At 38.1% G+C, this 501,528-nt stretch overlaps 2 protein-coding genes across 2 annotated transcripts; both read left to right on the top strand.

Annotated features, from left to right (window-relative positions):
- The first annotated feature begins 18,375 nt into the window (after positions 1-18,375).
- Positions 18,376-241,871, top strand: ZNF804B (zinc finger protein 804B). Its single transcript, XM_026681381.2, has 4 exons — positions 18,376-18,635; positions 191,668-191,811; positions 230,525-230,655; positions 232,946-241,871. The coding sequence occupies exons 1-4, from the start codon at positions 18,528-18,530 to the stop codon at positions 236,433-236,435; spliced, it is 3,873 nt and encodes a 1,290-aa protein (XP_026537166.1). The 5' UTR covers positions 18,376-18,527; the 3' UTR covers positions 236,436-241,871.
- A 126,430-nt stretch (positions 241,872-368,301) lies between these two features.
- LOC148128854 (uncharacterized) lies at positions 368,302-383,277 on the top strand. Its single transcript, XM_087945865.1, has 2 exons — positions 368,302-369,140; positions 383,193-383,277. The coding sequence occupies exons 1-2, from the start codon at positions 368,302-368,304 to the stop codon at positions 383,275-383,277; spliced, it is 924 nt and encodes a 307-aa protein (XP_087801991.1).
- The last annotated feature ends 118,251 nt before the right edge of the window (positions 383,278-501,528 follow it).

Genomic DNA, 501,528 nt, shown 5'->3' on the forward strand with positions numbered 1-501,528 from the left:
ATCTGATTGGCTCAACACAAGCATTAAGTACAGCATATCACCCAGCTACTAATGGAGCGGCTGAAAGAGCTAATGCTGCCATCAAACAGTACCTTCATTGTTATATTAATTATCAACAAAGTAATTGGGTAGATCTGATACCGTATGCTGAAATAGCATATAATAATACGGGACATAGCAGTACTGGTCATTCCCCCTTCCAAATAGTAAGTGGTATGGAATTTGTAAAATTCTGAATTAGAGACTTACAAATTAGAGACTACAACTACCTGGGCAGATAAAGTACTTAAGCAATGGGAATCAGTTTGAATCACCTTGAAAAAAGCACAAGAAGCATATAAAATCCAAGCTAATAAAAAAAGATCTGCACAAATACAATATAATGTTGGAGATTGGGTGTATCTATCAACTAAATACCTACACCTTGGTCTAGCTAGTAAAAAACTAGGCCCAAAATACATTGGACAATTTCAAGTTATACGAGTGATAAATCCTGTTACAGTTGGTCTTCGACTTCCTTCTCGGTTCAAAAGAATTCACCCTATATTTCATATCAGTCTTCTAAAACCTGCAAATATGACACGACAAGAGCCTAGATTGCATACCCCAGGATTGGTCTGTGATGACCATTACGAGATTGATGAAATACTCGATTCACGTCGTAGACGTGGAGTGTTACAATATTTAGTTCGGTGGACAGGTTACCCATTAGCAGATGCATCGTGGAACAAAAAGGGAAAGGGCAGCGTGTAGCAGAGTTTAATGTGTGGCTAAAGGAGTGGTGTAAAAGGGAAGGCTTTGGTTTTATTAGTCATGATGTTTGCAGCTGGTCCAATGAAAAACTGTACAAAAGAGATGGTTTGCATCCATCAAAGAAAGGGACTGAGTTACTTGGCATTAAAGTCACAGATATCCTGGTTAAACATTTAAACTGAACAGCAGGGACAGATAATTAATGGATTCAGAACATCTCTGTCCCCAGCAACCTATAACTAATAAGGATACCAGTGCATGCAAAATAGATGTTTGTGCAGGTAAGATTATCAACCTTGATGCCAACCAAAACCAAGCATTTAATAGTGAGTGCCATACCATGTGCACTAATCAAACAAGTAGCAAGAAAGTAGGGACAGGCAGGCACAACACAGATTATGTAGACAGTAAACACAGTGTCAGACATAAAGATCTCAAGTACCTATATACAAATGCACAAAGTCTGGGGAACAAGCAGGGTCAACTCGAACTATGAATACATGAAGGTAAATATGATATAGTTGGAATAACAGGAACTTGGTGGGATGAAACCCATGACTGGAACATACTGGTAGAAGGATAAAAACTATTCAAAAAAAAACCAGACCCCATAAAAGAGGAGGTGGAGTTGCACTGTATGTAAAGGACCACTATATTGCTACAGAAATGCATGAAACCAAAGATGAAAACCTCCTAGAATGCATACGGATCAATATAAAAGAAAAAAAGAATGACATGGCCATAGGTTTATATTATAGGCCACCCAATCAAGCAGAAAAAAATAGATGTCCTTTTTGCCAGCCAACTAACAAACATATGCAGGAAACACACAACAATAGTAATGGGAGACTTCAATTATCCTAATATCAATTGGAAAACTAATTCTGCACCAAGAGAGAAATCAAATAGTTCCTAACCAACCTAGCTGACAACTTTGTTGCCAAAAGATAGAGGGTGAAACTAGAGGGACAGCCATACTGGACTTAATTCTTACAAACAGAGAAGAAGTGATAGAGGGAGTTGAAACTGCAGGAACCTTGGGTGAGAGTGACCATGTCATACTAGAATTCAACATAACACAAACACAAGCAAAAGAACATAATGACACCAGAGTCTTGGATTTTAAAAGAGCTGATTTCAATAAACTCAGAGAGAACTTGGGAAAGATTCCATGGAGGAAAATTCTAAAGGGGAAAACAACTCAAGAATCTTGTGACATTCTAAAAAGTATGATCATAGAAGCCCAGACTAGCACAATACCACTGAGAAAGAAAAACAAGAAATCCAAGAAAAAACCAGCATGGCTACACAAAGATCTCTCTGACAAATTGAAAGAAAAAAAGGACAAGTACAAAAAATGGAAAGGAGGACATACAACTAAGGCAGAACATCAGCAGATAGCCAGAATCTGCAAAGATGAAGTCAGGATAGCAAAGGCTCAGAATGAACAAAGACTTGCAACAAAAGTCAAAGATAAAAAAAGTTCCTTCCAACATATAAATAACAAGAAAAAAAATCAAGGAAACAGTTGGTCCACTAAAGAGACAAGATGGCAAGGAAGTAACAGGCAACAGAGAGAAAGCAGAACTGCTTAACTCATTCTTTGCATCTGCCTTCATGCAAAAAGAAATTATAGCTCAACCCACCAAAAACATAACTGTAACAGACAGACCAGAAATAAAAGTTAAAATAAGCAAAAAATTAGTAAGAGAACACCTGTCTGATCTTGATGAAAACAAATCACCAGGGCCTGATGGATTACATCCCAGAGGTTTCAAGGAGCTGGCAGAGGTCATCTCAGAACCACTGCACCATATCTTTCAAAAATCCTGGAGCACCTGGGAATTACCAGAGGACTGGAAAAGAGCTGATGTGCTTCCCATCTTCAAAAAAGGGAAAAAAAAACAGACCCAGTAAACTATAGACCAATCAGCCTAATATCAATACCCGGGAAGATACTGGAAAAGATAATTAAAAAAAAAAACAGATCTGCCAACATCTAGAAAAAAGTAAAGTAATAACTAGCAGTCAGCATGTGTTTGTAAAAAACAGATCATGCCAAACCAATCTTATTTCATTCTTCAACACAGTGACTAAATTAGTAGACCAGAAAAATACTATGGAGATAATATATTTAGATTTCAGCAAGGCATTCGATAAAGTAGACCACAACCTACTTCTTAGTAAGCTAGAAAAAAGTGGACTAGATAGCATCACCACTAGATGGATTAGCAACTGGCTGGCAAACCGTACTCAACGAGTAGTCCTTAATGGGTCTAAGTCTACATGGAGGGAAGTAAGCAGTGGGGTGCCACAAGGTTCCATCTTAGGCCCAGTACTCTTCAATATCTTAATTAACGACTTAGATGAGAGAATAGAAGGGGAACTTACCAAATTTGCAGATGATACTAAGCTGGCAGGAATAGCTAATACCCAAGAAGATAGGCTTAAGATCCAGATGGATCTTGACAGACTAGAACACTGGGCCATATCTAATAAAATGAAATTCAATGTAGAGAAAAGTAAAGACCTACAGTTAGGCAAGAAAAACCAAAAGTACACATGTAGACTGGGTGAAACAGTAACTGTGAGACAGATCTTGCAGTCTTAGTGGACAACCAGCTAAATATGAGCCAGCAGTGTGCAGCAGCAGCCAAAAAAGCTAATACAATCCTAAGTTGTATTAACAGAGTGATACAGTCAAGATCAAGGGAAGTACTAATACCACTCTATAAATCCTTAGTAAGACCACACCTAGAGTACTACATCCAGTTTTGTTCACCACATTATAAAAAAGATGTTGAGACTCTAGAAAGAGTACAGAGAAGAGCAACCAGGATGATTAGGGGACTGGAGGCTAAAACATACAATGAACGGTTGCAGGAACTGGGCTTGGCTAGTCTAGTAAAGAGAAGGACCAGGGGAGACATGATAGCGGTCTTCCAATATTTGAGAGGCTGCCATAGGAAGGAAGGGGTCAAGCTATTTTCTAAAGCACCTGTAGGCCAGACAAGGAATAATGGATGGAAACTGAACAAGGAGAGATTTAACCTGGAAACAAGGAGAAACTTTCTGACAGTGAGAACAATCAACCAATGGAACAGCTTGCCCTCGGAAGTTGTGGGAGCGCCATCAGTTGAGACTTTCAAGGAGAGATTGGATTGCCATTTGTCAGAAATGGTGTAGGGTCTCCTGCTTGGGAGGGGGGGGGGTTGGACTAGATGACCTACAAGGTTCCTTCCAACTCTGATTATCTGTATCTACTCCATACGATGTATCTGTGTCTCGTTTGAGATGACAATTCCATATAAAATACTCCACAAAAGCGGGTGGGCGGGATGAGGTAAAATGTATACATGTTACTAATAGTAACCTTTCTTTTCTTTTTTTTTTAAATTTTATTGTTTTTAAAACAAACATAAACAAACAAAACATAAAAACATCAAGCCATCTTCCATATATATATACATACAGTGTGCCGGTTGGTTTACAAATTGTTTTGTGCTTCCATTTCGTAGTCTTCAATTACAATTACATTGTATATACTCTCGTATTTTCAATCAAATATTAAATACATTAATATCATTATTAATCAATCATTTGACTATACTTTTATTCATTCATGTTTTATGAAATAATCATATTTTACTTAATAATCATTTTGTAGATATAATAAGAAAAGAATACATCTTTATATAATTATTATTTTCTAAGAATCTACATATTTCATTACTATATTTTATTGTCTAACCATTGATAGAATAGATCCCAAATTTTATAAAATTGTTTATCATCTTGTTCTCTAATTTCAAATGTCAATCTACTCATTTCAGCACATTCCAATATTTTCTTAATGGTTTCCTCCTGTGATGGTGTTTTCTCCTTTTTCCAGTTTTTAGCAAATACAATCCTAGCCGCTATTAATACATTTACAATCAGGTATTTCAAGTCTTTACTATATATTTCAGGTAAAATTCCCAATAAAAATATCTCCGGTTTCAAATCTATATGCTTTTTTGTCATTTTTTCCAACCACGTGTGGATTTTAGTCCAATATTTTTTAGCATCCGCACAAGTCCACCACATATGGTAATATGAGCCAGGTGTCTGATGACATTTCCAACATTTTTCAGATTTATTCTTGAACATTCTTGCTATTTTTGTCGGGGGGAAATGCCACCTGTAAAACATCTTATACAAATTTTCTTTATATGCTGTTGACATTGTCATTTTATAATTTTGAGACCACAGTTTTTGCCATTTCTCTAGATCAATCCCATATCCAAAATTCTTCCCCCAAGCAATCATAGTTTCTTTAACTTGTTCTTCTTCTAGTTTAATTTCTAATAAATATCCATACAATTTTTTAATCACCTTTTCATCAGTACCTGGCAAAATCTTATCTAAGTCAGTCAGTTTATCATAGAAACCTTCTGTTTTGGAATCTTTATCATACCTTGAATGTATTTGCGCATATGAGAACCAATTCATCTTTATACCTTGTTCCTCTAGTTTTTGCATAGATTTAAGTTCACCCTTTTCATTCAATATTTCACCATATCTAACTGTTTGTTCCTTTTTGTATATTATAGGATAAGAAAATGCTTCAATAGTCGATAGCCAGACTGGAATTTTCAAATAACATTGTCTTTTAATCTTCTCCCAGTTTAACCACAGAGACTCCCGTATATAATGTCTACTCAACCTTTCTGTTACAGAAGGAACAATGGTAGAGGGGGCCGCCTGTTGGGCTTCAATGATCCTACCGATTTATCCCCTGGAGTGAAGCCCGACACATTATCTTGGTTGGGGAAGGAGCGTCTGATCCTGCCGTTTCCAATGCGTTGCCTTGGTCGAGGAACATTTTCCACTCCTGCAGATCCCATCCTAGCTCGCCTCATCTATCCCATATCGGCATGAACATGTGACAAGGATGGGGGTGGGAGGAGGTTTATCACTCCGACTCCTCTCATTTCCCAAAATGAAACACGAAGGCTCCTTGGGGTGGAACTGGGGAATTAAGACGTGGCTCGGGATTTGAAACACATATTGCTTGGTTAATTAGTTGCGTTTAGAATTGCTGGCAGTGCGTAGGACTAATGGGGAGGGCGGATGTTAGTTAGCTACACGGGGTGGGGCTACATGATATATTGTGCTGAGATGTGAATGATCTCAGCACTGACTATCTGGTATAACCGTTTTTGAAGGAAAATGAGCAAAAATAAATGTACCTATTCACAAAAAAACTGTGAGTAACATAGTTTATTGCTAGAATTCCTACGAAAGCAAATGGAGGCTAACACTCTATCTCTCTATCTCTATCTATCTATCTATCTATCTATCTATCTATCTATCTATCTATCTATCTATCATCTAAGAGAGGTCTCCAGAATCGGACATAATAGTCCAAATGGGCTCTGATTGAAATCCTATATAGTGGGATTAGTCCCTCTAGTGATGCATCCCAGAATTTTGTTTGCCTTCACATCTGCCTGGCTATACTGTTCATTTTGCAGTCATCTGATATATGAACACTTTAATCTTTTTCTTCTGTTGTTCTGTCTAACAATGTTTCTTCTATTGTCCTGTCTAACAAAGGAATCTTTTCCCATAAGAGCATGATCTTACATTAAGAAACATAGAATTGCAATTTCCACATTTTTGACCACTTTTACATCAATGCCAAATCATATCTGATCTTAAAAATACCCCAGCAACTTCAACTCTATTATACACTTTGGGTCAACAGCAAAACAACAAACTTACCTAGCAATCTTTCCATTATGCAACTTGATACAGTATATTGAGCCATGGTGGCACAATGGTTAGAGTGCAGTACTGCAGACTACCTCTGCTGTCTGCTGGCTCCCCACAGTTCGGCAATTCAAGTCTCACCGTTCAAGGTTGACTCAGCCTTCCATCCTTTAGAGGTTGGTTAAAGTGAGGACCTAGATTGTTGGGGGCAATAGGCTGCTTAGACAGGGCTGTAAAGCACTGTGAAGCTTACATAAGTCTAAGTGCTATTGCTATTGTAGTTACAGGATGCCTTTGATTTTAAAAACAGGTACTATTACACCACACAATATTAGCAAACTGTTTTATCGTCCTGTCACAGTTATTTTACACTTTCTCGTCCGGATTCCATTGGCCTCCTTTTTTATTATTATATCTTTTAAATATGATGAAATTTGGAATCATAGTTTCATACTGAACTCAATCCTAGTTGGGAAAAGTACTTACAGATTTCTGAGAAATAGCTATGGGAAGGAAGGAAGAAAGGAAGAAAGGAAAGAAAGAAGGAGGAAGTTGAATGGCTCAAAAGAAAGGGTTAAAAAGTAGTGATATTATACAAATCCCTTGAGTGCATTATAATAAGTTATAACAGTTATTTTAGAGCAGCAATGATGAAGATTATATTGCCTTGCATAAAATGCCACTGCAGCACAAAATGAGGGGAGGTGTTTTTTTTTTGCTGCAGCTATTGCTATAGTGTAAAGGATATCAATACTGAAACATAAAGATATAAAACTATAACTGGAAAAGATAAAATGTAGAATAAGTGACGATTATCTTTTATGTATCCTTATATTTTATTATTTATGTATTCTTTGAGAACTGGAGAGGCCCCAGACCAATCTTCCTCCCAGTTATGAAGGTTACTGACTGGTATTGAACCAGATAGTTAGTATCACATAGCTTAGGCCCTCAAAGTAAGCCCCCTGGGAAATTGTCTTCTAGTGGAAATTATATAATACGTATATTTTTAAAATTCCAAGAGTTATCTCAATTATCAGTTTGGAGAGGCAATCTTTATATATTCATTAGACAATATAGCATATGCCCATTGTATTTTTTCATGCTGAATGTGGAATACAAAATTTAGGCACCAATTTACAAATTCAATGTAGGACCAACATTCTTTCAATTAACAACAAAGCAACATGATTATTATCTCCCCTTTGATAAAACTTTTAACCAATTGTAGAACAAAAACAATTGATTTGGATCCACAGCTAGCCACAAATGGGTCAAGTAGACTTCTCTGGCAATGCATGGAAGTGAACATAGGTGCCTGTCATTTAAGGATGGTTGCTCCATTTTTATTTCTGCAAATGTAATTTTCTGGCTTGAGGGCACTCAAACAAGAAAGCACCGATCAGAAAGCTGGATCAACCGATTAGTATGCAGGATCCTCACGTCTGCACAATGAGCAGTTGGGCTTTGGGAGCCATGCATTTGCTCACCTATCAATCCCTTTACAATATAGGTATGCGGCAATGCTTACATGCAATTGTGGGAAACCTTTAATCTTAACTATACTAGATGAAACCCACACTATTATTTGTTAGATTGCAGTCCTCTGACCACTTAGCTAAGAATAAGCCCCCGGGAAACAATGAGATGTACTTCAAAATAGGCAAATATTAAATTGCTTAGAACCATGATGGCGAATCTATGGCATGTGTGTGGCTATGCAAACCCCAGCTAAACTTATTTGCACTGTGCATGCGTGTGCCTCCAAGCTGATTTTCAGCCTGTTTGAGGCTGTTTTCTGGAAATTTCCCAGAAATTCCAGAAATGCCAAAACGGGCCCATTTTTCGACCTCCCGAGGCTGCAGAGTCTTCCCTTGAGCCTCTGGTAGAGCGAAAACGGCCTGAAATGGGCTGAAATCAGCTGGGAGGGGCACACATGCGCAGCGCGGGTAAGGTGGGCAGGGGTGTTGTGCATGCATGCACAGGGGGGGTTGAGCTGCATTGCATTGTGGATGCTGGCATGCACACTTTTGGCACACCACAATAAAAAGGTTCACCATCACTGGCCTAGAAGTTAATTCCATGAGATGCTGAAATATGGATTCAAACCAATGATATTAAAATCATACCGGGGATGAGACAGGACAATAAAATTAAACTTTCAGAGTCATAAAAAAAATAACATTCAATGTGGGAATATCCCACCAAATATTCCACCAAATATTCTGGAAATATTCCACCAAAACCATACTAACAGACAGCTATAGGCCATTTAGGATCAATAAACCATGTCACACAGTTCTCCTGTAATAGAGTGAAGAGGACATGGTCATCTAAAATATGGGGTCATTTTTAACAGGAATGTCAACTTCATCTCACACACTGTCCCTCGCCAATCCAAAATGGGTGGATATATATCTGCTTGAAGACTCATGTCAAATAATAAAATACATCTCATGTGTCTCAATACTGTGCAAATCTTTCATACAGCCAATATTAAAGATGAGGATTCTGAGATCAAGAGCTTTGCTGAGCTAGTTTCTCATATATTCTTATATTAAATCAATCCCATATCTAGAATTTTAAGAGTGGCATATAAACATACAGCAAATGCATAATGAGATAGTCCTCAAATTATGACTGTTCATTTAATGACTGTTTAGTCATTTAGAATTATAACAGACACAGAATCATTGCTTTATGGCTCATAAAGCACTTCCAGCCATTGCAAAATGTTGCAGCATCACCCCTTGATTAAGTATGATTATACTTGAACACTGGGTGCTTGGAAACCTCTTTGCATAACAACTGGCTACAAAGCTCCCCAGGATCATGTAATCACCATTTGCCGTTTTCCCTGTTGGCTTCCCCAGAAAGTCAAGGGGAAAGCTGGCAAGGAAGGTTGCAAGCTAACTGTTGCCTGTCACAGAATGGAAATTCTGCCCCAATAGGTGGTTCTTTGCTCCCAAATTTCCTTCTGGATGGCTGCCTGCCAAGGGAAGGGGAAATCTCAAAAAATTGAGCTCCATTTTGCAGCCATTAGAGGGAAGGGGAAGGAAGAATGGGAACTCCTTCAAGTATGATTGCAGAAATGGAGGGAAGATCCTGAAGAACTTCTCTGAAGGAAGGAAGGGCTGCAGGAATAGAGTAGAAGTCCCTTTCCACACTTAGAGGAGAAGGGACCCTCCCTGCAGAAATGGAGATCAGATCCCCAAAGACCTGAGGTCTGTTCTGCAGCCCTTTTGTGGACTTCCCTTCTATGCACAAAGGAGAGCTGAACTTGGCAGGTAGCTCTTTGTCTCCACCTGCTTAATGACCTAGGAGATCATTTAAGGACTGCCACTTGGAGTGCCGGAATTGCAGACGTTGGACAAAATACCCATGTCAATGTCTCCCTTAATGACTGCTTCATTTATTAACCAAGATCCTAGACCCAATTTTGGTTGTAAGGAGAGGATTACTTGTTGCAATGAAATTGGAGCATGAGAATAACAGCTAGACATGATTAAAATTGTGCATGATGTATACATTGTGGACAGGAATAAAAGGGGGAAAATTAAGTTTCAAATATTAGCATCATATTATAGAATTAAAAAACACGATTCACTAGCATTTAACTTATAATTAATTGAAATTTCTAGGTACACACACACACACGTATGTATCCATGTATCTATGCATGTATGTAACACACTGAGCATTGAAAGAATGAATAGCACAACTTTTTACTTAGTTTGGCATTTAGAATTCTAGTGCTACTAGTATATCCACACATTAGCTTATTTTTTATTTTAAGGAAAAACTTGTTTTAATGAAATTTTTGTTTATGGTTGTAGTTTTATAATTATAAAGATGCAGCTGGGAGAATGGGTTGCCTCTAGTTAATTACTAAGAAGGGTGGGGGGAACCACTTTAAGCAAATTAGCTGAATATATGCAGTATTTACACTAGGGCTGCAGAGGCATTGCTTGTACATTGAAGAACGGAAGCTGAGTTTGCATATCAAGCTAAATGAGATTGATGGTGTATATACTCTGCAGAGCAGCAAAATAGCTACCTATTTTCAACTGCCTTAATGTTGGAAACATTTCATGTTTGCAAAACAGTACTAGCTATTCAGTCTGCAAATTATTTCATGTGAACAGACATCATCTTAAAATGTAGGGATGTGAGCAAATTACCGTTATAGTGCATACCAAACCCACTTGTCAAATGCAACCTACAAGACATGTCTATGCCGGAACAACGCTTATATACAAACATACATCTGAACTAAGATGTGTGTGTGTGTGTGTGTGTGTGTGCGTGGTGGGGAGCTCACTGAGCAGAGCCAGTAATTGGGATTTTTGTGCCTGGACTTTGTGGGATAACTCCAATCAGCTTCAAGTACCATGGAGTACAATGCACCTTTGTGTGATCTACCAGATATACACAATGTTTGTCCTGCTGAAAGACAATGAAAGTAACACCTTTTGGAAATACAGATCAGGGAATATGATAAGTTCTGAGACAAGGCAAATGAAGTGAGATGCCAGGGTCATAGTCTTATGTGGTTCTCTGGACTGAGTTTAATTCTGTGACTGTATAGGAGCAGGCAAGGGCTCCAATCTGTCAGCTTGGTCATCTGTTTGTTAAATGCTGCTCACTACCAAGTTCTGAAGGCAGCCTGGGAGGTGATTTAAGGATGGATCCATGCAGTGATAACTACTTTGTTTGGGGAGGTGTTGGCTCCTACAGCCTTGAAAGAAATGGCAGTATGTCCCCTCCCAAAGAATCCATATCTAGAACCCTTCACTTTGGTCAGCCAGTTTCCAACTTTCCTTTCCTTTGGAAGGTTGTGGAGAAGCTGTTGCATTGCAGTTACAGAGGCTCTTAGGGGAAAAAAACAGATTATCTTCAGACAAGGGCATAGTTTGCTGCACCTCCAGTCACCTGTGACTAAACTGGGATGAAGATGGTAGATGGAGATTGTGCTCCTTGATCTCACAGTGATATCTGATAGTGTCAGTCATGATATTCTTTTGGACTGACTGCAGGGGCTGGGAGTGGGAGGCACTGGATTTCTGTGCTTCATCCCCTTCCTCAGTGGTTAGCTCCAATAGATGTTGACGGGAGGGAGAAATTGTGCCTATGGCTCCTTACTTGTGGGATTATCCAAAGTTTGATTCCTTTCAGATCTTCCATGTTTAACAAATGTCATAAAAATAATTCAATAAAAGAGAACACAGACAAACCACAAGCAATAAATTCTATTTTAAGATCAGAGGTTTATTTCATGAGCAATTTAGAACATGAGCAGTCATCATAACACAACTTATATCAATAACTCATTGCAACGAGGTCCACTGACATGGCTGAGTCCGGCAAGGAGTAGCCATGGCCAGTGTCCCTGAACACATCCCAAGACATTTTTAAAATACTTTTCTGCATGCACTTCACAACTTACTTCTCTGTTCTTTCCTACTGACAGACAGTCTCCACATATACCTGTATCTCAAACTCTATCCATCGGCTGCTTTCTATTCCCTATTTCTCACAGTTTTCAAAACTACATACTTTGCAAAATCACATTCCACAGCTCAACAGGATTACAAATAGTTCTGGTACATTTTGAAATCATCATATCTAAAACTTTGGTTCATGTTTCTTTTATTCTGGGGTCTGCTATCATCCAAAGGCCTTGTTGAATCTGATAGATCAATAGCCTATTTTTTTTTCTTCCAACACAACTATGTGAAAGTTCTGGGCAAGGACTTCTTTTGGTTTGGGGTTCAGTATGCTAATGATATCCAGTTTACATCTCTATCCAGATTGTGCAAGTGAAGCTGTCGAGGAACTACGAAGTGTCTGGAAGCTTCTTTAAGTCTGCATGGTGGAGGGAACAGATTTTGGCACAAGATTGACGAGACTAAATGGCAGGGGCAGTTTGGTCTCTTGGGGCTGGCTGTTTCCATCATTGGTCTTGGAGCTGAACTTCTCGGTTCAAGAATTCTGCACAGCACGAGGGTCCTCCTGGACTCACAGTGATGCTAAAAAGAAGGTAGTATCTGTGGCCAGGAGGGCCTTTGCATAGGTACATCTTGCATGCCAGTTGCACCCTTCACTCGACTGAAGATCAATGTACTGGTCATCTCAGAACTGGACTACTGCAAAGCAGTCAACATGGGGATGTCCTTGAAGACCACCCACAAGCTACAGCTCATTCAAAATGCACAAGCAGTAATGGACATTTCTTATTGTGATCATGTGTCACCAGTGCTACACAAGTTGCATTGGCTGCCAGTTGACTTCTGGATGCAACTTGCCCAGTTTGACTTTGTTCCCAGGCCTGGAGTTAATGTCTTACAAGAGGGAGAGATCTGCTGTGCTTGGTTTAATGCTTGTTTTTAATCTGGGCTGTCTTCTTTCATTTATGTTTTTGTTTATATTATTACTAAATTTTGTAAGTAGTCCAGAATCCACTAAAATAGGTGTCTATATTAAATCTAAATAATAGTAATAAACTCAATAATAATCTGAAGTGTTCTGGGACTTTAGAATTCAAACAGACAAGCACCTGCCACATAACACCCCAGCCTTAGTAACTATTGAGAAGAAAAACAATAATGGATGTTGCACTAGCTGAAGACAGCAGAATAAAAGAGAAAGAACTGGAAATAATTACAAAATACCTGCAGATAGAAGTACCACAACTGTGGCAAAAGAAAGCAAAGATAGCAACAATAGTAACAGGTGTCTTGGGTGCAAACCCAAAATTGACCAATGAGCACTACTTAAATACTGTCAGCATTGACAACATCACTATAAGCCAGTGGCAAAAGAAAGCTTTACCTGAAATTGCTTACATTCTGCAACAACACGTTTAATATCATCAAACAACAGCTGCCTATCACAGATCCTCGGGAAGGACTTGATAGGTGGATAAAAATATGAAATCCAGTCTAAACATCTGGCTAACTATGTAACCAACCTTATTATAATAATGCTCCTCAGAATACCAGTCAATGAATACTTCACCTTCAACCATAACAATACAAGAGCAAACAATAGATACAAACTCAAGGTTAATCGCATCAAACTTGATTCCGTGAAATATGACTTCAGCAACAGAGTGGTCAATGTCTGGAATACTCTACCTGACTCTGTGGTTTCTTCCCCAAACCCCAAAAACTTTAACCTTAGACTGTCTACTATTGACCTCACCCCCTTCCTAAGAGGCCTGTAGGGGGCATGCATAAGCGCACCAACGTGCCTACCATTCCTGTCCTATTGTTTCTTTTATTTTTTATTTTTCTTATATGTATCCATGTATTCATAACTATGTTTTTACTTATACCTATTATCTTGTAAGCAATTGACAACAAACAAACAAACAAACAAATAAATAAATAAAATGGAAGGAAAACAAATGGCAGAAAATACAAAGAGGAACATGAGGAACACAAGTGAAAACTTGTGACCCAGAGAAGAAGGATCAAGAGGCATTTAATGTTAATGAAGCTCTTGAAGACAACTCACAGCTACCTGAATAAACCTGGCCAACTTTGACTTCACAGAGTAGGATAGGATAAAACACACTTGGACCCTTATGGATCAAAGATATGCTCTTCATTTGGGGAACAAGAGCACTCTGTATTGTGGTGATGCAATGTTTCTTATCCTTGGCAACTTTAAGATATGTGGACTTCAACTTCCAGAATTCCCTAATCAGCATCAGGGGTGGGCTGCTGGGGATTCTCAGAGGTTCGGGAGAGCCCCTAGCTAAGATTCTGTGCAGTTCAGAGAACCCCCAAATCCCACTCCTGGCTGGCTCTGCCCACCCCACCCCTCTCCTCCCAGGAGTCTCCACACGGCCCATTTTGGATGCAGGTAGGTGCAGGGTGCACATGGAGGCTCGGGGAAGGCAAAACGGGCCTTCCGGAAGTTTGGGAAGGCCAGAAATGGGCCTCTTTCCAGCTTCCAGAGAGCCTCCGGAGCCCAGGGAGGTCATTTTTGCCCTTCTGGAGGCTCAAGGAAAGCCTCTGGAGCCCAGAGAGAGCAAAAACACCCCTCCCACGCCATGGTACAGGAGGCCGACTAGGCCACGTCCACCTAGCAACTGGGCAGAGAACCCTTTGCTAAAAATTTTGAAGCCCACCCCTGGCCAGCATGTGCTAGTAATTCAATATTGAGGATGCTCAATATTGAAGATGCAGTTTATAAACTTGATACAACATAGTGGTATAGCTTTCTTAATATTTGCATTCATGATATGAATTGACTCAAACTTGATAACTATTTTTCCTAGTGATTCATGTGAGATGTGACACTGCCCCAAGGGACATTCGACAGGTCTCCAGAGGTCATAAAGGTCAGGGCAGGAAGCTGATGATTGTAGGGCTGCAAATAGTATTTCATCCTTTCTTCCTTTCTGATGACAGATGAGAGTATACCGAAAAAGAGAGAGAGAGGCAAAGGGCCAGAAACTAATATGCTGTCAAGGGCTGAGGCTAAGAACAAGAAGTCAAGGGTAAAGTGTTAGAATGAAACATGAATTTAAGAGATTGGCTGAAAGCCATAATACTGAAGCCTGTGGAAATCTTGTTGAAAGTGTATGGATAAAATTTTTAAAAAGAGAGAGTGTGAAAAGCAATACTGTTATCAGAGTTTATCATAGGCTGCCCGGATAGACAAAAGATTAGACCTTTCTGGATCAGACAACCAAATGTTCAGAAATATGTGACAGTGATAATGAGATATTTCAACTATCTGCTAGATACATAATTCTTGTCAAGAAGGCCAAAAGAATGGCTATCCTGGCCAACTGGTTTTATTCTGGATCTTTATCATCAGGGAAGAGCTGGTTGAAGAAGCCAAGGTTACTAGATCCTTGGGAGAAAGTAATCATGTTGTCTTGGTTTTTTGACATCAAGAAGAGAAGGAATTAAAAAACTACTCAGATTTATATACTGGATTTCTGAAGAGTGAGTTTTGATGAACTTGATAGACATATGCTGAATTACTGGGAGCGTGGATTTTGATAGATATACAACTTGAAATGCTGAAGAAGAAATGTGTGGGAAATTGTGCAAAATGAAATAGTGAAGCCTCAGTCACAAACTACTCCTGCAAAATAGAAAATGGGAGAATTTTAGATATCTCTCTCTCCCTCCCTCTCTCTCCCCATATAATTTTAAAATACAAAATTTCTAAAAAGTTGAACAAAGAAATATGTACACTAAATGGATAGAAGGAAGGGCACACAACAACAACAACAACAACAAAGGTTCAAGGCAAGCACTAGAAACTGTAGAGGTCTTGCCAAAAAAGCTGAATGAGTTGAGACTGATAAGAAATGCCTCAAAGAATGTCTGCTTCTCTCAAAAGGGAAAGAAAACATTAGCTGGTCAGCACTGTATTCCCAAACAGACAAAGAGAGAAAACAGTTAATTAATTTTAATGAGTTCAACTCTACAGGGCCACGTGAATTACATCTTACAGTACTAAAGGAACAAGAGACAGTGATTGCAAACTTGCTAACTGTCATCTTTGAAAACTCCAGGAGAATCGGTGAGTTCTCAGAAAACTGGAGAAAGAGCATACACTGTTGCTATCTTCACATACACCCCCAAAAAAAAAAGGGAAGGAGAAGAACACAGAAAATTATAGGCCTGTCAATCTGACATCTATGGTGAGCAGGTTCCTGAAGCAGATTATTGAATAGCGTATTTGTGAGCACTTGGGTAGGAATATAAGTTAAGAAATACAAGCTTTGTTACAAGCAAAGATTAAACTTATCTCCTTTTAGAAAGAATGACTACTGGTAACTTAATAGATAGGGAAAATGCTAAGGACATAATATAACTTGACTGCAGCATGTCATAAATAATCTATTTAATAAAATGATAAAGTAGTCAAGACCAGGATTTTTCAATTTTTTTAGTTTCATAAAATGTATTATTTTAAAAAAAAGATTCCTGAAATCCCTGTTAAGAGAGAAAATTCTAATGATAGATAACTGGTTGTGAACTGGGGTGTTTTTTGTTTTGGTTTTGCTCACATTCAGAGTAACTCATAGAATTCCATCAAGTACTTTACAGCAGTGATCCCCAACCTTTTTTACGCCGCGGCCCGGTATCCCCAACCTTTTTTATGGCGCGGCCCGGTACCGACATCAGCTGGCGCCGCCATCTTGTTTTGATGAAAAAGTGCTTCCGGTGAGCTTTCTGCGGAAAAGCTCACCGGAAGCACTTTTTCATCAAAACAAGATGGCGGCGCCTAGCAAGCCAGCGGCCCGGTAGGGACTTGTTCCACGGACCGGTACCGGTCCGCGGACCGGTGGTTGGGGACCCCTGCTTTACAGAATAAAGTTTGGAAAACACATGTCCTGAGTACAACTGTTAGAAGGATTCATCAACAGGCCTCTAGCAACTAGAGTGCCAAAGGCATCTTATCTTGTGCTCTGTGCTGTTTATCACTTGTATCAATGAGCTGAATGAAAGAGTTGAGGTGATGATTACCAAATTTGCAGACAACAAAAAATAGGAGGTAGCTCAACACTTTAGGGGAAAAAAAAGAATAGAATAGAATAGAATTCTTTATTGGCCAAGTGTGATTGGACATACAAGGAATTTGTCTTGGTGCAAATGCTCTCAGTGGTCATAAAAGAGAAGCCATTCATCAAGTGTCAAGAAAATTAAAAAGTGTTTTAAATAAAATTATGGATCTTGAATTGGGGCTAATTTATGTACTGTAAAGTGGTCATTTAGAAAATTAGGGAAAAAGAAGTTTCAGCTTCCAATTTTTGGGAAATCTGGAGTATAAATGACATAAACTGGCATCATGGTTTCCTACATTTTGTTTTTGCACAATGTAAACATGGACTCATGGATGTGTGGCGTTTCAACTGGATCATTAAAGTGAAGAGGGGCAGTCCCAAGAATTACTGAAGGGGATACGAGTATAGAGAGGGAAGTGGAGCGATTGTCTGCGGAAGGTGAAGAGAAAGGGGACAATTTCCACCTAGTTCAGCCTGGTAAAAGTCTTTTCGCACAACTTAACTTCCCAGGACTTTAGGGACAAAAAGATATCCAAGCCAATGAACAAGGTCGGGAAGAGCACAGTGACGCACTACGTACTCTCCTGCCCAAGCTTTCAAGGGAGTACGGTAGGGGTAGGGGGGGTGGGGAGTAGGGAGTGGGAAGACGGAGGCTTGTACCCTGCCTAAGCTTCCGTGCAGTGAAAAGAGAGATTTCGGCCAGTCATTCTGCACCGGTGGCTGCCTCTTCCCAAGTGCCAGCTGGGCAGGGATTGGGGAAGTACAGCTGGGAACGAATGCCTGTCTAGAGTGCGCGCGCGCATTCTTTCCCTCTCCTCGGCTCCATGCACGCCAAAGGTGAAGCCGAGGGGAGCCCCGGCTGACGCGGCTGAAAGCTGGCAGCGACGCGCGGGAGACTTTTGGAGCCGAGGGTTATTTTCCCCACTTTCCCTGCTTCTGTTGAATAAGACCGGCTAGAAAAGAGCCATGGAAAAACGCTGCTCCCAAGATCTTTCCCTTTGGATATCAGTTGTTTCTTAGAAACAGCTCTGGGGGAAAAAGGACAAATGCCGGGGTGAGAAGGAAGCGGGAGGGAGGCGGAGGCTAAGGGTTGACCCAATCCTGCCAAGTTGAGCGCCAACGTTCTTTCCTTCGAATCTTCCAGCGGATCTTCGAATCTTCCAGCATGTGGATTGGCTTCTCGGCTCCCTCCCGTGCGCTCTTGGAAGCTGCCTCCTCCTCTTCCTTTTAACTCATCCTGCCGCGGGCAGCAGCAATTCCAGGCGCTGGATGAGAGAGGGGGGAGAGGCAGGAGGTGGGTGGGAAAGCGGGGGGGAAGTAGTGACGGTGCCGTCGGGGCTTCACCAGAAGCAGCGCCTGATGACTCTGGTAGCGGCAGCCGCTGCACGAGAGAGCCTGCTCCGTTTTCTCTCCGCCCACCCCGAAGAGCCGGTGCCCCACGGGCTCAGCCACCTTGCCCGTTCTTAATTGGGTTCGGACCCGCATGGCGTGCTACCTAGTGATCAGTTCCAGGCATCTCAGCAATGGGCACTACCGTGGCATTAAAGGGATCTTCAGGGGACCGCTTCGCAAGAACAGCTCTGACACCGCGGTAAACCGCTTATGCTTACCTACTCAATCGTCGCTATTCGGGATATGTTATCCTGGCGATAAACATGCAATTGTGGGTAGATCTCTCTGGTTCAGACCAGGCTCGGAGCGAATGCATGTTGTGGGCTTACCGGGGAAAATAACTTGTTCTTTTCTGAACCTGGTGATAGATCTTGCTGCCTAGCAGCATGACTTTTTAAAGGCTACTTGTTTTGTTTGCAAAGTTTACTCCCTCCCCTCTTTTTTGAAGTTGCTGAACAGCGAAGATCGGAGGAAGGAAATGCTTTGAGTTGGTTAGCTATTGGGGGAGGGGGGGGCAGCGTAGGGAGAAAACGATGATCGGTAAAGATTCCTGGTTTTGGTTCAGTGGTTCTATATTGTACAAGCAATGTGTTATCCAGAAAAAGTTAATAGTGACTTTTGTGTATAGGAAATTGGGGGCAGAACTGTGCATTGGAAGACATTGAAACCAATAAGAGAATGTTGAGTTGGAAACCTGGTGGTCAGCTGGAGAATAGGAGTGTGGCACTGAAAGGTGAGATCCCAGAAAGATAGGATTCCCTCAAAGCCCCACATAAAAGCCAGGGCAACCAAAAATAAGAGCAACAGGTAAGAGCATGTTGGCCAGAGGAAATCACAAGAAGATTCAGTAGAACTACTAAAAAGTTAAACAGATTATTAAAGACACACAGAAAAGCAGAATAAAGATAAAGAGCCAGCTGACTCCTAACTTCATAAGAGGATTTGATTGTAATCCAGAAGCAATATTTTAAGCATCTTTTAAGATGTTTGCTGTTTCAGATCTGCATCTTTTCTTAATTAAACTGTTCTTCCCCTTCTCTTCCCCTTTTCTGGTGCTTTCTTCCACCACTTGTAAACTTTTTACTTAAAATAAATGCTCCAAACAATTTTTTAAAACGTTACCATTCAGTGATTTTGCCTCTGGAAAATCAGGACAAACTACCAGTACCATATCAAGGTGTATTTTGCCTCTGCATCTTGACACAGAAATAAGTTCTGTTAAAATCAGTGGAGGTTTTCTTCCACATAACTGAGTCAAAGATTGCCTTGATGTCTAGAATAATAGCTATAAAATGATGGTATCAGCAGCAGAGAGACAGTTCATAAATCATTAAGTCCAATGTTTAACTAGAATAATTATGCTCTCTGAAAGGAGTCCATCTAAAAATATTTGTTTGTTTCTGTGGTTAATATGGCATTCCAATCCATCAGGATTGTGCATGCACATTAATATAAAACAATAAAAAGACACGAGTGGATATTGGTTTCAAGAGGAGTGATTGCTAAATTATCATTGGCATCGCTGAACAATCATAAAAGGCTGTAATTTGTAGATGCACCCATCATAATGCACCTTTTGGAGAAGAGACATTGAAGGACTAAATAGTGGAAAACACAATTAAGAGATTCAGGGCATTGGCAAATGATGGAAAAGTTAAGGTGGAAGTCTTTTTTAATTTGGTTTAATAAAACCATTTGGTGAGAAAAAATAAGATGGAATTAATTATAATGAAAAATGCTAAAAATAAGAACAAAAAAAGATGTGGAATTACAATGTTGAGGCTATACTTATTCAGTGATTACCAGAATCACCATGAGCTAACAGTAAGCCAGTTGGGATTACAAGTAGATGGGATACTATGATATGTTACAACTGATGAAACATCAACATTATTCCATGCAGAATATATAGAAATAAATACAGGATATTATGAGAATATAGTTCAATAGTAGCATGCATTTTCAAAAAGAATAGCAATTTCATGCTTTAAAGTAAAATTGCTTAACTTCTGATTTGGCAAGCCATTGTGCAGTCAAGTATTAAGGTATTAAATATAAGCAAAATCTCCTTTTAGAATAAAAAAGTAGAAATCCTATGAACACCAGTAAGAACCAAAACCTGGAAAATATGTGAAGTCCAATAAGGCTATGAATATTTAACATCCGTTAATGGATGTGGTTTATTCTCAGTTTCACTGCATTCTGTCTTAAGAACTGTCTGTCTTTATAAAGTTACTTTACTATCTTTCTCTTCTGAAAAAATTCTTAGGTATGTGTAGCTCTGGAAACTACTACATATTCAAATTCACATGTTTCTTGAATACCCAAAAAACCCACAACTTTGTAAGTATACAAATAATTTAGAACCCCTACAAGCCAACTGCTAGATAAAAGGGTGGTTTAAAATATAGAAAACTTCACAAAATGTATATGATTTTATGAAAACATTTCAATGTGAGCATATTCAAACTGATTACAAATAATATATGCAATGTCATTCCATAATATAGTCAGAAAATAGTTCCATATGATACTTGTTAGATTTGTAGCCTAATATGATTAAAAATTCTGAAACTCAATCTTATAATTATAATTTACCTATATATATAAAACTTTGCAAAGAGGATATTTAACAAGCTCTTGTCTCAAAGATGAAAATGTGGTTATTTCTATTACATATATTTTAGATTTAGCTGATCTTTATTTCTTTCATTCTGAAGATGTATAAAACTATTAAAACTCAATTCTGAAGACTAACTTTTTTTCAAGATTTGTTCTACATTTGTGATACTGTAGGGCAGTGTTCTCTAATCTTGTGATCTCTGTCTGTGTTAGTGTGACAGTTAATAGAAGTCCTTCAGTACAGTAGTGATCAAGGCTGTTTTTCTTAAGCCACCATGTATATAAGATTTATCTTTGTCATGCCCCCCAATAGCTCGGGTTATGTGAAGTGATATTCATTGAAGCAGTTGGTTTTAAGGAGATACCACCTCAAAATATTGAATATGAATCTCTCACTCACAAATGTTGAGGTATGCTGCTTCCTCCAACTGTTTTATTTTGGCAGAACTATCTTGTATGTGTTAATTGAAGAATATAAAGGCCCAGCAGTGGCTAGTTCAAGTTAACACCAATTTGGCACCTAGAAGCAGAGTATCAGTTGGTAGAACTAAGGGTGTTCTGTGGAAACTCCTATCAAAGGATAACCCTGCCTTAAAGCCTGCTTAATGGCTATTACTTAAAAAAAGCAGCAAAATTCATGTACAATGCTTAGTTTATACATATATATTATTTAGCTTGGCACTTAATCTTTTCATAGAGACTTGATGCATGGGTGCAGAGACCGGAACCAAGACTTACTCTCTTATTGCAACTTATTTATAGATTTACACTTAAGACATTTTAATGTTTCACCATGATGATTGACATAAGGGCTTCTGTTGCTAGCATTGCTAGAATTAATAGTGTTCAATAATTTTGGTTAAAAAAAATCAAAATTCACTTTTGGCCCTCTCATTTCAAGTACCTTTGAGGAAATTTCTGCCTTTGATTTTTAAGAAGCAGAAATTAATTTTAAAAATGTCTCATGGTTGGTGATTATTTTGTAATGATGTAAAGACTTTTAAGAGGTTGGTTTGCATGCAGAAATCAAGATATTTCAAATGTCAAATTGATCTGAAAATGTGTCTCTGATTACCACATCTGTATTTTTTTTCACCACAGAAAATACAAAAGAATTGGACATACTTTTCTTTATGTGATAATCACCATGAACAGACTGTCAACCATTTCAGGATTAATATATTTTCTTTATTAATTTTTAATAAATAAAAGTATTTTTTTTGTTTTGCAAACTTTATCCTGATTTTATTTCATTTCATTTTTGAAAACCTTGGTAGAGGTTGAAAAAAGGACTCATTGGCATAATTATTTGAGAGCTTCAAGATTTAACTTTTGAGACGTAGGTAGTATTTTGAAATTTCAATTGAATGGTCTGTATATTTTTACATCAACTTAAATGTTCTATTTGAACCATTAAAGGATCCCATTTTATACTAAGTAGTTTTTAATGTATAATGCATACTTTTTAATATATATTTAAGGGGTTCTTTCACAACTGACCATGAAATGTCACTAGGCTTATGATTATGCTTTTAGATATGAGAACACTAATGAATATTTTAAATACCTTTATGAAATTTCACAGCTGAGTGAATGAAAAATATCCAACTGGATATTTATGTGTCATTTTGTTTTTCTGCCAATAGTATAATAGTCTAGGATTAATGGGATTTTCATAGTCATTTTTGGGAATAGAAAGATGTAAAAATTTTCTATAAATTTCTAGAATTTAGGGCAGTTCGGCATTTTTAATATGTATCAAACTAATATTTATTTGGTATGGGAAATTGATTATAATAAAGTAATATGGTTGAATAAAATTTTATCAGTTAAATAATTTTATTTTGGACCTTTTTATAATGTAAAAGAAAAAAAATATCTTTTACAATTTTGAAACATGATTTATGCCAAGAATAAATAAATATATATATATATATATATATAAATATAATATATGGGCAATCTTTGTCAGATTTTTAACAAATTACAAAAAGAGAACTTTGGCCAAAATAAAGGGAGTATGACTCTTCTATAGTATGGAACATGGAAAAATATGATGGAATGAATTTTTGTTTAAAAACATTAGGGAGGGGGGATATCTATGTTTATTATAAACACTTTTTGCTTAGGTTCAATAGGTACTTTCAGATTATGTCTGGGATTGCTATCTTGATTGCACATTGACCAACTGAAATATATAATACTTGAACATCTCAGTGGTATAGGCTACAGAACAGAATACTAGGCAAAATTGTTGATATTAGCTAGCATGTTATACAAACTGTATTCAGACAGAAGTGTTAACTAATGATGTTATTAACATTCTAGAGTCATTGCACAATATAACCAGAAGTTCTTCTCTTCCTCTTCCTTCCCTGGCCTCCTGTGCTTTTATTTTTTTTAAAAAAATAGGTTAGATTGTTTTATATTCAGTAAATGAAAATGCTAGGGCATCTTGAATAGTAAATTCGGGTTATTAGCACTCTCCATCCCAGAGGTGGTATTCAGCAGGTTCTGACCAGTCCTGGAGAACCGGTAGTGAAAATTTTGAGGAATTCGGAGAACAAGCAAATACTACCTTTGACTGGCCCCGGCCCATCTATTCTCTGCCTCCTGAGTCCCAGCTGATTGGCTGGGTCTTCTTTTGTTGCCCTGCACAGGAGAACAGAGTTGAAAGCAGGTTAATGGGGTGTGGAGGGAATGGGATTGTTCAGGAACCTTCTCCAGGAGTGGGGAGGGAATGGAGATTTTACAGTATCCTTCCCCTGCCACGCCCACCAATCCACACCACACCCACCAAGCCACGCCCACAGAACCGATAGTAAAAAATAAATAAATCCCACCACTGCTCCATCTCCCCCAATTGGTGGAAAGAGTTGTAAATTTTGCCCATGAACAATCAGGGGTTATTGAGGAGGTTATGGAGGAGGCCAAGCAACATTTTAAAGTTCCAATGAATCTTAAGGCTCCTCTTCAGACATTTGTCATGTCCTCTGTCTAGGATGGAATGTATTTTAAATAAGTGGTATTAAAACTATCTTGTATCAATCAAGACAGTCCCAGGACGGATGGAGAGAGAGAAACACTTCTGTGTCTTCATTTATTTGAATCAAATGGTATCTGGCAGGACTTTCTAATAGTTGGGTTCCTCTGAGTAAGGGTATACTATCAACAAGTAAAATTAGCTTGTTAACATTGTATCCAATATCCAAACTATGATTAACTGAGCTACAGTTAGGTGAAATGAACCAGTTCCATAACTCAGTATGTTTAAATAATGGTAATTAAAATTAACTTTTTTTTCCTCAGCTGGGATGACTAGAGATGGGTGGCTGCAAGAATGTTTGGCTAAATAACACAATAGTTTAGTTATTTCACAGCATCTTCAAGTACATATTTAAGACAATTGTACAGGTTTAACAAACATTCTCTTTATATTTAGTCAAACAAGTTTCATTTGAAATGCCTGGATTTTCAGTGAAACATTAAAAGGATGCGTACTTCTCTCTCTCTCATGCACACAAACATAAAATGCATAAAAAATTCTCAGCTCTATTCTATGTTTTTTGAATTGGGAATTAATTCAACCACTTTTTCTTTTGAATGCTTATTCTTACAGAATAAGAAGGATCACATCCTCAGAATCCAATCTTGGTATTTATACACAAGGCCCTTTCCTGAAACTAGCTCATGAATAGAAGAAGGGAACACTGGAGCAGACATTTAATAGGTAGCTTCTTTTGAAGGAAGGTCACTCTGTTGCATCTCTGCATCTAAAGTGATTTATTAATGCAATCATATTTGAGGCAATGTTAGGGCAGCATTACCTCCTTCGACAGAAAATGATTGGAAAAGACAGGCAGAGGTTCAGCAGGCATTCCCTTTAGTAGGTGCACTTATATTTGTCTAACTATACTCAGAACCACAGAATTACAAATTTGAAATATCCTTCAGTTCATCCATTTCCAGTGCAAAAAATCCTTTATTACAATGTCCTTCTTAGGAGATTACAAGCAAGAATCTTTTTGTATCCAAAATTCCTGTTTAATTTTAATAAATTCTTCATTCCTATAATTAACCTGTTGAGTTTATCTTTGCCATCTGACTCAGCAAAGGAAAAAAATTGTTCCATTTTTGTGATTCATTACAGTAAACAATAAAGGCAGACATTTGTACTATCTTTTAATTGTCTCCTCCAGAATCTGAATGATCCTTATTGTCCTCTTTTGAATATGTTGTAATTTATTCAGCAAAATAGTATACTCAATGAAGGACAGTATTTGTAGCTCAGGATTGAAACAAGATCCTTGGTGCTCTCTGAGCTTGGTTGTCTTCCTGCAGTTGTTTTATTACCCAAACTAGGTAACATTATCAGAATAACAAAGTTGAAAGGCACCTTGGAAGTCTTCTAATCCAACCTCCTGTTCAAGCATTTGAACAGACAAATGGCTTTCCAGTCTCTTCTTTAAAATCTCCAGTGATGGAATATCCACAAGTTCAGAAGCAAGCTGTTCCATTGGTTAATTGTCCTCACTTATCAGGAAATTTCTCTTTAGTTCTAAGTTGGTTCTGTCCTTGAAGGCTAACTGAATGCTAGTATGGAATGAGATTTGCTTTCAGTTACTCCAGTCAATCAGTTTGACTGATGAAAATTGATGTTATCTAGTTTGAGTAATGAAACGTCTGTAAAAAAAAAAAGCTCAGAGAGCATCAAGAATTACTCAGAGTAGTATAATTTCTTACTATGATATGATAATAATATTGTTATATCAAGACTGGAGCACATTGTGCAATATATACAGTAAGTAGGACTGGGACTGCTGAGACCTAGATTCAAGTCCATCCTTAACCAATGTGTAATTGTGTCAGTACTGTAATTCCCTCCTACATTAGCCACCTAAGACTCCTGGAGAAAAGCAAAATAAATGGAAGTTTGTCTCGATATTGTCTATCAGATCAAAGATGAAATTACATGAGTTAATGGCAGGTCTTTATATGATGTGATTTCTGAAGATTTGAACTGAAAACTAAACATGGAATAGTCTTCTTATAAAGATATCGCCCTACTACATTCCCCTGTATAAAAAGATTTCTAGTAGATGTCTGTATTTAAATGAACAAAAGTATAATACAAAGATGACAGATGTCTATGAAGATTCTCAGTCATCCAGTGAGAATCAGTCATAGTTATTCCAAAAGTGCTTTCTTTCAAATTGGACTTTCTTGTGAGGACTTTGTTGCAAGGACAAGAAAATCCAGTTGCCTTCTGAAAGAAAGCACTTTTAGGACTACAAACATGACAGTTTAAAATGTTGATAGAAATTAAGAGGATATGGGAAGGAGAAAAATCATGTAGAATATGTTTACAAAGGCAGTCTTCTCAAGTACACCAGACCGAAACCATGATCAGATAAGCTAATTCTACTTTATTGTAAGGCTACAATAACAGATTCTTACAAATCTGAAAATATAGTTTTCCCATCTCTCCTTTACAGCCTGAAATGCTAGGAGAGGCCTTTCTGAACTTCAGCTTCCCATTATCAGCTGAGGGTTATGCCCTTTGCTATCCGATTGTTCTTCAAGCAGCATCTCTTTGCCCTACTATTATATCTGGGGAAGAGAATTGCTCTTAAATAGCTGCACAAAAGTACTATGTACTGCTAGAATTTTAAAATGGAAAGTATGCTAGAGAGTTAGTATCATGGCAAAGAAAACTCACTTGGAAATAGCTCAAGGAATTATGTACACAAACATGACTTTATCTGATCATTGTTGTGATTTTTCAGGTCTGTCACTAAAAATTGTGAAGCTGTAGAATTTTGCTGCTATGAAACTATACAGGTAGTCCTTATCTTACAACCACAATTGAGTCCGAAATTTTGATTACTAAGCAAGACAATTGTTAAGTGAGTTTTGCCCCATTTTATGACCTTTCTTGGCACAATTGTTAAGTAATCACTGCAATTAAGTTAGTAACATGGTTGTTAAACGAATGTGGCTTCTCCGTTGGCTTTGCTTATCACAATCATATCACCCTGGGACAGTGCAACTGTCATAAGCATCTGAATTTTGATCTCATGACCATGGGGATGTGGCAGAGGTCATAGGTGTCAAAACAATCATAAGTCCCTGTTTTCAGTGGTGTTGTAACTTTGAACAATCACTAAATGAATAGTTGCAAGTCAAGGACTAACTGTTTCTGCAGTTTTCAAGAACTCATTGAATATGTTGTCATTTCTTAGGAGGCTATAGGCTTGATTGATTGCTGGGATTAAGAAACTCATATGCTTTTTGCTTGAATGATGATGAAACAAGATGGAAAAATTATAAATGACATGTTCATATTCAATGTAGCAGAGCTGTTTTGGAATCAGAGGACACACCACCTTATATTTTGATTTTAGACAGGCAAAATATCTTGGGTCAATGCTGCTGAATCACAACTGAAATAATGAGGGAGATTGCTGATTGTCTGAAGAAATGATGGAACTGAGTATTAAAAGAAGTTGGATTATAATTTGTCAAGAATAACATTTCAGAGGCTAGATTTTTGTCTCTTTAATTCTGAGCATCCAAGATTCTCCCTTGCTGAATGAAACATATTCCATATGCGGAACTATAGGTTTTATAGGTACTAAAGTTCTCTTAAAATTGCTTATGGCCATGAATTTATTATGTTGATCACTGGGTTATCTAGAACTGCCAAAGGCCTTTTTCTCTTTTATCGGCAATTACTATATTTAATAGTGCCTTGCTACAAAACTACATCAGCTAGTATCTTGCCAAGCTTAATCAGTTTCATAGGAACAAAGTTGCCTCAGGTTCTGCAATTCTTCTGATGATTCAGCAGATGGCCCTCCCTTCTCATCCCTTGATCTTGTGCTATGGGCTACTTGAGGCCTTTCAGTTCAGACATAAAATGAAGTCGATTTTAGTTATAATTCTTAAAAATTACTTCATATTTCTGGTGGTATATGGAACGCTAAACTTGTAATTCCTGGCAGGCATAATGTAGATCCTTTTATAAAGTTTCCTTAAAATAGCAGTAGGATATAGTGCTTGCCTCTTCCAGATACTTATTTTATAAATGATATATTGATTATACTTCACATCAACGATAGGATTGCTTCAATGAAGGCCACAATGTTTTTTCCCCCCCAGTAAACTATTTCATAAAGGATCCATAAAATTTCCTGAGATTCTGTCCTAGGATTTCTAATAAGATTTTCAACACAAAAATTGATATGCTATAATAGTCTTAAAGGTATCATTTATCAAGGGAGCAATAAGTTTTCTAGTGAAAGACTTTATATCTAATTTTACCAGGTTGATTAGGCCATAATCTGATAATACATGAATAAGTAAAATCAGTGGTTTAGAAAATGATTAAAATGATAAAAGAAAATACTTATCCTGTCAAGTCTACTAGATGCCATTTTCCAATAAAAGTTATAAAAATGTGCATAAGTTAGAACAAGCTGATTGATTTCAGATGTGTTTGAGTTTTAGCACGATATGGATTAGGATAGCTCATTTTCTTCACTGCCCTTTTATTTGATTTTGGCAACATCTATCAGTTATGGAGTTTATTGAGAATATTTAACCATCTGCAATACAAATCAAATTAAGTTGTAGGGGCTGTCAGTTGAGGGAATGCCATTTGCCAGTGACATGGTCTGCTTCTCTTGAATTGTTCTGTATGCAGCCATATCCATTCCAGTGAATTCAGACTTTACGTAATAGATTCAGAGCATAAGAAAACCTAGTGATTTCAGTCATCTACTCTGAATTTAAGAAATACTTGATTTATTAAAGTTATTCCACATAGTATCTTTACTAAAATAAATTATAGGAGTGCTGAGCACTATATGTTTTATCTCTTTGCTGTTTTGTTCTCAATTTACACAACACTTCCTAACCTATCATTCTGGCACAATTTTCTTCTACTATTTTTTGTTTGGTTTTTATCTTGCTTTTATGATTTTTATTTGGGAAAATTGTCACTTTCTTGTGCTGCTAAAAATTATTGTGCAAATTATTGTGGACTATAATACATATGTTTAATCTTCTGGTAGCAGCAGCTTCAGTCACGGGGACAGGAAATTGAGCTGCAAGAAAACCAAAATAAAGAGGTGTAAGCTATGCAACAATCTTTATATAAAGAAGATTTACTGATTAATGCACATTTGCTGTCATTCTTTAAGGAATCTGCAATCTCAGGTTCAGGTAACTGGCTGCCACAGTTGCAGTATAATCCCCGAAAATGCATTTTGTTTAAAGAGGTATTAAGAAATGCTATACTTTTGCCGATGCATAATTTCAATCACCTTTTCCCCTTCAGGAGAAGTCTAGTTAACAAATGTTATTAAAAGGATATGAACTTTTGGGAACCACCACTTACTTTATCAGATGCAAGGAGCAGTAGCATGGAGCAGGACTTAAACAGGGATAAGATGGGGCAAAGATAAGGTGCTTAAGTAGATACAAGATATAGGTGAAAAAAATTATAGGTACCTTATCAATTAAAACTGTAATGTGTGAAAAACACATTGGGTTTATTGTGACCTTCTGAGGTAGCCTGCAACACTTGTTTATAAAGCTAGCACCTACCCCGCTCCTAGAAGAATGAAATATTTTGAGAAATATTAAAAGGCAGAATATTATATTTCCCTAAAGGAGAATCATGCTCTTGGAAAGCAACACCCACCTTTAATAGCTCCAGCAGGACTGGGTCAGCCTATCTACAAGACAAAAGACCTTCAGCTCCAGGGTGATGAGATTAACCCTCATTCAAGATCCAAATTAGGACAAAGCCATTAAGACACAATAGGAATCGCCAAACACTCTTTCAGAACACAAGCTTCTTTATTACATCATCACCCAGCAACTTCAACCAAACTTATCTCAGACCACTTCAGCTATGACCCCTGCATAGTCCCATGGCAGTCTGACAGCAGCCAATAGAATACACTTTCTTGCACAGGAACAGGAAGCTCAAGTTCAAAGACCAAGATAAGTTATAAAAGCCACCCACTCTCAACTCCATCTGGTCAGCTGCCCAGGACCCCAAAACCATGTGGTCCTGTTAATTAATAAACCATCTTTCCAATCAGCCTCTATGTTTCCAGTGTCTTTCTCCCTACTTGGAACTGATGGATATTTCTTCCAACACTTACTTAATCATACTTTTGACTCTTCTTTATCCAGAATGGCTCCCTTGAGATCTTTAATGGAATGTCCTGAGAGGCTAAATTGCTCTGATATTATTTTGTTCTTGTTTTGTGTTTTGATATCAAACATTCATTAATTAATTCTTTTGTACCTACACTTCCCTGTTTGTGCTATCGAGAATCCAGAGAGACATTTCTGGCAGATGATAACATATAACTGTTCAACAAAACTTAAACAACTTAAACAAAATTAGAATGACCTGGGCCTGTTAAAAATTCACTGCAACTGTGTATAAATTAAAAGAAGCACGCACAAGCACATAATGAATATTTCACTTTTTATATTTTCTTACTGAACTCAGAAGTGGATACAGTGGCTCAGAGGGGGACATAGTGGCTCAGTGACTAAGATGCTGAGCTTGTTGATCAGAAAAGTCAGCAGTTTGGTGATTTGAATCCCTAGCACCACATAACTGAGTGAGCTCCTGTTACTTGTCCCAGCTTCTGCCAATCTAATAGTTCAAAAGTATGTAAAAATGCAAGTAGAAAAATAGGGACCACTTTGGTGGGAAGGTAACAGCGTTCCATGCACCTTTGGCATTTAGCCATGCCAAGCCACATGACCACGGAGATGTTTTTGGAGAGCGCTGGCTCTTTGGCTTTGTAATGGAGATGAGTACCGTCCCCTAGAGCTGGAAACAATTAGCATGTATGTGCGAGGGGAACCTTTACCTTTACCTTACTGAACTAAGACTACTGCTTCTTACTCCCTTCATATTTCTTTTTATTCCTTGCCTTTCTCTCACTGAACGTTTTAAATTCCCTATGGTTGTTAACAGCTTAAGATGTTTATGTTAGCCTGTAAACCACTCGATTTAATTATTCAATACCAAGTGTTTTGATTGCCTGTAAGCCTGTTAGCCTCAAATACTATTTAACAAATTGAATTGATTGGTTATTCTTTAATGTCCAAAATGCATTGTTTCTTTTAATAACTGATAGTGTTCGACAGTTCTGTGAATGGCCCCAGTATATTACTTGATAATAAGCTCACATTTTTATATAATTAAAAAATGGTTCCTTTTGTGTAGCTGAACCTCTACCTTTTAGTTTTATTGGGTGACATGAGGGTTTTAGTAGCTTGTGAGAATAGAGTAAGGCCCTTTTATGTTCACTATCCAAAATATATATTTATATATAATTATTACATCTCGCTTATTTTTTCTAAGTTTAACTGTTACAAAAGTTGTTGCTTCTCTTTATAAAAGAGTTACCCTATTACTTAGAGAAAAAATATTTTTGTAACTTAGAAAAATGTTACAGTGTGCTCCTTTCTGAAATACTATGTTTATGTGCAAACTGTAGTAATTCTGATTTATTGCATTATTCATGCAGTTCCTACCTTTTACTTAATGTGTTCTTATATTTAGTCACAAAATAAAATCAATAAACATTGTACTTATAGCACAGTTCAATATGGTGTACAAAAAACTAAGCCCCCAAAATATGCAGGACCAGATATTTTGTCAGAATGATGAAAACAGCACTGTTGCATTGTATCACAAGTTCTGAACTTACGTGTGTGATTTAATAATGCACACACAAAAGGGCATGTATGGTAATAGTATGATGTTATTTTGATCATTTGACCCACTGCCTTATGCATGTCTTTGCCTTAAGTTCCTAAGTTTCTCATAGATATATGTGGAAGAGAGAGCTTTAATTATGCCCCTTTAACGAAAATGAACTATATTGATTTTTTTTAAGAAAAATATTTTGTTCATATCTCCTTAGACCAGGTAATCTCCTAATTCTTTTCCTTAGTTATTTACAAAAAAAAAAAAACACTTAAAATGCACTCAGCATTTTTTCACCTTAAATGTCATCTTGCATATAAGAAAAATGACTGCTTATATACCTGATGGACACACTATCCTAATGGGTAAGCTAGGATTAATTTCTTCATTAATAGAATCTTAAAAAATGTGTTGACAAGAGTCAACTTTGCTGGTCAGAAATGAAGAAATATACCCTTTCATCTCATCAACACTGATCACATAGCTGTCTATCTCCTCTTTACTTGCAGAACTTCATTTATTTACTGATTTACTATGTTTACACCACACTTTTCCTCCTGAGTGCTCTAAATCCAATCTGTGGTTTGCTTCTTCCTCCCTTTTATGACAAAGAACAGTACTTTGAAGTAATTTAGGAAGAGGAACAATGACTCTTCTAAAATTTCCAAGTGAGCTTCAACATGAGGCAGATTTAATTCTTTGCACATAACAAATAGAATTATACTGAATATTCTTTTTCTTTTTAGAAAGAAACTTCAGTGATAGTATATTTTCTATTGAATATACAATATTTCTGGAAATCTATATTGAAAAGATGAATAGCATGCCTTACAATGAAATAAGATATTCTGAAAAAGGTCTATTAGATTCCTGATCTTTTTTTTTTACCATCATAGACTAACATGACTGTCCTCCTATGATATTATAAATAGTAAAGGAACCAGTTGTTCCAATCAAAGCTCATCTCCCATTCTATGAACATATTTATGAATATATAACTTTGATTGTTAATTGAGATGTCTAATGCTTTGCTAAAACGCTTTGTTTTAATGGTTTGTTTAAAAACTTCTAGGGAAAAAATGCCTGAAAATATGTCACAAGTTAAGGAGCTGTTATAAGGTACTTTGTTTCCCACAGGAAGGAAAAAAGAATATTGTTTCCATCTTTGATTTTATAATATGTTCTTTTTAAGATCACAAATGAGCATTCACATACTTGGTTTGTTGAAAGGGAGCTTTCTAATCACGAAACTAATAGAGGTACATTTTGAATGCAAATTGGTTTTTTGCAAAATCATTTAAAAGAGAAAGAAATTTCTGAATAGCTTTTGTTAAAAAAAAAGACATGTACATTAGTTTGTAATGGAAAAGATTGAAAATGCAGTTGTGTCTTAGATGCACATATACAAAATTTATTTTATTTATTTGATTTGTCAATTGCTTACAAGATAATAGATATAAGTATAAACATGAGTAAGAATACAGGAAATAGGTACGAATAAATGGGGACAATAAGTCAGGAATGGTAGGCACGATGGTGCACTTATGCACGCCCCTTATAAACTGTATTTTATATATGTATACATGTAAAAATGTATTCATCCATCCTAACATATATATTATTATTTTACTCAGAAGATATTTAGGTACTTAAGAAAGCTAAATGTCATGTGTCTTTCTTTTCTCATGCAAAGGCTGATGATTTGGTCCAGGAAAATCGGCCAACCCACTTTATGAGTGGAAACCATTCAGTTTGCTTAAGTCAAGTTTATTGAATTGGAGACAGAATACAAAGTTTTCCCACTGAGGGGTGAGCCAAAGCTTATATGCAGAGGTGGGATTCAAATTTTTTAACTACTGGTTCTGTGGGTGTGGCTTAGGTGGTGGGTGTGGCTTGGTAGCCATGTGACTAGGTGGACATGGCTTGGTCATGTTATTGGCTGGGTATGGCCAACTCAATATCACTCACATCGAAGCACGCATCTTCTCGCCTGGACTCTCATGACTGTAGACAGCTTACGATGCTGCAACAGTCGTAAGTGTGAAAAATGGTCATGTCACTTTTTTCAGTGCCATTGTAACTTTGAATGGTCATTCCACACAAGGAAAGTACCAGCAAAGGAGGGGGAAAAACTCCAGAGAGGTTCCTGAGACAGGAAGTCTAGTCCTACCAAGAATTTAATAAGGGTTAATGGAGAGGCAGTTTCTGTAAGCAACACCAGAATGTTTCCTTCCTGCCTTCCTTACAGGATTAGGCCAGTAATTTCTTCTAACAACTGGTTCTCTGAACTGCTTAGAATGTTAACAACTGGTTCTAGCGAATAAGTGTGAACTGGTAGAATCCCACCCCTGCTTATATGGTAATCGTTTTTACAGGAAAAAGGCAACAATATCCTTTGACATTAGAGCCCATCTGAACCCATTTGCCTAGAATTCTTCTATTTTTAATCATTGATTATTTTAGTCAGCAAACTTTGAAATACAGTCAGTATCAAATAATGATGACTGGGTTTTTAGCATTAATATATTAGGTTCTGCATTGACCTTACCTCAAACTTTACTGATGTTTCAGGCACAGATATACATTTTTTTCTCTCAGTTCACCCTCCAATAAGTCCATACAATGCTGGCTGATTTGAAATATGTCTCTCCCTTTATGCATGTCCACTAGTGACATCCATTTACAGATAATGACCTCACCTCCAATCCTTTTCCATCTCCTTTTCATGCTTGATCCCATGCATGAAACACTTCAGCATATGAATGAAGTTCAGCTAAGCCTGTTATAGTTTGGAAATTTCTCAAAGATTGTCTCCATAAGGAGATAAGGACACTATCCAGGTCACGGGTGTCAAACTTGCATCATCACGTATTGTGACTTTCCCCCCTTTGCTAAACCAGGCATGGGCATGGCCAGTGTGTGACAATGCATCTGGCCTGCGGGGTGTGAGCTTGACAGCCCTGATCTAGTTTATATTGATCAGTTTCATAGCAGCCTGGTACATAAGCAAGAAGTCCAATGTCTGTCCCTTTTCTGCTTAAGATTACAGATTAAACATCTTTCACTCCATTTTCAGCTTTATAACAATAGAAACATCAACATATTCTTTTCCGTGATCTGCTGCTAGAATTTCCAACTGGAGCAGAAACAAAACAAAATGAATTTAGTGTAATTGCATGGTTCAGCCAGAAATAAGATAATAGCAAAACTTCCAGAAATGGGTATGCAGGTAATCCTTGGCCTACAACAATTCATTTAGTGACCATTTGAAGTCACAGTGGCATTGAAAAAAGAGACTTATGACCGTTTTTCACATTTTCGATCATTGCAGCCTCCCTGTGGTCACGTGATCAAAATTCAGATGCTTGGCAACTGACTCACATTTATGACGGTTGCAGTGTCCCAGGGTCATGTGATCCCCTTTTGGATTCACATAACAGCCATGTTGCTAACTTAACAACTGCAGTGATTCACTTAACAACTGTGGCAAGAAAGGTTGTAAAATCAGGCAAAAAATCTTTTAACAACTGTCTTGCTTAGCAACAGAAATTCTGGGCTAAGTTGTGGTTGTAAACTGAAGATTACCTGTACTCATGAAAGTCAAGGTTGACTCAGAATATGCTCAGATTCCTATACACACACTCCTGTTTTAAATTCATGATATTGAACCTTAGTTGCCTTTTGAAGTTGCCTGTTATGATGCTGGAGTCTTACTTACTGTCAGCTCTGCTCAACATGAGTCTTAGCTCCATCTGCAGTAAATTGGTCTGCCCTCTACCTCAGTAACTTCAGCTCTACTCAATTATTCACAGTATTGTCTTACTGGTTAAGTTGACGAAAGAATGAAAGAATAGATGTTCAAATTACATTTGGGATGTCCAGTATATTCTATGGTGTTGTATGTAAGAAAGTGACATAAAAAGGTTAAAAAAATGAAACACTGGAAATTTAAGAAACACTGCTAAAATATTCCTAAAATATATACTTAATATGGAAAGTTAGCAGACTTCATAGACATTATTGAAGACATATCTCTTTTTGCAGGCATGAATAATACTTCTGAATATAATAGGGAAAGGAGGTTAAAGTTATTGCAGGGAATAAGTGAAATCTTTAAAGTGAAAAGTTCTTTTCTGTGATGGCTAAAAGTGGTGAAGAATATACATTAACATGGTTTTTTACAGACATCCCAAATTCCTTTTTATATAGAACAATATGCATTTAGAACTACATTATCAGTTCTTTAGTTTTGATTCAGCAGTAACTGAAGTTTATGTAAATTCAGCATCATTAAGTGACTTCTTTTGAATTAATGACAGGATTATATGGTATCTCTTTCCTAAATCATTCAATAAAAACAAGTGAAACCCATTACAGAGTCAAGTGGATATTCTGAAGCCTCAGCTTTAGGTAACAAATTCAGTCTGCTTCACCACAACAAAGGAGCTAAATACTATAATTTTCATGGTTGATAAAATATGTAAAACCTTACAGTATTTTTTTAATAAATCTCTTTCTTCAGACAGCCAGGATAATTCTAACAGTCTATTCCGTGAAGCGGAACAAAGAATCTGAAAGCATCAACTATTATAAAAGGCTAGCTTTTTTTGATAGAAAGCTCAAGTTTGCAAATTTTTGCACATTTTTAATAATTATGTAAAAAAAATAATCTCATGGTTAAATGCTTTTTCTAAAATGTTTGGAAGGGGTTGCTTTTTTCTTTCAATAATAATTATTAGCAATATTATTTCTTGATTATTATTTTAGAAGGAAATATTTTGTGGACATGGCATATATACTGTTATTACTTTTTTCCCTTTTCATTCTGAAAAAAAATGATTAAAAAAAGTGCTATCAAGTTAGATTTATAGTCTTTAAAATTGATTGGATGATTTTTTGGGGGGGGAGGCAGCAATAGAAAGTGCCCAAGAGGAGAAAGTTACACTTGGGAATTTGGCATACAAATTTCAGTACTGGTTTTGCTTCATTGCGATTCATTTCACTTCTAATAAAGATATGCCTTTTGCAACAAATGGAATCAAGGATCATTTTAATTTGGAGTCTAAACTGAGGCAGGTCTGACAGTACCTTTGGGACTGCAATGACCTGGATGATTGAGAATCTCCATAGATGTCTGACTTGAAGCTTGTTGAGGATTCTAATTACAAATGAATCCTTGACCTTTAGACTCCCTGACAATCTTGATTCAGCTCTCTAAAACTTGAACTGACTCTATATGAATCTTCTGGAGCTCCTATTTCAAAGTAGATTTTGCAGGCAAAGCTTTGCTTCATTGTCATTCCTTTAATTCGTTATTAACTCTTCAACCTTGAAGCAAAACTGATAATCTTCCAACAAACTCTCTCTCTCTCTCTCTGTCTCTCTGTCTGTCTGTCTGTCTCTCTCTCTCTCTCTCTCTCTCTCTCTCTGTGTGTGTGTGTGTGTGTGTGTGTCTGACACCTGAAGCAGACAGCCCACCTCCACTTCAACTTCTCAACTAATCTATCTCTACCCAAACTCTTGTCATTTTGGTTGCCCTGTACTCAGCTACTATGTCTGAACTGACTGTTGTTTTCTTACATTGTTAAGGGGACAATCTGGCTGAAACAGCTATGGCCTTTAATGAAGCCTTATTCCTGAAAATATTTTATAAGATTGGCTAGGTGAAAATACTCTAAATAACATCCATATCCCCTCTTAAGAACAAAGTAACAGCCAAAAAATACATTTTCCATAACAATTGAGAAAACAGTGGTGGTCCTTTTGTTTTCTTCCTAAACTTTTCTGATTATAGGTTGCTCTTTTTGAAGGTATTTGATGCTTAAGAATCATTCAGATATACTGTATTCAATCTGAATTTATTTGTGTTTTCATCCTATACTAATTTCCATTTTTTCAATCTCTTGAGGTCTCCAAATAGAGCTGAGAAATACCTTGTCTCAGTAGTAAGAAAAGGAAATTATTTTATTGCAATTTAAATATCACTTCCTAAAATTCAGCATTGTCTGGAAGCATTTAACATAGCATGATATTGTTTTCACTTCATATTATGCAATGATGATAAGTAGAAGCAGAACTAAAGCAAATTAAAGAATTCATATTTGGATATAACTATATAAATTCAGGAAGGAGAAAAGATCAGTATATTTTACAATCATTTTAGGTCATTATTGTTGAGTGCTATGTACAGAAAACCCATTCATGTTAAGTTATGAAGCACATGTACAAACTTACATAATACGTTTCTAGATCTAGCAGCAATTGTCACTATAGTTTTGCAAAATTATCAAGGACAGTGACATGCCATACTGAGTTGCAGGGGCACCAGACCATGTAAATGCTAAAATGCTAGTTATTGAGCTACATTTGGAAATGTTAAATGGAAAAAAAGCCCATAAGTCAAATGTTGAAAATGAATTTTAGTATTAACTCTTATCTCAGCATACAAATATAAATTGCTCTCCAGGGAAGAAAAAAGTTTGAATAGTAGTGCAAGTTCATTATGTGCATCCACATAAGGCTCATCGAGGCAGTTGCTACAACATGTTATCTTTTAAGTCTGTAGGAAATTATGTTAACATAAATTGTACAAGCCCCATGGCTATACTTAGTATGCCTGCACAATAAGACTGGGAGTTGTTGCTATCCTTGCAGTTTTATTGCAGGACAGTTTCAGGGTAGCAATTGGTAGATTCCCTGCTGTCCTTTCCTTCCCACCCAGCATCAGTTCCTTGTAGGAAAAGCAATAATTAACTGAGCTCTTAAACATATGAGAATGAGGTTGGAAGACTTGGAACACCATAGATCAATTATAATTTAAAAAAAAATTCAAACCTTAGTTTTTCATATTTATTTTTTTTCTAAAGCAAGCATTCATCCCTTGAGATTTGGTACATAACCTAGAGACCTATTTTTTTCCATACAAAACCCATCAAGTCAGTAGGATAAATGCCAACATTTCACCAGGGACATGTGGTGGGGATCTTTGCCTGTTGCTAAATAGAAAATGCTGAAAATTATTATTTTGGGATTGGTTTGGAGAGGGGGCATAGGATTTTTCAAAATTTACTTTAAGGGAAAGGTGCAACTGATTGTTGGTTCCCTTACTTGCAGGTGACAATGTAATTTTTCTGTTCTTAGGCCATCAAAAGAGAGGAAAAGAGAAGAAGTGGCACAAAACAGAAGTGACTGGAAACAAAAGAAATAGAGGGATTTAATTTAGAACAGAGATATTGAGAATAACTTCAACTTTTCCTACCTGATTCCCTCCAGATATGTTGATTTTGCTTCTAGTGTGTCCTCTGGATATACTGCTGTGGAATGATAAGAACTGTAGTCCAGCATATCTAGTGAGCACCTGGATGTGAAAAGTTGGGCTGCAGCCATAATCTGTGACAAATGCATTATTGTTCACAGTAAAAATGGACATTTGCTGATCATTTGGAATGGCAGACAGATCTGTTGCAATGAACCCCTAAGATTTTTTTCCAGTATGAAGCATTCTATCTTTTTAAAGCAAAAATACAGTTTGTGTCAAGTAAAAATTTCACATTTGTGCCTTTTAGCAATTTCTTTTGAGGGATTGTGAACTTTGTTTAGATATCTTAATAACATTTCATGTTTTGTTTTCCACATTGTGTCTTTTTGTGAAGTTGTTTGGGATGAGGTCAGCCATTTAATAATTTCCTACATGCCCTTCTGTTCATGTAGGAGTTAGAATATAGAACAAAGAATCATAGACCTTAAAAGTCTTCTAATCCAACCCTTTGCTCAAGGCAGGAGGCCTTATGCCATCCCAGTCAAAAGGTTGCCCAATCTATTTTTGACAAGTTCCTGTGATGGACCACTCACATCTCTGAAAGGCAAACTATTCCACTAATTGTTCTTGCTGTCAGAAAATCTCTCCTTTAGATTGGATCCTTTAACAAGCTTCCACTCATTGCTTCTTGTCCTGCCCTTGGTGCTTTGGAGAATAAATCAATCCCCTCTTCTCTGTAACAGCTCTTTGAATCTTGGAACACAACTACCATGTTCCCCCTAAACTTTCTTTTTGATTGCTAGACATATCTAGCTCCTACAACTGTTCATCATGTGATTTAGCCTCCAGATCCTTTATCATATTGGTTGCTCTTCTGTGCACTCATCTCACTATTTTTTGTATTATGCTTCTCAGAACTGTACATAGCATTCCAAGTATGTTTTAATATAAAGTGGTATTATCACTTCTCATGAAATTGATGCTATCGCTCTGTTGATGCAGCCAAGGACTGCATTGGCTTTTTGGGCTGGTGCAGCACATTTCTGACTCAAACTTAAATGCTGGTGCACTAAGACTCCAAGATACTTCAAACAGTTACTATTGTTTGGTCAAGGTACCACCTATTCTGAACCCATGCCTTTGAATTTTTCTTCCTAAATGCAGATCTTACTTTTCTCAGCACTGAGCTGCATCTTGTTGGATAGGGCCCAATGTTTAAGTCTGGCAAAATCCTTCTGAATCTTGAGCCTATCTTCCAAAGTGTTAGCAATTCCCTCCAACTTGGTGCTATCTGCAAATATGATTAATTCCCCTTCTGTCCCCTCGTCTAGGTCATTTATGAAGATATTAAATAGTACTGGGTCCAAGACTGAACTTGGATATACCCCATTGCATGTTTCCTTCCATGTAGATGTAGTTCCATTAAGGATTATGCTTAGGGTGTTGTTGTTATGCTTAGGGTGATTATGTTTGGTGTTGTTGTTATCTATTCCAAGTTTTTCTATCTCAACAAAAAGTAGAATGTGGTCTACTTCGTCAAATGCTTTACTGAAGTTCAAGTATAGTATGTCCACAGCATTTGTCCAGTCCATTAATTTAGTCATTTTATTAAAAAAAGATGTCAGGTTGTCTGGCATGATCTGTTTTTAACAAACCCATGCTGGTTTCTAGTAATCACCTTGTTCATTTCTAAGTGCTCACAAATTACCTGCTTGATTATCTTTTCCTGCATATTTCCAGGTATTGATGTCAAGCTGATTGGTCTATAATTTCTTGGATACATTTTTCTCCTTTTAGTACCACATAGCTTCTTTTCCAGACTTCTTGTAGTTTCCCCATTTTGTACTGGTTTTCCTTTTAGGATTTCCATCCTTGGAATCCTTTCTAGTCTCTCTCTCAATTTATTGAAGTCAGTTCTTTTAAAGTCTGACTTGGTTCACTTAACTGCAGGGGTGGGATTCAAATTTTTTAACAACCAGTTCTGTGGGCATGGCTTAGTTGGTGGGTGTGGCTTGGTGGTCATGTGCCTGGATGGGTGTGGCCAACTCGACGTCACTCACATCAAAGGGAGCTTCTCCTCACCTGGCCACTCATGACAGTGGGGATGCTGCAATGGTCGTAAGTGTGAAAAACGGTTATAAGTCAATTTTTTCAGTGCCATTTTAACTTTGAAGGATCACTAAATGAACTGTTGTAAATCAAGGATTACCTGTACAAAAATACAAAAAGCTTCTTTGCTTGCAAAAAGCTGCCTTAAATATCAATCAATAGATTAAAAATACCTGCAAGCCGGAGTTACAAATCAGGCAGGGTGCCAGAGCACCTTGAGGAATTAAAATAGTTAAAATGCCATGATAACTGTCAGCAGCCAACTCTTGCTCATAAAGTGAAACCCTTTAGCAGAGAAGTCATTTAAGCTCCCCAGAAAGAGCACACCCAGGAGAAGCAATCCTTAGATCCATTTGTACCACTTAAAGATACCAGCTGGTCTCACTCACCTCACAAGATATCCTAAGGAAATCATCCATATTTAAGGAAAGGTCACATACCCCCCAGAAAGGCAGTAAAAAATCAGTGCCTAGCTTGCATCCTGCCTCTTGGAAGTACATCCCAAAAGGACAGTGCCAGATACCACTAAAACAGTGAAGAAAGACCCCCCCTCCCCATAGAAAAATAAACCATGAGGCAGGAAAAAATTCAAACACAATACAAATAATTAAATCACAAAAGTATCTATTGCTTGTTAAATCAGTTACCAGAACAAATAGACACAGGAACTAGCCAGATTTCTCAAACCAGTTTCTTTTCAGGAACAGAGATTAATCTTTTTCCTTCCAAACAAAGCTGAATAGGGAAAATTATCCCATCAACAAACATAGGGTTAAATGTCACCAAGGACAGCATTAAACTTCACCAAAAACCAGTTTTAGACCAAAACTCAGAGTGGGTATGTAAACTTACGTTTGAATGTCAATCTTTCTAGCTAGCTAAGAAGCCTTGCTGAATGTCACTCATCTTGGTTCCTTGTCATTAAAAACCTTCTTTCCGCAGCTCTGTTTTGTTATTCAATTATTTCTTCAAAATGCTGATCATTGCATGGGTATTTCCAGGGGAGTATTTCCTCTCAACACCAGTGTAAAAAAACCCAGTTTTAAAACAACCCTTCCCCTTTAAGAAAGTATCAATAAAGAAAAAAAACCTCCTTTGATTTACTTAGTCTAGGCATACTGCCAAGAATGTAATAATGGTGGAAAGAAACAAAAGATTTCTTCTAACTACCGGTTCTCTGAACTGCTTAGAAAGTTAACAAGGGGTTCTATAGAACCAGTCAGAACCGGTAGAATCCTACCCCTGCTTAACTGTGGTTACATTATACTGAACTCAGGTATGACATGGTTGCTTTGCCCCAAATTCCAATAACTTCTATTCTTCAACCATTTTGTTCCTTTTTGTAAGAGTTACGTCCACTATAGAGTTTGTTTCCCAGTTGATGTCATGATAGTTAATGTCCTCCATTACTAGAGTGATGTTTTTCATGCACATCTCAGCTAACTGGTTAGCAAAGAGTTCATCTGTTTCGTCTGGTTGGTTGGTTGGCCTGTAGTATACACTTGCAACAAAGTTCTTTCTTTTTCCTCTAATATGTCCTCTAATACTTTCAAAAAAACCTTTCATCCCAGTAAGGCATATTTCTGTGGGAGTATAGTAATTCCTTACATACAGTTCACTGTGTATCCGTACACTTAATTTATTGGAGTTGAAGATAAATATTTTGTTTTAAAGATTTTCTTAAAATATTTGATCCATTTCTCATTAACTTTTGGAAAAAAATATTTTACTTTTGTATGTTTTGTATGTTTCCAAGACAGCTGGCAAGCTACATTACTTTCTAAGTAGGAAAGGATATAAAATTGCATGAAGCTGCCAATTGACTGCCATTTCTTGCTCAGCAGGATCCCCTTATTGAAGTTTCAGACAAAATTTAACTTAATTAAATTGGCAAAAGTCTTATTTTTAAGATGGCAAGGATGAAATATTGTAATGAAAAAAATATTTTAAACATTATGAGATTTTGAAAAGTAAAACTTTTTTTGATAATTTAAATTTGAAGATACAATATAAGAATTACACAAACTCCCTAAATAAAATTATGAAAATTTGAGATGTGGGGCTCTCCTATTCATTCTACCTGTTTTCCCACTATGGAAAAGCAATTCTTTCTATTCCTTTTAGTCTTCTAAGCCTCCTAATTTATGTTTTTTATGAATATATTATCTATAATTCATAATTACCTGATCTCTAGGATTATATTAGCTCTGTTTCTGCTTGGGCTATAATTCCTTAACACTGACAGTTTTACTACATCAAGACTACAGCCTCTTTTATCATAAAATGCTATAAAATGTTTCCCGTGGTGATTCAGGGTGCTGGTTATGACCTATAATCCAAACATGGTATAGGATCTGGTTATTTATGGCACTGCCTATCTCTTGGGATATCTTCCTGGCTGGTACACACTTCAGAACCTTATGGCTGGTGTCAATTATAGTGTCAATTTTCAAGAGCCAGGAAATATGCCTTTTCTTCATGGTGCCTATCCTCTGGTATGAGGTCCTCTCTAAAATTTGTGTGGTTCACTTCCTGATAGAAATCTGCAATATTTTAAAGACTTTTGACGCTTCTCCCAGGCTTTGGACTAGGGTGGAAGGAGATTTTTTGGGGTTATGTTTTGTCTGACTATCTGGGTTTATTTATTTATACCCTGCCTTTATTACAATTCAAGGCAGCAAACATATCTTATACTTCTTCCTCTTGTCTTCCTCACAACTACTCTATGAAGAAAGTTGGGTTGAGAGAGAGTGACTGGCTGAAAGTAACCCAGCTGTCTTTTATATCTAAGGCAGGCCTGGATGGCCTCCTGATTTCTAGCTTGGTGCTTGACCATTAGACCAACTTGGCTGTGTTGTTGCTGGACCACTATCTTATTATTGTTCTTTATCTTTGTATCTTATTTTTGTTCTTTGTTTTTGTTCCAGATTATTCATATTGTATTTTATTGTTACATTATGCTCCAGGCAATACCTACATTGAATAAACAAAATAAAAATAAAATTCCCTACAGATGTTATGTCTCAAGCTTTAATGCTTCTTAATCAAAACAATTCAACATTTATACTGAGATTTTGCAAAGTGTAAAAGTATTGAACTCTCCATGTTTTTTATTTCATAAATGTTTATATTTCTAAGAATTAGGGAAATATTAGTGTGACTTTCACTGAGCTCCTAATAAAACTTTCTGGTGATAGAGATCAAAACTACCTTCCTCACATCACGGAGAGAGTATAATAAGCAAGCTTTTGAAGAAAAAAAAAGATATGTGAAGAATTTAGATGGTCAATAACACGGCATTCTGCCTGATAGAGAATTCATAGACTGACTACTTCAAAGGCAGATAGTTCCTTTGAAAAGGAAAGAAATTGGATGACTGTACAACTCCCCCCCCTTTTTTTTTTAGCAAGAAAGGCCCTGATCTAATTCATCTGGCAGGACTTTTTATGGAAAGTTTAACACCTCACCTTCATGAAGTGTACTATAATCTGCCATTTAATTATAAAAGTTTAGTGAGGGGCAAGTTTTTTAAAAAAACAAATCTCACAAATAAATAATCTGAAGGGAAAATATTTTGACTGATTTAAAAAAAAATTAAATATGTGAGGGATAGCTTCTTATAGACATTTAGAAAAAAAATATATAATTAAATGCATGTGGTGGTCTGATTAGTGGAATATATAGAAAAAGTCCATGGTGTTGGAGATCTTTCTGCAGAGATTGTAATGAACACAATGTCTGGAAGGAATTTATACCTTTCAAATCAGAATCTTTAATATGGGAATCATTAAATTGGAACTGGGCCATTTAAAAAAAATAGTTATTCCTTATTAATTTGAAAATTCAGATTTAAATAAAGCACACAGTCTGTTTTAAATAAAGCACATAATCCCTGTTTTGGCTGGCAGGATGCTGTAGGTGGCCATCCAGGCCAACAATGGGGTGCAGGGGAGTGTTTGATACCCTAGGATAGATCATTTACATGTCTCTATAAATGGATGTCATCCTTTCTTTTGTTTGAAGAAAATGTAGAGAAATGAGGGGGTCCTTGGTGCTTGCTTGTTTTCTTGAAGATGTTTCATTACCAGAGGTGGTATTCAGCAGGTTATGACCAGTTCTGGAGAACCGGTAGTGGAAATTTTGAGCAGTTTGAAGAACCGGCAAATACCACCTCTGACTGGAGATTTTACAGTATTCTTCCCTTGCCATGTCCACCAAGCCAGGCCCACAGAACCAGTAGTAAAATAATTTGAATCCCACCACTGTTCATTACCTTAACTACATAACATCATCAGGGCTCATCTGATGCACTGATGATATTATCTACTTGGGTAATGAAATGTCTGCAAGAAAACAAGCAAGCTCAGAGAGTACCAAGGACCCCTCATTTCAACCCTGAGCTACAAATATTCTCCTTTAGGTAGAGAAGTAAGCCCACAAGGAATCCCCAGTTTCTATTTTACAGTGGAAGATAGGAGCTGTTAAACAGCTGCAGAAACTGCAGAAGTGGCCTTGGTAAACAAAAAGAGCAACCCCAACTCTGAAGTCCTAAAGTCAGAAAATGTATATTCAAGGATGTATGCAGGGGTGGGATTCAAACTTCCTAACAACCGGTTCTGTGGGCGTGGCTTAAGTTGTGGGTGTGGCTTGATGGTCATGTGACTGGCTGGCTGTGGCTTGCTGGCTGGGTGTGGCTTGATCACAACTGGCTGGGCATGGGTGTGGCTTGATCATAACTGGCTGGGCATGGCTTGGTGGTCATGTGACTGTAGGCATGACCAACTCAATATTACTCATGTTAAGGGGTGCCTCGTCTGCCCCCCCTCCCAGCCATTTCTTGTGATACCCAGCCTCAACTTAATGTTGTTTACCTTTTTTTTACTTTATTATCTACGTACTATAGATATACTTTCATAGACCACTGAAAGGAGGAAATGGCTCACATACTTTGCCCAAGAGTGATAGGCAACAGGCTTTTAAGAAAGAGGCGGGAGGCAGTGTATTTTCCAAAGCACCAGAAGACAGACAAGAAGCAATGGATGGAAACTGAACAAAGAGAGAAGCAAATTAAGACTAAGGAAAAACTTCCTGACAGTGAGAACAATTAACCAATGGAACTGCTTGCCACCAGTTCTGGGTGCTCCAACACTGGGGGGTTTAAAGAAAAAACTGGACGGCCATTTCTCTGAAATGGTATAGGGTTCCCCCCAAGGTCCCTTCTAAGTGTTATTTTGTTATCATGACACCTTTCCCAGGACATTTATTCAGAGTTTGGCATCTTCAGTTTTCCTGCCTGAGCAGGGGGTTGGACTAGAAGACCTCCAAAGTCCCTTTCAATTCTGTTAAACACATATGTATTTATGCTCTGGATTATAGACATTGAATGCATGTATTGTAAACCCTGAAAAATACCTGGGCAAAAGAAAGGCAGTAAAATCACTCTAGGTGTAGGGACAGTATAAAATATTAATATATGATAAATAATTGAACAATTAAAAATAATAGCACAGAGTTTTCTCTCTCCCCCCTTCCTTCTTCTTTCTTTCTTTTTCTTTCTTTCTTCATTTCTTCCTTTCTTTTTCTCCCTTCCTTTTTCTTTCTTACTCTTTCTTTCTTGCTCTCTTCCTTCCTTCCTTCCTTCCTTCCTTCCTTCCTTCCTTCCTTCCTTCCTTCCTTCCTTGCTTTCTTTTCTTTCTTTTTCTCCATCCCTTTCTTTTTGCTCTTTCTCGCTTTCTCTCTTTCCCTCCCTTCCTCTTTCTATGTTGCTCTTTCTTTCTTTTCTTCTCTCTCTCTCTCTCTCTCACACACACACACACACCTGGTCTGGGATGAACTGAATGATCTGGCAAGCTCCAGTCAGCAGCAGGCGGCAGGAAAAGGAAGAAGGCTGTGTGAGTATGTGCAGCTGCAGTGGGGCCTTGAGCACCCCCCTGCCCCAACCCTCCCAAAGCACCTCCATGTGCAGCGGCAGTGGCGATTGCAGCAGGGCATTGAGCACCTCCCACCTGGTCCTCCCAAAGGTAAAGCTCCTCCGTGTGCAGCAGCAATGGCGGCGGCTGCAGCAGGGCCTTGAGCACCCCTCCAGGCCACAGACCTCCCAAAACGCCTCCACAGGTGGCAGAGGTGGCGGATTTGGCACTGGCTATCTCACATAAGCTGCCCTGGCCTGCGAGGGAAGCAAGCAAGCATGGGAAGTGCTCCGGTTGGTGCCACAATCTCCCACTTGTTTCCCAAGCCATCCTGGCCTGCAAGGGAAGCAAGCGGGAGATTGTGGCACCCTTCCCCATGTTTGCTTGCTTCCCAAGCCAAAGTACCTCCGCATGCGGTGGCAGCAGCGGGGCCTTGAGCACCCTCCCAAAGTATTTCCACGTGAAGCAGTGGCAGTGGCCCTGGCTGCCTCCCATAAGCAGCACCACAGCCGCAGTGCCTCTGCTTGCTTCCTTTCATTTTGTCCCTGGGAGAAGTGGGCAAAGGCGGCGGAGGCACTGCAGCAACAGCCCTGCTTACAGGAGGCAGCCGGGTCCACTGCTGCCACTGCATGTAGACATACTTTGGGAGGGCCAAGGGGAGGTTCTCAAGGCCCCACAGCTGGCTGCACAACAGTTGCCACACGGTAGGGAGAGATTGGAGAGCACTGCATGGCAGCTTAGCCAGCCAGCGGAGCCCAGGGATGGGGGAGGGCAGGTAGGTAGACCCCAGTCAGTGCTGCCAATGGGATGGGGCTGCACCAGTGAGGAAGCCAGTCAGCTGAGCCTGGGGATGAGGGGAGCAGGTAGGTAGGCTGTGTGAGGCCCAGAGAGCCCTGGAAATGGTTGGGGAGCCCTGGAGATGGCTGGGGAGGCCCAGAGAGCCCTGACGATGGCTGGCAAAGGCCCTGGAAAATTGGGGAGGGGCTAGTGCAACTTGCAGGTGTACCTGTGAGCAGACATGAGCCATTTCCCAAAGGGAGGAGGACTTGCAAGCTTTTCGCTCTACCACAGTGAAAGGCAGGCAGCAATGGTCGGTCTGGTGGGCAAGCAAAAGCAGGCTGCAGTCATGTCATGCATGCGCACAATGTTGCACATGTGCGACAGGGACTGACTGGGCAGGGAGCAGAGAAGCAGACAGAGATGGGCGGGCCCAGCCAGAGGCCCGATTTACCGGTTCTTCGAACTACTGGGAACTGTAACAACCAGTTCTACCGAACCGGTGAGATCAAGTAGAATTCCACCCCTGGATATATGGCTGCTTGTGGGACTATGATTTCCTTGTAGATTGTCATCAGTTATCCCAGCATGGAGGAATGCAATACAAGCATTTCATTCTGATGACAAGTGAAACCCTGCTTACATTGTCCAATTCCCTGTCTTGCTAGGATCTTCTGTTTTTCTGCTATGACTTTGCTATGATCTGCTGCTTGCATATAATGTACAATATTTGGTTTGGTGAAGTAGACTTGTTTTCCTTCTTGGTTCTTCATCTCTGACCCAAAAATTCTCTGCTCATAAGATCTTGATTTCTTTCCCTGACTATTTTACTATTGGTAGGGTGCAGTGGCTCATGCAAGGGGAACTTTTACCTTTACCTTTATTTTACTATTAGCAAGGAAGAAGAATACAACAAACATGGGAGTTTGTGGCTGCCAGTAATTTATTCCACAATTTTCCATACAGAAACTGATGTTTAATAGCAGATCAATAGGTTTTAAAATTCAAGCCACTCACAATTATATTTGTTCTATCAGAAACTTAAATTGATATTTTTTTTTGAAATTAGTTTGTTTTTTCTTTTCTGTTGAAAATTGAGCCCTGATAAAGTAAACTATGCATTTCTATATTAAATTATGCATTCCTAAAGAGTATATTTTATATAATGGATAACTACAAACCTTCTTCATTTAATTGATGTAGAATTAAAACATGTTTATTCATTTCCCAACAAACTACTTGGATATTCATTTCTGGGTCAGTCTTATATGAAAATTTCATTGAGTATGTCACTCAGTAAAAACAATTTACTGCAAATATTTAAACTGATTTCAGGGATTTCTTAAATTTTAGGGAAGGATTATGATTTAAATTAATGCTTTGTATATCAATGCTTTAAATATAATCCTGAGTATTATCAGGGAAAGAAATCTTTGAAAACCATTACCAATAATACAGGTAATTATTAACAGTGTTGTTAATTGAATCTGGCTTCCCCATTAATTTGGCTTGACAGAAGGTTACAAAAGCTGATCACATGATCCCAGGATACTGCAACTATCATAAATATGAACCATAAGTAACACTTTTTTCTGTGCCATTGTAACTTTGAACAGTGACTAAATTACTGATAATAATGCAAGTAGTGTATTATTACAGCACTGTTTTTGCTAGCAGAGGGTCGCAGGAGGCCATTGCAGCCTCCCAAGCTCTGTTTTCACTAGTAGATCACTCAGGTCACCACAGGCGTTCCCGACACGAGTGATGTTGAGCTGGCCACGCCCACCCAGCCCCCAAGGTCAAACAAAACCCTCATGTGGTCCTCAATGAAATTGAGTTTGACATCCCTGCACTAGAGCAAACTGGCTGTCTTAATTAATTAATACCTCATAGATGTGTTTTTATGATTTCTTTGATTTTTCTATATCAAAAAGATGCCATAAGAAAAGAGAAAAGCTGCAACTCTTCAGTTTTGATTCCAGTGAAATTTTGCACCTGGAGTGATGCTGATCATAAATAGAAATATGGCTTTATAAGCAAAAAAAGCTAGCTTGAATTCATAAGATGGATGGCCTTTAAGTGCAATGGGGAATACAAAAAAAATTCACCCTCAGAAATGTAGGTTGAACTTTCTCAAGATGATGAAGGTCTTTGTCCTTATAGATGCATTTGTTTTTCCCCTAAAAATGTGGAGGGGAAATATTATAAATTAGAAACCCATTTAATAGAACAGTCATTGTTGACATCTGGTTGTTTTCTAGGGTCTAAAGAATTTGAACATTTCATGTCCCTGAATCTGAAATATTATGCCAAGTATTTGCATTGCCTTACTTGCTCAATAACTTGTCTATAAATCTGTCATTTATGTCTTTTTTAAAAGATCATAGCTTTGATTTTAGAATAATTTATAGTAAGACTTCCCCTCCTATATGTTGTGAAGGATTGCAATATTATTCTAGTCCCATTGCAGAGAAAGAATGATATCAGCATAAAATAAGAAATATGAATATAAGGATTTATTTATTGATCAGAAAATGGGGAATGGTTTGGGACGTTTCTATACATGTGCAGCTTAAATAAAAGTTGATCAGGGAATGAGTCACTAACCAGTTCTGTCTTGCCCTTTATTTGTGTGTGTGTGTGTGTGTGTGTGTGTGTGTGTGTGTGTGTGTGTGTGTTGGGGCCCATGGACATTACAATGGACCTTAAGCAAATTAAAGCCAACTAAGCAATACAGCCCAACAGTGGTGCCCCTTGAGTCTTCCACTGCTTGACTAATAAGACATTAAGACTCAATAAGTTCTGAAAATGAAAGTTGAGTGTGATAGTAAAAATATTAAGGGCCTGGTGAGTTGGGAAAGAACTCAGTGCCTCCTTCCCTTGGTGTCATAAATATGTGCTCATTTTGCATTTTGGTTAATCCTGTACAAAAATAAACCCTCTGATCTGTCATGAAGTCTTACCGCTTTCTTAAAGTCTGTCACATGAAATAAAATCAAGAGTGATTCAATTAAGATAGCTTGAAGGGCTCCATGAGATTTGGCAATGTATTTTCTACCAGATGTTGTAGCACCAGGCAGTGGTACACTGGCCAGTTCTAAAACCATCCTGTTAATCTGCAAATATGTTTTTTCAGACTTCAGCTAATCACAAAATGACCCAAATATAGTTTGCTCATTAAACTCTGCAGACTAATGGGATGGTAGTGGCAAGGGCATAGGGAAAACTCTTATTTATTAACGTGAACAATATTTGACTATGCTTAGCTTTTGGAGATTATTGGAGAAGAATAAAAAAAGTGCTGTTAAAATTGGTATGCACCAATCAATGTTATTTTTTAAAAAATAATGTAAGTATAATTATTATTATATAATAATATAATTGCATCCTACTGCTTTGCCTTCTTCAGCCTATGTTACTAATTCCTTCTGGAATTGTGATTGGAGGCCAAATTTATTTTTTATTTTAGAAATTTATAAGACTATTAGTTCTATAATGAGATATGCAGCATTATAGGATAAGACAGAATTTATATGTGGCTTTCAGACTGAAAGCAAAGCAGTGAATGGACTAATCTATGGCAAATAATGTCCATGACTATAAAAGTAGAATCCACTGTAGGCCAAAATATAAACTCCTCAAACTAGTCTCTTTGAATGGCTCCATTTAATATGAAATAATCTTAGCAAATTTAAATTTGGTTAAGCAGAGCTTTGTGTAATTTGGTTTTAAATGTTTATATTGATGAATCAGCAGGAGATATTCTTTAAATCTTTAGGACACAACACTGAAATAAGGATAAATGGCTTCATTGAAAGTCCCTGACCTGGCATTAAAACTTCCTGCTATGACAAAATCATTGTGGATATAATGTATACAAATTCGTAAATATTGTTTTCTCACTTTTATTCACACTTTGCTCTTTGAGGTAGACTCTGGATGACTTACAATATACCAGACAATATAAAACAATGTAATAGGAAGCAGTAAAATTAGAATCAAAGAAAAAGAAAGAAGAGCAATATGATGAACCTAGCAGTCACTTGAAAATATCCTATCAACATCTGACATTGAGCAGAAGGGGCCTAGCTCAAAGCCTGGAGAAACAGCTGAGTCTTTATGGTTCATTGGGACACCAATGGAGTGTGAGTTATCTGAATCTGAAAGAACACCTCATTCCAGAAATCAGGTGCTGTGACAAAAAAAATACATGCTTCTTAGACCCTGTCATTGTTTAATCAAGGAAAGTTAGATTATCGCAACTCTGCCAGTTCAGATAGGCAAGAGATAGCTGATCCTTCAAGTAACCCAACCTTAAGTCATGGAAGGCTTTATAACCAGCACCTTGAAACCAGTGGTGAGATTCAAAATTTTTTACTACCAGTTCTGTGGGTGTGGCTTGCTGGGTGTGGCAGGGGAAGGATACTACAAAATCTCCATTCTCTCCCCCCTCCCCCACTAAGCTGCTTTCCAGCTCTGTTCTCCTGTGCAGGGCAACAAAAGAAGACCCAGCCAATCAGCTAGGACTCTGGAGGCAGATAATAGATGGGGACAGGGCCAATCAGAGGTGGGATTTGCCTGTTCTTCAAACTACTCAAAATTTCTGCTACTGGTTCTTCAGAACTGATCAGAACCTGCTGAATATCACCTCTGGTTGAAACAGATCTGAAAGCAAAAATAGCAACTGGTGCAGTTTGTTGAGCAGAGGTGTTACATAGGATTCTGCGGTATGCCATAACTGCATGTATGCTGCATCCTCAACTGGAATAATTGAGGTTTCTGAGTAGTTTTCATGGACAGTTATAGATAGACTGCATTGCAATAATTGAATCAAGAGGTGACTAAGGCACGAATAACTATTGCAAGAATTTTCCCATCCAGGACAGGGCAGAATTGGTGCCCCAGTTGTCAACTCCTTGTCCAACAATAGACAAGGTCAAAGACTTGGTCAAGGTAGAATTGATTCCTCTTTGTCTAGGTCCAGACACATTCCACGTTCTGGGATAGGACCTTGACTTTCTCCAGTTTCTATACATTTGGTAACTGTGCAGGGTTTTTTCCCCCATTTTTGTAAGAGGGTGCATGTAAACATCCTTAAAGGCTCAATCTGAAAGCTACTCAGAAATTTTCATATGCACATGTGAATTGGTTGAGTGCTTCAGTGCCAATACAATTATTCTACACTGGGCAGGTAATTCTTTCCAAGTCCAAATGAAAACAGGGGAAGCATGAATCTGCATTAAGAGTTGCGTTTTGTGACATGGGTGGAGATGTGTCTGTCTGTTTAATAAATAAATGAATTACTTTTTATTATGCTGTTTCCCTGAGTTTTTATTATTCGTTATTATTTGTAGATAAGAGGTTTGGTGAAATCCTCTGTCCTATTCCTGTTATTTTTTTGTTGCTGTGTCTCAGCTGAGATAAGGATTTGCTATTGCTGTTTCAATCTGAATTCTTCATTGCTTCTCTTGTTTCTTTCATTGATACCATACACTGTATTTGGTTATCCATATATGATTTGGGTCACCAGCCCATTTTCTGTCATTAACAAAATTAATGCTTGAAAAGGTCTTTTTAGGCTGTCTGTTTGACTCCCATAAAGTTCTGCATAATTGACTCAGGTACCAATTTCAGTTTGTCAGGTTACAGTTCACAACTGTTTAGCTGCTCAGAGATCAAAATTACACTATCTGCAGAGAGGGCTATGTGTAGTCAGCAAGAAGAATGTTTTTGCAGAGAAAGTTGTGCCTGGTCAGCAAGACAAGATAAGAGTTGTAGACGGGTGGCAAAATGACATATGGCAGGATTTTTTTGCAGCAGATATAGAAAGTGGGAGTTGTAGGACTATTGATTTAGCTCTGTCTTCTCTTTAATAGTGTTGTTTTCATCTTCCTCATAGAAAAAAATCCATATTATTATGAAAAAAGGTCTGGTATAACATATTTATTACCTATTATAAGTATCTACTGGACAATCCATTCTCCATGGGATCAGAGTTTCAGAGATATTTTGTCATTAACCACAATACAGGAAAAAGCAATGGGAGCTTTAGAGGTGACTTCTGATTTTCTGCCAGCATCCCCATTGCATTTCCTTGTGGAGACCAGACAGGGAGCATCAGAAATCCCTTCCCTTTCCAGCAAGCTTATAAGTGGCTGCTGCTGGGTAGGGAGAGAGCAAGCAAAGGATTGCAAGACAGGCTGGGAAATTGTCATGGAACTTTAAAAATAAAAATTACATGACTGCAGTACCAACCAGTAGCACAGAAGCAGCTACAATTTCCAAGTATCATTCCCTCAGGAATCATGTCTTAGATTTTGGATATATTCTACAAGTTAGCTTATCTTGTTTAACAAGACGTCAGTTAACATGTTGTTAACTGACAATGAGAATTTTAAAAGCATATAGTTTGAGAAAGCACCTAACCTTTCATTTTCTGCCATTTTGAGTTATAGGTCGAGCTGCTTGATATCAAAAATTCTTTCTGCAACATTGTTTTGACTATTCTTATTTGAGCAACAAGTATTGTACCTTGACAAATTTCGGTTTGTTTTTTTTTACCAGTGTAAAAAAGATAAGAAGCTTCTCAAAACCACACTTTTAAGCAGACAGTCAAGTATTCAAGTATTATTTCTTTGAATGTAGAATCCGTTACAAAAGGTATTGCTACTTTAACATTTTTTTCCCAAGCTCTTGCAAAATTGTGAAAGAACTATATAACTATAAATATATATGGAATTACTATACTCCGGTATTTAAGATTAAATTTATAAAAATCCTTTAGTTTTTATTGGAACAAAATTCTGCATTTTGTTATTTTAACCCTCTCCAACTTTTTGGGTTATGGCTATTAGATGATGCTCAAAGACTTTTATTATTTTATTATTGCTTTCATTCTGAAAACAGTGGCACAATTATGAATTTTTTTTTTTTGTTACCCACAACCAAAATAGCAATAGCACTTAGACTTGTATACTGCTTCACAGTGCTTTATAGCCCTCTCTAAGCAGTTTACAGAGTCAGCCTATTGTCCCCAACAATCTGGCTCCTCATTTTACCCACCTCGGAAGGATGGAAGGCTGAGTTAACCCTGAGCTGGTGAGACCTGCTGGCAGCTGGTGATCAGCGGCAATAGCCTGCAGTACTGCATTCTAACCACTGCACAACTGTGGCTCTCAAAAAATATTACACATATGGCCCTTAAAAATGTTACATATGTGGCCCTTAAAAATATTACACATATTTGAAATCACTGCCCAAGTTTTAATATATTCCCTGTCCCAATACAAGGATAGTGTGATAGGAATAACACTTCTCTACAAATTTTTACTGACATAATTTTATCTTGTCCCGCTTTTAGTAAACAGAATTCTATATCCCCATGGTAATCATATTCCTGTGAAAGTATAAATTCAGAGGTTAAAAGGTTGTTTTTCTAATGTTGTTATAAATATTGTATCTGTACATTTTTTTAAAGTAGAGAAAACTAATAAGCAATTCCATGCACTATGAAGTCAAGGTCTCTCTAAAGAAACTGTGACCTCATCTTGAAGAAGGATCAAGCTAGCCCAAGAAAAATCAGAACAAAAACAATAGATTTCATTTTTATGCAACTGCTTTCAATGCAAGGAGAATTATCTATCTGATTTCCATCAACCTAACATCTTACTCAGTTTTGTTGAAATATGATTTATAAGAAGAGAGAGCTGTCTTCCTTATTGACATTACCTGTGAACACATGACTTTTATTTTCAAAGACACTGGAAATTATTAGTAATTAAGAAATGTTAAGAATGTATTTAACAAAGTAAACATTTAAACTATTTCAGTTTGTACATTATTCATATGCGTTCAGGTAGAAATTAAATACATGGATAGTTATTTTGGAGGGCAGATTAATGTATTGGTGGATCATAAGAAGCAAACCTCTATTGATATTCCAGAGAGTATTACTATTTGTGAATATTTCAATGATCAGCACATTTAATATGGTTTGAATCTGAATTATTTCATGTTCAAAATTTATTTAAGGACTATTTTATGGTTTTAATAAATGTATATCCTGTATTTTCCCCAATAGATCAATTTAGATTACATAGGGATTTCCCTTCTTTTTATCCCCATATCTGCAAAGTCAGAAGTTGGACTGGAAAAGGGGGAATGACTAACACAGTCTGCTGAAGAGTTTTCATGGTTCAGATGTGACAAATACCTTAAACAGTACTTACTCTACCCAAAGGTGCTTTTTGAAGAGGCAACTGGACATTCTTGTTTTTCTTTGAAGATGTTTTACTTCTCATCCAAAAGCTGAAGAAGCTTCTTGGATGATAAGTGAAATGTCTTCAAAGAAAAACAAGAATGTCCAGTTGCCTCTTCAAAAAGCACCTTTGAGACAACCAAGACCTGGATGACTGAGAATCTCCATAGACATTTACGGAACTCCATATTGACATTCTAAAATATCCTCCATAGGTAGATATTTATTTATGATCCTATAGGAAGTAAAGTAGGAGCAGAAAGTAGTATAAGTGCAATCTTAAAAACAGTCTAATAATTCAGCAAGCTTTGAAAAATGTGTTGTATTCGTAAGTGTTATGTAGATGCTTTTAGATACACATTTAAATTTCAGTTAAAATCTTACAGACCATAAATTAATTCCAATCCATAAAGATTTACGCCATCTTAAAATCATTGGTCACTACTGGCTTTCATCTATAAATGCAAATCTCTAAAGACCTTATTCAACAGCTAGAAGTGGTTTCTCTGCAGAATACACACAGAATACACACTTCCTTGTATATGGCATCATTTTATTTTGATCCCTCAGGGACTGTGGTGGCTCAACTGGTAAGATGCTGCGGTCATCTTAATTGCGCACTGCTGAGGTCAGCAGTTTGGTGGGTTGATTCCCTTGAGTGAATAAATCACACAGGAACAAGAAAGGAGCCTCCCCTGAAAGTTTACCATCATTCAGGCATCCCGCAGGTAAAAGTAACACCGCCTGAAAAAATTCCTTTCACAGAGGCAGCTAGCCACCTCAGTGATGCCTGGCTAACATGTACCATATTATACATACATACATACATACATACATACATACATACATACATACACAAACAAACATGATCCCTAGATAAGTGAGATGCATTCTCATTGGGTAACAAGACAATCTTGGTATTTTCTCTTCAGAGCAGGAAGGAATGCCATAATTCTAAGGAATAAAAATTAACTAATGGGGTCATTTATATGTCCAAAATTGTAGTGACAATTAATGTCTAATGTTCTCTTTACATTTAGTGTATCATTTAACACAGAAATATTTCCAAGAGAAAATTAATCTACTATATCATATGAATGGAAACTAAGCATTTGCAGCATTTCACTGCAATGTTCCTTTATATTGGAGTTAAACCCAAAAATTAGTGCATTCTCTTGATAAGTAAGAATAAGTATTCAGATACTAGATGTGAATAAAAATGGATTATCAATGAAAATAGGACTATTTCAAAGGCTCCATTATAGCAAATTTTCCCTGCTCTTCCTCTTCTTCCTCTTCTTCCTCTACCTTTCTTTGTCTTCTTGAAATTCTTTTCTACTTCACCTGACTTTCAAAAAGCTAGATTTTATGTTCTGGACTCAGGTATATTGATAAGTTTTTCTCTCTTACAAAAATGTGTCATCCTGTACAAAAGTCACATTATTCATGTATCTCTTCTTAACGCCTCACTGCATCCTCATGTTTGATGAGAGATAACCCAATGTTTTTTTTTCTGACTCAGAATAGACATATTATATATGATCTGTTTTAAAACCCTTGTTCCCGTAGATATGACAACTTTTCTATGATAGAAAACAGTAATTTGCAGTGATTTATCTACAACTATACCTTATTCTTGATTAATAAAAGAAACTAATTATGCTTTTCAAATTGCAACCTCATTTCTTAGAAGAAGTTTATTTGAAATATTATGAGCAGGGGCACAAATACCACTACCCCACATAGGATAAATAATAAATAATTGAAGCATTGTTGATGTTCAACGACTCATTTATATCCAAAATGTAGGCTTCTCTAACATGAGTCAAACTGACAATTAGAACAGCAGTAACTGATTCAGAATGCATTGTTTCATTGTTCTGTGTCTTGCATTATACATTTAACTACCCATGCAGCTATACCCGAGATTGACTGTACATATCCAATGCTTTTCAGGGTACACTTGGGGGCTAAAGAACAAACTCTTTAGATATTGATTTCAGTATCATTGCACATTGTAATGAAACACAGAGACCTTAAAACACTGTCCTTGAAACATAGCACTGCAGTGAAAATATTTGGGTTTGATTTAAACAGTTTAAATTGATAGTCTAAACCAGAGATTGGGAACTCAGCTCTTCATGACTTGTGGACTTCAATTTCCAGAATTCCTGAACAAGCATGGAAGCCCACATGTCATAAACGCCAAACTACTGTTAAAACTAAACTCTTACGGCATTTCCAGATCCCTCCATAAGTGGATTACTGCATTCCTGTCAAACTGGCAACAAATAGTAAAAATAGGGAACGCTGTATCAAAGCTATATCACCCTGCTCCAGTTAACAGCAGTGTTCCCCAAGGCAGCATTCTAGGACCCACACTCTTTATACTCTCTCTCTCTATATATAAAACAGCCATAGTTTCTCATCCCTGATATAAACTGATCCTGATGGCTAAAATTAAAGTATTGTTTTGAATGTGTCTTAAAAGGTTAAATATAACATGTAATTTACACCCATTCCATTTTGAACACTCAAAAGAATACTTTGAAAATATTATCATAGAAAGAAAAAAATAGAGTTTATGGTGGATTCGTAGTTGGCATTTCTTCATTTGCCTACAGCAACATATGCCTTGGCAATATACTTCACTTGTTTGTCATATTATTGTGACATAGCTTTTATTTTGCTCCCAGCCATATGTGATACAGCTTTAAGGTGTCCTTACCTATTCAGTATTAAACAGTGGTGGTATTCAAAAACTTTTACTACCGGTTCTGTGGGTGTAGCTTGGTGGGCGTGGCCATGTGACTGGGTGGGCGTGCCTTTTTTTGCAGCCCCCACCTATTTTTGGGAGATTCTTAGCCACAGATGAGCCTCTGGGGGGATGTTTTTGCTCCCCTCAGGCTCCTCTGGGGCTCAGGAAGAAAAGGAACAGAGCATGGGAGGGGCACGCAGCACTCCTCCAAGCTCCATTTTGGGAGCTTCCTAGCCTCAGAGAAGCCTCGGGGGGGGGGGGGCGTAGTCATTGACTTACAACAATTTGTTTGGTGATTGTTCAAATTACAACAACACTTTAAAAAGTGATTTAGAGTTCTGGAGTTATGTGATTACGATCCAGATAATCACGTATGAAAGCTGCAGTACCTTGTGGTCACATATTCACTATTTGCAACCTTCCAAGCTGGCTTTCAACAAGCCAATAGGGAAAGAAAGTCACAAGTCGCAATCAAGTGATGTCTTGCTTAACAACTATGTAAAAAAAAGTTATAAAATTTCTGGGGTCAGATAATGGTCACTTAACGAATGCACTGCTTACAGACAAATTTTCTGGTCCAAATTGACACCCTAAGTTAAGTTCTATCTCTAGTGACTAAGGCAAAACTGGGACATTCTGAGTCTTAGGCACAAAGTCTAAATAGAATGACTTTGGGCCAATCATTCCCTCTCAGCCCAAGAAAGAAACCAATAGCTAACCACTTCCAAAACATTTTTTTCCAGGAAAACTTCAGGAACAAATCCAGATGGTCACTGGGAGTCATTATTAATTGGAAGGCATAACTGTCCCCCCAAAGAAATAAAGATATAAAATATATAAAAAAGGAAGTTTAGGTAAAATTGGATATGTTTAGGCAAATTTATACTAGGGCTATTCACTCTAATTCTCTACATCTTTCTGTCTTTGCAAACCATTTTTGCCATAATTGTACAAGAATTCTGCAGTTCAGGACTATTCATTTTATCATGCTTCTACTTTTTATAAATCAACAGACATACAATAAAGCTTCCTTTTCACATCCATACATTTCTACATGATGTGATGAAGTACTAAACTCTGGTTTCTATGCCCTTTGCCAAGCACAAAGTTCCTGTTATATTTAGTTTGCTCCATAACAATGGAATGTTCACAGTCAGAAAGCTGAACGGCACTTTCCAGATTTTGGTCATTTTCAGTTCTTACCCTTTTGATCATAATTCTGTCAAACACCCACACATGATCAGCAAACAAAACCCTGTAGATTTTGCATTCATTTCTCTCTGGTTACAAAAACAGTAATGTCATTCTTCCAATTGTTACAATACCTTCTTCCAATTGTTACAATACCTGTGAATACCTTCTTTTTCAACATTCTCACACTATTTTATTTTTTTCTTGAACACCAACTTTGCTATTATGATCTCTAAGATGCTTCTTTCAGAATCTCTCATCCCACATCATTTCAGCATTCTGCTGGACCTCCTTTTTTATCCCTCTTCATCCACCCCCCAAACAACCTTTTATTTTCACTAAAGGTACTTAGCTTTTTATGACTCCTTCTAATCTTAAGTTCCTTGCTCTTCTTTGATTACAATGTTTGCAATTATCTTTCTCTACCTTTTATATCTTTTTTCATCCCTGTTTTTTGTAGCAATCTCCTATATATGTTTTTCTACATCCACAACATTTTTCAGTCCACTGAATGTCTTTTTCATACTTCTATTTATGTAACGCCACATGTTTTATTAGACCAGAAAATTCTTTTCTTCCGTTTCAGGTAAGTGTTCTATTCCTGAATTTATTCTACTTTCATTCTAGGTTCTCCCCCGCCCCCCAAACACACATTTCTTCCCCTTTTCTTCCTAAATAAAATAAAATATAATGTATAGCATCCCCTTTCAAAACAAAATAAGTTCTCAACCGCCTAAACATTTATTAGATGACTGAAATAGCTGGATAAATGGAAGATCATACTGTGTTTCCCTTTTATCAGGAATATAAGAGCTACAGGGTCTGTTTACTTTCTACAACAGCCAAGTTATAAGGATAAGTTTTCAGTCAGCCTCAATATATGTGCTCTATGGATAGAAATATAAAGGAAGAGGCAAAATTGGTATAAATAATATCAAGCTCTTTTGGTTTCTGACTTAAATAGGAGAATAATTTTGGCAGAAAGGTTAAGCAAGTGGACATATTCTTTAATTTCAACCAAGCACTTAATATTATTTCAGAATCTTCAAATAAATAAAATCCTAGTCAAAAAAGAACTAAGTTAATATGCAAAAGACTAGATCAGGGGTCTTCATATTTGAAAATTTAAAGACTTTTGGACTTCAACTCCCAGAATTCCTCCTCCAGTCATGTTAGCTCAGGAATTCTGGGAGTTGAAGTCCACAAGTCTTAAACTTATCAAGTTTGAAGACCCTTGGACTAGATAATTGGATAGCTCCCAATGGGTTTTTACTGTTGGATACAATCCTCACATAAGCATGTGTAGTAAGACATGTTAATAATGTGTTTGCAATAGATCAATGCTAAAATACTGGAGGTAAAAGATGTGCATTGTCTTTATATAGTCTATTACTTTTTCCTATCCCTGTGCATCACAGCTGAATAAAGCTTTCTCATCCTTTCCAAGGAAAACTAGTTGATTTTGTAAGAGCTACCACTGTGAGTATTTATTATTATTATTTAGTTATTTGCTTTTCATTTAATAACAATTTTCATATTGCAGAGATATAAAAGCTAACAATGACATTACAGCACCAGCTGTTTCAAAGTGACTAGTTTGTACATAGCTTTCATCTCCAGTACTTTTATATTACAATGATGAAGGATGGATTGTGTTAGAAATAGACAGAGTAATGTATGAACACTATACGTTTTTCATTTTAAAAGGTAGTAGGCAAATGGGTTATCAGTGCAACTAAACAGGTGATAAAAGTAATGTATATTTAGAAAATAGCCCAAGCAACTATCCTTTTTCACCAGTAGGTCAAACAGGGAAACCATATTAGAGTATGAATTCCAGCCTATAATGTTGCCCATTGGCCCACAATTTACCAGCACCTATGTCTAAGTTTCACTGAATTATCATATTGTCAAATAAGTTCATCTGAAATTTAGGGAATTTGCTTACAAAATTCCGATATGTTAGGCTGCTGCTGCTACTGCTACTGCTGCTTCTTCTCCTCCTCCTCCCCGCCTTCCCTTCCTCCCAAATATGCAGCCTGAGATATGTACACCGAGAGTTTATTCATTGGAGACAAATTCCTTGTGCGTCCAATCACATGGCCAATAAAGAATTCTACTCTATTCTACTCTATTTCATATTCTATTCTATTTCCTATTCTATTCTATTCTACTTTCAGATCAGTCTTGTACAAACCTGACATCACACAATAAGGAAAAACCCTGACTGATTGGCATTGCTGTTTTGCAGCCAGTATGAAGGCTCTCACTGCCCAGATTTAACATCTAAAATCCCTGACAAGAATATGGAGGAAGAGGGATAGAAAAATGAGAGAAAATATTGCTCTCCATCTATTTGTTGATCCCACAGTTGCTGTATTTAGCAATGCAGTGTTGGACAAATGTTTCCAAGGTATATGGAGTACCTTTTCAATTAACTCAGATAAGCCATATGTAAATCAAAACTGGTCATTCCAGCTCACTTCCTCAGCAAAGGGGTGAAGATTAGCTAGTATGCTTGTCCTCATAAATGTCAGCTCTTGCAAGGTTGTTGAAGGCAGTTCTGCAGTCATAAAATTGGTATAGTATCTGTATCTGGGCCATTTTTTTTTAAGTTGCTCTATTTTTTGTAAACCTTCATAAGGTAAAAAGCCCAGAAAAAAAACTCAGAAGCAGACATAGAAATGGAGTCCAATTGTGCAGAATAAGTGGAACTATTATTTACCGTAATTTTGAAAATACTAATGCAATTCATAATCAGATTACAGTCAGCTACTGTTTCAAGATGATTCTTAAAGATACCATTATAAAACCAAATGTTCTCCCATCGAGACCTACAATATCATTTTGATTCCTAAGTGAACAAGTTCATATTTATTTCTGTTAAATCATAGTAAATATTATCTCATTTATCTAACCTATCTAATGATTTAATTATTATTAATAATAACTCTACCTTCTGGGATGTTACTTATTCTACCGAATTTTGCATTATTTTACAATCTGATAAGTCTAGGACTGTCAATACGATTTCCAATTTAGATACAATAGAATAGAATACCTTTATTGTCATTGCATTCCACGAATTAAATGAAATTTGAAAGCTACTCCAGCACAGTGCCCCAAACACTACATCACAATCACACTACAGAGTTTTAAAAATTGAAATAATTATAATAATAATAATAGGACTAAATCACAAATGCACTGTTTGATTCAAGACAATTACTTCCTTGGAAAATAAACTGTTTCTCAATCTATTAGTCCACATTTTAAGCCACCTATAACCAGGGGTGGGATTCTACCAGTTCGCACCTATTCACTAGAACCAGTTATTAACATTCTAAGCAGTTCAGAGAACCAGTTGTTAGAAGAAATTACTGGCCTAAACCTGTAAGGAAAGCAGGAAGGAAACATTCTGGTGTTGCTTACAGAAACTGCCTCTCCGTTAACCCTTATTACATTCTTGGCAGGACCAGACTTCCTGTCTCTAGAACTTCTCTGGAGTTCCCCCCACTCTTTTGCTGGTACTTTGCTTGTGTGGAATGACCATTGAAAAAAGTGACTTATGACCGTTTTTCACACTTACGACTCTTGTAGCATCCCCACAGTCACAAGAGGCCAGGCGAGGAGATGCATGCCTCGATGTGAGTGATGTTGAGTTGGCTACACCCAGCCAGTAACATGACCACCAAGCCATGTCCACCCAGTCATATGACCACCAAGCCATGCCCATCCACTAAGCCATGCCCACAGAACCGGTTGTTAAAACATTTGAATCCCACCCCTGCCTATAACATCTCCCTGATGGTAACAGATTGAAATATGAATGTCCAGGATGAGAATGGACTGTGGAAATTTTTAGTGTTCTAGGGACGAGTCTGGTCTTCAATCTCTTCCAAGAAGAAAGAGAGCAATCGATGATTTTTTGTGCTGTGTTTATAACTCTCTGGAGCATCTTCTTATCCACTGCAGAGCATCCAGCATACGACACCATTACACAGTATACCAAAATGCTCTCGATGGTAGACTGGTAAAAAGTAACCAGCAACTTCTCATCCAGACCACTCTTTTTCAGCAGCCTCAGAAAGTTCAGGCGCTGTTGGACCTTCTTTGCAGTGGCTATAGTGTGGACCGACCAAGTAAGGTTGTCGGAAATATGAGTTCCTAGAAATTTTAAACTATGAACTCTTTCCACACAGTCTCCATTGATATATAGTGGGAGAGGCTCTGCTTTGTGTCTTTTTGATGTGGAACTATTTCTAACTAAATCAATTATTATTGTGTATTTTATCAGATGCTGTGCTGGCATCAAAATGTGTTATACTTTACTGTGTTTTTCAATCTATTCTCACAATCTATTAAGGAAGCTACCCAGCCAAAAAACGAGAAAAAGTTAACAAAGACTTGTTCATGACAGCTCCATGCTGATTTTGATAATTCTTGCATTGTTTTCAAGAGGTTTATGTTGCATTCTTTATGATCTGTTCTACAAGTATCTTTTCTGAAAGTTTCCTCCTAATACTTCATTCATTTCTTTCCCATTTCCAAGATCTGGCGTACATTGTTCCATAATACATATCTTCTACCAAGTTTCTCTCAACATTACACTTCTGTTCTCCCTTTTCATCTTCTTTTCACATATCCTTTCATTTTGAAGGAGGAAAAACACAAAAAGGAATTGAATAGATTCTTTGTGTTACCTTTGCAGAGCAGTTGATATATTTTATCTTTTCCTCAAATTTTGAATATATCTTGAATACAGCCCCCACTGTTGTTTTTTAGCATCTTTTGCCAACCTCAGCTTATTATGAGCTTTACTTATCTTGACAACATTTTGACAGTTCTGAGCTACTTATATGTTTTAATCTTCCTACTTAAACCAAAAAGACAAGGATGGATTATATTTAGTTTCTGTTAGTTTTGCTTTTTATGTAAGTTTAAAAATAAAGCTAAACAATATTATATGTTTTAATCTTCCTACTTAAACCAAAAAGACAAGGATGGATTATATTTAGTTTCTGTTAGTTTTGCTTTTTATGTAAGTTTAAAAATAAAGCTAAACAATATTACAATATTACAATTACATGTAAGAATTTCTGTTTAAAGAAAAATGCCAAATCTTGAAGCATTGAAAATTATCTATCTTGCTATTATTATCTAAATCCAATCAACTTGTTCTTTGTTTAGAACAATTGCTTAGGATCCTGCTTGTCATTGATTGAAAGTCAATAAATTGATCTACATATCTAAATATTTATTTTTTCCTTTCTTCAAATAATGAGAAGAAAACAACATTTATGTTCTTCTTTCTGATTAATAGTTTAGCAATGCATTTCCTAAATCTATATGGACAATTTGGTTTTTTGTTTTTAAAATTACTACCCCCCCCCCCACCAATAAGGGATAGAAACAGGGGTGGGATTCAAATTTCTTAACAACCAGTTCTGTGGGCCTGGCCTAATTTGTGGGTGTTGCTTGGTGGTATTGTGACTGATAGGGTGTGGCTAGGTGGTCATGTGACTGGCAAACCAAATATAAGTGGTCCTCGCTTAATGGCCAGTTGCTTAGCAAGTGTTCTAATTTATGACTGACCTCCCCAGAGCTACTTTTTTTGGTGTTGTGACAGCCATATATACACACACACACTTATGATCAGTTACAACATCCCACACAGTGTGATTGAGGTTTTCTATGTTTTTTGCCAGTTTCCAACAATTCTTTCCAACAATTATTTCTGGTTTCCAGTTAAAAATGCCAATTGGGGAAAATAGACTTGTTCAACCAGTGTTTGCTTAATGACCACAAGGTTCACTTAACGATCATGATGTTTGCCTAACCCAGGGGTCTGCAACCTTAAATACTCAGAGCCAGTTTCCTATTTTCTTTTAAACAGGTATCTGTCTCTGTCTTTCTTCTTTGCAGTTTTTTTCACACACATTTGTGTATATTATTCCAATACTCTTTCTTCCTTTCTGCTATGTATTCAAAATGGGCAATGATATTTTTTTGTGTGTGTGTGTATGTGTGTGTGTGTAGCATGTGTATATGCATGTTATTTATGTGTATGGATATGTATATATATTTCACTTACAGTAAAAAAAATGACAATAAAAGTTATCTTATCCTATCTTCCTTCTTTTCTTCCCAACCCCATTCCTCTCCAAACCCTATTTTGTGTTGGCTTCCCAGCCAAGTACTTACCAGGTCTGATCCTGTTTAGCTTTCTAAAATCAGCCTAGTGAAATAAATACCAAACTAAACTGCCCAATAATTTACCTACCATCACTATGTTGCACCTGATTTCAATGTAAACAGCCAAACTGCAGTATTACTACATTTTGCTAGGCATCTGCTGCATATTATTCTCTCTTCCTTGATAATCTAGTCCAGAGGTCCCCAAACTTGGCAAATTTAAGACTTGTGGACTTCAATTCACAGAATTCCTCAGCCAGCTTTAGGGAGTCCTGATCTAGTCTTAGCTGGGCAAAACAGTCTAGAGTCACTGGCAAGAGCAGCTCAGCGTGGAGAAAAGTTGTGCGTCTCCCCATATTCCTTTCTCTGCAAGCAGCCTCGTCCCCTTCTCCTCATTTGTGAAATGTGCTAAGTTTAAAGGTGCTGCAAGAGGCTGCTCACGGAGAGAGGAATATGGGGAAATGCACTTTTCTCCGTACCAAGAGGGCTGCTCTTTCCCCACTCTTGGCATGGAAAAAAGTCCACCTGTAGGGGGTGGAGGATGTAGCAGCAGCAAGGTGGTAATGGTGATTCTGGTGGTGTCGGGGCTTCCAGGACTAGTCCCTTCCACCATCCATGCGGCCACACATGTGGTGCATCAGGGCTTCCAGACTCTGCTCCCCGCAGCCGTCATCAGCTATCCCAGACTCGATCAAGGGGCACCTTGCTGACACGAGCCTCTCCACATGTTCTTTCCTGATGCTGTTGCTGGGAGAGCAAAAGTTTCCCAGCACAGCGGAAAGCTTCCAAGACCCCCTTCATTGGAAACTGCTCCCAGGAAAGCAGAGAGAAGCAGTATTCAACCTGGCTTGTTTCTCTGCTTGCCTGGGAGCTGTTTCTAATGGGAGGGGACTTGGAAGCTTTCCGCTGTGTTGGGAAGCTCTCTTGCTCTCCCAGCAAGAGCAGCAGGTAAGAAAAACAGCCGCTGACCTGGTCAGAGCCTATACGAGCCTCTCCACGTGTTCTCCAGCGGGAGGCATGTGGTGGGGGAAAGGCGACTGGTGGCGGCACCAAAAGTCAAATGAGGGAAAGGCGACCAGAGGTAGTGGGAAAAGGCAAGTGGGGAGAAGGCGACTGGCAGCGGCAACAAAGGCAAGTGGAGGGGAAAGGCAACTGGCGGTGGCAGCAAAAGGCAGGTGGGGGAAGGCGACTAGGGCGGCAGCAAAAGGCAAGTGGGGGGAAAGGCGACTAGTGGCAGCAGCAAAAGGCAAGTAGGGGGAAGGCAACTGGGGTTTGCAGAGCCTCACTCATCCAGGGAGATCAGTAAAGGCAGGGCCACAGTGGAAGGCAGGCAGCACAGGCTGGCCTGGTGGGTGCACAAGTGCAGGCTGCAGACAGCAGTGTTGCGCATGCATGCAATGTTGCGCATGCATGATGAGACTGATGGGCAGGCAGCGGAGAAGCAGGTGGAGAGGGCGGGGCCAGCCAGAGGCCCAATTTACCAGTTCTCCGAACTACGGAAAATCATAACAACTGGTTCTACCATTCCGGTCCAAATCAGTAGAATCCCACCGCTGGATAAAAAATACTTTGATTCAGGGTTGTTGGAACGGGAAAATCATTCTTTCTAGATGTTTATGATATTCCAAATAAAGCAGGCCAGTATGTATGGATGCTCACCTTACCTTGTCAACAATTTCTTAAGGATGTTGCACTTTTCCTGGTTGTCCCATGCTATAGCTATATGGTCCCGGGAAAATACATTTGTAAGCTAAGGCGATGTCCATGGATAAACATAAAATAGGATTTGGATATAAAAATGAAGTAATTTGTATTTCCATTTTGGGAAAGACTGATAATAGTGTTATATATGTCACTAATAAGTGAGTTCAACTGGAAATTGCAAATTCATTTCTTCTGATTAAGTAGGCCCTCAGCAACCGCCTTTATTTCTCTAATGTCAACTGCATTGAATGAAAGGTATATCAAACAGCAAAGCCCAGGAGTGGGATTCTACCGGTTTGGACAGGTTCTATAGAACTGGTTACGATTCTGCGCAGTTCAGAGAACCGGCAAATCATGTCCTTGTCTGGCCCCACCCTTCCCCTCCCCACCCAGTCAGTCCTTAATGTATTTCTTCCCACCCCTCTCAGTGATCAGCTGTTCTGATGATCAGCTGTGCTGGGATCCCCCTGACTGTCTTACTGCTTCTCTCAGGAGACTTCCCTGAGGCCCAAGAGGCAAAAAGGGGCATGGGGGGGGGGGTGCTGCAAAAAAAGAAGCCACACCCACCCAGTCACATAGCCACACCCACAGAATCGGTTGTTAAAAAATTTGAATCTCACCCCTGGCAAGGCCTTTTTCGTAAAGTGATGTTTTCTTATGAAGAATAGATAATTAAGGATCTGTCATAGAAATGTTTTCACCCTGGCACAAAATTCTTTTGGGGAAGGCATGGTAATTAAATTGGAATGAACTTGGTCTTGTACCTCAAACAACAGCTGTTAAAACGAGGAGAAGCTTTTGCAGTAAAATACAACATGCAGTACATGTAGAGAGAAAAAAATGAGAAGGAGTTTATTTCCCACTTAGATGGCAATGAAGACAGTGCAATGTAAGATTTATTTTACAGTTCAAGCTATTCTTTCTGATTGTGGAGACAAATGTACTCTACAGTGATACGTTTTTAGTTTTGTTTGCAAGAATTTATCTTCTAAATGGATCAGCTGTAGAATTTGTCTTTACTAGTATATCTCAGTTTTGATATTTTTCTATTTTTTAAAATTGTGCTACATTTTATTGTAGTAATTTGAAGAATTTTGAAAGAATGGGAGTCTATATCTGTTATTCATTATATTCTTTGGTTCTGTAATTTAGTTATCTTTCTAATTGGAATTCTGTTATTTCCAGGACACATAGTACATTATTTATTAATGTAGTCTATACTGTTTCTTTTTCTTTAAACCAATGTCCCTGGGAAAAAAAACATTTTGTTATAAATCAGAAAATAACAAAAATTGTTAGCAAATGACAAGTATATGGAGCAAGAGCCTTGGTGGAGCAGTGATTAGAGTGCACTACTGCAAATTACTTCTGCTTCCTGCTGGCTGCCTGCAATTGGGCAGTTCGTATCTCATCAGGCTCAAGGTTGACTCAGCCTTCAATTCTTCCCAGGTGGTTAAAATGAGGACCCAGATCGTTGGGGGCAATATGCTGACTCTGTAAACCAGTTAGAGAGGGCTGTAAAGTACTATAAAGTGATATATAAGTAAGTACTATTGCTATTGCCATATACATTGTAGGATAGGTTTTCATGAATTAAGTCTCAGATAATAAGAGGAATAAAAAAAATATGTAACCAACAGAACCAGATGATTAACAAATGCATAGATCATGGCAGTTCTTAAACTTGTGCAAGATATACATAAATAATAAGAAATTAATAATAATATTTTGTGTCAAATTTTATCATGGAAATATAGTTGTACTGAAAAATTGTCCCATTTTGATTGACTACTAAGCCATTTGAACAAAATAATGACACTTTTCTACTTTTGCAATTTTTCACTTTTTTTTTTTTACTGATTTTGTTGATAAAGACTGCTGACATTAATTTATCACTGTGGGAGTTGCGGTGAAACTTTTTGTAATAGCCGGAGGTGCTTTATAAGGCATAAAGCACCTACTCCAAGACAATTGTGATTTTGCACGTTAAATGAATGGTTGTAGGGCAAGGATGACCTGTATAAAGACATAGAGATTTTAAAAGTCACCATTGATAACAACTACATTAATCATCTTTAGCAATTACTAATTTCCCCCCAATGTATTTTCCATATATTATATTATTTTTCCTCATAGAAACGTGTGGCTGGAAGAAGATAGAAGACACAGTATTGGTACAGATTTCTTTTCTCACCAGAATTTTTGGAAATTTTATTAAGTACCTTATACTAATATCTATCTGAAATCACACAAAAGTTGTCTCTACAAAAATTGTAATATTATTTATTAGACATACTTATTTATCTTTTGGGAACAGCAACATTTATTTTTATGGCTTGTGAATGGTTGTTTTATTGAAGACTATTTTTTAATAATAATAATAATGCACTGTTATGAACTCCAATGGAAAGAACATATATAAATAAAATAAAAATACAATATTTTAAAAAGTAGAATAGTAATTAAGATGCCCTTACTCTCTCAATTTGAAAAAAACAGCTTTCACAGCAAAACACAAGGAAAAATTATTTGACTCTCAGAAAATAAAAGTGTTTTGGTGATTCATTAAATATTAAAACAGCAATTGATGTTACAAATTTGAAATTGCTATTAGGTCAGATGCTACCTCCTATTTTTCATGATTAAAATACAATGAAGCACATTTTTCTCTGTTATACCACTGGAAACCAATAGAAGCCAATGATTTTATGCTCAAGTAAATATATTAATTCTAATTAAAGACTAGCATTATTGGTTTAAACATCTAAGTTCTTGTTTGGTTCTTCTGTGTCTATTTATCAGTTAATGATTTTGAGGATGTATTTTCTTGCTTTGACAATATGAAAACAATAGCTGAAATGGGGATAAAGAAGCAAAAATAGTAATTTTTCTTACCTTTTCTCTATTTTACATTAGCAGATAAGTATTTTTTTTCTCCATAAAAGACACCTTTTATATTTAAATTCTGCATTGGCTGACTGAAGTAAAAACAGAACAAAGCCAATACTGAAAACATCTATTATTCAGTGGTATATATTGGCAGCAAGGCAAGTTGGGGAAGGTTGATGATTTTTCATATATAAGTAAAACAATCTCATTAGATCTTTCTTGAAGCTAAAGGAGAATCTTATATTTGGATCAGAAGAAACCTGTGATGAGCAATTTAAAGAAAAACAGATAAAAAAGGCTAAAATTAAGAATCAGCAACTAGCAGAAACAAAGAATGTGTTTATCTATTTTTTTGTCCTTTTTCAATTCAAAGCCTTATCACTCTGTTGCTAGATGTTTTCCATTCTTACATGAGTTCAGAATACAATGTAAAAAAAGATCTATTTCACCTTTTTTGCAGTTTATGTAAATCACTAAAAATCTGGTGCATAGAAATGGAATTAATAACGGCCCTAAAATCCTGAATAGAGTTCTCAGAGATCAATTAAGAACTGCTATCAAATTTTAATTTTAAATGTGACAGAGAGGGCATATTTATTTTCACATTGTAAATATTTCATTTTAATTATACTTAAATGTAACTCAAGCACATACTACATCATCATATCATCATATTATATGATGAACTGTGGGAATAACTTTAGGAGATAGGACGAAGAATAGCAGCCAGGGTAACAATCAGGCAAGAAAGGATAGAGGTGGGAAAGCATCTCAGAAAGGACATTCCTAGTTTTCTAGAAGTAAATGAACAGCAAAGTGCTTTCAGTCTTGCAAGATACTATCATTGTAATCTTATAATAAAGGTAGTGTTAGTCTCATAGTTTAAGTTTCCTGTATGGTCTGCCTCAAAAGACTGATAAAATTCTTTTTCAGGATAACAAAATTATGCAAAGTACAAAATGATAAATAAATAATAAGTATAATAAATTAAGAGCATGAGATAAGAGAAAAAAAGGGAAGAAAATCAAGTTTACAGTGCTCCCATTCACAATATCTTCAGATCTCTTTCTATCCTTGCAAGCTTTCCTTGCTTTTGGCTCTTTACACTTATGTCAGATTATTTCATTTAATTTCTTGTCCAGTTATTAGCAGAATCAACGGAATATTTACTGAATTAACCTTCTAAAGGTTTCTCTACCATTGCCGTTTATTTTTAACCTGCACAGTTACAGGCTAAAAAAAAATTCCAGGAAATATTGGAAATACTGGAAACATTTATCCCTCAGAATTGGCTTAGTATGTTATCATGCTTATTTTCTACATCTCATAAGTAATGGATTCTGTAGCTTCTTTCAGATCAATCTAAAATACTTTCAGCCTCTTTTGTAATGGGAAAACTTAGCTTAGTCATTAAAAACATGAGGGACGATTGTTTAAAATCATTGGTCCTTTTTCAAGACTGGCAATAAAGCTTAGTATTTTTAAAAAGTTCTGGAATTGAATAGCACTGTCCTTTTCTGTAAATAAATGGTATTAAATATAATATTTAATATAAAGATACATTTAAATAGAGCAGGTTCTGACCAGTTCTGGAAAACTAGTAGCAGAAATTTTAAGTAGTTCAGAAACTGGCAAATCCCACCTCTGACTGGAGATTTTACAGCATCCTTCCCCTGTCATGCCCACCAAGCCACGCCCACAGAACTGGTAGTAAAAAAAATTGAAACCCACCACTGATTTAAATATATTAAATATAAATATATATTTTATTTCTATTAAATGTATACATTGATATTATTACTGAAAGTATACTAATCTTTTTTATTTCCAACAAAGCTACTACTACTGATCAAATTGGAATGGATTTGTTCCAAGGTGGAACTATTATTTACAAGAATATGTGTGAAATCACCAGCAGTAGTGCAAAGGACAAAAAAAATCAACAGACTTGGATAAATGATGAATACAGACAGTAATTTTTTTTTAAAAAAAAGAAGTCTATTTCAAGCTATAACAATGTGTCTTAAAGAAAACCTCATGTTATTATTGTACTATAATAAAAAAAAGGTAATGATTTATATAGACAAAGCTGGAATTTGCTTTCTCTGCGGGGAACAGAGACAATGTGAATTAAATGTACAAATGTGGATAGGTGTAGTTAAGTGAGCTGAGAAAATGAGAAACATCTGGTAATATGAATATATAAGTGAGTTACCTAAAACATCCTCAAACTGCATTCAAGAGAACTCACAAGGTTAAGATTCACTCTGAGTAGATAAAAACCAACCTCTGTGTACACATGCAAGGAATCTAATTCTTTGTCTGTGTATGCCCCAAGGTTTCTAATTCCTGCCATTTTGTTGTAAAAGTCTGCTTACAGCCTGTTTTTTCATACTGTTCTTTTGACGGAAACTGCACTTACAAATAGTTTTTTCTTCTCCCAGGTTTCTTGTTCCCTTCATTGCTTGCTCTAGAGTCTTCTAATCTATGGGTCAAAATATGTCAAAATTGACCTTGTTAGGAAATGCTGCACAGGTACAACTAAGAGTAGTATCCTATTCTATAACAATCTGCCTAAAAAGGATTGACCAAAACCTTTTGGTCATAGTGTGTGATCAATGTCACTATAAGCCATCTGCTGATAAGCCCTGACATAGATACAATTGTGGAAGGCAAGAAGAGTAAGTGGTAAAGAAGTATTAAATACATCTGAATTGAATACTAGAATAAATATTTAATACAAGTACATTGAGGTGGTTTGGTCATATAGAAAGAACAAACAAGGATCAAATTACAAAATAAAAAAATGAAAGAAGAGTGAATGGGTTAAGAAAAAGGAAAAGGTTGAGAATTTTTTTAGTGTTAAATTGAAAAAAATTCTCATAGCAGAATGGTATGAAGTTTAAAAACTAAGGTGTAATGTATGAAGTGATGTATGGCAGGATGGAAACAAGGACTTTTGTAAGAAAAGAAAACTATAGAGCATTATTACAAGTGTAATAATGGCTGCAGGAAGTTTTATATAGATTAAAGATTCAGATAATCTTAAAATCTTGAATTCTGAATATTGAGATTTTGAAATTAATTTTTAAAAAATGAATGCATTTGATGGGAAAGAAAAACTATTTTTGATATTGAAGATAAAATAAGACAAGTAGCTTATAACAGTGTCCAGAGATATTTTTGAAGAGCTGCATTGGGATTTTGGATCAATAATGTCAGCTGTGTTGTTTCTTCTGGGGAATAGTTTGTGCCCAGAAGAAAATGTTACAGAAAAAGATATGCAACAAAGTCTATCTAGGATCAACAATTTTAATGAGAATTTGTCATAAAAAATGGACGAGGCTTCAGAAATAAAGAAGAAAATAAAACTGACAATTCCAGAGAACAATTGGAACAATTTCTTTTTGCTGTTTCCTTAAGAAACTTGAAACAAGAAATCATCTGAATGAATTAAAGGGTAAAAGGGAGTAAAAAATTATTTTATCAGCATAAAAATAGAATAAATTGTTGTTTTGGGTGATTCTTTTTGAACCTGTTGACATCTGGACTGGAACATATTGTATATTGGATTTGCAGTTACGGTTAACATGATTTTAAGGCTATTTTCCCTAATATTCCAGCCAGAACTGGAAGAGAGACCAAACTGCGCTGTAAGGAAACCAAATAAAGAATAGAAAAGAGACACGGCAGGCAAAGAATAGAAAAGATAAATGGCCAATACATTAAAAAAGAACCTGTAAAGCAAGCAGATAATGACATGACCTAGCAATGGCTAAGAGCAGGAATGTTGAAGAAAGAGACAGAAGGGCTAATTCTGGCTGCACAAGACCAAACAAAATGCATACAAAGCCAGAATCGAAAAGACAGCAATAGACATTAAATGCCACCTCTGCAAAGAAGCTGCAGAAACAGTGGACATATAATTAGATGCTGCAAGAAGATCTCACAGATTGACTACAAACTATCGCAAAGCAAAGTAGCAAAATGGAACACTGGAAAATCGGTAAGATAACAATTTGCTTGCAAGAAAGAACCAGTGTGATCATAAAATAGAGAAAGTAGTAGAAAATAAAGAAGTTAAATTGCTTTGAGACATTAGACTTCAAACAGACAGGCACATGCCACATAATACCCCAAACCTAACAATTGTCAACTAAAGAGACAAAAAAGCCTGGAAAATGAAAGTGGCAGTATCTGGAGACAACAGAAAAGAAAATGTTCTGGATAAATTCACACAATATAAAGACCTGAAAATAGCAATATAATGAGTTTGGCCCCCAAAAAGCCCAAAGGTATAGCAATAGACGCCTTGGTCACAATCCGAAATATCTGGAACACTGCTTGAACACTATTTTCATTGACAAACATTACTATTACTCAGTTGCAAAAGGCAATTTTTCTTAGAACACCTTATATCCTGCAATTATACCTTTAATATTATTAAACAACATTTGCTTATTCCAGATTTTTAGGAAAGATAAGATAGGTAAGTGGACAAAAATGCCAAATTGTACCTATTCACTGTGTGACCAACCATATTGCTGCCCTCAAGGCCGTACAAAAAAACAACAGAATTGGAGTAATCCTCAATTTTGAGGAAAGAATGTTCCAGAAGGTAGGAGCTATGGCAGAGAAGGCATGACTACTATTGCTAACCCTATGAGACATTCTTTGGCTGACAGGACATATAGCATATCCAACCTGCAAGCATACTATGCTGGTATCTTCCAACATCCTAGGCTCTTGGGAAGAACTGTGGATAAAGGCCAACACCAGCTAAAGAGATGTGATTTCAAATTTATTTATTTTATTTATTTTGTCAAGCAATTATAACAGGTATAAGTATAAACATAGTTATGAATACATGAAATGGATACATATCAGAAAAATAAAACAAAAATAAAAATAAAAGAAACAATAGGACAGGGATGGTAGACACATTGGTGCACTTATGCACGCACCCTACAGACCTCTTAGGAAAGGGGTGTGGTCAATAGTAGACAGTCTAAGGTTAAAGTTTTTGGGGTTTGGGGAAGAAACCACAGAGTCAGGTAGAGTATTCCAGACATTGACCACTCTGTTGCTAAAGTCAAGTTTGATGCGGTTTACCTTGAGTTTGTATCTGTTGTGTGCTCTTGTATTGTTATGGTTGAAGCTGAAGTATTCATTGACAAGTAGGACACTGCAATGTATGATTTTATATACTATACTTAGATCGGACCGAAGGCGGAGTAGCTCTAGGTTTTCTAGGTCTAGAATTTCAAGTCTGGTGGCATAAAGTATTCTGCAACGAGTAGAGGATGGAGAACTCTTTTTGTTGTTGTTCTGTATTTAATAAATTGTTCTGTAAATAATAATTCTAAGTGCTGGCAGAGAAGTGTGGGGTACCCTGTGTTGGAGTTAAGCTTATTATAGTATATAGTATATTATGTTTAAAATTTATTCCTATTCTTCTGTGTTACAATTGTCAATTGTACAGACAAAAAAAGTCTGGAAAGTGCTGCTTTGAATAATCTTCAGTATGTAATAGAAAGAAATATCTCCAATGTAATGAATAATGCAATAAATCCAAATGCTTGGCTGAAGTAATAACTATTCAGAAATTACTACATTGCAACTTGATTGTGTAGTCAATGTCACCCCAATTCCTCTAGGATTTAAGTTATAAAAATATTGTATAACTCTGTAGGGGGAAGGAGATAAATGGTATTTCATTTTTGTATTTACCATATTTCAAAGTATTATTTCATCTAGGTGGGCTGCTATTGGTTTTAAAATATTTGGAGAGTTTTAATGTTGTTTTAATATGTTGATGACCAAAATGCAGCCTCCCTTTTTTCATTAATACTATTTGCCACAATTTATTTGCATGGATAGTTATTTCATTCAATTATACAGAGAATTGTCATGCTCATTGTGTCTCTGAGATTCTCAAAGCACTTAAATTTCTCTCTCTCTCTCTTCCTGATTATCGAATGCAGTGTTGGCTTTCCTTTCATTAAAATAAAAAGCGATGAATTATTCCTTCTGTATGAAAACACATAACGCTGGTATTATTTCATATGCTTATGACAAGTACTAGTCTAAAGAAACAGATAAAAAGAATAAACACACTGACTCAGTAGAAACTGATAAAGTGTAGATATTGCCCAAAGCTATCACAGCATATAACAGCCATAACCTGTACATGAATTTTATCTCTTCCTGGGTATTTTCCTTTGCTTGCCTTTAAACTAGGTCAGTAAGATATTCTGTGCTTCTGGAACAATTTGCACACCATTGATAAGAAGAATCTTTCCCAATTTTCATGATAGTCTACAGCTCAGCTTTTGTTTGTAATGAGCTGTGGAGTATTGAAAATTCTGTGCTTTGGGGCTGATGGTGACAAAACGACTGCCATTGTATCAAGTTAAAGAGAGAGAGTCTATTCTACTAGAAGGCTTCCTTCCCAAATTGTGTGTTTACTTCATGCCTAAATGCATGCCTTTTTCTCTCGGGAGTTAGGGAACAGATTCTATTTTAATAAATATTGAAAAGTACATAAATGTATGAGTACACTATGGAGAGGCTTTTACATAAAACACATGAAAAAAAATCCAAACAATTCCCTCTCCAACTATTAAAAATGCAAATTTAAATTCAGCTATTTAAATTTTGATGTCCTGAAATAAATCTGTTGACAGATTGGGAATTTTCATTCAGGTGATAAATTGATTATGGTTGTTCTAGCTTTTATTATGAATAAAACTCATTTGTTGGGTATAAATTTGCTGGTCTTTTGAATTGAACTAATGTGTGACACCAATCTATAAATAGATTTAAATAGAACCTTAAAAAATAGAACCTTAAAAAAGGAACATCACAGAAAAAACAGTAAGGAACACCAAGAAGAAGAATTGCTTTGTAAATATTGTTTTTAAGAGGACAGTATGAATTTTAGGAAGTTGAACTTATTTATATTACTGATTCTAGAACAAAATCAGAACTTTTTGAATTTCCTCCACAAGAAATGATTTTATTTTTACAACAAGAGGCTAATGTTCTTGGGATCTGCAGCTGTCTAAACAGAGTTAGTTGTCCGAACCAGAGGTGTTATTCAGCAGATTATTACCAGTTCTGGAGAACCGGTAGTAGAAATATTGAGTAGTTCTGAGAACTGATAACAGAAATTTTGAGTAGTTTGGAATACCACCTCTGACTGGCCTCACCCCCATCTATTTTCTGCCTCCTGAGTCCCAGCTGATCAGCTGTGTCTTTTGTTGCCCTGCATAGGAGAATAGAGCTGGAAAGCAGGTTAGTGGGGTGGGGTGGGAATGGGATTTTGCAGTATCCTTCTCTTGGAGTGGGGTGGGAATAGAGATTTTACAGTATTCTTCCACTGCCATTCCCACCAAGCCACACCCACCAAGCCACATCATGCCCACCAAGCCACGCCCACAGAACCGGTAGTAAAAATTTTGAATCCCACCACTGGGAATCCTACCCATACTTTATTTCCCATGAAGTTTATAAGAAATGGATGCCTCTCTCTTTTTTCTGATTTTAAATTTGTTTTTCTGATTTTAAATTTGTTTTTTCCAATTATACATTATTTGAAATTTTGCTTCAAGTCTATTTGATGCATGACAAATTCATATTTTTATGCACAAATTTCCCTACATTGTGCTTTTTCTACTCATTTACATACTTTTAAATTCTAGGTTCCATAAATTTTGCATTTTTTTACATGCCTTTTGGAATTATGCAAAACTCAAAAAACTAATTATATTCTAATTCATGTATTGCCTGTTAATTGGCACTCCAACAGATAGATCTGTTCACTGTTCACTTAGCAGCATCCTTCAGAAAGATAGTTCCCAAGAAAATGGTTGTATTTAAATTATTTAAGTGGTTTTCTCCAGTCGTTCAAAGGTTGTGAATCAAGCACCTGTTTTATTCAATAATTGCAATCTTGCTTAAATGATAGATATTGGCAGTGATCCTTCTTTCTTCCACACTTTTACTGCTATTATTTTTTTCATCCAGTTTTCTACTTTTAGTAACATTAATTTACCAGTAAATTAGGTTAAATAAAAAAGTAAATTAAATAAAAAAAATGTCATTCAGCAATAAAATTTGAATACTTCTAATAGAGCCTGAAGGAAAGAAGTAACCCAAAGCAAAAGGCCAGGTAATCTTGAGCTCTTATTTAACTCTTATTAAAAGGGATATTCCTTCACACTTTCTGAAGAGCACTTCTTTGATAGGTAAGAACAATCTCTTAACTAGTTCTATTTCAAGAACATGTAGTTTTTAGGAATGTAATATGGATAGAATCTGTGGAAAATCAACATCTTTTGCTTATCTCTACCTAATTTCTTGAAATATTTGACTTCTGACTATTGACAATGTCCTCATCCCATGTGCTTCATTAAACCTGAAAAAACAACGTGGAGACTTTTCACTAGCATGTACAAATAATAAGTTCTGGAAATTTACATGTGCTTCAAGAATCAAATTTCTACTTATAACAGTGTTTCATATACTTTTCTATCTTTTTTTTCAAATGAGAATATTTTAATTTTATATTTTAAAATTTAAAAAAAAATTAAAATTTATGTTGTATGCGTAGAGCACAAGCCTAACAAGAAAAGAATTATCCAATAATATTTTAAATCTTCTACACTTAATTTTTATATTCAGAAAATACTATGGTCAAAAGAAGTTAGGGTACAGACCACTGGGTAAGGCAATTCTACCCCATTTTTTGTAACTTATAATTTTATCTTTGAAAATACATTTTGTATTCTTTATGGAACTAAGAAGTCTTTTACACAATTTGAAATAATTGATTCAAAAGAAAAATCTCATTCCATGTAGATTTAGAATCTTTTTCTTAAAAAGATGAAGAAAATAAAAAATGCCCACCTCTTGTTTAGTTTACTTTATTGTCATTGCACCTCATACAACGAAATCGAACACCATCTTCAGTGCACATCATGACCATGAAAATAAACACAAACACACATCCTTCACACTCCACACATTGAACTGAAAACCCCCAACACCGCATCAACACTGCACTATACAGTAGAATTCAAAAGAGCTGCTGCCTTGGGATAAAAGCTGTTTTTCAGCCTTTTTGTGCTTGTTTTATTATTCTGTACCATCTGCTAGATGATAATAATTCAAAAAAGGGTATCCAGCATGAGATGTATCTTTGAGAATATTTTGAACTTTCTTAAGGCAGCAGGAGCTATAAAGCTCTTCCAAAGGGGGAGAGGGCAACCAATGATCTTCTGGGCAATGACGTTAACCCCCTGGAGTGCTTTCCTATCTGCCACTGTGCAATTGGCAAACCATACAGAGGTGCTGTAAGTTAAGACACTTTCTATGGTGCAGCGGTAGAAGGTCACCAGCAGTTTTTCATTTAGTTGTTGTTTCTGAGAAGTCTCAGGTAGTATAATCTCTGCTGGGCCCTTTTGACCAGTACTGTAATGTGAGCACCCCAGGTCAGGTCCTCTTTTATGGTAATACCAAGAAATTTAAAACTGGCCACTTGCTTCACTTGCTCTCCATTGATAAGCAAGGGCTGGATGTCCGATCTGTTCCTTCTACAGTGCACTATAAGCTCCTTGGTCTTATTGGTGTTGAGGACCTAAGTATTGTCTCCACATCATGAAAGCAACCAGTCCACCTCATCTCAATAGGCAGACAAACCCCCCCCCCCCCAGAGTCCCACCATTGTTGTATCATCTGCAAATTTAGCAATAGTATTACTAGTATGAGTGGGAATGCAGTCATGCAGATAAAAAGTATAGAGTAAGGGACTCAACACGCAACCCTGTGGTTAAGAATAAGGCCTGAAGAGGTATGATTACCTAATCTGACCCTCTGTGAGTGGCCAGACAGTAAATTCATAATCCGAAGGCAGATTGAATAAAAAAGTCCAAGGTCCAGAAGTTTAGACACTAGTCTACGTGGAAGAATTGTGTTAAATGCAGAACTAACATCTACAAAAAGTATCCTCACATAGCCCCTTTTTTCATCGTGCAGGAATGTATGCATCCTTGTCTGGATATGTATTTCATTCTCAACAAATAATATCAGAGTGACAGTTCCACATTGCTGAGAGCTTCCATTTAAAGAATGTTATGGGTTTAGGTACCATTGATCTATAGCATTAACAAATGATTTATTTAATATGCATTATTTTGAGATCTTTGGTTATTCTGAGAATTTCAGAAACTAGGTTAAAATAGGATTGACCATCTTGATGTAACAATTCAATGTATACTGAAATATAAGTATTTATTTTGGCTTCTAAATTCTTTCAGATTTTAGTTGTATATACTTTGGTCATTATGAGGCCCTATTCTCTTAATAGGGGAAAATCAGTCATTTTAATTAAATTCCAAAAGCCCTTATAACACTCAACAAGAGTTTTACATTGCACATGATTGAAGGAAGGGGAAAAAAGCCTATGGCTTTATTGAGACATTATTTTTATTGTTCAAATACCTAGAAAATTCAGTAGGTAGAACTCTAAAATATTTTTATCTAAGCCTCAAGTAGTCATATAGAGAATATTCCTAGAAATGCATGTACTTGAATGATCCTGGTTCATGTGTTCAGCATAATTGTGAAATACAGATTCTGATTTTCTTACTGAAATTTAAATTTAGTTCTTACATAGATATGCTGATAATTTGAAAATAAATTAAAAGCTCTTGTTTAAGTGTATCCTACATCAAGTTGTTCCAGCAACCCTGAACTGTGTCTTCCACAAAAACAATATTACAGTATAATTTGTTTTGCTTCCATTACTTCTTATCCTACAACTCACTCTCTTTCTGTAAATCTATTCTATCTAGCATAGATTGCCCCATGGATAGTATCCACAGCACAACTACTTAAAACTTAGCATCTTTTGTTGGTTAGACATGCCTAGACACAACTTGATCGAAAGAAATCCCTAAGTTTGTCTTCATGTTCCAGGCAAGCTGGAGATCCTTCATTTTACAAACAGGATTATAGGTTCAATAGCATTCTTGTTGTGAGTTACACAACAACTCTTTTTTAACCTCGTCATTTGTGTATTTTCTTGCAATATACTCATCTGTTTGCCATCTCACTTAATTGCTACTGCAAGCAACAAAAACTGCATTTCCAAGATATCAGTAAATTGAAAGCCTTCGGACTGACTTTGCTATAAACCTTTCTGTAATGCTTGGATTAAGTGATCTAAATTGGTGGCATCAGATCAATTGCCCTGCTTACATATACTAAATTCTGTGTAAACAGAGCATAGCAGGCTTGGGAAAATTGAGCTGGGTATATTCTTTCTATAGTAAGCTTATTCATTTTTATAAGCAGGTGTGCATTACATGCTCTATCACACTTTAAGATTTAATACCAGGTAATTATAAAATATGAGATTAAAATAAGAAAAGTATTCAGTTTTGAAATGTTATGTACTCTGGATGGTGGGTACCTAACAATCCAGGAGATGAAAGCAAAACTTGCTCATATTTGGCAATTTACCATCTGGTTGTATATCTGTGATCTAAACTATAATGGCAGCTTCATCATAATGATGGAAGTCTATGGAGTTTGGGGACAATAAAGGAATAATGTCAAATATGGAAGTGCAAGAATTATTTGCATAAAAATATTTAGCCATGGATTAAATCCTATTGAATAAACTCTTTATATAAAAGCTTGGATTTGTTTTCCCAGAAATTATTTAGCCAATGATAATGGTAGTGATTTTTTCCCCAAAGGAATGTTAATGACAGAAACAATAGTATAAATACAAACAATAGAGTTGATTTTAATAAACTCAGAGAGAACTTGGGAAAGATTCCATGGATGAAAATCCTAAAGGGGAAAACAACTCAAGAATCTTGTGAAACTCTGAAAAGTATGATCATAGAAGCCCAGACCAACACAATACCACTGAGAAAGAAAAACAAGAAATCCAAGATGAAACTAGCATGGCTGCACAAAGATTTCTCTGGCAAATTGAAAGAAAAAAAGGACAAGTACAAAAAATGGAAAGGACATACAACTAAAGCAGAATATCAGCAGATAGCCAGAATCTGCAAAGATGAAGTCAGGATAGCAAAGGTTCAGAACGAACAAAGACTTGCAACAAAAGACAAAGATAATTTAAAAAGTTTCTTCCAACATATAAAAAACAAGAAAAAAATCAAGGAAACAGTCGGTCCACTAAAGAGAGAAGACAGTAAGGAAGTAACAGGCAACAGAGAGAAAGCAAAGCTGCTTAACTCATTCTTTGCATTGGTCTTCATGCAAAAAGAAACTATAGCTCAACCCACCAAAAACCCAACTGTAAAAGACAGACCAGAAATAAAAGTTAAAATAAGCAAAAAAAATAGTAAGAGAACACCTGTCTGATCTTGATGAAAACAAATCACCAGGGCCTGATGGATTACATCCCAGAGTTTTAAAGGGGCTGGCAGAGGTCATCTCAGAACCACTGCAACATATCTTTCAAAAATCCTGGCGTACCAGGGAACTACCAGAGAACTGGAAAAGAGCTGATGTGTTTCCCATCTTCAAAAAAGGAAAAAAAAAAACAGATCCAGGAAACTATAGACCAATCAGCCTAACATCAATACCCGGGAAGATACTGGAAAAGATAATTAAAAAAAACAGATCTGCCAACATCTAGAAAAAAGTAAAGTAATAACTAGCAGTCAGCATGTGTTTGTTAAAAACAGATCATGCCAAACCTATCTTATTTCATTCTTCAACACAGTGACTAAATTAGTAGACCAGCAAAATACTGTGGACATAATATATTTAGATTTCAGCAAGGCATTCGATAAAGTTGACCACAACCTATTTCTTAGTAAGCTAGAAAAAAGTGGAATAGATAGTGCCACACTAGATGGACTCACAAATGGCTGACAAACCGTACTCAACGAATAGTCCTTATTATGAGTCTAAGTTTACATGGAGTGAAGTAAGCAGTGGGGTGCCACAAGGTTCTGTCTTAGGCCCAGTACTCTTCAATATCTTCATTCACAACATAGATGAGGGAATAGAAGGGGGACTTAGCAAATTTGCAGATGGTATTAAGGTGGCAGGAATAGCCAACACCCAAGAAGATAGGCTCAAGATCCAGATGGATCTTGACAGACTAGAACACTGGGCCATATCTAACAAAATGAAATTTAATGTAGAGAAAAGTAAAGTTGTACACTTAGGCAAGAAAAATGAAAAGTACACATATAGACTGGGTAAAACCAAGCTCAATAGCAGTAGCTGTGAGAGGGATCTTGGAGTCTTAGTGGACAACCAGCTAAATATGAGCCAGCAGTGTACAGCAGCAGCCAAAAAAGCTAATGCAATCCTAAATTGTATTAACAGAGGGATACAATCAAGATCAAGGGAGGTACTAATACGACTCTATAAAGCCTTAGTAAGATCACACCTAGAGTACTGCATCCAGTTTTGTTCACCACATTATAAAAAAGATGTTGAGACTCTAGAAAAAGTACAGAGAAGAGCAACCAGGATGATTAGGGGATTGGAGACTAAAACATATGAAGAACGGTTACAGGAACTGGGCATGCCTAGTCTAGTGAAGAGAATGGGAGACATGATAGCAGTCTTCCAATATTTGAGGGGCTGCCAAAGAGAGGAAGGGGTCAAGCTATTTTTCTAAAGCACCTGTAGGCCAGACAAGGAATAAGGTATGGAAACTGAACAAGGAGAGATTTAACCTGGAAATAAGGAGAAACTTTCTGACAGTGAGAACAATCAACCAATGGAACACCTTGCCCTCGGAAGTTTTTGGAGCGCCACCACTTGAGACTTTCAAGAAGAGATTGGACTGCCATCTATCAGAAATGGTGTAGGGTCTCCCGTTTGGGCAGGGGGTTGGACTAGATGACCTACAAGGTCCCTTCCAACTCTGATTATCTGTTATCTGTTATCAGTCTAAAGAGTACATTATCCTTGTGTTTTGCAAAGACAAAATGTATTGGGAAGCAAAATGTATTATTGGACAGCAAAACGTATTTTAGCACATAATTGTGGAAGATTGTAAATACTAAAACTGTGAAACAGCAAATGACATATAATTGAGCAGCCACCAGTCAAGTTGATGAAGATGTTGGACTGGCACCACAGAGACTCAGTGATAATTCATCCACAGCTGTGCAAGTTCAATGGCTAATTGCTTTTTTCAGCCTTCTCTACTTCACCGAGTTTTTATTGTAGAGAAAAAAGAGGAGTGCATACTTTGAATGATGCCTTGAGCTCCTGCATTAAAGGTAGGATATAAATCTAAGAAGTAAATAAATATTTAGGGACCTGGTATTGGCAGTATTATTTTTCAGAATGCAGAAGGATATGTCTATAATACACAGATTATTTATTTGCAAGGAATGGTAAATAAGGAAATATTACATACTTTTACAAATGCTTATAATAGTCAAACACTATAATATTTCAGCTAGTTTTCTCAAACACTGTTGTGATGAACTTGAATTTTTTTGCCACCTTTGTAATATCATGGGTAAAAGAAAATACAGTAATCTTTAAAATTATGAAAAAGAAATGGAATTGATCTGTTTGCTTCCCAACCTTGCCATAAAAATGATAAGGTTAATGTTTAGAAGCAATTAAATAGGATGATATATTGTATCCTAGCAACTAGATTCTGAAGGACCATCTCTCATGGAAAGAAATTGATGACCATATTAATAATCAATATGAAATAAGTTTTCACCCAAACGAACACATAAAAATGTTATAGAGTGCCTTTTTGGTGATTTGAGAAACTTTGTATTTTGTTAATTCAATTTTAAATAAAACAATAAATAAATAATTATATGTGTTGAATACTATATGTCTGGACACCATAAGGTTAAAGATGATTTCTGTATTTCAGTAACCTAGTCCAATCTTAATTGGTTTGAATGATTCATATAATCTGGACTATATAATGGAAAAGGAAGAATTTCAATGATCTTCAATGGAAGTAAAATAAGTGGATTTGTTTGCTTGTTCAGTGTTTGATTAAAGTATTACAGCCAAATGGTGAGAGTAAGAACAATTGACTTGTATTTTGTTTTGTAAAACTAACATTATATTTAATAAGGATAGAAGAAAGGACCAAGGAAATAATAAATTATGTAGTATGTAATTCAGTATTCAATAAATGGTTAGTCCAGTTTCTCTAATCTTGCAAAACCCATGAGACTTGGTTGCTTTTTGGCACCAGCAGTTTTTACTGATTTTGTAAACTTCCTGATTTTTGCAGATTCTTTCAAGACAAAAATCCAACACTGTATCTTTAATTCCTATCATACCATCTTTGTGTTTTTAAGATCAATATATGTTTATTACTTTATTTCTGGGTACAGTATATGTTGCAATGTAGGCCTGCATCACATAATTAAAGTAGAATAATGAGCAAGAGATAGTAAATTATCTACTCTGATTTCCTGTCTATCCTAATAAAAGAACACCAGCCTTTTAAAAAAGATTGGTTGGTGGAGGAACTGAAGGGCAACCAATTTAAAGCTTATAAAAGGAAATATTGAATTAAACTTTAATAATGAATTGACAGCTTGTGGGTAAAACTGTAGTAGAAATTTGGGAGTGCTTATGTGTTAAATAATGGGGTCAAGGACATAAAGCAGTGATCAAGGACATAAAGCATTGAGAATGTCAAACAATACTGTCTGGAATGGAGAAGTCTTTTGTTGGTAATAACTAAACATTTGAAGCAAGTTGACTGCATTTAAAAAAGAGAAAATTTGTTTTCTTTTCTTGAAATATTTGGCAATTAGTTGAATCGCTCAATTGACTAGTGCCTCCGAAAATGACTCAAATGACTCAATTGACAGTGCCTCCGAAAAACTTTTGATTTTGGTTGCTTTTATCCAATGCTTACAGTTTTTCCATAGAAGAACATCTGCTTCTATATAGAAAAACAGTATAGCTTTTATATTGTTAACAGATATATTTTAAATTACTCTATTTTCTATTACCAAGAAAAATAAAATAGTACAATTAATTATAATTAATTAATAAGTAGCTTCTGTCTAGGACACTTATAAGAAAAGGTTTGATTCACTCCATTTTAAGCTACTAAAATAAAAGGGAACAGTGAGACTAATAGTCACCCATAATTACTCATGAATTATAATTCATCTAGGTGCTTTTACCTGTCTGGATAAATGATAATGTTAGGTATGTTTTTACAGCTATAGCTTTAATTAATTCTAATTATAATCTCTATGAACAGTGCCTAAAAAACAGAAAACGAATAATTTTAACCAGGACCTACAGATCTCTGACAAGTAACAATTATTTTCATTTTTAGCTTTTAGCTTTTTTCTAAAGACTAGAAATTGTCAAAACCAAGAAGAGCAACTCTTACCATTTTCCTAGTTACATTCAATGATTTTCTGCAACAAAACTTTCCACTTCCAGAATTTAGTTTGATAATTGTGTTTAACTTTATTTAATTCCCCTTTTTTCACTCTCAATTTTCCCAGTATGCCTCTGCATGCTTTTCTGTTTATAATCACAATGAGGTAAATATTTATGGTTTTCAATTTGCAAATGATGATAATGGAGAAGGAGGGAGAGAAAATCAGGCCTTCAATAACATACAGTATGCAGGGATTTTTTTTAATTAGAAAGAAAGCCTACTACAGAAGCACCATTAAAATTCTGAAAATTAAATCCAATCAGCAATAGCCTATATATCTTTTCATTATCTGAAAATAATTTGAAAACTAAGTTGAAGACAGTAATCTTAGGCTGCTACTGTTATTGAACTATATTTGAAGTTCATCAAAAATGGTCATTTCATAGCAAACGTAGTTTTACAACCAACCCTATCTTGAAATGCTAGATATTTAATCTCAGTTGAAATGGTATTCTGTCAGGGGGTTTATATATATATATTCCAAATGAAAAAAATTGTTAATTTAATGGGTTGCTTTTAATAGTCCAGGCCATACTAGAAATATCTAGCAATATTATATTGTGTTATTTTGTGTTGATTTATTTTATTTATACTTCATATTTCATATTTCTTAACCATACATCTATGTTAAATGTAAGAGAATTTGAAATAAAATGAATTATGTAAAGCTACAAAACTTTGATTTTGTAAATAAACAGGAAAGTGTCTGGCATATAAATTATGAAAAGAAAAATAAAGAAAATGATACTATTACAAGAGAAAAATCTGTATTAATGGACAATTTAACCACATATGGATAATTAAGCATTTAATTATTATTATTCTAATTTGTATAATACGTCTAATTTACTTAACAGACAATTACAGAACAATGTGAAAAATGTATTAGCATTGGAATATTTGGAGCAACATAATCTTTCTCTGTATAAAAGCAAAATACCACTCACGCATCATCACAAAATCTCCAGAACCGTAAAGCCTACAAACTTGAAATTTGGCATGTATGTTCCTCTTGGCTTCTAGGTACTCACTAAGAAAGGATTTTTCAAAATGACCATCAGAGCATTAGTATTTCCTATATTATTATTAACACGCTCTGATGCTAAGGAGTTCTACTCCCCCTCCCCATCTGAACAGAAATCTGTTCCAAATGCAAAACACAACAGAGGAGAGGAGTTTCAGTTTCACTTTTAGTTTCACAGTGCCAAGCAGCTTTAGGACAGAACAGTTGAGTTAAGCCACACCCAGGCTGTTCCTTCTTGTTCACACAGCAAATACTGCTTCAGTTTCCAAACAGCCCTCAACTCTCTCACACACTGACAGAACACCAGCCAGATGAATTCTGATGGATGCTGGTAGGCAGATTCCTCCCCGCTTTATTTTCCTCCCCAAAAACTAAGCCTGACCACATAGTTGCATAGAGAAGCACGGGTATCAAACTACTGAAAAATAAATCTCATTTATTTTCTTAGATGAAAAGAAGGTCTTTGACAATTTAGACTTGGATTGGACTTAGATAAGCAATGTAATATTCTCCAAATGTTATGAACTATTGGTCTACTGTCTTTTGCTTTGGATCATGGTGGATAAAGATTATATGAACTGGAAACTGAAGTCCAAAACATAGGAGTAGCAAATTGCCTATTATTCCCTGAAAAAAAAACATTCCCACATAGATACTGAACAAACCTTATCTTAGATGGGACTGAGAGTGATCAAAATGTTGAGTATATTATGTTTGGCTCACTTTACTATTAAAGTATCGTAATGATTTAATGAATTATCAGTTAAAAAGTAGTTATTTGGTTTAGGTTTTAAAGAAACAGAAGGAAGGAAAAGTTTAATCTTTGAATGTCATAGCTAAAATAAGAATTCTAACACAAGCTAATGTAATGCATATGTTGGCTTGTTACTCATATTTTATTATTATTTACTACAATTCATGAAATTAGGGTGATTCATTTATTCACCCTAATTTATATGTTGTGCTTCTCAGCAAGAGATGTTTAAATGGTAAAAGCTAAATTATATGTGCACATTATAAACAAATGTCTTTTAGTCTATATTCAGTTTGTTGTAAAAATGTCAAAGTACTTAAAACATTATAATTTTGAATACCATGGAAATCTACAGCATAAGTATTCTCTTTGATCAAGGAGCTTGCATAAATTCTAGCTGGAACCTATAATAAGATGAACTATTTTTGCCTCTTAACAAAGATTATTTGAAAAGGAATCAAGGTTTCTATTAATGGGGGTGCTGTACCATGAACTCAATATTTAATTGTGTTTGTGACAGCAATTTATAAATCATTAAATGATTCATCGATTTACAAATATAACAAGTTTCTCAAGAGATGACTATTTACTATAAATTGCAATTTATAAAAGTCACATTATTAAGGCTTGTTGCACACAAAAACCACTGGGACAAAATAATTATTTTACAGTGTTGCATCAAACCATAGGGTTTTTTAAATGGTATTCTTCATTTCCAGCAATTGCTAGCAGATGTCTTTGGGAAAACAATTAGGCATCCTGAGCTATTATCGTTTCTCACTCCAATGAATTCCTACTTGAAAGGTTCTGTTCCTCATAGCAAAGTACATGTGTAACAGGCAAGAGATCTTCTGTTCAAACCCTGGAAAAGCTTCTATCTGATAGTCTGGAAAAGTACCCAGTCAGAGTCAGCACTTAGACACTGTGACTAACTTAGACTATACCAGGGGTCTGCAAACTTAAACATTCAAAGAGCCATTTGGCCAACTCGATGTCACTCACTCCCACCCAGTCACATGACCTACCAGCCACGCTTACCCAGGTTTTGTGGCTCCCTGTGTTTTCTTTTCTCTGGGAAACAGGTATCTCTGTGTGTATATGGGTGTGTGTTTTTCTCTCTCTCTCCCTCATCTCTCTCTCCTTCCCTCTCTCATCTCCCTCTTTCTCCCTCTCTTTCTCCCTCTCTCATTTCCTTCTCTGTCTCTTTCTCTCCCCCTCTCATCTTTCTCTCTCTCTCTCTCACACACACACACATTTCTCTTTCTCCCCCCTCTCTCATCTCTTTCTCCTTCTTCGCTCTCTCTCATCTCTCTCTCATTCACTGTCTCATCTCTCTTTCTCCCTGTATCTCATCTTTCTTTCTCTTTCTATCATCTATTTTTCTCTCTCATCTCTCTTTCTCCCTCTCTTTATCTCTCTGTCTCTCATCTCCCTCTCTGTCTCTGTCTCTTTCTCTCATCTCTCTCTCTCTAATCTCTCTCCCCTCCTCTCGTGTATGTTCCCTCTTGAACCATTTCCAAAAACAGGCGAGGGTTTTTTTTGTTTGTTTGTGCTGATATTATTCTTTCTTCTTCTTTGGTGCTTTTTACCATATGATTTCAATCAAGAGTCATTTCAGGTTCCCAGATAAATAAAGCTCTTTCATCTCCCTGCTATGGATCCCTGTCGGCTGAACCCACCACTGGCTGCCCTGCCCCTCACCCTCTCCTCCCAGTCACTCCTTGCCTGCCTTGAGAAGGGAAGGGCAATGGCGGAAGATGGAGACTTGCTCCATATTCCAGAGCGGGACTGAAGCACCCCTCTACTTGTCTCTTGTTCCGCCCTTGTTTGTGCTGCACGTACCAGGGAGACACATGACTTTGTCTCTGCCCTAAGACACTGGTTGGGCCGACTACAGTTGATGCTCTGCATTGTAATGGGTTCAGGAGGAGGAAGGAATGCAATCTCTCCCATTGTGAAGTGCACTAAATTTAAGTGTGCTGCACAAGGCGCTGCAAGAGCTCAAGCGAGCAGGCCATGAAAGCAGCAAGAGGAATATGGGGAGACAACCATCTTTTCTCTCCACCTCGAGACACTGGCTGGGCTGGCTGCAGCTGATGCTGCTGCTATAACTGCCTCCATGGCCTGCTCACTGCTCTTGCAGTGTCTTGCGCAGCACACTTAAACTTAGCATGCTACACAATGGGGGTGACAGTGTCCTCTCCTCCTCCTGGAGCCCATTACGACATGGAGCATTGACTGCAACCAGCCCAGCCACTATAAAAAGGGCTGCCACGGCTCAACTTCAGTTGAAGTTACTGGTTGCTAATAAAGAGCTGATTTCAACTCCGGTATCCGAGTCTGCTTTGTCTTGGCGATAGAACACCGGACCTAAAGGCCTTGGTCCTGTCATGCAAGAGGTGCTGGACTTCCTTGATCATCCAGGGTTTCTGATTGGGATAGATCCTAATACATTTATCCACAGTAATAGTATCTGTGCTATGATACAGCACAGGACAGTTGCAATGTGCTCCTCTAGGTCAGGTTTGTTTTCATGCAGGCATTTCAATACCATAATAGGTAACATCATAAGTGCTAGAAGTGCTAAGAAAAACTAGCTAAACTGAATGTTTGGATGGGTTTGTCCTCATTGCTGAAACAACAAAGCTCAGGGACCACCAAGGATTCCGTTTTGTGGACTGTTGGATTTTTCAGTATAAGATAGCTTCTTACATTGTTGTATTTTCAAAGTCAGATGGTTTTATGCTTATTGAGACCAGTGTCAAATACACTTTTAGTGAGGAAGATCTCTTGGAAGTGTATTGTCACCTCAAGTAAAATCTGGGCTAACAGGTCACCTATGCTGGCTATCATCTTTGAAAAAAATATCTTCCACTCCAAGGGGGATGATGGACATTGCAAATATAAAAAGATGCATTTCTTTACGAAATGGAAAATTGACAGACAGTTATTTATATTGGAGAAAGTAAAGACACACACTTTTAGAACAAAATCTGCTTCCCCCTGGTATTGTCAAGGCCTGGGTTACATTATGTACAAGGAAGCAGGTAAAATGATAAAATAAGACACACTATTAGATTTCAAAGGAAAAAGTTATGATAGCTGTTGTATTATATTTATACTTCATTTAAGCAATCTGAAATGTGCCTTAAGGAAAACCTCTACAATCCTAATTCACTTTTTCTGTTTCACTGAAGTATTAGGACATTTTTCTTTATACATCCAAACTTTAATAGAAATTTGAAGTATAGTTATTAGACAGCAGGCCATTCCTAACAGGAATTAAAAGATTTTCGGGATCCAGAAGAAGAGTGTTCTCTGATACTGTGCCTGCCCCTTGGAGCATCCTACATTCTAGGGTAAGAACTACCCTTATCCTCCTATCCTTCCACAGGACCCTGATAGGATCCATTCTTTTGGTTATGATATTGATATATTCTCATTGTGTTCTTTTTCATTGTTTACTTCATTGTTCTAGTATTTTATTTCTGATTGGCTTACACTCCTAATTTCTTCTTTTTTATTGTTGTAAGCCATCTAGAGTAAGCCATCTAGAGTAAGCCATGACAATATAGGCAGCAAATAAATTTAACAAATAAATGAATAAAAACTAGCTAAATGGAACGTTTTTTATCGGTGTCTTTCCCTACACCATGCAACTATTATATGATCACAGGAATACATAATCTGAACCCCAGGCTGCATATGGCCAGCAAAGCCTTGGTAGTTTCATCATCAAAACTTTTCTAAAAGTGTTGTAGAACTGGGATTATTAATGAGGCAGAAGCTACAATCATTTTTTTATTTTATTTTGGGAAAGTATTCCTAAAAATTCAAAATCAGAATCTTTTATATCTATTTGACTGTCTATAAAATAATAACAAACCTACTATTTGAGCATAGAATCCTAATTTGAGAAGATATCATATTGTTCCTGATGCTATTATTATCATAGTGATATATTCAAGAATCCATGGATTCATTTCTACTGATGCATGATAGAGGAAGGATCATCAGTCCTGGAAAAATGTCAAATGTTGCAGAAATATATAAATTTTAATAATAAATAAAATAAGTATGGTACACTAAAGAAAACTAATTATCAAGGTATCAAGCTAGAAATTGGGAACCCAGGATGTATGCTAATATGCTGTATGTTTTAGTATGCTAAAATAGTTCAGTGAAGAATAAGCATTTCAGGGATCTCTTGCAAACAAATATAAGAAAATATGTAGCCATGAATTGAAATATCCTGTAAAAGGTCATGGTTAAATCTGTAGAATCTTGCACAGAAGCAATCCACAGCATAGAGTTTTTTTCTAGATCCACCATTAATTTTCTAATGGATTTTATTAATTCAAAGTTGATTTCACTGAATTGCATTAAACTCCACAAGTTTGAATTTTATGTTAGATGATACTTGGTATCTTCATTAAAAAAAAATTTCAATGGTAAACTTAGACAAATTCTTGAAAATATATGCAACAACCTTTTTGCTGACAAATTATCTGAAATATGGGCTATGTTAAACATTGTAAGCGGCAAAATTACATTTTATTGAAGTCTATAGGTGTTTTTCTTGAATTAACTGAAGGTTTGATGTCAGTGAGGTGAGATGGGGAGGGAGATAGCTTGAAGAACTCTATATTCTCTAAAGCTAAAGCACTGACTTCTCATTTGCATAATACTTTGAAGTTTTATCCTATCAACCTAGATCTTTAAGTGCTGTGTATTTTATATGCACAGGACTTTCAGTCTGCTCACTCTGAACGTTGATGTCAGTTCCTCTGACTAAAATATCAATTCAAATTACTGCCTTCCACTTGGCAAAAGGAAACTTTTCTTTTTTTAGTTTTAACTAGGAATCATGATGCTATTAGACTTCAATACACAGGTTTGCCATAATTATTAAATACAGAAGGAATAATTTTCCTGGAAATAAAGAGTTTCAGTGGTAGTGATAGTGCCATGATAGTGGCAGTTTGTATACGAATACAACCCAAACTATTTCAAGGTAATCTTAATTATTGTAGCAAAATATTATAGCAAATATTAAAGTATTACTAGAAGAAAACATTACATATATTAATAGAATAGAATAGAATAGAATACTTTATTGGCCAAGTGTGATTGGACACACAAGGAATTTGTCTTGGTGTAAGTACTCTCAGTATACATAAAAGAAAAGATACATTCGTCAAGAGTCGAGAATCATAAGGTACGACACTTAATGATAGTCATAGGGTACAATAAGCAATCAAATCATACTAGGAAACAGTCAATATAAATTGTAAGTATACAAGTGACAGTTACAGTCATACAGTCACAAGTGGGAGGGGTGGGTGGTAAGGAGTGATGACAAGATTAACAGTAATAGTAGTGCAGACTTTGTAATAGTTGAACAGGGTTGAGGGACTTATTTGTTTAGCAGAGTGATGGCTTTTGGGAAAAAACTGTTCTTGTGTCCAGTTGTTCTGGTGTACAATGCTCTATAGTGTCATTTTGAGGGAAGAAGTTGATACAGTTTATGTCCGGGATGTGAGGGTTTTGACTCGTGCAGTATACAGGTCCTCAATTGAAGGCAGGTTGGTAGTAATTGTTTTTTCTGCAGTCCTAATTACTCTCTGAAGTCTGTGTCTGTCCTGTTGGGCTGCAGAACCAAACCAGACAGTTATAGAGATGCAGATGACAGACTCAACAATTCTTCTGTAGAACTGTATCAGCAGCTCCTTGGGCAGTTTGAGCTTTCTGAGTTGGCACAGAGAGAACATTCTTTGTTGTGCTTTTTGATGACGTTTTTGATGTTAGGTGCCCATTTTAGGTCATGTGATATAGTAGAACCTAGAAATTGAAGGTCTCTACTGTTGATACTGTGTTGTCTAATATTGTAAGAGGTGGTAGTATGGGAGGGTTTCTCCTAAAGTCTACCACCATTTCTACCATTTTGAGTGTGTTCAGTTCCAGATTGTTCCAGTTATACCACAAGGCAAGTTGTATAACCTCCTGTCTGTATGCGGATTCGTCGTTTTCTCAAATGAGACCAATCACTGTTGTTTCATCAGCAAACTTCAGTATTTAACAGGTGGATTGTTTGAGATGCAATCATTGGTATATAGGGAGAAGAGAAGTGGAGAAAGTACACAGCCTTGGGGGGCGGCTGTGCTGATTGTACAGGTATCGGATGTGATTCTTCTAGCTTCACCTGCTGCTTTCTGTCTGTTAGGAAGCTTATGATCCACTTACAAGTGTGTTCAGGTACCACTAGTTGGTTTAATTTACTTAGCAGAGTGTCTGGAATGATGGTATTGAATGCTGAACTGAAGTCTACAAAGAGGACCCTTGCATAGGTATTTGGAGATTCAAGGTGTTGTAGGATGTAATGCAGAGCCCTGTTAACAGCATCATCTGTCGATCTAGTTGCTTGGTATGCAAACTGCATGAGATCTAACAGCTGATCCATGATGGTTTTCAGGTGGGACAGCATAAGCCTTTCAAAGATTTTCATAACTACCAATGTTAGAGCAACTGGTCTATAGTCATTCAGTTCCTTGATGGAGGGCTTCTTTGCCACTGGGATGATGGTAGAACGTTTGAAGCAGGAAGGAACATAGCACATTTCTAGTGATACATTACTAAAGTTAATAGTGAAATAAAATGTTATTTTTGCTTGCCATCTTTTCAACTATATAAGTTTGGGAATAGTCTGAAATGTTACATATAAAGGTATTTAAATGTTTATGCTACAAATGCAGATTAATTACATTGGATGAAATGGGATGTATGTGTATAATTTAATGCAATATTTTATTTATTGTTTATTGAATTTATTTATTTAATTATTACATTAAAATATAATACTTCAGGACTGAGTTGGTGCTCTCCGAATTGGTTGATGTTTTGCAGATGTTTCATTACCTGACTAAATAATGTCATCAGTGCTAGTGAGTGTGGTGTGGATTCCCTGCTTTACTTGTCTTCAGGATACACCAGTCTAGAAAGCATAAACCAGAAAAACTTTTGGCACTTTAATAAAATTCAGCCAATGCTGAATATGTGGAAGTACAACCTACTGAATAGTTCACCTCTGTGGAGAGCAGAATTTTGAATTCCAGGCAAATGTTCTTGCCCATTGGAGATCCCTTGGTGATGGAGCAGATGCTAGTCTAATATCAGTGCTGAATAAAATTCAATTGACAGACCGGTTGGCATTTTTGCATGAAATATCCAGAAACCATCTTGATGGAACATGTAGTAATAGGGGTGGAATGGATCTTGGAGATCTTCAGATCCTTACTCATGCACAAGATCCTATACGAATCTGGACAAATGGCAGTCCAGTCTCCTTTTAAAAACTTCCAATGACAGAGCATTCACATCTTCCGGAAGTAAGCCATTCTACTGATTAATTGTTTTAATCGATTAAAAATTTCCTTAATTTTAGGTTGGATCTCTCTTCAATAAAATTTCATTCATCACTTCTTATCCAGTCCTCAGATGCTTTGGAGAATAAGTTGACACCCTCTTCTCTGTTATACTCCCTCAATTATTAGAAGACTATCATGTCAGCCTTAGTCCTTCTCATTGTTAGACTGAACACATTAGTTCTCTCAATCATTCATTGTGATTCTTTCCTATCTTGGGCCAACACTGACATATCATTTACAAACTTAAAGAGAATTCAGTAAAACCTCAGCTGCAAAAATCCTTTTGCCATTTGTCAGTAAGCAAAGAATAAAAAGTGAGTACAATGATCGACAAAGTGAATCTAAAAACCATAACAACTGTTCTGCTATGGCATATAATTTCTTACACCATGGGCTTTCTAATTTGGCTTTTCACCGTGCCTTAATATTCATATTCATATATCAAAAATCCCTATAAGCTGTCATGACCAGGGAATTTGTTTCACAGGAAAGTTTGTGCTTGCTGTGCTGTCTCTCAGATTGCTGCTGTTCCTAATTGCCTTGTTGATTGATTTTTTGGGGGACAACTGATTATACTAGTACATATAAAATTGGCATATGACATTTCCATATTTTAATTTTATTATGCAAGTGATTTTCTTCTGATGAATGCACAAGTCAAACCAAGGACTTTTTTTTTGAGATATAACTCAATGCAGGTGCATTAAAGCCTAAATGTACTTATTGTAAATATGTATACCGGAATAATATTAGCATTCCTTACAGATCATAGTATTTCCAACTTCAGGACATCTATCATACGCAATAGCCAGGGGTGGGATTCAACCGGTGTAACAACTGGTTTGGTGAGCACATGCTGTGTTTGCAACTCACCATCTGCTGCAAGCCCTCTGTGTAAAACAGCTGACATGTGGCAATCAGCTGTGCCGCGTGAAACAGCTGAGCTGGAAAACCTGGAAATAAAGCACAGATTAGAGTTGGGCTGGGCAAGTGGGCCCAACAGCTGATCATTGGAGTGAACCGTTTCACTCCCAGCTGATCTTTAGAGCTACCAGTTCTCCCGAACCGGGCTGAACCTTTTCTATCGGCCGATCGAAGTGGCTGGTGACTGCCGTTGGGGAGCTTCCATCGCCCGAAAGACACTGCCTAATGGCGAGGGGACACAGGCAGCCACGCCTTGCCCCGAAGCGGCTGGGAACTCTGCCTTCAAGGGAGCTTTCATCGGCTGATAGAAGCAGCCATGCGGCGAGGGGAGTGTGTGTGTGCGCTCACCCCAAGGCCTCTTCTACCGGCCAATCGAAGTGGCTGGTGACTGCCCTTGGGGAGCTTCAATCACCCAAAAGACACTGCCTAATGGCGAGGGGACATGGGCAGCCATGCCTTGCCCCGAAGTGGCTGGAGACTCTGCCTTCGGGGAGCTTTCGTTGGCTGATAGAAACGGTCTGGAGAGGTACGTGTGCATGGGCAACTCTAGGAAATTAAGTCACCCCCTAAAAGATGGCCTAGCCATTTTTTCGAGGCTCAAAAAAAAAATAAGGCCCAGCCTTATTTTGTGAGAAACATGGTATCACCAATTTAGCTTTCTGGATTTAACATAATCTTGCTCAAAATTTCTTCACCATCTTTTGCTAAGTACAAAGAAATTTCAGAGCATCCTCAATATATCCTTATAGCATCACTTCAATCTGCCTCTGTTATTAGTACATATTCTTTTTAAATAATTAGTAGGATTGCAGGAAAAAGAACATTACTATATTCCTTGAGAATTATCACAGAAGTAAAAAAAAGTTGTTTTTTTCTGATTTTGGTAACCGTAATAGTATTAAAACACTTTCCTTTACATTTTTTTTAATTTAAAAAAGATCAAGTTACTACATATCTTTGTAACTTAGGTTCCTATATTGATTTTGCCAGAAATTGAATCATAATTATAGCTTTATAATAAAATACATACATAAAATACAAACAGGTACAAAACCCAAAATTTTGGGGTCTTGCATTTTAAATATAACATCACAGAATTAAACTTATTGCTATTGAAAACAAAATGAAGCTGTCCTGCTGAAATGTTAGAAGAACTCAATGAAGTGAAAAGGTTAAGCTAGGTATCTATTACACTTTAGAGAACATTATGAGTGAACTCCAAAAACATTAGGCCAAAAGAGAGAGAAAATAACATGTTCATATTTCATTACCACAAATGCAGATGACAGTAGTTCTGTAGGACGGAAATAATTTACCTCTGACTTCTGGGAAGGTATGGGGAACTGAAGATGACTCTGTGAAAGCGGGCTTGATGGCTTCATCATCTACCAAGGAACAGTTGAGTGAACTGGTTCCTTGGAATCTCTCCTGATAAAGAGAGAACAAGAAATCACACACATGCACTCCAGATGACTAGTTCTCATGATGAGATCCCAGGACAATGGTTTTCTATGGGTTGAGTGCTGGGAAACAATAGAATTGATCACCCATTTTGCTCACAATTGTGGCGGAGTCTTTTAAAGGGCACTAAGTTCTCAAACCCTGCTTTCTCTCACTTGCAGAAATTTCCTATTAATCATTTTAAAGGTATTAGAGACATTAGGACAACAAGAATTCATTGGGAGAGTTTATCTTCAATTCTGAACAAAAGAAAACTTAATTATTAATTAAGAACTAAGTGAAACACCAAAACCTGGATAAGATTTTGATTATAGAAATTTATAAATGGACTAAGAATTCAGATAAATTTGAAGCATTGAAACTTTTACAAATAGATTTTTGCATTAATTATATATTAAAAATAGGTTGTTGTAGAAAATATATGTTTTAGACTTTGGAAGATATAGTAAAGTAATTTCATTATTTAAAGCTGGACGCTAGAGGGGAGTAAAGATTTTAAACAGAGGAAAATACATACCTATTAAATGCAAAAGATTACAATTATGAAAATACTAAAGGACACTTTTGAAGAATTGGAACAACTACAATACCAACAAGGTCCATAATTATATCTGCTTCTATGGACAGACAATGTCCAAAAGTTGTTGTTGAAGAAAATATAGATATAGAAATGGCATATAGGGTGAAGATATAATTGTCTGTTAATCTTACACAGGTAGACAGTCACTAAATTTGTTTATCCTTATTGTAAAGATTGGAAGTCACTTATTTATATGGTTCCTTTCCCTAATCTAATACTTTGTATTAGATATTATTACCTAATTAGATATTACTATTAAAACAGACATTACACTATTATCTTAGTTTATTTTTTATTATAATCAAAATTCTTAATAAAATTATATATCTAAGTGCAATAGGTTGATGGTCAACTTGCCAACTTGTGAATTTTTGCATTTCTTGCCCATATCTCATGAATTAGATGTTAAACATTATTAAACAGTCAAAAGGCTCAGTTTTTTTTTCCTGGAGCAACTTCCTCATGTTTGTCATACATTCCAAATGTTTCATAATATGTTACCCTGAGGAGGAAGAAAAGTAATAGTTATTTCTTCATTATACCAATCCCCAAGAAAGGTCAAACAGGAAAACAGTAAGCAGAAATTCATACCACTGTTGCAATCATTCTTTAATTTACAGTACTAGGCAGAACCAAGCAACTTTTATACCGGTTTTAAAAAATTGATATTTAATAAAAGTCTAAGTTCCAAGACTAACATGTAAGGTATCAATAAATACACTGCTCAAAAAAATAAAGGGAACACTTAAACAACATAATGTAACTCCAAGTCAATCACACTTCTGTGAAATCAAACTGTCCACTTAGGTAGCAACACTGATTGACAATCAATTTCACATGCTGTTGTGCAAATGGAATAAACAACAGGTGGAAAGCATAGGCAGTTAGCAAGACATCCCCAATAAAGGAGTGGTTCTGCAGGTGGTGACCACAGACCACTTCTCAGTTCCTATGCTTTCTGGCTGATGATTTGGTCACTTTTGAATGCTTGCGGTGCTTTCACTCTAGTGGTAGCATGAGACAGAGTCTACAACCCACACAAGTGGCTCAGGTAGTGCAGCTCATCCAGGATTTGCACATCAATGTGAGCAGTGGCAAGAAGGTTTGCCGTGTCAGTCAGCGTAGTGTCCAGAGCATGGAGGCACTACCAGGAAATATGCCAGTACATCAGGAGACATGGAGGAGGCCGTAGAAGGGCAACAACCCAGCATCAGGACTGCTACCTCCGCCTTTGTGCAAGGAGGGACAGGAGGAGCACTGCCAGAGCCCTGCAAAATGACCTCCAGCGGGCCACAAATGTGCATGTGACTGCTCAAATGGTGAGAAACAGACTCTATGAGGGTGGTATGAGGGCCCGACACCATGCAGGACATTCGGCATTTGCCAGAGAACACCAAGATTGGCAAATTCGCCACTGGCGCCCTGTGCTCTTTACAGATGAAAGCAGGTTCACACTGAGCACATGTGACAGATGTGACAGGGTCTGGAGATGCCATGGAGAATGTTCTGCTGCCTGCAACATCCTCCAGCATGACCAGTTTGGCAGTGGGTCAATAATGGTGTGGGGTGGCATTTCTTTAGGGGGCCACACAGCCCTCCATGTGCTTGCCAGAGGTAGCCTGGCTGCCATTAGGTACTGAGATGAGATTCTCAGACCCCTTGTGAGACCATATGCTGGTGTGGTTGGCCCTGGGTTTCTCCTAATGCATGACAATGCTAGACCTCATGTGGCTGGAGTGTGTCAGCAGTTCCTGCAAGATGAAGGCATTGATGCTATGGACTGGCCCGCCCGTTCCCCAGATCTGAATCCAATTGAGCACATCTGGGACATCATGTCTCGCTCCATCCACCAATGCCATGTTGCACCACAGACTGTCCAGGAGTTGAGGGATGCTTTAGTCCAGGTGTGGGAGGAGATCCTTCAGGAGACCATCCACCACCTCATCAGGAGCATGCCCAGACGTTGTAGGGAGGTCATACAGGTAAGTGGAGGCCACACACACTACTGAGCCTCATTTTGACTTGTTTTAAGGACATTACATCAAAGTTGGATCAGCCTGTAATGTTTTTTTCCACTTTAATTTTGAGTGTAACTCCAAATCCAGACCTCCATGGGTTGCTAAATTTGATTTCCATTGATAATTTTTGTGTGATTTTGTTGTCAGCACATTCAACTATGTAATGAACAAAGTATTTAATAAGAATATTTCATTCATTCAGACCTAGGATATCTTATTTTTGTGTTCCCTTTATTTTTTTGAGCAATGTATACTGTTTTTCATTCCAAAGCATGAAATATTTTTTTCCTCCATGCCAGGAGTATGCCAGAAATATAACATTTATAGTGCCAGGAATAGAGCAGAATAAGAAAGAAAGCAAAAAGAAAGAAAGGAAATGGGTAGTCCTAATATTTATTTCTTCTTTCACCTTTTAATTCATTGAATGGTGTTTTAGAGTGTCTTTCCATCAGACACATGTATAGAAACCTTTATGAAATCTAACTACTTTTTATCCTTGAAAAACTAGGAAGAAAAGATATTCAGTGTGCCAGGATGGAGTGGATAAAATAATATGGGACATTGCACACTGATAATTATATCAATCTTTGCAAGCAATTGGAATGGAAGATATTGAAATTGTTGTGGTCTGCCAAGGTTTGAGAGAAGAGAAAACATAGCTAATTAGAATATTTTTTCAAACTTACAGCATTAGGGCTGACAGCTTTTTATATGTAATTTTTATGGAACATTTGTGGCTAGAAATAGTCCTCAAAGACCAAAGACTTCATACAAAGGCCTGGTTAAACAGTGAGATATGCCATTTTATCTGAACATTCAGCAAAATGATATGGGAATAATGTGAAATGACAGAATGAAATTTCAGTTTACCAAAATCATCTACTTGAAAGTTATATTTATTTAAAAGATATTAAAAAGTGTTTTGTTAGACGATGGAGAAACCTAAGGGAGAACAAAAGCAACTCATTTGTACAATAAACTGTGTAGCATTAGGACGTAGTCCTCTGCTTATGCTAAAGTACAATGTATTTATTTTTAAAGTGAATGAATTATTTCTAATTTTGAATACCTTAATTGGAACCTACCAAATCTGTATCTTCTTCCTTCCTTTTTTCAATAACTTTTTTTCTTTTGAGTAGATGCAAAAATGATCAGTCTACACAGTCTACACTGATATATGACTTGACCACATTGTTGAATGAGATTTTGAACCAATTTGGTATGTGTATGTTTATGATATCAGGCTAGAAATGGGAGACTGTGAGTTCTAGTTCCACTAGTTCTAGTTAGGGACAAAGCTATTCCCCCTCAGCCTTAGGAAGGAGACGGTGTTAAATCTCTTGTGAAAAAGTTTGCCAAGGAAACCACAAGGACTAATCCAGGCAGTTGCAAAAATGAAATGAATTAAAATAGCTAATATTAGATCATAAGCCAGAATCTTATATACATCATATATACTGTACATACATAGAGACTGAGGTATTCTTTCATTCCTCCCCCTTTGAATTTATTATTTAGAGTGACCCTACCAGAACGTATATGCCTGCTACTATTTCAGGACTGCTGAATTACTAAACCCTCTACCTTTTCAAGATGGTAATTCTATGAAGAAATTTTAACAGCAATTGCAAGTGAAAAGGTCTTAAAATGAAGTTGTGTTGAAGAACATGAATAAATGGAAGCATAAACAGATAGACATTAGTATGACTTACATTATTATTCACTACTTAAATTCTGTGCTATAAGGGATCTTGTCTAAAGTCAATCCATAGTGTAAATAGTTTAAACTAGGAATCAAAAAGAAAAACCCACTATACTGTGATTAAAAAGCACATTTGATGATGAATGATGTAAGAGATGGATATGTTTTACAAGATGTTAATACTAAAAGAGTTAAGGATTAATTAGTAATACATGATTCAGAATGTGTGCATATGGAGTGTATGTGTGTGTGTGATTTTAATTCCCAGTTAACTCCCTTTTGAATGATAATAGAAACTCATGTAGCGAGAACAAATGGATGGCAGAACCAAAACATGACAATTTATCTCATTCAATAACTTGCATGTTAGAATGGTTATGCAAGCTGTTTTTTGTCTGTCATTTTTCCTTGCCTTTTGCAAATTAGGAGTCTACCCAGCCAACAGGAATCTTGTTAAGTAGCTTCCTACAATGCATTAAACAGACCAAATTTCACCATAGTGCATTAATGCCAAGAAATCTACCATTTGAGATGCATTCAACTCCTTATCCACTCATGGAAACTGGTAAGGAATCCAGTATTCGTTGTTGTTAGTAGTGAAGTCGTGTCCGACCATTGCGACCCCATGGACAATGTTCCTCCAGGCCTTCCTGTCCTCTAGCATCCCCCGGAATCCATTTAACCTCACACCAACTGCTTCAGTGGCTACATCTAGCCACCTCATTCTCTGCCATCCTTCTTCTTTTGCCCTCAATCGTTCCTAGCATTAGGCTCTTCTCTAATGAATCCTTCCTTCTCATTAGGTGACCAAAGAATAACCTAGAGTTAAATCCAGTATAACCTAGAGTTAAAAAAGAAAGTGCTAACACAGCATAAATCAATTCAATTTTTATTTATTTTCAAGATCTACCTCATTTACAACAGATACCTTGTAATAATCACAAAACAACAAAGGTTTAGAGATCTCTAAATATATTATTTAAAAATGAATCTAAACAACAGAATTTTATTAAAACTGGTACATTCATTTGTTTTTAATATGTTTCTGTAAAACTGTCACTTTTCTGGGTCTGGAGTTGGAATATTGTCCAAATGAGTCTTCCTGTCTGTTAAATTTACTTCCAAAGGTGTGTCATTTTTTTTTCTGCCAAATCAGTCTCAAGACTGATTACAAAATTATTCAACAATTAAAATGGGGGAAAAAATTCTATTTATGTACAAGTTTATTTATTTATTTATTTGTTTGTTTGTTTGTTTGTTTGTTTGTTTGTTTATTTATTTATTTATTTATTTATTTATTTATTTATTTATTTGATTTTACCTATTACTTTACAAGTACTTATTCATACTTACATTGTATATAACATACATTTAGCAAGAAAAATTGTGAGCGCCATGTTGGCATGAACTAAGTGAAGCCAGCTCTGACTTCACCCAGTTCTCACCTTGCCTCTGACCCTGTTGACCCCTTCCCCCAGGATGTGTCACCAGTCACATTCCCCAATGAAGCAATTTCGCAGGTCATAGAAGTCACTCCCTCTGGCTGTTGCAGGTTTCCAAGGAGATGGCTTTCATTTCGGGCAGCTAGGGTGTGTTTTGTTTTGACTGAGGTGTGAATTCCTCAGGACATCTACGAGGTGCAATTTCCCATCCATCAGCCTATGGTAACTCAGGAGCCAATCAGGAAAGCTTCACCAGTTGACAGTAATATTTGAACATTCCCCTGTTGTGATTTGCAGCCATTCTCCTATTCTTGTAATTTCTTATCTGAATATCATTTAAAGGAAAATATAACTGTGCAGATATTTGATTTATAAAAAATAAATAATGTTTTATGGATATCTTTATTTTTTTCAGCATATACTCAAAAAGGAATACTTTCTTAGACAATGAACAGAAATGCAACCTGTAACTTCATGTATCCACGAGATTCCTGTTTTGCAGCAAGTTGCTTGCAAAAGATTAAACACTAATGAATATAATTATCATGCCTTCCTTTCTGAAATACATTCTCTGCACAATGTCATTAGAGCAATTACTGTCAACATTTTACATCAATAACTGAGTTCCATATTTTTCATGCCTTAAGTCTATGGATTAACATTTGCGAAAATAAGCTTTTTTATGAAAACTCATTCCCATTTCAGCCCATAATTTAGTTCAGGATGAGAAGGATCTCTGATCCCATGTTTTTAAAAAAAACATATACTTCGTCTATGTAAAATTATACAGTATTATGCTGGAACTTGCTAGTATACTAAAGTTGAAATACTGTATATTTTTCCTATGGTTCAATAACTGGGATTCAATTACTCTGTACGTGTCTGAGGCAAGACACTGTTTACTTGTTATATATTTTGATTTAAAATCAGGAAAAATAGGAATTTAAGTAAAATTAAACACGGTTTGTTAACCCTACACAGTGTAGATTGGTTCCAAGATAGATAAAGACCAGGAAACTTTAGATAAACAAATTGCTGAAAGTCTAGGGGGATTTTCAGTCATCCAGGTCAGAATTATCCCAAATCCTGTTCAAAATTACTTTCCTGTTTGGACTTACCTATTTTTTTCCCTTGAAAATGTTCCACTTCTCATCCAAGAAGTGTCTTCAATTCTGAATTGAAGAAACTTCTTAGATGAGGAGCAAAATGTTTTCAAGGGAAAAAAACCAAGAAAGTCCAGTTGCATTTTGAACTGGACCTTTGGGACAAATTGCTGAAATTACATCATAGGTAAACCTTCTTTCCAGCTCATAGAAACATTATTAGAAAGAAAATTAAAGTATGTCCATGGAGAGAACAGGTTAATTACTGGAGTTCCTCTAACTCCACTTCACTCTTTCCACAAATCTTGTTAAAGATAACTCTCAAAATCATGCCTGGTTTTAAATAGTTGCCTGACATTGAACAGGGCTAGTTCCATTATTAGAAGTGGAGCAGCTGTTTCTAACAGGCAGTCCTTGACTTACACTCATACCTGGGACCTAAATTTCCATTGCTAAGCAAGGGAATAGCATCTGATTTGCTATGATTGTTAAATGATTCACTACTAAGTGAATCATGCATTCATTAAGTGAATCCAGCTTATCTGCCTTTACTTGTTGGAAGACAGCTGGAATGCTCAAAAATAGGGATCACATGATCCCAGGACATTATAATCATCATAAATACATGTAAGTTGCTAATTTTGGTGATGTGACCCCTGGGATACTGCAGTGATCGTAAGTGTGAGAAACACTTTTTTTCAATGCCACTGAAGTTTACAAGGATCACTTTATAAATGGTTGTAAATTGGATGTTAACTGTTAACAGGATCAAACAGTGAATTAGATTAAGCAACCAACCAACCATACAGAACAATGTTATTGTTCCTAAATCAGTAGCACTTTGGAATGATTCTTGCCCCGCTACAGCTTGTCTCAAAGGAATCCTTACAGCAATTCATTGTGAGGTGCTGGTATGACTTCTGGGCTTTTCTGGCTAGCTATCAGCTAAGGTGCTTGGGGCAGTACAGCTGATCTTAGAAAAATGCTGCACAAAGAGGGTTACATAGTCGAGATGAGAGGGGAAGATCTATTTCTGTCCCAAATGATGGACTTGAGACTGAATTCTAAAAGATTGAGGTCAATTGAAAAAAATCAAGTTTTGTAATATCCTGTATTAATAGGTTTCTGTTTCCGATTGCCTGCCATTTTTTGGTCATCTGCTTCCTGGACTATGTTTTACTATTTCTATGGTTTAACGTAAGGTCAAATTGTTATCTAGTGATTTTATATTTTGCTCTTTTTTCTGAAATAACATGGAAAGAAGGAAGCCAGAAGGATTATTTTAAGACCTGCTGCAATAAGCATCCTTGAATTTAGCCATGACTTTCCTTTACAGCTCTTTAAAATGAAATGGGTTTTCAAGGTAGGATTATAAAGAAAGCATTTGAAATGAATTTCATAGACTAGGAAGTCTTGAATGTGCAATATATATCTCACTTTTTTTCTACCTTCCTCCTTGATTCTCCTCCTTCCTATGATATATATTTGTCCCTGTTGAATAGAAGATATTTTTAAAGGCCACCATTGTGTATAATTAATAAGTAGGAACCATGATTGAAGCATGACATAAGATGCATCAAAGATAGCAAAAAGTAGAAAAGAAATTCTCTAATAAATTCTCTAATCTAATAAAGAGAACAAAGAGTTACTGTATCTTAAAATAACAATTCCAAGATCCTGACAAATTTCATACATCTTTTTCCCGGGAAAACAGATATTTACTTAAAGAATGACATAGAGTATTATTAGATATTTTCCCCACCTGCAATATAGATAAAAAGCAGCACATAATTCTAGATAGTTTTTCTTTAAATGTTAGGGAAACGTGCAGTGTAATTGCAGCAGGAATTTTTCAACCTCAGGAAACTTCTGTATCATCTGTGAAATAAGGTTTATATATTTCCATATACATACACGTAAGCATGCACGCATGTGTGCACACACACAGAGTAAATACATACACACTGTTGAGTTGTATTTCATTCTCAGAGGCTTCCTGGACAAGTTCCTCGGCAAAAAATTTCAGTGGTTTGCTATTGTCTCCTTTCTAGGACTGAGACAAAGTGACTAGCCTGAAGTCATTGAGCTGGCTTTGAACTTAGGGCAGGACTAAGAATTGCAGTGTCCCTTTTCTAGCCTGATGTGTTAACTCATGGGTTTCAAACTCACAGCGTCACATTGCTGTCACATCACCTTTCACAATGTTTTTTTTCCTCTCTTCACGGAGTTGAAGTGGGCATGGCCTGCACGTGATGCATCTGACCTGCAGGCCACCAGTTTGACACCCTGGGTCTAACTACTGGTTTTCACACAAGTATGTATCAAGCGGAGTATCTCTTTGTGGTGTGGTTTCCGCTTTCTTATATTTGTCCACGTAATTATCTAAATATGTGGGAAACACAGCATAGAATGAATACAGTCATATAACTAGGAATAAGGAGAGAATGCTTACACTGCAACATTTGAACAGCAGGCAGAGGCACTGTCCAACTGCTTGACTGTAGGGAGTCATTGGGGATTTTTTTTTCTACAATTTTTTTCCAGAGGTCCAAGACAGCTCTGGCTATTTTTGAACACAATTTCAATATTTTAATACCTTCTCCAAACACATTGGTTCTTTTTTCAGATAGTTATCCTGGTGAAGGACAGGCAGAGGGGCAAGGAGAGTCCTGAGCATCTACATGCAATTTCTGTTCAACATTGTATTTATTGGAAACAATTAAAAAATGTTACTGTTTCAAGCAATGGCACAACAAATCTAGCTAGAACCATCAGAAGCTTTGATGCACTCCAAATCAAGAATAGGAATATCCGTGCAACATAAATATACATGATTTAAGTAATAAAGACTTATTGCCCCATAGTAAGTCTTGTTTTTGTTCTGCAATCACTCTGCAGATGCTCTGATCTCAATCCATGAAGTTGACAAAAATGGCCACCATCTAAGCACAAACACATGCATAGATACAAACAGAAAAATAAACAGATTACTGAAACATTTTTCAAGGGCTCCATGACTAACGTTGATTCTGAGAAGATACATTTTAGTTGTTAGAAACTTAGGCCCCTATATAGAGAATATGTTTTTCACAATGACATTGATTGCTGAAAAAACAACTGACGGGGGAAGAAAAACCTAGAATTGCTAGTGTCACCATTATTATTTTTAAATAAATAAGAAAATTTTCTTCAATGAAACTTTTCAAGTATCATTATTACACTTTGTTAGTCAAGAGATTAATTATTGTTCAATTATTCTGTGTTATTCTTGACACTTCTAACTAGTTATTACTGTTTCACATTGCTTTTTTTTTAATTAAATGTGAGCTGATTTAATTTTTGTTAGAAGTTTATTTAAAATAAAGAGGCTGATATCCTAATAATTATGCAGCCTGGTTCTCTGGAGAAAATAATAATTTTAAAATATCCAAAGTCTGTATAATTAAAGTGTACAATAATGTATTTAACTTACATCACTTATACTCATTCTTTTTTACCTCCTCCAAAAAGTTTTCTATGTACTGCATTTATAGATCAAAAGGTTGTTCTACATATCCTGTGATTATAATTTCTTATAAAATCAGAGTATTATGACGTCTGTGCTTGATATTTGCTATTAAAATAAATTTTGTTGCAATATATTCAGGAAAGCATCATGGCAGAACCAATCCAAACAAAAGCACCGTGACTGTGTAGTAGCGTCTAACTAAGTAGAGTGCACAGGATTAACATCTGTCTGCAACTCTTTAAAGCTGCAGGAGCTTTCTTGTGATTGCCTGGCTGCTCTTTACAATTATAATTTGATCATAGGCATAGTTCCTTAAACATGAACATGGAAGTGCTATATTGACTTCCCCTGTGCATAGCCCTATCCTGGAATCCTTTTTGGAATAGGATTGTAAAAGACACCCACTGATGAAAAGTAACTGTGGAGCAATAGTAAATTATTCAGAACCTGAAAATAGATGCTTCTATTCCAGTTGTAAACTTCCAAATATTTTAAACTATGATTTCCCCTAGTATCCACTGCCATTGGGAATTGGAGTGCCCCTACCACTGGGTTTCTGATTCTTTTCAATAAGAAAATCGGTGGGGTTTTTTGGGCTATTATGGTCAAAGGTAGAGTTGGCCAAATCATTTAGCAGCAGGCCTGTAACTGATTTCTAAAAAACACTGGAGAAGGATCCAGAAAGATGCACGCGTGCTATTTGCTTCTCTCTCTCCTAAAAATGTTTTAGAATAATTTCCTTCATCTCCAACCAGTAAATGTGATGATGATGATGTCTGGAGAGCACTAGATTAGATATTTCATCTCTTAACTGTTGGATCAAGGTAAGTATATTACTACAACAAAACCAGAGATTAATAGGAGAAGTTTGCCAAATTTATTGGCTAGATAAAGATTCTAATCTTATTTAACCCATTTCAAAACTTTTACCCTTGTTAACTATTGAATCCATTGGAATAATTAATTTATAGAGTGTCTTCAACCTTAAAAACAATAGAAAATAATTGTGGTACAACTATGTCATTGTTCCTTTGAAGTTGTATTCCTAAGCCACTCTGCAAACTAGATTTTTAATTTGACTAGCACCTTATCTCTTCAACAATATAATCCAGGCTTGAAGGCTCCGATGTACAAAATTCTTTGATTATATAGCTTTATTTCAATGACAATTTTTCCAAAATATGATTCACTAAAACAAATTTTAATGTCTTTTTAAAATATATACACTACTTTTAAATAAATCTTGGACCTATATAAAGAACTGAGCATGAATCAAGTTCTAGATCTCTTAAATATTGTTAAATCAAATTAATGTATGATACTTTGCAGTAACCAAAATATTCTTACAAAGCTCTTTTTAAAGAAAAAGTCTAAAAGTGCAATCAGTTTTATTTTTAGAAAGCTTTATACTTTTTGCTTATTGCACATTATAATGAAATGGGAAGCTTACAGTGCTATAATTTTTACATTCGGTATGTATTTATAAAAAAGAATGTTTAGACAGCAAGGAACATTTATCATGCTTTACACTAGGAAGTGATGAGTTTGCCAGAGGAGGTTAATGCAAAGGGTAAAATAAATCAATTTCAGATTTCCACTGATGGCTTTAATAGTGAGCAAATCACTGTAAAATATTTCTCCAAGATAGCAGCTGTGGCTTGTGTGACAGAATGCCCAATATTAAGAAACAATTATTGACTTTAAAGTTCATCTTCCTTTAAAAGGCAAATCAAGGGACAATATGATGCCATAAGTTGCATGGAAATGGGTTGCTTTCTAAATTAAATCATTTGTTTTGCTTTGTGAAGTAATTTGCCTTCATGCACTTTGACTCCACTTCTATCTCAATATGATTCATGTTTTACAGATTTTATGTTTATCAATAATGTTGAGCTTCTGATGTAAGAATGTGATATTCCCCAGTATAAGAAATTGTATTGTTTATTTATTGTTTATTTATTTTATTTGGTTTGTCAATTGCTTACAAGATAATAGGTATAAATAAAAACATAGTTATGAATACATGGATACATATAAGAAAAATAAAAGAAACAATAGGACAGGGACGGTAGGTACGTTGGTGCTCTTATGCATGCCCCCTGCAGACCTCTTAGGAAAGGGGTGAGGTCAATAGTAGAAAATCTAAGGTTAAAATTTTTGGGATTTGGGGAAGAAACCACAGAGTCAGGTAGAGTATTACAGACATTGATCATTCTGTTGCTGAAGTCGAATTTCCTGCAATCAAGTTTGGTGCGATTAATCTTGAGTTTGTATCTATTGTTTGCTCTTGTATTTTTATGGTTGAAGCTGAAGTATTCATTAACAGGTAGGACATTGTAATGTATGATTTTATATACTATACTTAGATCGGACCGAAGGCGGTGTAGTTCTAGGTTTTCTAGGCCTAGAATTTCAAGTCTGGTAGCATAAGGTATTCTGCAACAAGTAGAGGAGTGGAGAACTTTTCTTGTGAAATATTTCTGGACTTTCTCAACTGTGTTAATATCAGATACGTAATGTGGGTTCCAGACTGATGAGCTGTATTCGAGTATTGGTCTAGCAAATGTTTTGTATGCTCTAGTTAGTACTGTAATATTACCAGAGAAAAAGCTACGTAAGATTAGGTTAACAACTCTTAATGCCTTTTTGGCTATGTAGTTACAGTGGGCTCTAGCACTTAGATCATTAGAGATGAGTACTCCAAGTTTGACAGAGTTTGGATCATCAACAAGGTCTTGACTATTCAGCTTGTATTTTATTTTCTGGTTTTTTTTTTTGCCAATATGTAAGACAGAGCATATATTTGTTGAGATTTGAAGTTGCCATTTGTTTGACCATTCTGATACATAGTCGAGGTCTTTTTGAAGGGTAGCAGTATTGTCTATGGTGTTGAATAGCTTTACATAGTCAGCGAAGAGAACGCAGTTGCTCTTAATATGATTACAGAGGTCATTTATGTAGAGTATGAAGAGAGTTGGTCCTAGAATACTGCCTTGGGGGACACCACTGTTGACAGGTACAGAATTTGATAGGACACTTCCAATTTTGACCATTTGTTGTCTCTTTGACAGGAATGCTTTTATCCAGTTATGTAGGTGTCCAGAGATACCATAAGATTTTAGTTTTAGGAGTAGTTTGTCATGTACCACTGAATCAAAGGCTTTACAGAAGTCTATGTAGATTGCGTCTATTGCTTTGCCCTGATCAAGTTGTGTAGTCCATATGTTGCAGATTGCAGGATAGTTTTTTTCTGAAACCAAATTGTTTATTAGAGAGTAGGTTGTTTGTCTCTAAGTGGAGGATAATGGATTGGTTAATAATTGATTCCATGACTTTACAGGTGACGCAGCATAAAGAGATTGGTCTTTAATTTTCAACTAGGCTGGGGTCTCCCTTTTTGAAGATGGGGATGACCGTGGCTTGTGACCATAGGTTAGGCAAGGAGCTGGTCCTGAAAGATTTTTCAAAGATTATGCTTAGAGGTTCAGCTATGGCAGTGGATAGCTTTTTAAAGAAGTGGGCACATATTCCATCAGGTCCTATATATAGAGATGGTTTTAAATTGCGTAGTGCTTTTTCAACATTGTCTACTGTAAAATCGATCTCTATTAGATCATTGTAGTTGTCTGTGGTTCGACTGGGAAGTACTGGGCTTGATCCATTGCTGTTTACAAATACTGAGCCAAAGAATGTGTTAAAGAGGTTGGCTTTAATAGTGTCATCGTTGCAGTCTTTACCATTAGATTCTTTCAGGGGTGGGATGGACCTGGAGTCTTTTAGTTTGTTGTTTACAAAATTGTACAAAGCACGGGTGGAATTGGTGCATAGAAGGTTTTCCTCTTGTTTAATGTGATAATTGGTGCGTTCAGTCTTTATCTGGTGGCATAAATTTTTGTATCGGCTTTTGAAGTTGGCAACGTGACCAGATTTGTTTTTCCGCCAAAGTGATTTCTTGTTGGACTGAAGCTTCCTTATTGTTATGGGTAATCTGGTTTTTTCTGTTTTTTGGAGTTGTTATTGGTACATATAGTTTGATGACTCTTTTGACTTCAAGTAAAAATATGTTGTAATGGTCTTCAACAGTATTGCATCCAGTGAATAGAAATTGCCAATCAGGGGATGAGAGATCGTTGTCTATAAGATCATAGTTGCCTGTTTTGAAGTTATAATTGGGGATCACATCATTGTGATGATTTTTGTGTGGACGTATGTTGAGACAAAAGTCAATCATGTTGTGGTCACTGTTGGAAAAGGGTTCTTTAATTTGTATTCCGTAAATTGAATTCAAACTAGTGCAGAAGATGAGATTGAGGCAGTTGTTAAGTCTAGTATTGTTGGTTACTAGGTGTTCCAGTCCCAGGTTTGTTACAGCATTGTAGAAGGTTGCATGTATGGGTTGAGTTGTACATTCGTTTAGGGTCCAGTTAATGTGAGGTAGATTGAAGTCTCCAAGAAAGATAAAAGTGTGTGGGCAGGATGTTGCCCATGTTCGTAGTGAATTTAGCTTGTTTACATGTTCGATGTCATAATCAGAGGCTCTGTAACATAGTAAGAATCGAAATGTGATATTTAAGGACAGTTCACAGACGATGGTCTGTCCATCACATTTGTGCATCACATTTGATTTAAGGAACACAACCCTGTCACTGTCAGCAGAATTTGTTGTATATTTGTTGTGATGTAAAACATCTGTTTTTGTAATCCCACTGAACATATGCATCTCTAAGCAATGATCAAAACAAGCCTTCTCTCTACTTCTCAAAGAGTTTCATGATTTAAAAACTATCTGAATATGCAGTCCTTCCTGTAAGATACCTGTCAAACACGTTGTGAAACACCTTTGTTCCCCAAATAATATTTCTGCCTGTCCCATTTATACTGCTTAGGAATAACATATGGTGAAATTTTGGAAACTGGTGCAGAAATTATAAAGGAAAACCTGTTATCTTAGTAAACAAAATAAAAGCATAAAAATGTGTTGCTCAGCAACACTCAAATAAAAATATATTGCAACATTTGTAAACTGTGACTTGTTAATTAGGATTGTTAATTTTGCTTAACAATTGTTAAGCAAAACTCCCAAACCAAATAAAAGCAGTAATGCATTCTATAATCAAACTTTTGGCAGCAATAAAATTACAAAAACTAGGGTCTATGTACCTCTGAAAAGCATATAATATTTGCAATATACACCAGTAATTTTTCTAATTGGGGTAAATTATGGGGTTGATACAAAAATATAATTTGTATTTTCTTGGTTTTGCTTTTTGAGGCAATCCTCGAATAACAATAGTTTGTTGGGTGACTGTTCAAAATTACAACAGCATTGAAAAAGGTGCCTTATGACCATTTTTACACTTATGACCATTCCAATATCCCCATGGACACGTGATCGAAATTCAGACATTAGGCAACTGACTCATATTTATGATGAGGGGTCATGATGAGGAGGTCATGTGATTACCTTTTGTGACCTTTTGGCAAGCAAAGTCCATGGGGAAGCCAGATTCACTTAACAACCTTATGTTACTAATTTGACAAGTGCAACTATTCACTTAACCACTATGGTAAGAAAAGTCATAAAATGTGGAAAAATTCACATAACAAATATTTCGCTTAGCAACAGAAAATTGGGGCTTAACTGGTCAGAAGTCAAGGACTATCGTACTCTATTTTATTATATATGATATTATTCTTTGATATTTCCTGCTAGCTAATTAATGAAGTATTATTATTATGGTTGATCACAAAGCCAGATGTTTAGAGTGGATTTTGACATTTTTATCTGCCTGTCAAGTTCTTCCAACCGGGATAGGCAGAGGTTGTGCTAAAGGTATTTTTGCAGAATGTAAGCTGTTCCAAATAAAGCTGCCTTTTGCAACTGACTGATGGTGATATTGTCAATGCCAAAGCTATTCAGTTGGTGCTCCAGAAAACAGTTACAGACAGCAAATGGAAGCTCTGCAATGAAGCTGAAGAATCAGTGTACCACCCAGTTCAGTGGTCTCCAATCTTTCTAGCTCCATGGATCAATGGTGGTGGCAGCAGCAGAGCGGACAAGATGGTTTCACAAGCACAACCTATCTCCCATGCATGCGCAAATGGAATCTTGTATATTCATCCACCACTTGCACGACCTGTTTTCCAACAAGCTGTGGACATGTACCAATGGAGTTGGGAATCCCTGACCTAGTTAACTTTGTATCCAAAATTTTTAGTGGGCAGCTGCACTACAAACTTTGAAAACTTGCATTATACATTGTTCAAAATTTAATTAGGAAATAGCGGATGTATTTATTTCATGCACAACCTGGACCTAATGAAATCATTTGTTTTATTAATAGAGGTGGGGTGCCACACAAATTTATTTATCATTTTAGCAAGACATGTTCTTCAAAGTTTGAGAATTTCCATGCAAGTCATCATTTTCTTATGTGTGATTTATTGGATTAATTATAACTGATTGGATCTACAAAAGAGACAAATCATAAACCATATTTTCTATTACAGTTACACCAGATTCAGAAACTGATAGAGAGGATAGTTCTGGCAGTTATAATAAATAGACAAGGAAGAAGGGAGGGAGTTAGATGTTTACGGATAATGAAGAAACAAAATCTTTTCCTTTGAAGCCTGTCAAAGGCTTTAATGTTGCTTGTTACTTTCCCAGGATGTTTCCCTCTTCAGGATTTGTTAGAAATACAAGATTACATGAAGTCAAATGTGTTGAAAGGAAACAATATTTTTAAAAATGAAATAAAGTAAAAAGCTTTCCATACAGCAGAACTTTTAGAAGGAGAGCATCAGTACTTAATAAGTTAGGAAATAATGGAAATACATTAAATGTAATAACAATATGCAGGAGAAGAATTTAACTTACATAAAGTTGTAATGAATATTTTCTGAATAAGCTGTGAAAGCAACATGTATCTGGTATTTGTCTATCAGAAACCAATGACACAGTGTGTTCCTCATAACCATAAAAAGAATTCCCATGCTTCATTAATTTGTCATTTTATTAGGATTTATTTCTCTTGATGCCCATTCAAAACATTGCATAACCCACCTAAAAACTGGTGAAAGGGAATTTTTATTTAAGTGATAAAATGTGATGTGTTTTCCTTCTGCTGTAAGTTTTATTTCTTAATCTTCAAATTAGGATGCTTAGGTCCTTTTAATCTACCAAATAAAGTAGTAAGTAGATGTAATCAATCAGATTTTAGTGTTTGTACTTCTTTAAAGCTAAAAGTCTTCAATACATTGTGGTATGGTGGCAGAAAAAAAAGGAGTTTTGTAAGCTGAAATAGAAAAAGCAATTTATAACAACCTCCATGTTAGAGAAACAGTTCAATAAATAAAAACTTATTAAGAGTTTTTGCTTTTGCTTGTTGAATTATCAAAGTAATTGTAGATCCAGTGTACCTGCAAAGTAATTGCATATAACAAAGGTGCTGATATGGTTAAACTTTAGAGAACTTTGCTTTTGATTCTCTACAAAAGGCTTGCCAGAGAACTATTAGAAGACACATATGGAGGCACATATGGAGGACAACATATTGTACACCAAGCAGCCAGTTTCTTGTGAAGATTTGCTTCCAAGTGAATAATAGCCATTGTAGGTTTATCTCTCCCACAACAGCATCTATATAAATTGATATGTTTAATTAAATATTTATTTTTCAGAATTATATGTATCTGATTAAATAAATTGTAGATCACAAACACTTAAATGATAATACTGGTAGTTCTGTTAGGCTTGCAGGTCCTAAAGAACCTTAATTTTAACCAATGTATACATCTTTGAGACTGATCTGTTAGAGCAAACAGGGAAATTACCCACAAAATTCATCTACCCACAGGCAGTCACTTCCTATTTTCATCTTTACTTATACAAATCCACATCACAGTCTTGGATATGAGCTTCGTTTTTAATAATTCTTTCCATGAGGTATTTATAGAGGTCACCAGAACTCTTAGACACTCAAAGTTTCTCTTTCAATAAAGAAGCAATGCAAGAATGAAGGCTTGGCTACTTTATTCTGGGGAATCTGAGGACAAAAATGCAGCAGGGACATTTTGCAAAATTAATGGAATTATTTTTTCCCCTAGAATTGGAGGCAAGATCTTAGTTTTTAAAAACCCATTGAAGCTCTTCAGGAAATTGAGCAGTGTATTTTTTTACTTCAAAAAGGTGAGTTAGCCACAATGATTCAGCTCAGGAGACTAAAGTTTGCCCCATGTCTATTATACAGTAGAAAATATTGATCAATTGTGGAGTTCAAAATTCTTTGCCCTGGCCAATGAATTCATACCTGTTAGGAACTGGTCTAGAACCAGAATCCTACTGGACATTTTTTCCTCTGCTCTACCAGTTCCAACAGATATGAGCTAATGTCTACTCAGAATAAATCCTACTGGGTTTAGTGGCTCTTAATTTCCATGAGTGTTCCTTTAAGGGAAGCTTTTTTTTCCTATGTGGAAGAAATATAATCATTTTTGGTGCACAAAACCAATTTTTAAGGGAAACCAACCAAATGAATGCAACAAACATGCATATTTTCCTTGTAAATACTAGAAAAGGAAATTTAATTAGCAGTTAAATCACAGGAAATGGAAAAGAGAGGATTGTCTTGATTCTTTTGGTAGTATGCTACTGGTTCAGACTGGTTCAGCCAAACCGATAGTAAAAAAAAGCCTACCATGATCAGCTGAGGAGGAAAAAGAATCAGCTGAAGAAAAAGAAGAGAAAAGCGCAGGATCAGCCCTCCCACCTGCTTATGTGCTTTTCTCTTCTTTATCCTCTCAGCTGATTGGTGCTGCAGGCCTCATGTGGTATGGGGAAAGTTGCGCACACATGTTAGGTCCCGGGTGCAAGCGCGCCGGATCACCAAGGTAGGATCCCACTGCTGCTTTACTCCCAGTGAAAAATATCTTCTATTTTTGAATAACAGAGGTCTCAATGGCCATAATGCAGTGAGATCCCATCAACATTTACCTTTCACCTGCCTTGGGTGCATTACTTGTCACATGTCTATAAAGAGTCTCAATCATTCAGGTCATGGTTGTCTCTTACTAGATGGGCAGAAACCACATGAAAAAAAATATTTCAAAGAATGGTACTCAATGAATATTTAGCATAATATGAAAGATATCTGTATATAACCCAAAATTTCAAACATTTGTTGATATGTGCAGATGATTTAAACAATAAAAAAACCTCTTTGTAATAGGAAATTCCATACCAAAATAATCAGAAACAGGAAATTAAACAATGCAAAAGTTTAAATAAATTTCTTCATTGCTGTCTAGTGTACCATGAAAATACATTTATTTAAATGTGTAATGATAATGATGATAATTAATAAATTAATGATAATCAATTAATGTTATTAATTATTAATTAATAGTTAATAAAATAACAAAATAGATGCAAAACTACATTAATTTAATATTAACTTCCATTTGGAAGCTTAGGAAATGATCTAATTTGCAACTGCTAAACATATATGATCCCAGCATGTCAAAGGTGGTATTTATTTATTTATTTACTTTGATTTTGATTTGTCAATCGCTTACAAGATAATAGGTATAAGTATAAACATAGTTATGAATACATGAAATGGATACATATAAGAAAAATAAAAAAACAATGGGACGGGGCGGTACGCATGTTGGTGCGCTTATGCACACCTCCTACAGACCTCTTAGGAAAGGGTGAGGTCAATAGTAGACAGTCTAAGGTTAAAGTTTTTGGGATTTGGGGAAGAAACTGCAGTCAGGTAGAGTATTCCAGACAATGACCACTCTGTTGCTGAGAGTTTGTATCTATTGTGTGCTCTTGTATTGTTATGGTTGAAGCTGAAGTATTCATTGACAGGAAGGACATTGCAATGTATGATTTTTATATACTATACTTAGACCGGACCGAAGGTGGCATAGTTCTAGGTTTTCTAGGTCTAGAATTTCAAGTCTGGTGGCATAAAGTATTCTGCAATGAGTAGAGGAGTGGAGAACTCTTCTTGTGAAATATTTCTGGACTTTCTCAACTGTGTTAATAGCAGATACGTAATGTGGGGTCTAGACTGTTGAGCTGTATTCAAGTATTGATCTAGCAAATGTTTTGTATGCTCTAGTTAGTAGTGTGATATTTATTTGTTGAGATTTGAAGTTGCCATTTGTTTGACCATTCTGATACATAGTCAAGATCTTTTTGAAGGGTACCAGTATTGTCTGTGGTATTGAACAGCTTTACATCATCAGTGAAGAGAACGCAGTTGCTCTTAATATGATCACAGAGGTCATTTATGTAGCATATGAAGAGAGTTGGTCCTAGAACACTGCCTTGGGGGACACCACTGTTGACAGGTACAGAATTTGATAGGATGCTCCCAATTTTGTGGTCTGCTTGACAGGAATGCTTCTAACAAGTTATGCAGGTGTCCAGAGATACCATAAGATTTTACTTTTAGGAGTAGTTTGTCATGTACCACTGAATCAAAGGCTTTACAGAAGTCTATGTAGATTGTGTCTATTGCTTTGCCCTGATCGAGTTGTGTAGTCCATATGTTTTTGCAGTGTAAGAGTTGCATATTGCAGGATAGTTTTTTTCTGAAACCAAATTGTTTATTAGAGAGTAGGTTGTTTGTCTCTAAGTGGAGGATAATGGATTGGTTAATAATTGATTCCATGACTTTACAGGTGATGCAGCAAAATTCAGCAGGTTCTGACCAGTTCTGTAGAACTGGTAGTGAAAATTTTGAGTAGTTCAGAGAAGCGGCAAATATCACCTCTGACTGGAGATTTTACAGTATCTTTCCCCTGCCATGCTCACCAACACACACCCGGTAGTAAAAAAAAATTGAATCCCACCACTGCAGCATGTCCTTATAATCCAAATAACACAGACATTCATGCCCTGCTGCCTTAAGAATAGAGTGTCTGGTCTAGGACAAAGTTTCTCTAAAGATCATTGCCAGACCCATCCCTGTCTTGGTCTTTCATCCTGTAGGGCCCCAAACACAATAGGAGAGGTCTCAGAGAGGGTAGCAATTGGAACCTACTTAATTTGTATTTAAGGCATTTAGAAGATTATATAAATGTTCATCAGGAGAATCCCAGTTTGTTGTTATTTAAAATAAATAAATAAATAAAATAAAATGCACTAAAATATATATTTCTACTTTACAATTAATTACCTTCCTTACATAGTGATGGGGACCATGTCTTTTAACATCAGTCTGTTATAATAACTTGCTTATCTCTAGGACACTGGACTTCTGGAGGTTCAACCTTGATGCAATGCTGCATGAACAAAATTAGGACTAAAGGTTTCCTTTTTTTTAAAGTTAAGGACCTGATCCAGATCAGACTGCTAACACAGATGATTTAGGATTGAAAAAGATAACATTCTGATAAAAACTGTATTGTATGTTGTTTCGACCTGATCTCTTTTTCAAAGAGAATGGGACAGTAAGTAGCTATTGATCTTCCTCAAAGATATGTATCCTTTGCAATAAAACTAAAAATAGGACTTTTTGCTCTTCTGACTTAACAATGTTACAGCTCAGCATCATATTATAAAATAAAAAATATTTTGCAAAATGTATTACAGTGAGTCTTACTGGCCCTATCACTTTTAGCAGCTTTATGTCTTTTTAAAATCAAAACTGTTTTATGTGCAGACTAAGAAACCTGGAAGTCTTTTATTCATGCTCAAAGAACAAAACCAAAAGTAAAGGAAATGTGGTTCAAAACCAAGATGTTGGAAGAGAAGATAGCTTTAAGGCTTATGCATAAAATACACAGATACACATTTTATATACGCACATACTGTATAGCCATGCAAGCATTAAAAACTGCCTATTTATCAAGGAAGCTTTACTCTGTGAACTGTATTTGTCCTGAACCAAAAAATGTCCTTGAAATAACAATCTGAAGAAAATGTAATATAAAAGGACAAATAGCAGTTTGGATTTGAGAAACTTAACGTGTATTCATTTCAAAAAGTAGAATAAGAACTCTGTAAACAGAATTTATATGCTGTTTTGGGGGAGAGACATTTTTCTTCTCCTTCCTCCTATATATCATGTTATCACCACACATATATTAATTCATGAATTCTGGATTAACTCTGGAATTGGCAGCCAAAGAAATCACATTGAGGGATGCAGTGCATAATGTCCTAGTACTGGAATTATACATACTCCATACCCATGTTTTCCCGAAAATAAGACCAGATCTTGTATTATTGTTCCAAAAGACACATTAGGGTTTATTTTCTTTGTTAGGTCTTATTTTTGAGAAAATGCTGCACTAAATGTGTCCATCTGACTGACTATCTTAACTGGGGCTTATTTGGGTTAGGGCTTATATTACGAGCATCCTGAAAAATCATGCTAAGGTTTATTTTTCAGGTTGGGCCTTATTTTTGGGGAAACACATTATGTGGGAAAGAAAATGAATCATTTTCATTATCTTCTGGCCCTCATGACAGTCCAAAAATGGACTTAGATAGTAAATAATAAATGCACTGAGGAAACTAAAGGAAATAAAAATTGGTGTTTTATTCATTTTATGCAATGGTTAATAGCAACTTTAGGATAGGTTTCCAGTTAGGATTAAAAAGAAGGTGGATATTTTGCTGGCAGTGGATCCATAACAAAATTGATACTGTACTGCTTGGAATCAATATTTTTTATATTTGGCTTTCCCAGAATAAAAAAATAATCCATAGTGCCCAGGAGGTATTTATTCTCTAAACTTATTGAGAAGGCTGAAAGGATGCTTTTAACATCCTTTCTCTCGTTCTCTCTCTTCTCCCTCACTCTGCCCTGAAACCCTTGCTTACTCCAGTCTGACCTTGAGCTTTTTTCTGTAGATTTTCAGTTTAAAAGCCAGTGCAGAAATATACAAAATAGGAAATCTGCTCTGAAAATAAAAATTTAGCTGAAAAGACAGCTCTCTATCTCCCACTCAGGAGTCATAACTGGCATATGGTAAAAAAAAAAAAAGTAGGTTATCCTCTTTCCTAGCTTCAGGAACTACAACTATGAATCTTATCATATGGTCAGTTCTGCAATTTCTCATTAAATGTCTGGAGTGATATATGGGGTCAAAAATGCTATAGTAAAATAAAAGCTCAGCCAAAATGAATTTTAGCTTATCTTAAGAAACTATATTCTATCACATTTCTTGAAATCTTACTCTGAGTGAACACTGATCATGGGAGACTGAACTATGAGATAGAAAAAATTCTTAAAATAAAACATCAAAACCAAATCACTGGTGAGAAAGCTTTTTATTTAGCAGAATAGCTAATTCATTCTGTAACATTTCTATTTCCTGTCATTTCATTTACACACTATTGTTAGAACTTAGAAATGCTGATAAAAGAGAAATGAATTAGCATATCTAACATTCTACTCTGATATTTACCCATAGAGTACAGATTTATGTGATTTGCAAAACACCTTTTTTTACTGGTAGACATAGAAGTTGCTGCTATTATCTTCTCACAAATCCCAGGCGCTTTCATGGCTGAGTGCACTCATGACTAATTAGAATTATGATTTTCATAGAGGCCTCCAGACCTCACTCTGTCATCAGAATGTAGAAGCAAATATACCATTTCTAAGTTATCATCCTCATGAATATTCTTATTGGAGATTTTAATGGCTTTTTAATCCCTGTGTTATTATAAGCATTATTCAAGATACCATAAATGAATTTACTTAAATAAAATATTCCACCTTCCCTCCAAAGCATAGAAAGTTATACTAAAATTACACTGGACTCTATAGTGGAGAAAATAAATATAGCAAATAAAATGAAGGCTTCAAGGTTTTCCTCTACCTTTGATGTTGTGGAGCGGTGGAATAACCTGAGGCAAACACATAGCGAACTTCAGCTTTTACTTTATTGTAACAATAAAGGGTTGCCGCGGCTGCCGCGCTAACAAGGCAGCCAGCTGGCGGACAACGGCTGATGCCATTTGACAGCTCCCTTTTATAGCCGGCTGTCAAACTGCATCAGCCAATAGGAACGGTCTGTGTTCCTGCTGGAAACACGGACCGGAGTGAAGACTTCAGCTCAGTCTTTTCCGAACGCCACATTTGAGATGTGACCAGTTTCTTTGTCTAATTCTATCTGAACCAAATATACTTTTCTGCCCCCAGACAGGGCCCCCACAGCTTCATCTAAACAAAAGAAGCCTTCTCATCAACTCATAGAACAATTGAAGGGCAGCCTTTAAAAAGTGCAGCATAATAACAAGCTGAGAAATTCTGAGATTAATCTTTACATAGCCTGATACCTCAACACTCCATCTTCCTTTAAGATGGGACTTCACTTTAATCCTTTTAAAAGGACTGCTTTGCTTTATACAATAGAAATAACCCCAGGGACATCAACAAGGACCTATTTAATGTCTCCAAAATTGGCCAGTTAATCAGATCTCTAATATTCTTGCCTTGTAGCCCTCAACTTCTGTAAACAAAATTCTTTCTTTTCTCATTGCTGAGGAGAAGGAAACTCTAATTTGAAAAGAGTCCCATCTTAGGCATGAAGGCTGCCTTTGGGCTAGTCTTGGCTGTTCATATGGGGAAAACAGGAAGAGGAGGGAGTATTAGGTATGCTACCTAATACTCAATACCTATATCAATGATTAGATAATCAATTTCTAAAAATAATTAATTTATCAATTGTTTAATTGATTTATTGTTTTAATTGATCAGTGTGATTAGACTGTTTAATGCAAACAGTGTGATTACTGATTAATATAAAAAAAACCGGACTTAATGTAATTTAATTGATTAGTAAAATTAGTATATCACATTTTGGTTCTTACTATGTTACATAGCCCCTGATTATGACATGGAACATGTAAACAAGCTAAATACACTACTAACATGGGCAGCATCCTGCCCACATGCTTTTATTTTTCTTGGTGACTTCAATCTACCTCAAATTAACTGGACCCTAAACGAATGTACAACTGAACCCATACATGCAACCTTCTACAATGCTATTAACAAACCTGGGACTGGAACACCTACTAACCAACAATACTAGACTTAACAACTGCCTCAATCTCATCTTCTGCAATAGTTTGAATTCAATTTACGGAATACAAATTAAAGAACCCTTTTCTAACAGAGACCACAACATGATTGACTTTTGTCTTAACATACGTCCACACAAAAATCATCACAATGACAAAATCCCCAATTATAACTTCAAAAAAGGCAACTATGATCTTATAATCAACTATCTCTCTTCCCTTGATTGGCAATTTCTATTCACTGGATACAATACTGTTGAAGACCATTACAACATATTCTTACTAGAAATCAAGAGAACCATCAAACAATAACAACTCCCAAAACCAGGAAAAACAGATTATCCATAACAATAAAGAAGCTTCAATCCAAAAAGAGATCACTTTGGTGAAAAAACAAATCTGGTCACGTTGCCAAGTTGCCAACTTGCCACGTTGCCAAAAGCTGTTACAAAAATTTATGCCACCAGATTAAAACTGAATGCACATTAATATCACATTAAACAAGAGGAAAACCTTCTACACACCAATTCCACCCGTGCTTTGTACAATTTTGTAAACAACAAACTAAAAGACTCCAGGTCCATCCCACCCCTGAAAGGACCTAATGGCAAAGACTGCAACCACGACACCATCAAAGCAAACCTCTTTAACACATTCTTTGACTCAGTATTTGTAAAGAGCAATGGATCAAGCCCAGTACTTCCTAGTCGAACCACAGACAACTACAATAATCTAATACATATCAATTTTACAGAAGACATTGTTGAAAAAGCACTGCACAATCTAAAACCATCCCTATCTATTGGATCGGACAGAATATGTGCCTACTTCTTAAAAAAGCTAGCCACTGCTATAGCCGAACCTCTAAGCATAATCTTTGAAAAAAATTTCAGGACCAGCTCCTTGCCAAAACTATGGTCACAAGCCACAGTCATCCCCATCTTCAAAAAGGGAGACCCAGCCTAGTTGAAAATTACAGACCAATCTCCTTATGCTGCATCACCTGTAAAGTCATGGAATCAATTATTAACCAATCCATTATTCTCCACTTAGAGACAAACAACCTACTCTCTAATAAACAATTTGGTTTCAGAAAAAAACTATCCTGTAATCTGCAATAACATATGGACTACATAACTTGATCAGGGCAAAGCAATAGACGCAATCTACATAGACTTCTGTAAAGCCTTTAATTCAGTGGTGCATGACAAACTACTCCTAAAATTAAAATTTTACCGTAACCCTGGACACCTGCATTACTGGATAGAAGCATTCCTGTCAAACAGACAACAAACGGTCAAAATTGGGAGCGTCCTATCACATTCTGTACCTGTCAACAGTGGTGTCCCCCAAGGCAGTGTTCTAGGACCAACTCTTTTCATACTCTACATAAATGACTTCTGTGATCGTAGTAAGAGCAACTGTGTTCTCTTCGCTGATGATGTAAAGCTATTCAACACTACAGACAATACTACTACCCTCCAAAAAGACCTTGACTATTATCAGAATGGTCAATCAAATGGCAACTTCAAATCTCAACAAATAAATGCTCTGTCTTACGTATTGGCAGAAAAAATCAGAAAATAAAATACAAGCTAAATAGTCAAGACCTTGTTGAGGATCCAAACTTTGTCAAGGACCTTGGAGTACTCATCTTAAATGATCTAAGTGCTAGAGCCCACTGTAACTACATAGCCAAAAAGGCATTAAGAATCCTACGTAGCTTCTTCTCTGGTAATATCACACTACTAACTAAAGCATACAAAACATTTGCTAGACCTATACTTGAATACAACTCATCAGTCTGGAACCCATATCATGTATCTGATATTAACACAATTGAAAAAGTCCAGAAATATTTTACAAGAAGAGTTCTCTGCTCCTCTACTCATTGCAGAATACCTTATGCCACCAGACTATAAAATCATACAATGCAATGTCCTACCTGCAAATGAACACTTCAGCTTCAATCATAACAATACAAGAGTACACAATAGATACAAACTCAAGGTTAACCGCACCAAACTTGACTGCAGAAAATACAACTGGTGTAACAAAGTGGTCAATGTTTGGAATACTCTCCCTGACTCTGTGGTTTCTTCCCCAAACCCCAAAAACTTTAACCTTAGACTGTCTACTATTGACCTCACCCCTTTCCTAAGAGGTCTCTAGGGGGCGTGCATAAGCGCACCAACGTGCCTACCGTCCCTGTCCTATTGTTTTTTATTTTTCTTATAAGTATCTATCTCATGTATTCAAAACTATATTTATTCTTATACCTGTATCTTGTAAGCGATTAACAAATCAAATCAAATGTAAATGTAAAAAAATGTAAATGCTTTCTGCCTTATTTATAAAAATAATAAAGGTGGGATTTTAAAAAAATCAAATCCAATTATGACAATATTTTATTATATTAAATATTACAGTAAGTGTTAAAAATAAAAAAAGGAAAAATAATGTTTAATTTTATAAAGGCAACAATAAGTGGTGTTTTTTTGCAGTGTTCTAGATTTTTTGCTGACACCAGGATTTAAAAAGTTAATGTTTTATGAATTTGCTTATCGATAAAGAACGAAATATGGGATGAAGAAATGATTAATTGTATGTGGTATAAAGAGCTATAATATTTTTATACTTGTGATAAAGTTTGGAAGTAATTCTTTCCTTCCTTCCTTCCTTCCTTCCTTCCTTCCTTCCTTCCTTCCTTCCTTCCTTCCTTCCTTCCTTCCTTCCTTCCTTTTTTTTAAAAAGTTTTTATTGGTTTTTAAAAACAAACATAAACAAACAAAACATAAAAACATCAAGCCATCCTCCATATAAATACATACAATGTGCCGGTTGGTTTACAAATTGTTCTGTGCTTCCATGTCGTAGTCTTCAATTACAATTACATTGCATATAATATCATATTTTCAATCAAAAATTAAATACCTTAGTATCATTATTAATCAATCATTTGCCTATACTTTTATTCATTCAAGTACTTGATCTTATTCGTGACCTGAATTTTAATAGTTCTTCCTTTTGTCTTAATAGCATATTCTTTGTCAAGATCTTCGTCTTATCTTTATTTATTTTCAAACCAGCCACCTTTCCATATGTCTCTATCTTTTCTATCAATTTTGGTGCTGTTTCTAGAGGGTCTTCTAAGATCAAAAACAGATCATCTGCAAATGCTTGCAGCTTAAATTCTTCCTTTTTGATTTTCATTCCTTTTATATTCTTTTCATCTCTAATATTTCTGTTTAGCACTTCCAAAGTTAACATAAACAACAAAGGTGATAGTGGGCACCCTTGTCTTGTTCCTTTTCTTATATTGATAGAGTCTGTCAGTTCTCCCTCTATCATTACCTTTGCCGTTTGCTTATAGTATATAGTTTCTATTGCTTGAATAAATTTTCTAGCAAAGCCCATCTGTTCCAGCAGTAATAACATGAATCGCCAATTCACATTATCAAATGCCTTCTGTGCATCTAGAAATATCAGAGCCATTTGTTTTTCAGGATGTGCCTCGTAGTATTCCAAGGTGTCCAAGATTACTCTCATATTATCTTTAATTTGTCTCTTTGGCAGAAATCCATTTTGATCAGGATGAATAAAATTATTTAGATATTTTTAAGTCTTTCTGCCAATATTGAAGCAAAGATTTTATAATCTGCATTTAGTAGAGAAATAGGTCTATAGTTCTTAATTTGTAATGGATCGGCCTCCTCTTTTGGAATAAGTGTAATATAGGCTTCTGACCATGATTTAGGTATCTTCTTCTTTAACATAACTTCATTCATAACTTCTAGCAGTGGAGGATTCAACGAGTCTTGTAATGTTTTGTAAAATTCTGCCGGAAGTCCATCTGGGCCTGGTGCCTTTCCATTATTTTGCTTCTTGGGTGCTTCAGTTAACTCCATCATCGTTATATTGCTTTCTAACATTGTTTCAATCTCTTTAGGTATCTGAGGTAAATTAGCATTCTGTAAGTACTTTTAACTCTTTCCTCATCAATATTCTCTTGCATATATAGTTTCCCATAGAAGTTTCGAATAATTTCCTTCTTCTCTTTACTATCATAGCAAACTTGGCCTTGGTCATCTGTTAATTGCAATATTTTCCTTGATTCTTTCTCCTTTCTCAATTTGCATGCTAACCATCTACCTGGTTTGTTTGCGTCTTCAAAGTAGTTCTGTTTAGCACCTCTAATTTTCTGTGCTAATTCTTCTTTTTCTATTAGAACCATTTTATGTTTAACTATATCCATTTTTAACTTAATGTCCTTTTTCTGTGGCATTTTCTGTAGCTCTTTTTCAAGTCTTTTATACTCATCCTCTAGGGCCTTAGAGGCTAATCTTTTCAGTATAGTCTATTATCAAGCCTCTAACATATGCCTTCATTGTATCCCATACATTCTGAATTGATGTATCTTCCTTTTTGTTTTCTCTAAAGAAAAAAGCCAATTCTTTCCCCATCCACTGTGTGAAGTCTTTTTCCTTTAAAATAGTATTATTTAACGTCCATCTAGATCTTCTTTTTTGTCCTTTCCATTTAATTGTCATTGGATTGTACTTGTACATTGGATTGTACTGCCCAAGTACTTGTTTCAATATTTATTTCTTGAATATTAGTTATTAATTCTGTTGACATCCATATCATATCTATTCTGGACCATGATGAGTGTCTATTTGAATAGAAGGTGTATTGTTTAGTTTTAGCATTTCTTTCTCTCCATGTATCTTTTAAGTTTATTTCATCTACCATTTAAAAAAAAGATTTAGGGAGAGTCTTTCTGTTTTGCTTTATTGTTTTCTGTGCTGTATAGTCCAATTTATTGTCTACAATTCCATTAAAATCTCCCATCATAACTATATTAACATAGTCCAGTTCAATTATTTTCATATGTAATTTTTTGTAGAATTCTTCTTGTTTGTCATTCGGGCATAGATTGCAATCAGGAGTGTTTTCGTATTATTGTCCATTATTTCCACCATTAGTATTCTTCCATCATCATAGGTATAAATCAATTTTGCTGGGATGGTCTCTTTAATATATAAAACCACTCCTCTTTTCTTACATTGTGTCAAGGAAGTAAATATTTTCCCTAGTTTTGGCTGTATCAACAATTGTTCATATTGTTTTTTAATATGTACTTCTTGTAGACAAATTATATCAAATTTTAATTTCTCTAATTTATGAAAGGTTTTCCTTCTTTTAACAGCTGAGTTAAGTCCACTTATATTCATTGTAATCAGTTTTTTCTCTTCCATGATTATATTTTGTAGTTAGGATTAGCAGCTCTCGTAGATCTTGGTTCACGTTGTTCTTTGGCTTCCATCTTTCCACCCACTGCACCTTCTTCTCGGAATCAGTCTTCTTGGAATTCAATTAGTGAGATTTCTTTTTCTGCCTCTTCCTCTTTCCAAAAAAATATGTATAAAATAATTCCGCTTTTTCAATTGAGTCAATTCTATGTCTCTGTTCTTGCCATGTGAACATTAAAACTTCTGGAATCAGCCATCTATAATTCACCTCTTTTTTAAGTAGCATTTTAGTCAGGAATCGGTATTCTCTTCTCATCTCTCTCACTCTTCTGGGTATTTGTTTCAAGACCACAATCTCCTTGTCTTTATATTTCAATGTTTTCTCTTTTGCCACTTGCAATATTTGTGTTTTAATGGCTTTCTTTGTAAATCTAATGTGAACTTCTCTTGGTAAGCTATTTCTCATCGCATATCTTGTGAAAACTCGATAAACCTCATCTATTCCATCCATCATCTTCTCTTTAGTTATTTCCAAAGCTTCAACCAGTATATCTATCATTATCTCAGCTAAGTTTTGTCCTTTTTCTTCCTCTATATTTTGGAATCTAAGATAGAATTCTGATCTATCCATCTCCCATCTCAACATACCACTTTTATCTTGTTCAACCACCGTTAATCTATTATCAATATCTCCAATCTTCTTGTCTCTTTGTTTATCTTCTTCTTCAATTTTTGGAATCTCTCATCATACTTCAACATCATTTGTTGGATGTTCTCCACTTTTTCATTGGTTTTCCCTGTTCTTTGTTCAATGTTCTCTGTTCTTTGTTCAATGTTCTCTATTCTCTTTTCAATATTCTCTGATCTTGCTTGAATATTTTGAATTCTTGCATAATCATCTGCAGATCACTTTTTCTTGTTCTTTTTCTTGCTTTAACATTGTCTGTATTGAACGTTGTCCTCCAGATGGTAGAGAGGAGGAAGTAGAAGTTGAAGAACCAGGAGCTGTTAGTTTTCTACTCATTTTAAGCAATTCAAAATCTTCAGGTTCTTCTAAACCTTAATCCAATTGTGAAATAACCAATTGTAGTTTGAAATAAAAATAGTAGAAAAAAGAAGCCAAATAGTAATGATAAAAAAAGAGAAGAAGAAGAAGAAGAAGAAGAAGAAGAAGAAGAAGAAGAAGAAGAAGAAGAAGAAGAAGAAGAAGAAGAAGAAGAAGAAGAAGAAGAAGAAGAAGAAGAAGAAGAAGAAGAAGAAGAAGAAGAAGAAGAAGGAAAAAAAAGGGAGGACAAAATTTCTTCAGGTTCTTGTATACCTTAATCCAATCAGTGGTTAGATGAAGAAAAAGGCTTGAAAAAAAAAGGAAAGGAAAAATTCTTCAGGTTCTTCAACACCTTAATCCAATTGAGAGGTCTCAAATAGAAAAGAGTGCATAAAAATAAACCAGAAAGGTAGATGAAAAAACAAAAATACCAGGAAAGGAGGGGGGGAAAAGGCTATTCCCTTTTTAAAAAGGAAACATTAATACTAAAGCTTTCCCTTTAAAATAAAAAGCAAGCGTAGAGATTGGACTTCCAAAGAAAAAAAACAAAAAACAAAGACAAGCTCCAACAAAGCCAAAGATCCAAATAGCTATTGCAAAAAAAAAAAAAGATGAAATAAAATAAAGCTGGTGAGGAGGGATAGCACAACTTAGAAAAAGTAAAAAGAGCACACTGCACTTTGTTTAATTATCCAAGGCTCTTATTATAACTCTCTTCTCCAAAAACTTATCACCTTTTTTCCCCCTAGGTTTCAACACCAGACTCCAGCTGTTGATAGAAACCCAGAACAGCACCTGCAATAATACTCTCCCATGCTCTTCCCTCTATCTTATCAAATAGCAATGTCCTTGAAAAAAAAGTCTCAGTTCTTTCTTTCTCAGCTTTGTCTGGTCACAGGAGAAATAGAATATTTCCAAGCCTCTAGTTGGCAGTGTTACAAAGTTTCTTTGCTTTCACTTTCCCCCTCCTTTTCCAAGCAAAATATAATAAGAATTAATAAAAAAAAAATTTTTTTAAAGAAATAACTAAAAGAGAGTCTCTAGCCTAAAATGTTACAAAATCAAAAAGAAGAAAAAAATATATGGAAAAGAAAAAACCAGTCCAGTTTCAAAATATAAGATCATGTATAGAAAATCCAGCAATGAGAAAAAAACATTACTTTGACATTCCTGTTTAAAATAGCCGCTTAATCACTTCTGTCAAAACTTTTACAGATTCTTTCTTTTCCTTAGGGTGTCCTTTCAGATCTTAGAATAAAGAAAAAGTTCTCACCAAACCGGCACACTCTCTCTTTCTGTTCTCTTTTGTTTTGGAGCTGTCCCAACTTCAGCAGCTTTAATGGCTACCTCTTTGCTGCTGGCAAGAAGAGCTTCTCCTGGATCTACCAGGGACTTTGCGGTATCCCTGGGATCGACAGGATGCGCTCTTCACTTTCACCATCTCTTCGGGACAGTTTAGATCCGATAGGACCGTCCAGGAGCAAAGATATCGGCAGCGATCTCAGACCTCCAAGATTGCATGACGCCAGCTCTGCCCTCCCCTTTCTTCCTTTCTTGTTCTTCACTTTTTATTTTTATTTTCTTCCCTTTCTTCAAGTTTAATTGGTATTAATTTTTGTATTGTAATTAATTTTTAATAAAAATTATATTAAAAAGGAAATATTTCACTGTTATTATCACAGAATACACCAGCAGCTATATCCCCTTTGTTTGCATTGATTTTGTTCTTACAGTTTTACAATGTTTTCAACTATTAGTTCTTATGATATTCTATGTTAACTGCAAATACAAAATACTTTCCAGAATCATTCTTTCTATTATTTATATTGATACTATTGTAGTTTTTAATTAGCATTTGTAACCTAAAAGTATATTTATATTAGTAGCCCAGTACTACCAACCTCGATTTGAAAATATCCTCTAGAGATAGATATCTGGTAATCTATCCTTGTCTGGAGAGAAAGACTTGGAACGTACAATGTAACCTACAATGTAACACAAATTCCAGGAAGAGAAAGAAGCTGGTAGATTTTTCTTTATTATATCCTAATCATTGTAAGTCCCTGTAATTTCAATGTGCATATATATGTATGTGCATGTGTGTGTGTAAGTATGAATCAAGCCTATTATTTTTATTTATTATTATCATTTCAAAACATTCACCATCTTTTTCCATCAAACAATTTCAAAGTAGCTTACAATGATATATGAAATATACCTACAATAAATATACCGGTATGTATTATTTAGATAGATAATACAGCAACTGTTCTATTGAATTCAATGCTTTTATATGCCTTAACAATTTTTACAATATTTTATAACATTTCTACATTACGTGATCAAAACCAGAAGTGAATATAACAGAATAACTCTTCAATTGTTTAACATGCATACAATATTGAAAGTATAATTAAAATCTTTAGAGAGGCTATAGCTTCCCTAATTATAATTTCTCTTAAACCACACTTTGCAAAAAGGAATGAGAGAGTGAGGAAGGAAAAACTATTCTATAGAATCCAAAATATATTATGCTCAGTTAACAAGTCTGTATATGTGAGAACAGGAATAAGTCTGTGTTAAATAAAAGGACTATAGTTCAACAATAAGTCATATATCTCACCTCTCCAGAGTCCACTAAACCAAATTCCCAATAGATAATAGATAAAGCTTGAAAAGATTTCCATGCAATGTCATAGCTTAGACCTTAAGTTTCTCTTTGGACATATATCATAATACACAGTCAAGGAAGATGACAGCAATAGAATAGAATATTTTTTACCAAAATTTCTTTTCATAAAGTTAAGGAGTTTGTCTTATATTTTCTCAATAGTCTTTGAGGCAGTAGATAAGGACCTTGCCATTAACCATCATATTTTAAACTTTCTTTGGTTCAGCAGACTTCATAGGAGGGAGAGAAGATAAGTTAGACTAATAAAAGCAACAATACTCAAATTCCTGTTTTCTATGTACTTTTCTATGTATATACACATTCCCAAAAGAAGAAGATCTTATAGCATCATACCATGACACTGCTTTGATCAGAATGACAAAGCCAGTGATATTCTACAAACAACTAGGCTTTGAATTCTCCCTGTGAAATGTACTTTTAAAATTCAGTAACTAATGGTTTCACATTGCATTAACTGCAATTCATTTAATGTAGCAATTTAGTTTCCTCAGTCAATCTTTTTGAAATTAATAAAATTTGCTTTTTAAAATGTCTTGATCCAAAAGCTGAAATAATGTGTGTTGACTAAAAGCAATAAAAATGAAATAAATGAAATTGGCCAAATTAGAGAATATGAACAATTAGCTTGAAAATCCAGTAATTTCATAAAATACAGAGAAACATAGACACAAACTAGCATACTCTCTATGCCTGATTTTCCTTTTGAGGATTTTATGGTTGGATGGCTTGATGCAGCCTAACATGTGAGATTGGAAGGTTCTGGGAATTTTCATCAAGGACTGACATATTAACATCTTAATAGTAGAATACTATTGCAGGAAACAGATGTCCCCTTTTCAATTTTCCCCTATTATTCCCTCTATATCTCCTGGCTCTTTGCTTGCAATTAGCAAAGTCCTTTTCATAATGTTTAGCAGGATACTATACACCAGGGGTCCTCAACCACCGGGCCGCGGACTGGTACCGGTCCGTGGAGCACTCTGTACCGGGCCGCAAAGAAATTTTTTTTTTAAAAAATGGCGGCTTTCTTCGCCTTCGGTGAATGCTGCTGGGATCGGGGATCAAGGACACAAATGAAAGAAGGGGAGGGAGGAAGCAACCGAAGCCTGTCCTGCTCTCTGGCTCAGCAGCTTCGGTTTCCTCCCACCTCGTTCCTCTCTCAGTCGCTCTCTCGCTGCTCCACCAGCCCAGGAAGAAACTGCTTCAAAGAAGCCGGGGGGGTGGCTTTTCCTGTCGCCGCAGCTCCTCTGAAGCGCCCGTTTACCCCCACCCCGCCCGCCCGCCCGCGGTTCAACCCAGTGCTCCGTTCTGCCTGTCTGGTTGTTTGGGAGCAGCTTTGGCTGAGAATAATAACTATTCGCCTCTTTTTATCAGCCGAAGCTGCTCCGAAACGAAGGCAGGCAGGCAGGCAGAACAGAGCACTGGGTTGAACCGCGCACAGGCGGGCGGGGTGGGGGTAAACGGGCGCTTCGGAGGAGCTGCAGCGACAGGAAAAGCCATCCCCCCCGGCTTCTTTGAAGCAGTTTCTTCCTGGGCTGGTGGAGCAGCGAGAGAGCGACTGAGAGAGGAACGAGGCAGACACCTGAGGGAGGTAGGGAGACACCTGAGGGATGGGGCTGAGGGAGGCAGGGCCGAGGCACTCCCTGAACTTGGTGGTTTGCTGTCAGGCGTTTTATTACCCGACTAGGTAACAACATCAGATGTTACCTAGTCAGGTAATGAAACGTCTGCAACAACTACCAAACTCGGATTCTTCCCCCGGTCCTTGAAAAAGTGTTTGTGCTTGAAACTGGTCCCTGGTACAAAAAAGGTTGGGGACCACTGCTATACACTGCATATGGTTAAGCTTATAACAATTTTTATGTTTAGCTGTTCAACTATTTAAATTAATTTCCCCCGGAATCTTCTGGTTTGAAGGGCTTTGGCGACAGACAGAAATCCGCGATCGTGCGCAGTTTCTGTCTGGGCTCGCTGCTGGAGTACCCTGAGCCGGCTGGTTTCGGGGCTAAGCCACCCCATAGAGGTGGTGAAGAGGGGGGAGACCGCCAGCAGGGTCGAGGAGAGCTGCATCTCTCCTTCTCAGCTGGCCATTACTCCCTTTCCCGAAGGCAGTTGCAGCGGTGGTCAAAAATGCCCACCACAAAGGAGAACTCAACCGGAACAGAATGTGCAGGAGGAAGATAAGAAGTGAAACTTTTGGCTGACCGGGTTAAATTGTAAAAGCAACAACCAAGATACCCTGGAATTTAAACTTACAAAAAATAACATTGCTCCCAAAGAAGAATCGGAAGCAGCGAAGGAAAGTGAAAAGGGAAAGGTTTGGCTTTTTTTCTTCTCTTTCTCCTTCCCTATACTGATAACTAAGAGACTTAAATAAGAAATTGGAAAAATCCACTTTGACATCAATAGGCAATTAAGCTAAAAATAAAACAAAATGCCAAAGGGATAATAAAGATTTCTGGACATTAAAAACTTTCTTTTTCATAAGCAGGAAGGGAGAGAAAAAGAATAAGGGCAGGATCTGGAAGAGGGAGGAGACTGCCTGGAATTAAAAAGAATCTAAAGTAAAACTTCAACAAGACTTCTAAAAGATACATTTTAACTGAAACTTTGCAACTAAATAGTAACCCCAGGAAGAGAAAGTGAAAAAAAAAAGAGCAAAAAAGAAACAGTTTGCGTGTATTTGGATTATTTGGTGATCTTTGGATTTTTGGTTATTATATTTGAATGACTAAAATCAATCGGGTGGTTGTTTAAAAATTTATACAATGGCACCACTTCTGGATGAATTGAAATGGAACTTAAAAAGTACAAAGAAGATGCACAAGAAGGGAAGGGTTCTTTTGGCTTCGTTTTTCAATTCTTAGAAATGGAGATTTGGAACTATTAGAAACAACAAGAAACGACTGCAAAACAAGAAGACTGGGACAAAGAAGAAGCCATATTTAATGAACAAGCAATTTTGTGGGGAAGAAAAAGGAAAGGGGGGAAAGAGAATGGAGAATTTAAGACTTAAAAATACAACCAAAGAAAAGAAAAATAATTCAAAAAATAAGTATAATACTGGAAAGCGACAGAAAAGGGGAATGCAGAAGAGAGAAATAGAGGTAGAGAGACAAGGGGGTAAAAAAGGAAGAGAGAAGAAGAGAGGGAAGAAGGAAAGGAAAAGAAGTTACAAAGGACCAGAGCAAGATATAGAGAAACAGGACCTATTTAGAGATAATGGGTGAAAATCTAATTGAAAAAGGGATTCTGTAAAGGTACATAAGATTGTATTGTTATATTAGTAATAGAAATAACTTTAGAAAATTGGAAACAACGTATGATTAAAATGAGGGATAAAATAGTTAGTGTAATTTAGTGAAATGTTTGTGAATAAAATAAGTGAAATAAAATAAATGAGAAAATTGAATTAGGAAGGGAATATTAATATTAATGTTAGAATTGAGGGGAGAAGCTATGCAGTAATAATAGTAATAAGATATGGAATAGAATATAAAAATGAGCATGAACCTGAATTTGTGTCTGTACGAGATTATGCTGCTTTCAAAAAAAGATGTTTTATTCATATATTTTTTCTCTTTGTGAAAACTCAAATAAAATTTACAAAAAAGAAATTAATTTCCCCCATAGCATTTGCATTATTTAAAAGTTGACATTAACATTATCTAAAGATATCTACACAATCTTATATAAATTTCATAACTGAGACAAGATCTCATTAAAATTGATGCACGGGTTAGTTCAAATCCCATTTATTTCAACTGAATCCAAATCTTAGCTATGCATTTAGATTTACTAGGCAAAATGTAGATGACCAGGCTGAGGGATCAAGTGCACCATCAATTTGAAGTCCCTTCATGCCCCCAACAGATCTAAATTCAGCCCAACTTGAATTCTGTTGAATCTTATCTACTGTCAATTTGCATTGATTTAAATTGTCCAGCTTCTTGTTTAAAAGTAGCATGAAATAAGTCCATTTGGACCTAACTCTGGCTCTTGATTTCTCCCAGTGATTATTAATGTTTTTTGCCACAGGGATGCTTGTTTTATTTTATTTTATTTTATTTTATGTAACTCTTGAGAACAGTAAGAGATAGCAAGTGATGCCATTGATTGGCAGGGCTGATTGGGGAGAGGCTTTTTCTAATTTTGAAAGGTATTTTTCAGAGAGAAAAGATGTATCAAACTAGAAGAATTTAAGACATTTTATTTCCATGTCTGGGATAAAACAGAAAACCTTTAGGGGTTTCTGAGAAAACCTTTAGGGGTTTTCTCAGTCTAACTTGGAAAAATATGACTTGGGAACTTTCACAAGCAATGAAAATCTGGCTGAACTGGGGAAAATGACAACTTATGGCAGTACCATACCTGTGTTAAAAGTACATTTCAGGCAGTTACTGAAGCCCTACTGTCAAGAATAAAAATGTCAATAGCTATAGAAGGTTTAAAACAATGAACTAAATGAGTATAAGCATAAGAATTTAAAAGGACTGATGGAACCAACCTATACAACCTTATATACTAGGATAGAAACATCGTAACTCATACCATGCATGGAAGGATAAATTTAATAGCAAAGAATGGATAGAATGGAAAGCTGAGGTTATATGTAATTCAGTTCTGACATTCAATCCTGACTGATAACAGAAATGCCATTAGCAAAATTGGAATTCAGGCAGACAGAAAAAGTACCAAGCATAGCCAATGCATAGGCTATGGTCAATTAGGACAGAGGGAGACAATTTATCCCAGTGATAGATTATAGTGATCATAATACACTACCAATAACTCTTGTAAGTAGAAAGTAGAATAAAACAATAGCATAATTTTAGGTACCAGGGAATACAAATTTATTTGGGAGTAAGTCAATTAAATTAAGTGGGGGTCTACTTCTATGCAGAATTAAGCAATGTTTATTGAGGCTGATAGTGCAAAGAGGGAGGGGGATGGCACAAGATATTGGTTTTATCCCCATCTCCTTTCTTAATTAAGAAGCTAAGAAATCTTGTGTGGAGTGTAGTACAATCCTTTAATCATGTAACTGAATAGCTTTTTGTCTTGGTGATCCTCTGATGGAGGGGAAAAATATGATCTCTCCACCACTCCTTCCAGCCATCTATATCGTCTAATTAGGTCATTGTCCCATGCAGAGAAAGTGCAGGGTTAAGAACAAGCTTATAGTAAGAACATTTCTCCAATCATAGGTTCCAAATACGACAGGATGAAAGATGCCTTTAAAGTCATATTCTGAACAAGTGCATATTTTTAATCTATCTCCTGTTATATGGCTTCCCCTCTGATTGGCTCGGGGTTACTGCCTGCATAATTTCATCTCATTGCTGCTTTTGTGGAAGGAGGACAGTACAAAGCCAGAATAGCTTGAAAGGATGGCCTTTGCTAAATATCCATTGAGAGGATGGGAAGAAGAAGAACAGGGCTAGACTGTACTTTATTATTAGGCTGGGGCAAGGTAACTCAGATTCCCCTTATGATTCTCTTTGTCAGAGCAAAAAACCAATCTGATTTGCCTTGATGGAACCCTTTGCTTTACTTCTGGCTTTTGTGGCACTTGAGAGGGCTGAAAATATATTCTCTGCCTCCAGTTTTCAGAGAAAAGTAGCAAAAAAAAAAGTCAGTTCCACATACAAATTGAGAGGTTTCTGTGCAGCTGTTACAGATCAGAAACATCTTCTCATTTTTATTAATTATGAAAGTGCTGGGGAAGTTAGGTGGCTTTACTGTTTATGGCAGGGGTAAAAAAACAACGATGGCCCATTCATGATCTGTGTGGACCAACTGCCAACTTCTTCCCATGCTGGCTCAGGAATTCTGGGAACTGAAGTTGACAGGCCATAAAAGAGCCCTAGTTGCCCATCCCTGGTTTATAGGGTTGTGATTGCAGCAGTTTCTACATGCATGTGCCCAAAAGAGGCATGGTTACTGCATCTTGTATTATCACAGCCATTTTGCCTTTTTTGACTCTCCTTGCAGATGCTGCCACTGTGATGGTTTGCAATCAGCTTAGAAGTAAAGTCTTCTTTCAAGAATTTGCAATATAGAATAGAATAACAGAGTTGGAAGGGACCTTAGAGGTCTTCTAGTCCAACCCCCTGCTTAAGCAGGAAACCCTACTCCACTTCAGACAAATGATTATTCAATCTCTTCTTTAAAATCTTCCAATGTTGGGGCATTTACAACTTCTGAAGGCAAGTTGTTCCAAGATGAAAGAAAGAAAGAAAAGAAGAAGCCATGGCCTTGAAATATAGGGCCAAAAAAGACAAATTGTAAATGCCAGGTTCGGAAAGCTAATGAATAGAAATAATCTCTGAATGCAAAACAGGGATAGAGGATTTGAAAAACAGATTTCAGAAATATATGGGCATGCAGCATTCCCCAACCTATTTTTAAACTAGAAGCAGAGGTCACATCAAGTGCAAATGGTTAAAATGAAGGCTAAATGAGAGAATGCCCTCAGACCTTTCTTTGTAAGAATCCCAAATATCTGTTCTAAAAGTGCAAAACAAAACAAATACCTTAATAGAATCTTCTGCCCAAAGGTCACTGCTGTACTGGTAGAGAAATTCAGTGATGGAAATTCAGAGGCAGTACAATTTATTTATAAAGAAAGTTTTAGATAGTTAGGGACAGACAGTGAAGTTTCTGTTACAATATATATATATTATTTATTTAGCATATGATGAGAATACAGCTCATCAGTCTGGAACCCACATTATGTATCTGATATTAACACAGTTGAGAAAGTCCAGAAATATTTCACAAGAAGAGTTCTCCACTCCTCTACTCGTTGCAGAATACCTTATGCCACCAGACTTGAAAACTAGAACTACGCCGCTTTCGATCCGATCTAAGTATAGTATATAAACTCATACATTGCAATGTCCTACCTGTCAATGAATACTTCAGCTTCAACCATAACAACACAAGAACAAACAATAGATACAAACTCAAGGTTAATCGCACCAAACTTGATTGCAGGAAATATGACTTCAGCAACAGAATGATCAATGTCTGGAATACTCTACTTGACTCTGTGGTTTCTTCCCCAAACCCCAAAAACTTTAACCTTAGACTGTCTACTATTGACCTCACCCCTTTCCTAAGAGGTCTGCATAAGCGCACCAACGTGCCTCCCCTGTCCTATTGTTTCCTTTATTTTTCTTATATGTATCCATGTATTCATAACTATGTTTTTACTTATACCTATTATCTTGTAAGCAATTGACAAACCAAGTAAAATAAAAATTTAAAAATGTGACAGAAGAGAAATAAACATATATGCACAGACCATGTAATTATAAGTAAAACTTCTATTGGGGCTTAGCAGTGGCATTGTAAATTCATGATGCATTGCTTCATGCAGATCTTCTAGGGAACCAGGGAATGCTCATCATGGGAAATCTTGCACAATATATTTAATAGTTTGCATATCAGAACAAAACCAACATAGACAGATGACAATTTCAACAAGAGAAATTGTTCTATCCCCACTGATACAGGGTAGAGGATACATTTTTCAGTACCACATATAATTCTTTTAAATTTCAATTAGACAAAGTGAGCAGGTCAAAACCAGGTGGTTTGGTAGAGGCATTACTAACGATCAGATCATAAGAAGAAGGTACTTTGGACCATTTATCTCTCCAGGCATTCTCGGGATTAAACTGGATAGATATTAAGTGAATAGCTGTTTTCCAAGTTAGCCTATGGGTTTTCAGTGTTACAATGAGTAGACATACAATAGATATGATACAATACAGAAATTGTTCCACGATGATTTTGATATTAGGAAATGGAAAGGCAGTACCAATGTTTTTTTCCCAAAATTCATGGAAATACTACTGTGACTTGTGTGGTCATTATGCAGCCAAATTTGTTTGCAAGTTCAGCAATCAATGCAGCTCACTTTAATAACAGAAGCCAAGGTTACTATTCAGAATATATGCCAAAAAGGAAAGAATGGAAAGGAGGAAACTACTGTGTTTACCCAAAAATAAGACCTAACCAGTAAATAAGCCCTAGACTGATTTGCAGCATGCTCCCAATATAAGGCATACCCCCAAAATAAACCCCAGTTAAGATCTTCATCAGTGGGGGTGGTTGGTGAGTGGAAATGACCAGCATCAGAGGCAGTGAGCATGCAGGGGACAATGGTGTCTGGTAGCAGCAGCAACCCACACAGCACAGGTGAGTTGATTACCTGTTCAAGTAGCAGGCAGAGATAGATGTGGGTGGAAGCACACAATCCAGACAGACCATGAAGGCTGTGGGAAAGCCAAGAGTTGGTGGGCCAGAGAGGATGGCCAGCTGCAGGAGGCTCATCTTCATGTGGCAGCACTGGCACCAGATGGAGGCAGAGGTGTGGGAGGAGAGGCAGGTGAACCTGATGCCCATGCGAGCTGTAAGCAAGCCAAGAGTTGATGGGATAGAGTGAGCAGATGGCTGCAGGAGGCTTCTCTTGGTTTGCCTGTGGCCCACGTGGCATGTTGGGGTTGCCTGCCTTTCCCTCCTTGCCTATATCTCCATCTGGTGCTGGTGTTGCCATGTGAAGATGAGCCTTCTTTGGCTGTCTGCCCACTCCATCTGCCCACTGACTCAGCTGTGCAGTGTATCTGAATTGCGTGCCTCTTCCCCGCACCTCTGCCTCTGTCTGCTGTTTGGACAGATAATCAACTCACCTGCACTATACAGGCTGTGCAGCCCCAGAATGCGCCAACCAAGGGGCCAGCACCCCCAGCACACCTACCACATCTTGTGTGTGCACTTAGGGTGGGGCGCTCAGCTGAAAATAAGCCTAATGCATCTTTTGAGACAAAAAAAATATATAAGCCCTGATCCTATACATGGTATGTAACTTAGATTTGCAAAGAAAACAATAAATATAAAGAGCTAAAGTAAAAGTAGTAACTGAAAAATGGAAGTGGAACAATTTCAACTAGAAAGGATGAAAAAGAAACATCCATTTGACTTTTCTTTATAGCCATAAAATACTATGATCTACCCAAATAAACACTGTAGAATGAATGGCAACAGTAGATAGGATCTGTTATGTGTTTGAGCTGTACTGGGTTTCATTAAATTGCAGAATCAAGAAAATAATCTAGAACACCCACTCCATCATTTTGGCACTAAGGACCAGTTCCATAGAGAGTGATTATTATGTGGACCAGAGGGTGTGGTTTCATGTGCTGCCTTGCATATATGCAAACTGGGCTTCATTTACTTGCTGATCCACAGCCAAGGATCTAGAACACATATCTCAGATGGAAACATACTAAAAAGTGCAAAAAGTTCAGGATAAGCATTAAAGAATCAGCTGTTCTGGATAGTGGACTGGGAAAGGAAGGGATGGAATCTACACACTGCCATTTTGATTTAGCTCCTGTATATTTTCTTCAGTTGTTCCAAATCAAGACACTCTCTGGAACACTTTACTTTTCTTATCATAACAACTTATATCTTCATCAGATAACAAGCTGCAGATATTGTTTGAACCACTACTGATTTGAGATAGTTGTATAAGATGTACACAAAATGTATAACTTGTGGAGAAAATACTCTGTTAATCCCTATAGTAGGAATAGCAAATTTTAAAAATGGAACATACTAGAACTTTCATGCAAGCTGCAATGACATGAGCTAGTTCTCCAATGATCTCTATTTATAAAAATCGACCTCTTTTTTTTTTTTTTTACATTTCCTTGGATTTATAAGGCAACCCCACACATGAATTCTTGTCTCCAGAACTACATTTAATAAAAATGTATTTTTTAAAGTAATAGATAGCTTATGAGAGCAATTTCAATTTCTGGATTTAATTCTTTTTTCACTCTATCTATGTTCACTCTTTTCTATTCGACTAAATGCCATTTAAATTTGATGCATGTTGCAAATCTCCAGTGCCCAAAGCATTTTTGCTACATAAATCTACTCGTCCCTCTTAGCTGGCTGTTTCTTTGGATTTCTCATATTCTCTTTCTACTTGCTTGTTTCATCTAAGTATAAACTGCTTCATAACTTTGCCAAGACTTTGAGGATCAATGTAATCAATTTAAAAGAAATGTACTGAAACCATTGTTAATATTACACCAAATTTTAGTAGGCCATGCAATCTTTGTTGCTATGACTAAACATTTGCAGGGCTCTAATTATCCCAGGGATAAGTCTGTTTCTTTTGAAAGTTCCATTAATAGAGAAAAAGTACGTAAGTTAATGCATCCTGTTGTGTTTCATAGGTACATACAGTGGCATTTTAATTTTTAAGTGTATAATATGACTGGAACTATTAAAATTATCTTTAATTTAGCATTGTCAATTCAAAGTTTTCTGTTCGTGCAGATATTCTAAAAGTAATACTAAGAAGCCATTTAAATGATAACTGCTGGCATTTCAAGACTATTATTTCAGCATTAGCCTTTTGATCTCTGTTATATTTATTTGTTTATTTAAAATATTTATATGGCCACCAATCTTAAGAGCAACAGTAATTAGTTATTCTTAAATGAGAACTATGAAAATTACTGAACATAACAGATGTGAAAGCAGCAGCTGTATATAGTAGGATCATAAAATACCAGAAGGAAATGCAATAAAAGAGGATTCCTTAAAGCCCTCAAGAACAATGTCAATACAAGCAAACAGTGAGAAATTGAAGAATGCCAGTACATCTCTTCAGTGACCTCTTCATGTCCAAACTAAGCATCCCAAAGCACTACCACTCAGATAAATATTTAATAATACCAAAAATGAAATCGAAAGTTCTACAAGCAATTCAATTCAACAGTATTACAATAAAAATAAAAAACAAAAATAAAAATAACATTTTACCAGTGATGTTGTAATAATCAATCACAGTGTCCAAGAAACAAAGTATTGTTTAAAAGGCGTCAATATGATGAACACAGCAATTAGGCTAAAGATCAACAAAAAGATTTCCTAATTCTTATGAAACCAGTTCTGTCCACACCATAAATCAAATTAGATTATAAGCCAAGAAAGGTTGTTATATGCTACATCTACCTCACCCAGTATCATATCCACAATTATCTAAGAAACATTGTGCTGAAGAATATCAACATGCTCCGCAGGGGGGGAATTCCACTGGTATAACAACTGGTTCCGTGATTGCGTGCTCCACATTTCAAAAAGCTCTAATACTTACCTTCTACAGGAGTCCCTGTGAATAAAACAGCTGGGGTGCAGCTAAATCACTCTGCCACGTAAATCAGCTGTGCACTAACAAAAGAAAATAAAGCACAGGAAAGAGCAGGGATGGGTGAGCGGGCCCACATGATTGTCACAGTGAACCGGTTCACTGCCGGCTGATCTTTGGAGCAAGGGGTTAGCCTGAACCAGTTCGAACTGGTAGAATCCCACCCTTGCCCGTAACCATATCAGTATTCCAACTGATGAAAAACTCCATAGCAAGAGCAAATGCCTTTAACACTATATTCATACTAGTGATGAAATATGAAATGTAAGAAACTTACAGCTGTGGAATTTGAAAATTAAAAAAAACCAGAAACAGAGAAGCTTAAAGTATAGCATGTAATGGAAAAAGAAACATCTCACTCAGAGACCAAATCCAAACCATAGAAATCCATTGCACTATTTAAGATGCTATCAAAATCAGAAAGCATAGGCATACAAGGCAAAAAATGATATACCAGTGGTCCCAAAACTTTAGGTACTTGCAAATTGAATCATCTATGAGGTGAAAATACAAAATATTGAAAAAAATGGACTCTGTTGGAACAGTCACACTGGCCCTGGTGCATTGCAACTCAAACAGCTACTGGTATCACTATAGTGAACCTATTCAAATGAATACAATGACTAAAGAGAAGTTAGTAAGATGAAGCATTTCAGGGAAGGACTGGATAATCAGTTTTTATCTGGAGAATTAAGATAAAAATTGTATTTGATTTAATTAAAATGGAATTAACTAAACACATTTATTATTTGATATGTTTTAATAATTTTTCTATTAAAAACTTGGTTAGGGAACCAGGTTAGAAAAAGTTGTGGCATGTCAGCTCAAGACTTTGGGAAATTGTTGACATGTCATAGATGATTTTGTACAAAACTCAATATTCCAGGGGATGAGATGTTCCAAGGAAGTCCTGCAATTTCTGTTTTTCTTCCAGAATATATCATTGTGCAGATGGTTTTCAGAATAAGCCTTGCTGAGATAACAATAGCAATAGCACTTAGACTTACATACTGCTTTATAGTGGTTACAGCCCTTTCTAAGCAGTTTACAGAGTCAGCCCCCAACAATTTGGGTCCACATTTTACCCACCTCAGAAGGATGGAAAGCTGAGTCATCCTTGAGCCTGATGAGATTTGAACTGCCAAATTGCAGGCAGCTGGCTGCAGCAGAAGTAGCTTTCAGTATTGCACTCTAACCACTGCGCCGCCAAGGCTCATGAAAATGAGATAAAATGCTTCACAGTGTTTTAAATGTGATTCAGCCCCAAACAACTATGATATGTTTTACATATTGCTAGATATAGGCTATATGTGCTGACCATATGATTTTTACTTCCAAAAAAAAGAAGAAAACTTCAAAATATCAACTTTGTAAGGTAATGAAACAGTGACCTGCTGCCAAATTCCCAGCTGGCACAGGCTGGGTAAGAATTATGTGGTTGGTTCTAAACCAAATCTCACAAAGTAAAAATTGTCCTAAAAGAGAAGCTTTTTATAATATTTAAAGTTTCTGGGTTTTCCTGATTTTACACCTCCATGTCTGTCCACAATGCCTTTGTATTTCTCTATATCAGTTTTAACTCTGGATAAGAATCATCTAAATAGGTTGTTAGAAAAAAAATCTATTTGGTGCCTTAATACAGTACATACCCTCAGGGTGTAAGGTCTGCCTATCATTTCTGCCGAGGTCCAATACATATATTTTCTTAGACATACTTATAAATAAATTATATAGGATTGTGAAGGCTTCCTTCCAATTTAAATATGCTGAAAATTGGTAGGTTCTTCATGACTTACCAGGTATTGTTCACTGACAAGTATTTACAAATAGTATTCCCCTGTTTAATACTATTTAATCTTCATAGAGATTACTTAGCACTACAGTAAATACAATTTTGGTTTCAATTGACAGTTGTTTGAACAGATATTTGTACAGAGAAAAGATTAAGTGCTGTATTCTGGGACTGGTTGAGAATTCTTATAATCAAATTCCACTTCTGAGCATAATTTAAACCATCTCAAGTTGTTCTATATCATTGAGATACATTTTAAATAATATAAAAGGGAATTGTTTTTCCTATAGCTGTATAAACAGCTATTATTGAAGAGTTTCTGACAAGCTTGGGAATAAAGGGCTGTAATAACCATGGTGATTTAATGACACTGCCTTCAAGAATTTAGGGGAGACAAGCAAGAAACTATCAATAAATTGCATAAGTCATGCAAACCATATTAAAATTTTGAAGGAAGGATGTACTTTCATTTATCCTGCATCCTTAAAAGACAAAAATAAGGATAAAGCAATGTTCAGTTCTTTCTGTCTTGGGCATTAAAAAAATCCGAGCAAAACAGAGCAAATGAATTTGATTGCATCAAAATTTAGGTAGCCTAAATAAACTTCTAACTTACCCTGGCAGAACGCATGGTAACCCAGATTTCTACAGGATGCTAACTTTCTTTTTGCCAGACTCAAAGGCAGAGATTCAAAGATTCATTATGTCATAGGATTATAACCTGAAAAGTAATTTCACCTTTTCTCTCAGGAATACTGCCCTTTATCTAGTCATCTTAGAGAAACACACACTCAAAAAAGTGTATATTTATGATCTTGAAACCAAAATATTTCACTTCAGCTTGATTGTTTGAATATCACTTGAAATTCACTAGTGGCTTAATTCCCATTTTCTCATCTGACCATGCTGAAAAATGACTGCTGTAAAAAAAGCAAAAAAACTCTGCTTCTTGGCTGTTCCAATATTGTTTGTAAACACAAAAGAATTATGTTTATTCCTCGTGACTCATAGCCATTATTTTATATATAAAAATAATAATTCTCAAAAACATGTCTGGAACTTTCTACACCATTGCTTACAATAAAATTTAGGAGTGTACTTTTTAAATTTATCCTGTCTTATTGACTAAAATAATATGAATAAAAACCATGAAATGACTGGTACTTTTTTTTTTTTTTTGCCTTCACCAAGGACATTCTTCATATAACATTCTCCATAATATTATAAAAGTTAGATTGAAGTGACAAATATTCCTCAGCAGTAAGCATCACTTCCATATATAAATGTATCCATAATGTTCAGGTCTTAATAAATACCATATAGAAAAATCTACCATATCCTGCCATTCTCATTTATGGAAACAAATTTGCTTTTGGACTCTCTTTCAAAGCATAGCAAATTCTCATTGTTGGAAAGTGGTTCTTCCCACATTTCAATCTTGAAAAATTAAAAGGAATCTATGTCGGTGTCTGTAGTCTTCTTGGCTTTTCAAACTTCAACCAGATCTCCAAACAGGTTTCTTCTTGCAACCTTTTTATGTTTGGAAATGAGAGAATCCCGAGAAGCTTCAGGAAAAAACCACCAATATAACAGAAAGAATATGGTAGTACCTTTTCCAGGTAACACATTTTATTAAAAATTAACAACTTTTCAGAGTGGTTTTTTTTTTTTTTGCAACTCATGACTAAATAGCTCTCCTCTGATGAAGAGGATAGCATCCTTGCTATCCTCTTTATCGTACCATCCTTGCTATCCTCTTTATGGTAGCATCCTTGCTATCATTCACAATAATATTATTTCAAAAAACATCACCCAGAAAAATTCAAGGATAGTTTGGAAATAAAGTAAAATAAGTAGCCTAAAATGAGTAGATAGAGATACTGTTTTGTCAAAGGGAAGCTGATGTCTGCTTCATAAACACAATTTATTTAACCATTTCTATGCTTTATTTCCTGATGAATCAGCAAAGGCTCTCTGATTTACCAATTTGAAACCAAGACTACCCTTTTCCTCTTTGGTTGCATTTTCTATTGCAATTCAATGTTCATCTAGGGTTAGCATCAAATGCCAAAATAACAAAATAACAAAAAATAAAGCTGATCTAAATTTTAATAGGCAGTAATACAAAGATACAACATGATTAAAATGCCAGTTACCTTAGCATCTAAATATACTGTATATCATTTGGATGCCAGGCAGACTTCCTTAGGCAAGAAGAGGTACTGTGTAGAAAGGGGAAAGGATGAAAGTGCTTAAGTTTATTCCCTCAAGTCCACCATTTTCCTGCCAAATGCAATGTGACCTATTCTTACATCTTCCAAACTGTTCTTTACATGTTCAAAAGAGGTCAGAGAGCAATCTTACAGGATAACTTAGCATTCCAGCCACAACTATTTTTCTTATAATACTACTTCAGGGCACAAATGACCTTTCCTGCCCTCAGCACAATAACACTTTCTCTAAGTTCTTTTCCAGTCCAAACTGCAAGTCTTTCATGTTTTTTAGCTCAACAATGATTACTTCTATGGGGACCTCTGTTATTCATGTTGCTGTTATAGCTAAAGGCACAGAAAGCAAATTTGCGGATAGTGCTAAAACTTGAGGCAGAGTAAATAATGAGAATCAATGCAGCCAGTTTTAACTGATTTTATTTGGGGAGAAATGTTTGGCAAAAGAACAGCATAAAGAAAATTATGCTAAATGGTAACAAATCTAAAATAATTATTATCGTTGTAAAGAATCAATCCATGTGATCTATGCTAAAATCAAGAGTCGATCTAAATACTGAATAGGAGGAAAGATTTAAGGTATCAGAATATGTGGAAAGAAAATGGATGAACCGAAATAATTGCTGTATCCAGCTAATTATGAAAACACTTGTTTATTCTGAACTTCATTTTGTTCGGATCTATGTACCTCTGACTGAATTCTGAGGAATGTTCTTGTTGCCTATCTTGCAACTAGCCCAGTATATGATACATCTATATGAACTTAGATTTGTATCCATCCATTTGATTGATCTTCCCTATGCAAATCTCAGAATTACACACAATATCTAGAACACCTCAAATAGTATCAATGAACTATAGCATAACAGATAACAGATAATCAGAGTTTGAAGGTACCTTATAGGTCATCTATTACAATCCCCCCACCCAAGCGGGAGACCCTACACCATTTCTGACAAATGGCAGTCCAATCTCTTCTTGAAAGTCTCAAGTGATGGCGCTCCCACAACTTCTGAGGGCAAGCTGTTCCATTGGTTGATTGTTCTCACTGTCAGAACGTTTCTCCTTATTTCCAGGTTAAATCTCTCCTTGTACAGTTTCCATCCATTATTCATTGGCCTACAGGCGCTTTAGAAAATAGCTTGGCCCCTTTCTCCCTGTTTCAGCCCCTCAAATATTGGAAGACTGCTATCATGTCTTCCCTGATCCTTTTCTTCACTACACTAGCCATGCCCAGTTCCTGTAACCGTTCTTCATATGTTTTAGTCTCCAATCCCCTAATCATCCTGGTTGCTCTTCTCTGTACTTTTTCTAGAGTTTCAACATCTTTTTTATAATGTGGTCAACAAAACTGGATGCAGTACTCTAGGTGTGATCTTACTAAGGCTTTATAGAGTGGTATTAGTACCTCACTTGATCTCGATTGTATTCCTCTGTTAATGCAATTTAGGATTGTATTAGCTTTTTTGGCTGTTGCTGCACACTGCTGGCTCATATTTAGCTTGGAATCCACTACGACTCCAAGATCCCTCACACAATTACTGCTGTTGAGCCTGGTTTCACCCTGTCTATATGTGTACTTTTGGTTTTTCTTGACTAAGTGTACAACTTTACTTTTCTCTACATTAAATTTCATTTTGTTAGATATGGCCCAGTGTTCTAGTCTGTCAAGATCCATCTGGATCTTGAGCCTATCTTCTTGGGTGTAAGCTATTCCTGCCAGCTTAGTATCATGTGCAAATTTGGTAAATTCCCCTTCTATTCCCTCATCTATGTTGTTAATGAAGATATTGAAGAGTACTGGGCCTAAGACGGAACCTTGTGGCACCCCACTGCTTACTTCCCTCCATGTAGACTTAGACCCATTAAGGACTATTCGTTGAATACGGTTTGTCAGCCAGTTGTGAGTCCATCTAGTGTGGCGCTATCTATTCCACTTTTTTCTAGCTTACTAAGAAGTAGGTTGTGGTCGACTTTGTTGAATGCCTTGCTGAAATCTAAATATATTATGTCCACAATTTTTCACTGGTCTACTAATTTAGTCACTATATTGAAGAATGAAGTAAGATTGTTTTGGCCTGATCTGTTTTTAAAAAACCCGTGCTGACTGCTTGTTATTACTTTACTTGTTTCTAGATGTTGGCAGATCTGCTTTTTTATTATCTTTTCCAAAGATAATCCAAAATGCAACCAAAGAGGAACAATATTACTTTCAATAGGTAATAATCATGTAATTTGTATGCAATCAGATAAATATATTTTAACTATATTTAAATCTTATAAATCCTAACCCTAACCCTAAGTTCATGTCTTTGGCTTTGCATATTGTAAAATATCTTCCATCAAGTTCCTTAGCTTGAAACCTGTTTTGAAGGTTTACTTAGCATAGTTCTTCATTGAAGTACATTAGTGCTTCAAAGGTTTGCTCCACCTAGGATTTTTTTTTCTCATGGGTTCAACATTTTATTACAACAGAACTATGTTACACTTTAGGATATGGTATTTAATTGGTTTGAGAACATGACCTATAATAGCAAGTTTCTCTAGGGATATTTCCAGAGGATGCTTCACCTTTAGGGGCATCACAAGACATTCTTGGGAGTAAGGGCCTCCCATTTTACTTTTGTATGGTCTATGGAAGTATGCTGCCCAACATGCTACGTGGTATGGGAGCAGTGGTGGGATTCAAATTTTTTACCGGTTCTGGGGGGGGGGGGCATGGTTTGGTGGGCATGGCAGGGGAAGGATATTGCAAAGTCTCCATTCCCACCCCACTCCAGGGGAAGGATACTGTAAAATCCCCATTCTGTCCCCATCCCACTAATCTGATTTCCAGCTCCGTTCTCCTCTGCAGGACAACAAAAGAAGGCCCAGGCGATCAGCTGCGACTCGGGAGGTAGAGAATAGAAGGGGGCGTGGCCAGTCAGAGGTGGTATTTGCCAGTTCTCCGAACTACTCAAAATTTCCACTACCGGTTTTCCAGAACTGTTCAGAACCTGCTGAATACCATCTCTGAATGGGAGGATCTAATGCTAAAAATATGAAGGTATAGGGAAAGGGCAGGAAAATCTAGTTTAGATTATGTTAACATGTATGTCTTTCACTAGATTTTAATATTAATTTTATTTTTATCTTAATTTTTGCTTTTAATGTTTTTTGTTTTTTATTTATGTTTTAGATTTCTTTTTTTTACTTTTTTTAAAAAAAGTTTCTTTGAATTTTAGAAGGGTGAAATGTCAATGAAATAAAATTATACATTTTTATGTAATCTCCCTCAAATAAAACAAGAGAATAGTGTAAGCTTCTCCAGTTTTCTCAAACACAGTCACAAGTTACCATTAACTGATAAGAGGTACATTTTATTATTGCATTCAGAAAAAAAAAAAAAACTCTGATTCAAACAAAATGGTTCCAGAGTCAGTCTCAGTTGAGGTGATTTTGGGAAATTAGAGAGGATGGCACTAGAAGATCCTACCTATTTTCTCTTCTTCTAAATGGCTATTTTGTGACTGAGTACTACTCTAAGAGTTGAAATATTTGCCTATCATGATTGCTACTTAGATGATTCACTAGATGTATGTTGCTAGCAACCATTTATATTTAATTGTTACAATACAAACATTAACCATGGAAGTGTCAGAATATTTTCATTTCACTAATTAAATATTCAAGAAGTTCCTGTTTTTGTGGTTATACAGTGTCTTATTCAAGTCACATTGACTTTATTTTTAGCTTCCACTGAAGAATTCTTGATTTAATTATTGCATGTGATGCAATTCATCATATATAGGTGAGTTATGAAGGCAGATGACATTGCAATACAGCACTTGGAAATGCAATGGGCTTCAAAATCTCTAATTCTTTGTTAGCTGAAATGCTGAAAGATTTATTTGTTTTGTTTTTCTCTATTTCTGCTGTTTTTATCTAAAATAAAGAATGAAAGATAAAGAATCTTTCTATAATATTCTGTAGCATATGAATTATACACACACGCGTGCACACACACACGCACACACAGTATGTTTAGCTGTCCCAGATATGCTTTTTCAAAAGGCAACTGGACTTTCCTTGTTTTTTCCTTGAAGATGTTTCACTTTTCCTCAAAGTTCTTCAGAATGTCAGTTCTTCAGAAGCTGAAGCAAAATATCTTCAAAGGAAAACAAAGAAAGTCCAGATGCCTATTGAGAAAGCACTTTTGGAACAACCATGACCTGAGAATCTCCATAGACACTTACATTTAGCTCTCTATTACAAGGACGGATGTGTGCCTATGATATTATACTAAAATATGGCTTCCTTACATCCTTACTTAGCTAAATTACAATTCCAAACTTCTATCTCTTGATCATATTGGCAGGGGCCAGTGGGAATTATAATTCAGCAATATATAGAGCAGCGGTCGCCAACTGGTGGGCCGCAGCCCACTGGTGGGCTGTGAGAAAATTTTGGTGGGCCACAGAGAAATCTCACCCCCCCCCGAGCACTCCCCCCCAAAGCAATTAATCTAGCTGTGCAGAACAAGGCTGCTCAGCCTACATGGCCCACTGGAACCCTCCCGGCCCACTCACTCCTTACCCGGCAAACTTGTCTGCTAAGTTGCTATTTTTCCTTTTTCCAACCATCATCTGTTCTGCTGTGCCGGGAGATTTAGATTAGCTAGGAAGCAGGAAATGGTTGGATTTCTTGCTTTTTAGCTAAGCACAGCCGAACCTCCCTTAGGACTGAAGGTTTGCTTGCAAGCAAATTCAGTGCAGACTCACGGCAAGCAAATTTGAGAGACTGAGCTAGCCGATGGCAGCTAAATAGATCACTGAATGATTCTGTGAACAACTCAATCTGCCTGCTTTGCCTGATTTGGGATAAAAGTTCCTTTTTTATATAAAAAAAATCAATATTTACATACATGGTTTGTTGTGAGTTAATTTTGTGAGTTTGCTTGCAAGCAAATTTTATGTGACAGACTGAGCTAGTCAATGGCAGATAGATAGATTTCTGAATGAATCTGTGATTCTGTCAGCAACTCAATCTGCCTGCCTGCTTTGCCTGATTTTGGGTAAAAGTTGCTCTTTTTTATAAAAATATATATCAATATTTGTATATAAATAAATAATAATATTTACATACAAGCCATGCTTAGCCAGTCACATGACCACCAAGCCACACCCACAAATTAGGCCATGCCCACAGAACAGTTAGTGGTCCCTGGGATCTAAAATTATGAGTTTGGTGGTCTCTGAGGTCCAAAAGGTTGGCGACCCCTGATATAGAGAACAAATATTCACTAGCCTAGGAGAAGGAGGTGCTTGAAATGAAAGGTGCAATCCCAAGCAGCACATAATGTATACGACACACTTTTTTTAAAAAATGGAACTTTTAATTATGATCTAAAAATTGGAACTTCAGTTATGATCTTTTAAATATATACATATATTCCAGACATTCTGTGTGGGTGCTTTTCTGAAAGGGCTTTTTGCCCAACCCTGCAATTCTATGCTTGCTTTCAATGAAAACAAATGTATTTCTATTCAAGTCTTTTGATAGCTAGCTAATGGGAAATCAGAGGTTTTGATTTTTCCGAAATAATATTGACAATCTGGAATGATTAGGAACAAGATCAGGGTTTTTTTTTTGAAAATTTTATTTGGGTTTTCACAAAAACAAAATACAAATAAAACATCTTTTTTGAAAATAGCATGGTCCCAGGTTATCACTTCTTCATACAGACACAAAACTCAATTTCATGCTCATTTTTATATTCTATTCCATATCTTATTACCATTTTATATTTTCTACATAGTTTTTCCCCTCTTTTAATTTTCTCAACTTTGTTTTAATTATCTCAATTCAAATCATTATATTTATACTTTTGTCTGTCCTGTTACAATTTCACATTATCTTTTCTTATTAAGCAAATTTTTCCCTGTAGTTACCAATTAGAGTATGACACCTTTATATCCTTTAATTTTATCCATTCAAGCTCTTATTTAAGCTTCAATGTATAGCTTTAAGATTATAGCATTCAATATAATACATAACTTCCAATCGAATTCTGCTTGGTACATTCTTAAAATAGACACTATATTCTTAAAAAGAAAAAAAATTATAAATATATTTGTAAATAAAACACATTCCATTCCAATTCAATTCTATCATTAATATGCATTAAAATCTTAACATCTTTAACATTTCTTTTCAATTGAATATCATACTTCCTTGGGAACACTTATAAACTTTCCATAGTTAATTCTTTTTTTCCCCATATTTCTCACTTATATTTTTATAAATCATTACTAATAATTAAAAATGTTCCCTTTTAATTCTCTCAATCATTTTAAATCATTTATTTATTAACAAACATCCCACTGCATTACAATAAATATTTTATCCATCATCATATTTTCTAAAGTTATTTCTATTTGTAATATAACAAAGCTATCTTATGTACCTTTGCAGAATCCCTTTTACAATTAAATTTTCACCCATTATCTCTAAACAAACTTATGGTTACAATCCTTATATCTTTTCTCTGTTTCTCCATTTCTTGTTTCTGTCTTTACAACTTCTTTTCCTTGCCTTCTTCCCCCTCTTCTTCTCCCTCCCCTTTTACCCCTCGTCTCTCTACTTCTAAGTCTCTCATCTGTAATCCCCTCTTCTGTTGCTTTCTAATATTATACTTATCTTTCAAATTGTTCTTCTTCTTTTTGGTTGTTTTTCTAATCTTAAACCTTTCACTCTCTTTCCCCACTTTTCTTTTTTTCCCCCACTTAAAATTATTTGATCATTAAAGATGGCTTCTTCTTTGTCCCAATCTTCTTGTTCTGCAAGCATTTCTTGTTGTTTCTCATAGTTCCAGATCTCCATTTCTAAGAATTGAAACACGAAGCCAAAAGAACTTCTCCCTTCTTGTGCGTCTTCTTTCCAAATTTTAAGTTCTGTTTTCAGTTCTTTTAAGAGTGATACCATTTTAACAACTTTTAAACAACCACCCAGTTAATTTTAGTCATCTAGATGCAAAAACCAAAAATCACCAAGTAATCCAAATAATCCAAGGCTGTTTCTACTTGCTTCTTTTTTTCCACTTTCTCTTCCTGGGGTTCTATTATTTTGTTACCAAGTTTCCATTAAAATGTATCTTTGAGGAATCTTGTTAAAGTTTCACTGTAAGTTCCTTTTAATTACAGTTCCATTCCTTAATTCCAGGCAGTCTCCTTCATTTTTCCAGATCCTGCCCTTCTATTCTTTTTTTTTCTCCTTTCCAGCTTTTAAAAACTTTTAAATGTCCAGAAATCTTTATTATCCCTTTGACTTTTATTTTCAGCTTAGATGCCTATTAATGTCAAAGTGGATTTTTTTTTCAGTTTCTTGCTTAAGTCTCTTAGCTGTCAGTATAAGGAAGGAAGAAAAAAAAAACCTAATCCTTTCCCTTCTCTCTCTCCTTCGCAGCTTCAAAATCTTCTTTGGGAACAATGTTGTTAAGTTTAAATTCCAGGGTACCTTATTTGTTGCTTTTTGCTGTTTGACCCGGTCAGCAAAACTTTCTCTTCTTATCTTCCTCCTGCACATTCTTTTCCGGTCGAGTTCTTCTTTGTGGTGGCCATTTCTGACCACCACTACAACCGCCTTCGGGAAAGGGAGTAATGGCCAGCTGGGGAGGAGAGATGCAGCTCTCTTCAACCCTGCAGGCAGTCTCCCCCCTCTTCACCACTTCTACGGGGTGGCTTAGCCCCGAAACCAGCCGGCTCGGGGTGCTCCAGCGGCGAGTACGGATCGAAGCCTCGGAGAGATGAGGTTTCGGTCTGTTGCCAAAGAAGCTCAAACCGGAAGCCAGGAACAAGATCAGTTATTTTATAAGCTAAAATTTGACTGCAAAACAGGGCAGGCTGTTGTTGCCCAATCTTGGAATATAAATTAATATATTTAAATTATCATTTATTAAGTTAAGACATCAAAGTCAAGAGTAAAAGGCAAATATACCTTTCAGAGAAGTGCATTCTATAACTTATGAGCAATGAAAAAGAAAACTTTCTTACAGCAGAGAACACTTCAGAAAGGCCAATTATATAAAAAAATATTCTCATAGGCAAAGTACAACCCAAATTGTGAAGGTGTTTTTGATCTCAGCTACCAAAAATTGGTTATCTAGCTTATATTGTTTTGAAGGGCAAAGCATAGAAAAACTGAATGTTATGTCCTCAAATCAACTTAACATAATTTTATAAGCTAGAGACTTTCACCATTCCAGATCTATTCGTTGTTTATTTTTTTCTTAGAAAAAAAATCAGATCTGCAAATTAGACAAGGGTTAAAAACATTGGTCTCCACTGAATTATTTAGTTAAACTATATATAATTTCTTTCAGTTTTTTTCTTTTTGAAGAAGTCAAGCATTACATTTCTGCTTTATCAAATAGCCTACATCTAGAGTGTGTATGCCCACAAACTAGAGTTTCCTTTTATTGTTATCTTTTCTTCTCACATCACCTTTGGATAGTCCTCCAATCCTCCAGACCTGATCTGGAAAATGCCTGATTTGTGGAGGGGGGGGGGATTATTTTAAGCATTTTCTATGATGAAGTTCTTTGTAACACAAAAAAACACAATGCTGCGTGCAAACCTTCATTGATGTAATAAAAATACTATCTTAATGTCAATTCTGATTTTTTTCTTAAAGTCAACGTATTAGTTTTTGCTTTTTGCTATAATATATTAGCAGATAGTATAACAACTTTTCCTCCATGCATCCTTCATTCATTTTGTAACAAGATATGTTAAGTGAAAAATGTAAGCCTGCTGCTGCTATTATATTGTCATTGCAGCTTCTGAGAGCTGCACTTCAAAATAAAAAAGAGTAGCTCACCATAACTTGGTTTAGAGCAGGGGTGGGCAAACTACGGCCCGCGGGCCACATCTGGCGCGTTGGTCTGTCCAATGCGGCCCGCCCCTGAAAAAAAAATCGCTGGGCGTGGCGTGATTGCCCCTGTGCCGCGTGGGCCCCCAAAGCTGCAAAACAGTGTGGAGCGATCTAGGGTAGGAAAGAAAAGAAATTTGCAAAGGCCTCGGCTGGGAGTTCGAAATCACCGAGTGCAACCTCTCCAAAGGTGAGTCCCCACGATCCCCCTTTTTTCCGGGCTTCCAGGCTTAAACTTTGCAAAGGCAAAGCTTGCAGGCTGGAGCGCCTTCCCGCCGAGGAGCGGAAGGGTTCCACCCGGGCGGCGGGCGGGCTGCTTGAGCCACCTAAAGCTAGGCCGCTGCTGGTGGAGCCTTGCCCTGCCTTGGTGCCCTGCTTCCCAGCTCGGCGGTCCTGCTCGGGTGGCACTTAAAAGCCTGCTCCCAGCACCCGAGCAACTTCCCAGCAACTTTCCACTTTATTTTAACTCGCGGGCGCTCGCGCCTGGCCCCGAGCCGTGCGGCGGAGGGGAAGCCCGGCGGGCGGGCGGGCTGCTTGAGGAGACGACCGGCGGCGCTCCGGGCTTCCCTCCGCCGTGCGGCTCGGGCAAGGTGCGAGCGCCCGCGAGTTAAAACGAAGCGGAAAGTTGCTGGGAAGTTGCTCGGTTTTCTCGGGCTTCCAGGGCTTTGCAAAGGCAAAGTTTGCAGGCTGGAGCGTCTTCCTGCTGAGGAGCGTGGAAGGGTTCTGCCCGGTGGGTGGGGCAGGCTGCTTGGAGCGGGCTGCTGTGTGGCTCGGGCGAGGCGCGAGCGCCCGCGAGTTAAAACGAAGCCGAAAGTTGCTGGGAAGTTGCTCGGATTCGGGCTTAGGCTTAAACTTTGCAAAGGCAAAGTTTGCAGGCTGGAGCGCCTTCCCGCCGAGGAGCAGGAAGGATTCCGCCCGGCAGGTGGGCGGGCTGCTTAAACTTTGCTCGGGCGGCACTTTAAAAGCCTACTCCCAGCACCCGAGCAACTTCCCAGCAACTTTCGGCTTCCTTTTAACTCGCGGGTGCTCGCGCCTGGCCCTGAGCCGCATGGCAGAGGGGAAGCCCGGGCGGGCGGGCAGGCTGCTTGGAGGAGGCGACCCGGCGGTGCTCCGGCAGCAGCAACAGGCAGTTTCGCCCAGGCTCCACTCAGGTGTCCGGCTGGGGCTGTCAGGAGTTGCTACTGCCGGCGGAGCTCCGTGCGGCTCCAGTCCCGCTGCCTTGGGAAGGAAAAGGCAAAACTAGGAGCCGCTGAGCCTGAGCGTCCGGTGCCGCTGCTCCCGTCTGGCAAAGCACCGCCATGGCTCTTCCTTTTTGCCTTTCCTTTCCCGAGGCAACGCGGACTGGAGCCGCCGCAGAGCCGCGCCGGCGGTAGCAACTCCTGACTCAGGGGCCTCCGAGGGGAGGGGAGGAGGAGAAGAGGGGGGAAGGGTGGGGGGACGATTCCCAAAAATCTTGTGCTGACCGGCCCGTCTGTCAAATTTTAAAAGTCAATGCGCCCCGAGCCAAAAAGTTTGCCCACCCCTGGTTTAGAGGGTACAGAATAATGGATTTGAAACCTTGGAGGTCTTCTTGTCCAGCGGTCGCCAATCTGTGAGCTGGGGACCACTGGTGGTCCATGAAAATTTTTTGGTGGTCTGCAGAGAAATGTCCCCCCAAAGCACCCCCAAAGTAATTAATCCAGGCTGCATGGGACCACAAGGCTGTGCCGCCACATGGCCCACCCATCCTCTGGTCCCCACTCATTGGCCGAGACCACCGAGAGAAGCAGCCAGAGTCACTCTCATCTCTTGAGAGCCTGGGCAAAGTTTCCCGCGCTGCTCGTGCTTCAGAACTTTGACTCCCAGGGACAGGAGTTCGGCCAAGCTACCTGCAAAATTGTCTCTCTCTCAAGGAGCACTCGCATAGAGAGAAGCAGCTGGAGTCACTCTCATCTCTGAAGAGCCCAACTGAAATTTCCTGTGCTGCTTCTGCAAGCCCTTCTCAAGACAGACACAGAGAGAGATGATGCTTTTGCGAGTGGCCCGGGAAACTTTGGCCAGGCTCCTTGAGTGAAGGTGGAATGCTGATGTCGTGCAAATGCAAGTAATGCGGCACTCCAGCACCTTCCAGCCATCACCATTGTTGCTTTAGCCCGCCTGTGTCAACAGCACCATTATTTGTCCTGGCCAGTGAGTGCTGCACTGCTTTTTGCACATTGCACCACCCACAAATTTGCACATTACACATGCCACCCCCTACGGCGGAGATTTCCAACCCCACCATGGGCCGGTCCCATATTCCAGAGTTGCAGTAGTCACAAGACTGGCTCTTTGGTTGTCTTGGAGCAGCTCCTCCAGTCCATAGCAGGCCGGTACATCCGGGTAAAGGAGCAACTGCTCTGGGATGACCTGAAGGCAGCTCTGGAATATGGGACCGACTTTCCCACCATCAGCATTTGACCATCAGTCAAAATTCATATTAGTAGTCTGCTGGATTTAACATTATGAATTTGGTGGTCCGTGGGGTACAAAAGGTTGGCAATCCCTGTTCTAGTCCAACCCTCTGCTCAAGCAGGAGACTCTATAACAGTGGTGGCTAACCTTTTTGGACTCCTGTGCCAAAAATTGTGTGCATGCTTGCACACTCGCACTCGCGTGCCAGCACCCAGAAGGCAATGTGTGCCTCACACAAGCCCTATGCATGTGCCCATAATCCCCACCCACCCACACCGCCCCCTTACTTGCACTGTGCCACACAGTTGATTTAAGGCCGGTTTGAGGCCTTTTTCGGCCTCCCAAAGGCTTGACGAAAGCTTCTGCAGGCTTCTGAAAACTAGCCCTGTTTCGTCACTTCTGGTATTTTTGGGAAAAGGCCTCAAAGCTGCCGAAAATGAGCTGTGAGATGCGTGCATGCCCAGTGAGGTAAGTTTGCCTGCAGCTAGCGTGCCAGCACAAATGGCTCTGTGTGCCACTTGTGGCACACAGGAGCCATAGGTTCACCATCACGGCTCTATACCATTTCAGACCAATGGTTGTCCAATCTCTTCTTAAAAACCTCCAGTGATGAAGCATCCACAATTTCTGAAGGCAAGCCGTTCCACTGGTTAATTGTTCTCAATTGTTCTTCAGTGGTCTTGTGGGCCAGCTCTTGCACATTCTGCTATATGGGTCTTTTGCCCTTCAAAACAAGCCATTGGCCCTGAGTGACTTCTTTCTCCTCATTTAGCAGTCTAGCACAATGTCTGTTCCAATAACTATAAATCCAAATAAAAATGGAGCATTCAGCGTGCTGCTCTGTCTCTGAATGGTGAGATCATTGAGCTGTCAAATAAATGTTCCAAGCAGAATTTTTTTTTTAATGAAGAAACATTGAATCACCACTCACTGGGAATATTATTACAGTTTTGGCAGCCAGCATAATTCACCTTTGACAAATAATTTCATTTGATCATTCCTCCAATATTATTACCTATCATTCAAAAATTAACTATTTATGGTTGCCATATAGGACATAGAAAAATGTTTTATCACAATGTATGAATGCGACCTGAAGTGCCCTTGATCCAATTTGAATTATTAGATCTGGATTGCTGAATTAGTTTGAGCTAAATCATTAAATCAGTTCAGTCTGAATCTACCAAATTGGATCAATTTGATATTAGTCCATTCATGCTCATAGAAACTCATTACAAAATTCATTCAAATCAGTTTAATAGAATGCAGATAACTTTGATCTGATTTAAGCAACCCAAATCAAAAAGTTGGTTCAGAGAAATGAAGATATATTTACAAAAGAAAAAGCCTAAATCATCTACCTGAATATTTTTTCTGATTCCCAATTCCATCCAAAATATTAATATTTGATTGAAATAACATTTAAATAGTTCACAAGTATGCAAGACAAGCAGAAAATAGATCTACATTTAAACTTTGCAATAACCATAACTCAATGTATACAATTTAAATCAGAATATGGTAAGTAACTCAATTCATAAGATGTCCTTATGTTGATAAGAACATAAAAATAAAATGACCTACTTAGATAAGATGGTACATTTTAAGCTTTTAACTGGTAAACAGTACATCACACAGTTCGATGTTGTATGTTCCCTTCTTTTATAATGCAGCTGAAGAACTAAGCTGATTACATAATACAATATAATTAATACTGTCTGATTAAGAAAGAAAAAAGTCACAATCTTTTGTGATTGAATTCTTGCTAGCATTAAATCAGAACAAATAATTCATGAATTTTTCCTGCATGTATTTTACAAACGCTAAAAATTTTTTCTAATTGGATGTTGCTTACGTAAGTACTATAATAACAGGTATTAACTGTCATTTAGATTGGCTTATGATCTCCATTATACATTGTTATCTATTTGTCTTTGAATTAAGTAACATTCCCTGTTTCATATTCTGTTGCAAGACACACACTAGCTTGATTTACAAATGGTTTATTGAAGAGCAGCGCTCCAGGAAGTTACAAAAGGCAGGGAGGGAGCTGTTTGTGCAAATCCACACAATGCTCTAGAAAATTCAGAGAAGTGAACTTTGCCTAGCAGCTGGGTGGTTAGAGGTTTCAGTCCAAACAGAGCATGGATTCACAGTCCAAGAACCAAACATTGGAAGGGTTAGTCAGCTGATGTGACTGGAGTGCCAAGAATCAAGAAGTAGAGAGGGACACCAGGACTCAGGAATGAGTCCTGGCATCCCTCTCTACTTCTGTCAGAGGAGAAGAGGTGAGTTGTTTGCAAAAAAGAAAAAAGAGCTGGCCCTGTTCTTAAATAGACCCACCATGTGGCTCAGTTGCAGACAAGGGCGCCTTTCTTCTTGAGTGCCCCTTTCAGCATTCCAAAGAAATTACATGACTTTTCCTAAACCTATTCCTGCTCCTGATTTCTGTAGAATCTATCTCAATCAGTTGCAGTAGTGGTATTCTACCAGTTTGGCCCAATTCTGCCAAGCCAGTAACAGCAATGAGCAGCAGAGACCAAACCGGTTCTCTATGCCACTCTGCTGTTGGTCCCACCCAACTGCCTGGGCTCACCTATATCCTCTGCTTATACTCACCTTTATCCTCTGCTTTTGAAACGCAGCTGCTTTGTGTGGCACAACAGAGTGCCGCACGGCAGCTGCTGAAGCAACCGGAAGAGTGCAGGCTTGCAGGAGGTGAGTTGGAATGCTTCTGCACAGGGGTGGGATTCAAATTTTTTAACAACCGGTTCTGTGGGTGTAGCTTAGTTGGTGGGCATGGCTTGGTGGTCATGTGACTGGGTGGATGTGGCTTAGTGGTCATGTTATTGGCGTGGCCAACTCCAATATCACTCACATCAAGGCACACACGTCTCCTTGTTGGCATCTCATGACTGTGGGGATGCTGCAACAGTCATAAGTGTGAAAAATGGTCATAAGTCACTTTTTTCAGTGCCATTGTAACTTTGAATGGTCACTTCATTCAAAGGGGAAAAAAACTCCAGAGAAGTTCCTGAGACAGGAAGTCTAGTTCCTGCCAAGAATGTAATAAGGGTTAACGGAGAGGCAGTTTCTGTAAGCAACACCAGAATGTTTCCTTCCTGCCTTCCTTACAGGATTAGGCCAGTAATTTCTTCTAACAACTGGTTCTCCGGACTGCTTAGAGTGTTAACAACCGGTTCTAGCGAATAGGTGCAAACTGGTGGAATCCCACCCCTGCCTCTGCACCTGCGCAAACACTTCTTCACCTGCACAAAGTGCATGTTTTGCATACGCATGCACACAAAGTGTGTGCATACATGCAAATTGCACCCACCAAGCCACACCTATCAAACCGGTGGTAGGTAAAACTTTTTGAATCCCAGCACTGATCAATTGGCTTATTTTCGGCCACCTCTGGCGGAATGGCAACTTGAAGAATCAGGCCCCTCAACCTCTGAGTCTGAGCTATCAGACTAGCTCCTAACATTTCACCTCTGTTTGCTAAAATAGCAGGATAGGCATAAAATGTCAAGTTGTTAAGCAAATCTTTTACACAATATTACACTACATGACATTACACTACATGATAAAAGTGATAGATCTGATGGCTAAAAAAAGGTCATAGTTGCCTGCTTATTATAATTTTTGATAAGTATCAGTTATTGTTGGGCCTAGATTTGTATGTTTCTCATTTACCTTTTGAACTCTAGGTGGCTCGGGAGTTCACAAAGTGAACAATATTTTAAAAAAATTCTAAAAAGAAATCTAATGGAACAAAATAGTCTTTCCATATATCTCCTTATCTCAAAGCCATTTTAAATCAATGGAAGAAGATTCAGGTTTTTTAAAAAGAATGCTTGAAGGAGGGTGAACAAGAGCAGGCTGACTACAAAATGACCAGTACCTGCACTGTTGTTGCCCAGTCAATTAAAATCTTTCCTTAGCCAGCACAAAACTGTCGGCTATAAACATTGAGCAGAGGCAGCTGGGGGGAGGGATGAGGGTGTGTGGGAGAGAGGGAAAGATCTGTGTGGTCTTTTATGGAAATAAAACAGCCTAAAGCAGATAGAAAAAGTTGCTGTTTGACAGTAGTAGGACTCAATGAGTAATAGTTGGAGGAGCAGTAGGAGAGTGGAATAGAGAATAGTAAGTACTATGTTTGGGGGTTTGTGTCAGAGGCGGTATTCAGCAAGTTCTGACCAGTTCTGGAGAACCGGTAGTGGAAAATTTGAGTAGTTCAGAGAACCAGCAAATACCACGTCTCACTGGAGATTTTACAGTATCCTTCCCTTTCCACACCCACCAAGCCACGCCCATAGAACTGGTAGTAAAAAAAAATTGAATGCCACCACTGGCTTGCATATGTGTTGCCTAGGAACCTGTGTGGTTGTGTTGGCTTTCTTGGGGTTTGGAGCCAAGTAACTCAACCGTACATAAAAAGAACCCATGACAATGAACAAAATGGAAAGCATTCCATTCTCTGTGGAAATGTTACCCTAAAAGGCAAGAACAGAGCAGATAAGGCCAGTAATAGAGAAGAATGTAATATACTGTATATTTAGATGGAATTAGCACACAAATGTGCTAATTGTTCAGCAAACTCACACGAATTTTTGATCTAATGGTAGCTTAGAGTTCTACAGTGGACCACTAATTAAGTAGTAGTTGTTCATATGAACTTTAACTATTTGCATACCACATTCCCTTCTTCACACCAGATAAAATAGATTACAATGATAAAGACTATCTTTAAAATACATTCAATCCTTAGTTTGAAAAAAAATTGACATAGAGTGAGCAAAGCTAATTTTGAAAACATAAGGTGCAGCAATCTTACCTACATCAAATAGAAAGTTTATCTATCAGAACAGCCTGCTTGCTGTAACTGATTATTCCATGAAGCAGTAATACCAATGCAGTCTTTGGTTGTATAAACAAAGGCATAGAATCAAAATCACATGAAGTATTAGTACCACTTTATAAATTCTTAATAAAACCACACCTGGAGTACTGCATCCAGTTTTAGTCATCACATTATAAAAAAGTGACTTTGGAAAAAAAGTGCAAAGAAAAGCAAATAAGATGATTAAGAGCTTGGAAATAAAAACACATGAAGAACAGTTACAGGAATTGAGTTGGTCAGTCTAGAGAAAAGAAGGACTAGGGGTGACATGATAGTAGTATTCCAGTATTTGAGGAGCTGCCACAAAGTATAGGATCTCCTGCTTGATCAGGGAGCTCGATTAGAAGACCTCCCAGGTCCCTTCCATCTCTATTCTGATTAATTGATTGATCATACTGATTGTTAAGTGAGAAGAGATGGGAGTTTCAGGGCAAGGATCATGGGGAGAGGGGGATGCTATGGGAAGTTGGAGTACTGCAGGCAGTTGCTACTGAACATGGGCAGGCTAGCAGGGGCCATGTGTGGTGGGAAGTGCTTTGGAAAGGTATGTACTATAGAACATAGGCAAGACAATCCTGGGATCTTATACTCTGTAGTGAAGCTTCATGAGAGAAAATAGGCAAGACAAACTTGTGGCTTTCCCTGGCTGCTTCTCCATTGATTTTGTTTGTGGGAAGTAGGCAGGGGAAGATTACAAAGGGTAATCACATGACCCCAAGGACACTCTGAAACCTGAAACTTTGAGGACCAGAATACCATTCATCCAATGCCATCATATCTCTGAGCAGTCACCGACAAGCATTCATAACCTGAATGCTCTTATGGAACAAATCTTTAAACCTATCTAATATTCGTTGTTAGTTTCAAAAGTTTGCAACTGACTTTTGAGTGAGTTCAGCCATGATCAATTGAATAAACAAGAAAAATGAATATACTGCAGAACTTTTTCTACAAGAAGTCATTTTTCATTGTCATTGTGTCATTGAGGGCATGAACGTATGAGAGTTATCCACATTACAGAGTTGCTATAAGAAGTGTAACTCAATCACATCTAAGAATATCTTTGAATTTTACAAACACTATTCCTATGCCAAATATTGAATTGATTGGTGGCTAATTATGGAAAATTATAAAGTATAATACATTATAATCAAACTTCTGTCCATTGTAGTATGGGGAAGAGGTTGTAAGAAGAGTGGTCATTCTAATCTGTTTCAGGAATGAATTACCTAGCTGCTCAAAATGATGTGTACCATGTGCTTGCTTAGCCTCTACAATTGGCAGCTTCATTGTTCCCAAAGAACAGAGCTGTCAAAGGAAGTCACGGTTTTAGAGAGACAGATGGTCTCTATGGTAGACTGAAAACATGAACAGCTTTGAAAATTAGGATAAAAAGATCAATTTGTCTGAGTACTCATCAGGGAAGCAAGTAAAGTTAGGGGGAAATGCAAAGGTTTTGAGTTTTCCGTAACCTGTGCCACAAAAAGATTGTCTCCTAAATACTAATTATCAAACATGTATTGGAGCATTGTTTCATTATGTATTTTTAAATGTTATTAAGAGATGATTCAAGCTGATCAACTCCAGGTAGAAAAACAATGGACTTTGTTATTTGATTTAGTTTTAATGGATTACTGATAAATTCTAACTCTGCCTTACTTTGTGTGGGCTGGGTTGGATGGAATACAGATTAAAATATGTAGTTGAATTTTGCAGTTAACTTAGCTTGACCCACCCTAGCATGGTAATTCACAGAAAATAAAGAAGTATCTAAAAATAATTGATTTCCACTGGAAGTAAAGCAAAAGTACAGTAGTGTAAAACAAAACCATTGTTTGTGGATTTGTATATAAACTTTTTTCTCTACCTCTTGATCAGTAACGAATTATTAGTTTTGAGTTCTTCTACAACAAGGCTACCCAATCCTACATAGATGGATTGACCAAAGGCCAGTTGAAAGGGCCTTGGGGTAGATCTTTTTGTGTTGAATTCAAAGCCTTTCTAGCTCAGTAGCTGGTTTTCTTTCTGGTCTTGTTGAGTAGTGGATATAATCTAGTTAAGTTCTTTCTTCATTTCACCATCACTTTGTTTTATTGTTCCACCCCAGCCTCCACATTCATTTTGGTGCCATTTTTCTCTGCCAGTAGATCTGAGGTCTCTTGGCAGAATATGTTCTCATCTAGCAAAAATGACTTCACTTTGCCAAACCACATCATCCTAACTCCCTTCAAATAACTTATTATTTTTTTGTTAGGCTTGTACCTTTTGGCTGCAACTGAAAACCCACCTGTGTATGCTTCACTGAACATTCCTTTTTTTGGTATTATATTTCGTTTTTTTCTAATCTTATTTGATTATAGGGGATCATGGGAAGGCATTTTTAATTTTGGACAATAGAAAGTAGAGAAACTGCTTCCAAACTAATCTTGTAAAAAATTAAATGTAAACCTGAAAATAAGAGTCTGTTTTTTCTTTCCCAATAAGCACATAATTATAATTTTGAGTTTTAATGTGTATTGTAAACCTAAAATGAACAAATACTGAAATAATAGAGGCTTTGGTCAGCTGGTCCGCCATTTGCTTTTTATCACTCCTAAAATTAATTTGACAAGGTCATTTGATGCTAAATCATGAAATACTCCATTGTTTCATATTAAATAATTCCATTGGACTCCAACTGAAGAAAAAGGACCAGTTCATAAAAGAAACTGCAATTTCTGATATATCATAGGCAGACAAAGTTTCCATCCCCAAAATTTGTATCAATTGAAGTAAATCTGTTGGGATAAATATTTATTATATATCCATCCAACATATCAAATTGTTCCACTTGTCAAAGCTTTGGAATTGTATCCCTAGTGCCTAGTCCTAAAGGTGAATATAGTTTGTGAAAATAACCTTGGGTCTATTTTGTTTTTCTCACCATGTCAAGAAGATGAGAAAGTAGACTGGAGAAAACTGAGATATGAAGATTTGACATATGTTGGACATTAGTAATATAATTTTGAACAAACTGAAGAATAGAAATATCATCTGTAACAAGGATTTACATACATGGTTGTAAATTATAACACACTACAATACAGGCAGAAAATGTGGTATCTAGGCTGCTTGGTGAACCACTGGATTCTTCCAAATATATTATTTCCTGCTCTCATTCCCATTTTCAGGTATGAAAATGAGATATATACTAGTATTCACCCTTTAAAAAAATTACCTTGTATAAAATAAAAGTTCCTAATGCCTAAAGTTTTTAATTTGTCCAAGTCTTTAGTGTCCTTTCCTGTCCTTCACATTAATGGTTCCAAATCAGACAGAGGAAAGTCAGAGGTCATTGTTTATGTACAACTATAATCTCGTTCCAGAGGAAAGCTTATGTGAGACCATGGAATAAGCATTTATGTTTTGCTATATTTAGACTGAATGGAATGGAATGCAATGTTATCAAAGAAAATCATCTGCAGCACTCTTGATGATTGACTGAAAAAAGAAAACCTATAGATTTTGATCACTTTTTTGTGCTGCTTGTGCATGAGGTTCAATGTTTATTGAAGGAATTACTAATCCCATTCCATAGGTCAACTTTTATCCACTTAATACTTACAAAATGTCATTCACTACTTCTTCCAATGCTGTGAGAATAATTTTTTTATAACTCTTTAGAAAATGGAAACACAGAAGCCTCAATCAGGCACATAAGTAAGAGATAATAATTCACATGTTCTGAATGCCAATTATTAAAATAGCTTTTGTGGTTCTAATTATGAAGAACAGTAAGAATTCATTAAACTGGGGATTATTTAGAGAGAACTGGTATAATGGCTGTGTGCCTGTAAGATCAGGTTAAATAAAGATCTAGCCAAGTGTTTTGTGGCTTGAAAAACCATTGGATAGAAATATATAAATCATAGATTGGCATGACACAAAGTCAGCATCTTTGGGACAGGAGACAAAATCAGAGTTACCATTCATTCTGTTAATTCTATAGAAGACTAAGAAGTTCATTATCAATTGAAAAAAGATACAGAATCATTTTAATCAAATTAAAAAATGGAACAATTGACTAATATTTAAAGTGGTCTGTTATATTATTGAATGATTCAAAAGAACATGGATCTGAACCTTTCCAAAGGTGTACAATGAGTTGATTGGGAAGTGGCAGGTGCAGAGGGGAAAAAAGAGTGTGATTGTTATGGAATAAGAGACAACAGTGGCAAAAACTGAGATAGTTGACTAGAAAGACTCCCATGATTTCTCATTCAGAGCTATCCTAGTTTATACTGTTGGAAGTACATGGATATCTGGAAAGATAGCCATTCCATATCCCTTGTTTTAAATGTTATAGTCTTTGTGTTCTTCAACTTTGGCTGAGATATTACTCTTAAATATCTAAGTTGTCTGTATCAACCCAAAGGGTCAAATAGGATTATCCATTATTGTTGTTGCTGTGGTTGATCTCATAGACATTCAGATGTTTAGGCTGGATCTGTCATTTTTGTCCATTTAATTAGTTCTTATCAGTATTTATTATTCAGAGTACTATTTAATGTTAAAGGAGTATTTATTAAATTATTTTCATATCATAAATTTTTGGGGACTCAATGAACAATCTGAAGTCATGAAGTTAAAGAGGTAAATGAGGTAAAGAGTTCAGAAACTTTTGATCTGACTGCACTTCATATTAGGATTGATCATGTCTCTATATTACAAGGAGGATAATATATCATCTGAATATAATAAACATTGTTCAATTTAGCTTAGTTTATTGTCATTGCACCTCATACAATGAAATTAAATACCATCTTCAGTGTACATTATGACTATGAAAATAAACATAAACACACATCCTGTACATTCTATACATTGAACTGAAGAATAATTTTGATCCTAAATCACCTCCCCAGACAGATGTGTTGTAAAACTTTTCCCTTGCAGCTGGTTTATAGAAAGATATTTAAAATGGAGCTTCTGTAGCCACTCTTGTGTCTCTAATCTTTTGTATTTTAGCTCTATGTTCCGGGCAACAGAGAATTGTTACATATCAAGTACACACAGACTATGCTGTGTATTTTAACTTTTGTGGTGTTTACAACTGTTTTTTATTTTATGTTAAGTCTGTTTAGATATAAGCCTTATAATATATAATATATTATATATTATAAGGCCTCCTGCTGGAACAGAGGTTGGACTAAGTGACCTCCAAGGTCCCTTTCAGCCTTGGATTGCTGTGCTGTGCTGTGCTGTGCTGTGCTGTCCAGAATCACTTGTTGAGATGGATAGCCATATAAACTGAATAAATAAACAGGAGAATTCAAATGGAAGCAAAAGTGTTAAACAATTCTTTTCTGACCTGTATAGTTGCCTCAGCCATGATATGTTTTTATAGAACTAAAGGCAGGAAGAGGCCATACTGTGGTGGCTGTTTGTCTGGGACATTCGTGGTGACCCTGCACAATTTACTAGTATAAGTGGTTACTTAGCATAGCAGAATACTCTTAGTTGTATCACATGGACAGTCCTTTTCAAAGAACAGTTCGCCTTTAATTCTGAAAACATTCTATTAAGATTGTCTTTGAAATTGAAATTAATAAAGCAGTAATTCAGAGAGCGCCCTATGGATTAGCCCTGTCTTTGTTATTCAAAACTTAGGAGCAAGTTATTGGGATTTGAAGATGATAAGGTTGTAGCAATTTATAAAATTTTAAAATGGCAAAAGGCAAGTAATCATTTTTTATTCTGTTTTATGCCCATTAGTTTTGCATTGTCAGTTCTCAGAATTCTTCCTCCAGAGACAGTGCAGACATTCTGCCTTCCTCCCGCCAAAAAACCATTTGTTTCCTATTTCTCAGGCAAGTGCCTTCACCATGCAAATATACTAAAGAGGTTAGCAAAGCAACTAATAAAATGTGGAAAATTGTGTATTATACATGCATAGCCGCTATGTGTATTAGCTATTGGAATAACTTGGTGGATGCATGTTTGTATCTTTTGATATGAGTATCCAAAATTAAAATATGAATGTTGTGAGATATGTGTGTGTGTGTGTGTGTGTGTGTGTCTATGCAGGTATGTATGTATGTATGTATGTATGTATGTATGTATGTATGTATGTATGTATCAGAGACGGTATTCAGCAGGTTCTGACCAGTTCTGGCCCCGCCCCATCTATTCTCTGCCTCCCAAGTCCCAGCTGATTGGCTGGGTCTTCTTTTGTTGTCCTGCACAGGAGAATGGAAAGCAGGTTAGTGGGGTGGGGACAGAATGGGGATTTTGCAATATTCTTCTCCTGCCATACCCATCAAGACACATCCACCAAGCCACACCACACCCACCAAGCCACGCCCACAGAACCAGTAGTAAAAAAATTGGAATCCCACCACTGGTATGTATGTATGTATGTATGTATGTATAAATTGAAGGGCTGTCTAACTCCAGTGGACTTTGTGCAGGATACAAAAGCAGCAAAAAGATAAATACAACTAAAAATGAAAATCAGGCCAACAACTCAGACTTAAACAATAAACAACAAAATCATCATCAACAACAAAATAAAACAGGGGCCTTAAACAAATGATAAGCATCAACCCCAGACCTGGGACCAAATTCATGTTTTCAAAGCTTTCTGACATCTTCAAAGATAGTCATATAAAATCAGAAATATATATATATATCCTGAATTAGACAAATATATACACAACTTTATTGTTATATATCATATCATATCATATATTTTATCTTATATATTTGTTGTATTTTTTCACTTTTTTGCTATAATACTCTTTGTGTGTGTGTGTGTATGTGTGTGTGTGTGTGTGTGTCCCCTTTGGAATTGTATCACGATTCCCATTATTTTTATATTTTGATTTTTGTTCTTTTTATTAATATAAAAGTTATACAAACAAATAAAATAAGAAATAAATAAAAAACTTTATGAAATAGCAATAACATCTAGACTAATATACCACTTCACAGTGCTTTATAGACCTCTCTAAGTGGTTTACAGAGTCAGCATATCTGGATCCTCATTTTACTAACTTCAGAAGGATGAATCAACCTTGAGCTGGTGAGAATCAAACTGCTGAAATGCTGGCAGCTGGCAATTAGCAGAATTAGCATGCAGTACTGCATTCTAACCACTGCGCCACCATGGCTGCAGAACTTTATTTCTGGGCTGCATGTTGTTGCAGAAGATAGGGGCTGCCATAGAGAAGGCATGTACTAGTGTCCTGTAATATTACTACATTTAAAGAAGATGACTTGGAGATACAAACTTTGCTGAAATGTACAGGATAGTTAGGAATAATTGAAACAGAAATTCTTTCTGGATGGAATAGAATAGAATGAATTGACGGAATGAAATAGAATTTGTATTTGTTCATGTATAAATTCAGCTTGACATACATTTTGCCTTAGATCTGCTAATCATTATTAACATCATTAACATCATTATTAACATGGGACTATTTTTTGAATCAGGAAATGAAGCATGAAATTTGTCATCCATTAGGTGCTGTCCTTAATTATAATAATTTGAGCAGAATAGTTTATATAATTAAGAAAAATTCTTTTCAGTAATAACAGAATGAACAAATCTATGACAACTCCAGGCATAATAATCTATACAATTCCATAATTATCTACAAAATAATATCACCCAGACCCCCTCTTGCTGCCCAAAAGATGGGTGGTTCAGAAATATGAAATATATATATTGTCCCAATAATTTAATTATACTGTGCTAAGAACAGTAGACTGTAACAAAATTTTTGATAATGTACTTTATGTCTACATATAATACATATTTAAATCAAAACATCTAAAACAATTTCCTTAGCTTTATATTTACTGCAATATTTCATAACGCAAATTCAGTTTCTTAAAGAAAAATTTCAGAAAATTCAGCTTTCTATTCCAAAGCAATTCCTATCAATTCATGTTAGCATTCTATTTCATTTCATTCATTACGAAATAGATATTTTTGTTAGAATTTTCATTAATATATAAATAATCAATACTATAGTAAAGGTAAAGGTTCCCCTTGCACATACATGCTAGTGGTTTCCGGCTCTAGGGGGCGGTGCTCATCTCCGTTACAAGGCCAAAGAGCCAGCATCCGAAGACATCTCCATGGTCATATGACCAGCATAACTAAATGCTGAAGGTGCATGGAACCTTCCTACCAAAGTGGCCCCTATTTTTCTACTTGCATTTTTAAATGCTTTTGAACTGCTTGGTTGGCAGAAGCTGGGACAAATAATAGGTGCTCACTCTGCTATGCAGTGCTAGGGATTTGAGCTGCTGAACTGCCGACCTTTCTGATAGACAAGCTCAGCGTCTTAGCCATTGAGCCATCGCATCCCTCAATACTATATACCTTGGTCTTTATTTAATACAATCCTATTAATACAACTATAAAAACTATGCATAGTAGCCTATAATTTATAAAATGTCAAATTTGATTGAAAATTGTGTTTATAAATTTGATTCGTAAATTATATAAGCCCACTTAATGATAGCAGATCCATTCATTGATAGTGCACTCATATTTTGGAGTAATTAAATTAATTAATGTGACATAAAATTAAACCAATTTTTGTCACATTAAAACCAATGATTTATAAGTAGCATCTTATTGTAGCATTGGTCGTCATTATTTTAGTTACCACTGTAGATGGGATCAAACATGTCATCAGTTTGGAATCCTTATTCAACCACAAGAAGCTGAAGTCCAGTCTCTTGTAAATTACGTGGGCTCTTATCTAATACCAATTTGATTTGACCATTAGTAGATCAGATTCTTGTGTATGGGTAGCATGTAATAAACTTTTAGTGCTTTGAATTCAATTCCTGTTCCTGGTTACTTGCTCCTGTCAGCCACTCCAACAGCTACTTAAAGATAATCGTAAAGCTTTGGTGCATTTCTTTATTGTGGACTTTTATTTTCAGACATTTTCCATCTGTAAGACTATTCTATCAATAAAACTTAATAGTGGGTAAAATGACCTAGAGCAACTCATGTTGTGATCACAGTAACTGCTTTGACATCAGAAAGAAGACTGATCCACAATGTTTTACTTTGTTACAATCCCACTGAGAATTTAATTCATTAGTCACAATATCTAAGAGTTTAACTAAATTATTTGGCCCTGCACTGTTTTTTGTTACTTTGATTCCAGGCTGTTGTTCACATGTAGATAATGTAAGATAAGTTCAGGCACTTGTTTACAACTGTGAACTGCAGATCTTAAACAGTCCATTTTGAATAAAACAGGCCATAACAGCATCAGATACATCTGATTTGGATCATTTCACAAGAAAAAGGAAACTTTCCACACAGTTGTTATGCAGATGGTTTTGTATGTGAGAAAGGGAACTTTTTACTCAGCTTTCTCCATGTAACGTGATTTACTTGAGTGCCAGTTTGGCATTGTTTATAGAGCTATTGAAAAGGTTATGGTATTGTTTAATATTCCTAGGAACATGACACAGCATAAAATTCCAGAGTTTCATAAGATGGTATGGAATCTGAAATGTGTGCTTATGCATTTAGATAGCAAGAGTTCTAAAATGAACTCACAGATGGGGGTATAAATCTAATGTGCCTGTAGCTGCTTTTTAAACTCTCTTCATAAAATATGTGCAGTAGCTCTAGCAAATCTTGACATGCTATTTTTGAATAGAAGCCTATGTGATTTTTAATGCATGAGAATTTCTGTTTATATATTCAACAGAATACTAACTGAGAAGCAGATAAAACAGCTTTGTTTTATATTCATTATCATCATTAATGATTTTTAGATATATCATATTCAATCTACTTTTTGATAAATTCATTTCTTTGCCATAAATCAATAAGCTTCAAGTGAGCATATATTTGCATACCCTTTTCCCATCTAAAATCAACAGAAATTTGATTTTCAAAAATAAAAGAAGAATTTTGTAGCATTATTTTTTTAAAAAAATGTATCACAATTATATTAATATAATCTGATACACCACTACACTATCTTTCTCTTCTTCCTTGTCCCCTTCGTCTTCTTTATCTGATAAACAAAGACTTTTGTGCTATCTTTTAAAATGTGCACATTTACTTCTCTCTCTCTCTCTCTCTCTCTCTCTCTCTCTCTCTGTGTGTGTGTGTGTGTGTGTGTGAACTGTAGTTGATTTGAAACTGGTGGTGTTATACCTAATAGTCCAATAGTTTACCTAAATATTAACACAAAGCATTCAAAATATTGTTATAATGAGAATTACATAATATCAACTCATTTCTGTTGCTTTAAATCTAAAATAAGTCAAAAAATTTAAAAAACCATATCTCATATGATTGTATTTGTCTTAGGAATCCAAACTTATAAAGGGAATGTACTATAATAAATTTAATTCAATAAAACTGTTTAAAATGTAGTTATATTTAAACAGCCTATTCTATTGTGATAGACACTGAAAACAATTATATCTCATATTTTCTCACTCAGTAGCATTTAGCAAATAATTTTCCTGATAATGATTCTAAAACATGAAAAATCTTGGAATAGTTTAATTAATTAGCTAAAGGGTAACCATACTATTGAAAGTGTGCTTATATTTCTTGAACTTGCTCCTATCACCCTCTGTCCAATATGGATGAACATAAGCTGTTCTTTGTCTTAAGTTTCTTCTACAGCAGTGCAGATTGTGAATCACTGGTAACAGACTGAATTATATGAAAAACCCATTGCAATTTATTAAAAAGTTCATGGTATACCCTATTTGCAAAGTAATTGCTCACTGAAAAGACATTTTGTGTAATAATGAGTCCTTATAGAGAACTCACATGTCAACCCTCACTAGGACCTTGTGTTATCCTAATTCATTCACATGGAAATACATTTAGTATAATTTAAAATTGTTTCCATGCCCATTCATTTCTATGAGCCATCTATGGACTTCAGTCTGAATTATTCCCTGAGATCTAGGCACAAGCAGCACATTGGATGCAGCAAAGATGTGACGGATGAATGACATAAACATAATTTATTTATTTATTTATTTTGTCAAACAATTATTAGATAACAGGTATAAGTATAAACAGGGTTATAAATATATGAATGGATACGAACAAGAAAAAAAGAAACAATAGGACAGGGACGGTGGGCACGTTTTGGTGCACTTATGCACGCCTCCTACAGACCTCTTAGGAAAGGGGTGAGGTCAATAGTAGATAGTCTAATGTTGAAGATTTTGGGGTTTGTGGAAGAAACCACAGTGTCAGGTAGAGTATTCCAGACATTGACTACTCTGTTGCTGAAGTCGTATTTCCTGCAATCAAGTTTATCTTTAGTTTGTATCTATTTAGTGCTCTTGTATTGTTTTGGTTAAAGCTGAAGTATTCATTGATAGGTAGGACATTTCAATATATAATTTTATATACTATACTTAGATCAAACCGAAGGCGGCGTAGTTCAAGGTTGTCTAGGTCTAAAATTTCAAGTCTGGTGGCATAAGATATTTTGCTACGAGTAGAGGAGTGGAGGATTCTTCTCGTAAAATATTTCTGGACTTTCTCAATTGTATTAATATCAGATATGTAATGCGGATTCCAGACTGATGAGCTGTATTCAAGTATTGGTCTAGCAAATGTTTTATATGCTCTGGTTAGTAGAGTGATATTACCGGAGAAAAAGCTACGCAGGATTAGGCGATTAATTAGACCAGAATAATTGCAGCCAACAATGGGAAAGAAACCCAAGCACAATATTTGGATATCATAATTATGCTATATTCAAACTCCATCATTGATGCTGGATCACAACTTTGATAATCCAAGTGCTGAAAATCTTGGATGAACTCTTCGGGGACTTTGCCCCTAATCAGGCCACTGAATTGGATGAGGGAGGGAGGGAGGGAGGGAGGGAGGGAGGAAGGAAGGAAGGAAGGAAGGAAGGAAGGAAGGAAGGAAGGAAAGTTGTTTAATCTTGTTTGACCAGGGCATTTCTCCAGCATTTCTCCAAGGTATTTCTCCACAATGATGTATGAAACCAGTTGGATTGACGGATAAATGGCATATCTATAAGTATTTAATGCTACTCTGAAAGCAGATCCAGTCTTCCATATTCTCATGATTTCAGTAGTGTTGCTTTATTTCCAGCTCAACTGTAAGGTAATTGAATGTATTGAGAATTTACAGTTGCACGGAAGGGAAGAGATTGTTGAAATTATGTGACTTTCTATCCAATTGGAAATATAACTTCAACCCCACTTCCACTTTTTTCCATGTTCCTGAGAATTCCGTTCCACTAAGAGATATGTTAGCATGAGATTTTGTAGCTGTCCCTCAATAGTGAGGGCAGAAGAACTGACATTAACAACTGCTAGGTCTGTTTTCACCTGGAATGAGTTGGACTGCTATATGTTTGGTTATGGATTGTCCTCTCTTCCTCCCATACTCTTCTGTGGTGGAATGGATGGAAACCAATTAAGGGAAGACTCAATCTAGACCTAAGGAGAAATGTCCTAACTGTGGGAATAATTAATCAGTGGAACAATTTGTCTCCAGAAGTTTTGGGTGCTCCAATACTGGAGGTTTTTAAGAAAAGATTGGACAACCATCTGCCTGAAATGGTATAGTCTTCTGCTTGAGCCAGGGTGGGACTATAAGACCTCTAAGGGCCCTTCCAACTCTGTTATTCTGTTATTTTCTTTCTGAAATCCTCTATTCTCTATTTTTCTCATTACTATATCTTCTCTCACCAACTTCTTTGATTTCCTGGAGAATAAGTTACCTAAAAAGGAACAGAAGTCTAAGTTATTCACAGAGGGATTTTTTTTTATTTTTAGAAATGGTCAATTAAAAAAGGACTACTAAAAAGCAGGACAAGTAGCTTTAGGATCGTAAGTGTTCTAGTATTCTGCAGTAATTTCAGATTGTATTGAAGATTCCCCCAAGGCTATCTAGGATAAGAAAATATGTGTAAACGTATTTCCACTTCTAGTTGAAAATATAAAGTTGAGTTATTATTCAGACCTATAAGTACTTTCACAGTACAGCCATAGTTAAGTTATTTCTGGACAAGAGAATGACCAATAGGAGTTATTGCTTTAATTATGTTAAAGAATTAAAACTATCTAGTCCAAAATGAATTAGTTCAGTGAAATGAAGAAATCCTCAGTGGAGGGATATAACAGTTCAGTAATAAATAATTCAACGTCAATGAATTTTCACTTGGGATCTTAGCTATTTATCTTTAAATTCTATTAGTCTTTTTTAAAATATGAACTGTCTTAATTTTAATATTTTTTTAAAATTCTAATCAATCTTAACTCATGTAATAGCTTAATACAAAGGAAACTGATACTTGGAAATTGTCACTGACAATAATGAAAATGAAAGGATATTTTTAATCAAAGATTCATTGATAAAAGTAGCAAGAAAAAGAAATTAGAAGATATTGGAATTATTAATCATGAGATAGCACAAAATTAAACCATAAACCTTTCTGCTGCTATGGTTAGGGACTGCTAAGTGTTAGGTGCAGTATTAAATGCATAGGTTTGGCATTTATAATAATCTAATCATATTACTTATATTACCTATGGTTTGGCATTTATAATAATCTAACCATATTACTTATAATATTAATATCAGTTGAGAAAAATGAGTATGCTTCAATTTCCAACTACTGTATATCCTTATACTAGCTGGTTACCCATGCTTGTGATGATCCTTTGTGATTGGGCTGTGCAGGAGAAATCTGATTCATAATCCATTGGCTCAGTGGTGGTCAGTGTTTGAAACACATAAGATAATATCACGAGTCCGGAAGCAGTTCCATAGGTAGAAGACATAGACATTTTGGTGAGATACTGATGTTTAGTACTGTAAGGAGCCCCAGACCGCTCCTAAGTGAAGGAGTGGAATGTCTGCCAATTTGAACTGAGGTAACAGAATGTGAAGCAACTGGCAGTGATTGGGCAATGCAGGAGAAATCTGGTTCACAATCAGTTGGCTCAGTGGTGGTCGGTGATTGAAACATATGAGGTAATATTGCTCCTGCCATCTTGAATTTGGAAGCAGTGTCTGACCCATTGCAACCCCATGGATAATGCTCCTCCTTCCTATCCTCTACCATCCCCCAGAGTCCATTTAAGCTCATGCCAACGACTTTAGTGACTCAATCCAGTCACCTCTGCTGTCCCTTCTTCTTTTGCCCTCAATTGTTCCCAGCATTAGGCTCTTCTCCAGTGAGTATTTCCTTCTCATTAGGTAGCCAAAGTATTTGAGTTTCATCTTCAGGATCTGGCCTTCTAAAGAGCAGTCAGGGTTGATTCAAAATGCCACCCACGATGGCTGCCTCAGTGAAATGCTCTCTAATGGTTTCTTTTATATATATATATATATATATATATATATATATATATATATATATATATATATATATATATATATATATATATATATATATATATATATATATATATATATATATATATATATATATATATATATATATATATAATTAGTTTCTATTATTATCTGCAATTCACTATGAATTTCATACTCACAAGACCATCTGCTAAGAATTAGGAAATGTTTTCTTATAAGGAGAAGCTTTCTGATTCCTACCCCGCCCCCTCCGCTTTTGCAAATGGAGGAGATTCAACTAATTCCCCAGTGCTATGGATTAAAGGAAAGAAGAAGAAGCACTGAAAAAGGAGACCAGGTAAAAGAACGGGAATTTTAAATAGACTAAGGAATGGGGGGGGGGAAATCCTCTCCCTTCATTCTTTCTGACTAATTTATGCTCACTTGCTAACAAGATGGATGAAATACATCTTTTAATTAGATGGAATTCTGATTTCTACAATTCAGTAGTTGTCTGTTTTACTGGAACCTGGATTAATTCACAAATTCATGATGACAACACCATATACATCACAGGATTTCAGATATTTAGATCAGACAGAATTGAAGAGACATCAGGTAAAACAAAGGGTGGAGCATTATGTTTATACATCAACAACAGCTGGTCTCAGGATATAACTATAATATATAAATTCTGTGATGAAAATTTAGAATCTTTACATATCAACTGCAAGCCATTTTATTTTCCACATGAGTTCTCCTCATTTCTCCTAATAGCTGTGTATGTTCTTCCACAAGCTTGTGTAAACAAGGCATTATGAACTCTATCTGACCAAATTATGGCGGCTGAAGCTAAACACCCAGATTCCCTTCCCATCATTTTAGGAGATTTCAATCAAGCAAATTTAAGGAAAGAGTTCCCAAAATATTTCCAGCATGTCAATTGTCCCACCAGAGGCAAAAGTACTTTAGACCACTGCTACACAACAGTAAAAGATGCTTATAGGTCTTTACCACAAGCAGCTGTGAGACACTCTGATCACTGCATGATTCACCTTGTACCTGCCTACAGACAAAGTCTTAAAACCTGAAACCAAAAATTAAATCAGGGAGGACTTGGTCTGATGAGGCACAGCTGAAGCCTTGATTGCACTGATTAGAATGTTTTTGAAGATGCCTCTGCAGACCTAGATAAGCTCACAGATACTGTAACATCATATGTCAGCTTCTGCGAAGACTTATGTGTACTAACAAGGAACCTGCAAATATATAGTAACAATAAACCTTGGTTCATAGCTAAACTTAAGCAGCTACGTTGTTCCAAAGAGGGAACCTACAGAAAAGGTGACAGAATGCTATACAACCAGGCCAGAAACATATTAACAAGAGAGATCAGAGCAGCAAAAAGAAGCTACTCTGAAAAGTTAAGGAATCAGATCTCAACAAATGATCCAGCAAACATGTGGAAAATTCTTAAAAACATCACTGGCTACAGCAGACCTCCTTCCCAGGCAGAAGGAAATCAACAACTAGCAGATGACCTGAATGTGTTTTACTGCAGGTTTGAAAGGAAACTACAGCCACCTATCTCCACAATCCCCATCTCAAACACACCAACAACAGCCAAGCCTCCTACAAATGGCCCCAACCTATTGGGTTCACAATCTCTGGTGATCACAAAAAAAGAAGTGCAAGATCTATTTCACAGACAAAAGCCAGGAAAAGCACCAAGGCCAGATAAGATAACTCCTTCTTCAGAGGTGGTATTCAGCAGGTTCTGACCAGTTCTGGAGAACTGGTAGTAGAAATTTTGAATAGTTCAGAGAACCTGCAAATACCACCTCTGACTGGAGATTGTACAGTATCCTTCTCCTGCCACGCACACCAAGCCACACCCACAGAACCAGTAGTAATTTTTTTTTGAATCCCACCACTGTCCTTCTTGCTTAAAAGTCTGTGCTGACCAATTGGCCCCCATCTTCACCTGAATCTTCAATAAATCACTAGAGATGTGCTATGTTCCTTCTTGCTTCAAATGCTCTACTATCATCCTAGTGCCAAAGAAGTCCTCCATCAAGGAACTGAATGACTATAGACCAGTTGCTCTAACATTGGTAGTTATGAAAATCTTTCAAAGGCTAGTGCTGTCTCACCTGAAAACCATCATGGATCAGCTGTTAGATCCCATGCAGTTTGCATAACGAGCAAATAAATCAACACATGATGCTGTTAATATGGCTCTGCATTATATCCTACAACACCTTGAATCTCCAAATACCTACGCAAGGGTCCTCTTTGTAGACTTCAGTTCAGCATTCAATACCATCATTCCAGACACTCTTCTAAGTAAATTAAACCAACTAGTGGTACCTAAACACACTTGTAAGTGGATCATAAGCTTCCTAATAGACAGAAAGCAGCAGGTGAAGCTAAAGAATCACATCTGATACCTGTACAATTAGCACAGGGGACCTCCAAGGCTGTGTGCTTTCTCCACTTCTCTTCTCCCTATATACCAATGATTGCATCTCAAACAATCCATTTGTTAAAATACTGAAGTTTGCAGATGAAACAACAGTGATTGGTCTCATTTGAGACAACGACAAATCCGCATACAGACAGAAGGTTGTACAACTTGCCTCATGATGTAACCAGAACAATCTGGAACTGAACACACTCAAAACCGTAGAAATGGTGGTAGACTTTAGAAGAAACCCTCCCATACTACCACCTCTTATAATATTAAACAACACAGTATCAACAGTAGAGACCTTCAAATTTCTAGGTTTTATTATATCACATGACCTAAAATTGACACCTAACATCAAAAACGTCATCAAAAAAGCACAACAAAGAATGTACTTTCTGCGCCAACTCAGAAAGTTCAAACTGCCCAAGGAGCTGCTGATACAGTTCTACAGAGGAATTATTGAGTCTATCATCTGCACCTCTATAACTGTCTGGTTTGATTCTGCAACCCAACAGGACAGACACAGACTTGAGACGATAATTAGGACTGCAGAAAAAACAATTACTACCAACCTGCCTTCAATTGAGAACCTGTATACTGCACGAGTCAAAAAGAGGGCTGTGAAAATATTTACAGACATCCTGGACATAAATTGTTTCAACTCCTTCCCTCAAAATGCACACCAGAACAATAGACACAAGAACAGTTTTCCCTCAAAAGCCATCACTCTGCTAAAGAAATAATTCCCTCAACACTGTTCAACTATTTACAAAGTCTGCACTACTATTATTATTAATCTTCTCATCACTCCTTATCATCCATCCTGTCCCACTTGTGAGTGTATGATTGTAACTTTGTCTCTTGTATCCTTATGATTTATATTGACTGTTTCCTAGTATGATTTGATTGCTTATTGTACGCTATGGCTATCATTAAGTGTTCTATCTTATGATTCTTGACTCTTGACAAATGTATCTTTTCTTTTATATATACTGAGAGCATTTGCACCAAGAAAAATTCCTTGTGTGTCCAATCACACTTGGCCAATAAAGAATTCTAATTCTAATCTCCTCTAGGACTGACCGATTTGATTGCCTTGCAGTCCAAGGGAGTCACAGGAGTCTTCTCCAGCACCATAGTTCAAAGGCCTCAATTCTTTGGTACTCAGCCTTTCTTATGGTCCAACTTTCACATTAATACATTGCAACTGGGAAAACCATAGCCTTGACTATACACACTTTTGTTGGCAGAGTGATTATCTCTGTTTTTTAGTATGCTTAGTGTTAATTAGGCATTAACCTTGGGCCACAAATATGTCCTGCAAAAATTGGGTCATGGATGAGATAAGTCTAAAACTATCTCATTCTTTTTATATTTTGTCTCTGTGACCACAAGGGCTTAAAAATGGACTTGGTTATCCTGGTCATACATTTCTATTATATAGGGATCAGTTAGTTTCTTAGGGAAGCTGCTGTCTTAATCATTTTACATTCAAGGACTACCTGTATTTGAAGAAGAAAGAAAGGGATGTAGTATTTTAAATTAAATGATTTAAGATGAACTAGTATGCAAATTAAAGAAACTGACAATAAATTAAAAATTTCTATTATAATCAAGCTCAAGAACTCCCTCCAGGAAATTAAAATGGATAGAAAAAAGACAGAGAGAAAGTACTTAATTTGTTGTTACAAAATCAGGAATCCCCTTCTGGATTGCTATGTGTTTAGGCTGTTCTTTATTTCTAGAATTAGTAGCACTTATCATCTATGGTCATCCTTGATAGCATGTTTAATCATTTATAAATTGCTTGTTGATTTATGTTATTATTGGCATGACATTCAGGGCTAGATTCTCCCAGGATACCTTACAAATTAAGCATTTAGGATATAATAAGTACATAGCTAGTCAACCAGGTTTTCAAACTTAGGCCCAGGTTGAATTACAAAAGCTTTTGAAAAAATAAAGGTCAACCAGGGACAATTCTGGGAAATACCTTCCAAAAGTAGTAGTCTGTCAGCTGTTTTTTTAAAAGATGATTGTCTTTGAGTCAGAGGTATCCACAGAGAGGGAGTCAAAAAGTCAAACAGCCAACCATGCAGTTGAAGCCTTGTCCTGTTTTATCTACATCATAACTGATGTAGAACAGAGTGGGTCTTTGATTACATGACTATTTTCATGGAATTGACACTTTAATATTCCTGCTTTAAATTAAATGTGGATAACACAATCATTTAATCTCCAGACAGAATTGTATTGAATGATGAAAAAAAGAATGTATCTTTTCTTTTATGTACTGAGAGCATATGCACCAAAGACAAATTCCTTGTGTGTCCAATCACACTTGAGCAATAAAAAATTCTATTCTGTTCTGTTCTATTTTATTCTATTCTATTGTATTCTAATTATCTTCAAAGACTATCACAGCTTTAAAAGCTAAACCTGTTCTTTATTGTTTAATAAAATACAATATAATAGATTTAAGTTATATAAATTACACTTAAATATTAGAAACAATTCTACTTCCCTTACTGATGATATTTAAGCAAAAACTGGAAGCTATTTGTTTATTTATTTAATTTAAAATCCATTTGGCTCACCTTAAGTAAGTCTGGGCAGTATACATCAATCAGTTATGCTTTAATTTAGTGAGGCATGAAGACAATGATTTAAATAATCCCACTTAGGATAATAAAGATTTATATGAAAAAATGTTCATATTAAACTTAAGAGTTCAGTTTGTTCTCAAATATAGTAGTGCATATTACAATTTGAATCAGTGCATTTCTTTTACCGGTTCATTTTACTTGAATATATATTCCTATAAAAAAGAAATATGTAAGTGTATTTAGTTTCTTTCTTTAGTGATCAACATTTGAAAACTACTAAATGAAATATAATTCTGTATTTATTTCTTCTTTGAATATGAAATTTAGATTACAAAATTATATGCCAGATTGCACCACTCAAGAAATCTAATCCAAAACTTAACTTTATATTGGATATCTTCAGTGGAAAGTCACCATATCTAAATTTATAAAAAGCATGGCACATTTTATGTAACAGCCTGCTTATACAAATAGAAAATATAGGCAATTAGGAAATCCGATGAACCGTTCTAAGACTTAATGTGAGTGTATCTTGTGCAATTTTGGTTAGGTTGACTGATAATAGTTCTCCAAGGCATGCAAGAGTTTTTCCGTCATCACCAGAGATACCAAAAACTAGATCCAAGATCCTGTATTGCTTAGATTTGTTTTCTGGCAGTGAGCTGTAAGCTTCTAATTTAAAATTACATGTGATAATACATTAAGTTCTCTATATTAGGAAACAATTGAACAAACTCCACCTGATTGGTAGTCATCTTTCAGCTGTTGGAAATAACTTAGGAAAATGAAAAATGTTCACGTTTTTACAGTAAACTTTTAGTACAAATAAGTTTTTGGCACACAAAAAAAAAACAAGGGCACCATTAGGATATATTTCTTTGATCATATGTATCCAGTTCTTGGTCAAGTGACTTCTTTGTCCACTTGATTTGTTCACAGCCGATGAGGAATTCTTAATTTTTGAAATCAAGTGTATTTTATTTTTGTCTCAATCAGCATATTTTAATGGCTGTGCGAGTTCTTAAAAATTCCTCACAAATCTCCATACATGTTTTCTGATTGATTATGTATTACAGCCACATTTGAGATGTTACATTACATTTATTATATTTATATCAAATAATACAATGTCAGAAGTCATTAGTGAGATTATCACTATAAGGGCATAAAATAAGAATGGATATAAAAAGCTGTTCCTTCGTGGAAGAATACATGTGCTTATGACAAGACAACATCAACATTTACTGCAGTGGCATGTATCTTTAAGCTAAATATAATATCTGTTAATCTAATTGTCTTTTTTGATAACTTATGCAAAATGTCAGTTTTCATTAGCTGGAAACTCTATTAAATCTTATAATTGTCTGAAATAATATATGTAGGCCAAATAGCCAGGAATGTTTCTTGAGTAAAATACATTATAATGGACAGCATATGAAGAATATCAAATAGAATAGAATAGAATAGAATAGAATAGAATAGAATAGAATAGAATAGAATAGAATAGAATAGAATAGAATAGAATACTTTATTGGCCAAGTGTGATTGGACACACAAGGAATTTGTTTTGGTGTAAATACTCTCAGTATACATAAAGAAAAGGTACATTCATTAAGGATCAAGAATCATAACGTACAACACTTAATGATGGTCATAGGGTACAATCAACAATCAAATCATAGTAGGAAACAGTCAAGTGGGAGGGGATGGGTGATAAGGAGTGGTGAGAAGATTAACAGTAATAGTAGGGTACAAATAGATTGTATTTTAGACAGGTGGTGCCCATAGAATTTTTATATATTTGAAATTTCTCACCTCATGTCTTTCTGTGGTCTTGTATTACAGCACTGAAGACATTCCAGAATTACTCAGCAAAATACTAATATATGTTAGTATAGAAAAGATATTGCTTTGAGTTTTCTTTTAAATAACTGGATAAGCTGAAGCATATGTGGACTATGCATTCTTCATTGTCATGCTATCGAGGATCAAATGATATCATTTAAGAGAACCCAAACATGCTATTTGAATATTAGTGATTTCTAATATACTGCAAAATATTAAGGTTCCTAAATTTAAACCAGCTAGAAATGTGGAGAGCTTACAGCACTGTTGTTGAATAACTCAGCAGGGAGAACCATTTCAGACTTCTAGGAACTGTATACTATATTATGTAATGATCATGTCAGATCAATAAGTAACCTTGAAAATATGGCTTTTCCCTCCCATGACAAAACAAGCACAATTAAGCAACCAGGCAATAGAGGTGGATGTTGGTTATCTTAAAATGCACATAGGAGTTAATTGGTTGCTATTTTAAACCATCTGTATGGTTGCTTACTGAAATTGTGCATTAATTTCAGTAAAAGATAAGTTGTGGAAGGATAAGATAATATTCCAGTTTAAGTTGTTCATTACAAAATATATTCTGTTTATCCTCTTATAATTAGAATTTTGACTTCAATAGAATGGAATAAACTGTAAACACTTAAATGATCATTCATCAATATTTAAAAAAATATGAAAATATCAGTTTTATGTGGAAGATTATCAGTTGATAAAACTTTCCTCTTTGACCCATTCTTCCATGGATCTGGCATATGATGAAACAGTGCAGTATACTTCACTAATGATATTACATCCATATTTTAATTTATCCATTTTAATTCCATAGCAAATAACTGATGATATCAACATGATCAACTGAAAGCTTTTAAAAAGCAATCAGCGGGTTAAATCATGGGATTTTTTTTTCATATAAATCAGGATAACTTAAAAAGAAAAGCAAAATTAATCATTTCATTACATGAAGAGGAATTTAAATTATAGGGTTAACAGCCATCAATGAGCAATCAAATGCATTTTAATCATTTGCATTTTGACACAGAATATTAAAAGCTCAAAATACACAAACTTAAATGGCTTTCTAGAGAGTCCCATGGATATTTACTGAGAAATCAAGTCAATTGGTTTCTGTGAAATATTGTCTCTAATACATGTGATATATAGCTCCAGAGTTTTACACGGCTAGATAGGGGCTTCAGCAAAATCGTAAAATATATTAGAAGAGAAAGGATATTGTTTTGAGATTTCTTTTAATAGGTAATAGGAAGCCATATAAAAGTGGTATAAATAAGTAAACTACTGGAGGGAACAATTATATGGAAATCTCCCAAAGCTGATCCTATTCCTTTCCCAATTAGCTGTATATAATGACATCTTTTTGGTCTGTGTAACAAATACCAAAGTGGGTTACAGGAACACTGCATGAGAGATTAAATGAAAGAATTCAATAAAGTGAATTAATACGGCAGGAAAAAATGTTTGCGCTTCTGGTTTTAAATGCACATGCATTCATACAGTTGCTATGATAATTAGTAGTTTATTCAAGGTCAGCTGATAGCAGCAGACAAGGAACACAAGCCAAAACAGAGTCTCTGAAAGGAGACTGCCCAAAAGGTCGCTTTTAACAGAAACATGCCGAAGAAGAGTGAAAATCCAGTCCTGAGAACAAAGTGAAGATTGTCATCCAATACAGAGGTCAGAATTCCACAAGTAGAGTTCAAACAAACATCACACAAGAACCAGAGATCAAATGGCTGATTTCAACAACGAACACAAGTCAGGGCTGTCTCTTAAATCAGACTGCAGCCAGCTGTCTTCAATCAAGGGATTTACTCCCTTGCTTGGCAAGCAGTCTCATAGAATACCTCTGCTCTTCTCTTTGTTCTACTAGCAGGGTGCCAAGGCTGAGAAGCCTTATATCATCATCATTTGATTGTTCCAGTTTTGGTACCTGTGTTTGGTCAGTCTCAGTATGCTCTTGGCTTTGTGTCTCCTGATGCTGACATTCAACACGTTCTGCTGCAGCTTATTCACATTCAAAATCAGTTTAACAGACTTTTTTTTTCTACAGAAGTCATGCAATCACTGAAATACAAATTTAGTTTAAATAAAGCATCAGTGAATACATGAGAAGGCTAGATTCAATAATATCCCATCAATATATTGGGTATATATGTACTATTTCTGGATTGCAGGGATATCCAAATTATGTACCACTGGGTACATAGGAACATGCCACTAGGAAGAAGGAAAAGGAAGATTTTATGGATGCAAAAAATGATTATTCAAGTCGAGTCAATCACTTCTGCTTCTGAAACAGGACACTTCAGTAATTATTTGAGTTTTCAGAGTCTGAACTTATTTTACTCAATAGCCTCCTTTAAATTTTTCAGGAGAAATGAATTCAGTAGCAGAAAAATAAAATAGTATAATACTTCAAAATTTCTAAACGTGCTAGATAGATTCTATGAATCTATCAGAAACCATTGAGAGGAACAGTATATTTATGCTGAATGTGGAGAAAATTCTAAAAGCCTTTCCATGAAACTTTATTAAAATATTAAAGAGATAAATGCCTCATTCAGATATTGTTATAACCTAAAATCGGGACAGAGAAGAATGATGGACCTCTAATGATGGATCTTTAGTGCTTCTATCATATCTTCCTATTAGCAAGAAAGGTCTTAAATCCTACCATTATATTCTAATTACATTCAGATGTAAGTAATCTCATTCTGTAATCTAGGTAATCTAGTAATCATGTAGATTCAGATTTCCCTTACACAGATGTCAGGGCTGGATTGAAGAAGACTTCCTTCCATGTAAGACTAATAATAACTGAATAACTAAAGTTATGGTACAATCAATCTTCATTGATTTTTCAGTGATTTAGACACATTTTTTTTTGTTTCATACACTAAGATTATTCTTTATTCTATTCTTTATTTTCTATTCTATATAATTATTTTACAATCTACCTCAGCAGTGTAAATGTACAAAATGGCAGAGTGTGCACTACGTGGGACCTTATGGGGATATGCTTATATTGCCTGCACATTCATCACAAGTTGTATCCAACCAACCAGTCAAGAATTTGGTACTGACTTCTGGCTAATGGCAACCCCATCCACCCACATTAATATTACTTTAACGAGCTACCCCTTGAGGCAGGAATGAAGGGGAAGGGAAAGACAGTGGTTTATTAAAGATTGATGCCAAAAAATACAGCCACAAAAATGCTGTTTTTCATGAAACGTATTTTACTTATTTTGTGTGTGTGTGTGTGTGTGTGTGTGCATGTGTTCAAGTCAGGCTACCAAATAAATGGTACAATTAAATGAAATGGAAAAAATAAATGAAATAAAAGATATGGAATAAAAGGTTTAACATTGCATCTAAAAAGTGGTTTTAGAAATACAGTACCTCTGTAAAATGTGTCCTAAAGTAAGTCTGTTAACCTCTCTAAGTTGTTTCACTAATCAAAAAATTCTGCAATAATAGAATTACCATATGACATTCTGGAATTCATATTACAGACTTAAAACCACTGAAATCATGGAGAGTTACTTTAATAATTATGGTTCTAATGGAAAAATAGAATTCAAACAGAAGCAGTAAGTAGCAGTAAGATAAAAAAGCAGTAAGTAAAATTATCATGCTCTCTAAACTTATTGTAAATATTTTGAATTTGTGTGGTGCTTTTTGTCAGTCTTGATTCCTGGCAACAGCCTGACATGATGCGGCAATATTTTTGACAGGCATTCAGAAGTGCTTTGCCATTGCTTCCTAAAGTTAAAAAAGAGTGACTGACTCAAAATTACACCAGCTGCCTTGTTCCCAATGGAACAAAGAATTAGAACTTACAAGCACCTGGTTTTAAGTATCATAACTTTAACCACTATATCAAGATAGATGGGTGACATATGTTTATGGTTGATCACATAGTCAGATGATTAGACTGCCATTTTGTCCACCTACTGAGCCTTTCCCAAGGAACTGGAATAGGCGAATGTTGTGGTTTGATAATGTTGATGATATTAAAGATATAATTGTAGGATGTAAACTGTTTCAAGTAAAGCTGCCTTTTGCAATTGACCGCTGGTGATTTTGTCAATATGATGATATTCAAATAGTATTCTAGCTGTTTTGGAATAAAAAAAATCTAATTGAGTTTGAGTTAATTGATCTAGCAGTTAATCTATTTTTTTTCAGTTTGTGTCTATCATGCATGACTCAGAAAACTATTTAAAGGGATCCTCGAATCAAGCTATTGTATACAACAGGAGTTCTCAATCTTTTCTATATCCGGCACCTCTAGAATGCTTCTGATATATTCTAACACCACTTAAAAAATTAAAAATAATTGTATGCATATAATTATACATATACACTATAATTTTGAAACTTCTAAGCCTGAGTTTTCGCAACCCTGGAATATTGTCTTAGACCTTAAGGGAGTGCGAGCACCCAGGTTGGGAACCCCTGGTATACAAGCTTACTGCCTTAGTATGACTGATTTTGAGGATAGCATGGCCACAAATTTAAACTTTATATTTATATATATAAATTTAAAATTTATACTGTTGTGCTTGTTGAATTCTATACTATTCTTTTAGATTTAAAAGAGAAGTTCAATCACTTGTGATACAGCCACAAAGAGCAATGATATGCTTAGAGAAGTCTAACATAGCTATCAGCAATTCTAATATGATTAACTGATTTCAACCATATATATATGCTTGTTCCTTTTACTGCCCTTAATGTATGAACTGCTAACAGGATTGGGGCCATGTAATATCTTATTATTATGGGTCTCCTTTTTGTATTCTTGTTCTTTTGCATTGTCGGATGCAGTATATAGCTGGAACAATAATGAAGCCAGGTTAATTTATTTTTTAATATTCATGTATAGATTTATATCTAGTAAAATATGACGTATTGGATCAGTGTTTCTCAACCTTGACAGTTTTTGTGTGAACTTCAACATCTAACATTCCTCAGGAAGTATGGTTGAGAAGTATTGCTTTAGATTACCTAAGGAACATATTTCCCATATTATTATGGTAAATAATCATTCATTCATTTTGAGCTGTTCTCACACTTTACAATTTAAATGCTTTTTATTGCTGATAAAAGCTTGCAGAGAGCATTGGGTTTCCACAGAAAAAGGGTACTGCCCAGAGGTGGTATTCAGCAGGTTCTGACCAGTTCTGGAAAACCGGTAGCGGAAATTTTGAGTAGTTCAGAGAACCGGCAAATACCACGTCTCACTGGAGATTTTACAGTATCCTTCCCTTTCCACACCCACCAAGCCACGCCCATAGAACTGGTAGTAAAAAAAAATTGAATCCCACCACTGGTACTGCCTCTTTCTCAAACAAGGTGCATAGAGCCCAAATAATTAAATGATTTTGATACAACATACATTCCACAGGTTACTCTTTCCTAGAGCAAAATTAACTATAAAAATTAAGAAGAAACTTGCTGCTTGTTTGTACCATTCTTTTCACTCTGTATTGTAATAACTGCACTGTCCCTTAATATAGGAAATTGTGGGCAAAAATTGATACTAATCAAGTATTATTCATCTGCTTTGCCCTTGCAGGATTTTGCTGAAAAGGAGAAGGCAGCAACAAGGGCTTTGGAAGATGTGAAGGCTAACTTTTACTGTGAATTATGTGACAAGCAGTACCATAAACACCATGAATTTGACAACCACATCAATTCCTATGATCATGCACATAAGCAGGTAAACCTAAAAAGCCATGTCAAATATTTTGCTTTATTGCATCAATCCTGACAAACCAGAGATGTAATCCGCTTGTAGGAGGTGATTACTGTGTGTGTTCAAGTGCTGTTATATAACTTGTTAGACCAATTCATATAATCAGCTCAATACTTCAGCCTCAAGTGAAATTATTTTTTAAGATTACCAAGGCTCCCATAGCATAGTATCAATTTTTATTATAAAAGAGGGCAAGTTTAGTTACAAATTTCTATTGTTCCTAGTGCAACAACTTTGGAAATAAATTATGTAAAGAGGTTCATTTTGCCAGCAGAATAACTTTGTGAACACTGAATTGACAGGATCACAGCTGGTTTACTGGAGAAACCAACAGAAGAAAGGTCAAATTTGAAATAGGTTACATCCATGCCTTCTATGGCCACAGAGGGATTGAAAAAAAGAACCTCCAAAACTATATTGAGAATGCTTTTCCATGTTACTCCTTACAAACCAAGGGAAGATTGGAAATTATGTAATTAGAATTGGAATTCTCTCTGTACTTCTGTCAACACAAATATAGGTCCCAATCCCAATTACATAATTCTCCATAGCCTGAATAGAATGAGATAAATTGAATATTTGGGGAGGATAAACTGACAATAACAAGAAAAAACAAGAATAAGATTGAATTTGAAAGTAAATTGAATTGGGGCAAAGATTGTAAAACAAAAAAGAATTCAAGGAAAAAAATAGCACTTGGTGCATCTTTAGAAGAAGGTAATCAGGTAACAGTAGGAAAGTTACTGATTTCTCCACTTCTTTTCTCTGCTTTGGGTCTACAACCATGTGACCCAAAGCAGATATTTTACTATGTGATTAATTATGAAAAGAACTTCTTCAATTTATGAAAATCATAGACTAGATTAATACTTAATACTTGATTTAATTTCATCTACTGGCAATAGGTGATTTCAGATTGCAATGATCCAACAGCCATACATTTTCATTTTTTCCCCTACTGGCTGCCTTTTTTTATCACCAAGGAAACAAATTTAAAATAAAAATATAAAACATTTTATAAAATTATAAAACAACATAAAACAGGTTATTCTTTTTTTAAAGAAAAATATATCTTTACTTCATTGATTCATAAAAGACTTATAATGATATAAAATTCATTTTATATTCAAATTATATGAGGGTAATCCTATAATCTACCATTCCTACAAAAAAAGCATGTATTTCCAATAGCAACTTTTTTCTGTTAATCAGAATTGTTTGCTTCATATTGATCAAGTCTAGGCATTGCCATCCCTTTCCTTTGCATATACTTATAGGCTTCCCTATATAGACATGTATTCCAATATGTTTCTCAGAAATAGTGATTTGTTCAAAATAGAAATGTCATGTTGATGCATCAGTTGGTTTTTCTTGGTTGCCTTGCATCATAAAAAAATAATGGTTAAAAGCAATAAAACTCTTTAATTTTAAAAATGGCATTTAATACTGCAAGAGAAAATGACAGATTAGAAGTGAAAGAACAAATAGCCTATATTTTTAATCAGACAACATAAACCTCACATAGAATAGGAGTACATGTTTTTTCAATGCTGCTCTACAAAATAAAGTATAGCTGATCCATAGGGTGAAGGAATAAGCATGAAAAAGACATATTTAGTTGACCGGTTCTACCAACCATTTAATAATTACCAAAGTTGCAAATGTGTAAATAGAGTAACCTTTAATTTGGTATAGATGGTAACCTATTTTTCTTTATTGTAAAATTATAGTAAGGCATTAAAAGTTCCCATTAGATCCACCTATATCAGATGTAAAATGACTGCACCCCTGACATAGAGAAGGCTAAGTAACAGGGTTTATTAGCTGATTGAAATTCATTTTTAAAAACAGCTTGAACAACAGAATTAGTATAAAACTTCATGAGAAGAAAAGCAATTATGCACTTTTGCTTTTTTTAAAGTGTATTACTGTACAACGACCCCTGAAGTTGGCATAAGTAACCCGCAGTTGATATTTTCATGCCACATTATAATCAGAGGTAGCAATGTATAGTACTGCCAATTTTGTCCATAGTTTCTTTCTAGATATTGAGTTAAAGACCGACCACCTTCAAATAAAAAATAGCATAAAGGGTTTCTTCTCATCAATTATACCATACTTTTAACGTAAATTGTGCAGTTCAAGACTTTAATCAAAATCTGATTGAACATGTATTCTTGGGTTACCTTATTCCCATATAGATATCATATGATTTATTAAATTAATAAATGGTTAATTTATGGTTGAATGAGAGGCAGTTTTATATAGAGATTAAGGCACCAGGCTTAAAATAGTTCTAGCCCAATCTTAAGCACACAACCAGCTTGAAGCCTACAGCTTTCAACCCAAGAAGAGAGAGGGAAGCTATTTGTGAAAAGTACAACCCGGCAACATGGATTTGTTCTTCTGGAGTTAAGACTGAATAATTTGACATACAAATGTTGCCCATTTTTGACAATTGTGAAGCATTCCTTAAACTGATTTCAATGGAAAATATTTTAAAGGCTTTGAAGACATTGCAAAAAGGAGAAATAGTTGTTCCTCTCATACGTTGTGCTTCGATTATGTATTGTCAGATTGGTGTTGACTCTTACAAGGACATATAACTTCTTCAGGATTATCTGCTCTTGACGTAGTCACTTAAGTCTTCCAGCAGCTTATCCATAATTCCTACAATCATCTGGTTCTTCTTTTCTTCCCACTTCCATCTTTCCCAGCATCATAGAATTTTCCATAGAGATAGGTTTTAAATAATATGTCTAAATAAGGTGATTTAAGTATGGTCATTTATGCTTTAAATGAAAATTCTAAATTGAATTGTTCTAAAATCCTTTTGTAATTTCCTTGGCTATCCATGATATTTTTTACCCATTTTCATCAACAGCATTATTCAAAAGTATTAGTATGCTATCTTTCTTGCTTCTTCAAAGATCATTTTTTTGCTTCCATGAGGTATTACAGGAAATAGCAATGCATGCACTCACCCAATCTTTGTGAATGTGGACATATCACAGTATCTAAATTTATTTTCAAGGCTTTCATTGCTCAACTAACAAGAGCTAGCCTCAAGTACATTTCTCAACAGCTGGTTCCTTTACTGTTAATAATCAATTAGAAAAGACAATATCTTTTTCAATTCACAATTTTCATTGTCAGTTTTAAAGCTGTACATTTTAAAGTTGTACTTGTCATTATTTTGGTTTTATTTAAATTTAATTTTAATTGCTCTTTTTTTACAATAGGCATTGAGTTTCATTACTAGAACTAATAGAACATTTGCATTTTCAGATAATAATGTGTGATCAACAGAGTGCTGATTGTTGATGTTTTTTCTTCCCATTTTAAAATTATTGCACATCTTCTTCCAAGCCAGTCCCATATACAGTACATTAAGTATGAAAATTTAACAAATAAAGATAAAATACTGTATATAACTTTGTCTCAGTCCTTTGCTGATCTGGAGCTAGTCTGTTTAACTTCTGTCATAGGGATTGCTGCTTCCTTTCCTATGTATGAAGTTCGCATGAGGATAAAGAAATGTTCTACCACAAGTGTCTTCAATCTTGGCAAATTTAAGACTTGTGGACTTCAACTCCCAGAATTCCTGAGCTAACATGACTGGAGAAGGAATTCTGGGAGTTGTCTTAAAGTCTTAAAGCTATCAAGTTTGAAGACCCCTGTTCTACCATTTTCCTAAAGACATTAACAGGTTGACAAGATTAACATAATGAAAAGTCTTTATAATCTCTATACTACTAAAACTCTTGTGGTCATGATCTTTAACTGGGTGCATAAGACAACAGTTTTTCAACCAAGAAACCTGTAATGGTTCAATTTACAGAATGCATCCAATATCTAGACCAGGGATTTGGCCCACAAGGTGCTTAGATCTGACCCACAAGGCCACCCTGGAAACAGTGAAGGTCTGGCCCGCAGTGCCTTTGCCAGCCAAAAACAGAGTTTGGGAGGGTCTCTCATGGCCTTCCACAGGTCTGTTTTTTGCTGGGAGGGGGTTGAAGGAGGCTGTCACAGCTGAAAACGAAGCTCAGGAACCTGTTTTTGCTGGCAGATTGATCTGGCCACAGGTGCCCTGACATGAGTGATGTCAAGCTGGCCATGCCCACCCTGGCCACACCCACTCCAGCTCCCCAAGTTCAAACACAACTCTGATACACCCCTCAATGAAATCAAGTTTGACATCCTTGATCTAGACCCAGAACTCCCAAGGAAATACAATTTAGAAAGGTTGTGGCTTCTTCAGTGCTATTGCATGCTGCTGTAAAGCTTAATTTCTACTGCATCGTATAATCTTCATTTCAAATGTTCTATGACAGTTTCCTAGCCAGTCTCACAATCAGTTGTTCCCTCCCCCACCTAGAAGCAACAAATTATCTGTTAAGAAGGGAAGAAAAGTAAGGAAAGTTTTCTGATTCTACCTGCAAGATTATCACAAGGAAACTCAATGGGGAAGCCAGCAGGAAGTCAGAAGTTGCTCCTGCTTCCACTGTTTCCCTTTTTTATCCATCCTTGGTCATTCTGGTTTTTTTTTTCTGTTTGGATAAGGAAATGCTTCTGAAATAATGACCCAAAGGGGCACTGGTTATCTGGTAATCAGTAAAACATACATTGATTTCTTTTTATATTATTTGGCTGTCTCAAAGTATACTAGCAATACTGTGTCTTTTTCCTCAGACTTTTCTAAAACCAGTTTGAATCCCAGTCTAGATCCTTAATCTGCATTGGATGAGCCTAAGAATTTTTTGCTAGCATATGAAATTGTAAATATTGTATGATAGTTGCATAATCTGTGAAGTTGCCTTTATTTGATATTGGAATAAAGAGTGACCTTTTCCAGTCTTGTAGCACTTGTGTCAGTCTCCAGATTTGCAGGCATAGTTTCATTAGAAACTTTATGATTCTTCTGTTGCTTTCTATATTTCCCTAATCTTCCAACTTGGTAATAACAGTCTTCTAACATCATTTTATAGTATTAGAAATTCTTGCAAAAAGGAAATGTTTTATAAGGTATTTTGGATGTTGAGATCTCTGCTTAACATAATTTTAGTTATACTCCTTTCACCTTATTTGATCATCTTCAAATAAATTGCTATTGTTCATTGCATCCTTTTGCATGCCAATTCGAGATTGGAACTCCTTCTGAATTCAGACAACTTCTGAAATGCATTTTTTCCATGTCTGTTTCCATATTTTATAATTTTACAGATGTAGTAATATTGATTCTTGTATCTTCTATCAGCTGTCTGAAATTCTGATCAAGAAAATATTTGTGCTCAGCATTGAAATTAAGATCGTTGTTGCTCTCTGAACTTGGGGGTTTTCTTGCAGATGTTTCATTATTCAAGTTAGGTGACATCAGCAGTGCTAGCGAGGAATGAGTTTTATCTCAATTTATGTGCTAGTGGCTTGCCCTGTCAATGTTGGTGGGAGTGATCTTGGAGGTTCTTTGGTTGGGCTGTTTACTGTTAGAGTATCTGGAAGTTCCATGGCTGGAGTATTGTTTACTTCTTGATTGTTGGTCTGATGTAAATCTAAGTGTTAATCTATACTAATCTGGCCGTTGATTGCTGGTGGGAAGGTGTTTTCCTCTTTTTGTTCCCTTTTTGGTTTGTTGATTGTCTCTTTTGCACATCTAAATGTTGTTTGTGTCTAATTGTCTATTGATGCCAATTTGTCAGAGTGCCAGGCTTCCAGGAATTATCTAGCAAGTTCACAAAGATTGAAATAGCCATAATAATGGATTTTATCACTTTTTACCTACCCATATACTTTCAATTCAACAAACTTGTTTGACTATTATGGAAGCTACCTTGAAGTTTTGTAGAATAAAAGAATTATATTTCTAGTGAAATAAGAAGGTAAAATAAGAATCCTAGCGAAGAAGGTCAGAATGTTGTTAAGCTGGAAAGCATGAGGAAAAGCAGGTTTTGTCCCAGATATTTCTGCTGCTTTCTATAGAGCTATTACTAAAATTCCATGTCCCAATTTTTATTTTCACTAAAAGCCAGCCTTGCCTTGCGTATTTGTCACCACACATTCAGATTAATTATAGTTAATTATTTAATATGCACAATGTATTGAAAATGTGAAATGAGATTCCAAAAAGAAACACCTTAGTTATTTATGAAAATTAAAGTCAACAGTGATTGAAAGAACAGAGCAGCTGTATGTATAGCATGTTCACTTGTGTTTAAGGGCAACACTGAATGCTAATTATTCTACAGTTTGGGAAATGGATGTTTTATAAAGAGATCTGTGATGGTAAACATCTCTAATGGAGAGATAACAGATTTTTAAAATCTTTCACCTATCCATGAATATTGTAGTGTCAGGAAGGGCACCTGGCTCCATTCAATAGCCCTGACTGCACCCCAATGCAAGGAATCACAGGGTCATTAATAAAAATCCCTATGAATATTGTATACAAGTATATGCATTCTTCTATAATGTATAGATATAAAACCTTTTTTACAGATTAGATGATTTCAAGTGACCAGATTTTTGAATTGGAAGCATATAAAGAATGTAACTGAATTATTGGTTAAGTATCATACAAAAACAAGATTAAGGATAATGGGGAAAATAATTTAACAGATTAACTGAAACATTTATTGGCACAGATTGTTAGATGCCCATCTGCAAAATATAGAAAAAGAAATATGAATTAATTAGTATAATATCATAGCAGACAGAATTCATGCTAACCTGTTTATGACAGAGATGCTGAGAAAACAATGAAAAACCCAGTAAACTAATAAAAAATAAAGCAATTATTAGAACTGAAAGAGAATATTATTACCAGATTTTTATATTCTGAGAGGAATTCAGTTCATACATCTGGAAAATATTTTCAGAAAATATATGTTAGGAAATGTTATAGGATTATTCAGTTCTGAGAATATTTTTACAGAAAGTACAATTATCAATTAATGAAGATTTAGTTTTCTGAATCTAGAGTTATAGCAACATGATATTAAATATTACTGTAGAAGCCAACAATTGAAATTGATTTTCTGATTTGGGCAACGTTGGAATATGCATATTAGATCTTTCATTTGATGAATAGTATTTGTATCTCTAGAAACAATTGTCTAAATCAACTTTATGGGAACCCCAACTTTAAAAATTGGGAAAATTTTGAACCAAGGAGAAAAATTATATGGAAGCAGTTATATTGACTTTGGATGACAGAAGATGAGGAAGAATTGGCTGTGTTAAGAGATCAATACCATTTATCAGATGTAACCCAATGGCAATATTTATAGTTGTAATATTTGTTAAAAACATTATTTGAACCAGCATCATTTTCAGCTTCTGCAGTATCTGTGATACTATAACAACTTGTTCAATCATTTAAAACAAAAACCTACTGTTATTCTTTATAGATATTTGTTATCAATAAATCAGTGCAAATGCTAAGAAATACGTGAAATAAACAACCAGAGGTTCCTATATTTCCTATAAAATGGGAGAATCCTTTAAAATTTTCAAAATATTATCTTGAACATGAAATTTTACAACTAGAAAGTATAATTGTAAGTGGATTCTTATTATGGCCAAAAACTGCAACATTATAGTACTGGAAAGTTAAATATTCCTTATCACTCAATGGATTGAGGACTTGATTACATTTGCTATTTATGAAAAGATTGCCTATAGACATAGACCTTATAGACAAGTATAGTGAAATGTGGAACTCATTTACACAAACACAATAAGTTTAAAAGTGTGATAGTTAAATAAATTTGAAACATGTACGTAATTGAATATTTGCTTTAGATAAGTGCATGTAGAATTCTAATTGCTCACTATTAAAACAATATGTCATATTGGTTTTTTTTTACTTTTTAAAAGCACTTTATCTATAGGTTTTGTTGTCTTTAACAATGTATTCATTTCTGTCATAACTATCTTTGTGTTTTCATATATATATATATATATAAGTTTCGACGTGGTTTCACTATTCACTCAAGTCCCGATAAAAGAGACCCTTGAAATCATCAAAAATAAATACCAACCAGCTAAACACCTCATGGAACTAACAGAACACTGCTTAACCAACACATATTTCATATACAAAGGACAAAGATACAAACAAATTGAAGGAGCCCCTATGGGATCACCACTGTCACCCGTCATTGCAAACCTGTTCATGGAAGAATTCGAATCCAGAGCCCTGGCCAATGCCATCCACAAACCCAAACTATGGTTAAGATACATCGATGACACATTTGTGATTTGGCCCCATGGAAAAGAAAACCTAAACAATTTCCTAACACACCTAAACAGCACACACCCCAAAATCAAGTTCACCATGGAAACGGAAACAAACAAACAACTACCATTCCTAGATGTACTAATCTACAAAAAACAGATGGCACACTAGGACACACCGTATACCAGAAGAAAACACACACTAACCGCTACCTCAACGCCCAATCCCACCACCACCCAGCACAGATAAACTCCGTGGCTAAAACACTAATTACCAGAACCAAACGCCTGGCAGACAAGACACACATTAAGACTGAACTATGCACCCTGACTAAAGTACTGACAACCAACGGCTTCCACAAAAGCAAAATCACCAGCTTGATCCACAAAAACACACTGAAACATAATAGAGACCCAGAAGATGAACAGACCTATGGAACAGCTGTCCTGCCCTACATAAGAGGTACTACAGACAAAATTAGTAAGGTACTACACAGACATCACATCAAGACTGCCTTCAAAACAGACAGAAAAATAGCAGCCATCCTTAGCAACCCCAAAGATAAAATTGACCTGGAAAACCAAGGCATATACGAAGTCCCCTGTGCATCATGCCCAGCCACATACATTGGACAGACCAATAGAAGAATAAGTACCCGCCTGGATGAACACAAAATGCAGTCAAAAAGCTGGAACACACTTCCTCACTAGTCCAACACATGGAAGCCACAGGTCATAGCATCAACTTCAATGGCACCAAAACCCTAGCCACTATAGAAAACCCTAGCCACAGAATCATCAGAGAAGCCATAGAGATTGAAAAAAGACCAGAAAGCATGAATAGAAGAGATGATTCCACCAGGCTGTCAATCATTTGGAAGCCTGCACTCACAAACAAAAAAATCTCCACACCACAAGCCAGGCAAACACCTGGGCACAAACAGATCCCCTGATACCTCCAGCTCAAACACACCCCAACCAGGCACCCAGATGAAACCCAGCTTCCTAACTAATGATAGCCGTCCATTTACCCGAAGCCAAGCTGCACTAAAGGCCTCCAATAAAGTAACACAATGCTGCCAGCCAATCAAGATACAAAAAGAGCCAAAAACAGACAGAAGATATTAGAGACACCAATCAAGCAGAACACAGCAAACTCCGAGACCAATAAACACAGACCAAGACTCCCAACCAATCAGGATGAAGAAAAAACCATTCTGGCACAGCAATAGGCTGCCCCAAATTTAAATCTGAAACCACTGTAAAAGTCTGACTCACAGACGAACACTATACAGAAGCCTGATGATGGCAGATGAGATTCTGCTGAAACGTTGCTACAACTTTAAAAGAACAACTACAATGACGTGGGAAAATACCCGAACAAAGCCGAATGCCATACATACATACATACATACATACATACATACATACATACATACATAAAACACATCATATGATTAGATTTTGTGGCTCAACCAGAAATGGCCCAATGATCAAAATGAAGTAGTTTGTACAGTTTTATCCACTCCAGAAGCCAAAATGAAATTTGTTAAAATTTCTAATGTGGAAGAAATAATTAAGATTTTTTTAACATTAAAAAGAAATGTTTTATCCTCACAGAACTTTCATGTGTATCAACTGTCTGTAAAACTGATGTGGGGGTTTTCAAACTAAGGTGTTTTTCTAAATCTAACTTTGGTGGGAATTACGGGGAAGAAGAGATATTAATTTTCACTTTTACAAAAGTAAAAGGTGCTTCCAATATGGTGGAGCGACCCATGCAACCATCAAAATGTTCAAATTTATTTGGGACAGTGAACTCACACTGTCAACACCATTATTATTTTGAATCTCACCAGCCTCAAGGTTGACTCAGCCTTCCATCCTTCAAAGGTGGGTAAAATGAGGAGCCAAATGAGTTGGGTGCAATATGTTGATTCTGTAAACCACTTAGAAGTGGGCTGTAAAGTGATATATAAGTCTATTTGCTATTGCTATTATCTTGCCTTTACTTTGAGAATGAACTGGCATTAATTCATAACTGCATCCGCACAGCAATCATGTAAAGGAAACTGGATAGAAAAACAATTTTGCTGCAATCCTTCAAAATTTTACATCTACATGTTAGAACTGTATGTCCTGGAAGGTCTATGCCAATGCTAGAATGCTAGAATGATTGATCCTGTCTCGCTTCAAGGTACAGAAAAACCCACTTTACCTTGCCACAATCTTAAATAAGCTAGCTTAATCAAACTGATCTATGGACCTTAACTGGTTATTATACAACTGTGTGCATGAATTAATATGTTGGCAAAAGAAATGAAAGAATAAATGAGATAATATATAATCACTATATGCAATATAGGTCCTAGCCATAATTTGAAATTATAAATAATGAGACCCCCTAATGTAGCATCTCATTAATGAATTCTATGTTTTATTTTCTTTATCCCAATATCATTTTGATTTTTGAAATAGAAATTAATACTACATCCTATTCTAAAATGAATTTCTTTCTAAAATATGAATTCTGCTAAAATACTTAACTTCTGCATTAACACAATCACATTCATGAAATCAGTGCTTGGGCAAGAGGAATAAAATTATCAAATGCCACTAAACACAATCTTCTCACTTGTTATGACTTCAGGCACTCTATCCCCATTTTAAATGTCAGTTTATACAAGTCTTTGTTTTTAGCTCATAAATCTATATAGTTAGATGGGCTTTATTAAGAACCAATATACCTTATGCAAAAGACCTCTGCTGTTACTTGTTTATTGTGCAAATAAATTAGCTGAAGTCATCCCTAAAGAGACAGGTTATTCACAATAATAGGATTTTCTTGTCATCAAGCCCTCAGAAAGCTCTAGCAAGAAATGAAAGAATCTTTAGCCTGTAATGTCTTGATAAGCTCTATTGTCAAATGTTTGATTTGCTGTGAAATTATATTTACTACTTTTGAGACTGGATTTAAATTTAAATGATAAAATAGCAGTTTAGTTTTCTTGGAATTAGGGACAGGAAAACTCACAAGGTGGTTCATTTCATGATTAAAGAAAGAGCCTTCACTTTATAACAATTTGATGTATTACGTTATACGTAGAAGTACAGAATTCTATTATCTGATTCTAGTATCTCAAGCTGCAGTGCATGTCAGGACGTGATCAATGTTAACATTTTCACTATCATCCTTTCACCATTTTTCTTTATATGTGCACATTTTTCAAAAAGTAAATGTACTGTGCATCACAAAAAATTAGAAATGGAGACATTAACCCATTGCAGTCAAAGAGCTACTTGTATAAGCTATACTGTATAAGCTATACTAATGAAAAGAACCAATGTTTATACAATATGGTGGCAAAAGTGCCAGTAGGAAATATATGGGGTTTTATTTTATTTATTAAATTTTTATTTAAATAAAGTGAGCCTCGGTGGTGCAGTGATTAGAGTGCAATACTGCAGGCTACTTCTGCTGCAGCCAGCTGCCTGCAATTTGGCAGATCGAATCCCACCAGACTCAAGGTTGACTCAGCCTTCCATCCTTCTTCCATCCTGGGAATTTGGCAGCAGGTCACTGTTTCATTACCTTACAAAGTTGATATTTTTGTACTACAAGAAGTTTTCTTCTTTTTTTTGGAAGTAAAAATCATATGGTCAGCACATATAGCCTATGTCTAGCAATTATGTAAAACATATCATAGTTGTTTGGGGCTGTATCACTTTTAAAACACTGTGAAGCATTTTATCTCATTTTCATGAGCCTTGGTGGCGCAGTGGTTAGAGTGCAGTACTGCAAGCTACTTCTGCTGCAGCCAGCTGCCTGCAATTTGGCAGTTCAAATCTCACCAGGCTCAAGGATGACTCAGCTTTCCATCCTTCTGAGGTGGGTAAAATGAGGACCCAAATTGTTGGGGGCAATATGCTGACTCTGTAAACCACTTAGAGAGGGTTGTAAAGCACTATAAAGCTGTATATAAGTCTCAGTGCTATTCCTATTGCTATTTATGCAACCCATCTCCCTTGTAAGGTACTCTGAGTGTCTATAGACTACAGAACAAATGAAGCAAGTAAAGGAGAACAAAATACATTTGTTTCCACTTCCGAGGCCAAATCTCCATAACTATGGTAGACATAAATTTTATTTTGTAGAGAAAAATACCAAGAACATGTTTTCAGTTCAAAAGACTGGAATAGATGATGGATACCAAGCTATGGATGCCTCATCTTAACTCAATTAATAGAAGATACACATGAATATTGATAATGAAGAAATCTTTTCCCTAGCTACTAGTCTCTTTCATTTGAGCAGTCTAATCATGAACAAAATTAATATTGCATTCATATTGAAATAATATCTAAAAGTATAGAAGTACACATATAGAAGGAGTTAACACATCTGTATTCCCCTGGAATGAGTTAGCAACAGAAGAGGATTTCATTAAAGCCTAACTACTATACACCGCACAAGGAACTAAAGGGATCCTCTTTTCTCTATTCTGGTGAATGTAACATGTATGAAGCATCTGAGAGGGATGGTACACATACTCCCTTTAAACATAGTACAATCAGTCTGAGTTTATCACTTCAGAATGTTCTTAGGTATGCTTCAGAAACCTGTGTTTAAGCCCATCTATATTATGGGAATTTAAGGGCTTAGTTTGGGCCAGAGGTGTCAAACTCAATTTCATTGAGAGCTGCATCAGGGTTGTGTTTGACCTGGGGGGTGAGGGATACAGGGGGCATAACCAGATTGACCTCACTCATATCAAGGGTACCTATAGTGGCCTGATAGCTCTGCTAGTGAAAATGGGCTCCCAAGCTCCTTTTTCAGCAGGGAGAGCCTCCTGCAACCCTCTGTCAGCGAAAACGGAGCACACCACCCTCCCAAGCTCCATTTTGCTGGCAGAGGCACTTCAGGCTGATTCTTCGCTGTTTCCAGGGCAGCCCTGCAGGCCAGATCTAAGCACCCCATGGGCCAGATCCAGGCCTTGAGTTTGACACCCCTGGTTTGGACCAATCACGAACACCCAGTCCAACCTATCATATAAGTTTGTAGCTATTATGAACAAAAAACATTGAAGACAGAGATCTTGGTATAAAACTCTATAAAGCTTTTGAAGGAAAGAGATAACAAAAATCTAACAAATAAATAAGGATGTTTGCAAGATCATTATCCTCTGTAACTTCTAATTTCATTTCTCCCTGACCAAAATATTTCCTGCTTCCTCTCATCACCTGTAATACCAGTAATGCACATACATACATATAGGATATATGCCCAAAGTTAGGCCCTATAAGCCAATACTGCAGATAGTTTAATGGGAACCATCACACAAGAATCTTCAAACATCAGAGAAAGTGTTACTTTAAAAACTACTTTAGTTTTTACCGTAGTAAAACTATAGTACTTCTTTACTGTAGTTAGGAATGTTCAAAGGTCATGCATCAAATGTCAGGAAATATGAAAATGGTTACTGATTCAAACATTTAATGTAATTTATATAATAAATTATCTATGGAGCCTGACATTTGGTTTGTGTGCATATGGATGTTTTGTGTGGATATGTCATGAAATTTATATTTAAAACTAACCTTCTCACCTTTATGGGTATTTTGCGACTTCCTCAATTTCAGAGGCTCCTGTGCAGAGACTTTGAGGGCTCTGCACAGGAAGTTAGCTGTTTCTAGCTGTTGTGAACTAAAGAAATGTAATTAATAAAGATTCATTTGCATAGCAGTGTAATCCTGCACTTCCTATTGGCCCTTATAATGGCAAGTTATGATTGGTTAATTCCGAGCAATCTGACTGGCTGTTGGCGGGCCGAGTCCCATTGGACGAGGTTCAGACCCTATAACAACATCCATTGGTCATCCGGATAGCAGTTCACTCTATAAAAGGGCGGCCGCTATCCGGGGGTTTTGTCTCTGTTATCATGCTTTAAATAAAGAGCTGAAGTTCACAAGAAGCAGTTTCATCTCCGTTTCTACGCCCATGCCTCATACATAACACTGGCGACGAGGATGGGATGCGGAGACAATAGAGCTGGCTAAACCCTACAGAGCACCAACCGAAGCACGTGGCTGAGAGCGCACCTACATCGACAGGATGTCAGGCGGTGCTATACCACCTGCTCCTTTTGACCCAGACAAAGAAGACTGGGAGTTGTATATGGAACGTTTTCAGATATTCTTGGAAACCAACAATTTAGAGGACGTGTCCACCAGCAAGAAAAGAGCGGTGTTTTTGACGTACTGCGGGCCTGCTGTATTCCAGGTGGCTAAAGCAATCGCAAAACCGGCTGTAGTAACAGAAATGGGTTGGGACACCCTCGCACCCCTCCTTCAGGCTCATTATGCATCCACAGCATCAACACTGGCCCGAAGACACGAGTGTTACCAGAGGGAACAACAGAAAAGCCATAGCTGCCCAGTTCCGGGATTAGATGCACGACATGGGCACAGAAGGCCTATGGAGAAAGACAACGTCAGCTTTCCAAAAGCCGTCACCTATGCTACTGCAGCAGAAGAAACCAGGAAGTCGGCTGCTCGAAGGCACCGCAACCACGCACCGCCTTGTCAACTCGCCCGTGACACTTCACCAGGTTTAGAGAAGTTCCCGCAACAAAGAATCACAAACCGAAGAGTGATGAAGAAGAAGTCATCAGGATTCGGGACAATCAGAGTCCACGAATTCTAAGGACTCCGCACAAATGCAAATTCCGCTACGCACTCTGCCAAAGTTGTGGAGCCAACCATAAGAGAAGCAACTGCAAATTCCGCTACGCACTCTGCCACGCCTGTGGGAAGAGAGGCCACATCGCACGGGCCTGCAGAAGCAAGAGAGAGTCCAACCCAAGCCAAAGGGAGAACACCCTCCAACAAACCGCAAGAAACGTTCTTGTAAACCGGCATCGCTTGGGTAACCAAGAAAACAACCACTCCTACAGAAACAGAGCATCGGCTCTTCAAGCAAAACGGGAAGAGACACACCAAACGACAACCATCGGCCACGCTTCGCTACTAGACGCACAGAAAATCCGAGTGAGAGTCGCCATAGAAAACCAACCTTGCCAAATGGAAGTCGATTCGGGATCGTCCCTCTCAATGGTCTCCTGGAAGACCCTCAAACAACTCATCCCGACCATCCGCCGTCAGGACCTCAGCATCCAGAGGATCGTCCTCAGGGATTACCAGGGAATACGATTCCAGTCGCTGGCTTGACTCAAGTCCGAGTAACTTTCAAAAATCATAGTGCAGCACTCCCATTGACTGTTGTCGACGGCAACCGGGCCAGTTTGCTAGGCCTACAATGGTTCGCCCCACTAGGGATTGAGTTAGCCGGCATTCACCATGCCCAGAGCAACGACTGGGAAGAAGGCATCGTCCAGGAATTCCAGGACGTCTCTTTTCGGACAACTTAGGCAAGTACAAAGGGACCCTATATCATTTAACCTCAACCCAGAAATAGCCCCTATCCGCCTTAAGCCTCGTCGGGTACCATTCGCCCTTAAACCCAAGATCAACGAGCAACTTGATAAGTTAATAGCCCAAGGGGTGTTGGAGCCTATTGACCATGCCCGATGGGAGACCCCAATCGTAACCCCCATCAAACCGGATGGGTCAATCAGAATTTGTGGAGACTACCGCACCACCTTGAACCACGCACTCCAACAGAGCGCTTATCCGGTGCCGGTGGTTCAACATCTTCTCCACTCCCTGGGGGGCGGGAAGATCTTCGCAAAGTTAGACTTAGCGCAATCGTATCAACAACTACCCATTGATACGGAAACCGCAGAGGCACAGACTATCGTTACACACCGAGGTGCCTTTAAATGCAACAGACTCCAGTTCGGAGTGAGTGTAGCTCCTGGGATATTTCAGAGTCTAATGGAGAGACTTTTGCAAGGCATAAAAGGGGTTGTGCCGTATTTTGATGACGTTTTAATTGCGGCCCCTAATAAAGAAGAGCTCGAACGGCGTCTCAAACTAGTTCTACATAGATTCAAAGACGCCGGCCTCAAGGTGAAAAAAAATAAGTGTCAACTGTATACTGAGCGGGTGGAGTTTCTTGGGTATCTCCTCGATAAACAAGGAATCCACCCCACCGAGACCAAACTCAAAGCAATTAAAAACGCCCCAAGACCTAAAAATAAGGCTGATCTCCAGGCCTTCTTGGGACTCATCAATTTTTATAACATCTTCTTGCCTCACAAGGCAACTGTAGCTGAACCCTTACATCGACTTCTCGACAAGAAAGCTATTTGGGTTTGGGGTCACAGAGAAGAACATTTTTTTAGAAAGGTGAAAGACTTATTAACTTCCGACGCTGTGCTAATGCAGTACAACGAGACTTTGCCATTAAACATTACTTCCGACGCATCACCATTTGGGGTTGGAGCCATTTTGAGCCACGTGTTACCAAACGGGAATGAGGCTCCTATTGCTTACTTTTCCCGCACGTTATCAAAGGCTGAACGAAACTATAGCCAACTTGACAAAGAGGCTCTTGCTATTGTATCGGCCGTGAAACGATTTCACGAATATGTCTACGGGCGGCCCTTTACTCTAGTCACAGACCACAAGCCTTTACTTGGCATTTTAGCAGGTGATAAACCAACGCCGCATATATTATCACCTAGAATGACTCGCTGGTCAGAATTCCTAGCAGCCTACAACTACGTACTACAGCATCGCCCAGGGAAAGCCATTCCCCACGCTGACGCTTTGAGCCGTTCCCCACTTCCGGAAACCATCAGCGACCCAGCTCCGATCCTCAATACGCTGCAAATTGAAACCCTCAACTCGCCGCCACTAACGGCAAGGGATATCGCCGCCGACACAAAACGGGACGCTATCCTCGCAAAAGTTCTCAGTTGGGTCGAACGCGGCTGGCCAGTCGAAGAAACTCCCGCCACTTTTGCACCATTCAAAAACCGCCAAACGGAACTATTCTCCCAGAAGGGCTGCATTCTATGGGGAGATAGAGTCGTTGTGCCAGAGAGACTACAGCAACTCGTGTTGCAAACCCTCCACGAAGGACATCCGGGCATCGTCCGCATGAAGGCTCACGCCGAAGCTACGCGTGGTGGCCAGGCATCGATAAACAAATTGAAGCCTGGGTAACCACGCAGAAACTGCCAAGAGGTCAGCAACGCCCACCGAGAGCAACCCCACTGAATGGGAAACACCTCGAGGCCCGTGGTCCCGCATCCACATTGATTTCGGGACCTACGAAGGGACACACTTTTCTCCTAACCGTGGATGCTTACTCTAACTGGCTCGAAATCCACAAGATGAAAAGCACGACTACTGACTCCGTTATTAAAAAAACTAGATAAATTATTCGCAACACACGGTTTCCCGGACGTTCTAGTTTCCGACAACGGACCCCAATTTACTGCTCTCACCTTCGAACAATACTTGGCGGACCGAGGCATCCGCCATGCCTTAACTTCGCCGGCTCACCCTGCGGCAAATGGTAGAGCGGAACGGATGGTCCAATTCCTTAAAAGGACACTTCAAAAAATGGATCCGGCGAACATCGACGCTAGATTGAACAAAATACTCTTACTACAACACATTACCCCCCACAGTGTCACCAACAAGACTCCAGCCAAACTTTTAATGGGGCGGAAGCTTCGCTCCCACCTCGACCGATTACACCCATCTTATGCGCCAGAGAAACCTTGCGGATCCAGCGGAACGTATCGCCAATTCAAGGTAGGCGACTTGGTCTACGCTAAAAACCTTCCGCGAACCGTTGTGGGTCCCTGCCACCGTAGTCTACCTCACTGGCCCTAGATCTTACCGCCTTAAGACGACAGACGGCAAGATATGGAAACGCCACATAGACCAACTTCGATCTCGTTTACAACCAAATATCCACGACCCCCAGGACTTCCAACCTCAGGGGGAAGGGAATACCGAGGGGAACGAAGACCGCATAGACAACGACGTAATCGAGGACAGACGGCCACTAAACCGAGTGCTCGCGCCACCTGAAGAAAGTCCGGGATTGGGGCCATCCTCCCCGCAGAGAAACACCATAGCGGAAACAGGCCCGCCCGATCCAGGAATGGACTTAAGGGACTCTGATAGTATCGCAGAAGCAACCCCGGGCGGAACGAGCCTATGCTCCACCGAACCGAACTTTAAACAAAAACCGGTGGAACAGCGGAAATCAACTAGGCAGGTAAAACAACCTGCATACCTGCGAGATTACGTCACCACGGCCATCAAATGGAACCCAGGGGAGAGGGGTGTTGTGAACTAAAGAAATGTAATTAATAAAGATTCATTTGCATAGCAGGATCGTAATCCTGCACTTCCTATTGGCCCTTATAATGGCAAGTTATGATTGGTTAATTCCGAGCAATCTGACTGGCTGTTGGCGGGCCGAGTCCCATTGGACGAGGTTCAGACCCTATAACAACATCCATTGGTCATCCGGATAGCAGTACACTCTATAAAAGGGCGGCCGCTATCCGGGGGTTTTGTCTCTGTTATCATGCTTTAAATAAAGAGCTGAAGTTCACAAGAAGCAGTTTCGTCTCCGTTTCTACGCCCATGCCTCATACATAACACTAGCAGTGTATTCTTTTGGAGAGAAATCTCTGCTCTCATTCCTGGGATCTGTTGAAGCCACTCTCCCAGCTTAGGAATCATAGCACTGAGTGCTCCTACCACTATTGGGACCACTCTGGCCTTTACTTTTTACATCCTCTGCAGTTTCTCCTTCAGGCCCTGGTATTTCTCCAGTTTCATATACTCCTATTTCCTGAGGTTCCTGTCATTTGGCACCACTACATCTATTGCCCGTGTTTTCTGGTCTTTGTCTACTACTGTAGTGTCTAATTGGCCAATACCTGCCTGTGTGTCTAGATCTGAAAGTCTCCCAGGATTTAGCCCTCTTGTTTTCCATAATGTGGTTCCCAATGCCAGTCTATGTGGAGCTTACTGCTAGATGCTCGTTCATCTGTGTTGCTAGGCATTCATGCACTGCTGTTAATTTCTATAGCCAGTAGGTATGGATCATGTGTCAGTCAGTTGTGTCCAGCTTTTCATGTTCTTACACATACTCACCCCTTTGTTGGATATCTCCTATTGTGATGATGACTGGTTCATATTCTGGGAGATTGCTGTGGTCTGTTCTCAGCTTTTGCAGCCACTTTGCTCTAATGTTATATGTTTTCTCTTTCTGTCATATATCCTTCCAGTACTGTTCCATTTTTCCTGATATTACTGAGTTATTGCACTACAATTGGAAATGTACCTTGGATGATTCTTCCGAGAACAGCACATTTATAGAATAGAATGGAATGGGATGGGATGGAATTCTTTATTGGCCAAGTGTGATTGGACACACAAGAAATTTTTCTTGGTACAAATGCTCTCAGTGTTCATAAAAGAAAAGATACATTCATCAAGAGTCAAGAATCATCAGGTACAAGACTTAATAATAGCCATAGGGTACAATAAGCAATAAAATCATACTAGGAAACAGACAATAAAAATTGTAAAGATAGAAGCAGCAAAGTTACAGTCATACAGTCTTAAGTGGGAGGAGATGGGTGAAAGGAAGGATGGAAAAATTAATAGTAATAATAATGCAGACTTAGTAAATAGTTTGACAGTGTTGAGTATCTTTTTGGTTTTGACTTTCCTAGTGAATTTCATTAGCCTAGTAGCCAGTGATATCAACCTTTGTTAGCAATCTCAAGAACCTCAGTTGCAGGTTCTCTTGTCCCTTCCATGTATGGTTTGTTCCAGTTGCTCACTTATCATCAGATTGTGCTGATTCCTCAACATCTGATGCAGACCTGATTAATCTGGGCAACATCTGAGAGCATGTGACCATCCTAGTTCATATTTTGAGGAAGCAGATGAAGCATTAGGGGGTCTTTGCCCAAGACCAAAGACCATTGCCAAAGAACCCCTAAGACCTACCAACCAGGATTTGAACCTCAGTCTCCAACATCAAAGGCAGTCCCATATGTATATAAACCTTAAACAAGTAAATCAATTCCATATTTTTTATTTTATGCAGTCACATCATTTTTTCTAAAAATATAACAAAAAAGTTTTCTTCCTATGTCTTAGATGTGCTGTATAAACAGATCTTTAAAACATCATTCAAGCTTAATCAAGAAAAAATCTGTTAAGAGCTACCAGAAAGAACAACAAATTGAAAATTTTAATCTTTAATCCCTTCATATAATGTAGTATAAATTAGTTTCTTATCATCTTCTCTTCATCTTTTCTCTTTTGCAAGTTTAACACTTTCTTCCAGTTTTAATACCATAACTTATCACTTCCTCTCAAACTACAACAAAAATTTCTTCTTCCTAAATCTTAACTACAAACCAATCTGTAAAGATTTTTATTTATTTTATTTGTCAAGCAAATATTAGATAACAGGTATAAGTATAAACATGATTATGAATACATGAAATGGATATGAATAAAAAGGAACATTAGAACAGGGACGGTAAGCACATTGGTGAGCTTATGCTACAGGCCTCTTAGGAAAGGGGCGAGGTCAACAGTAGACAGTCTAAGGTTAAAGTTTTTGGGGTTTGGGGAAGAAACCACAGAGTCAGGTAGTGTATTCCAAACATTGAACACTCTGTCGCTGAAGTCGTATTTCCTGCAATCAAGTTTGGTGCGGTTTACCTTGAATTTGTATCTATTGTGTGCTCTTGTATTGTTGTGGCTGAAGCTGAAGTAGTCATTGATGGGTAGAATATTGCAATAGATAATTTTATGTACTACATTTAGGTCAGACCAAAGGCGGCGTAGTTCTAGGTTGTCTAAGGCTAAAATTTCAAGTCTGGTTGCATAAGGTATTCTGTTGCGAGTAGAGGAGTAGAGGATTCTTCTTGTGAAATATATCTGGACTCTCTCGACTGTATTAATATCCAATATGTAGTGCAAGTTCCAGACTGATGAGCTGTATTCGACTATTGGTCTAGCAAATATTTTGTATGCTCTAGTTAGTAGTGCAATTTTACCAGAGAAAAAGTTATGTAGTAAGTAGAAGATGAGTTCAAAAAACTCAAACTCAAACTTTTAAAAACTAAAACATTTTTAAACCTGGTTTTAAAAAAAGATGCTAAGAAAAAAGGCCCATCATTTATACGTTAACTTCGATTGAATAAGTCAAATTTATATTTAAAAAATACTTTTAAAACTTTTGATTCTTATTTCTTTTAAGCAACATCATTAAACCTGATTTCATTTCATCTTTATATTTTCTCAGGAGCTCCTTGATAAATATAACACACCTTTTTTGTAAATCCAAAATAAGAAAGTTGTCCAAGTAAATCTTCTGAATTGAAACTCATATACCCAAATACTCTTCTGATTTATCATTTTGTGCTTTTCAATTATTAAAATATTAACTGGTTTTATACGTAAATTCTGTATAACATCTTTGTCAATGACTTTATGATTTCCTGTGAATTTAAAATCCATATCGAAAACAATCTGATTCTTAATTGTATCCTCTTCTATATCTTGTTTTAAATTCATTTTTATAGTAACAGACAATCTTAAGAGAAAATCCAGGTAAAGTGCTGCCAAATATCACTGAATTCTTCCAGAATTAAAATATTCCTCTTCATTCTTATTAGTAGGTCTCTTCTTCCTTCATTATAGTCCTTAGTTTATTTTCTGATTGCCTCTAGTTTCTAGTCTCCAAACTCTCCTTACCATTTTCTCTAATCTCTAATTTTCCCAATCAAAATGTCTTACTTTCAAGTTCAAAATCTTCACATATTTTGATAGACTTTTAAGCAAACCGCAGAAACTATTGTCATATTTATTTCAAAATTTCATTTCCAGTTAATCTGTTCCTTTAATTTGTTATGGAAGTGAAATAATAATGTCCATCTTCACTAAATTAAAACTGGCTCAAAGTTACACCACAATATGAGGTTATAAACTTATAAAATTTATAGGATGCTCAACTCATATATGTTATGGATTCAGTAATGTTACCAAACTCTGGTTTTCTAATTAAATGTAGGAATGTAAATTGTTATAAATCTATTGACTCAGTGTAATGTGGGAAGGGGGGATTTTCTGGGAAACCAACTTAGAAAGCCATGGTTAGATCTCCTAAATATTAATTTACATAGCAATTAAATATAATAATATTCATTGCCCATAATGTAGGGTCTCTTGAATGTTTAATACAGGTGGAGGATACAACACCTTTAAGAGGCATATATGGTGATGAGGATTGTAACAATAGGAATAGGACTTAGACTTATATACCACTGCACAGTGCTTTACAGCCCTCTCTAAGTGGTTTATAGAGTCAGCATATTGCCTCCAACATTCTGGGTCTTCATTTTACTGACCTCAGAAGAATAGAAGGCTAAGTAAACCTTGAGCCAGGGATTCAAACTGCCAACACTGAAGGCAGCCAGCAGGCAGCAGAAATAGCCTGCAGTACTGCATTCTAACCACTGTGCCACAAAGAGGTGAACTTCTTGCAGATCTGATTGTGAATCTCTACACACTCGATTACAACTATACAACTATGGACTACATAATTTCATGCCTTATCTACACTGTAATTCAAAGAGGCACAAATCTCATTGCCCAAGCTAGACCACTCTTTCAACATTTCAAAATAAATGTTCATCAGATAAGATAAGCAATATTAGGCAGTATCTTTGTCCATAAGATGTCAAGTGTAATTGGGCCCATACATTGCTTTAAGATATGATTTGCTTTATGTGGAACAAGTCATAACTGCCCAGTTGCCGCAATTAAAAGAAGACACAAACCAAAACAACGGTTGGAATCATATACCACCTGAAGACAAAATAAATCTAAGTGGCTTCCTGGGATGAGGGAACCTAGTCATGTATCTTTCTCTGGCAGAAAGCTTTTTAATATACATACTTTTCTATGAAGTTTTCTCATTCTGCCTCATTCTTTTTTTAAATCTCCAGTTCTCTCCACTCCCCTCTTTGTTTTTATTCCCACTGTAATTCATGGTCATATTGTGAAACATTCTGGCACTCTACACTACTGTTTCCAAAAGAGGAAGGCTGTTTCCCCCCCAAAAAAGACAACTTTAATCTCTCTGATCCTCTTCAGCTACAAAATACCAGCTGTTTCAAGAGTTTCCAGAAGATTTATGGGAGCAGCCAGTTTCCCCATTCCCCAATTTAGGAAAAAATGTGATCTGGCATGCATGGTCCTATTTATGTACTACAGACACATATAATGAAAATAACTCAGTTTTTGCTGCTTGTAGCTGGCCACTTTTGGATTCTAGAAAGGATTGTATTACAGAGACTAGATTCTAAAATTGAATGTTCTCTGCATGTGGCTGGATTTATAACCAGATTTCTAAGGAACAAAGGATGGATTTCATGAGCAAAAGGTTGTACATAGAGATATAGGTTTGTCCATGTGAACTATAATAAGTATATGTGAATCCAAAAGTTCAGGTCAGTTCACTTCAATTATAACATTCAGTTGCCCAGAGTCACTTTGATTACTGAGATGGGCAACACATAAGTTTAATAAATAAATAAAAACATCAATTTTGGGTGGGGGTGTTGAATGAGAAAGAGAAGTTATTTATAGATCACATCTGCAAACTACTGGTACACAGAAACATTTATGATAAATTCAAGACATTTTAAATAAATTCAAAACATGTCAAGTTCTCCTGATATCCATGATTTGATCCTCAAGCAGCTGTAATCAGATTAACTTCTTTGCAAGAGAACGGGATGAAAAACAATGCTAAAAGCGCTTTACAGGTATGCAGAAATTGGCAGAACAGAGAACATGAAACTTTGTGAGTGTAAAAACTGCTTGGGAACCTTCAACTGAAAAATTGCAAGTAAGCATTTGGACATATTATTTTCCTGGGATTGTTGAGGTCAGGATATTAAGTTTTGACCAGAAACAGCCCTTTAAATAAATTATTTATAACATTACTAAAAAGGAATAAGTACAACAATTACCTTTTATTCTATGTTACAACGTAATTTTCTTCTTTCTATATATCTATCTTGTCTAATAATCAAAATCATAACATCATTTTATTGTTTTATGAAAAAATTCCATAAGGAATTTCCAGACAGCAATAAATATGAACATTATCTTTAAGGACAAATTGTTTCTAAAATAAAATAACAACTTGAAGGGAAGGTAATTCCCTAATTTCCTCTTGTCTTTCAATGTAATGCTATTTTAATTCACCTGTACACAAAAGGTATGAAATCATCAGCATGCTGAATCTGCAGCAATGAATATTTTAAGGAGATCTTAGTTCTGTTTTGATATTTAAACTCAGCAAACTTTCCTTTTAATCACAAATAATTCAGATTCTAGCTTACAAGGAAGGTTGCATACCCTGGGGGAAAAGATGTTCTGCTTAAACAAAAGATTAAATTCCCGTATTCAAAAAATATTTTCTACATCACATATTTTCAAGGAACAATGAAAAGATTAAAAATTCATTTGGAAGCTAATTAAATCCAGGGCAGCAAATTAAAAACAAATACACATTTTTAAAAATGTATTGCTGTCCAACTAGTATAAATGGCAGATTATAAATTATTTGGAAATCAACTGGTTTCTAAAACTCAACTTTTAAATGTTCCCCTGTTTCATATTAGCTGTAGATGCTTTCTTACACCTATATAAACCTAATAAAATATACTTTTCTCTAGAAATACAAACATGGGTCAAATGTAATATAATCTAATACATTCCGGCAATATAAACTGCAATTTATCACTAGTAATTTGTATTCCAAATGTTAAATCATTAAAAAAAATTGATAACTTTCAGGTGAGGACTGATGGCAGGCTAGATGTCCCAATCAAGAGTTCCATGAGTGAGATAGTACTGAGGTTCTAAATTGCCAGCCAAGAGTCAGTTTCTGGCTGAGGAAAATCTCTCTGGAGATAAGGAGAGATCTTTGGAACCAGAACATGAACTCTGGAAGAAGTGTTCCTTAAATTGTTTTTCATGAGGAGAATACAGAAATTCAGGTTCTTGTGGTTGATTAGGAGTTGAATGGCTTGGCAATCACACACTTAACTGCTGTGCAGCTTTAATGGACATTAGACCAATACACACTTCACTTTCTTAAATGCTTTATTATTTAAACTCTTTACAACCTAAAGAATACCTTTAAATACTAGAGGATATTAAAGACTGCCAATGAATGCTTTCTTTTCGAGATGGGGGGTGGGGAAATCTATAATATTAATTCAATTTAAAAACAAACAGCTTTAATACAACTGCAACCAAAGAAAGTTTTAAAACAGATAAAGGGAACAGTGATTTTTTTTAAAACAAAACAAGACTATGAAATATCTCTGAAAATAGAAAAAATAATTAGACTAATAGACTTGTCCCTCCTATTGATGGTTTATTATCAAAAATAGTAGATAATCGGTGCCCTCTTCAAAACAAAAAGATAAGAATAATGTCAGCTAAATGAGAAACTGTAAAATAAGCCTACCTCTTACTTTTACCATCATAATTGTCAGACTTCCATGTTCTCACTATAGAAACATCAAGATGAACTGATAAATCTGGAGAAGACACAAACAATTTAAAGATAAGGGAATTTTACCATAAAAGTATTGAATAGTTTGGCAAAAAGATTACTGCAATAGTTAAAAAGGAAATGGAAGAAGGATTTGCAGGGATTAAAAAAAAAGATGTGAAAGAAATTAAGAAGATTGAATAATCCGTAGGGCAGGTAGCTGTAGTGTCAATTTTCAGACAACCTTATTTGAATGACTGGGAATCTTCATCAACATATTGCAGTACATTTTGGGAAGGAAACCTGAGATGGTGCAGGAGGAGTTGGTACATTCCAAAGACTCTCTGCCTAACTTGCTCTCTGATAAAGCTACTTGGATGAGCAACAAAACATCTCAAACTAACAAGAAAATGAGTGCAGTTGCCATGTCTCAACTTTCAGAAAACCTCTCAGGGTGTTTTCTAGTGCCCCAAATTACTTTTACTTTCTCCCCACACCTCTCAAAAAAAAAAAAAAAAAGGTACATTTCTAAGCACTCCAACAGTTCCCTGCCATTTTATCTGTAAATAATATTGACTTTAGGGGTAAGTGCTTTGCTTTCAGAACATGCCAGCTTTTAGATTATTATTTTTAAAAAAAAAATCAAAGAAGGAGAGGCAATAATCACACGAGATATCTGCATTGCTTACTACGGTGCCTACTTTAAGAAATACTTCTAGGATTTTAGAAATTAGCAGTAGGGAACCATAGCTAAATGCAAGAATATGCTGAAACCCAAATGATATACTCATTGATAGAGCAACCTGATATAAGACTACACTTCCTCCCATGCCATCTTTTATTAATTTTAACTCAGTTTTAATGTTAATGTTTACTCTTTTTTTAATATTTATTAATATTTATTCTTCTAACGTTTTATCTTGTTGTTTCTACTTGCTTCTAAGCTACTTAGAAGTCATGTGGTGGCATATAAATTTAATAAATAATAAACAAACAAACAAACAAACAAACAAATAATAGCTGCCAGATAGGAAAATGTTCCCCCACCACAGATAATTACCTGTGATTTGTAAATTTTAACATTTCTGAATCTTACATTTACTGATGACAATAAAAGACTCAATTGAAAAAAAGAGAATGGGTAAAGATGAAAATACCAACATTTTTGCCCAAAAGTAAAGTTAACTCTGAAGATTTGTCATTGTTTCTGAAAGGCTACTTTTTTGGCATCCATTCATTTTTGTGATGGCTAAACTAGACATTGGTCATTTTGTCCTTTTTTGTGTCCAACTATTTTTTCCTTTTCCTGTTGTCCATATTTTCTTTCTGTTGCTGCTGCACGTTTCACTTATCTCATATTCTGTCTGTGTTATTTTCATCTTTATTTCTATTGGAAGGAGGAGGAAAATGTGTTTATGTGTATAAGAATGATGTATGAAAAAGAGAGAATGACTGGTTGATATATGGAATTGCAAGATCAGTTAACTTTATAAATTTTATATTTGGAGGCAATTAATAAATGAATGCTTTATTCTTTATTGAGCAAGTGTGATTAGACACACAAGGAATTTGTCTTGGTGCATATGCTCTCAGTGTACATAAAAAGTAGTAGTCATTAAATTCAATAAATTGTTTGTTTAAATTTGTATTATCTATAGTGGACTCCAAGTGGCTTTAAACAGTCCAAGGTCAATAAAATCAGTTAAAAACATAAAAACAATGCAAACAGACAAAGCAACTCCCAAACACATTAAAATTATGTCTTAAGGGCTTTTTGGAACCCTAGGAGAGAGGTGATGTTCATATCTGTGAGAGCCAGTAGTAAGAATGCAGTATTGCAGGTTAATGCTATCAACTGCCAGCAGTTCAATTCTCGGTGGCTCAAGATTGATTTAGCCTTCTATCTTTCCAAGGTCAGTAAAATGAGGACCCAAATTGTTGGGGACAATATGGTGGCTCTGTAAACTACTTAGAGATGAATGTGAAGCACTGTGAACAGTATGTAAGTTGGAACTTCCAGTGGTGAGGTCATAGCGGAGCGGAGCAGGAGAGTGATCTCTGCAATCCTGTATCCAAATTTCCGTGCTTGGAAGCTCTCAGAGGCATTGTGAAGCTTGGAGAGACACACAAATTAGAAGGAGAAGCCTAGGAGCAGAGTGGAGGAAAGTAACCTCCCACTGCGACGAGGGAAAGTCCTTCGAATCCGGCGTGAAAGAAACCCGGCATCTACGGTGGGTCTGAAGCTGTGACAGCCAGCTGCAATCGGGAAGCAGGAAAGTGGATCAACGCAAAACATCAGAAGAAGAATGGCAGACTGGGACAGTTTTCGACAGGTGAGAGAAGAGAGTCCTGTGAAAGACTTTGACAGAGGGAGTCTCCGGAGAGAGTGAATACAGCGGCTAATTGGTGGGTATAGTGGAGCGAAAGGGAGAGGAGGAAATAGAACAGTTTGACAACTGAGAGAGAGCACTGCAGAAGAAAAGATCGAGACTCTGTGAATAAAAATTGAAAATTTCTACGATTTGGATTGATTACTAGCAGAGCAGAAAAGAGACATTAGAAAGAACAATTGGAACTTTAATGGAGAACTGTAGCTGAATGGAGACTGGAACTATTTTGATAGAAAGCTGTGACTGTGCAATTTGAGAGTGAAAGTGACTAAGTAGTTAAAGACGACTGAGGAAACAGGAAATGAGGAAAGTAAATTGACAGTGTTCAGAAGAAAGGGAAAGAAGAAGGAAGGAAGAAGAAGAAAGCTGAATATTACATTCAAAAGTGTATATTGAACAAAAGCCTGATGATGGCAGATGAGATTCTGCTGAAACGTTGCTACAACTTTAAAAGCACCACTACTATGACGTGGGAAAATACCCGAACAAAGCTGAATGCCATACATGTAAGTACCCGCGAAAACTTAAGAAAATATATATATATATATATGATTGCTTGCAAGAAGAATTAATTTATGTATCCTATTTCATAGATTGCTACACTCTTTATAACTGCTATACCCTATATATCCTTTATATCTTTCTATAATTTGATACCTCGGATAACAACTAATTAATTAATTGATGTATAACTAATTAATGACTATATATTGATTCATAGACTGAATTGAACTATAGGAAAGTTATAAGATATAACTTATATAAGAAAAGAAAACAATCAAACACATATTTATCTATATTTATTGAATTATATATGTTTACTATATAAGCTATTATATTTAGAATTATACTTAATTAATTTATTAAAAGGATTAAATAAGATCAGAAAATTAAGAGGTTTACAGACTATCATAGATTATAAACAATAATGATATTTAGTTTTACATTGTTGTATAAATACATACATATGTGTGTGTGTGAGAGAGTGTTTGTGTGTGTATTATGTATATTAGACCTTGTAGTGATAAACTGAAGGGGTTAGAATAAGATAAAAGGGAAGAGATGAACATAGAAAACACAGAAGGGAGTTGATACAACGGATGATAATATTGAAAGACTTTCTTAAGAAAATAGGTAGATTTGGGAAGCCTAAGATGTCCACCATGACAACCACCGCTAAGATTGGGAGGAAAACAACATCCAACCCAACATCAATAATAACATCATCAGCAGGACAACGTTCGATAGAGGGCATGCTGAATCCTGAGAAGGCGAGTCAGGTATCAAATATGCAAACAATTCAAATGGCATTAACAACAATACAAGAAACGATGGTAAGAAACCACGCAGACTTTAAAACTGAAATGGGGGAAATGAAAGGTAAAATATGGAAACTAGACAAGAAGATAAGTACAATCCAACAAACAGTAGTAAAGACGGAACATAAAATCAAAGCAGTGGAGGCAAAGGTCGAACAAACAGATAAGAAAGTAGAATCAATAGGATCAAAATTAATGGGAGAGAACAGGAAATTAGAAGAGGCAATTGCATATTTGGAGATGGAAAATGCTGATTTCTTCCTCAGATTTCAGAATGTAACAGAAGAAAGGGGGGAGGACTTGCCCAAATTAATGGCAGCTCTCATAGCAGAAGCGTTACAAAAAGAGGGCCAAGAGGTTTGAAGGGAAATTGATGAGGTATATAGAATATATACCAACTATACAAGACGTTTTAGACTTCCAAGAGAGGTTCATATACGATTCTCAAAGAAACAACTGAGAGATGAGATATACAAAGTGACAAGAGATGAACCGCTGATATTCAAGGGAACAGAAATTGTAACGTTGAAACAAATTCCAAGAAGAATAAGGGAACATAGAAAGAAATACAGATTCCTGGCCAACCAACTGAATAAGAATAACATCCTGTTCCAATGGCTCATCCCAGAGGGAATGTTAATATCATGGCAGGATAAAAAATTTAAAATAGACAGTATAGAAAAAGCAAGGAAGTTCTTTGAACTGTATGTGGTATCAGGAGAAGACCTGAACAGCAAAGTGGAAGTGGAAAGTAGTAGCCAACAAGAAGATCGGGTGGAGGAAAGAGAAACAGAACAAGAGGAAAGAGAGCAGGAAGAAGTGGAAAGAGAAGGCGTAAGAATGAGACACCAAATGAGAGTAAATAAACTTCAACAAGAAACAACTACGGAGTAAGATGGCAGAAGAAATTAAATTGATTTCCATTAACATCAACGGTTTAAATTCACAAATTAAGAGGAAAAAAACAGTAACTAAACTACAGAAACTGAACTTAGATATTATATGCCTTCAAGAAACACATATCCAGAAACATCAAAGTAAACTGTTAGAAGCACCAAAGTTAGGAGATTTATACATATCTCTAGCCCAACAAAAAAGAGGGGGATAGCAATATACATTAGGAAACATTTACAAGCAAAACAGGTATATGCAGATGAGGAGGGTAGGATTTTGATGTTAGAAGTTTATATAAATTATAAGAAAATGTTATTGATAGTGATATATACGCCGAACGAGAAACAAGAAAAACGTTATACCAAACTATACAGAAAATTAGTAGAACAGAAAATTATGAGAACATATGCCTGCTAGGTGATTTCAATGCAATAGCAAATTTAGGAAAAGATTACAAAAATGGAAATTCAGGGGGAAAAAAGGAAAAGGAAAACATTACCAATTTTATCAAATGGTGGAAGAATTAGAATTAAAAGATATATGGAGAGAAAGGAATCCAGACAAAAAAAAAGTATACTTACTATTCAGCACCACACACATCATGGTCAAGATTGGATATGTTATGGACAAATGAGGAAATGGAACATAATATAAAAGAAATAGAAATTGAATCCAACACACGGGCGGACCATAATCCCATTAAAATATTTGGAAAGAATTGAAAAAAAACAGAAGATGGATGCTAAACAAGAAGATCCTAAAAGAAAAATAATGTGTTAAGATGATGGAAAAAGAATTGGTGTTCTTTCTGAAGGAAAACAAAAAACCACAAACATCAATTCCAAACCTATGGGACACAACTAAAGCATATATCAGGGGCCTAGCAATTTCATATAATACACATAGATATAAGGAAAAAAAAGGAGAACAATCTAAACTACTAGATACTCTTAAGGAGTTAGAAAAAACACTAGAAAAAACACCATATAATAAGACAGCAAATATGGAGAGGATAATGATTAGACATAAATTGAACATGTTAGCACAAGATAAATGATTACAGGACATGAAAAAGATAAAACAGAATTATTTTGAACCCGCGAATAAGCTGGGAAGGTGGCTAGCCTATAGACTTAAGAAAGAAAAAGAAAAAACAGCAATTCAACAATTGAAAGATGCTGATGGTACCCTACAACATCAAACTGAAAAGAAAAAACATATTGTTAAAAGTTTGTTTTTTGAGGAAATATATAGTAGGGAAGGCGTACCAGAGGGAAATATCCAGCATTACTTAGAAGGAAAAGGGCTACCTGTGATCCCAGAAGAGGATAAAGAAGAGATAAACAGGGAAATAACATTAAGAGAACTGCAAGAGGCAATCCTGAAATAGAAAAGCAATAAGACACCAGGACCGGATGGTCTCCCAGGGGAACTGTATAAAACACTCCAAGAAAAATTAGAAATGCAATTACTAGAACTCTATAATGAGGTACTGACGACAGCAAAATTACCTAAGTCATGGGGGGAGACATACAAAACATTGATCCCAAAAGAAGATTCGGACCATCAATTAATTCAAAATTATAGGCCCATATCCCTTTTAAATGTTGATTATAAAATATTTATTTCCATAATGGCAGAAAGATTGAAAAAAGCCCTTAATCAGATCATTCATAGCAACCAAAACGGATTCTTACTGAATAGACAAATTAAAAATAATACCAGAATGGTATTGAATATAATAGAATGTTATGAAGCAAAGCCAGGAAAACAATTGGCAATGGTCTTCCTAGATGCGCAAAAGGCATTTGACAATGTTAATTGGCAGTTCATAATACAACAATTAAAAAGCATGCAATTTGGCAATACATTTATTAAATTGATTTCAACCATTTATACAACACAGACGGACAGTGTAATAATAAATGGTGACAGAACAGAAACATTCAAGATCAACAAGGGAGTAAGGCAGGGATACCCACTGTCACCCCTTCTTTATTCTTACCTTAGAAAACTTATTGGAAAATGTTAGCAAAAATGTAGAAATCAAAGGGGCTTTAATTAAAAAGGAGCATTATAAGGTACAGGCATTTGCCGATGATATAGTATTTTTTTTTTTTTTTTGGAAGATCCAGAGGATCCGGGAGTAAAATTAATAAAGGAAATAGAGGAATTTGGCAAGGTTGCAGGCCTTAAGATTAATAAAAACAAAACAAAATTATTGACTAAAAATTTAAAAGATAGGCAAAAAAAAAGAATTAGAAGGAAAATTGGGAATGCAAAGTGTGAAAAAGGTAAAATATTTAGGCATTTGGTTAACTGCAAGATGATCTTCAATCAAAAAAGATAACTATGACAAATTAATAATACAAATCAAAAAAGAATTGGAAATGTGGGGGAAATTACAGCTATCATTACTGGATAAAATTGCAGCAATTAAACTGTCTACCCTACCAAAAATGCTATATCTTTTTCAAACTGTACCAATAAGATTGGATAAAACCTTTTTTAGAGAATTAGATCAAATAATAAGTAAATTTGTTTGGGATGGGAAAAAAGCTAGGATAAAAATGAAATTGTTACAGGACAAAAGAGAAAGGGGTGGCTTTGGACTCCCTGACTGGGAAATGTATTATCAGGCTGCAGCTATGGTATGGATTAAAGACTGGATCAACCTGGAAAATAGAAGAGTATTGTTGATAGAGGGTCACAACTTGCAGAGAGGGTGGCATAGTTTCCTATGGGATGGGAAATGTAAACAGCATGCATATTTTCAGAGACACCTGATTAGACATTCATTAATTTGGACATGGAACAAGATTAAAAAGAATCATTATACTAAAATACCAAACTGGCTGTCAACTATGGAAGCACAAATCTACCCAAATGCAATAGATCTGGGAAAAAAGAGGAATTACAAAGACCTATTAGACACACAAGGAAGATTAAAAACGAGACAAGAATTACACCAACAAAATATAAAGATAGATTGGTGGCCATACATGCAAATTCAGGTGAGATATCAGAAGGACAAAGAACAATTTGGTTTCTGCTTGGAAAAGCATTAATTAGATAAAATTCTACAGGAAATGGAAAAGAAAATTATTTCAAGAATATATAACTTTCTACTAGATTTTAAAATGGAAGAGGAGGTGGTCAAAGAGACAGTGGTGGTATGGCAAAAAATGTTGGCCACAATATAGACCTGGAAAATTGGGAGAGAATGTGGAGATCAAATTACAAACTAATTACATACACAGCATACAAGGAAAATCAATACAAAATGTTCTACAGATAGCACCTTCCTCCCGCTAGATTGGCAAAAACGTTTAACTCAGACCCAAATTGTTGGAAATGTGGGAAAGAAAAAGGCACTTATTTTCATACCTGGTGGACATGCCAAGAAGTGAAAAAATATTGGAATACAATTAGACAATGGATAGAAGAAATCACAAATCAGAAAATTGAATTTAATCCGGAAACTTTTTTTATTAGGTATAATAACACAAAAATGTGATAAAACAGATATATTATGTTACAGCTGGAAGGATTTCATACACACAACTCTGGAAGGAAAAAAGGGTTCCACCGGAAGGCATGGTTATAAAAAAAATAATAGATTGTATAGAAATGGACAGGCTAACAATGAAAATAAAAGACAGAAAAGATTCAATTTATTATAGGGCCTGGGATGCCTGCTATGAGTGCTTTAGAAATAAAAAGAAAATAAAATGACAATTAGGAAAAGAATGAGGAAATATGAAAATATGTAAATATACCATGGAGAAGATTGAGATGTAAGGATAAAAGATATTGATTTATAGTAAGAGTAAGATGTAATGGTAAAGGAATAAGTAAATACATATACTGAAAAAATGTGAGGAGATGCAAAAGATGTCTTGATGTTGATAACAATGTATAAAGTTTTATTTTATGTTTTTAAAATTTGGAAACTGAATAAAATTTATTTTTTAAAAAAAGAAACAGTATGGAAGTCTAAGAGGTATTGACTTTGCTGTCTTTCGGGACATGTTGTTTTGGGGGAGAGATGGCTAGGGGAAAGCATATTTTCTCAGTCCTATTAGTTGGTGATAGTTAATAAATAGGATATGGAAAGCATCCATTCTGCTAGAACATTGTGATCAAGGAGAAACAATTAGAGATTAGCAGATGTCCTTCAGATATCTAGTCCCTATACCACAAAAGACTTTCACTGTAATGATTCAGGTCTTGAATTGCACCCAGAAGCCAACTGGCAACTAACATATCTCATAGAAATGGCGATATGAAAAACAACTCTAACAGAGGTGGCATTCAGCAGGTTCTGACCAGTTCTGGAGAACCGGTAGCGGAAATTTTGAGTAGTTTGGAGAATTGGCAAATACCACCTCTGACTGGAGATTTTACAGTACCCTTTCCCTGCCACACCCACCAAGCTACGCCCACAGAACCGTAGTAAAAAAAATTGAATCCCACCACTGAACTCTATGTGTGCTGTGGGATTGTGGACCAGCTACAGTTTCCAGATGGTTCTTAGAGGGAGTCCCATGGAGAGTGCAATGTAATATATGTCATGATATGATGTAAGCGTAAGTAGTTATTTGAAAAGTTTACCAATTACGGAAAGGGTGCAACTGGTGCCCAAGATGAGCCAGTGCAAATATAGATAAATAGACTGACCAAGAAATCAAGAGATAAAGATACATTGTCTTGCTCTTGTGGCATATGTCCTAGTAGATAAGGATATATACATGTAAACATTTGTTAAAAAGGGACTTCCCAGGAATAGTTTCAGTCTACGGTGGTAAAATAGGAAAGTTGAACATTGCATAACATTTTGATTTTCTGTTTGTGTGTGTATGTGTAAAAAGGTAATGGTAAAAGTTTCCCTGTCCAGTCATGCTCGATTCTAGGAGGCAGTGCTTATCTCCATTTTTAGCTGAGGGAGCCAGCATTGTTCGAAGACATTTCCATGATCATGTAATCAACATAACTATACATCAATGCACACAGAATGCTGTTACTTTCGCACCAAAGTGGTATCTATTTATTTACTTGCATTTGCATGCTTTTGAATTGCTAGGTGAGCAGGAGCTGGATGAAGGAGGTCATGCCATTGTAAAGCACTTGGGTTTCAAACCCAGCTTTCCAGTGTCTTTAACCACTGAGCCACTATTCCCCTGTGTGTGTGTGTATGTGTGTCTGTGTGTGTGTGTGTGTGTGCGTGCATGCACATGTACATACATACACATATCCATGATTGTATATTTTTACTTTCTCTTTTTTGAAGGAATCATTTTTAATTTAGTTTTGTTCCTTTTAGGTAAATATATTATTATTACTGTGGTTACTTAAAACAAACCAAAATGTATTGGTTTACCTTTCTCATACATTTAATCCTGAAAAGTAAAAGGCTTTCAAAGTTATTTTTAGAATATCAGTTACCATGGTAAAAGCAATTTCTCGCACTGTTCTCCTCACTGATTGTTTAGATGGCTAATACTGTATGCTTCAGTAATACATCCCAATTATGCTTTTTAATAACTTTATCTTATTCATTTTATGCTTGGGATTTCTGCTTAGTTAGAAAAACAAAATTTCATTTTGTATTTGCACATCAATATACTGTGTTTTCATCATGTAAACACAGCATTGTAGATTTTTTTAAAAAAAACACCTTGAAATCCTTCTATATACAAACCTAGGGTATTTATTTAAAAGGAAACTTTTGCTAGTGGAACCTACAAAATGACCCCAAATCATTCATAAAGGTACTTAACCCTTGGTATCAGCTAGCCTGCCTGTCAAAACATGTTCCTTTCCTGGTATGATTTTCTGTATATCACTGCTGTTTTGAATGTACTAATGTCCTCTAATTCTGGCAATAGGATATTGAATTAAGCAGCAGTACTTCAAAATATTCTTGCTAGTTTAATACTGTTATTATCTTAACAGATAATATCTGGCCACTGAGTGATAGGATTCAGATGGCTTTGCAGGTAAACTTATACATCTTTTGGGCAATACAATAGTTCTGTCTGCAAACATCTTGCTATTCTTATTTATAGGAGCCAAAGTACAAGCAGTAGGATTCTATAAAATAAATCATACTTTGGCACATTTGACAAGATTTATCCACCCAGTTAGGTACCCTAATAGCATGTAAAATGTAATTGCACACTTAGAGCTACATTAATTCTCAAATTTCTTCTCTTGGTTGAGTATCCTTATGAATGAGCACAAGTATTTTAATATTGTTCAATAGTGTTGGCTTGTTGCCTACAAACCAAGCACAAATACTTAGCTACACAAATTGTTGTGTATTTTGTTTGCATGTTCTATATTACAAATGGGCATATAGTGACTGTTATTATTTAGAGCTACTTTTCCGGAGTTATTTAATTGACTCTAAAGGGTGAGTAAATTTTCAACATTTCTTGAGTTGTATTCGGTCAAGCTGTTCTAAATACAGCCATGTAAAGTTTCATCAACAATTATACGGCCAATTTATTGTTGTACAAAGCAAGAAGTTTCAAGCTTTTCAGGCTGCATAACATGTTTCCTGGAAACCCTGTTCAAGAGACAAAGCCCTAGTGATAGAAAATTGGTTGTTTGGAGTGGGTTTTTTTTCGTTCTTCTTTTCCTCCTCAGTTCTCAAGGGCATTTTGTGGAATAAAGTTTGAAAAAAAACCTGGGCTATTGCATGGAAATAACCATAAGATTTCTGGTAGCATAAAATACGGAAGTGTATGTGTATGTATACAAGAAGTCCTCAATGTACGATCACAGTTGAACTCCAAATTTTTGTTGCTAAGCAGGACATTTGAGTGAATTGCATCCTATTTTATGACCTTTTTTGTCCCAGCTGTTGAATCAATCATACAGTTAAGTAAATCTGGCTTCTTCTATTGATTGTTTGGGAAGGTCACAAATGGTTATAATGGGATCATAAATGTATGCCAGTTGTTGAGTGCCAAAATTGTGATCACATGTCCATAGGAATTGTGCAAAGGTGTGAAAGCTGGCCATAAGTTACTTTCTCAACGCTGTTGTAATTTCAGATGGTCACAAAACAAATGGTTGAAAGACAAGGACTACTTGTACTACATTAGAATACATCAAAGGTGCCTCAGTAAGCCTGTAACGGAGCACGGTTTCTTCTGCATTACCTCCAGGATATGCAAACCTTCACAGGCTTTGTTTATTATTCTTTTTTTTCCTTAAAAAATAGCCAGGATACATTTCTTTTTCCAGATTTTAATCATTAATCAATTTTGATTAAAAATAATAATCTATGTATTTTTAACAAGTTTCAGTTTGTATTTTAATTCTTGTCTCAATATGGAGATGCCAGAGTTCAATATAAGTCTGCAAATGCTGTGTTCAAGTCAGTTACAAGATTCACATTCTTATGATGCTGGCTGTTTGCTTTCTGCATACTTGAGGGAAGAACCTCTACATTTGGCATTTTTTTAATTGCTTTAGTTCTCTGATGGTGATAGAAATTTCAGTTTCTCAAATTCAGAATACATAGAACCTTGTACTTGCTTTGAGTACTTTCAGAATTCTTGGTAGTCTTCTTCTCAGTGTTTCTTATTTATTTATTTTCATTTATTTATTTATTTGTCAAAAGCTTATAATACAACAGAAACAAGAATAAACATAAGTTTAAATACAAGAAATAGGAACTAATAATTGGGGACAATAGGACAGGGATGGTAGGCATGATTGTGTGCTTATGCACGCCCCTTACAGATCTCTTAGGAATGGGGTGAGGTCAATAGAGGTTAGTTTGAGGGTAAAGGAGTGGGGGTTTGAGCAGGTGACAACAGAATCAGGTAGTGAGTTCCAGACATTGACCACTCTGTTGCTTAAATCATACTTCCTGAAATCAAGTTTGGAGTGGTTTACATTTAGTTTATATCTGTTGTGTGTTCTTGTGTTGTTGGTTAAAGCTGAAATATTCATTAACTGGTAAGACGTTGTAACATATGATTTTATGTACTATGCTTAAGTCCATAAGTTCTTGACCTTGGCATCTGTAAAACATGTTGATTCCAACTCCCAGAATTCTGGAAACTTAAGGCCACATGCCTTAAAGTTGCTAAGAAACACTGCTTTATATATTGTAGTTAGAAATACAATTTTATGTCAAGATAAAACCTGTTAAATTTCTAATTTATTTATTAAATTATACTTACATAGAATCAGCTTTGCATCTTATGTATTGTGAGACTGAACTGAGTGCTTGGAACTGCATAAACATGCTAAGAAATGCACTTTTTATTCTTTTTCTCCTCACTTAGAGATTGAAAGAGCTGAAACAAAGGGAATTTGCACGAAACGTGGCTTCAAAATCCTGGAAGGATGAAAAGAAGCAGGAAAAAGCTCTCAAACGACTTCATCAGCTGGCTGAGTTGCGGAAGCAGTCAGAATGGTGCGTCTTTGGAACTAATATTACATTTTAATCTTGTCTCTTTTTTCCCTGATAGTCCCAGGAGAAATATCCATGACTTTACTTCTACTTTATACAACACAGAGAATTTTCTTCATCCTTCATGCCAACATCCTTATTTTATGAACAATAAAATTGGAAGCCCTGCAATAATTCCTTGGCATTTGAATGTTGGACTTTTTACCCTCTTTCTTATCTTTATGAAATTACTTTAATAGTGCTGTGATGAATTTTTCGGAATAAACATTTTCAATGCCATAAATAAAGAAGATGTCTGACTAAATATTCCCTCTCCCACAATAAACTGTTTTGTGCTTAGAAGAGAATATTTGTGGCTCAGAGTTGAACCAAGTTGAGCTTGTGGTTTACTTGCAGATGTTTCATTACCAAACTAGGTAACAACATCAGTTTGGTAATAAAACTTGTGCAAGAAAATTACCAAGCCCAAAGACACTTAAAGATCCCAATGTTTTATTCTTCCTGTCCCTTTTTGCAGCCCCTCCCAATAAAATATTTGATTTCTTTGTTAAAAAAATCTTTCTTGCTTTCTTATATAGGCAAGGATTATCTCCTAAGTGATGATCACATAGCTAATCAGATTTGACTATGTGATGGTCACTGTGACAAGCCCAAGTAGCCCATTGCTTAGGGATGGGTAATAATTTAATTCAATTCCTTTTAATATTTTTTTTAGAAATATCAGATATCTTCCTAAATGGGATAGAATGAAAAAAATCCTAACTATTTCAAATTATGGATAAAATTAATGAATTGATATATTCTTCCAAAGAGGCAGAGGATTTTGACTGTTTTATTCTTGCGTTATCTTGATACTTGTAATATTTGTGATCCTAGATTCACAGTACGAATCTTTACAGTCTAGGAATCTTTAATAGCTACAAGTGGCAAGCGGCAATAACATGGTCCTATCCATGCTGAACACACCTTATTTGAACCATTAATCCTGAGGATTGATGGAATCTTATTTGTTAAGATATTATCAATTTTTACACATTTGTTCAAAGAGACAGAAAGATTTTGAGATTTTAAAAAATTCTGAATATGGAAAAAAATCAAACTGAATCATTCTCACTGAAAATATAGAGGAAGAAAGGAATATGTTGGGCCACCATTTTGTCTTCTTCTTGTTATGCTGTACTCTTTATCATAATACATGACCACAGTATGAGCCATGGTGGCATGGTGGTTGGCATGCAGTATTGCAGGCTAATTCTGCTGACTGCCAGCAGTTTGATTCTCACTGGCTCAAGGTTGACTCAGCCTTCCATCCTTCTGTGGTCAGAAAAATGAAGACCCAGATTGTTGGCTGGCACTATTGCTGCTAGTGCTATTTTCACTGCCTATCAAAGTATCTCAGCTTGGTAAGAAGTACTGGATATACTGTTTCTGCAATGGGACGATAGATTATTTATTTCATTGATTGTCAAAACAATCAATCATATCTCTTAACTGCTTTCCAAAGCTGATGCTTTCCAAATGTCTTTTAGTATAATTGTCAACAGTCACAGCCAATGTATCTGGGATGAGTTCAAGAGGACAGAGTGTGTAGTTTACACATGTGAAGGATACCATATTTGGAAAACATATCTATCTTAATAAACTGTGATTATATTTTCAAGTCATGAAAAATTTAACTGAAGACTGTAAAAGGTCTTCCAAGAAATCATACATGCAAAAAAAAGATTCTACAACAAACCAATGCTGATTGTTAATTTGAACAGAGACATCATATAAAAATCTGATCCAAAATTTCTTCCATATGCAAAATTTCTACAAGTATATAGCCTCTTAGTTCACTAGTATTAGATATGTGGATGAAGCTGTTCATAATACTATAATACAAAGCAAACCTTTGTCAATAAAAGCATTGAGGATAGTAAAGTATGTAAATTTTGGTAGATTTGCACATTTCATTTCTGGCACATCTTTACTAAACTATGCATGCCTGTAGTTCAGCTCATTGGGTTACACATCCTATTTACTACATTAATTCAGGCTTCAGTGATCCTTCACGGCATGCTGTGTTCATTAACTATCTTACATGGAATGAAACCAAGGACATCATGTTTATGTTGATTGTGATCAGTTCAGCATGTTATTATTACATTCTTTCCAATGCCATATTGGGTCCTGATGGTGATGAATTCCATTTCATCATCCTAATTACCCAAGCTAATACTTTCTAACAGGGTATGCTGAAAATTAAATTCATTTTAACTTAAGTTGTTTTCATTATATTATTTATTTCTAGTGTTGCCGGATGCAGACCCATGTTTAAAAGTCCCCAGGTAGTTGTAGAACAACCACAGCAACAAGCACAAGACACTTTTCTCTTAGCCCAAGAAGACAAAGACAAGACTGCAGATGAAGCAAAAAGCTCCACCAGCCACCATTCCGAAAAACTACAGGAACCTTTGCTAAACAAGGATCAATCTTGCATGGAGAGGCACCATTTGCTTAAAAATCATATGTCTCCAGCATTCCCCTGTAGCACAAATGCTTGTAACAGGACAGGGGTGTCCTTTTCCTTCTCTAAAAAAGTCCACTTGAAGCTTGAGTCATCAGCATCTGTCTTCAGTGAGAATGTGGAAGAAGCACATGACAATGTTGGGTCACCAAAGCAAAAAGTGAATCAAGCTGCCGAGAAATGTTACACTTGCACACATATAAGTAGCAAGAGGAAAACCAATGTGCAAAAACGATTAAGCACACTTCAGGGCCAGCAAGACAGCTCTGAATTATACAATCTGGATGGAAAAAATAAACCACATAAAGAAAATAGCCAAAACACCAACAGAGAATCAGTGGAAACTCATCTTCCATTTTATAAGGAGAATCAGCATTCTCTAGATCTGGAATGTGCCAGCTTTCTTGATATAAAATCAAGACAGCTGGTCAAGACTCAGAAATCTGTACAAAGTTTCATCACATCTCAGTGCCAACATACCAATGCTTGTATACAGCAAACAGCTTACAGACACAGTAACATCTTGCTGACAGAATGTGACTCTGAATTCTCAGGTCAACAGTTATCCGAAGGAGGCCATTCATGTGCAATACACTTTAATCCCTGTATGTTCAAATGCTCTTCTGATTCTTCAAAAACTGTGGCTGCAGATAATGAAATATCAAAAAATGATGATTTGGTTCATGAAATTAAGCCTAAAACATTTCCTTTTCTTCACGTACTGAGTAAAGATGGCAGCAAAGCCTTCCATTGGCCCATAGAACTTCTTTTGTTTACAAAAACAGAACCTTCTATTTCTTATGGTTGCAATCCATTATATTTTGACTTTAGACTTCCCTTATCCAATAAAGACAATGGACAGCATGAAGTCAATCCAGACATTTCTAACGAGTATTCAAGAATTATGGATATAGATGAAAATCATGCCTTGGATCTTTCCAAGAAGAAGCAATTGTCCATTAGAAAATATAACTTTTTAAAGCCAAAGAAGAACAGTGCTCTTTATCTCAAAAAGTGTCAGCCAAAATTATATAAAGAGAAAGAAAACAAAATTAATTGTAGTGCTCCAAAGTACATTTCGGATGATTTGAATGAAAATATGCCCAATGTGCCTGTTCACCTTGCTTGTTCACAAAGTCATTGTACAATAGCAACAAGTCACCATACAGAAATGTGTATGAGATCTTTAGCACAACACTTTCATAACTGTGAAACAACAGTACAGGATGAAGTTGGTGAAAATGTTTGCATTTATCCTTTGGCGCCTAGGACAAAAAAGCAAAAATGTGGAAAATGTGATTTAATGTGTTCCCAAGAGCAAACCCATCTGGATTTGGTCACTTGTACAAGTAACATAAATGAAAGTGGAAAAGATATACTTCTTGGTTGTAAGTTAGACTGCCCTGATGAATGCTTGGAAAAGGAAAACAATGAGAATTTTGTCAATGATTTTTGGAAATTCTGCCCTTTGCAAAAACCCTGGTCTGATGGACAGTCTAATTATTCTGACATGTCCATCAATAGTGAGACTAGCGACACAAGTTGCTGCTGTAATCATAGATCAAGCAATCATAGTAGAAGTAATTTGCCTTTCTGTTGCATAAGGAAACAAAAGTCAATTGGAAAACAGAAATGTAAACACCAAAAGCATGACTGCCTTTCCTCTTCTGATGAAGCAGATGTGGACTGCTTTATCCACAAAAAAAGCCAGCGATCTGCAGATTGTATTCAGAGGCATCCAATAAAATGTCAACGATATTTGAGATATGGGCAATTGCTACAAAGAGAAAGAGCAAAGCAAAGTAGAAATAGATATCCTGTCTGCAAATACAGCAGGAGCAGATATACCAACTCCCAAGGTTCTTGCATCCATGATTCAGGAAGCAGTGAAACATCATCAAGTTCCATTCAATCTAGAGGTAGCAATTCAGGATCCTTCATGAAGGAATCAGTGCATATCTGGAACAAATACAAAAAGACTATGAGAAGCAATGAAGAAAAAAAAACCTGCTCTGCCCATTCAGAGAACCAGAATGTGAACTGTGCCTCTAAGTATAAGCATGGAATTTGCTCTGTCAACTGGTTAGAAAAGGAAGCAGCAAGACAGAAGTCACTAACTGCCAAGCTACTTTTACAAAAGGTAAAATCCAAAAGAAACCAGGGACAAATTGGAAGCACTGGCACCTTTTCAAAGGCTTGCAGGATAGATGCCCCCTGTAATGTGCCTGTCACATCTTCCATGGAAAATGAATCAATACTGCCTTCACATGGGAATACACACAGTGCTGAGATGAACTGTGTGTGGAATCATGAAACTGGGGAAGTGGAAAATCACACAAACGAATGTTTGACCCTAGATAATATTATGGGTAACACTAGCTACAGTAATTGCCTGCTCCAAGATTTAATTCAAAGAGGAACCTCCTGCCAAACCCTAAATATGGAAGCAAGCACAACAATAAAAGAGAAGATAGATCTCTTAACTGATGAAACACAACCTCTTTTGCCAAACTGTGATCCAGTGACAGGTGATTTTCCTGGTGCTTTTGTTTCTCATAGATATTCTCTTGCTCCAAATTTTACCAGCACCAAAGAAGAATACAACACAAGGGCGGACTTGCATCAAGCAGAAGAGGAGCTAAACTATTTCCCTGACAATGCTATGCATAAATCCAATGAAACAGAATATGAGACTGATCTTTATAATAAGTGCATCTCCCCTCCTTTATCGCAACATCCTATAATATTTTCCCCTGATGAAATAGATAAATACAGGTTTCTACAGCTTCAGGCCCAGCAGCACATGCAGAAACAACTTGTAGCAAAACATCTCAAGGTTCTGTCTACTACTGAACCAGCCACATTCTCTCCCGCAGTTCAGCCTGTTCCAATCCAGCAGCACACTTCTGTTGCTACCCTCCACCAAACCTTTTTGCAAAGCTTGGCTTTGTCCAATGGGGCTCATCCACTCAGCAGTAATCTAACCCATATACATCCATTCTCACCGACTCATCTTGCACCCATATCAATTTCGCCATTTGCTTCAGCCTTCCTGCCAACTCATACAGCACTATTGTCTGGTCATCCTTTCCATTTGGTATCAGCCACTCCTATTCACCCTGTCACCCAACTGGCAATCCCATCCCTGCCCCCTACTGCCTTTATTCCTACTTGGTTCACTCCACCGCTGAATGCAACTGCATCTTCCATGATGCATTTCGATCCTTTAATTCATCCATTTTTCCAGGGCCAGAAACTTCCACCTTACTCTTGAATGTGGCATGCACATTGGTTCTCTCAACTGAGGGAAAAAAGTAACTTTAAAAATATAGTTAAATAGCAAGGTCACTGTCCTACATTCCAAAAAGCAATTTAGAATGGAAAGTCCCATTTAGAAATGTAATTGTTTTCCGTATGAGAAGTCATGGTTTATGTACTCCAAATATATCAAGAATGCTGAGCAAAATCAAAGTTGGGCTGACACAGCACATAAATTTGATCATTAAACTGTTGAGAAGAGAGTTATTTGTCACAAAGCCATGTCTACTTCTTACTGCAGTCTTTTGCAATTTGGCACAGTCCAGATGTAATTTGACTGCAGCTTCCAAAATTCCCAAACTATTTGGAAGGTGCCTGATTAGGAGGTATTGTCTGACAACTCCTTTTAAGGTTTAACATGGTCATTGCACTATAGTAAGTATTTTCTTTTTTTTTTTTTAATCTATTTTTTTTTTAAAGGATGCATGCAAGAATGGTTAACCTTGAAAAGCTTTTGGAGTGCGTAAACTCTCCATTCTCCCATCATCGTGCAACTGGCAGCAGATAACTGATTTTAAGCAATGCAAATTTTCTTGTTCTTTAAAAATGCAATAAAAATGAAATAAATCCCCAACTCACCCCAGAAATACAGGCTGAAAATGTTTGTCCTCCCACTCCCTCAGGGACAAGATTGCATCCATGCTCTTGCATAATCATTGCTTGGAGAGTCAAATAATAATCATGAGAGGAGGAGGAGGAGGAGGAAGAAGAAGATGTGTGATCCGCAATCTAAAAATGGGGCCTCTTTCTCCACATGCTTGCATTTAAAAATCAATTTAAAAAGAGACCTTCAAAGAAAGCTTCACTGCTAATCATGAAATTGTACACACATCTTAAAGGAGCAGAGCTTTCCTGCTGAACATTTCTGTTTATTTTCTACGGCCGGAAAGATTACTAAGGTATTTCCAGAAATGTTCTATCACTTGTGGCCTTGTATGCTAAAAGTAAAATCTGGTTTTTTTCTTGTCCAGAAAGATTCGTAATCACTGAATCAGATCAGCACCCTGTGATTATAATTATATTACAAATGTACTTAGACAAATGTATGCCCAAATTCTTCAACTAAACTTCACTTTCCAAACTGAGTTGGGCTCATACACATACACACACACACACACACACACACCAATTCTAGTTTCCAGTTCATACTTTAAACAAAGGTTTGTGAGGCTTATATCTATTAAAAATCCACTGAACCATAATATATATATATATATAAAAATCATTACATCTGTTATTTTGGTATGTTTGCATTTCTTTTAAATTAAGGCTATACACATAAATATATATCCTCGAGATTATTAATTTAACTGAATTGATGTTAAAATTATGTGGTTCAGGATGTTGCTAAGGACAGCTATTAGAAATTACCCCAAAAGACTAAAAAGGGAGTATAGAAATATGTCATAGTTTTGTCCAATTAGAAAATATTTTTCAATACTGGTAAGATCCAAAACTAGATAATGCAGATTTTTAAACAAATTTAAGGCCGGTTTATGGCTTTAAAAGACAAAAATTAGTCCTTTATATTTTATAATTTCCTTTACTTAAAATAGCCATTAAAGTTACTATTTGTCCAGCTTATAAATGGGAAATTTAAAACATACAGTGACTGAAATTTAAAACAAATCACCTGTAACTACGTATATATGTCCCTTTTCTTGTCATGATGTAATTTAACAATTAGAAGATTGAATGTACATTCAGCTATTCAAATTGGCTTGTGTTCTGCACATGCTGAAGAATCTGGACCCCAGTACAAAATGCAATTCCATGCTGGTTTCATCATAAGTCAGTAGAAAATAATTGCTTTGTAGTGACATAAAAGTGATTAGATGAAACTAACCAATAAACTAGAATGGTTTTCCTGTTAATTAAAGCATATATATAAAATTCTGAACACAGCTATTTGTTATACAGGTTTGCAAAAAATATAAAAATCATAAATATGCCATTTGATTCATTTTTCATTTGTTTCAAAACTAGTTTTCTGGCTGATATTCTATATAATTATTCTGGTTTTTTATTCTCTGTAAAATGTTTTATATTATACAGTAGCTATGTGACTTGCACTATTGAACATCAGATGCATCTTTTTTTTTAGTTAATTCAAGTTTTCTTGGGAATGTAGTTTTATGCAATAATGTTTTTCAATAAAAGAAACATAATAAAGAGAGTTGGTAATGCATTTTTTAAAATATCGTATGAAACATTGGGGTAAAGATACTTTTATTTTAATTCATAGGACTGAAATGCATTTTATTTACCCAAAATGTAATGTTGGTTATTAATGCTATTTCTTTTTAATGACAAAAACAACAACAATAATATTTGTAGACAACAGAATAGAAAAAAACAAACTGGAGAAAATCATTAAATACAAAGACTGGAAATAGAAATAAAAAGACTGTGGCAAAAGAAATCAAAGGTAGCTCCAATAGTGAAGGAACCTGGAGCATCTAAAGCACCATTTGAACACCATCAACATTAACAAAGTCATCATCAACCATTTGCAAAAGAATAGCTTATATTCTGTGATGATACATAACACTATCAACCAATGACATCTACGTATCCTAGATCCTTGTGGAAAAAATGATAGTTGAATAAAAGTGCCAAATCAATCTAAACATCTATTTGACTGTGCACCCAATCATAACAATAACAATATGCTATTTGGAATGGGCATTATACTCTCAATTGACATTAATAATACAGCCAATAAAATCCAGTTTTAAGATCCAATTATTATAGTATTACCTCCTGCCATATTCTCTTACATAATGATAAGCAGTCTCCAAGAAAAATAATCCCCAGCTTGGTTGCTTCTCAGCTCTGTAGACTTCAATTTCTAGATTTGGAGGGGTGGGAGCAGAGTTCCTTTGAGTAAGGTCTTTTTTATGCCTGGTAACTATCCCGACAGATCCCTGCACTTTTCTTGGAAAGATTTCTGAAATGGTGTGCCATTGCTTCTTTCCTAAATGCGAGAAAAATTACTGATCCAAGTATACCCTGCCAGCTTTGTGCCTATGATGGGACTACAACTCATGATCTCCAAGTTCCTAACCTGATGTTATAACTGCTACACAAAATTGTCTCCATCAACTCCAATAATGTTCAACTACAACATACTGTCGGGCAATTAATGGAGTTGGAGGGCCCATACATGACAATATTGACTCCATGTCAACAAATTATCTCATTCAGCAGTTACATGTACAGTAGATGTTAAACACAAGCAGAAAAAATATAGAACCTTGAGGAACCCCATAAGGAGGGGTCTAAGACCAGATCTCTTTCAATTCAAATACCAACTGAAGTTGGTCCCTGGAACACACTGTCTTTCCTTAATTTCTGAACCAATCAAGAAGGACACTGGAGATATCAAGGAGAGCTAGAACGGATGGACAGTTCGGCAAAAGATAATCTACACATAAATAAATATCTTCTTGATGCTGTACGGCAGTCTAACTTGAAAAAGATCCAGATAATCTGTTTTTTTCAGGCATTTTAAAGCAACCAACTTTTCAACTTCTAAAAAAGAAGGATTGGAAATTCAGTGAAAATTGTATAACGCTAACAGAACCAGAGATGAAATCTTTGAACAAAGGACAAACAACCACCTCTTAATAAGCTGGAGTATCCCATCCTTCTACCCCACAAGGTTGCATTCATTTAACTATGTGAAAGGCCAATCATAAGTGACATTAATATTCAGATACTTGTACTTCCATCGTTGAGGACTCTGCCATTCCCTTGGGACCAACAAACTTAAACTCTTCCCTGTAATTATGCTAAATCATTCTTCAGTCAGCTTCCAAGGACTTGCACAACCAGAGTCCAACTCACAGTGGATCTAAACAACTTTCTCCACCAGATGCCTAAAATTGTATTCACAATGGCATTGCATACACACACACACACACATACACAATTGAATGGAAAAAATATTGCTCTTATGTAAAGCTCTTACCTGTCCTCTATCAGATTCATTTTTCAAGTTCTTCAGGCAAACTCCCGTTATACCTTTTGCCATTTTGTCTTCTGGAATTACTGCAGGCAAGGAAGTTCTCTGTAACTACCTATAAATGTTAATAGTATTTAGTGTCTGTTTAACTAGTACTTGGTCAATTCACACATTCTCAAAACTCTAAGAAATTTGGGAGGTATGTATGACTATTTATCAACTATTTATCTTCAGAGTTCCCTGATAAGCTTCATCTCTAATAAGGAACTTCCTAATCCTATATGATAAGCTTTGATGCTTCATTTTAATTTCTACAATAAAACTGCAAATTCAACTGTACAACTGCAATGGGGAGGCATTAACCTACCAAAATCAAAACTCTACTTTGTGGTTTAGAAAAAAATATTTAGGGTAATTTATTATCACTCTTTGGATTTAACAACAGTCTAACGACCTCATCAGCAAAGATTGGAATTGCTTTTCAAACATTCTATAGCCAAACTAATGATAGCAAAGTGACTTTATGACTTGTATATAAAGTCATCAAAACAGAATAAACATAAAATGTTGGATAGCCCTTCAGTGATGTGACCATGCACACCTAAAATTATATGGCATATGAAAATCAATACTGAATTTTGCTAAACCATTAAGCCTTCAGTTCAGTAACAAAGTGTGACCATGGGTTCTTCGAAAGCTGAGTGTGCATTTAGTGTTGAAGAGAACAATTGCAACACATTGACAGAGACCATGCAAGCTTTTATGGTTCTTTTACTATATACAATGATTTGCAGAGAGTAAGAACTTCTATTTACAAAATGTCACTTTTGCAAATCTCTTTCTCAGTACTATTCACTAATAAGCACCCTTTCTTTTGCTTCCTCCAGTTTTCTCCCTTTTCCTCCTTCTCACTCTGCCTTCCATGTCTCCCTAATAGAAGCAGAATATGTCCATGAATCTTGCCTTCTTGGATCTCATTCGTCAACCTTGTATAGATATTGTGTGATGCGCTGCCCTCTGCCCACCCTTCCAGCCATCTCTCTCCTTTCCCATCTGCCCTCTGTCTTGGGCATTCTTCTATCTGGGATTTCACTTCTTTTATGTCAATGGAAGCCTCCTATTGACTTTCTCATTCTCTTCTCCCTCTCAGGGCCAGGAAATAACAACTGCATGAATAAACTCTCCCACACATTTACTATGAGGTTTCTTTCCAGGCAAAATGTCTACCACAAACTTTTCAACAATTTACAATAATTGCTGAAAGGGGTGATGTATATTTCTCTTTCTTTTCTTTGCAGATCAGACCAACAGCATATTCCTCAACAATAAAAATAGTGGGCTCCCCTCCAGCTCTTTATTCCCCAACACCTATGCTGTATATGGGGCATGACCAAAGGGAATCCTGTTTCCATCTGCCCCATAACAATCCTGGCTAACAATCAGATCAGTTCATAAATCGTTGTGACAGCACAGCTGCACTCAAAGACCATATCTGGGCTTCTCCCCCTTCTCTCTCCTGCTGACTCACGACTGCACCATAGCAGCCAAGCCAGACAATTAGAACAATTACATATTGTATTTCAACTTTATAAATTGTATTTGCTTATTTTTATTTATGAAAAAGTTCCATATAGTTGTATATGTGTGTAAGGTAACCTGAAAGCAAAACTAAATAAAATTTTGTCTTTTGAAAATATTCAGAGAAAGAGAAATAAAAGTAAAAAGAATTCATTGTGTAATTCTGATGTGTATTGCCATTATATTTTGCTTGAAAATAATTTAAACTATATTCATAGCAATGCTTGAAGGAAAAATATGAGTATTAAAACAGTAAAAATAGTAAGCAGCCAAACTTACACTCATAACAGAAAGCAAAGATGAATGAAGGAAGATCTATAGGAAACATTAAAGGAAGCTACTCAGGAAGGAAAATTAGTCATTAAAAAAAGAAAGCCTGGTGGACAATATTGATAACCAGAAACAAGATATTAAGGAGATACTCTGAAGTGCTGAAACTCAGAGATACCCTTTTAGGATTTTGAAGATGATACCAGTACTGATCCTTCAGACGAGTAAAAAGTTGAAAGGAAAGGGCACACAATTGAATAGGATACAGGATATGATATCCCTGAAGAACAGGTGATACACAGCTTGCCTGCTTATAAAAGGTTCAAAAATAACATTTCCAATTCTCCTTCCTGCTAATCCAGGCAAAAATGCATGTAATGCAAGAGTAGCAACAACTGATTGGAATGGATTGTGAAAATCCAAAGAAGGTCAGTATCCTGGTGGTTTCTTTCTTATTCATCCTACATAATACAGGAATGGAAGATAAAGAATAATTCTGCAGGCGGCTGATTAGCTGGGCCAGAGCACACTCGACTTCAATGGCCGTGGTCTGAATTATCTGGATCGATGACATCTAGCACAATGTAGGATGCACTTATTATGAGTTAGCAAATACAGGTAATCCTCCACTTACATAGTTCATTTAGGCACCATTCAAAGTTACAACATCACTGAAAAAAATAGACTTATGACCATTTTTCACACTTATGATTGTTGCGGCATCCCCATAGTCACATAATCAAAATTCAGATGCCTGGCAACTGGTTTGTATTTATGACAGCTATAGTATCCCAGGATTATGTGGTCACATTTTACGACCTTCTGACAAGCAGAGTCAAAGGGGAAGCCAAATTCACTTAACAACTATGTTACTAACTTAAATGCAATGATTCACTTAACTACTGTGGTAAGAAAAATCATAAAATGGGGCAAACTCGCTTAACAAATGTTTCACTCAACAATGTAAATTTTGGGTTCAATTGTGGTTGTAACTCAAGGATGACCTGTATGTCATTGGCTAAAGCATTAACAAAGCTGAATTTTGTAGGGATTACAAATGAAAACTATCAGATATAGAAGGAAAGAAGTGTGTTGTTCTAGTGCAAAAAAATTCAGAAAACATTTGGCTCATAAACATTTATGGGCTTCATTATCTATGAAAAATCAACACTTCTACTGAAAAACAGAAAACAAATACATAAATGTAGAATGGGGAACATGACTTGTTTCTTACAAATACTTAAAAAGGAGCCAAACAAACTGAAAGTGATAAATAGGGTAGCAAGGCTGATTGGGGAACTATAAAACAAGTACTATGAAGAGAGTTTGAATGCATGAAAAAAGAAGATGGGATGGGAATATAGTATTGTTTCTCACCTGAAACATTCTTCAAATGAAAACCAAGACCTATTAACCATCTTTCTGGAGAGCAGGATATAAAATATTTAGTTACAGAAAGGCAGATCCCAAGTCAATGGTCTTAAAACTTCACAGAAAAAGTAATTTTAAGAATGGAATCAATTATTCAAGGAGACGGACTCTTGATAGAAAGACTAAACAAAGTTCTGTTTGATCTATATGTTCTTTCTGCCTTGATTTGCATCTCTTAAAGGTAGGGAAAATTACCTTAATAGCTAACTGCAGGCCATCCAACTCTGTATATATTTATAATAAATAAATAAATAAATAAATAAATAAATAAATAAATAAATAAATAAATACATACATACATACATACATACATACATACATACACACACACACACACACACACTCACACACACACATACATTTACACATATGTGAATATTACAATCCCTGCTGAATGTTTCATGGCTTCTTTCTACCTTTACTGTTCTGAGATACATACGCAAACACACATATGTGAGTTGTAAGATTTGATGTGGAAAATATCGAGCTTATAGGAGCAGGGACTCCCTCAGTAGGTTCTTAGTTAACCTTTTTCATTGATCTCTTCATTGGCACAACAGAATGTCACATCTGGTTACTTGTCCTATTCCTTTGAATCATGCCTATCTAATTACTCTTTAAAGAACTGGAGTTACGATATCAGTTCAGGCTACTTTTACATGTGAGTGAACTTGTTTATTCAAGCTGGATGGGGCTGCCTGAGCTAAATTCAAAACTAGGCAGCATTCTATAATATGCATCAGTTTAAATTATTAAACCATCATATATTTATTCTCATCCCACAAGGAAGGCTGATATCATGAGAACACATATTTATACAAAGCAACAATTGTCACTTCGGCCATTATGATCATCTTATTTTTACATGCAAGATAGAACCATCCAATGGTGTCAAACTGGCGAGGTGTTCAAACTGGCAGCCTGGGGGGGAATGTACCATGCGCAGGCCATGCCCACCCCAGCACCGTGAAGGGGAAAAACTTCATGATATGTCACGTGATGGCAACATAACGCAACAAGTTTGACACCCATGATCTAAGTTATACATTACCCTAAATATCAAAACAACAATACAGGGAAAGAAAATATGTCGTAAAAGGAAAAAACCTTCAAATAAATACAATGAAAAGAAAAAAAAAATCACTATTTCTATATAATTATTCAAATTTGTTATAGCTATCCATTTAAAACCATAATCATATAACTACATCATCAGAATAAGTGAAACTTCCTTCTGAGCATACTTGCATAAAAAGCAATAGAAATATATCTTTTTAAATCTAAGCACTACTTTATTAATTAACTGTATGTCTATGTTGATATATGCACAATATATTTTGTATTTTTTTCTTTTGCATTCTAATGCATTCATGTAAACCTCAAAAATACTTTAGAACTCTGAGATATTGACATAAATCCAGTTTTAGTGCATTTTTCTTTCTATAATCTAGTATAAAAGAAATCATTGTAAAATAAATGTGCACATTTCAAAGCTTTTTCCACCTTCTAAATCAATAGTCATATGGATAATCAAGCACTTTGCTCTCTTTTTTTGCATGTGGCTCATTGAGATTTAAAGACCAGATAAATATTCTCAGTAAATAATTGCATGGGGCCATTTTCCAAAGATAAAGAGTTTTAAAAATATAATTCACGTTTGAGTCAATAGAATTTGCATTATTAGATGTGCTCTGAATATAACCTAGAGCATTACAAATATTTTTATAGTTTTCACAAAAAAACAAACCTCACAGAGAAACAGCACAATATAATCTGGTTTTCTAATAAAGAGCTGCACAGTCTAGGAATAAAGACCATATAATCTCACTGGTTATTGAGACACCAATGGTTTCTTTGTTTCCCTCCCTTATTGTCCTATTGTATCCTGAGGCCAATGCCTTCTAAAAGTTCTTTTTCAGAAGTCCTACCATATGAAAGTTTCAAAAATTAGCATGACATGAACCAAACCAGGTGACCAGTCTTGGACTATTAAGCCATCTTAGTTCTACCCAATAATATCCACCACCACCACCCCATACAGCCATACAAATTGAATCGCTTTAAGAGCAGGAATAAATTTATCACTTCTGAATGCAATGAAAGGGTTTAAAAATAAAGGAAAATAAAGCAAAGCTTCAAGGTTTGCTTGAACACTCTGATTTTGAAGAACTCTAAAAAGAACTCAGAATTGCTTTGCTTGTGACATTAGTTAAATTGCTTTCCTTCAGCCTTGCTTTACTGTATTTTTGGAAGAAGAATGCCTTACAATTTAAAGAATTGGAGGTCTGATTGCAACAAAAATAATTAGGTATTATTTCGAGAGAAAGTGTGCAAGCATTTATCAAGGTATGAGCAAAATTGTTTTTCCATTAAAGTGGGTGAGTTTTAAAGTTTGGATCAGGAAACTCCAAATCAGAGGTGGTATTCAGCAGGTTCTGACCAGTTCTGGAGAACCGGTAGTGGAAACTTTGAGTAGTTCAGAGAATCGGCAAATACTACCTCTGACTGGAGATTTTATAGTATCTTTCCCTTGCCACACCTACAGAACCAGTAGTAACAATTTTTGAATCCCACCACTGCTCCAAATGATGTTTCTTCCCAATAATTTGGGTTTTTGACAAGGACAACAATGGAGTAATGGATCCTCTTTCAAAAATTCCAACTAGTCTCTCACTCTAGAACAATGTTTTTAAAACTTCTCAACTATAAGACCCATACTGGTTGGGGAATTCTGGGAGTTGAAGTATGCATGTCCCCAAATTGCTAAGATTGAAAAACATTGCTTGGGAGTCTCACAGTGCTTGGGAGTCAACTCATATTCTCTCATCTCCCAATTTAACTGCTTGGAATCACAATGACAAATAGCCATATATCTATTATTAGCAACCTGTTCCATTGGTAGCTGTTTAGATGCAATCATGTAAGAGCAATGCCTTGTGTCAGCTCTCTCTGTGAAATGATACTGTATGATTTTAACTATTTGTTTGTATTCTGGCTTTGCTATGTTTTGCAAATAACTAGAGGCATCAAATGTGTTCAGCATACCTTCCTCCTCTTATTTTTCCCACAACAACCAGGTGAGTTGGGCCACAGTCAACTCAGATGTCTTTCGTAGCTAAGACGGGACTAGAACTCATAATCTCAGGCTTTTTAACCAGGTGCCTTAACTACTAGACTAAACTGGCTTTCTTCCTTCCTTTTTAAACATTTACATTATTATTTTTATTTATATGTTATAATTATGTTGGAAATTGCTACATGGAATCTCTTTTGCTCAATTTTACTTTAAGTGGCCATCCATTTGAAAGCATTAAAGGCAATGATGCAATGGTCAGACCAGAGTTTGATTTTTCAAATGATGGGGAAGAATATCTCCTAGGTTGCTCTGTGCTGTCCCAGCCAGTCTATAGGAATTGGATAGTTACTTAGGAATTATGAGCTGTCCCCTTAAGGGAAGGCATCATGGTAAATGTAGTTAAAGGTATCCTGGGAAACGTAGTCCATGTCATGTGGCCACATCTGTAATCCCGATTGGTCACTAATTTGACCCTCGATGGGTTGGGGGAGTTTTTCCTCACTTTTGTCTGAACTCATGGCAGCTGCTTTCTATCACTATGAGATGGGTTAGGAGATAACCATCTTTTACTACAAGGCAGATATACAAAGGATTGGTCATTAAAGAAGAACTTTGTCACAAAGGTGAGTTATGAGGATACCTGATCAACCAGTAAATGTACTTTGTTATGGACGTCTTGTTGAGTTATCTATCTGCATCTGTACAGCTTCAAATCCATCTCTGTGCAGAAGGCAGAAAATGCTCTAACACAACTTATTCCATTTAGTGTTCTCATTAGTAATAACTAGTGGTATTATGATTCCTGAGATACTTGATAGTTTTTTCCCCCTTGTGACATGTTTTTTTTAAAATGTATAAAGTAATATTATTATCTCTTCTTTTGCATTGTGATTTTTATTTTTTCCCATTCCAGAGTATTTTACAATTGACATTTCTAGAGGAAATGAAAGTTCTTTGTTTGGATACTGTTTTAAGTATTTCTGTATTCACAGAAATGTTGAAGATTTGGGAATAGTTTGCAAATGTGCTTTTAATTCTTGCTGTGGAATCACAGCTATTAAAACTGGCAGCAAGGAATAGATTTTTCCTAAGCAAAGTGTGACCAGCTGGGTCAACTATACTCTAACCCTACAGGACAGGCTGTCAGACCTCATTTGTCATATTTCAGAGGCAGATACTTTGCCTCAATTTACAGCAATTGGTCAACAATTATCCAGGGCTAACGGATGGATACAGGGAAAGATTTTTAAAATATCTCTTTTTGAAAGTTTTCCTTTTCTCTCCAGGGGTAGTCAGTACCCTGACACATGAGAAAAGCTATACCCCAGGCAAGCTTATTCCAGTTTCTAAATCTTTACATTTATTAAATAATCCAACAGTCAGATTTCACTAATTAAAACTTAGCCACTTAAAGGTGGAGAAATATAGCAATATTCTCTGAGATTCTGCAGCAACTTTACATTTTGGAAATATTTGAAGAGAAAATAAATAATTTAAGGCAATAGAGAAAAGAGTATACTACAAGGAGAGAAACTGAAACTGATGCTTTTAATGACTTGATGTGTCATGTTTCCAGATGATTCCATCAGTACTTATTATGACTAAAACCAGAGGTGATATTCAGCAGGTTCTGACCAGTTCTGGAGAACCAGTAGCGGAAATTTTTAGAAGTTTGGAGAACAGGCAAATACCATCTCTGACTGGCCCCACCCCCATCTATTCTCTGCTGCCCAAGTCCCAGCTAATCAGCTGGGTCTTCTTTTGTTGCCCTGCACAGGAGAATGGAGCTGGAAAGCAGGTTAGTGGGGTGGGGAAGGAATGGAGATTTTGCAGTATATCTTTCCCCCGGAGTGGGTTGGAAATGGGGATTTTACAGTATCCTTCCCCTGCCACACCCACCAAGTCACATCACACCCACCAAACCATGCCATGCCCACAGAACTGGTAGTAAAAATTTTTGAATCCCACCACTGACTAAAACATATGAAAATCAGGAAAATGGGATATGGTCACATATGGATTAAGGGCTGCATAGTCCTAAGGATATATTTGGTTAAGGTTGTCCTAGAAATGGTGAAGAGAATCTAGATCCTTCACACCATTTTTTCCTCTTCCTGATTAAGAGCCCATCTACACGTCCTTTTAAATCTGGTTTCTTTGAAATCACTTCATTCTCATCATCTGGTATTATAAAACTGGCCTCATTCTATAAGCCATAAGAAGGGATCTTGGATTCCTCCCCCATTGGATTTATAACAAAAAAAGTGAAAATTTTGAGTTTCTTCCATTTGGCTGCATTGTAGTATGAAAGCGAAGGAAAGAGTGTATACTAGACCAAGAGCTGTAGGTGGTTTATTCATTCCAGCAAATAATAGTTTATCAGCACTTTGAAAGGGCCTTAAATAGTGACAGTGTGGGAAGACCAAAAAAAAAAAGGAAGAGAATCTGAGAAATAAAGGAATAGATATGAGAAAAACTAAGTAAACAACACTTTAATTCAGTTGTCGATAAAGCTATGTTCTAAATGTGATTTCTTTGGTGTAAATGCTATTTAGCACAGCAAGTCTTACTGAGTATGCCTTAAATATGAGAGTTTGAATGAAAGATCAATTCTTCATTTTAGCTTGGGAAGGAAGCCTTCCAACAGTTGGAGTGACAGCTGAATTGTCAAGCTTTGTCAGTATTTCCAGTTGCTAAACTTTGAAATAGACCTACAAATGTTCTCTTACCAAAAGTTCATATAAATAGCATTTGTTGCTTCAAGGTTATTCTTTTTCTGAACCATTATAAATGTTGTATAAAATGCACTTTCAATATTTATATATCAATAGGATTTAGATATTTATTACTGCAATTCTTAATGTATGACTGATCTAATGAGCATAGATTAGATTAGAATAGTTTAACTATCTTATGAATCAATCTTATATAATCAATCTTATATAAAAGCCCTGCTTTAGATCCACAATTACTTTCACCTACCAATATATACAAGATCTGATATGAGTCGTTTCTTCTTGCATAAGCAGAAAGGACAGTAACATGCAGAACTGCTTTATTTTCCCCTCAATCAGTCAAGTTCAGGAAACATAATATTTGAAGTCTTCACATGTCAGAGAGGGGGGGGAGGGAGAGGGAGGGGGAGAGGGACAGGGAGGGAGGGAGGGAGAGAAAGAAAGAGAGAGAGAGAGAGACAGAGACAGAGAACCAAAGTTCAAGCAGAATAATATGAAAAGCACCCAAATAATTGACTCTTTAAGATTTATTGTTTTAGTTGCAGCTTCTGATATCCTTCCTGGACAGGCAGCAGAGAGAAAACAGGGGCAATCAACATAGCGTATGGTGTTACTGATGCTGTATGTTGCAAATAATAATGCTTTTTCCCTATACATGTACCAAATAGTGTAGCCATAGTGGTTCCTCCTGTATTCCAGGGATGCCTTCCAAACATCTACCAAATATCTTCCCCATTCTATATACCATTAAAGGTAATTGTGTCCTTTATGTTTTTTTGACTGTTTATCATTTTCTGTTTAAAACTTTTCATTCTGCTAATGCAGTTAGTCTTCAACTTATAATCATAATGGATTCCGGAATTTCCATTGTAAGCCACAATGACCGTAAGTCAAGGCACCGACATAACCATCCTCATTTTATGACCTTTTTTTGCAGTGAGTGACAGCGTCTAGAGTTCGATCATGACAGGGTTCAAGGTTAATTGCTTTCCATCCATCTGAGGTTGATAAAATGGTGACCTAGATTGTTGGGGGCAATAGGCTGTCTCTGTAAAATGCTCAGAAAATGCTATAAAGCACTATGAAGCAGTATATAAGTTTAAGTGCTACTGCTAAGTGAATCTGTGCCTATGGGCAGGTTTTTCTGGAAATTGGACAAAGAGGCCAGTTTCTGGGGGGAAATATTGTAAATTGTGTTATGTGGCCAAGAAACATTGCAACTCGCTATTTGCCAAGCACCCTAAATGCAGTTCCCTATGATACTAGATAGCAAGGAAGCTGCACTGTTGGAATCTGGAACTGGGTCATATGAGGACCAACTTAATAATGATCAGTTGATAAGCAACTAGTCATTTTAACTCCTTTGCAAGCAAACAATATTCATCAAATTATCCCAGAAGGCACGTGATCCTATGTTACTTACCTTTCCAAATCCATGTAACTCGTGATTTCTTACAGTAGTATGTCACTGAAACTGCCTTTATAGGCAAATGCACTTATTTCAAGATAATATTCATCATAAACTCATAACATGTGTTTACAAGACCTTTGGCAGCCTTACACAGAATCAAAAAGTTTAGAATTCAAAGGAAGGCAATCAAAACATCTCCAACAGATTTGTCTATAGTCCCTTCCTGAATCCAATTAAGAGAAACCCATCAGTGGTGGTATTTTACCGGTTTGGCCCCGTTCTGCCGAGCCGGTAGTGGCGATTGTTAAGTTTGGAGAATAAGGAGACCAGACATCTGACCAGTGACTTCAACTCTTTAATAATAACAGGAATCAGAATGGAACAGAGCAATACTATGGGCAGCAGTAACCCTTTTATAGGGTTAGCTGCTGCCTTATTAACCAATGAAAATGTGCAACAGGTTTCAACTACTGACCAATAAGGACAGTCCCAAAAGTGGCCAATCAGGAACTGGTTCTGGCCCAATCCCAAGTTGTTGTATAAGGACCAATCAAGTGTGCAGGTTTTCAACCCCTAATTTGCATTTAGGTTATTCACTTTTATTGATTCACAACACCCTCCCCTTGGGTTCCGCTTGAGGGGAGCTGTGATAAAATCCTCAAGATAGGCAGGCCGTTTGGTCTGCCTGGATGATTTCGAGGCTCCACCGGTTTTGTCCAATGTCCGGTTCCGTGGAGCATTTGGATGACCATTGTTAAGTTCTATTTCGCTGCACGGCGATTCCGTGCTGCATTCACTGTGGTTGTCTCTGCTGCTGCGTGTTTCTTCGGGTTTTGTAGTTCGTTTTCCCCGTATTAAAGTTCCCTGAAAACATCAACTCCCTCCCCGCTTCACGCCCGGTGCTTCGCTGGGCTGTAGGGCTCCCGTGACCTGCTATTAGTTGTATCAAAGTCAATTCCCTCAATACTCCCTCCCCCTTGAGTTGTTGAACCGGGAAGTCATGGCCGCTGGGTGGTAATCTCGATCAGAGTTGGTCTATGTGGCGCTTTCCACACCCTCCCATCGCCTGTTAGCAGGCGGTACGATCTAGGCCCGGTGAGGTGGGTAACGGTTGCGGGTATCCATAACGGGTCGCCGAAAAGTTTTTGGCAAAGATTAAATCGCCTACCTTAAATTCCCGGCATTTGCTGCTGGAGCCGAAGGTTTTTCTGGTGCGAAAGCGGGTGGAGCCTGTCAAGGTGCGATCGAATTTTCCGCCCCATAAGAAGTTCAGCGGGTGTTTTGTTGGTCACGCTGTGGGGCGTGATGTGCTGCAATAAGAGGATTCGATTGATTTTCTCGTCAATGTTGCCAAAATCCATTTTATGCAGGGTCTTTTTCACAAATTGTACCATGCGTTCTGCACGTCCATTCGCCGCAGGGTGCGCGCGGCGAGGTCAGCGCATGGCGGATGCCCCGATCAGCCAGATATTGTTCAAAGGGTAATACAGTGAACTGCGGGCCGTTGTCCGAGACCAACACGTCCGGAAATCCGTGCGTGGCAAATAGTCTGTTTAATTTATTAATAACTGAGTCGGTTGTAGTTGTATGCATTCGATGAATCTCGAGCCAGTTAGAATAGGCGTCGACAGTAATCAGGAAAGTGTGACCTTGGTAGGCCCTGCAAAGTCAATATGAATACGGGACCACGGTCCCCTCGGTGTTTCCCATTCGGTTGGGCTTGCTTTCGTGGGGCGTTGCTGACGTCCTGGCAACGTTGGCATGTAGCGACCCAGGCCTCGATTCTTTGTCGATTCCGGCCACCAAGCATAGCTGCGTGCGAGTGATTTCATCCGCACAATGCCCGGATGTCCTCATGCAATACCGCCAGCACCGTCTGTTGCAATTTGGCAGGGATTACAACTCGATCGCCCCACAAGATACAGCCTTTTTGGGAAAACAGCTCGGTTTGGCGGGCTTTGAAGGGCGCCCATTCAGGTGCAATTTGGTCCGTCGGCCACCTCTGTTCAACCCAGCGTAGTATGTGTTGCAGAACTGGGTCACGCTTTCGCTTTCAAAAGCAATGTCTCTAGCCGTCAAGGGTGGTGCCTGTAGAGTTTCAATCTGTAGTGTTGAAAGGGTTGGGGCTGGATCCACAACAGCGTCTGGGAGCGGTGTTCTGCTCAATGCATCGGCGTGTAGAATCGATTTCCCCGGGCGGTGCTGCAAAGTGTAGTTGTAGGCCGCCAGGAATTCAGACCAACGAGTCATTCTGGGGGACAATATATACGGGGTTGGTTTATTACCCTAATGATCCCCAGTAGCGGTTTATGATCAGTGATTATTGTAAATGCACGGCCATAAACATATTCGTGAAATCTTTTAACTGCAGCAACAATAGCTAAAGCTTCTTTGTCCAGCTGACTATAATTTCGCTCAGCTTTAGCTAAGGTTCGTGAAAAAAACGCGATGGGGGCTTCTGCTCCGTTTGGTAACACGTGGCCAGAATTGCCCCAACCCCAAAGGGTGATGCGTCACACGTGATAGTGAGCGGCAGAGTCTCGTTGTACTGCATAAGTACTGAATCAGAAGTTAGCAATTTCTTTACTTGTTGGAAAGCATGTTGTTCCCGTTGTCCCCAAACCCATGTTGCTTTTTTGTCTAATAGTCTATGCAATGGTTCAGCTACTGTTGCTTTGTGGGGTAAAAACACATTATAGAAATTGATAAGTCCAAGGAACGCCTGTAGTTCTGCCTTGTTCCTAGGAGTGGGTGCCTTTTTAATTGCTCGTAATTTGTCTTCGGTGGGATGAATTCCTTGGCTGTCCAGGAGGTATCCCAAAAATTCTACTTTTTCGGTACATAAGTGGCATTTATCTTTTTTTACTCTGAGGCCTGCATTTTGGAATCTTTGTAAAACCTCTCTGAGTCGTTTTTCTAAAATGTCTTTGTTAGGTGCGGCGATGAGTACATCGTCGAAATATGGGACAACACCTTTTATCCCTTGTAATAACCTTTCCATTAAGCTCTGGAAGATTCCAGGGACGACGCTTACTCCGAATTGGAGCCGGTTGCATTTAAATGCGCCCCTATGTGTTACGATCGTTTGCGCCTCGGCTGTGGCTGGGTCTACAGGCAATTGTTGATACGCCTGGGCTATATCTAGTTTGGTGAAAACTTTCCCGCCGCCCAGAGAATGGAGTAAGTGTTGCACTACCGGTACTGGATAAGCACTTTGCTGCAGTGCGTGGTTTAATGTGGCCCGGTAGTCTCCGCAAATTCTTAGGGACCCATCAGGCTTGATAGGTGTTACTATTGGGGTTTCCCAACGGGCGTGGTTGGTGGGTTCCAGCACGCCCTGCGCTATCAGCTTATCGAGTTGTTCGTCGATTTTAGGTTTTAGGCGAACGGCACCCGACGCGGCTTAAGGCAGATGGGTGCTATTTCAGGGTTCAAGTTAAACGAGATTGGGGTCCCCTTATACTTGCCTAGTCCGTTCACAAAACGCCTTGGAATTCTTGCACGAGTGCTTCCTCCCAATCGACGCTCGGCCTTGTGGACTCCTGCTACAGTGATTCCGAGCGGCCTGAACCATTGTAGGCCTAGAAGACCAGGCCTGTCTCGATCCACGACAGTCAGTGGTAGTGCGACGGTGCGGTCCTTGAATGTGACCTGAATCTGCGGGACCCGCACACGGGAATTGCGGTTGCCCTGATAGTCTTTGAGTATAACCCTCTGAGGGTTAAGGTCTTGGCGGCGAATCGTTGGAAGGAGCTGTTGGAGCGTTTTCCACGACACCATAGAGAGGAAGATCCCGAGTCTACCTCCATCACGCAAGGTTTGTTTTCGATGGCGACCTTTACTCGGATTTTCCCGGCATCAAGGGATGTAGCGTGGCCTATGGTGATTGTTTGGTGGGTCTCTTCCCACCTGGTTTCCCTCACGCCTGGTGGAAGTGGTGGACGGCTTGTTTCTGTAGGAGTGGTTCACTTTTTCTCGGTGTGTGCCGAAGAATCCGGAAGACTGGAATTCAGCCTGTCGGGGTTTGGAGTTCTGTTTCCTTCTGCAAACCTTTGCGATGTGACCGCGTCTCCCGCAATGGCGGCAAAGTGCATCAAGGAATTTGCAGCCGGATCGTGGGTGATTCGCTCCACAGCCGGCACACGGTCGAAATGAGTGTTGTGAGGACTGCTCTCTCTCCGTTCGAAGTCGGTTGACCTCTTCCTCATCGCTGTCGGACGGGGACTCTAGGTCTTCGTAGTGAGTTGATACCGGGTGTCTCTTTGAGCGAGGCGAGGTATCAGTGGCGAGTTTACGTAGCGGTGCGTTGGTGCGGCGCATTTGGGCTGCTGACTTCTTTGTCGCCTCTGCTGCCGAGGCTTCTTTAAGGGCATCGGTAAGGCTGATGTCCCCCTTAGCCATAATTTTGCTCTGGATAGCGCCATCTTCTAGGCCCAGAACCAAATGGTCCCGGAGGGCTTCTTCCAAGTCGGCGAACCCGCAGAGGCCTCCTAGGTTCCGGAGGTCCGCGATGTAATTGGCAAGGCTTTCGCCCTTCCGTTGATCCCTCTGGTAATATTCGTGTCTTCTTACTAGGGTTGGTACGGAGGGCGCATAGTGAGCCCGTAGTAGCGGCTCGAGGACGTCCCAGTCCATTTCTTTTACCTCTGCTGGCTTGGCAAGCGACTTTGCCATTTTAAACACGGTTGGCCCACAATGCGTTAGAAAGATAGCTCTTTTTTTACCGGTTGTTGCATCTTTCAAATTGTTAGTTTCCAGAAACATCTGGAACCGATCCATGTAGGCCTCCCAGTCTTCGGTCTCTGGATTGAATGGAGCGGGTGGTACGGCACCGCTGGCCATGTTGCCATTGATGGTGCGTGTTTGACCACGTGCTCTGTAGGTTGCTCTGTAGGTTTAGTCAGCTCTTCGGTCTCCGTATCCCACCTTCGTCGCCAGTGTTAAGTTTGGAGAATAAGGAGACCAGACATCTGACCAGTGACTTCAACTCTTTAATAATAACAGGAATCAGAATGGAATAGAGCAATACTATGGGCAGCAGTAACCCTTTTATAGGGTTAGCTGCTGCCTTATTAACCAATGAAAATGTGCAACAGGTTTCAACTACTGACCAATAAGGACAGTCCCAAAAGTGGCCAATCAGGAACTGGTTCTGGCCCAATCCCAAGTTGTTGTATAAGGACCAATCAAGTGTGCAGGTTTTCAACCCCTAATTTGCATTTAGGTTATTCACTTTTATTGATTCACAACAGTGATGAGCAGCGGAGACCGAACCACTTCTTTCCGACACTCTGCTGTTGGGTCCACCCGCCCGCCCGGGCTCCCATACTAATCTTTATGTCCTGCTTTTGAAGCACAGCTGCTTTGCGCAGCACAGCAGATTGCTGCATGGCAGCTGCTGAAGTGACAGGGAGAGTGCAGGATTGCAGGAGGTGAGTTAAAAAGCCTCTGCGCCTGCACAAAGTGCACATTTGGTGTCTGTGTGCATGCGCAAATTGTGTGCACACATGCAAAGCGTGCCCACCAAGCCATGCCCACCGAACAGATGGTAAAAATTTTTGAAATGCACCATTGGAACCCATCATTTATTTGGCTAATTGATTTGACTGTTATATGTTTTTTTTCCCTATTTGAAATAGGTGGTAATATAAATTGAAATAAATAAATTCAGTTAGGATCTGCTTTCTTGTAACTCAAAGCCATTATTTCATGCTGTACTCTGGAAAGTAGAAAATAGTTTTGACCTTCTTACATATGACATTCCTTTGGGGCTCTTCTCAGAGTTAAACATTCCTCATTCCTTTCATCTTTCTTGATAGGACTAGTTTCTAGCTTAAATAGGCTGAGCTGTGCTGGCTGGGCAGGTGGCTTTAGAGAAAGTGACCATTGATATAATCCCCAACCCCAGCAGTAACAGCTACCTAATGAATGGTATATCTAGCTTCTTGACCGACAGATCAAGTGCGGTCCTACTCTTTTGATCTCTTACCACCAACAATCAGATCAAAAGTATCTCACCCTTGAGACAAATGCTGCTTAAAGAACTGTGATTTCCAAAGCACCAAATCTTCACCTAGATCTGGCATACAGGGATCTGTAGGCTTTAGCTGTTTTCATGGCTAAGGAATGATTGCATCATATGCTCTGCCTCCTTTGCACAGGCAAGCAACGTCACAGTGCAAATCTCTAAATGATAGGAATTTCCTCCTTCCCTGCAGATAACAAATACTGCTTTCATAAGACTGGCGTGTTTGACAACATTCAGATGGTAGGCATCCCTGCGCTGATGGGTGCTTTGCTCTACATATCATCTATGTTATGAACTAATAAAAACTATTTAATAAAAGCTTGTCAACCTTACGAAAAAGCAGGCTCGTAATCCTGCACTTTTGATTGGCCCATGGATAGCGAGCTGGGATTGGTCCTTACAGAGCAACCTGATTGGCTATTAGCTGAACATCTCTCATTGGGTACAATTTAAACGTTTGAACACATATCATTGGTTAACGGGTCAGCAGCCAGCTCTATAAAAGAGCTGCTGCTGCCCAGGGTTTTTGCTCTGTTCTTAATCGTTAATAAAGTGTTGAAGTTCACTAGTTCTCTGCCTCGTCTCCGTTCCTTGCGCCCATGCTCAGAATATAACACTGGCGACGAGGGTGGGATGCGGAGACAAAAGAGCTGACTGAACACTACAGAGCACCAAACAGAGCACGTGGCTGAAGGCGCACCAACAACAGCAATATGGCCAGCAGTGCTATACCACCCGCTCCATTTGACCCAGCAAACGAAGACTGGGACTCGTATATGGACAGGTTCCAGATGTTCCTGGAAACCAATAACTTAAAGGACGCTACGGCCAGCAAAAAGTGAGCAATATTCCTGACCCATTGCGGGCCTGCCATCTTTAAGATGGCAAAATCACTTGCAAAGCCAGCTGAGGTGAAGGCGATGGACTGGGACACCCTCGCGCCCCTACTACGGGCCCACTATGCACCCGCAGTGCCAACGCTTGTCCGTAGACACGAGTTTTACCAGAGGGACCAACGGAAGAGCGAAAGTCTTGCGGACTTCATCGCTGACCTCCGGAACTTGGGTGGCCTCTGTGGGTTTTCAAACCTCGAAGAAGCCTTGCGAGACCGCATAGTTCTGGGATTAGATGACCACACGGTGCAGAGCAAGATCATGGCCAAGGGGGACATCGATCTTGCCGATACCATCGCAGACGCTACTGCAACAGAAGCAACCAGGAAGTCGGCCGCTCGAATGCGCCGCACCAACGCACCGCTCCGTCAACTCGCGAATGATACCTCACCTCGCCCCGAGAGGCACTCAACAATGGCGCACCATGAGGACCTGGAATCCCCGACAGAAAGTGATGAGGAAGAGGGCAACCAACTCCAGTCTGAACGAGACCAATGAAACCAACGATTCCCGCGACAATGTGCGGGTTGTGGGGCAAACCACCCACGATCCGATTGCAAATTCCTCGACGCACTCTGCCATTCCTGTGGAAAAAGAGGCCACATCGCAAAGGTCTGTAGAAGCAAGCGAGGTTCCAGCCCAAAGCGCAGGGAGAATAACTGCAGCCAGTCTACAGGATTCCCTCCTGCGAATCGAGATCGCCTGAACCACCAATGAAACAACCACTCCTACAGAAATAAAACGTTCGCCACTTCAACGAGACGGGAAGAGACACACCAAACTATTACCACCGGCCACGCATCATCCCTAGACGCAAGAAAGATCCGAGTAAGGGTCGCCATTGAGAACCAACCTTGTATAATGGAAGTTGACTCAGGGTCGTCAATGGTATCCTGGAAGACCCTCCAACAACTAATCCCAGCCATCCATCATCAGGACCTCAGCCCCCAAAAGATCATACTCAAGGATTACCAGGGCAACAGAATCCCGGTCGTTGGTTCCAGCCAAGTCCAAGTCTCCTTCAAAAATCGTACCGCATCACTACCGCTGACCGTCATCGACCCTGACCGACCTAGCTTATTAGGCCTACAATGGTTCGCCCCGCTCGGGATCGAGGTAGCCGGCGTCCACCGGGCCGAGAGCAATGACTGGGAGGAGTCTCTTGTCCAAGAATTCCAGGACGTTTTTTCAGAAGAGCTAGGCAAGTACAAGGGGACCCCAATATCGTTTAACCTTAATCCTGAAGTATCTCCCATCCGCCTTAAGCCTCGTCGGGTACCTTTTGCACTAAAACCAAAGATCGACGAGCAGCTCGATAAATTAATAGCCCAGGGCGTTTTAGAACCAACCGACCACGCCTGTTGGGAAACCCCAATTGTAACACCCATTAAACCAGATGGATCGTTAAGAATTTGTGAGGATTATCGGGCCACCCTGAACCACGCACTTCAGCATAGTGCTTACCCGGTGCCGGTGGTTCAACATCTTCTCCACTCCCTAGGTGGTGGCAAGATATTCGCTAAATTGGATTTAGCACAAGCATACCAACAGTTGCCCATAGATGCGGAAACTGCGGAAGCACAAACTATCGTTACGCATAGAGGCACTTTTAAGTGTAATAGACTCCAATTCGGAGTGAGCGTAGCTCCGGGAATTTTTCAAAGTTTGATGGAGAGACTTTTACAAGGCATAAAAGGGGTCGTGCCATATTTTGATGATGTTTTAATCGCCGCCCCTAATAGAGATATCTTAGAAAAGCGTCTCAGAATGGTTCTACGGAAATTTAAAGACGCCGGCCTGAAGGTTAAAAAAAAAAAATGACAACTGTGTACTGAGAGAATGGAGTTCCTTGGATACCTTCTCGATAGTCAAGGAATCCATCCCACTGATAACAAGCTAAAAGCAATTAAAAACGCCCCAACACCTAAAATTAGAACAGACCTCCAAGCCTTCCTGGGGCTCATTAACTTTTACAACATCTTCTTGCCCCAGAAGGCGACCGTAGCTGAGCCCCTACACAGACTTCTCGACAAAAGAGCAACCTGGGTCTGGGGACATCGAGAGGAACGCGCCTTCCAACAAGTGAAAGATTTACTAACCTCCGACGCTGTATTGATGCAGTATAACGAGACTTTACCCTTAACTATTACATGCGACGCTTCACCGTTCGGAGTAGGAGCAATCTTAAGTCACTTAAGTATTACCAAACGGAAATGAAGCACCTATTGCATTTTTCTCACGAACATTATCAAGGGCTGAAAGGAACTATAGCCAACTCGATAAAGAGGCCCTTGCTGTTGTATCTGCTGTGAAGCGTTTTCATGAATATGTGTATGGACGAGCATTTACTATAATTACAGATCACAAACCATTGCTTGGTATTATAGCGGGAGACAAGCCAACCCCTATATATTATCGCCAAGAATGACTCGTTGGTCTGAGTTCCTAGCGGCCTACAATTATCTGTTGCAACATCGCCCGGGGAAAGCCATTCCCCACGCTGACGCTTTAAGCCGTTCCCCACTTCCGAAAGCCGTCGACGACCCAGCTCCAACCCTCACGACGCTCCAAATCGAGACGCTGCACTCGCCGCCACTAACAGCGAGAGACATCGCCATCGAGACAAAACGAGATCCTGTCCTGGCACGAGTTCTCAGCTGAGTCAAATGAGGATGGCCAGCCGACCAACTCCACGACGACTTCGCGCCATTCAAGAACCGGCAGACAGAACTTTTCTCCCAGAAAGGCTGCGTTCTCTGGGGGGATAGAGTCGTCGTCCCAGAGAGGCTACAACAGACTGTTTTAAAAGTATTGCACGATGGACATCCGGGCATCGTGTGCATGAAGGCGCTCGCATGAAGCTACGCGTGGTGGCCTGGCACCGACAAGCAGATTGTAGCCTGGGTAACCACGTGTCGGAAGTGCCAAGATGTTAGCAACGCCCCACCTAAAGCGACGCCAACCGAGTGGGAAACCCCTCGGGGTCCGTGGTCCCGCATCCACGTTGATTTTGCGGGACCCACCAAAGGACACACGTTTTTATTAACAGTTGACGCCTATTCCAACTGGCTAGAAATCCATAAGATGAAGACAACCACAACGGAGTCAGTCATTAACAAACTGAATAAATTATTCGCAATGCATGGGTTACCAGACGTTTTAGTTTCTGATAACGGACCCCAGTTCATTGCCCTGGCATTTGAACAGTACCTAGTGGACCGGGGCATCCGCCATGCGCTAACCTCGCCAGCGCACCCGGCGGCCAATGGAAGGATGGAGCGAATGGTCCAATTTGTCAAAAAAAACCTACATAAAATGGACTATGGGGACATCGACGACAAGCTGAACTGAATACTCCTGCTTCAACACATCACCCCACACAGCATCACGAATAAGACGCCTGCCGAACTGCTAATGGGGCAGAGACTTCGCTCCCACCTCGACCGTCTACATCCCTCTTATTCACCGGAAAAACCTTTCAGTTCTAGCGGGAAGTGTCGCGAATTCAAGGTAGGCGACTTGGTGTTTGCTAAAAACTTTTCTGGCGACCCATTATGGGTCCCTGCAACCATTACCCAACCCACCGGCCCCAGATCCTACCGCCTACAGACTAATGACGGGAGACCATGGAAACGTCATATAGATCAGCTTCGATCCAGATTGCCACCCATTTCCCGCGACTCCCCTAATTCGCAAACTGAGGGGGGAGTGGATATCGAGGGGGCCGAAAACGAAATAGATGATGACGTAATCAGGGGGACCCAGCAACCCAACCAAAGAAACGCGCAATCTGAAGAAGGATCAGGAAGCGGGGTGGCCTCGCCGCGGGGAAATAGCACGAGGGCGGCAAGCTCACGGGACCCGGAAGTAAGCCTAGGAGACTGGGATAACAACAATGATAGCCGCACCGAGTCCTCCCGCACAGAAACGGAACTAGCCGTACCAGAAAACCTTGAAAGCGCTCCACCGGAATCGGACTGCAGACGAAAACCGGTGGAGCAGTGCAAATCAAACAGGCAGGTAAAACGACCTGCATATCTACGCGAGTATGTTACCACACCCCTCAAACGGAACCTAGGGGGGAGGGGTGTTATGAACTAATAAAAACTATTTAATAAAAGCTTGTCAACCTTATGAAAAAGCAGGCTCGTAATCCTGCACTTTTGATTGGCCCATGGATAGCGAGCTGAGATTGGTCCTTACGGAGCAACCTGATTGGCTATTAGCTGAACATCTCTCATTGGGTACAATTTAAACATTTGAACGCATATCATTGGTTAACGGGTCAGCAGCCAGCTCTATAAAAGAGCTGCTGCTGCCCAGGGTTTTGCTCTGTTCTTAATCGTTAATAAAGAGTTGAAGTTCACTAGTTCTCTGCCTCGTCTCCGTTCCTTGCGCCCATGCTCAGAATATAACAATCTACCCAAGCTAGTAGCAGAAGGGATCTGACTATTGACTCCTCCCTCTACAAATCTGGAAGATCCTTTGAAAATACAAGCAACAGTACCATGAAAAGATAACTTTCCAATTAAATTGGCTGCAACATCCCAGAATATTCAGTTTTATTTGGGAGAGCAACTACTGAACAAGATGGTTCCAAATACAGATCTACTGTCCTCCAAAATCAGAACTATTGAAAATGTTTTCATGTTCCTGCATAAGGAAAACAAAACAGCAAATAGTTATTTATGTTATCAGTAGAAATAGTAGTGGTTTTGTTTTTACTGACTTCAAAGTTAAAGAAATTCTGCTGGGATTCTTTCCTTAGACTTCAATTTATGTGTTTGATTAAAAGTGGTGGGTGGCATCATTGGCTGACCCTATGGACAGGCACACACGCACACATATGTTTCATATGACCAACCCAAAGCCTGTTGCTTTGTTTAGTAGATTATTTGTGACAGAGATGTTTGTTTCAAAAGTAAGAGAAGCAATAACAAACAAACAAACCTTTATAGCATAAAGGTTCCCTTCTAACAAGAAGTAAAATAAAATTCAACCTGCCAGTTTTTGTTAAATAAAAGCTCTGACTCTGACAATTATAACTAGAGGTGGTAGATTTAAAGAGAAAGAAAAAGGATCAGATGAATATATATTTAAAAAATGTCCCAGCAGTAAGCAGTAATAGATGGTGGAATAATTTCCCTGGGGAGATAGGGAAAGATATATGTACTCCAAAATCCACTGCACAGTACAGAATACTTTGTTCTATAATCCCAGTCTGGGAGAAGAATAAAGAAATGAGAGTTTTGCCTTAGGCAGCCTAATCTGATATTCATATATAGGTTGAAACAGCAGAATTGATCTCCTATATTGGACAAATAGCTCTTCCCTCTTGAGTTCCAGTGATCCTTAAAATTCAAAACAAAAAGATATTCTTGGACCATATTGTCATGGTGTCATATTATGCCAATGCCAGAGTGGAAAGATTGTCTGATATATGATATTTCAAAGACTGACCTCTCAAAACTTTTTCTATATCCAAGATTAATGCTGCATCAAACTGCCCAAAGTATTTTGATTGGATGCAAATTCTGGGAATTACATAATTTCAATCTCACACACACACACTAGATTGGTGGAGGTTCTGGAAGCAGTAAAAATCAAACTGAATTAGTGCAACACAATTAACTCTGTCTAATCACATCTAATGATAGTTAATCATATTATTTTGTTTGTGGATCCCACAGCTGAAAGTTAATTAATTGATCAAAGTCCACCCTTTTGGGCAGTACAAATCCTGTCCTGTTTCTTCCAGAACAGGAATGGGAAGATTCAGTGTACCAACACCCTCATATCCATCAGTTAGGCAGCAGTGAATGTGGCTGAGGCATTGTAGCTAAGGATTGGAAGGTCTACTCTATCTTGGCAGTAACTTTTATAATTTTCTGCTGCTCTGCCCTTCTATCTCATGGCCTGAGTGGACAGAATGGTGAAGCTTGGCCGTTGCGTATAGTTGATTGGGGTTTTGTGTTTGCACAATATAAATTATTATGGGAGAGTGTTGACTCATAATTGCCCTAATATAGTTCTGGGGTAAACACACTTTCCCAGAACTGACTAAATTAATGGGTCCATTCCACAAGACATGCACTAAATTTCCAAAACATAACAGTCAGTAGGAAAACAACTCTTCTATAATAGATTACTAACTACAAACAGGAATTGTGCAACTCCACAATATGCAAAACTTTGCAACTTTCAATGTTAGATAGGCAAGAAATCATTGATTTCACATGCATAATTTACACTTGGCTGTAGTAATTCCACCAAATCTGGAGGCTTTGAAAAGTTAATGAGGACATTTGAGGCAAGCTACATAGGCATATCTGCACTTCCAAGCCAAGTTGCTGACTACATTCTCTTTCTTCCTTCTGCCAGCAAATTTGTGTCTCTAAATTAGTTAATACACAAGAGAAAAAGCTACTGATAAAACAAGTACTGATTGTAATTTTGTGTAATGCTCAGGTACAATTAAAAACAAGCTTTCTTTCCTTCTGACACTAACACCGTCGAAAGTATTCAGTACAGTAACTATAAATCTTAAGTAACAGATACAGTCCCCTGAAAAAACTATAGTCAGAAACTGCAAAGAATAACTAGCTGCTGTTTAGTTATGCAAAGAAGGGAGGGATTTGCCATTATTTATATGCTTATACAGTGCATAAGCAGAAGCGTGGAATCTGCTATGCTGAACTACGTCTCTCACTGTTGTTCAGAACGACTGGAACTTCTTGAGCTGTATTATGGGTATTGATGCTGTTAGTTAGATGTTGTTACTCCTGCAGCTTACTATAGTAGACTGCAGCTGCTTCAAAATGCAAATAGTTCTAGAAGGTACTTTTTGGATTATATATTCAAATATCCTATTTCTGAAATTGGATATATATGACTCTGGTCTTCTCCCACTTACACTGGCTTCATATCCAGCGGGAGCAAAAAATGGCCTTTTCAACACTGCTGATATTACCTAGTTTGGGTGATGAAATGTCTGCCAGAAAACAACCAAGCTCAGAGAGCACCAATGAGGTACTGAAATGAGGCCCCCTCATTTCAACTCTGAGCTACAGATAATCTCCTTTACTAGGACTACTTTCTCACATGTTTCAATGTAGAGCTTTTTCTGTGTCCACCAACTATACAGAAGTTGTTTGCCAAAGGACATCTATCCAGGTGGCTATCCTTGTTTGTAAGCAGTAACAGTATTAGGTGAAGAGCCAAAATTACAATAATCCTAAGTGCCTTTCTCCCTGATGCCTTCTCATCTTCCCAGTCTAACCTATAATCTTGACATTTTCTTCATTCACCCAAGTATTAACCAGACCCAAATCTACTTAGCTTTCATACTTAATCCAGCTCAACTATATGCTTCTTAATTTGACTTAATATCACAACCTAGTTTTCTGGAGTTATATAATTTACTGAAGTAACCAATCATACTACATCAAACTCGCATTATCACAGCATTGTCACATGACATATCATGACTTTTTCCCCCTTCACTAAACCAGGATTGGGTGTGGCCAGCATGTAATGCATCCGGGCCACAGGCCATGGGTTTGACAGTCCTGTACTATGCTACAGCACTGTCAAACCTATGGCCATACATAATAGACTTTTACAGCAAGTTATGTGGTTCAGTATGTCCTTTAATTAGAGTTTTATGTCCTATGAAAAAAATTCAAATATTCAATGGTAAGAAGCAAGGGATGACAAGGAACATCTGCCCAGAGGGTTCTATTGCTTATGGACAGTAACAGAGTTAGGTTGAAAAAAAGTACATTCCCCTTTTCTAAGTCCAACCTTTAAATAAATGAATTACAAATCAATGGCTTAACTTGAAAGTAATTCAGCTTATTTTTTATTCACATTTTTACAAAATCCTTGAGAATAGTGTAATTCATTTGTTTAACATCATTTCTAGACCACCCAGTCTTAAAGTCTCATAATTACCTTTGATTAGAGAAAGAGTAAAATGAGCAGGTGGGATGCAGCTTTTGCTCAGAGGCAAATGGGATCCTGTTTCTGTTATTGCTTTTTAGCTTAATAACACAACCAAGCAATCTTCTGCCAATAGACCAACAGTGTGGGAGAGAGGAAGACATAATTTTTGTATTTTGTTTATTTGAGGAAGGGATAAGATTCACAATATAATCAAGGAAAAGGCATTGTGAAGATCCAGAGGGATCAAGATTCAGTCTATATTTCCAGTCCATCTTTGATATACTTTCTTTTACGATCTTCTGGAAAATAGAAAGCCTTGAAGCATTGGTAACCAGAGCAGTGAATCTTATATCAAAGCCTCCAAAACATCTCTAAAACCTGATAATCTGTCACACGGTATCCGGACACACAGTGGGTCTGAAGTAATCTTCAGTGAAACTCATCTCCTGATAACCAGCCACATGGACATGATCATTTCCTTGATATCATACTATATTCGGACATATAGGCATACTACATTTGGGCTGCAAAACAAAACTACCATATGGTAGCAAACCAAATTTCCCAAATTACTAATGACATCTAATATACATCTAGATTTTTGCAGATCACTGATAGCAATGTTGGTGTCATGCCCCTGTTGGAATCTGACTTGGAGGGGGAAGCTGAACAGCTGACAGGGAGTGGGAATGTGGCTCCATTGGTTGTGGAAGAAACTGGGGAAGAGCAAAGTCTGGCTGGGCAGAGCAGGGAAGAGGTAGAACAAGGGAGAGGGAATTCAGAGGAAGACCCAGGCCCACTTCCTCTTTATCCTAGGGCACGCAGGGAGGAATGGAGAAGGGAGCAACATGAGTTGCGTGGCTTACAGGGGAGAATAGAATAGAAAACTTTATTGGCCAAGTATGATTGGACACACAAGGAATTTGTCTTGGTGTAAATACTCTCAGTATACATAAAGGAAAAGATACATTCGTTAAGAGTTGAGAATCATAAAATATGACACTTTATGATAGTCACAGGGTACAATAAGCAATCAAATCATACTAGGAAACAGTTAATATAAATCGTAAGGATACAAGCAACAAAGTTACAGTCATACAGTCACAAGTAGGAGGGGATGGGTGATAAGGAGTGATGGGAAGATTGATAGTAATAGTAGTGCAGATTTTGTAAATAGTTAGACAGTGTTGAGGGAATAATTTGTTTAGCAGAGTGATGGCGTTCGGGGAAAAAACTATTCTTGTGTCTAGTTGTTCTGGTATGCAGTGCTCTATAGCGTCATTTTGAGGGAAGGAGTTGAAACAGTTTATGTCCGGCATGTAAATATTTTCAGAGCCCTCTTTTTGGCTCATGCAGTATACAGGTCCTCGACTGAAGGCAGGTTGGTAATAATTGTTTTTCCTTCATTAGCTGCACAATGTATAAAAAGCTGCGCACATCAATCTGTTGGGAGCAAACGTGAATTTATCTTGCATCATCGTGGCTTATCTGTGTTCCTGATGTCTTCCCAACTGTGTGAATTTTGTCATGCTTTCAAGTCTGAAATTTCTTCTCCTGCCCTGTCAAGTTAATTACTTCAGCTTGGTTTGTTTGGATTTTTTAGTTACAGTTTGTATGTACCTTGTTTTGTACTGAATTTTCTACAGTTAAGGACTGTTCCTGGGGGAGTTTTTCTCCAGCCGAAGGTAACCTGGACATTGGGGGCAAAGTTGGAGATAATAAAAGGACTCTTCTTGCTTATTTGACTGTGTTGCCTTGATGCCATGCCCCAGGTCATTACAGTTGGAAGTAGCTTCTCATTGCTATCCATGATTTCTTTGAGTTTGATTGCCTACTCTGAGCTCTGGGGTTTCCTGAAAAACTGCACCCAAAACTGTAAAGTAAAATGCAGTGCAAATAAACTTGCTTTGAAATCCTCCATTGATGTTACCTGGTCATAAACTTTACTGAACTGGATGGGAATTGCTTTTGGGATCTAGGATTGACTGCTGCTCCCTGCTGAGGTCAGACTTCTGTGAAATGTGTGGACTGCTTCAATGGACATCAGAAACATCCTTTCCTCATTTCACCTTCATCCAGAAACTGATGCCAAGTTTCTCTTTTTCTGCTCTCAGTCATTTCTCCAAAGCTCTGAAATTAATTTTGACATCTTAACCTTCATCTCAGTTATGAATGGCCTTTCTAAAACATAGATATTTATAAAGATAGGAAGCAAGCAGAGGAAAGATTACCTTTTTTCTTTTTCTTTTTGCAAACCTTACAGAATCTGTAGCAAGCCATTGTTGGAAGATATTGCTTGCAGTTTGGAAATCATTATTGAAATTTAAATGTTGGTACAGAGTCAAGATGAAAAATAATATTACCTTTATAATACAGCAAAGACATCTGCAATCCCCCAAATGACAGCATTTTAAAGTTGTTTTTTTTCTCCTACCAGTATTTTGTTAATTACTTCTTTCCTGATTCTTTCTGGACAGAAACTTCTGGAGACTGGCTGTGTTACATGCATAGTTAAATAGACATGGGTCAGGGTTATTTTTTCCAGATTATTAAAGCTATATTCAAGAGCATTTAACCAAAATAAACATGTACTTGGATCAGTCACAATTATCTTTTAAAGAATGGTGAGAATCTGCAGGCATCTAACAACTCCCTTCAACTAACTAGATAGCGCAATAGCACTTCAGAGTAGTGAGATTTCCATAGAAATATGGTAGATGGCAAAAGCACTTAGACTTTCACAGTGCTTTACAGCTCTCTCTAACTGGTTTACAGAGATAGCATATTGCCCCACAATAATCTGGGCAATTACCCACCTTGAAAGGATGGAAGGCTGAGTCAACCTTGAGACATTGATAATTGAACTGCCGAATGGCTGAGAGTTGGCAGTTGGCAGAATTAGCCTGCAGTACACTGGACTGTTTTGCAACATTATGTCCATGATCAATGAGAATTGCTGCTATGTGCCAGGGTTTAGTATAAACATTAAATAGAGACAGCTGCAGATAAATATTAAAAGAACCAGGTGACTTGTTGATTTTACAGGAAAGGGGAAATAGAAGATTCCTTCTTCAGGAAAGGCCTAGGGACCTGCTACAAGATGCTGCAGTAGAAAACGAGCCACTGGATTGCTCTAGAAAGGGGTGTCAAACTCACATTGTCACAGCAGCATCACATGATGTATAGGGACTTTCCCCCCTTTGCTAAACTGAGTGCAGGTATGGCCAGCATGTGATGCATACAGCCTGCAGGCTGAGAGTTTGACAGCCCTACTCTAGAATAAGGTGGATTGCTATGTTCTTATAAAAAGCAAGTATTTTAGGAATTAGCTGAAGACTCAATAAATATTCAGTGCATTAAAACTAATGCACTGGGTCTCAGGAGCTAATAGAGAGCTCTTGTGGGATCCCATCAATGAGTAAAACACAAGGGAAATAGACAATGGAAATGCAAAATAGATGTCAGGATTCCAAGTCATATACCCATAACACACAGAACTTCGAGGCAGGTAGATTTCTCAAAGAACAGTTTTATTGGATATATCATATTGGCATAGACTGGTGAAAATTGACTCTAAAGATTCCCGTGGTTTTCACCGAATTAAAAAAAAAAGTTTTCCCCTCTTCCCAAACAGTCATATGGTCCAACATGGTGCTGTCCAGTTTCTGGGTACCACCATTCCTCCACTCTTCAGCCACCTGTTAGAATGTCCTTGGTTCAGGAGAAAGTATTTTGTTTTGCTACAAACCCCCAACTATCTGTATTCTCTCCTCCCTAACTTTCATCTCCATTGTGGCAACTCTGAAGCTTCAAAGATGGCCTCAGTCAGGCCAGCTGCAGAACTGACAGTAGGATCATAGCGTTGTGACACAAATTCCACTTGTTTTCTGCATATGTCGTGATGTCACATGCATACTCCCAAAGGCCAGAGTTTGTGTTGTAACACCACAAAGTTGTTTCCATCAGTCTGAAGAAGCTGGCAAGATCATGAAAATGCCACTAAATGCCATGACACCTAAAATTTGTCAGTTCTGGGACTGGTCGATTGATGAAAGTCACTTAGAGAATCCTGGGTTTGATGATTTCTAGCTGTGGAAAAGTGTGGTATAAACATTATTGCATGAATAAAAAAATGCAAAGTGTGCCTGGAATTTAGTTTCAAGGATGATCCTTAAAGTGTCAAAAAAGAAAAAAAATACTCAAAAGCATGCTTATGTAGCAATGCAGTTTTAGGGCAATTAGCATAACCCTGCTTTTATTTGATCTGGGTTCAAATACAGCTAGTTTATCTAAGCTAAAAGGCAATTTCAGGCTGACATGATGATCTGGAATCCTAAGATAATTAGCTAAAGCAGAACCAGTATTTCCTCAATCAACTGGATTAATAGACCTCCATTTTAATTATCTCTAACTATGTGTTGTGATGTGATGTGTTGTGAGGTTTTGGATAATATTTCTTGGTCCCCTTGAAGAGCTGTTGCCCTGCTCTCATTACTGCCATCTAAAAATTGATCTGATCTGTCAACACAACATGAGTTCCAAGAGAAGATTTTTTGGTCAATAACCTACCATTAGAACCCAAAACTAGTTCTTCTGCTCAAAAATATAAAAAATAATTGGTTCCAAAGTTGCCTGGATAAATTGACATATATTCCATTATTCAGACTACTTAAAAGTGATGTATGGCAGCTGAGTATAAGAAACAAACAACAAAATTTAAAAATCTCTGTAATATGAGATGGTTTTAAGATAAAGTTTATTGACCCTAAAATTGCATGCATCTACCACTAATTGTGCTAAAGTGCAAGAATTGATTCTTAAGAATGGTGGCTCTTGCTCATCAAAAAAACTTTCCAAATGTGGGCTGTTTTCACCTGACCAAGATAGCCAAAAATATTTTTCTCAATTGGGAAAAATATGAAAGCTTACCTGTTACCCAAATATCGACCCATTATGTCTTTCGCCTCTATGTTTGGACTTTGCTCCAACATCTGCATCATCATTCTATTCTGCCTTCTGAAGTTCCTTCTAAACTTACAGATAATTTCATTTTAGTTCCCAACTTTAGATCCATACCTCTATTAAATGGTTTAGCTTAAATAGTACCATACAAGTTCCTTAGTCCATTGGTTAATGTTGAAAAGAACTAGAAGTTCAACAGGACTAGAGATGCAAAAGTGAGGTATGATCAGACTCTTAGACTTAGAACAATTTACTTCTATGTCAGATTATTCTGTCTCTGATTATAACAGTGTCCACTCTGCAATTTGATAACTATAGCTGAAACTATATACTTCAAGACTATCCCAAAGATCATATTGTATTAGTCACACCATTTTCATTCCTCAAATTTCATTTCTTGATCATATAGATATATTTTTTTCTTTTAACAACCATATAATCCCTTACATCGAGGTCAAGTCAGGGTAACTGATTGGAGCTGAGCACTTACTGGCTGGATTCCCTTCCTGATGCATATATGGAGTTCTCAGCAGATGTGTTTTCTTTGTGCCCAGAGAGATAAATACCAGCCATTACTAGCCATTGTGAGGTGAGAGCTCCAACCTCTAGGTCACCTTGCCACTCAATCACCTCACAATCAGGGAACTGTGAATTTGATCTTAGGTAATGGCTGGTATTTCCCTTTGTGGGCACTCAATCATATAGATATAATAATTTATATAAATAAATTTCAGCTACATAATTATATAAATGTAATAATTAATAGAATTGGAAGCAACCTTGGAGGCAGGAATACCATTTCACACAAATGGTTATCCAATCTCTTCTTTAAAACATCCAGTGTTGGAGCTTTTACAGCTTCTGGCAACAACTTGTTCCACTGATTAATTGTTCTATCAGAAAATTTCTCCTTAGTTCCAGGTTACTTTTCTTCTTCATTAATTATATAAGGTGCCCAGAAAAATACTTAAACATTAATGGAATCAAGGACAGAAACATAGTAATAGGTTAAGGAACACCTCGCTATTTGATGCCTGGGTGCTATCACATATCAATTGACATGATATCATAGCAATGAAAGTAACAAATTTCAAGTGTCTTGCCTGTGACAGGGGCATGTCATCTAGCAGACAACAGTAAAGGAATTTTCCAGGAGACCTGTATTGGGAATAGAGGCAATCAAATCCCCTTAAGTTGATATATAGAGACAGTGAAACAGGAAATCAGATAGTTTAGAGGCAAAAAAAAAACCTTTTAAGAGAAATATTGTTTGCTTCTTTAGAAGTTTTCTCTAGGGCTATGAAGTTTGAATTCAGAATATAGAATACAGAATAACAGAGTTGGAAGGAACCTTGGAAGTCTTCCAGTCCAGTCCTCTGCTCAAGCAGAAGACTTATACCAATCTGTCAGTGATGGGATTCAATTTTTTTTACTACCGGTTCTGTGGGCGTGGCTTGGTGGACGTGGCAGGGGAAGGATACTGTAAAATCTCCCATCAGAGGTGGTGTTTTCCAGGTCTCTGAACTACTCAAAATTTCCGCTACCGGTTCTCCAGAACTGGTCAGAACTTGCTGAATGTCACCTCTGCAATCTGTGGAAGGAAGATTTCTTCTTTAAAAACTCCAGTATGGAGCAACCACAACTTCTGAAGGCAAGCCATTCCACTGAATTTTCTGATCTGATCTGCTCTTTATACTCAAGTCATTTATCCTTGTAAACAAGGATGTCCCAAAAATTTGAGCAAACAGGTGATAGTAGACCATTATTATGACTGGCTGTCCCAGTAACCATATTACTTTACTATTTCTTTCTTTGCACGGTATTGTAGAGATGTCAATCACTGTGTTTATATGTGCTTCATTGATTTTGAAAAAGCATTTGATAAAATAAGACACAGCAAACTATTACAAATCCTGAAACAAGTGGGACTAGATGACAAAGACATCCAAATCATAAATAATCTATATTGGCATCAGGTAGCAAATGTGAAATTAGGTCAAAAATACTCAGATGATGCAGAAATACGAAGAGAGGTGAGACAGGGCTGTATTCTGTCTCTGCTGTTGTTTAATAACAACTCTGAATCAATTTTCAAGCACTAGAAAACATTGATACTGGCCTCAAAGTAAATGGTGTTCAGATCAATAATTTAAGATATGCTGATCACACAGTTATGCTTGCCAACATGAAGACCTTCAGTTCCTCATCAACAGAGTCACAGAAATATCTAAAAAATACGCTTGAAGATTAACACCTCAAAAACCAAGATCATGATCATCAGCAAACAACCCATTAATTTACCATTGATAATTTCAGAAGGAATACCACTAGAAAAAGTTGATAGGATCATATAACTCAGTTCTAATTTACATGAAAGCTGGAACATGGCCACTGAAGTAAAAACAAAGGATAGAGAAGGCTCGAACAGCATTCTTGAAAAATGAAAAAGGTCTTCTGTAGTCATGACATAAGCCCAAGATTGAAAATCAGGCTTGTCAGCTTCTACATCTTTTCTATCCTGCTCTACAGAGTAGAGAGTTGGTCTCTGACAGAAAGCCATTTGAAATGTGGATTTACAGGCAGCTGTTATGTAAAAGTTGGGTTGACAATTTCAGAAATGAGAAGGTGATAAACCACCTGGGAAAGCCAAGGGAAATCATCAAAACCATAAAGAAGTGAAAGTTAAAATATTTTGGACATGTAATGTGACACCCCAAAAAGTATGCAAACTTCACTTAATCCTCCAAGGAAAGATTGAAAGCAAATGAAGTCCAGGCAGAAGAAGAACATCATGGCTTCAAAATCTAAAGGACTGGTTTGGACAAAACTCAACAGCAGTTTTTCGTGCAATTGTTGATAAAAATAGGATTGCCAACATGATCACCAACTTCCAATGATGCATCTGGCACAAGAAGAAGAATCAGAATCTCTTTCTTTTACAGATTTGTTTCTACAATTCGACAAATAAAAGAACTGTGATATACCTTTTTAAATTGGATCAGGTGGTATTTAGGGCAAAGATAAATAAAGTCTAGGGATAACAGAATAATAGAGTTGGAAAGGGCCTTCCAGTGTTGAAGCATCCACAATTTTTAGTGGTAAGTCATTCCACTGATTAATAGTTCTAACTGTTAGGAAATTTTTCCTTAATTCTATGTTGCTTCTCTCATTGATTAGGTTCCATCCATTGCTTCTTGTCTTGCCTTCAGTGCTTTGGAAAATAGTTTAACTCCCTCTTTTCTATAGCAGGCCCTTAAATCTTTGAATGCTGCTATCATGCCACTCAAGTTCTTCTTTTCATTAAATTAGACATACCCAATTTTGCAACCATTCTTCATGAGTTTTAGCCTCCAGTCTTTGTTGACTATGTGTTGTATACAGTTGGTCAACCAGTTCTGAATCTATCTGGTGGTGATATTGTCTAACCCAGAAGTCTCCAACCTTTCTAGCTTTGTGGACTGGCAGAGGGAGAGAGAGGATGGTTCCATGTGAATGGTAGGTGACCATGTTTGCACATACAGTTCCATTTGTGCAAGCGACAGGCACACACGCAGACCGCTTGCATACATGCGCTCACATGCGCTCTTGGACACCTGCTCACATGCACTCTTGGACACCCACTGTTTGTGCAAATGGAGTTGCATACACACATATGTGCTTGTCCACGTCTTACACAGCCCCATAGTGAGCTGCAGTCTGGGAATTGGGGATCTCTGGTCCTAATCCACAATTTTCTATCTTATCAAGTAGATTGTGGTACACAAACTTTTACTGGAGCTGAGCGAATTTAGCTCCATACATTGTCTTCAAATTCCATAGTGAGGAAAAAGTGAAATCAATACAAGGAAAGATATCTGACTGCCCTGCACAGAGGTTTCTAAGATAGACAGGAAAACCATGAAACCACAGTTTGAATGATAAGCACTAGTCTTTTCCGCAAAAAGTATATAAGAGCAAAGCAATGGAATTTTATTTTAAAAATAGTAAACCTCAATGAAATGCTCTCAATGGGCTTAATACCTAGTCAATCTTCTTTCAGTCTACCTCTTTGGTTCTTTATTCTTTCTACCCCAACAGAATTTTGAAATAAATTGATTAAAGGAGTTGGAATTCTGTTCATCCATATGATTTTTTTTTTTACCATTAACATGATTGTATGGAAACAGAACATCAAGGGACCAAATTTGATGTGAGGGGAGAATGTTGACTGTGTATGTGTACAAAAGAGAGATTGGGGTTCAAAAATGGACCAGGTCAGGTTGCCAAGAAAAATAAAATCCAGGAAAAAATATATATCCCCAAATGTATCCTTATAGGAGAGCTGGGAATATTGTCAGTAACTTCATTGTAATTCCCTCTTCTTCCAGGTGACATGGAATGGAGCTATTATTGTTAGGGGATTGGAAATAATTCCTGAGGCCACATGGTATATATTTTTTCTAAACCAGAAGTGTCAAACTCGATTTCATTGATGGGCATATCATGGTTGTGTTTGGCCTTGGGGGAAGGGGCCTTGCCACGGTAGGTGTGGCCAGCTTGACATCAATCATGTCAGGGGCACCTGTGGTGGCCCAAGCACTCTGCAAACAAAAATGGAGCTCAGGAGGGCCACGCACAGTCCTCCCAAGCTGTGTTTTCTCTGGCAGAGGGTGGCAGGAGGCCATCACAGCCAAAAACAGAGTTCGCAAGGGCCGCACACAGCCCTCCCAAGCTCTGTTTTTGCTGGCAGATGCACCATGGGCCAATCCTTTGCTGTTTCCAGGGTGGCTCCACGGGCCAGATCTAAGCACCCCTCGGGTCAGATTCAGCCTCTGGGCCTTGAGTTTGACACCTCTGGTCTAAACTGTCATTTCATAATAGCTACATATACTATTCCAGTCTTTGAACACATTCAATTCTTGAAGGACTGCTTTAGGTTATTTTCTTTTTGGTTCTCCCTAAAGATTGTTTTAAGATTCTGAGTAACATATGAAAAACCTTCCCTTTTGTTGCATCCGGACAGGCATTGACTTAACTAGGCATATATTTTATTAGATCACAGTTGGTTACAGCACCGGGAAGCAAGGAAAGCAAGTTAGTCTCTATGGAATCCTTGGTGCTCTCTGAACCTAGTTGTTTGCTTGTAGACATTTCATTACTCAACTGGGTAACATCACTAATAATGTTACCTAGCTGAGTAATGAAACATCTGCAAGCAAACAATCAAGCCCAGAGATTACCAAGGAGCCCACAATTCGTCCCTGATCTACAAATATCCTCTTCCATCCGAAGAGGTTAGTCTCCTTTCCTGTCAAATGGTAGTTCGCAATAAAAAATGGCTGTCAGCAAACAGTCTTCTTTGTCTCCTGAGATCAGCATTCTTTATTGTTTTATTAAGGTAAACTGACAGGACATGCAGACCAGGGATCTTTATTTTACACATACTAAATTGCAACTGAAGGTGCTGTCAGGCATGGGGTGGGGTAGAAGGGCTGGCAGCTAAACAATAAATGGGGCTCTGGCCAGTTCAATCAAATTTAAATCGAACAGCCCATACAAAACACTGATTTAATGTCTTTACAGTGAGTTTGTGCAAAATGATTGATTTCCTAGAAACCACTAAACTTTTCACATGTCTGGCCTATTATTTATCACCTTTATCGCAATAATTACAAATATTGCCCATTGCTCTGTTTAGGCAGCATTCACCTCTGTGCTAGGAACAGTTGGCAGATATTCTAGAAAACAAATCTAGCTGTGTGGTGAAATGAAATGCAGGTGGCCTTCTCACAGAACTGGTAAACAGTTTTACTGTCACATGCTTTATGGGCTAGTCAGATTATATGTGATACAGTCGTTTTATGGAGTTATCTTCCTGACCTTCATGTTCATCCATGAGATGGAGAAACAATATTTTGGCTGGAATGATGTAAGACAAATAATGCAATAAATTTGGAGGCCAGGTCAAGATTTCTAGTACCCAGGTTCAGTGGTGCTATGAGTTCTCATTTAGAGCCCTATTTTGTGAATGACCAGGAAGTTTCTCCCAAATGTAGACCTGATTTAGCAGGTTTTAGTATCAGTGTGCTGTGTGTCTAAAGCAGGCAGATCAGAAGATCAGTATGTCTGAAATCTAAAATGATCTAATTGCACCATTGTTGAAATTCATATTAGCTCCTGAATGAAGATCTGAATTAGTTGTCTAATCTCATTGAAGCATTGCAGAAAATACCACTTTGTGCTTTGGCTTGTCTTTCCCACACATTCTTGGGAAAGGATATTAAATAAATTCCATTACTTTGCAAATAGACAAGTGGGAGTTCTGAATTCTCAAAGAGCATGAGGCTCATTAGCAGAATCTTACATAATATCATGTATCTTGAAACTAGTAGGATAAACATTGACTCTTTTAAAACTAATAGGATGTCTGAGAAGAATGCACAAGTTCTGGAGAAAACAACACTCAGAATCAGATATAGCAGAACAGAAGCAGATCAACACTGATTTATAATACAAACTAATGCATTCAAAGAAGAATCAAAAGAACTGCAAAGGTCTACCCAAAACAAAGCCTTGCCAGAAATAGACTGTAGAGTCAAATCTGGGGGACACAGGAGTAAAAGAAGCCAGTGTATCTATTGAACTGTTTTCATTTCCACACCAGGCATCCTCTCCTCTGCCTTTTTCTCAGAAAGAACTAAAGAAAAATTGAAACAAAAATTAATCCTGCATCTAGAATAAGTTGCTTGTTCCGTAGAACTAGCTAGTACAAGTATTAAAAGATGCCAATATAAGCATCAGCTCACTGCAAGAAAAAACAACAACTAATGTATTGCATGACTGTAGTTAAAACTTAATTTCAGGGATGAAAGATCAACACAGAAGAAAAAAAAATCCCAAAAATATATATCAAGGGGATTATCAACATGGAAAATCATGCTGGAAAATGTTATCAAATTCTAAGATCACATTCAAGCAAGTTAAAAGAGACAAAAAAAAAAGAAGCTGAAGAAAAGAGACAAAAGAACACCTGATCAAGAAATAGCACTTACAAACAAAGAAGATTAAGAATGCACTGGAAATAATAAAGCAACAAATAATAGCTGTAGCCAGCTGATATGAAGCTCAAATGGCACACTAAAGGCAGAAACTCCATTTTTCTACCAATACTCAACAAATAAATGCTCTGTCCTACATATTTGCAAAAAAAAATAATCAGAAAATAAAATACAGGCTGTCAAGGATCTTGGAGTACTCATCTCAAATGACCTAAGTGCTAGAGCCCACTGTAACTACATAGCCAAAAAGGCATTAAGAGTTGTTAACCTAATCTTACGTAGCTTTTTCGCTGGTAATATTACACTACTAATTAGAGCATACAAAACATTTGCTAGACCAATACTCGAATACAGCTCATCAATCTGGAACCCACATTATGTATCTGATATTAACACAGTTGAGAAAGTCCAGAAATATTTCACAAGAAGAGTTCTCCACTCCTCTACTCGTTGCAGAATACCTTATGCCACCAGACTTGAAATTCTAGACCTAGAAAACCTAGAACTACGCTGCCTTCGGTCCGATCTAAATATTGTATATAAAATCATACATTGCAATGTCCTACCAGTCAATGAATACTTCAGCTTCAACCATAACAACACAAGAGCAAACAATAGATACAAACTCAAGGTTAATCACATCAAACTTGATTGCAGGAAATACGACTTCAGCAACAGAATGATCAATGTCTGGAATACTCTACCTGACTCTGTGTTTTTTTCCCCAAACCCCAAAAACTTTAACCTTAGACTATCTACTATTGACCTCACCCCTATCCTAAGAGGTCTGTAGAGGGCGTGCATAATTGCACCAATGTGCCTACTGTCCCTGTCCTATTGTTTCTTGTATATATATATATTATTTTTCTTATATGTATCCATGTATTCATAACTATGTTTTTACTTATACCTATTATCTTGTAAGCAATTGACAAATAAAAATAAAAAAAATAAAAAATAAATCAGCAGAGCAACTGCAGTGAAGCAATCAACACAAAATGTTGGAAGTTCTGGGACAACTATAGATATGAAGCAGACCAAAGAAATACAACAAGAATCTGGCTTGGATAAAAATAGATAAGAATAAAAAAGAAACGGATATACAATAATTTGCAATAATAGCCAAAATGATGGGGGGAAAACAAGGAAGATCAAGAATTGACTAGAAACATTAAGAATCAAGGTCAAAATGACCTGTATAATTTTTGATTGAAACATTTGACTGGTCTATACCCACTCATACCAAGCATTTTAATAACATACTGCAAGGAGGTGAAAGTGAAGCTTGGTTAACCTCTGGCAAAAGCTATGAATGATAATGAAATATTCAACAAAAGGCAAACTAAGCAAACTACAGACCTATTACCTGCTTACCAACAACAAATTTAAAATTGTTATCAAGAGTGGTTGCTGATGCAATCCAATAGCATCCAATTGAAAACAGTTCTTTGTACCTCAGCAAAAAATGAAGCTACCCAAAGATTAAAAAATCCTAATTAACAATGTGATTTTGGGACCATGCAAAAGAAGGAAGATCCACCTGAATATTTTCAAGAAAACCTTTAACTCCCTGTTCCATGACTGGATAAACAAATGTCAGGAAATAATAGGAATCAATAGAAATATTAGAAGCTTTGTGTAAAAAAAACAGTGGTACAGTGGTTGCTGGTTAATGATGGTAGGCTTGGGAGTTATTATCAAGAGAGGAATCTTTCAGGGATTCTTATATCCACCACTACTGTTTGCCACTGCAATGTTTCCTCTGTCAACAACACTGAATAAGTCAGTCCATAATTATAAAACATCAAAAACATCTTCCAGGTGTTAAGTTCGGAAGGACGGCGTTCAGAGACGAGAGACTCGGTTTCAGTAACAACAGCTCTTTATTAATAGGCTAAATCAGACTCAGCAAGCTAGCAGCCCCAGTGGCTTTTTTATAGAGCTTTCCAAGGCTAGGCGGCCAATGACGCCGCTTTGAGTCTGCCGCGCTTAGTTTTAACAAATCGCAGCAGACTCTTAGCGAGCCAATCAGAATCATCCAGGCTGACCAATCAGGTAACAGTTAAAGCAGACCAATAGGAATGCAGGGTTTCAAGCCTGCTAATATGGAACACCAGGCTATTTCACCTCCACCACGTAGACAATCTATTGCAATTCCTGGAGACAGCAGATAGGAGAAAAATCACAAAATACAAAGACTTTTGACTGTGACAAAAGAAAGCTAAGGTAGTAACAATAGCACTGAGACTTATATACCACTTCACAGTGCTTCACAGCCCTCTCTAAGCAATTTACAGAGTCAGCATATTACACCCAATAATCTGGGTCCTCCTTTTATCCATCTCAGAAGCATGGAAGGCTGAGCCAGTAAGAATCGAACTGCCAAACTCCTGGCAGCTGGCAATCAGCAGAAGTAGCCTGCAGTACTGCATTCTAACCACTGAGCAACCATGGTTCAGTACAAACAGTAGTAAGTGCTTTGGGTTTTGGGCGTGCAATCCCAAAACATCTGGAGCACTACTTGAAAACCATCAGTCAACTGCAACAGTCAGCTGTATTTGGAACAATTTACATCCTTTGACAATACTTTTAATATCATTTAAACATATTTTCCTATTCCAGAAGAACTTGATAAGTCAATAAAATAACCCAATCCAGATTAAACATCTTGCTGACCGCTCAGTCATAATAACATGTATTTTAAAAACTCCATCAAAGCAACATTTTTTTTTCATAATTATGAAATATAGGATTTTTTTCTGCTTTTAATCCTGTTACTTGGGATAAACAAATAAAGCCATTTTTACATGGCAAAGATGCTGTGATAGATGTGAAAAAAATGCTTCAACTAGTGGTTAAGAAAATCAGCTGGATAATTTTAGATCAAATTTGGATGAAAAAAAATGATTTTATTTTAGCTGATGTTTAGACCATGTCTTCATTTTTAGACATGATTCAAATATTTCTTTCAGTAACAAATATCTCTACCATTCACTTGAAATAAATATATGCATTTTATATAAATTCTACACTTTTATATCCAGATGATTCAGGCAAAATATCCTCAGAATTCTTAGTTTCAGATTAGTGATAAATGTGCTTATTTTTAGGAAATCCACAGTTCTAGTGTTAGTCACAAGGGCAGTGTAAGAAAATCTGTTGATTTATACCAAAATCTGTTCACTTTATACCATATTCTGGGTCAGACATGTAAGCTGTGTGACAATATAAGAACAATGAAGAGCATTTTGGAAAAGGCACTAATTAATATTGTTAATTTAATGAAAATTGTTCCAAATAATGGCAGTTATAAGCAACAACTCTTCCAGTTAGTCATAAGACTATGTACTTGATACTTAGTCTTATCAACAGAGCATATATTATGCACTTGGGAACATATAAACACACACACACACAAAACTTCATTGAGAGACATCTGTGACAATACTATCAATCATAATAGCAATAGTACTTAGACTTATATTCTGCTTCATTGTGCTTTACAGACCTCTCTGAGAAGTTTACAGAGTCAGCATATTTCTCTCAACAATCTGACTCCTCATTTTACTGATCTTGGAAGGATGGAAGGCTGAGTCAACCTTGAGCCTGGTGAGACTCAAACTGCCAAACCGCTGGCAGTGAGCAGAATTAGCTTGCAATACTGCATTCTAACCAGGGGTGGAATTCAGCTGGTTCAGGCTGGTTCACGCGAACTGGGTGTTAATTTTACATCCAGTTTGGCGAACCGGTTGTTCCAAAGACCAGCTGGCCCACCCCACCTCTCCCAGGGGTCGCCACACACTTGGTTCTGGCTCCCAGGTAAGTGCAGGGAGGCTTGCTAGGCCCAAAACAGGGTGCAGGAGGTGTGTGGCACCCCCCTTGCCCCGTTTTGGCTCCAAGGAGGCTCCAGAGAGACTTCCTAGGCCCAAAATGGGGCACGTGAGGGTGTGGCATGGGCCCCATGCCCCTTTTTGCTTCCAGGAGGCTGCAGGGAGGCTTACTAGTCCAAAAATGGGTGCAAGGGGGTGGAAAGAAAGAAAGAAAGAAAGAAAGAAAGAAAGAAAGAAAGAAAGAAAGAAAGAAAGAAAGAAAGAAAGAAAGAAAGAAAGAAAGAGGGAGGGAGGGAGGGAGGGAGGGAGGGAGGGAGGGAGGGAAGGATGGGAGAAAGAAAAGGAGGGAAGGGAGAAAGAAAAGAAAGGGAGGGAAGAAAGAAAGAAAGAAAGAAAGAAAGAAAGAAAGAAAGAAAGAAAGAAAGAAAGAAAGAAAGAAAGAAAGAAAGAAAGAAAGAAAGGGGGAAAGGAGAAAGAAGGAAGGGAAACTGAACGAGATATGAATGGATGGACAGACAGATGGATAGAGAGGGGAGGGAGGGAGGGAGAGATAAAGGAGAGGAAGGAAGGACCACAAACCCTGGCACTAGACACAGCTTTAGAGGATGCTTTGAAACAGCACAGCAATCCTGAGCTGGAAGGCACCTCAGAGGTCATCTAGTCCAACCTCCTGCTCCAAGAGAGTTTCTCTCTTTTGACCCACCCATGACCACATGGCCACACCCACCAAACCAAGCCCACCAACCCACATCCACAAAACCGATAGTAAAAAAATTTGAATCCCATCTCTAATTCAAACTACTGCACTGTCACAGTTCATATGTATATAAGGCATATAATAATATCCTGTAAAAACAACAATTATAATCCATGAGAGTTGGCATAAATATATGTCACACCATTTATGAAATCATCGCATACATGATGACCTTCTTTGATTTCTACTCCAGACATCTGGAGCTTCCTCCATAAATTTGAGGCTTCACGGTGATGCAGGTAAAGGCAATATATTCAGGTAAAACCTACTGTTCAAAAATTAGGCACCTTAGATTACCCTAAGTCTCTCTTGGATACATCAGCCTAACTGGTTTGAGAGGCAGTTTAATGTCTTAGGTCTTTAAAGCGTCTAATTAAAAGATTTAAGTTCTCAATCACAAAAGGTTATATTGACTTTTATATCCTTGAATGGCTCAGAGTTAAATAATGCACAAAGATTTGATCATTCTTTGTTTCCTATTAAAATAGCACTGGAGACCCAAACTTATATTTTTCAGCACCAGCCTGAAATTTTCTTCTTATCCTTATGTTTATCACTTTAAGACTTTTCCTTTTTCTATAACCTGCCTGGGTTATACTGAGATAGCACCTTTTATATGTTAAACAATTGAATTTTTCATTGATTTACTTCCTCCTCTGCTTATTTATGTAAATATTTCTTCTCTGGATATTTTATTCTAAAACATACCTAGAATCCACCAACTCTGTCATTGGCAATTGAAAAACAACATAAAGAAAATGAATGAGTTAGTTTATGGACTGCATTAGTGAGAGGAAACTAAAGATATAGAAGAACTAACTTGTTCTTGCAATGCAGTGATTCTCTAGATTTTGACCACAGTACATGATATGCCAAGTGAATGAGTAATTTCCTGAGGGATAAGAAAGACATCAAAATCTCAAGAGTTACAGACAGTAAATGTTGGCTGGGGGGCAAAGAGTTGATATTCTGTAAACCAACTCTGAGATATTTGTTCTGAAGTGTTTACATTGGAGACACAGAGTACATCAGTAAGAAAAGGGGAAAAACAGGCATCTGTGGATATAAACTGATTTCTTTCTAGCTTTTACATGATCATTATCTACCTGTGACATCTGTGAAGTCTCTGAATATGAAATAGTTAAAACCCTGTCAATTAGATTGTAATAGCCCACAAACGCACAAAGACCATCGTGGAATATTAATGATGATGTAGCACAAACAGGTGGTATTCAAAGTGCCGAAAGATGCAAATATGTCTCTTTCAAAATGACATAATTGAAAGAATGCTTTTGCTCTCTTAATTGAAAAGTGGGAGAAATAAGGGGATGGCTCTGGTTTCCTGCAAAATTGCCCTTGTAAGACTTGTAATTGCCTTGTTAATGACACAATGTTTTTATTATTTGTGCCTATTTTCATATTTTGTAGCTGGTTTGCAAAAGGCAACATTTCCCTCCAGATTACATAAAATTGGTAATCTTGAAAAATTATAAATACGTGCATTATTTCCTTTTGACAAAAGAAATATTATACAAGAGTGCAGAAAAGGAGTTTTAAAATTGTACAATAAGCCAAACAAATTAAAAGCACAACCTAAGAAAAAGAAAAGAAAATTAGATTATACCAAAACTAGTCACTGAATCTTTCCATATCTTTCTATTTGTGCAAACAAATCCTGCTTCCCATGTTCATGTGCTCCTTTATCCATAGCTTTTTGTTCATCATACTCTCTATTTTCTCTTTGGGGGAATTTAATTAATATTCCTCAAATTACAACTTTCTTACTCTTCTATTCTTCCTACCCCATTCCCTTTTCTTTCATAAATCCTTCATGCAATTCAGATTTCATTCTTTCTACATAACTACAGCATAACTACTTCTATGCATTTCTTTTCCCATGGTTATTCAGTCTAGTATCAGATCTACATACATTCAATATCAATCTCTTCTTGTTGTCATACACACTTCTTAAACGCATAAGCTCATTTTTTCACAAACCCAATTCTTACTTCCATAGAATAAAGTAAACAGGACATAGCCATTTCATCTATTTTAAAGTACCACAAATTCTTCACAATAGACCACACACTGCTACCATTCTACAGATATTTGCAAGTCTATTCAGCATTTCTTTATTCATTCCCCCCATCTTCAATCAACCTTTGGCCAAAGGACAGACATTCATTTCCATGCTTTATTTTTCCACCAGTGATTTACAACTCACATTGCTCACTCCATTTGCCCTGTCAAACACAATTACCTTGGTCTTTGATACATTGGCAATTTTATTCTCAAATCCAGACTACTTTTTGTATCATAAAATTTACTTAACTTCATTGGAGTTCATTTGGATTCTCAGCCAACACCATGGCATCACATGCAGGCATGTATATTCATGTGTCTGACTAAACCCTTGGTAAGAATTCCATTATTGTCACTGAAGGTTTACTTCCATCATATATCATTCTCCATTTTGTTGCTTCTATTTTTAATTTCATCCACTGACTGTGTTCTGTACAGTCATTAACATACTTGTAAACGCCGCGCGGTGATTGGTCAAGACGCACGGCGAGCTGATTGGCCGAGCGAGCCGTACTGATTGGCCCGCCCGCGAATCCCCGCGATTGGTGGAAACTAATCGCGGGAGATTCAAGCGGTGCCATTAACCGCGGCGCCGCGGCCAAGGAATAAAAGCCGCTGCTTTTCCTTTGGAACCGGGTCGATCTCGGGAACTAAATAAAGAGCTGAAACCAAGTCACTGGCCCCGAGTCTCTCTCCTGCGACGGACATAACACTGGCGACGAGGGTGGGATCCCGAGACTAATCCCCATCAAGCACGTGTCCTGAGGAAACGAGACCGACGAGATGGCCAGCATCGCACCGCCCGCGCCTTTCAACCCAGCTGCTGAGGATTGGGAATCGTACACAGACCGGTTCCTGATGTTCCTCGAAAGTAGCAATCTAAAGGACGCAACCGGGCAGAAGAAAAGAGCCGTTTTTCTAACACACTGTGGGCCCGCAGTGTTTAAGATGGCAAAAGCCCTCGCGAAACCCGAGGACGTGAAGACAATGGACTGGGCTGATCTCGAGCCATTGCTCCGAAACCACTATGCCCCCGCCGTGCCCACCCTCATCCGGCGGCATGACTTCTACCGGTGAGACCAGAGAGCGGGCGAGAGCATCAGCGATTTCGTGGCTGACCTACGGAATCTCGGGGGCATGTGTGGGTTTACGGACATGGACGAGGCGCTCCGAGACCGCGTCGTCCTGGGGCTCAGAGACCTGGTCCTGCAAAGCCAGCTGATGGCAAAAGGCGACATCGCGCTCGCCGACGCCCTTGCAGAAGCCACCGCAGCCGAAGCGACCCGGAAATCGGCGGCTCGAATGCGGAGACCAGACACCAGAGACCGCACCACAACCACCGAGGCAGGCGCGGCAACCGAGACATGCCCCGAAGCAAGCCACCAAGAGACCACCACCACACACCATGGTGACCTCGACTCCGCCTCCGACACCATGGACGAGGAAGAAGACATCCATCGAATTCTGACGGAACGAGACCGGCGCGATCGGCGGAGTCGTAAGTCGGGACCTCAATGCGCCGGGTGCGGAGGCGACCACCCTCGATCGGAGTGCCGAATTTTCGATGCGATCTGCCGGCACTGCGACAAAAGAGGCCACATTGCCCAAGTCTGCCGACTTAAGAAAACCTACAGCCCCCGGCGACGAGATAACAGCAACCGGAGATGAGACGGCACCCCCCCCAAACCCAGAGACCACCAAGCCGAAAATCGTTGGAGCCGAGACAGACGGGGCCAATGGAACAGCGAGAACCGGCAGAGAGAGGAAACCCACCAGACGGTCGTCATCGGCCACTCGTCCAGCGCAGACGCCCAGAAGGTATACGTGGAAGTGGGCATCGAGGGCGAGCCATGCAAGACGGAGGTGGACTCCGGATCCTACCTCTCCATGGTTGCATGGCGGGAAATTAAGCGCCTGGTGCCCAAAATCCAAAGAGGGGGACTGGAAATCCAGAAACTAATCCTCAAAGACTACCAAGGAAATCGCATCCCAGTAGTCGGAACAGGACGGTCGAGATAACCTTCAAGGGGCGCACAGCAAGGCTTCCCCTGACGATCGTGGACCGAGACCGCCCCAGCCTTTTGGGACTGCGGTGGTTTGCGCCGCTTGGGATCGAAGTGACGGGCATCAATCACATCGGGGAGGCTGATTGGGAAGAACAACTCGCTAGGGACTTCCAGGAAGTGTTCGACGGCACCCTAGGCAAGTACCGAGGGCCCCCTATTTCCTTCAGCCTAGACCCCAGTGTTCCCCCAATACGCCTAAAACCACGGCGGGTACCCTTCGCACTCCGGCCCAAGATCGATGAGCAAATAGACAAGCTCGTCAGACAAGAGGTCCTCGAACAAATTGACCACGCCTGGTGGGAGACCCCCATAGTCACCCCAGTCAAGCCCGATGGGTCAGTGAGAATCTGCGGGGACTATAAGGCCACCCTAAACTGCGCATTACAACAGAGCGCCTACCCCGTTCCAGTAGTGCAGCACCTCCTACACTCACTGGGGGGAGGCAAGGTTTTTGCAAAACTCGACCTGGCGCAAGCCTATCAACAACTGCCGGTCGAAGCAGAAACCGCTGAGGCGCAGACCATAGTAACCCACCGGGGGGCTTTCCGCTGTAAGAGACTCCAGTTTGGAGTCAGCGTGGCTCCAGGAATTTTCCAGAGCCTCATGGAGAGACTCCTGCAGGGAATCAAAGGGGTGGTGCCCTACTTCGACGATGTACTGGTGTCGGCAGCCAACCAAAAAGAACTGGAGGGTCGCCTGAGGGAGGTCCTAACGAAATTCAAAAACTAAAGGTTAAAAAAGAAAAATGCCAATTGCATACCGAGAGGGTCGAATTCCTGGGGTACCTCTTAGATCGGCACGGAATTCACCCAACCGAGAAAAAAATCAGAGCAATTAGGGAAGCCCCCAGGCCGAAGAATAAAACGGAACTACAGGCATTTCTAGGACTGCTTAATTTCTATAATGTTTTCCTGCCCCAGAAGGTGACCGCGGCGGAGCCTTTGCATAGACTTTTGGACAAGGCGGCCCCGTGGACTTGGGGGAAACGCGAGGAAGCCGCTTTCAACAAAACGAAGGACCTGCTCACCTCGGATGCCATCCTCATCCAATACAACGAGACCCTACCGCTAGCAGTCACATGCGATGCATCACCTTTCGGCGTCGGCGCCGTCCTCAGCCACACTCTCCCTGACAGAAAAGAAGCACCCATCGCCTTTTTTTCAAGGACCCTCACCAAACCGGAAAGAAACTACAGCCAGCTGGACAAAGAGGCCCTGGCTATCGTTGCCGCCGTAAAAAGGTTCCACGTGTACATCTACGGCCGGACGTTCACCATCGTCACCGACCACAAGCCGCTGCTGGGAATCCTGGCAGGGAACAGGGCCACCCCGAACATTCTATCTCTAAGAATGACAAGGTGGTCCAAATTCCTTGCCGCCTACAGCTACCGGCTCACACACCGACCCGGTAAGACAATCACCCACGCAGACGGCCTGAGCCGCATGCCGTTACCTGACCTGGACACCGACCCAGCACCCACGACGGCCACCCTTAGCATAGAGACTCTGCCCGACCTACCCATAACCGCGTCAGACATTGCCTGTGAAACTAATAAAGACAAACGTCTGGCGCGAGTGTTACATTGGGTAGAGAAGGGGTGGCCTGAAAAGGACAACGACGAAACATTCAGGACATTCCGGAACCGGCAAACAGAACTGTCATTACAAAGAGGTTGTTTACTATGGAGGGATAGGGTTGTTATTCCGGAAAAATTATAGGGAAAAGTATTGGAATTGTTACACGAGGGGCACCCAGGCATCGTGAGGACAAAAGCCTTGGCCAGAAGGTACGCTTGGTGGCCAGGGATGGATAAACGAATCGAGGCTTGGGTGGCAGCATGAAACTGATGCCAGGAAACCAGGCCAAGCCCCCCTGGCGCCCCAATCCTGGAATGGGAAATCCCCAGGGGACCATGGTCCAGGATTCACATAGATTTTGCTGGGCCCACGAACGGGCATACTTTCCTCATTACGGTAGATGCTTACTCCAACTGGTTGGAGGTAAGCAACATGAGAACTACCACCACGGAGGCCGTCACCAAGGAACTTAGCAAACTGTTTGCAACCCATGGCCTCCCAGACGTCATCGTATCCGACAATGGGCCCCAATTTACCTCGCTGGAATTCGAAAAATTCCTAGCGGAGCGGGGGATATGGCACGCGTTGACAGCGCCGGCACATCCGGCGGCGAACGGGAGGGTGGAACGAATGGTTCAATTTACAAAAAAAACAATCCAAAAGATAGAAAACGGGGAAATACAAGAGAAGATAAATAAAATGCTTTTTATACAACACATAACTCCAAACACAACAACCAACAAAAGCCCGGCAGAGCTGTTAATGGGGAGGAAATTAAGGTCCCCACTCGATAGACTGCACCCCACATACAACCCAGAAAAACCCCCACACTCCTCAAGCAAAGACCGAACATTTACACCAGGCGACGCAGTATATGCAAAGAACCTTACTGGGGACCCACTTTGGGTACCAGCAACCATAACCCAAGTGACAGGTTCCCGCTCGTACCGGCTACAGACAACCGACGGACGAGCATGGAACGACACATCGACCAATTAAGGTCAAGAACAACCACGGGAAACACAACCGACACGCAAACAGACACAGACACACACCCAGAAAAAGAAGGGAACCCCCAGCACAAACCAAGAGGGGAGGGAAGGCCCCGGGAACCAATCCCTACCAGAAAGAAACTGGGAATACTCACCGACAAGCAGCCAGCTCGAAGCCTCACCAGGGAGAAGCAGCCAGGCCAGCTCAACCAGCCCAGAAAGACCAGGCGGGAGCGGCAACAACCGCAGCTCAACCAGCCCGGGTAGACCAGGAGGGAGCTGCGACGAAAGGCCCGGCTCACCCTTCCAGACGGTTCCATCGACGAGGCAGAGAGCAACACAGAACCCGACCGAACCAGCCGGGAGCCAAGCACCAACTAACCTGCGCAGGTCAAGTAGACAAGTACGAAGCCCCGCCTACTTACGGGACTACGTCATGTAGGACCATACCAAGAGGGGAGGGGTGTTCTGTACAGTCATTAACATACTTGTAAACGCCGCGCGGTGATTGGTCAAGACGCACGCAGCGAGCTGATTGGCCGAGCGAGCCGCGACTGATTGGCCCACCGCGAATCCCCGCAATTGGTGGAAACTAATCGCGGGAGATTCAAGGTGGTGCCATTGGCCGTGGCCGCGCGGCCAAGGAATAAAAGCCGCCGCTTTTCCTTTGGAACCGGGTCGATCTCGGGAACTAAATAAAGAGCTGAAACCAAGTCACTGGCCCCGAGTCTCTCTCCTGCGACGGACATAACAGACTGGAATCCTCTTCTTTAATCTTGTCACTCTAATATCTTTTTAAATATTTGTATCAAAAATGTTTTTTTCATTCCTTTTACTCATAACTGTTTCTTTATTTATGATAAGTTTTTTTCCTCTTCATATCCATAATATAATTTATCTCAGCCTCATTTTTTGTAGTAAACATTATCTTAGATATAATCAGAACTTTTTTCATTTCACCCTTTTCATGTCACTCTGTAGCAACATTTTTTCATTCTGTTTTTTCAAGCAGTTTCCATAACCTTTCTGTTTTACATCCATTTTCCATTTCTTTTAATAGGAGATTAAGATTACTTCTAATGCCTTTTTCACACAGGATTCATACTTTTTCTTCCTGCAGTTGTTCTGTTTATTCTCCAGTTTCTTTATTTTTCCCTTTTTTCATAAATTCATCTTTTTTCAAGATCCAATCTTGACAATACCAAAAATAAACCCTATCCCACATTCAAAACCTTTCATCTGTCTAGTATCTTTCACTAATATTGGGCCATTTCCATTCTTCATTATAAACAATTACATCATTCATGCTTTTAAATTTATGCTTATTCTTTTGCCATATGTACACCTGAATAACTTGTGCTTATACCATACATTCTGTTGAAAAACAGAAATATTTTTCTAAGCTGGTAGTTGGTAGCCATTTTAATTCAGTCTTGATTTCCAAATGGCCCAATATTTTTTAATTTATCTTTCATCTGCTTTCCATGCATCCATTCATGTTATCTAACAGAATAATTGTTATTCCTGATTCACATTAATCCAGAATTCTGTTTAATTTTCCCCACATCTATCCCTGGTTCTTTCACTATTACTCTTAACTGGAGATCTGGATATCACACAATTATCATCCTGTAAAATATCTACTTTCTTACAAAGCCACAATAATTTAAATTATATAAATTCATATTCCATCACATACATTTTTGCTTTTTATTCATAATTAAATATATACTTTTATTTCCCAGCATGTAGTCATGAACTGCATTCCACAAGATCTGACCTTCATTAAAATATTTTACATCTTTCTCTTTGTACTTCCTTAGCTAACTCCATAACCCATGGCATAAACATTACACAACAGTACTTCAATATTTTCTGAAACATGACCATGGAAATTCATTTAACATCCCTAAAGTTTATTTGTCATGAAATTTTAGTATAGGAACTTGCCTTCTAGCACACATATCTAGGTACTTTATTGAGATCACAACAGATCTCCTGGATTCTTAACTAGAGTCTTTCTTAGCCATAGTAGAAGAGTACCTACTACAGTAGTAGCATTAGTTTTTTTCCCATGAGAATTAGATCCTTATGGGAAAAAAGCTCAGGAAAGAATTTCATATTTCAACTGAAAAGAAAACCAAATTCTTGCTTAACTCAGATTTATCTGGGATACTGTGAATTGTCAAAAGACAACTCAAGGAACATAAAACATCTCTGCATACCAGTTGGGAAGAAAAGACAGGATACAAATCTTATATATCAGTGGTGGCTAACCTTTTTGGGCTCCTGTGCCAAAAAATTGCTCAGCATGTGTGCTCGTGTGCTAGCACCCAGAAGGCAATGCGCGCAGGTGGCCCATGCCCCCTGCACATGCGCACACGATCCCCTCCCACTACCCCTCCCACTACCCCCTTATCTGCACTGTGCATGCACAGGCCTCCCAGCTGATTTTCAGGCCTTTTTCGGCCTCCCAGAGGCTCAAGGAAGCCTCTGCAGCCTTTGGAGGCCAAAAACTGAGCCCGTTTTGTCACTTCCGGTATTTCCAGAAATACAGGAAGTGATTAATTGGGCCTCTTTTTCAGCCCTCCAAAGGCTGCAGAGGCTTCGCTCGAGCCTCTGCGGGGCCGGAAAAGGCCCGAAAATCAGCTGGGAGCAGCAGGCATGCTCAGTGAGATAAGTTTGCCTGGGGCTCACATGCCCGCACAAATGACTCTATGATGTATGTGCCATAGGTTCGCCATCATGGTTATAAATCATTTTATGCTTCTTGTGGCATTTTTAATTATCCAAAGACTAATTGGAGCTCAGTTTTCCCACCCACTCCCATAATACCTGTATTTCTCAAAAAAAAAGAAAGCTGGGTCTTATTTTCTTTTGACCCCTGAAAAAACGGCTAGGCCTTCTTTTTAGAGGGTTATAATTATTGACTCACCTTGCGGCAGTAGCACTGACACCCCCACCCAGCAGGAGCCCGCTGCTGGCCCATTTCTTCTGCAGCTGCTTGCCATTACTCATAGGCATCACCCCGGCCTCCATTTTGCCTGCAGATGCCTTCCGGAAAGCCCTCTTCAGCTGATAATAGAACTTTGCAAATGCCTTCCGGAAAGCCCTTTGCAGCTGATAATAAAACTCTGGATCGATCCGGAGTTCTATTATTGGTTGCAGAGGCCTTCAAGAAAGCCTTGCCAGCTGCAAAAGAAGTTCCTGTTGGCCTCTTACAGCAAAAAGGAGGCCAGGGGTGACACATGCAATGGACAACATCCACCCATTAAAATAAGACCTGGTGCCCTTTTTGGTGGCAAAAAAAAAATACGATTGGCCTTGTTTTGGGTGTAACAGTATTATACCAAAGTTCCTAACCTTTTCAGCTTCGCAGACCAGTGGCGGGAGGAAGACAGGATGTTTCCGTGCACTGCTCACAAAAATGGAGTGTGCACAGACATGGTCGACAAGTGGTCGCTTGGTAGTGGGCCATGACCCAGGGGTTGGGGAACTCCTTTATTAGACTATTAATACTGCTCACCAATTCTCAGGTATTATAGCATTTATTGTAACTTCAACATTTATTGTAAAAGGAAAACTGTTACAGAGGTTCAGAAATTAAAAGGGAAAATATCACCAATTTATAAAAAAAAAATAGAATTCAAAAATAATACAAATCACCCTCTAACCTCTTATCCTTTATATTCCACTTGTAACTTGTTCTGATTTCTATTTTTTATTTAATGAGGCAGTAATTTTTCCCTCAGAACAGTTTTTTTTAAAGAATAGGATTCTTTGCCCAGACACTGTCAATTATTGTTCAGAGTTTCATTAATACTGAAGAAAAATCTGAGCAGGACCACCTGTAGGGAAAGAGTGTCGTCCCCCGCCCCCGCGCAAAAAAAAAGTCAAGATGGCAACTATGACTGGACAATAGAAGTCCCAACCCTATTTTACATTAGTTAAAGTATGTTAGGAAGAGGTAAGTTTCAATTATAAAAAGGGGGCTACCATTTTGCCCTTTTTATATATAACTCTTATAGAATCTCCTAATATTAAATGCAATAATGCTAGCCTTTTATACAAAACAAAAGGGCCTGAAAGTCATGTACATATTTTGCCCTTCCTTTCACCTTCTATGAAAACAAAAAATTAGTTTTTTCAAATGAAAACTGAGAATCTGGGCTTTACGGCACATTGGGAAAACAGGGGATGAAATGTTCTTTCCTTTGCAAATGTCCATGACTGAATTTCTAGCATTTATAGAAGACTGAACTAAATTAAAGCTGTTCAGTTTAAATTGCCAAGGATGCATATGGATCCTGAAAGTCTTAGGAATTGTCTTTGAAAAACCCTAAAAGTTGTTGAAGGTGAAAATAAATGTTTGAGTTTGGATCCCTGCTGGTCCCCGAAAGACCCAGTCCAGTTCTTGTTCCCCCAAAAGTGTGCAATTACGTAATCCTTGCAATCCATCTTATATTATTGTTCTAATGCAGAACCAAACTCTTTAAAAATGCAGATGCAGACATCCATCCATACTTACTTGGGATTCTATGTATTTCAAGTCAGAAATGAAATGAATTATTTCTATACTGGCTCTGCCATCTGTACAAGTATTTCAAAATAAAGGAAACACTATTTTTTGCCACAAATTATTTTTATTCTATCTTTCCATTGTAAAGTTGTTGTTTGAATCTATCTGATCTCTTTCAAGGTCACACATGCCTTCCTTCCTTTCTTCTTTACTACTAAAATTCCTTTCCAGGTCTTCTCATCCCATCTATTTTAACAAAGAAAGAAAGTCAATAAACCAATGTCATACATTGCTTCTATTTTCATACACACACACAAACACACATTTTGTCCATTTCATAAACTGCTTAGGAACATATGGTGTTCTGAGTTTTAAGATATTCAGCCCATCCTATTCCAAAATGCTGTGAACATTTTCGATCCAGCTGTGCCAAATGTATTATATATATTAAAAGGAAAAGCAAGAAATCACAAAAGGAAAACATGAAGCTGTTGCATGACAATTTTGAAATCTTCAGGTACATTTTTAAAATAATAGCAGCCTTCACAAAGAGTATTATTTACTACGAACAGGAGATAAAAATGGAAAGGGCCAGTGTAATTTAGGATACAATAGATAACAAAGCTGAATTCATCAAAGAACTTAGAGGAAAATTGAAGGGCATGACAATGATGACAGACTGGTAAGATGCAATCTGGTATGAGTGGAGGGGAGGCACAGCAAGGTAGTGAGAAATGAACCAGATGACCTGGAAACACACTGAAACTAAAAATGGTTCAGAAAGAGAAAACTTTGAAATTCATTCAGCCTATCTCATTTTGTCAAATTATGTTTATGAAAGTCAATTGTACATCATCATATATGACAGGCATGGAATGAAGGCCTTGTTGGAAGGGAATGTGAAAGTCAAAGCCTACTTTTTGGAGTTCACTTCTATTAGGTCATTTATAGGAAGGGGATTATACTTCTGCATGCAAATTGTGTTATAAACGGAATTAAAAGTAAACATAGTAAGACAAGGAAAATGTTTAAATCAAGATGTTTTAATATGTATCTGTTATGAACTAACAAACAACCATTTAATAAAACTTATTAACATTATGTTAAGCAGGCTTGAAATCCTGCACTTTAGATTGGCCCTTGGATAGCAAACTGGGATTGGTCCTCACGGAGCAACCTGATTGGCTATTAGTTTAACATCTTTCATTGGCCAAAAGTTAAGCATGTGGACACAGGTCATTGGTTAACAGGTCAGTAGCTAGCTCTATAAAAGGGCTACTGCTGCCCAAGGGTTTTGGCTCTCTGTTTCTGATCTTTAATAAAGAGTTGAAGTTCACTAAGTCACTGACTCGTCTCAATTACTTGCACCCATGCCCAGAATATAACAGTATCATTCTATAAATCTTAACATTCTAATATTATTACATTATGCTGGTAATGCTACCATAGCTTTTATATGCTTTTCATATTTTGTAGTTCAGAGGTTTGCTTTTAATTATTTGAATGATTGTAACCCTAGTGCTTACTTCCTTCATGTGTACCTTCTGCTGGTGATTCAAATACTAAGATTTAAATGATCTATATACATCTATCTAGCATTTGTCAGAAATATACTTTGAGAAGGACAGGGTCAACTCAATATATTTTTGCAGAATAACATAAAGGACAAAAGCTTCCCATTTCCACTTACACAACTGTGCCATCTATCTCCCTTTCTTGTTTCTTGTATACATTCAGTTGTGTCTGCTCCCTTCACATCCATCTTATTCTTTTTAATGGCAGGACTGGCCCTGAAAGATCTTCACCAAGCACTTATGGGAAGAAGCAATAAGTCCTTTACATTGTAATCAATGTTTTGGTTGGGATTGTCCTATGACAACTTAAGCCATGACTCAGTTTGTTAGGGACTTTTCAAGAAGCCATGGTTTACATAATTAACTGATTAAACAAATGATAACTTAGCATAACAGTGAGGAAATTGTTTGGGTCCTGGGGATAGGATGTTGACTACACTTTGCTTTTTTTTTTTAAACCTGTCTTTACATGTGAGCATGTTTTGGTGGAAATTTGGGAAGTTTTTAAAATGTCCTTCCAAAACGCAAAAACATGTTTTAAATAAAAGCAGAATTTGAGACGTTTTTGAAAAGAACAATGCATACTTTAAGCCACTTCACAGGGACACTCATGGAGAAGAAGGGTAAGAAAAATCAGTATGATACTCGCCATCATGCAATATTTATGGATATCAAGGCTTCAACTGCACAGCGATGACTGCCACCTTGGCTTACAATATTTGACTCCCCTTGATTATGTCCCTGCTGTTTCATGCCTGTAAGGAGAACACAACAAATTTCAGAATGTCTTTCAGGATTTCAGCATATCTTCTGCACTTACAAAAGAGCTGCCAGGCAACTATTAATATTTATTAATTTATCAGTCTATTTCTGTACTGCTTAACATACATACATATCTTAAAGCTCACAATGAGGCTCAAAAGATCATAGTTAAGCATTCCAATGCAGTAAGAAAAATGAAGCAACGTGAAAGGATGAGGAAAGAAAGCAAAAGAGAAACAACCGTCCAATAGGCATACTGGTGAAATACCAGAATCACAATATGATAATGACAGTTGATATTTGATGGGATGTTTCAGTGCCAGCACTGTTGGGACATTCAACTTGCATTAAGGAGAATTATATTCCATTCAGCTAAGATCTCATTTCAGCCTCATTCTAGCTCTATGAATTATTTATTAAATTTTATCTATCATCTATCTATATGTCTACTAGAGTGTTCTATCAGCTATCTAGGATTCTCAATAGTTTATGCTAAGCAATAAAACTAATGAAATTAGCTATTAAAGGAAGTTATTCAAAACTTTAAACATTTAAAAAGTGATTATAAGCCTGTTTCATTTTTATTTATTAAACAATCTGATAGGAAGCCTTTTACTTTTTCATTAGCTGCCTGGTGTTCAGTTGCAGGACAGAGGTTTCTGAATTAACTCATTAATATATCATCTACTAGCCTTGAGACCTGAAGAGCATTATCTGTATCTGCATTAATTTGTAGTTTGAAAAATATTTTTTTTAAAAAAATAAAAAATTAATAACTATACTTTTTAAAATTATTTTAAAAAATATTTTTATTATCTTATTTACTTCCCTCTTTTATTAGCGTCATTATTATTGTTACTGTTATTCTCTCTGTTGCTTTGCAAGTACACGTGAATGCTTTGTACTGGACAGCTTGTTTGTCTAGTCACACTTGGCCAAATAAAATATTCTATTCAATTTCAACTTTTTTCTCCTGTTTTCAGATTTAAATGATTAAATGTGTAAGTATTGTTACTGGTTATTGTTTGGATTGCTAATATTTCTCTTTGCTTCGTGGCTTTTCATAATCCACTATATCTGCAATAACAAATGATCAGAAGTACTGCATTGAAGGGCAGACGTGCTCTGCTTATGATAGAAACCTTTTTAGAGATATAAAACAACTGAGAACCAGGACTTGTATCACCAGTAACTTTGAAGGTGACCTTAACAAAATCAAGACATTTTCATGCAGTCATCCATCTACTCTTGTTAGGCTCCAAAACCTAAAAAATACATATAGAATTACTTCTAAGCAGTTTCTTTTAATATTCCTCACCCACAGACAGAAATCTTGCCAAACTAAAGCAACTACAGATAGTCCTCGACCTACAATAGTTCATTTAGTGACCATTCAAAGTTACAACGGCACTGAAAAAAAGTGACATGACCATTTTTCATGGTTATGACCTTTACTGCTTCTCCTTAGTCATGTGATCAAAATTCAGATGCTTGGCAACTGATTCATATTTATAGTTGTGTCTTCTGACAAGCAAAGTCAATGGGAAGCCAGATTCACTTAACAACCATGTTACTAAGTTACCAACAACAACAGTGATTCACTTAAGAACTGTGGCAAGAAAGGTCATAAAATGGGGCAAAATTCAATATTTCACTTAACACTATAAATTTTGGGGTCCAATGTGGCCATAGGTCAAGGACTACCTGCACTCACATCATTAAAGAATGTTTACAGATGACCTGTCTTAATCACCTTTCTCTCAACCACGCTATTTAAACTTTGTTGTCTCTTGATCCTCCCTGGGAATCCAGACTACATTCTACCACAACTCTCCTTCAGATATAAATTCCTGACTCATCATACAATATTTTGCATATTGTTTACACACTCAGAAATCTGGTTTAGACACTATTATTTCAATTCACTTATGGAAACTTTTATTTCAATTAAACCTGGAATTATACTGATTTCTTTAATAGGGATATTGTGAATATTAATGTAAATGAGACCAGAGTACCCTGCATAGAAATCCTGAAATGTATGAATGTAAGAACTGTCTCCAGGTGAAATATTTATTTATTTTTAATTCTGGGAATACTATATTCCTAGATTCCAAAACTTTAGATATTAATCTAATTCATGAAAATTGTGATTAAAGAAGTATATTAAAGAAAATTCCTACAGAGGAATTATTGAGTCTATCATCTGCACCTCTGTAACTGTCTGGTTTCGTTCTGCAACCCAATAGGACAGACACAGACTTCAGAGAATAATTAGGACTGCAGAAAACAATTACTACCAACCTGCCTTCAATCAAGGACCTGTATACTGCACGAGTCAAAAAGAGGGCTGTGAAAATATTTACACACCCCTCACATCCTGGACATAAACTGTTTCAATTCCTACCCTCAAAATGATGCTATGGAGCACTGCACACCAGAACAACTAGACACAAGAACAGTTTTTTCCTGAAAGCCATCACTCTGCTAAACAAATAATTCCCTCAATACCATTCAACTATTTATAAAGTTTGCATTACTATTACTGTTTTTTTTTAAACAAGTTTTATTAATTTCAAAAACAAACAAATCATCACCAACCATTACATATTTGAACCTTTTTCCATTGTAAATTTTACAAGTCAGATAAAACCTTATCTTATACAATACAATTCTATTTTAAACCATTTCTAAATGAGCATAAAAACATCTCTTGTCCTCTATTTCTTTCTGACTTGATTATCGTCATTCTCTTTCTGTGTTTCTAAAAGGTTTCACCAATACTTCTCAAAAACATAAACAGACACAAACAAACATATAAAAAATCTTTTAGTAAAGTAACTTGGCCCCCGGTACCTCTCTTTATATGGGCTTTAATTATATTCATGCTCATCTTAGAGATCATTACCTATTTTGTTTACCATTCTGTATCTTCTATATATACTTCTCCACACATTTCACTCTTCATAATTCTATCTTATTCAATCCATCTTAATTTAAATCATTATATTTGTATCTTTTGCCCATCCTTTATTATCCCTCTATCTCATTCCTTATAATGAAAAAAAAAAGAATTTCTCCTGAAATCTCTAATCAGAGTATGATGCCTTTCTATCCTCTCCCTAAATATTAAATTAACATTTAAAATGACGCCTAATATCCAATCTGATTCTGCTTGGTACATTCTATCTATTAATTTTAACTTTTAATAACAATAAAAACATAGTAATAAATCGGAAATGTTTAAATACATAGTATCCTCCTAAATACGTAGTTAAATAATAAATCTAAATAATAAATCTTATAGCATTCTCATTGCCTTTCCCTTCAATATTTTATTACATTTTAAAAATCAATCGTTATTAAACATTTCAACATTTTAATTTCTTATTAACTCTTAAGCCATTCTAATTTTCTATTTCTAATACAAATATTACAGTACCATCTTATGTACCTTGCAAAATCTTTTTTAAGAAAATTTATGCTTTACCCTTTATCCCTGAAAAAGATTCCTCTTTTCCCATCCAATTTTAAAACTTTGTGGCTTTTCTCCGCCTTTCCCCTTTCTTTCTTCCCCACCAGATCTTCCTACCCCCCTTCTTCTAACCTCTGTCTTGCTGGCATCCCTTCTCTGTTGTATTCCCTTTTTCTCTTGTTTGCTATCATTGTATTTATTTTACATCATATTTTTCTCTTTCTTAAATGTTTTTTTAAATCTTAAGTCCTTCATTTTCCTCGCTTTCTTTCTTCCTTCTTCCTTAGGTAAATTTTGGGATTTTCGTCTTCTTCTTGCTGTTGCTCCATCTGTCGCATTGTCTGTTCATAGTTAACCAGCGCCATTTCTAAAAATAGAAAAGCTTTTTCCGTACCATCTTTACAGGCTGCTTTTGTTTGCTCATATTCATCCCTCAGTTCCTCAAGAGAGAAAGCCATTATAAATCTTTTCTTGTCTTTTTTCCCTCTTTCTTCTTACTCCAACCAAAATATTCCAAAGGAAAAGTAAAACAATCCCAAAGTCCACAATCCTCAATCAATCCAAGCCATGCCAAAATTTCCACTTTCTCTTCTAGGGTAGTATCAGACAAAGGAAAAAAGAAAATCCAAATCTGTGTTTTAAAGCCTTATTAAATTTTTATTTCTGTCTCCAAATCCTTAAGGCATCTCCTCCAACAAAGTCCAACCAGATAGATATATTTTTTGTCCTCTCCCTTCCGACTTATCCCATAAAGCTAGTTTTACTTGAAAAAAAAAACAGGTTTCTCAATATCCGTTTGTTAATTCCGTCGGGAGGAGAGTAAACTTTCCTTTCAGCACCTCAGAATTGCCGCTTACTTTCTCTTGTGGAAAGAATCATCCAAAAAGCCATCACTTCCAGGAATTAAATTAAATATATCTCAGAGTCCTGGATCGACCAAGAAGACTTTCACTTTTAAAAACTTTCTCCTCTTCCTCCTGCGCATACTTGCCCAGCTGCCGGCTTCTTTGTGGCGGCCATTACGGACCGCCGCTACACCGTCTTGGTAAAAGGAGGTTCTGCCGGCCAGGGAGGGGGTCTGCAACACCCCCAAACCCTTTTCCGGATCCCCCCTACCTTCAGCTGCCCCTGCAGGGCAGCCTTGCTCCGCACCCTTTCGGATCGGAGCCCCAAAAGCGGCTAGCGCGGCAGGGATCGCGCAGCTTCGCGAATCCCTACCGCTCGCAAAGCCGACAAACCGGAAATCCCCCTGCATTACTATTACTGTTAATATTCTCATCACTCCTTATCATCCATCTCCTCCCACATGTGACTGTATGACTGTAACTTTGTCGCTTGTATCCTTATATGATTTATATTAACTGTTTCATAGTATGATTTGACTTATTGTACCCTATGACTATTATTAAGGGTTGTACCTTATGATTCTTGACTCTTGACGAATGTATCTTTTCTTTTATGTAAACAGAGAATATTTGCATCAAGACAAATTACTTGTGTGTCCAATCACATTTGGCCAATAAAGAATTCTATTCTATTCTATATAAAATGTAGGACTACAAGAAGTTTTCATTTCCTTAGGAATTTCTAGTTACTACATTATTTAAATTTGGCAGGAAATTTCTTTATATATCAAATGGTATTTTTATATTATAACATGTTTGCATTTCCAGAGGGAATTACTGTATGTTGAAAGAAAGCATTGCCAAATAATGCTGTGCATAGATATCACATATTCATTGACAAAGCTCTATGAATATTTCATTGTTCGTGGCAATTAGATGCATACAAGTTAACATTATCACTGTTTGTCTCTTGATATTAATTTGCTCTGCCTTTATTATGTGTATCTCAACTGTAGTAGAATAAGATGAGAAAGAAAATACTATTCTCAATTTCCATTTTTTTCTTGGCTAAAACCACCTGTTTTAGGTGTTCCTGGGGGGAATAAAAAGTCAAGACTGTAGCAAAATCATATGATCAATATCCCTTTTTTTAAAAGCATCAGTCTTTAATCACATCCTCTCTCACATATATCCACTTTTCAGAGACCAGAAATTTCTAATCTCAACAGAAACAAATAGAAAAGTGGAAGAAGACATCTGTGGTCCTTCTCCCACCCAGTTAGACAGCCAATTGGACAGAAACAGATATTATTATTATTTTCTTCCTATTCACTTTTACAAATCTTATCATAAATATTTTGGTCTCCTAAATAGGACATCAATCTATTTTTATATAAAGTTTTTAATTATTCAATATGATAAGTAAATACACATTCAATGTCTTGTCTCTCTGGCATCACTGTTCTAGGATTTTAGAGTAACAGGTTGCTCTTCTGACTGCAATTCTTTTCTACATATGACTTTCTTTTAATTGCTCTTAATCTCCTTATTGTTGGATGTAATTTAAGGAAATGATGCAAATTAAAAGAAAACTGTCCCCTACTATCAGGAAATCACACTCCCAAGTGCAACATTTTGCCATAAAGATCAATGAACAATATAGATCTAAACAACCATTAAAAATGGTAAAATAATCTGGGCACTATAATTCTAGAATAAACCAAGGCTGAGATAGGTTTTTTTAAAGTGTCCAGCACTGACACTCTGTGTAGCCATAAAGGAAAGAAACAATTATGGACTATTCCCATCCACTGAGACCTCCTATCCCAACTCATCACTTTATTCATTATTGGTGTCAAAGATACTTAGCATTTTATTAATATATGGAAGAAAGAAGAAAATTGAAGGAACATTTTGTGTCATTTTATTACTTTTTGACTAATGTGTTAAGGTCTAGTCTTATCTTGTTATATCTTGTTTTATCTTGTATTACATAATAATCTCATACATTGACATATTATATGGATTTTAAAAGTATTTGCAAAAATATTTTATAATTGTTATTAATCTCTGTGTGTGTGTTTATTCATCCATATTCATATATTTCATAATAAAATATATGAAAAAGGAAATAGAACTGAGGAACTGTCTTTTGCATAATCTGTAGTGAATTTTCAAGGATACATTTACAGAATTAAAACTCCAAATACAATAGCCAACCAACAGCATAAATTTCAACAATAGCCAGAATGAAGCATCACAATACCAAGAATGGGTTATAATCTGATTAAGTGATAGGTGATTATATTTCACTTCCATAAAGGTACTGAAAAATGTTAATGGAGCTACATGATCACCAATAGACCTTGAAAGGGTTTAAGTTTTTTTTTCTGCCAATAATGCTATCTATGACCTGATATCTGCAGAAGGTAGACTGCTAAAGCAATTGTCACAACTGTCCTCTAGTATTCCTGCCTTCTCCTTCCAGATTTCTATTCTTGAACTTTCAGATATTCATTGTAATTGCACTTGAGGAAAAAAGTGGAAAATGTGCTGGTAGAAAAAAAAACTAAACAAGACAGGCAGGAGTCCCAGTGGCTTACTAGCCAGAGAAAAAAAAAATTAGGAAGGACTCACCCTAATGGATCAAGCAATTAAAAGTAGTATAGGATGTTTTACTATTAGACTTTCAAGATTGATTTTAGCCCTCCCAGGTAAACTAGACAGAAAACATGACTAGATGAATTAATTCTATTTTATTGCAAAGCTACATTTACTGAAAATTGCAAGTTTGAAAGTGCAAGTTCTCACTGGCACTTTTAACTGTTTAAGTGTTTGATTATCCTACCTAAATTTCCTCCTCTGACCATTAAGCCACTGGGGACACCTGTCTCTTTTCTGATTGTTTTCCTAGGCAGCATCTCCTTCTCTTGTCCTGCAAGGTTATTCACACATTCCATTACAAGATTGAATTAGTTGTTTGCTGAGAAGATATCCAGGGGTGGGATTCAAAATTTTTAACAGCCGGTTCTGTGGGCATGGCTTAGGTAGTGGGCATGGCTTGGTGGTCATGTGACAGGTGGACATGGTCATGTTATTGGCTGGGCGTGGCCAACTCAATATCACTCACATCGAGGCACGCATCTCCTCGCCTGGCCTCTCATGACTGTGGGGATGCTGCAACAGTCGTAAGTGTGAAAAATGGTCATAAGTCACTTTTTTCAGTGCCATTGTAACTTTGAATGGTCACTCCACACAAGCAAAGTACCAGCAAAGGAGGGGAATAAAACTCCAGAGAAGTTCCAGAGACAGGAAGTCTAGTCCTGCCAAGAATGTAATAAGAGTTAACAGAGAGGCAGTTTCTGTAAGCAACACCAGAATGTTTCCTTCCTGCCTTCCTTACAGGATTAGGCCAGTAATTTCTTCTAACAACCCGTTCTTTGAATTGCTTAGAATGTTAACAACCGGTTCTAGTGAATAAGTGCAAACTGGTAGAATCCCACCCCTGAAGATATCTATATTTATGCCAGTCTGGATGTCTGGATGTCTCCTTTGATGACCATTGGTGTAGAATTAACTAGGAGCTCCTTTTATATCATAAAACTGCTAGGAGTGGTACATCCTGCCTCTGGATCTTTGATCAATTTAGCCTGTAACCTCTAGCCAGAATATCTCAATGGATTCCTAAAAGTTGGGAGATTATGGATTACAGGTGGTCCTAGGCTTGCGACCACAATTGAACCAGAGATTTGTGTTGCTAAGAAAGATAGTTAAGTGAGTTTTGCCCCATTTTGTATCACAGTTGTTAAGTGAATGACTTCTGTTGTTAGATTAATAGCATGATTGGTAAGTGAATCTGGCTTCCCCATTGACTTTGCTTGTCAGAAGGTTACAAATGATGACCACATAACACTGGGACATTGCAACTATCATAAATACATGCCAAGCGTCAGAATTTTGATCACATAACCATGAGGTTACAGTTGTAAGTTTGAAAAATGGTCATAAGTGTTGTGACGCATCAGCTGCCAGTAGAGCTAGCAGAGGAGGCAGATGAGGAGGAGGTTGAGGGAGAATGTGGGCCAGCTTCAGAGCCTTTGGAAGGCTTTGATAAGGAAATAGCATCAAAGACAGAGGCACAGCTGGGGCCTTCCATCCTCCCCCAGGGCCTGAACTGAGTGAGGGGGAGGAACAGATGTGGCCCATCCCAGGCCAGGGATGCTTTGCGAGTTGACAGGCTTATCATTACTTGCAAAGGCTGGGTCACAACAATAAGTCACTTTTTAAAGTGTTATTGTAACTTTGAACAGTCACTAACAAAAGGTTGTAGGTTAAAAAAAAATACTTGTAGTTTCTAACCTATCGTAGTTGGGTAAGAAGAGACTGGTGGATTCTTGGCTATAGTTTAATGTAGTCCTAGAGGTAGCATATGACCTTGAGCAATTTCAAACTGGGTTCAGCATGGAATATGTGGTTCATCCAGCCTTGATGAGCTTGATGGATGATATTTTGTGAAGATTAATAAAAGGACTGTGCCTCTGTTTCTTCTTGATCCTTCAGAAGCTACTATATCTTTTTGGATCACCTAAGAGATTTGGGATTAGATTTCAGCACAATTCTATTCTCATCCCTTAAGTAGATTTCACTTGGTGTCACTTGATGACAATTGCTCTTCAAAGTAGGAGAAACTATTTGGTTCCTTAGACATCCATTTTATTACCAATGCTTTGTAATATTTACCTGAAACTGCTTGGGAGAACATCATATGGTTTGGAATTTAAGTGTTACCAGTACGTTAATCACATCCATACTTATTTTCTGTGACATTTCAGAAACTGACATGTCTCTCTAAATTCTTTTCTGCTCTCATCCCTGGATAAGGGGTAACAATTGAAATAGAATTTAGAAAGAATAGAGGTGCTCATTGTTTGTTTATTTTATTTTTATTTATTTATTTTGTCAAGCATGCATTTGATAATATATATAAGTATAAACATGATTATTAATACATGAAATAGATAGGAAAAGGGAACATTAAGACAGTGACGGTAGGCACATTGGTGCGCTTATGCATGCCCCTTACAGACCTCTTAGGAATGGGGAGAGCTAAACAGGTGACAGTCTGAGGTTAAAGTGTTTGGGGTTAGTGGAAGAAATCAGAGTCAGGTAGAGTATTCCAGGCATTGACCATTCTGTTGCTGAAGTCGTATTTCCTGCAATTGAGTTTTGTGTGGTTTACCCTGAGTTTTTAATCTATTGTGTGCTTGTGTATTGTTGAGGTTGGAGCTGAAGTAGTCATTGATGGGTAGGACATTGTAATGGATAAGGCAGCATAGTTCTAAGTTATCTAAGCCTAAAATTTCAAGTCTGGAGGCATAGGGTATTCTGTTGTGATTGTGAGGAGACATAATTCCAAAGGAATAGTCATAAGAATAAACAAGTTCGCAGTTGGGAGTATTATGAGCCAAATGTCTCTCTGATTCATGAGACAGAAGAAATGGCCAATGTTTCTTTTTAGTTTTGGTTATTACATTGTCTGTGTTGCCTTCTGCAAGATAACAATCTAAAACTATGGTAAATGTTCTGTTAACATTCTGGATTAAGTATAATGCACATTGATGCAGTGTTTGTATGTAATTTGACACTTTCAGTTGGTACAAAATTCAGCAGCCAGGTTGGATTTGGGAAAAATATGAAAGACATTTATCCCATAAAACAACTGATTTCTAACAACAGAAACAACAGAAATATGATGGTGCTGTTCTACCATGCCCTAAACACTCGATATGTATTAAACATACATATTGAGTATTTAATATGAACCAAGTATTTTAATTCTTTTCAATTGTGTGGCTTCCTTTGCTTAGGAAATAATTAAAGTAGGGCTTTTGTTTTATGTACAAAAAGAAACATGTCCAGTGCCAGGATTTAATGAACTTTGGCTCATTATCTTTGGCTCTAATGAGCTATAAAACCTGATTCATACATGAAAAGATGGAATAGTTATCTCATACTACTATGGGAAGTGCTTTTGACTACAGAAAAAAAAAATCCTCTACTCTGCTATTTGTTTATTGAACTTGATATATTAAATGACTACTTACATTTCTCAAAGTTTTACAAAAGAACATTTAAAATATTAAAAGCAGTTAAAAAAGCAATTAAAACATAAGAAATAAATAGAAATGATAATCAACATCAACACTTGGCACATCAATTATTCTTCTGTGCAAAAATATATTTTTTCAAGACTCTGTAAGTAAGCTAATAAGAAAAATATTTTTTTTAGAGAATGCATTACAAAGAGATGGGATGTAAAAAAAAATTCCACGAAACATGTTCCATGTTTTAGCCAGATTACCTTATAGCAACTCATCCTAAAATGAATTCAGTAATAATGAGGGTCCATAGAAAGAGATATTTCCTTAAATTGAGGAGCCATGGCCCAATACCATGGCCCAATTCCAAGCCATAGAAGCAGCCAGTAAGCACATGTATGCACGCAGCTCCACTTGTGTGACCAGCAGGCCTGAACGCCCATGCAAAGCTCCATTTGTGTGACTGGCCAGCGCATGTGGAACCATCCCTTCTCTGCCCAGCTCGTCTGCAAAGCTGGAAAGGTTGGGGCCCACTGCCTTAAACAATCTGGAGGTTGACCTAGAAAGAGGTTGATTCAGGAAGTTCTCTCAAGCAGCATGGAATCTAATAAAGTAAGAGATGTTCATGTAGAAAGTATACTTTAAAACAGCCTGGAGGTTGATATAGAACAGGGGTGTCAAACTCACGCCATCACAGCTGCATCACATGATGTATAGGGACTTTTTTCCCTTTTGCTAAACCAGGCGTGGGCATGGCCAGCGCATGATGCATCAGTTTGACAGCCCTGATATAGAAGATGGTGTTTTCTCAAACAACCTGGAGGCTCCTTTAAATAAATAGGTTTTTCTCAAATAGCCTGAGTCTAAATCATGTAGGATTTTAAAGGGAACCAGTATTTTAATTTATATTTCATCCAGAAATAAGGTGACTGCCAGATATATCCACTGACAGATAGAGGCAAAAATGTCAATATGACAGGTATAAATATGCCAATCAAATTCCTCCCTTCTTTTAACTGCATTGCATCTATGTAAAAAAGGAACTCAGCTTTGATTGCATGCCATCTTGACTTTTTTGACTCCTCCATGGTTGTCCTTCCCTACATATAAAAATTTACCTCAAAGAAGATTTTGACAATAACCCTTTGCTATCAGCAACAACTGAAACCTCTCAGAATTTCTTCATGTTTTCTAATGCATTAATCAAACTTTTAAGGCATCTTAAATAATACACCTATTTTTAAAATGCTTTTAATATAAATTGGCCCTGAAGTTAAAGTTGCAAACACTGATTTGACTTGTTGAGTGAAGGAAACCACTCTTCTTTATGCAATAGTTCTCAAATCTTTTACAATCGCTCCTCATGAAGCACTGAAACCCGAATTGAATGATTGCTCCTTATACATGGAACAGTGGTGGGATTCAAACTTTTTTACTACCGGTTTTGTGGGCGTGGCTTATTTGGTGGGTGTGGCTTGGTGGTCAAGTGACTGAGTGGGTGTGGCCAAGTTAATGTCACTCACATCGAGGGATGCCTCACCTGGCCCCTTCCTTCCCAGCCATTCCTTGTCACACCCAGCCTCAACTTATCTATAGTTCTGTAAAAACATTGTTCACCTTTTTTTGACTTTATTATGTACATATTATAGATGTACTTTCATGGACCACTGAAAGGAGAAAATGGCTCACATGCTTTGCCCAAGAGTGCAATAAGCAACAGGCTTTTAAGGGGCTGCCAGAAAGAAAGAGGGGGTATGTATTTTCCAAACCACCAGGAGGCAAACAAGAAGCAATGGATGGAAACTGAACAAAGAGAGAAGCAACCTAAAACTAAGGAGAAACTTTCTGACAGTGAGAACAATTAACCAGTGGACCTGCTTGTCCCCAGAAGTTCTGGGTGATCAATCACTGGAAATTTTTAAAAGTCTGGACAGCCATTTCTCTGAAATGGTATAGGGATCCCCCAAAAGTCCTTTCTAAGTGTTATTCTGACACCTTTCCCACCTTTCTCAGAGTTTGGCATCCTCAGTTTTCCTGCCTGAGCAGGGGCTTGGACTAGAAGACCTCCAAGGTCCCTTTCAACTCTGTTAAACACACATGTATTTATGCTCTGGACTATAGACATTGAATGCATGTAAACCCTGAAAAATATGTGGTAGCCCTGGGCAAAAGAAAGGCAGTAGAATCACTCTAGGTGTAGAGACAGTGTAAAATATTAACTCATGATAAATAATGGAACAATTCAAAATAATAGCACAGAGGTATTTTTCTCTCTCTCTCTCCCTTCCTTCCTATTTCTTTCTCTCTCTCTTTCTTTGTCTCTTTCTGTCTTTCTCTCACTTCCTTTCTCTCTCTCTCACACACACACTACTCCCTCTCTCTCCCTATTTCATTTTCTTCCTCTTTCTTCCTCTTTCTATCTCTCCCTTCCTCTTTCTTTCTTTTCTTGTTTTCTTGTTTTCTCTCTCTCTCTCTCTCTCTCTCTCTCTCTCTCTCTCTCTCTCACACACACACACACACACACACACACACAGACAGACAGACACAGACACACACCCCTGTCAGCCTTCATTCCCTCTCACTCCAGGCACCTTACTCACAAGGGGAAGTGAATCCAGCATTAGAGAAGTTCTGCAGGTAAACGGACTTGCATTTGCAGCTCCTGCAAACTTCCCCATGGCTGGATTTCCCCCCCTCCCCTAGTGTTCTTTCCCTCTTGCTCCAGGCACTTTACTCACAAGGGGAAGCGATATTTCTAGTGTCCATGAAGAATCCAGACTTGGAACAGTTTTGCAGGTTAATGGACCGCTGCTTCGCCCACAGTCATGTGTTTTCAAGTGGCTGCTTGAAAATGCATGGCTACGGTGGGGGAGCAGTCCTCCTTTAAACTGGGGCAGTGAGCATCGGGTGGGTGGGGCAAGCGAGTGAGCGGTAACCAGGCAACCGGCTTGGGGGCGTGGCCAGCTAGATATTGCTACCAGTTCGGCAACCCACGCCAAATTCTTGCTACCAGTTCTCCCGAATAGGTGCAAACTGGCTGAATAGCACCTCTGCCATGGAAGGCCTTCTCCTGTTGCACATTTATAGTTGCCCTCTGTCCTCCTGAATACACTCGTATTTGTCATCATCAGCAAGATAAAACACCTGTCCTTGACCTTCAGTGGAAAAGGGAAGAATCTATTTCTCTTAGTGCAGAGCTAGTCAACAAAATTTTCAACTCATACAGATACTTTCAGAAGTAAATTGCAGACCTTCCTGCAAGGACTCTGAATATGTTAAAATGGTACTTCCTAACTCCTTTCTGGAGATACCGAGGGATTACAAATTGTAATGACTGTACCATGATGACTGTACCATTCAAACCAGATGCTATTAAACAACACTTGGTGCCTATGGCTTAATCTGTATTAATGTCTTATTTTATCCCAATGGACAAATTTAACCTGACTGAAAAGTCCCCTTTCAAGAACAGAATGTAATAAGAAATTCTTTGATGCAGTGGCAAAAATGAAATAACCTGATAAAGCTTTTATAGAAGTATATATTATGATGTTAAGCTCATTATGAGAATCCAGTTATTCTATTTTTCATTAATTTAACCTTTAAGGAAAAGAGTAATGGATAGATGAGCTATTTGACAAAAACATTTTTTAAAAAAACAGTAAAAACTGTGTCCCTATAGCAGCTAGTTGGAGGGTACATAAGCAGACCATAAATTAGCAGTCATGGTTATAGAAGTAGAAAGATTCTACCAGCAATATTTTGCTGGCAAAGCACATGGGCTCCACTGAGCAGTGAGGGCTTTCTCACTTACTGCAGCAAAATCTATGTGTGCGGTAGCTGTTTTCTGCAGTTGTTGAAATCCTTTTCAGTCATAACTCCCAAGATCATTTTGATGAGGAAAGACAAACTGTAAAATAAGGTTGCGATCATTTTTAAAAGCAAGCAAACAAACTCTCTCAAAACAGAGAAAAAATTAGCTATACTCAAGTGCGATTTCTTCATTTACCAGGAAACAATAGCACAAGAAGTGAATTGACTATATTAATTAAGAGCAACTTGGAGATGTAATAAAAGAGAATCTCAACATTTTGCAAGCAACATTAACAGATTAAAGATTGGAAGGGACCTTGTAGGTCACCTAGTCCAACCCCCCACCCACCCACCAAGCAGGAGAACCTACACCAGTTCTGACAAATAGCAGCTCAATCTCTTCTTGAAAGCCTCCAGTGATTAAGCTTCCACAACTTCTGAAGACAAGCTGTTCCATTAATTGAAATTTTCTCACTATTAGAAAATTTCTCCTTATTTCCAGGTTAAATCTCTCCTTGTTCGGTTTCCATCTATTATTCCTTGTCTGGCCTTCAGGTGCTTTGGAAAATAGCTTGACCGCTTCCCCTCTGTGGCAGCCCCTCAAATATTGGAACACTGCTATCATGTCTCCCCTGGTCCTTCTCTTCACTAGACTAGCCATGCCCAGTTCCTGTAATTGTTCTTTGTATGTTTTAGTCTCCAATCCCCTAATCAACCTGGTTGTTTATCTCTGCACTTTTTCTAGAGTCGCAACATCTTTTTTATAGTGTAGTGACCAAAACTGGATGCAGTACTCTAGGTATGGTCTTACTAAGGCTTTGTAGAGTGGTATTAGTATCTCACTTGATCTTGATTGTATCTCTCTGTTTTAATGCAGTTTAGGATTGCATTAGCTCTTTTGGCTGCCGCTGCACACTGCTGACTCATATTTAGCTAGTTGTCCTTGGAGTCTTAGCTAAGACTCCAAGATCCCTCTCACAGTTACTGCTATTAAGCCTGGTTTCACCCGGTCTATATGTGTACTGTTAAGTATGGTCGGTGGGTCCCATAGAAAGATGAAGCTCGAGTAGTGAACAACAGCTCTTTATTTAGCAACCAGATTCTGAGACAAGAATCCTAGCCGCGGCAGCTCTTTTTATAGAGCTGGCCGTGGCTAGGCAGGCAATGACAGACTTTTGAGCTTGCCGCACTTGGTTTTACCCAATCGCGGCAAGCTCCATACGAACCAATCGAGAGTGTCCAACAATGTCCAATCATGGCCCGGTTCTTCCGGACCAATAGGAATGCAGGTCTTCAAGCCTGCTAGTACAGAACACCCCTCCCCTCTTGGTTCCATCCAAGGGGTGGGGTAACGTAGTCACGTAAGTAGGCGGGTCTTCGGACCTGCCTACTTGACTTGCGCGGTTCACAATATCTCTGGTCGTCGTCCGGTTCGGATGGGCTCTGCGTTGCTCTCAAGCTCCTCGATGGAACCGCCTGGAAGGGTGAGCCGGGCCTATAGCTGCGACTCCCACCTGGTGAATCCGGGTCGGTCGAGTCGTTCGCTCTGCTGCTCCTGCCTGGATCCTCTGGGCTGGTAGAGCTTGTCCGGTTGCTGCTTCCAGGCGAAGTACCCGTCTGCCACGGTTCCCTGTTAGCTGGTAAGTATTGTTGGTTTAACATTTGATTTTTATTTAATGTGTGTGGGGGGTGTTCTGCTTGCGCAGGTACCGGTTCTTTTTCTAAACTTGAGGTTTCCCCCCCACTCTGATTTCTTGGCTAGAGTCTGTGAGGGGAAGGGTGGCCAACCTGGACCTCAGCTGGTCAATATGCCTTTTCCAACACCTAGCATCGGTGGTCTCGAGCCGGTAGGAATGAGGGCCAGTGATTTGGGTGATTTTTGCAGGAAGCCATAGCGGGTCCCCGGTAAAGTTTTTGGCGAAGACAGTGTCTCCTATGTTGAAGGCGCGGGATTTACTAGTGGAGCCCAGAGGTTTTTCTGGAGTGTAGGCAGGGTGCAGACGATCTAGGGGTGACCGGAGTCTTCTGCCCATGAGCAATTCTGCTGGGCTTTTGTTGGTAGTGGTGTTGGGCGTGAGCGGGCGATGTCAATGCGTGTCGGATGCCACGGTCTGCCAAGTATTGCTCGAAGGCCACTGTGGTAAACTGGAGGCCATTGTCAGATACTATCACATCTGGCAGACCATGCGTGGCGAAAAGCTTGTTTAATTTCCTGATGACAGCTTCCATGGTGGTTGTTTTCATTTTGCTCACCTCAAGCCAATTCGAGTAAGTATCAACAGTGATCAAAAAGGTATGCCCTTTGGTTGGCCCTGCAAAGTCAATATGGATGCGCGACCAAGGGCCTCTGGGAGTCTCCCATTCTAACGGTGGAGCTTTTGGGGGAGCTGAGCGAGTCTCTTGGCATCTGCTGCATGCGGTGACCCAGGTTTCAATTTGTTTGTCTATGCCTGGCCACCAAGCATAGCTCCTGGCCAGGGCTTTCATGCGTACAATGCCTGGGTGCCCAATCGTGCAGCATATCTAAAACTTTTTTTGGTAACGTTTCCAGTATTATCACCCGGTCTCCCCACAGGATACACCCCTTTTGTGAAAAAAGTTCAGTTTGTTGGTTTTTAAACGGTTTAAAGAGTTCGTTTTTTTTGCTTTCTGGCCAACCCCTCTCCACCCAGCTGAGAACTCGTGCCAAGCGTTTGTCCCTTCTTGTTTCGCGGGCAATGTCTTGCGCGGTCAATGGTGGCGTGGATACTGTTTCTATTTGCAAAATTGATAATGTGGGTGCTGGATCATCTTGCACATCTGGTAGGGGGGATCGGCTTAAAGCATCAGCGTGCGAGATAGTTTTGCCAGGTCAATTGGTAATTATAAGCGGCAAGAAATTCAGACCATCTTGTCATTCTAGGTGACAGGATGTGTGGAGTGGGTTTGTTACCAGCCAAAATGCCAAGTAGGGGTTTGTGGTCCATAATAATTGAAAATGTCCTACCATAAATGTATTCGTGAAATCTTTTTACTGCAGAGACGATGGTGAGGGCTTCTTTGTCTAGATGGCTCTAGTTCCTCTCCGGCTTGGACAGGGTTCTAGAAAAAATGCAACGGGAGCCTCTGTTCCATTCGGCAAGGTGTGGCTTAGGATTGCTCCAACCCCGAAAGGTGATGCGTCGCATGTAACAGTCAGCGGGAGGGTTTCGTTGTACTGAATGAGGACTTAGTCTGAAGTCAAAAGGTTTTTTATTTGTTGAAAAGCATGTTCCTCTCGCCGTCCCCATATCCAGGATGCCTTTTTATCCAGGAGTCTATGCAAGGGTTCCGCGACAGTCGCTTTCTGGGGTAGGAAAATATTATAGAAATTAATGAGTCCAAGGAATGCTTGGAGGTCCGTTTTATTTTTTGGCCTGGGGGCTTCTTTGATGGCTTTTAATTTTTTGTCAGTAGGGTGAATTCCCTGTTTGTCAAGAAGGTATCCGAGGAATTCAACCCTTTCAGTACATAATTGGCACTTCTCTTTTTTTACTTTGAGGCCGGAGTCTTTAAATTTTTGTAGGACTGCTCTCAGTCGTTTCTCCAATTGTTTTTTATTGGGGGCTGCTACTAAAATAGGGTACGAAATAGGGTACGACTCCTTTAATTCCATGCAGCAGTCTCTCCATTAGGCTTTGGAAAACCCCTGGTGCGATGCTGACTCCAAATTGGAGTCGGTTGCATTTAAATGCCCCTCGATGTGTCACGATTGTTTGAGCCTCGGCGGTTTCAGCATCGACCGGCAGTTGTTGATAGGCTTGTGCCAGGTCGAGCTTTGCAAAGATTCTGCCACCCCCCAGTGAGTGTAGGAGATGCTGGACTACTGGCACAGGGTAGGCACTCTGCTGCAGGGCATGGTTGAGAGTGGCCTTGTAGTCTCCACAAATTCTCAGGGAGCCATCTGGTTTGATGGGGGTGACAATTGGTGTTTCCCATCGGGCATGGTCGATAGTTTCTAATACACCTTGCGCTATGAGCTTATTTAGTTGCTCATCTATTTTAGGCTTGAGTGCAAATGGCACTCGGCGCGGTTTGAGGCGGATGGGAGCGATGTCAGGGCTAAGATTAAAGGAGATTGGGGACCCCTTGTACTTGCCTAAGGTGTCATCGAAGACCTCTTGGAAGTCCCGTACGAGCGTCGCTTCCCAGTCTTCATCATCTGTGTGGTTGATGCCTGCCATCTCGATCCCCAGCGGTGTGAACCATTGCAACCCGAGTAGGCTAGGGTGGTACTTATCAACGATTGTGAGTGGTAAAATGTTGGTACAGTTTTTGAAAGAGATCTTGAAGTGTCTTATGCCAACGACTGGGATGCGGTTCCCTTGATAATCTCTCAAAATCAGTTTCTGGTTGCTTAGCTCTTGGCGGCTTATGCTGGGTATTAAACGCTTTATGGTCCTCCAGGAGACCATAGAGAGGTAGGAGCCGGAATCTACTTCCATGGTGCATGTTTGGTTTTCGATACTGACTTCAATGCATATCTTCCGTGCGTCTATTGATGAAGCGTGGCCGATGATAACTGTTTGGTGTGTTTCTTCTCTTCGTGGTGCATCGTTGAACTTCTTGGTTCGGCTGTCCCAGCTCCATTGGCTGTCATTCTGGTGGTCCGGTTTTTGGTGGGGGTGCCATCTTGTCTTCTCGGGCTGTTTCCCGAGGCCAGGGGCTGAAATTTATTTTATTGCGGCAAACTTTGGCGATATGCCCTCGCTTCTCGCAAAAACAGCAAATAGCATCCAGAAACTTGCATTTGGAATGCGGATGATTTCCTCCGCAGTTGGCACATTGGTACCCCGACTTACGACCTCGCCGGTCTCGCCGCTCGCGTTCTGATTGAAGTCTGTGAATTTCTTCCTCTTCACTGTCAGAGGGGGATTCGATGTCGCCCTGGTGGGTGGAGGTTGCGAGTTTTTCTGGTGTGGTAGTCGCCTCGCTGGTTGATTGGCGATCGGTTCTGTTTGAACGCCGCATTCGCGCAGCTGATTTACGGGTAGCTTCGGCTGCGGTGGCTTCGGCTAAGGCGTTGGTGAGGGAGATGTCATCCTTGGCCATAAACCTGCTTTGGAGTGCTGGGTCTTTTAGGCTGAGGACGACCCGGTCACACATGGCCTCGTCCAAGTTAGCGAAACCGCACAAGCCCCCTAGGTCCCTCAGGTCGGCTACGAACTCACCGATGCTCTCACCCTCATGCTGGTCTCGCTGATAGAAATCATGCCTTCAGATAAGAGTTGGTACAGCCGGAGCCTAGTGGTTCCGGAGGATGGGAGCTAGGTTGTCCCAATCCATTGTCTTGAAATCTGCTGGCTTCGCTAGTGCCTTGGCCATTTTAAAAACGGCGGGCCCGCAGTGCGTTAGAAAGACCGCTTGCTTTTTGCTGCCGGTAGCGTCTTTTAAGTTGTTGGATTCCAAAAACATTTGGAAGCGATCAATGTAGGACTCCCAGTCCCCGCTGGCTGGATTGAATGGTGCGGGTGGCGCGGCGCTGCTGGCCATTTCGCTGGTCGTCTCTGCGCTGTTTGCCACGTGCTGACCAGCCTTGTTGTCTCAGAATCCCATCCTTGTCACCAGTGTTAAGTATGGTCGGTGGGTCCCATAGAAAGACGAGGCTCGAGTAGTGAACAACAGCTCTTTATTTAGCAACCAGATTCTGAGACAAGAATCCTAGCCGCGGCAGCTCTTTTTATAGAGCTGGCCATGGCTAGGCAGCCAATGACAGACTTTTGAGCTTGCCGCGCTGGGTTTTACCCAGTCGCGGCAAGCTCCATACGAACCAATCGAGAGTGTCCAACAACGTCCAATCACGGCCAGGTTCTTCCGGACCAATAGGAATGCAGGTCTTCAAGCCTGCTAGTACGGAACATGTACTTTTGGTTTTTCTTGCCTAAGTGTAAGACTTTACTTTTTTCTACATTGAATTTCATTTTGTTAAATAGAGACCAGTGTTCTTGGATCTTGAGCCTATCTTCTAGGGTGTTAGCTATTCCTGCCAGCTTAGAATCATCTGCAAATTTGGTAAGTTTCCCTTATATTCCCTCATCTAAGTAACTTATAAAGATATTGAAGAATGCTGGGCCTAAGACAGAACATTGTGGCACCCCACTGCTTACTTCCCTCCATGTAGACTTAGACCCATTAAGGACTATTCATTGAGTACAGTTTGTCAGCCAGTTACAAATCCATCTGGTGGTGATGCTATCTATTCCATTTTTTTCTAGATTACCAAGAAGTAGTATTTCTATTTTGTTGAATTCCTTGCTGAAGTCTAGCATACGGTACATTATTCTCCATCCCTGACTTCACTTTACTCAATATGCAAATACGTCTCAATAGGATTCTGAATCATTGTACATTGCTGTATCAAACATGAGTGTTAAGATTTTAGAAACATAAGTCATGTCACAATGTTGATTATCTTCTACAATGCATGTTTTTACTAGTACTTCAACCCACATGATGTTGCTACCCAGCTACATAAGATACCAATATAGTTTAACTTATTATTAATTTATTATTTGAGAAGAACACTGATTCCAGCAGCATGTCAACAAAATCTGGTATGTATAGCCACTAAGCCGATAATGAAATAGGACTATAGCATAATAACATAACATTTCTTTCCATTATCACCATCAGTCACTTTGGTAGTCATGCTGTGTCCTTAACTTGGTACAACTTCTGATCAATTGCAATTGGAATCAAGGACAATATTATTTTCACAGCCTAACTTTGCACTCTTTTCAGTGGTTTCTTCTATGCATTTAGTAAAACATTCAGAAAATCGTAGCAGTTTAAAAATATAATATGGTAATATTTGTATTCCCCTCCCCCAACATCTGTAAAATGTCTAGTTTTTCCAGTGTGAACTGATTTTTAAAATTTCTGATTTAAAAAATTTCTCATTTCAAAATTAATATCTATTCACACTGTCTGCAGATAACCATGATATTTTTTAACCTTGAGACCAATTATATTAATTTTTATTAGCCACACCAAAATTTAATGTTTTTATTTTTTTTATTTTATTTGGTTTGTCAATTGCTTACAAGATAATAGGTATAAGTAAAAACATAGTTATGAATACATGGATACATATAAGAAAAATAAAAGAAACAATAGGACAGGGACAGTAGGCATGTTGGTGCGCTTATGCATGCCCCCTACAGACCTCTTAGAAAAGGGGTGAGGTCAATAGTAGAAAGTCTAAGGTTAAAGTTTTGGGGGTTTAGGGAAGAAACCACAGAGTCAGGTAGAGTATTCCAGACAATGACCACTCTGTTGCTGAAGTCATATTTCCTGCAATCAAGTTTGGTGTGATTAACCTTGAGTTTGTATCTATTGTTTGCTCTTGTATTGTTATGGTTGAAGCTGAAGTATTCATTGACAGGTAGGACATTGCAATGTATGATTTTATATACAGTACTATACTTAGATCGGACCGAAGACGGCATAGTTCTAGGTTTTCTAGGTCTAGAATTTCGAGTCTGGAGGCATAAGGTATTCTGTAATGAGTAGAGGAGTGGAGAACTCTTCTTGTGAAATATTTCTTGATTTTCTCAACTGTGTTAATATCAGATATATAATGTGGGTTCCAGACTATGGCAGTGGATAGCTTTTTAAAGAAGTAGGCACATATTCCATCCGATCCAAGAGATAGAGATGGTTTTAGATTGCGTAGTGCTTTTTCAACATTGTCTACTGTAAAATTGATATGCATTAGATCATTGTAGTTGTCTGTGGTTCGACTAGGAAATATTGGGCACGATCCATTGCTGTTTACAAATACTGAGCCAAAGAATATGTTAAAGAGGTTGGCTTTAATAGTGTCGTTGTTGCAGTCTTTACCATTAGGTCCTTTCAGGGGTGGGATGGACCTTGAGTCATTTAGTTTGTGGTTTACAAAATTGTAGAAAGCATGGGTGGAATTGGTGCATAGAAGGTTTTCCTCGTTTAATGTGATAATTGGTGCATTCAGTCTTTATCTGGTGGCATAAATTTTTGTATCGGCTTTTGAAGTTAGCAACTTGACCAGATTTGTTTTTCCACCAAAGTGATCTCTTGTTGGATTGAACCTTCCTTATTGTTATGGGTAATCTGTTTTTTTCTGGTTTTTGGAGTTGTTATTGGTACATATAGTTTGATGACTCTTTTGACTTCAAGTAAAAATATGTTGTAATGGTCTTCAACAGTTTTACATCCAGTGAATAGAAATTGCCAATCAAGGGATGAGAGATTGTTGTCTATAAGATCATAGTTGCCTTTTTTAAAGTTATAATTGGGGATCACATTGTTGTGTTGATTTTTGTGTGGACATATGTTGAGACAAAAGTCAATCATGCTGTGGTCACTATTGGAAAAGGGTTCTTTAATTTGTATTCAGTAAATTGAATTCAAACTATTGCAGAAGATGAGATCGAGGCAGTTGTTGGTTACTAGTTGTTCCAGTCCCAGGTTTGTTACAGCATTGTAAAAGGTTGCATGTATGGGTTCAGTTTTACATTCGTTTAGGGTCCAGTTAATGTGAGGTAGATTGAAGTCACCAAGAAAGATAAAAGTGTCTGGGCAGGATGTTGCCCATGTTCATACTGAATTTAGCTTGTTTACATGTTTGATGTCATAATCAGGGGCTCTATAACATAGTAAGAATCGAAATGTAATATTTAAGGACAGTTCACAGATGATGGTCTCAGGAAGAGCAAGCTCTTGGGTAAGTTGGATGTTTTTTAGATGTAGCGACTTTTTATAGAAGATAGCAACACCACCTCCTCTACGGATTTAATGATCTGATCGGTAAACATGATAGTCTCTTACTGTGGTAATGGAGTCAGGGAGAGATGCATTGAGCCATGTTTCACAGACAAATATGATGTCGAGTTTAGCCATATTTAGTAAGAGGAGAAATCCAGGTATTTTATTCACAAGGCTTCTTGCATTGAGTAGCTTGCATTTAAGGCCAGTTGCAGTTGGAATTGAGGTAGTTAGGGGTGTGCGTGCCTAGTTTTGAGTGATGGTGGGTTGGATGAGGTAGGGTTGGATGTGGAGTTGTGGGTTGTGTGACTTACTTTTGATACACTCTGCATGGTAGTCAATGTAGAGATCCTTCTCTCCATTGTACAGATGTCTTTTGAGTTCCTTGAGGAGTTCACGGGAGCGGATTCTTTGCAGTATGGATAAGTCTGGTCTTGAGTGAAGTTTTTTGTGGTTGGGATTGGTTTTTGCAATGGCATTTATTTTATGAATGAATATGCGTTTGCTAGACTCATTTTTGCAAAGAACTCTACAAAATTTTGGGGCCACAGAGCCATCATTGTATTTGGACTCAGGGTCATCTCTGGTTATTTCAATGATATCTTCAGGAGAGATGTTTGTTGTATTTGAGTTGCTTATGATATTACGAACTTTGGTGATGTCATCTGATTCGTTGGTGTCTTCAAGACCAAATAAGATGGCATTTGGATGTTTCTGATCACGTTCAATGGTGTCTCTGATGAGTAAGGAGATATCATTTGTGCAATTATTTGATGAAATAGTAATTATTTGTGGTTTGGTGGTTATTTTTGGTTGTAGTTGTGATTGTAGTTAAAGTAGTAGTTGTGGTAGTGGTTGTTGGGTTGGGATTTGATTTTGAGCTGATATGTAGTATCAGTGCTGTATTTTTTTTCAAGAGAAATTAGGCTTTCTTGTATAATTGTTTCAAAACGTGTAGCTAAGCATTTTCCTATTGAGTGCATGAGTGATTCTATGTTATCAACTCTGTCAGGCAGGGTACTTGGTTTGTTTAGCTTAGGAAAACATGATTGACATAGACAAGGGAATGTATCTGATGCTTTTAGGAGATCAGCTATGTCTTTGTTTAAGTTTAAACAGGCAAGGTGGGCTTGATTGTCACATAGGTAGCATTTGATGTTATTTTCGCTTTCATTGATGGTTTTGAGACATCTGAAGCATGTACAGAGTCAGAGATCATTGGTAGAGATATTATTTTTTTGTTATTGTTTGGTAGTGGAGGATTTGGAGTTTCTGGCTGGCATGGTAAATGACAATAGTACACTAAACAATTACAATAGCTAATTAATGTGATAGGTAGACAGTTACTTAATGAATGGTAATTAATAAATGGTAATTGATAAGTTAGAGAACAAATCAAAAGTAAGGTTACTTATTATTAAAAATCAATCAACTTATTACTAAGAATCAATCAATCAATCAATAGACTAGATAATCAATGATACAGTATTAAATCTCTATCAGTTCAATGAATCAGTAAATTAGTGGTCATTTAACAGTTAATTATTATATTATTATATGATAAATCAATTATTATAGACAAAGCATTATCTATAAATATTAGGTCTTGAAGTACTGAAATAGTGGAGGAAGTAAAGTATTGGAGGTTTGTTTTGTAAAGTTCCTTTGTTTTTCCTTAAAGCCACGTTTATTGATTTTTGTTTTGCTTTGTTTTTGTTTTAAAGAGGAAGTGTTGCTGTTTGATAGATTTGAATGGAGAAGATTTGAATGAGCTCACCAATCATCTACTTTGGAGTTTGGAAAGGATGAGATTTGGGTGGGGGTTTAGTGGAGGTTGTCCAATCAGCTGAGTGGGAATTTAAATTCAGGCTGACTAGTCAGCTGGGTTGTTTAAATGGAGCTGGGTGATTTATATGGAGACTATCAATTCTCCGTGAGTCTCCTTTGTTCTCCCCAATTGGTGGCCGTTTAGAATTATTTTTGGTGATTTGATTTAAATGGAGACTGTAGACATCATTCCAGTTCTTCCATCATCGGAATTCACAATCAATCTCAGTTTCAAAAGGCAGTTTTCCTGAATAAAAACCTTCTTAACACTTCTTCTTCTTGTCTAGTCTCCCCCCATTTTTCCCTCCTTTAATCACTCTTTTCTCAAGCTGCCATTTAACTTCCAGAGTTAGAGGGTGTTGCGTTGTGGGAAAAGAGACTCGAGACCCAGTTGACTTTTTTCCTTTTTATTTTCTTTCTAGTAATCACACACGGAGAAACCGCGGCAGCCTTTTTTATACCCGGCTGCTTGCGGCTCTTGGCCAATGACAGCTCTTCAAATCTCCTGCCACCAGGGACCAACCTATCATAAGTAAGTATGCAAATATATAACAGAGGGTAAAAACATAAATTAATCTGCTGCTGCTTAATCTCCACACTCACTCCTTCCGCTCTGGAGTCTTCGCTTGTTAAGTTGTTTCTGACTCGGGTCCACAGTAAATCTTCGAGCCGTTTACCCGCTCCTTCCTCCCACTGAAAAATGCACCCCCGATCTCATTGTTATCATTTTGCACTTAAATTCTTTGGTTTTACATATATACAGTATATAATAACATTCTTATACTGTTGTTGGGAGGAATATCCATCTGGTTGAGTTCCAAACTAGGAGAAAGACACTGGAAACATGGAAGCTGGTTAGAAAGATGGCTTAAGCAGAACTACCAAGCACATGTATTCTGGGCAGCTGACTACATGGAGTTGAGAGTGGGGGGTATTTATACCTTCTCCTGGGCTTTGCACTTGAGCTTCCTGTTCCTGTGCAAGAACATATATTCTGTTGTAGGGGTCATAGCTGGCTCTGTAGGTTATCTGGGCTTTCAGGTTTGGTTGAAGTGTGGACTCTGATGCAATCTCCTCAGGAGATTGTGCAATGTAATTAGCTCTGCTGCTAGTCAGTTAATCCTATTATGTCCTGGAGGGTCATGTCTTAATCCCACCATCCTGGAGCTGAGGTCTTTTGTTTTGTAGATAGAATGGCCCAGTATTTCTTAATGGGAAAAATATCGGCTGGTCTATTGAGAAAAGTGGAGGCTCTCTCTTTCTGTCTCCAAGAACATGTTTTTCCATTCCTCCTTTAGGGAAATGTAATATTCTGCCTTTTTAATATTTCTCAAAATATTTCATTCTTCTAAGGGGGGGTCTTTCCTCACTGTCACACGTGTATAACATATATACAATTTACACTGCAATAAAACTAAAGCAATAAACTACCATTCAAATATACCTGAAAATTAAAAATATGAATGTTTAGATTGTTTTGTTTTTGGTACATGATTTTTTAATGACTAAATTACATTTAAAATCAAATGCAATTTCTAAAATGATGAAAGCAATAAGCAATTGGTATACAAAATGAATATCCTGTAACATTAGATTCCTATATCTCATAAGCAATACCATATAGCCAAGAAAAAACACATCAGAAAGCTGGAAGAAATCTTAAGACTGGAATAAATACAAAAAAAAAAAAACCTGAAAAAATGGAGAACTCAAATGGGAAGTGAGAGTGTAAGGTGCTTGAATGGTGATTGTGATCAAGCCTCTGCAGGAACCCATGATGATGCTGATAAAGGCAAGTTGATATCATGGCTTGGCTTCTGGTTCTAATGTGCATGTAATGTGAAGCAAATTTGAAAAAGGGATGTATTTGCATCACAGTATCTCAGCAATGTGTTGTCATTTGGTCTCTATCTCACTACCATGGCCACCCATGCAACTATATTTACGCCCATGGTTATGAGTAAAGATCCTTTATGAACCTTTTGGAATGTTAAAAGAAATCCTGCTGCCTCCCTGGAAGGTTAGTTTATAGTGGGTTTTATGTTCCTTGTTATATGGAAATTTTCATTTATGGGTTGTAATGTAACGTAATGCAATCCAATGCAATGCAATGTAATATCACATTGTTGACCCAATATGTGCTGTGCAGGCAGATGGCCAGATGCAAAAATATGCACTGTGTTGTGCATTTTTTGATCTGCAAAAAATGTATTGCTTTGTTTGTTGTTGTATTGTTTTGTTTATTGTTAAGGTATTGTAGACAGAGCCAAATGCAAAATATATGTGCTATGCAACTCTATACATTAAAAAGAAACATAAAGTCGATAGCAAACCAGTATATTTTTGAAGTTCTTAAGCTGTTCATATTTCCTATATCTTCTTTACTGGGTTGAGTTTTGTAGCTGTATAGTTGTGCAAGCATGAGCCCCAAAAACAAAACTTAAAAAAAACCCTTCTGAACTTTTGCTTTTATAGGAATCTTGCTATAGAAATTTTACTATAGAATCTTACATTTTAAAATTAATGCAGCCTCCTAGCCAATTTTTCTTACCACATCGTGTAGTAAGTAGCACTCACCACAGATTACCCTTTCCCCTTCCACTAGAATGAAAAACAAGGGAGCAGTTGTCTTGTTTTCAGTTACCACTGAGCTCTACATGTGAAATACTCAAAATACATGTGAAATACTCAAAATACATGTTAAATACTCAAAATAAAAAAGTGCTCTTGTTCTGAGCACAGTATAAAATCCTTCTTTTGTGCACATACCTGGCCTTTATATGAAAAATAGTGCTACCAATATTTTTAACTGCAACACTGTCTGTTTAGATCCCACTAAATCATCTTATTTGTTTATATTTTACAGCTCATTTAAGTGCACATTTAAGCACACCCTCACCATGTCTCATACATAATGAAATAGACAGTGTGTTTCCTATGGAGGCTCTTAGAATCCTGTTTAATCTCACATTTATTGCAAGCTTCTGCTCTCCTTCCCCTTCTGAGATTATTAGGGCTTTTCTTAACAGCATTTTTGTAAGAGTACTAAGTGTCTTTTTAATATAGTTTTTTAATCTATCACTTTAGCTCATTAACTTGAAAGAAATATTACAGATAAAACCACCTTCTGTCATCAATAGGAGTAATTATAAGATATTCTCCATCACTCCCCAGGTAGATTTTCTGAATCACCTTCTCTATACTAATTTGACTAAATTTATAACCTGCAAGCATTTATAACCAGAGAGGACTATTACCATAACATAAAGTGTAGACTGTTTTATTTTTCAAGAACCCAAGAGTAAATATAATTTAATGAAGGTGTAAGATTATCTTCCTTTATATATTGCCTTTGAGTTAATCTTGATTTCTGATGTTGGCATGCCATAGACAAATCTCTGTAGTTTTATTGGCAGATGTTTGTCATTATCTTCTTCTTGGGCTGAGAAAGAGAGATTGTCCAAAAGTCATCCAGTGTAATTCTCTGCTTACAGAAACATTAGAATTTCCATGTTCTACATCAGTGCCTTTAACCACAACACCAAATTGGTTATAGACCTTTGAATTTGATATGAATGCAGCTACTGACAGCTAGTGCAACATTTAAATGAGTTGGTTGATCTTCAAAAGCTAAGTAGAGTTATACCTACCTAATTCTTGGACAGGAAACCAACAGAAAAAAACCAAGAATATAAACTAAACTAGGAATTCACATATTAGAAACCGGTATGACAAATAAAGTTTGTTGTAAATAAAAATATATTAATACAGTATGTTTATGAAGTTGCCTGCAGGTTTAGAACCTTTAACCTACTGCCAACTATCGCAAATATCTAGGTGTTTATTATTTTAGTAGTGTCCTATCAATCTAGAATTTACACAAACACCTTTTTCATTTCACAATAATCTAGTCCTAGCTATAGGACGAAGCATTCCTATATCAATGTTTTCATTTATAATTTCTTTCCCATAGCATTTAGCCTGTTAAAGAATATTCCTTCTGGTGTTGCCAAACCAAATCTAAGAAGCAGCCACAAGAAAATTCATAAAATAACGCAGGGGTGGGCAAACTACGGCCCGCGGGCCACATCTGGCCCGTTGGTGTGTCCAATCCGGCCCGCCCCTGAAAAAAAATAGCTGGGCGTGGCGTATTGCCCTGTGCGCGTGGGCCCCAAAGCTGCAAAACAGTGCGGGAACGCTCTCGGGTAGGAAAGAAAAGAACTTTGCAAAGGCCTCGGCTGTGAGTTGAAATCACCTTCGAGTGCGACCTCTCCGAAGGTGAGTCCCCGCCGATCCCCTTTTTTTTCCGGGGCTTCAGGCTTAAACTTTGCAAAGGCAAAGTTTGCAGGCTGGAGCGTCTTCCGCCGAGGAGCGGGAAGGGTTCTGCCGGCGGGCAGGCGGGCTGCTTAAACTTTGCTCGGGCGGCACTTTAAAAGCCTGCTCCCAGCACCCAAGCAACTTCCCAGCAAGTTTTGGCTTCCTTTTAACTCGCAGGTGCTCGCGCCTGGCCCGAGCCGCGCGGCAGGGAAGCCCGGCGGGCGGGCGGGCTGCTTGGAGGAGGCGACCGGCGGTGCTCCGGCAGCAGCAACAGGCAGTTCCGCCCCGGACTCCGCTCAGGTGTCCGGCTGGGGCTGTCAGGAGTTGCTACTGCTGGCGCAGCTCGTGCGGCTCCAGTCCCGCGTTGCCTTGGGAAGGAAAAGGCAAAACCAGGAGCCGCTGAGCCTGAGCCTCCCGGTGCCGCTGCTCCGTTGCAAAGCACCGCTGCGGCTCTTCCTTTTTGCCTTTCCTTCCCGAGGCAACGCGGGACTGGAGCCACACGGAGCCGCTGGCTGGTAGCAACTCCTGACTCAGGGGCCTCCGAGGGGAGGGGAAGGAGGAGAAGAGGGGGGAAGGGTGGGGGCGATTCCCAAAAAATCTTGTGCTGACCCGGCCCGTCTGTCAAATTTTAAAAGTCAATGCGGCCCCCGAGCCAAAAAGTTTGCCCACCCCTGAAATAACTGCATTATGTCATGGAAGATAAGTGTAAGGATTGCAAGAGTAAGTAGGATAACATAACGTAAGTTAAATTTTCTAATTCAGGGCCACACCATTGTATCCTAGAGTCACAAAGTCACCAATTTTTTTTAAAAAAAATCATGCTCAAAAGATACATAAAACATTGAACCCTGGACAGATGATTTCTTTATATTTCACTATAAGCTTAGGGGAAGCCTTTTATTCCATAAAACCAAACATATATAAAGGTGAAATATGGGTATTTTCTATATTTTGTTCTATTGCTGTCTCTATACTATTACTAAATTGTTAACTATTCGATATACCCATTGCTTTGTTAAGATTTTCCATTTGCTTTATGCTATAATTAGCCGGTATCAATGTTTCTTTCTTAAGCCTGCTTTGTCTGAAGTCTTCTCTGAAATTTTGTCTTCTGTTAATGACCAGTATTTACAGCTCTTTTTTACATTGTGCTTGATCTTCCTGCAATGCTACATTTCCTCTCCTTTTGGAATGTCCATTCCTTCTGAAGGAAAAACACCTTTGCCATTAGCTACCGTGCTCCACGATACAGGGATCCTGTCTGTCTCCTCCCAACCACCTCCATCAAGGCTGCAGCTTTATTGCCCACGTTTGATGCTGGGGGAAAGTTCAGATGGGAGGGAAAAATTTTTAAAGCAGCCTGCTCTTCTAAACACACTTTGTAGTCTGCTTAACTACAGATTGTTGTAGAAGCTGGTTCGATTTACACACTACAGTAAATAATAAAGCATCTTTCTTTTATGGCAACAATCTCAAATCCAGGAAACCTGCAAACAGTGAACAAGTTACTAGATATAGTGCATACCTTATTTTTTTAAATAAAAAAAGAGTTTTAAAATTCTTTTTAGGTAATTATTTTTACTAAGTTTTATAAATAGCATAAAAGCTAATACAAACTAATGAGAGAAGGAAAAGAGGGGGAGAGAGAGAGAGAGAGAGAGAGAGAAAGAGAGAAAGAGAGAGAGAGAAAGAGAGAAAGAAAGAAAGAAAGAAAGAAAGAAAGAAAGAAAGAAAGAAAGAAAGAAAGAAAGAAAGAAAGAAAGAAAGAAAGAAAGAAAGAAAGAAAGAAAGAAAGAAAGAAAGAAAGAAAGAAAAGGCTTTCAATTTTCTTTGCACCAAATATAAGTCAAATTTCACAGTTAGGTCTTGCCATGATTTTAAAAAAAATCATTCTTTTCTAATACCAAGTTTCTTTTACTAATCAAATCTACAAATCATAAAAGTAATTTGTTCTGTTTTATACAAAAAGTAAAAAAGGTTTCCAGTCTACCATAAGCGTAGATGTTTTTTTCTCAAAATCAAATAGCCATCGTCACAAATTCCATCATCTTCACCAACTATTTCTTCATTGTGGGTAGTGCTGAATATTTTTTTATTTTTGAACAAATAATAGTCTTACTGGAATTGTTGTAAAAAGAAATTCTGTACATTCCAATGACTTAAGTTTTTAGTTTCCTGAAATAGTAAATATATTACTTGAGAAATATGGCTGGGGCAGGGGGGAGGAGAGGAATTTTCAAAAGATTTTATAAAGTCCATAACTCAACCTTTATACAAAATAACTCTCCAGGTGCCTTTTAAATCTGTACTTGCCTGTAACAAGTAGAAGGTGACATTAACTGTGGCATAATTTATATTCCACATACAGATGTTATTTTGACTTTTTATGCTTTCCTGTGGTGGTAAATTCCATTCTTGCAGACATAAGGAGTAATTGCTTTGCTCCAAACAATGCTTTTAGAAAGTTTAACTGTGTCATCTTATAACCATTAGTATACACATTCCCACAGATACCACTTTCATATGGACAGAAACATATCTGGTGCTTGCAGGATCAAAGTCAATTTGTATATTCAGGAGAGAGAAAAAGAATAATTGGTCATGCCAGTCCTGACTGCATCTATTTAATTCCTTATTTACTTCTACCATATTTACTGCCTCTGCAGTAAAAAAAAAAAAAAAAAAAAGCATTTGATTCTTTAAAAGTAGAACATTTCTAAATTATATAAACTATTGCAAAAGCTACAAACCATCTCTTCCTATATAAACTTCCTAGAGAATATTCATAGAAGAAATTGTACACATTTCTCTATTGGTTCCTGTTGTTATCTAATGTTATCTAACATTTCCCAGGCATTAAGTGTCATTGTTTATTTGGGGATAATACAATCCCAGATTATTATTGCTGCAGAGATTCTCAGCCCTGAATCTTGGGTATATTACTTGGATTTCATAACATTTTCATAGAGCTAAATTTATGGAGGATCTTTATTGATCAAACCTGTATTGAATAATGTTGGAACATTATTTTGTCTACAGATTTGATTATATAAACAGACTCTTTATTCACTCTGTATGAACTGTCTTCTGACCATTATTCTTAGCCATTCACAGTAAGGCCTAAAGTAACTAATAGAAATGCAAACTGGTTTACTGCCCATTTATTTCTTTAGCATGTGGCACAAATATATGGATATCATTGTCTAATTTTAATATTAGCAATTCTAGTTCTGAAATACATTTCTTAATTGTGATACATAGAAGAATCAACATCAAAAGGAATAAATAAATTCTAATATGCATAAATTCTCACAAGATTGCCATATTTTACTAAATGCTGATGTTCCTTCATTGAGCTCTCGTGGGATTTGAAGGTAAAAACATTGATATCTCATCAGACTTGGTAATTTAAGCTTTAATTTAAAAACATTAGATTAAATTGTTATTGAAATTCAAGTCTCACCTAGACAGACAACCTGAGAATCCATGTTGCTGACCACATGTGAACATAGTCTTTGGTTGACTTTGAGTCATTTACTTTCTGTCAACTTGATTTTTGCAGGAGTGTTTTGAGGAAGCAGTGAATAGCCTTTTGAAATTTTGATGGGAAAGTGGGATAAAAATAGAACAAATAAGCAAAATGAAGAAATACATCCTAGGAAAATAACATTAGAATGAACATTAAGAGTAACATCTCTGTTATAAAAGTGTGCAAAAACTATAATAATCACATATCAGAAATATTAGGGATTATATGATAGGACTTTTGTCAGAACCCATAGTAGGTAACTTTCAGTCAGAGTATATGTTACTGGATTCCAAACTTACTTTTTTGAAAAAAGAATTAAAGTCTTGTTCCTTTGCTTGTGATATGGGAGCAATTCATCATTTGTCTGAAATCTCATACGGTTCAGCTTTTGCCATTTCTATAGCATTGTTCTTGGACTATGAAATATTGATGTGTTCTATTGTTACCCAACATCTGAGTTAACTAAAGTGTCAGCTTAAATATGGTTTATGTACACAATTTTTCAAAAACCTTCAGTGTTCCTTTTGTCATAGTTTCATTTTTCTGCCAATCATATTGTAAAAAGAGAGGAGGTAGATGTTTCCTGAGTTCCAGAAGATATTATATCTTCAACTATGATATTTTCAGAGATTCCTTGCTTCTTCACATCTTCAATCATCATCTCATCAAAAACTACTTTTTTCCAATATCCAACTAATGTATCAAGTTGAATGATGACTATCTAAACTAGTTAGACTTCCCAAAAAAACAAACAAACAATGGTTGTAAGTGGGTTTTTTTTTTTAGTGACAAGCAGCTTTCCTAGGGTTGGTATATATTCTGTCAAGCATTGATAAAATCCAGAGATTCAGGCAGTTCAAATGAGTATAAAGTTTTATTGCAAGCTTAAGATCCCTACAAGAATCTGAACTTCTAACAGTCAAAGGAAATAAGGAGGAGTTATGAAGGAATTCAAGGAGTGCCTTAGATCTCTTGTGGGCATGCAGAGACTCATGACTGATTATGTATGTTATGAACTAATAAAAAACTATTTAATAAAGGCTTGTCCACTATGCATGAAAAGCAGGCTCGTAATCCTGCACTTTTGATTGGCCCATGGATAGCGAGCTGGGATTGGTCCATACGGAGAAACCGGATTGGCTATTAGTGTAACATCTCTCATTGGGTACAATTTAAACGTTTGAACGCTAGTCATTGGTTAACGGGTCAGCAGCTAGCTCTATAAAAGAGCTGCTGCTGCCCAGGGTTTTTGCTCTGTTCTTAATCGTTAATAAAGTGTTGAAGTTCACTAGTTCTCTGCCTTGTCTCCGTTCCTTGTGCCCATGCTCAGAACATAACACTGGCGACGAGGGTGGGATGGAGAGACAACAGAGCTGACTGAACACTACAGAGCACCAAACAGAGCACGTGGCTGAAGGCGCAACAACAACGGCAATATGGCCAGCGGTGCTATACCACCCGCTCCATTTGACCCGGCAAACGAAGACTGGGACTCGTATATGGACAGGTTCCAGATGTTCCTGGGAACCAATAACTTAAAGGACGCTATGACCAGCAAAAAACGAGCAATATTCCTGACCCATTGCGGGCCTGCCATTTTTAAGATGGCTAAATCACTTGCAAAACCGGCTGAGGTGAAAACGATGGACTGGGAAACCCTCGCGCCCCTCCTATGGGCCCACTATGCACCCACAGTGCCAACGCTTGTCCGTAGACACGAATTTTACCAGAGGGACCAACGGAAGAGCGAAAGTCTTGCGGACTTCATCGCTGACCTCCGAAACTTGGGTGGCCTCTGTGGGTTTCAAACCTCGAAGAAGCTCTGCGAGACCGCATAGTTCTGGGATTAGATGACCACACGGTGCAGAGCAAGATCATGGCAAAAGGAGACATCGATCTTGCCGATGCCATCGCAGATGCTACTGCAGCAGAAGCAACCAGGAAGTCGGCAGCTCGAATGCGCCGCACCAACGCACCGCTCTGTCAACTCGCGAATGATACCTCGCCTCACCCCGAGAGGCACTCAACAACGGCGCACCATGAGGACCTGGAATCCCCATCAGAAAGTGATGAGGAAGAGGTCAACCGACTCCGGTCCGAGCGAGACCAGCGAAACCAATGACTCCCACGACAATGTGCGGGTTGTGGGGCAAACCACCCACAATCCGATTGCAAATTCCTCGACGCACTCTGCCGTTCCTGTGGAAAAAGAGGCCACATCGCCAAGGTCTGTAGAAGCAAGCAAGGTTCCAGCCCAAAGCGTAGGGAGAATAACTGCAGCCAGTCTACAGGATTCTCTCCTGCGAATCGAGATCGCCTGAACCACCAATGGAACAACCACTCCTACAGAAATAAAACGTTCGCCACTTCCACTAGGCGGGAAGAGACACACCAAACTATTACCATCGGCCACGCATCATCCCTTGACGCAAGAAAGATCCGAGTAAGGGTCGCCATTGAGAACCAACCTTGCATAACGGAAGTCGACTCAGGGTCGTCTCTCTCAATGGTATCCTGGAAGACCCTCCAACAACTAATCCCGGCCATCCGTCGTCAGGACCTCAGTCCCCAAAAGATCATACTCAAGGATTACCAGGGCAACAGAATCCCGGTCGTCGGTTCCAGCCAAGTCCAAGTCTCCTTCAAAAATCATACTGCATCACTACCGCTGACCGTCGTCAACCGTGATCGGCCTAGTTTATTAGGCCTACAATGGTTCGCCCTGCTCGGGATCGAGGTAGCCGGCGTCCACCGAGCCGAAAGCAATGACTGGGAGGAATCTCTCGTCCAAGAATTCCGGGACGTTTTTTCAGAAGAGCTAGGCAAGTACAAGGGGACCCCAATATCGCTTAACCTTAATCCTGAAGTAGCTCCTATCCGCCTTAAGCCTCGTCGGGTGCCTTTTGCCCTAAAACCAAAGATCGACGAGCAGCTCGATAAATTAATAGCCCAGGGTGTTTTAGAACCAACCGACCACGCCCGTTGGGAAACCCCAATTGTAACACCCATTAAACCAGATGGATCGTTAAGAATTTGTGGGGATTATCGGGCCACCCTGAACCACGCACTTCAGCAGAGTGCTTACCCAGTACCGGTGGTTCAACACCTTCTCCACTCCCTGGGTGGTGGCAAGATATTCGCTAAATTGGATTTAGCACAAGTGTACCAACAGTTGCCCGTAGATGCGGAAACTGCAGAAGCACAAACTATCGTTACGCATAGAGGCACTTTTAAGTGTAAGAGACTCCAATTCGGAGTGAGCGTAGCTCCGGGAATTTTTCAAAGTTTGATGGAGAGACTGTTACAGGGCATAAAAGGGGTCGTGCCATATTTTGATGATGTTTTAATCGCCGCCCCTAATAGAGATATCTTAGAAAAGCGTCTCAGAATGGTTCTACGGAAATTTAAAGACGCCGGCCTGAAGGTTAAGAAAAATAAATGTCAACTGTGTACTGAGAGGGTGGAGTTCCTTGGATACCTTCTCGATAGTCAAGGGATCCATCCCACTGATAACAAACTAAAAGCAATTAAAAACGCCCCAACACCTAAAAATAGAACAGACCTCCAAGCCTTCCTGGGGCTCATTAACTTTTACAACATCTTCTTGCCCCAGAAGGCGACCGTAGCTGAGCCCCTACACAGACTTCTCGACAAAAAAGCAACCTGGGTCTGGGGACGTCGAGAGGAACGCGCCTTCCAACAAGTGAAAGACTTACTAACCTCTAATGCTGTATTGATGCTGTATAACGAGACTTTACCCTTAACTATTACATGCGACGCTTCACCGTTTGGAGTAGGAGCAATCCTGAGTCATGTATTACCAAACGGAAATGAAGCACCTATTGCATTTTTCTCACGAACATTATCAAAGGCTGAAAGGAACTATAGCCAACTCGATAAAGAGGCCCTTGCTGTTGTATCTGCTGTGAAGCATTTTCATGAATATGTGTATGGAAGAGCATTTACTATAATAACGGATCACAAACCATTACTTGGTATTATAGCGGGTAACAAGCCAACCCCCTATATATTATCGCCAAGAATGACTCGTTGGTCGGAGTTCCTAGCTGCCTACAATTATCTGTTGCAACATCGCCCGGGGAAAGCTATTCCCCACGCTGACGCTTTAAGCTGTTCCCCACTTCCGGAAGCCGTTGACGACCCAGCTCCAACCCTCACGACGCTCCAAATCGAAACGCTGCACTCGCCGCCACTAACAGCAAGAGACATCACCATCGAAACAAAACGAGATCCTGTCCTGGCACGAGTTCTCAGCTGGGTCGAACGTGGATGGCCAGCAGATCAACTCCACAACGACTTCGCGCCATTCAAGAACCGACAGACAGAACTTTTCTCCCAGAAGGGCTGCATTCTCTGGGGGGATCGAGTCGTCATCCCAGAGAGGCTACAACAGACTGTTTTAAAAGTATTGCACGACGGACATCCGGGCATCGTGCGCATAAAGGTGCTCGCTCAAAGCTACGCATGGTGGCCGGGCATCAACAAGCAGATCGCAGCCTGGGTAACCACGTGTCGGAAGTGCCAAGACGTTAGTAACGCCCCACCTAAAGCGACGCCAAACGAATGGCAAACCCCTCGGGGTCCGTGGTCCCACATCCACGTTGATTTTGCGGGACCCACCAAAGGACACACGTTTTTATTAACAGTCGACGCCTATTTCAACTGGCTAGAAATCCATAAGATGAAGACAACCACAACGGAGTCAGTCATTAACAAACTGAATAAATTATTCGCAATGCATGGGTTACCAGATGTTTTAGTTTCCGATAACGGGCCCCAGTTCACTGCCCTGGCATTTGAACAGTACCTAGCGGACCGGGGCATCCGCCATGCGCTAACCTCGCCGGCGCACCCTGCAGCCAACGGAAGGGCGGAGCGAATGGTCCAGTTCGTCAAAAAAACCCTACATAAAATGGACTATGGGGACATCGATGACAAACTGAACCGAATACTCCTGCTTCAACACATCACCCCACACAGCATCACGAATAAGACGCCTGCCGAACTGCTAATGGGGCGGAGACTTCGCTCCCACCTCGATCGTCTACATCCCTCTTATTCACCGGAAAAACCTGTCGGATCTAGCGGGAAGTGCCGCGAATTCAAGGTAGGCGACTTGGTGTTTGCTAAAAACTTTTCTGGTGACCCATTATGGGTCCCTGCAACCATTACCCAACCCACCGGCCTCAGATCCTACCTCCTACAGACTAATGACGGGAGAGCATGGAAACGCCATATAGATCAGCTTCGATCCAGATTACCACCCATTTCCCACGACTCCCCTAATTCGCAAACTGAGGGGGGAGGGGATATCGAGGGGGCCGAAAACAAAATAGATGACGACGTAATCAGGGGGACCCAGCAACCCAACCAAAGAAATGTGCAATCTGAAGAAGGATCAGGAAGCGGGGTGGCATCGCCGCGGGGAAATAACACAAGGGAGGCAAGCCCACGGGACCCGGAAGTAAACCTAGGGGACTGGGATAACAACAACGATAGCCGCGCCGAGTCCTCCCGCACAGAAACGGAACTAGCCGTACCAGAAAACCTGGAAAGCGCTCCACCGAATCGGACTGCAGACAGAAACCGGTGGAACAGCACAAATCAAATAGGCAGGTAAAAAGACTTGCATACCTATGCGAGTACGTTACCACACCCCTCAAACGGAACCTAGGGGGGAGGGGTGTTATGAACTAATAAAAAACTATTTAATAAAGGCTTGTCCACTATGCATGAAAAGCAGGCTCGTAATCCTGCACTTTTGATTGGCCCATGGATAGCGAGCTGGGATTGGTCCATACGGAGAAACCGGATTGGCTATTAGTGTAACATCTCTCATTGGGTACAATTTAAACGTTTGAACGCTAGTCATTGGTTAACGGGTCAGCAGCTAGCTCTATAAAAGAGCTGCTGCTGCCCAGGGTTTTTGCTCTGTTCTTAATCATTAATAAAGTGTTGAAGTTCACTAGTTCTCTGCTTCCTCAGGCTCAGTGTAGTCATCTACAATTCAAGGGAATAAAACAAAAAAGCATGTGTATGAGAATGTTCCTAGTGCTTTCTTAGATGTGCATGTTGATTTCTCAAATGATTATTACACATTTGGAAATGTGATATTACAGCACAATAACTTGTGAAAAATATTCTCTATAACCCAAGTATGCATAAGGTTTTTTTTAGCTCTTTCTGCTTTATTTTCACCCACAAACCTCAACAGTAAGGTTCACTAGGAAGAGCTCCATTGGAGTCTGCGCTATGTCTGAAAACATCTGAGGAATAAAGATGCTAAGACAATGGGTCATAGTAGTGTTTCTCATCCTCAGCAACTTTATCTTGTTGAAGTCTATACATCTTAGAGTTGCTTAAGTTGAGAAACATGACTAGGAAGTTGTCATATCTCTTAATAATTCTACAAGGCCCCATGCACTCGTTAACTCCATATTATAATTTTTCTTGAGTAAACGTATACTTTTATTTCTCAATAAAAAAATAAAAGAGTAGTTTTTAATGCCATGAGATATACTTGTCCTTATACAATTTTTTTTAAAAAATACGTGTGACTAGCTGGTTGGATTACATGAATTATGATGTCATATCTGGGAGGGGAAAAAAGGTAACTTGTACAATTTAAGGATTTTCCATTAATATCACATACCTTTACAGATTCCCAATATTCAGGATTATTTGTTTGTTTGTTTGTTTGCTTGCTTGCTTGTTTCTTTCTTTCTTTCTTTATTAGATTTATATTGCCACCTATTCACACAGCTTAATATAAAATATAAAAATGTAAAATATAAAAATGCCATATAAAATAATAAAACTAATAGAGAGAATCATGTAATAAATTAATATAATAATCTAATAAAATAACCCCCACCCCCATCCCAGTTGTCACAGGGGTTATTTTATTATATAATTTTATTAATTTATTATATGAGTCTCTCTTTATTAGTTTTATTTTTATATGGTGTTTTTATATTCTTATAAGCTGCCTTGAGTCGCCATGTGTGAATAGGCGGCAACATAAATCTAATACATAAATAAATAATCCTGAATAATGGAAATTATATGGGCGGGGCTTATTTTATTATATTATATATTTTATTATATTATTATATCATATGATCCATTATGGCAGGTTAGATGTTAGTTTGGTTTTTAAAACCTCTTTAAATAAATCTTTAAACATTTTTCCAGGGTTCAGGATGGTGAATATTCATTTTCTGTCCCCTTTTTAAAGCAAACAAATAAATAATGTTAAGCAGAAAGAGGGAGAAGAATTATAAACTAATTTCAGTGACATTGTTTTCTTTGTTACTTGAGTAGGAAGAGACTATAAACAGATCATAAGAACTAGTTACACAAGCAAGCAAATCAGATTAATACATTTCTGCAAAAGAAATAACACCTTTATTAAAAACTAAGAGCAGGGGAAGCAATAAATTTCCAAGCCTAATTCAGAATACAGAAAAAAGACTATCGCTGAAATACAATCTCTTTTTTTATTAATAGCAAGGTAGGGAAGGAAGCAAATAAATGCATGAAATTGATACATTCTTCTGAGTTACTGCATTTTTAGAACTGCAGTAAATTATCTCCTCGGTTTTACCATATTCATCTACTCATGGATGCTGTTCTGCCAGTATTTCCCACCATTGTATTTATCATAGCTGTATTGTGGGATGATCTATATTTACTTAGACACAAACACATACACACACACAAAATTTAAAAAAAGGAATCTGCTCCTTTTTCTTATATGAAAAGGAGAAGCTGAAGGAGATGCATTTTATGATCCATTTCCTACAAAATTTTGCACGATTTCTATCTCTCCATGTACAGCTGCCATAAAACTAGTCCTTCATTGAAGTAAGGGCAAAGCAAGCTTCAATCCCATAATAAAGGCAATTCAAATAATTCCCTTTACTATACTGCAATGGGCTCAAATACTGAACGTGCAAACAGGTCGTGGTTATTAACTGTTGCCTGTAATTTTTTTAAAAAAATTAAGTTAGAAAGGCCAACCAAAGCATGAAACTGAAATATTTATTTGGAGCTATAATTGATGGTTCCTCATACAAATGGAAATTGATGGGGTGAATTGAGGAAATAAGAGTCAGGAGACACAACATTATGGACCAAATCAGGGTAAATGAAAGATACTAAATATTTATTCAGTATGGAAAAGCTTTTTTCCCCCCACTTGTCAAACCAACAAGTTTTGTAGTTCAGCATCTCTCTTGGGACATACTCTTTCCCCCTTAAGCTTACTTCTTGTTATTGATTGATCACTGCAAAAGGCTCTCACACGTCTTTATTGTTTAGAAAAGAATTTTTGTTTTTAACTTTCTGGTCTTCCTGTTATATGTTTAAATTGGAAGGTTGATGTACTTCTTGATTTTTTTAAAGGAGAGAAGAATAATGGATCCATTTTTTTCTCTCTACAGATTAATATTTGCTATGTTCAGGATGAAGCAGACAAGATATTTTAATCTGACCAGATATCATTTATTGGATGGAATTTAATTGCATATGAGAATGTAAAGAAAGGAATCTTGTTTTCTGACTTTATAATCATATGCACATGTACTATATTCTTTGATACAGTTTACAGTGTTTAGGACTAGAGTTTAAAAATCTTTGAAGAAGCAAATTAGAAGGGGATACCAAGAATGACTACTTTGACTTAAAAGCTTTTCTATTGGAATTTTGTGAGTGTAACCAGACTGATGAGAGAACAAAAAAGAAAAATACATGATAGCAGAGCAGCAGTAATGGTTTAAAATATAGTGCTTCTGCTGAGAAGATACCTGATGAACTGTGGCAGAAAATTCAATTGACCAATATTGGAATTGCAGAAGAATACCCAGAGGTGGAATTCAGCCAGTTCTGACAGGTTCTGGAGAACCGGTAGCAGGAATTTTGAGTAGTTTGGAGAACCAGTAAATACTACCTCTGGTTGCCTTGCCCCCATCTATTTGCTGCCTTCCAAGTCCCAGCTGGGTCTTCTTTTGTTGCCCTGCATAGGAGAACAGAGCTGAAAAGAAGGTCACTGGGGTGGGGAGAAAATGGAGATTTTGCAGTATATCTTTCCCCTGGGTGGAGTGTAAATGGAGATTTTGCACTTCCCCTGGAGTGGAGTGGAAACAGAGATTTTGAAGTATATCCTTCCCCTGGAGTGGGGTGGAAATGGATATTTTACAGTATTCTTCCCCTGCCATGCCCACCAAGCCATGCCATGCCCACCAAGACATGCCTATAGAACCGGTAGTAAAAAAAATTGAATACCATCACTGAGAATACCTACCACACAAGAAGCCAGAAAAAAAGTACAATGAGCACCCAGGTGAAACCATCAAAATAGCTGTGCAGAGAAAAACAACCAAGGCTGTAGGCAAATGGGAAGAAGTAAGAAAATTGAATGCTGCTTTCCAAAGGACAACAAGAAAGTATAGTGAAATTTACTGGATGAGTGATGTAAACAGTTTGAAGTGAACCACATGAAAAGTCACACCAGGAATGCATTTATGCAAGTCAAAAAGATTCAAACTCCAGTTATTGCTCGTAAAAGCATCATTAAAAACAAGCAAAGGAAAGAACTGTCTGACCAACAAGGCATCAAGAACAGATGGTGAGAATATACAGTACTGCTGTCATAAATAACAAAGGAGCCCAGGCTCTAGATGATGAGGAAAGAAAAGCAGAAATAGAACCAGCCATCCTTGAGGAAGAGATTGTATGGGAAGAACCAACTGCAAAACAACAACACTCCAGATGTTGCCACTACCTCTACATAACTACTGATATCTGTACCACCCAGAGTCATTACAGACTTGTGACAGAAAATTTGGGAAACCAACATATGGCCCCAGAAATACAAACACTCAATGTTCATTCCACTACCACTACACAAAAGAATAACTCAAAGATTCCACCAATTATCACACAATTGCTCTCATCCCTCACATCAGCAAGATTCTGTTAAAATTATACAACAGCATGTAGCATCAACCATTGAAAGGGAATATCAATACCCAAGCTAGCTTCCAAAGGGGTTGTGGTATTTGGACCACGTTGCAATTCTCTGCTATATCATAGAAAAATCTTGTGAATATCAAAAGATTGTTTAAATGTGCTTCATCAATTATATGAACGCTACAAGACCTGGGGGTGCCAGCACATCTGGTTAACTTGGTGTAAACACTGTACACAAATCAGGAAGCCACTATGTGAACACAACCACCACTATCTGGACTTTTCTTTATTTCTCAGAATTAGCTTAATTCTTCTAGTTAGTATTTTCAAATTACATCAGATGTCAGTCTCAATAATTCCCCAAAGACTTCTATTTTAAGAGATTTAGTGGTCATTTGAAAACTAAAACCTTTTCAACATTCTGTAAAAACAAATTTAATATCAGTATGTACATTCACATTTAGAACTACATCAGGGTATGCATGATCTAAAATAAACCAATATATTTTGTCTCATGAGATAGAAAATATCTCTTTTTATCCAGTTCCAAATATAAAATAATACCATTAAATAATTACAATTTGCTGTTTTTTCAGAACACCCATAAATAAAATAACAATACAGAGAAATGTTTAAGAGTTTGCTCTTTTTCATGGCACTTATAATCAACCTAAGGTGACCACTTTTTGTTTCCTAATTCAATTGTTACTTTAGCCAATTTATGGTCATTGTTCAACCATGCTTCATTGCTAAAATAAAATGCAGTATAGTACAATGCACAATACAATACAATACTCTTGGCAATCATGCCGATTAATTCAAAAATATTTTCTCTTAGTAGCTCATTTGTAGGTGCTCACAGGAATAAAAAAAAAACAATCTGTCCATTTCAAAACCCACTTTTATTCAATCATTCTTTTATCTCTCCCAGGACTGTGATTATACTTTGAAAATAATTATGAGTTGTCTGTCACAAATGACATGCTAAAATGATTTGCAATTGCAATGCTTTCAATAACAAATAGTATTACTTTTTTTAAAAATCCTTATGAGCTGACCTTTCTACAAATGAATCTAACCTTATAAATGAGGAAATACGAAAGAGTAAGGGATTAAACCTTTTTGACAAATGAGACTAACGTTTTTTCTTATGCAGCTGATGATAGATGTGTTTGATATCTTCTGAGGGCTAGCTTTCAATCACCCTAACATTATTCAGCCCTGTCACTACAACTGTCAATCATCAGGGATGCCAAGACCTGAGGATCCATCCCCAATAATTATTCCCAGCAGTATGTAATTCATTTTGGTATGGCAAACTGTAATATCAGAAGTCCATGCTTTTTTCAGGCCTGATAGGTATTCCTCTGCTTTTTCTATCAAAAGAAAATTGATGAAAAATTAAAAGGTATTTTGTCTCCAACTTGTTGCTCTTAATGAATTTATTCTCAGAGGTTGATGATCCTTTAATTAGATACAATCACCTGCAGCAATTTATCATTGCTTTTAGCTCTCCAGAGTTTATTCATATTTCAGCACTGCAACCTTTACAGCAGCAGAAATTAGAACATATGTGATTCAACAATTCATGTTTCCAAAGTTAGTTATGAACATCTCACAGGTCATAATTATTAGGCTTTACTAGCTCATAGTAAAGTCAGAGATGGGCAGATTTTAAACTTTTTTTTTTTACTTTTTAACCATTCATCTGAATCAAAATGGAAAATACTTTCCTGATTTAGGCAGAATGAAGAAGGAATTTGTGATTAATACCAAAATTATATTCACAGAAGTTTTCATATAAAACCCTTTTCTTATCTTCTCTAAAGAAAAGGGGAATATCATTATTTGGCCATTCAAAATCCAATGCCAAAAAATCTACTTCACTTTTTGGGGGACCAATCAACAAGAGAAGATAAACTCATTACACCCCCAAAAAATATTAGTTTAATATAATCAAAATTTTCTAAGAAATAGTACTTTTGTGGTCAACAGAAAACACAGATTTTGCTCAACATACTGTACCGACCATAAGTAGCTTGTCTGCTGCTCATTATTTTTAACTTCAATTCTATCTCTAAGGCCAATATAAGATAGGAAATCCTTGATTTACAACAGTTTTAGTGACAGTTCAAACTTACACAGCATTGAAAAAGTGACATATTATGCGATCATTGCAACATCCTCACAAACTCACAATCAAAATTTGGAGGCTTGGCAATTTATTGCATTTATTGCAGTTTCGTGTGCTCACCTTTTGAAACTTTCTGACAAGCAAGGTCAATGGAACAGCCATATTCACTTAACAATCATTTTACTATCTTAACACCTGCAGTGATCCACTTAACAACTGTGGCAAGAAAGATCATAAATGGAGCAAAACTCACAAACAAATGTCTCACTTAGCAAAAGAAGTTTTGAGCTCAATTGTGGTCATAAGTTAAGGACTTTCCCTACAGGAGTGACTAATCTATACATTGCATATAGTTCATATTTATTCGTATAAACGAATAAATCATCGGGAAATTAGCCAATCCAAATTGGCACTCTTTGTCATGTGACACTACTGTTCATGGTAAGTGGCTTGGTTAGTAGACTTCAAACCAACTACAACTACTTAAAGCCTAGAGAACTACCTGCCATTGAACTTACTGCAAGCCTTCACCAGTTACACCTCTTCTTTAAGGAGGACAATGCCTCTAAGTGAGAGGCCAGGATGCTTAGATTGTGTATATAGAGATCAAACAAACTATGTCTTTTTAGCTAATTAGAATTTGTTATCCATTCCAACCTTACAGCTCTGTATTGTCTCAATGCTGGTCAGAAATCATCAATTCTGTTTTGGACTTTCCTTCTTAGAGATCAGAACATGCCCTTGAGCAAGCACACACATCTCTGTCTTCTAAATAAAACTATCTCTAAAGAAGTATAAAACATCACCCTGTGACTTTCTGATATAATTACCTTACATCACAGTCTTAGTAGCTCAAGCCTGCTGCTCTTGTTTTTGAATTGAAAATAGCCTTTCAAAATAAGACAACTCAAAGACAGATTTGTTATTGTGTTGTCCCTTGCATTTTGGCAGTTCTTAAGTTATAAAAACTACAGTGGGGGGAATCTTCTCTTCTATTAATACTAACTCAGACTTAAATGGATGTAAGAAGAAAGGATTATCTCAGTGAAGCTGAGTGAAGACTTGTGACGAAAAGTACATTGATGATATAGACTGTTGTATTTGGCCTGGACGGACACACCAGGCAGACACAGGAGCTGAAGAATAAAGTTTCTTTATTTGAAGCAGTAACAGATTAACGTGGCTGCCCAGCTGGGCTGGCAGCCGGCTGGCTGGAGCCGGAGCCCCAAAAGCCCCAGCTGATGCCGTTTGACAGCTCCTTATATAGTCTGCTGTCAAACGGCACCAACCAATGGGAACAGTCAGGTGGTCCCGCTCAAAATGCGGACCAGGTTGAAGACTTAGCTAGTCAGGGACACAACACCCTTTCCCCTAGCTAAGGGCATGCGCTGCCCAGCCTTTTGGGAATACAATGGTATAAACAAGGAAATTGAACTAGTAGCTGCTTTGCACACCTATCCACTAGGCTTACAAAAAAATGGCACCCCACCTGTCACAAGGCAGGAGCCTGAGAAGGGGAACCAGATAAGATGGTGAATAAACATGTCTGGTGACTGCCTGCATGGGGTAGGGTAGAGGTGCCTGAACCCTAAGGCTGGAGGCTCGTTGTGCTCTCCTGGCCCCCTTGGGACACGAACATCCAACCTCCCATCTACCTAGCTTTCGCCCCCCCGGGGAGTGTAGTGCTACTGTTAAGGGAGACAAGCCCAGGTGGGAGAGACCCTGGAGGTGGGTGCATGGAAGGACTTTAATGGTGGGTGCGCACCTCCTTGTTCAACGCCTGACACCCACCACCCCATAAATACCGGATCCCATCCCCCAGAGTCACTGGGAAGGAGGGGGTGCAGAGAGAATTTTAGTTAACAAAAGTGAGAGAATGAAGAAAAGTCTCAAACAACTCAGTGAATCATGGAAACGCACACCAGCCATGCTCAACCCGGAGGGGCTGCAGATCTGCAGAGCCAATGGCTGAACCCAGTCCACAATGGTGAAGAGCTGCACCGGCAGTGGCCCATCGCTCGGCAGCCGGTGGAGTCGAGGAGGCGCTCGGGCTGTCGGCGGTCGCGGGCGGAGGCGGCAGCAGCGGCGCCGGCCGGGACGGGAGGCGACTGCAGCGGAGGTCGCGTGGCGGCGGAAGGCCGAGAGAGGCCGGCGTGGCGGGCGGCGGAGGAGGCTGCGCGGCGGCTGAAGAGGCAGCGGCGTCCCAGACGGGGCGGCTGCCAGCGGGGCGCGGCGGCGGCGACGGAGAAGACCGAAGAGGCCGCGCGGCGGCGGCGGAGGCCGAAGAGGCCGCGCGGCAGCGGAGGAGGAGGCCGCGGCGGCTGAAGAGGCAGCTGCAGCAGAGGCCACGGCGGCGGAGCGAGGCGGCAGCGGCGAAACGGCGGCGGTGGCCGAACAGGAAACAGCTGCAGCGGAGGCCGCGCGGCGGAGCGGAAGAGGCCTTGCGCAGGCGGCGGCGGCGGGAGCGCGGGCGGCGCGGCGGAGCAAGGCGGCGCTGCGGAGCGAGGCGGCGGCTGCGGAGGGAGGCGGCGGCTGTGGAGGCCGTGACGCGCGGAGGCCGCGGGCGGCGGTAGCGTAGCGCCGCGGTGGCGGCAGAAGAACGGAGGCCGCGCGATGGCGGCGGAGCGAGGCTGCGGCTGCGGAGGCTGCGGTGGCGGCAGAAGAAGTGGAGGCGCCGCGTAGCTGGAGCAGCGGCGGCGGCAGAAGAGGCGCTCGGTGTCCTCGGCGGGAGCGGCCACAGCGGAGGCGGCGGCGGCGGAGCAAGGCGGCAGAGGCGGCAGCTCGGGGAAGCCGCGCGGCGGCAGGACGGTAATGGCGGCCGAGTCAGGGGGTTTCGCCGGCTTTCACGGGCCTTGATGGTGACGTCTGTTCCTCGGCTGGGGAGGCTTTCAGACTTCTGCGCTCTTGATAGCGCCAACGGGGTTTCGCCGGCCTTCACGAGCCTTGATGGCGACGCCTGTTCCTCGGCTGGGGAGGCTTTCCAGACTTCTGCGCTCTTGGTAGCGCCAACGGGGTTGCCTTTCGCACGGGAGGCTAGAGTGCCTTTCTCTTCAGTCAGGGAGACTTTCAGCTTCGCGCCTTCAAAAGGGCGCACGGAACAGGACCTGTCAGGCAGTGACTTTCTCCTCAGCTCAGGGAGACTTTTTTTTCCCTCAGCTGAGGAGGCTCTTTAAATTTGGCGCGCGCAGAGACTGTCTGTGGCTCCAGACATTCTGTGGCTTCAGCTCTTTCTTCAGTGACTTAGCTTCTTGCCTGGGTGTCTCTTCTGACATCCCATCCTCGTCGCCAGTGTTGTATTTGGCCTGGACGGACACACCAGGCAGACACAGGAGCTGAAGAATAACGTTTCTTTATTTGAAGCAGTAACAGATTAACGTGGCTGCCCAGCTGGGCTGGCAGCCGGCTGGCTGGAGCTGGAGCCCCAAAAGCCCCAGCTGATGCCGTTTGACAGCTCCTTATATAGTCTGCTGTCAAACGGCACCAACCATTGGGAACAGTCAGGTGGTCCCGCTCAAAATGCGGACCAGGTTGAAGACTTAGCTAGTCAGGGACACAACATAGACTTTCAGACAAACAAGCAAGATTTGTCTTTGGAAAGCAGGTGGTTTTACCTTTAAATTGCTTTAAGAGAATTATTAGTGAATTTATAGTCCAAGTACAAACTACAGAAGCATACAGCTATAAGATGATAAGAGGAAACAATCATGTATTTTTTTGTCTTTAACAAAATCTTTAAGCTATAATTTTCAGAAGCAAATCTCAAAGGAACTTCAAGTAATGTGATAAATCTAAGTTTGCTTTTACATCTAAGATTTAAACACCGAATCAACATGTTCTTTAGAAAAAAGACCCTGAGTGGCAGGAACTTAGTGAAGACAGTCTAGAAATGTTTGTGCTGCATCAAAAACCCTACAAGTAGATAAGGAGGCAAAATAGATCACATATATCTTTCTCCAATGATATAAATAGGTATATTTATAGTTCAGTCACTCTCCATCACTTCTCAAGAAAAATAAATTCTATCATATTTTGTAATAATGATACCATGATATCATGCATTATTTACCTAAAATTCTTAATTAACTTTAGTTCAACCATCGTCTGAGTATAAGTAAACAGATGCCTACATAAATATAGTATGCCCCTCCAAAGAATTTACCCAGTTCTCCAGATAAACAATAGGATTCTTTTATACTTTAATAATCCTGCTTCTAATAATGTGCTTCTAAACCACTCTTGAAAACCACTTGATCTTCATCTTTCTTGATTTTTTAATAAATAGATTCTTCTCATAAAAATTAAAAATAGGAAGTTAATATATTACAGAGTGAAGCAAAAGCTTCCAGTATTGTGTGTGTGTGTGTGTGTGTGTGTGTGTGTGTGTGTGTGTGTGTGTGTGTTAATAGGAATGGCTTTGGGCCTAACAGAAGTCTTCCAGAATGGCAGAAATCATTCATCTTCTAATAAATAGGTGTTTGGGATTGACCAGACACACCATGGCAATCAATTTGTAAGTAGATAAACATACAATGTGAATTATTTTGCATGTGCACCCATCATGTGTAGGGGTGTGTGGTGGCTTAGCGCTTAAGATACTGAGCTTCTCTGCTGGAAAGCCAGCAGCCCAGGTTTGAGATCCCAGCACCACATGACAGGGGGAGTTCCTGTCCTTGCCCCAACTCTAGAGGTGGTATTCAGCAAGTTCTGACCAGTTCTGGAGAACCAGTAGTAGAAGTTTTCAGTAGTTCGGAGAACCGGCAAATACCACCTCTGACTGGAGATTTTACAGTATCCTTCCCCTGCCATGCCCACCGAACTGGTAGTAAAAAAAAAAAAATGAATCCCACCACTGCCCAACTCATTTCAACCTAGCAGTTCAAAGGCATGAAAATATGAGTATATAAATTGGCACTACTTTGATGGGAAGATAACAGCACCTCGTTATGTAATGCTAGACACATAACTGCAGAAATGTCTTTGGATAGCACTGGCTCAATGGCCTTGAAACAGAGATGAGCACTGCCCCACATAGGCTTCAACAACTAGAAGACTAAAATTCACAGGGACCCCTTTTACCCAACATGTAACTCAAAATTCCAAATGTACCATTGAGCCTAAACACTTATCTATGCTCTTTCTGTTCTAAAATGATACACATACCGTATTTGCCGGCGTATAAGACGACTGGGCGTATAAGACGACCCCCCAACATTTCCACTCAAAATATAGAGTTTGTTATATACTCGCCGTATAAGACTACCCCCTCTTCCACACACCTTCCACTTTTGCACTTTTTTTTTTTTTTGACGCACTTTTCTGCTTTGGACAATTTTGAAATGAGCTAATCCAATTTTGAACCAAGAATATGCAAATAGCTATGGAGTTTAGAAATGAGTTTTAAAATATTTTTCATTGCTTACCATTAAGCGTAAAATATGTTGTAAATAAAATGAGAACACAGGAAACGTTCTCTTCTCAATACAGCTGATCTATCTCTCTCTCTCTCTCTCTCTCTCTCTCTCTCACACACACACACACACACCAAAAACCCGGACACTGAAAAGGCTGCCAAGGAACAGTATATTCAATGCCTTCTCTTTAATCAAGAAACAAGGAATTCCTTAGAATCTTTTTTTTTCCCCAAGTGGCCCTCTTTAAAAAAAAAAAAATGGAGGTAACACTTTCATTCAAAAAAGTCTTCCAGTATCTGGAGTCGCTCAGACATATTGAAGTGAGGCAGGAGAGTAAGTGAAATTTGAAATGATCCAGCTACCGTTTTCTTCCCCTCCCGCCCGAAGGCCATTATCTCCACGTCAAAACGAACGAGGGGAGGCAAAGAAGCCAAACACGCTAAAAGGATCTCTTTATTTTCCTACACAAGGTCACACCTACTTTTCCGCATTCAAAGGACAACCTCTCCTCACCACCACCACCACACACACACACATCCCAATACCCGCAAACGATGTTCTGGGCATTAATCACCATTGCTACATTAACCTGGTAAATTTATACCCTGCCTCCCCCAGTGTTGCTTTGACGGCAGGATTTCACACAGCGGGCGCTCGCTCGCTCTCTTCTCCGCTCTCCCACCGTTCGCACATGTTGGAAGCACCGTAAAACCTGATAACCCACCGGGGCTCCCCATCCTTAACCTACAGCCGCCCGCATGCAAAACCTGCGTGCAAAAAAAAAAAAAGAAAAGAAAAGTAGCGCCGCACGTGAGGATCTTCGAATCCTCTCCTCCCCACACCGCTAAGGAAGGAAGAGGGGGAAAGGTTGCGCAGCGCATGGCGAGTGACACACACACACACACACACACACACACACACACACACACCGCTCCCCCCAGCCTCCCTCCCCGGCTGCAACTCAAGCTCGAAGTGGGAGTCGGAGTCCTCCCGGCGTATAAGACTGACCCCCACTTGGAGGCATGTTTTTCAGGGCAAAAAGTCGTCTTATACGCCGGCAAATACGGTATGTCAAAATAGGAGGTATGTATCACCTGCTCTTTTGGGGGAGACTGTTCTGATGTCTAGAATTGTCTTCAAGCTCATACCAATCCAGCTGTTTGAGACACTGTTTTCTTGTGTTCAATTTTCTGAACCAAAGTAAATAAAGACAGCAGGCTGGCTGTGATATGAGGTGAGAAAGTGTCAGGACAGAGATGAAAGCAGGAATCAAAACTTGAAGAGCACAGTAAAATGCATTAGAGCTTGGAAAATCATTACAATTGAAGTGGAAGTCAAACAAGCAAGAAATGTTTCTTTTTTATTTTTGTCTAAGAGGCCCAATGACCATCTTGGATGGGTATAACTTAATAAAACTGCTGAAGATTTAAATTTTCTGTTAAATTTTCTGACTGTTAAAAGAATAACAACTCAAATAAAAAGTCATTTTTTGTGAAATTATTTATAAAGAATGACATGACACATACTCTTATTATGATGAAACTTCTATAGATGACTTGCTTGCTAACACATATTCTTATTATATTGAAACTTCTATAGATGACTTACGCTCACTTGCTAACAAGATGGATGAAATTCTCCTTTTAAATGGATGCAATTCTGATTTCTACAATTCCACAGTTCTCTGTTTTACTGAAACCTGGTTTAATGAAGAAATTCATGAGGACATTAGCATATAGATCACAGGATTTCAGATATTTAGATCAGATAGAATTGAAGAGACATCGGGTAAAACAAAGGGGGGATTATGTTTATATATCAACAACAGCTGGTCTCAGGATATAACTATAATATATAAATTTGTGATGAAAATTTAGAGTCTTTATATATCAACTGCAAGCCATTTTATTCTCCACATGAGTTCTCCTCACTTCTCCTAATAGCTGTGTATGTTCCTCCACAAGCTTGTGTAAACAAGGAATTATGAACTCTAGCTGATCAAATTATGGAGGCTGAAGCCAAAAACCCAGATTCCCTTCCCATCATTTTAGGAGATTTCAATCAAGGAAATTTAAGGAAAGGGCTCCCAAAATATTTCCAGCATGTCAATTGTCCCACCAGAGGCAAAAATACTTTAGACCATTGCTACACAACAGTAAAAGATGCTTATAGGTCTTTACCACGAGCAGCTGTGGGACACTCTGATCACTGCATGACTCACCTTGTACTTGCCTACAGACAAAGACTTAAAACCATGAAACCAACAATTAAATCAGTGAGGACTTGGTCTGATGGGGCAAAACTGAAGCTCCATGCTTGCCTTGATTGCACTGATTCGAATGTTTTTGAAGATACCTCTGCAGACCTAGATGAGCTCATAGATACTGTAACATCATATCTCAGTTTCTGCGAAGACTTATGTGTACCAACAAGGAACCTGCAAATATATAGTAACAATAAACCTTGGTTCACAGCTAAACTTAAGCAGCTATGTTGTTCCAAAGAGGAAGCCTGCAGAAAAGGTGAGAGTGCTATACAATCAGGCCAGAAACATATTAACAAGAGAGATCACAGCAGCAAAAAGAAGCTACTCTGAAAAATTAAGAAATCAGTTCTCAACAAATGAACCAGCAAACATGTGCAAAACTCTTAAAAACCTCACTGGCTACAGCAAACCTCCTTCCCAGGCAGAAGAAAATCAACAACTAGCAGATGGCCTGAATGTGTTTTACTGCAAGTTTGAAAGGAAATTATAGCCACCTATCTTCACAACCCCCATCTCAAACACACCAACAACAGCCAAGCTTCCTACAACTGACCCCAACCCATTGGGTTCACAACCTCCTGGTGATCACAGAAAAAGAAGTGCAAGATCTATTTCACAGACAAAAGCCAGGAAAAGCACCAGGGCCAGACAAGATTACTCCTTCTTACTTAAAAGTCTGTGCTGACCAATTAGCCCCCATTTTCACGCAAATCTTCAATAAATCACTAGAGATGTGCTATGTTCCCTCATGCTTCAAACACTCTACAATCATCCCAGTGTCAAAGCCCTCCATCAAGGAACTGAATGACTACAGATCAATTGCTCTAACATCGGTAGTTATGAAAATCATTGAAAGGCTAGTGCTGTCCCACCTGAAAACCATCACGGGTCCGCTGTTAGATCCCATGCAGTTTGCATACCAAGCAAATAGATCGACAGATGATGCTGTTAATATGGCTCTGCACTACATCCTACAACACCTTGAATCTCCAAATACCTACGCAAGGATCCTCTTTGTAGACTTCAGTTCTGCATTCAATACCATCATTTCAGACATTCTTCTAACTAAATTAAAGCAGCTAGCAGTACCTGAACACACTTGTAAGTGGATCATAAACTTCCTAACAGACAGGAAGCAGCAAGTGAAGCTAGGCAGAATCACATCTGACACCTGTACAGTTAGCACAGGGGACCTCCAAGGCTGTGTGCTTTCTCCACTTCTCTTCTCTCTATATAACAATGACTGCATCTCAAACAATCCATCTGTTAAAATACTGAAGTTTGCAGATGACACAACAGTGATTGGTCTCATTAAAGACAACAACAAATCTGCATACAGACAGAGGTTATACAACTTGCCTCATGGTGTAACCAGAGCAATCTGGAACTGAACACACTCAAACTGTAGAAATGGTGATAGACTTTAGAAGAAACCCTCCCATACTATCACCTCTTACAATACTAGACAACACATTATCCACAATAGAGACCTTCAAATTTCTAGGTTCTACTACATCACATGACCTAAAATGGACACCTAACATCAAAAACGTCATCAAAAAAGCACAACAAAGAATGTACTTTCTGCGCCAACTCAGAAAGTTCAAACTGCCCAAGGAGCTGCTGATACAGTTCTACAGAAGAATTATTATCATCTGCACCTCTGTAATTGTCTGGTTTGGTTCTGAAACCCAACAGGACAGACACAAACTTCAGAGAGTAATTAGGACTGCAGAAAAAACAATTACTACCAACCTGCCTTCAATTGAGGACCTGTATACTGCATAAGTCAAAAAGAGGGCTGTGAAAATATTTACAGACTCCTTACATCCCGGACATAAACTGTTCCAACTCCTTCCCTCTATAGAGCACTGCACACCAGAACAACTAGACACAAGAACAGTTTTTCTCCTGAACGCCATCACTCTGCTAAACAAATAATTCCCTCAAAACTGTCCAACTATTTACAAAGTCTGCACTACTATTACTATTAATCTTCTCATCACTCCTTATCACCCATCCCCTCCCACTTGTGACTGTATGACTGTAACTTTGTTGCTTGTATCCTTACTATTTATATTGACTGTTTCCTAGTATGATTTGATTGCTGATTATACCTTATGACTATTATTAATTGTTGTACCTTTTGATTCTTGACTCTTGATGAATGTATCTTTTCTTTTATGTATACTGAGAGCATTTGCACCAAGACAAATTCCTTTGGTATCCAATCACACTTGGCCAATAAAAGAATTCTAATCCTACTTCTGGTCTCATTCTAGCATGCCATGACTTTATAAGATCTGAAGCCAAACTCCTATTATCTCTATATAACTATTATATCTATGGTCAAGATACTTCTGTGGTCAAGAGAATATTTAAGAGCAAGAGACTATAATTACCAATCAAATCTGTTTACAGATATTCTAAAGTAGTACATCCCCAATTGGATGAGTTGCAGAAATGTTCAACTCCAAGAAGTCTCCACAATAACATTCTGACCAGAGACTTCTGGCAATTGAAATCTACACTCAAAGAAAGTGTCCAGATTAGGAAACACTGATCTAAAGAATGGGGCTATGTGTAACTTCATCCTTCAAGACATTTTGTGTTCTCATCCTACCCATTTAACAAAGGCTAACCAGCTCCACATTAACATTTTAAGGCAATTAAATCCTCCCTCATCTGAAAAATATTTTATATGTTCTTCCTACTGTTGCTTTATTGTTCCACTTTCAAGTCCCAGATGCTTTACTTCTACAACAAAACCCTGATATTTGCACACAATATTCAAGCCAAGCTGTTCTACTTTGAGAAAATACAACTTTGCAAGCAATGCTCACTCTCAAGGGTTTTTTTTTAGCATGTGTTCATTATATAATTTTGGATTACAGGTGGTTTGAAAATATGCATTTCATCCATGTAGTCCAGTTTATAATGCTGTGCCTCCATTTACTTTGTTCTAATGAAGCATCAGAATAGAACAATCTCTGGTAGTCACTTGAAAAAGGCAGGAGGAAGGTTGGAAACTGTGTGCGGGTGAAATAAAGGGAAATATGACTATGTGTTAAAAGACAGATGGTGTGAGTGACTGGGCAGAAAATAATCTGGTCTCTCTTTTTAAAGGCTTTAGTTATGTTATCACAAATTGTGTCTCATTTTAACAAGCTGGTTATTGCCAGCAGTAGTCTCCCATATGTCAGGCATAATTAATAAGCCATGACAAAGCAGGTTTGATATGCCAAGATGTCTCCTAAATTTAAAGACCCATTTTTTGTATTTATATCAAACAAACTAAGCAGCCTAAGACCTTCAATTTTCGAAAAGATGCCATAAAGTTCTATATTGAATGGTATTTTAAAGTTCTATATTGATGTCCAGAATGCATTCATTCCACTGACAGCATATCAGTGAATCAAATGTAAAGTTCAGAATGTTTACCTGTTCCTATTAAACCAGGTGAATATGTAGTTGTCAAGTACGGGTAGGTGTGTGTGTTATACATGATAAAAAGATATGTTATCTCTACTACCAGAGATAGGAAGACAGCATGGAAGAAGACCTGTCATTCATATTTGCATACCATTCTGTCAAGGTAATCTTCCTTACTCTCTATAAATATAATGAATCAAGGGAATTGTATGCAATACATCTAATTAGAACTTTCAGGGAAAAAACTGATATTACTGCTTGAAGCAGAACAATGATAATTTTCTCTCCTATCAAAATGCTTATTGCCAAAAAGTCTACCATAATGGACTATAAAATTAGAATGATTGCTAAATGGAAGCAAAAAGAAACTTTATCTCTTTGCTCGTGATTGTGCAAGCACATGCAGGCCAAATATCGCAGATTTATTTTTTATTTTTATTTGTCAATCGCTTACAAGATAATAGGTATAAGTATATACATAGTTATGAATACATGAAATGGGTACATATAAGAAAAATAAAAGAAACAATAGGACAGGGATGGTAGGCACATTGGTGCGCTTATGCATGGCCCCTACAGACCTCTTAGGAAAGGGGTGAGGTCAATAGCAGACAGTCTAAGGTTAAAGTTTTTGGGGTTTGGGGAAGAAACCTCACAGTCAGGTAGAGCATTCCAGACATTGACCACTCTGTTGCTGAAGTGGTATTTCCTGCAATCAAGTTTGGTGCGGTTAACCTTGAGTTGGTATCTATTGTGTGCTCTTGTGTTGTTATGGTTGAAGCTGAAGTATTCATTGACAAGTAAGTCATTGCAATGTATGATTTTATATACCATACTTAGATCAGACCGAAGATGGCGTAATTCAAGGTTTTCTAGGTCTAGAATTTCGAGTCTGGTGGCATAAGGTATTCTACAATGAGTAGAGGAGTGGAGAACTCTTCTTGTGAAATATTTCTGGACTTTCTCAACTGTGTTAATATCAGATACATAATGTGGGTTCCAGACTGATGAGCTGTATTTGAGTATTGGTCTAGCAAATGTTTTGTATGCTCTAGTTAGTAGTGTGATATTACCAGAGAAAAAGCTACATAGGATTAGGTTAACAAGTCTTAATGCCTTTTTGGCTATGTAGTTACAGTGGGCTCTAGCACTTAGATCATTAGAGATGAGTATTCCAAGGTCCTTTACAGAGCTTGGATCATCAACAAGGTCTTGATTATTCAGCTTGTATTTTATTTTCAGATTATTATTTTTTTGCCAATACGTAGGACAGATTTGAAGTTGCCATTTGTTTGATCAATCTGATACATAGTCAAGATCTTTTTGAAGGGTAGCAGTATTGTCTGTGGTGTTGAATAGTTTTACATCATCAGCGAAGAGAATGCAGTTGCTCTTAATGTGATCACAGAGGTCATTTATGTAGAGTATGAAGAGAGTTGGTCCTAGAACACTGCCTTGGGGGACAGCACTATTGACAGGTACAGAATTTTATAGGACACTCCCAATTTTGACCATTTGTTGTCTATTTGACAGGAATGCTTCTATCCAGTTATGCAGTTGTCCAGAGATACCATAAGATTTTAGTTTTAGGAATAGTTTGTTGTGTACCACTGAATCAAAGGCTTTACAGAAATCTATGTAGATTGTGTCTATTGTTTTGCCTAAGTCAAAGTGAATTCATGGTCTCTGATCATTTTCTTTTAAACAAATAAGAATATTAGTTAAATAACTATATTTTCCTGATAACTTATTAAACTCCTGAAGGTGGTCATCTTTTCTTCTGTAATAATAAACTCAACTCTACATTTATTTAATTACTTCAGTCCAATGTGCTTGTATGTAAGAAGTATAATACAGTGCAAAATAATAATATTATTATTACACTGAGAAATAAACAATTGTTAAGAATTATTTTAGCAAATCTTTTATTGTCAATTTGGGAACAATTAGCATTTTTAAAATTCATGTATTTATGTATTCTATTTATATATCACTAGATCAATACAGATGAATAGTTGTTTCAAAGCAATAAACAAAAATATCAATAACAAATAAAATGTATGTGGTAAAGATAAATTAATGTAACCAATGTAAGAATGTTAACTAGAGCAAGAAGCTCTGATTTCCAGTTAGACTATTTAGTGTATGAGAAGTTTAAAATGATTGACGTAAGGCCAAGCCAAGATTGAGGAAAACATTCTAAGACAAAGACAATTAAGAAACAGGAAGATCTGAATATCAACAGCCATATAAGATAAACACCAGGTTCTATATCAGATTGCAGCATACACCAGCCCTCAAAATGGACATGATATCCCAACTGAAACACTAAATGAATAGGGGGTTGTCAATCAAGAGCTATCTCAGACTCTGATAGAAATAACAAGAATAGAATAGAATAGAATAGAATAGAATAGAATAGAATAGAATAGAATACTTTATTGGCCAAGTGTGATTGGACTCACAAGGAATTCGTCTTGGTGCAAATGCTCTCAGTATATATAAAAGAAAAGATACCTTCATTAAGAATCATAACGTAAAACACTTAATGATAGTCATAGGGTACAATCAGCAATCAGATCATACTAGGAAACAGTCAATATAAATCGTAAGGATACAAGCAACAAAATTACAGTCCTACAATCACAAGTGGGAGGGGATGGGTGATAAGGAGTGATTAGAAGATTAACATTGCAGACTTTGTAATAGTTGGACAGTGTTGAGGGGATTATTTGTTTAGCAAAGTGATGGCTTTCAGGGGAAAGTGTTCTTGTATCTAGTTGTTCTGATGTGCAGTGCTCTATGGAGTCATTTTGAGGGAAGGATTTGAAACAGTTTATGTCCAGGATGTGAGGGGTCTGTAAATATTTTCACAGCCCTTTTTTTGACTTGTGCAGTATACAGGTCCTTGATTGAAGACAGGTGGGTAGTAATTGTTTTTTCTGCAGTCCTAAGTATCCTCTGAAGTCTGTGTCTGTCCTGTTGGGTTGCAGAACCAAACCAGACAGTTATAGAGGTACAGATGATAGACTCATATAAATAAACCTAACAAAGTGTTATAATTATCATCATCATCATCATTTACACCAGATAACAACCTATACGGGCATCTTTCCAAGAATAAAAATATATTAAAACAAGAGACGTAATAAACATTTGGGAGCTAACCATCAGTACAAGAGCATCACTTGAAGCATCCAGATAGCAAAGGTCGCTACCAAATTTTTTTCTAAAAGCCATCTTGGGTCCATATATGTGAATATGAATAGAAAATGTAAAAATATTTAAAAGTTTCCCCTATCCGGTCATAAATGACTCAGAGGGGCAGTGCTCCTCTCTGATTCTAAGCCAAGGGAACCTGGGTTGTCTAAGACAGTGGCCCCCAATCTTTTGCACCAGAACCAGTTCCATGGAGAAAGCTTTTTCCACAGACTGAAGAGGGCATGGTTTTGCATGCTGCCTGTATCCTGTGAATGGCGTTTCGCTTGTTTGTACAAATGAAGGTTCTGGCATGCTGGTCCATGGATCAGGGATTGAGGGGCCCTGGTCTAAGAGACGCATCCATCATCAGGTAGCCAGCATGAAAATATGGAATGCAGTAACCTTCCTGCCAAAACGCTGCCTTTTTATCTACTCACATTTACATGCTTTTGAACTTTTAGGTGGGCAGGAGCTGGGGTGAAGAATGGGAGCTCATCCCAGAACACAGCGTTCAGTTTTCAAACCTGGGCTATCAGCTTTCCAGGTAACAAGCCCAGAGTCTTAACCATTGAGCCATCGCACCACTCTAGAAAATATCAAGTGTCTTAAACAGGAGATATGTCTTACCACAATAAGAATAATTTGGGAATAACAATATGGCATTAGTATAATATTTGATGTGACCTAATGTACTGTTATGATCCATGATTGATCATCCTACTCATTTCTTTTTTTTTTTAAACAAGTTTTATTTTCAAGACAAACAATACATAAATACACATAAACACAAAACATAAAAGCATAAAAAATCTCTTTTCTGAAAGTTGCTTAGTCCCGGGTTAAAACTCTTGGTACAGACACAAATTCAAATTCATATTCATTTTACATACCATTTCATATCTTATTAACATTTTCAATTTTCTATATGACTTCTCTCCTTTAAATTTTCTCAATTTTATTTTATTTTATTTATCTCCTCTCAATTCGTATCATAATATTTATTATTCTTTGTCTGTTCTACTCCAGCCAACCATTTATTTTTCTTCTTTAACAATCATTTATATCTTAAACATTTTATCCATTTCAATTAAATATCATGCCTTTGTGGGAACACTTATGCTTTCCAAAGATTATTACCCCCCCCCCACATCACAATCTTGAATCATGTTTCATTACAGTACTCCCTTTTTCTTAACCAAAAATTTCACTAATTTATGTTAAATATTTTATCACATTTTAAGTTACATATTATTTCTAATTTTCTATGATTACTTCTAAATACAAGTATAAAAATGCAGTCTTATGTACCTTTCTAGAATCCCTTTAACAATAAGATTTATCCATTATCTCTAAAAAACTTTTGCTTCTTAACATCTTGCTCCCCACCATTAGGACTTCTCATCCCTTCCTTTCTCTCTTGTTTCTTCTTCTCCTTGTCCTCTTTAACCCCTTGTCTCTCCACCTCCCTTTTATTCTGCTTTCCCCCTTTCTGCTGTTTCTTAACATAATGTCCCCTTTTCACCTTATTCTTCTCTTTTTGGGCTGTTTTTCCAGATCTTAAAGACCGTTTTTCCTTTTTCTCTTGCTTTTTCCCTTCTCCAATCAAAGTCATTAGTTCATCAAAGATGGCTTCTTCTTCTTCTTTGTCCCCATCATCCTCATTCTGCTTCACATAAGTATAAACCGCCATTTCTAAGTATTGAAAAATAGTGCCAAGACCATCTTCCCCTCCTTGTTTTTTTCTTTCATATTTTTGATATATAAGTTTCAATCCATCCATAGATGATGCCTACTCATTTCTGTAACAAAATTATAGCCATGGTATCTGTTCTACTGTTTCATAAACCCAGTACATTATGTATTGCCTGGACAAAGTGTTCATTTGATGCTGATTTACTTTTTTCTCTCTGTGTCCTAAATCAACTTTGTAGCTCTAATGCCCCTTTAAAGCTCATAGTCTAATTAACCTAAAATATGGGGGAGGAACTCTTGGGTTTTATTATGGGTGCACAACATAAGTTCCTCCAGATGTTACTGAACATCTCCTTTCATCTCTCATGATTAACTATATTGTTAAGACTTGTGTTTCTATGACACCTGTAGGGCTGCACATTGTATACCCATGTTACTAAATACTTTCTGGGGCTTTGAATGAAATGATCCACTTGCTCATTTCAAATACTTCCATGTGTCCAGAACAATTGTCCCATTATTCCCTTTGAAAAAATCCATTCAACAGCAACACAGACAGCACTCAAAAATACTGAAATTATTATTTTTTAAAAATCAAAATGTTAGCAAAAAAAATTTTTTTTTAAAGAATTTCTATGCAAGGATGCAACAAGATTTTAAAAAGTGCAATAAATTGTTTTATAATAATGGTTTCTAAAGGATACTATTTCTGAGCAAAAACTCGATTTTAAAATAAATTTTAAAACAGCATAAAATTGCTGTCTTTAAAAGACCTACATTAGCTAAGCACAGAATGAGAGGAAAGAACCTATATTATTATTTCTGGGCGAATATATCTCTCTCTCCATTTGAATTAGTGACAGTTTTTTCAATATTGTGGCAAGGATTACTGATATCAGATACAATGAGGTAACAAATTTGAATGTGAAATCAGTTTTGTTGTGAAACAGCCTTTCATCATAAAGGCATTTACATCCCAATGAATGCTGCATTCAAACAATGTAATAGAGGCATCTAAATGGAATAATTTCTCATGATCATTTTTCATGTTGCTTCCTACTTTTAATCTTAATATTTGCTGATTATTAATTGTGTTTATTTGTCCTTCCCCCAGTATGCTGAGCAAAAAAAATGTCACTGGGATAGCAATTATTCTAAATTCATTGCAATTTCAGATTGACTTACATAGAATTTCATTGGTAATAAATTCAAGGTAGTAGAAAAGTGTGAAATAAACACTAACAAACAAAAATGAAGAGGGCAATTCAAATAAAACAGCAGCATAATATTCAGAAATGGACAGCTAATCAGCTAATTTTCAGATTTTCCAGTTCCTTCTAGTTTTCTATTATCATAGCTTCATAGGGACTTGATCCAGGTTTCTTTGACAATTCCTTCTAGAATTCTCGAAAATAGTTTTTTAAAAAAGGCCAGAAGGCAACCACGAGAATGCAATGCCCATAAAAAACAATTGGTGCTCAAGTTTGCCATCTGAACATTTTTGACCTTGTCTTGTGATACCTCTGCATATCCAAAAGCTATCAGATTACACTAGTTTCTTAAGGTGCTTCTAGTATTTAATTCCACTGAGAGGGAAGGTGAGATGGGTGTCAATTATACTGATTTTGTATTCAGTTCACAATTTCCATACTGAAAATGAACTGCAGTTCTCATATTTTGAAAGGGGAATTTAATCTAATCCTGTAATATCTTGGCTGTTTAAGAATTCTGGAATGTAGAAATGCTACATATGCTTTTGTGCTAATTTGGTCAGCCATTCAAAGGTATTGCATGTGTGTGTTCTTCGCTGTCTTTAGATATTTTGGTTGCAGTGCATGGACGCCACCATATCAATGCTGCAAATAAATGGTTGGCTAATACAGAAAGAAGGTAAGTATCATGACCCACTCAGATAAAACAAGGAAGAAAAGTAATTTGGGTGTTGAATAAGGATAGAAAGAAGGAGAACAAAAAGCAAGGAAATTGCAAAGCCCAAATCAGTGCCTAAAGAGAAGATGGGGGTGGGGGCTTGGGGGTTGGTAGAGGTTTAAATTAAAGTTAATTAAATATATTCAAGCTTGAGGGATATAGATAATTTTATTCCTGAAAAAAAAAATACATGTCCAAAGAAATGTGGATCAGTGTTGGGTACATTTTACACACAAGGATTGATCCTGCAAATTGCACAGCTGCAATTGAATTGCTGGGATTCCACAATCTGGTTGACTAGAAGGAGCTTCTTGAACTTCTGGTTTCCTTCCAAAGTGTAAACTATCATCCAAAGCTGTATAGTTATAAAAAATTTATTTCCAGTGAACCCTGGTAGGCACTGATGTCAGAGATTGTAAAATAGTAATCAAAAAGTTTGCCTTCATTTGTTCATGTATAGCAGTGGTTCCCAAAGTGAGCGGTACCGCCCCCTGGGGGGCGGTGGGATGACTTAGGAGGGCGCTGAGAGGCAGCAGGGAGGTGCTGGAGGTGAGCGGCAGGGCACAATTCAGGGGTGAGAAAAAATCTCCCCGCCACCACCGTATTCAAGGCAAGGCCCTGCAGGATCATCCCATTGACTTGCATGCTCTGGTGCAAGGAGCTCCGCCCCCGAATGCAGCGTTGGGAAAGGAGAACAAAGCCAGAGTTGCTTTGTTCTCCTTTTCAAATATCCCACCGCCGCCGTGTTCCACTCCATTGAGCCTCTTGCACCAGAGGCACCTGCCCAAGCAAGTCCGAATGGAGAGGTGCATGAAGTTAATGGGGTGAGTCTGAGAGAAGGAAAGAGAGAGGAAAGAGAGAGAAAGAAAAAGAGAGAAGGATGAAGAGGAAGAGAAAAGGGAAAGAAAGAAAAAGGGACAAAGAAAGAGTGGGGATGGAAGGAAGGGACAGAAAGAAAAAAAAAGGAGGGAGGGAGGAAGGAGAAAGATAATGAGATATCTATTCTAGTCCAATCACCTGCTCCAGCAGGGTTAGAAGGGAGTGTGTGCGTGTGTGTGTTCTTGTAATTTAGCAGTACATTTTGGTCTTGCCTTCTTCAGAATTGGCACTGTAATACATTGGGGAAAAGTAAATTTTTAGGGTGGAGATCTGGTCCAATTGATCCTGTTTAAAGCCTCAACAAAATGTGAGAGCTTCCTGATAGTCTTGGCCATGTTTCATCCACAAAACCTTTAATTAATAGAAGCCAAAGATGTTTCAATGTGCTGGCAAAGATGCTGGCAAAGATGTTTCAATGTGGAAAAGGGCCTCTAAACTAGGCCTCATTTCAATCTGATGCACCAGCTCTCTCTCTCTCTCTCTCTCCCCCTCCCCCCTCCATGCCCCCCCCTTTCTTTGTCCCTTTTTCTTTCTTTCCCTTTTCTCTTTCTTTTCTTCCTTCTCTCTTTCTCTCTTTTCTCCCTCTCTCTTTCCCTCACCCATTGATTTGGTGCACCGCTCTGCTCAGACTTGCTTGGGCAGATCCCTCCAGTGCAGCGGGCTCAATGGGGTGGACCTGCGGGGCCGGCACCTAGAACGTGGCAGTGCCGGCACATTTGAAAAGTAGAGCAAAGCCAGAGGTCAGTAATTTTTGCTGCAAAGAATCAAAAAAGCTTCTGGGTTGTGCACAAGAAGGGACACACATGTCAATGCAATTCAGCAACATAAAATAAAGAAATACAAATAAAACAAATCAATAAGAATCAGCAAAGCATCTCTGATTAGATTTTATTCACTACTAGAATCTAATCAGAGATGCTTTGCCAATTCTAGTCCAATGACCTGCTCCAGCAGGGTTAGAAGGGAGTATGTGTATATGTGTGTGCATGGCTGTCAAAACTCCAAAAACAAGTCAAATAGTTCTTGGGAGGCCAGTCATAAATTAGAACACTTGCTAAGCAACCGGCCATTAAGTGAGGACCACTTGTATTTGGTTTGCCAGTGACCAAACCACACTCACCCAGTCACGTGACCAGCAAGCCACACCCACCCAGTCATGTGACCAGCAAGCCACGCCTACCCAATCACGTGACCAGCAAACCACACCCTCAAATTAGGCCATGCCCACAGAAATTTGAATCCCACCCCTGGGTGGGGGGCATTGAGGATGAGTTTGTAGCACCAAGGGGGCGGTGGACTGAAAAAGTTTGGGAACCACTGATGTATAGTTATACTTTAATGCAGTGATCCCCAACCTTTTTGACGCCGCGGCCCGGTACCGGCATCAGCTGGGCACCGCGGCCCGGTACCGGCATCAACTGGGCGCCGCCATCTTTTTTTGACGAAAAAGTGCTTCCGGTGACCTCAAAATGGCTTTCTACCTGGAAAAGCTCACCGGAAGCGCTGGCGCCGCCATCTTCTTTTGATGAAAAAGTGCTTCCGGTGAGCTTTCTACCCGGAAAAGCTCACCGGAAGCACTTTTTTACCAAAAAAAGATGGCGGCGCCCAGCAACCAGCGGCCCGGTAAGACTTGTTGGGGACCCCTGCTTTAATGTATAATCATCTACATAAACTATGCAGACATATTTTTTGAAACAGGATTTTTTTTTTTGTAAATTTTATTTGAGTTTTCACAAAAAAAATATAAATAAAACATCTTTTTTGAAAGTAGCGTAATCCCTGGTTACATTTCTTCGTACAGACACAAATTCAATTTCATGCTCATTTTTATGTTCTATTCCATATTTTATTACTGTTTTACATTTTCTACATAGCTTCTCCCCTCTTTTAATTTTCTCAATTTTATTTTAATTATCTCGTCTCAATTCAAATCATTATATTTATATTTTTTGTCTGTCCTGTTTCAATTATCTATTATCTTTTCTCATTAAACAAAGTTTCTCCTGTAGTTGCTGATTGGAGTATGACACCTTTATATCTTTTAAGTTTATCCATTTAACTCTTATTTAGACTTCAATATGTACCCTAAAGTTATAACATTCAATATAATACATAACTTCCATTCGGATTCTACTTGGTACATTCTTAAAATACACACTATATTCTTAAAAAAAGAAAAAATTATAAATATATGTAATTAAAACAACACATTCCATTCCAATTCAATTCTATCATTAATGTTAATATTCATTAAAATCTTAACTTCTTTAACATTACTTTTCAATTAAATATCATACTTCTATGGGAACAGTTATAAGCTTTCCATAATTAATTTCCCCCCCTTCACTTATATTTTATAAAACATTAATTAATTAAAATGTTCCCGTCCCTTCCTAATTCAATTTTCTCATTTATTTTATTTCACTTATTTTATTAACAAACATTTCACTAAATTACACTAACTATTTTATCCCTCATTTTAATCATACATTGTTTCCAATTTTCTAAGGTTATTTCTATTACTAATATAACAATACAATCTTTTGTACCTTTACAAAATCCCTTTTTCAGTTAAATTTTCACCCTTATCTCCAAATAGGTCCTGTTTCTCTATATCTTGTTCCGGTCCTTTGTAACTTCTTTTCCTTTCCTTCTTCCCTCTCTTCTTCTCTCTCCCCTTTTTACCCCCTTGTCTCTCTACCTCTGTTTCTCTCTTCTGTATTCCCCTCTTCTGTTGCTTTCCAGTATTATACTTATTTTTTGAATTATTTTTCTTTTCTTTGGTTGTTTTATTTAAGTCTTAAATTCTCCATTCTCTTTCCCCCCCCTTCCCTTTTTCTTCCCCACATAGAATTACTTGTTCATGAAAGATGGCTTCTTCTTTGTCCCAGTCTTCTTGTTTTGCAGACATTTCTTGTTGTTTCTCATAGTTCCAAATCTCCATTTCTAAGAATTGAAAAACGAAGCCAAAAGAACCCCTCCCTTCTTGTGCATCTTCTTTATACTTTTTAAGTTCCATTTTCAATTCATCCAGAAGTAGTGCCATTGTATAAATTTTTAAACAACCACCCGATTAATTTTAATCATTCAAATGCAATAACCAAGAATCCAAAGATCAAGTAATCCAAATACACACAAGCTGTTTCTTTTTGCTCTTTTTTTTCACTTTCTCTTCCTGAGGTTCTACTGTTTAGTTACAAAGTTTCAGTTAAAATGTATCTTTTAGAAGTCTTGTTGAAGTTTTACTGTAGATTCTTTTTAATTCCAGGCAGTCTCCTCCCTCTTTCCAGATCCTGCCCTTTTATTCTTTTTCTCTCCCTTCCTGCTTATAAATTTTTTTTTTAGTGTCCAGAAATCTTTATTATCCCTTTGACATTTTGTTTTATTTTCAGCTTAATTGCCTGTTGATGTCAAAGTGGATTTTTCCGATTTCTTATTTAAGTCTCTTAGTTGTCAGTATAGGGAAAGGGAGAGAAGAAGAAAAAACCCAAACCTTTCCCTTTTCACGTTCCTTCGCTGCTTCTGACTCTTCTTTGGGAACGATGTTATTTTTTTGTAAGTTTAAATTCCAGGGTACCTTAGTTGTCGCTTTTGCAATTTAACCTGGTCAGCCAAAACTTTCACTTCTTATCTTCCTCCTGCACATTCTTTTCCAGACGAGTTCCTCTTTGAGGTGGCCATTTCTGACCACTGCCTTTGGGAAAGGGAGTAATGAGGAGGAAGGATGGGGGGGAGGAGGAAAGATGGGGCTCTCCTCAACCCTGCTGGCAGTCTCCCCCCTCTTCACCACCTCTACGGGGTGGCTTAGCCCTGAAACCAGCCGGCTCGGGGCGCTCCAGCAGCGAGCCCAGACTGAAACCGCGCACGATCGCAGATTTCTGTCTGTCGCCGAAGGAACTCAAACCAGAAGCCTTGAAACAGGATTTTTAATAGATGTTGCACCAGGGACACTCATAACATCTGATGTTGTTCTCATCTGTTTACCCTTGACCTGTCCTTGCAGATGCTTTTGGTTTGTATATTTGGTTGTCTGGATTCAAACAACCCTGAGCTTTGAGAAATAAAATACTATATGGAATTCCCATTTATTTCAATAATCTATGTTCTCTGCCCTGAAGGATCACATACAGGTTTTTTTTTCTTAATCTTTTTTTTTATCATGCTATTTTTAGAAATGAATATTCTTCCTTGCAAGCTATTATATTTTGATCACAATCAAAAGTAATTTTCACCTTAACCATATCAAATATCACACTTCTCCCAATGCTATTAAAGATTTCCCATATTCTTAGATGTGCTCAAAATAGTGCACATTCTATACAAATTTGAATATACATTTGTACAACTATTTTGTATATTATATAAATTTAATATATAAATGTGTTTATATACATACAAAACAGTTTCAAATTGCAGTCAGTAATGACACCAATTTGCTTTTTACTGACTGTGAACAAGCAAAGATAGACAAAGGTAGGCCATGCATGCTATAATACAGAATTCTCTACTAAGCAAGGGATTGGATTTACTAAAATAAATTACTTGCCTCAACTTTATGTGTATGTATTCAATAAAGTAAACACCAAATGATGCCATTTAAATATATTTGTGTGGGTTTTTTTAATTGTGGATTGATATGGAAATAAGAACCACATTTTCTGAGTGAACATATGCAAAACTGATATACCTCATGTATCCACCCACCCACCCAGTGAGTGAAAAGTACAGCTGAATAATCCTGAAAACCAAAATAGTTGACAAGATAAATAAATGTTGAAGTTTTGAAGAAATTACCAGGCTGGAAACTAGGAGACTATGAGTTCTAATCCTGCTTTAGGGATCAAAACTGACTGAATGACTTTGGTCCAGTGACTCACTCTCAGGCCAACCCATCTAAGTGAAATGATAAATGATTAGGAGGAGAAACATGTATTGGATATGTTTGCTGTGTTAATTTATTTATAAAAATAATAACGGTTGGATAAAATCTAATGAATTTATATTCAGATTTTTCATGCACAAGATTAGAAAGATCTTGTAAGAAAGATTTGAAGGAACTTCATGACTGAGAATGAAATATGATTACTGGAAAGAGAATTCTCAGGTAAATAGTATACATCCTACACAAATATAAACAAGGGGGCGTGCATAAGCGCACCAACGTGCCTACCGTCCCTGTCCTATTGTTTCTCTTATTCTTTTATTTTTCTTATATGTACCCATTTCATATATTCACAACTATGTATACACTTGTACTTATTATCTTGTAAACAATTGACAAATCAAATAAATAATAAATAAATAAATAAGGTGTATATGGGTGGCAAAGAAACCAAGATTGTTTATGCCTAAAATTAAAAAAATAAATATGTGATTATGGACGAAACATGTAACAGTGATACCCATTGTCATCGGGATACTTGGTACCATCTCCAAGAATTTTGCAAAATACATCAAGAAGTTGCAGGTTCCTGCTGTAGCGCCAGTGGAGCTTCAAAAGAAGCTCATCGAAACATTGTACATTTTAAGAAGATACTTGGTTGATACCTAGGATGCTGGCAGCAACCCATATCAACCATCAGAGCCAGTCAATGATTTTTGTGATTCATTTTTAAATCTTCAGTTGACTAAGTTTCATGTTTAATGAATAAAAGTAAATAATAATAACAACAACCTGCAGCTATTTTTCTAGAACTTTTTAGAAAGGAAGATGGCACTAAAAAAGTGCCTTGATTTTTAGGCTGTTATCTTATCCTTTGATTTTAACTAAAAGAATTTTTTAAAATAAATGAAGGAGTCTAAAAACAGTCAATTGAACTTTCCATAGGCAAATTAAGTGCCTACCGATGATTGGTATGTGGTTTGTTCCTCCATACTATGCCCTTTTGGAAAAGGGAAGTTTTAGGCAAGGTAATTTGTTTTTAGTTCTTGTTTTCTTTGTCTTCATCCAAATTATAGCATCAGATGTACCTGTTCACCATCATTTCTGAAGGTAAAGATTTCCTAAGTCTCCATTGGTCAAAGAAATAACAAACAATGTGATCAGCACTCTGTTATGGATATCATCTTTTATCAAAACTCAAGTACAGGCAATATGAGAGCGAATGAAGGAGCAGGGTTAGAAGTCTCCTGTGGCAGTAAAAATCCTGAACAAAGAGTCAAAAAAAATTACATCCTTTTTGACGGATAAACTCATGAAAATAATGAAGAGTATTGAGTTCTGGGAAGGGGTGGAGGGTTGATCTAAGTGAGATCTTCCTTCTGTTATTTTCCTGCTGTTCCCTCATGCTGAGACTAGCTATCACTTTAATTGCTGAGCAACTCAAAGCTAGCAGAGTCAGTGGGTGGTCCCTGAGCCACTTCATAGATGAGCGGAAAGTGAAAAGGCAGCTTTGGGTGGAAGCATTACAAATAACAAAGCACTGAATATAGATTTTGGCTGCAATGATCAACCAAAGCATGCTTTTTTTTTTCCTATTCAACTGGTAGAAATATAATTTGGACATCATAAAGATAACAATGCCAATTTTCTTCATGAGAATGTCAAGCTTTTGATTGAAAACCCTCAAAATAGAAATAGTAATAAATGCTTTCAATGCCTCTTATTCACACCACTCACCAACGTTGTAGTTAACTTGATAGGAGCAAAACAGTGCTAAGGCATTTGGGGCCTGTGATTTAAATCAAACCTCTCTTTCTTATCAAGTTTAATCTGCTTCTGTTTGCTAAGGCCTTCTTCAATCAAGACAGCATTATTGGCTGCAAAAAGAACATTGCACTCATGTAATTGATATCTGGCTGAGTGGTGAAAAAGGTTTTATACCAGAAGGTTTATATCATTACCTCTGAAAAACTGAACTCAGACTGTGGTATTGACAACTACAGAGTTAAAAAATAGATGCTGAGAAAAAAAGAATGAAGCTTTAGTGCTTCATTTCTGCATGATTATAGAATGTCAATACAATTCTCCCATCTAAGCAGTTCTCCTCCTCTTTATTGAATGAAGAAGAGGGCTGCTGCAAGCCTTTTTCCTTAATAGAACATTAAACCATAACAATCGTGCAAAATTCTCATTTTTTTTCTTTCTTTAAGTGAACAATGGCATTCCTAAATAGATATGTACAAAACAATTGAAAGTTTTAAACATTTTGAACTCAAATATTCAGTTTTATGTTAAAAGTTGTTTCAAACTTGAGATGCATTGTTCCTACACTTGCAGAAGTGTTTTTTGTTGAATAACCCATATTGAGATCAAAACTCCTGTTTCAAATTCAACACTCAGCTGTTTGAGTTCATAAAAATTATGAAACACTCAGAAAATTCAACCCGAATTCAAAACAATTGTTATGAAGTTGCAGTGGAGCACTTTGGACTGAAATGTTTTACATTTAAATTAGTTTGGATATTCTTATTTTAAAAATACTTTCCATAAGGGACAAACAACAAATTGTATTGTTGCATGCATTAATTAATTTGGATAATGATAAATAAACTTCAATCATTATGTTTAATTGTCTATTGCTTACACCAATTTTTCTCACAGTCTGAAAGAAAATCAACCAGTAACGCTTTTTGATCCTTTAAAAAAACACAAGTCCTGTTCCCTAGACATTGTATTTCAAGTAAATTTCTAGATACAATAGCCATTGAGAACAGAAGCAAAATGGTGAGAATAAGAATTGATAAGATTGAAATAAACAAAGAAACAAAGCAAGAAAATCCTTTGAAGAGGGGCAAAACTGAGCATTATTGTGTTCCTGCTTCTTTCTTCAAGAAGGGGAGATAATGAATGGTGGATACTGGAGAGAAAGATAGTACAGTTGCAAAAAAAATTTTTAAAGGTCATGTATAACGCTGAATTGTGAATGAATTGGGATGTGTCAAATTTTCAGATGATCTTGCTTTGAATTGCAAAGGCAATGATGCTGATTTAGTTTAGTTTAGTTTACTTTATTGTCATTGCATCTTGTACAATGAAATCAAACACCATCGTCAGTGCACATCATGACCATGATCATGAAAATAAACACAAACACACATCCTTCACCCTTCACACATTGAACCGGAAACCCCCGACACCACACCAATACTGCACTATACAGCAGAATTCAAAAGAGCTACTGCCCTGGGATAGAAGCTGTTTTTCAGCCTATTTGTCTTTGCTTTTATTATTCTGTACTGTCTGCCAGATGGTAATAGTTAAAAAAAAGGGGGGTTCCCAGGATGAGATGTGTTGTGTATTAAGAACCGGCCTGAAGTTCCCCTTCTGGTCCTCCATCCGAGTGGGAGCGCCGATCGCTCCCATTGGCTGATGCCGTTTGACAGCCGCTATAAAAGGGAGCTGTCAAACGGCATCAGCTGTCGCCGCCAGCTGGCTGTCAGATTGCCTCTGAAGCCGCGGCGACACTTTATTCACTGAATAAAGTATTGTTAGCCTAGCCCTGGCTTTGTCTCCTTCTGTAACCGCCGCTCCACAACACTGGCGACGAGGGTGGGACGCAGTAAAGACATCCAGGCGAAACAATTGAGCCGAAGTCACACAGAGAAAGAGCTGAAGCCGCTAAGTGCCGAGTGAAGTCACCGCCGCCGGCGCTCTCCAAAAGAGCGCGAACTTCAAAGCTCCGCAGCTGAGGAGCCGAACGCCGCTGACAGGCGCTACTGAAACGCTTTTCTAAAAGCGACCGCTAACTTTTTTCCACACCTAGCAGACCCACTGTTGTCGCTCAAATGGCATCTACGCCGACCTTCCCACATTTCCAGCCCGGAACAGAGACTTGGGAATCCTACATTAATAGATTTGAATGTTTTTTAAACGCTATAGACTTGTCTAGGGCTACAGACCTGAGGAAAAGGTCATATTTTTTAAGCTTCTGTGGGGTTACAGTTTTCGACACTGCCTCAGCATTAGTGTCACCACGACCCATTAAGTCTATTCCCTGGGAAGAGCTTAAAGAGATTTTAGCCAACCACTATTCCCCCAAACCCTCTCAGATAGCTAGGAGGCTAGCTTTTAGGAGAAGGGTTCAAGCTGAGGGAGAAACCGTGAGCCAATATGTGGCAGCCCTAAGATCTGCTGCCATACACTGCGGTTTCAGGGATTACCTGGAGGACATGCTATTGGACCAGATAGTGGGTGGTATTAGGGATTTAAAACTCCAGAGAAGACTGTTAGCAAAGAAAGATCTAACTTTATCCATAGCCATTGAAGAAGCTCAAGCTGCTGAATTATCTGAAATATCTGCAGCTGAGATTCAGGGAGCTACCCCAAAACACGGACAGGCCACAGTCCATTATGATGAGGTATCCCAGGAGGAAATAGAGGAATCATTAGAAGTAAATCACCTCACACACCCCAGAACTCCTTTAGCTCCACCAAGAAGAAACAACAACCAGTTCACCAAACAACAGCCCCCTTGTGCAGGCTGTGGAGGTAACCACCTTAGATCCAATTGCAGATTCAGGACTGCTATTTGCCTAAACTGCCAGAAAAAAGGGCATATAGCCAGAGTTTGTCAAGCTGAGCAGGCCCCCTTTCAAAGATCGCGAGTCTCTGCCTCATCCCAAAGGCAAGTAAAAAGCTGCTATACCTGCCATCATGCGGGCAGTTTCTCCACGAACCCTAACAAAATAAGCGTTTCTCTTCTCTTAGAAGATAAGCCCTGCCACATGGAGGTGGACACCGGGTCAACCCTCTCCATCATCGCTTGGTCCACGCTGAGGAAGATTCTACCTTCGTTCCCAAGGAGGAAGCTGACTGCCTGCCACCTGAACCTTCGGGACTACCAGGGAAAGACCATTCCGGTCCTGGGTAAGGGAAAATTCCTTATTCAATTCCAAAACTTTAGAGGTTACTTGCCACTGGTAGTTGTTGATGGTGCCCTACCTAGCTTGCTAGGACTGGATTGGTTCCCTGCCCTAGGTCTAAACATCACAGGGATTCACTCTGTCAAAAACTCTGATGTTGATGCCCTTTTAATGACTACGCTGATGTCTTCAGCAATGACCTGGGCTGTTATAGGGTAACCCCCATATCCTTCAATGTGGGTCCACAAGCCACCCCTATCCGTTTGAAACCTCGAAGGGTTCCCTTCGCCATTAGGCCCAAATTAGACGCTGAGCTAGACAAACTCATTAGTCAAGGAGTTTTGGAACAGGTAGATTTTGCCAAGTGGGAAACGCCCATAGTCACCCCTTTAAAAAGGATGGTAGCGTGAGAATTTGCGCGGACTATAAGACGTCCATCAACCGTTTCCTTCAAGTTAGCACATACCCAGTACCTGTTATTCAGCACCTGCTTCACACATTCGAGCCAGGCGTAGTTTTTGCAAAATTGGATATGTCCCAGGCATACCAACAATTCCCTGGAGACCAGCACACTGCTGATCTCCAAACCATAGTAACACACAGGGGCGCCATCAGATGTAAACGTTTACAGTTTGGGGTCAGCGTAGCCCCAGGCATTTTTCAATCACTCATGGAAAGAATCCTCCAGGGCCTACCCGGGGTGGTTCCATACTTTGATGACATTTTAGTTTCAGCCCCTACCAAGGCACAACTGCTACTCAGAGTAAGGTCTGTTCTTGACAGATTTAGACTAAATGGGCTCAAATTAAAAAAAGATAAATGCACCATAGCTACCAACCAAGTAGACTTCCTGGGTTATCGAATTGATGCCTCAGGGATTCACCCCATAGAAAGTAAAGTCAGGGCCATTCACGAGGCACCCACTCCCTCTAACAAAACTGAATTACAGGCTTTTTTAGGGCTCCTAAATTTCTATGCATCCTTCCTACCCCACAAAGCCTCTGTAGCTGAGCCCCTACATAGGCTCCTGGACAAGGAGGTCTCCTGGCACTGGGGACATAAAGAAGCCAATGCTTTCCAGGCAGTGAAGTCGCTGTTAACCTCAAACGCAGTGTTAGTTCAATTTAACAAGGACTTGCCCCTAGTACTCGCCGCTGATGCCTCACCTTTTGGGATAGGAGCAGTTTTAAGCCACAGGCTTTCAAATGGATCTGAGGCACCCATTGCCTATTTTTCAAGAACATTCTCTGCTGCTGAGAGAAATTACAGCCAGATCGATAAGGAGGCTTTGGCAGCTGTAGCTGCTGTAAAAAAGTTCCATGAGTTTCTCTATGGCCATTTTTTTGAACTGGTAACTGACCACAAACCTTTGTTAGGGCTGTTAGCTGGAGACAAACAAACCCCACAGGTACTGTCCCCGAGAATGACCAGGTGGACACTTTTTTTGGCCGCTTATTCATACACCTTGATTCATCGTCCTGGAATTAACCTGAGCCACGCAGATGCCCTCAGCAGGTGCCCCCTGCCTACACCTGTTGAGGACCCAGCTCCCATCCACTCAATCTTCGAGTGCACGGGACTGGACCTCCCACTTTCAGCCGGGGATGTTGCTGCGCACTCAAAAAAAGACCCATTGATTTCCCAGGTCCTGGACTGGGTGGGGAGGGGGTGGCCAGATATACATTTTGCCCCTGATTTAATTCCCTTTAAGATTCGCAAGCAGGAGTTGTCTGCAATACAGGGCTGTCTGTTATGGGGGACAAGGGTGGTCATTCCTGCCTCCTTGCAAGAGCCAGTTCTAAAAACACTGCACGAGGGTCATCCGGGCATGGTACGGATGAAGGCCTTGGCCCGCAGCTACGTTTGGTGGCCTGGACTAGATGCCCAAATTGCCAGTTGGGTCAACGCATGCCAGGCCTGCCAGGCGACAAGAGCAGCTCCACCCATAGCTACAACCACCAGGTGGGAAGATGCAGGGGCACCCTGGGCCAGGCTACATATTGACTTAGCTGGCCCTATGATGGGGAAAACATTCTTGGTGGTAGTGGACTCGTTTTCAAAATGGACTGAAGTAGCCGTGCTGTCTTCCACCACAACTCAAGCCATCACTAGGGTTTTGACCAGACTGTTTGCTACTCATGGACTGCCAGACACCTTGGTGTCAGATAACGGGCCTCAATTCAGCTCAAACAAATTTGCCATCTTCGCTGCCAACCTGGGCATCAGGCATGCCCTTACAGCCCCTTTTCACCCCGCCAGTAATGGGATGGCAGAGAGGGCTGTTAGGTCAGCCAAGGAAGTTTTGGCCAAACTGAGGCAGGCAGACTGGCACTCCAAGCTGTCCACTTACCTACTCACGCAACACGCCACACCATGCCCTACAACCAACAAGTCACCTGCTGAACTTTTAATGGGCAGGCGACTCCGAACCACCCTGGACAGGTTGCACCCCCACTACTCACCCAGCACACCCTGGCATCTGACAGCCATGCCAGGGGCTTTGCCCTGCAAGACCTGGTCTATGCCAGGAACTATGCAGGGCACCGTTATGGCTGCCAGGGCGGATAGTTTCTATTACAGGGCCCAGATCTTACAGAGTCCTCCTGGAAGATGGAAGAACCTGGAGAAGGCATATCGACCAGCTCAGGAGACGCTGGACTTCGCCTGCCGCCGGAAGCCTGGACAACCCGCCGCCGAGCCACCCGGTCTACTCGCCGCCTGCCGCAGCCGTCCCGCAGAACTACCCGGTCTACCAGAGGCCCGACTTCCCAGCCAGCCGACCGACGCAGGAAGACTCACCAGAGCCGCCTCCAGAGAACAGGTCCGGATCGGCCGTCGACCCTCCGCAGACGCCTGGCACCGCCGGAGAAGACAGAGACTGTGTTGCAGCCCCCAAGCCTCCAGAACCGCGGAGGACAAGCCGCGAACGAAGACCGCCATTGTGGCTACGGGACTACGCATGCGCGCGGCCAGGGGGAAGGAGTGTTGTGTATTAAGAACCTGCCTGAAGTTCCCCTTCTGGTCCGCCATCCGAGCGGGAGCGCCGATCGCTCCCATTGGCTGATGCCGTTTGACAGCCGCTATAAAAGGGAGCTGTCAAACGGCATCAGCTGTCGCCGCCAGCTGGCTGTCAGATTGCCTCTGAAGCCGCGGCGACCCTTTATTCACTGAATAAAGTATTGTTAGCCTAGCCCTGGCTTTGTCTCCTTCTGTAACCGCCGCTCCACAACAAGATGGATCTTTGAGAATGTTTTGAACTTTCTTAAGGCAGCGGGAGCTATAAAGCTCTTCCAAAGAGGGGAGAGGTCAACCAATGATCTTCTGGGCAATATCATTAACCCTCTGGAGTGCTTTCCTATCTGCCACTGTGCAATTGGCAAACCATATGGAGGTGCAGTATGTTAAAATGCTCTCTATGGTGCAGCGGTAGAAGGTCACCAGCAGTTTTTCATTCAGTTGTTGTTTTCTGAGAAGTCTCAGGTGGTATAATCTCTGTTGGGCGCTTTTGATCAGGGCTGCAATGTGGGCACCCAGGTCAGGTCCTCTTTTAGGGTAACACCCAGAAACTTAAAACTGGCCACTTGCTCCACTCGGTCTCCATTGATAAGCAAGGGCTGGATGTCTCATCTGTTCCTTCTATAATCCACTATAAGCTCCTTAGTCTTATTGGTGTTGAGGATCAAGTTATTGTCTCCACACCACAAAAGCAACTGGTCCACCTCATCTCAGTAGACAGACTCATCCCCCTGGAGATAAGTCCCTCCACTGTCCCTCCAAATTTAGCAATAGTATTACTAGCGTGAGTGGGAATGCAGTCATGCACATAAAGAGTATAGAGTAAGGGACTCAATAGACAACCCTGTGGTGTACCAGTGTTAAGAATAAGTATGATTATGAAGAGGTATGATTACCTAATCTGATCCTCTGTGAGCGTCCAGAGAGGAAATCCATAATCCAAAGGCAGATTGAATAAGCAAGTCCAAGGTCCAGAAGTTTAGACACTAGTCTATGTGGAAGAATTGTGTTAAACGCAGAACTAAAATCCACAAAAAGCATCCTCACATAGCCCCCCACCCCCACCCCACTGTTCTAGATGAGTCAGAGCAGTGTGAAGAGTGATGGCTATAGTATCCTCTGTAGATCTATTTCTTCTGTATGCAAACTGGTGTTTATCAAATGTAGGCGGAAGACCAGAAATGATGTCCCGGCAGACCAATTTCTCAAAGTACTTCATGATGATAGGAGTGAGTGCCACTGGTCTGTAATCATTGAGGTTATTGATAGGGAACTTCCTTGGCAGCAGAACAATGGTGGAAGCTTTCAAACAAGATGGAATAGTGGACTGGGATAAAGACCAATTGAAGATCCTGGTAAAGACTCCAGCCAACTGATCAGCACAGTCTTTAAGCACTCGGTCAGAGATACCGTCAGGACCAGCAGCCTTTCTAGGGTCCACAGCCCTCAGAATGCTCCTCGTCTCCTGTTCCTCCACAGTGAGGTGGGGGCTACAATTGGCTGGTAGTTGTGTTTTATCTGTCTCTTATGTCTCCACTTCAAAGCGAGCAAAGAAATGTTTCAGTTCCCCTGCCAATGAAGCATCCCCCTCAGCAGGGATGACATTGGTTGGTTGATGGTTTGTAATTTGTTGAATTGCTCACCACACCTGCCTCATGTTATTGCTATAAAAATTATCCTCAATCTTCCTCTTATAATCGGTCTTGGCCTTCTGAATACCTTTCTTCAGATTAGCTCTGGCAACACTATATCTTGCCCCATCACCAGACCTAAAGGCCTTGGTCCTGTCATGCAAGAGGCGCTGGATTTCCTTGGTCATCCAAGGTTTCTGATTGCGATAGATCCTAATATATTTATCCACAGTGACAGTATCTGTGCAGTGATTGATATAGCACAGAACAGTTGCAGTATGCATCTCTAGGTCAGGGTGGTAAAAGGTGTTCCAATTTATGTTCTCAAAACAATCCTGAAGTTGTTGGGAAGCATCTTCTGGCCAAGATTTCACTGTCTTTATTATAGGCAGAGCCCGTCTCCTAAGAGGGATGTACGCTGGTGCTAAAAGCAGTGACATATGGTCTGATTGTCCCAAATGTGATAATTGTATAACCTTATAGCCATGTTTGATGTTGTATACACTTTGTCCAATATGTTTGCTCCTCTAGTAGCACATTTAACATGCTGATAGAATTTAGGGAGCACTTTTTTTAAATCAGCTTGATTAAAGTCTCCCGCTATGATATGCACAGCATCAGGATACTTATTCTGCTGATTACTAGCAATGTTATCCAAGAATCCCAAAGCTATGGTAGTATTGGTATCAGGTGGGACATAGACTGCAGTAATCAAAACCATGCAGAATTTCCACGGAAGATATATAAATCTACATTTAAGAGTCATATACTCCAGATCCATGGAGCAGTGGCTGTCTACAGTCTTTGTATTGATAGACCAGCTTTTGTTCACATAAAGGCTTAAACCTCCCCCTTTGATCTTGCCAGAATCTCTACTCCTATCCTGCCGGTGAGCTATGTAGCCTTCCAGCTCAACAGCTGCATCTGGAATGAGTGAATAAAGCCAAATTTCTGTGATTAGCAAAACACAACAGTCCTCGATGAATTTAGGCTTTGTAATCTGTAGCCTTAATTTGTCCGTTTTGTTAGTCTTGCATTGGTAAGAAATATACTTGGAATTGAAGATTTGTGTGGAAACTTACTCAGCCTAAAGAAAATCCCAGCATGGCATCCTCTCTTCCTCTTCCTGTTCTTCTTTCTCTACCTCTTCCTCCTTCCTATAGGGATAGTGATCCATGGCTCCCCCAGGGACCTAGCTGGCTCCTTCAGTATGTTATAAGAATGTATAAAATCATCTGTAATAGCCTTTTCACATTTCAGTCCAATTTGTAACAGGGCTTGCCGACAGGATTCAATGATGCTCCTTGCCCCACAGGATTCAATCAAGGAAAGGATCCAAAACACACATAGAATCATACACACCATACACTGAAAGAAGGAGTGGTTAGCCACAGCATCCATGTGTGCAGCCATTTTGAAAACCATTTAACAAAACCATTTAACAAAACTCACAAGGTCTACTCAATCTTTTTAAACACATGCTATTAGGAAATTCTTTCTTCATTATATTTATAAAAGATTCCACTTGATTCAACAGACTCTTGATAGCTAAAACAGATAAAACAATAAAAGCATAATAACAACCAACAATAAAATGTAAAAGATGAAAGATTATATCCAATACACTGCAGCGAAGTTAAAACTTTTTCTCATCAAATGCTCTTCTTAAGAAAACTACTTTCATTGTACTTCTAAAGAAAAGCAGGGTTGGGGAATCAGTATGACTTTGAATATAATTTGTTCCACAGCCAAGGCCATTCTCTGAGTTTTAGTTGCTCGAATTTTCTGGTGGAAATATATTCAGAGCAGCTTCTGGATCATATAGCATAAGCATGATGTACCTGAAGAAGATACTTCTGAAGTTAACAAGGCTCAAACCATGTAAGATTTTATGAATAATGGTTCAAACATTGAATTGAGTCTGGATGCCAATACAACTGCCAAAAGATAGGGGCTGCTAAACTGGCTGAATCTGATCTGATAACAAATTAGACAAGCAGAAAGACATTCTTTGCATCAAACACAGTTCCTGGATCTTCTTAAAAGGCATATAAGAAATAGTTTCTGTGAATGAGAATGGAAAGAAAGAAGAAAAAAATCAAAAGAAATGTAGAACATAAAATTGTAGTTTTTACTTGCAAGCCCACAAATCATGTTGAAGGCAATGTGTGTACTTGGGTTCATTCCTAGTAACTAGAAATGAGAACAAGAGTGAAAATTAGTTCAACGACAAAATCCCTATACCTTATAGAAGGGCAGGAGGAAACTGACTTTCCACTATGGCTTCCCTTATGCTAAAAAGAGGTATCTGACTTGTCTGGGATCAGCCCAGCTTGCTATGTATGGTTTAGGAATGAGAAGCTGCAAATCATCAAGAAATCCCTTTCCTTTTAGGACTTTGATTCAGGACTCTGGAAGAAGATTGGAAAAACAGTTTCTTCCAATGGAGAAATGGCATCACATTTTCTCAAAAACAAATATAACCATATTACAGTTGTAATCACCTCAGCTCTCTTACAAACCAATTTATAGTTTAACAAAACTAAGCTCCAGAATGTTTTCCAACTGGCATAAAATTCTCAAGTGAAAGTACTTTTAATATCCAGTGAGAGAGAAAAAAATGTTGCCAGATTTTAAATGATTTTAGAAATAGATGGTAGATCGGTAGATACATATACAGACATATATCTATCTATATCTATGTATCTCTATCTCTATACAGATAGATAGATAGATAGATAGATAGATAGATAGATAGATAGATAGATAGATAGATAGATAGATAGATAGATAGGAATTTCATATGTTGTTTTGATATGTACATTGATGTTCTGTCTCACCTGTGACCACGAGGTGAGAGTCCAAGTTTTCAAAGGAATATAAATAAACAGACAGGACCAGGAACGACAGAGTTAAATTCCTTTGACTGGAGAAGTCCTTCGCAGTCTTCCAAAAGCTGCCTGCCAAGTCCAATAACAAACAAGACCATAAATCAGAAGGCAAACACGGCACAGAGAATTTGTCAAAGCTGCTATCCCGAATAAACAAATTGTCCCGAACGAGGATTCAGAGCTAACACACCGTCTTTTATTTCCTGAGGGGCATGTCAGTCTCTCAAGTCAGTCCCTGATTTGACATTTCCTTTTACGTTGCATTTCACGCTTCTGCCTGCGTCTTTGCCTTGCATCAAACCAGCATTCCTCGGCTTGATCCTCAGCCAAGGACTCCGGCACTCTCTCCTGATTATCTGCTGACACCTGAGGCGCAACCAGGGAGGAAGGTCCTGGGGAGGAAGATGATTCCGAATCTTCCAGCAAAGCAGGCTCAAACCTCAGAGCCAAATCCTCCTCTTCCTCCTGACTCACGTCTGTGTCTCCCAGCAAAGCAGGCTCAAACCTCAAGGCCAAATCCTCCTCTCCCTCATTACTCGAGCCTGTGTCTTCTAACAGAGCAGGCTCAGACCTTCGAGTCACAACACATTGATATGCCATATTTTGTTCAATTCAAAATCAAGCTGAATTCAGGGATATTGAACCTTCCACAATATTCCATGGTAGTTCTGTATCCAACTACTGAGAAAACTCAAGCCTGCTTGGCTTTAAGCAAATTAGCAGCTACATGTATCTTCAAAGATACTTCTTATTCATCAGACTAAGGATTTGTTAAACTCTACCAAGGGTCTTCCTATTGTTTCTGGAAAATTGGGGGGGCATGAAAACAACACCATTCACCTGCTATCTCTTTTTCTTTCTCATTCCGAGACATGTCATCTCTTAGTCTAACAATCATCTGTTTTAAGAAGTAGGTAGTCTTCCACTCTGCAAAAGTTACCGTCACTTTCCCCTCTCTGTTGCATTTTGTAGGATCAGCTTTCAATAATTCAGTATCTAGTTCTAGGAACAAGGGTTGAGAGGCAGATTATGCAAATCTAGACTGAACAATAGCAAAGAAATAAAAATGGAGATTAGACTACCAAGAAATAGTTTTAGTGAACTGCATCATTAGGAAGAGAAAAAAATATTTGTGTAGAATAATTAGCCAGCATAAAAATAATAAAATACTGTTAATACATTTTAATTTTAGATTTTCTTCTTGGGTAAATTAATTTTCCCCAAATCAAAACATCCATTAATGATTGTACAGTATTGCTGTAGCAACTCAAAAAAAAGTGCTTATATGAAAATAATTAGGGGGCATTATATGTCCATAAAGGGCATAGTCCACCCAAATTTATGCACATTTAAATCCCATTTATTTTAATGAGAAAGTTAAAGTACAAGCTTAGCACATTGCAATTGAAATTAATGGAACTTAAAAGTGCTTAACTTCGCTGGATTATGCCCTAGCTGTCTTTTAAAATGGTAGAGAAACTCTAATTAAGTAGAGTTCAGCCATTAGAAATAGTTCATTGGACCACAGTTTTAGAACTTCAGAATTAACATAGGGAAACTGCTTAAACTCTTGTTGATTTTTCCAACTGAAACAGATATCTGACTTTTCTGCACTACTGAAAATAGTGTGCTGCTATCCTTATGAATCTACCAAATATCTCTCATGTCTTTGTCTACCATTTGGTGGATACAATAACAATATATTTATGTAATAATTCTAAATCTAATATTATATATATTACATATCTAAATTCTAATATTTTCACATCTGAAATTCACAAATGGATGCCATACTGGTGTCCTGTCACAAAAAATAACTATTTACCAGAAGGCAAATAGCAAATATTGTCCCCTGCCACCTTTTCTAACAGTTATTTTTTTCCTTGGAAATAACGGCCACATTTCTAAATGAAGCATTGCAACTACCAATTATGTATCTTTCTAAAATTTCAACAGCTGTCCTGAGGATTCTTGGAAAAAAGTATGCTAGAAACTAATGCTTACTTGTACACAGTTTCTCATTAATTAATGATGTTAACAGAATTATGGGAAATATTTGAATTATTCTTTGATTTATATTAAAGTAATGGAGTGGGGGAGGAAATGTGTCATTAAGGAGGGAGTCCTCCTTACACTAATTGTGTGCGCATTTACTTGTATGCATGCATACACACACAATTCAAAGTGGGTTACATAAGTAATCACACAAGCCACCAAGTCTTAACATGCCTAGAACTCTTAGGTTTGATAACACATCTAGACAAGCAGTATTATATTTCATTTCAAATTTGATTCTTAAAAATGTCATATTGTAACCCATCTCTTTCATTTTAAACAATTACTTTATACCTTTTTTTTTTTACTTAGTGTTGCTACCCAAGTGAACCTCAAGGATACTGATAATGTCATTAAAACATTATTCTGGCTTAAAATGAAGCCTTCAAATGAAAGAGCCTTGTCCCATTTGAAGGATGGGCTTGGAATCAAGGAAGTCTCTGTGGGGAAAAAAAGAGAGAGCAGAGGGCAGTTTAAAGCAATGCTTCTCTCGTGCATTTTTTCAACATAATCCTGGATAGACCCACAAAGCTTGAAACAAATTTCCATGGGTTACAGCAGGTTTAGAAGAAATGAAAAACTGTAATCCAAGACCATTTCAGAAGCAGAACACTCTCACAGAGTATGGGATCCAATATAATGCAGCATGGAATCTAATATTGAATTCAGCTGTTGAGCAGCACCTGAACAATTGCACAACAGAGAGAGAGAGAGAGAGAGAGAGAGAGAGGACTTTAACAATAGCAAGCATGGCTTGTAAAATACATTACTCATAAAAAAGAGCCCAAGGAAGCTGATACTTATTGCTTGGAAAATGTAAAATTTAGAATGACACTTTGGGGAGAAAACAGCAAGAGCTGTAGAGAGAGTTTGTATGGCTCTTTTGATGTGAAAATCTTATGCATCATTTTTATAGCAGGCAGGAAACTTTCTATTGGTAAGAGCAGTTCAACAATAGAACAAATTCCCTACTGAATTTGGAGGCTCCTGTTCAGTATGTATATTCAAGAAAATGAAGACTCGTGTATTTCAAGCCTTTTTGCAAATCATTTTATAAATGAGATTCTTATACCAAACTGGGGCTCGGTCCTGATAGCCTAAGTGGTCCCATCCCAACTACAATTCCATGCACAGCTATAATTTCCTGGTAAAGTCTGGGTCTTTTAAAAGTTGAACATGAATGTTACCATTCAGTAATATATTTCATCTTAATTGGCTGTCATTAAATAGAAATCTGCGGTAATGATGAGCAACCAGACTTATTTAACTTTCCCAAATGGTTTGGATTCTGAATTCCAGCTGCCCTATCACTTCCCCTTTGTCTAGGGGAGATAAAATAAGCTGTTCATCATCACAACTACACACTCATTTTTTTATCTCTCTAGGTCACCTTTTTTTACAAGGTAAAAGAACTCATCTTTTAAATCCACCAGGGAGGCAAACTTCTAGTTGCATTCTAGGCACGCTCCATAGCAAACCTGGTTAATTAAAATATTTTCCTTTTTTTAAGTTTTAAAATATCAAGATGTGGATCAGAGGATTTTTTTTTTCCACACAGGTTGTAACCTGTTTAACATCTGTTTAAAGGAGCCTAATTAGTTTCTCTGAGGTCCAGAGTCAAATACACTTTCTTGAAAGTATCTTTCAAAGCGCTCTACTTGGTAATTTAAATGACTGACCATTCAATTTATGAGCATCTGAAGCAATAAAATTCAGCCTGAACTTAATAAGAGCACATTTTATGTGACAACGATGACAATTACAATCTATAGTTACTATGGTCGCCCTTTGGTCAAGGGAAAGATGATAGTATTAATTATACATGCCCACCATTTGTCAAACTTAACTTGGCAGGCGATGGAGTTAAAAACTGTCTCCAACTTCTACATTTCCTATTTTCTAATCTACTAGGACCAGGATAATTAGAATTGAGAAAAATGAGCTGTTTTCTGCATCTTGTCCCTTAAAGTCTTCTTCCATCTATAGAACTAAAATTCAGACCCAGCATAACAAACCCATGTTTACTGTATGTTTATAAAAATGATCACTTTTTCAACCTGCAGTATAAAGTATGTTATTCAAATACCCACTAGAATAGAATGCAGATGCACATTTTCTATATGTTACTTCTTAGCTTTTGTACATTTTTAATGAGACAACCCCCTTTTACATTTTCCTGCCCATGTTTTTTTCTGCACACACTAAGGGAGTTAAACACTATACATACCTTATTTTTCAGTCTGTAAGATGCTCTAAAACATAAGACGCATCTTTAAAAGACGCATTATCTTTAGAGGAACAAACCAAGAAAAAAAAATCTACCTCTGCCTCCCAGCATCCATCCGGTATTCATCTGGCTAGCATCCTGGCAGCAAAAAGCAACCCCCCCTGGTCAGCTTCAGCACATTATTGCAGCCCCAGTACGTGGCTCATCAGGGCTCCGCTCCATTGCACCCACCACCAGTAAACTGAACTGAGCTGCTGCCACTGCCAAGGAACACTGAAACCTTCCCTGCCGATTGCTGCCTATTGTCATTGCCACCGCTGCCTATTACCAGCCATTTGTTGCCCGCCGTTTGCCACCATAAATCACCGCAGCCCATCTGCTGCCCGCCCGTTTGGCACAGCCCATTTGCCACAGCCCGTTTGGCATCGATCGCCATGGCCCATTCGCCACAGCCTGTCCGCCACCACCCATTGGTGGCGAACAGGTGGTGGCAATTGGGCTGCAGCAAACGGGCCATGGTGATTGGTGACAAATGGGCAGGCAGCAATTGGACAGTGGTGAATGGACTGCGGCGGTCAGCAGTGAATGGGCAGTAGAAAACAGGCAGGTGGCAATCAGGCAGCAGCAAACAGACAGGGGCACCAGATAGCATCACCACTAGATGGACTCGCAACTGGCTGGAAAACTGTACTCAATGAATAGTCCTTAATGGGTCTAAGTCTACATGGAGGGAAGTAAGCAGTGGGGTGCCACAAGGTTTCGTCTTAGGCCCAGTACTCTTCAATATCTTTACTAACGACTTAGATGAGGGAATAGAAGGGGAATTTACCAAATTTACAGATGATACTAAGCTGGCAAGAATAGCTAACACCCAAGAAGATAGGCTCAAGATCCAGATAAATCTTGACAGACTGGAACCCTGGGCCATATCTAACGAAATGAAATTCAATGTAGAGAAAAGTAAAGTCCTACACTTAGGCAAGAAAAACCAAAAGTACACATATAGACTGGGTGAAACCAAGCTCAATAGCAGTAGCTGTGAGAGGGATCTTGGAGTCTTAGTGGACAACCAGCTAAATATGAGCCAGCAATGTGCAGCAGCAGCCAAAAAAGCTAATGCAATCCTAAGTTGCATTAACAGAGTGATACAATCAAGATCAAATGAGGTACTAATACCACTTTATAAAGCCTTAGTAAGATCACACCTAGAGTACTGCATCCAGTTTTGTTCACTACATTATAAAAAAGATGTTGAGACTCTAGAAAAAGTACAGAGAAGAGCAACCAGGATGATTAGGGGACTGGAGGCTAAAACATACAATGAAAGGTTGCAGGAACTGGGCTTGGCTAGTTTAGTGAAGAGAAGGACCAGGGGAGACATGATAGCGGTCTTCCAATATTTGAGGGCTGCCACAGGAAGGAAGGGGTCAAGCTATTTTCTAAAGTGCCTGTAGGACAGACAAGGAATAAGGGATGGAAACTGAACAAGAAGAGATTTAACCTGGAAATAAGGAGAAACTTTCTGACAGTGAGAACAATCAATCAATGGAACAGCTTGCCCTCGGAAGTTGTGGGAGTGCCATCACTTGAGAATTTCCAGAAGAGATTGGATTGCCATTTGTCAGAAATGGTGTAGGGTCTCCTGCTTGGGTGGGGGGGTGGAGTAGATGACCTGCAAGGTCCCTTCCAACTCTGATGATCTGTTAATCTGTTAAGGGGTGAACAGGCAGCGATAAGTGGCAGCAGCAGTGGTGATCACGCTGCCTAGAACAACTGATTGACAGTATTTTGGGAGACCAATCTAACCACCAATCAGCTGCTTAGCAGCGAAGGTTTCAGCATTCCCTGGTGGTGATGCACCAACCCCCCTCCCCCCCCCACTATATATTCGCTCTATAAGACACACAGACATTTCCACTCACTTTTGAGGGGGGAAGTGTGTCTTATAGTGCAAAAAATATGGTAACTTGCTTTCTTTGCCTAATTTTTTATCAGACCCAGTGAACAGTTGGCTATAAAGGTCAGTGTGGTGAGAGAACAGATTCCAATCATCCCATCTGAGGCCAAATCTGGCTATTAAACACAACAGACAGGTATGGGGATTTGTAACAATTCAGGCAAAAACCTTTTAAAAATTGTGAGTTGACAGCCCTGTAAGCATTGATTAAAAAGCATTAGCACCAAATTTTAAAAAACCCAATATGTGAATTTTCCAACCTCAAAATTTTAATATTGATGAAGGAAAACAAACTGTACGGTTAGGATTAGGGTCTAGCCTTAGCTTTATCAAAGCATCCACCATAGCCTACAAACTGATGAAGAATTTCATTATGTGTGGTGGAAGCACAATTAGGAAAAACTAAGACATGTGTCTTCTCCAATTCTACACCAAAAATGGGAAACTGGGAAGTCAAAACAAAGATCCTTTCTGGCATCTTTCAGAGATGTTCACTGGATGGTCAGAAAAGTCGAGATGATGCTGACAATAGAAACTTCACTCTTTTTATATAAATATAAAAAGCAACCCAGGCTCCAATTGTGCAGTTGCTCCTTCTCTTTTTTAACTCACTGGGTGCCTCTCTGTTTTTTACCAGCTGGTTCACCTTCCTATCAAGGAATCCTTTCATGGCAGTTTGCAGACCCTGTAAATTTTGTCTTCTACTTATGACTATTTTTACTATATATTCATTCTGTTTTCTCTCATTTTTGTTCTTTAATTGATTTTAATATTTTATAAAACTAGGTAATTTTAATATTTTATTTTTTTGTAAATTATGTTGGCTAGGTAAATATGTAAGTAAGAGGAAATATAAATTACTATAAATAAATATTCTTATTCCCTTTCCCTTCCTCAGGAGTGTAGTGTTCAAAATGGACTAAGACGAAGTCTTCACTCCGGTCCATGTTTCCAGCAGGAACACGGACCGCTCCTATTGGCTGATGCCGTTTGACAGCTGGCTATAAAAGGGAGCTGCCAAACAGCATCAGCTGTTGTCCGCCAGCTGGCTGTCTTGTTAGCGCGGCAGCCACGGCAACCCTTTATTGTCTCAATAAAGTAACAGCTGAAGTTCACTCCGAGTTTGCCTCAGGTTATTCCGCCGCTCTACAACACTGGCAACGAGGATGGGATCCCTATAAGAGATAACCGGGCAAAGAATCGCTGAGCGAAGTCACTACAAAAAGAGCTGAAGTCACTACCGAGCTGATTGTCATTTAAGAGCTACCGTCACTATTCGTGAGCGCGAATTTCAACTTTCCTCAAAAGATACGGCACCGCTGAATCGAGATGACTTCGAACCCTGCATTCCCGCCTTTCAGACCGACAGCGGAAACATGGGAGTCCTACAGAAACCGATTTGACTATTTTCTAGATGCCATAGACCTTGCTGACATTTCCGACCATAGGAAAAAGTCCTACTTTTTAAGTTTTTGCGGAGCCACAGTGTTTGACACTGCTACGGCATTATTGGCTCCACGTTCAGTTAAGACTGTTCCATGGGAAGAATTGCAGGAAATTCTTTCCAACCACTATTCCCCTAAGCCATTCCAAATTGCCAGGCGTCATGCTTTTAGGAGACGGATTCAGGCTGAGGGAGAAACTATTAGTGGGTACATGGCTGCCCTACGAACAGCTGCCTTGCATTGTGGGTTCAGAGACTATCTGGAAGACATGCTATTAGACCAACTATTTTGTGGAGTCAGAGATTTAAGGCTACAAAGGCGTCTATTAGCTAAAAGAGATTTAACCCTTAAAATAGCTATTGAAGAGTCTCAAGCTGCTGAACTATCTGCGCTTTCAGCAGCAGAATTCAGGGAAATCCAATTAGCCAGGGCAGCTCAGCCATCCATTATGATGAAGCCTCCTCGGAAGAAGGCTCTGAAGAGGCTAATGATGTAAATCGCCTCAGGCAGCAAAAAACCAGTCAAGGGGAAAATAGGCCAAACCCCATTCTACCTTCACGGCATCAGCCCATTAGTCTAAGCTGTGGGGGAAACCACCTCAGGGCATCCTGCAAGTTCAGGAATGCCATTTGTCTAAAATGCCAAAGGAAAGGTCATTTAGCCAGGGTCTGTCAAGCAGGAAAGACTTTTGCCCAAAAGCCTCAGACAACCCAACATTTCCAAAAACAAGTTGAAGACTGTTTTACCTGCTATCAAGCCAAGCTGACTAACAAAAGCTCTAACAAAATTAGTGTTTTTGTTTCTATAGAAGGAAAACCTTGCAGGATGGATGTTGACACAGGCTCAGCACTGTCCATTATCTCATGGAGCACCTTAAAAAAGCTACTTCCCAGAATGGCTAAGAAGAAGCTTCTTGGCTGCCAGTTAACCCTACGCGACTACCAAGGCAGAACCATCCCAGTCCTCGGAAAAGGCAAGTTTTTTGTACAATTTCAAAATTTTAAAGGTCACTTGCCTTTAGTGGTAGTGGATGGTGCACTCCCTAGCCTGTTGGGGTTAGACTGGTTCCCTGCCCTTGGCCTCCATATAAGCGGAATCCACTCTATTACAAATGCTGAAGTGGATACCTTGTTTAATGACTATGCTGATGTGTTCAGCGAGGGGCTGGGCTGTTATTCAGGAACCCCAATATCCTTCAACTTGGACCCTCAGGCAGTACCAATCCATTTAAAGCCTCAAAGGGTACCATTTGCAATCCGCCCCAAATTAGACATTGAGCTGGACAAATTAATTAAACAAGGTGTATTGGAGCCTGTAGATTTCGCAAAATGGGAAACCCCAATAGTGACACCCATGAAGAAAGACGGGAGCGTGAGAATCTGCACTGATTACAAGATGTCATTGAACAGATATTTACAAATCAGCGCCTACCCAGTCCCTGTTATCCTACACCTTCTACATTCTTTTGAGCCAGGAACCATTTTCGCTAAATTAGACATGTCACAGGCTTATCAACAGTTCCCTGACACAGCCGCTGAACTGCAAACTATTGTAACGCGCAGGGGCGCTTTCAAATGTAGGTGCCTCCAATTTGGCGTAAGTGTAGCCCCAGGGATTTTCCAATCCTTAATGGAAAGACTTCTCCAAGGATTACCAGGCGTAGTTCCATACTTTGATGACATTTTAATATCTGCCCTTGACAAGCCTCAGTTACTGCAAAGAATCAGAGCAGTCCTCGATCGTTTCAGACAGCATGGCCTTAAGTTAAAGAAAGACAAGTGCACTATTGCCACCCCACAGGTAGAATTTTTGGGATACAGAATTGACGCCTCTGGTATTCACCCAATTGAATCCAAAGTAAGGACTATTCACGAGGCACCCATGCCAACTAACAAAACTGAGCTCCAGGCCTTTTTAGGACTTCTTAATTTTTACGCTTAATTCTTGCCTCACAAAGCTTCCGTTGAAGAGCCTCTGCACAGACTCTTGGACAAGCAATCCCCCTGGCACTGGGGACCTAGGGAAACCCATGCCTTCCACGCTGTCAAATCATTACTTACATCCAATGCTGTCCTGATACAATTTAATGAACAATTGCCTTTAGTTTTAGCAGCAGACGCTTCTCCTTTTGACATAGGTGCTGTTTTAAGTCATAGACTGCCTAATGGTTCTGAGGCACCCATTGCCTTTTTCTCCAGAACTTTTTCCCCAGCCGAGCGCAATTACAGCCAAATTGACAAGGAGGCTTTGGCTGCAGTTGCTTCTGTCAAAAAATTCCATGAGTTTCTATATGGACACTATTTCGAGTTGATTACGGATCACAAGCCTCTGTTAGGCCTTCTGTCTGGCGAAAGACAAACTCCTCAGATTTTGTCTCCAAGAATGACCAGGTGGACCTTATTTCTGGCTGCCTATTCCTATACACTGGTTCATCATCCTGGCAAGAGTCTATGCCACACTGACGCTCTTAGTCGCTGCCAACTGCCTGTTCCTGTGGAAGATCCTGCACCAACTAATGCTGTTTTCCAGATCAACGGTCTCAAACTCCCCATCCCTACCCTTGATATCGCTGCCCACTCTTCCAGGGACAAGGTAATCGCCCAAGTTCTTGACTGGGTGGGAAGGGGGTGGCCAGCAATTCCTTATGCCCCCGAATTCCTGCCTTTCAAAATTCACCAGCAAGAACTATCTTCTTTGCAAGACTGTTTACTTTGGGAAACTAGGGTAGTTATCCCTTCCAAGTTGCAAGACTCGGTTTTAAAGGTCCTGCATGAAGGCCATCCCGGCATTGTCAAGATGAAGGCCCTGACTCACAGTTGTGTATGGTGGCCAGACATGGATGCTCAGATTACAAGTTGGGTGAATGCTTGTCAGCCATGCCAGGCTACCAGACCTGCTCCACCCACATCCACTCCAGGCAGGTGGGAAGATTCTGCGGCCCCTTGGTCCCGGGTGCATATTGATCTGGCTGGCCCCGTTCATGGGCGTACATTCCTGGTAATGGTGGATTCTTTTTCTAAATGGATAGATCTGACCTTGATGACCACCACAACTTCAGAAGCTGTCACTAAGGCTCTATCAAGGATATTCGCTACCCATAGCCTCCCTGACACCATTGTGTCTGATAACGGCCCCCAGTTTACTTCCTGTGAGTTTGAGGTTTTCCTAGCCAACCTAGGAATAAGGCACACACTTACAGCTCCTTTTCATCCTGCCAGTAATGGCCTGGCTGAAAGGGCAGTCAGATCAGTTAAGGAGGCCCTGGCAAGGTTTGGGCCTATAGATTAGCACTCTAGGCTCGCTAAGTACCTCCTGACCCAGCACACAACCCCCTGTGCCACCACTAATAAGTCTCCAGCTGAACTCCTCATGGGTAGACGTCTGAGGACCACCCTAGACAGACTCCATCCGCATTATGCCCCAGTCACACCCCTAGGGTCCAAAAGCCAGACAAGGGAGTTCACTGAGAATGACCATGTCTATGCCCGGACCTATGCGGGACACCCTTTGTGGATGCCTGGGCAAATTGTGGCAGTAGCTGGTCCTAAGTCTTACAGGGTCCTACTGCAAGACGGGAGCATCTGGCGCCGCCATATCGACCAGCTTAGAAGGCATTGGAGTGCATTTGCAGATGGCCCTCAAGATGTTCCTCCAAAAGAGAAACCGCCAGCGCCCAAAGAGACTCCCCTCGGATTCGACAAGAATGCGAGCCTACCTGAACAGCCATGGGTCCCTCACCTGGAAATGCCTGAAGCCGAGACGCCAGCTTCGTCGGCACCAGAAGTTGCCCAGCAAGCGGAGAAGTTCCTTCCAGCAGCAGCTTCACCAGAACTTAGACAATCTGGCCGCCTGCGCAAGCGCCCGAGTTATCTCAAGGACTACGCATGCTCCGTTCTGGGGGAAAGGAGCGTAGCGTTCGAAATGGACTAAGCCGAAGTCTTCACTCTGGTTCGTGTTTCCAGCGGGAACACGGACCGCTCCTATTGGCTGATGCCGTTTGACAGCCGGCTATAAAAGGGAGCTGTCAAACGGCATCAGCTGTTGTCCGCCAGCTGGCTGCCTTGTTAGTGCAACAGCCGCGACACCCTTTATTGTCTCAATAAAGTAACAGCTGAAGTTCGCTCCGAGTTTGCCTCAGGTTATTCCACCGCTCTACAGCAAGGAGAAAAAAAGAAACTGCTCACTGTAATTTCTGTTGTGCAGGAAAAGTTCATGTCTTCACTTCCAACATATTGCAGATATGTCACTTAAAATATATTGTTTCCAATTATATGGAACTTTTTTTGAAAAAAAATATGAAAATTGTCAAAAAAACCCAATTTCAAATAAGAAAAATAACCTTTGCACATTTTTTTTATGCTAGAGATCAAGGGAGATACTCAACATTAATTATTGCAACTGTCCCACTTTGCATTCTGAAGTAGAAAAAAAATAATGTTTTGCGCAATGAAGAGGAATATAGGAAGGAAGGAAGGAAGGAAGGAAGGAAGGAAGGAAGGAAGGAAGGAAGGAAGGAAGGAAGGAAGGAAGGAAGGAAAGCTGGAAGGAAGGGTTAAAAAGGGACAAAAAGAATGGCATGCAAAATAAAAGAAAACACAAACCTAGGAAGGATATCCTCACAGCTAAGCAGTTAATAAAACTATTTCAAACAATGTAGTGTCCCACTCTACTTTGTCATTCATGTCTTGTGCTGGCTGAAAGTTTTAGTTCGAGAAATTGAACCTACATTTCTGTGGTTAATAATAATTATAGAAATCACTAGTGAAATTTTTGTTGTGTCAAAGGTATATGTTTGTTTTAAAAACGCTCTGGATTTCCAATCTCAAACTTTTTACAGAGCATTTTTTAAAAATCTCTGTTCACTTTCCAGTTCTGTATTGTATGAAGATACACTTAACATGTGTTATTTGCAAAAGGTAGTGTTCACAATTAAAGATAGGCAATTACTACATGTGGGTGTCCTGATCCCATATATAATTTATTTTTATTGTTAGGTTATGACTGATTCATTTTATATAATCGACTTTAGATGTCTCTTCCTTGAAGCAATATCTCCAAAGACATCAGATGTAAACTTGTTTGTTACAATGGGAATGGAGAAACATTTTTGCATGGACATGCAAAAGTTACTACTTTCTTTTCTACAGAAGAAAAAAATCCATTCAGCTCAGAAAGATCTTTTCTATTCTATATTTACCCTTTTGATTTTCTCACACAGCTGTAGGACTTCTCTTTTGTCCCTATTAAAATAAATTTCCCATTGTTACCACCTTACAAGAACTCCCTGAATTTTGATAGCATCCCTTAGGTGTGTGCTACTGCCTATAACTTTGTGTTATCTGCAATTTTGATAATCAAATCAAAACAAAGAAGTGTGTTTGCTACATTTTACATTTACATACAACACCACAGACAATACAGCTACCCTTCAAAAAGACCTCGACTATGTATCAGAATGGTCAAACAAATGGCAACTTCAAATCTCAACAAATAAATGCTCTGTCTTACATATTGGCAAAAAAAAAATCAGAAAATAAAATACAGGCTGAATAGTCAAGACCTTGTTGATGATCCAAACTCTGTCAAGGATCTTGGAGTACTCATCTCTAATGATCTAAGTGCTAGAGCCCACTGTAACTACATAGCCAAAAAGGCATTAAGAGTTGTTAACCTAATCCTACGTAGCTTTTTCTCTGGTAATATTACACTACTAATTAGAGTATACAAAATATTTGCAAGACCAATACTTGAATTCAGCTCATCAGTCTGGAACCCGCATTATGTATCTGATATTAGCACAGTTGAGAAAGTCCAGAAATATTTCACAAGAAGAGTTCTCCACTCCTATACTCTTTGCAGAATACCTTATGCTACCAGACTTGAAATTCTAGACCTAGAAAACCTAGAACTACGCCGCCTTCGGTGTGATCTAAGTATAGTCAGAGGTGCTATTCAGCCAGTTCGCACCTACTCGGGAGAACCGGTAGCAAGAATTTGGCATGGGTCACCGAACCGGTAGCAACATCTAGCTGGCCACACCCCCAAGCCAGTCGCCCGGTTTCTGCTCACTCGCTTCCCCACCCACCCGATGCTCACTGCTCCAGTTTAAAGGAGGACTGCTCCCTGGCCCTATTTTCAAGCAGCCACTTGAAAACACATGAGTGTGGGTGGAGAAGTGGTCCGTTAACCTGCAAAACTGTTCCAAGGCTGTATTCTTCATGGATACTAGAAGCTTCCCCTTGTGAGTAAAGTGCATGGAGCGAGAGGGAAAGAACGCTGGGGGAGGGGGGGAAATCCAGCCATGGAGAAGTTTGCAGGAGCTGCAAATGCAAGTCCATTTACCTGCAGAACTTTTCTAATGCTGGATTCACTTCCCCTTGTGAGTAAGGTGCCTGGATTGAGAGGGAATGAAGGCTGACAGGGGGTGTGTGTGAGAGAGAGAGAGAAGAAAGAAAGAAAGAAAGAAAGAAAGAAAGAAAGAAAGAAAGAAAGAAAGAAAGAAAGAAAGAAAGAAAGAAAGAAAGAAAGAAAGAAAGAAAGAAAGAAAGAAAGAAAACAAGAAAACAAGAAAACAAGAAAGAAAGAGGAAGGGAGAGAAAGAAAGAGGAAGAAAGAGAAAGAAAGAGGAAGAAAGAGAAAGAAAGAGAAAGAAAGAAAAAGAAATAGGGAGTGTGTGTGTGTGTGTGTGGTGTGAGAGAGAGCGAAAGGAAGGGAGAGAAAGACAGAAAGAGACAAAGAAAGAAAGAAAGAAAATAGGAAGGAAGGAAGAGAGAGAGATAACATACGCCAAGAACACAGACCCAAACCCCAAACTCGAAGCCAGACCAAAACCCAGAATGCTATATCACAGCCACCCGCTCAGGATATCACATCAGAAAACTCAGGAAATTACACCACAAGAACTCAAGAAGTTGCAACACAGCAAACGACCCAGGAAATCACAGCACGAGACCAAGGGTACCACAGCAATAAAATTCACAAGGTCACCACACAACCCATTACCCAAGCCATTACAACACAGGAGGCTAATGGAAAAGAGATCAAAACACAAATGACCCAGGAGATTAAAGCACAAGATCCAGGATATCTCCACAACAAAACTCACAAAGCCATCACACAGCCCATTATACCAACATAAACTCCATCAACCAATCAAGAGGCAGCAACACAGCCAACCAGCCCAGCACACCAGCCACCCCCCCCCACCAGTATTTATAGAGAGACGGCAGCTCCCATGACACACTGCTTGCACTGGCATGAAGTCGAAAGCACCAGCCTGAGGATGGCAAGTGGGACCTCGTCGAAACGTCGCCAAGACAGTCTTAATCTTGCACAGGAAAAGACCCAAACACACCTTGACCTACATACCTGTACCCATGAAAATCTATGATGACATATATACATATACATATACATCTTGCACAGGAAAAGACCCGAACATACCTAGACCTACATACCTGTACCCGTGAAAATCTATGATAACATATATACATATACATATACATACATAGACGAACACTATACAGAAGCCTGATGATGGCAGATGAGATTCTGCCGAAACGTTGCTACAACTTTAAAAGCACAACTATAAAGTGGGAAAATACCTGAACAAAGCTGAATACCATATACATATACATATACACATACACATACACATACACATACACATACACACATACATATATACATACATACATACATACATACATACATACATAAAATTGCTGTGTCATGACTTATTATAGCATCATTCTGAGTGGGTCTGTTAGGAATGATAGTCACCTAACAGTTGGGTTGGCAATATATAAACCAGGATAGTCATTTAATACTGTTGTATCTTTAAGAGAATGTTGTAATTGTGATTGGCTGAGGTTCCCCCAATGGCCATAAGATGGAGCCAGAAACCTGGTTTGTTCTTTTTTGCATTTCCTTTGCTTTCCTTTTGCCTTTTTGCCTGATCATCATTCTGCCTGAATTGCTGTGAGTCTTGCAACTATTCGCAAACTCCATTTACTGAACTTTGTTTATGATACTGGTAAAGAAAAGGACTTCATTTTTGGATTATCCCTGGACTGATTATTTTGAATATTAACTGCTTTAACCGCATATGATTTGGACTATTTGTTGGACTTTGTTTACCCATTTACAGGAAGTAAAACTTACATTTTATTATTCAGTGTATCTGTGTGCTGGTTGGGTGTTATTCATCACCACTCTCACTATGTTTCCCTGAGTGCACTCATTCTTCTAACCGGGAATACCTTAACAGGGTCAGAGAATTAATAGCAATATGAAATATATTATAGATTCAAAGGTCAGTAGAATCAGCATATCCTTCTAATGACTCAATTTGACTTTTTACTATTCCATTTCACTAGCTCCTTCTTTTGCCCCAGTAGTTATTCATTAATAGTTTTAATAATTAAATATTCACTAATTATAAAGGATTGCATTTAATTTTTTATAAAGTAACCCAGTTGCTACATAAAATGGGTGCCAAACAGCAAATTCAATTTGTATCTATTATAATGTGTTAAGATGCTAAGTTAGGCAGGGAAAAGAAAAATTATGAAGAGGAAAAGTAAAATTCTTCCAAAATAGAAGAATTTTTATTCCATCTTCTCTTCTTTAAAATATAAGATCTTCATTCAGCCAATCTTCAATAAGATAGCCACTCATACAATGTTAAGTTACTTTATAGATAGCTTTTTAAAAAATGAATTCTGTTTGAATGTTTGAATGTTTATTGTCTTGTTCAGTATTGGAGGTTTTAGTCAGTGATCATTTTATTGAATTTTGACTGACAATTGGTTCATTGAGGAGAATGAGTCTTCACCACTATCATTATATCTAGGCAAGGTTTGAAGAAAATGCCTCTCTGAAGCATAGAGAAGAGTCAATACAGAAACAAGTGATTACTATAGACTTTATACAACAGGTTCTATGGAAACAAGTGACTACTGTAGACTTCATACAACAGGTTTTATGGCTCATATTATCATATGATCAGAAACAAGCACATCTGTACAACATTTTAGAATTGAACCACAATGTGTTGTTTGGGAAAAATCACTTTATTGTGGCCCTTTGATTTGAAAGAAGAACCATGAAAATAAAGTGAATATACACCAGAATGAAAATAAAAGCTGGAAATGTGTGGTATTAACATTTATCAAGACTAACAACATGAAATTTAAAACAGTGAGCATCTGGTTGGATATGCAAATAAACATTGGGAATTAAAAATGTGTTTCTTCTAGATCTATGGAAAATATTACATAAATGGAATTCAATATTATGACTTATAACAATTGACGGAATTGGCAGTCTTAACCCATCAGCGATATTTTTATGTTATTTGCATTGGCAAATAGTACATGCAAGATAAAATTTATACTCCAGAATCCACTAGTAAATCTTTCAAAATCTGTGACATCAATATAATAAATGAGAGTCATATTCAAATATGTCTTAACTACACCACAAACTACTATTTCAATTTCCCTTTCTCTTTTCTTCAAACTGATGACGTTTCAGGAAAAAAATTAAGCAATATATTGTGGATCCATCCAAGGCAAAATATAGGCAGAACACTCCCTCCTCCTCTTATTTTCCCCATAACAACAGTTCTGTGATGTGGGTTAGGTTGAGAAAAAGTGATTGATCCAAAGTTACCCCATCAGATTTCATGCCTAAGGTGGGACTAGAACTCATGGACTCCAGATTCTTAGGCAGCACAACCAATTACACTAAACTGGGTCTTTTTGCAATGCTTTTACCAAGATCTATTTTTACTGTTGTTGACATCAGGAGGCTCCTTTCCAGACTCTGCTTACAGCTTCTAAGGTAATCCATTTTTTAAAAAATAATTTATTCCTACCACCAATCCCCCCTGTCCTTTCTCTTCCAGGCCTTCTTGTTTAAGTTTCTCAAAACTTTATACATAACACTACATATGAATGAAACCTGGTAGGTAAGAAGTTTCAAATGTTGATGTTTCACTTAGGTAGGGAACCTGAATTCCTGTCATAAGTCTGTGAAAAATAAAGATCATTCAAAAGACTAACTCCACAATTTATACCATGTATGAAGAGCGGGATGCAAAGCCTGATGTGCCACCTTAAACACAAATAGCAATATTGGATTAGAAGCAGGGGTGGTATTCAGCAGGTTCTGACCAGTTCTGGAGAACCGGTAGCAGAAATTTTGGGCTCAGAAAACCGGTGGTAACCTTCCCCCAGGAGTGGGGTGGGAATAGAGATTTTGCAATATCCTTCCCCTGCCACACCCACCAAGCCACACCCACCAAGCCATGCCACGCCCACTAAGCTATGCCCACAGAACCAGTAGTAAAAAAAATTGAATCCCACCATTAATTAGAACTGTGGACGTGCAAAATGTTAAAATCTAAGGACAGTTTTGCTCAATCAGGCTGAACATCAGCTTACTTTAACATTTTGTTTCTGACAGTGGTCAGCTAGGAGCTTCTTTGATGCTCACAAGTCAAATACAAACCCCTCACTCTTGTCTTTGCAATTGGCATTTGGAGAAAAGCTGCCCTAGTGCCAAAAAAATGCTGAGTATTTAAAACTGATAGATGTGAGGACTCTGGACTGTAAGAATTTATCAGCATCTTTTTTAAAACTATCTTCATATCTATGGTAATGATTTTCACAGATTAATTATATGCAGAATGAGGAAATGCTTTATTCTGTTCACTTCAGATCCCCTTCCAGTTTCACTGGATAGTCTCTGGTTTCAATCCTTTGAGAATGGGGAAACAATATTCTTTACCAATTTTTACCATCCCATGCACATTTTTTTTTACAATTATGTGTACCATTCAGTTCCCCCCTTATTTTTTTCCCAAATAAAAGAGCTGTCGTCATTTAATTCCCCTCTTCTGCACTTTTCCATTTTTGGTTATTGCAACTACATGGTGCATTCCAGGTATTGATATACCAAAGTTTTGTACAAAACCATTTTCATAAAAATTAAAAAAAAAATTGGAGCCAGTCATATTTATCAATCCAACTTATTTCACAGATCTATTACTCTGTGTAAATCAAAAGAGGGAGGTTTTTGGACTAAAGACTATAAACCTAATGAATGAATAAATGAAGCACAGGTTCCCCATAACTTTTCATTTTAATTTATTCTTCCTGGCGAGGCTAAAGTGTAGACTTTCTGTGCTGAGCTAGGGAATCAAAATCAGGATGAAAGATGGCAAGGCTGTTATGTATATGTAAATAATGTAGTTGGGTTGACAATATATCAACTACATGTTTGTAGCTTTAAGGAAAAATACTGTAATGTACTATGCTGTGTTCTGGTTGGTTAATTATGCTACAAGTTGCCATAAGAGGGAGCTATAGATCATGGTTTAATTCTCTTTCTCTCTTTTACTGATGATTTCTCTTAATACTGATACTGACTGACTACGGACCAATACTGACTAACCCTGTTTATTTTGATATTCTGTTGATATCGAAGGTTATTTCTTGTATTATGGTTTGATATTTGTCTGCTGTAAAAGACATGGAACCGGTAAGAAGACTTTATAACTAGATGTAACAAGACTTTATAACTGGATATTTCTGGACTGTTAAAAATGTGTATGACATGGACTGTTTATTGGACTGTGCTATTTCTTCAAGTAAACATTAATACAACTTGTTCAACTCTGTGTGGCTGTATATTTCTTCATAACTATTCTCATAAACCGTTTTCCGTGTGCATATCCTTTTTATACAAGGGTTACTCTGCACATATCCTAACATTGGTTATGGGCCCAGTGAGATATTGAGAACCTGTGTAAATATACAGTTTCATATTCAGACAGCTAATTGTGGTTTATTGTTACAGTGGCACAAGAACAGTCAACCAGTCTATCTCTGATAACCCAGTTGGATGGAACAAACTATGTTTCCTGGTCTATGAAGTGCAGCCTACTTCTGTGTAAAGAAGGATTATAGACTGTAGTGAATAATCCACTGAATCTAACAATTTTGGATCCATTGAATGATGAAGATAAAAAGAAAATAGCTTAATTTAACCAGGACAATGAAAAGGCTCCTAATATAGTTGGACTGACACTCAGTGATCTGCAGTTAGTCCATATTCATGGTCAAGAATCTGCTGCTAGATGTTGGGACATTCTGAAGAAGATTTATGTTCGAGATAGTGTGGGTGCACACATATACCTTACATGTAAACTGTTTCGAGCTCGTCTTATAAAAGGTGGCAATATGTTAGCTCATTTGGAGTTTATGAAAATGACTTTTCAGGAGCTACAAGAAAAAGAACTGATTTTTTCTGAGTTGCAACAGGTTTACATTATTCTTTCTTCTTTGGATGAAACTTATGATGATTATGTGTCTTCACTGGAAGTTTTAAACAGAGATGAACTTATATTGACTGGCATAACTGGAAGACTGTTAGAAGAGTCAAGAAGAAGGCAAGATAGAATTCGACTCATAGAAAGACAGCCACAGGAAGAAAAACTGTCTTCAACTGCCTATATTGTTAGGAAATGTTTTTCTTGTGGGGCTAAAGGACATAAAGCCAGATACTGTAAAAAGGGTAAGAAACAGAATAATATATAGAGAGCTCATAAGAACGTTAGTTTAGCAATATCAAATATAACTACAAATGTAAATCATGATATATGGATAGTTGATAATGGAGCATTGCAGTGTATAACTAAAAGTAAAGAGAGATTTGTTAACATGAGAAAGAGTGAACAGCATATATCATTAGCTAATGGATGGAAAATGAAAGCATATGGAGAAGGTACTGCATATTGTTCATGTATAAATGAAAGTTTACCGATGTTATATGTACCTGGAATGAAGTTTAATTTGCTATCTGTGAGAGAAATGGAAAAAGCAGGATTTGTAGTAACATTTAAGGAAGATACATGTTTAATAGACAAACAAGGTAAAAGTATTACTGCAAGATTGGAAAATGGTTTGTTTATTATAAATGATGACCCATCAAGTAATGTTAACTCAGTTTATGAGAATAAGAAGCCTCATGATGAATGTATTCATCTTCTCCATACACGTATGAGACATATAAATTTCAAAATGATCAAGAAAACTGTTGAGTTGTCTACTGGTATAGATTTAAAACCTTGTATAAAGTATGTAGATTGCAATATGTGTCATAAAAAGGAAAACAAGGTAATTTCTGACAATATGGTAAATGGACTGAAAACCAGTAAACCATTAGAGGTTGTGTTTGCTGATATCATTGGACCTAGAAAACCTAGTATAGGTGGAGCCTGTTATATATTGAGTATTATGGATCATTTTTCCAGATATGGTTTCTGTTATCTAATGAAAACAAAGCAAGAAACATACCAGTATTTTGTAAACTGGCTAAAATTTACTGAAAGAACACAGAAACAGAAAATTATTAGATTAATTACAAATAATGATACTGAATTTACTAATAACAAATTTGAAACTATGTTATGAAAAGCTGGAATTGAACATGAGCGTTCTGATCCTTACAGACTAAAACATAACTAATATATTGAATGTAGAAGACAAACATTACAGGTTATGGCGAGGAATATGATGTCTGATTCTGGTATATCAGAGCAACTGTGGGATAAGGCAATAATGTGTGCTAACCATGTTTTGAATAATGTAATAAATTTAATGACTGGTGAATTACCATTTACTCATTGGCATAGAAGAAAACCAGATCTTAGTTACTTGCATACATTTGGAACCCCAGCATGGGTTCATATTCCCACGCAAGTAAGGCAAAAAGGACAATATAGAGCTAAGAAATTGTATTTTGTAGGTTATGGAGCTAATCATAGATTATTTAAATTTTGGGAGGCAGGTACTACTAATATATATTGGAGTGCAAGTGCTAAATTTCTGGAGCATGTTGGTTGGTGAAAGTTTAAACAAGAACATAATAATAAAAACATAGTATTATTGTAAAAACTCCTGGAGCATGTTGGTTGGTGAAAGTTTAAACAAGAACATAATAATAAAAACATAGTATTATTGTAAAAACTCCATTGTTCACTGATCATAAAAATGATAGGAATATTGATGAATCAGTAAAAGATGAACCATCTATAACTGCAAAAGATTCGATAGGGGAGGTAGAGGAAGAAAATAAACAAACAACATGTACTGAGTTTTCTAGAAGGTCAATTAGAGAGAGACGTAAATATAACAGAGTTCAAACAAGCATTGTATGTAGAGTTAGATAAAGAATCTTCTAATCTCTATGAAATTGTAAGTTATTAATTGTGAAAAAAAAAATGAATTAAAGACGTAATGTATTATATATTGACCAACCCAAAGGGGGGAATGTTATGTATATGTAAATAACATAGTTGGGTTGACAATATATAAACTACAAATATATATGTTTGTAGCTTTAAGGAAAAATACTGTAATGTACTATGCTGTGTTCTGGTTGGTTAATTATGCTACAAGTTGCCATAAGAGGGAGCTATAGATCATGGTTTAATTCTCTTTCTCTCTTTCACTGATGATCTCTCTTAATACTGATACTGACTGACTATGGACCGATACTGACTTGATATTGAAGGTTATTTGTTGTATTATGGTTTGATATTTGTCTGCTGTAAAAGACATGGAACCGGTAAGAAGACTTGATAACTAGATGTAAGAAGACTTTATAATTGGATATTTCTGGACTGTTAAAAACGTGTATGACATGGACTGTTTATTGGACTGTGCTATTTCTTCAAGTAAACATTAATACAACTTGTCCAACTCTGTGTGGCTGTATATTTCTTCATAACTGTTCCCATAAACAGTTTTCCGTGTGCATATCCTTTTTATACAAGGGTTACTCTGCACATATCCTAACAAAGGCCATATGCCCTCTCCTCCTAGAAGGCATCTTCAATCTGAAGTGCTGTCTGGTTTACCGTCATAGAACGATAATGAATTATAAAGAAGTAAAGGCAGGTTGATTCGAAATCACCCATCAATATTTAGCAATTTGAACAGCAATTTGAACAAGCCCAAAGATCCCGGATTACACACGGTGGCAAGACACAGACTATTATTTTATTTAAGTTATAGTTATTATTTTAAAATATGCATTAGACATACATTTTAGTGAGTGAGGCACAGAAGAATATATAATTATAGATTGGGAAAGAGGGGATTGACTTCCAGTCCCAGATCTTGTTTCAGGAAGATAACCAGAAGCAGGTAGCTTTTGAATGCTAGTTTTGCTTGTAATGACTCTTACTGATGTATGATCTAATCTTGGAGAGAGGGAAGACCTAGCTTGTATTACCAGGATAAATGAGGAAAGGGGTGTTTATCTCTCTGAAATGTATTTGTGTGTGTTTCAGGGATTATATCATCTATAAAACCCATAGAAGGGGAGATGGTGACTTTTTTTTTTTTGAGAAATTCTGCCTGATCAGAATGATCAGATCATTGTCCTGAAGATAACTGGTTGCATGGCCATATTTATGAGGATAGGTTCAAAGGACAACCTGAGAGTATTACTGTTTATAACAGGAGTGTCAAACTCGATTTCATTGAGGGACACATCGGGGTAGTGGTTGACCTCAGGGGCATGGGGGGGTAGCCAGGGTGGACGTGGCCAGGTTGAAATCACTCATGTCAGGGGGACCTGTGGTGGCCCAAGTGCTCTGCCAGCAAAAACGGGCTCCGTAGCTCCATTTTCGGCTGCAATGGACTCCTGTAACCCTCTGCCAGCAAAGGAGGGCCATTTTTGCTAGCAGAAGCACCATAGGCCAGTCTGCTGTTTCCAGAATGGCCCCATGGGCCAGATCTAGGCACCCCGTGGGCCGATCCGACCCCCGGGCCTTGAGTTTGACAGCCCTGGTTTACAATCTTCCATACTACACCATTTAATCCCCTCCTGAGCTTAAGATCTCATTGCCATCTAGAGCTGCTCAGGGTCCTCAACAACTTGATTCACTCACTTGATAGGGTGAAAGTTGAAATGGTTCATGATTTTTACAGCTATGGACTATTGTAGGTGACAATCCCATACCATGTAGGTGACCACAAGATGGATCCCAGAGAAATTGAAGATGATTTGATGATGGGGAATATTTTGACCAGACTCTTAATTTCTCTTTAATACACTGATTGCCACAAAAAAGAATAATCCATTAAGTCGGTCCAGTCCAAATGTTTAATGGATCCATTTATAGAAAATCCTTGGATTAGGCACATGTTAAAAATTATTGAAATGTTGGTGTTGTTACTTTAACTTTTTCCTAATATTTTTTTTTTATTACTCAGAACTCTGAAAGACTTCTTATGGGCTGTTTCCATTTTATTGTTACAAGAGAAGAATGGCATTAATTCTACTGAATATTCTGCTTTCAAATTTAAAAAATCTATACATAGGCCAAATAAATGGTAAATGGTTGCAAAAGAGGCAAGCATCAAACATGTGAGAAAAACTCTAATTTGCATATATATAAGTTTGTCATGTCAGTAAAGAACCTGCCAGAAGTCTTGTGTGGTTACTTTAAACTTCTTCCAAATAAATCTTATTAACCAGAGCTGTATAATACTTGTTCTCCAGCATTAACCATTCCCAATTCAGGTTGCTAAGAGAAACATCTGCCTTTTTTTCATTTTAGGAAAAGTTATTGACATGGTAGTTGTGCTGCAATTTCAGATAATTCTAGATGAAGTGGGTTATCTGTTTCTTTTTCATTTGGAAGTTAGACCCAAGATATGGGAGTAAAACAGCACTGATTGCTCTTATAGATGTTCTGTAGTATTAGTAAAATAACACCTATTAATTAAAAAATGCAGTAAAATGTAATAAACATTTTGCTGTATTTATATGTATTGAAAGGTTAACTTACACAGATTAGTATGGGGTCCCTATGCCTATGTGTTAAGATAGTCCTGTTTAGAAAATAGTTCAATATATTATGAAAAGTCCACTTTTGATTAGGTGATTCTTTTAAAATGTTTGTATTTCTTTCCTTTCTTTACGATTATACTCAACACCTTCCAACTCCAACTGTCTGCATGATCTGTTCACCTGCAAATACAAATTGAAGTATGTATATATCTAGTTATCATCTCTTGATCTAGCCATAGAAAACACCTATTACATTGCCTCCATTTAGTTCAACATTCTTTTTCTTACAATGGCCAGCCAATTACTATGGAAAGAAACCACAAATGGGACATTTCAAATTATTAGTTTTCTTTCCCTAGGCTACAATGAAAATAATATGAACCTGAAAGTAAATGAAAATAAATAGCAAAGAAACAATTGAAAACTACATTCTAAAGTATAGACCTGAAACTTTAAAATCCTCCATTCCTCCTGTGATGATCTAATACGAAACTTAGGAGCTCATCAAAAACTGAACTGAGAAACCAGATTGAATGATACTTGTATCTGCATTTGTTCCTGTAGGTGTAGTAAAATCCCCAGTTACGCATTCTGGTCTTCTCATTAATAAATAATATATGAATTTCAGTGCGATGAATCAAGAAGGAAGATATATTTTCTCTATCCTGATACATAGGAAAAATTGAATCATATTTGCATTGCAAAAAAAGTTTGGGATGAAAATTTGGAATTTGATTATTACTGATTAACAAAAGGCACTTGCTTGAATTGCATTTCTGTGATGTTTCTTAAGAGCAGGGGTATCAAACTTGCCCCCAATCAGGATGCATCATGCACTGAACCCCATTTTAGAAAAAAGTCACAATACATCACGTGACAATAATGTGACACCACGAGTTTGACACCCCTGCTTAAGAATAATATAAACTTTCTGTCATAAGTCTGACAGTCCTATCCTATAGGATGAATGATTAATCTTTGATTTGTGATCACCATGATGTAACCTTGATTTCATGTAATTTGTTTATAATTATTTGTTTGTTTGTTAAACATATTTGCCAATTATCTTGTCACAGGGTTAGTCTAGGCAGCTTACAGCAACAAAAAGAGAAAATTATAACCATAAGAGTGGCAAAGTAATGGAACAATGGCATAAAAATTAAAAAGAAAACAATGAGAATACAGCAATATGAGATTAAAGATGGATGGGTAGGGAATCAACAGCAAGATGGGGTGGAGGTTGCTAGCAATCAAAGTTGACACCTAGATTTATTTTCTAAGACTCCCGCTAACTGGGTATATGTGTCAACAAATGGAATCTGTTATTGCACGTAATAAATATTCTAAAATATTATTTGAAAAATGTGTGACACTAATGGCATTTCTCATATTAAAACTAGATTATTATTGAGATACACTATTGTAGAGATAAACAAACCAAAAAGGTTATGTTAATGTTTGTTCAAACAATTATTTTAAAACATTTAAAGAGACTAAAATTTAAAATGCTAAATAAGAAAAAAGTCTCACTTTCTCCATTAGCTTAATATTGGTATCAAAGATGAATGAAGAATGTTTTGGTTGGTTGTTTCTGTTTCTTGGTTTTAAGTGCAATCCTATTGTGTAGAAAATCCAGCTAACTTCCAGACAAGTAGTTTTAGTGCAGCTAAAATCCTGGGATTGCATCTTCTTGAATAAACTAAAACTTTTTATTTATTTAATTCATTTATTGTATTCACTCAGTATTTACTTGAATAAACTTTATTGAATTGTGCTGTGTAAGTAATAATTTATATTAGCTGCTAAAAATATTGTTATTTTCATTATTATTGTTGTTGTATCCTCAAAGGACACAAAATAAAACAATGTTATAGCATTTTGTCTCCTGATTCTTTAAGCCTGGAAATGGGATAGAAATCAGATTATTCTCATTTTGATAACAGTTCTGCTTCAATGGCTGGGTTATAAGGTTAGGTAAAAAGAAATATTCCTTTCTGAAATCAGAAGAGTGGAATAATAAGATAGAAATTATTTTTGGAGGTGTAATGAATAGAGATGAAACTAAATTGAACAATTTTTGAGGCTGATGGTAGTCAATGTTCAGAGTGCATAAAGTTATTGCGTCAACCTTAAAGAAATATTGTACATAAATGTACATATGGCAATGTAGGAAATTGCCTTATATCTAATTAAATTGTAGCCGTAGCTGTTGTGGTTCGCCGGCAGCCTGTGCAGACAGCAGCAGAATCAGGCAGTGGGGAAGAACAGGGACCAGTTCATGAGTCTCGGGAGGACTCGGACAAGGGTCCTGCATCTGATACAGAGATGGGGCCAGGACCATCTGGGAGTTATGTACTGACTCTGGAGCCTTCAGAATCTAACAGCAGCAAGGCAGAAGAACAAGGGGAGCCTGTTCCCAATGTGTGTGTGCGCAGAGCTGCCTTATACACAGACGTTTTGGGGCACCAGATTTAAAAGAACATCACACAATAACATCATCAACAAGAACAACAATACAATCACCACAATAATTATATCTTCATTCATTTCTGGGAGTTCTAGAAAGTGATAAACTTCCAAGTAGACATATATTTTGTGGTATATGTTTTGTATATTCAGTTGTGACACCTTCCTTTAAAAGTAAAGCAATAGTAATTGTGAGAATTGTGGGAAGATATCCAAAAATGTTTGGACAAAAGATTAGTAAGTATTTCCCTTCTTCATAATTAGACAATGGATCCAAAAAACAAGGAAGAGGAAAGTGGCTGAGAAGTTCAAATTCCATTTGGAAGATTGCAATTCAGAGTTGGTCCCCAACATGAATGACACATCTACACGAATGGGCTTTCCTTCATCCTTGAATGAAAGGCAAACATGTCTCACACCAACTTTTATTATGGCTCAAAAAAGAGGCCAGTAGTATTGAGGCCTGCACAGAAAGTAACTCATTTATTTCCCAGTCGGAAAATGCTTCTTATGGCTGGGAAAACTATACTTTCCATCAGGGATGACCCAGCCTGCTTCTTTTTCCCAGAGAAGAAGAAATTTTTTTTTTTTTTAAAAAAATTGACTTCTGGCATTCTGATAACAGATAACAGATAATCAGAATTGGAAGGGACCTTGTAGGTCATCTAGTCCAATGCCCCTCCCAAGCGGGAGACCCTATACCATTTCTGACAAATGGCAGTCCAATCTCTTCTTGAAAGACCAGCTGCAGACATCATGACTAATAAAACCAAAGCCTTCCCTTTTACACCACTCCTTTAGCCACACATTAAACTCTGATACACGCTGGCCTTTCTCTTTTTGTTCCTTGTATATTGGTAAATATACAAATCTGAAACGATAAGCCAAGTTCTGGAAGTCTTTCTACACAGAAAGTACATCCTTTTGGGACAGATCATTTGTACCGAGATGTATAATAGCATCAACAATATCAATGGCCCGTGGCAGACACTTGACCTCTTTCAAAACCTATGTATCCTTTCCTAAATTTACATCCCTTACAAATGAATCACCAACCAGAAGGTGGCTTTTCTTTTTGGATACCTTGCTCTTCTTATGTGACTGATGTGTAATACCCGATTCACACTTTCCCCTTTCCAAAGTAAGTTCTTCTCGGACCATGACCCACTGCTTATTTGAATCATCATTATCACAACTACCTTGACCTGTCACTTTAGTGTTCCTATTAAAGTCAGCAAGGGCACTGTATTTGTTATGCTAGAACACAGCAAAAGCATTGTGTTTATGGCCCACAGTCTCACCCTGCCAGATCCCACAGTTGTCCATACTGCCCTTTTCCTGTAGGATATTTGTGGTAAAAGGGCTGATAGGGAGGCAGTTCAATAGACTGGTATTGCTAGATTGAGCACCTAATTTCTGCTTGGAGAGCACAGATTAGAGACTCTAGATAGGTAATCTGTCCATGTAGACTAGTGATTTGTTTACAAAGAGGACAATATCCAAATTTGAAAACAGTACTGCGAAAGACAGCTGCAAAACAAGGATTACACTGAATTAAGCTGGTGATTTTGAAATAAAATAAAATTACAATCTCAAGCACACTACCCCTAAATGTATTGTTGCTTTTTTGGTTTATAGTTATATAATGTGTGCGCCATTAGGTGCGTGGGCCACTACCTTTGTCTTGGGTACTGAATCTCTGTCTCCCCGACAAACAGCCAACAGCTTCTCCCATCAGCCTCTGGGAAGTTTAAATGCAATGGAGGCAATTTCAATCTACACTTGTCGTGGGTACTAATTCTTATACCATAGAGACTGAATCTGTTAAATTTCAGTACTGGGAGGGAATCAGTGAGCTGTCCCATTGCAATTACGTCTAGATCAGAAAGAGAAGAGAACTGAATTGGAATGCTGCAGAGGAATTAAGGACTTAAATCACCTGGCCATATTCCTAAATGAATTTAAGATGAACATTAAATCTAACACTTGGACTTACATCAAAGTCCACATATTAAAATGAACTTAAGATCTCAAAAAAGCTTACCCTTGCCCTTAAGATTCACTTATTGTCAAAGGAATTATCAATTTAAGGAAGGAATTAAATGTAATTTATTACATTTAAAGAAGGAAAAAACATCAGAATACATCTAAAACTAAAACTTCATTTCTCTTTTGCTAAATATGTGGACTGTCTTTCACAAGATCCATATTTTCAAGAGGAAGCAGCTATAGCAACAAAAATTGAAATAGGCTGAGCTGTTTTTCAATTGTGAGATCCAGCTTTGGCCAGACACTGCAGAAGCTTCCAGGTAAAGATATCTGCTCTGTAAGTGGCAAGTGAGATCTTTTAGTTCAGGTCAAGGACGACATGATCGATGAAGCTTCTCTCTACATTCAGTCAATAGCCAATATGTTGGGATTTATTTGAACTCTAGAAATAATGTTTGAAACTTTTTGCTTAATTATTCCTTGCCTCTTTTCATTCCATTTTTGTCCTTAAAGAATTGTACAGAACATGAAAGTTTACCTGTGTTTTTGTGCTCTTTGGGTTAGCTTATTAAGGTTACTATCTAGATTTCATGAAAATGCAGCTTGCTCCTTCTACTTTGTTTCGGAGTTTTTTAAAATTATTTTTCATTTGTGATAGTGAATATTATGCTGTAATAAGTAAAGCCAATTATCTGCTGCTTCTAGGCAATAATTATCTGTGCTTTTACAATTTTACTGATTGTATGACTTAACTAAATTTGCATTAACCACAATAATATGGAATCCATTTCAATGAGTTTAGCTGGCAATTGTGTTACTGTATTCAGCATCATTGAAAACTATATAATTGACCTGATATTAAGCTGATATTAGTCTGATATTAAACAAAAATCTTATTAGATAATACAGATGTTCATGAATAAACAACATTAATGTGAGGTTTTAGTTGTTATAGTTAATTTTATTTTTAAAAATTGCCTTCTCCTGTAATATGCAGTTGCCAAATATATCCAGTATATTGATTATGTTAAATAAAATGTTTAAGAAAAAAAATGAAAAAATACTAAATTTTTATTCAAAATAGATTTAACAGAACAGCAGTAGACTTAAAAATGATGTTGACAAATTGTTATAGACTCCATAGTTTCTCTAGTTTAGATTTTTCTTGTTTTCCAAAATGAACAAATAGAAGAAACGGGGATAATTTAGCTATATAGTTCTCTTCCTTCTACAGAACTGAATTTTCACAATTGGGAATAAATCTTATTGTGTTCAAGGCTTAATCCCACACATGACTGCAGATTTACAATACTGAAAAGTAAAATATTAATATTGTAACGCTATGCCAACCAGTATATTGACTGTTTTAACTCATGACACATTTACGAATATGCTATAGTCTTGGAATATTTTTGTGTTTGCTAAATACTAACCTACCATGCTTAAACAAATTATAGATATGATATGTAAAGCTAATATTAACCATATTGGAAATATCTTGATAAGTGGATCAAACTACATTCTACATGTATTATAAATAAATGGAAGAAAAATCATAATAATAATTTGATTCTTTGACCATATTGTGGATGAATGTTTCATCTGAACAGCATTTTAAGAAGAAGAAAAAAAGAACTAGGGCAGCTATCAGCAAACTGAGGCAATGGTTCAAATTAACTCATATTCACAGCAAATATATACTAATTAGATCATTATGTAAATATTACTGCAAGTGGAGAGGGCATTTGTAATTTCCATCTCAGGTACAATATATCAGGACAGCACTGAAATTATGCTAATGATTTTATAAGAAACTATAGTTCCAGGTTTAGCAGATCCAAAGAAAATGGAAAGGAATTCTTCCGTAAACAACTCATTGCCTGTCTATTACTTAGCAAATCAAATAAGAAGTTTATTTAGGAAGTTCAAAAATCCCAAAGGGAAATTAAGAAAACAACAAAATGTTCAAAACCAACTTTCCCTTTCCCCAAATTTAATACTGATAGGTTCTTGAAAGAAGGAGGCAGGTTCTACATTTCTAAATTCATGTCTTGAAACTTGTTTTGCCTGTTTTTGAAAAGAGGAGAATGGAGTATTACAAAATCATGGCCCTTCTTCCTTTTGCTTCCTTAAGCATATCATCGTTTACACCCATATAATATTAATACTTTCCAGTGAACTTTCAGGTATGAATCAAGGTGTTAACTATTAGCTGTAAAGCCTTTCATGGCACAGGAAAAGGTTAGTTGAGGACTGTCTGTTTCCTATTATTTCTGGCAATAAGATTCAATATGGGGAGAAGGGGATATACTCCAGGTCCTTTCCATTTAACAATATCTACTGATTGATCCTACAAGGCATATCTTTTCTGTCACTGGTCCTGCAGCTGCATCACTACCCGCTTCAAACCCCTCCGACCCATACATGAAGTGAACTGACGCCCACCATGAAGATGCGGCACGACCATGAACACGAAGCCAAACAGCAGGATCACAGCTCGCCAGCTCAAATCCCCCAGCAACTAAGACTAACCTGAGCACAACCAAGCCCCCACTTGAACAGAACACACCCCCAGCCAATCAGAACACAGCCAACCCCCCAACCAATGAGAACACACCCCCACTAGCAGTTAAAAGGAAGAAGCAGCTGCAAGCTCACATTACTCCGAGAAGCACAAAGCCGAAGACACAAGCCTGAAGATGATGAGACTTCATCGAAACGGCGCCTAGATACTTCAATTTTACGCGGGAGAAAACCGAATAACCAAAGATCCACATACAAATACCCCGAAAACCTCAGAATATATATATATATATATATATATATATATATATATATATATATGTATGTATATATATATATATATATATATATATATATATATATATATATATATGTGTGTGTGTGTGTGTGTGTGTGTGTGTAATATATATATATATATATATATATATATATATATATATATATATATATATATATATATATATATATATATATATATACCGTATTTGCCGGCGTATAAGATGACTTTTTTGCCCTGAAAAAGATGCCTCCAATTGGGGGGGTCGTCTTATATGCCGGGTCGTCTTATACGCCGGCAAATAGTAATTGGGAAGCACTGCGGCTGCCCGCGGCTGAGGCACTTTTGCGCACCGTGGAAACGAATCCCGTGAAGCCGAAAGGAGCAGCCAGCCTTCTCCCAGCTCCCAAGGAAACGAGGCTCGCACCGCCCGGGCTCCGCTGAGGTATCCGGCTGGGGCTGTCAGGAGTTGTTGCCGCTGGCGCGGCTCCAGTCCCAGCGTTGCCTTGGGAAGGAAAGGCAAAACCAGGAGCCGCTGCTGCCATTGCAAAGCGCCGCCGCGGCTCTTCCTTTTGCCTTTCCCTTCCCGAGGCAACGCGGGACTGGAGCCGCGCTGAGCGCACCAGCGGTAACAACTCCTGACAGCCCCAGCCGGATACCTCAGCGGAGCCCGGGCGGTGCGAGCCTCGCTTCCTTGGGAGCTGGGAGAAGGCTGGCTGCTCCTTTCAGCTTCACGGGATTCGTTCCATGGTAGACAAAAGTGCCTCAAAAAAAAAAAAAAGTGCAAAAGTGGAAGGCGTGCGGAAGAGGGGGCGAGTATATAATAAACTATATTTTGAATGGAAATGTTGGGGGTCGTCTTATACGCTGGGTCGTCTTATACGCCGGCATATACGGTATATATATATGTGTATGTATGTATGTATGTATGTATATGTATATGTATATGTATATGTATATGTATATGTATATGTATATGTATATGTATACGTATATGTATATGTATATGTATATATGGCATTCAGCTTTGTTTCGGTATTTTCCACGTCATAGCAGTTGTGCTTTTAAAGTTGTAGCGACGTTTCAGCAGAATCTCATTTGCCATCATCAGGCTTCTGTATAGTGTTCATCTGTGAGTCAGGCTTTTACAATGGTTTCAGATTTGAATTTGGGGCAGCCTATTGTTGTGCCAGAATGGTTTTTTCTTCATCCTGACTGGTTGAGTCTTGGTCTGTGTTTATTGGTCTTGAATTTGCTGTGTTCTGCTTGATTGGTGTTTCTAATCAAGCAGAGACACAGCAACTCAAGACCAATAAACACAGACCAAGACTCTCAACCAATCAGGATGAAGAAAAACCATTCTGTGACAACAATAGGCTGAAATCTGAAACCACTGTAAAGCCTGACAGATGAACACTATGAAGCCTGATGATGGCATGAGATGTCTGCGTCGAAACTTTAAAAGCACAACTCTATGACGTGAAACCTGAACAAAGCTGAATGCATACAAAGTACCGAGAAACTTAGAATATATATATATATATAGAAGCACAGGCTGAAGACAGAAGCCTGAAGATGATGAATGAGACTTCATCGAAACGTTGCCTAGATACTTCCAATCTTACGCGGGAGAAAACCCGAATAACCAAAGATCCACATACAAATACCATGAGAACCTCAGAAAACATATATATATATATATATACACACACATACATATACATTAACATACATACATATACATATACATATACATATGTGTGTGAGTGTGTGTGTGTGTGTGTGTGTGTGTGTGTTTTCTTAAGTTTTCATGGGTACTTATGTCTGGTATTCAGCTTTGTTCGGGTATTTTCCCATGTCATTATAGTTGTGCTTTTAAAGTTGTAGCAACGTTTGGCAGAATCTCATCTGCCATCATCAGGCTTCTGTATTGTGTTCGTCTGTGAGTCGGGGAGGAAATAAACAGCCAGACCAAACACTCACAGACGAACACTATACAGAAGCCTGATGATGGCAGATGAGATTCTGCCGAAACGTTGCTTTTGATTACCATTAGGATTGATTGATGTGCCATCAAATCATTTTCAAGGTATTTCAGGTCTTCTAATGATGCACTCAAAGCAACTGTAATTGAGTCATCCACCTTCTCCTTCTTCTTCCTAGCTTATTCCCACAGATGCAGGGTCTGCTTTTCATATCATTGAATGTCACTTTGCACATTCAGGGCACAGGCCCGCAGCTTGCATGTCTTTGTTGAGATGGTGTCTTACCTTCTCTGTTTTGGATGCCTGCAAGATCGCCTGCCATTGACGTCTAACTGGAAGACTGTCAACAACGATGGAAGGTGTCCATATCATTTTCTCATCTTCTCTGTAATAGGTGCCACACCAAAATACTGTTGAATGGTGCCATTTGTGATATGGTCAAGAAGATACATGCCCTATATTTCATGGAACATTCACAGTTGAATTATCCATCTTGCTGCAAGTGATTCTTTCTTCTTCTTTCCTTCCATATGTCTAGGTTTAGGCTTACAGATAAAGATCTTTGCTAAGTAACAGAATCAGAATAGAATTTTTTTATAAGAGATCACTAAACATCTCATAAAGCAACCTTAATATTCTGTGTTAAAGCTGAATTAGATCATTTATATATACTGACTGGGTTCTCATATAATTTGCTTGGTTGGTTTTGGGTAATAATCCAGGATAGTGATGTCTAAATCATGGGATTTGGGTTAGTATTATGAATGAATAAGGCCATTCTGATTTATTAATCAAGTAAAACATAGTGAAATGTGTTATGCACACCCAGTAAAAATTTAAAATACCAAATCTTAAATGCATATTCTGTAAATTGGATATATGGAGAGAGTTCTGAAAAGCATTAATGAATTAATTCATCTAATTTGGGAAATTTCTGCTTAATTTTATTGCCCAAGGTAGTTTAATCATTCTATTGAAATAACTCAGCTATTTTTATGTTGTGTTTTTTAGAAACAAAAGACAGATTAATCCATCTAACATTTTTCTATCTAGCCTGACATCTAATAGTAAAAATGCAGATTGGATTGCTACTTTGGGTTTTTGAACATTTCAAGGGGTTGCTCATGTTTGCATATCCATATTATATGCATGTCTCAGCATTTCTACAGGTTAATCATAACTGGAAGGCAACAGAATGTGTTCTTGCTTTCCAGAATTAAATATACATTATTGCAAATTAGTTCTGGCACAAAGGGATGCATAATGAACATATCAGAGGAAATTAAAGTGCATCATCTGATAAGTTAAGGTTGCTCCATTAATTTGGAGGCAGAAAAAAAATTAAACATCTTTATCCCTGATATTGCATTGGAGATTTTGTGAGGTAATCTTTGTCAATGAAAAAATGTGGGTTCCTTCTCCAACATCTAAGCATTATGGCTAGTATGTTAAGTGGAAAGGTCAATGTCTATTGTTATAATTGAGTAAATAAGAGTTAAAATTTCATTTATAAAAACACCAAGTCACCATTAATTAGCAAAAGAGTTACATAAGATTAAAGACATTCATACTTAATTACTTTAAGAAAAATTCTTCTGGGCACAGATATGTTAAAATGTAATGTTAGCAATGCTTTTACTTTTTAATCATTTGCCTTGAGATATTGTTATCCAAGTGGCACCTATTTGACAATTACTGACACAGATGTTAGAAAATCACATATTTTTCAAAACTGCCATTCTTTTGAGTTGTCCACATAAGTCAAGAAACTAATGGTGAATAATGATTGCTTGTTAGAGACGTTCTTATTTGCCCAGCTACCTGGAGTACAATTGTGTTATTCATTTTTCAAGTATATGATTCTTTGAAACTTGTTTCTGCTATTGCAAAACTATGTGTCAAGTATAACATTTTAGAGAAGTCTCCCCAGAACAAAGTCTCTGCTTCTTTGCAAAGGCGACGTAAAATATTGAAAACCATATTGCATAGACAGGCAAGTCCAAAGGTAGGTGACACATTTAAGACCATAACTCTAAGAATCACAAAGTTCAAATAAAACTTTGAATTGGTTCAACTGTCCAGTCTTCTTTGTGTATCATTTATATATGTTTCTTAAAACCAAGTATTACAAAATGTGCATATTATTTTGATATTATTTGATATTGCTGCTCATTTTCAGCATTCTACATTAAAGGGAAGGATATCATCAGAAGTGGTATTAAGCAGGTGCTGACCAATTCTAGAGAACCGGTAGTGGAAATTTTGAGTAGTTCAAAGAACCGACAAATACCACCTTTGACTGGCTCCACCCCCATCTATTCTCTGCCTCTCGAGTCCCAGCTGATCAGCTGGGTCTTCTTTTGTTTCCCTGCATAAGAGAACGGAGCTGGAAAGCAAGTTCGTGGGGTGGAGAGGGAAGGGAATTTTGCAGTTACCTTCCCCCAGGAGTGGGGAGGGAATGGGGATTTTACAGTATCCCTCCCCTGCCATGCCAACCAAACCATGCCCACCAAGCCATGCTGTCGGGCTCAACAGCTTATCCGGGTTCTGGAGCCCAACATTACGGCCGGAAGCCTCGTGGAGCTTGTCAGCAGGTCCGTTATCGTGGCTTCAGTTTCAGAGCGGGACCATGATGCTGCCGACATCTCTCAGTCCCGCCACTTGTCATTGCAGCTGGAAGCCTTGCAGAGCTTGCCTGTGGGTCTGGGGTTACAACGTTGGCTTCGGAGCAGGGACATTATGATGCCGGCGTCTGGGGGGGGCGTGTTGGCTTGGTCAACTGTAGCATGGGTCTGTGGCAGCTTAATTTGTTAATTTGTATAATACTATACATTATAGTATAGTATAGTAGGGGGGAGTGACAAGGAAGCTGGATTGCTGGGTGGGTGTGGTTAATTAGGCATGAGGTAATGGAACAAGGGATTAGGATGGGAGGACCGAGGAAACTGGATAGGCATGATTAATTAGGCACAGGTGGTGGCACGGGGAATTAGGAAAGGGGAGGATACTAGGTACAGGAGCAGGGAGAGATAAAACAGTGTTTGGAGTTGCCCACTCTCAATGCTGACTTTGCACGGAAATCCGTTGTTGTAGCTACTAGCCGCGATTGGGAATACAGCAATAAACTCTACCATTCCATAACTGCAATCATGAGTAATGTGGTTTATTGATAAAAGTATCCAGTTCTCAGCAGAGGCTGATACACGCCCACAGAACCTGTAGGGAAAAAATTTGAATCCCACCACTTAATATCATCCAATCAATTTTCCTTTTAGCAGCAAACTCAGATGGGGAGGGCAGACAGGGCAGGTCAAAATATCTCCTCTGATATATAAGAGGGAATCATCTGTAAAAGTAGAGGGACCCAAGGTTTGCTGAAGTTCAAGCTATCCCTAAGGAAGCTAAAAACAGCTTGATGAGGCATATTGAGAAATGCATATGATTCTTAAGTGTCCTAGGAAAAGTATGAAAAACCTAGAAGAGAAATAGCTTCCATAAGAAAAATTAGCTTCTAATCTTACATGCTTGAATTTTTAAGGAAAAATGGTTACCATCTATGTATTAAATTGTGATTTAGTTACTTTGGATTTGACTTAACATGCAGGTATGATTTCAACATCATGATTCATAGGGCAAGGTTGATGGCTTAGTATTATACGTGAATCAGGCCATTATTGTTTGTTTAACTAATATGTACTCAGTTTCTGTATGCAGCAAACATAGTTTTTCTAAGCAGTTTCAGTCCTCTCTTGAGAAAATCTTGCTTTAGCCAAGCTTGTTTAGTTACAATAAAGTGATTTAATCACAAATTTCTTGGAAATACCAATCTGCAAATAATAAACATATCACTAATAAAGTAGTAAGGATTTGTTATTGAAACAGGCTTGAATAAGCAGTATGGTTTGGAAAATTATCCTTAACTTGATCTTTGTAGCAAATTAATCACAGCCAGATATTGTTGATATCTGCTGATATTGTTGACATTGTTCAATGTTCAATATATTGTTGATATCTGTTGATATTTTTTAATGTTCAATGATATTGAAGCTTATAGGTACAAATGTCTACAAATATAGATTTTTGTTTCATTTTTCATCCAAAGGGATTTGATATGCTGGGATACTAATCCTGTTGGAACTGATCAATTTCAATGGACCAACAATTTTATTAGAAACTCCAGAGGCAAAACAATCTGTTACGGTCCTTTTTCACGCAGTCAAAATGCATTATCTGTGAATTTAGATCAGGAATACTAAATGTATATGGGGTGTGTGTGATATGCCAGAAATTCATAAATTAAAGTTGTGCCTTATTCCAGTGCTGAAAAGAATTACATTAATCATTTGGGATTCATTTCTATAATTTAATCCAACCACAAAGATCTTGAAAAAAATGTTTGCACCAACATTTTCCTTTTTCCTTGTAAGAAAAAAAAGTAAAAGTAAGTGTGCTTTTATTCTGCAGTGGTAGCTATGAATCTGTCCCTGTGCTGAGAACTTATAAAGGCCATGACATGTTTGCATATTTAAGGCTATGTCCCAATGAGAAAATTAAGCCAAGTCCATTAAAATAGCTATTAACCTTTCAAAATGTCTTACCCAGAAAAAAGAGGGGAAAGGTGAAAGCAGCCAGAAAGAGCAATAAAAAGTCACAAGAAGCTGAGCAGCAGATAAAGAATGAGATGGTCTCCACTGTTTCGTTTGTGCTCCATGAGAAATATACTTTCAAATAATGGTTTATCTTAAGCTATCTGCCATGGTGATCCTTCCTTCCTTCTTTCTTTCCTTCCTTCCTATAATAAGACCTGTTGAGGAACTTCTCGGGTCCTGCTCTCTATAGTAGGAAGATTATTTCTATATTGTATTCTCCATCTAAGGAATGGCCTTCATAAGCTGATAAAACACTCAGCATTCTCATTGCATATATTAAAATATCAATCTAACATCTTTTTCTTCCAGTAGGTGTTCCTCTTCCTCCTCATCATCTTAAAAAGGCAAAAAGAAATGAGGAAAGTTTATTTTCTATTTTTTGACAATAATTTAAAGCAGCTACATGTTTTCCTGTTGTTACATGAACTTAAGTGAGGAAAAAAAGAGAAAAAAAACTTATTTAACGAGTTGCAGAGGAGTCCTATATGAATATTCTAAAGTACATTTTTTATTTTCCAATCTGAGTGATTAACAGTATCGTTGCTATTATTACAGTACAGTTTTACCCCATTATTTGTTTTAGGCAATTTGCAGTGAATTATGTATAAAGCTACCATGTTTCTGTACATATACATGTTAATGTCTTAGTTTGAAGTCTGAACAGGACTTTGAAGTTTGCACAGTTGATCATTTAATCAGCTGTTAAGAGAAAGAAAGAGAATAAAAGAAAGAGAAAGAAAGAAAAGGAAGGAAGGAAGGAAGGAAGGAAGGAAGGAAGGAAGCTCTGCAATCAGAATAAATATATCTTAATTTATTAGTTGAACTTCCTAGCCTTTGATGAAATCCTATAGGATTTTTTAATATTTCATGATTTGTAACTGGAAGAGAGAATAGCAGGATAAATCTTAGCTAGAGTGCTTACATACTTTACAGATATGACAGTCAAATCCTAGGTTGCACTTAGCAGTCATGTACACATCTCCGATGAGGATGTTATGCTAAAGCACTCTCTCTATTCTTCCAAACTATTCCATTAAAATTTTTATGTATGAACCGACAGCTGACATTTGCTTCTTCTATCAGAGTAGAATTAATCATGGTTATGACTTATTTTCATAATTCATCTTCATCTGTGTTAGCTAGGCCCAAATGGATTTAGCACTGAGAGTGAATATTGTTACCCTGTGTGTAATTACAGTCCTATTACAGTGACCTAATTTGTAAAAAAAAATAGGAGTCTTTGCTGGTTAAATTATCTTTACAATTGCAGGTAGAGCCTCACTTTATGGGGAAATTGTTCAGGCAGGATGATCAATAGCATGAAAATGTGTTATGGCAATATGTGACAGAAAGGAAGGGATTACAATAGGAGTAACAGATAAAATCTTCTAGCCTTTGATTTGCATTTTAATCAAAAATTCCTCTGACTTACCAAGTACTTGCTTCAGCAGAAAGAAAAGGGGCCCACATTCCATTCCAATCAATCATTTAAAATATTTAGAATTATACCAGGGCCTGCAAAGTGCATCTCTAAAAGTAAGAAATGTTGGCTGTTCAAGTATGGAAGTGATTGCCTGCGATTTCACTACATTGCTCCTTGTCATCATTCACTGCTGTCACACTTGGCATCCACATGACAAAAGACAATGAGATCTAGCAGGTGACTGCTTTTGCCTCAGAAGACCTGCCCTACTTTTGCAGGAAGATATACAACCATTCTGTTCAGTGAATCACTTTTGCATAGTTCTGCAAGAAGGCTACAATTCAATGGCTCTCTCCCCGCCCCCACACCCCCCATGTTTCTATAGCTATCTCTACCTCTTCAGTGAGTTCCATAACTCCATGCCTGGATTGTTGCAATGCACTTGATAAGGGTCTACTTTCAGGACTGTGTGGAAGCTCTAATTGGCAGCTGTCAAACACTTAAACAGGATATTGTATATGTGACACCAAACCTCAGTATCTCATGAGCTATTAAATGTATTGACTTACAATTCATTTAATGATCATTCGAAGTTACAATGACCCTGAACAAGTGACTTATGACTATTTTTTACACTTACACTTGCCAATGCACTATCCCAATGATCACATGATCAAAATTCAGATGCTTGGGGGCAACTGACTGATATTTATGATGGTTGCAGTGTCCTGGGATAATACAACCAACTTTTGTAACCTTCTGACAAACAAATCAATCGGGAAGTCAGATTCAGTTCATAAACGTATTACTAATTTAACGACTGCAGTGATTCACTTAACAATTGGGACAAGAAGGTCATAAAAATGGGGCTTAAAATTCACTTAATAACTGTCTTGCTTAGCAATCAAGATTTTGGGTTCAATTGTGGTTGTAACTCGAGAATTACTTGTACCCCAAGATTCAGATTTTAAAAGATCATGACTTAAAGTGATGACAATACAGACATGGATGCACACATTTTGTTGACTCAAATATTATATCACACTTTTCAGAGCATGCTGAGGACCACACTTCAGAAAAGCACAGTAGGTTCAATTTTAGCTGCAAGATTTAAGAAGTAAAATAGGTACCTTGAACAATACTTAAAGCAACTATTTTGGCTATGTCCCTAGTGCAAAATTGTCAGGGTAGTGATTTAAGAGCTGACCAACTGCTGCTATGATGCAATGATGTAATGATGGGAATGAGTCAGCAAGGATTTTGGCTGTTATCCCTTTAAGAGCCTGTATAATAAGAAGAGGCCCTATTAGGGTCTGTCTCTCTCTCATTCGCTGTGTGTTCTTCCCTGCTGTAATTGCTGCTTCTTTGACCTCTGCCTACAGTATGTGTATGTATAGTAGATATTCTTTTGTAGATAAAACCACTATTTATTACAATCATCTGTTTGCTGTTATTGCTCCTGGGTTGTCTCACATAGTAAATCTGTGCGCACTCTGACAAAAAAAAAACTCATTTTTTTATGTAATCCACTAAAGGAGAATCTGGGTCTTCCAATGGTTTGCTGGTGAGCCACATACATTTCCAATATAAGTCATTACTCTGATTACAGCTGTCCACCATGAAAACGTGAACAACTAGGATACCATATTACTTGAATTTTATACAATTCATAAAACTGTCTTTGTTTACCTGTGTTGTTTAAATATAATCAGAACTAGGAATTGAGAGTTGCAATTATCTGTTATGCTGAATGTTGTGTTCTTGGTTTTTATGCTAGCTATTTAAGGAGTATGATAGCCCGCATGCTTAGGACACTGGGTTGGAAGTCAGCAAGCCTGTGTTTGAGACCCAAGTGCTCATAAGGGAGGGGGTGAGCTCTGTCCTTTGCTCCAGTTCCTGCCAAGGACATGAGAGGAGCCCCCAACTGAACATCCCGGCAATGGTGATGTTTCCAGCTAATCCTTTCAACCCAGAAGCGTCCTTTGATTCTTCCGACACAAATACAATGTAATGCTAGCTTTTTGAATTGGTGTTTCTAATTGTGATTCCATTTTTATATGCTGCATGCTTCTTTTAGAACAATGATAGCATAAAAGTAAAACTCAATGGATGTATATACAGTATAAATTCTTAATTTAATAGTATTTAATAGTATTTTTGGTGCTCTACTATCAAAAAAAGAGAAATCATAATTGCCAGGGTATCCCCAAAAGGGATTAATTGGGTCAAAATGGGAAGCACAACCAGATCAAAACATTTTTCATGTGTGTTGTGTTCATTTTAAAACGGATAGGGTTTTGTTCCAATTGATGCTGCATGCATTATCCCTGACTGTGTTTACAGCAGCTTTAAGAACTACGGGAATACATAAGACAGGATATCCACGATCATTCCTAGTAGGAAAGTTTTAAACTAGAATAACATTTCAGATTGTAATTTGGATCAGTTTGATTTTGTGATTGCTGAGAAAAGTTTGTAGCTTGTTCCATTTACATCTTTAAAAAAATAGAGTTGCCACCTTGAAAGTAAACATCCTATATTTGTAAATTTAACCACTACTCCAGAAACCAAAGAAGAATATTGATGGCAGACGGAAAGACAAGTCCTTCACAATTGATCTTGTTATTGATGCTGATAGGAGCTGAAGTCCAAGTCTTCTGGAAATTACCAGATTGCTTCTCCTTCTGTAGATACTTAAAGGAAGCATGCTTTTCACTCTTCCATGTTTATTCATGTCTAATACCATAAAAGAATATAAAGTAACACATCCAAACAGTATTGCCTAGGGACTAAGATTATACAAAATATCACAGGCAGATGATATATCACAGGCAGAAAATATCACAGGCAGAGTCACAGTCCAGAGACTCAAACATCTGCTATTTACATTTTCAATGTAATGCCAGAATAGTAAATTCGTGCATCTTTTTAAAGGTATGGAATATAAGCATATTTGCACCCTTTAAGTTATAATATTTACCTACTGATACCAGATTGTTAGCCTTTGCAAATAAAATATAAGCCCAAAATAAACAGCAAGTAGGGTAAGAAATTTTAAGAGGACATTTGCAACTCAAAAATTAGGTAATCTGTCAGAGATTTATTTATTTATTTGATTTGTCAATCTCTTACAAGATAATAGGTATAAGTATAAACATGAGTAAGAATACAGGAAATAGGTAAGAATAAATGGGACAATAGGACAGGGACGGTAGGCATGATTGTACACTTATGCACGCCCCTTACAGACCTCTTAGGAATGGGGTGAGGTCAATAGTGAATAGTTTGAGGTTAAAGTAGTGGGGGTTAGAGGATGTAACAAAACAGAGCAGGCAGTGCATTCCAGGCATTGACCACTCTGTTGCTGAAGTCGTACGTTCTGCAATCAAATTTGGAGTGGTTTACATTGAGTGTATATCTGTTGTGTGCTCTTGTATTGTTGTGGTTGAAGCTGAAGTAATCATTGACTGGTAGGACATTGTAGCAGATAATTTTGTGTGCTACGCTTAAGTCTAACCATAGGCGGCGTAGTTCAAGGTTGTCCAAGCCCAAAATCTCAAGCCTGGTGATATAGGACATTCTATTGCGAGCAGAGGAGTGTAGTACTCTTCTTGTGAAATACTTCTGGACTTGCTCAATTGTATTAGTGTCCGATATACAGTGTGGATTCCAGACTCATGAGCTGTATTCAAGTATTAGCAAAAGTTTTGTATGCGCTAGTTAGCAATTCCGGAGGAGAAGCTTCGTAAGATTTACAACTCTTAATGCCTTTCTGGCAATGCTGTTACAATGAGCTCTGGTGCCTAGGTCATTTGATATGAGTACTCCAAGGTTCTTGACAGAGTGAGAATCATCAACGAGGTCATATCCGTATAGTTTGTATTTGATGTTCTGGTTTTTTTTTTACCTATGTGTAGGAAAGAGCATTTGCTGGTCGAGATTTGGAGTTGCCAATTGTTTGGCCATTCAGACACATAATCAAGGTTGACAGTAACATTGTCAGTGGTATTGAATAGTTTTATGTCATCCACGAAGAGGACACAGTTGCTTATAAGGTGATCGCAAAGGTCATTTATATAGAGTATAAAGAGTGTGGGTCCTAGAACGCTGCCTTGGGGGACACTGCTATTAAATGAAGCAGGGTTTGATATAGCGCTCCTTATTTTTACTATTTGTTGCCTGTTTGACAGGAACGCAGCAATCCACTTATAAAGGGAAATGTCGTAAGAGTTTAATTTTAACAGTGGTTTGTCATGTACCACTGACTTCGGCTTTGCAGAAGTCTATGTAAATTGTGTCTATAGCTTTACCCTAGTCAAGTAGTCAATATGTTCTTGCAGTGTAGGAATTGAATATTGCAGGACAATTTTTTCCTGGACCCAAATTGTTTTTTGGAGAGTAGGTTTTGACTCTAAGTCTTCAAAGCAGATTTTCAGGAGGTTCTGATTGACAAACTAAGAAAGACAATTCAGTTTTTCTGGTTCTTCTAGGTTGCCAGTTCAAACGGCCTCAAATGTTTATTGAGTTAATGAATTCTACTTCTAAATAAAGTGACTTTAGAGCTTTCAGTCTTTCAATTTTGTGGAATATTGATTGACTTTATTTATGGATGTGAAGAATTGTTTCAGACTTTGTCACTTTGGAATATGCTATGGCATATTCATAAAATATGAAATAGTATTTTGTAAAAGGAGGAGCAGAATAATGGAGGTCAGCTGGTGGCCATAATTCTATGACTACTTTTCTAGCAATTATATTTCCACGGCAAACTTCAATATAGAAACTGTTCTACTGAATTTCTTCTCTTGCCTCTACAGCTGAAAATTTCATTATGTATATACACTGGTTTTCAAACACCAGTTTTAACAGAAGAGTGAGTTTCCTTCAGACCCTAGGATTATTTACTTGAGATGCTACATAAAATATTCAATTTTGTTTTTATAGGCATAGTGGCCTTTGCAGTGTAGGCAGTGTAACTTATTCAGACTTTGGATGGCACAGCCAACTCACTTGGAAATGGTATCAAACTTGCACAATTTCCTTGTTTCACCATTAAAAAAAATATTTTGCACACTGCTTGGCTCACACTTTTCCTCTGTCATGCTCTTTCTCTGCTGAAGTGGCATTTCAGAACTGACAGCACCAGCTGTCCACCTGTCTTTGCTTAGCTGATTTCTGGATAACAGATGGTACAACTAGCTTGGCATGTAACTTTTGGATAAGAATAAACAGCAGTGCGTCTGCCAGGGTTTTGATGGCTTAGATTTTTTTTACACATTCTGGTTTGCTGACTAGCTAATAGAGAGGACCTGCTTTTGATTGGAAAGTATTTCCTGCTTTGTGTTTTTGCCAGAAAAACTGAAGAAGTATATTAAATTTCTCACTCCATTATAGAATGTTGAGCACTAACCGTCTTCTAAATTTCTATTATGAACATATATCTATATCTCTTTCATCATTAAGTTTATGATCCACATGGAATATTTTCTAGTATTACAGGATAACTCAACTTAACTATAGACTTTTGGCATCCAGGAATATAGCACATTAAGAGAGACTGGTAATGATTTAGTAGAAAGCATCCTATTGATTCTAGCACTCTACTTCTATAAAGTAGTGAATACTTTTCAAATTGTGAAGAATTAGTTCAGATATTTGGACAAATCAAAAGTTATAAGTTTTGTTTGAATATTCACCCATAATACATACAAGTACAGCCTGTTTACAAAAGGAGCACCAGTTTGATTAGGACCATCATTTCAGTGCAGCTGGACCACTGTGCAATAATAAAAGGGCAGAAATTGAAAAAATAATCAGTGGCAATAAAGAGTGATATGGATTCAATTAGTTAATGGTTTGTTGTTTAGCAATAAAGCTTCAACATTTGTGAAAGTAGCCACACTTGGTGAAGCTAAACAGAGACAAAAATTAGAACAATTTTACCTGTTTCCAACATTCTAGCTGTTTGGAAAAATTTGAAAACAGAGCTTTTCTGGAGGGTTTGGTGTCTGATGGATGAATTGCTCTAGAATGGCTTAATATATTATAAGGTTTTTTTTGTTTAATTTTTGTATTTATTAGTATATGCTGCTGAAAGTCTTGAATGATTGTGATGGGACACAAACTGATAAATAAAAACTTAACAAATTTTAATTATATGCTCATTGTGAACATGAAAGACTTCAGTTCCTATTAGTAACAAACATTTAGATAGTAATATTGGCATGGACAATTTTCTAATTTCAAAACTGCCCTACAAATGTGAGGAAAAAAATAAGTGAACATGTCTCAAATCATATCTGTAAAAAATGTTGCTCAGTTTTAGCAATTTTGACAGCAAGGAAAACTTTGGTTAATACTGGCTGGGAAATTCTGGGACAAGTCAACATGTTTTTAGGTTGCTGAGTTTGGGAAACATCAGTATAAATTATAATACATAGAATATCCATATTGCCTTTATTAGTTTCTGCATGTTCTCTTTGTATTTTATTTGGCTGACAATGAAATTGTTAACTAAAATATCCTCCACCCTTTCATGATTAGTCTCACACAAAAAGAAGAATAAAGAATGCAGCAGTAAATCTATATTTTATTTATTTATCCATCTTCTAAACTGCCATCTCACCTAGGCAATGCTAGGTAGCCTACAAGTAAAAACCATATGACAATAAAAAAACAGATAATTAAAAACAAAGTTAAAAATTAAAAGTTTAAAAAATTATCCATAGAGGAATGTCCATAGGCCACCAACCATCTCCAAGATTGCATATCATTCTTACACCACCACCCCACCATGTCAGTTGACACATCCAGGTCTCTGATACAATGACAATGATGATGATGATGTGTCCATTCAGTTGTGTCCAACTGTTGGTGATTCTATGAGCCAGCTCTCTACATCTTCCAACCTTGCCCTATTTCTTTGAGTTTTTCTATGCTTTGGCAGATGTCAGCTTTGATGTCCTTTTACTGCTAACTCATTCCAACATAATTTCTCCAGTGAATTCCCCCACATGACATGGGCAAAATAAGTGAGACCACAGTTTCCTTCCAGTGACATGTCTGGTGTTATGTGTTCCACTACAAAACAGACTAACAAAAGTAGTGGTCAGAGGCATGAACCTTGATAGCAGCTATAAATTAATATTGGATAGCACTTCAAGACCAGGTTGAAAATCATCCTGTGTTGCATTCCTGTAAAACAATTCAACCATTAAGTGGCAAGAAGGGAGAAAGGCTGCTGGATATTATGAGTATGGGCTTGTTTCTGCAGTGACTACACTGAGATGAGCAAAATGCAATTAACATCCCTAGAAATTTAGTTGGAAAAATCAGCATCTTTATTATTTATTAGTATATTTCAGAGCAATCCAAACAGACACAAATGGATCGCAAATATTGGAAGAAAAGCACTTAATGTTCTCTAAGCCAGGGTGTTAGAAGATAATAAATATAATTAGCTTTGTTCCTGACTAAACTTCATGATTTGGATTCATTGACACTCATTCTGATAGATTGTTAAGATGCTGTCTCTTTCCCTCTATTTCATATTCATTTGTAAAGGGGAATGGGGGATCTTCCAAACACTTTAGACAAGAGCCTATAATTATGTGGCCAGTTATCAAGAAGGGCCTATCATTTGAGATGACAGACCTAATTAATATTATCACTGTGATGATTATCAAATGAATAGAGTTTCTAAAAAGGAACTTAGCAAGTGAAATTAGTGAACAAAATTAAAGGCTGACAATCAAAATGACATAAATATAAATATAGTATATTATTGGTTGCATAATTGGCTGATGTTTAGATTGGATTTGGCATTTTTATCACCTATAGAGTCCTTTCCAAAGACCTGGGATAAGCAGATGTTGTTTCATGGTTTTAAGCAGTGGTGGGCTTCAATTTTTTTTACTACCAGTTCTGTGGGCATGGCTTTAGCTTCTGCCTCAAAACATTGACTTGAGTTCAGATGAGCCTTCTCAAAAGCATTATAGAGACAGATAATCAGTGGCATCCTGAAGCCAGCTTGTATTGGCTAGCAAGAGCTAATTATTAAATTTTCTGAAATTTTGTGAGCTGGTTGAGAGCGGAGCCGAATCATTGCACATAGCATGCCAATCAGCTGTCCTGCAGCCAGCAAAGCAAGTTTGTAAATATTTACTGCACACCACTGCATAGCCCTCTACTATCTGGGTTTTCAGCTGATGACAAGCTTCCAAGAATATTTAAAGTTTTATTCAGATCTTTGCAGTGAAGATCCCAAGATCAGAAAGGGAAGGGACATTGTGGGTGTTCTGTACAGTCAATTAACATACTCGTAAACCCCGCGCCGCGATTGGCTAAAGCGCGCGGTGACCGGATTGGTCGAGCAAGCCGCACGGATTGGCCCGTTAAGAATCTCCAGCGATTGGTGGAACCAAGCGCGGGAGATTCAAGCGGTGCCTATTGGCTGCGGCCGCGGGGCGGCAAATAAAAAGCCGCCGTTTCTCCTTCCAATTTTTTAAGCTGTAACCGGAGCACAATAAAGAGCTGAAACCAGTCACTGACTCCGAGCTTCCTTCCTGCGCTGGACACGACACTGGCGACGAGGATGGGATCCTGAGAATAACCACCGAGCACGTGTCCCAAGGAAGACAAAGACCGACTAGATGGCCAGCATGACCCCGCCAGCACCGTTCAACCCGGCTACCAAGGACTGGGAATCATACACGGACCGATTCTAATGTTCCTCGAAAGTAGCAACTTGAAGGATGCGAACGGGCAGAAGAAGAGGGCCGTCTTCCTCACACACTGCGGGGCCGCAGTGTTCAAGATGGCCAAAGCCCTCGCGAAGCCCGCGGATGTGAAGGCGATGGACTGGGCCGATCTTGAGCCGCTACTGCGGAACCACTACACCCCTGCCGTGCCCATTCTCATCTGGCGGGATGAATTCTACCGGCGGAACCAACGGCAGGGAGAGGCGTCAGCGACTTACAGCTGCCCTGCGGGACCTAGGGGGATGTGCGAGTTCCGGGACTTGGGCGATGCCCTCAAGACCGCGTGGTCCTAGGTCTCAGGGACCAGGCACTGAAGAGCCGGCTGATGGCAAAGGCGACATCGATCTCGCCGGCGCCCTACGCCCGAAGCCTCCAGCGGCCGAGGCTACCCGAAAGTCAGCAGCCAGGCTTCGGAGGGCAGAAAACGGGGACCGCACAGAAACCCCGAAGCAAGCCGACGAGAAACCACCACACACCACGGGGACCTGGACTCCGCCTCAGATACCACGGAGGAGGAGGAGGACGTCCATCGGCTCCAAGCAGGACAGGACCGGCGAGATCAGCGGGGTCGTAAGTCGGGACCCCAGTGCGCCGGATGTGGGGGCAGCCACCTTCGATCAGAATGCCGGTTTATCGACGCGATCTGCCCGGCATTGCAACAAGAAGGGCCACATTGCCCGAGTCTGCCGACTCAGAAAAACACACAGCCCCGCCGCCGAGACCCGAGCAACCGGGGGCAAGGCATTACCCAGGACCAGAGACCGCCAAGCCGAAAATTGCTGGAGCCAAGACAACCGGGCGACCGGGCGGAGAAGGCCGCCAACGAGAGAAACCCACCAGACGGTCACCATCGGCCACGCCGAAACCACCGATGCCCGGAAAGTCTACGTCGAGGTGAGCATCGAGGGCGAACCATGCCGGATGGAGGTGGACTCCGGGTCCTACCTCTCCATGGTCGCCTGGGAAGAAATCAGCGGCTGGTGCCAACCATCCAGAAGGGAGGACTGGAGAACCAGAAATTGATCATCAAGGACTACTAGGGGAACCAATCCCGTCATCGGGACCGGGCAGTTCGAGGTGACCTTCAAGGGCCACACCGCAAAGCTCCCCCTGACAATCGTGAACGGAACTGACCCAGCCTCCTAGGACTCCAATGGTTCGCACCACTGGGCATCGAGGTCACGGGCATAAATCACATCGCGGAAGCCGACTGGGAGCAGCAACTGGCGAAGGACTTCAAGAAGTATTCGAGCGGCACCCTAGGCAAGTACCATGGGCCCCCTATCTCTTTCAGCCTAGACCCCAACATCGCCCCATACACCTAAAACCGAGGCGGGTGCCTTTCGCACTACGGAAAAAAAATAGACGAGCAGCTTGACAAACTCGTCAAACAGGGGTGTTGCAACCAATCGACCACGCCCGGTGGGAGACCCCTATAGTCACCCCAGTCAAACCAGATGGGTCAGTAAGAATCTGCGGGGACTATAAGGCCACCCTCAATGCGCCCTGCAACAAGCGCCTACCCGTCCCAGTAGTGCAACACCTACTTCACTCGCTGGGGGGCAAGGTTTTCATGAAGCTCGACCTGGCGCAAGCCTACCAGCAGCTGCCGGTCGGCGAAGAAACTGCCGAGTGCAAACAATAGTCACACACCGGGAGCGTTTCGCTGTAACCGACTCCAGTTTGGAGTCAGCGTGGCCCCAGGAATTTTCCAAACCTCCCTACTGCAAGGGATAAAGGGGTGGTCCCTATTTCGACGACGTACTAGTGTCGGCAGCCAACCGGGAAGAGCTAGAGGGTCGCCTAAGGGGAGGTACTTGCCAAATTCAAGGGGCCGGGCTAAAAGTGAAGAGAGAGAAATGCCAGCTTTGTACAGAGCAAGTCGAGTTCCTGGGTACCTCCTAGACCGACATGGCATCCACCCGACCGGAAGCAAAATCAAAGCCATCAAAGAAGCCCCCATCCCCAAGAACAAAACAGAGCTGCAGGCATTTTTGGGACACTCAATTTTACAATGTGTTCTTGCCCCAAAAGCGACCGCAGGCGGAGCCATTGCATAGAGATCCTGGACAAGGCGGCCAAATGGACCTGGGGAAAGCGGAGGACACTGCATTCACGAAAACCAAAGACCTGCTCACCTCGGATGCCGTCCTCATACAATACAATGAGACTCTACCCTCGCCGTCACATGCGGCGCCTCACCGCTTTGGCGTCGGCGCCGTACTCAGCCATACACTTCCGGACGGAAAAGAAGCACCCATCGCTTTCTTTTTGAGAACACTCAGCAAACCGAAAGAAACTACAGCCAGCTAGACAAGAAGGCCCTGGCCATCGTCGCAGCAGTAAAAAAGTTCCACGAGTACCTCTACGGTCGCCGATTCACCATCATCACAGACCACAAGCCGCTGCTGGGCATCCTGGCAGGGAACAAGGCCACCCGAACATCCTATCCCCCAGGATGACAAGGTGGTCCGAGTTCCTCGCCGCCCTACGACTACCGGCTCACACACAGACCCGGTAAGACGATCACCCATGCAGGCCAGCTGAGCCGCTCACCGCTTCCCGACCTGAGACGATGACCCAGCTCCCTAGCGACCACCCTCAGCATAGAGACATTGCCCGACCTACCCATAACCGCGTCAGACATTGCCGAGAGACTAATAAAGACAAGCGTCTGGCTGCGGGTATTACATGGGTAGAGAAAGGGTGGCAGGAGAAAGACAACGATGAAGCATTCAGGACATTCGAAACCGGCAAACAGAACTGTCCTTACAGAAAGGGTGTTTGTTATGGGGGGACAGGGTGGTCATACCAGAAAAATTACAAGGGAAAGTATTAAAACTTTTGCACGAAGGGCACCGGGCATCGTACTGAGCGAAAGCCTTGGCCAGAAGTTACGCTTGGTGGCCAGGCATGGACAAGGAGATTGAGGCTTGGGTAGCCAGGTGCTCACGCTGCCAGAAACCAGACCAAAGCCCCCGCCCGCGCCAATACTAGAATGGGAGACCCCCAGGGGTCCATGGTCCAGAATACATATAGACTTCGCCGGCCCCACAAGAGGAAACACATTCCTCATCAAGGTGGATGCTTATTCCAATTGGCTGGAGGTAAGCAACATGAAAACCACCACAACAGAAGCTGTCACCAAGGTACTCAACAAACTTTTCGCAACTCACGGCCTCCCGGACGTTATCGTGTCAGACAATGGGCCCCAATTCACCTCGCTGGAATTCGAAAAATTCCTAGCGGAGCAGGGCACTCGACACGCTTGCTGACAGCGATGGCACATCCGGCCAATGGTAGGGCTGAACGGATGGTTCAATTTACAAAGAAAACCATCCAAAAAATCGAACACGGGGACATACAAGAAAAAATAAATAAAATGCTTCTAATACAACATATAACCCCAAATACAACAAAAACAAAAGCCCGGCAGAATTACTAATGGGGAGGAAACTAAGGTCCCCACTCGACAGACTGCACCCACATACATGCCGGAAAAACCCCAGACTCCTCAAGCAAGCACCGGGTTTTGCACCAGGCGATGCAGTCTATGCAAAGAACCTTACGGAGACCCACTATGGGTACCGTGACCATAACCCAACTGACAGGGCCACACTCCTACAGGCTGCAAACAACTGAGCGGACAATCATGGAAACGCCACATCGATCAGTTAAGATCAAGGGCAAGAAACACAACCGACACGCAAGCAAACACGGACGACCCCATTAACACAAACCAAGAGGGGAGGGAATATACAGGGGGTCAGAAAGAATAGAAAATAACCAGCAATACTCACCGGGTAACAGCCACTCGAAGCCTCGACAGGAAGAAACAGCCAGGCCAGTTCGACCAGCCCGGAAAGACCAGGCGGGAGCGGCGAGAGTCACAGCTCGACCGACCCGGTAGACCGGGAAGGAGCTGCAATGACAGGCCCGGCAACACCTTCCAGGCGGCTCCATCGGCGAAGCCAAGAGACACAGAGGCCTCGACCGAACCAGCCGAGCCAAACAACAACTGACCTGCGCAGGTCCAGTAGGCAAAATGAAGCCCCACCTACCTACGGGACTACGTTACGTAGGACCGAACCAGAGGAGGGGTGTTCTGTACAGTCAATTAACATACTCGTAAACCCGCGCGCGATTGGCTAAAGCGCGCGGCGACCGGATTGGTCGGCGAGCCACACGGATTGGCCCGTTAAGAATCTCCCGCGATTGGTGGAACCAAGCACGGGAGATTCGGCGTGCCATTGGCTGCGGCCGCCGCGGCTTGGAAATAAAACCGCCGTTTCTCCTTCCAATTTTTAAGCTGTAACCGGAGCACAATAAAGAGCTGAAACCAGTCACTGACTCCGAGCTTCCTTCCTGCGCCGGACACGACAGTGAAGAGTATCGATGTCATGCAAGTAGACCACAGCCCACCAGTACAGTCTCCTACACATTTCAAGTTCCGAAGTTTTAAATCAGATTCTGAAGACAACAATAGGGGGATATCATCATCAGTTAAAATATATTCTCAGATGGATAATTTTCTTTAGCCATTAGTTAACCAATTCTTCAGTTGTTAATGTAACAAAATTCTGTACATTGCAGAAATAAAGGCAGAACTGAAAAATTAAAAAAGAAATAAATACTATTTGTTCCTTAATGCTAAAAATAATTCTTCTTGAACAGTTCAATATAGAAAATCATGGCTGTCAATGAAGTAAAAGAACAGGCTTGGATTTTCTTTCTTTCTTTTTAAGGTAGCTCGTTTTCTTCAGTTATAAGCACATTTCAATTTCCATGATATAAGGAATGTACAGTAAAACTGATTTTTAAAATTGCCAGCTTTCATATGCCTAAGTAATTCATTCTGAGAACACACTTTTCCAAACAGAAAGATTACAGATCAAACCCATCCCAAGTAAAGGTCCCTGTGTTGGGGATGAACGCTTTATATTAAAACTTCCATATCACCCTTAAAACAATTACTATGCTAAATTTAAAAGCCATAACTAACTGCACAAAATTATTAGATGGTGCCATTAAGTGCAATATATTAAAATGCCAGATGCTTATATTTTTATAACCTACGTAGAGATGCTGGCCCTTTCCTTGATTAATGACACATTTTACAGACTTTACTAGAACATTCTCTTGAAGTACACACGGGAAGAAAATGTTGCAAAATGTTGCTAGCTGCATTAGTAACTCCATTTTTTAGATATGTGGGAACAACAAAGATTCCAGCTTTGTTAAATCCAGAGTAGAGCAGCATATCTTTGAAATGGGGAAACCAAGCAGAAGATTTATGAAAGCTTCCTTTCACTGTAGATCCTAGGATTCAATGCCATCTGGTCAGATCAGATTGCTATATAATCAAGGAGTCTCCTGCTAGCTGATCCATAGGGAAAACCCTTCAGAGATCTGCCATTTGCTATCTGAAATTGTAGCAGAGAATAAGTTTGATATATGGTAAGCACTGCTTGCCAGAATCAGAGGGGCATGCTTTGGCATTTATTCATCCATTATGCTGGCTCCACAGAGATGCATCTGTGGAGTTGAAAGTATTTTTAATGAAGAAAAACAGCAGCATTTCAAGATTTAATGAAAACACCCCCCTTGTTCACAACATTCAGAAGTTTAAACTTTTTTCTAAATGTTAAATGCCAACTTCTTCTGAATACGAATTGCTCAGAAGAACAGGTATTTATTTCATGGGCAAGAGATTTTTCCAGCCAACTGTAATAAGAAAAAGAAACTGAACTTGGCATATTGATCCTTCAGTTCCTACCTATGCACTTGTTATCATTCCTACTCTATTAACCTCACATGAAGCAAAGGTGTCATATGACAGCATGAAATTATCCACTCATTGATAGGAATCAATGTGTACATACATAATATAAATATGATTTTGGAAAGATTAAGTTGCAATTACCTGACCAGTGTTATACAATTGCTAGTATTGGCTGAGCAAGCACATACTTTGGAAGAGTGGGAAGTCATCAAGTTGAGAACAAGTAGAGCAAGCTTGCTGAAGGCATATCCTCTGCGGCTTTTCTCGGTTGAGAAAAGATACTAAATCTAGAGACTCTTGCATTTCCTGATTAGCCTGTTATCAAATTACCAAATCAGGAATAGTCTCAAAAATCAGCTTTCTTCTACTACTGTGATGGCGAACCTATGGCAAGCATGCCAGAAGTGGCATGCAGAGCCATCTCTGCCATCAGGTGAGCCGGATCAGGTCCATTGCACGTGCGCTCGCGCCTCCCACCAGCCAGCTGATTGTTGGGTATCTGCCACGCATGCGCAGAGGTGCAGGGCTTGCATGGGGGGGTCATTGTGCGTGCATGCTCAGGGGGCAGGGGATCATGCATGCATTGCATTATGGGTGCAGGCATGCATGTGCGTGCATGCACAGACATGTACTTTCAACACATGACAACGAAATGGTTAGCCATCACTGTTCTACTACATGTTTTGATAGGACACATTTTATGCCCAGCATTTTTTTTCTTTTTGAGTGTCAAGAAATATTTATTAGACCAGTCAGGGATTGTACAGATAGTCCCTGTCTTACAAATGACTGAACAGTCATTTAGTGACTTTTCAAAGTTACTGTACAAGTCATATTTCCTACAATCAAGTTTGGTGTGATTAACCTTGAGTTTGTATCTATTGTTTGCTCTTGTGTTATGGTTGAAGCTGAAGTATTCATTGACAGGTAGGACATTGCAATGTATGATTTTATATACTATACTTAGATCGGACTGAAGGCAGTGTAGTTCAAGATTTTCTAGGTCTAGAATTTCGAGTCTGGTGGCATAAGGTATTCTGCAACGAGTAGAGGAGTGGAGAACTCTTCTTGTGAAGTATTTCTGGACTTTCTCAACTGTGTTAATATCAGATACGTAATGTGGGTTCCAGACTGATGAGCTGTATTGGTCAAGCAAATGTTTTGTATGCTCTAGTTATTAGTGTAATATTACCAGAGAAAAAGCTACGTAGGATTAGGTTAACAACTCTTAACGCCTTTTTGGCTATGTAGTTACAGTGGGCTCTAGCACTTAGATCATTTGAGATGAGTACTCCAAGATCCTTGACAGAGTTTGGATCATCAACAAGGTCTTGACTCAGCCTGTATTTTATTTTCTGATTTATTTATTTTTTGCCAATATGTAGGACAGAGCATTTATTTGTTAAGATTTGAAGTTGGTCAGAACTTGCTGAATACCACCTGTGTTGTAAGCCCCTAGCCACTCTGAAACATTTGCTGAACAATAACATATACCGGTATATATATATAGATACAAATTCTGAAACAGCCTCAGAAACCAGTTTTCCCATAATTACCTTTGTAAGCAACATTACAGGATCCTACAAGAACACTCACAGCATCAAAGATGGATACATTTATTCATCTTCAACAACATATTTCATAATTTGTCAGCAATGCCCTGTATTTTAGGAAAGTTGGCCAACTGGTTTGCAAAAGAATGACAGGGCAAATTTTTTTTTTATCAGAAATAGCAATATACCAAAACAATTTGAGAAAAACTTTGTTCCCCTTTCTGGAGAGATACGCACACTTGACAGGTAGTTTTGGGCCTAGGTGGTGACTGATGGAAATTTAGCTATATTTAGCAGTATTTCGTTAATCCCAAAATGCTTCACCCCAAAGACTTGGAACTCCTGATACAGGAAGCAGACTGGTCTAGGAATCATTGGGGTAAAAGTTCAACAGGGACTGGATTAGAACACCTCCAAGGTCCCTGCCAATTCTATGAAGTCTTCTTAATCTGTTCTTAATGATGAATGAGGGATAATTTGTGCACTGCACACCTGGCCTTACTTCGTCACTACAAATTCACAGCCCATCTGCTCTATCCTTTGCTATCCCTACCCTGTTTGAATTCAAACAAGAGGTAACAAACTGAAGTTATATTTCCATTCCCACTATGAGAAGTGAAGTTTAATTTCTGTAAGTAATATTTTGAACAATCCACAATCAATACCATATTTCCAGTTCTGAAGAGTTCTTTTTTTATAAAAGGACTGGTCACGGGCTACTACACTATTATGATGTCCTTAAATTTATATAGTACTTGTGGCTAAACTGAGACATGTAGCAGGAAAATATAAACAGTTTGCCTTAAATAATTGAGTTAGATCATTCAGTTGTAGCAGATTATATAACACTTTTAAGTGTTATATAACACGCTTAAGCAGGGGTCTCTAACCTTGGCAACTTTAAGACTTGTGGATTTCAACTCCCAGGATTCCTCAGCCAACTTTGTGGAATTCTGGGAGTTGAAGTCCACAAGTCTTAAAGTTGCCAAGGTTGGAGATCCCTGCTCTTAAGTGTATATGCTATTTTCATGTATGCATTTGATAATTGTATGTATTAGCAGAGATAGAAAAAGAAAAGTAAACTTTATAAACTCTTGTTTTTTAAAAAAAACAACCCAGTGAGGTGAATAGATGTTTACAACAAAAGATTGCCATTATTATAGATTCCTAGATTTATATTCCAATTCTTGATTAATGTACAGTTTAGAAATGTAAAGGAGGGTATTTCCACAACTTTTGCCATGGCAATATAATATAAGACCAGAAAGCATACTGCTAAATAGAAAATAGAAGGTTAGAAACATTGAATCACTGGGAGATAAATAACATAAGAAAAAATAGGGTGAGATTTTGCGTTAGGAGGGAGAAAACAATAAAATAATTTTCTCATAATATAGACTCTGTTTTCTAACCTTCACCCTAACCTTAACTCTTTCTCCTCATATCAGTCACTGATATTTAAACAGCAGAACATGTAATTTTTGAAGACCAATAGCAGTGAGAAGGTTGTGACCTTTATAGAAGCTATTTTCATTTCAACTTCAGTCAGTCAAACTTTATTGCGGGTTCTGACCCAGAAAAATAGGGAGGGAGGGAGGAACAGCAAGTAAACCAAATTATACAGGCTACTCATGCCCACTCTATAACAGCCAGAGTTATCTTGGAATATTTATTTATTGTTTATTTGTTTGTTAAATCCACCTCAACTAAGTGGTTTACAGAAACAAAACTTGAGCAGTTTAATTGCCCAAAGAAGCTATATATACAATTCTTCTGTCTGGCCTAGAAATGGAATAAGAAGAGGTGTTAATAACTAATTCACTGCACTCTAATTGCATTAGAGAAAGATATCATTCCATGATTTGATACTCCCATTTTGTAACAACAAAGTATTTCAGTATAGTGGATTTTGCAATATTTACTTTCCAATGTTGCTGATGGTTAAAAAGCAAACAAATAGTAAGAGTTTAAAGGCAAATATAATACTAGTTTAATATGAAATATCTTATGCTTCAATTGACCTATAAGTGACATCTTGGTATATTTTGTTTATAATTGTATTGCCTGAATTTGTCCCAGATATATAAGCATCTCGCTGGAGAAGTATAATTTATTCAATTTGTCATTTTTGAGAGTTTTCAAGTATTTGATAAGATAACTTGTACCAAATCTTGGATTTAAAGAAAGCTTTCAGTCAATGTCTAGCTAGTCCTGTTTTGATTGCTACAAAATGTAGAACAGCATTAGCAATACATTATGCTACCTGAAATGTCCAGTATTTGACATTTAACTGTCCAGTATTTGACATCTGGATTTAGCCAAATTCCATAGAAAAGCATATGCCAAAACAATGGAAGAACATCTTAACTTCTATAGCAAGAATATCAATGAACATTAAAATATGCAACAAAAATAATACAGACATTGTGTCGGACTCCAGTACATTTGTATAGAGACGTATCTAAGACAGCATTTTATTGAAGATGTAATAAAGGCATGTTTCTTTAAAATACATGTTTTTACAATGTCATATACTTACTAAATTTTGAGAGAAAATAGTGAACTATATAAATATGATTGTATGACAACACCTACAATTTCCAGAGGATAATGTTCTCTTGAAATATATACCTATTACATGGCATACTGTATGACAACTGGACAACATAAATAGGGTTCTTTGTGTTCTTACTGTGGACAAAAGATTGATACTGCAATATTAGAAAGATAAATGTATGGTCCTATTTGCTCAGTTGAATTGAAGATCTTATCCCCTATGGGCAGGTAGCCTGTAGGCACAGATTTTGTATGGGCAAGTATAATGATATATGGAATTTATTTATATGAAATACAGCAGGTTAAAAAAGAATGAAAGTTCTATAACTGTAACAGAAATAAATGACTTCCGGTTTGCCAGGCTTCGGCGGTGGCAGGGATTCGCGATCCTGCGCGATCCCTGTTGCGCTAGCTGTCTTGGTGCCTCTGATCCCGACGGGTCTGGAGGATAAGGCTGCCCCGTAGAGGCAGCCGAAGACAGGGGATCCGGATAGGGGTTTGGGGTATCGTAGACCCCCAGCCGGTAAAACCCCTTTTCTCAAGGCGGTGGAGAGCGGCGGTCAGTAATGGCCGCCACAAAGAAGCCGGCAGCTAGACAAGATTGTGCAGGAGGAAGAAGGAGGAAGTTTTGAAGTGAAAGTTCTTTGGCTGAACCGGGATCTTAAGATACATCTAACATCCTGAAAACCATGATTTTTGAACGATACTTTGTTTCCAGAGGAGATTTTACAGCGGCGAATGGAAGTGCTGAAAGGAAAGTTTACTCTCCTTCCCTCACGGAGTTAACAAACGGACATTGAAAACCTGCTTTTTTATAGAAGGTAAAAATTTAAAGCTCTTTGTTACAAGTGGGAAGGAGAGGACAAACAAAATTTATATTAAGACCTTGTTGGAGGAGATGCTTTGAAGATTTTGAGACTAGAAGTTAATTGCAATAAGGCTTTAAAATACAGACTGGGTTCTTTTTTTAATTGATATTACCCCAGGAAGAGAAAGTGTAAAGGGAAGAACTTTGTGCTCTGTTTGGACTGCTTGATGACTCTGGGACTTTGGGGAACTGTTTTAAGTTTTGAAACATCTTGGTTGTTTTAAGAAGAAGAAGAAGGGGAAAAAAGAAGAAGAAAAGGTTTATAATGGCTTTATCTGTTGATGAACTAAGAAAGGAATATGGAAAAACAAAGAAAGAAGTCAAGGACGCTTTGGGAGAAGCCTTTCACTTTTTAGAAATGGCGCTTGCTATTTATCAGCAAACACAACAACTGATGGAGGAGGAGGAGGAGGAGGAAGAAGAAGAAGAAGAAGAAGAAGAAGAAGAAGAAGAAGAAGAAGAAGAAGAAGAAGAAGAAGAAGAAGAAGAAGAAGAAGAAGAAGAAGAAGAAGAAGAAGAAGAAGAAGCCATCTTTAATGAATCAAAAAGTTTGATTAAGAAAGAAAGGAGAAAGAGAGGAAGGAAAATGAAGGACTTAAGACCTAAAAAACACCCAAGAAAGAGAAAAAATAAGATGCAAAATCAATACAATGTTAGAAAGCAAAAGAAAAGAGGAATACAACAGAGAGGGGAAGCTAAAAAGGCGGAGGTTAGGAGAAGCGGGGTAAAAGGCCAGGTGGGATAAGAAAGGAAGGGAAAGAGGGAAAAAGCCGCAAAGGTATGAAACAAGATGGGAAAAAGCAATTTTTTTTTAGGGATAAAGAGTAATGTATAATTTAAAAAAAAAAGATTCTGTAAAGTACATAAGATAGTATTGTAGTATTTGTATTAGAAATAGAAAATTAGAATTTTATAAGATTTAATAAATGATTAAAATATTAAAATGCTTAATAATGATAGATTTTAAGACAATAAAATATTAAAGGGAATGTTTAAAATATTTAGTTCAATTATAGAGTTTAATTGACTATTGTGTTGATGTTATTATAAACTTATTATTGCAGCATTTGTTTTTGAAATAGATAATTGGAATGTTATAAGATTTAATATTTAATTTTGTACTTAATTATTTTATAGATTTACTATTCTCTCTTTTTCTTAAAATTTAGTAGGTAGAATGTACTAAGCAGAATCAGATTGGGAACTAGGTGTTATTTTAAATGTCAATTTAGGGGAACGATAGAAAGACATCATACTTCGATTAGTGATTTCAGGAGAAATTTTTTTATTATTATTATAGGGAATGAGATAAATGGATAATTGGAAAAGAATGGACAAAAGATACAAGTATAATGATTTAAATTAAGATGAAATAAATAAAATAGAATTAAGAAGAGTGAAAAGTGGGGAGAAGTTATATAGAAGATATAGAATGGTAAATAAGATAGGTAACGATATATAAGATGAGCATGAATTTAATTGAAGTCCGTATAAAGAGAGGTAATCTGGGGCCAAGCCACTTTCTAAAAGAAGTTTTATGTTTTTGTGTTTTGTGTGTTTATGTTTGTTTGAGAATTAATAAAACCTTGGAGGAATGTCAGATGAGAATAATTGTAAACAAGTCAGAGGAAATATGAATATGATGACTATAAAATGGATAAATATAGAAAAGAAATTGTAATTGAATAAGAGTAAAGAGAAATAATGAGAAATTTGTTAAAAGATATTTATGTGTCCATATGGAAATGGGATAAATTAGAATTATGTTGTATAAAATAATGTTTTATCTGCCTTGTAAAAATTTATAATGGAAAGAGGTTTTATGTTTTTTAATGTTTAATGATGTTTTGTTTGTCTTTAAAATTAATAAAATTTGTCTCAAAAAAAATAAAAATAAATATATATGTATTTGAATAATATCTATATTACGTTAGTATGTAGAGAATTTTAACTGTTATTTTAATAATTAGATTTTGTTTTGTTTTAATATTAGACTTTGTTTCATTTTCTTGTTTTTCTTATTATTTCGTGTGTTTTTTTCATTTTTAAAGCAGTTTAAAGCATATTTAAGAATGTCTGCATTTACATTGTAATAATTATCTTTGTGTTTTGATCCTTTTTCTTTTTCTCTTATTATTTTAAAAATAAATAAATAGATTAATAGTTAATCTGTTGTTAGTGTTTCTGGGCCAATGTTTCCACTACTTCTAAGACCTATCAGAGCCTACGATGGTAAGACAGTATTGTCCACGTACAGCACTAGAGTTTAGCCAGTTCTGGAAGAGACTCTTTCTTGCTTAATGCATCTACTATCACATTATTGTAGTAATGAAAAGTGTGGAGGCCAAAAAACACTCCTATTGGCATCAAATGTGAAAGGTGCTTGGCTACAATGCATCTCACACTCAAACTGGGGTTCTTATGAAGTGCATTTAATAGTATGATCATCTATCAATGTAGATGCTTTTAGTTTCTTCCAAAGAGTTGCCTTCTTGAAAGCTACAAACAAGGCAAAAGGAGTGATTTGGATGACTATGTATATTTTTCATCTAAATTGGAGAATATTCAGCCTTAATTTAGCACAATGCAGCCTGCCTCTTCTTCTGCTTGAAGGTTTTCTTCTGCCAGACCAGTGACCTCCAATAAAGCATAGATCTTACTAATTATTCTAAGCAAACTCAGTTGCCAATAATTGGCAGGATTCTCTTTCTCTTTCTTATTCCAAATAGGAATATTTATGGCTGTGCTCCAGGCTCTAGGATGGAAGCTGTATTATTGATGTAAGTAAAATGTGACACCTATCCTGGAGCCCATATGTTGGAAGATTTCCTATCAGTTCAGGTGGATTTAAATCCAGACCTGGGGCTGTTTGGAAGATTTAATTGTCTAATTGCTGTGTGCATTTCAACAGCTAAAATTAGACAATCGAGGCTTCCCCTAGATTAATCTTAGCATTGTGTAAATCTCACTTATATATAAAGCTTGAAAATAAGTTTGCCAAATTGTTGCTAAAAGAACTGGAGGAAGAATAGTGACTTCAAATAACATACGGTTGATTGGCAAACAGAAAATCCAAAGAGAGCTGGTATAGATTGCAAAGCATTGTCACATTACCCTCAGCTGTTTTAACCATAGATAGAAGATTTTGCACATCCTGTAAAAGTTTGATTCTTGTAATTACTGAATTTTGAACATACACAAGTTAAGGGTTGTTCAAATAACCATGGGACATATGGAAGGCTGAAAGAAAGAACATGTTGTTACTTCCCTGTCTCACCAATAATGAGAATGTGCTTGAACAGTAATAGTCACAGTTACTTCTGCCATCAGGTTTGGTGGACAGTTCTCATCTAGCTTGGTTATACTTCATCCCTTTAAAATCTTAAATCACTATAAAGTTTGTTATACTAACAGCTTAAGAACTCTTTCAACATACGACTTCAGCAACAGAGTGGTCAATGTCTGGAATACTCTACCTGACTCTGTGTTTTTTTCCCAAACCCCCAAAACTTTAACCTTAGAATGTCTATTATTGACCTCACCCCTTTCCTAAGAGGTCTGTAAGGGGGATGCATAAGCGCACCAATGTGCCTACCATCTCTGTCCTATTGTTTCTTTTATATATTTTTTATTTTTCTTATATGTATCCATGTATTCATAACTATGTTTTTACTTATACCTATTATCTTGTAAGCAATTGACAAATAAAAAATAAATCAATAAAATTTTTATTATGTTTCTTATAGACCAGGGGTGTCAACTCGTGGCATCACGTTGTCGTCATGTGACGTATCACAACTGTTTTCTCCTTTGCTAAAATGGGGTGGGGTGGGGTGGCCATCACGTGATACATCTGGCCCGCAGGCCGCATGTTTGACACCCCTGTAATATAGACAATGTTACCAACCATGCCATTCCAAACCCATTTGGTGCCAAAGCCTTTACAGTCAATCACTGACTGGGTTTTTTTGCTGCATGTCTTATAAAGCAACCACAGAACAATGTAGGTGTTTCTAGACTCTGTTCTCCTAATGGTTATTGCAGCTGATCTGACTCAAGTCACCTTCATCCCCAAGTGTATGTTGTAAGGTAGAGACATACCAAATTAGACCAATGGCTTATTCTGTCCCCTATTCCAGAGATGAGATCCATTTCCATTCATTTTTCACTTTCTTTCTGTAAATTGCCCAACTAGACCTTAATGTAAAACTTTCAATATCACAAAAGCCTAACTAAAGCTTTGAACAGCATTAATTTAGAGCAAGTAATTGATTGATGGGGTTAACAATGAATTCTGAACAATATCAACTGTTTCAAGCTACACATTTGTAATACAGAGTTATTAATGAAGCTATAACTTCAGGGATATTAATTCAATCTGCATTTTAATATTTATTGAGAAGCTCTTTGTACTTCACAGAATGCATTTCTGATATCTCATTGTTGCCATTTGAATTGCTTAAAAGACATCATTTAACAGATGCATCAGACTTCTACTTTTTACTGGTTATTATCTCCATCACATGTTGCTCTGCTCTCCTATTTTCTGCCTCAAAAGGAATTTCATGGTTCCAATGTAGAGGGATCAAACACTAAATGTTATATTTTTAAAAAATGGATGACCTCTAATTGTTATTGTTTTGATACAAGCTAAAAGCTGTTTACATTAAAAGTTAAAAATGAAGCCTGTGAGCGTGAAACTGTTCCTAGATGCAATTAAACCCTAGTTCCATCTGGAAATGTCACTGTAACATTACAAAGTTGTTGTTGTTCCTCACCTACCCTCCAATTCTATTTAACAGCATGATAAACAAATCTGGATAATTTGTATATTACTGTTTTTTGTGTGTGATATTCTTGGTTGGCTCTAACAAAATTATTGTTCTTCCATAGTTTTTAAATTATTGCTAAAGTTCTAGTTCTCTTCAAAAATGTTGGCAGTCAAAGGCAACATTGAAATATTTGCTTAATCTTTCAATACCTTAAAATAATTTCTTTTTTTAAAGCATATTTTCCCCAAATTTCCTACTACATACTGGTGACTCAACATACATTTACAGTAATGTGAAAGATTCATTTAGACTGAAATATAATAAATTGCTCAAGACCACCCACACCACTTCAACTGCTAAATAGAGGTTTAAACCTAAAATTTGTCACTGTTCAAATTTCTAATTGCTCACTTAAAACCCCAAACTGCAAAGCTGCCCACAAACATACCAACCATCTGGTATGCTTAATGAGTTGTCAGTGGAAACAAATCTGAGCATCACTGTGACATATAAAGTTGAAATCTTGGTTTAAGAATTCTGTGTGGATTCTGATGGCTGCTTCTTTTCTCTTTGTCAGCCAGAGTTTATTAAATGACTTCTGAAATCAGCAATCCAGAAGCAGAATTCTATGTTTAGAATACAAAGAAAAAATAAATAAAGGATAAGTTGATATGGCCTGGAGACTGAGATCCAAGAGAATACTTGCTTCTCAGTCAATGGGTTATTTGGTTAATGACCAGAGAAGAGTGTCCAAGCCCATGGAACTACCCTTAAATTTAGATGTAAGCACCTGGTATAGTTGGTAGCCTGGGGAGCTACACAGTTTGTGTATGTGTAGGTAGAAATTAATGATAGGCAGATTTCTGCTACTCCGCCTGAGCTCCATCTCAATTCGTCTACTAATTTCCACTGTACACAATCATTTAAATATGAGCCAGGAGCGTGCAGCAACTGCCAAAAAAATCAACAAAGTTTTAGGTTGCATAAACAGAGGGATAGAATCAAGACCACGTGAAGTGTTAATACCACTTTATAATGCCTTGGTAAGGCCACACTTGGAATACTGCATCCAGTTTTGGTTGCCACGATGTAAAAAAGATGTTGAGACTCTAGAAAGAGTGCAGAGAAGAGCAACGAAGATGATTAGGGGACTGGAGGCTAAAACATATAAAGAACAGCTGCTGGAATTGGGTATATCTAGTTTGATGAAACTAGAATTAGGGGACATGATAGCAGTATTCCAATATCTCAGGGGCTGCAACAAAGAAGACGTAGTCAAACTATTCTCCAAAGCACCCGAGAGCAGGACAAGAAGCAATGGGTGAAAACTAATCAAGGATAGAAGCAACCTAGAACTAAGGAGAAAATTCCTGAAAATTAAAACAATTAATTAGTGGAACAACTTACCTCCAGAATTTGTAAATTATCCAATACTGGAAGTTTTTAAGAAGAGATTGGATAATCATTTATCTGAAATGGTATGGAGTTTCCTGCCTAAACAGGGGGTTGGACTAGAAGACCTCCAAGATCCCTTCCAACTCTGTTATTCTACTCTATTCTATTCTAAAGAGAACCTTCTGAGATTTTTCCACATCAGAAAGATAACAGATAACAGATCATCAGAGTTGGAAGGGACCTTATAGGTAATTTAGTCCAACACCCCATCCAAGCGGGAGACCTTACACCATTTCTGACAAATGGCAGTCCAATCTCTTCTTGAAAGTCTCAACTGATGGCGCTCCCACAACCTCCGAGGGCAAGTTGTTCTATTGGTTGATTGTTCTCACTGTCAGAAAGTTTCTCCTTATTTCCAGGTTAAATCTCTCCTTGGTCAGTTTCCATCCATTATTCCTTGTCTGGCCTTTGAGTGCCTTGGAAAACTGATTGACCCCTTCCTCTCTGCGGCAGCGCCTCACCCAAAGAAAGCTCATGCCCAGGTTTTTTTTCTTACGTCTTCCCCTTTAATGAGGGATGGGACAGAAGAAGGGAGAGGTGGCAGGTAACCATATAGGTTACTGATGTTACTGTGTCACTGTGTTACTGATGTGTATAGAAATTGAAATTTTAAAGGCCTATGGTTCAGCGAGTTCTGTCCAAAACAACAGAAATAACAGAAGTATTTAAACCATGCAACCAGGCAAATAATTCTTCATCTTCCATCTAGCACTTTCCAAATGTAATGGCCAATTCTGGCTGTGAATAGGATAGTCTGCAATGAGGGAAAAGGTTGATTTATACTTTTTCTAGATATGAAGGCAGGAATACAACGTAATGTTATCCACACAGAGATGATGATAGCACATGAACCTTAAAATTAAATTGGAAATAAGAATGACTTTTTTTCTTCAGTAAACATGCTATGAGGCCCTCTAGATAATGTCCAATACTATTACATCTATATAGTCAATTCTGGATTGTTGTTCTGTAGCATTTGAATGTGTCTGAGAGATGGAGTATTAAGCTCAGCTGAATATAAAAGAAAAAAAATATTTATAATAGCAATCTATACTAAGTCCAGTTCAGATGGCCATGCAGATCTGTTACAAATCAAGTTGAGCCATCTGCTAATCATACTGTACAAAACCTGGATACTTTGTATTGTAATAATATTCCCTACATCCAGAGATAGTATGATTTTTCCAGCTTATTCCTATCAGATATGTTTGCATCCCAACCAGAATAGCTCAAGTAACAATATTAGTTAAAAATTCTGAAGCTGCAGATATGAACTCCACATACCTTTCAAAGGTCAAGATGATATACCTATTTTTTCTCATGCAGCACGCAATAATCTTGGGAGAATACTTAAATAATACAGCTATCACACTTTCAGTTTTAAACTTCTTCCCAATTATATATCATCTGTAATTGACTATCTTTGGATATGGCAAACGGTTTTCAAAGTAGACAATTTAGCACAATTAGAAAAGTGGAATTAATTCCTTTTTCTAATTTTATTTATTTATCATTGAATTTATACTTTGCCTTTCTGTATATTCAAGGTTGCTTACAATTGCCTGGTGTGCTGTGAAAGTAAACACAGCTTATTTGTATTATATGTGATGTTATTTAAATTATTAAACAAAAAACAACAGGAAAACAGAAGAGAATGTATGCAGTTAAGATTTACAACCAAGTTCAGTTAAAAATAATAATAGTACAATTACAGATTGATCAATTATTTTATTTCCTTGAGAAATCCCTTGTTTTGTTTGTTTGCTTCTTGCTGTGGAGCCTTATTAATTAAAATGGTGGCTACAGTCATATAGAATTCATATGGCCTCTTATGAATTCTATATGGGGAGAAAGAAGGCAACAATGGATAAGGCTAGAAAGAAGTGCCATTCCACTATATAAGTATTTCTGAACCTAAGCAACTTTAAGATTTGTGGATTCCCAGCCAGCATGCCAGAGGGGTCTACAACAACTTACCACATGGGACAACTCACCATGGGACAATTTGCCATGGCCAATGCACCACAAGACAAGAGTTATACTAATATCAAAACAGAGGAATAGAATAATTAAAGAATGTCAAAAGAGGGACAAAATGAAATGTGAATGACAAAAATTAAAATGATTTTTAACTATTTTAAATAATTAAATTGAATTGTTGGATTTTCCTTTGGAGAGTTGTCCTGTGGCAACTTGCCATGGTGAATTGAGCATGATGAGTTGGTTGAAGTGAGTTGTCCCATTCCTTGCCAGAGAGTTGAAGTTCTATCTATATTATATTGTTATGAAACATTCCAAAGGCAAATTATCTGTAGAACACTTTGGAAACTCATACTTCATTTCAAACAGCTACTACAGTTTGATAAACCTTCAGGTATCTGAGCACAAATAAAGACTTCATTTTCTTGCCTCTAACAGATTGGATTTATGCCTGATGTTTTCTTTAAATCGCTTTGCTTAATTTAGAAATGCATTAAAATACCCATCTGCCAGCTGTGCCAGTTTCAGCTCTACCAAACCAATAATTAGTATACTCTTGCTATTATTTTTTTCACACTATTAAAAAAACTGCATAAAAAACTGTGGGATTATATCAGAAAAAGAGAAAAACAAGGAACATTTTTGTTCCCCATCTAAAATACACTCTTGAATTATCTTTAACCTTAACAGCTCTCTAAAAATAGGCAAGCTTTTCAATATTGTATTACAGCAAAATACTTTAGTATTTTAAAAGTTTTTTTCAGTCTTATTTTAATAGAAAGTTTCTGGTTAGGTATAGAGGTAATTTGGCTTTATAAGAAAAATAATAGGAATGCCAGAATTCTAAAAATAGCTGGAAAATAATTACAGGAAATCCTCAACATACAACCATTCATTTAGTGACCATTTGAAGTTACAACAGCACTACAAAAGTTATTTATGATCATTTTTCACACTTATAACTATTATAGCATCTCTACAATCATGTAATCAAAATTTGGACAGTTGGCAACCGTCATGTATTTATGACGGTTACAGTGTGGCAGAATCATGTAGTCATCTTTTGCAATCTTCTGGCAAGCAAAGTCAATGGGGAAGCCAGATTCACTTAACAACCATATTATTAACTTAACAACTGCAGTGATTCACTTAGCAATTGTGGCAAAAAAAGGTCATCGTTCTTGGAAAACATAAAAGACAAACCTGAAAATGGGGCAAATCTGAAAGAAGTTCATAAGGATAATAATATTAAAATGTTTATGTTTGTAACTTTGTTTTGCAAAGGAAAATTCAAGAGCAAAATAAAGGAAAACTTTACAAAAATGCATATTTGAATCAAGACGTCTAAACTCAAATAATATATGAAGTTTTATTTTAAGAAAGCAATTCAGTGTACATATTTTTCACATGAATATGAAAAGCTGTGCATTAACTGGTATCATTTGCATGGTTCAAGTTAAATGGCTAAACTAAACCATAAAAGTGGCTTATGAAAATAAATAAATCTGAAGGATAGTTCTTTATTTCAGCTTTCTGAAATAAAGAACTATCCTTTAAAATAGACATATAGTCATTGTACCTTTACAGGAACAGACAGAACATTTATTTATCTTATTTATTTATTTATCTTTCTCATCATTGCTTTCCAGGGGCAGGCAACCTTTTTGAACTTTTTGAACTTTAAAATATATATTGTGTAAAATCACAAAACAGATTTCATAGGAAATGTGATTTTTTTTTTGGGGGGGAGAGATTACCTTAGTGACCTGACCAGGCACAAAATATTTCTTTAGCAAAAGACTAGCTGGCTTCTTTTGATAGATCTTTGTGCAGTTAATTATGATAATAAAAAAACTGATTATTTGTTTTGCAGTGTGCTAGCTTTCTTTGTATTTATTTTATTTAAAATAATATTTAAGAAAATCAGTAGGACAGAAAATGTGGTATATTTGAAGAAGACATTTTGGTTATCAAGGAGAGATCCAACCTAGAATTAAATTTCTAGTAAATTAAAACAATTAATCTGTAGAACAAGTTGCCTCCAGAAGTTGTGAGTGTTTGAACACTGGAGGTTTTTAAGAAGAGATTGGATAGCCATTTGTCCAGAATGGTATAAGGCAGGTGTCATGTAGCTCTTTGGGCCCTCTTCTGTGGCTCCCTGTCCCATCACTGGCTGGCCCTGCCCCTCACCCTCACCCTCCCCTCCCTTGCCTGGCCTGAGAAGGTAAGGGTGACTGCGGGGGATGGAAAACTGGCTGGGGCTGATTCTCCGGCAGCTCACTCTTGCTGGAGCTTCTTCCGGTCATTGTTGGTGCTGGGCATGCCTCAGTCACTTGGGAGATGCTCTCCACCCCAAGACTTGCTCTTCACCCTGAGAAACTGGTCCAACCCTGCCACAACTGATGCCAGCCTCGCTAACCCGAGGGCTGGTGGGGTGGGAATGGGATCTGGGAGGAGGGGATGTCAAAAAGGGAGGTGGGCCTGCAGCACCCAGGTGTGGCTTTCAGAAGCTCTGGGCAGCAAGAAAAGGGAACAGTGAACAGCCACCCACCCCACACACATCTTTCCTGTGCCCTGCCACTTACTTAAGGAGGGTCTCCTCATGCATGTGCACCCTCCCAGCCCTGCCACAGCTAGCCAGAGGGTCATGAGAGGAGAATGGAGGGGAAGGAAGATCGCCCAAAGGGAAGCCTCCAATGTGCTGGCACTCGTACCTCAGACAGCCCAGATTTTTTAAAAAAGAAAAGAAATAAAAGGAGTAACGATGAGCCCCAAGGAGAGCTTGCTGGCTTGTCTAAGCCTCAGCTTCCAGAGAGACGGAGGGGAGGGAGAGAGAGGGAGATATAGGTGTATGTATGTATGTATGTGTATATACATATACATATACATATACATATACATATATATATATATATATATATATATATATATACACACACACACACACACACACACACATACAGAGAGAGAGAGAGAGAGACAGAGACAGACAGACAGACAGACAGACAGACAGACAGAGAGACAGAGACAGAGAGGGGGAGAGACAGAGACAGAGAGAGGGTGAGAGGGGGAGAGCGGGTGGAGAGAGAGAGACACAGAAAGAGATACAGAGACAGAGGAGAGGGGGAGAGGGGAGAGAAAGAGAGAAATAAGGTGAGGGGAGAGAGAGAGGGGGGAGAGAGACAGAGAGGGGTGAGATATATATAGAGAGAGATATAGAGAGAAGTGGGAGAGAGGGTGGGAGATAGAGAGGGAGAAGGGGAGAGACATAGAGAGATACAGAGAGAGGGGGAGAGGGGGAGACATAGACAGAGAAGGGTTTTGTGGCTGGTTAGGTGTGGCTAGGGGGTCATGTGACTGGGTGCAAGTGAGTGACATTGAGTTGGCCACGCCCACCCAGATTTTGTGTCTCTCAGTATTTTTTTTTTCCTGTGGGAAATGGGTCCAAATGGCTCTTTGAGCGTTTGTGGACTTTGAGAGTTATTGTTTGGTATTCATAAGTAGAATTACAGAATAACAGAATTGGAAGGGACCCCTGGTATAGGGTCTCCTGCTTGAGCAGGGGGTGGGACTGGAAGACCTCAGATGTCCCTTCCAATTCTGTTATTCTGTAATTCTATTTATGAATACCAAACAATAACTTTCAAAGTCCACAAAAATCTTTTTAACTGGGACAATTTGGAACTGAACTGGGATCTTCTCCACTCAAAGCATAGACTTTCATGATGAGTTATGGTGAATTATTTTCATAATTTAAGGTGCTGGTTTCAAGCTTGAAAGCCTAAGCAGTTGAACACTAAGATTTTCAGGAATGATTATTCTGAAAATATTCATATTAACAGAGGACAATTTATTGGAAATTCAAGGGATTTCATTATTAAATATATATTTAATAACCTGTCTTTGTTCTCCATAGTTTCTATTAGCTGTTTTGAACACACTCTTTAATCAAAACAAGAGTTTTATTTATTGGTGAATAAATGAAAATGTAAAGCTACTTTAAAAAAAGTTATTACAACTGTATTTTTCCACCTCAAACAAATATCCATGCAAATTCTAAACATGTTATACCTGCTCTGTCTATTGGGGATACATACCCCATTTGTTCAACACAATATAATAAAATATTTGAAATTTCCATGGTAAAAAAGAATGTTTGTATGTTTAAAATTCTAGGAATTAGTCTTTTGATTTTCTAATGTTTGGTGCTGAAGGGCTAGTATACAAAATCAATAGATAACAATGTTAAGTGATAGCTACCCAATCATTCCAATAGCGATAGCACTTGGATTTATATACTACTTCACAGTGCTTTGCAGCCTTCTCTAAGTGGTTTACAGAGTTAGGCATACCCAACAATCTGGGTCCTCATTTTACCAACCTAGGAAGGATGAAAGGCTGAGTCAACCTTTTTTTAAAATTCTTTATTGAAATTCAAAATATTAAAAAGTTTACAAAAATTTCTATAATAGAAGATGTGTCAATATCTTTCAACATCATTTTCTTGACAGTACAATAAATACAATACATACAATTAATACTTGACAGTTATTCATAGTATTAGTAATACTAATTCACAGTGCCTCACTAATATTAATAAAAAGTGATTCATGTATATAGGTCGATGGTTCAAAAAAAAAGAAAAAGAATATCATATTAACACTAAGTACATATATTTTTTAAAAAAAATCAGAGAAGAATTTATATAATTATAGTCTATGTACTGTACTCTATATTCCATAACCATAAGAGGAGATAAGTTATACATTTTTGAGTATACAATATAACTATATAAATATTATAGATTAAATATGAATATTTACATAAATCTCCATTTTCTGGCAGTGGAAGGCTGAGTCAACCTTGAGCCAGTCAGAATCGAACTGCCAAAATGCAGGCAGCCCACAGTCAGCAGAAATAGCCTGCAGTACTGCATTCTAACCATTGCTCTTATGAATTGAATGTGACATTATATGAAGAAGAGAAACTAAAGAATAAATATAATCCTTGCCCAGGAGCCATAAAATGTACAATGTGGAAGATGTGACAAAAATGTGAAAATGGCTTTTTCACAGTTAACTTCTTTACAATGTGAAGAGCTGAACTAATCATGAATTATCAGTGAAATCAATTTTATACAAAGCAGTACTGAAGTGATTCAAAAGAAACTTGACTTTATCCACACCTTTCTAAAACCATCTACGGTATTTATTTATGATACCTATAGAGCAGGGGTGGGCTTCAAAAATGTTAGCAACCACTTCTCTGCCCAGATGCTGGGTGGGCGTGGCCATGGTGGGCAAGGCCTTCTCAGCTTCCTGCACCACAACACGTGGGGGAGGTGTTGTGTCTTCACATTCCCCAGGCTCCGGAGATTTTCCACCAGCCCCTGGGAGGGCAAAAACAGGCCCCCCGGGCTCTGGAGGCTCTCTGGAGGCTGGAAACAGGTCTGTTTCCAGCCTTCCCGAACTTCCAGGAGGCCCATTTTTCACCCTGCCCGGGCTCCAGAGACTTTCCTCAAGCCTCCGGGAGGCTGAAAGTAGCCTCCCTGGGCTCCGGAGGTCCCCTGAGTCCAGAAACTGGGAGACCATTTTTCACCCCCCCAAAGCCTCTGCACAGGCCCTTTATTTACCTGGGATCCAAAATGGGCCACTTGGAGACTCCTGGGAGGGGCAGGGAGGGGTGGGAGGGGACAACCAGGGGTGGGATTTCCTGGTTCACCAAACCAGCCATAAAATTTAGCTATCAGTTAGTTAAGGGTTCGGCCGAACCGGAATGAACCAGTAGCAGCCCACCCCTGCTACAGAGCTCTGTTATTCTAGAAATGTACATTTTTATCTCAGGATCCCTTGGCCCTAGTTGCCACAAAACCTGACAGGCTGGTATTAATTTCTCATGTCATTCCCTCACATTGTAAAGAAATCCCATTTCCTGTCCAGGCAAGCAGTAGCCAATGACTTGAAGAAGAAGCATAAAAATTAACTAGATGATAGAGTCACATCCTACAAATAGTGAGATTAAATATCACATGAATGAATGAGAAAAACATAACATGGGAACCAAGCACTTTTTTAATAATATGCCACATCACTTTAAAGCTAAATTTATAAATTCTAACATTTAAAATGCTTATGTATATACAAAATAATACTTCTTTTTGTATTGACATTAATATGCATGTTACAGCAACAAATAGAGTTAGGTCAACATGTTGTTAACTTTGTTTGATTTTCAGGTATTAAGAAAAATCATAACTAATTAATAGTACACGCTCCCGTGTACTCCGCACTGAACTCAAAAAACGTCTAGACAATGGAGAGAAGGACCTGTACATTGACTACCATGCTGACTGTATCAAAAGTAAGCCACACAACCCGCAACTCGGCTTTAACCCTCAACCACAACCCTACCTCAACCGATCCACCATCACCCAAGACTAGGCATGCACGCCCCTAACTACCCTCAATTCCAACTACTACTGGCCTTAAATGCAAACTACTCAATGCAAGAAGCCTCGTGAATAAAATACCTGAATTTTTCCTCCTACTAAATATGGCTAAATTTGACATTATATTTGTCTGTGAAACATGGCTCAATGCATCTCTCCCTGACTCCATTACCACAGTAACTGGACTATCATGTTTACAGATCAGATCGTGAAATTCGTAGAGGAGGTGGTGTTGCTATCTTCTATAAAAAGTCCTTACATCTAAAAATATCCAAGTTACCCAGGAGCTTGCTCTTCCTGAGACCATCATCTGTGAACTATCCTTAAATATCACAATTCGATTCTTATTATGTTACAGAGCACCTGATTATGACATCGAACATGTAAACAAGCTAAATACATTACTAACATGGGCTGCATCCTGCCCATACCCTTTTATCTTTCTTGGTGATTTCAATCTACCTCATATTGACTGGACCCTAAATGAATGTACAACTGAAATCATACACACAACCTTCTACAATGCTATTACAAATCTGGGACTGGAACAACTAGTAATCAACAACACTAGACTAAACAACTGCCTCGATCTCATCTTCTGCAATAGTTTGAATTTAATTTACGGAATACAAACTAAAGAACCCTTTTCCAGCAGTGACCACAATATGATTGACTTTTGTCTCAACATACGCCCACACAAAAATCACCACAATGATGTAATCCCCAATTGTAACTTCAAAAAAGGCAACTATGATCTTATAGACAACGATCTCTCATCCCTTGATTGGCAATCTCTATTCACTGGATGCAATACTGTTGAAGACCATTACAACGTATTTTTACTTGAAGTCAAAAGAGTCATCAAACTATATGTACCAACAACAACTCCCAAAACAAAACAAAAAAGCAGATTACCCATAACAATAAGGAAACTTCAATCCAAAAAGAGATCACTCTGGCGGAAAAAACAAATCTGGTCACGTTGCCAATTTCAAAAGCCGATACAAAAATTTATGCCACCAGATAAAGACCGAATGCACCAATTATCACATTAAACAAGAGGAAAACCTTCTAAGCACCAATTCCACCGTGCTTTTTACAATTTTGTAAACAACAAACTAAAAGACTCAAGGTCCATCCCACCCTTGATAGGACCTGATGGTAAAGACTGCAACGACGACACCATTAAAGCCAACCTCTTTAACACATTCTTCGACTCAGTATTTGTAAACAGCAATGGATCATGCCCAGTATTTCCTAGCCGTACCACAGATAACAACAATGATCTAATACATATTGATTTTACAGAAGACAATGTTGAAAAAGCACTACGCAATCTAAAACCATCTCTATCTATTGGACCGGATGGAATATGTGCCTACTTCTTAAAAAGCTATCCACTGCCATAGCCAAACCTCTAAGCATAATCTTTGAAAAATCTTTCAGGACCAGCTCCTTGCCTAACCTATGGTCACAAGCCACAGTCATCCCCATCTTCAAAAAGGGAGACCCAAGCCTAGTTGAAAATTACAGACCAATCTCCTTATGCTGCGTCACCTGTAAAGTCATGGAATCAATTATTAACCAATCCATCATCCTCCACTTAGAGACAAACAACCTACTCTCCAATAAACAATTTGGTTTCAGAAAAAACTATCCTGTAATCTGCAATTCTTACACTGCAAAAACATATGGACGACACAACTCGACCAGGGCAAAGCAATAGACGCAATCTACATAGACTTCTGTAAAGCCTTCGATTCAGTGGTACACGACAAACTACTCCTAAAAATAAAATCCTATGGTATCTCTGGACAACTGAATAACTGGATAGAAGCATTCCTGGCAAACAGACAACAAATGGTCAAAATTGGGAGCGTCCTATCAAATTCTGTACCTGTCAAGTGGTGTCCCCCAAGGCAGTGTTCTAGGACCAACTCTCTTCATACTCTACATAAATGACCTCTGTGATCATATTAAGAGCAATTGCGTTCTTTTCGCTGATGATGTAAAGCTGTTCAATACCACAGACAATACTGCTACCCTACAAAAAGATCTTGACTATGTATCAGAATGGTCAAACAAATGGCAACTTCAAATCTCAACAAATAAATGCTCTGTCTTACATATTGGCAAAAAAAAATCAGAAAATAAAATACAAGCTGAATAGTCAAGATCTTGTTGATGACCCAAGCTCTGTAAAGGACCTTGGAATACTCACCTCTAATGATCTAAGTGCTAGAGCCCACTGCAACTACATAGCCAAAAAGGCATTAAGAGTTGTTAACCTAATCCTACGTAGCTTTTTCTCTGGTAATATCACACTACTAACCAGAGCATACAAAACATTTGCTAGACCAATACTCGAATACAGTTCATCAGTCTGGAACCCACATTACATATCTGATATTAGCACAATTGAGAAAGTCCAGAAATATTTCACAAGAAGAGTTCTCCACTCCTCTACTCGTTGTAGAATACCTTATGCCACCAGACTTGAAATTCTAGAACTAGAAAACCTTGAATTACGCCTGCCTTCGGTCTGATTTAAGCATGGTATATAAAATCATACATTGCAATGTCCTACCTGTCAATGAATACTTCAGCTTCAACCATAACAACACAAGAGCACACAATAGATACAAACTCAATGCTAACCGCACCAAACTTGATTGCAGGAAATATGACTTCAGCAATAGAGTGGTCAATGTCTGGAATACTCTACCCGACTCTGTAGTTTCTTCCCCAAACCCCAAAAACTTTAACCTTAGACTGTCTACTATTGACCTCACCCCTTTCCTAAGAGGCCTGTAGGGGGCGTGCATAAGCGTACCAACGTGCCTACCGTCCCTGTCCTATTGTTTCTCTTATTCTTCTTTTATTTTTCTTATATGTACCCATTTCATGTATTCACAACCATGTATACACTTATACTTATTATCTTGTAAACAATTGGCAAATCAAATAAATAAAATAAATAAATAAATAAATAGTTGTATGTGATTTTCACAAGAGGCAACAGACCAATAGGCTAGGCTGGAAAATCAAGCAAAAAGAAATTGATCAGATAATGTCAATTAAATAATGTCCTTTCTGCTTGAAAAAACTTTAAAGCAATGTTGTAAAAAGATTATTTGGCAATTCATATTTATGAAATAATGTTCAACCATTTGTTGTCCTAAAGAACTTTTCCAAAAGTTTATTTGCCTTTCAAAATACTTCTGCAGTTGAAACTTGCAAGAAAACATTGCCAGGTCTTAACTTTTAAAGAGTGGACTGCTGTTTGTGCTATTCAAGAAGGAAATTCTACAGTGTATAAAGTTCATTGTACCCAGTCTCAATTGGAGCATTCTCTCATTTTTAGGCAGCCAGAACTTCTCAATCTTTGGCATTCTTTCAAAATTCTAGATATGCCTCTCTCACTTTTCCAAAGCCCATTTCTTTGTGTTTACGGTTGTGGTGACATTAACATTCACCACTGAAAATGCGCAATAAAGGAGAAAAATGTGTACACTACCTAAAGATACAACAAGCATGATAGCACAGAATTTCTATTAGTAGCTTAAGCTATTGTCCCTAAGAGACAGATAGCTGGAACAATTATGCTCTACCATTGCAAATTCTGGTCATGTTTAGGTTCCTAGTAGAGGCTGAAGCAATGTTTCATTTCTATCTACCCTTTCTGCCTTGAAAGAAATAATTCCTCTGTTTGCTATCCAGCTGTTTCCTCAAAAGCAAAAATTTGCACAGTATATTGAAGGCAAGATCATTGTTATAGGACTACATCAAATTCTTACTACTAGAGGATATCTAAAAAAAATCCTTACATTCCCACTAATTATAATAATACCAATCCTATGTCTATGATACAAATATAATAAAACTCGGAATCAGAGTATACAGTTAGGAAATCTCTTCTTATTTATATTCCACTGTTTAGCATTCCATAACAGAAACATTTACAGTTATGTATCATTGTGCTTCAAATCACTGCCTGAACCATCCATCTAGGTTTAATAAGCTGGGATGCATATGTGGTATAATTCATCTACTTTATCCTTCCCCTTGTGTGTATAAGTAAACAAATTAACAAATTATGAAGCTATAATTAAGTATAATTTTTGGATGTCTAAAATAAAGGGTGGACCTCTTTGTTTTCAAATAAGACAGAATCTGAAATTAGCTTTGAATAATTATCTTATGATTTAGTATTTATTGCTAAGGTTAGGTTTGTTAAGCCAGGATTCCTAGTGCATCATAAGGTATGGCTGCTCTTACCAATTACCAAAAATGCTTTTAATTCTGATTGTTATAGTTTCCTAGTACAAATTGTTTGTTTTTATATTTATGAGATTTTTATCTTGCCCTGAACAGGATCCCAGGATACCTCATCAGACTGCAAAGTAAAGCAAATTAATATTGCACATTAAAATGCTATAATAGAAAAGAACAAAAAAAATTATTCATCAAAAATAAACATAAACATGAAGCAACAGAAAAGAGATTCACAGTATGTTAAATCAATCAAATACAATTATGTAGAAAGGTTTTTAAAAAATCCTACTCCTAGAAGGACATCAAGGCAGGTGATATGTCCAGTGCTGTGAGATAAACAATTGCTAAAAACAAAAACAAAACATTTGGAGATAGAAACTTTATTAGAAATATTTACACTGGGCTCCCTGCCAACAGGGAAGAGAGCCCTGAAGAAGTCCACCCATTATATTACATACATATTGACAATGGTACTGGAACAGAGATAAGAGAAATATAAAGAAATATAAAGAGGGTAATGTAATCACCCAGTGCTCATTCCTCTGGAATGCTTTGATCAATTATTAAATTGATCTCACTGATGTTATCAACATGTACCATAAACTCTGAACTTTCCAATTATCTAAATCTGGGTGTGGAAGGACAAGCATCTTGATTGTGACAACTGTCTCCTATCCAACCAACCAACCAATCAAACATTTATTGTCAGTGCATAACATGTGTACAATGAAACTGAAATAAGCCTCCTTGGTGCTGGCCCTGCAAGTCGATCATAATTGTGGTGTTTACCTAATTGTGGTATTTATGTTGTGTTCAGAAATCTGACAGCCCAGGGATAAAAGCTATTTTTCAGCCTATTAGTTCGACTGGCTATGTTTCTATATCTCCTACCTGATGGTAGGAGAGTAAAGAAGTGCTGACCAGGGTGTGAATCATCCCTGAGGATTTTCCTCACTCTGCTAAGACAGCGGATCCTGGTGTTTTCGTCCAGTGGTGTCAGGGGACAGCCCATAATTTTTCTGTGCTATGCTCATCACCCTCTTTAATGCCTTTTTGTACACAGCTGAGAAGCCAGCATACCATACTATAATACAATATGTAAGGACACTTTCTATTGTAGACAGGTAAAAGGAAGTCATCAGTCATTGTTCCACCTGATATTTCTGCAATACCCTGAGGAAATGGAGTCTCTGTTGAGTTTCCTGACCACCTGGATTGTGTTATTTTTCCAGGCAAGATTTTAGCTAAGGTGGACTCCCAGAAATTTGAAAGAGGAGACCCTTTGCACACAGCCCCCCTTGATATAGAGTGGGGCAGGTTCCTCTCTCTGCTTCCAGTGCTCTGTCTGCTAACACCATCTCCTTTGTCTTGCTGGTGTTTTGATGCAAGTTGTTTTCTAAGCACCATGTGGAGAACTTCTGGACTTCTTCCCTGTATGCTAATTCGTCTCCTCCTGTAATAATCCCAATACCGTGGTATCATCTGCAAACTTTATTATCACGTTAGATGGATTAGAAGATATGCAGTCGTATGTGTACAAGTAGAGGTAGGGACTGAGTACACAGCCCTGAGGAGAGCCGTACTGAGTTTCAGGGAGGAGGGTGTGAAAGTCCCAGCTCTCACTGTTTGTGGCCAGTCTATCAGAAAGTCTTTAATCCAATCACAGGTGAGAGAAGGGCACTTCAAGTCAGTCAACTTTTTGATGAGGATGTCCGGCAAAATGGTGTTAAAAGCCGAGCTGTAATCTATGCAAAGAATTCTGAAGTAGATCCCGGGTTTCTCTAGATGACTCACTACAGATTACAGTTCTATGTGTTAGTTTGTCTATACTATTATTACTATTATAAAAATTATTATTTCTACAAAAGCCATGCCATATAACACAATTATATATATTTAAAGAGTTTAGATGCCCCATACCACCCATACCAATAACCCAAGAAACATAGCTGCCCCATATAATTTATCCACTGTTTCTGGCCAAGAATAAAATGTCTTTTCAATCAGAAAAAATATTTGGCAATAATTCTGACATAGTACCATATGATAGCTTTGAGATTTGAGCAGCTGGATTCTATGATTAAATAAGGATGATTCCACAAGTGCCAAACTTGAGGTAATGGGTGTTTGTGGGGTACCAGAAATAGAAGATATTGCAATATCCAATTCAACTGTCAACTATATATCTCATCAAGGGCTTAATATTTACAGATAATACTCAACAAAACTGCATATTGGGGCTTAACAAAACATTATTTCCTTCAGGTCATAAACACATGTATAGTCATTAGTTTACTGTATACTCAGGGCTGTTCAATGGAGAATATATTTTATAAAACACTGAAGTTATATGTAGAACTGACACATTCTTGTAAAAACATACTATTTTCGTATTTTAGTACCCTACTCATGTTTCTGTATTTTTTATATCAGTCTATTTTACTTCATTTTTTCTTATTCTATTTTATTGCCGCTGATATCCGTTGTTTCTTAATATAGTTAACTGACTAATTAATAAAATTTACTTTTATTACAACTTCTGTTAGTAATAGTATACTATTTCTGAATCAAAGGAGGTAATATCTGATATTGGTGAGCCTTGGCTTTTAGACACCACATAAATCTTCTTTTGCTATCTGAAAATATTAAGACACAATATCTATAATGCTCATGGCACTGAGTGCCTTTTGATTACAACAGTATAGAAATGTGGCAAATAATTGAAAATGAAAGATGTAATCATAAAGAAATAAATTGCTTAATTACAATAAGTTTATTCTGCATTTTTTTAAAAACATAGATACACAAATATTCAATGAATGTAATCTGAATAGCCATTCTGAATATAAATTCCCATGAGCACATCTGGAATGGTAATGTATCACATTTTTTACCTTATATGAATTTCATGAATTATATACATCCAAGAATTGTAGTTTGAAGTAGTTTGTGGAAGTTTTTCTTAGCTCCACTGAACATCTGCAAAATATATCATAAATGATTTAGCAGTAGAAAATTTCCCCTGGGTATATAAGAGACAGATGGTTAAGTGGTGATGAGGAAAAAAAAGTGATTATATTTAAACAGGCAACATAGAAATCACACTTTAGAACTTGGGGGTCAGCATAAGCTTAAAGAATGGGTTCCAATTTGCTCACAAACATTAAAAAAGCCAAAAAGAAATCATTGACAACTTATATTTTTAACAATATAGTTTGTATTGTTTTGTTCAGTTCTACCTAATCACCACATTTTGGGTTTGCAAAGCATCCCAAAAGTATTTTAAAGTCAGGTTTCCCCCATTTTGTCCTTATAATTACTATGCATTTTCAAATATGTTCAGCCTGGGGTTATGTACTTGAGAAGCAATTTCTCCTCTCCCAAGTTAGCCCAAGTTAGTCAATATGTATGTTTTAAAATTATTTCATCAATGCTATTAGTCTCTGTTTACTTTGTCTGAATTTTCATGAATCAACAAATGGGTTCATCAGAACAAATGTTCCCAGGGCACTATTCAAGCAAGTTCTATGAATAGTTTTAGGCTCGGAGAGCCCATAAGCCAGCAAGCTAACAAGCCTCTTTAAAAAGAAAACCAGCACAATCAAACTACTTTTTTTTCAACCTGAATTGGAAATGAAATTGGGAGGCAGAGGGTGTGGCATGCAGCCTAGTACATACCCACAAACAATAAAGCTCTGAGTTGTTGCCAATATCATATGCCAGGCATGGATGAAACGTACACATTAAATCCTTTGGTGGTTGGACATAGTTATATAGAAAAGTTGTTTCATAAGTACAAAATCAGAAGAACATCTTGTCATGATAAATGAGTATTTCATAATAGGATTACAGAAAGCTGTAATATAGTTTGGATAGCTTCTTTGACCTGTTATCTGTTCAGACAATGATCCTTGAAGAACATTGATATCCGAGTAATCTCTATTATCATTTCCAAAGTGAATTCTGCTCTTCATCAGTAAAGTACCTCTTTCAATCAATTGGTTTCTACTGTGATAACCAGGTGCTGATCTCATTCTTTGCTTCAGGAGCACAACAGTTTTTCCTTCCTGTCTTTTTTCAGGATTCATGAAATGAATAGGGATTTGCTCAACATGATCACTGGATCACTAGAATCTTATTTCCTAAAAATTAGGGGGAAACATCCTAATTCTTCTAATCCTATGGCTAATAAAAATTTTGTTTTGTTCTTCTTACTGACATTTGGTATTATAATTAATTGTTTTTTGTCTACGAGGGGGCGGAATTTTAAGGATGGTTAAATACAATAGTTTGGTTCTCTTTCAGATTCTCATTTTTCCAATTAATTTCATCACATTTTAATTGTATTAGTCACTTTGCTCAATGCTATTGTGGAATATAGATAGAGGAAGTCCAACCTTACTTCTCCAACTAATTCTCTCCATGTCCCCCAATATCACTGAACATGTACGGTAACTTTCTGGAGTCTTCTGAAGTTTGAAGGGATCATTGTTCTGCTCCTTCCTGACTAGGTGATCCCCTATGTCATGCCCCTGGTGGAGACTGACTCTGAAGAAGTAGAAGTATGGCTCTGGAGGCTGTGGAGGAGCTGGGGAAGGGCAGAGGCCAGCTGAGCAGCCAGAGGAGGACCCAGACCCATCCCCTATCCATCCTAGGGCATGCAGGGAGGAGAGGATAAGGGAGAGATGTGGTCTTCTTGGGAGGAGAGGGCCTTGATCCTCTTCATGGGCTACAGGTATGACAACTGAATAAGAGTTTGGACCTGCGTACTGGCAAACTCTGGAAACAAATCATGTAAATATCTGTAGTTTATAGTTCCTCTCTGAGTTTGGCGTCCTTCCCAGTGTGTGTTATCTGTGGACATCCTCCAGCCCTTGCCTTGCCCGGTTTGTGTTGCTTTTTTCCTTCTTCGTGTAACTGTGTGGGAATTTTTTGTCTTCCGTCAAAGATATTCAGAGCTTGGAAGCAAACTGAAGGAATAAAAGAGGCTTCACCTATTTTCTGTGACTGTGCTTGTTTTATATCCCACCCTGGGTCATCACACCGTATCAGTGTACAGGGTAGATGAGAAGTTGAATCCTAAAGCATTCCAAATAGAGGTTTCACAAGACTCAATCTTCTGACCTACTTTATTTAGAACATTCCATATGAAAAATTATTCAATGATTTGATAAATGGTAATATCAATATGTAGATCATATATATCTCTAACCCAGATCAAGCAGAAGATACAGTAGAAATTCTGATATCGTATATCTGTGAGTCTGGATTTAACAGACTGAGATCTAACCCCAGCAAATTGAGTTATAGTTAATCCATATAACACTTGATTCTGGAATGTTCCAATGGATTATAATCTCCCAGAAGTATCTGAACTTTAATCTTTTCTGGATCTGCAGGTAGAAGATGTTGCCAAGACAGCTTTTGCTCTGCTTTGATAATGTATCCATTATTGTCATTCTTAGACTAGGAAGTATGAATGTTTACATGACGTCTTGACTGGATTAGTGACATACACTTTCAATGAACTTCCCTTGAAGACCACTTGGAAACCTCAGCTGGTACAAAATATTAAGTATGATGTGGTTAAATAACATCAACAGTAAAGGAGCCACACTGATAGGGTTGTTTCTGGATGTAACAGTAATCCACAAAGTCATACATGATATTGTATCAATTAAACTAGTGGTTGCCAACCAGTGGGCTGGGGACCACTGATGGTCTGTGAGAAAATGTTGGTGGTCCCCAGAGAAATGTCACTCCCTAAGCAATTAATCCAGGCTGCACAGGAACACAAGGCTGCCCTGCCCACATGGCCCACGGGAACACAAGGCTTGCGTCACTTGCATTGCATACAACATAAGTTGATGAGGGGAGGGGGAAAAGGGCGGAGAGGGGAACTTGTCCCACTTGCCCCATGCGCCTGGTCTGCCACCGGGCTGCTTCTTTCTGCTTCTTTCTTCCTCTGCTTTTGGCTGCACACAAGGAAAGCAGCAAAAATCTTTCTTTCTCTCTCCCAAACTCTCCCAGAAATGAGTCTTTGGAACATTGCATGAAGAGGCTGCTCTGGCAAAGACTCCTTTCTGGTGGAGTTTGGGGGAGAGAAAGAAAGACTTCTGCAGCTTCTGCTGCTTTCCTTGCGTGCAGCCAAAAAGTCTATTCTTTCCCTCTCCCCCTGAGAACGGAGCTGGAGATGGTATCCTGCGAACCCAAATAAAGAACGATCAATCGAAAACAGGTGGGGGATTTTCCTGCAGACTTTTATTGGGGATTTTCCCAGGGTCTCTGCTCCGCAGGATTTAAAATGATGAGTTTGGTGGTCCCTAAGGTCCAAAAGGTTGGCGACCCCTGAACTAAACTGTTGCTTCAAATAGAATCTGCCCAACCAAAGCATGGCAATAAACACAATCCCTTCTACTATGAGATAAAGAAGGGGAAGTTTTAGAAGTCAAAATTCTCAGCTGTCCTATCCTATCTTGAAAAATTAAATGAGTGCCTTTTTAATATTCAAAAAGCTTTATAAGATAGAATCTGTTTCAATAGCTATTTACAAATTTTGAAGGCAATGAGTGTGCATCTGGGATATATATGAGCACCCTAATAGGATTAAAAAGTAAAGTTGTAATATTCTTCATACACTTCTTAATGCACCTGTTTTTGCAAGTAATTTTGTCTAATGTAATCACTATCATGAATGTATAGATTTTTTTTCAGTTTCTTGTAATGCACATAGGTTCAAATATATATTTTCCTGGGAGACAAAACATTAAAATAAATATTTCAATGTATTGGCTTAATTGATTGACTTGAAAGGACAAACGGAATATTTCTGAATTAAAATGCAGAATAAAGGCTATGTGATGACCCGGGCATGGCACAAAGACAACACAGTCAAATAAGTAAGAAGAGTCCCTTTAATACCTCCAACTTTGTCCCCAATGTACAGGTTACCTTCTGCTGGAGAAAAAACTCTCCCAAGAACAGTCTTTAAGTGGAGGAAATTCAGTCCAAAAACAAAGTACATACAAACTGTAAATTAAATCCACACAAACCACACTGCAGCAATTAACTGGACAAGGCAGGATAAGGAATTGCAGACTTGAAAGGCCAACAAAACACAGTTGGGAAGACACCAGGAACCCAGATAAGCCTCAACAATAACAGATAACTCATGATTTGCTTCCAACAACTTTGCTGTGCGGAGCTTCCCTTTTTAAACACTGTGTTCCCAGCTGCAGCTAATGAAGGGAATCATGGCCCTTTCCTCCCCCATAAGCCATGCAACTCACGTTGCTCCCTTCTCCATTCCTCCCTGCATGTCCTAGGATGAAGAGGGGATGGCCTTGAGTCTTCCTCTGAATTCCCTCTGCCTTGCTCTACCTCTCCCCTGCTCTGCCCAGCTGGACTTTGCCCTTTCCCAGTTTCTTCCACAGCCAATGGAGCCACACTCTCACTCCCTGTCAGCTGCTCGGCCTCCCCCCCAGAATCAGATTCCAACAGGAGCATGACAGGCTACCACATATATGAACCTAAGCCATACAGAACTTCAAGTAAATTATGTTTAAAGTAATTAAGCATTCAGAAGCATATGAACAAATTTTACATCACTCAAAACAGAGAATTATAAAATTATTAATAAAGGACAATATATGTAACACAGTGTTTAAATTAGGGGTCCCTGGTGCTCTATCACAGGGGTCCCTAACTCCTGGACTGTGACCCACTATTGAGCCTTGAGTTTTTCAAAACCAAGCCGTGGAAGTGGCGGATCCCCACTTACATATAAGCCGATTGCATGCCCAACATTCTCATGTTGCCATGTGCTTGTGCTCCATTTGTCCAAGCACATGCATCAGAGGTGGTATTCAGTAGGTTCTGACCAGTTCTGGAGAAGCAGTAGTGGAAATTTTGAGTAGTTTGGACAACCAGCAAATATCATCTCTGACTGGCCCCGCCCCCATCTATTCTCTGCCTCCCAAGTCCCAGCTGATCATCTGGGTCATCTTTTGTTGCCCTGCACAGGGGAATGGAGCTGGAAAGTAGTTTAGTGGGGTGAGGGGATGGATTTTTGTAGTATGCTTCCCCTGGTGTGGGGTGGGAATGGAGATTTTACAGTATCCTTCCCCTGCCATGCCCACCAAGCCACACCATGCCCACCAAGCCATGCCTACAGAACTGGTAGTAAAAAAAAATTGAATTCCACCACTGACATGCATACGCTTCCCATGATTCACATGGAACCATCTACTGTCTTCTGTCTCTCCCCGCTCCCGATTGGTCTGCAACGCCAAAAAGGTTGGGAAACTGTTCTATGAGCTTGGTTGCTTTCTTGCATACATTTCATTATCCCAAAGGAGATAACAAAATCAATGCTAATCCTCTAGCACTTATGATATTACCTTGTTTGGGTAATGAAATATAATTAAGACCCCTAATTATAAAATTATTTTTATTACTTTATATTTACTGTTTCCTGATTTGATCTTTATTTTTTTTAATAAGGACATCTTCAGTACTTGTTTATAAAATCTATACTGCTTAATTGAAAATTAACAAATGAGATGTGGGGTTGTTATTTTTTTAAAAAAATATTAATGAAATATAATGAACAAAAACGTAAAATTATCTTAACATGCTCTAAAAGAGAAACCTCTAAAGTAGACCTACAAGACTTAGATTTAGGTAGTTTGGTTAGAAAGGAGAGAGAGTTGTTTTGATTATTCCTAGTACTGTTGAGGTAGGTTTTCTTTTAGAATATCACACTTTATTATGTTTTATTTTCTTTAATTCAGATCCATGTTCACTGTTCATATGTTTTTAGCACTGATCTATCAGCACTGTTGATCATTTAATATCTATTTTATAGGTTGACTGGGTTAACCATTTATTTACTGTTTTATATAGGTTCTTATTTTTATATTGTCTTGTATATGAACCACCCATAATCAGTATAGAGTTGGGCAACATCTACAATGAATACATAAATAAAGCAACATATTTGTGATTTATGAAGTTTGCTTTATAAATATTTGTAGTAACTGGAACTTTTTCCTTGAGAAAAGTTATGTCTATTTGGATACAGGTCCCTTAAAATAATGAGCTTGAGGCAAAGGATTCAGAAAACCTCTTTAAAATCAGAAACTAAGTTTTAATAGACTTAACTTGGATGTTTGAAGTGAATAATTTTCAAAAGAATAAATGAAAGAAATGTGAAGTTCTATCCTTAGCACAATCAAGTTGTGGCAAACTTTCTGAAGAAACAGGAATGTTAATAATAGTAAAGTGAGCAAAGCTATTAGATACAATCTCATCTCCAGTGTATTCAAATTAAGGACCTCATGCCTATAAATTCAAGTAAAGTAAAAGCAAGCTTTCTTATTACACTTTTTGTTAAGGTAAAGACTGCTGAATCAATAAATCATGGAAAAGATTATTATTTTGTACAAGCTGAAGGTGGCTGCAGGTCATTCTCACTAAAGCAAACAGAATTTGTTAAATTAATCCAACAGACTTCCCAGTAAAACTAAACAAAAATTTAATCAGCAACAGAAGGTAGCTAACAGTTCTGAAAATTGAACCATCATCATGGCAGACTGTAAACAGAATTACAGGAACCCAAAAGAATCAGGGAAGGGAGGGGGAAACACAAAGGTGTTTTTTTTTTCATTTTCATTAATTTTATCAAATAGATTATAAATGATTGCAAACTGTTAGCAATAAAAATAAGCATCAAATTTGAAAACCCAGGAACTGATCTAGTATAACATTATAAAGAGTGTACAGAATTAACCAAGTTAAGCAGCTGAAGAACAAAAGAAGTTGCTAGGAGGTTGCTCTATAACTTGCATCTGTCATAGTCCCTTTGACTGTATTGTTGCAGCTCCCGTGTTGATTTTTTCTCTCTCTCCCCCCATGGAAACCCTGTTTCAAATCTTGATTTATAAACCCCATAGCTGAAATATCTAGACTGTGTATATCAGTCTAGATATTATAGTCAGCCAGGTTTTCAATCTGACTTTGGTATTTTTATCCACCTAGGTTAGCACAGGGCTGTCAAACGTGCAGCCCGCATGCCCAATGCGTCACACACTGGCCATGCCCATACCCAATTTAGCGAAGGAGAAAAAAGTCACAATACATCACGTGCCACCACTGTGACGATGTGAGTTTGACACCCCTGACCTAGCAAGCCCTTCCAGGGATCTGGGATAGCTAAGTTATATTAAAGGTATCACTGAAGGATGTAAATCAATAAAGTTCCAAATAAAGTTGCCTTTTTAATTGACTGATCATGATTTTGTCAATGCCAAATATATTCAAGCGGTGCTCCAGTTATTGTGGGTTTGTACTCAATGTGCCTATTATTATTGGTACCATCTTTGCTTTATTTTGCCACACTTGTTCTACTTTTATTTGCAAGTCTTTGCATTTTGTTTCCTTCTCTGGTCTTCTCTTCTGTTCCGCTGCGTCCAGGTACTGCCATGATCATTACTCAGACTTTTATTACTTTCTTATCAACAATTGTTATGTCTGAGGTGTTATGTGACAAGTGCCTGTCAGTTTGAATTCTAAAGTCCCTGAACTGCTTTATTATTTCCAGTACTTCCTTCATCCTCCTTGTTTCTAAGTGGTCAAGGGTATGTTTTACTTGGAACCCTGACACTGGTATTTCTTGGTCTTCTTCATTTGCTTTCATATGTTCTAATTTGCTTGCATGTGATCTGAGATTGCTGATCTTATTTTCCAATCTAATTTTACCTTTTGGTGATAGCATAATTATTATTTCTTGTTTCTTCCCATTTTGTAACATTTTATTCATCTAAGTAGTTACAGATAATCATAGTTGGAAGGGACCTTGTAGGTCATCTAGTCCAACCCCCGCCCAAGCGGGAGACCCTACACCATTTCTGACAAATGGCAGTCCAATCTCTTCTTGAAGGTCTCAACTGATGGTGCTCCCACAACTTTCGAGGGCAAGCTGTTCCATTGGTTGATTGTTCTAACTGTCAGAAAGTTTCTCCTTATTTCCAGGTTAAATCTCTCCTTGTTCAGTTTCCATCCATTATTCCTTGTCTGGCCTACAGGAGCTTTAGAAAATAGTTTGACCCCTTCCTCCCTGTGGCAGCCCCTCAAATATTGGAAGACCACTATCATGTCTCCCCTGGCCCTTCTCTTTACTAGACTAGCCAAGCCCAGTTCCTGTGACCGTTCTTCATATGTTTTAGTCTCCAGTCCCCTAATCACCCTGGTTGCTCTTCTCTGTACTTTTTCTAGAGTCTCAACGTCTTTTTTATAATGTGGTGAACAAAACTGGATGCAGTACTCTAGGTGTGGTCTTACTAAGGCTTTATAGAGTGGTATTAGTACTTTCCTTGATCTCGACTGTATCCCTCTGTTAATACAACTTAGGATTGCATTAGCTTTTTTGGCGGCTGCTGCACACTGCTGGCTCATATTTAGCTGGTTGTCCACTAAGACTCCAAGATCCCTGTCACAGTTACTGCTATTGAGCCTGATTTCACCCAGTCTATATGTGTACTTTGGGTTTTTCTTGCCTAAGTGTAGGACTTTACTTTTCTCTATATTGAATTTCATTTTATTAGATATAATTTATTTAATGCACAATGCATGCTCTTGGTACTACATTATTGGACTATTGCAACACCCTCAACTGAAAGCAACCTCTGAAGAGACTTGGAAGCTGAAACTGATACAAAATGGTTTGACCAAGATATCAGCAGGCAAAAGAACATTTCCTAGATCTTTCTTTTGTACTTGCTGTATTGGCTGCCCTGTTTCAGAAAACAGGTTATCAGAAACTCTACATGGTATGGCTCTGGACTACTCTTTTAATACTACATGGAAAACTTCACATTGAAATGGGCATTTAATACCAGTCAATGGAGGTGAGGGCAGATTTTAGTAATGTGTCTTATAAATTATGAATTTTGTGCTTTTTTATTATAATAAAAGATGGATTCTCTTTTATTGTTATCTTATAGATTTATTTATTTATGTTTGTCAATTGCTTACAAGATAATAGGTATAAGTAAAAACATAGTTATGGATACATGGATACATATAAGAAAAATAAAAAATAAAAGAAACAATAAGACAGGGACGGTAGGCATGTTGGTGTGCTTATGCACGCCCCCTACAGACCTCTGAGGAAAGGGGTGAGGTCAATAGTAGACAGTCTAAGGTTAAAGTTTTTGGGGTTTGGGGAAGAAACCACAGAATCAGGTAGAGTATTCCAGACATTGACCACTCTGTTGCTGAAGTCGTATTTCCTGCAATCAAGTTTGGTGCGGTTAACCTTGAGTTTGTATCTATTGTTTGCTCTTGTGTTGTTATGGTTGAAGCTGAAGTATTCATTGACAGGTAGGACATTGCAATGTATGATTTTATATACTATACTTAGATTGGACTGAAGGCGGCATAGTTCAAGGTTTTCTAGGTCTAGAATTTCGAGTCTGGTGGCATAAGGTATTCTGCAACGAGTGGAGGAGTGGAGAACTCTTGTGAAATATTTCTGGACTTTCTCAACTGTGCTAATATCTGATACGTAATGTGGGTTCCAGACTGATGAGCTGTATTCAAGTATTGGTCTAGCAAATGTTTTGTATGCTCTATTAGTGTAATATTACCAGAGAAAAGGCTATGTAAGATTAGGTTAACAACTCTTAACGCCTTTTTGGCTATGTAGTTACAGTGGGCTCTAGCACTTAGATCATTAGAGATGAGTACTCCAAGATCCTTGACAGAGTTTGGATCATCAACAAGGCCTTGACTATTCAGCTTGTATTTTATTTTCTGATTATTTTTGCCAATATGTAGGATGGAGCATTTATTTGTTGAGATTTGAAGTTGCCATTTGTTTGACCATTCTGATTCATAGTCAAGGTCTTTTTGAAGGGTAGCAGTATTGTCTGTGGTGTTGAATAGTTTTACATCATCAGCGAAGAGAACACAGTTGCTCTTGATATGATCACAGAGGTCATTTATGTAGAGTATGAAAAGAGTTGGTCCTAGAACACTGCGTTGGGGGGCACCACTGTTGACAGGTACAGAATTTGATAGGACGCTCCCAATTTTGACCATTTGTTGTCTGTTTGACAGGAATTCTTCTATCCAGTTATGCAGGTGTCCAGAGATACCATAAGATTTTAGTTTTAGGAGTAGTTTGCCGTGTACCGCTGAATCAAAGGCTTTACAGAAGTCTATGTAGATTGCGTCTATTGCTTTGCCCTGGTCGAGTTGTGTAGTCCATATGTTTTTGCAGTGTAAGAGTTGCAGATTACATGATAGTTTTTTCCTGAAACCAAATTGTTTATTAGAGAGTAGGTTGTTTGTTTCTAAGTGGAGAACATTTCCCTGAGTATTGTGGGATGGTCGTGTAGAATCAATCTATCATTCAACGGGCAACTGCTTTTTTTAATAGTTTATTAATCCCTAAAAAAAGATAAACCCAATTTCCTCCTATAGAAGGAGTAGCAAAACTTGGAGGAGTTAAAAAGAGGGATCAGCCTAGAAAATCCCCATATAGCACAAGCAAAATAATTCCAATCTCCCTTGTATCCCATGGACCTTTATCTAAATCCAAGCAGGTGCTAACCTTTAGTTGAAAAGATTCCTGTGCGCAGGTATGATTATAATAAATCAATTTAGTTGGACCATCATGTGTGGACCTGATATTTTATGTCTGACACCAAGATGGACCAATATAAGGACATCCCTTGGGGAAAAACAATCAAGATGGTGGGTATTGATACATGCTAAAAAGGAGACCATTCTTTGATCATGTGGTAGTCATCTTGACTTTTTTGATGAACCCATACAAATGTTTCTGTATCTTTTATACCCCAAAAAGCTTATGCCTTTGTTCCTATGATAGGCTTAGTTATTAGTTACACTGAGTTACACTGAGTTATTTGGGCAGCTGAGTCAATTTAGTGTGTAATTAAACTCAAAAAAATATTAATTAAGCTAGAGAATAAAACTTGAGGTTCTTAGCCTTACAGAAAGTTAGTAGCTATACTAATGGAATTTCTCCCATCTCATATATATATACATATATACATATATACCGTATTTGCCGGCGTATAAGATGACTTTTTTGCCCTGTAAAACATGCCTCCAAGTGGGGGGGTCGTCTTATACGCCGGGTCGTCTTATACGCTGGCAAATAGTAATTGGGAAGCACTGCGGCTGCCCGCGGCCGAGGCACTTTTGCGCACGGTGGAAACGAATCCCGTGAAGCCGAAAGGAGCAGCCAGCCTTCAGGCCGATGTAGGCGGGCCTCCTTCTCCCAGCTCCCAAGGACACGAGGCGCTCAGCGGCCTCCGCTCGCACTGCCCAGCCTCCGCTCGCACCGCCCGGCCTCCGCTCGCACCGCCCGGCCTCCGCTCGCACCGCCCGGCCTCCGCCCGGACCGCCTGGCCTCCGCCCGGCCTCCGCCCGCACCGCCCGGCCTCCGCTCGCACCGCCCGGCCTCCGCTCGCACCGCCCGGCCTCCGCCCGGCCTCCGCTCGCACCGCCCGGCCTCCGCTCGCACCGCCCGGCCTCCGTCCGGCCTCCGCCCGCACCGCCCAGCCTCCGCTCGCACCGCCCGGCCTCCGCTCGCACCGCCCGGCCTCCGCTCGCACCGCCCGGCCTCCGCGCACCGCCCGGCCTCTGCCCGCACCGCCCGGCCTCCGCTCGCACCGCCCGGCCTCCGCTCGCACCGCCCGGCCCGCTCGCACCGCCCGGCCTCCACCCGCACCGCCCGGCTTCCGCTCGCACCGCCCGGCCTCTGCCCAGCCTCCGCTCGCACCGCCCGGCCTCCGCTCAGGTATCGGGCTGGGGCTGTCAGGAGTTGTTACCGCTGGCGTGGCTCCGCGCGGCTCCAGTCCCGTGTTGCCTTGGGAAGGGAAAGGCAAAACCAGGAGCCGCTGCTGCCGTTGCAAAGCACCGCCGCGGCTCTTCCTTTTTGCCTTTCCTTCCCGAGGCAACACGGGACTGGAGCCCGCGGAGCCACACCAGCGGTAACAACTCCTGACAGCCCCAGCCGGATACCTGAGCGGAGCCCGGGCGGTGCTGCGGAGGCCGCTGAGCGCCTCGTTTCCTTGGGAGCTGGGAGAAGGAGGCCCGCCTACATCGGCCTGAAGGCTGGCTGCTCCTTTCAGCTTCACGGGATTCGTTTCCACGGTGCACAAAAGTGCCTCAAAAAAAAAAAAGTGCAAAAGTGGAAGGTGTGCGGAAGAGGGGGTAGTCTTATACGGCGAGTATATAACAAACTCTATATTTTGAGTGGAAATGTTGGGGGTCGTCTTATACGCCCAGTCGTCTTATACGCCGGCAAATACGGTACATACATACATACATATATACACACACACACACACACACATATATATATATATATATATATATATATATATATATATATATATATATATATATATATATATATATATATTATATATTATATTATATATTATATATTATATTATATATATATATTATATGTATTATAATTATAATATATTCTTCTAATGTAACTTACAATGTAAATTGCAATAATCATGATACAAAGCTTATATAATTATAATATAAAGTAATTATAATTAAAGATGACATCTTTTCTGTATAGAGCTAGAATGTATTCCAGCCAGGACATTGAAAAAAACAACTGAGGAAAACAACTAAAATTGATCACTACATGTATAGTTTTTAACAATATTAGTAATAATTAAATGTCCATTCTGCATTTCCTCAGGTCATACAAGTTCCAGCATTGTGTAAATTTTCCTACCATGATCACTTATAGTATAAATAATAAAGCTAAATTATAAATATGACATTTCAAGTAATAATAGCATTTCAAAAATAGAAATAAAGATCTACTTAATGAGATTAATTCCATATTGTGTACAATTTCTTTAAATGCTAAGATTTTTTTTCTTAAATGTTAATAGTACATATTTTCTACACATGAATAATTAACTCTATTACCAATGATTATAGCCAGGGTTCCCTAAAGGATTCAAAATTTATTATTATTTATAAAAGAAAACATTGGCAAAATTGTTTTAAAGCAAAACTTTATTTAAAGATGAATCTTTCATCTGATTATCTCAAGGATAGTGAAAACTAATTTTTAGAGATAAATAAAGATAATAGACAAAATTTTATAAATTGATTAATAATGATTTGTATAAACTATTTAATAATGATTTATCATTTTGAGATACATGTTCTGCAGCTTTGTAATTTGGCATATATCATTTATGAGGTTATAAAAATAACAATATTACATTTTTTTCCATCAAGAAGTTCTTGTATCATATGAAAATATTAGCAGATTGCAAGAAACTATAAGCATTTTATAATACGGATAATTACTAAAACATTGATTCATCATGTACCAGCTATGATACAAAATAATAGATGTTTCCACTTGTTACTGATTCCTGAATTTTTCCATATTTTTTAAGAGCCTCATATTTTTAATGTTGGTAATGTTTAGTCTACAAATACTCTCTGTCATCCAGGTTATGGTTGCTCCAAAGGTGCTTTTTCAAAAGGCAACTGGTCTTTTCTTTGTTTTTCCCCTTGAAGAATTTTTATTCTCATCCAAGAAGCTGGCTCAGTGGCTAAGATGCCGAGCTTGTCGATCAAAAAGGTTGGCAGTCTGGTGGTTCGAATCCCTAGTGCTGCATAACGGAGTGAGCTCCCGTTACTTGTTTCAGCCTCTGCCAACTTAGCAGTTTGAAACCATGTAAAAATGCATGCAGAAAAATAGGGACTATTTTGGTGGGAAGGTAACAGTGTTCTGTGCGCCTTCGGTGTTTAGTCATGCTAGCCACGTGACCATGGAGACATCTTAGGAGAAGCGCTGGCTCTTCAGCTTTGTAAGGGAGACGAGCACCGCCCCCTAGAGCCGGAAACAACTAGCACATATGCATGAAGGGAACCTTTACCTTAAGAAGCTTCTTCAGTTCTGAATGAAGGGGGCTGGGAATGGAAGGATTTATATTCACTGCAGTTATCTGGTCATTAGCGGTCTCTCTTTGAAGCTTAGGAATGAGAAGCACTAGGCTTAGGAAGGTTCTTCTAATTCTATCCCAAGGTAGAAGATAGTATTAGAAGCAAAGGTGAGCAGAAATGGGATAACTTTGTCTTATCAAAGAAATTAGGTCAAATAATACAAGTTTTACATCTCTGGTCTAAGATATTAGACCATGGAAACTATCTTATAGCAAGTTAGGAAATTAATTCAAGACTGCCTATTCCAATTGCTTCTGAGAAATCTTCCCATTCCATGATATTTGATCCTTTCAAGTAGAGTTGCCAAGGATTGAACTCAAATTTTCTGCATGCAAGCAAAGTATATACTTGTAATATTTGAACAGGTTTTGTGTGTAATGTAGCTGATGGGAGAAAATTAGTAGAACAGAAGCAAATTATATTATATCCTAGAGAAGATCTCTCTGGAGTCTAATCATTACTTGTCTCTTATAATAAATTGTATGATTCACTGCCTATATCTCTTTTTCATCTTCTACAAGAAGCATTCTGGAAAGCTACCAGGTTTATATTCAAACTGGACAATCAAACCCATACTGACACATGTGCCCTTTTTGTTACATAGCAATGAAGGCTACATTAAAAATTAAAAGAAAATATCTTCCAGTATTACAATACTTCCCTCTCAATTCTTGGTAATTCCAGATTAATGCCAAACCTCCTGACTTTATATACTTGAATAGGTTGTTTGAGGAAACATCCATTTTTTTTCTTTCCCTAACAATCTTAATTGAGGAAGAAAAGGTCATTTGGTTCATCTCTGCTCTATTATCTCTTCTGCACAATCTGTATTTTATTTTTCTTATGCCTGCACAGGGCTTTCAGCTGCCATTTCTCATCCTGAAAAGCTTCATTATGTGTGCACAGCTCCACTTAATTTTTTTCTCTTATCCATTTGGGACTTTAAAATAATCCATGTTCTTCCTGCACCCATAAAATGTTGTATGCCTCACCCATTTGTCTCCCTCAGTAGAATCCCATTCCTGCCCTCTCCTGAGAACCAGCTTGAAATCCAAAACATTTGCACACAAAAAGTGCAATTATTTAAAGGAGGGAGAAAAATAATAGCAGAACTTCCACTACTAATAGGAGCATAGAGACAAAGTTCAGTGTATTGTGTCTAATGTTAATGCATTCCTAAGGGGACTCCGTACTGACAAAGAAAAGTTTTCTTGCACTTTGTAAATGAGGTAAAAGATAAATAAGGGATTGCTTACAAGCAGAGACTCAAGCAGACCCTGTTTGTGCATTCTGCTGTTCAATCTGACCTTTTAATATTTTGCCATCTACTATCACTGGGGAAATGGTTGCTGGAACTGTGATTTAAAGAATGTATTTTTTCACAATAACTGCTTTGATCTTGAAGTTTTATTTATAAAGGCATTAAAAAAACTTATGTTGTACATTTAAGCTGGATATAGCTAAAACATGCTTTGATAAATCATATTTATTTATTTTTTATTATTTATTTATTATTTATTTATTTATTTATTTATTTATTTATTTATTTAGTTATTTATTTATTTATTTATTTATTTATTTATTTATTTATTTATTTATTTATTTATTTATTTATTTATTGATGGATGGATGGATGGATGGAATTTATATTGTCGCCTATTCTCCCATGGTGACTCGAGGTGGCTTACAGAATGTAAAACCATTTTTAAATAAAAATAAAAATAAAAACTAACAAAAACTATCAAATAAATTAATAAAGTACAATCGAACAAAATCTGGAAAAAATAAATAAAAATTCAGCCCTCCCAACTTCCACACACACACCCATCCCAATGACAGTAGATCACAAGAAACCATTTGATGGGCTCCACTCCACTCTGGGTTCCCCAGACCCACTGGCAGAACCAGGTCTTCAGTGCCTTCCAGAAGAGTATTAGAGAGGGAGCTATTCCAATCTTTGGGGGAATGATGTTCCAGAGAGAGGGAGCCACCACGGAGAAGGCCCTTCTTCTGGGTCCCATCAGGTATATCTCCCTCAGGAATGGGACGTGCAGCATTCCCTGCTCCCCACTCTAATGGCTTGGGTAGATGTGACTGGCAAGAGACGTTCCCTCAGATAACCTGGTCCATGAAGGACTTTAAAGGTAACAACCAGCACCTTGAATTGCACCCGAAAGCGAATTGGCAACCAATGCAGCTCCTGCAGGAGAGGTTAAATATGTGCACAGCAGGATTTGCACAAAACCATTCGGGCCGCTGCATATTGCACCAACTGGAGCTTCTGGATGTTCTTCAAGGGTGGCCCCATGTAGAACACATTGCAATAATCAAGACTGGAAATGACTAGGGCATCAGTGACTGTGAGTAGGGACCGTTGGTCCTGGAAAGGGCATAACTGGTGCACAACCTGCAGTTGTGCAATGGCCCTCCTGGTCATGACCACCACCTGCTCTTCAAGCAGGAGTCATGAGTCCAGGAAAACCTCTAGATTACGCACAGGGTCTGTTTGAGGTAGTGCCACCCCATCCAAGACCAAGGATGGCAATCTCCCTCAACCAATGAACCCCAAACCCACAGCCATTCGGTCTTGCAAGGGTTTAGTTTCAACCCGTTGCTCTCCATCCAGTCCCTGACAGCCTCCAGGCATTGCAAGAGGGAGGACACAGCAATATTTAACTCACCATGGGCTGAGATATATAGCTGAATATCATCAGCATATTGGTGATACCTCAGTCCATGGTGATGGATGATCTCACCCAGAGGCTTCATATAAATGTTGAACAGGAGCAGAGAAAGTACCAAACTCTGCAGAACTCCATAAAGCAATGAGCAATGACTGGATCTCTCCCCTCCTATCAACACTGACTGAGAGTGGCCGCAGAGGAAGGAAGTGAACCAGGACAGCACACTTCCCACTCCCATCTCCTGAAGCCACCCCAGGATAATTCCATGATCAATGGTATTGAAAGTCACTGAGAGGTCAAGTGGAGCGAGGATGGATGCACTGCCCTCATCCTGCTCCCGCTAGAGAGTTGCTTTGTGCATGATTTTAATTAAGGTCAAAACACGAGTGGATCAGAAGCAGTGGTGGGATTCAAATAATTTAACAACCAGTTCTCTGCCCTAATGACTGGCTGGGTGGGCATCGCCATGGTGGGCATGGCCAGGGGGTGTGACAGGCAGCACTCGACCTCCTGCACCCCACTGGGAGCAAAAACAGGCCACAGGGGGGGCCTCACCGCACCTCCATGGGGATTCCTGGAAGGGGCAGGGTGAGGAAGGGAGGGGCCATCCATCAATTTAAAAATCGGTTTGGTGCGAACTGGTTGAATCCTATCACTGATCAGAAGTATATGGACCACTGATCAGGAGCCCTAGAACTGCCTCTTCTGTCCCATATATCATCCATCACTCCTTCCTCTCTCTCAGTAGCTATGTTGCTGTAGCTTTAATTTCCTGAGTGAGCAGGCTTACATAATCATGTCTCTGTAATTGGCTTGGAATTCAGAAAAGTTTGCCTGCTTGACCCATAACAATTGTGGTAAATTATTGCATTATGCTAACTTTTGGTGAAGCTACTTTAGGCCCAAGGTAAGCTTTAAGCATTTGCCTTTGTCTGGTTTTCCTGCTAAAAGCATGCTCAAGCTGCCATTTGTCCTGTATTTAAAAAAAGAAATAGGTGAATGGAAATCCCTTTTCGGCAAGAAAACAATACCAGAGCAAAAGCTAACTGCTCCTAGTCACTACTCTAGTATAAAGAGATAATGACTACAATATACATACTATTTTAAACCCAAAATTAGAATAATAGTGTCAGCTTTGGAAGCCATATTGAAATTTGATGCTGTTGTGATGAATTCATAGAACCTACTGAGTTTTTACCAATAAACTGTATTATAGCTTTATATACATTCACATAGTCGATAAAAAGAAAACGGCTTGTTCGTTCAGTTAGCTAAACCAAAAAACCAATTAAATAACTTTAAAAATCACACTTTAGCCTCTCACATTTTGTGAACCCAGCTAAAGTGTCTCAGTTCTAATCCAAATCAGGAAGTTCCACTGCATTGTATTCATCTTCATTGTTTTAAAATGTCTATCTATTTATTTATCTAGCTAACAACTGTCTCTATCCATTCATGCATTGTCCAGCATTTACTTGAGATTCTCACTTTTCCTTAATGCTCTAACCATTTTAAAAGCTGTGAAGGTCTTGTAGTCATTATGTAAGGAATCCCATAGTTTGACAACGTAGCAGAATTATACCTTTCATTGGAAACTACTCATATTGTTATCACATTCTAATAGAAAACACTAATGGACATGATCTGGGCAAAATTAAGCATCCTGAAATCCAATCATCTTCAGCCAGACAAAGATCTATTCTATAGTATACTAATTTTTGTTGGATTTTTCTCTAAAAGTCATTTGAAATGGATTCATGTGTTCATCTCACAGCTAGTGGCACTGTGAACCCATATACTCATATTAAACTCTGCTTTAAAATGTGCAATGAGACATAGAAAACTGGATGAAGGCATTCTATTATTGGGAAAAATTAATCACAGCTTGCAGATAGAATTAATCGCATAGTTGCATTGCAATGATGGTTTTGGTATTGCCCCAAACATTAGACTGGTTTTACAGAAAAGGAGAGTCCATTATAGACAAAAGAAATTCCTGAGAGCTGAAGTCCACACATCTTAAAATTGTCAAGCTTGAGAAATGCTGATTTATAATCAACATTAAGCAACTTTTTCACTACCAAATTATAATTTACTTTCAAGAGAAATAATAACCATGGGCTACTGCATCAAATAGGGTAAGGATTTTCTATGATTTTTGGAAGGAGAATTTGTAGACAGTGAGGACAATTTTAATACACTGTTAAACCTATTTTAGGAATAACACTACAGTTGTGCTTTTCTTTCCTGAAAACAATGGGAAGCTGTACCGCCAACTTGGAATAATCATAATAGGGAAAGCCTTAAAAGGCCTCAGGTTCTGATTTAGATAAATTAGCAGCAGGGATGCAGCTAATATGCCTAACTAATTTACTATTTCTCCATTGAGAATGTACCGCCATTAATCTGAACAGATAAGACAACACTTAATCTATCATTCATGTTGGCAAAACAGAATTCACAGCAGTGACACATACATTTGCTATCTTAAATGCAGCTTTGGGTTACTGCCAGATCACAGGTGTGTATATTTATGAAGTGTTGCAAAGCCATTTGCAAAAAGGTTTAACATTATAGAAGAGGAAACGAAGCCTGAAGCTCTGCTACCAAGAAGAATTCCTTGTTAAATTCACACTATTGCTTTGACTAGTTCCTTCCAATGGTTATACTGATAGATAGCAGTTTTTTCCAGTCTTCCCCATGGTAGTGCATGCTTACATATTCTAACATTCATTGCTCCTTTACTATTAATCACATATTCCATATTCCATCTTTAGTTGCCTAATGACCTGAGTTTCATTCTTGCCTTTATCCATTTCAAGATCCACAGCATTCCTCATTCAGTTGCTTACTTTGTAAGACTTTTATGAGATGCCAACCTATGAAATAAGAAGGAAAACATATAAGCAGGAGCATTAATGATGCAGCCAACCTATGGAAAAAGGACATGGCAGTTACAAAGACATAAGGATTCTATCATTTATAGCAGGGGTCCTCAACCACCGGGCGGCTTTCTTCGCCTTCGGTGAATGCTGCTGGGATCGGGGATCAAGGACACAAATGAAAGGGGAGGGAGGAAGCAACCGAAGCCTGTCCTGCTCTCTGGCTCAGCGGCTTCGGTTTCCTCCCGCCTCGTTCCTCTCTCAGTCGCTCTCTCGCTGCTCCACCAGCCCAGGAAGAAACTGCTTCAAAGAAGCCGGGGGGGTGGCTTTTCCTGTCAGCGCAGCTTCCCCGAAGCGCCCGTTCACCCCCACCCCGCCCGCGCTTCAATTCAGTGCTCCATTCTGCCTGTCTGGTTGTTTGGGAGCAGCTTTGGCTGAGAATAATAACTATTCACCTCTTTTTATCAGCCGAAGCTGCTCCGAAACAAAGGCAGGCAGGCAGGCAGGCAGAACGGAGCACTGGGTTGAATGCGGGCGGGCGGGGGGGGGTAAACGGGTGCTTTGGAGGTGCTGCGGCGACAGGAAAAGCCACCCCCCGGCTTCTTTGAAGCAGTTTCTTCCTGGGCTGGTGGAGCAGCGAGAGAGCGACTGAGAGAGGAACGAGGCAGACACCTGAGGGAGGGAGAAAACACCTGAGGGATGGGGCTGAGGGAGGCAGGGCCGAGGCGCTCCCTGAACTTGGTGGTTTGCTGGCAGATGTTTTATTACCCGACTAGGTAACAACATCAGATGTTACCTAGTCAGGTAATGAAACGTTTGCAAGCAAACCACCAAACTCGGATTCTTCTCCCCCCGCCGGTCCTTGAAAAAGTTTTTGTGCTTGAAACTGGTCCCTGGTACAAAAAAGGTTGGGGACCACTGATTTATAGTACATACCACAGGATCATCATTTCCCACTAGCAATGGCAATAGCACTTAGACTTATATACCGCTTTATAGTGTTTTACAGCCCTCTCTAAGCAGTTTACAGAGTCAGCATTTTGGCCCCAAAATTTGGGTCCTCATTTTACCCACCTCAGAAGGATAGAAGGCTAAGTCAACCCTGAGCCTGGTGAGATTTGAACTGCCAAATTGCAAGCAGCTGGAAGACAGCAGAAGTAGCCTGCAGTACTGCACTCTAACCACTGCGCTACCATGGCACAGTTTTGCAGAACGCTAAAGACAAAATATTGATGAATGGCAACATGTAGCAGATACAATTCCCAGCATACATTACTCTCATCAGTATAAACTCAAAATCAATAGTTCCTCATGTCTTAAAAGCTCTGGAAAGAAATTTATCTGCTCAGATGGAACAAAGATAAGGAACCTGTAGTTCCCCAGAAGCTGATGAGTTTTAATTTTCATCCCTGAACATCTACAATGTCAGTTGGGGTGACAGTCACTTGAGACAACTATATTCAGAGAGGTTATCTTCCTCTGTGCCACAAAGTTCTGGACTGAAAATGTTGAATGAAAAATAAAGCCTGGTCCTGTAATGTGGATAATTACAGGAGAACAAGGAGAAGAGATGCTGTCTAGGAGACAATCAGTCAAGAGTGGCAGGAACCTTCAGTGGTTTAATGGTCAGAAAGAAACTTAGGAAGGACCTGTCCTGATGAATCAAGCATTTAGAAGTCAAGGTAGTCTTGCAAGATTCTGTTAAAATAAAGTAGAATGAATTTATCTAGTTGTGTTTCCACTCTGGTTTATCAGAAGGGGAAGGAAGGGAAACAACTCCTAACATATGTTTTCCAGTAATAGCCTATTCTAAAACATGATGATTCAGAAATATCTGCCATCATTTCCATGAGTTGAAGGTGCAGGGAAATTTTCGCCAGCAAGTACATTTTGAGTCGCTGCCCAAGAATTCAATGTTAAATTGTATTCATGGTCTAGAGTTAATGGCACCACAAGAGATTCCCTAACTAAAATGTGAGGTGCCCTCAATGTTAATTAAAACATTATATGGACATAATTATGAAGACTGAACAGCAGATTATCTTTCTTCATCTCTGTCATACTAGACAGGAAGCCTATGGAGTGTAAATCACATTTTTCAGTCTGATTACCAAGGTGGATTAATATTAGTAGTTTTCAATTAGTGGAGATCACTAACTTAGGGACTATCTATGAAGCATATCAGATTTTTAAGACTCTCTTAAACTCTCCCTTTTTTTTGTTAAACTTGCTTCTCTCATTTTGATAGCAATAACCTGTTTAGAGATGTGCTACCTGCTATAGATCACAATATTTTTACTAGCACAAAGATATGCAGCAAATAAAATAAAAATTTATAGCAATTTCAGAATCATTTTTAATTATCCCAAGCTTTTTTAAATTGTTTTTAACTCTTCTGAACATTCCATATGTTATGTTTCTTATTTATCTGTTTTCTTCTAGAAATTGATATACTGAAAATATTTACGCCCCAAGTTGTAATTTTTCAGGAGAAGGAAGGGAGAGAGAGAGAGATAAATTGGCTAGTTTAAAAAGAATAACAGTACAAACTGATCAGCACTTTAGTAGTTTAGCAACAATTTTTAATCTAATTAAAAACCCTATTATAATTTCCACATGTCCTATGAAAATTAAACACATAGTGATACTATAAAGTAGAGATTTGATATCCTAGATACGAATGTATCTGATTTTTTTTAATAAAGCTGCTGACTAAAGTTTATGATGCAATTTTTCAATTGATAAATTATTAATATTTCCAATAAGTAATTAGCAATTTAGCTGCCAAAACTAAAATTGTAATGAGGTTGTTGTTGTTTAACTTTACATTGATTCCATGAAATATATGTAATATCTCCTAATTTTGTTGTACATTTAATTTACAACCACTGAAAAAGTTGGTGTTCAGGTAGCCCTTGACTTACAACCACAATTGACCCAAAATTTCAGTCACAAAGCAAAACAGTTGTTAACTAAGTTTTGTCCCAACAACTTGCTACAATTGTTAACTGTATTACTACCGTTATTAATTATCATGAATATGACTTCTTGACTTTGCTTGTCAGAAGGTCACAAAAGGCATTGAAACCTTCATAAATACATGCCAGTTACTAAGCTTCCAAATTTTGATCATGTGACCACAAGGATGTTGCAATGGTCGTAAGTGTGAAAAATGATCACAAGTCACTTTTTTCAGTGCTGTTATAACTTCAAACAATCACTAAACAAATGGTTGTAAGTCAAGGACTATCTGCACTAAGCTTTTCAGTCTCCTTCTGACCCAGTGTAAGCAATCCCATGTAAACTAGAGAGACAACACAATTAGATGAACTAATTCTATTTTATTGTAAGGCTATATTAACAGAATCAGAACAGAATAACAGAGTTGGAAAGGACCTTGGACGTCTTCTAGTTCAACCTCCTTCTCAGGCAAGAAACCCTATACCAATTCAGACAAGTGTTTGTCCAAACTCTTCTTAAAAACTTCCAGTGTTGCAGCATTCACAACTTCTGAAAACAAGTTGTTCCACTGATTGTTCTACCTATTAGGAAATTTCTCCTTAGTTCTAGGTTGCTTCTCTCATTAGTTAGTTTCCACCCATTGCTTCTTGTCCTGCCCTCAGGTGCTTTGGAGAATAGATTGATTCCCTCTTCTTTGTGGCAATTCCTGAGATATCGGAACACTGCTATCATGTCACCCCTAGTCCTTCTTTTCATTAAATTAGACATACCCGATTCCAGCAATTTTACAAGTCTGAAAGGACAAAATTCCTGTTACCACTTTTAACTGCTTGATCCATTCGGGTATGCTTTCTTTCTTCCTTTGAACATCAAGACATTGAGGGATCTTGTACCTCTTATCTGATTGTTTTATACACATTATTTCTTTCCCTTATTCCTCAAGGTGATCCACACACTCCATTATCCCTGCTTATTTGCCAAATTTCTGTGTTTTAACAGCTAAATTCATGTTTTACAAAATCAGAAAAAGGTAAAAGGTTGAGATATGGGAAAGAACTTACAGCCTGATCAAAAAAACCACTACTATGTCAATCTCAGAACACCATCAACAATCAGGAGGAAGAAATTGATGACTAAGATATCCAGAAGGAAGCAGCTAAGATAAATCATCATAGTAAAATTTACTCTGACACTGTCAAATACTTTACCAAACAAGGAAAAATTAAAACTGGATTGAAAGATCCATGATACTAATAAGAAAGAACAACAGCTATGTCTGAACAAATTAATAAGTACTATGTTTTAAGGAAATGCCAAAGTAAACATCTTATATAGTTCAGACAACAAGCCAAACATATAATTCTAGTACACAGAACACATCTAGCTTAGAAAAAGTTCAAAACTATATTTTGAATATCAAGCTAGACTTGATGGATTTGCAAGAAATGGACATTGGAGAATAAATAATCTAATAGCCAGAAAAAATTCTGCAACTATTGATATAATTGTGGAGCTGGGGGAAGGTGGGGACAAAGCTTAATGTAGTGTTTTGTGTTTTAAAACTACTGGATAAGGATTCTGAACCAATGACTGATGATTTCTAGTTGAAGTCCACCCATCTTTAAGCTGGCAAGTTTGAGAAGCACAGTTGTAGGCAAAGGTGGTATTCAGCAGGTTCTGACCAGTTCTGGAGAACCGGTAGCAGAAATTTTGAGTGGTTTGGAAAACCAGCAAATACCACCTCTGACAGGCCCCATCCCTATCTATTCTCTGTCTTCCAAGTCCCAGCTAATTGATTGGGACTTCTTTTGTTGCCCTGCAGAGGAGAATGGAGCTGGAAAGCAGGTTAGTGGGGTGGGGAGGGAATGGGATTTTGCAGTAACCTTCCCCCAGGAGTGGGGAGGGAATGGAGATTTTATAGTATCCTTCCCCTGGAGTGGGGTGGGAATGGAGATTTTGTATCCTCCTGCCATGCCCACCAAGCCAAGCCCACCAAGCCACACCCATAGAACTGGTAGTAAAATATTTTGAATCCCACCACTGGCTGTAGGGTGTTTATTCCAGACTCAAAAAGTTACAAAGACCAAGAAACATTATATATAAAAAAGTTCCCATCTCTCATATGAGAGACAAAATTATTCAAAAGCCACATGGGCTGGAAAAAATAAGTTGGGAAAGAGATAAAGTGGTGTTGTTTCAGGATCTCAGCCAAGCTCCTTTAGAGAAAAGGAGAACATAGTAAAACCATCTCAATAGCAACTGACTAAATGAGAATAAGCTTTAAGTGGGGTTTCATTCCCAATTAATTATATTCAAGCCTCAAGGAAGGGAAATGGTTTCTCTTCTTCAAGAAATAAAGGGCGTTTTGGATGACCTTAAGAAAACCACTTGTGAAATTAGTACAAAAGATGGTCTTAGAATTTCTGAAGGACATCTTTAGCTGCAAAAAGAAGATAAGATGGAAAAGTTAGTGAAAGCAATTAGGCCTATGAACTCTAAGAATAATATCTTTTTTATTTAAAGTAGCCATAGACAAAATTGGGAGAAAAGGAGAGTAAATGTTAATAATGAGAATGATGCCAAAAAAAATAATCCTGTCATTTCTACATTTGATTAAAACTTCAGCTGTCATGCTGAACTGGTTACAGTAAATACTCGGAAATAGGAATCAGGTCTATGGACAATATAGATCAACCATTTGATAATGAAAAATTTAAAACCCTATTCACATAATTGTCATATCCAAATCTACAACTTTTTTTAATGAAAAGTCCCTTTAAATATCATATTCTTTTAGCTTTGTTTCTTCTCCAAAATAGGCAGAGTCATACAGGTAATCCACAACTTAAAAACTATTTGCTTAGTAAGTTGGAGTGACTTACAACCATTGCAGCATCTCGACAGTCAAAATTGACATTTGGCAATTGGTACATCATCACCCTGCCAACAAAAGTGTGTACAGTCAAGGCTATGGTTTTCCCCATTGCAATGTATGACTGTGAAAGTTGGACCATAAGGAAGGCTGAGCGCTGAAGAATTGAGGCCTTTGAACTATGGTGCTGGAGAAGGCTCCCGAGAGTCCCTTGGACTGCAAGGCGATCAAACTGGTCAGTCGTAGAGGAGATCAACCCTGACTGCTCTTTAGAGGGCCAGATCCTGAAGATGAAACTCAAATACTCTGGCCACCTAATGAGAAGGAAGGACTCACTGGAGTCTTCGGAACGGTTGAAGGCAAAAGAAGGAGGAGACGGCAGAGATTGAGGTGGCTGGATGGAGTCACTGAAACAGTAGGCATGAGCTTAAATGGACTCCAGGGAATGGTAGAGGACAGGAAGGCCTAGAGGCACATTGTCCATAGGGTCGTGATGAGTTGGACACGACTTTGTGACTAACAACAACAACATATTTATGATGGTTGCAGCATTCCAGGTCCAAAATGGGGCATGCCATGGGGCAACTTACAATATGATAATGAAACAAATACAAAAGTTAAATTAATTTTGATGGAACCATGACCAATAATAATAAAATCAAGAAAGTCAATCCAGAAATACAAGATTTACTGTAATTTGATAAAAATGTGGTCACCACTAATAAAAGTGATTAAATGAAACAATGCAGCATTTAATAGTTTGGGGTGAGTTGTCCTGTAGCAAGTTGCCATAGCAAGTTGTGTCATTGTGAACTGACCATTGTGAGTTGATCACTGTAAGTTGGCTATAGTGAGTTGGCTGTAGTGAGTTGGCCACGGTAAGTTGTGGTAGACATGGTCATGTTGTTGCTGTTTATGACCTTTCCATCTATCTTCCAACAATAGAGGAGGCCAGATTTCCTTAACAACAATCTGTGATTAACTTATAACTGTCACTCGCTTAAAACTACCTCGTTTAAACAGCAGAAATTCTGGTCCTAATTGTCATAAATCAATAATCATGTGTACATTCTTTTAATTCTATCCTGCCAATATAACAATGAATGTTTGAAAGCTAAGCTATTTAGCAGCAGCTAAACCATGCAACACTTGCGATCTTATCTCTATTATCCAGAGGCCACTTTTCATAAAAGCAAACACAGAGATTTTGCCTATGGTTCTAATAGCACCAGACTAAAAAAAATTGAAAAGTATGATTTAAAGCAGGGGTCCCCAACCCACAGGCACAGACCAGAGGTGGCATTCAGCAGGTTCTGACCAGTTCTGGAGAACCGGTAGCGGAAATTTTGAGTAGTTTGGAGAACCAGCAAATACAACCTCTGATTGGCCCCACCCCCATCTATTCTCTGCCTCCTGAGTCCCAGCTGATTGGCTGGGTCTTCTTTTGTTTCCCTGCACAGGAGAACGGAGCTGGAAAGCAGGTTAGTGGGGTGGGGAGGGAATGGAGATTTTACAGTATCCTTCCCCTGCTATGCCCACCAAGCCTTGCCCACAGAACCGATAGTAAAAAAATTTGAATCCCACAACTGGCACAGACCAATACTGGACCATGGTCTGTTAGGAGCCAAGCCATACAAGTGGCAGGTGAGTAAGATCTACATGGGATCTAGGTTGCGCATAAAACTATCCCTGCCCCAATCCATGGAAATTTGTCTTCCATGAAACAGTCTCTGGTGCCAAAAAAGTTGGACACCACTGATTTACAAGCCTGGGGGGAGGGGAAAAGAGGAATAAAAATTAGCAGTAAATAATTTTGGACACAAGAAGCAGAATCAGGTACTTAAAGATGAATTTAGAACTGAAGATGATAAATGAAAGGGCTCTACTTTGGGCTAATATTTTCCCTGCTGAGCTGAGCTCAGCTAGATTTTTACTTTCCCCAAAGACTTCACTATTTTTGTTGAAACACTAGTATTTTAACACCATTTAACACTTTGTTCAGTTTTGGTGGGAACTACATAAAGATGCATGCTGAGAATTTAAAACTTCATTTTTCACCAAACACCTACTGTAAGCTGTGGGTGGCTGTTTGTAAAGAAGGTTGAAATACTGTAATGAAGAGATTTCTACGTTGAAATACTACTAGTACAGTGTCCTTTTAATGTCAACTATAAGATACATAACCTCTCACAATGATTCAGTGTTTTTTTTCTCATTGTATTTTATTTAATCTTGATATTTTGAAAAGGAAACATTGAGAAGGACTGTATTTCAATATTAACTGATAACTCAGTTTGTAAAGCAAGCTCTTATATAAGTAGTGTTTTAATTTGAGAGAAATCAATGACTTCCGGTGGCATTCTTGTTGACGATGGACCAGAGACTGCGATTGTGCGTGGCTTTGATCCATGCTTGCCCTGTTGGAGGGGTCCTTAAAGGACCGGATCCATCTCACCTACCTCATAGGGGTAGGGGAAGAGGGGGAGACCACCAGCTGGGTCGAGGGGAGCCACATCTCTCCTCCCTGGCTTGGTAAACTCCCCCAGAAGACAGGGAGAAGCGGCAGTCTTTAATGGCTGCCCTGAAGACAGGAAGCTGCCAGGACCTAAGTTTGTGCTGGAAAGTGGAAGTGGTGAACGGGGACTATAGTAAAATATATAGGAATACAATATTTTGGGACTGCTGGAGGTTGACTGTGACAAGAAAACAGAGGAAAGAGAAAGCGAGAGAAACAGAAACTTTTGGGAAGGACTATAATAGAAAAATTTGATCTTTAATAAAGAAATGGAAGAAATAAGCAAAGAATTTAAGTTGGAGCTGCAAACTGTGAGAGGTATGTTAAAAGAAAGAATGAAATTGCTGGACACAATGATTAGTAAAGTAATGGCGTTGCAGCTTGCAGAAGAATAAAGAAAGCTCAGAGATGACAAGTCAGAAGAGGGAAACAACAGCCCAGATGAATATAGAGAACAAAAACCATTGCCAAAGAATATTAAAGGATTTAAAATAGAGACATTGACAACAGAGACAACAAATAAAAGAGATAAGGCTCTCAAGACTAAGAAGAAGAAGGAATTATATAAGAAGAAACCCCCAAAAAGAGAAAAATCTTCTTAAGGTCCAGAAAAACTATAGATTACATCATTTATCAATAAATTTGCAGGGTTAGTTAATCTTTGACACATGGGTGAATTCCAAGTATTTCTTAGCTACATATTTGTGGACAACATTGCACATTAAAATGTATTATTAAATTATATATAGAAAATCTCAAAACTTCCAAAGTACGAAAGAATTCTGAATTTTCTTCAGATGATCAATAGCTAAGATTGTTTGATTCAGAAGGAAAGAATTGGCAACATCTGATTTGAAACCCTGGATTGAAGATATAATTCATTTTCTAAATTGCTTTTTATTCATATAGTTTAAATTTTATCAAGGAGTTCAATGGTTTAATTTTTTTAAGATAGGATTTTTGTTTATTTTTTTTCTTCATTAGTTTTTTCCATTTTTGCTTACTTTTGCCTATTTATTATATATTGTTGTACATATCACTTTCTCACATAAAGTTCAAAAAGGTCCTTAAAGTTGTCAATCAGTGGCTAGCAGTATGTGAGACATACCTGGCCTCATCGTCTCCACTATAACATGTTAAAATGTTTTTAAACTTGCAGAAAAGCATAAATAATCAGATGTAAAATTTCATGCAAACCTCTTCTTTTTTGTTTGTTTTTTGTATTATGATGAATTTCTTGCTTCTATCCATTCATAAGTATCAATTCAACCTAACAAATTCTAGATTATCTGCATATCCAGGGAATCATCATGTTCTCATCTGAATAGGGGTACTTTTAAACTTATTTAAAAGCACAGGTTTTTTTGAAGCACAGGTAGCAAAATTTCTACTATCATTTTAACATGTTGCAATAGTATCTTTTCTAATTAGAATCTCACTGCATTGGGTCATGATTTTATAACCATTATTCTTAGCTTAAGTATAAATGAAGTATATCAGCAGGTACTGAATTTGTCTGGCTACTCACCTTCTTATATCTATTTGAGGCCATTTTATAATTGTCTTGATTTTTACAGTCCACACTTTGTGAATCACTCATTGGGCTGGTCCCAGTTTAAGAGAAACCCCAAATTTGCAAAGATGGCAATGATAACTAAAAGGTTTTGAACTACTTGTAAGCTTTATAGTCTAAATCCTCACTTCTTATGAAAATTTTCTGAACAGAGCCATCCCATCTTTTGCAAGGTTGCCCAGCGATTCTCTCTCTCTGAATAGTCTGGTGGTGGCAGCAGAGATGCAAAGTTTTTTTTTCTGCAGTATTTTTGTCCTATGGAAATTTCTACCCTATCGAAATACCTTCCTCCAAGGTTACCATTGATCTCCTCCTCCTTCTCAGTTATCAGGAAGCAAGTGAAAACCATTCTCTTTTGCAAAGTCCTTTGAAGAATAGTGTGAATGAACTGTGCCCTCTTTTTTCCCTGAGTGTTAAGTTATATTTGAAAAGTTTAGGTGACCAAGTGGCACTATAATCTATGCTGGTTATTATCATTAGGAGTTTTATTGAAATATTATTGTCATGAGCTGCCCACAGTCCAGTGAAGTGAGCAATGTAAAAGTAATATAAAATAAATATTTTTTAATCCTTTTCAAAAACAGCCACCCTGTTTCAACTCTCATCTCCACTGCAAGTCTGCATTGTATTCTAGCAGTACCTAAGAGAAAATTGTATGTTTAAAAATAGATAAGATTCTTTATCAAATTTCCCAAAGCTCTTGAAGCTTCAAACTTCTCTTCTTTTCTCTCTGCTTTCCTTAGGAAGGGCTGCTAGTTACATTTCTGTTCTCTCCAATATCTTTTTTCCCCTAAATAAATTATGACTATGGAATTAATAAAGTATCCATGCTCGTGATATACAGCTCTGCAGATGGTCAATATTTTGAATGCACATAATAAAGCTGGTTTAGAACTACATTCAGATAGCCAGCTATGGAGCTTTGACAGTACAGTGACTGCAACCACCAATCATTCTGTATGTAAGCCATGACAATTAATAACCAGAATTTTGGTCCCTCACTATTCTAGAACTGCCAGAATGATTAATGCTGCATTCATCATAAAGAAAGCCATTGGAGACTGTAAGTGTATATGAATGTCAATTAGAAAAAGACAGAAGTTATTCATTTAATATACCTGCAGCTTTTCAATCTTCCTTCACCCCCGTACCAATCCCACCAAGAAGGTTTAAACATATTAGTTATACTTAAAATGATTTCCAGAGGTTTTCATCAAACAGTTCCTCTGCAAACTTATTACACACATAACATAGGCATCTGCCTAAGATCAAAAACACTGTTGCCAGTATAAGCAATACTGAGCAAGACAGACTGATTTGCTTATTTTTATCCTGCCATTATTATTTTTTATAAATAGCTTTTAAAAATGACTAAAAATATGATATAAATATAAAATTATAAACAGACTAATAAGGATATTCCCAAGGTTTCATTCTAAATCATTGCAAGTTATCAAGAATGTGATTTGAGAACTCTGCTAAAGTAAGTCATAAGTATAGAGATCAGAGAGGTCTAGTTCAAGCTTGTATTTTCATATTCATATTGCTTTTATTTTTACTCTAGTCCTACTCATTTCTTTTCAGAAGATAGAAAACAAAAAAGTAACTTCCTCTTCTAAATCTTTCTTTCAACAATACGGCAAAAGGTATCACTTTTTTCTATCTCTGTAATGTCAGATCTCCTTCAAGGATCATCAAGCCATGAGGCAATGTACAATTAAGAACTCTAAAAGAATAAAATGCAAAACTGAAAAAAAAATATTAATACATGCAAGTAGCCCATGCAATAAAATCAGATGTATGAGGATCAAAAACTCAGCTGAGTAACATTATCTTTGCTAGAGTTCTCAAGAAAATTGGACAACCTTTATGTTTTGGTGACTGGCATATATTTATTATATAATTTTGAGGTCCGTGCATCAATGTCATTCTTCTATTTAAGGACCCTTCATAGGAGAATGAATCAGATTCCTAGGACTGAAGGAGCCCAGAAGAGCACTGTTTCTAATAAAATTGAACTAGAGCCAGTATCAAATCCTTATTTTATCAAAGACCCCTATACTTGATTTGGAGAATAAGATTATAGTATTAATCAGTCCTATAAAGCCCTGTTAGATGGTAAAGTATGCTCTTTCAGAGAGAGAGAGAAAGATTTGAATAAATCTACTCAGCAAAACATGTACAAGTATAAATGTATTGAAGCTCTGAGGACAGGAATATTAAGGTAGAACTTTAAAAGGTTTTCCACTGATATTATTGCTCTAACATGGCATTTTAGTTATCCAGATTTCTAACACGAACTGAGTGCTCCACTTCCAAACCCATTTTCAGAAAATTGCATTCATGTATACATCCATTCATCCATCTATCCACCCATACATGCCGGGGTGAGATTCAAAATTTTTAACAACCAGTTCTATGGTCGTGGCTTAGGTGGTGGACATGGCTTGGTGGTCATGTTATTGGCTGGGTGTGGCCAACTCAATATCACTCACATCAAGGTACGCATCTCCTCGCCTGGTCTCTCATGACTGTGAGGATGCTGCAACAGTCGTAAGTGTGAAAATGGTCATAAGTCATTTTTTTCAGTGCCATTGTAACTTTAAATGGTCACTCACTCCACACAAGCAAAGTACCAGCAAAGGAGGGGGGGAAAAACTCCAGAGACAGGAAATCTAGTCCTGCCAAGAATGTAATAAGGGTTAATGGAGAGGCAGTTTCTGTAAGCAACACCAGAATGTTTCCTTCCTGCCTTCCTTACAGGATTAGGCCAGTAATTTCTTCTAACAACCGGTTCTCCGAACTGCTTACAACTGGTTCTAGCGAATAGATGCGAACTGGTAGAATCCCACCCCTGCATACATGCATACATACATACACACACATACATACACATATAAGTATATATAGAATACAATATACTCAACCAAAGATTCTGGACAGCTTTTAATTTTAAAGTTCTTAAAAAACATAAACTAGAAGACCTCTAAGGTCTCTCCCAACTTTATTATTCTGCATTCTGAAAATGCAGAAAAAGATATCATGGGTGCCCTGAAGACAAGCATATAAACAATAACAACAACAATAGGCCGCCATACAGGTTTTTTCAGCTTTCACCTGCCTCAAGGCCTTGGAAAATGCTGTTCGGACATTTTCTAAACCCGACATCCAAATTTAGCTGCTTACATTTTCATGAGCCCATTTCCAACATCCTGTGAACATTTTAGAGTTGATTAATTTTATGGGTAAGAAAGCACACAACAGCAAAGAATCAAATCAAGAGGAAGAGGGCAGATTAGCTAAAAACTTTTTGAGGAAGAAGCATGACATTAGCAAGTTGCCTTGACTAGTGAAGCAGTTTACCTGAAATGTCAGAATTACTCCTTGGGCGCTAACTGCAAAATGTTTTTTTCTTCAGTATCCTTTTGATATCTCTTATAAAATTCTATTTACCATGAAACGACTGTGGTTAATCAGCCACAATTGCATATATTGTCCCTTAGCTATAATATTTCATTCCAAAACAAATGAAGTACTTTGTTAAAAGACACACTTCTCCACTTTGTCTTCTTTCTGCTCTAATGTCCAATCTGGCCTTGACTCGTAAGGGAACAACACTTTCATTTAGACTGGCATGGTTCTTTAATGGATATAGTCTCTGTGTCTGCCTGCACTGCACAAATTCCCCTACAAACAGATGTTGATTTCAAGTACTAGTAATATCCCAATCCTTGTAGCTGTGCAGAAATAGTTCTTTTTATGTCTCTTGACTGCCATCATCTGGTCATTTTTTTTTAAATCAACTAAGTTTTAAAAAGTTTATCGGCTTGGTCAATCTAATATGAAGTTACTGTAAAATGGTACAGCAGGATCGGAAAGCCAAATTTCAACTAAGTGATCAAAAGCATGAAAGAGAAAACACATAGGAGAAATTTATTGGTTTATTTTTAAATGGCCTGAATTAAATAGCATTTCAGGTTTTTTTTTAAATGACATGGGGTTATAAACAAACATAAGGAAAGAAGTTGCTTGTGTGAGTTGAGTAAATAGAAAGGACTTAAGTATCATGAATGGCTTGTTGTTTTTCAACACTGCAATGTTTTAATAATCCTGGTCTCTGTTCCTTGACCAGTAGGAAGCCTGTGAGGATGAGTGCATTTATTTGGCGACAAGCAATACTTGATGAAAAGTATGCTACATTTAAAAAATAATAAAAAATAATAATATTGACACACATATATGTAAACAGTGGGATGACCATCTCAATTTATTAGCAAAACACTGTAACAAGTAGGCTGTGTTCTTAGTGCATCTCTGACTTGACTGACTTAACTGTTCTCTGTGCCAGCAGGGTACAGATAACAAGATAACCGGGCTATAAATCCTAGTTCAGTGGGCCTTATTTATTTATTTCTGTTTTCTGAAAAAGAAAACTGGAAGGCTATCTTTTTCACTTTGGGGCTTTTTTATTGCTTTACGAACAAAAAAAATGGCATCAGGTTCTGTCAGTCTTTCCAGATCAGACAGGAAGCCACATTAACAGAATTTTGCAAGTCTAAAAGTAACATTCTCCCACTGTCTCCCACTTTACAGTCTAAAATTTGGGTAGGGGCCCTTTGGGGCCTCTGTCTTAGCTCATTATGTAATTGTGTGTTATGCCCTCTCTTATCTGATTATTCTCTAGGTAGTGTCTTTCCCCACTGTCTTCCAAGACATTCTCATAACATGGTTATAATAGCAATAGCACTTAGACTTATATACCGCTTTCATCGTGCTTTACAGCCCTCTTTAAGCGGTTTACAGAGTCAGCATCTTGCCCCCAACAATCTGGGTCCACATTTTACCCAGCTCGGAAGGATGGACAGCTGAGTCAACCTTGAGCCTGATGGGATTCGATCTGCCAAATTGCAGGCAACCAATAGTCAGCAGAAGTAGTTTGCAGTACTGCACTCTAACCACTGCGCCACCAAGGCTCATAAGTCAATATTACTAAAAACAGAATTAGGTGATTCTTTTCATGCCTTTCTGTCCCTTTTCCCCCTACCTCTTGAAACCATAGCAAAATAAATAAATAAGTAGATATGCCGAAAATGGCCCCATTTTTGCAAGTCCTTTGAGGATTCATCTCTGTCAGAACCCAGGAAAACTGATGGCTCATTTTTTTGGGCCAAGGTATTCTCATGATACACAATTCTCCCTAGATGACTTTAGAATAGCAGGTTGTGTAAATGGGAGACAATCCCTGATCCAGTGGATCTGATATGCTAGTACCAAGGCAGCTGCTGATATTGGATATTGGCTATCCAATGACTTCTCTTTTTTTTGCTGTTCTCTAGAACTGTAGTCATCAATATCCAATTCCAGCTGCACTGCTGAGAGAGATTTGTATCGGAGTAATCTCTGCAAGCTAATGAGGATACAATTCTCACATCCCATCTACACATGGAGTTTAATCAGTAAATCACTGAGCAGAGCAGCCATTGAGAAATAATCAGGAACAACTTCAAGGGCCTTGGAAGCCTGGACATTTCTGTCCTCAACCTTAAAGAAGCAGCTCTTCCTCAGTCTGTATGGCTGCCATAGGATCCTGAAAAAGTAACTGCAGGTAGGTGCTATGTCTGCATCAGAAGCAATTTGAAGCACTTTTTTGAAATCAGATCTGAAGCATACATACTCCTAATAAATACTCATATGGGAAGAAATATCTGGTTCAGTTCCAAGCTGGGAGAAAGACACTGGAAACATGGAGGCTGATTGGAAAGATGATTTAATGATGAAGCAGAACCACATGATCTGGGGCAGCTGACAAAATGGAGTTGAGAATGAGTGGTTTTTTTATACCTTCTTTAAGATTTGTACTTGGGCTTCCTGTTCCTGTGCAAGAACATGTATTCTATTGGCTGTTGTCAGACTCCCATGGGGCCATGTAGGGGTTATGTAGGGGTCATAGCCGGCTCTATAGGCAAAGTACAAATCTTAAGTGTTTGTCTGAGCTAAGTTTAGTTTAGGTTTAGCGTGATGCAATGAAGGGGCTTGTGCTCTGAAAGGGTGTTGGGCAATTCCTATTGTGGCTTAATGGCTTTTTCCTGTGTTGGATCTTGGGTGATGGTATTTGCTTATGAATAGAGCTATCTATCTCTTTATCTCTTAAGGGCTGACACCTGCTGAGGGCTATTAAGAAAGGTGGAGGCTGCTTTCTCTCTCTAAAAAACATGTTTCTCCATTTCTCATACAGGGAAATATAATATTCTGCCTTTTTAATATTTCTAAAAATATTTCATTCTTCTAGGAGAGAGGTGGGTGCTAACTTTCTACACTAGTAATGATAATTTTATGTGGTGTATGAATAACAATAAACCTTATCTCTTATTTAACTAAATCTACAAAGATAATGTCTTATTATATACAAAACTAATTATCCATTAATCAGTCAGTAATAAATACTAATAATCATAGAAACTTCTTCTAGGTAAGCAAAAAAAAGTTTATTTAATAAACTACCCTGCTGAAACCACAGCAGCTCCCACAGCAACAAAAACATAAACACTCATCTCTGCACAAACAGGAGGTGATTATAAATTGCTTGGAAACTCCTACCCCCACCCCATCTGACTAATCATGCATATCCTTACCATTGCTATATTTATCTGGTTATTTGCAAAAACAAAAAAAACCCAAACATAACGAACTAGGATCAATAACAAATAGAAGTGCCAGGAACCATCATTTCTCCTGTATTTAACAGATAACAGATAATCAGAGTTGGAAGGGACCTTGTAGGTCATCTAGTCCAACCCCCTGCCCAACCGGGAGACCCTACACCATTTCTGACAAATGGCAGTCCAATCTCTTCTTGAAGGTCTCAACTGATGGCGCTCCCACAACTTCCGAGGGCAAGCTGTTCCATTGGTTGATTGTTCTCACTGTCAGAAAGTTTCTCCTTATTTCCAGGTTAAATCTCTCCTTGTTCAGTTTCCATCCATTATTCCTTGTCTGGCCTACAGGTGCTTTAGAAAAAGCTTGACCCCTTCCCTCCTGTGGCAGCCCCTCAAATATTGGAAGACCGCTATCATGTCTACCCTGGTCTTTCTCTTTACTAGACTAGCCAAGCCCAGTTCCTGCAACCGTTCGTTGTATGTTTTAGTCTCCAGTCCCCAAGCCCAGTTCCTACAACCGTTCGTTGTATGTTTTAGTCTCCAGTCCCCTAATCATCCTGGTTGCTCTTCTCTGTACTTTTTCTAGAGTATCAACATCTTTTTTATAATCTGGTGAACAAAACTGGATGCAGTACTCTAGGTGTGGTCTTACTAAGGCTTTATAGAGTGGTATTAGTACTTCCCTTGATCTTGATTGTATCCCTCTGTTAATACAATTTAGGATTGCATTAGCTTTTTTGGCGGCTGCTGCACACTGCTGGCTCATATTTAGCTGGTTTTATTTTATTTATTTATTTATTTGATTTGCCAATTGTTTACAAGATAATAAGTATAAGTGTATACATAGTTGTGAATACATGAAATGGGTACATATAAGAAAAATAAAAGAAGAATAAGAGAAACAATAGGACAGGGACGGTAGGCACGTTGGTGCGCTTATGCACGCCCCCTACAGACCTCTTAGGAAAGGGGTGAGGTCAATAGTAGACAGTCTAAGGTTAAAGTTTTTGGGGTTTGGGGAAGAAACTACAGAGTCGGGTAGAGTATTCCAGACATTGACCACTCTATTGCTGAACTCGTATTTCCTGCAATCAAGTTTGGTGTGGTTAACTTTGAGTTTGTATCTATTGTGTGCTCTTGTGTTGTTATGGTTGAAGCTGAAGTATTCATTGACAGGTAGGACATTGTCCACTAAGACTCCAAGATCCCTCTCACACTTACTGCTATTGAGCCTGGTTTCACCCAGTCTATATGTGTACTTTTGTTTTTTCTTGCCTAAGTGTAGGACTTTACTTTTCTCTATATTGAATTTCATTTTGTTAGATACAGCCCAGTGTTCTAGTCTGTCAAGATCCATCTGGATCTTGAGCCTATCTTCTTGGGTGTTAGCTATTCCTGCCAGCTTAGTATCATCTGCAAATTTGGTAAGTTCCCCCTCTATTCCCTCATCTAAGTTGTTAATGAAGATATTGAAGAGTACTGGGCCTAAGACTGAACCTTGTGGACCCCACTGCTTACTTCCCTCCATGTAGACTTAGACCCATTAAGGACTACTCATTGAGTACAGTTTTCCAGCCAGCTGCAAGTCCATCTAGTGGTGGTGCTATCTATTCCACGTTTTTCTAGCTTACTAAGAAGTAGGTTGTGGTCTACTTTGTCAAATGCCTTGCTGAAATCTAAATATATTATGTCCACAGTATTTTGCTGGTCTATTAATTTAGTCACTGTGTTGAAGAATGAAATAAAATTGGTTTGGCATGATCTGTTCTTAACAAACCCGTGCTGACTGCTAGTTATTACTTTACTTGTTTCTAGATGTTGGCAGATCTGTTTTTTTATTAATTTGAAAGACTATTGAACATCTAGGATTACTGAACTGGTTTGCAAATAATCCAAACAACCACAAGGTGACAGTAAATAGCTAGAAATGTCGGTGTATTGCTAGATTACTGCTTATGTATAAATAACTACAGTATGAGCAAAATTTTTGAGGCCAGGGGCTAATTTAAGATTGGGGGAGTGGCCTGAGGTTTGAAAAATGGGTGGACTTGTATCATACATATGGGTAGGGCTGGAATTGGGGGACTATTCTTCTTTTTTTAAACAAATTATTTGTGGGGTTTACACTATACTTTTAATTACTGGCTACTACAAAAATGAAAGAAATACTTTCATAAGGGAGTTGAGAGTTCACAAAGAGCCCTCAGGAGTCACAGGATGCCTTTCTCCATAGCCAACTTCAATATTGTCAGAAGCATGGAATAGAGTTTTAAATTATCTCTGCTATCATGCCATTTACAGAAATACTAAGGGAGGTGGGATTTTCTTTTTATTTTCCAGTTTATCTGTGATTTTAGACAGTACCAGCATTTTGTTATTCACTCTGATCTGTTGTAGTTAGTTGTATTGGGGTAGCTAATGACTTCAGTGCTGGTTATATTTCTGCACTGCACAGTATTTGGAAATCTATCAGGAGGTGGAATAATAAATAACAAATGGTGAATAATAAGTTTCAGAAATGTAATTCTAAACAACCAACTCTGATTGCCTCGCTGGTGAAGGAGCTGAACATCTTCTTCATCCGCTGTCAGAAGTGGTATTCAGCAGGTTCTGACCAGTTCTGGAGAACCGGTAGCAAAAATTTTGAGTAGTTCAGAGAACTGGCAAATACGTCTCACTGGAGATTTTATGGTCTCCTTCCCCTGTCACGCCCACCAAGCCACATCCACAGAACCGGTAGTAAAAACAAATTAATCCCACCACTGCCCGCTATGAGGTTAAAAGACCTGGCCCTAAGGCCCCAGCCCACTGGCTCTCCAACCTCCAACCACTCAGCCTACATGAACATCGAGTGACAGTTGTACTGAAGGCCGTGAATCCCAACAAAGCTGCAGGTCCAGATGGCATGCTGGAGAAAGAGGTTAGAAACTAGTATTGACAAATTATCAGGGGTCCTAACAAGGATTTTTAACATCTCCCTGCAAACGGCCAGTGTTCCATCATGTCTGGAAGCAGCTACCATCATTCCAGTCCCGAAGAAACATCCATAAATAGCCTGAATGACTACAGACCCATTGCACTGATGTCTGTAGAGATGAAGTACTTCGAGAGACTGGTTCTTCAACACCTTAGGTCACGCCTTCCATCAAACTTTGACCAATATCAGTTTGCCTACAGAGGAAATAGGTCAACAGGCGATCCCATTGCCCTGCATTGAGACACCTTGAGAACTATGCCAGAATGCTTTTCATAGACTACAGCTCGGCCTTTAACACCATTCTGCCGGGCATTCTTACATTGAAAAGTTGACTGACGTGAACTTCCCTCCCCTCACCTGTGATTGGATTAAAGACTTCCTGATGGACCATCCACAAATAGTGAGGGCGGGGTCCTTTACATCTTCCTCCCTGAAGCTGAGCACAGGCTCCCCTCAGGGCTGTGTGCTTAGTCCCTACCTGTGTTCATTGTATACACATGACTGCACATCTTCTGACCCATCTCACATGATAATAAAATTTGCAGATGATACCACTGTGCAGGGTCTTATAACAGGAGGGGATGAATCAGCATACAGGGAAAAAGTCCAGAAGTTCTCTGCATGGTGCTTACAAACAACTTGCACCTAAACACCAGCAAGACAAAAGAAATGGCGTTGGACTTCTGGAAGCAGAAAGAGGAACCTGCCCCACTTTATATCAAGGGGGGCTGTGTGGTCTCCTCTTTCAAATTCCTGGGAGTGCATTTCAGCCAAGAAAAATAACACATTTCAGATGGTTAGAAAGGCTCAACAGAGACTCCATGTCCTTAGGGTCTTGCGGAAAAATCAGGTGGAACAACGGTTAATGACTTCCTTTTTCTGGTTTACGATAGAAAGCATCCTCACATATTGTGTTACAGTATGGTATGCTGGCTTAACAGCCACGGACAGGAAAGCACTAGAGGGTGATGAGTACAGCACAAAAAATCATGGGCTGCCCCCTAACCCCACTGGATGAAATCACCAGGTCCTGCTTTCTCAGCAGAGTGGGGAAAATCCTGAGGAATGATTCACACCCTGGGCAGCATTTCTTTATTCTCCTACCATCGGGAAGGAGATATAGAAGTATAGCCAGCAGGACAAATAGGCTGAAAAACAGCTTTTATCCATGGGCTGTTAGACTTTTAAACAAAACACAACACCACAACCAGATTTAATATAACATACTTACAGTGCCAGTGTAATGGGCAATATGTCTATATACCGATGTAGTCTATATATATAAAAGCGAAATACCACTCAAGCATCATCGCAAAAATCTCCAGAACCGAAAAACCTACAATCTTGAAATTTGGCACATATGTTCCTCTTGGCTTCTAGGTGCTCACTAAGAAAGGATTTTTCAAAATGACCATCACAGCATTAGTATTTTGTATATTATTGTTAACATGCTCTGATGCTAAGGAGTTCTACTACCCTTCCCCACCTGCAAAACACAAGCAGAGGAGTTTCAGTTTTAATTTTAGTTTCGCAGCAGCAACCAGCTTTAGTACAGAACAGTTGACCTAAGCGACGCCGAGGCTCCTTGCTATCTCCTTCTTACTCACAGCGAATATTGTTTCCGTTTCCAAACAGCCCTCAATTCTCTCACACACTGACAGGACACTAGCCAGATGAATACCGATGGATGCTGGTAGGCAGAGGCAGAATATTTTTGTTCTTATTTTCTTCCCCCAAAATTAAGCCTGATCACATAGTTTCGTAGTGAAGCACGGGTATCCAGCTAGTATTATATATGTATGTGTGTGTGGAAATGTGCACCCAGTTCTATTACTTACTTGGATTTAGGGATTTTCATTTATTATGGAGATGTATTCTGTGTTTTGTGAGGTGTGTTCTGTGATTTGTGTGGGCTGCACCAATGGAGGCTCATTCAATTTCATCGTACATATGTTGTGCATTAACAATAAAGGTTTGAACTTAAACAATCATTAATTTCATGGATCACCAAAGCCTAAAGAAATTATCAAACATTTTTACAAAAATAATTCCAAAATAATGAATAAGTTAGTAATTTTCCTGGTCCTAGAAACTAACAGCCAATTCAGTGATTGGATCATTTTAGATTTCACCTATTTTGATTATTATAATTGTTTTCTTATTATAAAGTTATGAGTGCTTTAAAAAATCAACCAGTGTATGCAATGTAATTATTTGTCACTTACAATGAATGTGTCACTCCTATCATTAGGTAAGCAAATGAAATATATATTAGAAGCAATTTGCAAGTTAGTGATGTGGAAGTTAAGTTTATCATATTTTACCTTATGACATTTTTAAATTAGTTGTGCATTTTAATTTACCATAGAAACCCAGAGTGGATAAAAGAGAAGTGATTTATAGAGGTCCTTTGGCAAAAACTTTGCCACATAGTTGTGACTAAGTATGAAAAATAAGACTGTTTGACCACTAAATTGATATTTTAAGCAGGAACTCTCTGAACAGTCTTTCATATGTACTTGTTTACTTGCCCTGTCACAAATAATTCTGAGAGACTTAAGCAACAGAATAATAAAGTGCAAAATGCATATAAATTGAAATAAAGCAACAGTACAAATATATGTGAAAAACACTGGTTAATGAAACATCAAACTCTAACTAGAACATTCTTGTTTGAATATTATGAGGCTGCATAAGGAACATATAGAAATAAATTCAGACAATTTGGGCCCAGACCCTACAAAAATAATTACAAAAGTCAATAACAAAACAATAGTCAAGGTCTAGTATAAAATTAATAATAAATTAATAATAAATTCAGGTTTGTAAGAGAAACATTTTCAAGATTCTAGCAGCAATCAAGTGATCTAGCTAATCAAAGTAAGCATGGGTACCTAACAAAAAAGATTCATACTCAAGTTGTTAAGGAATGATGAACCAGCTAATAGACTGCTCTCACTTGTTTAATCGCAGCAGGTTGTAGAAACAGATTCTCTCAGCTATCATAATCTGTTCTCAAGTGAACTGTCACATTCCAAGTGTTTCCAAGGTATTCCAAGTTATATAGCAAGTTCACTCTATCCTCTCTCAATATGCTAGTATACTGAGTTCCAGTCTATTAAGACAAAATCATCAATTCTATTAAAATCCCTAAATCAGGTTTTGTTCCCTCAGGTTCTTCTTCTCCTTCTCCTTCTCCTTCTCCTTCTCCTCCTCCTCCTCCTCCTTCTTCTTCTCCCACTCCTTCTTCTGCAACCTTCTTCTTTTTCTGCAACCTTCTTCTTCTTCTTCAACCACCTTCTTCTGCAACCTTCTTCTTCAACCTCCTCCTCCTCCTCCTCCTTCTTCCTCTTCTTCTTCTACTTCTTCTGCAATCATCTTCTTCTTCTTCTGTAACTACCTTCCTCTTCTGCAGCCACCTTAGAGCAGGGGTGGGATCCAACAGGGTTAACTACCAGTTCGGTGATTTACAATGTGCTTCCCTGCATGCTGCGTGCGTGGGTAAATCTTCGTCAGCTTGCTGCCTGGACAGCTGAGCAGCACTGAGTGCAGGGAAGCAGTGTTTTTTCCTTTTTTTTTTCAACCGCAGCTGTGCCTCGCACGGCAGCTGAGGTTGAAAAAGCAGGAAATAAAGGTCAGGTAAGAGCCTGGGCAGGCAGGTGGCCCAAAACAGCAGCAGACATAGAACCGGTTCTATCTCTGCTGCTCTTCAGAGCTACCAGTTCTACAGAGCTGGACAGAACCGGTAAAATCCCACCCCTGCTTTAGAGGAAGAATCTAAGAAGACTATGGTAAAAATATTAAACATAGTAACATTTCAACCTATTCATTAAGAGGTTACTATAATAAATAATAACTGTTTCTGTCTGGATGGAGCTTTAGTTTACATTACATTTATATCCTGTTTTTCCTCCAAGATAATCAGGGCAGGGTATACTTTTTCCATACTTTTGATAATCTTGCAAAATAGATGAAGTTGATAAAATGTCAATTCAGTGTCATCTACGATTTTCGTGGTTATATGAAGAGTAGCCCCAGCTGAAATAGTACTGTAAAAAAATTGTCATACTTCTATTACTAAAAGCTGAACTGTCAGATTGCTGAACTTTCTCTGAATATTTTTTTTTCCTCTGCTTTGGTTTCCCTTTT

The sequence above is a fragment of the Notechis scutatus genome, chromosome Z, assembly GCF_049901735.1.
Source record: "Notechis scutatus isolate UNSWTSFEM ecotype Mainland chromosome Z, rNotScu1.2, whole genome shotgun sequence".
In the NCBI taxonomy this organism is placed as follows: Eukaryota; Metazoa; Chordata; class Lepidosauria; order Squamata; family Elapidae; genus Notechis; species Notechis scutatus.

Coding starts and splice junctions, on each gene's coding strand:
- ZNF804B (XM_026681381.2), top strand. CDS start 18,528: ATGGCGTGCTACCTAGTGATCAGTTCCAGGCATCTCAGCAATGGGCAC. Junction 18,636..191,667: donor AGAACAGCTCTGACACCGCG/GTAAACCGCTTA, acceptor TTGCCCTTGCAG/GATTTTGCTGAAAAGGAGAA. Junction 230,656..232,945: donor TTGCGGAAGCAGTCAGAATG/GTGCGTCTTTGG, acceptor ATTTATTTCTAG/TGTTGCCGGATGCAGACCCA.
- LOC148128854 (XM_087945865.1), top strand. CDS start 368,302: ATGGCATCTACGCCGACCTTCCCACATTTCCAGCCCGGAACAGAGACT. Junction 369,141..383,192: donor GTCTCTGCCTCATCCCAAAG/GCAAGTAAAAAG, acceptor ATTTTTTATCAG/ACCCAGTGAACAGTTGGCTA.